Genomic DNA, 491,121 nt, shown 5'->3' on the forward strand with positions numbered 1-491,121 from the left:
TGTCATAACTCTCAGGAAAAAAAAGGTACAAAAGCTGCCACTGGGTACATATACCTAAAGAGTGCATCTTACCTCAAAGGTGCATATTGGTACCAAAATTGTACATATTAGTACCTAAATGTCACATATTAGACCCTTTTGAAAGGGTACCGTCCCAGTGACAGCTTTTGTACTTTTTCTCTTTTTTTTGAGAAAATAGAGTTCCACTTGGCTAAAAATGCAAGGGAGTGAGATGACAAATTTAAAGCATTTCCCACAATTTTTTCAACATGATAAATGTGTGGGAGCCACAGTACCAATCCTTAAAAATAGTTTAGAGTCAGATGACCAAGTCTTTGAGGAGATCATTGTAAAATCAGCACCAGAAATATTTTTAACATCTAAAATAAAATCAAACTGCCTCAAATACCCTTTTAAATGGAAAGACATGCCCTAGAGAAACTCTCTGACCCGTCGCAGACGTTTGAGCCACAAGTATTTGAGAATGCTCTCATATGGCATCTGACGGCCGGTGTGAAGTTTGACTGGGACACACAGGAGACCCATGTATGGACAAAGTATCGGGCCTGTCTTTCACTATCTCTGTACCTGATAGAGATAAGCAGCCTGTCTGTCCATGACGCTTGGCAAAAGATCCACCACCAGGGTCTGGTTAAAATAGACTAAGAGGAATTACTGCAGATAAATCTGGCCAATATACATATAATATATAATTTTAAAAAATACTTAATATATTATAAGTAAAATATTTAATGCAACAGAACTTGAAACATCATTTTGTCAATTGTTAATTATAAATACCCTGTGGGGAAACTGTTTGAAATACAGAAACATGCAGGACTTCTATGAAGCTTTCTCAACAAAATCAATCCTTTTGAACCAATGTTTAAAGGTTTTTGTGCTCAACAACATGATCCACCTGTTTCTGTCTACAGCAAATGACCGTTGTTCGTTGTTGGTTCCTTCATTTATTGATGTACTTTATTTGTTCACTTGTTATTCTAGTTCTGTAAACAGCACTGTAATGGCATACAAGGGTCAAAATGGATAAATGCAAAAGGTTTGAAAAATGTCAGTGGCATTCTCTTCATTTGTATCTCACACATACAACATACTCTTTCTCTTGCTTTCTCTTTTATAAGCAGGTCAAGAACAGCATGTGTATGAGTGATTTATTCATTCAGTCTTTTAAGACAAATCTTTTATGAAAATCAAGTTTCTAATATAGTTTATGTGCCTGTGGTGTTTTTAAAATGCTTGTATGTGCAAATTCATCAGTCATTGCTGAGTATTTTCTCCTTAAAACTGCAGTGAACCAAGGACAGTCTCAAAACAGCAGTTTGACACGCCCCTGTCTCCTACCGTCACAAACATGTAGCCAATCCCATCACGAGAGGGGCAGGGCTTTCCTCCACTGACTTTCCAAAGCGTTTCTAAGGATGTTGGTTGTTAGGAGGCAGCTGTCTGACTCTAAGATGGCGATTGGGAACATGGTTTGTGTAACATTAGCAACACATTATTAGCTGTTTGATAAAATACTTAAGCCAAAGGCTTATCAATTGTCATTATGTCAGACGTTGTAGAGAGCGATAGCCTACATAAAACTTGTTACCATTAGACAACCCTGTATAATTCACTCTTCTTCTTCTGAATCAGTTTCTGGTTCAAACATATATTACTGAATTAAACCAGTATCTCCAATTGCCATTATGTAGCGTTACAATAAAGTTAAGCTAGTGCATCAGGTAGTCCGAGTTGGTGTGATTAAGTGGAGGCTGGGCTAATTTGCATATTCAGGAATCCAAAAAATGAAGCAAGAGTATAGGGCTACTTTAAGGTGTGAAGAAGTTATTTTCACCGAAAAAAAAACATTTAAATATGTCATTTTGATTATAAAAGATGAGTTTTAAGGGATATAATTATTGAATGCAGGGGGACTTTAAGAACTGTTTTGTGAAATGTTCTTTGGGGAACCGAAAATGCTTCTTTTGGAACCTTTATTTATAAGAGTGTGTCCTGCTACCTCTATATTACTATTAGGAAATACAAATAAAAAAATTCAAGATAACGAAATTAAGGGCAAAAGTCTAAAATATATTACTGACATAAAACAATACACCACACATATAATAAAGGATAAACAGACGTGTTACCTGAAAATTGAATTTGGAATCAGCACATTGATTTCAGAACACTGACAACGACACAGGGTTTAAATGACATTTAATTATTCAGTAAAAATATTAAATAATTTAGTAGGTCTCAGTCATAGCTGAATGAGATGTCAATTTCAAAATTGTAATAATCTTAAAGGAGTCTGTTTACTTATAGTTTATGCATTTAAATTTGGGGTGGTGTTGTATTGGTTGATCAAATAGACTCAAAGCTCTTGACACAAAAAAAATGAAAAGGTAGGCTATTCATCCAGTTTTGTTTTGTATATTAAAATGTGAATATTAATATAAACATTATATAATATTTTATATAATTTCCATTATGTCTGTTCTGTATAGCTCGGCAGACAGAGGGGGAGAGAACAGACATCAGTAGTTTAATGAAATGAAGGGTGAGCACATTCACTAGCCCCCTGACGTCATCGAGGGAGGATCCGCGCTCGCGCTGGCAATGTTGAAATAGAGGATGCGCTCGCGTTTTGAGCATCGCTAAGAACGAAGGAGGCGCGTTTACTGTGTCTGTGTACTGTATCTAAATTAAATAGAACTTGCTCATATCAAAAGGAAACCTTAGCTTTGCACGGAACATGGCATCAAAATGTCCCAAATGTGACAAAACTGTTTATTTTGGTAAGTCGCCAATTTTGCTTCCTTTTCGAAATTCCATGAATAAAACAATGCACACGCTGTCTGCAACGTAGATGTCATGATGTAGTGTGAATTTAGCCTACTTTCAGTCGCATTTATCGTGGTATGCATTGTAAATAACGTCTACAAACCACACAGTGTGGGCTCGATAATTAACTGGCTAATCACGAGTGCACGATAGCCTTACTAAATTAATTACGTTTTATGATTAAGATTTGTACACCTGATTACAGACGCCGCAGCTATAAACTATTTTATCTGCTGAGATATGAGATACAATGAATATTGAAGTGGTGCAGTGAAATAGCCTAAATACCATGGAAATCACCACACGAGAGGGAGAGAGTTTTTGGTTATTAGGCTACTGAATTAATAATTTATGACGCATCACATGAAATGCAGAATCGGGATGAATGAAAGTAGCCTATATAACTGAGTGTACATTACTTGACACTTAGAGCTCAGAATCCCATAGTTTATATTTTTTAGTTAAAACGGGTGACCATATAATAAATATAATAGGCTAATCAGGTGGATTTTCAATATAAAATTCAGGTTCATAGTCGTTATTTTATGTACTAGACTGAATACCTTTTCATTTTTAAATGTGATCAGCTATGAGTGCAATAATAGCATCAGCCAATACAACACCACCACAAATTGAAATGCATAACTAGATTGAACATTCAGTTTCAATCTGGTTTGACCCATTTAATGCGGTTAACACTTATACACTCTTCTGTCCAGTCTATACATTATTTATAGGCCTTTACTTTCCTTTCATTCTAAAAAAGCCTCCTGTGAATGTAGTGTGGCCACATTTTGATTTATTGGATTATGTCAAACAGTGCTCTGCTTTTTTCTTCCTCTTTATCTTCTCTGGTTGAATAGATGGAAATGTATTTTAAACTGCAGGTGTCATTTGTCCCTACAGTCTAGTTAGTCATTATATTAATTTAATATTTATCAGCTGTCGGCTAGAATACATTTTTGTATTCAATACAACTCCCTACAAGGTTTAATTTTTATACTAAAATATACTCTAACTGTAAATGAACAGCATTAGTTTTGTATGAAGGTAATATGATGCCATAAAGAATCGCATGGCAGGGTACGATTTGTGATAGTGTAGGCTACATAAGATTGCAAGTGTAGATTAAAATTGCATGCGCAAGAGAAGATTTGTAAATGTGTAAATCGCCTTTCAAGTGTAGGTAAAAAATATTTGCAGGATTTTACTGTTATCCGTAAGTGTAATTCATGTATTGTGAAGCTGCAGCTGCATGCTAATGCACAATAAATAGGATCTGTATTCCTCTGACTTCCATTTTTACGCGCTTAACTTTTGGCATGTTTTTACGGCCAAATGTGAACAGCAATTTGATCGTGAACAGAAAAAAAGCGAAAACAGAGTCGGGAACTGCAAAACAGATTGATCGCGTAAAACCAACCTTTGTGTAAAAAAATAAACTGTTGCAAATGTCTGAATGACTTGTTGTGCAAAAAGTTCCCGATATATACAGATTTGTACAGTTGCATCTTTCTTTTACCTGCGCTTCCAGTTTTGGCATGATTCTCTCACTCATTGGGTGCTTCTCAATATCCCTCCTCATCTCCTCGCTCCTCTGTCCTCCATCCTATGACCCGGAAACCAATCAAGCACAGCCATCTTGAAGGACATCTCAATTCTCTAATTGCACCGCGAGGAGTCGAGGATCGAGGAGTGAGGAGGCTTTCAGAGGAGTTATGAGCGAGGATACACAGGTGTATCCTATGCGGAAGTGTTTTATTGACTAAACGTGACGCACGTATACATTCTCCTCCCCCTTCACATCGGTCACAATAATTTGAATTTATAGTTTACCCTTGCAGTTTATATAAACCAAACATCTCACATATTTCAACAGGGTATCTTGCTTTATTATTATTCATTATGAATTTCTTAAATAAACAAACTTCAACAACATAAGGGCAGATCCTTTGAGCGCTGCTGATGACGCTGTGAAGTGACGCTCGAGTGATCAAGTATTCCAATGTAAAAAAAGCTTTCATTCGATTCCTCCGTCCTCATTTTCTTTCCTTGCGTCCTTCCCTCACATCCTACAGGGGGAGGAGCTGAGACACTAGGAAAGGAAGCGAGGGAAGGAAACGAGGATGCACAAATAAGAAATGAGAAGCAGCATTGAGTTTTGCAATCGCGAAGAGGAGGGCGGGTCCACCTTCATCATGTAGCCAATCAAATGAGTTTCTCGCGGACTCTCGATTTACTCTGATCTGATTGGTTCGATAAACACGCCAGTCTCCATACCACATCTTTATCTTCATTTGGGTCAGCATCATTCTCAAAAATGGTACTTTTAATGCACACATACATGTTAAATAAATAAATAAATAATTCATGATTGCTCAATAAGCTGTGCACCATTAGACTGATTGTATGAGTTCATACTGAATTTCGAGCTGGTGTGTTAAGAAAGAAAATGTATGTGTATTCTAGGCTAGGGCATGTATCCTGCTCATCATCATCCTCCTCCTCATCAGGCCAGATTTGTTTGTAATGTTGATGCTGCTGAATGTAGGCCTAGTGTCTGCACTACTGCAAGCATAATTTCACCTGTCAATTAATCATGGGCGATTCCAGAATTATTATTTTACTAAAATGAGTTATAATAATATTTTTTCCCTTCAACATTTATTTTAAAGGCATCTTTAAATTATGCATCTTAAAGTAGTCAATAGTGGCGCTTTTCCAGTACCAGCTCAACTCGACTCGACTCGAGTTGAGTTTTCCATTACCTCCAGAATAGTACCTGGTCGTCATAGCGACGCCACAGGAGCTACGCGACACACACCCGCTACCCACACACAAACAGGACAATGGAAAAAATCTAGTGAATGCTGTTTTTGATCCTCGGGATGTGGCTGTTTCTCACAGCAAGTAGACAAACGTTGTTTCAGGAGAGGCTGAGGGCAGCAAAACGAAACACTGCTGAAAAAAACAGCTCCTTCTGGCGCGTGCAATGATGATGCAGTGAATAGTAACAATTCTCTCTGACCAATCAGCAGTCTGCAGTGTTTTCACATCACATTTTAATATCGCCTCAGCTCGCTCAGAACCTCGCCAGAGGTGATACGAAAAAAGTACCCGAAAGCAGGTACAGGTACAACTTTTACACACTGGAAAACCAAACAAAAGCGAGTCGAGTCGAGGCGAGTCGAGCTGGTACTGTGTAGTGGAAAAGCACCATAATTGTATCCCTTAAAACTCACCTTTGATCACCAAAATGTGAGAAAAAAAAATCCTTGAAAATAAATTTCTTCTTGCCTTAAAATAGCTTAAATGTACTCTAACTCTACACCCTTAACTCATTTAGTATACGCGGTTCTATGAATATGCAAATTAGCCCCGCCTCAACTCACTCACACCAGCTCAGAGATCCACTCGTTGATGCTCACACGTTGATCTGATTGGTTACAATTTTGTGACATCAGAAACACCAGCGATTTCGAACCGTGTTTTTGAGACTGTCTTTGGTTCACTGCAGTTTTAAGGAGAAAATACACAGCAATGCTGTTGACTAATGAATTTGCACATGGTTTCTATTAAACACACCACATAGACATATAAACAACATTAAAAATTTGATTTTCACCCCAGGGTGACTTTAATATTTTTTTATTTTTTTATTCATTTATTTGACATGGACATTGCAATTAAACATAGTACAAAACAAGTCTGTGACTGATGCTATGCAAAAAGAGTTTGTAGCTATTGCTAATTTTCAACTCCAGTCCATGGTTGGGCCTTTACACTACAACAATTACTATTTCATCTTAAAAACATATCTATAAACACACTATATAAATCACTTACATACACAAACCAGCTATCTACAAATGGGTACATTCCTGTTTCGATCATCGAAGACTTAACTCGAGAAGTAAACATTCTAAGCTCAGTCATGGTTTTAAATTCAGCGGGTAATGAATTCCACAACTTTGCACTTTTATATGATAAAGCAGACTGACCAAATGAAGTCTTACGGTATGGAACTATACAGTTGTTATTGATAGAGCCTCTGGTGACTCTATTGATGCTTTGTCTCTGCACAAATGAACTAAGTGGCTCAGGTGCTATATTATTGAGACATTTGAAAGTTAGTTTGAGAAAACATAAAAAGCTTAGCAATCTATACTTCTGGAGAATATTGCAATGATGGTAGCGAATTGGCTTCTTATCCATAGTCTTTATAGTTTGATTATATAATGACCTGATATGTTTAGTTGCTGCAAGCGTGGCCTGTCCCCATGCTGTCATGCAGTATGATATATGAGAGAATATCATAGCATGCATGTACAGGAGGGCGGCCTGTACATGCAAAATATTAAGATTAGAGGCCTAAGATTAACAGATTAAAAAATTGTCCTTGCTAATATCATATGCTGAGTCTGAGCTGACTCCCTCCCACTGAGCACTATAGCCGAATAATTAACATGTGAGAATCTACTTTGTCTCTGGCTGCTACTAGCTCTCATGAGACTTGAACAGTTGAGTAGTCTGACCTGGAAAAAGCACTACTATTAAATTGAATACCACATTAAGTCTTTAAGTACTCATCCATGCACACAGCTACTTTTAAATGGCTTTCAGTGGAAGAACACCCTTTTTGCCCACATAATTGTGCAGTTATGCCATAAGGCTAACCGTTCCAAACCTGTGAGACCTTCGTTCATCTTGGGAACACAAATGAAAATCTTTTTGATGAAATCCGAGAGATTCTGTCCCTCCATATACAAGCAATGTTATAACCACTTTCAAGGCCCAGAAAGTTAGTAAAGACATCATTGAAATAGTCCATTTGACTACAGTGGTTCAACCTTAAAGTTATGAAGCGACGAGAATACTTTTTGTGTACAAAAAGAGAAAACGACTTCATTCAACAATTTCTTCTCTTCCCTGTCAGTCTCTGCACTGTTCACGTGAGCATCACGACACATGCGTGTGCTGTTGATGTTTTTACAACATGTACAGCGTCAGAGACTGACAGGGAAGAGAAGAAATTGCTGAATGAAGTTGTTTTCTATTTTAACAAAGTTTTTACTACCTTTCTGGGCCTTGAAAGTGGTTATGACGTTGCTGTCTATGGAGGGACAGAATCTTTCGGATTTCATCAAAAAGATCTTCATTTGTGTTCCTAAGATGAACAAAGGTCTCACAGGTTTGGAACGACATGAGGGTGAGTTATTAATGACAGAATTTTCATTTAGGATGAACTAACCCTTTAAAGAAACCATGAAAACAAAATGGATAATTCTTGTTTTTTATGCAGTATTTATTTATAAATAATTTATCCATGCGCATCCTAATTTTTTTTTTTTTATTCATGTCCTCTCATAATATCAAGTCAAAAATCAAGTCACGCTCTTTTTTTTCTTGTTCGATTTCACTCGTTTCACTCGAATATACGTCACAATAGAAAAGAAAATACAATCGCATCTTGTTTCATGCCGACTTTAAGTTATTTGATTATTTCTATTATAAGTTTATCTAAAACTCTTTTTCAGTTTTTTTCTAAAGTGTTTGCGACCTCTGCAACTTTCTGTCAGACTGAAATTTGCCATGCATATCCTCATTATGGAAATAGCTCATTTGATACTCAGGTTAAGTGGGCAGCAAATCTAGACAAGGACTAATTACTGTCTGTTCAACTCTCTGCACATTTGTCTGCACCACAAAAAAAATAGTTTTTCAACCTGTTAATTTTTTGCCAAGATACGATTGAAAACTGAAAGTGAAATCGCATGCATTTAGCATGAAATGGAGATCAAAAGGCAAAAAGAAATGCTGAAAAACAATGTTATTAAAAATAACAATATTATAATAATAATATATTATAATAAATAAATATATTTCCATTTTAGCTAGTTGCCTAGAAACAACACTGCATGCCAATGGAAGATGCCAAACTGCTACATGCCAGAAAGTAGAAGTTTTTAATAGTATAATTTTATCCAATTTTCACAAAAAAGTTGGATATGAATACTCTCTATATTGACTGGGTCCATATCCACTGCATTCCATTCAATTTGATGCATTTAATTATATACTATACGCAATTACACATTTAGGGTCTTGTGCTCACCAAACCTGCATTAGATTGATCAAAAAAATACAGTAAATACAGTATGTAAAATAACTGTTTTCCATTTAATATGTTTTAAAATGTCATTATTCCTGTTGGCAAAGCTGCATTATCAGCATCATTACTCCAGTCTTTAGTGGCGCATGATCCTTCAGAAATCATTCTGATATGCTGACTTGATACTCAAGAAACATTTCTTATTATTATCGTCCCTTCTTTATTAGCTGTTTTACTTTTTTTAAAGGCAAGTCACTAGAATGTAGTGTAAGAAAAGAAACCCTTTTTTTTGTTTATTCAAAGTCGTCCCTTCTTTATTAGCTGTTTTATTGTGTTATATGCATAACGTGCTTGCAAAGTGAAGAAAATGGATTTGTTACCCTGAGGCAACATCCTGCAATAGAACACATAAAAATAAACATACTTCCCCAAACATCCCTGAATGGATTTCACAAAGTTTGACCTAAAATGTTTTTGTGCTGTTCTTCAGTCTTGACTCACACTGACGTGATGTGATGTCTGCTCTGTGAAGAACGGCTCATGAGGGTTTTCTGTGCTCCCTCAGGCATGTGCCTGGAATATACTGGCCTCGATATGAAGAGGTCAGGTTTGATAAGAACCCTTCACTCATCCACATATCCCTGATGTAATCTATGAGACAGTAAACAGATGGACATTAGGCATATTCATATTATTTCTTATTAGACCAGGGCCGGCGCTAGCCATTTGGGTGTCCTAAGCACAAATGCTTGGTGGTGCATATGTGTGTGTATTTATATATACAAAATAATTATACACAGTACACACACATATATCATGTAAACACAAACTTTTATTTTGGATGCGATTAATCTTTTCCCAGCCCTAATAATTTGACAACTCTGAATATGAAAATATACAAACACTGAGATTGTGGGGGTTTTTTTTCCTAATTGCAGTTTCACCAACAGATGTCGCCCTTGGGCCTTGGCCTATGAACCTCTTGAAAACGACCGCATTATCCGCATAGAACAACAACGAAAAAACGTATCTAAGCGGTCTTCCTTTTCTTCTCAAACAAACTAACTGCATCTTAAACAGCCCAAGTTTAAAAATTTCCCCCGTTTCAAATTTCAAGTTTAAAAAAGTTTAATAGAAACCCCCGGACCCCCGTTAAAATAAAAGATTCAACATGCAGGGCTAAAAAAGCCTGCCCCGGATCATTTGCACTACTAGCGACGCCCCCCTGGACATGCATACACGACGCAAGGGCGCCCGCGCTACAAAACTAACATTTTTATTTAAAACATTGTCTTACCTGCAAGCGACGCACGAGTATCATCCCGCTGTCTCTTCTTTTTCTTTTTCCGCCCACGACTCTTGGTGCCTTTTCGAGGCCATGTCTGAGGTCGGTGTCTACCAAATTTGACATTGATTGAGGCATGAACAGACCACTGGGAGGTGGGGAAGGGGGGGCACCAGAGGGAGACTGGCACAGGAGATTCACCTTTTTCTCGACTAATTTGGTCTAGGCCTATATTACTTTTGTATTGCTTTTGTATATTAACATGCTTTAGACATTTTATTTGTTATTTATACTAGTAGCCTATTGTGATGATTTTTCACGACCCAGATTTTTTGGTGCCCCCCCAAGCACTTGGTGCCCTACGCGCAGTGCGTGATGTGCGTGTGCGGAGCGCCGGCCCTGTATTGGACTCACTTACACGCATTAAAGTCGGTAAAAAAAGAAACTGCGAAAGTCTTCTCTTCCATGCAGTGACATATATTCGAGTGAAACGGATTCACGAACAATACAAAAAAAGGTTGGGATTTGATTTTATACATGAGGAATTGATTGGACGGTTGTGGTATGCTATTGGTCAACTCATGTGAGTGACAGGTTGTCTTTTGTGTCTTGTAGCGGAGAAATTGACATCTCTGGGGAAAGACTGGCACAAATTCTGTCTGAAGTGTGAACGCTGTAACAAGACTCTGAATCCAGGAGGACATGCAGAGGTGAGTGTAAGGCAGCTAAAAAATGGAGAAAAAGGAAGTACTGAAGATAAAACCCCCATTTAAAAAACCATACCCCTCCCCCCTTTTTTCTTCCTGTATATTAATTTTGGTTTACAGTCTGAAAATGTATAAAATTAAGTAATATTACATGAGCAAGAGTGCTAGCTGTTCCAAATATCAACACAATAACAACAATGTAAAAACATGAAAACTCTCTGACAGTAGGTGGCTGTTATAGAAAAGCAGAAATATAGCGGTCATCCTGCTTGCTGTGGTCTACAAAACAGTGCTGTGCGACTTTCTGTTTTTAACCTGCTTGTCGGGGAAAAAAGCCAAACAGTATTTACATGTTTTCAAACAGCCATTCAGATTTTTGTATTAGCTATGCTGTTAATCACACAAAACCAAGAGTTCAAGAGACAAGAGAGCCGGTTCTGGACTCTTACTCTCCTCTCTCTTCCTCACTGTTGCTTAGCAAAATGGTCTGTTCGTAAATTATATATAGCAGAAGCAGATTATCTTATTGGTATCACGTTAGGTGGTTATAATGAGTGCAGGAAGATTACAAAAGGAGTACAAAATAAACAGTATTTGAATAAGAATATTTAAGAGAGAACATGCAGGAGAACAGAATAACAAAACCACATTATACAAAGACAACAAGGAACACCGAACTGAGGAAACTAAAGACGTAAATACATAAGGAGTGGTAATGAACTGAACAGAAACAGGTGTGTAATTAATTAGGAACTATGTAAACTAATAGGCAGGCAGACAGGCAAACAGGAAAAGCTAAAACAGCATGATAATAAAACAGAAATAAACAGACCATTACTGTTACAGTAGCTCCCCCTTCTGGCACCTCCTCACGCCGATGATAATTTAAACTGATGAGAGAGGGAGGGCGGAGACTCTGGAGGAGGACGAGGGGCTGGCAAAGGGCAGGAGACAAGAGGAGATGGTGGTGGGAGAAACCAAGGCAGCAATGATGGTGGGAGGAGCCAGGGAGCAGAGGAGAGCAGGATGAGCCAGGTGGGGACCGAGACCACAGCCAGGACGAAGGCCCATGGCAGAGTCGGAAGAGAGAGGAGCCATGATGGAGATTTGGCAGGTGAAGGGACGACAGATGGAGACAGAGCCGATAGAGGTGGAGACTCAGGCAGAGCCGATGAGACTTGACAACACCAATGGACCAGGAGACCAAGGCGGAGTCACAGTGACAGGCATCCGAGGTGGAACCAGGTGGAGGACTGAGATGGAGCCGGTGAGACTGAGGACCAAGGTGGAGCCGGAGGAAAAGCAGAGCCTGGCAGAGCCAAATGAGTGGAGAGATGAAGCACAGCTGAAGGCCTAGAAGTCTATGGCACAGGCCGAGCAATAACTGGTGAAGGCAGAGCTAGAGGGACGAGGTAGCCTGGTGGAGCCGTAAGGACAATGGTTACAGGTGGAGCCTATGGAGGGAGGAACCAAGGTGAAGTCAACTGGTCAACAAGCCGAGGTAGAGTGACAGGCTTGGCGGCTGGAGGCGGAGCCAGGGGATCCTCTTGCCAAAGCCGAGCTGGAGACTGGAAGATCCAATGCAGATCCACACAGCAGAGTGGGATCGAAGGAGGAGCCGAGGGACTGAAGGGAAACAGCGGAGACAGGGCAGAGGAACTGGCTGTCATTGGTAGAGGAGGTGGGAGGGGAGACTGGGCAGGATTACTGGAGATCCAGGAGACTTGGAGCTGAGCGAAACTGGAGACGGGAGACTACAGGGTAATCCTTTTCCAAATTCTCATCAAAATTACAGAGGCCAGCTGCAGCTCTCCCTTAGCGGCGGGAGTGTGGGCAGGGCTGTCTGTTTTAGATATTGATGCAGATAATTCACTGATTATAACATACTTGGCCTCATTCACTAAGCATGTGTACGAAAGTTTTCACGAAAAAATCATTCACCAAAAACGTTCATAATAAAATGTATTCTAAATTTACAAAAAATGTAGAGACAACTGAAACTACACTTACGTAAAAAACACTTTCTCTTTGCGGCTGTCACGGTTAGGTGGCTGCAGTAGGTCACGACGATGTAGATTATCAGAGCAAACAATCCTTTAATAAATAAATAAATTTCGTCCTCTAGCCGTGGCAGGTGAAAGTCAGGTATGGAAGTAAAATAATGTCAAATGTTTTTGAAATAAAAAGCCTGTTGAATTGCACTACTTGGAAAAAAATAGGCATTGCATTAACCATGCTTGCATTTTAATGCATTGTATTTTTAGGGTTTGCATTTTTTTGGGCTGAAATTCAACAGGGTTGAATATTTAAGCTGTGAATATTTCAATTAAAAACATTTCAAACACATTTTCATTATTAAAAATTCAATAATGCATATTGACCCTTCATATTTCACTTCCAAAATATTCTAACTGTTTAAAAATACAACCTATAATATTCAACAGGCAATTTTCGGTCCATTTTATTTCGCTTTGCAAATTCGCTTCTACAAATTCAGTGGTTCAAATTCGACAGTAAATTCAACATTGACGTCCAGGAACTGCAGGAAAAGCAGAAGATTGCCGAGCATACTCTCCATCTGATGTTAGTCGACCTCACCAGCAGGGGGTGCAAGCGCTTGTTGTTGACGAAGACCAGCAAAATTAGAGCAAGTCATTCATTCATAAAACTCATTTACAGCAATGTAAGTTTATTTGTGATTATTATGACGGCTGTTTTTGTTAAATTCGGTGCCTTCACGCTTACTTTTCCTGTGCAGCCTACATGCATATTTCTCTACCATGAACGAGATCATAATGTTATTCCCCGATGCGGATATACAGATCCAATGTTACATTTTTTGGTTGTTTAGTTGCCTTAACTTTATATTGTGGCGATGTGCTGCATGCAGGCTATTCCCCCTCAATACTTCAGGATTCTCCTGCTGGACATATACAACGCTTAACGTAGCTTAATGGACTAGTGATGTAAAAGTCCAAACTCACAGGCAAGCAGATGGACTCAGAATAACGCGCACAGCTGAGCGTTTCCCAGTGATAGACTGGCGTAATGTGCACCCTTTGGATTTTTGATATTTATTCAAATAAATTTAAGTTTGCTATTGAAGTTAGAAACGTACATGCCAATGTTGTATGCAAATTTAGAGACGGTCCCTAAATGTCCGAATGTCCAATGTCAAGCCAATTTTACATTTAGTCATTTAGCAGACGCTTTTATCCAAAGCGATTTACAGTTAAACTAACAATAGGAGGACAACAATATGCAAGTGCTATGATCCCAGTTTAAGCTTATGCAATACACATAGGCATTTTAGTACTTTAGGACTTATATATATATATATATATATATATATATATATATATATAGAGAGAGAGAGAGAGAGAGAGAGAGAGAGAGAGAGAGAGAGAGAGAGAGAATAGAATAGAAAGTGTTAGTATTAATTGATCAAGTGTTGATTTTATGCCAGTATATCACGAAACGCTCAGCATGAAACTTTGCGCGTAAAGTTTACAATCTGAGTCCATCTTCTTGCCTGTAGCCTATATAGTAGCCTAGCCTACATACCCAATAAGGTGCAAGATTGGTCTTTCATATCACTGTATGTGTTAAGCGTTTTGTCCCAACGGAAAGGGAATCCTTGAGTATGAGGTATTGAGGGAAACCGATTATAATCCTGTCATGGTAGAGAAAGCTGATGACATGTAGAATACACAGGGAAAGTAACAATGAAGTTATTGAATGAAACATAAACACAGCTTTTGTGTGTTTATCATCTTTTCCGCATATACTGTCACAGATAATCATTTCCATTTTATGAATGAATGTCTTCGTCAACAACAAGCGCACCATCTGATGGTGAGGTCGACTAACAGCAGATGGAGAGTATGCCCGGTAATCTACTGCTTTTGCTGCAGTTCCTGGACGACAATGTTGAATTTACTGTCGAATTTGAACCACTGAATTTGTGGAGGCGAATTTTCAAAGAGAAATAAAATGGCCCGAAAATTGCCTGTTGAATATTATGGGTTGTATTTTTAAACAGTTTGAATATTTTGGAAATGAAATATGAAGGGTGAATATGGATTTTTGAATTTTTAATAATGAAAATGTGTTTGAAATGTTTTTAATTGAAATATTCACAGCTTAAATATTCAACCATGTTGAATTTCAGCCCATTAAAAATGCAAGCCCTAAAAATACAATGCATTAAAATGCAAGCATGGTTAATGCAATGCCTATTTTTTTTCAAGTAGTGCAATTCAACAGGCTTTTTATTTCAAAAACATTTGACATTATTTTACTTCCATAGTCAGGTGGTCTCCAGGAAGGTACCGCTAGTTTAGGGGACCAGGAGGTGCACGTAGTTAAGGGAGCCATGGAGTTGGCGGCAGCTCAGGAAGCCATGGAGGCGCCGGCTGTTCAGGGAGCCAGGGAGGATCAACCCTTGCCACGGGAGCTTGGCTCAACCACTATGGTTGAGGACGTATAGCTCTGGAGTGGGCTCGGGTTGGAGCGGGCTCAAGGGCTGGAGCCAGATCTGGCACTACTTTCCTCGGGAGCGGGCTCTGGCGCAGCGGACTCTGGCACAACCTCCTTAGGAGGTGGCCTTGGCAGAGCGTCCTCTGGTGTGGGCTCTCTTACTGGAACGAATTCTTCACTAGAACGGACTTGAAAACGGACTCTGGAAGTGGGGACTAGAGAGGGGAAGATTTCATCTTAGGCACCCATATGGAGATAATAGAAGGATCCGCCACTCTCGCTGCTAGATCAGCGCTGTTCGAAACCATCTTCTGGGCTCGAGGGAAGACTGGAGGAATGGGTAGCATAGTCCCGATGTTGAGGGATGTGGAGGGTTCAGTCATAGGCTTGGGGAGAGCTGGAGCACCCAAGTATTTTCGGGATGGGACTTGATGATCTTTTATATTGTCTCCCTCTAATTTCATCAACCACGAAATCAGAACCATTTAGCCAGATGATGTAATTGATATAATCAACCAAGGCTAGGCTACTTTGCTTTTACTGGTAGAAAGAATTTAGAAATAATTTGCCATGCAGTCCCATCCAAAAGCAGGCACTGAGTATAGAATCGCTACAGCTCACCAGATGGGAATATTCCACAAAGTCCTCCATGATGGTGTAGAGGAGATGGTCCTCAGCTCGTCTTCTTCTCTCCGTTAGATCCATCTTTGAGTCTTGTTTTGGGTCTTGGTTCTACAGATGGCTGTGGTGAAGCTGACAGCAATGAAGATTATCAGAGCAAATCCTTTAATAAATAAATCCAAATGGCACTGTTAAACTCAAGGAACAGGTATCAAAACCACGTAACATAAATATAAAACAATCCAAGACAAGGAGCAGACTGAAACTGAGGGCTTAAATACATGAGGGTAAATACTTGAGAGTAAACAAAGGAGGATGATGAGTTAATTGACGAAAGACTGGTGAATAAGATTAACTAATGAAAATTAGAGCCATTTCTCGAGGATCTGGCGAGAGCACGTCTGCAGAAAGCCCCATGTTGAAAAGAGTGACGAAAGGCTATAAAGGAAAGGTTGTGCGTAAAGCCCTTATATGGAGATGGTTTGGGCATCTTTTATGCACATGACTAATCTTGTGCACGTGCACGTTCATTTAGAATACTTATTTTATAATACTAATTCAATAATATTAGAACGAGATTGAGAACAAATTCATCTGCATACTCACGTGATTCTCATGTGCGCACAAATGAGAATTGATCCATGCAATTATTAGTGAATGAGACCCACTGTTATCAGCGGTGCAAAGAGCCTTAGTTCTGTGAAAATATCATCCCCCTTTTGAAAAATGTGCGCTTGTTGTGTACCTCAATTCTTAAAGGAGAACTCCGGGCAATTTTTAAGTTAATCTTGATCGTTAGACCTTTGTGAGTACTGACTATAGAAAAAAAAAACCGAACCGGATTGGTGATTGCTACGCGGAGCTGCGACCGCGAATGCCCAGAGCTCCCACCCAGCTAAAACGGCAGCTATGGGGGCATCGACATAAAGAGCGTTTTTGAACCTCTTAACAGACACAAAATGCAATTAAAATGTCTGTCCAACATGAACAGGGACCCTACATGTGAACAAGATGCGTTTAGCAACTTAGCCATTGTTTCAACTCACCTAAATAGTCTTTTAGACGGCAAGCTGTAGTCTCACGCTGCAGTCCCTTGCTGTAGCCGGAAAAGGTAAACAATGTCCAGGTGGGAGGAGCGTTGATCATGTGCGACGAGTTATGATCAGAGTTGCTTACAAGTGAAGAAGAAATGGTTCGTGTTTGTGCCTTTCCGAATTGTGACAACAGAATGCGAAAATATAAGAGCTTAAATTTTCATCGTCTTCCTTTCCATGACCTCGAGATTCTGCAGTTGTGGCTATAGTTGTATTTCAACTTGATGTGCAAACTCCCGTAGAAGTACTACGCGCTAAAGATTACCGCATTTGCAGTGAACACTTTGACAAGGATGACTACACACACTCAACACAGCGGGGCCGTTTGAAGAAAAATGCCATTCCATGTACGAAGACTCGTCGCACATGATCAACGCTCCTCCCACCTGGACATTGTTTACCTTTTCCGGCTACAGCACGGGACTGCAGCGCGAGACTACAGCTCGCCGTCTAAAAGACTATTTAGGTGAGTTGAAACAATGGCTAAGTTGCTAAACGCATCTTGTTCACATGTAGGGTCCCTGTTCATGTTGGACAGACATTTTAATTGCATTTTGTGTCTGTTAAGAGGCTCAAAAACGCTCTTTATGTCGATGCCCCCATAGCTGCCGTTTTAGCTGGGTGGGAGCTCTGGGCATTCGCGGTCGCAGCTCCGCGTAGCAAGCACCAATCCGGTTCGTTTTTTTTTCTATAGTCAGTACTCACAAAGGTCTAACGATCAAGATTAACTTAAAAATTGCCCGGAGTTCTCCTTTAAAAGACCATATTTCAAAGACAATAGAAGTACTATGGCCTTAGTGCTTTTAGACTTGATCTCGCTTTTGACTTCCTAGACCAAAAGATTCTTTCATTTCGGCTGGAACTTTCTATTGGTATCACAGGTACAGTTCTCAAATGGTTTCAGTTTTTCCTGTCTAATAGAAGTTTCTCTGTTAGTATAGGTGTTTATTCATCCTTGGCGACTCTCCTCATCTGTGGTGTACCCCAGGGATCGATTATGGATCAGTTATGAGTAGATTTGGGGTGTCGTACCACTGCTACGCGGACAACACCCAACTCCAAATACCTATAACATACAATTATAATTCAGGAAATAAGAGATTGGAAGTCTTCACAAACTCATATTGTGGCTCACCAACATTTTTACACTACTTAACAATGTTAAAACCCAAATTATCCAATTCGGGCCAAAAGAGCATTCTGATGATAACTTGATAGATCTAGGCAACCTCACGCCGTACCTTACATCTGACGTTAAAAAGATTTAGGAGTGTACCTAGATAGCAGTCTTAAATTAGACAAAAAAATTAATATCATAGTTAGCACTAGCTTGTAGCATCTTCATCGGTTAGCAAATGTTAAACCCTTTTAAGCTGGGATAGTTTTTAAACTGTTATTCACACTTTTATTTCAACACAACTCGTTTACTGTAATTCATTGTATGGCGGGTTACCTCTCTCCTCCATCTCTCATCTCCCAGTGGTCTAAAAATTGGCTGCCTGTCTGCTCACGGGAAGCCGCAAACGAGATCATGTCACACTGATTTTATGCTCTCTGCACTGGCTGCAAGTCCAATACCGAATTGATTTAAAAATTCTATTATTTGTTTACAAAGCTCTCAACAATATAGCCCCTAAATACCTTCCCAGCTTAATTGTTACTCACAACTCATCCAGATCACTTATATTATGAAATCATCATCTCTTGTCTCTCACAGATGAAGCCAGTGCCTTCGCAGTGGCTGGCCTTAACAACCTACCACTACCTGTTAGAACAGCTCCCTGTGTCAGCCGAATTCATGTCCTTTTCTTCTGTGGTTTTAATCTTTTGTAACTTTTATGTTTATTGCTCTTATTTTCCTTCTTTTTTTATTTACAGCACTTTGGCCAAACAAGGTTGATTTTAAATGTGCCTTACAAATAATCTGAATTGATATTTAATTGAATTGAATTTGAATTGAATTGAATATACATATATAACATTTAAATTCATGTCACTTTACGTTACATAAAAAAATAACATAAAAATCTTTTTTATTTATTTTTTTACATTAATGTAATTAATGTTCTATTTATTAAAACCAAGTATAGATCTTATCAAATTAGTGTTTTAAGTATGTTTACATTTATTACAAAATAACTAATGGCAGTAACCATTTAAACAATATAATTTATTTTTGAACTGATGTTGAGCAGTTCTTTTTACTAGTCAACTTATTTTTGTATCATCAGTCATGCTTAGTAAACACTGTTTGTCACAGACACGAAGATCTATCTTTAATTTCACCACTTTCACCCACTCAGACATAATGTTTTCAGGCCATTTCAATTTTTATTTTGATGTGACATGAAGCGGTGATTTTTTCCATTAGCCTTCCCATTAACACCATAATATTGTTCAGTCAGACTTATTCGTGAACGCGGAACACGCACGAAAACAAGTAGTGGGATTTATCATGTGAACCAATCATAACTGATCATAACCAATCATAACGTGATTCTTTTCACGTGACTTTTCCCCATTCATCTCAACTTCCCCCCACTAAACCCACCGCTTGCTTTAGAGGCTCTGTTAAAAGTCAATGGCCTCAGGGGAGGCAAGATACACGCAGTGTCCCACTGTCCCTTTACCCGCTGTTGGACAGTGTTACTTTAAAAAACAACAACAAGTGATTTATACACTTAATGTCACATTTTGAATTGTTTTATTTTTGTAATATGGATTATTTTCTCATTCAATTTGTTTGTGGAGGCAATGCCTTCCTTGCCTCTTTGGAGAAGTCCTACTTACTTGGGTCAAAAAAGCACTATTAAGTTAAACTAATTGCATTTAATTGTAAATAAGATGCCGTTAAGTGTCCGAAACATTCAGTTTTTACTTAAGAATGTTCTTTTAAAGTATATTATGTCTGTAATAAGATGTCTTTTTCACAAGGGCCGGTACAGTTGTTTGCTCTTTCGATGTTGAGAATATTTCATGCTCTAATCTTTGGACAGCATGAATGTTAATTTTTGATGACAGCAGACAAGGATGGCAGGAACTGGATGCCTAATTAATCTCAGTGATGTGCTTTATCCACTGTTAACAGCATGATGGGAAACCATACTGCCACAAGCCATGCTATGCTGCCCTCTATGGACCAAAAGGTACAGTACATCTAATTAGTGTCTTGGATTCAACTATTCATAATTTGTGGGGCTTGCAGCAAGTATGACACTCTCTCCTTTGATGCTACAGTTTCTTAATGAGACAGAGAGCCTGCACAGGAGCAGTTTCATCTCTTAAAGGGTTAGTTCACCCAAAAATGAAAATTAAGTCATTAATTACTCACCCCCATGCTGTACCAACCCCGTAAGACCTTCGTTCATCTTCGGAACACAAATGAAGATATTTTTGATTAAATCTGAGAGGTGGATCACTGCTACATAGGCTGCCAGAGGGAATGAAACTTGACGGCCCAGAAAGTCATTAAAGAACATGTTTAAATAATCCATGTGCCTACAGTGGCTCAACTATAAGTTTATCAAGCGACGAGACTACTTTTTCCCCGAAAAAAAAAACATAATAACGACTTTATTCGACTATTCCTTTTCATTCCTTGTGGGCCTGAGACGAGAGTTCAAGAGATTTCCACGACGCATGCGCGAGAACTGAACAAGAAGTATTAGAAGAAGAACGTTCTCTTCTCAGTTCTCGCGCATGCGTCGTGGAAATCTCTTGAACTCTCGTCTCAGGCCCACAAGGAATGAAAAGGAATAGTCGAATAAAGTCGTTATTATGTTTTTTTTTTCGGGAAAAAAGTAGTCTCGTCGCTTGATAAACTTATAGTTGAGCCACTGTAGGCACATGGATTATTTAAACATGTTCTTTAATGACTTTCTGGGCCGTCAAGTTTCATTCCCTCTGGCAGCCTATGTAGCAGTGATCCACCACTCAGATTTAATCAAAAATATCTTCATTTGTGTTCCGAAGATGAACGAAGGTCTTACGGGGTGGGTACAGCATGGGGGTGAGTAATTAATGACTTAATTTTCATTTTTGGGTGAACTAACCCTTTAAATCTTCGATCTTGAGATATAGATTAATGCTACATGAATTTAAAGGCCAATTGAATTCTTACAGACTGAAATGTTTAAAAACCTCCCATATAACAGAATCGGAAAAGAAGCAACTGTCTTTTTTCCGTAGGTGTGAATATTGGTGGGGCGGGATCATATGTCTATGAAGCACCTGTCAACGATGATGCTGCCACTGTTGCCATGGAAACCAAACCCAAGGCTGAAGAGAAAAAGGCTACCAGAGGTCCAGTGAAGGGTGAGTTTGTCTGAAATACTGGTTGTACTACTGTAGATCATAAAACAGACACTTAAGTTCTTTTTTTTATGGTGAATTATTTTATTAATCAATTTATTAATGACAGAATTTTCATTTTTGGGTGAACTATCCCTTTAAAAGTGTATTTGTTTTTAGATGTTTCCACTAGTCTGAAACAGCATGTTATGAAAAGCCAAATAGCCCAAAATCTCAAATTGTTTTTGCCTGTGTCTTGCCTTAAAGAACACCCCAATAATGTCCTAGCAATTTACATGGGAAAATCTACTTCTACTGTTTGTTTTGAACAATATCAGTGTGGACAATGAATTCCGCATTGTTTTGTCTTACATTTATAGGGAAAAAAATGTTTGTTATTTAAACTAATGCTTTGTATAAGAACAATTATTCACCTAATTTTCTCCAGCTGCAAGTTTCAGTTCGTTCTCTGGTGAGCCGAACATCTGCCCAAGGTGCAGCAAAACAGTATACTTTGGTAAGCGCTGACATTCAGACATTAAAGTTCACCAAAAATGGATTTGTGCAGGGACATGTGTGTTCAGCAGTGCCAGGACATACATTAGCATTTTGTTGTGGTCGACTGATGCTTACAGAAGGGCCTGTGTTTCCTGTGTGTTTCAGCTGAAAAGGTCAGTTCCCTGGGTAAAGACTGGCACAGACCCTGTCTGCGCTGTGAGAGGTGCAAGAAGACCCTGGCTCCTGGCAGCCATGCAGAGGTGAGCGACAGAAACACACTGCAGCTTTGTTGGCGGTGTTTTTAACCCTTAAAGGGATAGTTCAACCAAAAATGATAAGTAGCCCATGATTTACTCACCCTTAAGTCATGCTAGGTGTATATGACATTTTTCTTTTAGATGAAGACAATTGGAGTTATATAAAAAAATGTCCTGGCTCTTCCATGCTTTATAATGGCAGTGACTGAAGTCCATAAAAGTGCATCTATCCATCATAAAAGTGCTCCACACGGCCCTGGGGGGTTAAGAAAGGCCTTCTGAAGCGAAGCAATGAGTTTGTGTAAGAAAAATATTCATATTTAACACGTTACAAAGTAAAACTCTGGCTTTCGGGCCAAATGTAAGTAGAATGGCAGTACAACGCATTACTCGCATAAGTTGCGCTTAGACTTAAGTTGAATCCTTGTATCCACATGTTCATGTGTCCTTTAGTTATTTTACTTCATAAAGTTTTTAATATGGATATTTTTCTTACACAAACTCATGGCTTTGCTTCAGAAGGCCTTTATTAACCCCCCGGAGCCTTGTGGAGTTCGTTTATGATGGATAGATGCACTTTTATGGACTTAAAAACAGAAACTTAGAAACTAGAAACCAGTCACTGGCATTATAAAGCTTGGAGGAGCCAGGACATTTTTTAATATAACTCTGATTATATTCACTGAAAGAAGAATGTCATATACACCTAAGATGACTCGAGGGTGAGTAAATCATGGGCTAACTTTCATTTTTGGGTGAGCATTCCCTTTAAACGTATACCTCAGGTCTTTATCGACCCGTGATGTCATCCCCTACCCTCCCCATCATTCATTTTGTTAAAGTTAGACATCAGCATTCTTAGTATTCCACAATCTATTATAAACAATCTAAATAAATAAAATTATTTAAAAAAAACATCTGTTTTCTATTTTTTATAATTTTTTGTAAAAAAAAGTGTATAGGGTCGCTAGCAACCCGAGGTATGTAATAGTGTAAGTATATATATTTTTCTGCGCAAAAATAATTCAATCCCTGATGACTTAATAAGTGCAATTCACCTTTCTTGCACACAGTGGCAATATCTAAAACAAAATGATAGTTTTGTGAATATGGTTGAGATTGTGAATTTGAGCCAGATGCAGTGATGAAGGAAAAAAGCATCTGCTCAAATTGAACCCTTCCACGTTGCAAAAGATAATGAAATATGCTTTGTTTTATTATTTTGTAATTGTTCTTAAAATATTGTTATTGAGATTAATCCAAAATCCGGGTCGTAAAGACCCGAATATGTAATTATTAGTGGAGGAACATTATGAAAATTTAAGAATTATGAGAATTTCATTTATTTTGTTTTTATGTTTTTATTTGATCAAATTTGTATTTAAAAAATATATTTCCTCATATATTTTTGTACGTTTATAGGACAAAAGGCTATATAAGCCTATATAAGGCTATATAAGCATTTGTAGGTTTTACTTGAATATATTTTCAATTTGCAAAACATATTTCCTTGCACCATGTTGTTAATATTTAGTATATATTTGAAATGTATTTGGTCAGATTAAAATCTGTATGGGTTGCCTGTAAGTGTATATGTCCTGTCTCAGTGCTTTGTAATATCATAAAGGTGCAGCTCAGATTTAAACTAAAGTTGACATGTGAAAATAAGTATTATTTACTAATAGTGTACATGGGTTCTGTTTTAAACTACAGCATGATGGCCAGCCCTACTGCCATAAACCCTGTTATGCTGTTCTCTTTGGGCCAAAAGGTACATTTTACAATCTCATTTTATTTATATCAATTATTTCATATATATATATATATATATATATATATATATATATATATATATATATATATATATATATATAATGAGTATGATGTTTTCTCCCTGTTTTTGTTCAGGAGTTAATACCGGAGGTGTTGGCAGTTACATATACGAGGACCCAAACAGTGAAAGCCAGTCCTAAGAACCACAAGCACACCAGCAGTATTAGCAACCGTAGATTCGAGCCTTTCGTCTGCTTCCTTTGAATCTTCCTCTCTTTCTTGAATCTGCACTGATCTTGTTAATCTACAGAATGCCACTTACATACTAATTCTACTCAAAATGAGCTAGTATAACTAATTACTAACAGAAATATGTGTTTAGCTTTTTTGCTGTATTTATGTATGTTTTTTATATATATTTTTAAGAATGTAGTAGGTAAAGATATTGATTTTCTTTTGGACTGTGACGTTAAATTACAGATAACAACTAAATTTAGTTTAGAATAAAACGTCTTTGATGTTAGTTCTAACATATGATTAGTTGTGTAGCATTTTAGCACACTTATTATTCTACTTTACTGACACAAACTTTGCACTTAAGATATGTTCATGTATTAAAAAAAATATTTGTATTTGTAATTAAAAAATAGTGTTAAGTGTATTGAGTTGTTTTGTTTCATTTCAGTTTTGGGATAAAGAAAGAAAGAAAGAAAGAAAGAAAGAAAGAAAGAAAGAAAGAAAGAAAGAAAGAAAGAAAGAAAGAAAGAAAGAAAGAAAGAAAGAAAGAAAGAAAGACTATTTTAAAACTGAAAACTCAAAAAATAAAATGAAAAACAACTCTTAAAATTGGGTAGAAATTACACATTTTGTGGCAAGTTAGATGGATGGGAAAAGATGTTGTTATAATAAATATGTTGTTATAGGTAGGCCCTATATAACATATAATAATTAATATCCATGTTTGCACAGAAAATAGCCTACAAGGATCTTCCACAAGTCATATTGAAGGCTAAAACAAACCATTAATGAGTGCTATAAATACCTCAAAAACATTTAATCACACTACATTCGTAACCAAAATTTACTTGGGCTTGTCGATCAGGTCTAAAAAAAGTAGGCTATGTTGAATGTTGTCAAATTTCACTTGAATATTTTTCCATCAATCCCCGCGACCCTACATATTGGGTAGATGGATTTTTACCACTGCAAACACGAACTTTAAAAAAATATATATATAAAATATAAAATTACTGATTATATTATATTTTAAATTTAAAAGATTATAAATGTAGGTATACGCATGCTGTATGCCGTGTAATAAATTCCTAGGCTAAAACTGTCAACCTAAAAACAAATAGGACATATTTTGATATTTTCAACCATAACAAAGCAGTGCATTCTGGGTAATGTGGTCAGCGGCTCTCACTCATACACGCTGTCATTCAACACTTCTGTATTCCTGCACTGCACTGATGTCGGCAGCGGTCGTTTTAGCAGCTGTTCTCGGCGGTGGGGTTCTCTTCATTGCCCGGAGAATATTCTTCAGGCGGAAAGCGCTGACATTACTGACTTACCCATCGGCTCTGATGCGCGGAAAGACTGTGATAGTGACCGGGGCTAACTGCGGCATCGGCAAGGCAACGGCAGCGGAGCTGCTGAAGCTGCAGGCCCGTGTGATCATGGCCTGTCGAGACAGGCAGAGGGCTGAGGAGGCGGCCCAGGACATCAAGAATCAGGCCGGTCCGAATCAGGGAGAGATCGTGATCAAACACTTGGACCTCGCGTCGCTCCATTCCGTGCGCAGCTTCTGCGAGGACGTTATCAGGGTTTGTTTACATTTTTCGCCTTCTCTTTCAGTTCCTAAAACTGTGTTTCATTGACATTAAATATAGGCTACTGCACCATGAAGTATTAATTAACGCAGAAATAGCACAAACCGTGTTAAATATATTGAGAAAATGGCTTAATTAATATATCAGAGTGCTAATGTTTACATGTTGTGTAAGTAAATGTCAAGCAGTGAGCATGTGCGTTGAAATGAGCTATCCAGTGTCCTGAAACATGATATGAAATAAGATAACTACAATTATTACTACAATTATTAGCACAATTAAACTGGTATTATCGACCACTATCATTTCTTCTTACAAGGACATATTAAAGGGAATGCATATTATTATTATCACATATTATTATGATAAAATATCAGCAACGTAGTAACTGTGGTATCCTGTTAACTTGATAAATGTTGTGTTCATAAATGGCACCTTGGTTAGTTGAAAATGTCCACCATAATTAGCTATGAAAAAAATATTATATTTCTAATAATATTTCTACATTTTATTGACACTTTATGAAGGCTTACCCTAATTGAGAATGAAGTCACATGAAATGGGCTTAAGTTTACACTATTTAAAGTTTAATAGTTTTCAGTGAAATTTAACAATAACAAAAAGGCATAACATTGTCAAACCATTGTTTTGGCCAACAGAAATTGTAGGCCTAATTAATGAATTACATAAAATTACGACATAAAACATATGTGACCTATTTGATATTTTTGCATGTCAGCATGGTTTTACTTTGACTAAAAACCTCATGGCTCATTTCCACTGAGCGGTACGGTACGGTACAGTTCGGTACGGTATGCAATTATTTGCGTTTCCACTGTCAAAAGTTGTGAATGGTACCAAAAAGCCGAACTGTACCGTACCACTTTTTGGGTACCCTTACGTTGGGGTACCTAACACACTGGTACGGTACTAAAAGGTGAAGCTAGACTCACTGCAGAACGTTGATTGGTTGACAGAGTATCGTCACTTGCGTGAGCTACAAGGGGAATGGCAACATAAGAAGTGCCATTTTTTAATATACAGTTGGAATATAATACTACGGTTATTCTTACACGAAATGTAGTTTTAAGAGTTTTTGAGGCGGGAATGTAGTTGTTTAAAGCTCAAATCTGCGGTTTATTTATAATGATTTATGATAATTTGATCCATTCCAGGCGATCACCGGGCGCTCGGCGCTCATGTTCCCCACCTGGAACAGCCTTTCCTCGGCTAGTCGTTCTGACGTTTGCCGCTGACTCTGTAGTGGTAATTCATCTTGTGTATATCTAACAGGCGATCTTTGTCTCGTGAATCGATAATTCGTTCCCTGGCCAATCGTTTTAGCTGAGGGCTAAGAGAAGTTTCATATATTTAGGCTATAACTTTTCCGTTGTAAAGTTAACGTTAGACTAGCGCTGAATTTGTATATTTGAATGAATTGTTTGCTTTATTTCTTATTGTATCTAGCTTCTTGTAACGTTACGTTTTACTTATACTTTTATAATGGCTATTATTGATAGAACTGAAATTTAACAAAAAGAGATAGGGTTGAGTTTTGTCATTTTTTATTACAAGATTATCACTGTAATGTTGTTTATTGCAACATTTGTACAAATGCACATATTGCCTGCAATATGTTTAATATATTTTTAAATTTAAACGAAAAGATGCAGGGTTGTGTTTTATATTTCGTTTTGTTATAAATAGGCTAACGTTAAACATGTATATAATCAGGTATATACATTGCCTGAACCACATTTGTGTGCCTATAATGTTTAAAATTTATTTAAATGAAAACGAAAAGAGGCAGAGTGGAGTTTTATAACATATTTCGTTTTATTGTTGCCTAAAATGTACATGCAGAGCGAGCTGAGTGACGCTTTCAAGAACGCGCTGTTCCATTTGGAGAATTACTGGACTCGCGTCCTCGGGAGTCCTTCTGCTGAGAACTTTGCGTACTTGGTATTGAGAAATGCCTAATGTCGGCGCTTGTCTTCTTGTGACAAACATGCCGAGAAGCAAGGACAAGATTTGCTGTATGCCATCCATTGGTGTTTACTTTGTCGCTTTCTTCTTCGCGCGAAAATGACGTTGATCGCTTCTTTCCGGCAAACACCACGCCTATCAAGTAGGGTACTGTTGGCGGTGGAAACGCTAGCTGGATCATGGTTTGCTGTCCCGACCCGAACCGTACTGTACCGTACCGTACTGCTCAGTGGAAACGAGCCATTAGATGACATATAGGATACAGTTAATGTAATAACTAGCCCGGATGTCCTGTGTATGTAGGTTTATTAAAGGGCTCATGAATTTTTTTTTTTGTTTCTTTAAAATGTTCTCTGAGGTCCACTTATAATTTGACATAAAAAACATCCTAATTTAGAAGTTATAGGCTATTTTTTATCCTGTTTTTGACCTCCTCTTTGATAGGCATGCTGCATTCAAGACTTGGAAGTAAATGCCCACTGATATGATTGGAGCAGCTTTGCATATAAAAAGGCACTTCAAGGAAGGCACTTCAAAATGTCTTGTAATCCTCATAGGCATCTCCATCGTTTTATTGCTAGATCCTGTGAATTGACATGACATATGTGAATTGGTGGGCGGAGCTAAAAAACGCATTGCTTTCAGATTGCTTCTGTAGTGTACTAGACGCTCATGTGATCAAATGTGTTCAAACCTCTGCAAAAGTCCACCTACTCTCCGCCTACTGACCTAATGCATGAACACGCATTCACAACATTTGGCATCATCTTAGCGGCTGTCAAAGCAGAAACTAAAGCTACTGCTCTCTGTATGTTTTTTCTGTTTTCTCCAGTTGTTCATATGTAAATTGCCCTAGCTTATTTTGTCCATTAGATCGAAAGATCTGAAAAAGGTTCATACATTTATCCGCCCATAGACCCTCCCCTCCAAGAAATCAGGACAGAAGTGGTTGAAAGTGGACAAAAGAGACATATTAAAACACCAGGTGTAAATGGGTATGTCTCTCGAGTCTCGTCTACTTGAGATCTGATCATCCAAAACGCATTTTGATACCAGGTGTAAACAGGGCCTGTGCCACCGTCCCAAGTTGATCCCTGTAGTCCTCAGGCAGCCTCCTTGAGGTTATTGTTTTCACCATCCTTGATTCTTGCCTCAGAAACAGTCTGCCAGAGAACTTAAGGGTATCACAATCCGTCAGTATTTTTAAATTTCAACCAAGGTAAACAGCTATATGTATTAATCATTTTTCATATGTTTATTTTCTGTATTAAATGTAAACAGTAGGTGCAATATTAATAAAGTGTGATTGGATGTGTATGAACAAAAATTTCTAAACCTGATTGTGTTACAATATTAGGAGGAGCCAAGGATTGATGTTCTTGTCAACAATGCCGGTCTCTACCAGTGTCCCTACAGTAGGACAGAAGAGGGTTATGAAATGCAGCTGGGAGTGAACCACCTAGGTCACTTCCTTCTGACACATCTCCTGCTTGACCTCCTGAAGCAGTCTGCTCCCAGCCGTATCGTTGTGGTTTCCTCCAAACTCTACAAGTATGGCAGCATCAACTTCGAGGACTTGAACAGTGAAGATAATTACAACAAGGCTTTTTGCTACAGCCAGAGCAAGCTTGCCAACCTACTTTTCACTCGTGAGCTGGCCAGCAGGCTGGATGGTACTGGGGTCACTGTAAATGCCCTCACTCCGGGTATCGTAAGGACCAGATTGGGCCGACACGTCAACATACCCCTGCTGATTAAGCCTCTTTTCTTCCTGGTCTCTTGGTTGTTCTTCAAAAGCCCACTGGAGGGTGCTCAGACCCCACTATACCTGGCATGCTCGCCTGAAGTTGAGGGTGTGTCTGGAAAATGCTTTGCTAATTGCAAAGAAGAACAATTGCTTTCCAAAGCCACCGATGACCATACAGCCAAGCGGCTGTGGGACCTGAGTGAAAGGATGGTGGGCTGTTGAAGGTGAAGGGAAAAAGCAGAACTGCCTTTCATAAATGTGGCAATTTCAAAACTCGAACATTAGAGCAATGGATTTTTTTTGGGGGGGGGGGGGGGGTGGCCAAGTACCTGAGGGACTTACTGGATAAGAGACAGGAAATTAAAATGTCCATCTGTTCCCCATATCTTTGCTGCAGTGTTTTCAGAGATGGCCTCCAGCTTGTGACTCACTCTTCTCTGTGAATGAGAGCCTGAAAGTATCGAGTCCAACATATCCCTTGAATACAAATGACAGGAGCAACGTGCCCAAGAAACATATGGCTCAGAGCTAAGATGAATACAGAATAACATGAACACTTATTGCTTATCTCTCAACATAGATAATATACATTTTTGAATGTTTTTCTGCAATTAATTTTACAGACTTGTTCATTTATGAAGTGAAATAGCGACACTTTAGCCTCTCTGAATATTATCTTTTCATAATGCTGTATAGTATACCTGGCAACTCCCACCCTGTGACTTATTTCAAGATATATTTGAAAGTGTTTGTGACATCCCAGTGTCCAAACGGAATAAAAAAGAAAATGCGTAGGCTATGGCTCTGGAGATACTGTAGAGTGGTGTCACTACTCAAATAAAAAAGTGAACCAGAGTAATGGCTGTTTAAACGTCATTGCCTCCGCTATTTACTGCTGTGCAATAGCCATTATTAGATCAAATTCATTCACTGTGGAGCTGTAGGGAGTTTACTGGCTACAGTCTTTAATCATACACACTAATATGAATGTTTTAAGTGTAAATGCAGTGCTTCTGTTATACTGTAAAGACTGAATAAATTGAATGTTGCAAAGGTAGTTGGTAGTTTGTGGAGGAGGACCAAGGTCCTTCCTTTGTATGCTGTCATTCACACTGTACAAGGAAACATTTCATGTATGAAACAGAACTCTAAGTTATAAATTCTCCCCAATACACCTCAGCAGCAGCCTCACTCTCCGACAGGAGCAGAGCAGGAAACAAAAGGGAGTTAAAGAGGCAGACATGGTGCAACTATTGTGCTTTATTAGATATAGAAAGCAAAACAGAAGAAACAGAGTCATGCATCATTGTGTCAACTGACACAGGATCCCAGCTGATTTAGAAAGAAGAGAGGGATTGAATCGTGAGGTAGAGAGGGCCTGAGGGAGGGGGCTTACAGCACTGAGGAAGAAAGGAGAAAAAACATCAAAAAGAACTATCACCTCAGAAATTCCATTGCCCAACAAAACACATCAGGAGTTAAAAAAAATGCCCAGTGCTTTCAAGATATTGTACTCACTTGATGAAGCAATTGATTTGAGTAGTATCAGATCTATTTGGGATAGAAATAGATTAGAGGTATCACTTTGGTTGAGAATGAATCTTGACGGGCTGACTTAGGGGTATTATGATTCCATGCTGAGTTATTCTCAAAACGATTTTTACAAAGTGTTGTTCACAAATCTGAAACGATTTGTCAATATCCGTCAGTTAATTCTCAAATTGTTTTTATGACTTAACTCGTTTGAGGCATTTTTAATTGTTTGCAACGTGTATAATTGTGCCGATTGCCTTATTTATAGCAATAAAAATAATTTACAATTATGTAGATTGTTCAATCTCTCCATAGTGTTACATTTCTTAAACAATTATAGATATAGCATACTTAATAAATACAGCTATTCATAAATTATATAATAAAAGATCGAATTTCTTGTCAAAATTAGCATTTCTTTTTACAAAGCATGTGCTATCCATTCACAAACCCTTTTTGAGCCCAGAAGGCTTTTGGTAAAACAAAGATAACCTCTCTCTGAAGACAAGTTTCCAAAAATCCATAATGCACTTAAAATACTTTCTCACAAACCACACAGAACCATTAATAAACTTTCAAAATAGGCTATACAAATAGTGCTGAGTGTTAGAGCTTCATATCAACTGTAGAAACATGAGCCGGTTATGTTTGATGTTTAGAAAACACTGTAACAGATACAGAAATAGAGAGAAAAAAGATAAGAGAGCAGATGGACTGAAAATGTTCAACAGAAAATCCCATCATGTGTTTGGCTCAAACTGTAGCTTAACATTCAAATCCTACTGACAAAAGCAGGTAACCAGGAAACCCTGCTCTTAGTTTAGTAAAGTCCCACAGAGCTGTAAAAGAGGATTAACCAGGAAACCCTACTCTTAGTTTAGTAGAGTACCATAGAGCTGTGCCTTGGTGAGACTGTCCTTGCGTGACAGCCCTAGTGTGCCAAATTTTTGGTACGGTTGTTGTGGAGGAGGTGGTGGGGTGGTTCCCTGAGGGGACACGCTGTGCCTCTCGGGTTGATAATGCTGCAGCTCTGCAGCCATTTCCAGAGATCCATGGTCCAGTGACTCATTTGAACTGTTGGGGCTTACATCAACGTACTCTGTTGCTTGTCCCCCAGCTGCCACCACACCGTCCTTTGGGCTGTAGAGGCTTTGCTCTGACTCTTGGCTATCCTCCTTGGAGTGGTACAGGTGAGGCTGGCTTTGCTGCTGCCGTAGGCCTGGGCTGCAATCAGGGCTGGGACTGGAGAAGGCGTCTAGTACCCCAGCATGATGGTGGTATACATCAGTTCCCTCCTGGAAGCTACTGTAGAGAGGACCAAGGCGAATTTTTGCAGGCCGGACAGAGAAGTGCTGCTCAGAGAAGCTGTAAGGTGAGGCCCGCCCGGGACTGCGGTATGAGTGGGCACTCAGATCCTCCACACTCAGTTGCCTCCACCGACCAATCAGCTCTTCTTCCTCAGGGGCAAAAGCACTTCCACGGCGACTGTCACCATAGGTGATGCTGGGTGAGGTGGAAGTTGGCAGGGGCTCGTAAGGTTCACTGTAACAGGAGGACATTGTTCTGCTGTAGATGGGTGAGCTACCATTCTGATGGTGGCTTGCCTCAGGTGGTTGAAAAGCATGGGCCTTTGTGAAGGCGCTTGGACTCTCCCTCTCCCAGGAAGAGTCGCTTTTGTGCTCATATTCAGCCCCATCCCTCCATTCCATGTAAAGGGCAGGGTGGCGAGGAGAAGATGCAGCACTGCTCGGAGGATCCTGACCCTTGTCCTCTGACCCTCCTGCACTAAAGCTGGAGTAAGAGCTGGAGCCGCCTCCCAGAGATGTTGTAAACTTCCTGAAGTGGTCCTGCGAGAAGCCAGGCTGCAGTGCCATGGATCCCTCTTCTGGGTTGCTATCAGTGGAGTTCTGGGGTTCATAAACCTTCCGCTGTCCATGGAGGTCCATGCTGGGTCTGCGCTCTCGTCTCCGTTCGTCAGGGCAATAAAGTGCTGTGTCACTGCTGTACAGATCTGACTTGTAAGTAGCTCTGAGGCCGAGGCGCTCAGTGCTACCCACAAGGCTGGTGCCCACGAGGAATCCCTGGCGTTCCTGGGGTTGTGGGCTAGGTGAGCGAGAGGCTTGACTGCTGCAGACCTCATCTGGCTTCTCCAGAACTTTAGCAATGACAGAGGCAGGGACTGTGTCGGCATATGGGGAGTGGCAGAGGGAAGAACCCTCCATGTGCAAGCTCACACGCTCCTGAAACTCTGCAGGCAACTGAGAGAGAGTGAAACAAATTTCCATTAGATGTACCCAATGAACAACAAGAGTTGAGAGATTCGCACACAAAGAGAAAACGGCAGGCTGTTATGGAAACCTATCAGGCAGGGATAAAAGGGAAATAATAGCTCAGATCAGGTCAATATCCTTAAGAGGCTGTAAGAGACATAAAAGATTGGTGAATGGAACTGGAAATGGAAGTACATTTGCAAAGCAGAAGGCCAAAGATATTAAGACTTCAAACCTGTACTAATGGTCTACATACGTGGTTTTAGTTTTTCATTTAGCAAAAATTGGCCAGAGGGAAGAACCACAGATTTCATTGCCACTGACACTACACACAGACTACTAGGCATCAATCCAATATCACAACTCTTTTTCTTTTTTTTCTTACCTCAGTTCTTTCACCATAGCAACAAGAAGAAAGTAAATTGCAGCTAATTAGCTAACAGAACATGGCTAATTATATAAGCATGATAAGAGGAGCCAAGACAAAGCAAAAATTTTAGTCCTTTTTTAACCAATGGGGTTGGTCTTGGTTCAACAAAGTTATGTGACATCTATTGACCTTCTGAGTATTCTTGCTTTTAAGACTTTTGGGGAGCTTTTGAAGAAATTTCTCTGGGGTTATACAGAAACTCTCATAACCATGTGACACCTTCAGCTATGTCCAACTGACTATTTTAACGAATGCTTAGTGCCAATTCTTTGACATTCTCATATAAAACAATATTCAAGGCTGAATTCCCTGAACACGCTGTTACAGACACATTGATGTTTTCATTCAGGTACATCTGCCAAGGATGAACAGGTTTTTAAAGCAGGCAGCATGCCAACATAAGTCTCTGTTCTAGACATCGTGGGACTGGCATGAGGCATGGAGCAGATTCTATGAATAAAATGCCAAGTTTATTGGCACTCACTATTATTATTTAAACTTCATCCCATGTTTGCCCTTCCAAAATAGTCACTCATTCTTAATTGGGATAGAACCTCAATATTTCTTTAAACAAGGACGTTATTTACTATAGTTGACCGAAATACTAGTATATACCACTAAATAAAAAGAATCCCGCTTCTTGATTTGCTACATTCATATCAGTCAAGAAACATTTAGGTAACAGAGTTAGTGGTTAAACAATATGGCACTAAAGGGGATGGTTGGGTTTATTTAGATGAAATATCTTTTGGAAAAGGTATTGTGTGGAGGATGTGCAAATAGGCTCTATAAAGAGACCAGAGGTTGTGCTATAAATAACCATTATCCAGCACTTTGACAGACTGTGTGCTATTGTCATTGTTATAGACACACTCGATTATATTCCAGAATCTATTCCATTTTTACTGTAGCACATGCATGCTTTGCCACCTAAACCATTTCACGTATAGGTAGTTTCAGAACTGCTGTTCTTTGTTAAAATTGCATGCATGCTGACTTACCTCAGATAACTGGGCTCTGTAGTGTGACTTATTGCACTGCAAGAGCTGTGCAGCTAGGTTACAGTCCTTCCTGTATAAGTCCTATTGAGAGTGGTAAAAAAGGAACATTAGATAATCCAAAGCAAATACACAGTCCTCCAAAAGGCTTCCATTAAGCCTCCGTGAGTAAAAGAAATCAGATTGTTATTATTTCTCTTACATTATCCTCTCTCAGTTTCTCAATGGTCATCTTAGCTTCCATGAGATGATTGTTCAGGACGATGATTTCTCGGCTGAGAGCCCGTTTCTCATCATCGTGGTGCTGTGACTGGATGAAAGGAGCAAATTTTCAGAAAAAAACAACAAAAAACTATGATATGCATTTGCAATGATATAGGCCCTAGTGGACCACCAGTAGGAATATTGACAAGTTCACACAGTAAGAAGTCATTGCACGTGTTAAGTCACCCTGCAGCAGATGGGAATTAATCGGCGTACTTTTAAGGAAAATCAATAGAAGGCTGATATATCAGATGATTTTCACATAATTTTCCTTTCATACCTGGACCCATAACCTTCAGGGTCATCATTGACGCAATATGTTGCTTTTGCTGTTTACTACTACAAACTCGGAGTAAACCCTGAGAGGTGGATCCTAATACAGACATGTACTGGTCATAGGATGTACTGTGGCAGGCAGGCTAATTATAATTTAATTGTTTCGAACTTCAAATTAACAAACAGGCTGTGATGCAGATTCAGCGAGCATAATAGACTCACTTTCACACTGTCATGTGAAGGCGGACAGGTTGTTGTAATGGACTGTAATTAATGTCAGGCGCACCAGTGGCAGTGTATTGATATTCAAATAGACTCTTAGTGCATTCAGCGCTATTGTACATTTAACACATTCACTAATATGTCGCACCACAAAACACGTACACGTATCGACAAAAGTGCGGACAGCGATGTAAACACTTTCATCCAAAAACCCATTTAAACAGGAAAACACTTAAAGAGGGGGATGAGTACTTGTAAACACAAATGCGGACACAAACATTCTCACATTAAAACAAAAAGCTGTGCCAAAAAGACGCCTCTTGAATAATTTATGCTTTTTTTAGAGTGTGAACAATGTGTGCACTCACATTTCGGTGTATTTTATCCTCTAAGTCCTGATTGATCCTCTGCAGTGCCGAGTAACTGCTCTGTATTCTGTGGGAAACACATGAACAAAACGTCTTTCTTCAAATCCTGCATGCAAGAAGGTCTTACGCCTTCCTTATTTCCTTAGACACATCTGTTACATAATCCAAAGTTTTTTGTTTTTATTTTTAAGTCTGTTGCCAAAACTCTCACCAGCGCACCTGTTCATCTTCCGCATTATGTTATGGTATCTCTTGCAATATCAATTCACAACATTTATTTTACAATGGACCGAGGAGCCCAACACATTGCCAAGCCATAACTGTACAACTGACTCCTACACACTTGGCACTGGCCAGCACATGCCTAAGTAAAACAATTTCTGTCTCCCAATTCACTTACTATTCATCCAAAATAGTACCCTAGGTAAGAAATAGTGCATCCCAAATCATAGTATGTTTAAAATATTAAGGCAAAGGTGTCTGGATGATATAGTTTTCCAGTGGATTTTCGAAGTGTGCATCTGTGCAAGTTTCTTTTTTGAATAATATTGTCCACAAACCGCTGCCAAATGCAATTTTTAAAAGTACATGGTCTGAAGAAGTCAGTGATATTTTCTGTTATTCACTATTTGGAGATACATGAGATTCTCAACTATTTCAGAAATTGAGTGTAAGAGAATATTTAGGTTTACTGGTTACATTGCATGTAATGAACCAAATGTGCAGTTCGCAGTCAGCCATGACTGCTTATTTGTGTTAGTGTAGGTAGTATTTGACAGGTCATGTGATCTCAACATGGCGGTCCCAATGAGTTGATCTGCACCGTGTAAAATAAAACAGCTTTTATGAATTTTAAGTTACTGATTTTTTTTTTTTTTTAGAGTTTATTTCTTTAGGGGTAAAACTGTTTTTAATGAGAAAAAAATTACTGAATGCACCTTTGTAATAAAGTCCCCTGTGAAAAGTATTCTCTATTGGATTAAAGTTAGGGCTTTGACTATAGGGCAATCCATAACCTTAATTTTGTTTTTAGACATTCAGATGCGCACCTGATTATGATTTCACTGTATGACATTGTTACACCGGCATCCTGTATTTACAAGAATACTTTCAACCTCCAAAAAGTTCCATTTTGATTTTTGTCTACAGAATATGACCCCAAAATTCTTTTCAGCAGTTTTCATTTTTTTGGTGACTTCTTATATTAATAAACAAACAAACAATGATTTTTAAATATGTTGCATCTGAAAATCATATATTATAGGAATAAACTTCATGATGACCATTAAAAATTATGTTCTATATTGTATGAATGTGTGTAATGTTAATTAAATCCGGACATACTACATCTGTGATGTAGGCTTTATCATGTTACCAACAGTTATGTTACTGTTTTATATGTTTTATGAATACTATGAATTAATATACTATTCATTTTACATACGTCTTTTATCTATTATAGCATATTCAGACACAGTGTTCTGACTAATATAAAACCATTCTGTGAGAGAAACTTGTAATAAAAGACGAAATCTGTTCACACCACAGTATTAACCTTAAAGTTGAGTCATTTGTATAGTGATGAATTTAAATAAATGCTAACATACTGCCATGTTCTTTTGCTACACACTAAAAAGTATGTTCTTTTCCATCACCAATGAAGTACAAAGTAGGCTAGTTGGGATGAAGACAATTTCAAGGTTCAAGTCCATTGTTTAAAAAAAAAAATGTTCAGTTAGTTACCATATGTGGATGGTAACAGTCCCACTGTTCTAAAGCCAGATGCTATTGTGTACACTTTCCTTACCGGCGTAATTTGTCGGTGAACTTGTCGAGCTCCTCCTGGGCTCTGCGCAGCTCTGTCTCCAGGTACTGCCTCGTGGAGTCAAACTCACGCTCTAAAAGCTCCAGCTTATGAGTGGTGTAAGAGAGACGCTTCCGCAGGTCTTCCTTCTGTTCCTGCAGAGAGCTACATAGAGGTGCGCATGTGATTACATTCACAAAATCAGACTAAAATACTCCCTGAATCCTTTCTACATGGACCAGGAAGAGATTCAGGATCAATAATGGGAATGTAAAAAAACAAAAAAGCTGTTTTGTATGAAGCAAAACCTCAGATTGGGCCAGATTTACGAATGTATTTCGCTTCATTGTCACTGACGTGATCAATAACTGTCATATAACCCAATAATCGCATTTAGTTTAACACTTGTGTCAGGAGTGGTTTGATGACCTTTTTAATCCCGTACAACCTTTTTTTCCCCATTACCCACATTGATCCTTAGTCACATGACCAATGCCATGTACATCTATTTATAGATCAAACACACAAACGGATGGGGTGAGAGAGATGGATGGAGCCAAACACAGCTTTTTACGATACGTAAGAAAACCACTGACAGCTCTTAATGGGTTTGTATTGATGGACAGATGTGTGGTGAACGGTAATGACTTCTCTGGCGTGCCACAAACCAAGCTTGATCAGGCTGTCAGACAACACGTGTCTGAAGCAGTGAGAATGTAACACGTCTGAGAGATAAATGGACTGACAATCGATACACACATGTATTTGGAAGCGAGCAGCACACATGCAAGACCACATACACTTATTCTCAGCAGGCCACAAGCACAGCGGAACACATGTCTCATTTAATGTATAAATATGTATTTTATTTGAAACTTTCTTTGTGGTAGGTGAGAATTAACCACTGAAAATAAACCAATCAGAATGGGAATGCAAATTGCACAATCAGCTTTCATTATCATACAGTGAATCTGCCAGACAGCTTATGATTAACATGTGGAGGTACAAAAGACAGATATAAAATAAATTTAGAAAAGATATTAAAAGTGTCCAAATTATTACAGGATCTCAAAATAACTGAAAGACAGATTAACGGCAGTGTATATTTTTTTCAGGGGGATTAAAAAAAAACATGTGACAACTAGCCCTAACCTACCCTTTTCTAAATACAATACACACCATTGTATTTTTTACTCAAAACCTTACAGTTACTGACATAGAGTGTGAAAACTAGCCCGAACTCTACTTCATATGAATTTGTCATATGAAGGAGACAAGATGGAGGTAAGTAGATCTACAGTGGACACTGCATGATTTGTTCCACTTGTTACCCACTATATATGGACAAGTGTTGGTTCGTGCATTGGTTTACTAATTCCTTTAAACAGCCCTATTTAGCAAACCAATAACACTTCCATAGTCACAAGTGGATTGGAGAGCATGATTATCGCACTGTATGTAGTGTGTACAATAGCACATTCATTGCCCAACACTTGTAGCAACAGCACTCATGATGGTGAGGGTGGAACCAATCTGTCACAGCACTGTGAGATCGGCACTCGACGGATGCACATGGCTGATGGGATGACTGTGGTGGGCGGACGACGGGGTTGAGAGAGCATCTTACCTCTTTTTCTGATGTTTACAACCATTTCGAGGGGTTTTAAGGGCCGTTTTCCCAATATATATCTTTTTCATGGTTTTTCGCAGTAGGCAACCTCTCATGAGGGTTCTGTGTATAAATTATCCGCTTCCTATCAGGGATTCGGCTTATTCCTGCTCGAGTCTGAGGTTAGCTTTCCCATGCAGTCCTGACAGACCGCTGGAGATCCTGCCAACAGAGCAAAGAGAGTGCCGGGGTGGCGCTTGCAATCATATTACAAAATAATAGCCACAGCAATTAAGAAAGTGTCATCAAACTTGCGGTTCATCTTGAAGCTTCATGCGAGAAACTGTCGCGCCGAGAATGAGTGTGCAGCGACAGGCGTAATTAACCTCTTTGGGCCGATGCCACTGCGCTGATGTTTCTTGTGACTGGGGGTCACAGGTGCGTTCCTGAGCAACGAGATGAATTAATGTAGGAACGCGATGAGACAGCTTGCAACTTCATCAAAAGTACATTCACATGCACAACCTTCTGTGAACATAGATCCGTCTAGTTCATCTATAGAGCCCTGCAGCTTGGGGAATATTTATACCACACTTTCCACTAATAGGGTTCGAAACAAGGCCTGAAACTCTCCAAAAGCTTGAAAGGAGGTGCTTGAAATTTCAGAAAAGGACTTATATGAGAAATTTTGGCATACCTTTTAACAAAGTTTGGGTTACCATTCCCAAAATGAACAAAACATGCCTGAATAGGCTACAGTTTAATACCCTGATTAATGTGTTTTTCTTATAAACATTGCATTGGAAATTAAATAAATATATGATAAACACACACATATAATGAAAAACAAACCAGGTATACAATAGCTATGTTTCCATCCAAAGTTGCGGATATAACTTATGCGCAAAATTAGAACATAAAACATTTGTGAATAAAGCACCGTTTCCATCCCATGTGTTCAGTAAAACAAAATAGTCACCTCCTGGGAATTTGGCACAAAAAATATCTGTAATTAATTGGAATTTGTTGGACATTTATGAGCGTGTTTTCTTAACGGACAAGAAATGATCCGCCTCAATTGATCCGCATTTTTAGAAATTTTCCATCAAGCGTTTTTTTTAATGTAATATACCAAAATGCAAGCAAAAATATGTGGAAGGAAACATAGTCATAGTTAACAGGGTTTGCCTAAATTTAACTATGATTTATTAGATGCTATTTACTTTGGGGACCAAAACTTATATGGAATATTGGAGAAAATAATTGTTTGATGATGTTTCTTACAATAACTTTTAACATGGCTGAATGTTTGAGCTTGTGTGAATGCAGTTACTATATCTGCAAATTTTGAGAACATTTAATGAGATTATTCCACCATTTAATAGAAAGGGTCCAAATCATTAATAATTCATTCTTTGTTGTCACAATTTAAAAGAAGAATCCGTTTTTCTGTAATAGGGAGACATGCAAAATGTCAAACACAGCAAAATATAACACGTTTTAACAATTACAATAAGTAAATAATTAAATTCAGTTTTAACTAAAAGGACTTACACAACAGAATATGTGAAATGTACTGCATTGTGGTATGATTTTAATTGGCGGACACCAAATGTTGCATCATACTCCAAAAGTGGTGGGGCAAAATGGTGCACAATGGGAATTAGGATTTTGTGATTTTGAGCACTTTACTACATTAAATGTATTTGAAAAGTAAGCATTTACTACAATCTAATTTAGGTATCATTCATTAATATTTATTTCATGCATTTGATCACATTGGTTAATGTTAATTTAGAAATATATGAGAATTTCTGTGTAATTATGTGAGAAGATACAACGAGACTTTTGCAGACATTATGAAGTGGTTTAATTTAACAGGCAGTATCTACTGTAATAGTCAATGCTATTTTAGTATCATTGACTGACTATCAGAGTTCTTGTTAATACTTTGGATTCGATTTTATTTTTAGATTATCTGCATTAGTATTGTAATTGTTACTAGTTTTTTTTATGTCTATATAGTTTAGATTTAGTTTATTTAGATTTATTTATTTAATTACTTCAACTTAAATTAAATGAAAATGAGAAATGTTTCCTTGGCAACTAGCTTAACCCTTTATGGTACGGTGTTGCCATATGGCAACAATTCATTTCTACTCGTTTTCTTGTTATTCAGAAAAAAATACAATATATTGCACTATGGGAATTAAAAGGGCAGCCAATGATGTGCTGTTTATAAGTCACGTCCCTCCAAAACTCTCTTTCCCACAGTCACACGGAAGACACCTGTTGAAGTGCTCCAGAAATTGCTCTATTAACCTCATTTCTAAACATCTCTTCTCAAGGGGGATTAAATTTTTATTCACAAATCAACTTTGTCTAACATAGTTTTACTGTAAATTGAGAAAATATCAATGTTTCCATGTGGCAACGCTGTACCACTATGGAAAAATAGGTACGTATGTTGCTGTATGGCAAGGCTGTACGAATTGTAGTAATGTATTTCCCCATTGGATTTTTTTTTGCATCAACAACATGATTGCAGTTATTTATTTATGTGTAATGTTTATTACAGTATAGTTTTATTTATGTATAAATTTGATTTCTTCTTTTCAGAAAATGAATACAGCAACATTTTACGAATAGGGCAATAGAAAGAGTGCAGAGTTTGCTCTTCCATGTGATGAGAGTGAGGATGAGTTAGCCAAATCATTGGGAATGATAGGGATTAAATTACAGGGATCTACTTCTTTTTTGGTTTGCAAAGAGAGTTCCAATATAAATCTATCAATTTCAAAAGAAAATCATAATTCTATAGAAAAACTACTTTTTTGACCATTTTCCATTGTGGTACAGTATTGCCATATAGCAATGTTTATTATGATTTTAATAATAACCCTTCTAGCAGTTAACAGATTTATTTAGATGTTCAAATGTTAGTTAATAAGATAATCTAGCATAGGGTTAAAATTAAAATAGTTTTTGTGTTATGATCATGTCCTGTTTAGTTTAATAGTCATGTCTAGGGGTACGTTTACACGACAATGATGTACTAAAAAAGGAAATGTTTTTCCTTTTTGTCTTTTGTTTTTCACGTACAGACGACAACGTTCAGATCTGTGAAAACAACTAAAATGCTGTGTTATTCTGTCAGGCCATTCGTTGGTGATGTAACTTTGTAAAGAAATACTACGCATCTACAGACTGAACACGTAATATGCATGAGCATGACGTCACCGTTTAGGTTACGTTATCGTTTTCAAAAACGTGCACTTTGTAACCCCTTTGCAGACCCCCAAAATGCCATTGTCATGTAAATGAATGGCCAAAACGCATAAAAGGTTTTCCATTTTTAGTTGAAATTGGTGTTGTGTAAACGACCCCTCAGTTCTTATTCATTCGTTTGTTACCATGGTTTCTAATAAGTTCCACACCTGTTCTTTGTCTTGTTAATGATCAATTTGAGCTGTTTCTTATGTTGCGTTCCACTCACGCCACTCAAAGTTGGACATTTGGCATGTGAACTCGAGATACATCGATCAACCACAACCTCAGTGAGACGCGTCATTTGACGTCACTTCCAAGATGTCGCAAGTCCTGCTTCTGATGAGCATAAATGTAGAAAAAAGCTTTAACATTAGACATTACGTTTATGTAATAATACCTTAGTTTTTGCAGTTCAACAGCTGATTTCAAAGCGATTTTAAGTTGTTTTTATTCTGTTTTTGCCATAAGTAACACAAAAACATGATATGCACTCGGTGTCGTGGCGACATCATGGGGGCAACATGTGAACATGTCTGATTGCCTGGAACTCAGAGGTCTGATGTGAGACATTGAATTCGCGATATTCCCACGTCCAACCTCGTCTGGAACGCAGCCATTAGTTCTGCCTCAACATATATGTGAATATGTAGGGTTTGCACCGTGGAATCACGATCCTTCTGCGTCACGCTCTGTTTTGGATTCATCTACACACAAATAGGATACTATTTTTTTTATTTATTTGTTTATTTAATCAAGGACAATACACATTAATAATGCATCAATATATAAAGTCAGCCAGATTTAGCCAAATTGGCTGATTTTTATCCGTAATCCCTTGACATCCCTAGGTTGATGTTATGAATATTATCTCAAATGTTCCCAACTCAAAAAAAAAAATTTAAACTTTAAAGTTCAAACTATACAATGATTACCTTAAGAGATTGTTTATATACTTTCAACCGATTTAAGACTTGCAAGTTTGTGTCCAGGTTGTTATACAGTATGTGATATGTGGAAGAAGAGTTCATTCATAAAGCTGCTGTTTCCTTCCAAACTATTTCTAAAAAATCTAAAATTGGCTAAATTAAATTACACTGTGTTAACTTTCTTCACTTCACTTTATTTCTTCTTCTGAGAATCTGTTATTATTTCTAAATATTTAATTTCATGTGTGACCTCAAGTTTCTATCCCTGGAAAAACACTTCTACTTTTGCATCATAAACAACAGCGTAAACAACATTAAACAACAGCCTGTTGCTGACTTTTTGCATTTACACACAAAACAACATCATCAGCATACATTTGACAGGCAGACATTTGGTAAATAATTTACAAACATACTAAACAACAGTGGGCCTAAGATAGATCCGTGTGGGACTCTAATATTAGAATCTAAATATTCTGATGTTGTGTTTATAACCGTTACGATTTTATAAATATGATTTAAACCACATTATGGCCTCAATTGAAAAAAAAATAACTAGATAACATAGAAAGCAAAAAAAGCAAACATGATTTACAGTCCCAAAAGCTTTCTTAAATCCCAAAAATACTGTACCAACTAAACCTCGTTTATCCATCTTTGATTTGATATTTCCCAGCATAAAACTCTATTTAACCCTATGGAAAGTACCTTATGCATTTATTTTTTTACTTGTCTGATTTTATTTTTGAAAAAAATACTCTCAATAAAAGACATACATTTTTCTGTTTTCCGGTCCTTATTTCCATCTAGTCCATCAGGTGAGGATGGAGAGATTTTTTGCAAAAACTGATTATGCATTTCTCTTTGGTTTCCCCCACCTCTGACTCATCGCACACTCGCTTTTTTCTCTCTCTCTCTCCCATCTGAATCACTGCAGGGCGTCAATATAACACATCTCCCTAAATCCTCGCCCACGAACATTTACCACATCACGAGGGGCAAGTATACTCCCACAGCAGGCCATCGAAGTCAATGCGTCTTATATCACGAGGGGCTGCATCCACTGCATTGGCTGCATTTGATCTTTCGGAAAGAGCAGCTGACATTTTAGAGGTGCGAGGGGAGGGAATGAAAGACAAGTGAAGCTGGAAGATTAGAGGGGCAGGAGTGAGATGGAAGAAAGGAAGAAGAGGGACAGAAAACGAGAGGTGTGAAACGGCCTCTCATCTCACCTCTACTTTGAATTCTGCACTTCTTAACGCAAGGTGATTATCTCCCAGAAAACCCCTCATCACAAACGCACTCATTGCTGCATAGACATAGACTCCAAGATGCACCAAACACTCGTGAATCAAAGTGAACATGGCAACAAAATTGACCAAATTTACAATTGTACCTCATGTAACATTTGTACAACCTTTACTCTAATAATAAACAATATGTGTGCGTGTGTGTGTGTGTGTGTGTGTGTGTGTGTGTGTGTGTGTGTGTGTGTGTGTGTGTGTGTGTGTGTGTGTGTGTGTGTGTGTGTGTGTGTGTGTGTGTGTGTGTGTGTGTGTGTGTGTGTGCGTGTGTGTGTGTGTGTCTGTGTTTTGTTGTTGTGAATATGTATCGGTTTAATCAGTAACAACACATTTCCATAGTATGTTTTTTTTTGATACTATGGATGTCAATGGGGACCAGAAACAGTTTGGTTACCAACATTCTTCAAAATATCTTCCCGTATGTTCAACAGAAGAAAGAGCTTAATGCAGGTTTAAAACAACTAGAGTAAATGATGACAGAATTTCCATTTTGGGGTGAACTAACCTTTTTTTATTTTTTATTTTATTATTGTCAGTGTTGAAGTACATAATGTTTTTGTGGAAACTGTGATATGTGTTTTACAGAATTCTTTGATGAATAGAAAGTTTAAAAGAACAGCATTTGAAATAGAAATTGTTTGTGACAGTAGCCTGTGTATTTACTGTTACTTTTGATCAGTTTATTTTGTCGTTGCTAAATAAATGTATTAATTTCTTAAAATAAAAATATCTTACTGTAAAATTTAAGTAAAAATTAGTAAAATTAGTTAACAACTACTTTTTAAATTACTTTTAGATTTTGACCTAAGTTGTTTATAACATTGATTTTAATAGTATAATATTGTACAAAATTGATAAAAAAATACAAAGATACAGAAAAAAAACTGCCATTTTGTGAATATTAATTAATCATGTAATCAATAATTGAATAATATACCTGTTTCGCTGTAAAGCTGCTTTGAAACAATCTGTATTGTAAAAGCGCTATATAAATAAAGGTGACTTGACTCAATAAAAAAGTAACTGTCGTCTGATTATTAGTATTTTAAAATGCAATAAAATCTAATTGCAAGTATTGATTTTTTTGGAATCTGATAACGTAATCCAGATTACCTGTAATCAGTAACTACCCAGCACTGTGCATCTGTGACTATTTTAGTCGCAATCCTGTTTAATTTCTCACATTCATGGTCTCATTATTCATGTCATTCCGAAGAAGGAAAAAGTGCAAAATGAAACTATGAAAACAAATGTTTGCCCCAGACATCAACAGTTAACGTTAAGCAAGAGCCGAAGCAGCCTAGATAAATTGGTATGTACACATTGTTATGTGCACATTGTTACTGTTTTAGCAAACACAACTTTGAGCTTCATTCTCCAAATTCACGGCCAAAAATCCTCCTCAAAAATCAAGACAGAAGTACTCCTCCACAATCAACTGTAAACTCGCATTCAGGTCTGGCTCCTTTCTGGCATGAAACGCCCACTTTTTACAATGCACTCAATTCCCAATAGCTACAATCAAGTCCTGCACTACATTTTTTTTTTCTCACTGAATATTCATATTATGGAAGTACAACGATTTGTGAATGCCATTTCATTCTGACTTTAAAAAGAAAAGCCAAAAACTCACACGAGGCACACTGGAATAATCCAGTCATTTATCTGCACTGACTGGATTTGTTGTTACTCTCTCTGTCTTTCTCGCCTCTATCTCTTACTCTCACTTTCAATCTCACATCATCCCTCCTTCCACCAGCCACCCACTTGCAAACAGCGGGGAATAATTATGGTTTAAGTGGATTATGCGGCCTGCAGATGGCAGATAAACGAAAAGGAGATGAATCAGGACAGTCTATCCGGGCAGAATTGAGGATGAGCAACGGATATCTGATGGGTGGAATGGGATTCCAGGAAGCAGCAGCAACACGTTGTGCTGAGGGCCATGTTAAAATGTGTCATGGTGCCCAGCAAATCAACTGGGAGTCATTTTTGCTCTGGATGAGATACATTTTTGTGGAAAAATAGGATAGGAAAGGGGGGACATTGTTGGGACGCCATCATGTCCTGACACAGAATGAGAATGGAATGTGTCATCCTGGAGGAACTTTTTGGTCCGGTTAAGCTTTTCATCAATGCTTAATGTCTACGATTTGGTACTTTCAAAACGAAGGGGCCATTTACACAACTTTTTATGTGTTTTTGACCATTCATTTACATGACAACTGCGTTTTGAGGGCCTGAAAACACAAACTTAAAAGTGTAAAGTTCAGAAATAAGCACTGATGTGTACGTTTGAAATCAGAATGAATCACCTTTTGAAAGCAACGCAACGCTTCAAATAACAATTGTATCAAATACATTGTTACGCCAGTAGGTGGCGATAATAGACTGTTAAAAACGTATTTGTCATTGAATCATTCACTCAAGAGATTTGTTCAAAAAACCTGATTTATTCAGTAATGAAACAATTAAGTGTTTATGAGTGAGTTGTTGAATCATTCAGTCAAACCAGTTTTTTAAATAATTCATTCAGATGTATTAAACATTTTAAATAGACTGCAGCAATTAACATTATGTCAGAACCTCTAGTAAATGACGTTATTTTGTTTAGTTGTCTGTTCAGAATCGTGACATCTATTTGAAATTCTCAATTTATCCAGAATCGCTCTACTAGCTACTAATTACATCATCAATAATGTAATGATATAATTACTCTCTAAAAAGTATTGGATTACTTATCAATGATTACTTTCTAAATCCCATATCAACGTCGACCAGTTGTACAATACAAGGATAGACACAAAGCTTGATTCTTCCAAATACAATTGCACAAATTATTCTTCAACTGACCAAAGTGTGTAAAGGTTACATAAAAAAATACATTTTAACATTATGATTTGATTTTTTAAAATAGTTTTATGTAGAATTGTTCTATAAAATATTTAATGAAATTACATCAGAAGTAACTGTATATAAATTACAGAAAAAATAAGAGTAATCCCTTACTTTACTTTTTCAAGGAAAAGTAATTAAATTACAGTAATTTGATAACTTAGTAATTTACTACTGGAGAGGTTATATCAGCAACTCATAAGAAACATGTCTTGATCCTATTTCACACCAAAATAAAAACAAAATAAATTAATTAATACTATATGAAATTACTTTAATGAACACTTCTTTTTTGGGGGAAAAAACAAACAAAACAAAATAATGACAATAACAATCAAAAACATTTGATTGAAAAACATTTGAAATACAAAACCAGTATTTTTCTTTAAGCAAAATATTTGTATTTTTCTCATTATTATTATATATACTTTTGGTGTGAAATATAAGTTGTGCGTGTTCTTGGCAGTTTCGTGAGATTAAACAATTTCATTGATGTATACATTCCTCATGTTTTTAAACAAATGAAAATACACATGAACACACCCACAAATACCTCTGAGAGGCAGGGATCTGATATTAAATATTAAGCCTACAAGGCTGAATGTTGGCAGGTTGAACGGTCCGAAATAAATTCTGAACATGTGGGCATTTGAACACATACAAGAGCAAACAGACGAGCTCACGTGTTAAAAATAGCAGCGCTGATTGATTTAAAACATGTTATAATAAACGATTCTTCAGAACAAACAGAGAACATCAGAGCCCAAGGCTGCAAAACATGGATTGTTTTCAGCCACGTCATTGCAGATATCATTCAACTGATGGAGTAAATACACAAAACAACATCAACTGAAACCAACAGAATGATCACATGCAACTGTCCACAAACACACAATGTTTGATTCATTAAACCCCTGATTGAATTAAGCAAATGTCACATATAGTATAGCAAACTGTGTTACAAAACAACAATATTACCATATTTTGAAATGGCTAACCATCCATGCATTCTTTTTACAGATATATCTCACTACAATATGTCTGCATCATATTTTATCCCCCCCCCCCCCCCCCCCCCCCCCAAAAAAGCCTATTTAGAAATAAGATTTTTTTTTTTTTTTTTTTTTTGGAATGTGAGCACATTCCCCCTAATTCTCATTAATGTAATATAAAAAAGCCATCATGGAAGTATTAGTTGTATTTTCTTTAACCTATACCAATTTATAATAAATAAATATTGTTTATTATTTATTAATAAATAAATAATTACACACACACACACACACACACACACACACACACACACACACACACACACACACACAAATATATTATTATGGTTATTTTTATGGTTACTTGAACAAATGTTACTTTCGGTCATTTGAAATGAAATGTCTGAAATAAACGTGAATGATGCAAGTCCTACTCTGTAGAAGAAGAGAAAAGGACCAAGAAGTAGTGATTTCAGTGTGTTACATCAGATTTGCTGCACTGAGGGGTCAAGGCCATATTGCCCATTTGCAATAAATTGGGATGATAATTGGTGTTTCACCTTATGTGTGCATTTTCTGTCCACCACCCCTCATGTATCACCATTGCAGAATTATTGCCGACCTAAAGATCCAGACCTCAGCATATTTTGCATATGGTTATTCCACACAATGTAGCAACTTCATCTATGCAGCTTTTAATGGAAGTTATCCAACAACTGCTTCCCATCTAATCAATTAAAATTAATTGTTAATTATCCAATCCAGCTCAGGCAGGATCAAAATTGACAGATTATAATTTGGTGCACTGTTAATTTAAAACATTGCATATACTAACTAGACCAGTGGTCCTGGAGTTCCCCCAGCACTGCACATTTTGGGCCCGTTTACACAACAGTGTTTTCAACAAAAAACGTAAAAAGTTTTGTGCTTTTTGGCCGTTCATTTACACGACAACAGCGTTTTAGGGGCCTGAAAAAAAAGAAAAAAAGAAAAAAGGAATGGGTTTCAAAACGGGTTTCAAAGTCCAAGTTCTGAAAACGACACCGTTATCGTCTCCATGTAAACTACAGAAACACAAATTTGGGAAACGATGACATGTGCATGCATATCACAGTATGTGTCCAGTCTATAGGTGCGTAGCATTCCTTTACAAAGTAACAACGACAATTACTGGCCTGGCAGAATAATATAGTGTTTTATGTCGGTTTCGCAGATCCCTGTGAAGGGGGATCGTTTTAACAATGTTGTCAGCTGTACACCGACAATGCAAAGGATTTTTTTTTTTCATTTTTAGTACATCATTGTCGTGTAAACGTACCCTTAGATGTCTCCCTAATCAAACACACCTCATTCAACTCATCAGTTTGTTAGTAAAGACCTCAGATGGGAGAGTCAGATAAGAGGGTTTGTGCAGTGTTGGGTGTACTCCAGGACCAGGGATGGGAACCAATACTAGAGCAGGGGTTCTCAACTCTGGCACTGAAGATCCACTGTCCTGCAGAGTTTAGTTCCAACCCTAATCCCCAATCCATACACCTAAACAAGCTAATCAAGTTTTCCAGGATTACTAGAAAGCTACAGGCAGGTGAGTTTGATCATGGCTGGAGCTGAACTCTGCAGGAAACTGGAACTCGAGGGTTTGCCCAGAGTTGCCCGGCATTGTTCTAGACTTTATACAGAGTACCTGAGAACTGCATCCCCTACTGTGATTGCACATAGATGATTGAGTCTACCAATGTTCTTCTTCTTACTGTTGTCTTGCATTTTATTTGGTTTGGTGTGGGGTTTAATTTTTTCTGTATTTGTGCTGTTGGAATATTGTTTTAATGGAAAGCACTTTGGCCAACTCACATTGTTTTTAAATGTGCTATACAAATAAACCAAACTAAACTAAACTAAACTAAACTTCTATCTCTTCTATGTTTGATTGTATTTTAATGTATTCATCGCAATACATATAATCTGTAAATAAATGTTTAAACAGTGAATGTTGGACCCCTGTTCTGCAAACTGACATCTTCTCTGCCAATCGCAGTGATCCACTGTGACAAGTGCTCTTCATCATAGATGCAGAGTCCTTGCAAGCACCTTTACTTTGCAGTTTCTCATTTCTCTTAGCAACACGAAGACAAGTAAGCTAAAAATCCATCAGCATGACTCGAAACATTCCTGTTTCTTCCCGTGATTTATAAATAATTCATGGGAAGAAGGGGAAACCCCGAATAAATCCATCCAGCCTCCCCCACAGAGCTTGAGTCGTGCCCCCCCCCCCCCCCCCATCACTTCTATACTATAATATACAGCAGCAGCAGTGAATACCTAGCATGCTCATAAATAATTTCCCGAGCCCCATCTCTCATGTCGCCTTAGGGAACAGCAATCTGATGACAGCACATGCACAGCTTGAATATTCTCCAATGGAAAGGTGCAGTTCAGTTTGGGAATGGCCAGCATGCGCCTTGCTATCTCTCTACAGGTCTTCTCCGATCAATTTATATGCTTGGGAAAGAGGGAAACGAAACATGCACATTCTGAAATGCAAATGTAAATAGTCAAATGGATGTGGTCTATGATACATAACCAACCAAAACAACTGAGCTTTCAAAAGAAGCTGGAGATTTTTCAACTAACTAAACCCCTATTTTGTGGTGGAGAACGCGGGCTATTCCTGCTTCCTACATCATCACGAGGGTGAATTCCTGCTGCAGTCCTGCTTTAAACTGCTATAACAGGCATTCAAAGAGCGTCATCAATAAAAGAAAGAGAAAAAGAGGGGCAGAAGAATAGAAAACGACAGAAATGTGAAGTCGCTTACCTTATGGTCTGCATCTCCTCTTCTGAAGCCTGGAAGAAGGAATAAGAGGATATTACTGAAACGAACGTGCGCCTGGTTCCCGAAGCTGCCAAGGCATCACTGCGCAGTCTGAGGCACACACAGCCTCTCTCTCTCTTTCTCTCTCGCTCGCACTCTCTCTCCTTCTATCTCTCTCTTTTCTCTCGCTCTCTTTCCCAGTGCCAGTATACTTGTGCACCGATCTCATGTGTGAGGAGGGGGAAAATCTTGACAGATTAAGTGCGAATGGAAGGCACAGTTGCAGCCAGAATGCAGATACACAACATCATGCACGCCACCCCCTCTCCTTCCTCCTCCCCGAGAGAAACTCACTCATAGGCTTCACGAAGATCCAAAGGATGTGAGAACAGACAGCAGACCAGGGAGAGGGAGAAGGTGAGAAAAAGAGTGTGTGAGGGAGAGAGAGGTTTAGGAGGGAAACAGGTTGGCTCATCTGTTGATGGGGATGGGGAGGCTCTCCGGTTCTCACATCCACTGCGTGTTACAGCTTTCTCTCTTGCTCGGTCTGTCTCTCTGCCGCCCCATGAATAATGCAAGAGTGAGATTATGTCAGAGGAATTCACATTCTCATTCAGATTTAGTGTGCAGTAGTGACCAAGGACCGTTCCAGCAGTCCTATTAATTCAACACCAGGCAGGAAGTGCGTGATCCAGTGTAGTTTTGAGTACAAGACATTCAAGTTAGTTTAATAATGTACATACCAATATAAAAAGCCATTATAAAGCCATTATGCTATGTTTGTACATTATGCTAATTTTACTTAGTAATATATTTTTTTGTGTTGCATACATAGACAATATATTCGTTTTACAGACCAAAAATCTCTTTATAGATAAATAAAGAATTTCACATGGATGTCTAACACAGCTGTTGTAATTACACAAAAGAAAGTTTGTTACAATTTTGTGCAGGGAATTATTAGATTTGTCATCTAAATATTTAACTGTGAATTATTTATTTTCTACACCATTTGTAGCACCTAACGTGTAAAAAATATAGCATTACCATTCTTCTCAAAGCCAGTTGATCGGCTGATGCAGGCAACCCAGGAAGATCTTTGCCTCTTTAAAGGTGCTTTATTTCATTTTTTGACTTTACTGAAGCATAAAAATACCATAATATGTTTGCAGATATGTAAGGAAACATGCTGAATTCACATAATCATTTCTCTGAAAAACAATGCTATTCAGCTTTGAAATGTACACTGCGTGTCAGAATGTCTATTTTTGTTTTGGTCTGTGTAATCCCGCCCGCTGCCAATTTAGCCAATAGTATTTTGACACCCCGGGTTGCCAGTTGGTGGAAAATTTAATGTATTACATCCATGGAAGCCAGCAAACAAACTGGGTCAGAGATCGCAGATTCTAAAAAGCCTCGGCATCCTGGAAAGCTCTATGTTCATAGGCATATTAAAATGCGTATAAATCAACTCATCACCTCTTTTCCTTAGCCATGATAGTGTCCATTTTCACTTCCTCCTCTTTTTTTCAGCCCATATAAAAACCACAATTACCAAAGTGTGAGCTCTTTTTGTTTACCCCTGGCCCATGCTGATGACGTTCTTTATACTAACTTGTGTCATAGCCAACGATTCAATATCTGTCATCATTGTAGAGTCTACATACATGTCGTACCCAAGTTTATTAGATCCATGTGGTACAGTGTGATTTGTATTGATCTTATATGATTGAAGAAATTGCTAATCTGTAGCAGGCATTAGTCTTCCTGCCTTCCATTGTCAACTGCGCTCACTCCTGTTGCGTGTCCTCAATCTGGCAACCCGCGTGAGCGTCGAGTTCGGGGGGTAGGGGGAGGGGGGGGATGTGGCGCTTGTATGGGACAACCCTCTCCAATATTTTAAATAGCTGTCAATATTACATACCGCACCTTCAACACTAAGACTCAGAAATATATATTTTAGCTATAATCATCTGTACTTTAAATACCATAAATGGGCCATAGATGGTCCACGGTTAAGAGCTCCTCAAAAATGTTACACATTGTCACGTGACAACTAAAGAAAACTAGGTGAGGACTCAATTGCAAAAGAATAGTGATTTATTTAATAAAAGAAACATAAAGTAAAACAAAAACCCACAAGGGGGAAAAACATAATATAAAACAAAACAACAACTTCAAAATCAAACATACCGGAGGTCACGGGAAAACAGGAGACGTATACAAAACATTAGACAACGATCCGACAAAGACTGCAAACAAGAGGAGACTTAAGAAGGGAACAAATCAAGAGGGGACAGGTGGAAGAACTCAAACAATAATCAGGTAACGAGGGGGAGGGATCAGACAAGGACAAGAGCACATGGCCCACAATAACAAAACACCTATGTGCAACACAAGACAGGACAGGCATGTGACATTGCCCCCTCCCTACGGAGCGGCTACCAGACGCTCCATAAGACCAGGGCAGGGCGGGACGGGAGGGAAACACCAGGGCGGGACGGGAGGGACAGGAGGGACAGACCAGGGCGGGACGGAAGGGACAGACCAGGGCGGGACGGGAGGGACAGGGACAGACCAGGGCGGGACGGGAGGGACAGAACGGTTAGTCCTGGGAGGCCAGGGCGAAGCACACAGTCCATCGGGCGGCCAGGGCGAAGCAGACAGTCCATCGGGCGGCCAGTGCGAAGCAGACAGTCCTTCGGGCGGCCAGGGCGAAGCAGACGACCCATCCGGCGGCCAGGGCGAAGCAGACGACCCATCGGGCGGCCAGGGCGAAGCAGACGACCCATCGGGCGGCCAGGGCGAAGCAGACGACCCATCGGGCGGCCAGGGCGAAGCAGACGACCCATCGGGTGGCCAGGGCGGTGAAGACGACCCATCGGGCGGCCAGGGCGGTGAAGACGACCCATCGGGCGGCCAGGGCGGTGAAGACCCCCCATCGGGCGGCCACGACGGTGGCTCAGGCTCAGGAACAGCAGACACCGGCTCAGGAACAGCAGACACCGGCTCAGGAACAGCAGACACCGGCTCAGGAACAGCAGACACCGGCTCAGGTACAGCAGACACCGGCTCAGGTACAGCAGACACCGGCTCAGGTACAGCAGACACCGGCTCAGGTACAGCAGACACCGGCTCAGGTACAGCAGACACCGGCTCAGGTACAGCAGACACCGGCTCAGGTACAGCAGACACCGGCTCAGGTACCGCAGACACCGGCTCAGGTACCGCAGACACCGGCTCAGGTACCGCAGACACTGGCTCAGGTACCGCAGACACCGGCTCAGGTACCGCAGACACCGGCTCAGGTACCGCAGACACCGGCTCAGGTACCGCAGACACCGGCTCAGGAACAACAGACACCGGCTCAGGAACAACAGACACCGGCTCAGGAACAACAGACACCGGCTCAGGAACAACAGACACCGGCTCAGGAACAACAGACACCGGCTCAGGAACAGACACAAGAACTGTAACAGTCACAAGAACAAATACAAACACAGAAACAAACACTGGCTCTGGCGCTGGAACAGGCGCTGGCTCTGGAACAGACATTGGCTCCAGCTCTGGAACAGGCCTTGGCTCTGCCTCCGGCTCTGGAACAAGCACTGGCTCTGCCTCCGGCTCTGGAACAGCAGACACTGGCTCCGGCTCTGGAACAGACACTGGCTCTGCCTCCGGCTCTAGAACGGGCACTGTCTCTGTCTCCGGCTCCGGAACAGGCATTGACTCTGCCTCTGGCTCTGGAACAGGCATTGGCTCTGCCTCCGGCTCTGGAACGGGCACTGGCTCTGCCTCCGGCTCTGGAACGGGCATTGGCTCTGCCTCCGGCTCTGGAACAGGCACTGGCTCTGCCTCCGGCTCTGGAACAGGCACTGGCTCTGCCTCCGGCTCTGGAACAGGCACTGGCTCTGCCTCCGGCTCTGGAACAGGCACTGGCTCTGCCTCCGGCTCTGGAACAGGCACTGGCTCTGCCTCCGGCTCTGGAACAGGCACTGGCTCTGCCTCCGGCTCTGGAACAGGCACTGGCTCTGCCTCCGGCTCTGGAACAGCAGATACTGGCTCCGGCTCTGGAACAGGAGACACTGGCTCCGGCTCTGGAACAGGAGACACTGGCTCCGGCTCTGGAACAGGAGACACTGGCTCCGGCTCTGGAACAGCAGACACGGGCATGTCCAGGATCCGAGCCAGACGCTCCAGATAGTCCGTAAGTGCCTTGGCGGCCACACAAATGGGCATTTCCGGATCGGTCTCTGACTGGGCAGACTCGACGTGCTCAGTCTCTGACAGGGCAGACTGGACGTGCTCAGTCTCTGACAGGGCAGACTGGACGTGCTCAGTCTCTGACTGGGCAGACTGGACATGCTCCGTCTCTGACTGGGCAGACTGGACGTGCTCAGTCTCTGACTGGGCAGACAGAGCGTGCACTGTCTCTCGCTGGGCAGACGTGATGTGAACAGTCTCTCGCTGGGCAGACGTGACGTGAACAGTCTATCGCTGGGCAGACGTGACGTGAACAGTCTCTCGCTGGGCAGACGTGACGTGAACAGTCTCTCGCTGGGCAGACGTGACGTGAACAGTCTCTCGCTGGGCAGACGTGACGTGAACAGTCTCTCGCTGGGCGGACGTGACGTGAACAGTCTCTCGCTGGGCAGACGTGACGTGAACAGTCTCTCGCTGGGCAGACGTGACGTGAACAGTCTCTCGCTGGGCAGACGTGACGTGAACGGTCTCTCGCTGGGCAGACGTGACGTGAACGGTCTCTCGCTGGGCAGACGTGACGTGAACAGTCTCTCGCTGGGCAGACGTGACGTGAACGGTCTCTCGCTGGGCAGACGTGACATGAACAGTCTCTCGCTGGGCAAACGGAGCGTGAACAGTCCCTGGCATGGCCCCTCTTCTCCGCTGAGTCCTCATTTGGGTCGGATCGTTATGTCACGTGACAACTAAAGAAAACTAGGTGAGGACTCAATTGCAAAAGAATAGTGATTTATTTAATAAAAGAAACATAAAGTAAAACAAAAACCCACAAGGGGGAAAAACATAATATAAAACAAAACAACAACTTCAAAATCAAACATACCGGAGGTCACGGGAAAGCAGGAGACGTATACAAAACATTAGACAATGATCCGACAAAGACAGCAAACAAGAGGAGACTTAAGAAGGGAACAAATCAAGAGGGGATAGGTGGAAGAACTCAAACAATAATCAGGTAACGAGGGGGAGGGATCAGACAAGGACAAGAGCACATGGCCCACAATAACAAAACACCCATGTGCAACACAAGACAGGACAGGCATGTGACACATATCTCCTCTAATATAATATATAGTATAATTTGTTTAATTTATATATTTATTACAAAACAAATTACAGAAAACATGCCTGCTTTTTTTCATATCTATGGGTATAATTATGCAAAACCCACCATCGGCTACTTGCACTGTACTACTAAATTAAGAAATACATTCAAGTTTCAGGACAAAACAGAACTAAAAGCAACACAAGCTCAATTTTAAGAGGCAACATAATAATAAAGCCCACAATGAAGATGAAGCTGTAGGTCGCGCCCAGTTTGAATGAATGAATAAAGATAATGCAGATGGCGTTTCTTCAACATAGCACTTTAGGCCCTAAAAAAACTCTCATAACACACTTTTTATACACTCAGTGGTTTAATTACACTGAACACACTTACAAGGAGATTTTTGTTACATTTTTAAATTTTTAGTCATGAAAATTTCCACCACATAAATGATGTTCTGTATTATATTTGATTCTTGAATGAAATGGCAAATCATTTGTCTTGGTAAGTGTAATTTCATACCTAGCATGTATCTTAAATAAAATTAAATAATATATATTTTTTCTTTCTTTTTTTTAATAATTTGACAGCTTGATTGTTATCACTGTTGACTTGGTAACAAGTACACAAAGAAAGTACAAAAAATAAAAAATTAGCAGGGGAAATCATGTTGGTCACGGTGGAAATTATGCCACAACTATGCGTAATTCATAATGTGTCATAATTTTGGTAAATTTTACAGATTTAATTTCTACACAATAAATATTGAAACGATTTGCTTCACTCTATTTATCTCAGCAAGATGAATAGAGTCAAATATTCAACATGTTCAACATTTTATAATATTATTCAACATATTACATAATGTCAACATATTATAATATTTTTCATAATAAAATAATAAAAAATGAGAAAATTAAAATAAATAAAAGTGTCCGAGTTACAGCATCGTCCAAACCTTGAGCCCTTGGTTTGCACAAACAACTCACACCCCTGCTTAGGCCAATGTTGCCCTGTTGGACCACAACAATAAACAGCAATATTTTGATAGAATAACAAAACCACTAGAATAACAAAACCGAAATGTTTACTCTTACAGTCAATCATAAAATCAGTATAATGCTGTGATAAGATAAAAAAAAATTCAGTAGCACTTTATTTTATACTCCGGTTATGCATATACATACTATGTACTTGTTATAGTAATTACAGTAACGATACTCGGTTACTAACGTAACCTCGGTTCTCTCTAGAGAGGGAACGAGTATTGCGTAAGTTTAGCTTACGCTACGGGAAAGATTCATCTTCTCGAGATACTGAAGCCAAAAAATTATCCTTAATTTTGTATAACTTGTCAACGCAGTGCAGCAGCTAGCAGACCTAGAGCAGGCCATCTCGCGTGCTCATTGGCTGCCCTGCGGGCAACTGCTGCAGCCTACCAGTGCGCCCGGCGTGACGTCACGCCCAATGAAGGGCGCCCGCGCCTTTATAGCGTCACAGCCCACCAGATAGGCGTGGCTTAGCGTATAAAATAGGGGCTGTAGGCTGAATTCTCTGGTTTTTCGACGACTGAAGCGAAGTCGCTCGTGGCGTGAGCACGGCCGGTTACGCAATACTCGTTCCCTCTCTAGAGAGAACCGAGGTTACGTTAGTAACCGAGTATCGTTCTCTTACGAGAGGTTCTCTCGTATTGCGTAAGTTTAGCTTACGCTACGGGAACACTTTGTCAACGCCGTGCGCGCCAAGCATCCACATGAGACCCCGAGCTTAAGGGGAACCCCATAAGTGGAAAAAATAAGGTGGCCAGCCACGCGGGCCATCACTTGTACATAAGCACACATAGGGAATACAGAGCAGCGCGCCGGTCTGTATAGTCATATGGCACATACCCTACTTAGTGCAGCTCAACCAGGAGAGCTGAGTCATGAACGTGATCTGAGCAGGAGATCTGGGCAGAATACACCTCTTTTCAGACTGACAACAGTTTAGCCTGCAAGGCAGGAACTTCTAGGTTATAAAACCTGACAAAGGTAGACGGGGAGCTCCAGCCCGCCGCTACACATATGTCATGGATAGAAATTCCACTGGACCATGCCCACGACGAGGCCACACCTCTCGTGGAATGAGCCCTGATGCCCAGAGGGCATTGCAGGCCTTTTGACGCGTAAGCTGCCGCTATAGCGTCCACTATCCATCTGGACAGGCTCTGTTTCGAGGAGGCAAGCCCCTTGGCGCGCCCACCAAACGAAACGAAAAGCTGTTCCGAACGCCTGAAGGAGGCGGAGCGCGTAATGTAAACCCTCAGCGCTCTGACAGGGCAGAGGAGATTCACATCACTTTCGCTGTCAGATGCTGGCAGAGCTGACAGCGAAATAACTTGCGCTCTGAATGGAGTGCCCATCACTTTAGGGACATAACCATGTCTAGGTCTGAGGATGACTTTAGAGTCATTTGGTCCGAACTCAAGACACGACGCGCTGACAGTCAGTGCGTGCAGATCCCCTACACGTTTTACTGACGACAGTGCAGTCAGAAAAACGGCTTTTAGTGATAGATATTTCAACTCCACGGAGTCTAGTGGTTCAAATGGAAAAGCTTTCAGGGCCTCGAGGACCAGTGAAAGATCCCACATGGGAACCGACGGGGGGCGCGGCGGATTCATCCTTCTAGCTCCTCTAAGGAAGCGGATGACCAACTCATGTCTTCCCAGTGACTGGCCGTGCGTCGATTCCGCGAATGCTGCTACGGCCGCCACGTAAACTTTGAGCATGGATGGGGAGCTTCCCTTATCCAACAGCTCTTGTAGGAAAGTGAGCAGATGCGCCACCCCGCATGTCCGCGGGTCCAGACCTCTGTCGGTGCACCATCCAGAGAACACCGACCCTTTAGACGCGTAGAGCCTGATCCTCTTGATCACCTGTGGCAACAGAGAGACCGGAGGGAAAGCATATAGCGGGAGGCTGGGCCAAACCTGGGCCAGCGCGTCCTCGTCCTTCGAGAAGAACATCGGGCATTGGGCGTTGTCTTTTGACGCAAACAGGTCGACTTCCGCTCGGCCGAATAGGCGCCACAGTTTCTGGACCGTTTGGGGGTGCAGGGACCATTCCCCTGGGGGAACATTGTCCCTGGACAGTCTGTCTGGGCCGTCGTTCAAATGGCCAGGCACATGCGCCGCCCTCAGCGAGCGCAGGTTCGTCTGTGACCAAATAAGGAGGCGTTCCGTCAGATTGCAGAGATTTCTGGATCTGACACCGCCCTGGCGGTTTACATAGGATACCACAGATGTGTTGTCCGAGCGGACAAGAACATGCTGGTCCTGTATAAACGGGAGGAAGCACTTCAGCGCGTTCTCGACCGCTATCATTTCCAGACAGTTTATGTGAAAACCCTTCTCCTGGTCTGACCACTGGCCAAAGGCCGGTCTGCCCTCGAACAGCGCGCCCCAACCCGAGTTGGACGCGTCTGTCGAGATGACCTTCCGATAAGAGATGCTTCCCATCATTACTCCATGCTGGTACCAATCGGCCACTAACCAGGGCTGCAGAGCTGTTATGCAGGTCTGAGTCACTCTGATTTTCTGGCCGCCAGACACCCAGGCTCGGCGAGGCGCGCGAGCGTTCAACCAGCGTTGGAGCGGGCGCATGCGCAGTAGGCCCAGCTGGAGCACCGCTGCAGCTGATGCCATACAGCCCAACATCCTTTGAAATGTTTTCAAAGGGAGAAAGCTGCCCTTCTGGAAAGATGCGGCTAGGTGGCGAACACGGCGCGCGCGCTGTGTCGATAAACGAGCCGTCATGGTCACCGAGTCCAGTTCTATTCCTAAAAAGGAAATTGACTGGCTGGGCAGTAATGAGCTCTTGGTCCAGTTGACCGTGAGACCCAAGCTTTCCAGATGACTGAGAAGCACTGTTCTGTGAGATAGTAGTTCTGTCTCTGACTGTGCCAATATCAGCCAATCGTCCAGATAGTTCATTATGCGCAGCCCCTGACTTCTCAGGGGGGCGAGCGCCGCGTCCATGCACTTTGTAAATGTACGGGGTGCTAGGGACAGGCCGAACGGCAGGACGGTGTATTGATATGCCTGACCGTCGAAGGCGAATCTCAAAAATTGTCTGTGACGGGGTACTATCTGAATCTGAAAATAGGCATCCTTCAGATCTAGAGAAATAAACCAGTCCCTCGGGCGAACGTGCGCGAGGATTTTTCTGGTCGTAAGCATTTTGAACGGTCTTTTTACAAGCACTTTGTTCAAATATCTCAGATCTAGGATAGGTCTGAAGGCTCCGTCCTTCTTGGGTACGAGAAAATATCGGCTGTAAAAGCCTGACTCGCTCAGAGAAGGCGGCACCTTTTCTATAGCCCCTTTGCACAGCAGCTTTGCTATTTCTGCGTGAAGTAGGTGTGCTACTTCCGCATTCACTATCGTCGCGGTCCGGGCTTGAAAGCGCGGAGGACGGCGAACGAATTGAAGTGCATAGCCCTGCTTTATTGTGCTCAACACCCATTCTGAAATCCCTGGGATAGTTTCCCACGCAGCTATGTGAGCCGCCAGGGGGCGAATGGCCTCCGGGTTCAGACCGCCGCCATTTGCGGGCTTGTGAAACTGAACCGGAGCAATGGGCAATGGCCGCTCGCTGACAGCCGAGACCGGCTGACTTATGTGAGATGTCCCGATCATAAGGGATGGGGAACATACTTTTGCCACACTTTGACGCGCGAGCAGCGCTCTGGGCAGGAGAGCTCTCTGTAAGCGTGAGCGCGCGCACGCGGGCACGAGACTTACAACTGTATCTGACGCCCCGATCATAGTAGATGGGGAGCGTTTTATTAACGCCCTGTGTTTCGTGATAACACTTAAACGCACAGGCGGGACCCGGGGGAAGGTTTGTGTTAGCAAGCGTGAGCAACAGAGCGGGCAGATAGTGGGCACAGACCTGTGGACACATTTCTTACATTCAACACTCGAGCGGCTTTTCTGCGCTTTATGAGAGTGTGCTCTGTGAGTGACACGGGATTTTGAGTGCTTATGTGTAGGGGTGAACACTGGGGCGTGGGCACATTCACTACACTTAAAACACTGACGGCGTGAGCCGGACCAGACATTATACTCTTTTTGAGATTTCTCTGGGTCGCCGTGAAAACGGCGTTTGTGTGCAGGCGAGAGGGTGAATAAACCGGCTCGTTGGCTGCTAGTTGAACCACTGCAGTAGCCTGTTCGAAGGGGACTGACAGGGAAATGAACTTTGACGGCGGTCCGGCCGCAGCGGGACACGCGCGTCTTTTCTCTCCCGCTGTTAGGAGGGCTTTGCGTGCTCAGACTTCAGCGTGAGCCTTTGCCGAGGCCCTCTGGGGGGCGGCGGTCTGTGACGGCTGTCTGAGCGCGATCTAGGGCGGCCGCCCTGACGTCGCTGCGAAGGCTGATGCTGAGGCTGTGCTGGACGCTGGGTGCTGGTTCGCACAGGAGGCTGGCTTTGTCTCTCGCGAGAGCGGCCTGTGGCGGAACTCGAGCGTCGCGGCAGGAAGAGGTTCATGGCCTGCGTGGTCTTTTGCACCATAGAGAAGCGGTCAACAATCCCGTTCACCGCTGGGCCGAAGAGACCAGTGGGGGAAAGCGGCGCGTTCAGAAAGGTGGCTCGCTCAGTTTCCCTCATATCCGCGAGCGTTAACCAGAGGTGCCTCTCCGTCACGGTTAACGCGGCCATGGCTCGTCCGATGGCCTGGGCTGCAGCTTTGGTGGCGCGGAGAGAAAGATCCGTCGCGCTTCTCCAATCCGTAACCGCAGCTGGGTCCCGGCCCTTCTCATCCCATTCACGGAGGAGGTCGGCTTGCAGGATCTGAAGCACAGCCATCGAGTGTAGAGCAGACGCGGCCTGGCCGGAGGCGGCATAAGCGCGGCCGACCAAGGCGGAAGTGGCTCTGCAGGCTTTAGACGGGAGGGCTGACCGTGACCGCCATCTCGCGGAGGGCGGGCAAAGGTGCGCTGCGACCGCCTCTTCCACAGGGGGAATCGCTGTGTACCCTTTCTCGGCGGCGCCGTCCACTCGGGAGAGCGACGCGGAGGCCGGTGACTGAAGTCTAGCCGAAAAAGGCGAATTCCACGACTTCGTCAGCTCCGCATGAAGTTCCGGCAGGAATGGAGCGGGCCTGGTTTCTGAAACTGCGCGGCGGCGACTTTGAAGGAAGCAGCCGTCGAGCCTGTTCGGCGCGGGTTCCTTCGGCAGCGACCACTCGAGCCCGAGACGGTCGACAGCTTGCGTCAGCAGGCGCATAAGTTCCGCGTCAGCTCCAGCGCGGGTACGGGCGGATTCCTGGATTGACGAGGAGGCGGAGTGAAGCGACCATTCCTCGCTGTCTGATGCCAGGATAGAGCAGCAGTCTTTTGTGGCGTGTCCCACGGACTCATCCTCCGAAGTGACGGCAGTGAGGCTCGCAAGCGGCAGCTGCGCGTCAGTGAGGAGAGGTGGGGAAGGCGAGAGCGAGGCTCGAGGGAGGTTCTCCGGCGAGCGCGTCGCTGTGGCCACAGGTTCCGGCTGTCTCAGGGAACGGCGCTTCTTTCTGCGCGGTCCCACAGGAGGCGGAGTGACTGCTGTGGTGTTGAACGCTTCGAGTCGAGCCCGCAGGGTCGACAGCGGAAGCTCCTCACAGAGCTCGCAGCCCCCGGACGCGAGGGCGAGCTCTGCGTGTTCCAGGCCCAGGCAGAGAGCTCAGATCAGGTGGCGGTCTCCGGCGCTGAGCGGGGCTTTACACGAGCCGCAGGAAGTGCGAGGCATCTTTAAAAAGACGCTCGCTGCTCTTTTAGAATGATTTGCAAAAAAGGATACGTCGCCGGATAGCGTAGCTCGCACGGATGGCTGAAGGTGGCGAAGACGGCCGGCTTCCTCAGCGCTGTCCTAAGCTGGCTGTTCGCTGTTCGACGGCGGCGGTGGCTTCTCTCAAATCCAGCGATGCGAAGAGCTCGCTGAAGAGTCGAAAAATCAGAGAATTCAGCCTACAGCCCCTATTTTATACGCTAAGCCACGCCTATCTGGTGGGCTGTGACGCTATAAAGGCGCGGGCGCCCTTCATTGGTCGTGACGTCACGCCGGGCGCACTGGTAGGCTGCAGCAGTTGCCCGCAGGGCAGCCAATGAGCACGCGAGATGGCCTGCTCTAGGTCTGCTAGCTGCTGCACTGCGTTGACAAGTTATACAAAATTAAGGATAATTTTTTGGCTTCAGTATCTCGAGAAGATGAATCTTTCCCGTAGCGTAAGCTAAACTTACGCAATACGAGAGAACCTCTCGTAAGAGAACACTTTAGTTTAGGGTCTAATTCTCACTATGAACTAGTTGCTTATTAGCATGCATATAGGATATTGGCTGTTAGTAAGTATAAAGCACATATTAATTCCTTATTCTGCATGACCATATTGTACATCCCTTAATCCTACCCAATACCTAAACTTAACAACCTTACTAACTTTTACTAATTGTAATTAGGAGTTTATTGAGGCAAAATGTGTAGTTAATAGTTAGTAATAGTGAGAATTGGACCCTAATCTAAAGTGTGACTTTATTTACAATAATGTGGTAATAACTATGTACTAACCCCAAACCTACCCCTAAACCCTTATATTACCCAGTACTTACACTGTAAGTACACACAAGTGCCGTACTGTAAAATAAAACTGCAACCAATTTTCCCATTGAAAAAAAAAATGCATCACCCTTACATTTCTGATCAAGATCCATATTTTTTATCTTTGTAGTTCTGACGAACTACACGTTTATATGCAAATTTGGTACTAATGTAGTTGATGACACGAAGGTTCACACTTATTAACTGCAGTGTTTATAAATTCAGGAAACTGACTCAGTCTTCTAATATAAAAATCAGCATCTTCTTTCAAATGAAGGTTGTTTCTGGCAATGACTTGAGATCTCACTTTCCATCAAATGGCCAGGGAGCACTGCAAGTTTCATTTGTAAGGCCTCTCTCTCTCTCTCTCTCTCTCTCTCTCTCTCTCTCTCTCTCTCTCTCTCTCTCTCTCTCTCTCTCTCTCTCTCTCTTTCTTCTCAGGCACACACAGACTTGTCTCTCTGCCCCCTCACCGCCCACCTTTTTTCAAGCAGTTGCTAAGGTGACGGCAAAGACTGCATTTTAATTAGATAATAAATTAAGGCAACGATTTTTTTGTTTGTGTGTGTTCTACAAATGAATGCTTTGTGAATTTAACAGGTAAACATCCGTAATAATGAACCCTAATAAATAATGAGTATTTTGCGCTTGAAAAGTGTACGATCACACCAATTCAGAATGACACGACACATGTTTATCTACACTACAGTTATGTAAAGCTACATCGATCCAATTAGTTGGCAGATACAGTAAGTGATCCACAAACTAATGAGAAAGCCATTTCCCTTAGTGCCGGATTAGTTATTGATCTGATTATCCTTCACACATACAGTTTCTTCTTCTGAAATCAAACTAGAACAGAATGGGACAAACCCTGCATCTCTTCTATCTCTTTAATATATGACTATCGACTATTATCTCACATGCAGAGGAACAGAGTATTAGCACACAACATCACAAGTGTAGCACACACTGTGTTTTAGTTTAATATGGATAGTAAAGTGCCATGGCTCAATTCTGTGTGACTTCTGGCACTCTTATCCTTTCAGAGCTCAGCTCGACTAAAAGCTTGATTCACTAGCAATGCCTTCTGATATATTTATGAGTCAGGGACAGACTGCATTGTTTACTACGGTTTGTGTGATAACGCATCCTACACAGCCCGGCCTTTATATATCTCCCAAAATCTGCTGAGATAGTTGTTGAAAAGCTTCTTTTTTCTTTTTGGATGGCAGCAATACCTAAAGGAAAGTTTAATTGCTCAGAGGTTCTCAGGAGACTTAATGGACTTAATTGTTTTATTTTTGGAAACAACTTTTGGCAAAATCTTTTTCTTTCTTTTTTTTTTACAAAAATTCTGAAGGCGAAATAAAATCGCCGTTTTTTTTTAACTCTGGCTGTGATAATTTGGTCTTGAGAGAATGTTTTCGCAAAATTATAATTATAACAATATTAATTATATAGGTGAATGTGATTTCACCAAGTGCAACATGTTCCTTGATCAACATCTTTGTTGATCCTGGAACAATATTCCAATCAACCAAACAGATTTGAGGGACAAGTTTACAGTTTATGTCAAGTTTAGGCTTACAACCAGAGTTAGGTGCTTCTACATCAGTGTTATTAACCTATCATTTGCCTCTGTCTTTAGAGGTAAGTTATGGGTAGTGTTAGGTTTAGGGGTACACTGTATAAAATTATATGATCAATAAGTTATTACAACATGTTTTTACATTGCTTTAACTCAAGTTATACAAAATTCAACTATTTTTTTAAGTCAGCTTAATGCATTTTAAGTGGAAATTCCAAGATCAACAAAATGTGTCAACCCAGGAACATGTCTGTCTTCGCGAAATAGCGATGACCATATATATTGCTCTCTAGCAAGTGATATATTAAAGGGATGAGATTTGTGATTCCACATCCCTATGTGTATGTACTGATCAAAATGCATTGGAGAAGTTTGACAAAAAAACAGGACAAGAATAACTTACCATGTTGATGTCCCTGGGAAGGGAAACAGATCGGTAGGGGTTTCTAGAGAGGGTTTCCTCTCTATAGAGAAGCGGGCTCGAGGGTCTGATTCTCAGGATGTGGTGTGAATGACATTCTGGAGGAGTCTTAACTTCTCTTCTCTCATTGCTCTCAAATGTAATGGCCGTCTCTTTCTTGATCTTAACTTCCTTTATCTCATCCTCCCTTCGCACACAGTCGATGTCCGTCTCGAGGTAGGCTTTTCCTACAGTCTCTGGTGCACCTTGTTCTTCCTGCATCCCGTCCACTGATGGGATGTCCTGAGGCTGAACTGGGCTTTGAGAATCATCCACGTCCCCTTGCTGCTGTTGGGGGTCTGGTGTCCTGGACTTACTATTACTATGAATGGAGATAGAAGAGCTAGACCTAGAGGACTCCGTCTGCCTGGAAAACACAAAGGTGTTGGTAGGACGAAGAACTCGGCTGCTCACTTCATCCAAGAACTGCGAGAACTTCAGTTTGGCTTCGATTTTTTGTTCCAGCTGATGCTGTAACACAGCCGGATGCGATACGGCCGGATCAGAGGTCACACTGACACCCCTCGTAGAGCCCCTCCCTACCTCCCCACTGGTCAATACTGCCCCCTGCTGACAGCTCCCTGCTTTGGACCTGAGTTCTCTAAGGGGGCTACAGCCTCTTGGTTGGTTACAACGCTGCTCTGCTTCATGGGATCTGTCGGTGTTGAGCTTTAGGCAGGTGGTTGCCTCCGAGCTCATACTATCCCAGCTAGAGGCCCATGGACTGCTGCTGGTGCTGGTACTCCTTCCACTGGGACTGGAGGTGAGGCTGCATGATTTCCAGCTGGTTTGTCCGGCTGCAAGATACCAACCTACACGTCCTCGAGACGAATAAAATAGCTGAGGGGAGGTGGACGAGTTAGAGGAGGTCGTGGAACTGCATGATCTTCTCCTTAACTGGAGCTGGTGGTGCATGTTGCAAGCAGGATCCATCATCCCATGAAACTCAGTAATCCTGTTGGCCTAAGCAGGAGGTAGGAAATGTCCACTGGATCTGATGCCTAGCCAATTAATGAGCACGAAACTCAGTTTTTAAAGCATTTAGCCCAAATCACTACCCACCGTCTGCATTAGTGGTTGGGAAAAACTCAATATTTAGGCCAGAGAATCATTCAGTGCCCTGGCTGCAATGTATATAGAAGTGCGAGTTTACCATCCTAATTTGATTTTACTATAAAAATGGAGACACTATCATACACTTATTAATACAGCATTCTGGTCTACGGCAAAGGAAAGTTACAAAAAAAAGTAGTTGAAATGTTCTTAGATGTGTACTCGTCATGTTGTTTTATATTTTATTTGAAAAATTATACCTTTTCCAAGAAAGGTATAATTTTAATGATTCTACATGTCAAATGGTACTTTATTACCTCAGTACTTTATCAATTAAAAAAAAAATCCTTACAGCTTGAACACATGAGAGTCTACACATTGTTTTTTAAAAAGCATTATTATTATTTTTTTATTTAGTATTTTTGACAAATATAATAAATTATTAATTCATAGAGGTAATGTCTTTTTTCAGATATTATAAAAAGTTGAAATAATCTTGTATATAAAAATACTTATTAACATATAGTCATGAGGGTCTGTATGGGTTTCTGTGATATCCTTTCCTGGATTTATTTTTTCTTTTTCTGCATGTTGGTTGTGGCACATGACTTTGATTTGAGTACAAAAGTTTTTTTTTATTTTTTATATTAACATTTTTTAACAAAACTGCTCCTACTGCTCATACCTGAATGACATTTTTGAAAGGAAAAATTTGGATGAGGTTTTGTGTTACATTCGTGTCTTGTTTGCTTGGTTTTGTGTTGTAGGACTTTAATTTTACTTTTTTTTTTTTGCTCCCCTTGTTTCAGTTGCTCCTTCCAAAATTGCATACTCTCTGAGTACTAGATTTGAATTTGAATTTACTTTGCAGCTGTTAAAAAAGAATGTTTTTTTTATAGTTAATATGAATATGAGTGGTATGAATGCATTTCTTATGTACTACATCTGACATGTTGTTACTGTCACGTGACCTACCAGCATCAGTTGCGTCACACCGCTTCATAAATCCTCACCTGTGGCCTCATGAGATAGTAAAGTGTCCATGGAATGAACACTTCAGAATCACTCCATAAGTGGTAGGTCATCCGGGTACTTTTCGTCTACTGTTTTTTGAAAATTTGTATTTGGACATACTACTCTTTTGGTGTACTGTTTTTCGCCTACTATATAGTAGGAAGCATACGGATTCGGACACATCTAGTATCTCACCCTTGTGATTTATTCCTGTTTCCTTTGTTTACATTGCTGCTTTGTTTGTTTCCATGACTATTAATCACATTCACCTGTCCATTGTTTGCCCCTTGTTATCTTGTGTATATATATATATATATATATATATATATATATATATATATTACACATACATACACCCCTGTGTTTCAGTCTTCGTTTGCATTAGTTTTTTTTTTTTTTTTTGCTTGCTTGTATATCTTGTTTAGATTTATGTTGTGTTCCTTGTTTCCACTTCCTGTGTCTGTACCCGTGCTTGGATCTACTCTGTTTATGTGTTTTCTCAAATAAATTTTACTGCCATTGGATCCTCACCCCTTCTTTTTCCCTTCTGACGATTGACACTTTTTGTATTTAAATCATGACTGATAAATCCCACTGACATTTCTGATGCAGATCAAAATTAATTTAGAAATTGAAAACATTCTCATCATAGAAAAGATACTGACCATGTACTGTATGACGTGCATTTTGAGAACTCTGTATTCAAAAAATATACCAAAGGCAGTCATGATTTAGATGTTTGTCCTTAATTAGGACATCTATTGATAGCACAACAGACTGGGTGTTTTTTCTCTCTCTCTTGTACGTCTTTCTTCCAGGTCAATGCTTTCTACTGCACATTGATCACAGATAACCAGATAACCGCAGAGAGACCCATTTTTATAGCTGAGAGTTTAACATGCTCATCAAATATAAAGTCACCTGTCACACAAAAATTAGATTGTTTTATTGTTTAGGTGTGTAAATAGAAATTAATTATTTCCAGATGTCACCATTATACATTATTGACCGTTCCTCCCTACACTGTTTGAGGGTGAAGTGATGAGTCACTGATGACTAGTTTTAATTAGGTTGCTTGTGTGGCTAATAAGTGTGCCAAAAGTTCAACCCAATGAAAGATGTGCCTCTGTGATGTTACATCTGTGAAGTACCTCATGCAAAAACACCCCAGATACAGCCTGAACAAACCACCAGCTTAGCTGTGCCTCACATGCCTTCGGTACATTTTATCTAAACCACCACGCATATTACTTTTACTGCCATGTGTCTTAACACAGACTTTAAGCTTCATGGCGATAGTGAATATTTATCTAAATGAGAGGGGAAAGGCACTAGAGGAGGTTTGGAAACGACAAGGGAGTAAGGAAAATAATGGCACTAAACCAGGGTCTATTAGTAAAGAGTAATTTTGATTTTATTGTGCAGAACTGTTACAGGAGAGAACAAAGTAAAAATCACTGCTGACTATTTCTACACCATGCATCATTACTATATTGTTTGGGAAGCTACACAACATTTTTGTAGGTCGCTCTTAAATTATATAAATTTTTCATAATTCTCAATAACACCACAAAACCGAATTACTAACTTAAAATTTCAAGTTTACATGCATCCAATTTCAACTTCTTACATTTCATGAATCTTAACTGATTGATTGTTTATTTGTCAACCTGATCTGCACAGAAAAAAAACCAAACATTTTACAAGGTGGTGATTTTTTGTTAATTCGTACAATGTGAATCGTACAAAAACAAAAGATTTTTAGAAAAAAGTAATCATGAAGGACCACCCGTAACCCCACTCCTAACTGAACTGTACCATCACTGGGGTGTAAAAAGATTGTACTGAAAAGTACAAATGAGATTGTACGAATTCATACTAATTAGCTGCCAATTCAGCAATGTGTAAACTTGTTTCAAATTGCCATTAGATTGTGTTTATTTTTCCACCCATTTTATAGTTCTCTTACGAGAGGTTCTCTCGTATTGCGTAAGTTTAGCTTACGCTACGGGAAAGATTCATCTTCTCGAGATACTGAAGCCAAAAAATTATCCTTAATTTTGTATTCCTTGTCAACGCAGTGCAGCAGCTAGCAGACCTAGAGCAGGCCATCTCGCGTGCTCATTGGCTGCCCTGCGGGCAACTGCTGCAGCCTACCAGTGAGCCCGGCGTGACGTCACGCCCAATGAAGGGCGCCCGCGCCTTCATAGCGTCACAGCCCGCCAGAATGGGCGTGGCTTAGCGTATAACACTAGGGGCTGTAGGCTGAATTCCCTGATTTTCGTCTCTTCAGCGAGCTCTTCGCATCGCTGGATCTGAGAGAAGCCACCGCCGCCGTCGAACAGCGGACAGCCAGCTTAGGAGAGCGCTGAGGAAGCCGGCCGTCTTCGCCACCTTCAGCCATCCGTGCGAGCTACGCTATCCGGCGACGTATCCTTTACCTTGCTAAAAACCTATTCTAAAAGAGCAGCGAGTGTCTTTTTTAAGACGCCTCGCACTTCCGGCTGTGAAGCGCTTCCGCTGTCGACCCTGCGGGCTCGACTCGAAGCCTTCAACACCCCCCGCCTCTCCTCACCGACGCGCAGCTGCCGCTCACGAGCCTCACTGCCGTCGCATCTGAGAATGAGGCCGAGGGACACGTACGAGCACGCGGCTAGCTCTCTTTACGTTACAAGAGAGCTACCCCGCCCTCGTGTCCCCGTTCGCGCGTCATGCAGAGCCCTCTCGAGCTCTCTGCATGACCCGGACGGGCATCATCTGTGTTACATGTAGGTCCCGTGCCCACTACTCGTGCGCGCGCCCTCGTACAAACACTGTTCCAGTTCTGCTCGACCACCGAGCACGCGGCTAGCTCTCTTTACGTTACAAGAGAGCTACCCCGCCCTCGCGTCCCCGTTCGCACGTCATGCAGAGCCCTCTCGAGCTCTCTGCATGACCCGGACGGCTTGCGCGCCGCCGTCGAAATGTCTCGCCATGTCAGTCCCCTTAGATAAGGCTACTGCAGTGGTGTATTTGGCAGCCAACGAGCCGGTAATGCAACCCGCTCGCCTGCACACATCCGCCGTTTTCGCGGCGACCCAGAGAAATCTCAAGTGAGTATAATGTCAGATTAAGAATGTAAGTTACGTGCCCACTCACGAGCGCTCACGCTTCCTAACAGACACATCGCCTCCGAAAAGACGTGCGTGTTTAAGTTTATTCCCTGTCAGTCCCCTTCAAACAGGCTACTGCAGTGGTTCAATTAGCAGCCAACGAGCCGGTCTGTTGACCCTCTCGCCTGCAAACAAACGCCGTTTTCACGGCCACCCAGAAAAATCTCAAAATGAGTAAAATGTCTGGTCCGGCTCATGCCGTCGGTGTTGTAAGTGTAATGAAAGTGCCCACGCCCCAGTGTTCACCACTACACATAAGCACTCCGAACCTCGCAGAGCACACTCTCATGAAGCGCAGAAAAGCCGCTCGAGTGTTGAATGTAAGAAATGTGTCCACAAGTCTGTGCCCACTATCTGCCCGCTCTGTTACACGATCAAGAAAGCAGGTTATGAATGTAAGTCTCGTGCCCGCCAGAGTGCGTTCACGCTTGCTAACACAAACCTCCCCCCGGGCTCCGCCCGCGCGTTTAAGCGTTATCACAAAACGCAAGGCATTAATAAAACGTTCCCCATCCATTATGATCGGGGCGTCAAATACACTTGTAAGTCTAGTGCCCGCGCTCACGCTTACAGGAAGCTTTTCCACCCGGAGCGCTGCTCGCGCGTCAAAGAGTGAAAAAAGAATGTTCCCCATCCCTTATGATTGGGACATCTCACATAAATCAGCCGGTCTCGGCTTTCAGCGAGCAGCCATTGCCCAGGACCGAGAGCGCGCGCGCCGCGCTTTCGGCTCCGGGTCAGTTTCACAAAAGAAAGCAGGTTATGGATGTAAGTCTCGTGCCCGCCAGAGTGCGTTCACGCTTGCTAACACAAACCTCCCCCCGGGCTCCGCCCGCGCGTTTTAAGTGTTGTCACAAAACGCAGGGCATTAATAAAACGCTCCCCATCCATTATGATCGGGGCGTCAAATACACTTGTAAGTCTCGTGCCCGCGCACACGCGCTCACGCTTACAGGAAGCTTTTCAGCCCGGAGCGCTGCTCACGTGTCAAAAAGTGAAAAAAAAAAAAAAAAAAGAATGTTCCCCATCCCTTATGATTGGGACATCTCATATAAATCAGACGGTCTCGGCTTTCAGCGAGCAGCCATTGCCCAGAACCGAGAGCGCGCGCGCCGCGCTTTCGGCTCCGGGTCAGTTTCACAAAAGAAAGCAGGTTATGAATGTAAGTCTCGTGCCCGCCTGAGTGCGTTCACGCTTGCTAACACTAACCTCCCCCCGGGCTGCGCCTGCGCGTTTAAGTGTTATCACAAAACGCAGGGCATTAATAAAACGCTCCCCATCCATTATGATCGGGGCATCAAATACACTTGTAAGTCTCGTGCCCGCGCACACGCGCTCACGCTTACAGGAAGCTTTCCCGCCCGGGGCGCTGCTCACGCGTCAAAAAATGACAAAAGACTGTTCCCCATCCCTTATGATTGGGACATCTCACATAAATCAGCCGGTTTCGGCTTTTCAGCGAGCAGCCATTGCCCAGAACCGAGAGCGCGCGCACCGCGCTTTCGGCTCCGGTTCAGTTTCACAAGCCCGCAAATGGCGATTTCCCCCCTAGCGGCTCACATAGCTGCGTGGGAAACTATCCCAGGGATTTCAGAATGGGTGTTGAGCACAATAAAGCAGGGCTATACACTTCAATTAATTCGCCGTCCCCCGCGCTTTCAAGCCCGGACCGCGACGATTGTGAATGCGTAAGTAGCACACCTACTTCACGCAGAAATAGCAAAGCTGCTGTGCAAAGGGGCTATAGAAAAGGTACCGCCTTCTCTGAGCGAGTCAGGCTTTTACAGCCGATATTTTCTCGTACCCAAGAAGGACGGAGCCTTCAGACCTATCCTAGATCTGAGATATTTGAACTAAGTGCTTGCGAAAAGACCGTTCAAAATGCTTACGACCAGGAAAATCCTCACGCACGTTCGCCCGAGGGACTGGTTTATTTCTCTAGATCTGAAGGATGCCTATTTTCAGATTCAGATAGTACCCCGTCACAGGCAATTTTTGAGATTCGCCTTCGACGGTCAGGTATATCATTACACCGTCCTGCCGTTCGGCCTGTCCCTGGCACCCTGTACATTTACGAAGTGCATGGACGCGGCGCTCGCCCCCCTGAGAAGTCAGGGGCTGCGAATAATGAACTATCTGGACGATTGGCTGATATTGGCACAGTCAGAGACAGAACTGCTATCTCACAGAACAGTGCTTCTCAGTCATCTGGAAAGCTTGGGTCTCACGATCAACTGGACCAAGAGCTCATTACTGCCCAGCCAGTCAATTTCCTTTTAGGAATAGCACTGGACTCGGTGACCATGACGGCTCGTTTATCGACACAGCGCGCGCGCCGTGTTCGCCACCTAGCCGCATCTTTCCAGAAGGGCAGCTTTCTCCCTTTGAAAACATTTCAAAGGATGTTGGGCTGTATGGCATCAGCTGCAGCGGTGCTCCAGCTGGGCCTACTGCGCATGCGCCCGCTCCAACGCTGGTTGAATGCTCGCGTGTCCCGCCGGGTGTCTGGCGGCCAGAAAATCAGAGTGACTCAGGCCTGCATAGCAGCTCTGCAGCCCTGGTTAGTGGCCGACTGGTACCAGCAGGGAGTAATGATGGGAACCATCTCTTATCGTAAAGTCATCTCGTCAGACGCGTCCAACTCGGGTTGGGGCGCACTGTTCGAGGGCAGACCGGCCTTTGGCCAGTGGTCAGACCAGGAGAAGGGTTTTCACATAAACTGTCTGGAAATGATAGCGGTCGAGAACGCGCTGAAGTGCTTCCTCCCGTTCATACAGGACCAGCATGTTCTTGTCCGCTCGGACAACATGTCTGTGGTATCCTATGTAAACCGTCAGGGCGGTGTCAGATCCAGAAATCTCTGCAATCTGACGGAACGCCTCCTTATTTGGTCTCCGATGCACCTGCGCTCGCTGAGGGCGGCGCATGTGCCTGGCCATTTGAACGACGGCCCAGACAAACTGTCCAGGGACAACGTTCCCCCAGGGGAATGATCCCTGCACCCCAAACGGTCCAGAAACTGTGGCGCCTATTCGGCAGAGCGGAAGTCGACCTATTTGTGTCAAAAGACAACGCTCAATGCCCGACGGTCTGTTCGAAGGATGAGGATGCGCTGGCCCAGGTTTGGCCCAGCCTCCCGCTATATGCTTTCCCTCCGGTCTATCTGTTGCCACAGGTGATCAAGAGAATCAGGGAAACGCGCCACTCGGTGCTCCTCATAGCCCCGCGTTGGGAGAATCAGATTTGGTTCCCGGAACTAGCAGGGCTGTCACATACAGCTCCGTGGCCGAATCCGGTGAGGGCAGATCTCCTCTCTCAGGCTCGCGGCACGATCTGGCATCCCAATCCAGAGCGCTGGTCTCTGCATTTATGGTTGATCAACGGGTACTCGTTGCCCTGCCAGAAGGAGTGATGAACACGATCACGCAGTCTAGAGCCCCTTCCACGAGAAGGCTCTACGCGTCTAAATGGTCGGTGTTCTCTGGATGGTGCACCGACAGAGATCTGGAACCGCGGACATGCGGGGTGGCGCATCTGCTCACCTTCCTACAAGAGCTGTTGGATAAGGGACGTTCGCAGAATCGACGCACGGCCAGTCATTGGTAAGACACGAGTTGGCCATCCGCTTCCTTAGAGGAGCTAGAAGGATGAATCCGCCGCGCCCCCCGTCGGTTCCCATGTGGGATCTTTCATTGGTCCTCGAGGCCCTGAAAGCTTTTCCATTTGAACCACTAGACACCGTGGGGTTGAAATATCTATCACTGAAAACCGTCTTTCTGACTGCACTGTCGTCAGTAAAACGTGTAGGGGACCTGCATGTGCTGTCTGTCAGCGCGTCGTGTCTTGAGTTCGGACCGAATGACTCTAAAGTCATCCTCAGACCTAGACATGGCTATGTCCCTAAAGTGATGGGCACTCCATTCAGAGCGCAAGTTATTTCGTTTTCAGCTCTCCCAGCATCTGACAGCGAAGGTGATGTGAATCTCCTCTGCCCTGTCAGAGCGCTGAGGTTTTACATTACGCGCTCCGCCTCCTTCAGGCGTTCGGAACAGCTTTTTGTTTCGTTGGTGGGCGCACCAAGGGTCTCGCCTCCTCGAAACAGAGCCTGTCCAGATGGATAGTAGACGCTATAGCGGCCGCTTACGCGTCAAAAGGTCTGCAATGCCCTCTGGGCATCAGGGCTCATTCCACGAGAGGCGTGGCCTCTTCGTGGGCATGGTCCAGTGGAATTTCTATCCATGACATATGTGTAGCGGCGGGCTGGAGCTCCCCGTCTACCTTTGTCAGGTTTTATAACCTAGAAGTTTCTGCCTTGCAGGCTAAACTGTTGTCAGTCTGAAGGAGAGGTATATTCTGCCCAGATCTCCTGCTCAGATCACTCTCACATGACTCAGCTCTCCTGGTTGAGCTGCACTAAGTAGGGTATGTGCCATGTGCCTATACAGACCGGCGCGCTGCTCTGTATTCCCTATGTGTGCTTATGTACAAGTGATGGCCCGCGTGGCTGGCCACCTTATTTTTTCCACTTATGGGGTTCCCCTGAAAGCTCGGGGTCTCATGTGGATGCTTGGCGCGCACGGCGTTGACAAAGTGTTCCCGTAGCGTAAGCTAAACTTACGCAATACGAGAGAACCTCTCGTAAGAGAACGATACTCGGTTACTAACGTAACCTCGGTTCTCTCTAGAGAGGGAACGAGTATTGCGTAACCGGCCGTGCTCGCGCCACGAGCGACTTCGCTTCAGTCGACGAAAACCAGGGAATTCAGCCTACATCCCCTAGTGTTATACGCTAAGCCACGCCCATTCTGGCGGGCTGTGACGCTATGAAGGCGCGGGCGCCCTTCATTGGGCGTGACGTCACGCCGGGCTCACTGGTAGGCTGCAGCAGTTGCCCGCAGGGCAGCCAATGAGCACGCGAGATGGCCTGCTCTAGGTCTGCTAGCTGCTGCACTGCGTTGACAAGGAATACAAAATTAAGGATAATTTTTTGGCTTCAGTATCTCGAGAAGATGAATCTTTCCCGTAGCGTAAGCTAAACTTATACTCGTTCCCTCTCTAGAGAGAACCGAGGTTACGTTAGTAACCGAGTATCGTTTGTTCCAGCACCTTTTCCCCTTATGGGCTTCAAAGAAATATATTCTCATTGGTTTTAATGCATGTATCAAAGAGACTTACATTGCATTCAAGGTGCACATGTTCATTTTTTATCAGTTCTTGCATTCCATGGGAATTGAACCCATGACCTTGTTAGCTCCATGCTCTACAGTTTTGAGTTGAGAAGGTTTTGGGAATGTGCACAATTTTTATGGTGAATGCAGCCAGTCAATGTTGTCACACTCTAAAAAATAAAACATTGGGTCAACGAAAAATATATGTTAACGTTTTCCACTAGAATTTTTAGGTTAAGACTGCTGGCAGAATTACATTAATTCAAAGCGATGTTTTAGGCCACAATAAAACGCATTTCTAAGTAACACGAATGCAAGTATTTAAGTTGATCCAACATAATGTTTTAAGTAAGGTGAAGAAGCTTTTAGGCCACAATAAAACACATTTCTAAGTAACATGAACTAAATAATTTTCAACATGAATGCAAGTATTTAGGTTGATCCAACATAATATTTTAAGTAAGGTGAAGAAGCTTTTAGGCCACATTAAAACACATTTCTAAGTAACATGAACTTAATAATTTTCAACATGAATGCAAGTGATATTTTAGTGCAAACAAAACAATTATTCATCATGAATTCACAATCTGTATGTTAAACACAAATGAAATTACTGACTTTTATAAGGAATTATTTATATTTTAAACAGCTTTCCAATCACTCTTTTTAACACCATTTTTAAATTGTAATATATTTCTCTTTTAAACATACATGTAACATTCATCTTTTAATATATTTCCCTTTCAAAACATTTAAATGAACTGTATTACAATAACTGTCCTTTCTACAACGTAAAGCATCAATTTGCGTAGAAATTAACCAGAGTAATTATCCCTTCAAATCAAACATTCAATTGAAATGTATGGTGGTCACTACACTGTCATTGGTCAGGCGTGCACACGCTGTTAACGATACCATTGGCTGTAGAGTGTGACAATCTGTCAATAAAAATCAGCCAACACTTTTTTGTTCTCCGATACATTGATCTCATAAATTGCCTCTGTGAAGTTTGAATGACGGAAATCCGTGGTAGCGACGGAGAACTTGAATCCATGTTTTGAACTAATTATTTATCACATTAACTGTCTTAACATGAATATTAACTTATTAACCCTTATAAATTAAATATGGTTCTTCAAAATAAATTCTCAACAGACAATGAGAGCAGGCTGTCAGAGTGTTTCTGTTGAAAACAAGCACTGAGACCCGGGATATACGCTGGTCACTTTTATTTAATTTTGTGTAACGTTACATTTTATTCATAAACATTAAAAACACACTCTTTTGTGTTAAAATACGAGCAAAAGGTGTGGTGTCGTAGACATGCAAATAATATCTCATGTCGACGTCGTTATGATTTGTGAATTCGTGTAACGGGTTACTCCGGTCCGAAATCAGTTTTTTTTCCCCCTGACTTTTAATTTTAAGTTCGGAATAGCTCCAAAAGTCGGTCACTTAGAAGTCTGAACCTAGACTGTTAGATTTGTGATTTTTTTCACAGCAAAGCTCTTGTCTGTAAACCGGTCGCTAAGTCTTCATGTTTAACAATGTATAATAACAATTTATAATAAACACACACACCGTTGGATTACAAAAACACTAGATTGAGCTTGATTTGTGAAAACTTTCACATGTCAGTTTGGGTCAGTTAACCCTTCCCTGAGTGTTTAACTTAAAGGACAAGTTCGGTATTTTACACTCAAAGGGTTAGTTCACCCAAAAATGTAAATTCTGTCAGTAATTACTCACCCTCATGTTGTTCCAACCCCGTAAGACTTTCGTTCATCTTTGGAACACAAATAAAGATATTTTTGATTAAATCTGAGAGCTGGATCACTCCTCCATAGGCTTCTTAAGCCTGGTTCACACGGCAGGATAATTAAGTCGATTTTAGCCCCGATTCACCCCTTCCGACAATCTTAAGGATGCTCCGATTATCGTAAAATAATCTGATCAGATATTCCTGCCGTGTGTGGTGTGTTAAGACTGCTCTCGTCTGCTCATCTCAAATCGGGGATATCCAACATGTTGGATTTTTTTGGCCGATTTCTCCTCGTGTGTGGTGTCCCCCGGGGACAAACGAGCACGCAGCCTGTGGACTGTGGCGTGTAGCCAATCAGAAAGCGAGGTGACGAGGCACCGAGGAAACACCGGGAAACAAAATCAAAATAGTCCATGCTCGCGCTGTCTCCACTTCTTTGACCATCGCCTTTTCTTTTGATAACGCTTTTTGTTTCGGTTAAAAACAAACTACACTGATCGTTTACTCTGAAGTCACGTTTGATCTCGAGGGATTTTGCGAGATTTTCCGTCTGACCTGGGAATGCTCGTGAGTCAAATCGGTTCATGTGTGATATGTGTTGATTTTGCTGTGTGGCTGCGCACCACACACTGTACGACCAAAACTGTTAGACCCGTGATTTTTTATCGCCGTTTGTGGGGTCTCTCAGGTTTGGAAAATCGGCCGGCAATTTTAAAATCGTCCCGTGTGAACCAGGCTTTATGGGATCGAAACTGGCCGGCCCAAAAGTTATGAAAGACATCGTTAAAATAGTCCGAGTGACTACAGTGGCTCAACCTTAAGTTTATCAAGCGACGAGAATACTTTTTGTGCGCAAAAAACTAACAAAAATAACGACTTTATTCGACTATTCATTTCCTTCTCTGTACGGCCGTGATATATTACGTAGTGAAACTACGCAAAGCTTCTAGGTTGTACGTCACACGCATCACACACATGACCAGCGTCGGCCAATAGTGAGCCTACGTGTGACGTACAACACATAAGCGCTGCGCTGTTACACTAGTGAACTCTCTCGAGGCCCACAAAGGAAATGAATAGTTGAATAAAGTCGTTATTTTTGTTTGTTTTTGCGCACAAAAAGTGTTCTCGTCGCTTGATAAACTTAAGATTGAGCCAATGAAAGCGTAAGCGTAAGTTCTACCAGAAAGACTCCATTAACTCCGTAGCAAAGTTTTCGATGCCAATTACGCTTCCATTCAGTTCGCAGAAACAGCGCGGCGTTCACTTACTCGCGTTTCGATACCAAACATAACAACACAAGTCACATCGTCGATTTTGATCTCAGCAACTTTCGCGATGCGCGTGTGCGACACACTTGTGTACGAAACAAGCGTGTGGCAGCTTTTAATCTCATGAGAGTCGATCTCCACTCAGAGTTTTTTCAAAAAGTTCCCCTTTTACTATGATTAAACTTCATTCAGGTAAGTATATTAACTTGCTACTCTACTGTTTCCTTCAAGCGGTGAAGTTCAAATGTGGTGATGTGGTAGCTTTAAAATAACTGCCGATACTGCAGTCTGCAACGCAACATACTGCAACGCTTTAAACAGTAAACAGTGGGCCCATTGAAATGTTAAGTGTATGCAAAGATTCACGTAACTGAATCGTCGATCCCACGCACTCACAGCCAGTTGCAAAATAATATCAACTGGGTTGCTGAATAGAATTAAATCAATCTTAAGAGTAACTTTGTTATTAAATCACAGTATATGCCATATATTACAGCTTACGCTCCTCATCTGCTCACTCACCATTGTGAGAGACGAGACGAATTGCCTTCAATCTTAAAGGAGCAGTACCTATTAAGGCTAACTTATTCAACTCGTTTTACGCCCTTGTCTGAATTTGTTATTGTTTCGGTAATGCATTTATGGAGATGTTTTTTCAATAACTTCCCGAGCGCCGGAAAGATCTCGACTTATACCTAGATGATTACAGACTACAACTAATAAAAGGGTGCACACCATTGTGAGAGACGAGACGAATTGCCTTCAATCTTAAAGGAGCAGTACCTATTAAGGCTAACTTATTCAACTCATTTTACGCCCTTGTCTGAATTTGTTATTGTTTCGGTAATGCATTTATGGAGATGTTTTTTCAATAACTTCCCGAGCGCCGGAAAGATCTCGACTTATACCTAGATGATTACAGACTTCAACTAATAAAAGGGTGCACCTTTGATCTCAGCTCGTTTTCTGTAAATATAACTATCTCTTATTCAATCATAAATCAACAGCAATTAATAGTTCAAATATATAAAAAAAAAAAATATATATATATATATATATATATAATGTCTTCAATGCTTGAAGTTCGTGCGTCGTAACTTTGCAGATGTTGTTTGTGCTTTAACAGCAACAGTTCAGAAAGTGAAATCCATTTAACCCCCTTTATTACTTCCCATCCTAAATGTTCTTTTCTCTTCCTATATACATATTCAGTTTGTAGCCATGTTTTAACAGCGTGCATGTTCATGCATCCAAGAAAAAGCGTTTTCTAACCGTGTTTTACAGGTTTATGCGATCAGGGGAATTCGTACCTGTTTCAAAACATTTTAATTTGGCTCGTGGCTTGTCTATTTCCGATTTACGTCTTTCTCCCACCTTTTAAATGTATTTAAGTTTTCGAAAACAGATTCTTCTGGAGTCTCTGGCGTTATTACTATATCTAAAGTCTATAATTCCTATTGCCCTTATACCTCTATGGTCATATCACAATTATGCTATCGAGCTTTCAACTAATCTCGGTTCCGATACATGAACTCAGCCTACCGAGACTTCACAATTGACCGAGCTTTCATGACCGTACGCTAAAGCCAAATATTTTGCGCATATCGTAGCTTCCCTGATAGCAGTTATGCCAATGTGTCATCTCTGCCTTTTGTGGCTCCTCGGGAAGTCGCCTGGCGACAGCCTCATTATTTATAAATGTAAGGTCATTAAGGACCTATTTTTTTAAAGAAAGACGAGGGCTGGTGCATATGCTATTTAACTTTGCTTTTATTTATTTTCTTTTATTTATTTTCATCCTAAAATCTCAGCCGATCGAGGCTTCATTTAAAATCTCCATCTCAAGTTTTGGGGGCAGACGTGGCTTCTGTTCATATTCAGAAGATAAGAAGCTCAGCTCACATAGTGACATTCCCAATTTCGATCTTTTAAAGCTTCCAATCAATTATCTTCATCTCAGTATATCTCGTAGGTTTAATCTTTCACATACAGTACCTCACCTTAAGATAAGCAATAAAGAAGTTGTCTAATTGTCTTCCCTATTTTATTAATTCTTCTGCATGCCTTTCAGAATCCTCATAGGTATGTACGGAATTCATCAGTAAATTCTTCGCTAGCTACTGGTGGCGGTGGTTAATGATTCATATCATACGTTCGTTTTTCGCTGCTCTTTTAAGTTACATATGCAGTTAATCTCGGCTTGCCAGATTTATTTCGTTCTTCACTATTAACTCAGCCCTTAGCTGATTATTATAGATTAGCTTTGATGGGAAATACTATATAATGCTCAAAGTTATTCATATCCCTGTTTGCTATGTCTATCATGATGGTCAATCACGATAGCTGCAATATGGCTAAGCCTAACGCGGCTTCCGAAACTCTACGTTCACTGGCATTTAAGGCTATCGTGGTCTTTTCAATAATGCTTATCACATTAATCTCGGTTCTGACGCATGAACTAAGCCTATCGAGGCATCAGCATGAACTTAGCCTATCGAGGCACCAGCCTATCGAGGCGTCAGCCTATCGAGGCGTCAGCCTATCGAGGCGTCAGCCCATCGAGGCTTCAGCCCATCGAGGCATCAGCCCATCGAGGCATCAGCCCATCGAGGCACCAGCCCATCGAGGCACCAGCCCTTCGAGGCACCAGCCCATCGAGGCACCAGCCCATCGAGGCACCAGCCCATCGAGGCATCAGCCCATCGAGGCACCAGCCCATCGAGGCACCAGCCCATCGAGGCATCAGCCCATCGAGGCATCAGCCCATCGAGGCTTATTTCATAAACGCATATTACATTTAATCTCGGTTCTGACGTATGGACTAAGCCTATCGAGGCATCAGCCTATCGAGGGATTAGCCTACCGTGGCCTTAGACAATCGTGTCATTTCATAAACGCATATTACATTTAATCTCGGTTCTGTCGCATGAACTAAGCCTATCGAGGCATCACCCTATGTACAGTTACAGGCTTAATGTACAGTTTTAATGATTACTTTAAAACCTACTATCATGGGCAGCCGAGGCTTTCGTATGTATGTATCTTAACAACTCAGCCTATCAAGGCTTCGTTAAAATTCGTTAAAATGGGCAGAGCTTATAAAAATAAGCTCTGCCCATATAGAGTGACATTCCTACTCTTGATCTTGCTGAAGTCTCTTATAAGTTATCTTAACTCAGAACATATCGTAGTTTTAATCTTTTATGCTTAGAACCTGACTTTAAGATAAGCAATTAAAAGTCGTCTTATTGTCTTCCCTATTTATTAATCCTACTGTATGCTTTCAGAATCCTCATAGGTATGTATGGAATTCGTCACATTTTCCTCACTTTTTGGGGGTGGGCTCCGCCCCTGCCTCTAACATCAGGCAGGACCTATAAGCTAACCTTCAGACCCTGACGGAGGACGAGGCCTACGCCAAAGAACTCAGAGACGGAGCTTGTCGAGCATCTACCTTTATTTTTGTCTGTTAACTCCTTTCACAAAATAAATTCTTTTTTCGAGAATCCTTCTGAGTCTTTATGGTCGAAATGAAAGCGTAAGCGTAAGTTCTACCAGAAAGACTCCATTGCACGTCACTAATTTATAATTCCACACTACCAATCACAGCTCGACATTGAATAAAAAAATTCTGATCCTACCGTTCCATGGTGTTGCCCGCAGGTGTCGTAGCAAAGTTTTCTCCCATCCTCCCCACCACCACCAGAATGGCTCCCGTCCACTCGTCGGGGGGTAGGCTCCGCCCCTGCCTCTAACATCAGGCAGGACCTATAAGCTAACCTTCAGACCCTGACATAGGACGAGGCCTACACCAAAGAACTCAGAGACGGAGCTTGTCGAGCATCTACCTTTATTTTTGTCTGTAAACTCCTTTCACAAAATAAATTCTTTTTTCGAGAATCCTTCTGAGTCTTTATGGTAGAACTGTAATCACTCTGACTATTTTAACAATGTCTTTAATAACTTTTGGGCCGACCAGTTTGTATCCTTTAAGAAGCCTATGGAGGAGTGATCCAGCTCTCAGATTTAATCAAAAATATCTTAATTTGTGTTCCGAAGATGAACGGAAGTCTTACGGGGTTGGAACAACATGAGGGTGAGTAATTACTGACAGAATTTTCATTTTTGGGTGAACTAACCCTTTAAAGCCCTGTTTTAAGATTGTTTCTGATTAAATAGAACGGTTAAGATTGAAAATTGGACACATGCTGCTGGCCCGAGAATTTTAGGTTTCTGTGGTTGAACCCCCCACCTCCAAAATGGTTGCATAGGTGCACTGGAACAATCCTTCATAAAACGCATTAAACTTTAGTTTACAAAGACGTGAAACTCACCGAGTGGTCAGGGGTGTTCACTGATATGCTCACACAAAAATCGCTGCAAAATATGCTTTCCAACAGGTTTTAGCGTAGTTTTTTTCCAAGTCAAGTTGGACAAGTTGGGGGTGCTTCCACAGAAACTGAAAATTCTCGGGCCAGCAGCATGTGTCCAAATTTCAATCTTAACTGTTCTATTTCATCAGAAACTATCTTAAAACAGGGCTGGTTAAATTAACCATTCTGATTTGTGAAAACTTTCATAGTTTGGGTCAGTTAACCCTTCCCTGAGAGTTTAACTTCACTACTCTGGTTTGATACCTCTTTCTTGATTTGTTAACTGTCAGTTTTGAGACAAAATCCAGACCGGAACCAAAACACTAGTGAGTACTACAGTAATCCAACACAGAATACCGACAGAACTTGAAAAGGCACGTGGAAAAATGTCATGAGTAGCACAAAACTAAACTCAGGGAAGGGTAAACTGCATTGTGAAAGTTTTCACAAATCAGAATGGTTAAGTTAAACACTCAGGGAAGGGTTAACTGACCCAAACTGCATTGTGAAAGTGTTCACAAATCAGAATGGTTCATTTAAAACACTCAGGGAAAGGTTAACTGACCCAAACTGACCTATGAAAGTTCTCAAATCAGAATGGTTAAGTTAAACACTCAGGGAAAGGTTAACTGACCCAAACTGGCAAGTGAAAGTTTTCACAAATCAGAACAGTTAAGTTAAACACTCAGGGAAGGGTTAACTGACCCAAACTGACAAGTGAAAGTTTTCACAAATCAGAACAGTTAAGTTAAACACTCAGGGAAAGGTTAACTGACCCAAACTGCATTCTGAAAGTTTTCACAAATCAGAACAGTTAAGTTAAACAGTCAGGGAAGGGTTAACTGACCCAAACTGACATGTGAACGTTTTCACAAATCAGAACAGTTAAGTTAAACAGTCAGGGAAGGGTTAACTGACCCAAACTGACATGTGAAAGTTTTCACAAATCAGAATGGTTCATTTAAAACACTCAGGGAAAGGTTACTGACCTATGAAAGTTCTCAAATCAGAATGGTTAAGTTAAACACTCAGGGAAAGATTAACACTACCCAAACTGCATTGTGAAAGTTTTCACAAATCACAATGGTTCATTTAAAACACTCAGGGAAGGGTTAACTGACCCAAACTGACATGTGAAAGTTTTCACAAATCAGAATGGTTAAGTTAAACACTCAGGGAAGGGTTAACTGACCCAAACTGCATTGTGAAAGTTTTCACAAATCAGAATGGTTAAGTTAAACAGTCAGGGAAGGGTTAACTGACCCAAACTGCATTGTGAAAGTTTTCACAAATCATAATGGTTTAATTAAACACTCAGGGAAGGGTTAACTGACCCAAACTGACATGTGAAAGTTTTCACAAATCAGACCTGTTAAGTTAAACACTCAGGGAAGGGTTAACTGACCCAAACTGACATGTGAAAGTTTTCACAAATCAGAATGGTTAAGTTAAAGGTGCAGTCCGTGATTTTTAGCGACATCTAGCGGTTCGGCTGCGAGTTGCACTGAGGGCTCAGCCCACTGCTCACCCCTCCCTTTCGAAGAAGCTACGGTGCCTGAAACTGGACAAACATATCGTCGTCTGAGACAGCAGTGAATAGCCAGAGTAAGCCAAGAGTGTGTAACATTGTCACTGTTTCTGTACCACAGTCCATTATAAACCACATCATGGATAAAGTTTACAAAGCCATAGTCAGGTGAGGATCAAGGGTCTTAATATATAATATAATAATAGTAATCAGCTGATTGTCTCACAAACGTAACCAGCACATTTCCTTCCACATAGCAAACCCATAATACAGCGAGGGAGAAGAACCACATGAAACTATGCAACTATATATTGTTTCTAACAGGAAAGTAAAAGTTTAGCTGGCTCAATATGAGCTGTTACTGTGGCTGAGCTGGTTAAAGCGTAAAGCCTTGTTTAAACTCGACGCGTCCGCATGAGCCCAAAGGTGCGCGCGGCCAAAAATGGCATGATTGTACAGCGCGCGCGCCTCCGCATCCCCTAGACACCATTTACTACACACAATAGGCTCTGTTTCTCTGATTTTGAAAACTCTTCGCGATCGACTTAAAATGCTTCCAAGATCGACTGGTTGGTGATTCCTGTAACGTTACTGTTTTACGGTCAATGACAAGAGTACTAATCAGCTGTCTCACGAACGTGCAGCACATTTATCCCCACATAGCAAAGCCATAACACAGCGAGGGAGAAGAATTAAGTTACATGAAACTATCTAACTACATATTTTACACCACTGACAAGGGAAAAGTCACTACTCACGGTGTTTATGGCTAGCTTCTAGCTTTCTGCTGCTTCTCTTTCAAGGTTGTGACGAAATGCGCTCTGTAGCGCTGTTTGTTCGCTGTCGGCTACGGTAGAAACATGACGTCACAATATGTCGACCTTCATAGAAGGGGATTCCCACGTTTATGTAGATATAAATGTAGATATAAATTCTAAGGTAATAAAAACATTACGGTTTATTAAGCAAGTTCTTTATACACCACTGAAAACATAGTTATGGATGTCATATTGCATTTCTGTTAATAGATACTCAAATTTTTTACACATTGCACCTTTAAACACTCAGGGAAAGGTTAACTGACCCATCTGCCTTGTGAAGGTTTTCTCAAATCAGAATGGTTAAGTTAAACCATCAGGAAAGGGTTAACGGACCCAAACTGACATGTGAAAGTTTTCACAAATCAAGCTCAGTCTATTGTTTTTGTAATCCAGCGGTGTGTGTGTTTATTATAAATTGTTATTATAACTTACATTGTTAAACATGAAAAACGGACTTATAGCGACCGGTTTACAGAGCTTCGCTGTGAAAAAATTCACAAATCTAGCATGTCAAGATGACACTGGGTTCAGACTTCTAAGTGACCGACTTACACGAATTCAAAAATCGTGAATAACGACATGAGATATTATTTGCATGTCTACGACACCGCACTGCGGGACCACAGCGAAACGAAATCTGAATATCAAAACTCAAACTATCTTTAATCTGGTTTTGAACCGCCAACGGCAATCACCAACAGAACCCTGAGCGAATGCAAATAAATGTAGGCCTAATTAAGCATAAAATTACTTACCATTCACCACATTACGCTTCAATGAGTTTCAGCTGTGGCCGTGTGGTCACTCGTTTAGTTTTGAAAATGCGCGCACATGCAAAGAGGGAAACTGGGCCGTTTACACGTCATCAAATAGTATCTTACATTAAAGGGTTAGTTCACCCAAAAATGAAAATTAAGTCATTAATTACTCACCCCCATGCTGTACCAACCCCGTAAGACCTTCGTTCATCTTCGGAACACAAATGAAGATATTTTTGATTAAATCTGAGTGGTGGATCACTGCTACATAGGCTGCCAGAGGGAATGAAACTTGACGGCCCAGAAAGTCATTAAAGAACATGTTTAAATATTCCATGTGCCTACAGTGGCTCAACTATAAGTTTATCAAGCGACGAGACTACTTTTTTTCAGAAAAAAAAAAAAACATAAATAACGACTTTATTCGACTATTCCTTTTCTTCCTTGTGGGCCTGAGACGAGAGTTCAAGAGATTTCCACGACGCATGCGCGAGAACTGAGAAGAGGACGTTCTTCTTCTAATACTTCTTGTTCAGTTCTCGCGCATGCGTCGTGGAAATCTCTTGAACTCTCGTCTCAGGCCCACAAGGAAGAAAATGAATAGTCGAATAAAGTCGTTATTTATGTTTTTTTTTTCGGAAAAAAAGTATTCTCGTCGCTTGATAAACTTATAGTTGAGCCACTGTAGGCACATGGAATATTTAAACATGTTCTTTAATGACTTTCTGGGCCGTCAAGTTTCATTCCCTCAGGCAGCCTATGTAGCAGTGATCCACCTCTCAGATTTAATCAAAAATATCTTCATTTGTGTTCCGAAGATGAACGAAGGTCTTACGGGGTTGGTACAACATGGGGGTGAGTAATTAATGACTTAATTTTCATTTTTGGGTGAACTAACCCTTTAACAGAACTTAAAATTAAATTATTTTTTGATTAACTGAAAATGTTAAACTCTGACAAGTCATGATAGTACATTTAATCAATAGGCATAATTTGTGTGTCATCCAAGCTCAATAAAATAACAATTACAAGTAAAAAGTCTAACAGCATTTCAGAACTTGATTTTTTATTTCACACCAATATATATATTTAAGTAATGACTAAAGGTCCTCTGAATTAGTTTTTAGAGTGCAGTGGCTAGTAAGCTGACCCTGCAAATAACTGATAAATCCAGCACCGACTTAGGCGTTTTCAGGGCTCTCAAGTTTTATCAAAAGTTTAGAGTGAGATTTAGGGGAGGAGCCACCCAAATATTTGCAGCAGCGGTCCCTCGACCCAACCAAATTCGCTTCAATTGTTGCTAGCAGTTCAATTTTGCCTATTGTTCATAATTGACCAGCACAAATGGAAATTATAACAATTGTTAAATCTGATAAAAAGACAAATTCATCCAAATAAAATAAATAGTTATATTTAAAAAATACAAATTTATTGAAAAATAAAAATAAATTTGACCCCAAACAAGCCAGTTGAACATCAGTGCTCAATGTACATAACATTGTGTCATAACAACTTGCCCTGAGCATGTATGTCAAGACCCAAACCGGTCACCTTTACAGGGGTCATCGGATGCCCATTTTCCACAAGTTGGTATGATTCTTTTGGGTCTTCATGTAAAGTTTGTAACATACTTTGGTTAAAATTTCTCAATGGTTGTGTAAAACAACACCCTTTTTACCTCTTCAAAAACAGCTCTGTTCACAGTGACCCGTTTCGGTGCATGTCTCTTTAAATGATAATGAGCAACAACTTTTTGGCTTTTTGAGGATTAAAAAGAAGTGAATGGATTTTTTTCATTGCATGGTGATTGTGTCCACACACTGCAAAGACACATTTATTTGCAAATACCATATAAAAGTGTATTTTGCATCCGATTACCCCTTTAAAAGCAGTTGGAGACTTTTTGAATGCATCAAAAATAATTTAGCACGAATTTGGCTATAGGCCTACTCCTCAACATCAGCTCTCACTGTCTTTGATCACAGGCAAGAGATATCGTCCAGGAATCGTAAAATCAAAATGCTAAATAAATAAAAAATAAATGAAGATGTCCGCAAACCGCATTCATCAGATCGTGCTCTTTCAACTTCCACTCCGTGTGTGCGCGTGTTGTCTAGTAACGAACGTGCTTGCAGCGGGAACACATAATTTACCCGGAAACAACTAATTCTAATTTCTTATTGGCTGGTAGCTAGCATTTAACTCTGTATAACTCGAGACAGATGCTATGAACTCGGCAGAATACTCCTCCGTTTGCCTGCGCCTCGTCCATTAATTGTGTAGCGGGACAAGTTCCCTTACTCCTCAGCGTGAGAAATACAAGGTGTGGCGTGTGAGCGTGTGAACGGGTTGAAATGCGTGTGTCTCACGCCCAATGCGTGAGACTTGAGAGCCCTGCATTTTTGTCATTGGACATCAAAACAACAATGTTGCAATGGTAGCAAACATGGTCACAAAATTTAACTATTTAGTTGCTGGATGTAGCCCTAAGAGAATTACCATGGTTACCCAGAACTACCCCAAGCCCACGGTGCTATGCTGTGGACGTTACTAAATATAGCCTTGGCTTGAGGGCATTTACTTGATTTCCCCCTGGTGCTGTGCTACAAGCCCAGCCTTCTGCACACGTTCAGGCAAACAACTCCTTCTGGGCTCCTTCTCGTTGCCAAGTGTGGGAAGAGCCCAAGCAAAGGGGATCTTTATCTCACAAGTGCAGCAGATCTCTATTATATGAACTGTACTTCATAATAAGTGGACAGTTTTTGATTCTCCTATGATGAATGCATTTAATAATCTCTTGATATTCCGATGGTGCCAGAGGCAAATTTAGCCCCACATCCTCTGACGGGAAGACGATGAGGTGATGGGACCCTTGGGAGATCATAGCTGTGAAATTGATTCCTATTACATCAGCACAAGCGTGGATAATTGGTGATGGCTCGGCAAAAATATGCTCTCCGTTTACTCTAATAGACAGTCCCATCGTTCACCATCAGGAATCCCTGACATATGCTGAAACAGGCAGGTCTAGGATCCTAGACTGGGAGCCAGTTCCCAATTTCTAAAAATGACTGAATATTCTTCACTTGTTGCAGTAACCATAACATCACCTTTATTTACTCAAAGCTTATCTTTCAGGGGCCCAGCAATTACATGTGTTCTTCGGAGAAGACATTTGTTTTTCTCTGAAATTACAGTATCTTAGACCTGTCTTTTATTAAATTATATTTAATTGCCTTTTTAAAAATGATTTTCTGGGGTTGTAAAAGCAGAAAAGTATGTTTTTGAAATAAATGAACACTTTTATTCAAAGATACATTAAAATGAACAAAATTTGTCAATTTTGATTTTTTTGATTCAGACATTTACATTGTTACAAAAAATCTATTTCAAATAAATGCTCTTCTTTTTTTTAAAAAAGAAAAAATGCCCGCTTCATGTAAGGGAAAACATGGAGTGTCTGAAAAAACACTGACATATTTGTCTGATTTGATATTTGTCATATTTGTCTGATTTGACTGAACTCCATTGTTACAGAAGACATTAAAGAAGAAAATTGGAAATATTTTCATTAACATTTTTTTTACAACTGTAACCTCTGTTCCCTGAGAACAGGGAACGAGACACTGCGTCGATGATGCAATTGGGGAACGCCCTCCATGTAAACCGGTGTCTGTAAAAACTATCCAATCACGACAATCGACATTGACCGGCGACAGTCCATGACGTCCCTACTAGTGCGACCTGGAAGTATAAAAGGGGCGCCTAGAGAACATCTCATCCACTTTCTTCTGAAGGGACTGTTCAGAAGGCATCCCCCAGGCATGGCTAATGACGCAGTGTCTCGTTACAGAGGTTACAGTCATAACCTAGACGTTCCCTTTCGAAAGGGAACTCGCACTGCATCGATGATGCTATTGGGGAACGATGTACAATCCTACCACACTAAGGGGAGTGCATGCCAATTATGGCTCGTGACAAAAACGTCAGAACTGGCAGTTTCAACCTGAAATGTCAAGCACACACTCCCCCTTCGGGTCACATACAGGCTGTCAGTGACATTATTCCCTGCGGTCATTGCCCAAGCTATAAGCCTCAAAGTGGCCACCGAACAACGGAAGGCCTACCAAGGCCGCTCAAAGGCTCGGAACCAACAGCTTCTATGGAAGGGGTTCCTTTAAGGGAATATGGCCAGGGGGTCCGAAAGGAGTCCCGTCAAGTCACTTTCTGAGGGGAACCTAAAGTCAACCCCACATGCCACCAGGGAGGCTGACCTGGTCAAATTTACTGACCAAGTCTTGCCAACAACCAGTCTGTCTCCAGAACAGAGTCTCTCACAAAATCCAATAGGGAAAAACTGCAATTAATGGCAGTAGTTTACTCACAAACCGGATCATAGAGACGGGCATCCTGGAGAGTAGAACTCAGCATAGCGCTTGTTAACCCTTGCAAACGAAGGGAGTAACTCTACTCGATCCTGGATCTACACAGTGCTTCAAAGACCTGTGGAGGCTGGGCACTCTAAAGGGACCCTAATAAGGGGGGCGCCTCCAGCTCTTGGGCTTGATCTAACAGGGAGGCTTTGTGAGAGTCATTCTACCTTCCGACCAGACTTAGGGAGTTAAGTATTCAAACAGAGCGATCCTCAGATAGATTCTGGAACACTATGCTCAACCTGTTAAGTACTGACCAGGCTCTGGGTTAAAATGAGGGAGGCTCCATGGGGCCTGCTACATGATATTTAATGCCTTTGCAATGCTAAGCATCCAACTCATATGGGGAGCTGCCTTCAAGGAGGCCTGTTAAGGCCAAACTACTTGATAGCGAGGATGTATGCAGAGCCATCAGAATCCTAGGTGCTCTCATAGACATTTCCGTAGGCCTGGTTATACTTAACATTGCCAACAGGCAGTGTACTCAGCAGAAGTGCTATCAATCCTTTAATGCAAGGAGAGTACAATCTTACGCTACCAGAGTATCGAGGAGGCCTACTGTAAGGCCTACAGCTTCAACAGTCTCAGGTGTCAGCCAGGGCAGTGCTTTGGCTCTAAGGGAGCATACTCAACCATCCCAAGGGGGAGGGAGTCACTAATCTGTCTCTACCTGAGCCTGGGTGGTGAAGGGGGATAATATATGAGCTATGGGTAGCAAAGTACTCTAATTAATGACCCTAACAAGGGGAGCAATATCAGCATGACCCTGAAGGATGTATCAGGGCCGATGCCCATTATCTTGTAATTTTACAAGACAGATATTATATTTCTCTACTAAACCCAAGGGAATGGAGACCTCACTAAGTGGCCAACGACATTCGACCTTATGACTTGAATTCTTATATTCAAGGGTCTCAGAAGATGCTGTAAAGGGCGGAGGCCTGAGCACACTGCTTCTTACTGTCCAGAGAGAAAGACCTGACAATCCCCATAGATATCTGCATGGGAGGCTATTTGAAGGTCGTCTGCTAACTATGCTGCTATCTACCCTGTTACACCACTAGCATTTACACCTAATGCAAAAGGCGGGCCTTGGCAGACGACTCTTGAGTAAGAGGAGGCTAGTACTAGGAAAAGCTAGATTTACAGGAATAAAATCTCCTGATGGTATAAGGAACCTACACTCAGATACTGAGAGGTATATATGAGGAATGCTTAGCAATCCGCCATCAAACATCCTAGATACTAAGCCTAAGACAGATATCGAGGCGGCCCTCACGCGAATATATATGTCTGAAGTTCAGAGCTATAATCTCAAAACAACTCTCAAAAGTGAGAGGAGAACTACAGCTTTAGTATAAGGTGGCTATCAAGGTGGCCTGACGAGGACCAGGTGGCTACGGAGTTGACCATAGTTGAGACAACTCTCTCAAACTCGTCGGAAACCCCACGATTCTAGTCTCTGCTCTGTCTCAGCGTGAACGGGACCTGAATCGCCTGGCACAGATGTCTGTCCCTCTTTCCTCGAGAAGAGGGCCAGATGAGAGTGGAGTTTTCTTAGAGGAAAACTCTCACATTCTGCACAATCAGATCATTCAAGAGCTGATTGTGCGTGCTCTGAGTCCAAACAGTAAACGCACAAGTTGTGTGTGACATCTGGTGTCAGAAACCTGAGTCAAGAATCCACACACTTCTTGAAACGCTTATCACTTGCCATAATTGTTCTTACCTTTTTCAGGTGATTGCAAATCAGACAAAACAGTCCCTGAAGATGAAAAGAGGATGACATGTTATCTAGGCGCCCCTTTTATACTTCCGGGGTCACACTAGTAGTGACGTCATAGGCTGTCACCGGTCAATATCGATTGTTGTGATTGGATAGTTTTTCAGACACTGATTCAAATGGAAAAATTAATGAAAAAAATACTTCCGGAACCAGCGCTGCTAATAAATGGGGCGGGCACTAATGCACTCTTTTAACTTTTGAATTTACTCTTTTTTTTCTGTGGTGTAAACAAGCTTCCATGGCTCTTCCAAAAGTTACTCTGTTAGTGCATCGCTTATCTCTCATCATATTGTGTGTGATTCAGAAACGGAAAATCTAAAGATCTGAAAACACCGGCAGGCTGAATAAGTAACGTTGTGGGAACCAGTGATGGAGAGAGAATTAAAACAGTAAATCATTACACCCCACAGGAGCTCTGTACCTTTCAGCATTGCCTTTAACTATACAATTTGTTGCACAAACAAAGTAAAACGTGTAGAAAATAATAGACAGAAGCCAGGCTTTCCCAGATGGGTGGGGCTTGGGGCTTTGGATCACAGGGGAATGGTGGCCTTATTGGACCAGGCATAATGTTTTTGTAGAAGCCATGATGTAGCATAGTTGATGTGTCGCACTGGGACAGATTTAAATATAATTCAGGAGAACTCACAGGGTGGTGGGAACTAGAGCTATCAATCCTACTTTTATGAATCTTTTAAATGCTTCACTGTGAAAGACATGCTGTCATGGTGTTTTACAGACTACTGGTTCTGGTTCCTGTTGACCTGGAAACCATTGTGCTCTGGGAGTTCCAACGGCAAGACGAGGGTTGGTCTGACCTGAATGCATTTCATTATGTTACATTACAGAAAATCCGAGGGGAAAAAACACCAGTCTGCTCAGTCTGTGGGTTTGATTTACAGTGTAAACATACTCAACATTCAAGGGCTCACAGAAATAGTATTTGAGATCAGATCAGTTTCAAGGTGTTTCCTCAGTAGCTTTTTGTTGAAACCACTTGACATTCAGATTCAAAGCAGTTTCGGAACTGGATCACTTGAATCAGTTTTGCAAATATATTTTATATTAACGACTACAATGAGTTTATAATCACAATATGAAACAGTGACCATTTTGAACGCAACGTACACTGTATCATCACCAACAAACTAAAATTCATGTTTCACATTCAGTCTCAGTTACACTCTGAAAAATCCAAGCTCCCAAGCATGACTTTCTAATGCTATTACACCCACGCGTGTCGCAGTCACACTTTCTCCCGATACCCAGAACGTGCAAACTGGCACATACGCACATCACCTCAGCTGCAGAAATATCACCTCTGACTGAAAGGATAGTGCAATTCAGCCAGGACTCTGAGTCTGTGTTTTTATGTTTAGTCCTCTTTCATGAACACTAATTATAGGTATGTGAGGTTAAGCTTCTTTTGCAGGAGCTCAGGGCGCTCACTGACTGTAATCCATTGTCATTAATTATGTCTCAAACATACTGAGCCCACTCACTTCTCCTGGAGTCAGTGCTGAAGTATCCATGGAAACTGGAGGACAGGCAGAGCTCATAAAGAGAGGCAGTCTGTTGCCCAACAGAAAAGAGAACGGACAAATGTTTCAAGGGACTGGATAGGAAGAAAGGGACCCCTTGTGCTTCAGTTTTGGTTCTATTAACTCTTTGGAATATCATTAAAAGTTATTCAGTAATTATGAACGATATTGCATCAAATGTACTCTTTTTGAAAAAATAGAGTGGACTATGGCGATATCAAGGCTTTTGGATTAATGGCACAAACATACTTTAGTCTCATAGTGCCCTCTTCTGATTAGTAAAGGGATTTTTATCAAAGAAATGATGATTTAAAGGGTTGGTCTTTTAATGTTCTGTCTGTATTTACTCACTTCTGTGGAAAACAAAGCACGAAGCACTTAAAATTTTTATTAGTGCATGATTGCAGAAAAAAATATGTATGTTTGTATTGAACATTTCTGGAGTAGCAGATTTTAAATAAATAAAAAAGTGAAATGAAAATAAATCATAAAAGTTTTTTATTTTGTTTAAATAAAAGGGGGGCTTTTACACAGGGTTCACCGACTCACAGCATGGGGCAAAAGGCACATGTTATTTATACAAGTATTTTAGGTAAAATAAAATGTTTTTAATAATGTCTAAGTTTATACTTGTTCAGAACAACCATTTTAGCAAAGTTTCTACTATTTTTTGTTTATTTTAATAAACCAATTCTTAAATTTTTGTTCAATAAATATACTGTCATTAAAATATGTTTATATAAAAATATATTTTAAGGTGTGTTCCAGAGATGGTCTCATTATTGGTAAATAAGAGGGTCTGTCGGCTGTACCATTATAAAAATTGTAACAACTTACTTGGATTACATATGTCTTGATAACCAATTACATTACAGCTTTGCTGTAATTACATTTTTATTCAGGGTTGTGTGACAGTCAATCACTGTTTGTGAATATCATTGAAATAAATGAGAAGTTCCGTAAACTGAATTAAACATTGTCTATGACTTCTCTTATGAAACATCTTATAAAGCATTTTATATAAAGCATTTTTTTCGGTGTAAAGTCTAAAAATAGATCAATCCAAAACTAATTTTTAAGAGAAAATATGTTGAAGATTAGTCGATGGGCTGTCGATTCATGAAATTATAAGCTATTCCCTCACAAAAGGGGTTTATTCAGCATAGTGAAGACTCTCCTCCACTGACATCCTCTAAAAACTGCCTCTTGTCTCCTTCCCTGCATATCGCAGAGTTAGCAGACATTACGCTTTTTTCCGCTAAGGTTGCAATCAAGTGGCTTTGGTGTGTTCGCCTTGAAGTGGCGCTGTGCAGATTGATCCATGTGTGTACCGCAAGAGCGATTCGAAAGCATTCAGAGCTTTAATTATGGTAATTACGACATGGCGTGAACGCAGCATCGATGTCGATGAGTAATTAAGATTTTGAAACGAGCGGTTCATTTATAAATCCTTAAGACGTTACCTTTATACTGTGGAAATACGAACCGGAAGACAGAATTCAACTAATACAGTGCTGAAAAGGGGTGGAGCTACATAAGCTCTATGGGTGAGGCAACAATTATGTTATAGAGTGTTTTCACTACACGTCATTAATCCGGAAGTCGGCCATTTTGGAGGCACTGAACGTAAACAATGCCACTGAACTGAACGGACTTGCATATTTGGCTGATTACTGCTGCTGAAAAATGGTCGTGTTTTGGTCTGTACTAATCGGTCGCACTGGGAATTTTTTTTCGATTTCTGTAGACTGCCAAAAGTTAAAAGAGAAGAGGGCAAAAAAAGGATGAAAGAAGGCGTTTGTGGTTGAGAGAGGCACAGCATTAGCCACATGTGTAAATGAAGCGTTGACTATGGCTAAAGTTAACTATGGCTACATTCAACACTGTCATTCCAAATACGATTATCTTTGTATTCGATTGGAATCAGATCTAAACTGATGTCCACACTGTGTATCGCAACTGTTCAGATCCGATTTGTGTGTTCATGCAGCTCTTTGGCACTGACGTTGAGTTGATGGAGGGGTTTGCATTTGCAATAGAGATGTTGTCTTATTTAAATTGTACAACATGGAAATGTGTAGCCGCCGCGCTGGACTACTGCGTCTTGAGTTGCAGAACTGTTGGAGGCTGGTATGCACAGCTTTTTTTCTGCGCTCTTATCTGCGTCGGTTTCAAAAATAATAATTTTCTGCTTGTCCGGTACTTTGCAACAACACAGCCTTGTTTCAGCAGCGACTCTCAGCATGTTCCCTATAACAATGTCTGACGTCTACATTTTGCATAGCATGAGAAAGCCACATACAACGCGAAATCCGATCAGAGCGTTCAGACTGAAGCTGATTTCCTGATATGTGATTTGAATAGGATTTCAAACCACATATGGATGTAGCTTGAAACGGATTTCATGTGCTTTTTTTGGACTGACAATCTGAACGTAGCCTATGTCGGGATAAGAAATAGAAGGAAGAATAACGGTAAGGGCTAGAGAAGCTATAGCTCGTTTGGATCTTTACCACATATTAACTTTAGTTCGTCAAAATTCCATGCTCTTTCCTGCTTACTAAGTCCTTCTCTATGTGATTTCGCAGCTTTCATGTGTTTGTTTCCGTAGTTTTGACAAATTAGTGTAACAATGTGTTCAGTAGTACATAAACAGTGCAATTCATGCTGTTGTTTACATCCGAGTATCTCCAATATGGCCACGCATCTGGGTGACTGACCAAATCGTGACTTAGGTTCAAAGCGTTTATATATACATTGAGTCAGCTGTCTAAACAGACGTTCGGACACTATGTTGATTTGATTTCTTCCTTGGCAATTGATTGTGTTTTTGGAAATTGGGTATTGCAACGGCTAGTGTTGTCGAAAATAGTATTGCTCAGAGACAATTTGTTTGGCATTGTTCACAATCTAAGACTAGTACCAAGAGCTGTGAGAACTACAGTGGAGGATTTGCAGTCAATAATGGCTTACATTTTTAGCTGTTCATCCAACAAAGCTATCATATGGCTTTAGAAGACTTGGAACATAGTGTTCTGCAAGTGTTATGGATGACTTTTATGGTTCTTTTGTAGCATCTCCTTTTATATTCCACAGTAAAAAGCAATTCAGGTTTGCAACGACATGAAAGTGTCAATTAACTCTTCCTTTAACTTGACTCATTTTTTTTTTCGCCTTAAAACCTTTATTTAGCTATCCCAATTACAAGTCTGAAACAAAACCAATGCAGCATAAAATGTCATTTATTGAAACCGCCTGATCACATTTGTAAACATACAAATAGCAATGCATTTCCATCTGGAGTTTAGGAGCTTATATATAGACATCATGACAGCTTTACAAAATAATTATAAAATTCAATGACATCCAACATAACCTTAAAATCAATTACAAATAATATCAAACATTCCATATAAATATAGCATATAGGTAAATATAAAAAAAATCGAAATAAAGATTTTAAAAATATATATTGATAGATGAAAGATCCTGTAATTAGATGGATGAACGGAGACAGACAGACCGACCGACCGACCGACCGACAGACAGACAGACAGACAGACAGACAGACAGACAGACAGACAGACAGACAGACAGACAGACAGACAGACAGACAGACAGACAGATAGATAGATAGATAGATAGATAGATAGATAGATAGATAGATAGATAGATAGAGATAACAGTATCAAACATAAGGCCATTACGTCCAAAAAACCACAAATACTTTCCCAGCATTATTGCTAATAAAACAAGTTTTGCAAAAATGTATGTATATAAAACATATTTCTACACTGTTTACAAGAACACAGCAATCCCTCTAATATGTTTCCTAACATTCCATAAAACAGGGGTAGATATTTTCATCATATTAACTATATTTAACTATAACTAACAAACTCCCTTAGTGACTAAGGCTGACCTGTAACATCCGAGTGTCATCTTTTATTTCTGCTGCTTTTCGGTTTCAATTAGTTTCCCTTTGTTATATTTCTGCCCTATCCCATATGGAACGTGGGCAGAAATAGTGCCCATCTCCTTGGCCCCTTCAATGTGGAACATCTGATCATCAAAGAATATGTGAGGGCGAATCTTCTGCAGCAGGGGCCCTTTGGGGGCCCCAGCAAGAAACAAAGCCTCATCGATCTCCAGGCCCCAGCTTCTGAGTGTCTTCAGCACACGGGCCCCTGAGCTCGCTGCACTTCTGGCCGTCACCAAGAAGGTACGGATAGGGCAGTTCAAACGCTCGTTCTTGGCATAGAACTTCTTCTGGAGCTTCCCTAGAGACTCCAGAAAGCACTTAAGAGGACCCTGAACACGAAATGGAGAACTGTGTCAGCCAATGGGATTAGAGCGACCATCTGATCATCAATTATTTATGGCAGCTGCAATGCTATGAGCAATGCTATGCACCCAAAATTTAATTTAGCTCATGATTTACTCACCCTCAAGCCATCCTAGGTGTATATGACATTCTTCTTTCAGACAAATACATTTGGAGTTACATTAAAAAATGTCCTGGCTCTTCAAAGCTTTACAATGGCAGTTTCTGTTTTGAAGTCCATAAAAGTGCATTTATCCATCATAAACGAACTCCACACGGGTCTGGGGGGTTAATAAAGGCTTTCAGAAGTAAAGCGATGGGTTCGTGTAAGAAAAATATCCGTATTTAAAAATGTATCGACTAAAATAACTTGCTTCCGGCAGACGGTACGCATCGATTTGCGACGAAAGAGTGACCCTTGACCTTGACGCACAACGTAATGACGAACGCGGAAGCGTTGAGGATAGAGCACAACAAAACACCAATCACGAATTAGAAGTCTAAAATAAGAATTTTTAAAGACTGGAGGAGGAGCTTGAGTTGGTTGCCCAACCCTGTTAGTTTGCTTGAGGGTGAATAAATCATGGGGTAATTTTCATTTTTGGGTGAATAATCCCTTTAACCCTTAAATACATACCTTTGATCTTTAGTGACCCTGGACGTCATTCAATACCTTTCCCCTAATTTAATCTCTGATGACTCTAAGTGCAATTCACCTTTTTTCCTCAAGGTGGCAATTTCTGATACACAGTATATACAGTAGATGCCATGCATAGAAGAAGAAGAATATCATGAGATCCACGTTTAGTCGAAATACCTGACATACCTGTGCAAGCGGTTTGTTCTCATTCATTTTCTCATGCTCGAAGAATGTGTCCAGGCCATGCTGTTTCACTATGATCTCTGACTCATCTGAGAAGAGCACGGCGTCTCCATCAAAGGCCACACGCAGCTGAGTCTCAGACCGCTGAGTCTCCATATCAGGCTTAAACATGATGGCAGCCGCTATACCTATTTCAATAAACAAAATATTTAAACACCCCCTTTAATGCGAAGCAAAAAACACTGGCTACTAAAGTAAGAGGAACATTCCTAGAACCCATCATTACTTTAAATGTACTGTAAATCCTTGATTTAGCTATATTACAGTGGTGTGTTTGTCATCAATTTACCTTCCTCAATGGCCTCGTGAACTTTTGAGGAGTCTTTTGAGAGGTAAAGGTTAGTCATGTAGGCTTTGAGGTAGTCAATTGGGCTCTGACCTCCGGTCATGCAGAATCGCTCTATCGTTAGATCTGTAAGAGGGGAATTTTCATATTATCATTCAGGTACTGGCCACTTTGTCTTCTAATAGAATTTCATTGCATTCCACTGTGTATTATTGACTGCATATTTTCCCTTGTATGTTGTACATTGTACTGTATTTAATTATATCCTTAAGACAAACTCCTTGTATGTGCAAACTTAATTATCCAATAAACTCCAAAGTCAACTTTCAGTTCCAACTTCAATTGTAAACTTATAAGGATTGCTCAGAATTATGACAGTTTGTTCAGGCTTATGTAACATCCAGACCAGAATGCAGTGAGAAATTGCACACCTACCATAGTGATTTATGCTGTTAATGAGTCGCACCCCAACTTGGGCGTGATTATTAGTCACGAGAACAATGTCAAACAGCTCTTCACTGTCCGGATAGAGAATCCTCAGCCGTTCATTTACAGTCATCAGTGCCTGTGTGCACATTACAAGGAAGAATGTTTTGTTTTCATAAGAAAGGAAGCAAATATCTGTGTGTATAATGTTATTCTGGAAAATCTTTACAAGCAATGTGTCAAATGGAGAGTAGCATGACCCTGCAATACCTGAGGCTGCAGTTTCAGGACCCTTTATTGTAGGACCCTAGTTTTTTGTATGTACTAGCAGTTTATACTATTTCATTGCACTTACTAATCCTTAAAGGTAGAGTGGGCAATTTTTTTCATAAACATTTTGTTTTTTTGATTGAAACGCTCTTCACATCATGATAGCAATCAATAATGTGGTCTAAATATTAAAAATTGTACATATATTGTCTGTGGAAGTCGCAGGACTTCCTAAAAAATCGGTCCGAATGCAATGATTGGACATCGTCAGCGCGTTCCATAAGGCTATGTTGTAGATACACAGTCATCGAGTCCCACAAACAAACAGTAGCCCCCTTTTACAGTTCCTCCTAAACCAAAACAATGAGCTTATGCTGCGTTCATACCATGTCATAACCATAATTTAGAGATGGCGACCTGTGACGTTCTACTCTGAGATGTTCAAAGACTCGACACTGTCAACACCGAAATGAATCTGCAGCAGTCCGGTGGTACAGGTCAGAGCTTTATAAGTTGTTTACATTCGTTATTGAAATGTTATTGTGCTTTTCAGACATGAGGTAATTTAACGCCATCTCTTATGACACTTTGCTGAATCTGCTCTGGCTGTGTGTTTTCATGTGTTTTGACGGAGGCGTGGCTTTGGAGAAGCTCTGAGGGAGGGTGGGATCTAATGCTTTTAAAGCTAGCTATAGCTAGCCGCTCCGAATTTGCTTACCCTACCTTTAACTCTAAGGATTACTGTTGGTGACCGTCTTGACATTTCAAACCTAATTTGGTTCAATATATGAGCTCCTATAATCTGGTTATAAATTCAGTTTTCTTGGAAAGAAAGAAATGGCTAGGTGGTTATGTATAAAAAAATTGCAGGATTATATTATTGTAAATAGAATGTTTCTATTATAACTTGTGCACTTGCCGTGTGGACAGCTTCACTGATTATAACTGGATTGTTCTAATAGTGGGAATTCTGTGAATCAGTTCATTTCAAAGAAACAGTGATTCAGCCATTTTTTTATGTCATGACATTATATTATCACAACACCCACTTGCTTGAAATGTCCCAATAAAGAAATATGTTTGCACGTGTTGTTTTTTGAGTTTAAAAAAAGGGTGTGTTCATTGTAATTTTGTTGTGTCCCCATTGTGTCCCCTGTTGCAGTCACGATTCACCTCACTAAAATGTCTTTTCGAACATAAATACATCATTTTTAACTTTTTAACTTGGAAAAATGAACTAATGTGTACTGAACATAAGTTTACTTCAATATTTTCCAGTATTTGTAACATTTCTGCTATTCTGATATTAAAGCAACTTCATTTTTACCCTATCAGGCAAAACCTTGATCAACTTCAAATGCTTTTCAAGCTTTTAGATGGGACATGTCCAAAATGTTCTCAATTCGATGAGTCGATAAGCGTTTGGGTCGAGAACCGCTCGGACTGGGTCCGAGTCGTAAAGCAATCATTCAGAATGATTTATTTTAACAAAAGCAATCGAGTCATTAAAGATCCGATTCAAAAGAACAAGCAATTCAAAAGACTAAGCAATCTTTTGATCGAGATATACTTAAATGTATAATTAAGTATTCAAAGTATACTTAGCTTGTAGTTGTGTTAATACTTTTAATCGAGTAGCCTATTAAATATACTTTTTACATAGGTTTTCATATACAGTCTTATGAAACTTACATTGTTTGAAAATATTGATTCGAATATTGATATAAAACAGATATGTTTCTAATTCTGCGTATCTGAATTTGTGTAGGCTAGTCCACTGGTAGAGTACATAGGAATTTACTTTAATTCTACTTTACTCTTTCCCCACCATTGACTGAATTTTCAAGCTATCCATATTTTCACTGTTATACAGTAGGGGCGCTAGGACACATCTTCTAGTACAGAATCTCCAGACACAGGAGAAGAAGAAGCTGAAACAAGTGATAGAAGATTGCTCACGCAAATGTAAAATAACGTGATTATCAAACATTAAACAGCATGTAAATCAAAACTGCTTAAAGTTTCCACATGAAATGTCGAACACATGAAGAGAAAACGAATGTGAAGCTTTGTGGGTGTTGGACTCGATCTACTGCATCTGTGTTTTGATCATCGTTCTGAATCTGATAAAGGCGTAGTCTTTGACAAAAATGTGATTTTCTTAACTTTTTTGTTTAAAATGTTGCCTTTCTTTATAAAACTTACCAACATTCAAGTGTTGATAAAAAAAAGGATGCATGAAGCTAATAAATGTTTTTAAAATTAGTTAAAGTACAGTTAAAGGTATTTTTCAAGTCTAAAAAATAGTATCTACATTTAAACATAGTAGTATACTGCAAGTGCATACATAATATATAAATAGTAAACTATAAGTATAATGTTATGTTCACTTAAAGAAAACTTACAAGTATACTTGCAGTATAAACTACTAAACTAGCAGTTTACTGAGAGTACACTTCAGTGTGTACTTTCATAAACTAAAAAATGTACTACTTGTATTAAAATAGTAAACTACTAGTATACTATAAGTTCACTTGTAGTACAGATGCATTACAAATGAAAAACCTAGTTGTGTACTTAAAGTTTACTACTGTTACACTTAAACGTATACTTTTAATACTAAAAGTTGGCCAATTTAGTCCCAAGCAGTATTGAAATAGTACACTTACGAGTTTACTACAAGTACACATTGATATTAGTACAGGTCCTTCTCAAAAAATTAGCATATTGTGATAAAGTTCATTATTTTCCATAATGTAATGATAAAAATTAAACTTTCATATATTTTAGATTCATTGCACACCAACTGAAATATTTCAGGTCTTTTATTGTTTTAATACTGATGATTTTTGCATACAGCTCATGAAAACCCAAAATTCCTATCTCAAAAAATTAGCATATCATGAAAAGGGTCTCTAAACGAGCTATTAACTTAATCATCTGAATCAACTAATTAACTCTAAACACCTGCAAAAGATTCCTGAGGCTTTTAAAAACTCCCAGCCTGTTTCATTACTCAAAACCGCAATCATGGGTAAGACAGCCGACCTGACTGCTGTCCAGAAGGCCATCATTGACACCCTCAAGCAAGAGGGTAAGACACAGAAAGAAATTTCTGAACAAATAGGCTGTTCTCAGAGTGCTGTATCAAGGTAGAGAGTGCTGTTTCCCACACCTCAGTGGGAAGTCTGTGGGAAGGAAAAAGTGTGGCAAAAAACGCTGCACAACGAGAAGAGGTGACGGGACCCTGAGGAAGATTGTGGAGAAGGACCGATTCCAGACCTTGGGGGACCTGCGGAAGCAGTTGACTGAGTCTGGAATAGAAACAGCACTGTGCACAGGCGTGTGCAGGAAATGGGCTACAGGTGCCGGATTCCCCAGGTAAAGCCACTTATGAACCAGAATCAGCGGCAGAAGCGCCTGACCTGGGCTACAGAGAAGCAGCACTGGACTGTTGCTCAGTGGTCCAAAGTACTTTTTACGGATGAAAGCAAATTTTGGATGTCATTCGGAAATCAAGGTGCCAGAGTCTGAAGGAAGACTGGGGAGAAGGAAATGCCAAAATGCCTGAAGTCCAGTGTCAAGTACCCACAGTCAGTGATGGTCTGGGGTGCCATGTCAGCTGCTGGTGTTGGTCCACTGTGTTTTATCAAGGGCAGGGTCAATGCAGCTAGCTATCAGGAGATTTTGGAGCACTTCATGCTTCCATCTGCTGAAAAGCTTTATGGAGATGAAGATTTCATTTTTCAGCACGACCTGGCACCTGCTTACAGTGCCAAAACCACTGGTAAATGGTTTACTGACCACGGTATTACTGTGCTCAATTGGCCTGCCATAGAGAATCTGTGGGATATTGTGAAGAGAAAGTTGAGAGACGCAAGACCCAACACTCTGGATGAGCTTAAGGCCGCTATCGAAGCATCCTGGGCCTCCATAACACCTCAGCAGTGCCACAGGCTGATTGCCTCCATGCCACGCCGCACTAAAGCAGTCATTTCTGCAAAAGGATTCCTGACCAAGTATTGAGTGCATAACTGAACATAATTATTTGAAGGTTGACTTTTTTTGTATTAAATTCGCGGAAAGATGAAATTCTTTTATTGGATTAAATTCTTTTATTGGTCAGATGAAATATGCAAATTTTTTTAGATAGGAATTTTGGGTTTTCATGAGCTGTATGCCAAAATCATCAGTATTAAAACAATAAAAGACCTGAAATATTTCAGTTGGTGTGCAATGAATCTAAAATATATGAAAGTTAAATTTTTATCATTACATTATGGAAAATAATGGACTTTATCACAATATGCTAATTTTTTTAGAAGGACCTGTATACTTATTACATAAAGTATACTTAAAAATATACTTGAACATTACTTAAGTATACATCATCAAATAAACTTGAAGTATACTTATTTCCATAAGGGATTACAGTGACCTTACTCACAAAAGTACTGAGTAGGCTAGGCTATTGTAAGGTAAACGCGGGTTAAGTTAAGGTTACTAGTTACCCAGTTAGTGTAATACTACAATAAGTAGATTATGTTCATGCGAAACTGTAAAATAAGGTGTGGTGTGGGGGTGTGACAGGGTGTGACAGAGAATTTTTATAGTAGCCTAGCATAATTAAGTAAAGTTGGTAAGGTGGCTAAGTAAACAAATTTAAAAAAAAATAGTGGATGCTGTAATGATGTTTAAGTGTTACTCTCACTTTAACGAAAGGAAAAGCAACTCCTGGCTTCAGTGGCTCACTCTCGTGCTCTTGCTGATGTTGAACATATTTCTCCACTCCTTCTTCCTCATATATCTTCCTTTCCGCGACCATATCAAACAATGTCCGAGAAGAAACTGCGATAGTAACTGCATGTTTCGGCTTGGGCTGTTAAAAGACACATCCAAAAACAGTTAGCTGCATCCAATCCTATATAACGCCTTGTTGAACTTGACAGAATACTCACGGGTCGCGGTTTCGTTGATTTCAAGTTTTCAAAGTGCGCTTTAGCAGCTGCCCAGTCTTTTTCCTCTACTGTAGCTTCCTTTTTGTCCATGGAAGTCGTTACTGTTGGTTTTATTTCGCTCATAGTTTCTTATTAACAGGTCTGATGATGTTGGTGTGCTTGCTGAACTTCCTATGTTTGTGCCAGGGCTGTATGTCAGACATCGAGGAAATGTAAAGGGGTTGATGCTGTGGAGGAGGAGTTCCCTTTTGACGCAGGACGTTATGCTTTCACTCACAGCAGCGACTATTCCGAGATCCACAGCCGGGCATTTTTATTTACTGTGAACAAATATGCGTTTCATCCAAGACCATGCCACAGTTTTAACTCCTGTAAAAATATTTTAGGTCAGCTTCACATTTTTCTGTTACACTGTGTGTATGGGCATATATAATATAATATAATATAATATAATATAATATAATATAATATAATATATTATTGCATAATATTATAATATTACACACAGTATAACAGAAAAATGTGAAGCTGACCTAAAATATTGTTACAGGAGTGGCATCATGGTCTTTATATTATATTATATTATAATAATATAATATATTATATTATATTATATTGTATTATATTATATTAGATTATATTATATTATATAAAAATGTTTTTTAAACTTTTACCACACATTATTGCTGAATGTTACAATCACTCTTAAAAATAAAGGTTCTTTATTGGCATATTGTTCCATGAAGAACCTTTAACATCAATGTTTTACAAAAGGTACTTAATGATTATTTAGATGATTTAAATGATTAAAGTCTTCACTCTAAGAAAAAAAAAGTTATTTTAAGAACCGTTCACTGAAAGATTCTCTGGGGAACCAAAAATGGTTATTCTATAGCATTCTGCGAAAAAACCCTTTTGGAGCCTTTATTTTTAAGAATGTGGTGTATTTGTATCACTCAATCGCTGTTTAGAGCAGACTCAGGGTCTGTTCCAATAGTCAATGGTCTTTGCACTTGACCACTTGTCTACTTACATGACATATTTCCTGTATCAAGTGTGCTGAAAGACCACAAGTGTGTGTGTGTGTGTGGAACTTTTGATTACCTTTTGAGACACAATAAGTGTGGTAAAACTGCAAATAAAGTTTTTTTTTCATAGCTTTATTTACACCTTGATTTTCAATATTTTAAACACTTAATAAAACTGCTAAATGTCTGTTCAGTATGTAACTGACGATACAATTTAATCATTGTAGTCCTTAAAGTCACCATGAAATTAAAACTTACCTTTTTTATGGAATGTTGCAGTATTTAAAAATTATTTATCCATGCACATCATTATATCTTTTTTTATTTTTACTTAGATTGAGGTTTACATGACAACCATGTACTGAAACGGAAAAGTTTTTCCTTTCTACAGATGAAAACATTATAATAATGTTAAAACAAATAATAAAATTAAATTAAATCTGTATTCTGCTGCCAGGCCAGTAGGTGCATGGCAATGTCATTTTATATTGTAAAGAAACTACGCACATAAAGACTGAACATAATAGGCTTGTTCGACTTCATGCAGCTCTGCGCAGACCAATGGGCGGCTGACATTTTGTCCGACTTTTGATACAGCGCCGACGACACGTGACGTACAGTATGCAATCAAAGTACCGCGAGAGCGTTTCGAGAGTAGTCGGAGAACTCAGCCAGAGAAAATGTCTCTGAAACATCTTTGTATTTGGCAAATATTGCATTTATTTCACTTCAGCTGTGATAAAGTATGCAAACACCACGGTCACTACGTGAACCAGAAAGTGTCCGACTTCACATCTCTGTTTGCAGCTCCTCCCCGCCTGCACGCGTCAACTCTCGCCAATCGGTTACATCCAGCCGCAGCCAATGTTGAACACACCTCTAACGCATGCGCATGAAGTCACTGTTTTCACAAATTCGTGTTTTTGTAGTTCACACAGCCGATAAAGGTATTGTTTTCAAAAACTTGCATTTTTAAACCTGTTTTCAAAAGTTTGCATTTTCAGGCCTCCCAAGCGATTTTGTCGTGTTAAAGGATTAGTTCACCTAAAAATAAAAATTTTATAATAATTTACTCACCCCCTTTCTTTCCTCAGTGGAAGAGAAAATAATTTTTTTGAGGAAAACATTTCTGGATTTTTCTTCGAATAATGGACTTCAATGGCAACCAGCGTTTTGAAGTCCAAATCAATGCAGTTTCAAAGGTCTTTGAAGTGCTTTGAAAATGCTGTGCACGATCGCAGCTGAGCAAGAGGGTCTTATCTAAAGAAACGATAGGTCATTTTCAAAAAAAAAAAAAAGTATATATATATATATATATATATATATATACACACACACTTTTTAACTACAAGTGTTCGGATTGAGCTGATCTGCAACGCGCTGGGAACTACCTCATCACATTGAAAGGTCACCGTGTGAAGGAGAATAGTTCAAATTGTATTTTATGTTGAATGACATATTTATGTCTTTGTGTCATATTATTGTTTAAAATGTTCCTTACATGTGCCTAATCCTTTAATGAACAGCCAAAATGCATACAAATTTGTCAGTTTTTATTTGAAAATAGTTTTGCGTAAACAGCCCCTTAAAAATAAAAGCATGGCTGGTTGTGAGCTTGGCTTAAAAACATAAAGGAACTTACAATTATAAATTGTCTTGCATTAGTTGAAATCATTCATTCAAAACAGGAAATCATGCAGTAGAATGTTGTGATCATGTAGAGACTTCAGAGCATGTCCATTTATACTGCACATTTTCTCCAGAAAAGTGTAGTGAATCTTACATTAAAAAGTCTGCTTAAATCTAAAGCAAAAAGGTAAAAGACAGAATATTATTAAATTGATAATGCATCTCAAAGACACAGGTGTAGTCACAGGGTTCCCTCAGTCATGGAAACCTGTAAATATCAGGTCATTTTAAAATTGTGCTTTCAGGCTTGAAAAATTTATGAAAATGTTAACACTAGATTGCACTAACCAGAAAATCTACATGAATACATAAAAGGGGTTAAAATTACCCATGTTTGATTCTGTTGTCTTCTACAAAGAGAATGTAATGTGCAGTGGAGACGAGATAGGATGGCTGGTGACAGGATATCGAGGACAGGTGACAGACAGACGGATGACAGGATACAGGCGTGACGACCATAAGTGATTCATTTCAGGTAGTTGCTATGGCTATGCAGCATCGACGTGATCATTGACGAGACCAGACAGTGACTACGTTTACATGCAGCCAATTTTCGGATTATGGTCGGGTTAAGGTCACTATTCGGGTTTCTGAAACATTAGGAATAACACGTTTACATGCGTGAGCAGAGAGAGTTACTCCTGTTTACATGGAATTTCAATATCCCGATGTAGGCTAAACGGCGACGCACGGTTAGCGTCTGGACTTATGGGAAACCTTAAGACGCAATATGCGTCATTTCCGATTCTTCTTCCTGTATCCAAAGACAACAACAACAGCAGCAGCACGCGGATAATGAATAGTTCGGGGCAGATAGCGATCGCCTTTGTTTGCGCTTGGGTGCTGGTCAGGGCCTGAAATTAACACCTGACCACGCGCCAAATGCGGGTGAATTTTGCAATTGGCGGGTAAAACTGTCAATCTATTTTTCTTCTATTTTTCACCTTAATGAGGCAAAACAAAACAAAACAAAAAAATTGGCTGGTAAAAAGTTACTGTGGCAGGTGGACAAAAAAGTTAACTTCAGGCCCTGGTGCCGGTACTGACCTCACTCCAAATGTATGCTGTGCTGCGTCTCGCCATGTTTACTTCCGGTATACTGCACGCGGGTTTCTGTATGCACAGAGAAGTTCCTCTACTCAAAAGACCAAGATTCGTTGCAAATAGAACATGCGCAAAACACAAATCATTATGGGGATATGCCGATACGCGTTTACATGACCAAAAATTCGGGTTAGAAAAGGGGTACCCCAGGTATCATATCCCAGTTTTTAAAATCCGGGATATGAGCATATTCAGGTTTTTGCCGGTGTTTACATGGCTGTGCGAGACCGGGTTATTGCTAATATCCCGGTTTTGAACGGGTTATTGGCTGCATGTAAACGTTTACAATGTAAAGTACCAGCACCAAAGCGCAAACAAAGGCGATCGCAATCTGCCCCAAACTATTTATTATCCGCGTGCTGCTGCTGTTGTTGTTGTCTTTGGATACAGGAAGAAGAATCGGAAATGACGCATATTGCGTCAAGGTTGTCCGTACGTCCAGACGCTAACCGTGCGTCGCCGTTTACATCGGGATATTGCAATTCCATGTATACAGGAGAAACTCTCTCTGCTCACGCATGTAAACGGGTTATTCCTAATGTTTCACAAACCCGAATAGTGACCTTAACACGAAAATTGGCTGCATGTAAACGTAGTCAATGATGGAGAGGAAAGTGACTGAGGATATAAGGTGTGACAATGAGGGTGATGGTTTGCAGGTGTGGGTGATAGAGGAGTGTGATCAGGTGTGAGCCAGGGAGGATGATGGTAAGTGTAGTGCTGAAGGTGACTGAGCTGGTGACTGTGACAGTATCCACGCTTGAACTTGAAGTGAACAAAACTTTCTGCAGTGGTGGCATTCACACAGTTCCCAGTTTCCTGCCCTGAGCAACCTGGCAAGATATGTTCCTTGCATCCCAGCCACGAGTGCACCAGAAATCACTGTCAGTCAGAGACATTTGGTTCTTGCATGTTTAAAAAATATATATTTAATTTCGCAGTATAGCTAGTAAGACTGAAGTTCGAGGGAAAGAATTGAAGACTCGCCCACATTCCTGCCACCGAGGGCAAGTCATGGGTTTCTGAATAATCTGGGAAGAGGATTGTCTCTTCGACTTTGAATGCCTTCCTTCATCTTCACTTGTCATGCCTGGCCTCCCTCTCCCGCTTTCACTTATGGAATCACCTAATTCCTCTGACCAGTTTCCTCTGCCTCCCATCAGCCCTTTTGCTCCTCCTCAGATTCCCATGGGCGACGTGGATACTACTCAGGCCTTCTGTGAGCCAGCTACCACTAGAAGAGTGGATCCCCTGGCCCCAGCGCCTAGGACTCCACCACCATCGGCTCTCCATCTGCACCTAAGGCTCCACCACCATCGGCTCTCCGGCTGCACCTAGGGCTCCACCAACATCGGCTCTCCGTTTGCACCTATACGGCTCCACCACCATCGGCTCTCCGTCTGCGCCTAGGGCTCCACCAACATCAGCTCTCCTTCTGCACCTAGGGCTCCACCACCATCGGCTCTCCGGCTGCGCCTAGAGCTCCACCACCACCGGCTCTCCGTCTGCACTGAAGGCTCGACCACCATAGGCTCTCCGGCTGCACCTAGGGCTCCACCACCATAGGCTCTCCGGCTGCACCTAGGGCTCCACCACCATCGGCTCTCCGGCTGCACCTAGGGCTCCACCACCATCGGCTCTCCGGCTGCACCTAGGGCTCCACCACCATCGGCTCTCCGTCTACCCCTATTCGCCTTATTTTTGAATGCGGAAGTAAATATGGGTCCAACTTCCGGTTTTTGTGCGGCATTTCCGTTTCTTCGCTTCCCTGGCGTTAGCTCAACTAAATTGATGGTGAACTATGTCGTGGGAACATTTCCAAAAATCGCTGCTGAACAATCGAAATGGCAGGTCAGTGCCACACCCTCAAATTATTCACGAGTGGGAGGATGATATGAAGAAGTGGCCTGATATAACATACGGGGACATATTTAATTATTTTGTGTTGTCACTTGGTGCGGATGAGTCTACAATGCTCAATTACAAAAGTACAGCGGCGTATCAGTACCTCCACAGTGGAAAAGTTGGCAAAGTGTTTAACAATAACAACATCGATGATCTGGTATTCATGAAGGCTGATGTCCAACCAAGCCAAAGTAAGTTTGATGTTCACTCTGCATGGATCCTGACTACCTCAACCGGTGTCGCGGGTCAGGGGAAGTCGTGCAGTCACGCAGCGGCTATCTTATGGAAGGTAGGCTAATGCATTGTCTGTTCAGTTGTCTGTTTTATATACAGTCTATAGTTCAGTGCCTTAACACACCAGCTGTTGCCTCGTTGTGATTAGATTGCTAGTCATATTTTACATAGATAGCAGTGCTAAATATTTGGGATTGAACTAACATTACAATTTGATATCAAAATGTTAACTGAACTGTTGCCTACCTCATAATGTGTAGGCTTGAAGTTTGACACATTGTACCAATCTGATGTGTACTCACAGAGCTCTTGATGCAAGTTTATCACATTAAATTTTAAGCTAGATTTACATTTGCATCTGATACCCAAACAGTACAAATAAAATAGAAATAAACCTTTCTATTTTATTTGTAATGTTTGGGTATCAGATAGAAGAGCTGATGAAAACATTGGCTTCTAAGGCATTTGGGAAATAACTTAGTATATGACTAACATTTTTATTTTTTAATCAACAGATTGTGCACCTTTCCAGATAAGTAAAAGTCTAATCTCTTGTTCATTGATGCTGCTTGGGTTAAGGTAAGGTCGTTCAAGTTTGGGTAAAGGTAATATTCTGTCAGCACACCACATTTTGGTGAACCACCTCCTTTCTGTTTTGGTAAGTATACCAATTCTAATTCATATCAGTTTAATCTCAAATGGCAAAAACATCAAGGTAAGTTTAAAAATATGGACAGTTTATAGTTGTCACCATAAACTGTCCATATTTTCTATATAAGTAGTGTGACACCAAGGACTGTAATATATTAAAAATATGTAACTGTTCTATTTAAACTTTGTTAAAGGTGCAGTTTGCAGTGTCCAAAGGTCTGACTGGATTGTCCTGCACAGATGAGCAGCACCACTGGAACTCAGGGACACAGCGCAATTTAGTCCCCAAAAGGTTGAGTAATATATGTTTCAGGCACCACAAAGAAAGTTCTGATGTCTCTGAGAACATCCTGCCCATCTCTCCATCACTACCGCCAACCCCTGCCTACAGCTCACATGAAGCACTGAAGATGAGCTTAGAAGTCGCCAGTGTTCCAGTGGGCAGCCTTCTGCACAAATGCATCTCTGCTGAACCAGTTCAAATTCCAGCAGCTCCCACACAGCTCCAGCTGCCTCATAGTGAACATGGCACAGACATACAGTGCCAGAAATGCATGTCATTTTATGATATGTACATTAAATTAGATGGAGATAAATGTGCCAGTTTGGAGGAGTTCACTAAAATGCAGAGTGCCTCCCACTTGTGGTTTGATGCACGTAAATTAAGAGTAACTGCTAGCACTACAAAAAAGGTCCCCGTGCGTGCATCTACTAAGCCAGATAATTTTCTTAGAGATCACCTGTTTCCTAGGTTCCATGGGAACACTGCAACCAGGTATGGCCAGGAGAATGAGGAGGTGGCCTACGCATGGATGGAGAGCTGTGGGTTTTTAGTTGAGAAGAGAGGCACTGTAGTTAGTGTCACAGAACCATGGCTTGGCGTGGTTAACTCCACAGAGCTGCTGGAGATTAAATGTCCTGTTCTGACCAAGAACTGTGCACCTCTGGCTGAAGTGTTTTCCAGCAAGCTCACAGATGTGAAGATGGTGGACGGGGTTCCACAGCTGCAACCAAATGGATCCTGTGGTTACTACCTTCAAGTTCAACTAGGTATGTTTTGTACAAGACTAGAGAGATGCAAGCTGCCTGCCTGGGCTCCATCTGAGAAAGTTGTCATTGATGTGCCATTTGATTTGGAGTATTGTTCTCAAGTTCTACCTTAACTCAAGTCCTTCTATTTTAGTCACATGCTGCCAAGGATTGTAGATGAGTTTCTGTCAGGCAGACTTATACTGTGCCATAAATATGTACATAATGTGTAAATAGGCTGAGCTTCTAGTCTTTAACCTGCTGTATGGGCATTCCAGACGCCAGCTTTCCTGTGTCTGTGTTGATGTGTGATGATACCTAACTGTTAATAATTGTTCCGCTGACCCTTTGTTAGGCTAGTTCCTTGGTGTTCTTCTTTTTAGTGCTCAGTTTTACACATGAAGTTGATGTTTTACCATTTGAATAGTAATTGTGATAATAATTAATATGTATATTAAATTAAATGGCCTACAAATAATGCCATAAGTGAAATGTTTAAATGTAGTGTTGTTTTACCATTTTAAAAGTGAATAATTGTAATTACATTTAATGTAAACAAATGACATGGGTTAAAAAATTCCAGTAGTGAAATACTGTATCTTCTTGCCTCCTTGTCTTCTTTTTTAGTTATTTCCATGTGGTTAGGACAACACCCACTCGATCAAAATATGACAAATTACATTAACAATTCAAATTAAAACAGCTAGAAAATTTTAATAATACACATTTTAGTTGGACAAGTTAAATATCATGTTTTTGTATCTGTAAAAATTTAAATAGTCTAAAAATAAGTTGATATTATACAATACTTGAAAAGTCATTGCAAAATTGAAAACATCAAGGTGCCAAACACAAACTATTTAGTATAAAACCTGAGATCCAAAAACACATTCTTGTGTATTATAATTCCATTGGTTTACAGTTTACTGTAAAATAACTGAACAGCAGTGCAGAATAGAGATACCTGAAAAATAGAATGTTAAAGACAAATCATGTGCAAATGATAGTACAATCAAGGCACTGCAGGCTGTCAAATAATTATTTACAAATATTAAGCTACAGTGGAAATCAGGATCTTTTTGACATGTAAACGTCCATGCTCAATCAGCATCCTCGTGGAGGATTTCCCCCTGCATGTTTACAAGGGCTGCACAGATTCTGAGGATTTTGCCCATTTTGTGTGCCAAGTTGATGGTTACAGTCTGTGAGATTATTTTGAACACTGTGAGCCTCCTGATAACTCTTTCCACATGTATGCGCACATTTGCCATCCTCCTTGTGGCAGTTACATCCTCATCAGACAACTGCCCTCCTTTATGAGTGAACGCTGGTAGAACAAGGTTAACCCTTCTCTCAAACAACAGATCTCTGATGGTAAAGCCTCTGTCTGCCATCACTTCATCGCCGGGACGAAGATACTCCAGGAAGCCAGACTCCTGAGTGATGAACTTGTTACTACACCTGCCTCCATAAGCAGGAGAAATGAACATAACAAGCCCACACGGGGCAATAGCAACTAAATACTTTATAGTATTGCTGGAATAATAATGGCTGTATGACTCTCCTCTGGAGTCAAGGTTGTATGGTTTCTGCAGGTTTGTCTCAGTGCAGTCAATGATGCAGGTGGTGTTCTTCTCCCTGAAGCACTGAGTCATTGTGGTCCGCATTGTCTCCCGTGGCAGCCAAGGAATGTAGATTCTCATGTGCTCCTCCATTGTGTCTATCCAGTAGGAGAGGATCTTGCTCACTAACCCCTGGGACACAGCAACGCGTTCTGCAAGATCACCCTGGAGTAGATTCAACTTGAGTTTCATCATGGTCATCAATATTTGATCCATTACGTGCATCTTAAATTTTGTTTTATAGAACTGTTCCAGATATTTAACATGATCAAAAAAAGCAATGAGAGAAAGGCCTGAGTAGCTAGTGTCATTCTTCAGGATGGCATGGGCAAGGGGTTCTTCTCCACCACATTGTGTTTCTCTGTCGCATACATCCTTTCTCCTAATATGTAGGTGTGATCCATCAGTGCCTGCACCTCCCACTGAGTGTCAGCATCTTTACACATAGGTGACTCTGACTGTGGATCGCTCTGGTCAGCCTCCTCATCACAGTGGCTGTCATCTGCCAAACATAAGACCACATAAGCCCAGTTTAGCAAACAACCTAAAACATACCTAGACAACTACGTTAACACCAAGCTAATCGAGCAACACCTGTATTAGTGCTCATTCAAATAATCATATTGCATATATTGCTTCCAATTTTTACAAATGCCCTGGTCTAGCATGGATGAAAAATACATATATCATTAACCCTTGTGCATCCTTATGGACATTTTTGTTCTTTTCAGTTTTTTTTTTAAATCACTTTGCCTGTGCTAATGCTAACTGCATAATATTTGGCACAGGTTCAACATGTTTCATAATATATATAGATAGATAGATAGATAGATAGATAGATAGATAGATAGATAGATAGATAGATAGATAGATAGATAGATAGATAGATAGATAGATAGATAGATAGATAGATAGATAGATAGATAGATAGATAGATAGATATATATATATATTATAGAGCCAATAGGATAAATTATGTAACAATGTTTGTGTGGGTGTGTTGGTATGGATGTCAGAGTGTGGTTAGTATGTGTGTTATATAAAAAAAAAAATATGTGCATGTGTGTGTTTGTAATATTGAGAGAAAAACTCAACTACAAATAACAAATCCAATCCATGTGTGCAGTGGAGTTTTGCTGGCACCCAATGGGGAAAATCTGTTACTGCGCCCAAACAAAATCTTACCAAAAACAATTTTTTTGAGATATCAACCTCAAATCTGGAAGAAAACTTATTTAGATTTATGTGTTTGATTTTCTAGCCGTTTTAGAGTTCAACTTGTTTCATAAAATATATATTTTATATAAAATAATGTTCATAAATAATTTTCATAAACTTAAACTTATATAACTTTTAATTCTTATTATTTTTTACTTCAGCAATAATCTGCCAAGGGTCTTATTTAAAATGATACCAAACTTAAGTCTGTGCTCCCAAGCTTCAAATTTTTATGAAAATTTTTTGACACAGACATTTTTGTCCTCTATGTGCCTATATGTAACTTTTTTTGATTGATGCACAAGGGATAAATATACAGAGAGAACAAACTTAAAAAGACAGTTTGCTTTATGTGAGAGCATATATTAACTGTCAAGAGGGACACAAACTGTGAACTAACAAAAGTTAACATTACCCTTGCGTAGCAATTAAACATCCGTTAAATTACCTGTGTCTGCTAACCTCTGGACCATCGGGTGGTCTTCTGTAGGTCTTGTGTCCACGAAATGAAAAGAACAAACATACGGTCGCTTCGGTGGTTTCTTCAAATTTAAAGCTTTTAACCACAGGCGAAGGGATTCCTCATTCTTCGGCGGGGGGTGAAGGTCTTAGGGCGCCTCGCAATTCACATTCAGCTCTCGTACGCGATTGATGATTAAAACACTCCTGCTCCAAGTAAATTTTTCTTTTGTACCAGTTATTATGACAACCTCTAACTGCACAAACAATCCCTGTCTTCCTCGAAGCCATAACGATGAGTTAGTTGTCACCATAGACAGTAAAGTGAGTTAGCCAGCCAGTGACCGGAAGTCCCTGACCGGAAGTCTCGCACAAAAAAACTGTCAACTGGCTGCGTCCGTATTTCCTTTAAAAATAAGGTGGATAGGGCTCCACCATCATCAGCTCTCCGTCTGCACCTAGGGCTCCACCACCATCGGCTCTCCGTCTGCACCTAGGGCTCCACCACCATCAGCTCTCCGTCTGCACCTAGGGCTCCACCATCATCAGCTCTCCGTCTGCACCTAGGGCTCCACCACCATCGGCTCTCCGTCTGCACCTAGGGCTCCACCACCATCAGCTCTCCGTCTGGACCTAGGGCTCCACCACCATAGGCTCTCCGTCTGCACCTAGGGCTCCACCACCATCAGCTCTCCGTCTGCACCTAGGGCTCCACCACCATCGGCTCTCCGTCTGCGCCCAGGGCTCCACCACCATCGGCTCTCCGTCTACACCTAGCGCTCCACCACCATCAGCTCTCCGCCTGCGCCTAGGGCTCCACCACCATCGGCTCTCCGTCTGCACCTAGGGCTCCACCACCATCGGCTCTCCGTCTGCACCTAGGGCTCCACCACCATCAGCTCTCCGTCTGCACCTAGGGCTCCACCACCATCGGCTCTCCGTCTGCACCTAGGGCTCCACCACCATTAGCTCTCCGTCTGCACCTAGGGCTCCACCACCATCGGCTCTCCGTCTGCACCTAGGGCTCCACCAGCATCGGCTCTTCGTCTGTGCCTAGGGCTCCACCAGCATCGGCTCTCCGTCTGCGCCCAGGGCTCCACCACCATCGGCTCTCCGTCTGCACCTAGCGCTCCACCACCATCAGCTCTCCGCCTGCGCCTAGGGCTTCACCACCATCGGCTCTCCGTCTGCACCTAGGGCTCCACCACCATCGGCTCTCCGTCTGCACCTAGGGCTCCACCACCATCAGCTCTCCGTCTGCACCTAGGGCTCCACCAGCATCGGCTCTTCGTCTGCGCCTAGGGCTCCACCAGCATCGGCTCTCCGTCTGCACCTAGGACTCCACCAGCATCGGCCCTCCGTCTGTGCCTAGGGCTCCACCACCATTGGCTCTCCGACTGCACCTAGGGCTCCACCACCATCGGCTCTGTCACCATCAGTCATCCCCATGGCCTCATCAAGGAAATCTCTGTCATATCTACTCCCTTCTTCAACACTGGGAGGGGGCATACTGTCACAGTTATGCTCAGTTTGAGTTTGTTTTATGTCATTGCTGTTTTCCTCCCTGCCTGATTTCATTATTAGTTGCTATGGTTACTCGTTTGATTAATCATTCTGTTCAGCTGTGTCCTAATTAGTTCCCTTTGTTTGTTCCTTGTATTTAAGGCCTTGTGTTTCATTTGTGAATGGTCCGGTCACGTTAACGCTACGGTTGTCTTTCCTTGCCTGCCTTTGTGTTAAGTTACCAGTGGATACCGTTAAAGGCTGTTTTGAATCTGATTCTTTATCGTTGTGTGTCTTCCTGCAACCTATCGTGACAATGACTAATCATCACTGTAACTATCACGTAAAGTGTTCACTTATCGGTTCATGGCACTTAGGCAAGTTTTACATCTACAATGTATAAATAAATCAATCTTGATCACACAATTTTTTAAACAAATGTTTGAAAAAACAACAACAATATACTTGTTTACTTATCAAACCAATACTTGAAGACACCAATATATAGCTTAAGAAACCACTTGAACATAACAATATGAATGTATACTTGGGAAAAAAAACAATATATATACTCAAACAAACCAGTAAATACTTGAGCAAACCTATGTATCTAAACAAATATTTAGTTGAACAAACAAATATACTTGAACAAACCAATATGTACTTGAGGAAACCATTGCGTAGACTATTTGAGGAAACTAATGTAGCCTATACTTGGACAAACTGTTGTAAATAAACAAACACATATTGGCTACTTGAACAAACCGATGTATCTAAACCAATATAGGCTATGTGTGTTTACCAATGTATTATCAACCAATGCGTTTGTAAACCATACATTTCAACAAGTGAGCCATCATGGCACATTCACATAGGCTACTGTAATACATTTCCTGAACGTTTCATTCTCTCATTCCTGTAGCTTATGAATCCCAACCTTGATGAAATTTCGGGAAAGCAATTTTAAGGGTTAAAATCACTATAGCTTTTTATAATTACGATTGCACGTTGGCACTTTTTACAGTGTATGTTTGTGTCACGCGTGCCGCCGCATGCATCACTGTCCCAGTACACTGATTCTCTCCTGTCTCTAAACCACCCCTCATCACGTCCCATTCACAGCATCATGGCGTTTGAGGGTGAGTATCATCACTGACCAGCGTGGCTAGAGTACACCGTCATCTTTATGGCTAACAACATGTAACAGGGTTAGTCTGACTCTGAACGTAGTCTGCTCTGCGCGAGACGTTTATAGGAATGTTAAACGTAAGCGATTTTATTTTTAAGTGTAAGTTTAAATATATTTTGACGTGGCCATAGCTGGTTATGTGATACTGCACCATTGCGGACAGACATATGGAGTAACGTAAGCGCTTCTGAAATTACATGTAGCCTAGAACACAATAACGTGTTTTTAATGAAGTGGTTAAAGTCTTCATTTATAGCGTGCTTAATTTTTAGTCTGTTTGTTTTTTCGTTATGCTGTCGTCGTTATAAAGCGACAGTGTTTATAACAGTGAGCGAGGTCTCCATCTGTTGTGTGGTGCTTGTGCATGTCTTTGACCAGCCAGGTGGCCACGTAAAGTTAGATTAGTAATGCTACAAGATGGCTTACTTACTGATACATTGTACTACTCTAATGTGAGTTTTGATATAAGTAAACAAGAAAAATGTGTAAAAAAATACCTGAAGGATGTTGACATTATATAATAGCTTTATTTAACAAAATGCACTGTGGTAATAATGGTAGTCTACTCTGATATATAGTACTGCTGAAAGATAACATTATATTGACAAGGTACTCCAATTTAAAGATTGCCATGGATTACCATATAGCCTAAATTATTGTCCCCCACAAAGAGGTACCTCTTTGTATTTAGTGTGGGGGAGAAATAACTTAGCCTACATGGTCAGATAAAATAAAACACATTTAAAAAAATCTCAAGACACCAAATAACTTGCATATGGGCTTGGAAATTAGAAGCGTAAATGCCTGAGAGTATGAAAGAAGAAAAGTATAAAGAAGTATAAAGGACAGCAAAATTGCCTTTAAAAATATCCGGTCACTGTCACTCATGTTGTCCCGTCTGACTATTTCTTCGAAAGAACACAAAATTAGTCTTTTTACATTTTTAATTTAAAATGTGTAATTACTTAAACTTATTTTTATTTTTTTATTTTGTTCGTTTTGATTTAATAGTTATATTTTATATTATTTTATTCAATTAATGAAAACACGTTTTAATTGCTTTAGATTTGAGTAACAGTAACAACACTAACAGATTAAAACTCTCCTTGGTGGTTCTCTCATGAATTAGCAATATGTCTGAGGCAGATGTTTGCAATGCATCAGTTAGTAAAATTAACAAAACCAATCTGAATGATTCATTCTCGAATCTGCACTGTAAGAAAAAAAAGTTTACCCAAAAATGTACCTATTTTACTTAAATCAAAAGTATTATTTAACATCACTGAACTAAATGCCATACCAACAAAACAAATTTTGAATCTAGTAGATATATCTGTTTAAGATATCAATTGCACATTACCACAGTGTGGTAGGCCTACAACGTTCCTTCACTGTTCATTTTCATTGCATTGAAAAGACAGACAGTGCCATTCTTCAAAAATTTTACTTTTGTTTTCAAAGAAATAACAAATTCATACAGGTTTAGAACAAAATGTGGGTGATTAAATGATCAGAAAAATACTTTTTGATTCAGTGATTCATTTTTGGTTGAACTATTGCTTCAAGAATAGTATGTGACAATATTAATGGAAAGAAAATGGAATAGCTTGAGCCAGAAAGGTGTAGTACAAAATGATGCTCATTTGAGAGAGAGAGAGAGAGAGAGAGAGAGAGAGAGAGAGTGTGTGTGTGTGTGTGTGTGTGTGTGTGTGTGTGTGTGTGTGTGTGTGTGTGTGTGTGTGTGTGTGTGTGTGTGTGTGTGTGTGTGTGTGTGTGTGTGTGTGTGTGTGTGTGTTTGTGTGTGTGTGTGTGTGTGTGTGTAAGGTGAGATATGTGTGCAAGCAAGTTAGATATGCATCTTCATTAATCTAAATGTCACAGCAACAATTTTAACAGCTACTTATTTTGAATGGTGTCACTGCAGTGTGCATCTAGAATATGGATTTTAAAGTCAGTGACATAAATATATAGCTATGACGTCAAAGAGTCAATAGGCTTTTTCGTGATCACAAGTGCTATCTTAAAAGAGCTGTATCCTGTCCTCAGGTGGAGGGCGAAGCTGTGGTGTTCATGAACTCATCTGCGCTAGACGAGGTGAGAGCATCTTCCTGTTCCGTGATAACATGCACCAATTGTGCCTGACTTGTAGTGCTTTATACTTTTAAATAGATAAAATATAAGTAAATAGTTTGTATCCCTTCACCTCCGTTGTTCCATACTTCTATCAATTATGAATGACCTATCAAGTTTGGTGAACAAAAACAAGCGTCATTATTAATTCATGGCAAAGGATTATGTTACGAGCCGGAAGACCTATGTGTAAACAACACAATTTCTACTACTTAGTCCCTGATATATAAATAATCATGTCTTTATCTCTGTCTACTGCCACAGAGCAAAGAGGAAGATTTTGTTACATAAGAGTTGGCAGCAGTGAAAGATTAAGGGTGAAATGTCAAATATTGAGCGTTGAGGCTTTGCCTTATGGGATGCGAGTTCATTTGGATTAGCAAAATTGCATTTGCTTGCATTGTCACAAATGGGGTAACTCACAGATCTGAGAAGTATACTGTTCCCTGAAGTACATGTACAAAGATATTTGTACTTGACATGTACAGTATAAAATGCTATTCAGTGCTATTCTGAATGCTATTTACTACAAACAGTGCTTTATAATCTAAACTTGGTGGTGCTTCAAATTATATTTATGTCTATGGCTCAATTAGCATAAGTACATGTGTTTCAACACTTATATCCCCATCAATCCAGTTCCAGTTTCTTTTAATGTAGGGTAGGTTCCAATGGAAGGTCCAATAGTATTGTGTGCACAAAGTGTCAAGGGGCATCCGATTACCTTAGACTAGTGAATTATTCAACACTGGGAGAGATAGGTTGAAGACAGGAGCTATAGATTCACTCACTGTAAGGGATAGAAGGCTAAACCTTTTAAATATCATGGCTTAACTGATCTATGAGGAATAAGGAGCATTGGAAGAAGAGATATAAAGATATTGTTGTCCACAAACTGACTGAACAACGGGATAATTGGATTTAAGACACATTGATGGACTCCTGATACCTGCAAATTGTGGTAATATTTGCTGGAGTGTTGAGTGCTTTTACAGTTTTGCTGATCGTAATGCACTGTTAGGTTTAAATAAACTGCGACTAATGTATTTCATGGTCTGTTGAAGAAGCAGAGAAAGTCCATGTTTTACTCTCATCTTTCTACTCTAAATAGGAGGTTCACTAAAGGTTTATATTCAAATATTATTATCTTGCACAATAGAAGCATCTTCATTTGTGTTTATAACTTTTAGTCCACGCATTTTTGTTTTGTCTATACTTGGCACTTGTAAAGAGTGACTTGTGTATAACTTATAAGTGAGTTGCAGTTGTGAAGGTTTAAGGGTTGTTAAAAACTTGCTCTCAGTGATCTTATGCAATTTCTAGAAAACTTGTCTGGAAGTTTAGTAAACATCTCTAAAAGGCTTATGTCTTGTCATCTGTCCATGTTAATAAAAATAATGGTAATCGAGCAATGGCAGTGTGATTTTTCCCATATTGACATTGAGAACGTAACTTTTCCTTTAAGAAAATTATACCATGGTTTGTTGCCCAGTCATCACAGTAGCATCCATCACCATCTACATTGCTTATCTGTTATCTTGGTAGATCAAGTTCTCAGCTCTTGACCTTTACTTTCTCAGCTTTTGTCCTCCAACCCTATGCTTTCTCTTTCTCTGTTTCTCTTTTTTTCCTTTAGTATCTCCTGAACTGCTAGGTGTCCTGTCCTCCATTGCTTTCTTCATGGCCGTGATCGCTCTGTTTTTTCTTTACCTCAGCAGCAAGCTGTCAGTGGAGAGCCCAAGCAGTGATTTGCCACATTGTGAGGGTTTTAACAAGAATTTGCAAGGTAAATATTTGGAGAGTTTTCAATGTGCTCACTATTCAGTTATATACGTATATGGCTTTGTATCAAATCTGAAGGCCTGGCTATACTTAAATATAGGCCAAAACCTGTGGTAATTAAAAGAAAATAAGTTGACAAAAAGATTGAATCCAATATTTGGTCCTAATATAAAGTAATGAGAGATTTATACAGTAAGCTATTTTGTACAAGATAAAAGCATTTCAAAACAAACTTCCTGGTTAAACATTAAAGCATACTAGTGTGATCAATTGTAAAAAATATTTTAAAATTGTATTCAATATTGCCAAAATTATCCACAAATAATGTTTTTTTTGGGGTCAAACATTGAGGTCCTAAACTCAGATAAAGGATATGTGATTTGGCCTTATAGGCAGCCTATATCAAGTTAGCTCACTAGGTTTTAAAACGCCTGCATGTCCTGTATATCCTTTTTCTTACATATGAGGTGCTTACAAACAAAATGTTACTAATGAAATATCCTGAAGATTAATGTACAAGCTGACTCTTCAACAGAATTTGCGGTCAGTTGTTTTTAGGACACATACCAAAGGCAATGGCATTTTTCAAGAACTTCCAACAGAGTCTCCCTTCCGTCAGTTCCCTTCTGGACTCTGTCTCAAACACTGTCTCGACTGCTGTGGACGATTTGTCCTCTGCAGTGAGTGATGTCACCTACACTGTCAGTGACCAACTAACGGAGCAGGTCAATACAATCATCAATAAAGTACAGACTGAAGAGGATGAAAATGAGGCTGAAGGGTCTACTGATGAAGTCCAAAAGGACAGGAGAAACAGCAAGCTGAAGCGGCAGGAGACAGAAGCAAATGCTGCAGACATTGATGGGGAAGGTCGAAAGAGCCGGAAATCAAAAAAGAACTCCATGTGGACTATTGAAATAGATGAAGAGGAAATCCAGAGAGAGAAAAAAAGACAAGAGGAAGCAAGAAAAGCTGAGGATGATGAGTGGGAGTGGTGTTACGCCCCTGCTAAAGGATGGTATCGTAAAAGGAGGGACCCAAACCAGCCACAAAGCTCATCTCAGAGCACAGAAAACCAGACAGGGAACAGTGACCAAGCATCACAAAAGGTAGATTCTGCCTCTCAGGAAGAAAGTGCCTCATTGTCCGGCAAACACAAAAATAAAGGTGGCAGCCACAATGAAAATGCTAATGGGATGCACCCATATGATAGTCTGGAAGAACAGGACTCTCAGGAAATGTCTGGTGATCCTGTTACATCAGTATCAAAGTATGAAAAGAATGGAGAGCACAATAGTGTTGAGGAAGATGATAGTTCTGAAAGATGTGAGAAAACGACACAATCTAAAGGCAGACGAAAAGATGGAAATGAAGAAGATGAAGACAAGGCATCATGTGAAGAAAGTAAAACATCAAAACAAAAGAAGAAAGGACAAGTTTATAGTGATGAAGAACAGGAGGAGGGCACTCAGGACTCAAGGGCAAAGAGCTCAAAGTCAAAATCAAAGGCAAAGAAGGACAAAGAGGGTAGAGGTGAGACTGTATGCTGGACTTGCTGTGCTGCTGTGCTCTTCTGGTTCTGTATCACTGATTCTCTTTGGTTTCTCATTGCACCCCTTGATTGACACATACTAATGAATAGTGTTTTATAGGTTTTAAAACCTTTCTCTAATATTTTCTGTTTCACTCCTGACGAGGTGTGTGTTTCTCATAAGCATTGTATGCTAAAGTAGATTGTTGAACCATTGGTACTAATGGTCTCTGAAATTAACTTAGCTCACAATGCTTTTGAGAAGCACTGACCTGGGCTGTCACAAGGGGAGGACAACCTGGAAAATTGTCTCGTTGCCAGGGTGTCCTGGTAGGGACTATTGCAGTGGTCCCAAACCCTTGTCCCAGAGTACTCCCAACAGTACACCTTTTTGATGTGTATCAGTATCCAAAATCACATATATCCCTACTACTAGGCGAAAATCAGTATGTGACAAAAGAAGTATGTCTGAATTCACAGTACTCATAAAAGAGTAGGCAAAAAGTACCCGGATGACCTACTACTTACGGTGAGATTCTGAAGTGCGCATACAATGGACACTTTACTATCCCATGAGCCACGGGAAAGGATTTGTCAATGGCAGTGTAGTGGCACAACTGATGCTGGAAGGTCACATGAAAATGACAGCATGGTGAATGTAGTATGTCCGGATTAGTTGTATTCAAAATATGCACCTACTCAAGAAATATGCGATTTCGGAGCAGCCATTCATTTCGGGTCATGGAGTCTCTACTTATCATCTAATGAGTTGGTTCAGGTGTGTTTGATTGGGGAGACAAAATGTGCAGAGCTTTGGGTCTCCAGGACCAGGATTGGAAACCACTGTCCTAGTCCATGGGTGTTCAATCTTGTACCTGGAGATTTACCTTCCTGAAAATTTGACCTCCAATCTTATGCCTGCTACAGACTGTACGATTTCGGCAATCCTGCAAGAGCATTACAAATCACACTGTACGACATGGACCTAATAAACTTGTTCATGACATGTATGTAGACTACAATGATGACACATATTGAATAGATGGGCCATATCATACATTCGGCTCAATGCGGCGCCAGGCGTGACGCAAGTGTTTTTTGTTAGTTTCAGCCCAACGTAGTTATCATTTTCACGTCCTGCGCCACGTTGTTTAAATAGCAAATGCATTTGTGCCCATTTGTGCACCCATGGCTGCTGGTCTGAAAGCGAGGTATGTTCAGGCGCGTGGTTGGCGCTTTGCAATTTTGAGGCAAGTGAAATAGACTGTGCCATTGACCAACTGAAACCTGGTCTAAAGTCAATGGCGCAGTATTTTTTTTTCGTTGTTTAAAGGGCGCATTTGTAATATACGCCTAGGCGGATGCACAACACGCGTACACTCTGCTTATTACACACTCAGGGCACAGAAAGCTTATTACTCACACGCAGCTGCACACAAACATGGCAAATATTAAAAATTACCATGTAAAATATTATTATTGTGTACATAAAAATATGGTGGAATCCGGCTTGTCCCGTAGATGATCTGCTCGCGTGCAAGAGCAGATTCGTGTCCTCACTAGAGAAGCGTTCAATGTTTCCGCTTGCAAATTCCGCCATGGAAATTACAATCCGCCATGGCACGAGAGCAACTGGCTTCTAAAGGGAATGGGAGATGAGACTCTGATTGGTTTAGTGTATGTTACGCCCAAAACACACCCAATACTCATTAAGAGAATAGGGACAACCCTTTTAGATCATGCACCGGGCGCGCAGACCATTTTTCATGTCGTTAAACTAGCAAAAGTGGATTCAGACACGCCCTAAGTGCACTTGCACGTGCGCTTTAGACCATGCGCTTAGATCGTACAATGTGTACCGGGCATTAATCAAATACACCTGAACCAGCAAATTAAGATCTTTATGGATACTTGATAACTACAAATATGTGTGTTGATGCAGGCTTGGAAGTGAACTCTCAATCAGCTACCGAGGTCGTGAATCAGTATATTGTGTACATGAATCAGGGCACTGATAAGGACCCTGGTTCACCACACATCAAGTTATTACTCAATTTCCAGCAACATGATTACAGACAACATTCGTACAACGTTGTAGAACATTTTTATGCTCCGCGCTTCAGTAATGTGACATAATTTCCGGTTAGGTAGCATAGTGAGCATCGATGCTCCTTGATTTTTTGCAGTACATTATGGGATTTTTTAGGGAGCGAAGGATTTTGCGATTGAGATAGCCCTTACAATGGCCCTGATCAGTGCCCTGACTACTGAACTAAGGAGCTGATTGAGACGCACCCATGAAAATGATGTCCCAAGCCTTGTGAATTTTAGTGATGGCCCTCCCTTTACTGATGTTTTCCTTTTTATAGGTGAAGAGTGTAATGTGTTCACTGTAAAATACTTTCATATCCCAATTTGACAATGACTTCAAATGAGCCAATTATTGATTGTCAACTTCTAGTTTAAAAAGTGGTGTCAGTTTTGTGGCAGGACTACCTGTTTCCTCACACAATGGAAGTGTACTTGGGGTGTGGAGTAGGAGGGAAACCTGTTTGGAAACAATCATTACTTTTGTGTTTGGTGCCAAAAGTTTTGTTTGTAACATGGGCATGGGTTGTAAATTACAAGATGGTGAGAAATTAACAATGACTCTCTCCTTTTGCATACCACTGATCTGCAAAAACTTTACAGTAGGGTATTTTGACTGTAGATCAAGTTCTCTGTTCTTCCTTAGATGGGGGTTGTCCAGATAAAGGATCATCTGAGAGTGAGGACGAAACACCAAAAAAACACAAAGACTCGTCCTCTCACCAGCATAGAAGTGGGTGGAAAAACAGGGATGCTGAAAATGAGGATTGCAGCAGTGAAGCCTCAGCTGAGCAGGGTAAATATGGTACACTGTCTTAATGATGAAATAATCTTAATTATGTTGCAATCACAGGATGTAATCATTTTTGCATTTCTGTCTCACTAACCAGTTAAAATTAAAAAAGGTTCAAGTTCCCTGAATGAACTCCAGCCTCCACCATACCTGGACAAAGACGATCTCAAGTGTGGCTCAAGGGGCCGCAGTGATTCGGCAGAGGGCAGTGGAAGTGAGGGCAGTGAAGACCCTGAGGACACAGAGAGTTACCTGAATAAGGGCTATGAGGAGGACGCACCCAGTGACAGCACAGCCGTTTTGGGCCCGGAGGTGAGCGCCTCGTCCCGTCGTTTCCGATGTGTTCTTCTATGAGAATCCTGGCCCCACCCTCCGATGCTCTTATTCACCAATGAAGCTATCAAAATCCTCACACAGTGTTGTTATGTCTCCAAGAGAGCTGTTCACTTTAGTGTATGTTGTAAAATATTTCCATTTTTTTTGTTACTTTTTTCACCAATCCCTTGTTTTTTGACATGAGATTCATTTTTTTTATCCATTTTCTTTTCTTTGAGTAATATTGTATTCATCCACGATAATGCTTATGCAATGCCAAACTGATAAACTAAGACACCTGGGGCCAGTTGCATAAACTGCTAAGGACTATTCTTACAAGGTAGTCATTGAGACTGTTCATAACCATCAAGTCAGGTGCATAAAAATGTAGATTGGTCTAATTTGAAACTGTAAAGTAAGACTGATTACCCATAACTAACTGCTAGTTGCGTCCTAGTTCTTAAGACACAGTCTTAACATAATGGCTAAGTTTATGCAACTGGCCCCTGTCATCCATTTCTCCATGTTTTCTTTTACATTTCTGTCTGTTTGGATTCCCATTCACTAGTCTCCTCTTTTTTAGAGACCATTGTAACAGTAACATTTTCAGCTGTTTATTAAAATATCACTTCATTGTCACATGAATGAGTCATATCACTGACGGTTTTAATTATGAGGAGCAAGGACGACAGTTCATGGATTCTCAGACTGTGGCAGGTTTGGTTCTTTCTGGCCACATCTGGTAAGTTTGCCTTTGAGTTTGCTTGTGATTGGAGACACTGAAAGCTTGAATGCAGATATAGACATCTTGTACTTCAGGCTACTCCAAAGATCAGACAGCTTGATTGATTTTTGAAGATAAAGTTTCATAGTACGCTAAATGGTAACTCTCAGAACTCAAAACTTACTTCCAGTCCAAAAAGAGCATTTATTGAAACTAAGGCCCTGTTTACAGCTGGTGGTAAATTAGGATGCATTTTGGTCGATCGTATCACAAGTTGATGACGCTAAATACAGGTGTAAACGGGGTCTAAAACGTGTTGAGCTTGTCTACTTTCGACCACTTCCAAGTAGTCAAACACGCAATGCTTTTGTAGTGTAAACGCTCATGTGGTCAAATGTGTTCAAACAGCCACAAAAGACAGCCACGTAAACATTATGGGAACCATGGTAGCCAGACTGAACTTAGATTTTTTGGCTAAAGATCCAAGTTCGGTTGGAAGACGAAAAACGTACCAATGTTCTCTCACCATTCCTGATTTCTAACACACACTCACAGCGTTTGTCGTGATCTTGTGGCCATCGGAGCAGAAACTAAAACTGCTGCTCTCCATGTGTTTTTCCGTCGTCTCCGGGCGCATTCATATGCAAATTGCGCTGGCTTATTTTGTCCATTAGATCGAAAGATCTGAAAAAACCCATACATGTATCCACCCATAGACCCTTCCCTTAAAGAAGTCAGGACAGAAGAGGTTGAAAGTGGACAAAAGAGACAGTTTAAGGCCACATCCACACGATGCCATAGCTTTCCCTATCCAATCTTTTTTTTCGTAAACACGGCGTCGTCTCAAGAAATATATGCGTACACAAGAAACTACCGAAAACTATGTGGTATACATGCCAGACCAGTATGTAGTGCTGTAATTCTGCCACAGAGATACACTAAACAAGGAGAAGAAGACTTGGAGCATGCGCATAACCTTGCGCACTCTATACGAACCCAACATGACAGCGGTGTGTGATTAATTCTGTCACGTGGTGTGATGACATCATCGTTTCACAAAATGTACGGATTGGCTGTATACACGAAAACGCAAGGGTGTCGTTTTCAGATTTATCCACTCTGGGACCCGGTTTCAAAAAATAGCGGTTTCAGAGTCCCAAAACGCTGGATCCGTCTGGACGAAACGCCAATACGATACAAAATTTGTACATATACAGCTAAACCATGAGCGTCTCCGTGTGGACAGGGCCTAAAACACCAGGTGTAAACAGGGCCTGTGCTGCTAAAACAGCATGTTTTAAACTTCCACAACTTTCTGATGTCAAATGAATACAATTCAACTTTGACATATTCAACATATCAATATATTCAACATATCAATAATGACTATTCAGTGTTTAGAAACGGTCGTGATCAATTTATTATTGTAAGAGTAAAATGGAATGTTAAGTTAGCTTTTTACTTTTCTTGGATATATGTAGCATTTGCCACCATGCTAACCTTCATTCTTAACAAGATTTCTGATCATTTATGCCCAATCATAACGGTTTCAGTAGCACATTACAGTGTGGATTATTGATATGCAGTCACAATGATTTATAAACATATTGTTTACATAGATGGCAACAAAATGTTTACAAAAAAGCAAAACAAATGGGCAAATTATTTTTAAGAGTAAGCAGGAGAGTGGAAAAACGATCATAAACAAAATTATATAAAACTTGCCGTGTCACCAACACAGTCACCCTCAAGAATTTTAAGCTGTTAATTTTTTTACATGCACATCCATTTCCCCCATCAAACCTGCCCCGTCTTTCCATTTCTCTGACAGGATTGCTTAATCCCACCCCTTCCAGAAACATATGAACCAGAGGCATTGGGGAAATATGGCACACTGGATGTTGCCTTCGAATACGACCGTGGTGAACAGCGGCTTGCGGTGACAGTGACCGCTGCCACAGATATTCCAACACTTAAAAGCACTGGAAACATTTCCTGGCAGGTCCACCTGGTTTTACTGCCCACCAAAAAGCAGAGAGCCAAAACAGGAGTGCAGAAGGGACCCTGTCCCGTCTTCACAGAAACATTTCGGTTCTCATGTGTGGAGCAGGATACCTTGGGGGACTATGCAGTCCGGTTTCGTCTCTACAGTGTGCGGCGCATGAAAAAGGAGAAGGTCCTAGGGGAGAAGGTGTTCTACTTAACCAAACTCAATATGCAGGGCAAGCTCGCTCTTCCTGTCACTCTGGAGCCTGGCACCTCAGTTCCTGTAAGCAGTGTTTATGTGCATGCAGGATACATTTTCCGTAGCCAATCAGGTTTCAGAGTCATAACAATCCATTTTATGATGGTAATCCTGTAATCTTCAGGGCTGTGGATCAGTGGTGAGCGTCTCTCGGAGTGCGGGAGCTCTGTCGCACCGCTCAACTGGTGAATCCTCCATTCCGGAGCTTCTGCTGGGTCTCCTCTACAACTCCACCACAGGGAGACTGTCCGCCGAGGTTATTAAGGGCAACCATTTTAAAAACTCTGCCACCGATAAACTGCCAAGTAAGAAATGCACCTGCATAATCCTTTTAAAAGCAAACCTGTTTCATGCATCTGCAGTCTTAATGTTTTTTTTCCTTTTTCTGTTCTGTTTTTAAATTGAAGTGTTCTTTTTTATCTGTCACTGTATTTTCTATCATATTCCTTTTTCTGTGTCCTGTCCTGTAGTTGGCCTGTTTTGTTGTGTAAAACACTTCATTAGTGGGCAACTGTATATCATGAGAGGTAAGTTTATTGCCATGTCAAAATGTCAAAACCACCCATTTTACACTCAAATGTAAAATAACGTGATCATCAAACATTAAACATCGTGTAAATCAAAACTGCTTTTGTTTCCAAATTAAATTAAGCGTTACACATGAAGAGAAAACAACTGTGAAGCTTTGGGGGTGTTGGACTCCATCTACTCCATCTGTGTTTTGATCATCTGATCAAGGCGTAGTCTTTGACAAAAAAATTACATTTTTTCAACTTTTTTGTTTAAAATATTGCCTTTCTTTATAAATCTTACCAGCATTCAAGTGTTGATAAAAAAGAATGCATGAAGCTAATAAAATGTTTTTTTTTTATTAAAGTACAGTTAAAGGTATTTTTCAATTATAAAAATAACATTTGAACATAGTAGTATAGGCCTACTGAAAGTGCAAAAATAATATATAAATAGTGAACTATACGTATAATGTTAAGTTCCCTTAAAAGAAAACTTACCACTAAACTAGTAGTTTACTGAGAGTACACTAAAAGAGAAAAAATAATACATAATTAGTAAACTACAAGTATGATGTTATGTTCACTTAAAGAAAGCTTGTATAAAAATACTAAACAAGTAGTTTACTGAGAGTATACTTCAAAGTGTATTTTCATAAACTAAAAATTTGCTACAAGTATTAAAATAGTAAACTACTAGTATACCCATAAGTTCACTTGCAGTACAAATGAGAAATGTAATTATGAACTAGTTGTGCACTTAAAGTTTACTAATGTTACACTTATAGTACACTTAAACACATACTTTTATATACTAAAAGTGGGCCAATTTAGTCCCAAGCGGTATTAAAATAGTACACTTACAAGTTCACTACTAGTACATATTGACATTAGTATACTTACTAATTACATACTACATAATTATACTTAAACATATACTTGAACATTACTTAAGTATACTTCATAAAATTAACTTGAAGTATACTTCTTTTTCGTAAGGGCATGGGAGTTTTCCAACTTCACTTACATGTTCGTCAAACCACTCCACCACCAGTCTTGCTGTGTGTATTGGTGCAATATCATGCTGATACACGGCACCCCCTTCAGGGTACAATTTTTGAACCATTAAGTGCATGTGGTCCTCCAGAATGGTTCAGTAGTCCTTGGCAGTGACAGTAGGGAATGCAATGATATTGCAGCCCAAACCATTACTGATCCACTCTGTGCTTCATTCTGGGCAGCAACAGTCTGGGTGTTTCTCTTCGGGACTTCTCCACACCGTAACTCTCCTGGATGTGGAAAAGACAGTGAAGGTGTCAATCAGAGATCAGAGAACAATACATGTTTCACATTGTCCACAGCCCAAGATTTGCACTGTTGGCACCAATGAAACCCAACTTTTGGCATTGGCACGAGTGACCAAGGCTTGGCTATTGCAGCCCAACCCTTTGACCCTTTTGGTGGAAACAGAAGAGTTGAGGTGCTCATTTAATTCTGCAGTGATTTAGGCACCTGTGGTTTTATGTTTTTGGATACAATCTAGGTTAGTACCTAGACATCCCTTTCAGATAGCTTCCTCTTGCATCCAGTTACTGTTATTGGATGTGGTTCTTTCTTCATGAATGTTGGCATTACCCTGCATACTGTGACGCTTCATACAACAAAACGACCTGCTGTCCTGGTCACAGATGAGCCAGTGAGACCCGCACCAACAATTTGGCCTCTTTTGAACTTTTGCAACATTCAACACTATATTGGCCAGTTGTTTCAATTTCATTGTCCAACCCCTGTGTGTCTATGTGGTGTTTTTAATGTGGTGTTTTTAACAAAACCATGTGGACATTCATCAGTGAACACCTTTGCTGAGTATTTTTTTCCATAAAGGATTAGTTCACCTCAAAATGAAAATTTCCTAATAATTTACTCACCCCAATGCCATCCAAGATATCCATGTCTTTCTTTTCTCAGTGGAAGAGAAAATAAGTTTTTTGAGGAAAACATTTCTCGAATTTTCTGCGCAACCAGCGTTTTGAAGTCCAAATCAATGCAGTTTCAAAGGTCTTTGAATTGCTTAAAAATGCTGTGCACGATCGCAGCTGAGGAAGAGGGTCTTATTTAGCAAAACGATAGGTCATTTTCAAAAATTAAAAAATAAATATATATATATACTTTTTAACTACAATTGTTCGGATTGAGCTTATCTGAAACTCGCCGGGAACTGCTTTATCACGTTGAAACGTCACCATGCGAAGGAGGATAGTTCAAATTGCATTGTATGTTGAATGACATACTTATGTCGTTGTGTCATATTATTGTTTAAAATGGTCCTTACGTGTGCGTATCCTGGGTGTTTAAATCTTTTAAAACCTAAACGTTTTTTTTTCGAGCGTGACCTTTCAACGTGATGACATCGCTGTTCCCGGCACGTTGCAGATCAGCTCAAGCCAAACAATTGTAGTTAAAAAGTATATATATATACACTCACCTAAAGGATTATTAGGAACACCGTACTAATACTGTGTTTGACCCCCTTTCGCCTTCAGAACTGCCTTAATTCTATGTGGCATTGATTCAACAAGGTGCTGAAAGCTTTCTTTAGAAATGTTGGCCCATATTGATAGGATAGCATCTTGCAGTTGATGGAGATTTGTGGGATGCACATCCAGGACACGAAGCTCCCGTTCCACCACATCCCAAAGATGCTCTATTGGGTTGAGATCTGGTGACTGTGGGGGCCATTTTAGTACAGTGAACTCATTGTCATGTTCAAGAAACCAATTTGAAATGAGCTTTGTGCATTATCCTGCTGTAAGTAGCCATCAGAGGATGGGTACATGGTGGCCATAAAGGGATGGACATGGTCAGAAACAATGCTCAGGTAGGCCGTGGCATTTAAACGATGCCCAATTGGCACTAAGGGGCCTAAAGTGTGCCAAGAAGACATCCCCCACACCATTACACCACCACCACCACCACCAGCCTGCACAGTGGTAACAAGGCATGATGGATCCATGTTCTCATTCTGTTAAACGCCAAATTCTGCCTCATCTGAATGTCTCAACAGAAATCGAGACTCATCAGACCAGGCAACATTTTTCCAGTCTTCAACTGTCCAATTTTGGTGAGCTCTTGCAAATTGTAGCCTCTTTTTCCTATTTGTAGTGGAGATGAGTGGTACCCGGTGGGGTCTTCTGCTGTTGTAGCCCATCTGCCTCAAGGTTGTGCGTGTTGTGGCTTCACAAATGCTTTGCTGCATACCTCGGTTTTAACGAGTGGTTATTTCAGTCAGAGTTTCTCTTCTATCAGCTTTAATCAATCGGCCCATTCTCCTCTGACCTCTAGCATCAACAAGGCATTTTTGCCCAGAGGACTGCCGCATACTGAATGTTTTTCCCTTTTCACACCATTCTTTGTAAACCCTAGAAATGGTTGTGCGTGAAAATCCCAGTAACTGAGTAGATTGTGAAATACTCAGACCGGCCCGTCTGGCACCAACAACCATGCCACGCTCAAAATTGCTTAAATCACCTTTCTTTCCCATTCTGACATTCAGTTTGGAGTTCAGGAGATTGTCTTGACCAGGACCACACCCCTAAATGCATTAAAGCAACTGATTGGTTGATTAGATAATTGCATTAATCAGAAATTGAACAGGTGTTCCTAATAATCCTTTAGGAGAGTGTATATATATATTTTTTTTAAATGACCTATCATTTCGCTAGATAAGACCCTATTCCTCAGCTGCGATCATGCACAGCCTGTGTTAAAGCACTTCAAAGACCTTTGAAGCTGCATTGATTTGGACTTCAAAACGCTGGTTGCCATTGAAGTCCATTATTCGAAGAAAAATCCAGAAATGTTTTCCTCAAAAAACTTATTTTCTCTTCCACTGAGGAAAGAAAGACATGGATATCTTGGATGGCATTGGGGTGAGTAAAATATTAGGAAATTTTCATTTTGAGCTGAACTAATCCTTTAAAACTGCAAAAACAGTCTCAAAAAAAGCGGTTTAACACGCCTGTTTCCTACCATCACAAACGTAGCCCATCCCTTTCCAAGTTGTTCAAAATGTTTCTAAGGATGCTGGTTTTTAAAAGCAGTAGTCTGACTCTGAGATGGTGAACGGGAACATGATTTGTATAACATTAGCATCACCTTATTAGCTGTTTAATAACGTAGTCAAGCCAAGGCTAATCATAACAATTACCGTAGTGTATCCGGCGTTGTAGAGAGCGATACATAAAATGCATTAGCATTCTGATATTAACTTGTAGATGAATTTGTATAATTCGCTCTTCCTCTTCTTCTTCAGGATCTTTTTATGGTTCAAACATATATGGCTGAATCAAACCAATTATTTCCACTTGCCATTGTGTAGCGTTTAGTACAGTTGAGCGAGGGGATCATGTAGTCCGAGCTGGTGTGATTGACTGGAGGCGGGAATTAATTTTGCCAATGTGGGAAAATTTGGCATTTGCTCTAATTTGGCATAATATAGTTTAGAGTGTGCACAAATTATGATTCACCCAATATCTCCATGTTAGGAGTATCATACCATCATCATACTTTTTCTATTTCTGCAGTATGTATATTGTGCATAGCATGGAAATAAATGGGTGATCAAGTCATGTGATAAACATTGTGATAATATAACATAATACTGTAATATTTATCATGTTATAATGCCAACTGTTTCACTTTAAAATAGTATGCAGTATACTGCACAGTATTCAGTAAATAGTAAGCTAGTATTTTTTTCTGAACATAGCCCATGTGTTTGACTTGTTGCATGAGCTCAACATCACCACCAGGTGGTGCTAACTCCCTTTTTCCCTTCCCATTCTATCAGACACTTATGTGAAGCTTACAATGGTGGACTCCAAAGGGAAAGAAATGTCCAAATGTAAGACCTCAGTCTGCCATGGCCAGCCCAACCCAAGCTACAAAGAGACATTTGTCTTCCAGGTGGCACTATTCCAGTTATCTGAGGTCACCCTGCAGGTGTCAGTGTACAGTCGGCGGAGCAGCATGAAGAGGAGAGAGCGGGTGGGTTGGGTCGCTCTGGGCCTCAACAGCACCACAGAGGAACAAGAGGAGCACTGGACCCAGATGAAAGAGTCAGAGGGACAGCAGGTCTGCCAGTGGCACACGCTCCTTAATCCATAGTGGGAAGCAGTGAAATGTGGTTTTTGGTCATCTGCACAGTACAGGGGTGTACAATCATGCTCCTGGAGGGCCACTGTCCTGTAAAGTTTAGCTCCAACTGCAATTAAACTCACCTGAACCTATCCCACACTATCAAGGTCTTAGCAGGCATTCTAGAAACTTACAGACTGGTGTGTTGAGGCAAGTTGGAGGTAAACTCTGCAGGACAGTAGCCCTCCAGTACTGAGTTAAGACCCATGGTTTTTGTATGATTTAGTATGAGTAGCCTAAATATTAAGGATTTATTTACACTAAATTGAATATTCAATCCTAATTTATTCCTTCATGTCACTCCAAACCCCACAAAGGGAGAAAATTTAAAGAATGTTAATTCTCTTCCGTGCAATTTCAATTATTCAATTGGAACCCATCAAGCTTCAAAAAGAACACTGTGTGTATAATAGTCAAAAAAATAACAACCGAAATGATCAGATCATTGAGTTCATGACTGAATCATTCAGTTGATGTCGAGATTATCGACTTAAATTGCAATCTGTTCATCACATAAAGCTAGGCTTCAGAAAACTGTCACTTTGGTACAAAAACTAAAATCACTTTTTGTGATAATTTTTTTGTTAATTTTGGAGTTCGACACGCCTTATTTAATCAACTTTAAGTCATACAGGGTTTAGAATGGCATGAATGCGAGTAAATTATTACTGAAAGTTGGATTTTTTAACTATTCCAAAAGAAGTGGGTGACGTAGCAGTCACGTTAATGAAATATCTGCGAAATTATGCGGGCAAAGTAGGTCTATCATTCATTGTCAATGGATGAAGCACTACTTAGTAGTCACTTCTAAAACAAGCAGCTTTAGGCTATATCGGTTAACACAGTAAATTTTACATCTGATGCAAAATCATGAATCCGATGCGAAATCCACATGGGGGAATTTTCAAGTCATAGGCTCTTCAACCTAAATTCCCAATCGCGTTGATTACCCCTGGAATGACTATTTCGCCCATTGAATTTCTCCTAAACGTAAATGCGACTGCACCTTAATTTGAACTGTACAGGAATCCTCCATGTTGGAGGTGCTGTTGACCACTTAGTGATTGAGACTGTATTCCTCATGATAGCAGTAATGGAGCTGCTGTTTTTTTGCAGTGTTAAGAAAAGTGACCGACTGGAAAAAAAAGACGCCTTATGAATACTATACAGAACACTGAACTTACCCACTGCCATTGGCACTGCCATCTGTACCAATTGTTTATTCACATCATAGCATAACTATAACTGTACTGTTGGCAGTTGCATAAGCGTTTAAACTACTTGAGGTTTTGCCTTTTTACTTGACTTGCAAATATGCACCGCATGTTAACAGCTGAAGCATCAAGAGCATAAATTCATAATAAATATAGGACCAAAGCGCAAGTTCACATACATAATTCTGTTTTATGAAGGGAAATAAGGACTGTTTCACACCAGCAATGTTGCAAAATATTTAACATGACAACATACAAAATGTAGGGCTGCTGAAGACTGTCTAAATGTAACTTTTTAACTGATGCCTAAATGTTACTGATGCAAATCTGAGTAATTTAACTCATTATTTTTGTCATTTGTTTTCATATTATGGATGTAAATGCTGCATTATGTATTTTAACGCTGATTCAGGTTCATTTTTAATCTATGAACAATGTAAACATTTAATAAAATCTGAATTCTGATGCAATCATTAGTGATGTTATGAAATTTACTATGCTTGGAACAACAACTTTACAGTTAAATGATATGGAATTCAAATGCACTTTTATACCTTATCTTACTAAGAAGATAAATATTTTTAGAAATTTTGTAAACGTAAATGGGAAGGACTTAACTAACAAGAACTTAGGTGTTCATCACGCTCAGTCATGCTTAACTCAATTCATCACTTCTGACAACAGGCCGGATGAGGTTTGGCAACAGCAAAAAGAGGCATAGGCCTACTGTGAAAAAATACTTTTTTTATTATCAAAAGTGAAAATACAAAGGATAATCAAAAAGAATGGAAGGCAAAATTCTTGATAAAAGTCCATAGTCAGTCAGGTGGTAAGATCAAGTTACGTCCCATAACATCTTCCATAGACAAATCTTTCACGAGGAGGCAATTTTTTGGAAGGGTTAGTTCGCCCAAAAATGAAAATTATGTCATTAATGACTCACCCTCATGTCGTTAGAAGCCCGTAAACCTCGGTTCATCTTCGGAACACAGTTTAAGAACCGGAAGAGAATACAATGCTGAATAAAGTCGTCGTTTTTGTTATTTTTGGAACAAAATGTATTTTCGATGCTTCAAAAAATTCTAACTAACCCACTGAGGTCACGTGGACTACTTTGATGGTGTCTTTATTGCCTTTCTGGACAAGGACAGTATACCGCACATAGATTTTAAATAGAGGGACAAAAAGCTCTCGGACTGAATCTAAAATATCTTAAACTGTGTTCCGAAGATGAACGGAGGTCTTACGGGCTTGGAACGACATGAGGGTGAGTCATTAATGACATCATTTTCATTTTTGGGTGAACTAACCCTTTAATAATAATATTCTTTATAAAGACAGTACCATCACGGAGCCATCTTTGGAAAACAGTCTCGACCAGTCGAACCACGAACACCGTGCTACGAGCTGAACTGTGACTTGGAATCTCACAGGTCAGCTCACTTAGAACGACGTTAGTGGTTCGACTGGTCGAGGTGGTTTCCCAAAGATGGCTCCTGCCTGTATACACGATGTTACTGTCATTATAAAGTTTATTATACTGTCTGTACACTTACAAAGTTCTCAGTGCTTCGGTTTGTATGTAGAGACCCTCATTAAGCTACCGTGTTAATGTGGGGCTATTTTGAGCTTTGTTAGTGGTATTAACTAGCGATCTCTTTTTACTTATTATATGCCCCATATACTAGCGTTATAAGCTAAACAGTTTTTAGAGATAAAACACTTTACACTCGATTATCATGAAAACAAATCCCAGAGAACAGTCGACTCGGTACCAATGTGTTATTACACCCCAGGTTCATTTTGCGCCGGAGTTCTCCTTTAACTACATGGCATGCTATTTGCAGTATGCAAATATTGCAAAAGCAATCTAGAACATTGCTCATGCAGTGGCATCAAAACATAGCTCTGTTTGTTTGAGCATCCCGACACAGCAATATTGGCTAAACCAATGGCGTGAGCTCAGGGCAGGGCTATCTGGTTGTCCAACCAAGCTACAAGTAGTGTTTGTAAAACCTGCTTGAAAAGTCATTATTTTTCCAATTCCTTTGGTGTCGCTAGTGGTGCAGCAATGGCATACGAGCTCAAGTTTTTAACTTAAAAAAAAAAAAAGAGCGCATTATTCAGTAAATACTGCACAGTTAGCAGTGTGCTAGTATTCCATTTCAAACTTAGCCAGAGATTTGTCCTGGCAGTCATTTTGGTAACATAAATCCAGAGAAAGAATGAAAACCCCATGGTTAAAACCATAGTACCACACCCAAACTGTCTAATGTCTGTGAAGGTCCAGGGCATGGGAGGAAATCGGTTTCATTTCCTCTGCCAACCCTTATATCCTTATCTTGGTCACAGACTGTCTGCAAGACCATGTGTGTTACCTTAATGTTTTTCAATACTTTGAAAAGCAATGAATAATTTTGCAGCATGATTTTGCAAGAGGATGCACCTGTCTGCATATCAGAGCAACATTTTAGGGTCTTAAAGTTTCTCTTTTTAGCTCCTCAAGTATCAGCTCAATCATAATGATCGTCACATCTGAAAATTCATGATTTAATGCCGAGCTAAATTATTTTGTAGACCAGTCTATCTGCTACTTTGTAGATCAGTCTTTTCTTTAGTTTTTTAGACCTAGATCAGTCTTCCTCAACCAATGTCTTTTCTTTTCCCCAATAGTCTACCGAAACTTTAAACACTGAGTATCCTGATCCCCTCCAACTGATTTTGAAGACATTGTAGATGAGTCTTTCCATCAGTCTTTTAGACCTTGTAGATCAGTCTCTTCTTCAACCAATGCTTTTTCTCTTTAACAAATAGTATTTGATACATTAGACACTGAGAATCTTGATCCCCTACTACTGATTTAAAGCAGAACTGAATTGCTTTTGGAGACATTGTAGATCAATCTTTCGATCTACAACCTTATAGATCAGTCTTTTCTTCAGTCTTTTAGATCTTGTAGATAAGCCTTTTCTTAAACCAATGCTATTTTCTTTAACAAATAGTCTTCAATACTTTAAACATGGATAATCTTGTTCCCTTACTACAGATTCAAAGAAGAGCCTAATTGTTTTTGAAGACATTGTAGAGCAGTCTCTTCTTCAACCAATGCTTTTTCTCTTCCCTACTAAATGGTCTTCTGATACTTTGGACACTGAGAATCTTGAACCCCTATTACTGGTAGTAACGGTATGGCTTTGAACAGGGCTCTGAAATATTGATGGGTCAGATTTTCTGGTTTCCCATGAACAGAGTCCAGGCTTCTCAGCTCTCTTAATTCCCTTTCTATCAATCTTAGGGTCTTTTTGGTCTCTGTGGTGCTCTTTCAGTAGTGCCTGTTCCTCTTGTTTGTTGTTGAGGCAATCCGTTGACTCTCCAGAAATGTCCATTCGCATGTTTGCACTGACGCTGAACCGCCGTTTCAGTCGAGGAGAGTGATCGAGTGGGATGATCAGGCCCTGCAGTAGGTCACTGCAGCTCTTGGACCGTGCCAGTTCCTCCTCCTGCTTCTTTTTCCATCTCTCGGCTGCTCCGATAGCTCGGATGACATCGGTGTAGTCTTCGACTTTCTCAGACATGAAATCAAAGATGTCGATGGCGCCAGTGAGACGCGGCAGCTTCTGGGCTTTCTTTACTTCTTTTTTTTCCGGTACGTCATTAATGGGTCGCTTGTGGCGTCTCAGCCTCCTTTTCTTCAGCACTTTATGAGCCTCGACCACCATATGCACATTCCAGCTGAAGAACAGTGACAACCAGGCAAGACCCAGGCAGATCCATAGCTGCACAAAGAATCTGTAGAGATTCGGGTAGTTGTTTTCTGGGTTCACACCTATACACAAACAAAAATGAATTTCCTTTATTCAAAACATACACCAATATGCTTATTTAGATCTATTTGTACACCACATAGAAGCTGTTTTTAAAAAGCATGTGTTTATACAGAATCACAAATCACAGATCACAGGAAAGAATGTATGGTGTATGGTGGACAGAAAGATGATGCACTCAAGATTTGATGAACCCAAGATTTGCGCTACATCTCAGATTGACAGAGGGCAAGTACTTTTTAACCACTGGGCTCAAAGAGCAGGCTATACCAGGGGTTTTCTAACTGTTTAATACCTAAGACCCAATTCAGTATTTCCACACTATGAGAGACGTCTTTCTGTGCGGATGTAAAAAATAAAAAAATAAAAAATTAAAAAAATGAATAATCATGATATTATATTATAATACAATATGTTATAACAAAAGTACTATTATTATTATTATTATTAACTTTATCTTATTTTACAGAACAACAGTACAATTACAATTCTAACATTCATGTTATTTATGTCTTAATTTCTATGTTTTCAAACGTTAAACCATTGAGCTTTTTTGGCGGAAAACCGAAGGGAGACCATATCGCTTCTCTTTGTTGATACAACAAGAGATTTAGAAATGATGCTCATGGCGAATGTTGCACTCCCAAACATAGAAGCGATTCAAACACACAGCACTTGCAGAAGTAGCATTTACTGTGAATCGAAACTGAAAACACAGTGCTGTTACAGTTCTCATAAAACATGCACCCTCTGACTATACATTTATATAATTACATCACAAATGTAGGGATTTGATGATTGCACTAAATAATAATCACATTATCACCACCATGCATTGTCAAAATTCGTTTTTAAAAAAATGTACAGGGCAACTGGCGAGTAACACCGTTTCAACTCTTACTCGCATTTGGCGCTTTGAACACTGGCTAACATGCTGCTAATAGTGTCCTGCAACCTTACATGTTTCATGTATCAAAAATGCACAAATCTACAAATCTACATACCTGCTACATAGTCACCGAAACCAACAGTCGTCATGGTGGTAAAAGAGAAATACAGGCCTTCCAAGTAAGTCCAGTCCTCAATGGTCATGAATACAAAGGCTGGGATGATCAAGTGAACCAGGAAACCCCATAAAAGGAATACAATAGTACAGATGAACTGTACTTTTTTCTGTAGTGAAGGAGAAAACATGAACGGGGATATGGTAAAACAATTGTTTTTCTCTTTAGACAAGTAAAAGGCACTGATCTTGATATTCTTACCACAGTGAGGCCTCTGTGGAGGAGCACCTGACTCAGGCGCTTTGCCCTGCCGGCAAAGAAAGTACCCAGTTCACTTATCCAGGTGAGGCAAAGAGGAATGCCACAGAGTCCATACAGGATACAGAACAAACGGCCTCCAGTTGTCTTCGGGGCAACATTACCGTAACCTGAAATCATTGAGTAGACAAGCCCATGTTAAATATCTGTTTTCTGTCATTAGGATATCTGGTAACCATTATTGTACTTACAAATCCAAGTAACACTCGACTCAATCAAATACTAATAATAATGCTTTGACACCGAAGACTAAAGACTTACTCTTTTTACTCAACAAATCGTTCTTTTAAGGATGAATTAACCCAGCTTATTCAGGGTTAAATCAACGTTAACTCCCTGTTAAATTAGGGACACACCAAACCACTGCCAAAGAACCAGTGGCGGCTCGTCAAGGGAGGCAAAGGAGGCCCAGGCCCCAGCTTACCCAAAATTCTGTGGTGAAAATGGGAGAAGGACAATTTAATGTTAATAAAATTCCCAGTTATTCATTTTATGTCTCAGAATGTGTATTTCTTGTTTGTTATTTCACCACTGTAAGTGTAACCACCGCGAGACTCTGAAAACCTCGAAACGTGAGTCTGAGGAGATAGAGAAAGGGAGTGGGAGATTTTAAAATAAGGCGGGCACACAATTTTAGCGGTCAGATTTTATTAACTGCTTTAAAATGGCTTTTTTGGTCACTTATAGACAGAATATTTAAAGAAAACGACACATACATTACAAGACAATGTAAATATAAGTTCACCTACTTAGTCCTAGCCTGTAACTTGAAGCAAAAATCCATCCTTCTTTTAAATGGCTGTGTTAAAAGAGCACGATTGCTGTGATTGCTGTATAGCCTATGTTCAATTTAGGCATTAGGCATTTCCTTCATTTTTATTTTGGAACTGTTATTTGAATGGTAGTTTAGTAAATGTGTTTGCTTTATCTCTACTCTCCATAGTAACAGCAGTTCAAACTAATATCACGTAATTTACATCTTGTCGATGATTGGTTGATATACCAAGGGAGGCTAGCCATGTTACTTTTCTGAACACTACTAATCGCTGAAAGCGAAATACTCCATGGTGATTGGCTATTTTTTTATTTTTTTACCAACGGGACAAGTGGATTTGCTCCGGCTATGGATTTGCACCACTGTGTGTTTCTCGGAGATGCAGAAGAATTCTGCTCTGGCTTTAAAGGTAATATTTTCGTAGGCAAAACTGTGCAAAGCAAACAATATTGCGTTTAAAAGATAACAATATATACTTCTTATTTATTGAACTGTTGTATGACATCAATATCACATTTGCACTTGTGCTATTCGGGACAAAAACAACACTCATGTGATATTGTGCTCGTTACTTGGGTGATATTTCTATATCATGAAGAGACAAAAACTCATACAGGGGCATTTTTGCCCTGACATCTTGAATTTTAGTGGCATCTAACTGCATTCTATAGGCTTTATCACACAGCGAGTTGTTGCCCTGCGTCATGTTCGCCAGCAATCAACTTTTTGAAATGTAATATATATATTGTGTTATAAATAAACATAATAGTATCAAATTGGTATAGACAGATACACAAGGCTACAGTATCGATAAAAGTAGTATTGATAAACGCTCTGGTAAAAAGTGGAATCGAGCTATCGCTGGTTCTAACGCAACCCTGCAATATAAGTCAGTAAAGTCAGTCAAAACTTGTCTCTATAGGAATATCTACCTATGGTAGTGATGACTGTGGCAGCAAAAATAACTGCATTCTCCCAACTCCAGTTGTTGAATTGTTTCTCTGTTGTTACAGTCACACCTCTTCCAGCTGCCTCGGCCACAACCTGATGTTGAAACATTTAACAAAATATTAACTACAATATATAACAATAAATACAAATGCCAAATGTGTATACTGCAACGGAGTCTGAAACTAGAAGAGGAATACACAATGTTTGTATGTAAACAATGGGGATGAAAGAAGAATTCTTCACCTTTACAAACTATAATCAGATGCAGCTTTAGGGTATATTTCATTTGTGTTGCAAATCACATTAGTAGCAATAGAAACCAGTTTCCACCTCAGAGTAAAAAGGTAACTGTGACAAAAATGTAAATTTTATTCCACAATTGCAACTTCATTTCTTACACCTCATCTTACAGTTAACCGTTTTATTTTTTACTCAGAGACGGAAACGGCCTTCCATACGTCAGACAGTAAAAACAACAGGAAAAGAGGAAGAGTGTTTAGCGTTTGTTGAGATATCAGCAAAATAAAGCCTTGTCTTCATATACACTAATAAGAGTCAGCCTATCTCTGCAGACAGTAAACATGGCTATTTAAATGCCTAAATTAGCGGCTAAGCAAACAAACACACCTTACCCAAAATTACTAAAAGAGTAGGACGATCTAAAGTCTTGTTCTCATTCTGACTTATATGTCACTGAAACAACTCGTATGTACTTTTCTTATCCCTTCAAATAGCCTACAGTAAAAACAAATTCAATTCATCTTCCAGCTCATTTATTTTACAGAACATTACATTCTTAAAAATAAAGGTTCTTTATTGGCATCTATGGTTCCATTGCACAACTTGTTTTTTATATAGGAATAAGGTTCTTTAGATTGTTAAAATGTTAAGAACTTTTTGATGAAAGATTCTTTGGAGAAACAAAAAATGGTCACTGCAAAAACCCTCGGAACCTTTAACATTACTTCAGTGTTGTAGTATGAAAACCTGAGGAACAGGTTTTATTTTGCCATATCATGTTACATCACACCCAAGAAACAAATATTATGGCTTTAAAAATATATATGTTAGCACTATGGTCAAATTTAACAATCAGCTAATTCAATATGAAACAATTAGACCCTTAGAGATTCCAAATGACAAATGTTACAGTACTTAAAATGTTACGTGTCATTTTAGAAAACATACAATCCCAAAACAAACTGAAAACACAAACCAAAAAAAAACCTTTACATAAATAATATTTATCCTTACTGTTTTAAAAGTTTTGATCACTGTAGATATGACACTGTATATGCCATTACTGCCCGTATCAATACTGTAAATCAAATACTAAAAGTTGTGAAAAAAGCATCTGCACTAAGTAATGCCATTTACTCAATACTGTATAGCATGAATACTTACTGGTGTTCTTCATAAAATCTTCTCATAGTATGACTGAATTTAAACTAGTTCATCTTTTCAGTACATCATGTTCTCTGGTGACAAATTAAAAATCTGCGGTTACCAAATGAAATGAGCAAGAATTATCCTGTTTCAAACATGTAATAGATGTTGATTGATACTACACAAAAGTGCATAATAAATCTTGGTTTATTAATTAACTATTAACTATCTGCTGGATTAAATCATAGTTAAATTAACCAGAATGAGATGTAAAAGAAAATAGTTAACTGTATTATGTTACATTTAGCCTATGTTATGGAACTAATGTTAAAACTTACTGGGTGATTTTGTGTCTTATACTTAATTAACTAACAAACTGTATCAAAGCGAAACAATCATAAACACACAAGCTTGCTTTGTTTTCATGTTCGCTCCACAAAGCACGTGGGCGCGCGCTTTCTCGAGGTACTTTACTAGCGCCTGATCGAGTGTACAATGTATGCCTGGCAAAGGCACATTCCTAAGAATGGCTACGCCACAATTTATTGCCCATTGGGGGAAAAGTCCACAAACATGAAACAATAGCGCTTCAGTCTTTTTTTAAGATCGCGAATACCGTCACCTACAGAGATTTGACACGTTTACGACAAAGTTTTACTTTGTTTCGTATAGCCCATACTTGAATGAAGGTTCTGTAGCCCATGCAAAGGCTACAAGAATAACAAAATCAGGTAAAAAGGGCTGAAAACGCTCTAAACTCACATTAAGCTCAGAAGAGACTTTCTTAGTCGCTTGTGAAGACCAAGCCGCTTTAAGAAACACCATAGCAACGGTAAATGTTTTACGTCGGCAATAATCGACGCTTGATAAACACTTTGAGAACACTTGAAAACTTTCCAAAGAGTTTCTGAAATGTTTACCTAACCACCAAACCTAAACTTGTGGAATCAAAAATCAGCTTACCTCAATGATCTCATCCAGAGCATCCTTCTTTAAACAAGGATATTTCTTTAATAAACTGGCAGTTTTATTTTTATAATCTTCTAAAGCTGATTTTAAATTCGGCTCTTCGAGAATTTGAAATATCGCGGCTCCGATGGACAAGTAAAAAATGACGACTGAGGTCAAAATAGGTCCTTTGTCTGCCATAATATTGGAGTATCCTACTTTTTCTCTGCTCGGTTACATCCAAGCAAACACTGTTGAAGTCTCCCAAGTTTCTGCTGGTGATGTGTTACTTAAACGTAATGATGCGTGTGAGGAGGAAGTGGAATTCGGAACCACGCCTGCAAGTGTGAACGCGAGGAGTGTCTGCCTGTCCGGATTTGCTAGAGGCAACAACTTTTCCTGCGCCTTTCTTTGGTTTTCGCTCTATAATAGATTCTGAGATTTTAGTGTAAAGTAGACATATTCATTGACACAAGTATGAAGACTATGAAAACATTCGATGACAAAGAGAACTCAACTCTTCTTAGTCATGTTTGTAATTGTTTGTTTAAGGTGTTGTTTAATCGATGTATGAGGTCAGTTCTCCACAAGTTCACACAGGTGTCATACTGATACTGCAGAGTACACTTTTAAAAAATAAGGCTCCAAAAATGGTGTTTTCAAAGTAATGCCATACAGAAGAACCATTGAAGTTTTCCGAAAGTACCATTCAAGTAACAGTAATTTTACAAGAACATTTGAATAATCTAAATAGCATTTTTCCACTATAAAGAATGTTGTTGTTTTTTTTCCAATGGAAAGGTTCCAATGATGTTTAAGGCTCTCATGAAACCGAACAATTGATGCCAATAAACTTTTTATTTTTGTGTCATCACATGGACAATGGACAAGTTCCACTTACGAAAATGTTCAGGACAGTACCGGTCAAATGTTTGTAAAACATTTCTATTTTTAATTCTTTTGAAAGTTTCTTATGCTCATCAAGCCTGCATTTATTTGATAAAAAAATAAAGAAAAAAACAGCACTTTTGTCAAATATTACAACTTAAAATAGTTAACTATTTTAATCTACATTATTGTTTATTTCTACGAAATTACATTTCTTTTAATCAGTAATTTTTTTCACCGGTGGTTTATTTTGTCTTGATCTCTTTGTTGAGATAAAAGATCTGAGATCTGTGGTTATGTGACCAACTTTCGGTCAAGACATTTCATACTGAAGTTCTCTCCTTCCTTACTGATTGAGTGACATATGGCCTACAGTAGATATCCATCTTACTGATTGAGCAAAATACTAAGTCTTGTTTTTCGAAGGAAATGTGAGTCAAGGTTTCATCTCCGTGTGAACACCGGACACCTAACAGCACTCTTCCTTCTTCACACCTGAAGAAAGCTATTAAGCGTTTGGGGGATTTTTCACAATATCCTGTGACCTTTAAATAGAAAACGCAAAAGCCTGTGTGAATTGAAAGTCAGATTCCCAAATCCCAAACAGGAACTCATGCCCACAGCGTAGTGGAAATCCTCCTCCTTTTGTTATGGAATGGGGAAGGGGGCTCTTCATGCGTGCCTGAGTATTGCCACTCCTTTGCAGAAGTCAAAATAGCCTCCATGGGGCATGTTCTGTCTTGTTCCATGTACTGAAAAGTTTAAGCTAAATGCTTAAAGGGATAGTAAGCCAAAAACGAAAATTGGGTCATCATTTACTCAACCTATGTGCATTTCTTTCTTCTGTGAATCACAAAAGGAGATATTTTGAAAAAAATTTTAGTGTTTTGTTTTGTTATATTTTTGTCTATACAATGATAGTCAGTGGGTTCATAATAGTCGTAAATTATAATTCTTTACAGACAGATATATAGAATCGAATGTTTTTGTATACTTATGAAGTTACATATCATCTGAAAAGTATAACATTATAACCAACAGTTATTGTGCTTTCTGTTCAAAACTGCTGATTTGAACTGATTTGCTGATAACTTTGCAGTATACCACACACAAAAATGAAATTACATATTTCTAAATATAAAAAAATAAAAAAAATAATTATATATATATATATATGTATTTATTGACAGTTATAAATTCATAAACACACTTTGGCTAGAAAACGATACGCTGTGATGTGTTAAACATCTTTGATTTGGTTTATAATTTTCAAACCATTCTTACTGGTGCCTTCTAACAATTACAAATCATTAACGTTAAAGCCAACTAGATAACATTACCTTGGTACCTCAGTCAGCACGATTGGCAACAATCTTCAATATGTTCAACATCAGGATGTTCTTGTGTCAAGCCCTTGTTATGTATTTGACAAATCAGATAAATGTATAAGGTTAGTTCATTTAGAGTCAGACTTAACACATTTAAAAACACCAAACATTAACAGCCATTGTTACAAAGTATCACTATTTCAAAGACAAATGTTATAATAGACTAATTATGTCACAAATAAGTAAAAAAAAAAATTATGACGGAGCACCAGAAATTATTTCACTCCCATCTGGAATGGGTTTCTTACCACAGGAAAAGTTGAATGTTGATTGCAGAATGTCTCTTGCGTAAGGTTATGGTACTGAGGTATTTACAAAGATATTGAATTAAAAAGCGCTAGTCCATCATCTTCTTCACTGAATTTAGTGTAAGTCATGGCTTTTCTCTGTCAGTTCCACTGCATGTCTGCATGTTGGAGCGCCAAACTCTCTGACCCGCTAACATCATCCAAAGGTTCCTGTTTTATCGCGATGGAAATTCTGGATGGTAGAAGCTCTCTTGACAGAAAGGTGTCCAAGGAATGAGGCTTGTCCTGTACCAGTGTGCAGATGCATGCATGGGACGCCAGCAGCATTTTCAGCTGTTCCTTCTCCTGTTGCAGGAAGCTCACCTGCCTCTGCAGCACAACTTGCTCCATGTGCAGGCGCTCAGTCTCCTGGAAACAAATTCACAGCTGGTTCTCATTAGCGTGTGCTTCTGGTAATTACGTAACAGTGTCAGATTCCCTGAAACACACAGCTGGATTGTCCAATGGAATTGTTTCCATTTTCTCAATTCATAATTTTCACATTACGTCAAACACTTAGAAACGAGGCTTTCCTCCATTGCCCAGCAGTAATTCTTACCAGTCTAGTTTGTACTAATTACTAATATAGTGAGACCAAATTCAATATACACTTATGCATACTATGTTTGTGCAGGTTTGATTATGAGCCCAGAATATAAATGCAACATGCAGATTCTCGTTAAGGGTTTTTCCATAGAAAACAATTATAAAAAATGTGTTGCATTCATATTCTGGGTTCATCTGCTTTTCTGTATTGCTTATCAAATTCAGTATAAACCCTACCGATGATCACATATGTTCATGTTTAGTGTTTTCGAATGTCGAATGATTGAAATACTGCAGCAGGTGCTGTATATGGATCACAAGCATCCAAAACTTGGAATTTGTTCACATATTTTTGTTTTTCTTATTTTGAGAATTGATCAATATATTCTTGGATTGACAAAATGAACAGGCCTGTGCTGCAGTTCTATGGATGTTTTGCCTCCCCAGGTCTTTGCGCCAGTCATGTGACTGAAAACTATGAATTGAAACTATGAAAACATTAATTTATGTGTTGTTAAAGCGTATACCCAAAAAGGACAATTCTGTCATCAATTACTGACTCTCGTGTCATTCCAAACCTATAAGACTTGTGTTAATCTTCAGAACTTTTAGGGTTCTATCTTGTTTTCAGTACATGTGTCTTGGTTTCCTGTAAACCCTTTCAGGGTACGTTTACACGACAACAAAGGTTTTTCTTAGCATATTTCGAGTACAGACAACGTTGTTAAAATGATCCTTTTCACACGGATCATTTTTAACGAATTAAAACGCAGCACTATCATGCCATGCCAGAAGTTGGCGATGTCACTTCGTAAAGAAACAAACTCGCCTATAGAATGAACACGTAATACGCACATGCATGATGTCACAGTTTTCACAAATTCGTGTTTTTGTAGTTTACATGAAGACAATAACGAAACTGTTTTCAAAAACTTGTACTTTGATACCTGTTCTCAAAAGTTAGCATTTTCAGGCCCCCAAAACGCCATTGTCATGTTAATAAATGGCCAAACTGCATAAAAAGGTTTTCAGGTTTCAGTTGATAACAGTGTCTTGTAAACGGCTCCTTTGTTTAGTCTTTATTATGCCCAAGTTCTTTTCCTTAGTTACTGATTTCGTCCACCTGTTTCTTGTTAGGGCCCTCATTTACTTGTGTATTTACTCCCTGTTCTGTTCAGTGCTTTGTCAGTCCTCATTGTTGGTAAATGTAGTTAGTGTATATTCCTGATTCTACTCTCTGTTTTCATTATACTATCTTTTGGTGAGTTATCCTGCATCATACGTTTGTTCACTACCTCAGTGTTTGTGACAGAATATCTGACCAAACCAAAATGGAGCAGGATTGTTTCCCCCAAAACGGCTGGACGCTGGAGGAAAATGTAGAGGGCTTCCTAGAGCTCTAGAACGAGGCATGCTGGGACAAGAAACACTCAAACATCTCTTCTGGAGTGGGATGGACAATATACCGGGCCAGATGCTGCTGTTGAGGGAGCATCACTGTCCTTTCGCTGAGTTCGTAGACTACACCTCGTGGCTGTGCGGATCCTTCCTCACCGTAGGAGTCATTAAGGATAGCAACACCATCTCCAACTCCCTGGCACACGTTCCATTGACAGCCGCAATCTTTCTGCCTGCTTCAGACAGATCTCATCGTCCCAGCCTGGAGTGTCCTAGACACCATGGGAGATCTTACGTTGCGGATCTGAATTTGATTCCTGAGCCCACCACAGATATTGAGCCACCACAGATATTGAGCCAGAGTTAGCACCTGTCGTGAGCCAGAGTTAGCTCCTGTCACTGACCATGTGTGAGAGCCGCCTCCCACCACATAACCAAGGCCTCCCAATGCGTCTGTCTGGGAGCTAGAGTCAGATAGAACCTCCTCCTTTGGCTAGAGCCCATAACCAGGTACATCCTGAAGTCCGGCCATGGGGGCAGTCTTCTCAAGAGCCAGTTGAGGAGCGCTGTCTCATCAACTTCTCGACGGAGCCAGCACACTTGGTAAACTGTTAAGACGATCCTCTCCCACTCTGTCACCTGCCCACCCCGTTGTATCCATCACTGTTGACTCCGCCTAGTCCCTCGAAACTCTAGATGATCCACTTCCACTCTGTCACCTGCCAACCCCATTGTATCCATCACCGCTGGCTCCGTCCAGTCCCCAGGACTCACCTACTCAGCTAGGGTCGTGCAGCTCCAGCTCGGGTCTCCTCTCTACCAGCCAATCTCTGCAAGACTGATCCCCTGGCTTCCCCTCCATGCCCATTACTCCACCTCGGCCTATCACCTCATTGGCTCCACCCTGGCTCTACTGTTCCTCAGCTTCATAGTGATCCGATGTCATTCGGGCTCCACCAAGCTCCATCTTCCTTCCGGCTGTGCCTCAGCCCTCCACCAATTTGGCTCCACCCTGTTTTTGCCTCAGCCACCCAAGCCAACGGTGTCGCCTTGGACTTCTAAGTCTGTAACTTCGCCATAGATCATTGTCCTCAAGGCTTTGCGGGGGTCTCCACTGTCGCTATCTCTGCCTCGGGCTCTGGTATGTTATCTAGACAGTTCGCTTATTTTGCTGTACTTTTGTTTTCTTTTCTTTTAGTTTAGGTAGTTTGGTTAATGAGGAGTTTGATTGGTTATGTTAAGCAATACCCTATTTTTGATACCCCATTTAAAAAATGGATACCCAATTTTTTTTCTTTTGCTTAAATAAACACATGTCTTTTGTGAAATATAATGTGGTTATTTGGGTGAAACAGTTCTGGAGCTTGAAATGGGGTGGTTTCATGCTGTTGCACACTCATTCACCACCATCCATTTTGCTGTTGCGTCCCTGCCCTAGACCAATCAGGAAATCGTAACAATGTTCTGAAGCGTCTGAGTTTTGGGTGAATTTACTTCAAAATGACAAAATCTTTCAAATTTCATAAAAAAATATCTTCACTTGTGAAGATGAGCAAAAGTACTGTGGGTTTTAAATTACAATGGAGTAAGTAATTGATGAAAGAATTTATTATTAGGCGAACTATCCCTTTATACCTGGATGATTCATTCATCATTATGTCATTTGTGACGGATTCTTTGAACAATTACAAAAGTTTCATTTTAAAACTGGACATACAAAATACATGTTCACCAACCTGAACACTTAATGAAAAAATTGGCAATACAGCCCTATTATTCACCTCCTGCAGAAGGTCAATAAGTTCTCTTCTACGGTTTCGGCATTTGGCAGCAGCCAGCTTGTTACGCTCTCTTCTCCTTCTTCTCTTCTCCTCTTCGTCTGGACTGTGCTAATAATGAAACCAAACAACTGTTAAACTAACTATTGTTATAAAAAACGATTACAGTTTTTTTTTCTATCACTAGGACACATTTCTCAATACTTGGGTCACTTTACAAAACTCTTCACACAGTTCTCCTAACCAACTTTCAACTTGGCACAATTTAATTAATTTTGAGTTAATTTTTTATCGTCTCAAATCAAGATATACACTAGCAAAAACACTGACAACACATAATAACAATGTTTTCTTTTGTAACAGTGTGACACTCTCTGCTGTTTAGAAGTCACTGCAGTATGTTACATGATCCATGTTTACATTTCAGTGCAAAAAAAATCCTTAGTTATGCCTTTTGTATAGATGGTAATGTAATTGAAAGACTAACACCTGTGTAGGGCTTCAGCTACATCTAACAGTTTTGATAGTATTTCATTTGTTTAGACTTAGAATATATTTCAATATGGTATTACAGTAGAAATGCAGCAAATTACTATCACTATTACATATTCAGTTTTATATTATGCTAAGTTTTGAACTTAAGTTTAACAGTTTTGAAAAGAAAAAGTAAACGTGCAAGAAATGTCAACGATTGTTAAAAAAACTATTTTAAAACTGGAATAATTAATTTCTGTCTCTTCATTGCTTTACTGATCTTAACTGATAGTTATATTATAGAGGAGCTAATTGTCAAACTGGAAAGTGGGAATTTGTCACCAGCGCCAGTACAATGTTTTGAAGTTGCAAAACACAAATAGGGGTGAATTCAGGTTAATTGGGACACTTTTTCCAAGTCATCTCAATGGCTACAGTCAACTGTCTAGTTATTTGTTTGTGTTTGTTTTGTTTGTTTTATCTATATAGGCTACAGAAATCACTTCTAAAATGAAACTAACCCTGAAAAAATATTCAGTGAAAATGCCTTAATAGCCTATTTCATATTTTAAGTATTTTGTAACTGTAGCCTACATTTATTTTGTCGGTTGTTGGTTCTGTGGTCTGCTTCATCACTGGCTCGAATATCCACCGCAGCTCTTGCCTTGATGTGACTGCATTGACAGTGGCGACGATGAAAGGGCTTTTGGAGACCTGCATTTCGATATGTCTGAAAAGCGGAGAGGGGAAAAGAAACGTGTTGTAAATAAATTAAAAAACATGGAAAATATTGCGTTTGTACGTTTAAATGTGGTTAAAAAAACACGCGAATTGATTGACGTAGGCTATCACATAAATTCTACTCACCTGATGGAATTGGAGATTTCGCCTCCAGAGATGCAGTTTCGTTCAATTGCGAGATCAGATAGCTCCATTCCAGATATCTCCAAAGTAAATGGTATTTTCCCTCATTTGGTGACGGATAGATTAAAAAGAAACGGGAACGCTATCAAGGATTTACCATGGTGGAGCATTATTTGTCCCCGTGTAGAAATTCCAGTTCCGCCCGTGCACTATTCTTTCAATTCAATCAGTGGAGCAACAGGCATTCGCTGCTGGCCTAGTAGCCTATTATAATTATTTGTAGAATGTCTCCTAAAAAGGGCAATTGCGACAGAGCGCAACCGTTTCACGGGATGTGAAATTGTGAGTCACGTCATATATTTCCACGCACCTAGAAGCACACATCTGTCATTCTCCTGCATATCATTCTTCGAGCAATGTGAACTGTGAAAGTTAAATTTTCATCGCTGCTCCAAGGGGACAGGGTTCCATGCGGGATCTACAGTCTAATCATGGTTCCAGCATTAAGATATAGCCTAATTGATGACTGATATAATTAACCTATTAGTCACATTATTCCATAGATTTGATTCAGCCTGTGTATTGCAAAAAAAAAGATAAAACATAATTTATTTATTTTAAATTTTTATTGTAGGATGTATAGGCTAATGTCATCAGGGTTAAGAAAATAATAAAGAATAAGTAAATTCTAATAATTTACTAAATATGAATTAATAATAATTATAGCCTATTTAATAAAATTAAAATAGCATGCTTTCACACCCTGATATTTTAGACTTTTTAAAAATACTTTGAGAACATGCTGTAATTTTCCCTGAATTTGTCTTTGTTAAATGCTGTTGCGCTGTTACATTTCATGTTTTCTCAGTTCTTTCTGACATCTATTAAGAAAATGTGAGTTTGTTTGACTTGAAGCGGCACTGCAGATGTCAGTGCCCCGCCCACACGGCTTTGCTTACATCAGCAAAAGAGAAAATTTATTGCAGAGGTTTATTTTGCCAAATATTGTGTGTGTGTGTGTGTGTGTGTGTGTGTGTGTGTGTGTGTGTGTGTGTGTGTGTGTGTGTGTGTGTGTGTGTGTGTGTGTGTGTGTGTGACATCAAAGTACCTCGAGAGTTATTAGAGAGAAGGGAATGCTTAAGAATCAATCTCGCAGTACTTTGATGTCATACCCACATTGGCAGTTAGCAAAATAAATCAATTGACACTGATCCACATTTTAGATTTGCTTTATTTTTCTCTATTAAGTCAATCAATTGTTTAAAGGGCACCTATTATGCAAAATTCACTTTTACATGGTGTTTGAACATAAATGTGTGTTGGCAGTGTGTGAGCAAAACCACCCTAGAATGATAAAAATCCACCCAGTAGTTTTTTTTACAATCTCAATAAATCATAAGCAATGTCTCAGAATGAGCTGTTCTAAGATTCGGCTCAATGTGACGTAGAAATGAGCAAGCCCCACCGAGGTGGTTTGATTGACACTGTGGTTTTGGCATAGACCCCGCCCTTGGTGATCTGTACACCATCCTCCATTGTTTCAACGACAGCCTGTGTTCTGACGATTTGTGCTGCCATGTCGAAAATGTCTCCTAAGAAACATCAGTGTTCTGTTGTGGGCTGTACTAATGTACATAGTAGTTTTCACTTACTTCCGACATCAGAGCCACTGAAAACGCAGTGGATGGATTTTATTTACGAAGGAAAGGCGCCACTTAAACTTCCAAAATACGTTTATGTTTGCGCGAATCATTTTCTGACTGACTGTTTTGTGAACGAGGGTCAATTCAAAGCAGGTCTTGCTTCAAAGTTAATCCTCAAGTGTGGATCGTTGCCTACTGTTCGCGATCCAACATCACCTCCAGTAGAAGTAAGTGTATTTTATGATTTTTGAGCAAATAGTCATTTCAGTCAATGTCAGCCAATTCAACAACAAATGCGTCTAAAGTTGTTGCCGTCGTCGTAGGATGTCTGTGTATATAATTTAAACCTTGTTTGTATAGTGTGTAATCACACGTTTATAAATATATTTTTTAAAGATATTGTATTAAAAACTGTGCATGTTTGCTGTAAAGACAAGACATCAAAATTGCTATGACTTGTTTATATAAAGGCCAGCACATCGACACAAAGCTGTAGAACGAGAGATATTGGCGTGCAGACAGAAACATCACATAAATGTAATTTCGTTTGTACGTAGCAAACGTTATCACAGTATTTGTGTTTGTAGTTTCAAAAAATTGCGCCAAAGTTATCACAGTTTGTGTGTGTCTGTGTGTGTGTTGCACATCCATAATTGCAAAGGGGACGCGATTACAACTCTATAAGTACATAAATGTATCAAATAACCATTCCGAGACGTCCTGGTCCAGTCTCATTTGTGTTTCTTCTGCCGGAGTCTCTTCATCATCTGGGTCTGATTCCGGTTCAAACATGTACGGCTGAATGCCATACAAAACAGCGCGTCTCTCACTTTCAGCCATTCTGCTTCTACCGACTGTTTATTGCCATAGGTATGCAAGTCACGCCCTCATCCAAAGGCAGGGCGGGGATATGCAGCTCATTTACATTTAAGGTAGTACACACCAAAACAGCTCTTTTTAAAACAGGCCCCAAAAATGACATTTTCAAATGGTTATAATAAATTAACTGTGGGGTATTTTGTGCTGAAACTTCACAAATACATTCTGGGAATACCCGAGACCAATATTACATCTTGTAAAAAGGGGCATAATAGGTGCCCTTTAAATTTTCTTTGTTAAGATCTTCAATGCTTTGAACTGAATGGTTAAACAATTAACAGGTGATAATTTACTATCACTCAAACTCAACAACACTACTCAAATCCCCCTCACGGTGTCACTATAATTATATAACCAAATGTATAAACTCAAAATAAATAGTTCACAAAAACATATCTTTGAGAAAATTCAGTAAAGCCTCAAAGTCTAAATTTCTCAGAATTTCCAATTGTTTTTACGAATGTTAGGGCACACTTTCAGGGTGAAACAATACACTTTGGAAGCAAACACAAACACGGTAGTGGCACCCAAACTCTTTTATAGAGACTTTGTAATGGAGTCACATGCATCGATCAACCATCTTGGATAATCTCGAACTATAGAACATAGATTAAATCAAGGATGATCCTCATATTGACACACTGGATTCGTCTCTCATGCACTGCTTTAGCCGTCTGTCTCTGTATCAAGCTATTAACACGTCATCTACAGGGCTCGCATTTCTTGAAGGGGAAGTACTCTCTTTCTTATAATTTCAAATACCACCCGGCTACATTCTCCCCTGCAAACTAGAAACCCCACCCTCCTCCTGAAACCCTCCCCCAAGTTCTATTCCAGCCGGAACCTCGGGATCACAAGGAGAACCTCTGGAGCTTCCATCTCGTTTTCAGCTTTAGTGTCAGTCCGTACAAGACCTTCCACCACACTTGGGCCAGTACATTCCACGAGCACTACACCCTCCTCCAAACTCTCATTGTCCACATCCAATGTTGAAGCCTCATCCACTTCCACAATAGACTCAACATTCCCCTGCGGGCCACGGGAGTAGGGGCATGCACACAGGGTCTGAGATCCACCCGATTCACTCTTTTGATGGGCCCTCCTTCCACAGACTCAACCGTATGAGTGGTCCCTTGAATCTCTATCACCCGGTATTGGGTCCAATGCCAAGCGTCCTGGATTTTATTCCTTCCAAGTGGTCGATTCCTCAGGTATACGATCTGGCCAACCTCAATGGATGGACAATACACTTTATCCTGAGAATGCTTAATTCACTCTGCTGCTTTTTTCTCAGCATAGACCAAAAGTGCATCCACAGGCAAATGAGGCTTCACACCAAACAACAGATAGAAAGGAGAATACCCTATTGTCGAATGCGGGGTAACGTTGTACGCATAGACCAGCTCGGCTAGATGTTCAGGCCACCGTCTTTAGGTCTCGGGAGGAAGTGTTCGTAGCAGCTCATATAGAGTGCGATTAAAACGCTCGCACTGGGCATTTCCAGTCGGATGATAGGGAGTGGTACGGCTTTTCTTAACCCCATACAGCTTGCACAATTCTGCGATTACCTCGCTTTCAAAATTGCGCCCCTGGTCTGCATGTAACCGTTCTGGGACTCCGAATTTCATGAACCACTCCCTCAAGAGAACTTTAGCTGTGGTGTCAGCTTTCTAGTCCTGCGTTACGAAAGCTTGCGTGAACTTAGTGAACACATCAGTGACAACTAAGACGTTCTCCCTTCCATCAGTGGCTGGCTCCAGTAAAGTGAAATCTACGGCCACTACCTCTAAAGGCCGGCTAGCAAGGAATGACTTCATGGATGGGTGTACTTTAGGCTGAGGCATTTTAGTGAGAGAACAGCGCTAACAATTTTTTATCCACTGCTCAACATCCCCATATATTCCCACCCAGTAACATCTTGGCTTCAGCAGTTGCAGCGTCCTTTCAATTCCCTGATGCCCCATACCACCATGCACGGTCTCAAGCACCTGGGTTTTCAAGCAGGTGGGGACTAACAGTTGGAAGCACACTCCATGACGCACATCCTCCACTACCCGATACAACAATCCCTCCTTTTCCCTTAGTCGGCTCCACTGCTTCAGCAATGATCGTACGGATTTTGACAGGGTTTTTACTTCCAAGCCTGCAGGTTTACGTTTCTGGTCCCAAAAGATCTTGAACTCCTTCAGCACTGGATCTTGAGTCTGAAACGTGGCCAACTGGTCCTTAGAATAACCAGGCCATATAGAAGTACTCCCCTGTGCCTCAGTGCTCGCCAGCCCACGTGTTTCCACGGCGTGCATCTGCCAGACCTCGCACCTCTCTATTCCAGCTTGAATCAACTCAACTTCAAGTGCAGTTCCACGTCGTGCAAGATTACAAATAGTCAAACTGTCATCATATTCGGCATCTTCCATGTCTACCACGGGTTCCCATGCCAAGGGCTGCCTAGACAATGCATCCGTGGCTTGATTACACTGACCAGGTCGGTATTGGACATCAAAATCAAATGCCGCTAACTGTGCCCATCTCTGCTCCAGGGCTCCTAATTTGGCAGTGTTTAGGTGACATAGTGGGTTATTACTGTGATTACGGTAAATTTGGAACCCAGCAAGTAGCCCCTGAATTTATCAGTTACTGCCCACTTGAGACTCAGCAGCTCCAACTTCATGCTGCTATAATTTTTGTCATTCCTTTCAGCATTCCGCAACCTTCGGCTTGCATAAGAAATCACTCTTTTCTTTCCCTCTTGCTGCTGCAGAAGAACGGCTCCTAAGCCCTGATTACTTGCGTCAGTCTCAAGGATAAATGGAGCAGAGAAATCAGCAAATCCGAGCATGGGCGCACTTGTTAGTTTCTCCTTCAAATCATCAAAGGATGCCTGACATTCAGGACTCCAACCATTGATAACCTTTTGATTCACTTTTGCCGAAGGTCCCTCGTTCAGACACTGGTTGACTAAATCATGCAGCGACCCTGCGATTTTTGAGAAGCCAGGGACAAATCTCCTATAGTATCCGCAGAAACCGAGGAATGACCTCAGAGCTTTCAGAGTAGTGGGTACCGCCCACTGCTTCACAGCAGAGATCTTGTTAGGGTCGATGGCTATACCCTCCGCGGATATCTGATGTCCCAAAAACGTCACTGTAGACTGTAGGAAGTGACATTTCCCTACTTTGACTTTAAAGTGTAAATTGCAGGTTAAATTTTTCACGAAGATAATGCAATGTGCTTTTTAAACATAAAGATAAGAACTGCCTACCATTGTTTTGTATGTTTTTTAATACCAAAATGCTGAATATAATATGAAAAGTTGGTACTTTTTACACTCCCTCTCCCTTCCACTAGGCTGGGCGTGACATCATAAAAGGGACTCCAAGCCTAGAGTTACCGTTAGTCTAACGGCAAGTAGGCTAGCAGTTATATTGGAGGAGACCTAACTCAGCAAACAAAAATGGTGTTAATGAATGAGATAACCCAATTGTAAACATACTCGTGTGTGCTGGCTATGAGATTACCGTGATTCTGCCTGAAATTAGTTTAAACTATTCGCAAAACAAACGGGTTCAGGCAGCATGCGTCAAAACCAGGATGCTGCGTGAGGCACGTCAGATTAATGGATTATTTGACGATAATTTTTACATTTCACACCGTTTTAAAAATAAAAACAGACAGAACAGTATACAGTAGAGAATGACAGTATGTTTTCCTTGTCTTGTGTTGACTTGAACAGTCTCTGGATCGGCAGACGTGATTTGAACAGTCTCTGGATCGGCAGACGTGACTTGAACAGTCTCTGGATCGGCAGACGTGACTTGAACAGTCTCTGGATCGGCAGACTTGACTTGAAGAGTATCTGGATCGGACGGGACCAGCGGCGAGGACTCTGGGCTGACAGAAAGTACAGGGAGGACTTCCAGGCATTGCGGGACGCGGGTAGTCCTCTTCCTCCTCCGTCTCCGAGAGCGAGAGGGCGCTGGGCTGGACGGAACCAGCGATGAGGGCGCTGTGCTGGACGGGACCAGCGGTGAGGGCGCTGTGCTGGACGGGACCAGCGGTGAGGGCGCTGTGCTGGACGGGACCAGCGGTGAGGGCGCTGTGCTGGACGGGACCAGCGGTGAGGGCGCTGTGCTGGACGGGACCAGCGGTGAGGGCGCTGTGCTGGACGGGACCAGCGGTGAGGGCGCTGTGCTGGACGGGACCAGCGGTGAGGGCGCTGTGCTGGACGGGACCAGCGGTGAGGGCGCTGTGCTGGACGGGACCAGCGGTGAGGGCGCTGTGCTGGACGGGACCAGCGGTGAGGGCGCTGTGCTGGACGGGACCAGCGGTGAGGGCGCTGTGCTGGACGGGACCAGCGGTGAAGGCTCTGTGCTGGACGGGACCAGCGGTGAAGGCTCTGTGCTGGACGGGACCAGCGGTGAAGGCTCTGTGCTGGACGGGTCCAGCGGTGAAGGCTCTGGCCGGACGTGGCTGACGTGAAGCTCTGGCCGGACGTGGCTGACGTGAAGCTCTGGCTGGACGTGGGTGGCGTGGAGCTCTGGCTGGACGTGGGTGACGTGAAGCTCTGGCTGGACGTGAAAATCCAGCTGGGCGTGGAGGTCAGATGATGACCTGGCATACCATGGGAGGAAGCTCTCCAGACATCGGGAGAGTGCCTCTCTCCAGTCCAGACCAGAGATATTGGGAAGCTCCCTCGGGTTGACCTCCTTAGCCCCCAGCCGGTAACACAATTTAATAGCCTCGTCTCCGAGGGAGCAGGAAGTAGCAAGAGGATCCCCACGTGAACTGAAATAAATCAGGGCTATACTGAGCCGAGGCTGCGACCTGACCCGCGAATTCCCGGCTCATGATGGAGAGATCAGTCGAGGTCCGTGCTGCTGGATTCATTTTAGGGCCGGTCGTTCTGTCGAGCCAGTGTGTGTGTTGTCTGTTCCCGAGCCAGTGTGTGTGTTGTCTGTTCCCGAGCCAGTGTGTGTGTGGTCTGTTCCCGAGCCAGTGTGTGTGTGGTCTGTTCCCGAGCCCGAGTGTGTGTTGTCTGTTCCCGAGCCCGAGCCAGTGTGTGTGTTGTCTGTTCCCGAGCCCGAGCTAGTGTGTGTGTTGTCTGTTCCCGAGCCAGAGCCAGTGTGTGTGTTGTCTGTTCGAGAGCCAGTGTTTGTGTTGTTTGTTCTCGAGCCAGTGTGTGTGTTGTCTGTTCCTGAGCCCGAGCCAGTGTGTGTGCTGTCTGTTCCTGAGCCCGAGCCAGTGTGTGTGTTGTCTGTTCCCGAGCCAGTGTGTGTGTGGTCTGTTCCCGAGCCCGCGTGTGTGTTGTCTGTTGTCTGCCCTGGCCGCCCGAGGGGACTTCACCGCCCTGGCCGCCCGATGGGTCGTCTGCTTTGCCCTGGCCGCCCGATGGGTCGTCTGCTTCGCCCTGGCCGCCCGATGGGTCGTCTGCTTCGCCCTGGGCGCCTGAACTGCCTGCTCCACCCTGGCCGCCTGCACATCCTGCTCCACCCTGGCCTTCCGTCCTGCCGCAGTCTCCAGGTCCTCTTCCGCTCCATGGGCCTGCCCCTCCATCCCGCCCCCGGGTCCGCCTCTACTCCACCTCCCTCCTGGACTGTTCATGAGGAGCGTCTGGAATCCGCTCCTTAAGTGTGGGGCTATGTCACGATTCCTGTCTTATGTTTTCCTTGTCTTGTGTTGACTTTTGTTATTTCCTGTTCTGTGCCATGTTTTGTAGTCCTTTGTAGTTTTTCTTGTTTATTAGTCTCTCCAGGTGTTTCTAATTAGCCCCACCCCCTTGTTATCTTGTTTAGCTTGTTTGCTTGTGTATTTAAACCCCTGTGCTTCAGTTGTGTTTTGTCGGTCGTTGTTTTGATGTTACTGGTAGCTGTTCCGTGTTCCTGTCCTGAGTCCATTGGATTACCTGTTTGTTTTATTAAAGTGCTTGCATTTGGATTCTCTCTCCGCTTCATTTCTACCACATCGTTACAGTACTCATAACTTCGAATTTTATTACGTATTTCATATAATATACAATAATGTCATTTTTACTTGTTATATCAAATGTGATAATTGCTAATACATTTAAAATATCAATATATGCTCCCCATACAAATTTTAAATGAAATAACGATGTCATAATATGAGATTTACACCATTATGGAAACAATAGAGAATGAATCGACATTCTCTGTGATCGATTCGCGCTTGGGTAGCATTTTTCGACAAGGCAACTCCAAAACGCGTTCCGTCATGGCAGCACATACTCTCCACTGCTGATTCCATTGGGTGGCATAGCCCACACAAACGCCTGTCAAACACAGCGATAGGGACATCAATCTCTTTTTTTCTTTCTGACAATGAGCATCGCTAATTAGTTGTGATTTAGCACACGCAATATCGCGTTCTGTCTGCAGATGCCAGCAAAAGCGCCATTGTGCCTGTGCAGTGTGTGTATCTCTACAGCTCTGATTAGGACTACTTACACCATGTAAGTAAATAATGTCTTCAGTCGATGTCCCTCCTTGCTATTCTACATGACGACAACATTATGAAAAGACTTTGGCTTGTTCCCTAATGTTATCCGGGTTAGTACCGGGTTAACCTAGGCTAGCTCTAGCTACTCACCAGGACACCTGGCCAACCCTCCACTCATTTTCCTCACACCAAGGATTGATAACTCTTTGAGGGCCATGATTTCTGGAAATTTCCTCCCCTCTCTCACGCCTGACTGGTTCAAAATTGTCCATAATCAAGCCACAAACAGAAGGAAACTAGCAGAGTATGGGTTGCTACTCCGTTTTATGACGTCATCTCCCAGTTACGGTAAAAAACATGCTACCTTTGAAGAAACCCCAATAAATGTTATTTTAACGCATTTTAAGACAGAAATTTTTAAATATTTACATATTGAGCACTTTAATCTACGCATTAATTGGTTGTGGTGGTTAACCTGCAATTTACACATTAAGTCCGGTCTCCTGCAGCCTTAAGAACACAGTCCGCAACCTCTCCAAATGCTCGGGAAAAGTTTATGAGAACAGCAAGATGTCGTCCAAATATACAAGCATAATCTGAAAAATGAGATCACTCATGGTCGTTTGCATTAATCTTTGGAAAGTGGCGGGGCCATTGCACAGCCCCATCGGCATTCTCAGATGTTCGTACAGCTCAAATGGTGTGGTAAAGGCTGTCTTAGGCCGATCCTTTTCTGCAACAGCTACCTGGTGATAACCACTGGCCAGGTCGATGCTTGAGAAAAACTGGGCACCTCGTAACACATCAAAACTCTCATCCACTCGTGGCAGTGGAAAAGCGTCCCGTTTGGTTTTCAGATTTAGCTTGCGATAGTCCACGCACAACCTAATACTGCCGTCGGTTTTTCTCACCAGCACCACTGGAGATGCATAGGCGCTTGAACTCTCCTGGATAATACCCTTTCTTAATAGCTGCGCTATGTGTTCCCCTGACCTCTTTGTACTGGTTTGGCGGAACTCAGCGATATGGCAGGTTGATCGGTACATCATCCACCAGGTTAATCTCATTTTGTACTCTGTCTGTAAATCTGAGCTCCTCCTCCCCTATGGCAAACACTTCGGCATATTCGGCGAGTAATGCTTTTGGCTTGCTGCTCCACCGTACCTCCAATGTCCAGCTGGAATATCACTTTAGACCACTGCTCTTGCCTTGATGGTGATTTGGCCCCCATAGAGATCTCTTCTGCATTCGAAGAAATACGTTGGAATGTTACCTCATGTCCTGGGTTATTATCCACCACCTTCACTTTCGTCAAAACACCGATGCTAGTCCTAGGGTGCAACCACACATCTTCATTAGACAGATTAAGAACTTGTACTGAGCCCTCGTGATAGTGTGAGCTTACCACAGTCGGCATAACCAGCACACCTCCTGGCAAAGCTAAGTGTGCTGGCTCTAATAGCCACTGGCTTTCACCTTTCCACACTCATCGACCACCCTTTTGCCATTACTGTCGATATGGAGCCCGCTGGCACATGCACCATACTTCTCCCTGCTAAACGGGCCACCCGACTCTTAGGAACATCACAGGTCTGTGCTTGCTGGAACACGTTCCTCCAATCAGTCTCTAGCCCCCCTTCCAATGGAGCCTCGAATTCAGACTGCACTATCTGCCGGCACTGACTAATGATGTTCATCCCCACAATACAGGAAACAGCTTTTGAGGAGAGCGGTGGATCCTTTACTACTAAGAAACCACAATTTGGAATTTTCCTGCCCATCGTCTCTACCTCTAACTCGAGAAGTACGGGATGTCCAGCCCTTTTGCGGCAGTAAGCTTGAGCCATTCAGCAGTCGAAAGCATGTCTTCATCATCTCCCCCCAAATGCTGTCGAAAGAAACTTTCAGATATCGTACTCACTTGGCTGCCTGTGTCCAGGAGACTGGATACTTCTACGCCCAGAACCTTAATATCTACTTGAGGACATGTCCCCACTGCCCGCTTTAACATTTCTTCTTGACTTGAGTCTACAGGTTGGCCCCGGATTGCTCGACTCACAGCAACCCGGGCGTGACATTTCCCGGCTCAATGGAACGAGATGCAGGTTCCTTAGAGTTTCGCTTCTGGTGACAATTTCTCGCAATATGCCCGGCTTCTTGACATTTCAGGCATATGGGCTTACCATCCTCAGTGAATCGTAACTGGGCTCGTGTGTTATTCCATAGGCCCCCAGCCCCCTGTTGTTGTGTCATCAAGCTATTAACGGCTTGTGTTAGCTCAAGGATCTGCCTGCCCTGTTCAGTGACTACATCCATTACTTTGGATAAAGTTACTGGGTTGTGGCCCGTGGCTTTCACTTCTGCACAGTGTGCACTTTCACTGTAGGAGCCATAAGTATCACTTCAACTTTTAGTGGTCCGAACCCTCCCAGCCTGCTCCTCCCAGCCCCATAGATAAGCTTCCTCCCTCACTTCCACCATAGAAGACCAGGATTTTTGTCTCTTACATACCGTCGAAGTTCCCGTCTTAGTGCGGGGTCTCGGATGCCCTCTATAAACTGGTCCCTTAACATCGTCTTTTCATCTCCCACAGCCTCTGGTGCACGATTGGTAATCTGACTGAGAGCTTGAGCGAGTGCATGAGAGAAATCACAAACATCCTCCCCCTCTTTCTGCTTACGACTATAAAAGTCCTGGAGGAGTTGGGCACTGCTGCGCCTATCAGTGAAAGCCTCTCTAAGGTAAGTAAGTATATCAGTGGCAGCATCTGTGTCTACATCGCTTCGCAGTCTAACCTCTTCTAATGCAGCACTTCGCAGCAAAGACATAACAAAATCACACTCGTCATTTGGTGTCAAGTTTCTGGCCCTTAAAGCACGCTCAACCTCATCTACAAACTCATCTACTGTTCTCCATTGCTTCATCGTGCTTTTGACTCAGTTCTCTTAACTTCAGACGAATGTCGTCCTTTTCCCCATCTGAATGGTCAGACATATTGCAAGTCAAAGTCTTGAGCGTGGCAACTAAAAGGGACCTTCCGTGCCTACTTCAGGAATCCTTGAAAAAAGCATGTCACCACTCCGTCCGGCGATTGCTGGCTCCTTCTCCGCCGAAGGCTTCTCTTTACCACTACCGTGTTTGCTCACCCGTGTGCCACTAACACTTAACCGACATGGGCAATATCGATTTATAAAAGGACCCCACTCCTGGTACCAAATTTTGTTGCCAGTTAACAAAATAAATCAATTGACACTGAACCACATTTAGATTTGCTTTATTTTTCTCTATTAAGTCAATCAATTGTTTAAATTTTCTTTGTTAAGATCTTCAATGCTTTGAACTGAATGGTTAAACAATTAACAGGTGATAATTTAGTATCACTCAAACTCAACACACTACTCAAATTCCCCTCATGGGATCACTAATTATATAACCAAGTGTATAAACTCAAAATGAATAGTTCACAAAAACATATCTTCGTAGAAAATTCAGTAAAGCCTCAAAGTCAAAATTTCTCAAAATTTACAATTGTTTTTACAAATGTTAGGGCACACTTTCAGGATGAAACAATACACTTTGGAAGCAAACACAAACACGGTAGTGGCACCCAAACTCTTTTAGGGAGACTTTGTAATGCAGTCACATGCATCATCAACCATCTTGGATAATCTTGAACTATAGAACATAGATTAAATCAAGGATGATCCTCGTATTGACACAGTGGATTCGTCTCTCATGCACTGCTTTAGCCGTCTGTCTCTGTATTGCGTTATTAACACGTCATCAACAGGGCTTGCATTTCTTAAAGGGGAACTCTCTTTCTTATAAGTTCAAATACCACCCGGCTACACGCAGATTGGTCTGCGCAGCTCACTAGAAGTCAAACACACCTTTTCCCCTATAGCTACCCCTTAAATAGGGCACTATTTGAGGGCACAGCCATTTAGTGGTGTCCGAAACCATAGTGGACGTTATCGAGTGCACTCATTCAATCCCACATGGCACCACATTAACAAGTGTACAACACTGATCTGTATAATGTTCTCATATAGATCAGTGGTGTAGGCCTACAACCGATGTAGCCTACTCTCAATGACTAGAATACCCATAATGCACTTTGAGATTCGCACGCCAAAAGAATTCTCCTTCAGTGAACTACAAGTAGTCAACATAGGAAGGGGATCAAAACCTTTAATCAAAGTTACATGTTTTTTGAACAATAATGGTTCCTGTCTTAGGACAACTTTGATTAAATTTTTTGATCTATTTCAAATGTTGACTACTGTATATTAGTGGAGTTATGTAGGGGATAGTGAATGTGAGTGTGGGGGGAGGGGGGGGGGGGTACAAACATGTGCAAGTGTGACATTAAATTGTTGTTAAACTCATACAAACACCAGTTGAATGTCTCTAACAGTTTTATGATTTTTTATTATGTTTGTACTTTCAAATCCATTCATAATATGTTAAAATATATAAGACTATGTAGTAGTCATGTAAAGGCTACTATACTTGCTCACAAATCACATGCTACATTTGGAAATATGGTCAATATTTCATATTTAAAGGTCCATGAAGGTTTAAAGGACATTATGACTCATGCATATCCAGTGTTTTCATATTTAAAGGTCCATGAAGGTTTAAAGGACATTATGACTCATGCATATCCAGTGTTTTATTAAACAATGAAGACTTTAAATTTGACAAACATATTTCTAGACTTTAACTAGTATGCAGCTTGGGGTTTATATGTTCTGTATAATAGTCATGCTGGGGTTAATGAGCAAAAGCACAGAGAGTTCAAAGACTAAAGACAGAGACCTTTGCCTGCATCTGTGAGCTCTTGAGCGTATTTATGTATGTGCGTGTATATGTTTATGAGTGTTTAGCAGGGAACAGCGTGTGCTCAGCCAGATCGACTACCGCAGTCGTGTAGGAGTGAATATCACCCAATCTCTCTCAAGGTTCAAATCATCACAGCTCAGATGACATATTCTTGCTCGATAGCCTTTCAGAGATTCTCGCAAGCTTTCCTTGTGCTTAGGCTGAGATGCATTTACAATAAGACAAGAAGTTTGTGCAAATGTTGAGCGTGAGCAATGCCTAAAAAAAAAAAAAAAAAGTGAACAATATCATGGTTTAAGGTGTAAACCGTTGTCCATAAATGCTCTTCTGCATTAAATTTGTTGTAATGAACACATCAACTATGCTGTTTGGTCTGCAAAGGTAAATATACTGATATAATGAAACAATGTGTGGGATTGAAGGACATATTATGTGAAAGAGATCATAATTAACTCTCAAAAACATGAGAGACCAGATGTAGTAAATGGACACAAGTAATTAGAAGAAGAAAAAAAAACAGGGACTAGGATAAAGGAAAAGAAGGATGAAGATAATTAGGTTTTTCTTCATCCATGCTTATAGACCTGCTTGAAGCCCATCCGATTCTTATGAATATAAAAACACTAATGCATCCATTAGCAAAACCTGCATTAAACCTGTCGCTTGGCAACACCACCAGCTATTAAATATTTGAACTGCAGCCTCTGTCCATACATCTTGGCTGCGTTTCATCAAATGTGACAACAGTTGAATGGTAATCAACTGCAAACAAATGGAATTAAACACTGGTTTCTGTTGCATCAAACTTACATTTATGTATTTGGCAGACACTTTCATCCAAATACGCCTGTATTATTTTAGCAGTTCATTCAATCCCTGCATGGGAATCAAACTCATAACCTTATTGGCACAGTGCTCAACTGTTTGAGCTACATAAAACATAATGCAAATATCAGGACAGTAATGGCATCAGCCTGGAATCAAGCTCATAAAATATGGCACATAAGATTTTAGATTTTATTCTTAGGGGCAATGAGTTCAGTTAGTGTTTTAAGACTTGGGGTCCTTAACATGATGGTAGTTGAACACACTCAGGGTAACGGGGTAGATTTCAATTCTACAAAACCAAATCCACCCAATAGTTGCGTTTGTTGGTACCATAACGCTGATCATCAATTTTCTCTGTCAACTCAGGCTTGGATCCTGAGTTCATGGAGTGTGTGCACATGAAAATGTGACATCAGTAGCGGACAGCCAATGAAACATTGAGAAACTGCAATTCACTTAACACGAGACAATCAGGGTGATTCAATTTTCTCTTCTGCCGAAGATTAAGAGATTGAAGAATATTAAGTACATCAACATACTATTAGTATTTATTTATATTAATTTACACTAAATGCTTAATAATAATTGTTAAAGTAAAATTGCTCATGTGTAATGGATTAAGGGTAATTATTATTAAACAAATCATCATCGCTAAAAGCCAAACAATTTTGTATTTAAAAATCTTTTATTATATAGTGACTTTTAATTTTGAGCAAGAGAAACTGGGGGAGAGTTAACTGCTTAAAATAGTCTTACAAGTTAGTCTTCTAACATTTTCTTCAAGACTGGTCATATCTTTTTTAAGTCAGTTACATAGAAAGGTTGATTGGTCTCATTGAATCCAAGTGATTAGCCCTAATTACCTAGATGGTTAACTACTAGTTCTTAAAGGGATAGTTCACATAAAAATGAAAATTGGTCCATGATTTGCTCACCCTCAAGCCATCCTAGGTGTATATGACATTCTTCTTTCAGAAGACTCTTTTTTTATACTCTTTTGCCGTAAATTGATGCATACGGCCATCTGCCGGAAACTAGTTATTATAGTCGATAAAGTTTTAAATATGGATGTTTTTCTTACACGAATGCATCACTTTGCTTCAGAAGGCCCTAATTAACCCCCCAGAGCCACGTGGAGTACTTTTATCATGAATGGATGAGCTTTTATGGACTTCAAAACAGAAAGCGGCCATTCACTGCCATTATAAAGCTTGGAAGAGCCATTTTTTAATATAACTCCGATTGTATTCGTCTGAAAGAAGAATGTCACATACACCTAGGATGACTTGAGGTTGAGTAAATCATAGGCTCATTTTCATTTCTAGGTGAACTATCCCTTTAAGACACAGTCTTAACTTAGAGGCTATGTTTGCAACTGGTCCAATTTCGGTTTGAGATCTCCCTGTGTAAGTTACTATGGCGATGAACAGAACTACAACCCAAGCCACTTTAATTATAAATAAAACCCAGAGTTGGCGCAAAATAAACTGAAACATGCCTATCCACCTAAACCGGCTTCATGGTATAGGCCCCTGAGCTAATAATTTTAAAAAAATTAAGTCATCAGAAGGGGTGATTTATTAAACTGATCTCTTAACTGAAATTAAACTTGACTGGAATTACTCCCCACCCCCATCCCCCTTGAGCACCATACTTGGCTGTGTCTGTAATTTATATATACAGTATGTGACACTTTGCTTTGCAAATTAAATTGATCTCCAAGTCTCCTATGCTCACCATGGCTGCATTCATTTAAATCAAAAATACAGTAAAAACAGAAATAATGTGAAATATTATTACATACGGGCGGAGGCCACTGCCTAGAAGTCGGCGCAGGTGCCATATCGTCAGAAACTTTCTCCTTCAGTGCGAAGATCATCTCCTCGCTAGACTCCGAAGGAAGAAGATAGAAGAAGCCTGGTACTCGGCGTAGAAGAGTCTCGGCAGAGGAAAGATGCTCCCGCTCAGCGCTTCTCCCCTGCGGCCATCTGGCAACAATTGAAAGAAGAAGAGCAAATTTCACGCCTAATTGAGCAAATTTCGGCGGCGTTTAATACAATATGCCGAACCACGACTGAGACGAGCACAGTGAGTGTGTTCCTTGCCTGGACTTAGTTCATGCTGAGGCAGCGCTCACCGGAAAAGACTGCTCTCATTGCTCTTCTCCCAGGAGGATCTGCACCCCTTGTCTGGAGTGAGCGGTATGGTCTACTTTGATGGATTTGAGGAGGAGGCCGCTGATGACTCCATGTCACTGATGGCTTCTGACGCAGAAGAATGGTTGTGCTCCGTGGAAGACTCTGGCTCCCTTCCGCCCAGTGATTCCGGCGGTGCACAACCCAGCATGGATGTTGGATGAAGGCAGTTGAAGAGCTCGGCTTGGAGTGGTCTGCCAGAAGAGCCCGCCCACAGCCGCCTGGATGAGTGATTCCTGCCAGGGAGCCACCTGCGAGCCCCCCGCCAGAGACCTGCACTATTCTTCTTGGAAGTTCATGATGAACTCGGGGTGCACCGCCTACTCGGCTCGCATCCACTCTTCTGCCTGGCTATGAGAAGCTCCCTCTTCTTGAAGAGGCCGTTGCTACGCACCTCTGTCCACCCACCACTCTGGGATGGAAAGCCAAGGTGGTTTATCCATCTAAGCCCTGCAGAACCACCTCAGACGACCTTCCTCGACTCCCCAGTGACTCCCACCGGCCTGTTCGGACCCAGACCCTGTTCGGACCTGTAGATGGCTTTGCGTATTGCTTCACGGCAGCGCAAAAGTCATCATAAGCCATGCGCCACTTCCTGCCCATACGCTCGGTGGCTTGTTTCAAGTCGCCAGAAGGCCCCACCAACTCAACAGCCCACAAAGCCTACCCTGTTCTCCGCTCAGCCTCAGTCCAAGCCAGAGCCTGAGCTCCGACAACGACCTCAACCAACCAAGTGCTACCCCTTTCCCAAGATAATGCTGGTCCCTGAGCTACAGGGAGCCGCAGAAGAGGAGAGGGTTAGGTCCCGCCGAGGCCGGACCCCTTCAAAGAAATCTTGAGTCTGCCTTCCAACCCACCATTCAGCTTCTGGCGTTGGAGGCACTGTTCACACTGCCGACACTGTGATAGCACGGGCCCGTCCCACCCACACTTTATGTGCTCAAGCAAACTACTGCTTTGATAGTGGACCCACTGGCTATAAAGAGCACTTTTCCTCTTCAAAACAACAAGGTCATCAGTTCCCTGTCCTCGCACAGCGAACTGACGCCCAAAAAGCTCAGACCCCTTGCCGTCCGGCTTCAGGCGTGGGAAGCTATCGCGGGCGTGTCATGCTGGCTTCTTCAGAATATAATACGAGGCTACTTGTTTCAATTTGCTCGCAGGCCTTCCCACTTCAGGGGTAAAGTTCAAACTTTGTTTCAGGACAACGGAGCTCACGTTCTCCACTCCGAAGTACACAGTGTCTGCCAGCGAAGGGCGCCATAGAGGCGGTCCCTCCAGTGAACAGCGAGTCAGGGTTCTACAGCAGATATTTCCTCATTTTAAAGAAAGATGGTGGGCTCAGGCCTATCCTCGACCTCAGGCTCCTGAATCGCGCATTAATGAGACGACCATTCAGGTTGTTGACTTTGAAGCAGCTCCTAGCGCAGGTCTGCCCAGAGGATTGGTTCTTGTCGGTGGATCTCTCATATCCAAATAGCCCATCGTTACCGACCGTTCATTCCATTCGGGCTGTCTCTGGCCCCACGCACTTTTACCAAGTGCATGGATGCGGCTCTTTCCACTCTGAGGCAGGCGGGAATCCCTGTCTAGAACTACCTCGACGACTGGCTAGTGTTGGCTCGGTCGGAGCACAAGCTCTGTGCTCACAGGTCACTGCTCCTTAGTCATCTGGAGCATCTTGGGCTCAGAATCAATTCAGCCAAGAGTGTCCTGTCTCCAAGCAGACGAGTGGCTTTCCTGGGGGCAGTTATCAACTTTGCTCAAATGTGGGCCTGTTTCGGCAATCAGAGCAGCTATTTGTGTGCTTCAGAAGCCACTTTAAAGGGCTGCCAGTTGCAAAGCAGAGATTACCCCGCTGGATAGTTGATGATACAGCCTTGGCTGATGCTTCAGTGGGCTCTGAATGCCCCATTGGAGTGAGGGCCCACTCCACAAGGGGGATTGGCCTCCTCCTGGGCTTGGTCTTCGCTGTCTACATTTACATTTACATTTGTGACCCTGGATGACAAAACCAGTCTTATGGGTAATTTTTTTGAAATTGACATTTATACATCAAATACTTTATACATCAAATACAATAAATAGGCTTTCCATTGATGTATGGTTTGTTAGGATAGGACAATATTTGGCCGAGATACAACTATTTGAAAATATGGAATCTGAGGGTGCAGAAAAATTTAAACATTGAGAAAATCGCCTTTAAAGTTGTCCATTTATGTTCGCGATTGTGCTGGATTCACTCACAAAAATAAATGTTTTATACATTTATGGTAGGAAATTTACAAAATATCTTCATGGAACATGATCTTTACTTAATATCCTAATGATTTTTGGCATAAAAGAAAATTTGATCATTTTGACCCATACAATGTATTGTTGGCTATTCCCACAAATATACCCGTGCTACTTAAGACTGGTTTTGTGATCCAGGGTCACATTTATTCATTTAGCAGATGCTTTTATCCAAAGCGACTTACAAATGAGAACAATAGAAGCAGTTAAACTAACAGTAGGACAACAATACGTAAGTGCTATGACCCCTCTCATTTAAATTCAGCGCAGTTTTTTTTTTAAATGCCAGAATAGAAGAGAAATTGTTAGTATTACTGACTCCATTGCTGCCGAAGAAGATACGTCTTCAGCAGTTTCTTGAAAGTGGCTACTGACTCAGAAGCTCTGGTTGAGTTAGGCAGAACATTCCACAAACAGGGAACAGTCATGGTAAAGGTCTGAGAAAGAGATTGTGTGTCTATTTGAGATGGTACCACAAGACGACATTTGCTAGCAGAGCGCAAGTTTTTGGATGGCACATAAGTCTGAAGTAATGAGTTTAGGTAAGAGGGAGCAGTGCCAGTGGTTGTTCTGTAGGCAAACGTCAGTGCCTTGAATTTAATGCGAGCGGCAACTGGCAACCAGTGCAATTAGTGAGGAGAGGATTGACGTGTGTTCTCTTCGGCTCATTAAAGACCACTCTGGCTGCAGCAGTCTGGATCAATTGTAGAGGTTTGACAGAGCAAGCTGGAAGACCAGCCAGGAGAGCATTACAATAGTCCAGTCTGGATATAACAAGTGCTTGGACAAGGAGTTGTGTAGCATGCTCTGTAAGGAAGGTCCTGATCCTCCTAATGTTGTGCAAGGCAAATGCAGGACCGGGCAGTTCTAGCAATGCGGTCTGTGAATTTCAACTGATCATCAATTACAACACCAAGGTTCCTAGCTGACCTTGACGGAGTTATGGATGATGAGCCTAGCTTAATGGAGAAGTTGTGAAGAAGTGTTGAGTTGGTCGGGACCACAAGTAGCTCTGTCTTCGCAAAGTTTAGTTGAAGGTGATGGTCCTTCATTCAGCCAGAAATGTCTGTCAGGCAGGCTGATATGGGCAGCGACCGTCGGATCGTCAGGCTGGAATGAGACGTAGAGTCGCGTGTCATCAGCATAAAAATCATAGGAAAAGCCATGTTTCTGAATCACAGATCCTACCTTCACTAGGTTTTATAAATGGGGCTAGGCATCGTTTAAAAATTTGATGCATTTTTGATATGATACATTGACTTCGATACCGTTCGTGAACGATACCTTTTTTGTTAAATTAATTTACTAACGTAACCTCGGTTCCCTGAGATAACAGAAATTGCGTTGAATTGCGTAACCTGCCATGCTACACAGTTTAACGCGAGTCGACTCTGACTCTTCTAAGTCTAAAGATTGCCTATAGGCAGTCGGCTCCGCCCATTTTGTCGAGCTGAAATTGAGTTTCCCCCAAAGCGTGTTTCAGCATGCTCTTTCCTGTTATCTCAGGGAACCGAGGTTACGTTAGTAACTGGAGCGTTTTGTAAAGCAGTTTATAATGCAACAAGTTTCAGCGCATTGTTTTGTTTACATGACAGAATTGTTTTTAGAACAGTTCTTTAATATTGTAATAATATTTCACAATATTACAGTTTTTACTGTATTTTTAATTTAAATGAATGCAGCCTTGGTGAGCATAGGAGACTTGGAGACATAGGAGACTAGGAGACCTATTTCAAAAACATTAAAAAAATGTTTCCAAACTTTTGATAGATACTGTATGTATAGGATTAGCCTATATCAAAAGTCATTCCGGTATACTTTGAATAATTTTACATTGTGTGCTATAAAAATTAAATTATTAAATGTGTCTATTTATTTCCTAACACATTGGCTGATGCATTATCATCCTGCAAATACAAAATGTATAGTCTATCTAAATACATTACAAGTTAAAATGCACATTGTTCTTGAGGCATCTCCCTCCATCTTGTTTTTTTTAACAACTAAAAAAAACGGCCTACATCAGCTTATTATTTTCACAATTTTTATAAAAGGACTGTTTCAATTATTCTGTTTAGGCCTACATAATTTTTACATTTGGGTGCATTTTTAAAATGTTATGCAGCAGTACCTAAATACAACTTTGTGAAGTTGTAAAAACATTGGAAAATCGCATACTTCCTTATAGTAGGCGAAAAACAGTATGTGACAAAAGAAGTATGTCTGAATTCACAGTTCTCATAAGAGTAGGACAAAAAGTACCCATTAGTAATTTCTTATATAAAAAAAAGTAGGCCTACGTCAAGAAAGTATGCGATTTCAGGCGATTTCAAGTGCTGCCGAAAAAGATACATCTTCAGCAGTTTCTTGAAAGTGGCTACTGAAACAGGGAACAGTCATGGTAAAGGTCTGAGAAAGAGATGTTGTGCCTCTTTGAGATGGTACCACAAGACGAAATTCGCTAGCAGAGCACAAGTTTCTGGATGGCACATAAGTCTGAAGTAATGAGTTTAGGTAATGAGTTTAGGTTTAATGGGATTTAGGTTAACCCTACTATGTCTCTTGGGGTCTATATGACCCCAATCGACTTTTTCGTAGTAAATAAACATGGTTCCCTTCATCTCAGTTGCATAACATTTTTCTAAAGGTGTGTAGGTGTGCCTTTGGGGTCAATATGACCCCACATTGAAATGAATGGGAAAATCAAAAACAAATTTGTTTTTTTATTTTTCATTTGTCAAAATAAATCAATAAATCCAGAATAAATCAGAAAATTTCCATACTGCAATGAAGTCTTGGTACTAGAGCACAAATGCAATGTGGAATTACTGTAACATGATCACTTGCACGCACACGTGTACACGCACACAAACACACATAAACCTATGACTCCAATAGAAAGCATTTTTATTTAAATTGGCAAATAAAATCAATAATTCCAGCATAAATCTGAAAATTCTCACACATAAATGAAGGCCTGGTTCTAGATCACTAATACAATGTGGAATGAACATTATCACACACATATGTGCGCCCACACACACACAGACACAAATACACACACAGATAGAGAGAGGTGTGACTACAATAGAGAGCATTTTTATAGAAATTGGTAAATAAAATCAATAATTTCTGCATAAATGTAAAAATTTTCACACACAAATGAAGGTATGGTATGAGACCACAAATGCAATATGAAAATAACATGACTACACACACATAACGTACACACAGAGAGACACACAAAGAAACAAACAAACAGGTGTGACAGCAAAAGAGAGCATTTTTATAGAAATTGGGAAATAAAATCAATTATTCCAGCATGAATCTAAAAATGTTCACACATAAATGAAGGCCTGGCATTAGAGAAAAAAACTATGTGGAATTAGCATGATTACACACACACACACACACACACACACACACACACACACACACACACACACACACACACACACACACACACACACACACACACACACACACACGCATGCACGTGTGCACACACAGACATTCATATCTGCCTAGCTGTTTGTTTTTTGTTTTTATTTCCTTTTAAAAATTAATTTCTAATTCTAAAGTTATTCATTTTATACATTTTGATCATTGAAATAATATGAAATTGCAATCAAGTATTTTCTTTTAGTGGTAACTTGTGGCATTATTGCAAATTTATTTGGTATTACTGCAAAATTTTTATAGCATTATTGCAATAACAAGATACTTCAAAAGACCTCAAACAACAACAAAAATAATTCTAAACTTTGACAAAATACTGATTTAATGTATTTTAAACGTTTAAATATATATATTCATAAAAAAAGCTGTTATAAGAGCAGTAAGTCACATCCAGAAAAATGAATAGATCTCTATTGGGCCTCTGCTGGAAGTATATGGTAATTACACTTTAAGGCTAAACACATATTATCTACAAAAAAACATCTAACCAGCAGATGGCAGAATTATGCATCTAACACCTAGATCAATATCCAGAAAAAAATCCTATTTAAATTTGATCATCATTAATCTGTTTTTTTCATAAAAATGTAATATTTCATATTTATGCTAATGGTGTTGTTGAGGAATTCTGCAGTAAAAAGGTAAAAAAGTACTTCATATCCCCCAAAACACAGCATAAAAATATAGATGAGAAGTAAACGAAAAAATTTATATATAATTTGTATAATTAAAAATTATATTTTTTGTACAATAGCTCTATTTATGTCTGGGGTTATATAGACCCCAAATACACTGAGTGTAAACAGGAAACACAGACCATATTAGGGTTAGATGAGTTTAGGAGCACATTCGATTTTGTGATGGAATGGCAAGTGAGAAGCTTTAATAGACCAGACCCATTCTTCTATACTAAGATGGTGTTAATAAGTTACACTAAACTTTTTTATTAACAAACAAAACAATAATTTTCAAGAAGAATCTTCTTTTTGTTTTATGGCGGTTGGCAAACCCGCTTATGGTTCATTCCGCCACCTCCTGAGTTGGAATGTGAAGCAATGACGTAAAAGTTAAAAAAAATTCTGAGCAACTTAATCCTAGCAACTATGTCTCATTAAGTTAAGAGAGCTTTGTGGACAATACGTTTTAAAATGTATGATTTAAAAATCGATTCAATTTCATCTGAAGCAAAGGCGCTTGTCGCTTAACCAGTGCAACAGGTGGTGGTAATGCGCCATATCACACGATCGCACGTTCGTTCATGAAGAAGAGTAAAGGAAACGCGATGACGTGTTACGCAAGTGGGCGTCACGCACACTGACGCTTTGACGCAGGCGCAGTCGGGCACACGCACGCACAAGCTCGGCGAGGAAATAGCATTCAAACAATAATTATGTATGTAAGCGTTTTGTTTCTTGAACAGCTGTAAAGATACATATTTTTTATTATTTTCATGAGATAGTTACAGTCTGTGTCTATAACTGCGTTCATATTTTCAAATTGTAGTAGCGATAGTTTAGAAGGAACCGGCTTTATGCGATCAGGCGGCTAGGCCTCGCCTGGCCCGCAGTGTCTCGGTTCAAGCATGCAGCCCTCCTGGGGAGGATACGGAGGTGGACCCCAGCCTCCTCCACAATTCGGCCCGCGGCCTCATCAGTTTAGGGGAGCTCAGCCCCCACCAGCAGCTGCACCACCGCCAGCACAAGCAGCAGCAGCTGGAGGAGGAGGATTTGGAGGATATGGAGCTCCGCCGGTGCAAGCATCATCTAATTTCTCTAGTTTACACGAACAGCATTTACAACAAATGCAACAACTGCAGCAGCTCCATCAGAAGCAGCTTCAGTCTGTGCTGCATCACTCCGGCAACACCAGCAGCGGGCCTGCTCCTTACTGGCAGGCCGGCGGTGCACCACCCAACAGTTTTCAGGATCCCTCAAACATGAGAGGTCCTGTCGGCCCGCCTCAGCCTCCTCCGTCAGAGGTGAAGCCTTCAGCGCCAGAGCCCGCATCCTCTTCTTTACCTGCAGCTCCAGTACCACAGGTTAGCGAAACCAGTTCATCGGTGGTGGTTGAAAAGCCAGACTTTTCGTCGATGTCTAAGCAGGCAAGCTTCTCTTGCATTTCTTCTTCATCATCTTTCAATTCTTATTGATGTTGTGCTACTGTAACAACAAATACACTTATACAGAACATTCGATTTCTTTCGTGGGTAGAGTAGCCTACATTATAATTAGCATATTTATAAATCATATATTTGGATAATTATAAACTTCCTAAAAGTGATGCATGCCATGTCCTGTTGTGTGATCATGTCATACTCTGTTTAAAACTTTTTCCAAACAATATTTAAATTATCTTTTATAGTTATTACACACCTTTTATTATCTGACTACGAGTATTTTTTGTACTACTTTATCAAAGGGCCATTCAATTAACGAGTATTGACAAAAAGTTGATTAAAATGGTGATAACCTTTTCATAGCAGCTGGAATACACATTAAAAGCTCAAGAACATGTTTTGTGTCTACTGCCCGTTTTCAAAGAATTTCCCAAAGTTTCCCTATGTTGCATAGTGTAAACTTTCTCATTTAAATCAGAAATTCCCTCATTTAAGTAAACATTCTGTCAAGTTTATGTATTTTTATTTATTTTTCTAACATTTGTACAGAATACACATTGAAATTCTTAAAGAGATAGTTCACCAAAAAACAGAGAGAAAATTCTGTCATTTACTCGCCCCCATGTTGTTTCAAACCTGTATGAGTTTCTTCTTCATTCTTCTGATATTTTGAAGAACGTTGATAACCAGACATTTGATAATTTCAAATTTTCCATTTTGTTTCCATTACCATTAGCGTTTCCATTACCCTTCAAATTGTGCCAATTGAAATTACGAATTGAAAATACGCCAAATGGAAACGCGTCAATTTCACAAAAACTCCCATTTATCGCAAAAAGTTTTTTACACTTGCATGAGGTGGTTTTTCAGGCAATTCAAAAAAAAAAAATATTTTGCAAAACTGCAATGGAAACAGTTTTTGCGCATTTACAGGTCACCTGACGAAGATGACGCGGTATGTTTGGACAGCATATGAGACAGAGTTCTTTATTAAATTCTTAAAAGACAAAAGAATTACAGGAATACTGTATTCTAAACCTCAAAGAAATGCCACAATCAAGACTTTGAAGCAGATTATGAGGGAGAAACCCCAGCTACTCTTGAGTATAAGGGTCTTTCCTTAATATTAATGCTTGGATTACACAATGCTTGGTCTCCTTCGATTAATAATAATGGCCAGTGCAGTGGCTGGGATATACGTGAACCTACCAACATCGGTCGCCATGAATTTTGGAATGACTTATCGTGACAGGGAAAAATTACGTTTTAGCTGCAGAACATCGGTTAATGGAAATGCAAAAAATTGCTAAAGTTTTGCAAAAAATCATATATGAATGACTTAAATTAAATCTTTGAATGTAAACATTCAAATTTGTAATCTAGATTTTAACAGCCATGATATTCAAGTACACTAAAACATATCACAGGATTTTGCATACTTTCTGGTCTTCTCTTCTTGCAAATTAATGACCTAGCGAATAGTGTTTTCCAAGCTGCTCCTTGTTTTATATTAGCTTCTTTGAATGCTCTCTTTCCCTTCATTCTTCATTCTATTTTGAATATGAAAGAATTATCTTTTCATGCTTGAAACCAAAGTGGGTGGGATGATAGTGCCGTACAAATTACTTTATTTATTTATTATTGGTAAATTTTAATAAATGAATTTAAATTTCATTTAAAAAGAGTATTCTTCCTTGCTTCTGCTTTCAGATTCAAAAAATGTTGTTTTCATCTTTTTTTCTTGTATGTTGTAACCAAACATGGCACACATATTGGAATGTGTGCAATGGAGTATAACAAGAGATCTAACTACTTAATTGCAATTGTATGGCTTCAGAAGTCTTGGAATATAGTTTTGTTTGTCCCTTTTTCAATAGACATGGACATTAAATATACATTTTTACATTTGAATTAAATATTTAGGCCCTATGCCATTAAAAGTATTTAGTTTGTACAGTGTATAGTGTTTGAATTCAAACAATTAGAAAATGTTATATTTGTGTTTATTGTGTACAGGAGCAGCAGGATTATTGGTATCAGCAGCACCGTCAAAATTTGCAAAAGCTGAAAAATGAGAAGGCGAAGCAGAATCAAAGTTCAGCTAATGGAGGCCATGCTTCAGTTCCTGCGCCTCCAGTTGAACCCCCAAAGAGCACGCCTCCACCACCACCTCCCAAAGAGGAACCCCCTCCTCCCCCACCACCTGAGGAATCGAAGGTAATTTCTTCTGCACTCTATTTTCACCCAGTTGTTTTTAAAAAATATGTTTTGTTTTTGATGCGTATATATTTTTTTAACCTTATTTATAATTTTAAAAATGTAGTACAGCATCAATTGATTACTTGTATAAAATTTATAGGGGTGTAATGATATCGTGCTCGTGAACTCAATATCATGTATCATTTCATCTCGTGAGCTAAGTGTATCGTCACACCCCTAATAATTTATATCATATTTAACTGATTACTGATATTCATTATAGCCCAGTGGTATCAATGATACAGGAGACCCTGCTGAAGCAGCACGTCTTCAGCAGCTACAGGCGGCAGCTGCCCATTGGCAGCATGTGCAACATCAAAGGGCCAGCCTTCAGTACCAGGCACTGATGCAAGAGCATGCTCAACTACAGCAGATCCTGCAACAGTACCAACAGGTTATTCAACAGCCTGCGCATCTCCAGGTACAATCTCCTGTCTTATTCAATTTCTCAGTTCTTAATTTGCATGGTTGGCTCAGAAAAAGTGTAAAATAAGGTTTCAATATTATTTACAATTGTTCAATTATATCCACCAGACATTGCCCTTGGAAATGCAGTTGCAACACTATGAAATGCAGCAACAGCGATTTTCTCCATTGTACCAAGAATGGGACAGGCACTTTAATTTGTGGTTAGAACAGTTTCAGACATACCCACACAAAGACCAGCTGCAAGATTATGAAGCCCAGTGGAGGCAATGGCAGGAGCAAATGAATTCAACTTCAGCTCATTTGCAAGAGAGAGTCACTACTCTAAGAGCCATGCAGCCTCAGTATGGTACAGGTCCTTCATATGGGAGCATGATGGGACCATATGGGCAGCATAGACTCCCCGGACCAGATGGAAACATGTATTTAGCTGGCCCAGGGCTTTCATCTATGCCTCCACCAGTTAACATGGATGCCATGTCAAGACCACAGGGCCCACCACCTTCTGGACCAGGTATTCCACAGGGGCCATCACCTGCAGAACCTTTCCCATCGTCTGGTCCAGATTCTGTCTCTGAAACATGTAAAACTGCTGGACCACATGGGCCGGGGGTTCGACCACCTGGGCCGGGGGTTCGACCACCTGGGCCTCATGGAAGGTTTGATGGCCCAAGGTATAGTATTTAGAATAAGGATTAATTGGGTAATATTTTTTCTGGATCTACTGATTTCTGATTTTATTTAATTTCCTTTCAGGTTTGAAGGTCCCAGAGGCCCACGGTTTGAACGGCCACCCCAGCAACGGTTTAGTGGGCCACCCAGATTTGACAGTGGCCAGCGATTTAGTCGACCTCCCAGAGGTAATCCTCTACTCCCAGGGGCTCCAGCAAGACTTGATAACCCCCCTAGGCAGAATGCACCTACACGTTTTGAAAGGCCCCATATACCCCCTCAACAACCAGGGCATGGACAGCAATCCAGTCCTATCCCTGGAATTCAAACAAAGCAACAATCAGCAAAACCTGATGCACCACCAGTTCCTCCAACTCAAACAGGCCCAGAAAAACACAAAGATCGCTTAGGTCAAAGTAGCAAAAAAGATGGTGCTTCCACTGGTCCTTCACTGACAGATGATATACTGGACTCAGTGGATGGATTTTTTATTCAGAGTGGACCTATTCCTCAAACTCAGGATACTAAATCTGAGAATACCATTGCTGATACTGCAAAGCAGGATAAGCTGACAGAAGATGCTTCTAAACCATCCTTGCCTACGGAAAGTCCAAACACCACCAACAAGAAATCTCAGAACTCTAGCTCACAACCTCCTAAAGCTGGTCATGTTGCAAATGGGCCACCACAACATGCCAAGCCTCCTCAAAACGACAAGTTTAAACCTGATACAATTAAGGAGGCTACTAGGGGGCCACAGATGATTAGTCAGACTGGTCCACCACAGGCAACACGAGGGAGAGGAAGGGGCCAAGGGCCAGTGCCTCTTCGGGGCAGGGGTCGTGCACGTGGTCGAGGGCAGTACGGGGGACAAATGGTTGATCCCAACTGCCAGAGAGAAATTATGGAGGAGGATCCCTTTGACCATCAGGAAACCGATGACACAAGGCATGAAGAAGACCAGGATTTGGTTTGGAGAGATCCCTCTTTAGATGGTCCTGGAGAAATAGAGGACCAGGAAGCACCCCTTGAGATGTGGCAACCAGAGGAGGAACACTTCCCAGAAGAGTACCCAGAGAGCACTCCTCCAGGCGAACACTGGGAAGAAGAACCACAGGATTATTGGGAGGAAGAAGATCCATACTGGGCAGAGAGAAGACCTCCCATGCTTGCTAGACCTCCTTTTTCTCCAGGGGGCCCTAGAAGGCCCCCTTTCAATCCACGATTTATGCTCCATGGTCCAAGACGCCCCCCTCCTCCTGGAAATTTGCAACACAACCCACATGGACCTCCTCACATGGGACCACGCGGGGGAATGGTTCCACGATTCAGACGCGGTGTAGGCCCATGGGGACCACCACCCCGCAATGACATGATGGAGAGAGACATGAGACGGCCTCTACCACCTCATGAAATCTTGGCAAGGGAACCAGCTGGACCTCTTGAATATGATGAAGAAATGGACAGAGAACCTGCATGGCCTCATCCACGTGGTCGAGGGCTGAGACGTCCTCCTTTACCGCCCCACGAAATGGGCAGAGAGATGAGAAGACCACCTATGAGGCCCCCAATGCCAATGGAGAGGTGGCGTGTCCCACCACCCCATGAAGAAGGAAATTATGATGAGGAATACCCATATGGTGAAGAAGATGATGCTCTCAGAAGGCCTATTCATGATTATCATCCAGATTATGAGCAAGACGATGAGTATTACAGTTCTCGTGAGGAATGGGGCAGGGAGCAGCCTAACCGAGACTATCCTCCGCATCAACGCCCAGAGGTCATTAGAGAGGATCCTTGGTCAGAGGGAAGAGAAAAATCATTCCCATTTGAGGAAGAGGATCGATATAGAGATGTACGTAGAAGACCTTGTTACCCTGATGATCCGCCTTATCAAGAAAGAGATAGGGATCCTTCATTTCACTCTCATCCTGATTGGGAAAGGCCTCCACCCCCACCAGAGAGAGGTTACTCTCATCCAGTTGGTGAAATGAAGCCCCAATATGAACATAACCCAGAGCCTCTAGCTGCCCTGCCTGCACCACATGCCCCGGATACCCCTCTTGAGCAGTCTTCACCTACTGCAAATAAAACTGTACTTGCTCTTTCTCAAAGGCAGCATGAGATCATTCTAAAAGCTGCTCAGGAGTTGAAAATGATACGGTAACATTTATCTCCCATCCGTGTATCATTATTTAAATACCATTCAAATCATACAGGGCAACTGGCTAAGATTTCATCATTTAAAATCTTACTGATTTTATTTAACCTCATAGAGAGCTCCAGGAAAGCAAGAGGGTTTTGGGAGATGCTCCCAACCCAGATTCAACTGGGTTGCCTCCAGAACTTCCTCCTGGAATTCTTGGATTGGAAATTACACCTGAGATTAAAAGTGCTCTGCAGGTATGCTAACTTTGGGTTTCAAATTATGCTTCTTGATTCAGAAACGAATGTAAAGTATTGCAATAGCATTTTATTGAAAAGCCACTGATTGAATGAGCATTTTGTTTTTCTTAAAGGCTACCAATTTATTGTCAGAAACGGGACAGACCTTGGAAACTGGTTTGGCCCCTTCAAATCAATCTACAGACTTTCTTCATTCTTCAACACCTGTCCCTACAGCCACATTCATTGCTAAAACAGTGGACTATGGACATGGTCGTGGTCAGTATATATTCTGCCTCTCAACTGACATAATTTTAAATGTATTTAGTCAAACTACATTGTGTTGTCATTTAACAGATGTAGGTTCAACAGTGGAAAGGATATCTTATGGAGAGAGGATTGTGTTGAGGCCTGCCCCACCGCCATCTGAGCGACTGTATGAGAAAGGTTGGTTCTGTTAATATTGGGTTTGTTTGCATAAGAACATTTGGTTTGTTTATTTTCATTTGTGTTTTCTTTGTGTCATGAACTTCTCTTCTTTGTTAGAACTGCTTGGCCCTAGAGACCCATACTATGACAGAAGAAGTGACCCATATGGTGGTCCCAGAGATTATGACAGAGATTGGGAGAGAGATCCATATAGGGAGAAGCCAGCACTGGATTATGAGAGAGAGAGATATGAAAGGGACCGTTACCTACGAGATGAACGGTAGGTACTTCAAGACCTTGCTGCTACATCCATTTCTCACAGTAGCATTTGATATTATATGTATTTTATACCCATATTGGTTCATGAATATTAAAACACTTCATTATCTACACAAATAATATCTGTGTAGATAAATGCACTTGGTAGCACAAGTTAGTGACAGACTGGAAAAAAAGAGTGCAGTATTAAATCTAGATTTTTTTTTTTCTTTTCCTATGTCTGGTTTCAGACCTTCACTTGGGCCTCGTCCAGGACACAGAGACAGAGAAAGAGATCACCCAAGCCGCTCGAGCAGGGACCGAGAGGTTTATAGCCGATCAAGCTATGAGAGGTCTTCCTATGAAAGGAGTCTTGAGCATTATGACCATGGCTCCTCAAGCTATGGAAGTAAGTGATTTATCAAAAAACTGCTCCGATACTGACATTCTTGGCCGGATCATGTATCGGTCAGACGAGGCCGATCCAAATTCGATATTGTGCGTAGGCCTATACTACTATAAGTTTTCGTGCACAATATTATAAGTGTTCTGAAGCCATTCTATAGTCTAATGTGAGATAGAAATGTATATTTAAGTCGTTAAATTCAAGTTTACGTAAAATTTTCCCTCATTCTCCATTCAGCATTCAAACAGTGCGACGCGTTCGGTTACGACAGTCGACGAAACTCTCTCCAAGATGATTCAATGCTACTGTTATTACACTTGATCTGTAGATAAAGGTCTATGGTTTCGCATAAAATAATGACTTTATCTTGCTGGACTGTATTGCTGTACCTTAATCATGTTACTTTTTCAGTTATGTCAATTTTTAAGCCCTGGTCAATATATCCTGAATAACTGAGTAATCACTTAGCCTGAAAAGTTGGGACCTGTGTAAGATACCTATATTTCTTACCCAGGTGATCGGAGGAGCTATCTAGACGAGCGCCCCCCACCCTCCACATCACTGCCCCCTCCTGCACCTGTTGCGCCACCTCGTGTGGAGAAGAAACCAGAGACAAAGAATGCTGAGGACATCCTCAAACTCCCAGGTCGATCAACTCGACCTGACAGGGTATGCAGTAATTAGTAATTATTTTGTTGTTATTATTATTATTATAATTATGCTTTACTTTTGAATATCATGCCTTACCCACAGTGTTTTTTTATTTTCAGATTGTAGTCATCATGCGTGGATTACCTGGAAGTGGCAAAAGTCATGTGGCAAAACTTATTAGGGTAATGCATAAGATATTTTAATGTTTATTATTATTATTATTATTTTTCCCAAAAAGTCTGAAAGTATGCTTGGTCTACTCTGGCCTGTTATGGGATTTGAGAAGTCCCTCAGGGTGAATGGTGAGTTGCCTTCAAATGACTATAATAAACTGGAGGCTGTTATTAAGCTAGCTCATAAATATACAGAAAACTAGCCGCAGTAGGAAACAATTTATGCTAATGTTCTCTCTACTGCCCCTGCTGACAATGAGACTGCAGTGCATATTTGCATTTTATTATGTTTTTATCAAGCTCGCATAGCTAGAAGTGCTTGAGATGTTTTGGGCCATAGAGACTTCACATAGCCAAAGGAAAGAACAAAATAACACTTGCTAATGTAATTTCCTTTTTTGTAAATTACTTTGTCATTTCAATTCATCCATGAAGTAATTATGCTTTTACTGATGTAGGACAAAGAGGTTGAATGTGGTGGTGCACCACCCAGAGTTCTTGGTCTGGACGATTATTTTATGACTGAAGTGGAAAAAGTTGAGAAGGACCCTGATACTGGGAAGCGCGTCAAGAACAAGGTTTGAACTAGTTCTTTGTGTTCTTCATTTAACCTCTACTCATTTTCTCTAACTGATCATGTAAATCTTCCTGGCCATCCTCATCAGGTGCTCGAATATGAATATGAACCGGAGATGGAAGATACTTATCGAAACAGCATGTTGAAGACATTTAAGAAAACACTGGATGATGGATTTTTTCCCTTCATAATCCTGGATGCCATTAATGATAAAGTGAAGTACTTTGACCAGTTCTGGAGTGCTGCTAAGACAAAAGGTTTTGAGGTGAGCTTCATCTTTATTTAATGGAAATTTAAGTAGTTCCTTGCTAGGAATTAATTGAAATGCTAGCCATCTATGTAGAGCAGCAGTATCTACTTTTTGGATCTACATCATTAAATCTCACTTTTTACTCTCAGGTGTACTTGGCTGAAATCACCACTGATCACCAAACTTGTACAAAGAGAAACATACATGGGCGAATACTAAAGGATATTACGAAGGTATTTTCTTTAACAACTTTAAATTTACGGTTTGAGTAATACCACCAGAATTATATGGTGTCATTTTTCATGAGCCTGACAAATATGCATTTTGTGCACAGCTGGCCAGTGGCTGGGAGTCTGCACCACCCCATATGATACGACTAGATATCAGGTCTCTACTGCAGGATGCGGCAATTGAAGATGTAAGTTTGTTGATGACGTGCTGTTATTATGTTCATTAAAGAAATTGTCAATTAATTTCCCTCATTCTTTTCTTCTCATAGTAACATAAACTGCTTTTGTGATAGGTGGAGATGGAAGACTTCAACCCATCCGAAGAAGAACCAAAGGATGAAGTGAAAAAGGAGGATGACGACGAGACGGATCTGGTAGGACCTCCCGTTCCATGCATGCTTCTTTTATCCAATAATTTAAACTGTGACTTTATAGTTACTTGACGCAGTTTCTCACCTAAACAAGGTAAGTACTCTTATTATTGATCAATGTTTCAGGATACTCTTTCCCAATCCAAGTTGACAAAGATTAAACAAATAAAAAAGAATATTCCTGAGACATGGGATCTCCTGGGTTTTTATTATTTTTTATAATTGCAATCCATATTCTAAATATGGATTATTAAATGCTTTCTCGAGCAAATATATTGGCAACAGCAAATATGTCTCACTACAGGCAGTTACTTGACCTAACTTGAAAGTGTTTTATAATATTAACAAACTTTGATGGCGTATTGTAATTTATAATGGTATTTATAATTCTTTCTTTGTTTATCCTCCCAAATCTTTACATTTACTTAATCCTTATTTAAAGATCCACAACATTTTAGCTAATTTAAAATAATATTTTAATTACAAAACTGTCCATTGAGACTTGTAATTGGTAATGTATTTTTTTTTAAACGTTACTGGCAGAACTGATCTCTTGAGTAAAATGTAAGCTAAGCTTTTAAAACTGCGCAATGTTAGCTGAAACAACATGTTTCAAATACATTGCTCTTCTATCGTCTTGAGAGTAAGATTTAAGCATCAAAATACAAGTCAGCTAGTAAAACTTCAGACTTTTGATGGCTTTAGAGCATTTTGTGCTATGGCTTCCAATTGGATGCAAGAATTTCCTGTTTTGTGTAAGAAATCTTATTTTATCTAGCCAAATATTAAACAGCCTCACAATTAGTATGCTAATTCACACAGAAACACACCGGTATTGTATGTGCAGCTTGATGTTGTAATTGAACTAATACCTTTTGTTGTGGGACATGAAATTCAATGCAAGGCTGAATGCATCTCAGTTTCGTCTTGTAGGAAGCTCTACATTACTCTGCACTATTGTCTTTGTGGCTTATTTTAAAACGGGTCTCACAATAGAGCCATTAATTCTGTCAAGCTATTTAGAAGTAAACTTTTTTTTTTTTTTTTTTTTGGTAGATGTGTGAAGACCTAAATCACAAGCTTGCCATACAAGTTGATCTTTATTATGTTGATAAAAGCTGTTCTAACAAGCTGGAATTACAGTAAAAATGTAGTAATTTTGGATATTGTAGGAACATTGTAAGGAAGCAATTACATGAGGAATTAACATGCACGCTAAAGAGATGGTTTTTCCTTTCATTACAAATCGGAGATTTGGCTTAAAGAACCGTTGACCTGAATGATGGCTTACCAAATGAGGGCAATTAAGCCTTTCTACATTTGAAAAAAATAACTATTTCTGTCTGTTTTATGCTGGGTTCCGACTACACGATATCATTCGTAAGACAATAGGCGTCAGGGCGCAAGAATCGATCGATTCATCTCGTTAAGTGTCACTTTGGACAACAATTGATTCCACGTCTGTGATGCTTCACGACAGAAAGACTAGCATGTTTAATTTTTTCCTCCATTGAAAAAAGTGTGGTGGTTTTGGGGCAGTCTTGGCCTAATGGTTAGCGAATCAGACTGGTAACCTGATGGTTGTGCGTTCGATTCTCAGTACCGGCAGGAAATGACTGATGTGCCCTTGAGCAAGGCACATAACCCCCAATCGCTCCCTGGTTGCCACAGCAAAAATGGCTGCTCTAGTGTGTTTAATTGTGTGTGTTCACTTGTGTGGTCACTACTCCTGTGAGCTATAACTTGAATGGGTTAATTGCGGAGGATACATTCCAAGTATGGTTTACAATACTTGGCCTTCATGTTACTCACTCATGATGAGTTCCGTCACATCTGTGACATTGACCATTAGCACCACAGAAGCTCTTCCGTACACAGCTTTCAAACATGGCGAAACGAGAAAGAGATGATGGTTTTGGTGCTGTTAGGGGGAATTATGCAATGGAGGAAAGGTTCGTGTAACTATGGCAACAATACTCCTGCTCGAGTGACTACCACAACAGAGTGAAAAAAGATTAATGCTGGCGAACGATGGCAGAGGCGCCTCAGCAACCCGGTGAGTACTGGAATTGGCATGAAGCTGACAGGCTGCTTCTGTAGCTTTTGTTTTGAAGTTCTTGTTTCCGGAAGTCAGTAGGTAGTTTTGCCTTCTCAATGACATCACATATGTTGTTAAAGATGGCAAGCGATGATTGGTCTGGAAGCAACGTATAGTCTGACATGTTTCTTGTCCACGACACAAATTTAAGAGTCAAAATCACATAATCTGACATAGTGACTATCGTAACAGATAAAAATATTGTGTAGTCTGAACCTGGCATTACATAGCACTGTTTTAAACTGACTTATGACATGGTGTATTTTAGTTTATGTAAAGGATTCTTTTATTTTGAAAAGTGTTGCGTTGTTTTCGATAAAGTTTGTCCATATGCTTATGGTTACTTGCAAGATAAAATTCATAAGTAGTTTTTTTTCTTTTTTCTAATTTTTGTACATCCAGCTTTGTGGCCCCTTTTTCTCGGTGAAGTATTGTTAAACTTAAGTTGACAGTCTTTGTAAACTTGCTTTTTATGCAGTATAAAGCTAAAAATTTCAGAATATGAGTTAAGAGTAGCACTGAATGAATAAAAAGCCTAAGCACAAATCATTGCAGATGCCAAAGGCCATTTACCCTTTTCATACTCCCAAGATTCCAACTTAATGCATGTATTTTGGCTTGAAACAAGGTAAAGCGTCAAGAAAAGTAAAATAAGAAAAATCTATGTATCCTTGTTTTGGTCTCAACATTTAATCAATTCATCCCTCTTTGCTGGTGTCAGTAGCAGTCATGTAAAGCTTAAAAAAATTCTTGTTGAATTCTTGAAGAGCAGTATCTATGTTCTTGAAAATTATGCAGCAATATTTAATTTGAATTCTATATTTATTGGAACTGGGGCAATTATGTCCTATAAACTAGGCATGTGCGCCATTTATAATTCATTAGAGGAAGAGATAATTTCAATGGTGATCATTGTAAAATTAAACTTAAGCGTTCACTTAATCAACATTACTCAATAAAGCCAAATTTATTCCAAATCAACTGAATCTATTGGAAGTGAAGGACCAATAAGTACAAACTCAATAGCCAGAATAAACAGAAATCCTCAAATAAGTCCTAATTTGAATGCACTTCTCATAAATGAAAAGTACTTGTACACACAACAGGCAGCAAAATCGTAAAAAAAGCCCTGGCATATTGTCAGGTAAGTTTAATTTCATAACGTTTCATTAATTTCAAGAATTTCATATTTCCCTAATAACCAATTGTATAACAAGCCTTTGATCATGGTAATTTTTATATGCCAGTTTGACATGACGCAGAAGGAAATGGAAAAATGTTGACAAAATACTCTTATCTTGCTCGTCTACTGAGTGAACACAGAGGACATGGGAAAAACAAATTAATGCAAGGTCTGAGAATTTTTCCTGCTGTAGTATGCACTTTAAAAACAATACATTATTTTGAAATGTGTAACATGGAATTTTAGAATTTTAATGCAGTCTTTGGAAAAATATAAAGCAAACATAAATGTGCAAAAAAAACATGAATGTAAACGTCTAGCTTTTCCAATGTCGACTAGTCGAGTAGGTTCGCACATCTCTATTATAAACTATAAACTATAGCTATGACACAATTTTGACTTGCGCAGGGATTGTTATGATCCATCACACAAACAACACTTGATGCATCAATGTTCCAGGGTGTTTTGAGTGTTCACACTCCTACCAAAGAGGGCATATTTACAGCTTCATGCTTTGTCATGATTAGTTGCAAGTTGCAACACCAATTATTGTTTTTAATTTATGTATACGTCTGTGTATCTTTGAGAAATGATACCAAACAGTTCTAAATCTATCTAAGATTAAGATTTTATAATCAGCTAGTTTATTTGTCTATAGACTTGGTACTGGGTAGCGAAGTGCTTTTGGACTGAAGCAAGCATGCGATCTGTACTTGTGGCTGTGTAATTTGTGATTTTATTAAATTCTACACACAATAGAAAAAATAACACACTGAGGCAAAATGTGTGTTCATTATAAAACATTAGAATCTCTTATCCAAATAATTAACGCATTGTCCAAAAAATTAATAAAGATGTTTATCTTTAGTGCTATTACAGTATAGATCAGGGATTGGAAACATTGGTCCTCGAGTGCTGCTGTCCTGGAGAGTTTTGCTCCAACCCTAATCAAAACACCTGAACAAGCAAATCAGTGTCTTCAGGGTTACTAGAGAGTTACAGGCAGGTGAGTTTTCTTTTTTAGGGTTGGAGCTAAAGGACAGTGGCAATCAAGGACCTTTTGAAAGCGGCACCGAACGCCAATTCCACTGAATCGTTCTTCAGACTGATTTTTAAAAAAGTTTAAAGTGGGGCGTGGCCAAAAAAAGTTTGAGAACCACTGCCTTCTACCAAATTATTTGTTTTCATTCTTGATATTTGTGTAAAAAGCCAGTATTAACTCTTTCCCCGCCATCGATGGAATTTTCCAGCAATCTGTGATTTCACTGTTATATGTTAGGGGACGCTATTACACACCTGCTGAAAGAGTACTGAACCTCCTGATCAAAACACGTGCGAGGAAGATGCAAAAACAAGCTATATCATATGTAATCATTCATATGTAAAATAACTTAATCACCAACATTAAACAGCATATAAATCAAAACTGCCTAATGTTACTGAATGAAATGTTGACCCGGGACGAGCTATAGGACTGCGAAGCATTAGAGGTGGACTCCATCTACTCCATCTGGCTTTTGATCATCATTCTGAATCTGATCCAGATGTAGTCTTTGACAAAATCATGATTTTCTCAGCTTTTTTGCTCAAAATGTTGCTTTTTTTAAAATTAAAGTTAACCACATTCAAGTGTTGATTAAAAAAGAATGCATGAAGTTAGAGTAAAACAGGGGGTCTGTTCTTTCTTTTGATAAATGCATGTTTATATATTCATACAACAAAATATTCTGGGGGCCATGAAACTTTTGTGAAAATGACCAAAAACGCTGGCGGTGGCTGGCAACTTAAAAAAATGCTGGTGGGGAAAGAGTCAACATGTAGACATTTCATTTAAATTATGATATGGGTATTTACATTTTAACTTTTCAGGTTTTAATTGGGTGAAGTCAGTTTTACAGATTTGTACTTTAACTGTATCCCTATAATTGAAGGGAGATTCTTAATTAAAAAATGACAAAACTTCCTACTTTTCTATTTATATATTCGGCAGATGAAAGAAAAGCTTCCTTTAGGTCAGTGTTTCTCAATCCAGAAATCCAGTGTTGTGGCGTTTTTTCTTGGGCAGGATTGAGAAATACTTCTTAAGAGTGCAGAGAATAATCCTTTTACATTTAAAAGTGGACTCCTTTGTCCGTCTTGAGTAATTCCTGTGTGTTGTGCTGTTGGCTTTTTGTCTTATCCCATAATGACCGATCTCTGCTGCAAAAATGTGTCTTGGCTTTGTGATTTACAATGAAATGAATTTGTAAAGCAGTCAACGATGTAGGAATATATAAAAACCTCAGTAGTATTAATATATGCATGCTCTTCTGTATTCAGTAGACATTTCCTCATTCTGAATAAGGACTGTTTATCAATTGCTGAGAGCTCATTGATGCCTTTGTGACTTATTAATGATCTCTTTTTCAAGTTTATTCTCTCATCATCCAAAGCATCATCATTGCTCCCCAGCCCCTATTCTATCCCTGTCCACCCTCTGTCACACTGTCTGTCCCCTCTGTCTCTCATCCCCTGAGGATTAACAGTTGGAGTGTCTCTCTGTAATATAGGGATACCTTCCGAAAAGCAAATGGGAGATGGACACTTCAGAAGCAAAGCTTGGTGGGTATTTATTTATTTGCAGTCCGATTAATCAAAGCAGTTAATGTCTGTACTGTATGTTGTCCTTTTTTTATATATATAATTGATTTAAATATTTGGTGTCTTATGGGTAATTTCAAATTTTCCCCCTGGGTTAATTAAGGTTTCAAGTTTTCAAACTGTACATTTGCAACATTGTACGATTGTAATCGATTGTAAATGTACAAATTCAAATCATTCTATTTGCATTTACTGAGGTCAGTAACAACAATTGGACAAACACTGCATCTGAACTGTTTTATTAACCGGTTGTCCATCTGTTAGAATATCGTCGAAGATCTGCTCTGGCTGCTTTAAGCCTCCTGAAACATAAATTTTGCTCTCAGACAGTTAAACACAGTGCATGATAGTATATGTATGCATGCATGTTTAGGGGCGTTTTCACACGCTCATTTGAAGAGCTTGTTTCGTAACATGCTGCATAAACTCGTGTTTAAAAATTCCCCATTAGTTCGATTAGGCATATACTGTATAGCAGTTCGGATCCGCACCAAAAACAATCGGCTTATGATCACCTGAACAAAGTGGTCTTGAGCGGTTCGTTTGTGGTGAGAAAGCAATCCACATGTCCACACATGTTGCCTGGAAAGCAGCACTGTTTGTTTTGCTAATGCCTCTCAAAATGAATTGTGGATTAACCTGGAGCAAAGACGAAGTAAAACACCTATTTGAAATGTATTCTGACGAACATATTTCAGAACTAATGTCCAAAACAGTCTTTATTAATATACTATTAATATAACAGTATTATATTTTAATCCCCGTTTCGAACAATCTACAGGTCTGAAAACGCTTTTCATGAACGCTAGATGGTTTAAAAAAATGCCGACCCAGCCCTGTTTGAAAAGCCCTTGTAACTACTTAATTCTAATGAACAGTGCATAGGATATACATATTCTGTTATAATCTATGACTGTGCTAAGACATAAAGCTTTTTTTCATATTACTATGTAATTTACCAGGTTTTAGTAGCTTTGACACAAATAAGTGTTCATCAGATGTAGAATTGATGATGACTTTAGATGCTACTTTGTCCTTCCAGACAAGTTGGATGGTCTGGCAGGAGGAGGCAAGAGAAAACGAGACACTGATGTGTCCGGCATTGAAGACTTCCTTCAGCTGCCCGATGACTATGCCAGTCGCATGTCTGAACCTGGCAAAAAGAGGGTAATGTGGTGCACATATTATGTTATGTATTTGCTTTCACTCACTGTTTGTGGTCACCTATTGTTCAGTTTTTCATTTGGAATGTTCTTGAGAATTGCAGATTGAGAGCCCTGTTTTGAAAATGATTGAATTTTTGGTCTGTATTTTTATTTTACTGAACAAAGACTCTCACCAGTTGGTGACCATCTGATTTGAATTTTCAAAGCTTTTCTTGGGGAGGGTCATGATTTAAATATTTTGCACTCATTAAACATGCTGATTTTCCAGGTGCGCTGGGCAGATCTCGAAGAGAAGAAGGATGCCGACAGAAAACGTGCGATTGGTTTTGTAGTCGGTCAGACAGACTGGGAGAAAATCACGGATGAGAGCGGCCAGCTTGCTCAGAGAGCTCTCAACCGCACCAAGTATTTTTAAGGAGATTTTGTAATGTCTATTGTACAGCATTTAAGGTGAGTTGTTTGTAATTCAGCTCTTTTGAGTAGCTAAGACTGATAGTAATTGCTCTATGTGGATAGAAAGCTAGAGACATGAATTTTGTTTCCTGTTTTGTTAAATGTTCCCATTTTTCTAAACTTTAGAACATGTTTTCCATCAGGTTACTCATTTACATCGAATTCTGCTTAAAGGGATAGTTCATCCAAAAATGTAAATGCTGTCATTTGCTCGCCCTCATGTCGTTCCAAACCCATGAGACTTTAGTTCATCTTAGGAACACAAATAAAGATGTTTTTGATCAAATCTGAGAGATTTTTGTCCCTCCAATGACAGCTATGCAACTAAATATGCAGCCTAGTTAATGAAGAGATCATAAAATTAATCCATATGATTTGAGCGGTTTACTCCAAATTTTCTGAAGAGACTCTGTCGCTTTATATGATGAACAGATTTAATTTAGGTTAATTAATTAAAAATAATTAATTTAGCTTTTATTCACATATGAACATTGATCTGCAAACATGAACCGAAACTGTTTGATGTGTGAGAACAAAACTCTTGTAGAAGCTCAAATGTGCTGTGTAATGAGACTGAATCTCATTGGTTCTTGCACGTCAGAGCTTCTGTTTATCGTAACTGATTGCTGCATTGATGAATGTTTATGTGCATAAAAGCTTAAATTCAATCTGTTCATCATATAAAGTGTCTCTTCAAAAATTTTTAACTCTTAATGAACTGTGTTTGAGCATCAAAGTGGTAGTTGTATAACTGTCTATGGAGGGACAGAAATCCCTCACAATTCATCAAAAAGATCTTCATTTGTGTACCGAACATGAGCAAAAGTCTTACGGGTTTGGAACCACATGAGGGTGAGTAATTGGTGAAAGAATTTTCATTTTTGGGTGAGCTAACCCTTTAAGTCTAAGATCATTCTGAGCATAAAATCCAACAAAAGCAGCTTTTGAAGTTTGTTTTAATTTATTTTTATTTTGAATTGACGTGTTCCGTAGTTGTGTTCTTAGTAGTGAATGCGACCCACTGTCATACAAACAAGTTTTAAAAAAAGTGTCTTTTTTAACTTGTCTTTTTTCCTGTTGCAGGTCACTATCAAATTCTTCATTTCCAATATGTACTGCCTGATAAAGAAAGAGAATTGGCTCTTCAGTCGTTGGTCGATCCTGTTAGTACCCTAAATGGCCTTGGTATAATATCTGGTGTAATGTAAATGCCTTTTTGTTTTATCCACAATCTTATTTTAATAGGTTAAACATTGTGTGATGTTTTGTAGCAGTGGTACATTTGACTATTGGTGATTATCCTTACTTTTTGTTAGTTTTATTCCTTAGATCTAATGTATTTGGCTCTGAAATATTCCTGTAGTTCAAACACATGTACACACCCAATAAAGCTTACAAAACAGTCTCATAAAGAACCCTTATACAGTCATTTTTCACTAAGTTGCTGTTAAAAAACTGTCTGTTAAGCTGAATTGTGAAACTTTGGTTGGTGGAAGCTGTTATTAAGGATTCAAAAGAAGCTGTTCAGATTGATGCAAGAAACATGACCAATACATTTTACTTACAAAGTAGTTTACTGGCTTCTCATGTGGCAACAGATATTGAATGACAGGTCTGTTCCATTGGTGGTTTTTTGGCCTGCTCCTTGCTATTTGGTTTGCCACATAAGTTGCCAGGAAACATGGGCAGGAATGTTGCACAAAATACTTGACATACAGAGTTTGTTTAGACCTAAGTCTTGGTGTATGCATTTGAATTATACATTATATATTTGAACTTGTATACCTGATGCACCATAAAAGCCTTTTCTATCTAAATATTGCAATAATGCAGTTCAAACATAACCTCCATGCTTGATTTTTAATAGACAATCTGCCCTGGTTATGCTAATAACCAGGAATTAGCTTTATTAATTACCAAGTCCATATCTGCAGCAACATTGGCTGTTTATGTTATGATATGTTATGATATCAGTTGCATTGGCTGAATATACACTCATCAGCCACTTTATTAGGTAGACTTTGCTAGTCCCGGGCTGAACCCCTGTTTGCCTTCAGAACTGCCTTAATTCTTCATGTCATAGATTCAGCAAGCTGCTGGAAACAATCCTCAGAGTTTTAGATCCATATCTAGCATCTCACTGTTCCTGCAGATTTGCTGGCTGCACATCCATGATGTGAATCTCCCGTTCCTCCACATCCCAAAGGAGCTTTATTGGACTGAGATCTGGAGACTGAGGAGGCCATTTGAGTTTAGTGAACTTGTTGACATTGACAAGAAATTAGTTTGAGATTATTTTAGCTTTGTGACATGCGTATTATCCTGCTGGAAGTAGCCATCGACGGATTTGTAAACTGTGGTCATAAAGAGATGGACATGGTCCGCAACAATACTCAGGTAGACTGTGGTGTTTAAATGATAATCAACTCGTACTAAGAGGCTCAAAGTGTGGCAAGAAAATCTCCTCCACACCATTTCACCACCAGCAGCCTGAACCGTTGATACAAGGCAGGATGAATCCCTGATTTCATGTTGTTTTCGTCAAATTCTGACCGGACCATCTGAATGTCAGAGCAGAAATCGAGACTCATCAGAGCAGGCATTGTTTTTACAATCTTCTATTGTCCAGTTTTGGTGATCCTGAGTGAATTGTAGCTTCAGTTTCTGTTCTAATCTGACAGGAGTGTCACCGGTGTGTCTTCTGCTGCTGTAGCTCTGCTTCAACTGTTGTGTGTTCAGAGATGCTCTTCTGCAGACCGAGTGGTTATTTGAGTTACTCTTTCCTTTTCTGTCAGCTCAAACCAGTCTGGCCGTTCACCTCTGACCTCTGACATCATCAAGGCATTTTCACCAGCAGAACTGCTGCTCACTGGATATTTACTCTTTTTCTGACCATTCTCTGTAAACCCGAGAGATGGTTATGCATGAGAATCCCAGTAGATCTGCAGTTTCTGAAATTCTCGGACCAGCCCGTCTGGCACCAACAACCATGAGACATTCAAAGTCACTTAAATCGCCTTTCTTCCCTATTCTGATGCTCAGTTTGAACTTCAGCAGATTGTCTTGATCATGTCTAAATGCATTGATTGGCTGATTTAGATATCTGCATTAATGAGCAGTTGAATAGGTGTACCTAATAAAGTGGCCGATGAGTGTATATGTAATGCATTTACATAATGCAGTAATATTGGGTTCTTTAATGAATGCACACTGGGTATTATTACACTTGTATTGTCAAGTGATCCACCCTACAGTGATGTTCATTAAATGCTCATATAACATTTTACAAGAATCAACAGATAACAGATATGAGATGGCATTAAAGGTAAGTGTGAACATGCTGCTCAATGATAAATATACCATATATGCTTTTCGTTTCTTCAGTATTTGCTGGGTGCACCTATTTGATATTTCATGTACCACTATTTTCTGGCTGTCAGTGGAAGATAACAATTACACATACTAATATATATTTTTATTTGTGATCAACTCAAGTTGTTTATTCAAATCTCATGTACAGTTTCTGTACAAGATTGTAAGTGAAACATGAATTTAAAGGTAATATTTTTTTAAGACCTGGAATATTATTCAGGATTTTTGTTGGACCACTTTGCTGCACATTTGTTGTCTTTGGAACTTGACAGTTACTGTCTGATATATTTTATGGAAAAGTGAAAACTATCAACTACTACTGCATAGTACTGCTACTAAAATAAGTCATTGTACTTATTCATAAAATAACATGACATGAATTTTTAAAAAAGGTTATAATATAGGTCATCAGTAATGAGAATAATAATGTAAAAAAAAGACTACTGTAATAATTTTTAACAACTTGAATGTGCAGGCATGCTACAAAACAAATGCATCAAAACAAATTTATACATGCATATACACGGATCATGAGACAGTTTCAAAAGAAAACGTCTCTTGTTGACTTGTTTAATAGTAAAATAGTGAATACTAGTAAAATGATTTTATATGGAGGACAATAACCAATGCCAGTAATACTTAAAACATAGTGTTGATATAATGTGTAGGTCTGGATCAGACATATTAACAAACTTAACTGAATGACATAATTCTATGATTTGTTAAATGGCACAAATTAATCAGCTCGATGTGAATTGTAAGAGTTTGTTGGTTTGAATTCATTGCAGGGCTGGATGCTGCTTGTATTTAAGAGCAGTTCATTGCTGTGATGAGTCATTATTAATTAATGTTTCACTAACGTTCCTAGATTTTGAGAGTTCCAGAGTTATAGATTTCAAACCATACAAAAACCAATGCATCATAACTTTGCTTAAATGTTGGGGACCTGTAATGTTTTAGGCAACAACATAATGATGAGGGACTGTTCCATCATGATTTTCCCAAATTCCAATACGAAGTTGGTAAAACAAAGAATGTCATCACTAACACCAAATACTGGATCTGAATATTTGTCAAACCTTTATAGAACGTTCAGAATTTTGCATACATTTCAACCTTATCTCTTGTGGTTCTGAAAGCTTTTCTTAATAACTGGTATTGGTAATCCTATGCATGTTTTTACATTACAAGGACCTGAGCTGTTTTGAGTGGACATTGTTCTACTACTGTATATCTTCAGTGAAACATTGAATGTATGGGTCATACTGTCTTTCAAATCAAAATGTAAGTTATTCACAGGTTTAAGAGGTCTTCCTACTAAACAGTTTGAAGCAACTCAAGTTTTGCTGGAGGTGTCATGCCTATTTCAAGATTCTTTGTCACTATAACAAGTACAGTGAAATTAGAGCAACCCATACAGTGCAATCACATATAGCTAGTGCAAACTAAACGTCCAATTGAAATAAATATATATAGTCTAAGTAAAATTACTTATACCAAACAAGTTTGGTGAAGGTGGTAGTGTATATTAAGCCAGTTAATCCTTGATGTCTAAAGTACAAAAGAGTATTGATTATTGCACAGTAATGCCGTATTCAGTTACACTTAATAGTTGAGAATGGAAAAGGAGATACAGATTAAACAACTGTCTCTGACAATTACCTATAAACATTTGTAACAGACTGAATTTTGTTGGAGAATTCTTGATCACCCTGTCACCATCTGCGTAATCAGTGATATGTGACTTTCCAAGGACAAAATGTGGATCTAATCCAAGCAGGGCAATTACTTTTCAAAGAATCTCAATGCCAACCTTCATTTTAAAAGGTTAACTCAGCAGAGGATTGAGTCGTTGGGGCTGATAACACTGTCTGTTAGAGAGACGGCCACATCAGAGGCAGTGGAAGCAGATTGTTTGAAAATGTACAAATAAGATTATACAAATTTGGCACTAATAGGGGCTTTCACACTGGAGGAACCTTTTCATAGTTCCTAGAACTATTGGTGGGTGTACCTAGTTTTTGGTGTGTTCGCACCGAAGGAACTAGGAAATATTTTAGTTCTAGGATCTCCTTTTGGAGGAACTAATTTAGTTCCTCCTTCAGAGTAGAGTCTAAACCAGCACTATAGAAATTACCAGTGACGTTAGTGTACGCTGATTGGCCGAACGCACACGAAACACTAGCACCCGTCATTAAAAAAAAAAAAAAACTGTGTAAACAGATAATAGCCTATATATTTACTCCACGAACATGGAAAACAGTGATAGATGGGCCTCTTAACCATTATGCTAAAGAGAAAATCCAACGTAACTGTTTGTCAATTATATATTTCTGCTCAGCTAGCGACATTGGGCATCAACCACATGGCAAAGACTTTGTCATATACTGTCTACTTTCTTTGTATAACAGTATCATAACGTATTAGACAGGACTGTTAAATTTAGATTGTAAACTAATGAACATGAAGAATGCGAGCGTTGTGTGCTCAGGCTCTGGCGTTCTCAGCGCCATCTAAAATGTTGCTGCACCATCAAAATAAAAGTCACAACAAAAAGCACAGCTTGTCAAGTCAGAGTTCCTACTGGTGGTGTGAATCCAACCAGGAAATTATTCCTAGAGGAACATTTAGTTCTTGGGGAACCACCCTGATGACTATTTCCTATAAGTTCCTAGATCTACCCGGTGCAAAAGCCTCTAATATGGTAAAATTGTTACAAATTGCCATGCGAGTGTGTTGGTGTTGATACAGCGAATAGATTTTTTTTTTTGAGAGAGAGAAAATGCCGGATAACACTTAACTTTGGGTTTCAACTGACTCTAATATCTAACCAAACAAATAAATTAATTTAGAAAGACAATTAGAAAGACATCCCAAATGTGTACTGTTTGGGGTACTCCAGGACCAGGGTTGGGAACCACTGGGCTAGACTATCTCATTTAACAATGCTCAGTTCGACCTGTGTAGTCTTCTAAGGATGCAGCCTCAGTATTGGGACACAGATGATGAATGGGGAAATTGGAATGCCCAATATGGTGACTATAGTAAACAGTGTTGGGGGTTACGCATTACAAGTAACGCATTTTAAATTTACAACAAACTATCTGTTTATTTTTTAAATGTTACTTTGATTTCCCATTTATTGGCTGACAGTTCTCTCCTGTCCCAATGTTGAGGTAAATCACGAGTATTGTAGTTCCAGACTAAATGTGAAGGCATTTACTTCTCACTTGCACAAGCCCTGTGACTGTGACCACGACCAAATATTTATATATTTCATCACATACTTGCTTCGTTCCTATCTGCCTTTTGAGATGAATGGAAATGACCGGATGGATGACTCTCCTGGTATTACAGACCTCAGTTTAAATACAGTATCCCACATTACCGTTTGCACAACCAACTGCGTAAAATTTCTTCACAGATGGAAGGATTACAGAGGACAATTGGACTGCAGCTTTTCATTTGTCCTGGACATCCAGCCATCAAGCCATGTAAGGCTGTTATGTTTTTTTTGGCTAATGTTTTGCTATGTATGTATGTGTATGTGTCCCTTATACCAGCAGTGTTGGGGAATAACTAACTAACTAAAAGTAGCTATTAACTTAAGTACATTTTTCAGTGTTCAGTAACTCAGCTGTGTATAGCTTTTGTAACAAGCTTTCCAAAAGGTGGTAAAATAAATAGTCAAATGCTGTTGTTAAGCACAATTCTATAAATAAGTTCTTATTTTATTAAATGTAAATGTTTATAAATATTGACTTTGATGCTGTGACCCTAACTAATATTGTTTCTGTGCCTGATAGTCTAATATTATAATACAAAAATCAGTAATTTCACTGCAGTTTAAGTGATTTCAATTAACTTCATGCTACAATTTCATAGTAGGTTTCCCAATACTGTATGCAAGTTGTTCATATATTAATTCATTTTCTGTTTGTTTGGAAAAGTATATAATTTTTTTTTGTATCAGCTGAGGGTGCATATTAAAAAGGTATTACACAAAAACATTAATCCTTTCATTCTTTTGTTTCAAAAAGAGCACCAAAAGATACTAGTTACTTTTTGTTCTATTAAAATAAATTAGTTTGGTGTTTTTAATTGCATTCTGATAAAGTACTGTTACTCTACACCGACAGTGAATTACTGTTGCTGCGTTCTTACATTGTTCTTACCTTTGTCAGTTACAAAATGTGTAAAAGACAAATTCTGGAGAAAAAAAAGATTTGTTCAAGATTTCAAATCTTCACCTTTTTCAATGGTTTCTCATTTAAATTTGCTGTGCATTTTCATTTTATCCTGTATTCATGGAGAGAGAAAAAATCTCCAAGTTTAAAATGTATATACATAGCTCTATTTTCAGGCTTTAGGTTTGCGATAAGCAACATGCATATTTTGAGCACAATTAATATTACTGGTAACATATTTCATTTTTTTTTTTGATTAACTGGCACATAAACTCTTCTGAAATCGTATTATTTTATGAAGATTGCAGTATTTATTATAAACAATTTATCCATGCTTGCACATCTTTTTTTTCATTCATGTGCACTCATAATCTATAATTATTCAAATAACTTTCCCTCCCATTTGCAGCAACATCTCTTCTCTGATGATGTGTTTACTGGTGTGAGGGTGGGGCAACCTGTCACTCACATGACATCAACCAATAGCAAACCATCTTACTTTTTTTTTTTCGTTCGAGAATCTGTTTCACTTGAATATTCGTTTAGCTCCAGCCTTGATCACACTCACCTGCCTGTAACTCTCTAGATTCTGAAGATCTTGATTAGCCTGTTCAAGTGAGTTTGATCACGATTGGAGCAAAACTCAGCAGAAAAGTGGAACTTTAGTGCCAGAATTGAGAACCACTGCACTACACACTTGTGACCCATTTCATACGCACATGGGTAACTTAATTTGCCCTACTAAGGCCGTAAGTCATTTGCATACTGTTAGGTGTCATGTTATGTTGCACAATTTATTTTGCAGCTAATTGCAGCTCTGGAAAAGAAAACTTTTTGCTGAGTTATTCAGTACATAAAGACAATAATGATTTGTATCTGTTTCTTTTCTTATTTGAAGGGTGATTAACATGACAGCAGCCTGGTTTTTCAAGGAGGTTGTGCAGTATCCTGACGTTGCACGACTTAAAGGGATTAATCACAAAAATATGAAAATATACATGTTTTTACATCGTTTACTTATTCTCATGTCGTTCCAAGCCTGTGTGACTTCCTTCCTAATGTGAAACACTAAAAGAGAAAATTTGGAGTAATGTACTGGCCTCTCTTCACATAATAAAAGAGAATGTGGAATTATAAAATAACTCCTAGCTAGCCATAAAATGACTCGTGCTGTACATTTCAAGTCTTATGATACAAGGAACAGTAATAATTATTTTATTTTATGACAATCTTGTTCTCCACTGTCTGCATCTATCCAATTTAAACATGGCACTTTAAGATGCAACATCTATGACGTCACTAATTATTTTTAGATTCTAATGGATCCCCGGACATGATGGAAAAATATACGATTGGAGGAAAAAGCATCAGTGGTTTTTAGCTCTCTCAGAAGTATTGCACTCCCCCGATCCCCCGTTTTCTCTCAAAACAATTGTCTTCCTCCAAGTTTGCAAAAGCACTGTTTTTTCCACTCAAACCTCACATTTCCACCACAAACTTTTTTGCGAGGGAACACGCAATTTCACAGGAGCACAAAGGTTTTGCGAGATGATCTCTAATCTCTCTCTTTTTTTTCACCATTACCATGTCCCTTTAGGGTATCCGTATTCTAAGTAAACCGTTACTTAAAATGGGATGTTACTTGCACAAAGCTGTTACTTGGAATGTAGCGCCCAAGTCCAATTTTGTAACTTCTTGAAACCGTTCTGATTTCTTTTCTTTTGGTACTGGCTGTATTTTCATTCACTTACATCATGTGGGGGGAAATGGCCAGTACATTCTTCAACATTTACACTGTTCTACCTGTGGTTTTGAAAGGACATGAGGGGTCAGTAAATTATTCTTTTTTGAGTGAACTATGCCTTTAAGTCTCAATGTCTTGGAACTGCTGAACAGATGGCCACTGGATCTGCTTATCGAATATAGGAAAAGTCTCGGACAGCATAGACCTCAGGTAAGCCCTTTTCATGCTATGCATTCATAAATATGATTACCACTTATGTTTTCATTTTTTTTGGACATTTTAATAAAATATGATTTAAATAAAGATGATTTATCATTCAACTTGTGGTCTTGTTTTTAATTACATTGTGTTTTAAATGCATGTAGAGAAATGCAGATATAGATCCACCCGAGTAGCAGATTCAATTTATACTACAATATAATAGACAAAAGATGGAAAACAGGGGCACTGGGTATACATATTACATTCAATATAACTGACAAAACTAAATATTCTCACTCAGTTATCCCTAGATGAATAAGCAATATTTATATGTGGTAGAACCAATTGCAACCTACATAAATATACATAATCATTCCTAAATATTTATAGATGTAGAATACTGTTGGTACAGTATTCACCTCAACACAACCTTGTGTTAAGGTTATACCTACTACTCAGTTTCTGTTGGCACACATTTCATTGTCATTTTTGTCTTAAAGCAACAATGTCATTTGATTAGTGCACTTTTGTTGTGTGCCTGCTATTATAATGTTTACGAGTGGCGATGCAAAACTGTCAAATAGATACAAGAAAAACACACACCACATTTCAGAGTAGCAGGGTAGTTCAGACTTTCCTGATGCAACTTTTAATAGTTAAATAAATGCATCTACCAACAATGCTGTAAGACAATAATCAAATCTGTCAGACAAATTAACGTTTTCATAATCTCTAAAACAAATTAGACAGCAAAATAAATGGCAAAACATGGAATTACACCCCAATAAAAAAAAAAAAAATGTAAAAGTTATGACCATAATCATTTATATGCAATAGGACATTTATATGCTGACAGTAATTTTGTTTTAAATTACCTACAAATTATATTACTACAAATAAAATAAATGTATTTGGTCCCCTTATAAACGTGGTTGAAAACATGTTGTGAATGTACTCATTAAATCTTATTAATCTTAACCAGTTAAATTTATGGCAAGGACATATCACAGCTTTGAGGCACAAAAGTTTACAGTATGACATAATATCGTGTACTGGTTTATTCAGCGGGGAGAGCCTGTAGGACAGCCTGTGGCACTCTGCTTATATAGTACTGATGATCCCGTAGAGTCGCCAGAACTCCTGCAGAATTCATGTGCTTCACATTGGCATCATATCTGAATGCATTACCATGGATATCTGTCAGTTTGCCTGTATATGAAAACAACAAACGCTTAAATATACTTTATATTTATCTTAAATATCAAGCAAAACATGCAAACAATGACTATTACCTCCAACTGCATGCAGAATTGCCTCAGGCGCACACGTGTCCCACTTTTTACATCCTGGACTGGCAAACACATAAGCAGAGGCCTTTCCCTCCACTAGCTGGATGATCTACCAGGCCCAGAATGAAGACGCGATTAGTTCAATTTCAATGCCAATATTGACTCAGCTGAATCAAGGCTAGTGTCCCACCTTATTCCCAGCTCCTCCCACTCTGATGACATCGTGAGGCTCCATGGCTTGTACTGTGTCGGTCACAAGTTTATTGCTATGGGACCGCGTGGTCGTGATGATTCTTTTACCATCTGGGACTTCCTGGAGTTGAAACCCAAATGCGCCCAAACCCAGAACTCCCCATAAAGTTCTGCCCAAAGGAGCACCAGCCCCAATCTGAGTGAACAGAGAGCACAAACAACAGGTTAACCAATCCCAGCCTTTACCAAATGTAGTGTAGCATGTGTGCCCTGATCAACCGTTTGGACCTGGTAGTTGTAGAAGGGCTGACTGATGACTCCAGCAATAGCTGTCCCCCTATAAGCAATCCCTATTAGCACTGTCACATGATCCAAAAGCCCTGCAATGAAACAGCAAACAAACATTACACAAAGTACTTATTAGTCAAGCCCAACACGAAAATATTTTTTTAACCTTATAACGGTATGAGTAAGACGGAGTTGTGGTGCAGTAATTTTGTGCATTAACGCCAAGTTAATCAAGTCGTAAAATCAAAAATTCGTAAAATCAAGTAACGAACTGTTGATTTGTCAATTTGAACAAAAGCAGGCCAAAACTTTCCTGGAATGTTAGCATCGGGCTGCTAAACATTACAGCAATTACAGAACATGTAGGTGTGGCTTTGAGGCTTTGCCTACCTTGACATGGAAATGTACAGTTAATTTCTTCTTTGGGGTTCATCGAGGTCTGACATCCGTGAGTAAAAACATAAACACTGGAGAGCTACTTTATGGTAGAAATTCAAGTTCTAATTCTTACTGAAATAAGCACCGCTGCTGCTTTAAAGTAATCTATAGTGTGAAAACATATGAACGTGATGTGACTTGACTGAAGAGCCGAATTGCTGGTGAAAACATATCAACATCCCTATGATCAGAAGCTTTCTTAACTTCTGTTTTCTCACTGCTTCCATTTTTGTTGTGTGTTTATTTTGTTATTGAAAGGAAAGTGAGCAGCACATATTTACGTATTCCTTGGGATGTTTGCTAACAATATACTGCTGCTCAGATATTTCAAATATCTTTTTACCCATAAGCGAAGAACTAAAAAAAGAACATTGCTGTGAGTATATCGTTGTCTTTAGTGCTCATGCCAGTAATGCAGGTTCAAGTCCATGTCCCGAACCCATTCCCCAATTTTTGTCTTTTCTTTGTGTGCCTGATAAGATACTTTTCCAATAAAGTGGTGGTAACTTCCAACTTTAAATTGGATGCATGGAAAAGATTTAACAGGTTCACTGGATAACTTAATGTAAAAAACATTTTTCAGTTGCACTTCATCAGCAACAAAGAGCACAAATGCAATGCATTAGTAGTTTCAGGTCAACTTCGAGAAATTGTAAATGCCTGGCTCAACAGCTGCTTTTGATTGACTGCAACCTTCTACTCTTGTCTAATTTCAAGGTGACATCTCGTGCCTCAAAAAGAAAAAAAACATAAAATCACCGTACGGTTAGGGGCTCTGTGGGGCTGCACTGGCTTCTGCATGTAAACTGGGTTGTACAAAACCCTTGCAGCTACAACAGAGACAAGAGAACAAAGACAGAGAGAGAAAGAGGGGAAAAGAGAGAGCAAATCACTATGTGACCGCATCAGGTGTGTTGGAAATATGGAGGTCAAGTGGATCTAGAGTTAGACAAAAAAATCAGAGAGAGAAGAGAACGGAGGGATAGTGCTTGCAGTGAGCATGCTTGCAACTCTAGGTCCCTAACTAGGCGCGACATGAACGTCTAGTCATTTTTCTGTCCTCACTGAAAGTGAAATTCTGTGGGAAGGGACAAAAATCAAAGCCAATCAAATGGTAACTGGTGTTTAGTACAGGTATATACTGTAGATCTGGATTTTGAAAAAAATATTCTGATGTGGATGGGACTAACTCAAAGGGAGCAAAACTCAAGGAGAGCCACAGCCCTGCAGAGATTGGTTCATACCTGTAGGCTGCGTCCGAGATCGCATACTCTCTTGAGTAGGTACTTATTTTGAATAAGTAATTACTTCATGCCCACTAAAAAAGTATGTTCTATATAGTATGAGTGTGTGCAGTATGTAATGCGGACGTACTACATTCGCCATGTTGTCATTATCATGTGACCTTCCAGCGTCAGTTGTGTCACTTCACAGTCATTCATAAATCTTCTCCCGTGGCCTCATGGGATAGTAAAGTTTCCATCTTATGCACACTTCAGAATCTCGCCGGAAGTAGTATGTCATCCAGGTACTTTTTGCGTACTTTGAATTTGGACATACATCTTTTGTCACACACTGTTTTTTGCCTACTATATAGTAGGGAAGTATATGATTTCAGATGGGCCTGAAGGAATTGATTAGCTGGATCATGTGATTTTAATTAAGGTTGAAGCTAAACTCTGCAGGGCTCTGGCCCTCCAGGAACTGAGTTTTGCACTCCTGGACAACAGGTGGGACACGGAAAAAAGGTGCAGTCATATTGGCAATATTTCGGTAAACATTTTCAACAGTCTAGCACTGTATGAAGTACTGCTCACAAAGAAGTCACTTTCAAACCAAGCACTGTTGGTCAGTGCAGTAAATTTGTGTGACCAACTTGAACAAGAGCAAAATCTTTGTAAGGGACTTTTTCGCCCTCACACAAAACTACCAAGCATGCAGATTTCTATTTAAAACTACTGTATTTCATTGCAAAATTTTACAGAACAATGTTGAATGTGACTCCCTATTTACACCTGGTATCGACATCCACCATGAGTGATTCGATCAGCCGAGGGCATTTACATCTGATATTAACATCAATCTCCACAAATAAATACTTGTGGATTGTGGCTGGGTGGCAAGCGAGTAAGCCATTCCTCACTGTTGTCGGAGAGGTACACTTTGCTTGTCCGTATTCCACTCTGTTTTGCAGACGGACATGTCCATCCGTGCTCACTGTCAATGGAGGATAATGTGGCTGTGTTTACATGGAAATCTTTTGTTTTAATTGGGAACAATGATGTGAGGACTGATGAGACGTTGTTCTGCTCCACTTCATAGTCAGTGAATGGAAGGAGAATTTTAGAATAACAAGACATTCATTTATGACAATTTCTTTCTACAAATTCTACCTTTAACTGTGGTTTATATAATCAATCACAAAATGTAGATCACTTGTGATCACTTGACCCCAAACAGATGTTAATACCAGGTGCTTTATTGCACAATGTTGGTTACAGTCACAGCTGAAAAAGACCAAAACTCAAATGGAAGTTGGGAGTTGAGTAATGCTGAAAGCTGTTTATCTGCTCACCTTCTGTATATTCTTTAGTTCCATCAAGAGGGTCCACCCACACAACCAGCTGAAAAATAAAGATGAAACCTTAGTCAAATACCATATCGAGTTACTTTTATGTTCCTACTCTTTCAAAACTTTTTCAGAATAAGTTAATTTAAAAATGGTATATTCTATATGTAACTGGTCCTACTCAACCTGCTCAGAGGTGCGTTTCCCAAAAGCATTGTTAGCAAACTATGGTCACAATTCCGTCATTATCAGCATAGTTCAATGAGTCGGTGTTTTCCGAAAACAGTTCCAGCGAACATACGCAGGCAGCATCGCAAAGTTGTGTGGTTGGAACGACAGCTCTCGACCTGTGGTTAGAAGCAGAGTTTCTTGTTTGCATGACATGTGGACTCAATAAATCATTATCTTGAGCCAAATAAGCAAGATGACATTCAGTAGAATCTATATATTTTATTTAGAATACATACAAATGTCATTTACGTCTTTTAGTTTGTTGAGAGATTTAAAGCGTCGTTTTTGAAGAGTGCGCATGTGCGGACGTGCTCTAATACGCAAGAACGATTTATAGCAAAACATCTAGCATTAATTCAATCTCAAACAGATTAATTGAAAGAAGTTATTATTCCACCATTATTACTACATCATTAACCAACGTGGTTGAAAGACCAATTTGTGACAATATGGTTTCGGGAAACAGTCGTGAGTAGCTAGTTGATTTCTTCAACGATGCATCGTACTATGGTAGTTAAGCAGTGAGTACGTCATTGTATGGGAAACGCACCCCTGAGTGGGATTCAAAATGGAAAAAGCACCAAATGTAAACGGTCCTACTCGACCCTTTCCGAGTGGCATTCGAATCAGCGTCTCCGGCATGGGAGGCGGGAACGCTAACAAGGACGTTAAGACCGCAGCCGTTAGCGTCAATCGCTAGTGCGCCTCTTGAGGCCAGGGGAGTGAAGTTTACACGCAAAGCTCTAACTGGCTTGCCCCCGTTACATACAATTATGATATGTTTTATGCATTATGGCCACATTCTGTTTCCTCTTCCTCTTTACCTCTTCCTCCTTCAGGCTGGCATACTGATCGGGACAGGATTTTTGTAGGATTAGGCTGCTGTGCCCGTTCTCTATCAGGTCTTCCTCAACAGACTCATCTGGTAATTCCTACACAAATAAAAGCAGTTCAGATAGCTGTTTGGAACCAAAACAGGGTGAGCATCTTCATAATTACGAGACCTACACACCTCCTCACCGATGATAGTGACTTTAGGGAAGCTTTTCGACAGGGATGCACATATACTCTTCTGAGCAAGCCTGTCAGCCAGTGTCTGTAGATCATCAGCTCCTGTCTATGCCGAAAGCAATTACAAAAATCCGTCATAAGCATGTCAAAACAAGCAAATAATTTCACAATCCAGAGTTAGTTCATCAACTGTTTTTCGTCTCAAGTCTTGGCTCTAGGGCTGCCTGCCCTAATAGTCCACCAAACATTAAGGCCTTGATATACTTCACGGAAATCGAAGAATAAGTTGATCATCATTTCGAACAAAATCAGGCCGTTTGGAGTTTGTTTTGGAAGTTCGAAACAGCTTGCCAAAGCGAACGTTCCAGAAAAACTTTCCAACCATTGGTCCATGGCGATTACGTACTAGGTAGGTGTGTGCGGTTTCTACTTCAAAGCTAAAGTGCTATATAAATAAACGTGACGTGACTTTACTAGAGTGCTGAATTGTGACAGAATGAATATAATATCCAAATTTCACTTTTTGAATGGAATTACTGAAATAAATCAACTTTTTGATGAATTTCTAATTATATGACCATCACCTGTATTTAGATCAACACTACTTGGTCACAACCAATACTTGGTCACATGCCACTACTTGCCGTACTTTTTCAACGATACCGAGCTCTCCACTTTGAAGTACTTTACGAACAATAGTTCCAGCCTTTTCCGCCACGGCATAGGCTGAAGCCACCAGCCGCATCAGCACTGCAGGACTGCTCGCCATGACACTAGCTGAAACAGAAAGCACACCTTGCTGCAGTTCAAAAAGACACACCTCCTGCAAAGAACCAGGGCAAAAGTCAGAAGACAATGGAAATCTTGCAATGTCATGATTATCCGATCATCGTGAGAGGAATATTCCATATGGGATTCTAGCTAATCAATACAATGCAACAGATGGAGCTGAACTAAGTTCAGTTAATTTTTTCATTAAAGTTAATGCTAGATTTGTTCATATATATATAATGCACAGCATGACTGTATTTAACAGTTGTGATTCAAATTGAGGGTTTGAGTCAGAATCTGAGCAGAGGCACTTATTTCTTCACATAACAGCGATAAAGCACATAAATTGGCAGAATATTATTATTATTACTATTTTTATTTGTTTTGCTGCACTGGGTGAAGATCCCTATTAAAGTTCCTGAACAATCTGCATGGAAGACACTAAGGGTGCTTTCACACTAGCACTTTTGGTGCGCACCCGGGTTCGAATGACGTAAGAGTTCGGTTCGCTTGGATGATGTGAACGCGATCTTCCGAACTCGGGTGCGCACCCCCGAACCGTACTCGGGTCCGCTAAGGCACTGTTGTCCAAATGATTAACACTCGTGCCTGAAACTCACACTCATACTTGTTACCACACTCACGGCATTTATTAAACATGTCTACTTCTTAACTCTTAAATCAAGTTAGCTATAATCGTTTGAACTTGTTCTCAACATTTATTCAGCATGTATTCTTTGGCGATATGCTTACTCGTACAAAGCTGTGGTGCAGACTGTTATTTAGCAATAATTGTGTATTTAGATGACTTATTCTATAACTGCGGTCTTACTTTAATCGCAGTCCGTGTCCAGAGTTCAGGAAGGATCAGCGGTTCACAGCACAGATTCCTATCGGACACAGCACTGAAGGACAGGAAGGCGGTAGTTCTCATCTTGTAGTGTCTTAGTGCCCGTTAGGTTGCTTTCTTTTTAAAGCAATAGTTCACCCAAATTTCTATCATTATATAAAGTCATACGGGTTTTAAATGAGGGTTTGTAAATTATGAAAGAATTTTCTTTTTTTTAGGGTGAACTTCATTTAAAGTCTTCCTGAAATCAAACTAGACAAATTGCTGTTTTTATGGAATACTGCAGTATTTATTGTGATTTATCAGGGCATTTTATGATTTTTTTTAATTCATGTGCTCTTGTAATCTTTAATAAAATAACTTCCTATCCTGATGGACAAAATCAAATTCTACCCAAAATCTTTTCTTGTACAAGAAGCCGATCCATGTTTGACATGAATAGATCACAAGAAGGAAGGAAATATATCACAACTTCCGTTTCATGCTGACTTTAATTCGCACACCTAAAAACCTTACTAAAATCAATAATTTGTTGTTTGAATTATGATGTTGGTGAAGGAAAGTAATTGCATTTATAGAAGAATACTTACAATATACAGTATATATATATATATATATATATATATATATATATATATATATATATATATATATATATATATATATATATATATATACACACACCATAACTAACTTTTTGGAACACCTGCCAATAGGCGGTGAATTAAGAAAATTTACCAGCCATAGATATTTTCAATGAAACTTTTTTTTGCAAAAATAGGCAGTTATAACCAAAATTTTAGATAAAAGTGAAAATTCTCTATTCCAAATTCTATACCACAGCTAAAACTAATAGCATAACTAATATAAATTTACCAAAAGTTATTCAGTCAAGAGCAGTGTGTGATTTTTCCTTTGGTGTTTGATTAACATTATTAACACAGACACAGCAACAGAAATATTAGGTCTGTCACTTTAAGACTAATGCATAGATCCAATATACTGATAGTGTATTGATACTGTGTGTATGTATATATATATATATATATATATACACACACATATATGTATATATATAGTAACATATGGCAAAAAATAAATCAAACTTTGCATGTAGCCTACTTTATTTTCCATAAGATACATTTAAGTAAAACCATAACCATGCTCCCTAAAAGTGTGTACAGTTAGCCCTCATTGTTATTTTAGTGTAGTGTAGTAGGTTGTAGTCACACTAGGCTTAATAGAGTTTTCTGATAAAATACAGAACTTAATTAAGTCAAAGAGCACTGAATACATCTGAATCTGAGATATTTTATTCTAGCGCAGTTCTATATGCATTCATCAAAAAGTTCTATCACTCATTAATACATTTCAGCTCCAGATATTAAATTAGTTTGGACAACAGAACCTATAGCTGAGAGTTAACTTAAAAATGTGTGACCTGTTCTCATTTGATAGATGTATGATTGGATTAAACTGTAAGAAGGGGGTGTTATATGTATATCTATATTAATGAAATAATGCACTTTATTTAGGTTAATACGAGTAAACCATTAAAGAACTGAGATACATTAATATAATGCAAATAAGTTTCCCAAGTCCACATTTAGACAATCTTCCTTGTTGTCCAGACAGTTGGCTGCAAAGTTTGCATGACTTTGAAACATGTTAATGTATTGGCCATCAAGAATTGATTACCATGAATCCCATCTCTCCTTCAAGCTGTTCGGCTGTTAAAGTCCCCAGAATGGGTTGACAATCAGGGTTAAACACAGAGTATGCGCTCATTTCTCCAGGTTGTCTGGGTTTTGGGCTTCGAAGGCCCTCATAGAGCCAGTAGAATAACGATATGAGAAAAAATGGCAGGCCAAACTCAAGTTCTGAAAAAAGTCCCAACAGCACAAGCCACAGCAGCACTTTAAACAGGGTCAGATGGGTAAGAACCAGACGCTGAAGCCAACAACCGGATGTAGTATTCAAAAGATCACCTTGATCCTGAAATAACAGGAAAAATTTACATTTAGTTGGACAAAAATGACACGGTCAGTTTTCAGTTTTATATGGAAACTTGATTACTCCTCGGAATAAGACATTAAAGGTAGAGTAGGGAAATTCGTAGAGGCTAGCAATAGAAAGTCCGCTTTGAGAGCATAAGATCCCACCCTCCCTTCAGAACGTCTCCAAATCCACGCCTCCTTTAAAACACATTAATGTGTACAGCAGAGTCTGCAAATAGTATATGATAGTGTTGACATAGAAACGCATTAAACCGAGGACGTGAACAGCCACGGTATAACTTCACAAGTTGCCATCTCGTAATTACGGTTATGACAAGGAGTGAACACAGATAAGCTTGTTTTGGTTCAGGAGAAACTTTAAAAGGTGGCTGCAGTTTGTCTGGATAGCCTCATGAAACAATGATAATGTCTGCGCAAGCAGGTGTGCGGAGGTTTGGAAATACAGGTTGACAGACAGGTAATGATTGCAATGATTGGATAAACTTTTTTTGGTCCTGATTTTCACAGGAGATATATGTAAAAAAAAATATATATATTATTGATTATTATTAGGATGTGAAGAGGGTTTCAACCAGTACAATAAAAAGGGTTTATGAAAAACATTTCCTTTAAAAAGGGTAGTTGTCGTTTTGACTTTTATTTCACAATTCTTTTTTAAGCTATTCAGACTTTAATTCTCGCAAATTCCAGTTTAGAATGCGCAATTCTAATTAGTTTTTCTCAGAATTGTGAGATATTTACAAAAAAGTAAGGAAATGGCATTAAACTCCCGTATAAAACTGAAAAGTAATTGCGATTTTTTTTCGCAATTCTGACCTTTTGTCCTCAGAACTGTAATATCAACTCGCAATTGAGAGTTATAAAGTCAGAACTGAGAGATATAAACTCAAAATTGCGAGAGAAAAAAAGTCAGAATTGTGAGGTAAAAGGTCGTCATTAGCTTTTTTTATTTGATTTTATTCCGTGGCGGAAACAAGCTTCCATAGTTGTAATTATCATTTTAATACTGTGCATACTGTATACCTGTTTGTGTGGACTCTGAGGGCAGGTGTTGGGCTTCAGGAACTCAGTTGTGTCAGGAGACACAGCCGGAGAATCATCGCTTGTTATTGCTTTCATTTCACTCTTGATCTCACGAACAGCAGGTTTCTCAGCTTCAGTCTGGGCTTTCTTTCGGGCTCTGAATTCAGCCAGCTTGCGTTCCATATTTCATACCTGAAATGTAATTAGAGTCTAAATGTATGTGGTTGTGGTCATTAAATCAAACATACGTGTCAGTATATTACCAGACTTCCGTAGAATCCGTAACAGTTACTGATTTTGCACCGGTCGACAAACGATGCTGTGTCAGATGACTGTTTGTTGACCAAAACGTGTTTCCTGTAGCAGCTAGGGGCGCTTAGTGGCGAATCCTTCATTTAACCGCATTCAAATTTCAGGACGTGTTTTTGTCTCGATGAAAAACAATATCACATAAAACATATACTGTTTTAAGTTTATTCATTGAAATGATTAATATATGACATACATGAAATCGTAAGCGCGCAGCAATCTGTATAAAGTCATTTAAATGGCACATAGGTCGGTAAACGCAGACCTCTGTTACTGGACCAGTCTAACTAGCGCTGAGAAAAGTAACAGGTATCAAGTGACAACACTCTTTCAGCAAAGGTCCGATTATTATAATGGCAATTACAGTGACACACTTCATGAGCATTTGACTGAAAATACACAGTGAATAGTTAAATTAGAGAAGTATAATTTAGACCAATCGTACTACACTAATCCGAAACAAAATTCGGGCCTCACATTGTTGATAGTTTCATTGCAATTCTTCTATCTTATTTCTATGGTTCAGTTGTTGTTGTTTCCAACGGACACTATAACGGCTGTACCGACCGGAAGTGTGCGTGCGTCACAGGAGAGGCTGTGATCAGGTACTGGCATCAACGATGTAAGTACATAGAAATGTTAAAAATATCATTAGGGAAAAAAATAATGACATATTTAACTTTGGAGCTCAGAGACAATGATCAATTGCGTAAGCGGAACTAACATGCCAGTGAAAGATAAAAGCTAAACCCAGCATAGGTCTCATTTTTCGTAACAATTACACGAGTCTAATAATCTTTGTAACGTTAACGTTAAGTTGAGGCTGATTGAAAGCAATATGTTCCGCTATTTATTCCTTATATTTAAGTATTTGTTGGGTATTTCATTATTGCTCTTAATTATTACCAAGAGCTAATGTTGTCTACAATGAAAACTACAGATGGACAACCATAACACTATTGAAATTGTGTTCTTCTTCTATTATTATTATTAATATTATTATATTTTATAAATACAGTACGTAGTGATACCGTAATGGTACACAGCTGCCAGTGTTCTCAAGTTGATGTTGAAAATGTGTTGCTGGAGAAAGATAAACAGTCAAGCTCATGTAGTGTTCTTCGCTGAAATAATGTCATAGCGATTATATAGTTGTTTAAATTTGCCATTGCAGTCATCGGTGGTGAATCTGCCCCGTGGAGTGAGCCGGCATGGCCTCTGCCCCAGCACAGCAGCCCTCGCTCACTGTGGAGCAGGCAAGAGGTGAGAGAGATGTTACATGCCCAACGATGGAAATTAGCCCATGATTTACTCGCCCTCAAGTCATCCTAGGTGTATATGACATTCTTCTTTCAGACGAACACAATCAAGAGTTAGGCCTTAACTATTGTCCTAGCTCTTCCAAGCTTTATAATGGCAGTGAATGTCTGGTTCTTTTTTGAAGCTAGAATTCCTTTAAGATTCCAAAGGGCACATGAATAAAAAATAATTTACAATAAATTCTACGAGCATACAATAATTGTCCATTTTGATATAAGAGTCTCTAGACTTAGTCATGGAAAGACAATTTGTCCCCTAACATATTTCGTCATAGTTTTCATTAACGACTTGGCATGACATGTATTTTTTTAATTTAGTCCTTTTTAGTTATTGTCATATTTAGGTAACCTATCCTGTTTTTTTATATTTTTTATTTAACCATGTTTTAGTTTACTAAAAGTTGGGGGAATTTTAGTCTAGTTTTACGCAATGAAACTTTCATCAGCATCTCAATCAGCTCCCTAGGTCGTAAATTAGTTTATCGTGTACACTAATTCGGCACTGCTAAGGAGCCTGGCTCAGTAGACATTGGGACACTGATGACTGTTTCAGGGTGCGTCTCAATAAGCTCCCTAGTTCGGTAGGGCACTGATCAGGGATGTCGGCCATTATAAGGGCTATCTCAATCGCAAAATCCTTCCAGTGCACTCAAACGTTCGCTCCCTAAAAAGTACCACAATAAACCATAAATACCAGGGAGCATCGATGCTCACTATGCTGTGTCAGATATATATGATTCCCAGTGTGCACAAACTTACTAAATGACTGAGTGTCCTGTTTGCTACAGTTTATTTCCTTTTAACTCATATTTTGTAAACAATTTTTTTATTTGTGAAAAAATACTGTAATGGGTTTGTTTATTTTACAGATTTATTTTTAATTTCAGTTATTTCAAACTTAATTTTAATTTATTACATATTAAGTAAATAAAAAAAATATATATATATGTAACCCCCTTCACCCGGGTCCCACTCGACCCGCTCCGAGCGGGCCTCGAACCCGGGTCTCCGGCATGATAGTCAGGCGCTCTAACAAGGAGGCTAAAGACTGCAGCCACTAGCATCCGTCGCTAGAGAGCCTTTTGAGATCAGAGGAGTGAGGTTTACTCGCACAGCAACTACTAGCTGGCCTCCGTTACATATATATATATATAAATTATAAATATAAATTGTATATATCGGCTACCCTAATCTCTGAGATATCAACAATATTTCATCTTGATATAGTCACAGTAAGTGTTTAAAGGTGCCTTGTGTAATATCCGCAAAAAAAATCGATTCATACTCCACATTCCATAACAGATGGGGGCAGTCTACTTCCAGAAAGTGAATTGATCTACTCTAGAGTAACAAACGAGAAACGGTATAGTCTCTATGCTCCGCCCCTACCTTCACTACGACCCTAGAGCCATAGCCGAAGCCGAGCCAACTCCTAATAGAGGACGTTTTGACTCCAGAGGAACGTTGGTTGATGTCAAGTGATTTTTAAATGACATCTTCAAGCTACTCCCCTTCACCAGTGAATGTTCATATTCGTTTTGTTCATATTACATTTTTATTGTTAGTTTGAATTACATTAATTTGACAGACAGCATTCGCTGCTGTTGACCAAGCTAGCGCCATTCAGAGCTGCCAACTCTCACGAATTCACCGTCACCGATTCTGTCAATGTTATTACGCAATTCAAACAAAAAATACCGTTTTGGCGCTTGTAAATGTTAAGGTCACACGACAGATCCCTAGCGCACGTGAACCGATCATCTCTACTAGCTAATAGTAAAAACACTCAAACACTGTTGAAAGATACAGTATGCTACAACTTACCTAAATGTATTCTTCATACATAATACTGACCTAGCGCGTTTTTTTCCCCTGCAGCGGGTGGTTGTGGTAATGGTCTCTTGCCAAGGGCTTCAGCCATTCTTCCGCTCTCTTCCCTGAACTGAACTGTAGTAGTGGGGTGTACTTTCCACACGATTGACATCAGGTTCAAGTACGCCCACAAGCCGTGCGACTTATTCGTGTATTGCAGTTTTGCTGGTGTTGCCCGCATACCGCCTCCCATGGCCGAAACTGGCATTATGACATCTGTCGGGCCGGGGCTAGTAATTTAGCATGCTAATTCAGGTTGATATCTCTGCAACAATATAACTTTTCATTTTTTTAATGACATCATCGCCCTTATTTCTTCTCATTCTTTTGATCCGTGTAACTCATTTTTTGTATATTTTTAACTCAATTCTGGCACATGGCACCTTTAAAAGTCAGTATGGAACAGAATTTGCAATAGCCTTTTCTACGGAGCCCCTCATAAGACGTGGGGGGAAAACATTTATTTCATAGCCATAGGAAATAATTTGTTCCCTTGTTTTATTTAAATCAACACAGTAAGTAAGTAAACGGTAAACAGTAGTGATTAATTCTTAATTAGTAGGAATGCAATTGATTTAACAATTCATTTAACTCAATTCAGATTTAACTATTCGTGAGAACATATTTCATTTAAAGGTATAGCGGAGGATCTTTCCGAATTTTAGAGAAGACTAGCCCTCTCCAATTTTTTTAAAAATGCACTTGCGCAACACTCTATTTGCTCCCGAGAGGGAACGCCTATTAAACGTGTTGAGTGACCGAGGACTCAAGCCATGATATGCAATGGAGAATTAGCTTGTTGCATTTGTGTAATAAATACTATGGTGAACACATTGTAATTATCGAAAATGAACACACAAGGTTTTAGAATATTTCAGCATGATACAATTTACCATTTGGTCATAAGGCTACTTTAGACAAATTGAGATGTTTACCGTGTCTACGCGGTGCATGACTTGTGCCAGAGCTAGCATCGCTAATCATAGTCTACATTAACTTTTACTAGCAGTGATTTTAAATGAATTTCTCCATATAGCATGACAAACTTTACCTGTCTAGTAGAATCTTCGCGACTGCGGCATCAATGGGAAGCACAACCTGTGCTTTTAGCGCACGCCAGCGTGTGAAATATTCACCCAAAATCACTCTGGTCTTGTTTATATATTCTGCGGCCTTTCTCTTCTTATCATACACTTTGTATACATTTTTTGTCTTTCGACCCTCAGCCATTTTCAAAGGAATGGCTGAAACCGTAACTCATCACACATAATACACCTGAAAGTGCGCATGCGCAGAAAGCGAAAACTACATACGGACGAGCACGTACGACGGCCTTACGTAAACATATCACCAGAATGATTGACACTTAGGTGGACCAATAGTATAGGCTACCCACCCGGAAAAAGAAAATCATCCGCTATACCTTTAACTTAATTCGTGGGATTGAATTTGATTTAACTTAATTCGTGGGATCCAATTTGTTTGATTTAACTTAATTTTTAGGAGCAAATTCTTAATTCGTCTGAGTGAATTTGATTTAATTTAATACATGGGAGCGAATTCTTAATTTGTGGGAATGAATTTGATTTAACTTTATTCGTGGGAACATATTTCACTTAACTTAATTCGTGAGATCTAATTTGTTTGATTTAACTTACTTCGTGGGTTTGAATTTGTTTGATTTCACTTAATTCGTGGGAGTGAATTTGATTTAAATTAATTTGTGGGAACGGATTTGATTCAACATAATTTGTGCCTATGATATATGCATTTTTGTCTGCATGTCACGTGCGGCGGGGCTCTGTACTTTTCTTCTTTATTGTGACGTATATCTGAGAAAAACGGCTTCTCAAACAAACAAACAAAAAATGTCGGGTGAGACTTGATTTTGTTCATCAGGAATAGATTGGATGGCTTTGGTTTGCTATAGCTGCTATAGCTATAGCTATTTCATGTGATTGACAGGTTGTCTCGCCCTCACGCCAGTAAACACATCATCAGAGATGTCGCTTCAAGAGGGAGGGGAAGTTATTTTAGTTATTTAAGGGCACATGAATAAAAAAAGTTATTTATAATAAATTCTGCGAGAATTGTCCATTTTAATTGTCAATGTCCAAAATTTTTGTATTCGTGATTCGGTGGCTCTGAATTGTCAAAACATCATTCCAACTGCTTGCTACGGATCATGCGTAAAACAAAGAAAATCGATCCTGATTCGAATTTTTTTTATGACGGGCGAAAGTTTCGGATGCAGTGTGCAAGCGTGATTGACATAACGTGAGGTCGTATTTATATTTTAACGTGCGAAAATTTTGGATGCGAATTTCGGACTCAGTGTGCAATGGCCTTTAGTCATGAAAAGAAAATTAGTCAACAAACATTTTTCAACTGTTTTCCCATTCATCCATTGCAGTTGTTCTCAGTGAGGTGATCCAGGCTTTCTCCATGCCTGAGAACGCAGCCCGCATGGAGGAAGCCAGAGAAAGCGCCTGCAATGACATGGGCAAGATGCTGCAGCTGGTGCTTCCCGTAGCCACTCAGATCCAACAGGAGGTCATCAAAGCATACGGCTTCAACAATGAGGGAGAAGGTGAGATTGAGGATGCAAAACATGCAAACACTAATAAAAAGCTGTCATTTCAACCTCTGCATTTTGCCTTTCAGGTGTTCTCAAATTCGCGCGGCTGGTAAAGATGTATGAAACTCAGGACCCAGAGATTGCAGCCATGTCACTGAAACTCAAGAGTCTCCTCCTGCCGCCCCTCTCCACTCCTCCCATCGGCAGCGGCATCCCGACCTCATAGAACAAGCCCAAACTCCCAGTTCAGAAAGTTCAAAACCATTTAAATTATAGAAATTGTATAGTGCAAACACATTAGGGTTTAAAAAAAAAAAAAGTTTTTAGTCCGTTTTGACGCTTCTTTCAAGGGTCATTTAAACTGAGAGGAAATTTCATTTCAAAATTTCACCACTGGAAAATATTTGAATAAAAAATGTAAACAAGTAGTAGTGAACTAATACATTCCCATTTTCTGTCTGTGAAATGATTAGTATTCAAAGCATTTGTCTTATTTTTCACCCTTTTTTTTATATATTCATATTACCAATGTTGAATGTGCATATTTATCAAGCATAACTCATAATTTGTTGAGGCCTTTTGAATGTCTTGTTTGTTTAAAAAAAAAAAATTTATACGGTTTGCATTAATAATTCACTCATTTGCCCTTATTATTGACATATGGATCCCATTTATACATGATAACCTGTGACACTTATGATCATTGCTGTTTGCAAAACTTATCATTGTCATATAAATGGTATTTATCCAATAAAGTTTTTTTTTTTACCAAATGGAAAGATATTTCTTATGAAGTGACAGATTTTGTTAATGTTAAAACTGTTAGATTTCTTGTCTTAATTCTCGTAAACATACAAACATAACGTTAAATTAGAGCAACAAATTTACCCTTTATCATCATCACCAAGAAAAAAGCAATGGAAAAATGTTTTCTTTGAAGTTTTTATGTTGTTGGGGCAATAATAAAAAACAATCAGTGTTTTCTTCCCAACAGAAGCTGTTTTTCTGTACAGGCATCTACCAAACTGTTGAGAAGGTACTTCATGGTAAAATTGATAATACATTAGTAATTTAATAAAAATACATCAAATGTTTTATTTAAAAAATTATCTATCTATCTATCTATCTGTCAGTTCTGGGTAGTAACTGATTACATGTAAACTTAATTACATAATCAGATTCCAAAACTTAAGTAGGCCTACTTGTAATTAGAATAGTATGTTTTAAAAATGCTCATCTTTTTTCCCCTGATTAGCCTACATATTCACATTAATGTCGGTTAATGGTAACATGACATGCAGGAAAACCCGAAAATGTATATTATTATTAGCTAGTGTTTTTTTCTAACTGTTTTTCGTTTTTTTGATTAAATTATCAGCTTTTCGGTTCCTTCACAAATTGGGAAACCATGACTTAATGTAATGTTACTTTAAAGCACTTCATGTTGTTGATAAAAAATGTAATATAGTTTCTTTCTCTTTGTATTTTCATATCATTATGGCACAAGAACAAAATAAGACACGTTAGGTCAAGAATTGTCAAAAAGTAGTCAAATTAAATTAACGCGTAGCCTAATCTAATAGATTACTTTAAAGCCTACACTTTTTTTTTATCATGTATGTAATCAATAACAGACTACACTGCTTGCTTTATCGGCTAGATTATCTATCTATCTATCTATCTATCTATCTATCTATCTATCTATCTATCTATCTATCGCTCCCCCTAGTGGACGAAACGTCTCAAAAGTTGTCAAGTTATTTATGGCAATGACGCTTTTTTTGAATGCCTCTCGAACATGACCACCTTCTTTCTTTATAAGCTCAGTGTCTTAATCAGATGTATTTTTTGAGTTATGATAACGCAGTGTATGGGTTTGAGCGGACGGATGATGCGGAAGGTCTGCCGGGATTGTGCTGATGCGAACGGACTGCAGCTGAACACGTGTGTGTTTATGAAAGCCATGGACATACACACCTGATCCTGATCTTAAACATCCGCATTCAAGCGATGCTACGAACCCCTGGAGAATGTCAGCTCTGAAAAAGGTATTGCAGATATGGAAATACTATAGTGTTGTTATTATTATAGCAGTATTCTAATAATCTGTAGCCTACTGATGTTCCAGTCGAATTCAAGACAGTTTTAACTTAGATGATGGAAATTATTCACGTGTCGTTCAAAAAAAAAATACGTTTCTGCTGATGTCATAAATAGTCATGATCATTTTTTTACCCACCTGCTGTTGCCTAAAACAGTGATGACATCATGTTTTCACATATTAACTCAACGTAACATTATCAGAATAAGTACAGAATCGTATCTGTATGTATGCAAAGGGGTTTTCAAGGCAATATTGAGAGTTAAATATATCTAGACTGTGGATTGTGGAGGAGTAGCCTACCTATGTTTGTGATTTTTTTCTTCTTTTTTTGTTTTGCTCATGCAGCATCAGGAGGTCGAAGAGTCCATTAACTTGAGTTATCATGGCCCCTGTCACAGTGAAATGGTTTATCTCATCTGTTCATCCTCTTCCCTCCACTCACTGACTGTCTCGTTCTCTGTGTGTGAAATTTACTCCATTGTACTATTTCCATCTTCATTTCTCCATCTGCCACAGGTGTTACCATGGATACTGCAGACACATTGCTGCCTTTTCCTTGACAAGAGTCCAGGTAAGAGACAGGATGTGATATTTAGGGCATTTCCCCCCTCATCTTAAAGGGATAGTTCACCCAAAAATGAAAATGTTGTCATCACTTACTAACCCACAAGTTGCTTCAAACCTGTATAAGTTGGTATGTTGGTATGAAGAATGTTGGTAATCAAACAGTTGACGGTAGCCATTGACTTCCAAAGTAGGGGAAAAAATACTGTAGAAGTCAATGGTTAACGTCAACTGTCTGGTCACCAACATTCTTCAAAACATCTTCTTTTCTGTTCAAGAGAAGTCAGTCATACAGGTTTGAAACAACTTGAGGGTGAGTAAATTTAAATTTTTAGGTGAACTATCCCTTTAACTCCAAGCAAAGAGAGATAGAGCTGTGCAGTTATTTGTGGATTTAAAGGGATAGTTCACCCCAAAATAGAAAATTTACTCACCCTCAAGTCATTCCAAACCTGTATGACTTACTTTCTTTTGTGGTTTACAGAAAAGGCACCATAAATATTCATACGACTTCTGGCATTAATAATGTTACAAATAATTTAGATTTCAAATAAATGCTTTCTTTTAAAATTACTATTCATCAAAGAACTCTGAAAACAAATGTATCAAGGTTTTAATAAAAATTATTAAGGCCTATTCACAACAAGAGCAATAACATTGTTTATTATAAGCACACTGCAGTGTTGTTGTCTGCTGCTTTAATTGCTCAAGCTCTTTAAAGTCAGGTGGATTCAATGTTTTTATTGTTCATCAGCTTGAAAAATCATTCATGTGGTTTAAAACTTTATAGTTACAGCTATCGTCATTGGTGTGAACAGGACTTTAAGCAGCACAACTACACTCATCAGCCACTTTATTAGGTAGACCTTGCTAGTACTGGTTTGAACCCCCTTTCGGCTTCAGAACTGCCTTAATTATTAATGGCATAGATCCAACAAGGAACTGGAAACAATCTTCAGAGATTTTAGTCTGAATTGACATGATAGCATCTCACTGTTGCTGCAGATTTGTTGGCTGCACATCCATGATGTGAATCTCCTGTTCCCCCACATCCCAAAGGAGCTTTATTGGACTGAGATCTGGAGACTGTGGAGGCCATTTAAGTTTAGTGAACTTGTTGACATTGACAAGAAATCAGTTTGAGATGATTTGAGCTTTGTGACATGCATATTATCCTGTTGGAAGTAGCCATCGAAGGATTTGTAAACTGTGGTCATAAAGAGATGGACATGGTCCGCAACAATACTCAAGTAGACTGTGGTGTTTAAATGATAATCAACTCGTACTAAGAGGCTCAAAGTGTGGCAAGAACATCTCCTCCACACCATTACACCACCAGCAGCCTGAACCGTTGATACAAGGCAGGATGGATCCATGATTTCATGTTGTTTTCATCAAATTCTGACCCGACCATCTGAATGTCAGAGCAGAAATCGAGACTCATCAGAGCAGGCATTGTTTTTACAATCTTCTATTGTCCAGTTTTGGTGATCCTGAGTGAATTGTAGCTTCAGTTTCTGTTCTAATCTGACAGGAGTGTCACCGGTGTGTCTTCTGCTGCTGTAGCTCTGCTTCAACTGTTGTGTTTTCAGAGATGCTCTTCTGCAGACCGAGTGGTGATTTGAGTTACTGTTGCCTTTCTATCAGCTCAAACCAGTCTGGCCGTTCACCTCTGACCTCTGACATCATCAAGGCATTTTCACCAGCAGAACTGCTGCTCACTGGATATTTACTTTTTTTCTGACCATTCTCTGTAAACCCGAGAGATGGTTATGCATGAGAATCCCAGTAGATCTGCAGTTTCTGAAATACTCAGACCAGCCCGTCTGGCACCAACAACCATGAGACATTCAAAGTCACTTAAATCTCCTTTCTTCCCTATTCTGATGCTCAGTTTGAACTTCAGCAGATCGTCTTGATCATGTCTACATGTCTAAATGCATTGAGTTGCTGCCATGTGAATGACTGATTAGATATCTGCATTAACGAACAGTTGAACAGGTGTACCTAATAACTTGGCCGGTGAGTGTATTTTCAGCATTGATATTAAGAGCAGCAAATCAGCATATGATTTCTGAATGATCATGTGACACTGAAAACTGGAGTAATGATGTTGAAAATACTTTTTGAGACTTTTGAACTCCTTTTGTGTAACACCAAATAAATAAAGTCAAATGGACCAAATTCAGCAGAGGAAAACAAGTGATTATGTATTCAGCAGTATTCTACACAATCCATCGGTATTCATAAACTAGATCCGTTCTCAGAAAATTATAAAAATGAGGGTGAAAACAAAGAATTCTCATTTTTGGGTGAACTGTTCCTTGAAATTTGTTCAGGGTGGGGTGGATTATTTTGAAATGTGACGAGCCCAAACCATCAAAGAAGCCATTTTCTTTTCCTAGTGTTCTCTCCATGCCATTTACTTGATTCATTGTAAAGTTAAACCGTGACGCTTGTCTTGTGTTTGGCGGTGAATGTCTTTACCATTATCATGAACCCATGCATGATTTGTTCTGGACTGTGTCTGATGCTTCTGTCAGTTGTTGGGATACCCAGTGTTAACCCACCCCTTTCTGTCAGGGTTCAAAGAATACCAAGGTTACTGATGAACCACCTCATGCAATTGAAAAAAATAAATAAAAAAATTCTTAAGCCTACATATGATTGATGGCAATCTGCCCATCCTAAAGTGCATCAACCCACAATGTCCTGCATGGCTGTAGTTTACTTCAGTGTACCAGTGAATGTTTTGAGACTGCTGCTGTTTCTATGGAGATGAGGGAGGCTGATGTCATTGGAGGTTATCCTGAACATGCACAGATCTGTTGTGTGAGCCAGTATCTGACGCTGATTATGTATTCAGCAGTATTCTACACAATCCATCGGTATTCATAAACTAGATCCAGGAGCAATCCTTATGTCAACAATTTGTGCAAGCATATTTCTAACGGTTCATTTGTTTCATGAAGAGGAGTGGAGAAAATGTCTCAGAATTCACCCCCCAAATCATCAATCCTGGCTCAGCATTTTCTTGAAGTATCGAAGCACATTTCAAATCTGCCTTCCTGACTCAATGTTGTAATGTTGAGTTCAGGGCAATACAGAAAAGAATAAAGCTATGTCATAATTTTGCTAATTCATCTGATTGGTTTGATTTCATTCAGTTTTTCCCCATTTCCCAGGCATGTCTATTGTCAGTCAAGATTGTGACAGTTTGGGATTGACCCACTAGATGGCACCGTTTTCAGATATTTTGTGTTGTGAGTTGTCCTAATTCATCTCAACAGCTGTTGTTCAGTTTGTGCAGCACTTTTGTACTCGAGAGACTTTAATCATGGACGGACAGATAAGCGGGACGAGGGAGAACTATAGCACAGGACAAAAGTTCTGCTAGGACACAATCCATTTTGATGGGCATTGGAGAGCAGGCACAATGCAGCTAACAACAATAGCCTACTGTATGTCCTAAAAACGTTTTGCTAATGTTCCCATCAAGTTATAGAAGTGTCCAGTCTTTTAAATGTTTTTCATGGTTATGCGAACGTTAAGGGAACATTCCAATTTATCATATTTCAGACATAATGGGAATGTTACTTTTCAATGTTGTCTGAACATTCTGAAGCAAGTGGGCTAGTAACATAAACAATAACTACATACAACTAAATATTTCAGGTAAAATCTTCCATGAACAATGAATAAATAATGTTTTTGTCCTAGCGTTTTGGGAACATTATTAAAGACCAGGTAACTTTGAACGAACATTCTATTAATGTTACAGGAAGAACATTTGTTCACAAAGAAAACCTTGCCAGAATGTTTTTTCTTTTTTTTTCACTGACGAAAACGAGATAAAAACAGTTTTGAATGACAAAAAATATGATGAAAATCTATTGATAATTTCGTCAACGAATAAAAACGAGATGAATAAGTTGGGGAGGGAGGATTTGGGAAGTGATCCAGTCTGTGTTGCTTGTTCAAACCATCATTCATATTAACAGGTTAATAGATGTTTTCTCCAGGAGTATATAATGACCCAGACAGCAAAATAGTGTCTGGCCCACATCTGGTACACGTGGATTCTACACTGCCCAGATGTGTGCCGGATCTGGGCCGACATTATGTTGCTGCCTGGGGAGTGTTGACATTTTAGAGAAATGCTTAATTGGTGCATTATAATTTAACTAAATCCATTCGATTTTAGTCGACTAAAACTAGGTTAAAACACTTCAGATGACTAGATTATGAATAAAATATGACTGTAGCTGCGTCCAAATTTGCATACTTATGCACTGTTCTATGACGTTTTTAAGTATAAATACTGCGAGTATTGTGTTCACACTGAAAGTTCCTAAAATAAAAAGAACACTGTAAATACCCCTATGATGCACTAAATTAACAGAAAAAAACAAAGTGCGGAATGTTGGACACTCCATGCCCTTAACTGTCACAACTTTAATTGTGTAGCAGAGGGGGGAGGGGCTATCAGAGTCTGATGTTGAATGACAACATAACCTTATAAAGTTCATACACTACACGGATGAGTATATAGTGCATAAGTACATACAGTAGAGAATAAGTGCGTATAGTGTGTCATTTGGGATGCATATTATGACTATAACTAAATCAAAATTTGGTGTCAAAATGAATACTAGCTGGGAATTCTGTAAAATGGTCCAGAATTAGTTGCAAATTCCTGTATCTCAGGTGGTTGGATTAAAAAAAAAGTACTTATGTAGAAAGATTGTCAGTATCCATGATGCGTGCTTCCAGTTTTTTTTTTTTTTTTTATGTTAGTAGTATATTCGATTTTTAGCTGTGAATTGCTTGGTGTAAATGTCATGTGTTCACACTGTTCTGAAATAGCCTTCATCTCGCCACCAGAGGGAGAAATATAACTGTCTTTAACACACACAACAGTGTATGAAAGGAAGTAGTGTATGGGATTAGATTTCGGTCACAATTCTGCGCGCGCAAGATCACACTTTGAGCGCGCAAAGGGGCATTTCGCACGCGCGTGAACTGAGTTTTGCGGAGAAATGTTCATCTCGCAGATAAGAAAATATTTCGAGCGAACGAAAATCAATTTTGCATTTAAAATAAGTATTTGGATGTGCGCAGACGTTCTCTTTCGCATGTGCAAAGTTTCACTTTCTTGCTCCTTTCATCTTTCATACCAGCCGTGCGCTCTCTAAGCGCAGACAGCTCGCTTGCTCAACACAACCCAGCTGCTAAATTCTGATTGGCTAGCTTGTCAACCAATCACAACACTCCCTGCATCACCGACACTGGAAGAGGAAAAATACATGGTGGAAGCTTGATTTAACTTCAAATGTCTACCACTCGACGACCACAGTTTATTTTTTAGCTTAATTTAAGCTATTTTTTTTAGCTTATTTTTAATAGAAATCAAATCGTACTATTACTGTACATAATGACATGTCCCAATGTTTGCTGCCCCTCAAGTGGTAGTTCTAACTTCTTTCTGAACTGCAAGTTATGTAATTAACATTAGTGAAATATGAATGTGACCGAGCTGGGGTCTCAAATTTTACACGTTTTCAGAAATGGAGATGGACAGACTTTTCCCCTTTTAATGAAATAAGTGTGTAAAGTACATCACTCACATTAGAATAAAAAAGCAATCAAATAAACGTAGAAATGCAATGTAATAACGTTAAAATAATAACCAATCTACTTGATATCCTTGGAATTATTTAAACAAAAACATTCACAGCAGAGATGGTCTGTAAAACAACTATCATACTAAAAAATATACTTTATTTTCTCATATACTATTTTAGGATAGATAGTGTGCACATTGGGATGCAGGCTTGTTACCCTCTCTGCAAAAAATAAAAATCTAATTATGAGAGTAATTATATAGAAGTCGTGTGAGTCACACACCCAGGATTTTCACTTACAGTTATATTTGCATATGTTTGCATTGTTACCTATCTTTTTCTTTCTTTTTTTTTTTGCAGTGAGAGGAACAAGCCTGCATACCAATGTGAACACTATCCATCCTAAAATAGTATATAAGAAAATACAGTAAAAAAATTTTAGTATGATAGTTGTTTTTACAGAACTTCTCTGCTGTGAATGTTTTTGTTTACTTGAACTTAAATTGAAGTTTTCAATCCATTAAACAAATTAAACAAACATCTTCCACAATGTATTTTCCTTTTCCACAGGCGGTGATGCAGGGAGTCTTGTGATTGGTTTTCAAGCCAGCCAATCAGAAAGGAACAAGAAAGTGAAACTTTGCACATGCAAAAGAGAATGTCTGCGCACATCCAAACACTTATTTTAAATGCAAAATTAATTTTAGTTCGCTCAAAATATTTTCTTATCTGCGAGACGAAAATTACTCCTCAAAACTCAGGTCACGCGCATGCGAAATGCCCTTTTGCGCGCTCAAAATTGTGACCGAATTCTAACCCCATAGTAGTGCTGGTGATTTGCTTCAGTTCCTTAGGTTTTTGCTGTGGTTGCTAAAAATGCTGTATTATGCTGCCTGGCCTGTAGTCGGCGATGTTACTTTGAAAAGAAACTTTATGCTATACTATACACCATACTGCCCAATCAACATTCATAGTCATAGCAAATAAATCTTGGATATTGATTAATTCTGGAAGACTTTTTATTGGATACCAAAATTAATTTCCCTTTAGGGACAATAAAGTATATGTCAGTTTCCATTAACACAGAATATTTAGCCTGAACATTGTCAGAGACACTTTTTTTATGTTGGTTTACTAATATGTTTAAGATTCTGTTACTGTCAAACTGACTATGACTGTTAAATTCATTTTCAGACTGGAAAAAAGTGAAATGACCATGTCATTTATTTAATGTGCATTTTATATGGTCTAATTGAAAATCCAGTAACATTGTGAATTACATCTAACGGAAATTTATGTTTCTTTATATTATTGATTTTTTAGGAAAATAAATGTTTTTGATTAATATTAAATCAAAATTATAGGTTTTCACCAAACCATAAATATAATGTGAAAAAACTATACTCCATTTTCTGTAGCAAATTAGAGTATTAGAGTCAAGTCACTTTTTGTGTTTTATAATATAATACGAATTGTTGCAAAGCAGATACACAATGATAAACAGGAAAATTCGAGTTGAAAATTAAGTGGGTATAAAGTAGAAAAGTTGAAAATTAAGTTGGCCCAAAGTATCATTTTTATATAGTGTACAATATCCACATAGAGATTGAGAGACACAGAGAGGAAGCATTGGGCTTCCCCTCGAGCAAACAAAATTAGGTGTTCGGTGTGAATGTCAGGCCTAAAAGGTTCATGACAGGCGTTTCAAGAGATTCAATTGGCTGGACTAAATGAGTTCAGGGACGAAGAGTCACCTGTAGTGGATCTCTCAGCTGTTCCCATGGTGATGGAGGGACTTGCTGGTTTGAGGGGTTTCTGAGGGTGATTCCTGAACCCCTGCTGCGATTATTTTCCTCCGGGAAGACCTGTAAGACATGGGTGAATGGGCTTTGGCGGACAAACATGCTGAGATCTCTGAAACTGGAATTTTGTGTAGGTATCAGTGTTCGGTTGAAGATGTATTAGATGAAATCTTGCATAGCCTGACGTTTGACTAATGGTATATAAAGTCTTGTCCAAATTACAGCTTTTTCTGTAGCTTAACCTTATGGTGCTCTTCGATCATTGTTGACTGAAAAATTTTATGTATTTTTTTTTACTTCATCAGAATTTTATGGAACTTGGTAAAGGTTTTGGCACTTGCTTTGTGAACACACACACAAATCCATGGACATGAAAAATCCATCTTATAACTACTATAATACATATTATTTCTTTCCATAAAGTCCCCTAAAAATACAAAATATTAAAGAAATAAATTATATATAATCGAACTAAAATACAGTGCATTAATTCATTCATTTCAGGAGGGTTTAGAGAATGTGACTGAGCATCTAAAACTGTAAACCACCTTTGTTTTGCTTGCCATTTTGAGGCGGGTTTGTCTAAAATGGATGATAGCACGATAAGTGGTTATCTAGTTTACCTGAAACTAAAATCTGAATATCTTTCAAAGATTTGATGTCTTTATAACCCAACAGCTACTAACAGCTACAATATCAGATTGTGATATTCTGGAGATTTACGCCAGCACTTGCCATTTTCCTGCAATATACTTCAGAGGATCAGTGAAAGCTGAGACTAGAAAAAAGGTAGTAAAATATCAAATAAGATGCACTACACTTGTGATAGTTATTTGATCAGGTTTATATGCGAGCAAAAGTTATAGATTTACATGGCTTATAATGAACAGCAATATGTGCATCACGTGTTTCCTTTTTTGGGATAAAAATAAGCTTAGTACCCCTCCTTATGCCATCTCTCGGCTTTCTTCCAGAGGTCGGTCAGGTGCTATTAATGGCTAACTAATGGTCATATGGTGCTGCACACTGATATTTGGCTTCTCTCCATACTGTAAATACTAGGACTGGGCAATATAGCAAATTAAAATCACGTTATTTTGAAGCCAAGAAAAAAAAACATTTTTGAGTGGTGATGCAAATAAATAATTTGTCTGAAGTTTGACAGTTTGAAGTTATTCATGCAGATGAAACAAATTGCCAACTCTGGTGCCATTTTTGGTTGAAGGAAAACATGGAGAATTTAGCCAATATTTTATAAATTATTATTAGGTAGGTGTACAGCACAGCTATTTGCACCAGACAAATCAGCAAAAATTGGCAACATGTCTGTCAGAGAAAGGGCCTGGAGGTTACAGCATGTGCATGTATTTTTGTGTGGAGTTTGAATTCGGCTTCTGAAAATTTTCGACCACCCCCTACACTTCTCACCATTGGTTTTTGTCTTCACTTCATTTAATTAAAAGGCACCAGAGTGCAAACAGCCTTTTAGTAATATGTCCCTATTACCTTTCAAACCTCACTGAAAACAGGTATCCTGAGAAATCACGCCTGTCTCTGTGAAATTTCTGGGCTCTGTAAACAGCAAAAAAGTCTTAGGGCAACATCGTCAGATATGAGAACCAAACCATGGGTGGTGGATCATACATTTTGGCTAATGTAAATTCATAGTTCTTTTGTAATGCTTAATTTTCATGTGGAGCGTCTTCTATTTGACAGACTGAACAGGGGTAGAAGTAATCAGACAGATTAACCAATCACAGGCTTCAACCAGTATTTAATCTGTATAATCTTAACCCTGTATAATCCGTAATTATAGTTTTTAAACTGGAAAACAAATTTTTTTTTTACTTTAGACTGTTGAATTGGAACCACAGGGTTAGGATTAGGGTCTCTATGTGTTGGTCAATTAAATTGGTAATTATATATTGCTAAAATGGGGCTGCTCGATTTGGGGATCAAATCGCGTTTTTTGTTTTCTGATAGAAATTGTTTAAAATGTGATTGCTGTACTTGTACTAGGGCTGCACAATTTTGTGATTAAATGTCAATATGGATATAAAATAAAATATAAACAATGACAATAATAATATTGCTAAATTAAAATATTAAACAAAAATGAGAAACATTACTATAATAATATATTCACGAAAATAAATTAAAAATCCTGTATTTAAGAAAATCAAAATAATTTTGTATCAAAATTACCATACGAGTATTTAAGGCTATTTTAATTACCTTTCAAATGTTAAAACATCAAGATTTAATTTTTATCACCAACGGTTGCAGGAAGATACACGGCGATTTAGATCTAACACGAAGAATTAGATGCAAACAGTCCTTTATAGTATCCACAGGTATTTAAGACATTACAGGCTGGGCTAAGCGGCAAAGAAAGTCCAAACATAATAGAATCTTAACAGTACGCCCCCTCCCGAAGGAAGGAAGAGGCTCTGGTGGAGGATGGGAATCCAGGTGATGTGATAACTTAAGGGAGAAGGCTGGACCACGGGAAGTTAGGATGAAAACCCACGGCGGCGGCGATGGAGGGAGGAGCTATGGGGGGGATTCCCTTGATGCGGTCATGGTGATGATCAATGGTGACAGAGCCGATGGTGGTGGAGCCCTAGGCCCAGATAAAGAGCAGATGTTCCGTAACAACACCATAGGCCTCGGAGGCCCTGACGAAGCTGCAACGACGAAGCTGCAACCACCCCCCCCCCCAGGTTGAACCGCAGTACCCAGGCTGTGGTGAAACCGGAGCGACTGAGGGGTGAGGCAGAGCCGGAGTTAGGACGGAGCCAGACGGAACACAGCAGATGTCTCGTTGGTCCGTGGTGTAGGCAGGGTGACGTCTGACCAAGGCGGAGCCTGTAGTCCAAGGGAGCCGGTGGAGCCATGAGCCTGATGGTCCCTGGTGGAGCCGAGGGAGGAAGGAGCGAAGGCAGATGAGTCAGGGTGATGGGTTGAGGTGGAGGGACTGGATCAGCGTCTGGAGGCGGATCCAGGAGATCCACGTGCCCAGGAGTAGCTGGAAGGCCCGAGGTGGATCCATGCCACTGTGAGGAGGCTGATGAGGAACAGGGGCTGACGGGAGATAGCGGAGATGGGTAGAGAGAATGGCTGAGGTCTGGAGAGGAGTGGGGAGAGGGAGGCTGGGTGGGATCTGCTGGTCTGGATATGAAGAGACTGATTCTAGACTAAAGGGACAATTACAAAACAATGATGTACTAAAAACAAACAAATCCTTCGTGATATTCGCGTACAGACAACAACGGTGTCAAAACGATCTGTTCACACGGATCCTAAAAATGTGGTAATATTCATGCTAGGCCAGGAGTTAGCATTGTCACTTTGTATAGAAAAACTAAGTTTCTATACTGTAGACTGAACATGTAATATTCACATGACGTCACCGTTTCCACAAATTCACATTTTTGTATTTTACACAGAGACAATAACTTGCACTTATTATTGTTATTATTATTATTATTATTATGTGATTTCAGGCCTCCATTAAGCAGTTGTCGTGTAAATGAACGGCCAAAACGCATGAAAAGTATTCCATTTTTAGTTGAAAATGTTGTTGTGTAAACGGCCGCTAAAGTCCCCAATTTGTTTGGGTCACATGATGTCACTGTAGCTTTGCGCCGCCATCTTTACAACCGACAGTCTCAGTAATGGCTGCAATATGTTGTGCAGTTGCGCACACACCTGACCCGAAGCGTGCAGCCATAGACCCCTATACAGCGTGCGAGTAATGAATTGAGCTCTGTCTGAATGGCCAAATACACACAACATCATGTGTAAATGTCCGTTTTGGTATTCACGTAAACTATGTCGGTATGTCGGTTATGTCTTAATGTAGAGTTGTCATCCAGTCTCTTTGGTAGATAGAGAGAGAGAGAGAGAGAGAGAGAGAGAGAGAGAGAGAGAGAGAGAGAGAGAGAGAGAGAGAGAGAGACGAGGAAAACAAACAAGCATGCAAATGAACTATATCGTGGCCGGAAAAATTATCAAGCTCATTACAGGCCTAATCCAGATTAATGACAGCTAGCCGTGAGCCGTGGTTAACAGCTGGCAAGCTACCAGCTGTTAGCCACTTAACTAGCTAACAACTCGCTACCTAGTCAGAGCAAACTACCACCAAAATCATACATTTGAATTTTTTTTTATAATACCTACATTTCCTATGATTAAATATACATCCTTGGTGGCCAGGTGCTGCACTTTTACGTCTTTTACCCATCCAGCCACAGCATATTGATATACATCGGTACTTTTGAAAGCCTTCAAGCGATCCCCACTGTATGGGGAGGGGTTATGCACAAGATACATATATATTAGTGATGGGCCGTTATCGGCGTTAACGTGCTGCTTAACCTGAGACTCTTATCGGGCGATAAAAAAAATATCGCCGTTAATCTATTCTCAAAGTTGGGTTGGGATCATAAAATAGCTTTTTCGAATATCGTTATATTTTCGCGCCATTCCATGTGTAGCCTAGTATATTTGACGTAATTGACAGGGTAGTTTCCTGTCAGGGACACAAGATGTATACTTTTACATGTTATGTTGGCCGACGTTCCTTCTCGTTACTTTATTTTAATGCAATTACATGTTGTTAAATGAGTTTATTCCAAGCATGCTGTATCTTTTTATGGGCATGAGCGATACTCAATTTACAAATGAATCACTCTTTTGAGTCGTTTCTGTTCAAAGACTTCATCAAACAAGTTGGCAGATCTGTCTTAATCGGTTTGCGAATCAGTTTGAATGATCTGTTCAGTTCCTCACACTCTGAAGCGCGTTCAATCACACTTGACTCGGATTCGTAACAGAAAGATTTAAGAACATCAAGAGCGTTGGATGAAGTGGCCGTGGTTCTACAGTTTAGTCTAGTGAAAGCAAATCTGCAAATGCATCATATTTTTGCCAGCGATGAAGATCTTCGTAAGCTGTCTGTTAACGAATGATTCCACAGGACGATACATTAGATTTAATTTCATTCAGGTAATACATTTTACAACCAAACAGATTATTACTCCACGATAGCACTACTAAAAAGTATGACATTATCGTTTTTTTTGGACATATACATTAATTTATAGGCTACAAAAAAACGCTTCAGAGCGTCGGTGCACTGGCAAAGGTTAACAGGTTAAATAAGCTACCAGTGTACAGTTTAAGAAATGCACCCGCCATCCCGCGGTAATGTGTGTGTATTGCGCAGGGGCATATAGTCACACGAATAGTTTACATTGATTGAAAACTAATTTGTTTAAAAAGGAGGAGGCTATTGCCGGTAAAGGCAGGTTCACATAAAATCATTATGACATATGACATATTTTTTGATCTAACGAGCATCTGGTTTGGCGATGGAAAAACGGACTGTAGCTACGTCATATTGTTTTTTTCTTCTTCCAATTAGCCTACTATGTTAAAAAAATTACGAAAACTTACTTGTACAATTAATAAACAGTTTGTTTGATGAAAAATCGCTAAAAATGAAATTGGCCTCCCTTTCTGTCATTGTGAGTGTGCGTTTTTTTGTTTTTCGAACGATAATTCGACTTTTGCTCTTCTATTGCCGAATGGCATTTTTGGCAGAAATTCACATCCCTACGCGAGGCGAACTATTCTCAAAGACTTAGTTTTAGTCATTATTTGGGTAGCACACATAGTCTGAATGCCTTTGGCAGAATTCAAATGAGCCATTTTAATCTAGATTAATCTAGATTAATTCCAAGATTACAGTGAGATTAATCTAGATAAAAAAAAATCTATCTATGCCCACCTCTAATATATATGTATATATCATGGAAGGCAAATTGGGGCAAGTCTGGGGCAGATAATAATGGACAAAAGAAAACTGGGGTTAACAAATAAGGATCGGAGCCTAAAATTAAAATTTTCTCCAGGTATCTCTGTCTCTCTCTCTCATTCAATTGGGCAGTTTGGGCGGCCGGCCATACCGGGCGAGATCGGTCGTAAATATGGCGGCGTTCTATTTGGCAGTGACGTAGGTGGCATCTATGAATATACTCATGGCAAAGTTGCTTTTCTTCTTCGCTTTGGGGTAAAAATGGTAGGACCAATGGTAGTTTGAAGCTGTTTACCAGCCAGAGCAAACTTTTCCAGAATACAAAACAAACTTCGTTTTGGTCTGATTTTGTTCGAAATTAAATTACACCAGTTTGTTCTTCTATTTTGCTTGAATATATATAGTGTTTCTTGAGAAAAGAAAACTCATTTAAATAACCTGTTCTTTGTGCGGCACTTCATTCACGATAGAGACGGGGTCCAGTTACGAGGTTTTACCAATGGTTTGAATATCCAATGGAGTTACGTGGTTAAGTCACAAGCTCATTTTAATACTTTGTATTGGTTAAATATTTGCAAAACCACAGAAAGACATTAAGGTGATATGGAGAAATGAGGTTTCTGCCTGACAGCACATTTATTTAATTGTCTACTGTAATCTGATAATCATATGAAGTCATTTCGCGATTCTGGTTGTATTTCGATTAATCAATCATGCAGCTGTAATATATTTGAAAGCAGTATTTTGCAATTGACCAATCAGAATCAAGTGTTTAAAAAAGAGAAGCATAATAATAATGCTAATTAGTCAATTGGAATTCCACTAAAGCAAAACGATCAGTCTAACAATAATAGCATGCTTTGTTCTTGAGCTGTGTATGGTAACAGCAAGTAGTTACCCAAAAGGCCCTCTTTTTGCCCTCTGCTGTGATTAAGATTCAGCTTATTCAAATGGGACGCAGCAACAAAATAATGAGCAGCCCGATAGATCTGCCCTCTGAATAAATGAAGCAAATCACATTGAAGGGGAGGCTGTCATGAGATGTCTCGCACACTCACACACACCCTACCAGTCAAAACAGTTTATTCATTTTACATTGTAAAACAAAGAAAGTGTGACACTTAAGGACATTTTAACATTCATTATGTGCTCGTTTCGTGATCTTAATAAGGTGTGTTAATGATATATTTGTCACAGTGGGAGTGTAAACACACCCTGATACTAATGATGCTAAAGAGTTTGAACCTTAAGTGTTGTGACGCTCGGTTCACACTTACGGCTTTTGTTCCTTCAAAGCAAACAGCAGAGCCTTGATCTAAGGTTATATTTAACTGAACTGCAGACTTTCTTCATGTGAAGCAATTTATGCTATGAGTGTAAGTCAAGAAACAGATAGTTGACAGGCAGTCGATTCTGTTGTGTATGGTTTGGCTACTAAATGCATTCAAAAGGCCAATGCTGTCTTGTATGACAGTGTATCCAGTGAACCAAAAACATCTCTCAAAAATATGTGACATAGTTAAAAATATTTACAAAATTTTGGAGGCATGTAATATAAAACTTACAGTTGAACTCGATGTAATTTTATAGGTTTTGTTGGTGTTTCCGAACAACTTTCCAAACATTAATTCCCCAAAACATTGCCTAAGCTAATTTCGTATAGTTTCTGCATCACTTTCTTTTTTTTGATGAAGAACTTCTTAACAGCGTGTAGTATGTGTTACAATCAGTGTTGGGAGTAACACGTTAAAAAAGTAATGCATTACAGTAACATATTACTTTTTGCTGTAACGCAGTAGTGTAAGACATTATTAATACATTTTCAGTAATATTTTCCTATATTACATGTTGCGTAACAACACACTTTTAGTTTTAATAGTAAAAAAAACAACAACAACAAAAAACGCGAGACATTAGCCTAACGAATGAAAAATGCAAGTAGGCTAAGTTACCTGTTCGTGGTCAGTCAATAGCTGTGTGTGGTGTCTAAGTTTGTAAATAAAGACTAAATGGCAGTCTGATATATTTTTGATAGCTATTTATTTTTTACAGGAGTGCCGTAAGGCATGATTTCAGCCTCTGTGCTTGCGCTGGCCAGTGGAAAAGCGGCTAATGGGTGAAGAAGACTGTACATTCGCGAGATGGACGTATGCACATTAGGCTACTCCATTTGTTCTGTGTTTTCTTTCTAAACAGTTAGGGTATGTGTAGGTGGTACTTTTCTTGTTTTCTTCACGCAATCATGTTTTTGATGCGGGGGTGAACGGTGATGCGTTCACGTAACATGATGTAAGGAAAGCACCTAAAACCTGTCACAAAGAACCGGCAAAAGCAATGATTATGAATATGTCAAATATAGCAAGGAGACATTTTAATTGTTTATTAATAAAGATGAAGTTGACGTTGCTGACTCGCAATCTTCGTAGTAGTGAATGCCCCAGAGAGAAATGCACATTTCATACAGATAAGCAGAGAGCAGTCCGTTTTCTTTCGTTTTGAATTTTTCTGTTTACAAGTAGACATTTCAATATATATATATATATTTTTCAGGTCTGTGAAGTAGGCTACCTTATATGCTGAGTTTCAGTTAATTTATGAGACACACTCCAGTTCACGCGCAGGCGCCTCCGTGTCATGATTATCTATTGTCTGCTATATTTAGCTACTTCTTATTTATTAAATCCAGGCAATTGGTTGATGAAACATTGATTAAAATTAAGTTACAATTAGTACAAATCGAAATTCACTTTAAAGAAAGGCTTTGTGTCTTCTGTTTGAGGTCTCTGTGAAAGTTTTAAAACAGTCTTTTAGTGCAGCTTCAGAGCGGTCGCGTCCGTAACGGAGAACTGTCACATACATTGTTTTTTCCTCATAAACGCGAACACGAAAAATAAAATAAAATGAATATTTTATGTTCTGTGGAGAGCCAACCCTTCTTCATCCGGTGGGTAGTATTACTTTTGATTTGATTACTTTTAATTCACAGAATTACAAAAAAATATTTTGCCTCCTAAAAGTTAAATATTTTTTTTTGTCAGGCATGAATGCGTGTGTATTTCCCTCATATTATGTGTAGACTGATATTTTTCTAATGTCTGGACTCTTTTAAGGGGGTATCCTATGAATAAACAGACGTTTCAATATATTGGTACTAAATGCATTTTCTGAGAATTTAAATTTCAAGTTTTGACTGCAAATATCACGTCCAAAACGCTGGAATTCCCCAATTTTAAATAATTTATCCTCAACTAGTTTTGTGGTAGGTCTACGTATTTTATAATGTTAACTTCAAAATTCAAATAATACTAACAGTAATTTAAAGATGTGGTAGCATTGGATCTGGACGGGAAGGATAACTCTTGGAGTTGGAAGGGGTGTGTCATGATTCTGCAGGTTCGTGGATCTGAGTGTTGCGATTTCGGTTTCATATTGCATATCGTTACAGCCTTATAATGTTAAGTTCTACTACTGTATAGCTATTTTGGTGAAAGTAACTCAAAAGTAATACAGGATTAATGTAACGCATTACAATTCTGAGGCAGTAATATTGTAAGGTAATAAATTACAGTAACAAGTAATTAGGGATGGGACGATTACCGGTTTCACTATAAACCACGATAAAATGTACTGACGGTTAGTAATATCGTTTAAAATTCAATTATCATTAAAAGCATGTTTGATTATCGCGATTTTAATAACTCACTATAAATCCTGTACAGCCAGCAACAGTCTGACGCAGGCGCGCAATGTTGGGGTTTTTCTTTTTATTAGAGAAGGAATGGCGGAATGGCGGTGACCGTGTTCGGGAGATTTTTCAGCCTTTTAAGAGGACCAAATCTGAGGTGTGGTCATATTTTGGCATTTACAAAAATCCTGAGGGAAACTTAATCGAGGATGGTTACCCTGTTTGGAGAACATGCACAAAAAAAGTCGCTGTGATAGGGGAAAGTCGCTTCAAATCTGCCGAGCCGTCCTGCGTGACCATCACACACTGTGTATAGCGAACGCAAGGCAAGTTAACTTTGATCTCAATACTAAAAGTAAGTCTGGGAAATATTTGGGCACAAAATGTTGTTTTGAGTTGAAATATTTTCTCTCACTCTCTTGAAATAAACTTGAAGCTTCCGCGAAGAAAAGTTCGCAGCAAGTGTCTTTGAGCCAAAGACGAACGAACATGTTCAAACAAGACTATTAAGAGTGACATTTAAGAGATAATAATGTATATTCATTGTACATTATTACACCGATTTTTTTTTACCACATAATTACGGGGACATATTGAATAGAGATTAATGTCTCTATTACCTGTTAAAGCCATTTTGTACAGCATACAAAACTCGTCCAGACAAGATGATCACAACAATATTATCAAATTCTGTAAACGATAAATCAACTCTGATTTCATTTTCAATACAATCAAAAACGGAGACGCAAGATGACAAGTTTTATTTGAATGAAATGAGAGCGCACGTCCGTTGTGATATACATGGATGTGGGCTGAGTTATAATGCATTGCTATTGATGACGGTCATTATAAGGAAGGAAATGCCACAGAATAGAATCTTGCTTTAAAAAGTGCATAGTAGGGGCGTGCCATATCATACCGTCCACGATAATACCGGTATACATTTTTACATGATAAAAAAAGTGTCATATTGCGATATCAATGATATTGCGACGCAATGACGTATGGCGCATTTACGTTCCATAGCACGCACAACAACAACAACACCTGTCTGAGCGCGAGAGCAGCCTGTCAGCCTCCGATGACGATTTAGCAATTTCACAAACAGCTTGAGTGTTCAGCGGGGCTGCCGACGCGCGTCTTCTCTCGCGTGCGTTTAGGAGTCGGGACATGACTGAATGGTCTCTTGCACAATCGGGCCATCAGTGCATCGTAACTAAAGTTTATATTTTTAAAGTCTTCTTAATTCTTATCAGTTTAAACATTCAAGCGGTTTTAAACTAATCCAGTAAGCTACTCACGCACTCTTTGAGAGAGTTGCACTGCGTGCATACATAGAGTAGCCTACAGCTCGCGAGAAACTAAAGTTATTTTTCGCGGATTATATCGCTTTAATGGGGAGAAAAACGCAAAATTGTGTAAAACTTCCGGTCTTGGTAAGTATACTCATAAACACAGTCGGTTATGTATAAAACGCATGTGACAGTGTGACAGACAGTATAACGAAAACAGCAATGGATCCGTGCACTAGCTGTAAAAGTGACAGCAGCCATAGGCTATGCGTCTCATTAATGTTGTCGTCAAAACAACAAAAGATAGCTTTAATTGTAATGAATGAGAATTATTAGCCTATGTATTTAATTTAAACAGGAAACAGAACTAAAAGACTATGTGTTATTTTACATTTGATTACTTTATTATGTTTCTGTAGTATTTCTGAATACTGGTGTTAGACCTACACACATTTAACATTTAATTCAAAGATTGAAATCAAGCTTCCTTGTGTTGTGTAAACTCTTAACAACAAAATTATCACATTTTAAAAACGCAATGAGTGAGCAAACATTTAGGCGAGATAAACATAATAAGAAAATTTCCAACAACAACAACAACAAAAAATCTCTATATCGTCATAAATATCATTATCGCAAATATTCTTGAAATATCGTGATATAACTTTGAGGCTATATCGCCGACCCCTAGTGCATAGAGCTGCTTGTTTTATTTGTTCTTCGTTGATTCTCAAATATAAAACTTGTTGAAATGTTTCATCTTGTTCATCTTGTTTTAACAAAACCGTGATAATATTGATAATCATGATAATTTCGGTCACTATAATCGTGATATGAAATTTTCATACTGTCCCATCCCTAGTATCCATCTAAAAATCTCTACGAACGAGAGGATATTAAAACACGGATAAATCAACTCATCAACTTACAAGTGTGTAAGTCTCCTCAGCTTTCATTGTCAATTGCGCTCGTTTCTGTTGCGTGTCCTTAAACTGGCAACCTGCGTGAGTGTCGAATTAGAGGAGGAGGGGGCGGGGGAAACGACAATCTCCAATATTTTGAATTTGGACTGCAGTACAGATTTCGACCACTAGCTGTCATTCTTACAGACTGCACCTTTAATAAAAAATCATACAATATCTAACCTTACATACGTGTTGCATACCAAATGACGGGGAAAAAACACCTGCGTGAAGCGAAAGTACTAGCAAATGTTTGCTAGAGGCCAGACCTGATCATATTTGGCAGTATAATTGAAGAGAGTACCGAAGTTCAATGCTTAGCCAGCCCGGTCTCATATCTCATATTAGCACCAGACACTCCAATCAACTGTGTTCTGTTTTAAAATTAGATCCGACAATAAGGTTATCAAGACAAAAGATGTTGTAATTGTTAACAACCTAGCGATTAGCATCTCTCCTAAGTGCACTAATGTGTTTCCCAAAGGGAAATTACGGGCATCCTAATGCGGCCATCTCAGGTTGCGTCCATCTGTGATGACAATGATGCAGAAATGAAAAAAATTAAACAGTGACATCATCACCATCATCATCCTCATCATAGGAGAAAGAGGATTCCTTTTTTCAACAGGATAGAATACTCACCCCCACCCCCGACTGGATATGAGGCATGGTTTTGACATTTACACTGAGAGCAGAATACGATGACAAATGATAGAGGTGAAGTAAGAAGAATACAGATTAGTATTCCTGAGTGAGCAGGGGCCAGGGCAATCAATGCTCCTGAATCCGGTATCTGGCTCCATGTTTTGCTGTGTACCAGTGGAGTCCGTGGAAGATGCCGAGATCGCTGCAGAGGAGCTCTAAACGCACAGCTTAACACCAGCGCTGGGGAGATCGGCTCCTCTCCTCTCCACTCCTCTGCTCTTGGGGAGGTGACGGGAAAGAGAGACAGCAGAGAGAGGGGGGGACGGTAAAACGGGAAAAGACAGAGAGTAGCTGGGTTTTTTTCCCCAGACTGCTTGGACTATCAGCCTGTGTGTGTGTGATTTTATTTTTTTTATTTTTCCCTGGTAATCTCTCTCTCTCTCTCTCATAACTATCCTTTGGTTTTCTGGGATGGTTTGAAGAAGACTTATATGTGATGCTTCCAGCACAGAGGTAAGTCCAATCAGAACAAGTCCGTATCACTGAAGAACCAGTTGCTCTGAGGAATGAATGAAGCTTGTCCTGTTGAATTGGTGTTGGGGAATGTGTCAGAGTTAATCCTGTATGTCGTTTTTTCAGTTTGATTCGTAAACCACCGTAGGTCTATATCTAAGTGAGCGCATTTCTGGTACAGGTGTCCGTTAGGTTGCAACGCTGTTACCGTGTGATCTTCTAATTCATTGGAGACATTAACATCTGCTCAAGTGTGGCGGGCACAGGCTGTACCTCTATTTCTGAACTGGAGAGGCCAGAAAGAGAGTGGGAATGTTGCAGGAACGTTGCCTAGCAATATTGCAACCTTCTCCAAGCGGAGAGATGTGATTTTATGCTCTTCTGCCTGACGGCAGGGCATCCTTCACGTGAGGACATGCCAACAGCTATACTGGGCACATCGAGTTCCCGTGCCTGTGCGTGTGGCGCGGTAGGAGGCGGACTAGAGGGTGTCTATGGTTCTCTGGTCCAGGCTCGCCGGCACGAAAATTTGTGTGAAACCCTGGCGCTCAGGTTGACTGATGAAGATTCATCCTTCTCTTTTTCTGTCTCTATCTCTCTCTGTCTTTCTCCCTTGGCCGCTCTGTTACACACTGAGCCAAAAGTCTGCTGCGTCTTCAGCTCTCTTGAAACTCTCCTCACTGCAGGGGCTGAGCATCTGACAGCCATCAGCACCTCTCACACACGCGTCTGTGTGTGTGTGTGTGTGTGTGTGTGTGTGTGTGTGTGTGTGTGTGTGTGTGTGTGTGTGTGTGTGTGTGTGTGTGTGTGTGTGTGTGAGAGTGTGTTAGACTGTGTGTGCTAGTGTGAATGAGATTATGTTCAAGTGAGCAAGACTGTAAATATTGTCGCTCTACCTCTGTCATTGCGTAACTCTTATGAGAAGCATTAGAGTGCGAAGACCTGTGATTTGCTAACCGAAAGTGATCCGAATCTCAAGCACGCGCTCAATCACGACTCCAGCCGGAAACACAATGTCCTCACCAAATGAAAAACTCAATGAACAGGTAAACACGCTATATATACAAAAAATACATACCCAGTGAAACTTTACAAACACGTAGGCTGCCAATAGCAAAAAATACCACATATTACCATGTTTTTGGACATGTACCCTAGTAATGCCATGTTTTTTTGGACATTTACTATATGATACCATGTTTTACCATGTTACCATTTTGAACATGCGCCATTGCAATGCAATGTATTATTATTATTTTTATATTTTTTATATTGTAGTCAAGTTTTTTTTTACATGCACCATAGTAACACCATGTTTTTTGGACATGTCCATGACAATGCTGGGTTACTACTTAAATAGATGTAATTCAGAACTTGTATGTCTCTCTTTCCTCTGTGTAACACAAAATAAGATATTTTGAAGAACAGTGGGGTCGAAACAACACTAAAACGTATTGACTTTAATTGTACAGTACGGACAAAAACAATGGGATGTAAGTGTATCATAGAAGAAATAAATAAATAAAAGAGAGAAGTGAATTGTGCTGCTCTCTCGCGAGAAGTGACTCAAACTGACGCTCTCCATGTCCCGTGTGATTGACTGTTGACTGCACGTCACACTTTCGGATGTACACGCTTCAGAGTTAATCACAAACTCTGGATCAAACCCCGAGTTGACAGAGAACGTTTATTCCGGGCCTGTTGAATCTGATCCAAACCTGGTTGGATTTGTTGGGTTTTGTCAACTCTAAACCTACTCTGAGACTCAGACTTTGTTTAACTAGCTTCATACAACAGGCCTTAGGTCTAATTCACAGCTCTGATATTTTTATCCAAATCAGATTTGAGTCATGAGAGCTCTCCACAGAGCATGTGCGCAAACACACGTCAGTGAAAGCCACCGATGCTGTGTGAGTGCCAAATGAATTTGCTACTAACACTACCACAGAAAGACTGTTATCTTTATCATTTTAGTATTGACTTGGTGTCAGTGTAACTTTTGACATTCCTGTTTTCCAGTAACAAGCACTTTTCCAAATAAGTGTGTAGCGTGGCAATATATATATATATATATATATATATATATATATATATATATATACATTTTATATATATATATATATATATATTATGTTAGATGAAATGAATCAATTCATTAATAATTCATTCATTAATCAATTTGTTCATAATCAATTTAATCATTAATCAAATTTAATTAATAAATTATTACTAAATTGATTAACTGCATCTAACAAAAGTTTGTAAATATACATAATGTATACACACACACACACACACACACACACACACACACACACACACACACACACACACACACACACTATGTATATTTACAAACTTTTATGTTAGATGTAGTTAATCAATTTATTAATAATTTATTAATTAAACTATTTGACAGCACAGATATATATATATATATATATAATTTCTTTAACATTTTAGAAAAAAATAAGTATTTTGAATTATGAGCACGAATCTAAAGTAAAGCAATTTAAGTTGCTTTGGATAATAGTTCATATGTATGAATGTAAAAGAAATGAGTTGACTTTAAAGCTACTTTGTACCATTTTGTTTTAACATGTACAGGTAATACTATGGTATTCTTTGACATAGATTGGTGTACTTTGCAAATACAATTGCATATGAATAAGGTAATCACAAAGTACATTAAATATTAAAAATATAATGATATTACCTTGTGATTCCCCCTGTATGGTACCTCCGCTGTTCTTTTTCACTGTACTTTTCCCCTTTCTAGGAAACTTCATACGAGCATAAGTCGTGTATGTTACACGGTTTTACATCCGTGCTAGCCAATCATAACACGGTTATTAGTATTCAGTGCACACAAGAGGGGGTTTCCTGGATGCTGTATACATTAGTGCTGTGGTGCAGTGCAGTGTTTCCCACCGTTTCAGCTGTTGGGTGTCAAGGCAGCGTTTGGCTTTGAGTTCTGCTCTGGGATACCTGAATGATACACACACTCTGAACAGTGTGCTGATACTGTCTGTAACACAAACTGAGTCTGATTTCATGCAATATTCCATTACAAAATGATGCTTTCTCTGCTTTATTTCTGTCTCGGCTGTTCTCGCTCTGTATTTTGAATCTCTTTTCATTCTTCCTCTCTCTTTCTCATCATCCTCTGTCGGTCCACAGAAGAGAGTGGGACGGGCCGCTCTTCCGCTTGTTTCCATGGAGACCGCGCATGCGAGGGTGCGCGTGTGCACGTATATGTGAGTGTGTGTGTGTGTGTTGTGCGCATGTGTTTCCCTTTTCGTTCAGCACATTCCTCAGAATCGTGCTGGTGTTTTTTGGATTCGCAGCAGATCATGGATTCTCTGTGTGTGTGTCAATTCAGCAGTCTGTTTGCTTTTTGATGGAATTGTGATTAACTGGCATTAATTAAGTCTATGCTTATATGTGTGTGTGTGTGTGTGTGTAGGTGGGTGGGTGGCAGCTAACAGGAGTGGGTGGTGACCAGCTCCGCTCCACTTGAATTCTCTGTAATATTGTGAATCTCCACAATAATGAAGCAGATGATGCGGGCTGTTCTCTTCTCGCATTTATATTTAGATTTACAAAAGCCTGATGACACATCGGCCCATAGATCGTAACATCTGCCCTTATCCCAGCTCTTCTTAATGACTCAGCAGGTAATTAGCAAGATGGGTCAGTGTAGCTTTGATTGTGTCAGATCAAGCTGAAAAGAAACACAAAGATTCTTCAACCTCCAGAAGGCATTGCATATTTCGTGATAGACAAATCTTTCTGAAATACTTGATGCAATTCTGGAACACTTAGTGAAATGCAAAATATATTTACTGTCAGGCGGAATCCTCATGTCTCCATATTCTGTCATTTTTATTTATTTCATAAATCCTTACTATTGGTCACCCCGTTATGTCTGTCTCTGTGGGTTTTGAATATATTTAACCAATGAAAAGTGTTAAATAATGCTTGTGACTGAACCTCGTAACTCCATTGAATCCTCAAACTTTCTGTCAAAACTCATAACTCAATCGTGCCGCACAAAGTTTGGAGCGTCTCTGCATGTTTGCAATGCAAGAGTAAATAAAGAATTGGTTCTTTAAGTAGGCTAAGTAGAGTATCTTCTTTACTCAAGAAACACTATATATATATGTGACCATGCTGGCAAAATGAGTCAGAATAAGCAAATTTTGCAAAATGAGTTCTTGTTATTTAAACATTCTCCATTAAAAATCCTAATTTTGAGAAAAATCAAGATTAAGTTTTCTGAAGGTACCAAAGCAAAATCACTTAGTACCAACCATACCTCAACATATTTTGTAATAACACCAAATTTGGCACACACCAAGTCAAAACCCACATCTATAGGAAAAATATACAGTACCGGTCAAAGTTTTGCAAAATTACTATTTGTAATGTTTTTGAAAGAATTCTCTTATACTTGACAAGCCTGCATTTATTTGATACAAAACACAGAAAAAAACACACATTAATATTGTGAAATATTATTACAATTTAAACTAATGTATACACTTTAAATTGTAATTTATAATTTCTGTGATGGAAAGCTGTATTTTCATCAGCCATTACTCCAGTCTTCAGTTACATTGATCATTTTTAAGGATAAGGATTCTTTGATGGATAAAAAGTTAAAAAAGAACAGCAGTTCTATTTAAAATAGAAATCTTTTGAAAACATTTAACACTATACCGTTCAAAAGTTTGGGGTCAGTCATTTTTTTCTGAACATTACAACTGAAGTAGGCCTAGTTGTAGGCATGATATCACAATATATGTGCGGAGTGTTTTGATTAATCACCGAAGGCATAATTGCGACAAGCTGGTTTTGTTTAACAGCATGGGTTTGAAAATCATATTTCATTGGTTCAGACTCATGGCATTGAGAATTCACTATGAATATTCACAAAGTTGGAATGCTGTGCTTTACAACGATACCAAACGTATGCTGAGGGGAAGCACCAGTTGCGAATAGAGAAAAATGGCAATTTTTCATGGATTATTAAAACAAAGGAAGAATTTAGGTACGACTCTCCAAAAATGTACAAATAAAGATAATTTTAGATGTTTAATTGTTATTTGGAGCAGTGGGATCGCAAGACGAGGGCTTAATGGACTATTTTTTGTGAAAACCTCAAATTCGACCAACATTTACATATTTCACTTGTTTTGTCTCGTAATTGACATTTTTGCACTTGATTTTGGTCAAATGTTAATAGTATAATGATAGAAGCAAGTGTCTGACCACATATAAAGGCAGAATATCAACTTTAATGACACTGTGTTCTTTCCATTTCCTGATAACGTTTTTGGAGATACAGTACAAGGTTTCTGCTTGACAGCGACGATATACAAAATTAAAATACATAATGTACACAATTTTTTCAGACGAAAAACACAGTCATCTCCTTGCAGGCATCTCAATAAGAATCCACACGGTCTGAAATCTGAAGAAGTAAACAATTTCTCCATGCAGAATTCATATCAGAACTTTTTTTTTTTTTTTGCTTTTAACAAGCGAATCTGCCACATTTACCAATATAGAGCTGCTTGATTTGGAAGTGAACTCTGTGCTTCATACATCGCTACTATTGACAATTGATAATACTTTGGCGAAATTGTTTGTGTAATATATCTGGTTGTGCTTGATATACAAAGTTACAAAGCACAAAACCCTTGCCGAAGACAAGATAAATTATTCATCAGAATTTCCAAGCTCCTCTTTCATATAGTCCTCTGACTATAAAGCAAGATTTTCAGTAAAAACTATCATATGGCTTTAGAAGACTCATAATGTAGTACAAGATTTGGGTGAACTAGTTATACTTTATAATGGTTTCATGGTGCTTTTTTCTCAATAAAGCCACTGTTCTGCGACCCTCTTGGGCTTATATATAAAGGTTGAATATATAAAGTAATATACTTTAAAATATACACTCAAGTGCGAACTTAATCTAGGCCTATATTTTGTTTGGACCTTAAATTGGATGTTAATTGCAATTAAATGAAATTTTTTTTATAGTTTACATTTATATTAAATGCAATTAGAATTAATTGTATACTTTACATGTTTAAAAGTCATGTATGTTAGTCAACACATCAAAATAAGTGTACTTCTTAAAAGCACAACAAAAGGTTATCAAAACATAATGATTTAAAAAGTATTTTAAAATAAAACTTTTTTCTTTGTCATATAACAAAGTGCACTTTTAAAAATGTACTTAAGTTAAAGAAACAGTCATGAAAGTGGACTCTCATTAAGTGGCCTTTTATTTCATGAATATTATATTATCTGCAAATAGGCCTACAGTTTTTTTAAAACATACTTTTACAATTTAACACTACAAGGACACATTCAATATAAGCACACTTATTTTTCACACTTCTTTTTTTTTTCTTTTTTTGGTGAAGTGGGATATTCATATGTGTTAGAACAGGCTTGTGCTTGTCTGTCCTTTGGCCACACACTTAAGAGTCCCTCCATTTCCTGCTCTATTGCCAAGTGCCCTGCCGGTGTTCAATAGGCTGCATGTCACGTTCACACGGGAAGACAAGATTCCGCCTGGAAGCGGCCATACGAGAGAGGACTGTTAGCAGGACGGGACTGTGAGCAGTCAAATGTCAAGCAGGCAGCAGATGGTAGAGCTTGTTTACTATTTCTTAATACATTTTCCTCAATCTCTTAATTATTGATTTTACTGATTCTCTGGAGTCTTTAAACAGAAAAGCATAGTGCGGAAAAGACAAGTCTAATGTTTTTTCTACAGAAATGTTCTCCCCAGTTTCCTCATCTCACAAAAAAGGTTATATATATATATATATATATATATATATATATATATATATATACTGAATTTTATATTCAGTTTACTAAATACAATTTATAAAACAACTGATTCAGACATTTCAGTGCTACTTGATAGAGAACGTACTAAAAGAGTGTTTGTTTATTGCTTCCGTTTGCTGTGTGTGCAATACAATGTAACGTTAAAAATAGCAATAGCTGTTTATCACACTTCACTGCTCGTTGTTGAAAAAATAGCCTTGTTACTGGAAAAGCCAACCCACAATTAAAAAAAAAAAGAGTCTGTTACACTTGGAAAACACAATTCACAAACCAAAAAACCTACAAATGCATAAAGGGGGTCACAATGACACGCACTGGACTTTTCTTCATAAAATCAGTGTCCTGTTAATGAAATGATTAAAAGAACTGATGATACACAAATGTTTTGATATGTCAAACATGTTGATGAGTTCACTTCTCTTGTCTATATGCAGTACAAAAGATACAATTTATCATTTTAAAATGCAAATGCAAAATTCATTCGAAATGAATACGGGTCATATTGACCCCCTTTATGCTGTGAAAGTTGGGTAAACAAGTGAAGAGGAGAGGGATTTTGTGCAGTACTAAACATAAAACAATGAAGATAATCCACACAGGAGTTCTCTGGAGAACACGTTATAGAAGTACAGTGCAAGACAATGAAAGAACTCAGGGAGAATGAGGAACTAAACAGGAGACATGTGGGACTAAACAATAAACTCATTGGTAACCATAGAAACAAACAATCACTGGGAAAACCGGCAAACAGGAACAGAACAAAACCCAACTAAAACACAAACGAACTAACATAACTAAACGTAACCCTTACATATGCATTCTTGGGGTAGTGATACACAAATGTAAATTACTCCCATATGACCACAAAATATGAAGATAATGGTGTCAGAAACAAGTCGTTTGAGGAATTCATGGAATGTCAAATAAATAAATGTTTTTATTGATAAAATATTTCAAAAATCATCCTGTTGGGTCAATTTGATCCCCTTTATGCGTAGGGTTAAGGTAATAGAAATGTGAATATCAGTATATTTTAAAGGGAGCTTGAAGTTGGTGCCAGGATTTTGATAAAAACAAAGGACAAGTTGCTACTAGCATTTTTCTGCTTGATGCTGCTGAAGTTATAGAATAATAAGATAAAATAATTTAAAATAATACATTTGTGGTATACTGTTACAGAAGAGGCTCCCGTACCGCCTCCTCTGCACCACCGGAGGGATCCGTCTCCGGATTATTAATCATTATCACCGAAATCCAATTCTCATAATGCCTCTTACCTGGATTGCGCACACACCTGCATCTTATTCATACACACATATAAACCACTTCCACACACCACACCAGTGCGATGTCTTGATTTGCCTGTCATTTCTGAACGTTTGTTTCCCGTGGATTGATTTTTACCTTGACCTTGGACTGTGTATCCACGTTTCCGATTGTTCTCTGCCCGCCCCGACTTGGGTTGTTCACTGGACCTTGCTTCTCGCCGCCTGCCCCGACCATTGCCTGTTATCTGGTTTGTCTCTGCCTTGTCTCCGTTGCCTGGTTGAAGTTGTTGATTCCTGCCTGTTTGACTTCTCTAATAAAAGCTGCAAATTGATCCCCTTGAGTCTGCTGCATCCTTACATATACACTACCAGTCAAAAGTTTGGAATAAATTATATTTTGTCATGTTTTTAGCCTCTTATGCTCATCAAGGCTGCATTTATTTGAATTTTCAGCATCATTACTCCAGTCGTCAGTGTCACATAATCCTTCAGAAATCATAATAAATATTCTGATCATTAAATAAACGCAGACTTGATTAACATACAAGTCTTCTTTTAAAATCATTTTAAAAATCTGAATTGTTCCAAACCTTTGAGTGGTAATGAATGAAGAGTTGTTATCAGATGAGTGCCACCGTAAGTCTTGTACTGTATCAATGATCTCCAAAAGAGTAGTTAGAAATGTCCTCTGTGCCAGCCACTTATTGGACTCCGGTTGCTTCTCCAAGGATATTTATCTGTGTTCCATCAGAGACAGGCCAGATACAGAGTCCTTCTGCCAACATTACTGACATTGCAACTGTTATTGCAACATTATTGGCTCTAGGGGTGAACAAACACACATATTTTTATACATTTATAACATAGCTAAAGCTATAATTCATGTAGCATTGGGCTTTGCTTCAGGGCTTGAGGTTTTGCTCAAATGTAAGCTGTAATGTCTTTCGATCTTAATGTGACAACTTCATTACCTTGTCCGCATGGGTGGAATCCCAGGAGTGCTGGCTTAGTTTTTTTTTTTTTCTTTTTTCTGGCTATTGAGACACTACAATTCATTACCTAGTATAAATAAACTGGATCAGCTTTTGGGGAATATTGGCCATTTCAATTCAAATTCCAACTCATATTGGAAGAGAGCCTTACAAATTTCAGAACTTTGTCCAAATCTGCATGTAGCACATATAGCCATTAGAAATGACACATTCAATCGCTTACTACAAACAGATCCAATATGTATTATGAAACTGAGTCTTTCTTAGATCTTATAAGAACATAATTTTAAAGTGGAGCCTTAAGCTGTGTGCTAGCAAAATACTGCAATAATAACTGCATGTTTCTATATGCTAAGATTTAATATGCACTTCTGATGTAATTTTGTGTTTGAGATTCCATTTAGTGTTATTATCATCATTATTAATACTTTTACTATAATCATTGGCACAATAACATAGTTTTCAACATTTACTTTGACCCACACGTAGGCTGATGCACACTTTTATGTGTTTCCCTCATGTTTCAGGCCAAAGATCAGAACAGAAGCTGCGATCACAGAGGATGAGAGTGACTCAAATTATGGTTATTCATCGTAGTAGTCTAGGGATAATGGAACAGTTTTTTTTTTTTTTTTTTTTTGGTCGCATAGGAGTCTCATTTTGTAAAACTTGTGTTGGTTAAAAAAAAAATTCTATCATTGACGAAATGTTGACATCAAGAGAGTTGCAAAAGCTGGCTTTGCATTGAGAAATATGTGCATTGTGTTGGGTAGTTGCTTAGCTTCAAAAGCCAGAGATTGTGACCAGTGTTGAGGAAAGTTACTTTTAAAAGTAATGCATTACACTATTGCGTTACTCCCTAAAACGCCACTACTGTGTTACTTTGTTACTTTTTATGGAAAGTAATGCAGTGTTACTTTTTCTTAGCTGGGCTTGCTTGCTTGTTTGTTTTTAAAAGCGAAAAACAAACCAACAGATGTTGTATTTTTGTCAAATATAAAGACCCTTTCACACCACAAGTGAAATGAATAAGTCTCAGGCTGAAGTAAATGCAAATTCATGCCTGTACAGTTGTGTACACTTTCAGCTGTGCTGCTGTTCTGCATTGGTGAAGAACAGGACGCAGGAGAAGAAAGTTCAACACACTTTACTTCAGCAATAAAAGCAAAAAATGAAACACAAATGTGATGTTTATTTTAAGTAATTTTTACTTATTGGTATGGTTAAACTGAATAATCGTTGACAAGTAATGAAGACATTGATTAAGAAATTGAGATTTAAATACATAAAGTGCTGTATATTTGTATTATTAAACATTTATAATTGCAGGTTTGCGTAATTTTCTAAATTTGCGTTTTACTGTTTGTATTCAGACAAATATCACAAATATAATTTTGTACCTTAAAAACAAAAAATAAATTCGAGTAAATTTAATTTAATTGAATTTTTTGGACCAAATGCAATGATAGGATGTCGTACCTGCCTGTCAACATATGCATTTTCATTCCTCCATGCACCCTGTTCACGCAGACATTACATGTCATCAGTTTGTTTAAGCTATGCAAAGTTGTAGATAGACAGTCATCGAGTGCCACAAACAAACAGCAGCACATTATACAGTTCCTCCTGAACCAAAACAACAAGCTTATGCTGCGTTCACGCCATAACTACCGTAATTAAGAGATGGCAACTTCTACTCTGAGCTGACTCGTATTTATGTGTTTCTATGTCAACGCTATCAATCTGCAACTGTGAGGTGGTACAGGTCAGAGCTTTAGGTTCAGGTTTAAGTTGTTTACGTTCATTATTATTGCAATGCTATGTACTTTGAGACATTAATTAATTTAATGTCGTCTCATGACGCTCTTCTCTGGCTGTGTGTGTTCATGTGTTTTGAAGGAGGCGTGGCTATGGAGACGCTCTGAAGGGAGGGTGGGATCTTATGCTTTCGAAGCTAGCTTGCTATATTGCTAGCCTCTCAGAAATTGCCTATGCTACCTTTTACTTTTGACTATTATCATTTGTCCTTGTGAAGAGAAGTTTCATAAGTCAGCACAATATCAGCAGCCAAAAACAGAGCTCCTGTCCTGAAGCAATGCTTTTTACGATGGGCGAAATTGGCTTGAGTGTCTGAGCAGTGGTGCGGAAGTGAGTGCACTTGCTCTTGAGGAGAACTGGCCCACAGGGTATAGGTTTGACTCTGGACTGGGTCATCATGTCCCGACCCCATTTTCCCTCTCTCGCCCACCCACCTCTATTGTCCTGTAAATAAAAATGGACAAAAATGAAGTTTGTCTGACCCCCATAAACAGCCACTATATAAAAACTATAAAGACGTATAGTTTCTGTACAAAGTCTTTGAGAAATTGAGGACAATCTTAGAAATGTAGGTTACTCTGCAAAGTTTGTGCAAATCTCCTACAGTATGTCTCTTGATTTCATCAGACTATTTCTTAAGCAAAGAAAAATGTACTTGTAAAAAGTATTTTATACTTACACTATCACTCTCTTATGCTCAACAATGTTTCATTTATTATTACAGTTAAAACAGTAATATCGTGAAATATTATTACAATTCCAAATAACTGTTTTGTATTTTAATTATTTCAAGAAGTAATTTATTCCTGTGATGACAAAGCTGTATTTTCAGCATCATTACTCCAGTCTTCAGTGGCACATGATCCCTCAGAAATCATTCTAATATGCTGATTTGAGACTCAATTTACATTTTGTATTATGATTAATGTTAAACACTTGAGCTGCTTCATATTTTTGTGATATAGTACAGTTAAAAGGTTTTGGGCAAATAAGATTTAAAATGAATAAGTAAATAATGTTGTTATTCAGCAAGGATGCATTACTTTGATAAAAAGTGACAATAAAGGCATATTTCATTTTACAAAAGATTTCTATTTCAAATAAATGCTGTTCTTTTAAACTTTCTAATCATCAAAGAATCCTGAATTAAACGCACTGTATCACAATGTGTTTCCACAAAAACATTTTTGCATTAATAATATCCACCAAATCAGCATACTATAATGATAATAAGGACCATGTCATCATGTTTCAAAAACGTCTCGGTTACGTATGTAACCCTAGTTCCCTGATAGGGAACGAGACGCTGCGTCAAACGCTGCGGGAACGCGAATACCCACGTCGCCATAGGACCAAATGACCGTCATGTGAGACTAGCGCACAGAGGACGAGAGCACCTGTGCCCCAGGGGTAGAGCTTAAGTCTAGGTCATAGAACTTAATAAAAGTATGCGGTGAAGACCATCCAGCCGCATCACAAACATCACTCAGGGAAACCCCCGACAAAAGAGCTTTAGAAGCAGCCATACTCCTGGTAGAGTGAGCTCGGACAACCAAAGGTGAAGGCTGGCCAGCCGACTCATAAGCAAGTGAGATAGCCTCAACCACCCACTTGCTCATTCTCTGTTTAGACGCCGGACACCCTTTCCTGGGTGGCCCGAAACATACAAAAAGTTGTTCTGATTTCCTCCACAGGGCAGCTCTGTGGACATAAGCGTCTAATGCCCTAACAGGGCAGAGTGAATTAAGTTTCTCCTGGTCCGATGACATAAATGGAGGAGGACAGAAAGCCTGCAGAACCGTAGGTCTAACAATATTAGTAGGAACCTTAGGAACGTAACCTGGTCTAGGATGCAGAAAAGCTTTAACCATGCCAGGTGCAAATTCCAGGCACGAGGGTGAAACCGACAGAGCCTGCAAATCTCCGATTCTTTTTAGTGAAGAGATAGCAAGCAAAAAGATAGTCTTAAAAGTGAGAAACTTCTCGGGAACTTCTTCGATAGGTTCAAAAGGAGCTAGGGAAAGACCTTCTAATACAATGGCCAGATCCCAAGTCGGCACCCTCGTACGAACTGCTGGCCTCAGCCTCAAAGTGCCACGGAGGAAACGAGTTATAAGCGGGTGTCTCCCAAGAGAAACTCCACTGAAAGGGACGTGGTAAGCAGCTAGTGCCGCCACATACACCTTTAGTGTGGAGGGGGATAACCCTGTGGAGAAGCGCTCCTGCAGGAATTCCAGCACTGCACCCACTGGGCAGTTAACTGGGTCCTGCAGGTGTTCTCCACACCAAGAAGTGAAAAGTTTCCACTTCAAGGCATAAAGCTTCCTCGTGGACGGAGCTCTGGAGTTAAGAATGGTCTCAACAACCTCGGTTGAGAGACCGGAGTCTATGAGCTGGGCCCCCTCAGAGGCCAAGCCCACAGTTTCCACAATTCTGGGCGGGGGTGAAGTATCGTGCCCCCCGCCTGGGAGAGTAGATCCCTCCTGACCGGGAGCTCCAAAGGAGAACCGTCCAGGAGAGAAATCAGGTCCGCAAACCATACTCGGGCCGGCCAGAACGGGGCTACTAGTAGTAGACTGACCCCGTCCCGGCGGACCCTCTCCAGAACTCCTGGTAACAGAGCAATCGGGGGAAAGGCGTACAGACGTGACCTCGGCCACGGCTGCACCATAGCATCCAACCCCAGGGGGGCTGGAAGAGTGATGGAGAACCACCGATGACAATGAGTGGTCTCCTTGGAAGCGAATAGGTCCACCTCGGCGCGACCGAAACTCAACCAAAGGAGCTCCACCACCTCGGGGTGGAGTCTCCATTCCCCTGGCCTCGGCCCCTGCCTCGACAGGGAGTCTGCTACCACATTCAAATACCCAGGGAGATACATTGCTCTCAGAGATAGTAGCTTCCCTTGGGACCACAGGAGGATCTGACGGGCCAACTTGTAAAGCCGGCGAGACCGCAGGCCCCCCTGATGATTTATATAAGAGACCACCGACGTGTTGTCTGATTGAACTAACACATGATGGCCTCTCAGGTCTGTTAGGAAGTGTTTCAGAGCCTGAAACACAGCCAACATCTCTAGACAATTTATGTGCCACGAAAGATGATGATCCTGCCACAGACCTTGGGCTGGGCGACCACTCATGACCGCCCCCCACCCTGTGAGGGAAGCATCCGTCGTTAGCGTTATGCGACGACAAAGAGCCCCCAGCACAGGACCTTTGGATAGGAACCAAGTTTCTCTCCACATGACCAGAGCACGAAGGCAGCGCCGCGTGACTTTGAACGTGCGGAGCGGATTTCCCCTCGGGGAGAATCCCTTGGTCCTGAGCCACCACTGTAGCGGTCTCATGTACAACAGGCCGCAAGGTATAACGTTGGACGCTGCTGCCATCAGACCCAACAGTCTCTGAAACTGCTTGACAGTGAGTAGCTGGCCTAGCTTCACTTGTTTCACAGCTGAGAGAATCGAAGCGATGCGGGTCGGAGAGAGTCGCGCCCGCATCGATACCGAATCCCAAACGACACCCAGAAAAGTGGTCTTCTGGGAAGGAGATAATACACTTTTCTTTGCGTTCAGCCTCAACCCCAACTTTCTGATATGAGCGAGGACGACATCTCGATGCCGAACCGCCATCTGCTCGGTCTGAGCTAAAATCAACCAATCGTCGATGTAATTGAGAATACGAATGCCCTGAAGCCTCAGAGGCACTAGTGCTGCATCCATGCATTTCGTGAAAGTGCGGGGAGATAAAGCTAGGCCAAACGGAAGAACCCTGTACTGGTACGCCTCGCCCCCGAAGGCGAACCTCAGGAACTTCCTGTGTTGTGGAAGGATGGACACATGGAAGTATGCGTCCTTCAGATCTATCGTGACAAACCAGTCCTCGGACCTGATTTGAGACACGATCTGCTTGATAGTGAGCATCTTGAATTTTAGCTTCCCTACCGAGCGATTCAATATGCGCAGGTCTAAAATTGGACGCAACCCCCCATCCTTCTTTGGAACGATGAAATATCGGCTGTAATAACCTGACTCCAAACTGGGAGGAGGAACCCGTTCTATAGCCTCTTTTTGAAGGAGCGTTTTCACCTCTTGTTCCAATACCAGAGCCTGCTCGGGGCCCACCACTGTGTGCAGAACCCCTCTGAATTTTGGTGGACGACACCTGAACTGGATAGCATAACCCTTTTCTACTGTCTGCAGGACCCAATGAGATATTTTTGGAAGGCTTTTCCACTCTGCCAGAAATTCTACTAAGGGTACCAGCCTCTCGAGACTGGCCTCTGGTGTAACTTGAGCAGCAGACGCAGCGCCCTGTAACGGCGCACCGGCAGGGAACAACTGGTCTGACCGCTCTGAGACCCTCCTCAGAGGGAGCGAGCGTCCCTCGGGAAAGCGCTCGCTGGGATCGTCTGTGCCCCGGCATAAAGGCGGGGTTGGCAGAACGAGCCCCTGAGGGCACCGAGGAGGAATGGGCACCGTAAAAAGAGGTGAACACCTTTCCGCCTCGGTGGGGACCACCCTCAGCATCCTGAACGGCTTGGCGTCAGGACTTCTTCTTAGCCGAAGCCTTCTTAGCCAATATAACTGTCCTCAGATCAGTTCTACTGGGAGAAGGCTTCGGCTGAGAGTGTCGCGGCTGAGCCCACTGTCCAGCAGGGGGAGCACGAGACGCGACACTCTGCCTCTGCTGCGCTCTATGTGATGAGCTCGAAGACGGCCGGGGCTGCTCCCGCCCAGCAGCCCCAGGGACATGAACTTTAAGGGGAAGAAACTTTTTAAAAGCTGCAGTTTGTTTCTTTTCTTCTTGGAATTTATCGATAACTGAATTCACAGCATCACCAAACAACCCCATGGGAGAAAGAGGAGCATCTAAAAGAAAAACTTTTTCTCTCTCTTTAATATTAGTCTGATTTAACCACAAATGTCTTTCTGCGGCCACCAGAGCTGCCATAGAACGACCCATTAATTTGGCCGATTCTCTGGTGGCACGCAGGGATAAATCAGCAGCCTGACGCAGTTCGCGAACTACGTCAGTACTGACCTCCTCACTCTCACTCATGTCCCTTAGCAGATCAGCCTGGTATGCCTGCACGATTGACATAGTATGCAGACATGACGCAGCCTGACCTGCTGCCGAATATGCTTTACCCACCAAAGCCGAAGTGTTTCTTAAAGGCTTGGTGGGTAATGCCGGTGCCTTAAAAGATGATGCTGCTTCGGGGGAGAGATGGCTCGCAAGCGTCTCTTCCACACGAGGCAACGCACCATAACCATGAGCCTTGGCTCCCATAATATTAGCGTATGTTGAAGTCTGGGGACTAAACACTCTATATGACACCGGTTTTCTCCATGATTTCGACACCTCGGTGTGGAGATCATGGAAAAACGGCAGGCACCGGCGTGGAGGCTGCACACGTGACGGCAAAAATCTCTCATCCAACTTTGATTTAGAAACAGACTCCTGTCTAGTCACTGGCCATTCAATATTAAGTTTTTCAACAGCTCTTGTTAACACCTCCATAAGCTCATCACTCTCAGGAGTGTGGGGTGGCGAATCCTCCACATCTCCCTCAACACTAACAACATCAAGTTCCTCAGAACTGGATAGCATTGGTGCCTCAGCCCGAGCGGAAGAAACCGCAGCGCGTGCTTCCGAACCCGGGACTGAGGCACTGGATCTCACAGGTGAAGGGAGAGATAAGGCAGAGCCCGTCTCAAACCCCGCTGTGAGATCCATCTGCGATCCCCACGATAAGCGCCGCCGCTCTGCCTCGGCAGAAGCGGGACCCGAACCGCGGGGAGCGCGCACCGAACCGCTCTCCTCAAAGAGCGACCGGCGGGAGCGGAGCGTCCTTAACGGCAAACGCTCGCAATGCTCACAGTCTGCTCCCTCGAGAGCAAACTGGGCATGCTGAACTCCCAAACAAACAACACAAAGATCATGTGTATCCCCGCTCGTTAAATAACGCGAGCAGGGAGGAACACACTTTCTAAACTGCTGTTCGTCCGCCATAATCTCTCAATATATATATATATATAGGGATAAATTGTTTGTGTGGTGCAGGGTATGTAAGACAGACAATATCACACAGGGACAGATTCACATGTAGCGCGACTGAAAGCACAGAAGCTAATGCGCTTGTGTTTTTGGGGTGCTTTATAGTTTCCTGGTCGATGACGTCACCCGCCTATGACGTTTCATCTCTCCATTGGGCTGATTCCATACGTGCTTCATGACGCACAACGCAGGGGCGTTCCCGCAGCGTTTGACGCAGCTCGAAGTTCCCTTGAAAGGGAACATTAAAAAATCTTAAATGTTCCAATCAAAGACTGGTAGTGTAAAATATACCTTCACCTAAATGGAATTTCTCTATGCTTTTTAGACCCCAACTTCTTCTCACATATTAATGCATATTTAGCAGGTTTTAAAACAATCACTTTTGTGTGAAATGTCCAGTTAAAAAACTGTGTATCTGATAAGCACAGCACAGGTGTGACATAACCTGAAACTAAATGTGTTGGAGCTTGATTCCAAAGTGTGGAATCCTGGGATAGACCCAGCTGGTGTGTGTGTGCGTGTGCGTGTGCGTGTGCGTGTGCGTGGGCGTGGGCGTGTGTGTGTGTGTGTGGAGCAGACAGGCATGATAACCTCTTCAGTCCTCCCTATAGCAGCTGGCCTGAGAGAAAGCAGGAGGGCTAAGAGACTCATCCAGCCATAGGCTATATAAAGCAGTGGTGTTGTTGGCACAGGTCTTCAGTCCTGTGCTTCTGTTTGAGCGGAAGCACTTCTTAGGATACGTTCAGACTAGCGTTCATTTTGTGAGCTGTTTTTGTTTTTTTTGTTCTGTGTCAAATGTCCTTTTTTAGGTTTAACCATACTTATTCAACCTATCCTGTTTAGTCTAGTTTTATTTGGGAATTTTAGTCTATAGTTTGAGGGTACGTTTAAACGACAACAATATGCTTAAAACTGAGAAGTTTTTCCCTCGAGTTTTCCGCATACCATTGTCAAAACGATCCCCATTCACATGGATCCATGAAAACGACTAAAGACGCTGTATTCTGCTGCCAGGCCATTAGATGGCGATGAAACACTATAGACTGAATACGTAATTCACCTATGCATGATGTCATCGTCTTCAGAGATTCATGTTTTTGTTGTTAACATGGAGACTGTTTTCAAAAACTTGCACTTTAAGTTTGCGTTTCAGCCACCCAAATGTCGTTCTCGTGTAAACAAACGGCCAAAACGTATAAAAAGTTTGACGTTTTTACCTGTCTTGTAAACGTACCTTGAGTCAATGAAAACTTAGACATATTTTAGTCATACTGCATAATGGCTGAAAATCACAATTATTTTGCTCAAAATTGTAATCTTGATTACTGATCATGATTGTTGTCATTTAAAGGTACACAATGTAATTTTTTTGGTTTGAAATGAACATATGATCATCTTCCCAAAACGTGTTTTTGTCTTACCCTGATTCACTATGGTAAGCATATTAGAAGTGTTTATACTTTAAACGGGTGGGGTGAATTTTACTGGAAGTTGCGTAAATATGTCACTCGCCTGTGTGTCTCGTAAATAGAGAAAAGTTGCTCCGGCTACTTTGATGCTTGTATAATGTGGGAGGTGCACAGTTTAGTTGTCACAACGAGTGAGAAAGGTGGACATTTGGATAAAAACGCCATCTCTGTGTCGCTTTTACAACATTTCAAATCTCAGTTTCAGCCATTTTCAAGGAAGCACTATTAACTTTTCAAGGAAGTTTCTATTAATGGGTAAAACTACAGTAACGTCTTCATATAGTCAGCTTGAGATCCTTTCCATCTAAACTGGTTATACCTCTTAAGACTAGTTGTGTATGTTTTATGAGCAGTATAATAATCATATTCATCTGCACAGTCACGCAGAGCCAAAGCACAACCAAAACAATGTTCATCCGCAAAATGCATGCGGTTTTGTTCTTTTAACCACTAGCGGGCCACAAGTCACACAGTGTACATTTCATCAGAATGTGAAACAGAATTTGTGATAAAAGAGCTCCAAAGACTTGTAGAAGTAAGTTAAAATGGCATGGTTGTTTCAGCAAATCCGTTTCATCTAAGTTTTCTTTTGTTAACACCAGCAATAAATGGGTTGGGTTTTAGTGTACATAATTTTAACTTTTAACTTGTAACTTTTAGCACCACTCATCGGACATTTCATTTCTGAACTGGCGCGAAACATTCAACAACCAATGTAATAAAACCTTGTCAGATTCACGCTCATATGTTTCAGATAAAACTGAACGCTTTTTATGCCAGTTACTGTTGTCAAACGTGTAAGAAGCATCATAAAATCACCACAGGGTCAATGACTTGAACTATGGTGTTGTTGTGAGCATGAAACCCGTTGGACCACATGATTTTCAAGGTCACGTCTTACTTTTTTTTTTTTTTTTTTTTTTACATTCAGTGTAAATAAAAAATGAATGTTTGCATTGCTCCTTCTTGTCCATGATACCTGTGATACTAGCTCTTTTCAACATCTCTCTGTTCAGTAATAAGAAATGCTCTGGTATAATTGTTGGAGACCTACTGTAAATCAAACCTACAATGCCATTGACATACAGTACAAGATCCTGTGTGTTGCTTAGCAACCGGTTACAGCTCTTAGAGGAAGGATCCCCATATCCCAAAAAAAAAAAAGCCAGTGAGAGCGGTTCCTTGATCTCCCTCTGTGGGTGTTTACATGCAGTATGTATTATACATGCTGATCAAGGCTTCTCTCTCCATCCTCTTACACTGAACGGTTTGGCTCCATTGTGGCCCTTGTGTGGGAGGGGCAGATTCAAGGCCCCTGGTGGGACTGATGTTACATCACTGAAACAGCTATTAGTAAAGATAAACATTTTTAGGACACCCCCCCCCCCATCCCCCACCCACCCCTCCAGATCTGTTGCCCTACCCACATCTGAGGGATGCTGTTCATATTTCGAAGAAAAGTTTTGTCGAAGACACAGAGTTGAGAATTATTTTACTCAAAGAAAAATATATAGATTTAGCTTTTTAATGTATTCAATATAATAAATTACATATATGTTATTAGAGGCTTAAATTAGGTTTTATGCAATTTGTATGCATCACTTAATGAATAGAGTTACCTTGATAAGAGTTGATAATACATGTTATAATATTTGGTTATTTGTGTGGATTTCTTTTCCCTTCCATATTTTGGACAGAAGCATGTATAATTTTAGTATCCATTCTGATTGGTCAGTTTGCTCAGCATTATACTGTCATTCTCCTGTGGAATTCATGCAGGGATTAAAATTTATATAAAATACATCTTTATAAATTATATGCATCATGTATGAGTTATAAACATTAGTAAGTAAACTGATGTAAACGGGTTCATTTTATATTTTTAACTTAATTTAAGATGATGTTGCGTTCCAAATTCCAAATTGCTAAATTGAATTTGAAGTACCCCTCAGTTAACATGACTAAATGTACATTGAATTTTGAGACTTCAAAATAACTAGTACTTAGGGAGAGTTAATGTTAGATATGATAATTTTACCAAAGAATTAAAATACTTCTCATAGACCTTATGTAGCTCCGCCCTTTTTCAGCGCGGTGCTCGTTGTGTTCTGTCTTCCGATTTGTATTCCCACAGCATGAAGTTAAGGTATATTCCGGATTTATGAACGAACCCCTCATTTTAAAATCTTCTGTGTCTACTGACATTTATTATGACATCCTCTTCAAACTAGAGATAAATCGGCCGATAAAAGCAATTATTTTCACTATCTGCTGATTGTTTAAAAACAACCAGTGATCAGTGCCGATTATATCCTGCCAATCAAAGGGGGGCAGAAAAATGTTTTTAGACTGCAACTCATACTGTGTGTGAAAAAAAACAAAAAAAAAACAGTGATGTTGAAGCAGGCTCTATTTGACCCTATGAATCACACATAGTTTGAGCCAGGGTTGCGGTTTCCCCTACTCAAAAATGTATTGTTGCGCGACTTCCATCCAATAATCGCAAATAGGTTTGCGCTTTGTTACTTACGTCTTAAGTACTTAAGTCTCAGCATTGAAATTCTGCCCATTTTATCATGAAATTCAAACAATAGATGGCTTTTTGGCACTCTTAAATGCGGTGTGACAGATTGCTGTAGCTCCTCAGTTCAAGCGGCAGTATTTCCACTTTAACACAAGTTATAGCTCATATTTAGCATATATAGCTTAAAAACATGCATGAACATCAGAAGGTATGTTGAAAAATACAGTACAACTCACCGAAATGCATCACATCTCTTGCAATCGCTTAGTGTTTCAATCGCAGGAAGGCGTCAATAAAACAGCTTGTGATCAATATGTCATGTAACGTTGCATTCACCTCAGAAAAGTTATCCAAGGTTCATTATTCAATAGTTTGCTATAAATAAACAGTAGAGAGGAGCTTACTTACTGTCAATGATATGTACTGTATGTTTGAATAAATTTGCCACGAAGACAAGTGTTTATGAAGACTTCCTTATGTCCAACTGAGTTGCATACAAACATTTCAGTTTTTATTTGAGTGTAAAAATTATATCTGAAAATAAATAGCAGTTGAACATAATAGCTCTGTTTTTAATTTTAACGTCTAATATTATAGTAAAGCACCAAATGAGAGGGTTCCCTGTATAGTTTACAGCATCATTTGAAAGAGATTTTTTCCCCTAAGAAAGTTAAAATATCGGCATCGGCAGATATCATTCTAAATAATCGGTATCAGCAGAGAAATTTAGTATCGGTGCATCTCTACATAAAATAAAATAATTTGGTGTAGAAACAATTTTCACCAATAAATTGCTAGTAAATTTCACAATTAATTACAAAGAAATGGCAAGTAACATTGAATAAAACATTAAATTTTGAAGTAGAAAGACTGAAATAGTATTCCTTGTACTTCAACAGGCTTTGTTTTATTTACAACTTCGAAAACTTTTTTTTACAGTGTACAACTATTACTTTGTGGTTATTGATGGCAACAGAATTCTTCTCTGAAGCTCTTTAAGCTTGCTGAATGGTACCTCAGCAAACATTGAGCTCCTGTGGCTCTATGATTAAAAGCTTCTCTAATTAGATCAAACTGATAGCACCCTGGCGTCGTTCCAGAGCACAGCCCCTTGAGAAATCTCTGTACAGAGAAATCTGTACAGTCGTACACAAGCCAAGTGTTGGTGGTAATGATTGAATGTGAGCACATGCTGCGATTCAGCTTGGCTCAATCCTGTTAGACTGTTATATTCAACCCGAGTATGATGAGCCTGATCAATTAAAAATGGGTCGTGTCTCATTGTTGATGCTTGATGCTGTGCTGCTCCTAGGGCGTCTCACTAATCGAGATAAATCGCTATGCGAGTCGCCGCGATCAATATGTGCTTCACAACACACCCATTGACTGTCCACAGTCACGGCCGGCTCCATGCTGTGCATGTCTATGCCTCTCCGGATTTCACATTTGCTAAGTTTGTTGTGTTCTTTGACCCTTGATGGGGAACATTCAGCAAGTAAACAGAATTTGATTTGATCTGTAAGAGGATGAAAGGAAATGAACAGTGAATTAGGTGTGTGATGTTTTGTCGACTATTTGCATCCATGCACACGTCCTTGCAAAGGATTCAGGCCCTTGACAAATTCATTTTATTGCTTTGCAAACACTTTAATGTACCCCCCCCCCCCCCCCCTACCCCAAAGGGTCCGTAAAATAAAAGTGTCTTCAAAGAATAGGGACATTTAAAAAAGAAAAAAAAATCTAGTTTAAAACACATGTGCCAAGTCCTTAGAAATTTACTCTTTGTATTAGTGTTGTTTTGGTATGCTTTAAGAAATTTTTTTGGACCATGTTCAAGAAAAGTTTCCATTTAATATCTCAAATAATGTCATGTGAAAACCATCAAGTGAAAAGTATAACATGGTTTCCTACACATGATTTAAATAAATAAATAAATATTACATGGTAAAAGTATTTTATTTTACAAATTTCATATAATGTTCATATTTATTTTCGCACAACATGACATTTTACAACCTGAACTATTGTTTTCTTAGATTTTTTTCACTATGATTGTTTATCAAGACTGACCCTAACCAGTTCTCACATTGACATTTTTACTTAAAGGTATAGTAAGCGATTTCTGAGAAAGCTGTTGAAAGTGGATCAGACCAACAAAAAACAATTGTAGCCAATCAGCAGTAGGAGGCGTGTCCATTCATGATGGGGGAGGAGAGAGTGAGCCATTCAGCAGTAGGGGGCGTGTCCACTCATGATGGGGGAGGAGAGAGTGAGCCAATCAGAAGTGGGGGGCTTGTCCACTAATAACGGGGTAGGAGAGACAGTAAGCAAGAGGGGGATTTAAAGAAACCTGTAGAATGAGAGATGGCTGAGAGACATTACAAAAGAAAAAGGATCAGAGGAACTTCACTGGAAAAAGAAGGGTTATGATCAGGCAAGAGCTTTGGGACACGCGTTAATATTAGAAAAGCTTTCCAGCGCCGAAGCGGGAGGCCTGAAAACAAACGCACGTTTGTGTTGTTTCTGCTCCATACATGAGGAATGTTTCAATGGACCAAGATGGCTGTTGTTGTAACGTTAGCTCTAGTAACAGGACAGTTTTGAGAGTTGTTGTTTATCTGGAGCTGCTGTGACGCTGGAGTCTAACAACCAACTCTTGCTTGTATACTCAGTGTAATCTGTATAGTTTTTTTTTGTTGTTCTTTCCTGTTGTTCGATCGTCATCTTCGCTTAATGTGAATCATTAATTTGCTTTGTGTCAGCTATTGTAAAGAGAAATCCACTATAACATTACATTTTAGGAGTGGGGCAATGAATGGAGGGGTGTTTATTATTGGGTCCTATTCAAATATCAAGTGTTTCTCAGAAATTGTTTACTACACCTTTAAACAAATGTAATTTAAATTCAGAAAATAAATACATGCACATCATAGTTGAGGTACATTCAGTTCATTTACATACATGAATTGTAGTTCAAACAAACACACACACAAATAAATAAATGTTTTCATATTCAATCCGTATTTTGATAAATGCAGAAGCTTTATATTTCAGTAAGGCAAGCTTTAGGTCTTTTGGGATGTCTATGTCCTAGCTTTGCATGTTGTTCAGCTGCAATATGTTTGTAGTGGTGTGTCTTTTATCCATTCTCAAAAACACCTCTCTGTAACTCCTTCAAAGTGATCACTGGTTTTTTCTTTTATGTTCCCACTGAGAGTTTTGAGTGAAAGCCTTTCCTAGGCACTATCTGTGTACCTTGATGTAACTTCCACTTCCTGATAATTGAACAAACAGCGCCCAATGGGACATCTCAGCTCATGGATGCTGTTTTGTACTCTTTCCTTAATTTATGCATTTGTAGTTAATCTACTATTACTCTATGCCTCATTTTCACAGGTGTCCTTCAGATCCACAGCCCGAATAATGATCCCTCAGCTCTGGGGTTTTTAAACTGAAAATGACTATTTAATAACTTTATTTTTAATGACTAGTCACAGGTAGAGGTCATTTGCAATATAATTGTGTTCATATTACTTAGAACTCTTGGAAAACAGCATGGGATATCTAAACAAATATTTTGTTTTTATAAAAGTTTTTGTGATGACTATCTACCATTTAAAACTCGGTCCTGCAGAGTTTACCTCCAGTTTGCCTCAAATCACGTCAAGTCAATACCTTCATTTATATAGGGCTTTTAACAATATGGACTGTTTCAAAGCAGCTTTGCAGTGATAATAGGAAATTAAAGTAACAGAGATTGTTTTGGCTTTACAGCAGCTCTAGAATAAAGTTATTGTCCAGCTAAAGTTAGTTTTGATTGATTCACTTCCGTCGCAACGATCATTAGTTATTAACTTAGGGGCTGCAAACATGACACCGTTCAAACAGAAAATTCTTTAACGCAATCTGGCGGCTCATTTGCATAAAACAGTGCCTGGTGGTTCTGAGAATATGTTATCGCTTCCGCGTAGCCACGTGAATCGGAATTATCCCGACAACGTTTTATCAGTACAGAGGTAAAGGGAAGGAGGCCTTCACAAGGAACAGATTTGTTGACACTTCAGGACTGCGTTGTCGTTGTGTCCAGGAGCAGGTCCTTCGTCAGATCTGGATACAGCCTGCATTCGGCGGACTGCTGTAAACCTCGGGATAAACGGAGAGACTAATGTTAACGTAGACGCCATCTTTCTTATGATGTACAAAGTTCATCAGGATTTATGGGAAGTGTTCCCGGTTCCAGCTGATCTAAACTATGCAGCCTAACATTGAATTATAGAAGTCTATAATGTGTATGCTAATTCAAAGAGATGTTTTTTAGTCTAGATTTGAACTGACAGACTGTGTCTGCTTTCCAGACAATGTTAGGAAGATTGTTCCAAAGTTTTGGTGCTAAATAGGAAAAGGATCTTCCGCCACCAGTCGATTTTGATATTGTAGGTATTATCAACTCGCCGGAATTTTGAGATCACAATAGTGATCACACTATAATGCGTTAAGAGCTCGCTCAAGTACTGAACTAAACCATTTAGTGCTTTGTAAGTAATCAGCAATATTTAAAAATGTATACAATGTTTAATAAGGAGCCAAAGCAGTGTTGACAGAACCGGACTAATATGGTCATACTTCCTGGTTCTGGTAAGAACTCTAGCAGCTGTGTTTTGGACCAGCTGTAACTTGTTTATTAAGTGTGCAGGGCAACCACCCATAAGAGCATTACAATAATCTAGCCTTGATGTCATGGACGCATGAACTAATTGTTCTGCATTTGTCATTGAGAGCATATGATGTAATTTAGATATATTTTTTAGATGGTAAATTGCGGTTTTACGGATACCATTCACGTGACTTTCAAATGAAAGATTGCTATCAAAGAGCACACCCAGATTCCTAACTGACGACGAGGACTTGACAGAGCAGCCATCAAGTGTTAGACAGTATTCTAGGTTATTACGTGAGGAAGTTTTTTGTCCAATAATTAGAATCTCTGTTTTTTCAGATTTAAGTAGTAGGAAAACACTAGTCATCCAATTTTTTATACCAGCTATGCGTTCCGTTAATTTGGTGAATTGGTAAGTTTCGTCAGGGCTTGAAGAAATATAGAGCTGAGTATCATCAGCATAACAGTGAAAACTAGTGCCATGCTTCCTAATGATATCTCCTAAGGGTAGCATGTGCAGAGTGAACAGCAACGGTCCTAGTACTGAGCCTTGTGGTACTAGGACAAGAGAGAGTTAAAAGTTTCTGTCGCAATATCGAGTTCTTCTAAGCTATCTGGAATGCTGAGATAATGAAACTGATCAGGAATATTATTAATAAAGCGATCTTTAGTGGCAGAAGTAATAGGTCAACATATTTGTAACATGGAGTCGGCTTTGCAGCCTTGGTTAAATGATGTTTACACATGACTAGATAATGATCTGAGATGTCATCGCTCTGCTCCAGAATTTCAACAGTATCAACACTGATTCCATGTAGGGGTGTGAACCTACACTGGTCTCACGGTTCGGTTACGATTATCATGTCATCGATTCAGTTCAATTCGGTATCACAATGCATTTCGATGCACCGCATCCTCAATTTTCAAATTTACATTAAAAGTGATCCGTGCGCGTGCGTGTGTGTTCGTCTGTTCGGGAAGTCACAGTGACAGAAACAGTGACATTCCAGTTTGAATTTCAAAGGCCTGTTTATGCCATTAAGAAAATAAAAAATTTTCAAATCAATTTTGTTTTAAAGAAATGTTTATTTAAAATCAGCGCTCATTCATCAGTGTATATGTCACCATTAGAGGCACGCGGATCAACTGTAGAGAGTTCACTGTTGAAGATGACGATCATTTATAATCACCCGTAACAACACAGAATAATTGTAATTTCACCATCGGCTGGCAGCGAATACTTAAATCAGAGAATAATATTGAGGCGGGTGGATTATTTGTTTTGGCTGTGGATTCGGGTGGCGTTGAAGCTCATTCTCTTACTCTAAAGCAGTCCGGCTCTGCCAGGCGTAACAGCTCGGGGTGAACACGGCTAAGATTGTTTATCAAGTAAATATAGCTATTACCTCCTGCCTATTCTATTTGTGCGTGACATGAGCGCACACAGCGCGTGTCTTCTCCAGGTCGTGCTTACCAGGTTGTTCATAAAAGCCGAAATGTGTCCAGATGTAGGCTTTTAAAGTAGCTGGAGCATTTTTAATTATGCGCACACATCTCGCCTTCCTCTGCCAGTTTATGGTATCAAGACAAAGCACATACGTGACAAATGACGTCAGAAAAGCGTTAGTACATTATAACCGGTTATGGTCTATTACTGAACCGATAACCGAATCGTCCTCGTCTACATCGCGATGCATCGTAGAAACGATTAATTTCGACACCCCTAATTCCATGTGATAATATTAGATCTAGAGTATGATTACGACAATGAGTAGGTCCTGACACGTGTTGTCTAATTCAAATATAGTTAAGAATGTCTTTAAATGCCAATCCCAATGCATCTTTTTCATTATCTACATGTATATTAAAATCACCAACAATTAGGACTTTATCTGACTGCAGCCAGTACTAACTCTGATAGAAAGTCAGCAAATTCTTTGATAAAGTCTGTATGGTGCCCTGGTGGCCTGTATACAGTAGCCAGCACAAATCTTAAATGTGATTTATCATTTGCACTATATATTATTAAATTAAGCACCAACACTTCAAAATAATTATATTTGAAACTATACTTCTTAGTAATTTTGAAAATACTACTGTAAATTACAGCAACACCTCCCCCTATGCCTTTCAGACGAGGTTCATGTTTATAACAGTAATCTTGGGGGGTGGACTCATTTAAAGTAATGTAATCGTTTGGTTTTAGCGAGGTTTCTGTCATACACAGCACATCTAGGTTATAGTTTGTAATCATATCATTAACAATAAGTGCTTTTGAAGTAAGGGATCGAATATTAAGCAACCCAATCTTTATCATTTGTTCATTTGTATTAAATCTGTTTTTTATTTGTTGAACCTCAATTACATTTTTAACTTTGGATGGGTTTGGAAGTTTTTTGTATTTCCTAATTCGGGGAAAAGACACACTTGCCTGGAAGTTTCTAGTATGCCTAGCTGGTTCACTTGTGTTTAATTGGGGTCGGAGCTAAACTTTGCAGGACAGTGACCCTCCAGTACCAGGAATGGACACTCCTTGTGTAGAGCAAAACTATCATTGTTGAGTTCAGGAATAACCAGTACATGACCACAATCTTGAAAAACCTAATTATCTAAAGACCCCATGAAATAGTTTTCCTCAGCATATTTCTATTGAAACAGGAAGTCAGTGCGTCACATTTCAGTTAACTTTTCCATATTTTAATAATCTGAGAGACTTTAGTAGTTACATCCAAGGACCATGAATTTCAGATTGAACGTTTTAGACAGAAGCCGGCGATACATGCATTCTAGAGTACGTTTTATTAGACAAAAAAAATTTATATTCCCCTGAGTGAAATATTTCTGGTCCATTTCAGGAGAAAGATTGTAGAGTGATTATGTGCCAAAGCATAATTGGTAACTCTTTATAATACAAGTGTGCTAATATGCACAAATAGATTACCTCAAAGCACTAAAAGACAATTTTTTTTTTGCCAATGGCATATAGTCAAGGAGATCATATGCATTAATCTTGGCTTATATATACACTTTGCTGATGTACAGTAATTTCTTATAGCTGAGGCTGAATTCTGAGACAGTTTATATACTAGAATTATCTTGTCCATTTAGATTCAAGCAAGAGGCTTTGATTGATTTGGATCCTCAACACACAACAAAAATAGCATTACATTAGATGGTGTGTGGTTCAGTTATACCCTGCTTTTTTATCGGGGCCGCATGTCCTTACATAGATGGAAATATCCAAAATCTTTGTCCTTGTAGGGACACTGTTTGGTCCCCATGAGGAAAACAGCTTCAAAATCATGCAGAATGTGTTTTTTTTTTAAATGTAAAAATGTAGAAAGGTTTGTGTGATGGCTCGGTTTATAGGTAGGGTTAGTGTAAGGGGATAGAATATACAGTTTGTACAGTATAAAAACCACTATGTCTAGGTCTGTGTGTGTGTGTGTGTGTGTGTGTGTGTGTGTGTGTGTGTGTGTGTGTGTGTGTGTGTGTGTGTGTGTGTGTGTGTGTGTGTGTGTGTGTGTTTGTTTGATGCATGGTGAGTTTCTCAAGGTCAGTCAATAAGCTTTGAAATGACTCACAGATGTTGCAGCTGTGTCCACTCTATAGAGTATATAGTGATGTGGATTGTCTTACCATTCAGTGGTATGGGTAACATAAACCATCATTTGCTATCGCTTACCCGTGCCAGTTGCCTATTGTGTTCATGAAAATCATTCACATGGAATTTGAGAATGACTGTTAAAAAAAAGCTGCCCCTCCTCATTGCATAGTTTGAATTTACTATTTATCAGCGTGAACGGTTTTAAAATTCTTCATCGTCAATGTTTCTGTGCTTAAAACATCCAGTAGTGTCATTTGAACTCAAGCCTGTTTGTTGCTCTTGTTGGAATGACAGTCTCTTGAAACCATTCAACTGTTTCAGGCTGTCTTGGTCTCACAGGTGGAGTTGAACATGGCGGGACATTCTAATGAACTGCATAAAGCCCCTTTCATATCTCAGAGGTGGAGTCTCATTTCCCACCAACTCCATGTGTTGCTTGATAAGAAATGTCAGTTTCAAACTGTCAGAAATCATTGCCCTGCGGGAGACCGAAGAGAGAAGAGAGAAACACTTTGGGCCATTATAGTGGAAGTGTCTCTTTGCAATGCTGCTGCCACAAGATCATATCTGTTTCTCAGCACTCAAATGAACTCCGGGGAAATAAGGCACACATTCGTTTAAATGGGTAAATAGCTGAGTGCATGTCGTAGTCTAAACTACCACACATAAAAGACCGTCAGCCCCAACTTGGTAAATTATCTATGTTATTACAATGGGTTCATGTGAAAACAGCTCTTAGTCTCTCAAAGGACAATTAATCTGGTTCTCCTTGCGTGTTGGTCAAAATTGACAGATTTTTTATTGATTTTTGTCAATGAAATGAATGTACTATATTTCAGTTTGATAGTGTTTTTATTTAACATTTTGTATTTTTAGGGGATTTTTTTTATACTAAATTATATTTACGCTGTATTTCTAATGCATTTATTCACCTTTTGAGACATGAAAATTAAATTTCCAACTTAAACTGTCGTAAATCTTGAATGCTGTAAAAGGACAGACTTAAGTTTGATCTCTTTTTAAAGACGACACTTGGCAGTTATTGCTGAAGTGATAAACGTTTAAAATAGTGAACTTATACAAATTTTAAATAGTATTTTTGTGCATTTTTCGTAACAATACACGTAAAATCCTGTTACTTTTTATGAAATATATATTTTCAAAACCACGTTTTTTATCTCTACAACTGCAAGAAAATCAAAGACATAAATCTAAACAAGTTGTGTTCCAAATTTGAGCTTGATAATAAAAACAAAATGCTTTCACTAAGATTTTGTTTGGGGCAGTACCAAAAGTTTTCACTAGATAAAATTAGTCTCCCGTTCATTTCCAATGCGGTCATTTTTGACCGTGAGGAGCACAAGTTTGACTATTTTTTACAGGACCATTTAACTTCAGTCCATGATTTTTGTTTTGTGTTCACATAGAAAGTGCCAAAACCTTTACCAAGTTTCGTACCATTCCAATGAAGTAAAAAATAATTAAATAAAACCGTAAAACATTTTTGGGAAAAAATGACAGAAGTGCACCAGAGGGTTAAATAGACTCAATTTGACCAACACTATATTTAAAAAAAAATTAGGCAACTCTAATGACATATTGGAACACAAATGCAATTTCGGGGTGAACACTGAACTATTTAAGCAAGCAATCTCATTGGCTGCAGGAGGCCAATCAGATCTTATGTGTTGCTTGTCAGCCTGCGTCATCTAGAGTTTCATGAATGAAAAAGATATTAAAATCTTACAAAATTTTACTTTAAAAATGGCCCTATCAAAGGCACCTGTTTCATAGGATAATGGAGTATTTTCTCACACATTGTGTGACATTCAGAATGTGTGAACCACATAAAGTGCTGCTGGGATCTGAGTGTTATTATACTACAGGAACTTTCCTGCATGAGAGAAATTCTCAGAATTAAACTGAAAGCACATGCACAGCTTTTACAATGTACCTTGAAAAAGTCTACACTTTAGTAGCATTTTAATTTTTAAGCTCACATAATTTCACTCAATGTTTGTTCCACCAGTTGATCATTTTTTACCATCTCAAATATGATATGATCCCTTTCAAGTCCAGTTCAGTAACTGAACCGAATAGAACTACAGAACTTATCCTGTTTTGCCGTTTTTGCTTTAGGGACTGTATGTTAAAAGATAGAGTACAACTTATTGAAATCCATATTATGTCTCATGTAATCACTCAATCAGTGTTTCAACAGAAAAACATATTCAGTGACCATAAACTTGTTAGTCAGCTAGAAAAATTAACATTTAGCATTTTGCTAAATATATGCAGAACCATATATTATATATATCATATTTTTACTGTTCTTCTGTATTTAATATGTATGAATTCAAGTTTTTATGACAGCTATAATTTTAATGTTTATTATTGAATTGGAGTAGAAATATAATTATGAAATTATAAAGTTTGTTTTATAACTTTATAATTATAAAAACGTGTTATTTAGTAATTACAATTAGGGTACGTTTACACAACAACGATATGCTTAAAACTGAGAGGTTTTTGTTTGAGTTTTCCACGTACAGACGACACCATTGTCAAAACAATCCCCATTCACACAGATCCGCGCAAACAAATAAAAACATTGTATTCTGCTGCCAGGCCATTAGATGGGGATGAAACACTATAGACTGAACACGTAATAAGCCTGTGCATGAGGTCATCGTTTTCACAGATTCACGCTTTTTTTGTTTACACTTGCTTGCACTTTGAAACTCCGTTGTCGTGTAAAGGAATGGCCAAAACGCATGAAAAGTTTTTTGTTTTTCGTTAAAAACGGTATTGTGTAAACAGCCCCTTAGAGTGTAATTTAAGTCTTTGTATACAAATCAGTTAATTTTTAATCTTCAATATTGTAGTAATGTAATAATAATTAATAATAATAATTCGTTACATTTATATAGCGCTTTTTCTGGGACCTCAAAGCGCTTTACATTGGAGGGGGAATCTCCTCAACCACCACCAATGTGCAGCATCCACCTAGATGGTGCGACGGCAGCCATATTGCGCCAGAACGCCCACCACACACCAGCTTACTGGTGGAGAGGAGACAGAGTGATGAAGCCAATCAGAATGTATGGGGATGATTAGGAGGCCATGATGGACAGAGGCCAAGGGGCAAATTTGGCCAGGATGCCGGGGTTACACCCCTACTCTTTATCGAAGGACATCCTGGGATTTTTTGTGACCACAGAGAGTCAGGACCTCGGTTTAACGTCGCATCCGAAGGACGGTGTTTTTTGACTGTATAGTGTCTCCGTCACTATACTGGGGCGTTAGGACCCACACAGACCACAGGGTGAGCACCCCCTGCCGGCCTCTTCTAACACCTCTTCCAGCAGCAACCTGGTTTTTCCCAGGAGGTCTCCCATCCAGGTACTAACCAGGCTCAGCCCTGCTTAGCTTCAGTGGGCAACCAGTCTTGGGCTACAGGGTGATATGGCTGCTGGTGTAGTTGTAATACCAACTGACTCCCATGTATAGTTTACAGCATTAGTTAAGAGTTTTTTTTTTTCTTGAGAAAATTTGCCATGTACAACTATAGCTGATATATATTAAAAAAAATCGATATCAAATTGAAATTGAATCGAATCACACGCTTGTTAATCGAAAACTAATCGAATAATGAAATTTGTGTCAATACCCAGCCCTAGAGGCCAGTTAGTAAAGCGCTGTGCAGGTAAACCCCACTCCCCTGCCCTTAAGAGGTGCACTAGCGACTGATGCTAGAAGTTACAGGAAGACCACTTACGTTGGTGCCGTGACCCGGATAGGAGTGAGGTTTATGAGGGTGAGTAGTGCTAGTAAAGAGCTGTACAGGTAAACCTCCCTCCCCTGGCCTTAAGAGGCGTACTAGCGGCTGACTCTAGGCTTCAGTCTTTAGAGTCCTTGTTAGCGCGCCCATAACCCGTGATGGTGACGGTTTAAATGCTTCTTGGAGTGTGTGCGAGTAAGATCAGTTACGTTGGTGCCGTGACCTGGATAAGAGTGAGGTTTATCGGGTAAGTGTAACAGAGGCCAGTTAGTTAAGAGCTGTGCGTGTAAACCTTACTCCCCTGGCCTCAAGAGGCACACTAAGCTGCTGACTCTAGAGGCTTTGGTCTTTGGCGTTCTTGTTAACGTCATGCCTCCCATGCCGGTGACGCTGGTTTGAATCCCGCTGGGAGCGGGTGCGAGTAAGAACAGTTACATAAGCATCCTGACCAGCCTGACACAGCAACATTAGATTGACAAAAGGTGTAAATTTAGGGCAGTATTATCTGTTTGGCCGACTAATGGCAGGTGGAAGGAGTGTTTTCTGACAAGTCCCTGTTTGGTGACACTATAGTGATGCAGAAATGACACGCTCAACTTTAGAAATAAATAAAGAATCAAAAAGCTAAAGATGGACTTAAATCCCCAAAAATATTATGTAATATTGTTAAATGGTATTTTTCAAAATTGAATTAAGTTGACATGTGATCCTCAGAAGATGTTGTTCTCAACCTCCTTTAAGAGAAGCTGAGTGTCAGTTTAGGAGATAAAAAATAGATTTTGTAGTTCCCATAGAAACAATATGCCTTAAATACTCAGTATTACTTGTCTGACGGACTGACAGAACCCTGCAATAAAAGACAGAAACATCTTCAGTTAGCATTATCTTACTCTCAGGTTTCTATTAAAATAAGGTATTCCTTAGCTTTGTTTACTGATCTATGAATACAATTTTCACATATTCCAAGGGTTAATTTGTGACAGTGGCTGTTACCCTAAAGTCCCAGATGACTTAAATCTAGTATTATCTATTATACTGTATTTTCATCACACGCTGAATCAACAGGCATTAGAGAGGAGGCATTCATTCCTTTTTTTTCTCTCACAATTGTGAGTATTTAAGTAACTGTTCACCATTTGGCTTTATGAAACTATGCAGTTGTTTCCATGGTGATTTAATGGCATGTTCAGCTATACCTTGAAGAGGAAGCTGAATTGTCCATTTACTTTCTTCTTTATATCTATTATCTCTTTATATCAGTCACTCTTTCCCTTGCATCATTTGCATTAAAAATATATTTCACCACTTTTTAAGAAATGGAAGATTACTTTACCTGCCATTAGTTAGAAAGTATCAACATTTCCACTTTTAAATTATTTGGAGATAATCACTAAAATGCTCTGACAATAAATGTACAATTTCTTTTGATTTTCTTTTGATTTGATCAAAATTATGATATTCACTTACCCACCCCTCCAGACCATAACTTGATACTTCATATTAAAACACACTGTATAAATCTTAAGAAAAACAGAAATATAAATATAGATCTTATAAATAAACATTACTACCACTACCATTAGATATTTATTAATACATTAAAGAAATTTGCCAAAATTAAATTTAATTAAATCAGTCTTTATCTTAAAGTCTTTGTTCCATATTTCTCCTGCTCTGAGTTTAACAAAGTTAAATATACACAGCCTATATTTGAAGACTTCAGGTGCAAAATCCTCTAAGTCCATCTAAAGTTGTTGTGTAATATTAACATTTTTATCAGGCTCCTATGTATAGGTTTCTACCCAAGTACCAGCATTTCTGAATGGGCTGAGGCTGGGATTTAGTGAGTTTGAAGTGAAAGTATTTAATGAGTGTATACTATGTGCGGAGGGCATCCACACAATATTATTATCTTATTTTTGACAGAGGTGGCAATTAGAGGCTTTTGCATCAGAGGTCTTCATTTTTATCATTTTTATGGTTTTAACTTACTTTGCTTATACTGTCTGTCCATTTCGTCACAAGCTACAGTATAGGCATCCTATACTGAACAAAATTATAAACGCAACACTTTTGTTTTTGCCCCATTTTTCATGAGCTGATATCAAAGATCAAAGACTTTTTCTATGTACACAAAAGGCCTATTTTGGTCCGAAAACCATTCAGTATCTGGTGTTACCACCATTTGCCTCACGCAGTGCAACACATCTCCTTCGCATAGAGTTGATCAGGTTGTTGATTGTCGCCTGTGGAATGTTGGTCCACTCCTCTTCAATGGCTGTGCGAAGTTCTTAGATCTTTGAGTTCAGCTCATGAAAAATGGGGGCAAAAACAAAAGTGTTGCGTTTATTATTTTGTTCAGTGTATATAAACTTCTGATGGTAAATTTTTCACTGAGGTAAAAATTGTTAGAAGACCCAGTAACACTTAATTTCAATGGTCCACTTTAGACATTCTATTAACTATTAGTAACTTTACAACTACGTCAACTCATTCTACTAACCCAAACCCTAGCCTAACCGTCTACTAGAATCTTCTAATACTCTAATGAGAGTTAGCCGACATGTAGTTGCAAAGTTACTTATAGTTAGTAGAATGTCAAAAGTGGACCATCAGAATAAATGGACAGATTCTTTAGAGTATCACTATTGCAATATAATTAATTTTATGGCCAATAACTCCTTTTTATTTACTTGTCGAAACCAGATTTTACTTACATTTGGCACTCGACAAGTGTCAGTTTTGGCCCTTGTGTACATCTATAGCTCTTGAAGTTTGTTATTCTTTATAAATCCTGAATAGCCTTTTATTAATATTTTCGGTCCCACTTCATATTAAGTTGCTTTAAAGGTGCAAAACGGAAGTCTCTGAGTTTTTGCAGAACTACGCCCCCTCTGGCGACAAGCGAAACTGCAACCAGAGTTGTAAACGCTCATGGACCACACGCACACGCACGCATGCACGAGCACGAGCTGTTCATAACTAAAGGAGCATCTGCCGCACAGATCTTTGGTGTACAGCCAAAATCTCTTCAGAGGTAATAAAGTTATAAATCTGCAAGTCATTTCAAATATATGGAAGGAAAGACATTTGAGTAAATTACTCTTATGTGTGAGGGGAAAACGGGGGTAGTAGAAAACTTTGTTTATGTGTTTACTGTATCCACCTATGATTGTATTGTTATGAAAACACGTTCATGAACAATATAATTGATTACTTCGCTCAAAATAATAATCATACCATACACGGTTGGTCAACAACGTTCACTCAAATGTCTCAAGGTAATAAACAATCAAATGTCACCATAACGTTTTCATAAAAGCCAAACAGGTTGCGGGGTTCAGCCTGTTATTGATCTGCTAAGTAGAATATTCCAATAACAATACATCCTTTTTCTGTTATAATTTACTCAATTTATTTCAGGTAATAATGATTATTACATCAGAGTAATATCTAAAATAGGATTAAATCAGAGCTAAACCAGGTCCAGACCCAGTAAAGTTAGCCTCTGAAGAAAGGTATTGTTTTACATAGAGTATAATACATTGTTGCCCCCAAATACCTCATATATACTACATACAAAATGTACCACATTCACGGTAACAATTTACTATTTTTACCGAAAAATACAAAATAGCCAATGCAACGGCGTTCTTCCTTGTTGGTCAATAACATGAACACCTTAGCATGTTAGCAATGGACACAAGGCTAACGTTACCGGTAGGCCATACACAAAAACATAGTTAGCATCTTTTATTGGATATGTTTTATGTTTCATGATGTACTATTCTTCCGAACACAATTCCTAGTTTATGAAACGGTTCACTAACAATGGTAGTAAAACCAATTCTGATTGTACATGTATCTAGCTTACGCTAAAGCATTACACATTTTACGCATCGTCATTTGTTGTCATAACGTACATAGATTGGCCGTATCAAACATTAGAGACTGGGCTATATCTTACCGTTTTATCAAGAAAAAAGCCAACTGAGGATCCCGTTTGAGACCAAGAGCAGACCGGAGATCTCTCCATTTGTTGAATGCCTTCCCGAGGTTGACTCTCGTCTTACTCCGACGCCTGTCTGACTCCAATTTGGACCTTTTGGTGGCACTAGACAAAATTTTTCTTTTCTTTACTTTACATGGAGTTTGCGTTGGGGTTTGGAATGGACTACAAGCCGGTCTTGCGCAGTGCACCTTTAAGTACTGTGTACTTATATTGAAACTAATAATTTGATACAATGGACTTATTGTGTAAATACATGTTTTTACATTGTACTTATATTTTAAAAATACCTGCATGTAATTACAGCTGTAATTACTGTATGTAATTAGGTGTTCAAGCATGAAGTACTGAAAACCTATTGTAATTGTAAGGATTTTTTTGAAAAAAAAAAATTCCCCTAAAACGCATCGTGCAGCCCAAACCGTAAGGCCTAGAGACTTGAATCTTGGCCAGATGGTAGGCCACACTTTTGGGGAGAACCTATCAGAGTATGATCCCGTTTGGCCCATAGGTGGCGCTACAGCAACCAAAAGTACTAAATTGCGCATAACTCCTAGACCGTTTGGCCAAGGCTTTTTACACCACTGTGATCCTTGGCTCAAGACGGACAAAATGTATATCTCCAATTTCGGTTTAGGCACACAAATTTTCCGCTATGTCGATTTTTGTCCAAAACCTACTTTTGCGAACTAGTCACTGGTTTTTCACCCGATCGTAACCAAACCAGTCTAGGCCTATTCTCTGGACTCTCTAGATCAATAATTATCGAAAAAAAGTTGAAATTTTGCATGTGGGTGGCTGTAACAGGGTCATTTAGAAAAGGGGCGTGGCAAATACTGTCAAAAGCCAAATAAAATTGTTCGAGCGAGCAAAAGCAGCAGGCGAGAGCAGATCAAGCGCGAGAGCGTGTGGAATGATCATGCGTGCGCGCGAGAGCGTGTGAAATGATCATGCGTGCGCGCGAGGGCTTGTATTGCGTGCAGAGGAGATGTCATGAGCGCGCGCAGAGTATGAATGAGCTCGCGAGTTCCCGTTTCCTCGCGTGTAGATCTGTTATTCTCTCGCGAAAGTCATTTACCGCGCGCGCCAACATCAGTTGTGCGCTCGGTTATTATTGGCATTGATTTGCCGCCATACCTGTGCAGTACAATACTCTGGTCAGAAAAAGTTGAACTTCTGCATTTGGATGACTTTAATAGGGTCACTTCAAAATCTGGCCTTGACCAAGTGTCCCCGAAAGCCTATATCTCTTCAATGAATGCTCAGATCTTCTTAAAAACAAGTCAGAACATGTGACTCTAAATAAGCATGACAATTTTCAGACAGATTGGACCAAATATGCCTCTATAAAAGTTAAAAAGGTGAAAATGATATGAACATAATGGCATATTAAGCCAATAAGTGGTATTCAACTACCCCCTGCTGTTTAAAATAGTCATTTTGTCATGCTACTAACTAATATAATTCTATAATTCTTATTTAGACTTTATAAAATCACTATTTTAACATTTACACTCACATTAAGTCAAAATTCATCTATTGAAGTATTGCTACTGACTAGTGTAGCACATTGAGAAATGTGAATCCTGAAGGAGACTTGCAGTAAACATTTTGTTTTTCCATCACATAGTTCAAATGTCTGTATCTACAACAGAATGTGTGTGTGTGTGTGTGTGTGTGTGTGTGTGTGTGTGTGTGTGTGTGTGTGTGTGTTGTGTATGTAGTCCTATATTTCTGAATAAATGCTGAATAATCGGATTAATAGTTTACAAAGACATTATGTGAAATGCTTATGGACCATTAAAGTATATTTTCATAATGACACATCCCAATAGCATTGAAAAAAAAACATTTGTCTTTGTGTGTCTGTGTGTGTGTGTTTATGTGTGTGTGTAAGCATATGTCTAAATAAGAGTGCAAAATCACCTGTGAAAACACTTTATTAATAAGTATAATGGCCAGCAGAGGGCAGTAGAAGACCACTTATTGGCTCAGTTTCATTTTGACAGACTTGATTTTTACCACTATTCTGCACTAAAGCAAACCTGTTTTTCCATGTTAACTATTATAAGACAATCATTTTTTTGTCAGTTTATCACTTCATTAATATTGACACTTCACATTAATGCTAGCAATGTGGTAAATCATGGTAAATCACGATAGAAACATGGTAAACCATAGTAAATAATACAATTACATGGTGTATCATGGCAAATCATGCTAGCAATGTGATGAATCATGGTAAATCATGCTACAATCCTGGTAAATCATTCTAGAATGTGGTATATCATGGTAAATCATCCTATAACGTGGTAAATCATGGTAAACTGGTAAATCATGCCAGAATCATATTAAATCATACTACAATGTGTTCAATTGTGGTAAACCATGCTAGAAGAGGGTAAATCATAGTGAATCATACTAGAACTTGGTATATCATGGTAAACTATGGTAAATCATGCTAGATTCATGGTAAATCATACTGGAACATGGTAAATCATGAACAATCACACTAAAATTTGGTATATCATGGTAAATCATGCAAAAACATGGTCTATTCCATCTATGATGTCAGTGTTTAAATGCTTGCTACATAAAACTTAATTTCTTTTGATTTTTTTAAGCTTAACTGCCTTAACTGCTTGAACACCGATAAATGCTGCTTGCAGCTTTAATTACATTTGTAATTACACTGTTGACCCTTCCGTTACATCTTAACCCACCCTTAAACCTACCCATACCACCACACCTGTCCCTAACCTTACCAGTATCACACCTCAATAGCAGCAATAGTGGTTTACAATACAACATGAACACAATAAGTACATTGTACATATTTGTCAATGTAAGTACATAATACTTAAAGCCACTTAATATAAAGTGGGACCATATTTTCTATCAAATTATTGTTGAAACAGCATTATGTAAGGGATAATGTAGAGCGAGGTGGTTGTTATAGCGAATACAACCCCGACAGGCTGATCTTCGCGGAGGGGTTTTGAATCAGCCTGAAGGGGTTGTATTCGCTATAACAACTGCCTCGCTCTACATTATCCCGCTTATTACATGGTTACCTACCAAATAAATTAATAATTTGACACAAAATATTGATTTAAAAAGGAGTTTATTGGCAACTGAGTCCATGGCAACGGTCTGTTTTTCATGGCAACGGTGTGTTATACCAGAGACAATTTATATAGAGACATGCCACTTCCTCAATCCTCAATACAACTATATAGGGAAAACCCGTAACGCCAAAGATGGCGTTGCATGCACATGTCCCGCCCCTCCTGCTGGAAAGCCAATCGTCTGTTTTTAACAGTCAAGCATGACATTTAAGCAGGAAACATTTAAGCCTATCGTCTGGTTCTATTATATGCAGTGTATGTGTGCGTTGTGTTAATATCAGACATCCCAAGTCTCCCTGAAGTTCCGGGAGTCTCCCGCATATTGAAAGCGGCTCCCATATTGATAGCTGCTCCCTGATGCCCGCAAATTAGTTAAATTCTCCCGGATTCTAGAGCGAGCAAGCAAGAGCTTGCACATACTGTGCTTCAAACCGGGTAGCACGCGCACGGCAGAGAGGGAGCATGCGTAGTAAAAGTATAACCTGTGGGGGAAAAGGCGTTTTAAACCTTATTTTGGGGCAAAGTCATCAAACTTTTTCAGCGATTTTTATCATATTTTACCGCTGTTTCTATACATGCAGTTTTTATGTCCAGTGACCAGTGAAAGTGCAGTTCTGACTCTCTGCCCATTCATTTTGATAGCAGCCTGGTCTTGTTAGTCCGAAATAGCTGCCCGGAGGCGTTGCCAAGATGGCGGCCGAGTGGCATGACTTGCCTAAAAGGACTTTGGTTATACTCAGCAGTGGTTATAACAGACCGCATTCTACATTAAAATTCAACCAAGCCATGTAATAAATCTGAGTAATATACTGGAAAGTTTTCAGTTCATGTTGGATAATGGCCATCCATTTGGACAGTTGAGCAATTTTTCTAAAACCATTTTCTTAAAGGTTGGTACAACTGAAAAACGTGTTTATTCAGATTGGATTTGCATAGTATATTTCCCCTGTGTTGAAAATACCGCTTTTAATGTTGTTTATATGTCTATGTGGTGTTTTTAATATGCTTTTAGACAAACCATGTGTAAATTCATAAGTCAACACCATTGCTGAGTATTTTCTCTTTAAAACTGCTGTGAACCAAAAACAGTCTCAAATACGCGCTTTGAAATCGGTGGTTTTTCTGATTGCACTAACTACCTTGTAACCAATCACGTCAACGTGTGATTGTCAAGTAGTGGATCTCTGAGCTGTTGTGAGTAAGCAGAGGCGGAGCTAATTTGCATATTCATAGAACCCCATATACCAAATTAGGCAAGGCTGTAGAGTTAAATTCAAGCTATTTTAAGGCATAACGATTTCAAGGAAAAAACGTTTAAATATGTCATTTTGGTGATTTAAATGTGATCTTTAAGCGATAAAATTATTGACTACAGTGGGACTTTAACTGACAGTGAACCCCTTTATAATCTGACGATCTTAGATCAGTTTTTTTATCCCGTAATTTTTGTGATTTTCATTTCAACCTTTTTTCTTTTCTCTCCTCTCCCTCTGTCATGAAGTGAGGAGCTGTTTATTGGGTGAGGCATTCGCTAGCAGGGGCCGATGGGTCCCGCCATCAGATCGCCACCGTCCTGTGTGTGCGAGGGCAGCGGTGGGCGTGAGTGGGAGACTGAATCAAAGGTGAGCTCTTGCTCAGGCACCAAGCGCAAATCTTTTCTCTGGCGTTCGTTTCCTTCAGCTTTATGTAACAGTTTATTGGGACCAAACACAAAGAACTGACTGTAAACTTAATTCTCTCTCAGATGTTGATTTGTCTGAATGGAAGAGAAAGCCAGCTGCCTTTTCTCTTTTAGGTGTTGGGTTAGATTACCGTCACTTCGGTGAAGAGGAGCTTAGCGCCTGAAACCTCTTGTCTGTCTTATTCGAGTGTTAGTTACTGAGGCGAGCTCTCCTGCTCTTACTCCTTTAGCTTTTTCCCAATAGCATGGTGCAACGGCAGTATTTACACTAATGGCATATTATTTCCAGGGACCTCAGTGACCCCCTACAGTAAGGCGAACCCCTCCCTGTTGCAATATTTTTAGCTCACGTGCCGGTGGATTGATGCCTGTTGCTCTGCTCTCTATGCTAGTGATCTTTAGTTTCACTGGAGATTTGGTGTGGAGGTGGAAAGAATTCATAATGCTGAGTTATGCAACTAGCCCTGGAGAAGATACAAGTGCAGGTTTCCTTTAAAGTCCCCTTGTGGTGAAAACCAAGCTTTTAATGTTGTTTGTGTCTATGTGGTATTTTTAATATGCTTTAAGACAAACCGTGTGCAAATTCATCAGTGAAGTACTATTATACCATTGCTGAGTATTTTCTCCTTAAAACTGCAGTGAAACAAAGACAGTCTCAAAAACACGGTTTGAAATCGCTGGTGTTTCTGACGTCACAAACAACCTTGTAAACAATCAGGTTACCGTGTGATCGTCAACGAGTGGATCTCTTACCCCTTTTCCACCAAAGCATTTTGAGAGCCGGTTCGGAGCCGGTGCCTACTCGCGAACCGGTTCTTTGTGTTTCGACAGCCAAAGAACCGGTTCTCGGCCAGGAAAACTGGTTCCAAAGCGGCACCAACTCTTTGCTGGACTAGAACCAGAGAACCGTTCTTTTACCACCGTGTCATGCTTACGGCGGGGCTGGAGGCGGGTTTAGATGTGTCCTAAACATATTTTATGACCGCAAAGCCAGGAGAAACATTTGCAGAAACACGATGTAGTCCATCATTGTAATTATTATGCTTGAAGTTGGCGCAAGCGTTTCTAGCTTTTTTTAAATTTTATTTTTTTATTGAAAACATTATGTAAGCAAAGAAGAAAACAGTCAAAATATAGAACAAATAAACGGAAAGAAAAAAAGACACAAGACAGAGGTACATAACTAATCAGAAATGATTACATATCAAAGGAAAAGATTAAAAGACTTACTTATTTCAATTGTGTTTAAAGCCTTCATGGTACACAAGTTAGAGATAATCCCAAAATAATGTACTTGCTAGCGTTTCTGTATGGCGACGTACACAGTGAAGTAACGACGTCGTTCGCTGGGCGCTCTAGTCAGTGGGAAAACAAACCGGTTCTGAGAAGGTTCGCAAGTTGAACCAACTCCGAACTAACTTTGAACCAGCACCAGTTCCGAACCAGTTCTTTTTTGGTGGAAAAGGGGTATCTGAGCTGGTGTGAGTGAGTGGAGACGGGGCTCATTTGCATATTCATAGAACCTCGTATACTAAATGAGGCAAGGGTGTATAGTTTTAAGCTATTTTAAGGGATGAAAACAAATTGTCAAGAAAAAACTTTAAATATGTCATGTGGATTATCAAAGATGAGTTTTAAGGATACAATTATTAACTACAGTGGGACTTTTAAGTAAATGTGGTTAATTTTCTGTCTCATCTGTTGGGTGCTTGGGTGAATTGTAGTGTCCTCCTGGGTTATTCTGGTTTTGCAGTACTTTTTGAACACATGATTGTTTTGCATTTTAAGGAAGAAATATAAAAGGGTATGCCAGAGGAGAGTTAATATGCTCTGTTTTAGCTCTGGCACTTTATTGATTATAACTCGATATGTTTTATATAATAACAAGTCAATTATGAGGTTGTAAATAAAGAGCTAAAGTTATTATTCCATTACTCAGTAAAGGTTTGAGAGTTAGCTTACATTAGAGTTGAAGTTACTCTCTGAAGCTTTACTGTATATTAGGTGGCCTTAACTAGTTAACCATTTGTTAGAATTTACACATTTATGTGTTTTACATTTGTCATATTCATGTGTAGTTTGTGGTGTGTATATGGTTAATAATTTTATGGTTTGTGTGTAGTTCATACACACTATACAAAAGAGTTACTATACAAAAATAAAACAATTTCGAAGAGTAAAAAAAATATATGTATATATATATATACATATACATATATATACATACATATATACATATATATATATATATATAAATATTTTATTTTTTTTGGGATCAAATAAATGCAGGCTTAAAGAGCGCAAGAGACTTCTTTCAAAAACATTAAAAATAGTAATGCTTCCAAACTTTTGTTTGTTTGCTTTAGAAAAGTTTGGAAGCATAACTATTTTTAATGTTTTTGAAAGAAGTCTCTTACGCTCTTCAAGCCTGCATTTATTTGATAAAAAAAATACTGAAAAAACCCCCAGTAATATTCTGAAATATTGTTACAATTTAAAATGATGGAAAATTATAAATAAATAAATAAAATACTTTAAAATATAATTTATTTCTGTGAGGCAAAGCAGAACTTTCAGCATCATTACTTAAGTCTTCAGTGTGACATGATCCTTCAGAAATCATTCTAGTATTCTGATTTATTATGTTCGAAACAGTTGTGCTGCTGTTCAATTTTTATTTTTTTTTGGAACCTGTGACTGCAACAGTAAAGTAGCTCACAAAGACGAATGGCCCAAAAGGAAACAGTCTTTAACATAATCCACAGATGAACTCCGGATAAGCTCAGGGGAAAACACAACCACGTTACATAAACGCCACAGAACAGAGTAAACTGAGGGCTTGAATACACACAAAGATCATTAAAGTAACACACAACACCTGGGAAACTCAATCAATGACTAAGGCAACTGATTAGGCAAGAGACTGTCACACAGAAAACAATGAGGACTGCACCAAAACTCAAAAGTTAACTCTACACAGTGTATAACCCTGACAGTGACAGTTTTTTTTCAGGATTCATTGATGAATAAAAAGTTAAAAAGAACAGCATTTATTCAAAATAGAAATATTTTCTAACAGTATAAATCTTCACTATCACTTTTTATCAATTGATAAAATATTAATCAATTGAATAAAAGTATTAATTACTGACCCCAAACTTTTGAATGGTAGTATCAAATATATATATATTGTATATACATATATTGTACACAGCAATGATTCATAGAAAGATATAATTTTACCTAGAGGACTGTAGATTACATAACAGCCTGTATCAGTGTCTCTGTAATAAAATCTCTGACATATATCTTTTTTTCTTGGATCACACATATCAAAATAAACCTCGTTCTTCAGGTAGTGAGTGACCCTGAATGTGTCATTGTGTGTAATTGTGTGTCAGTCGAGATGCTACATGCGAGAATACAGGCTTATCATTCTTTGACTCATTTAGTTGCCACAGCAACCACATGTTCTTTTCCTGTAGCAATGTGTTATATTGGGTGGGAAATATTGGGAAGGTTGCATAAACCTAACTGGGATAGTTTTTCCTCAAACTTGTGGGCTATTTTGGCTTGGAAGCTCAATAACAGTTTTCCATCAAGATTCATTTACTGCCTCCTAAACTGATTGGCCTTATGAGCTCTTTATCACACAGATGGTTTGTATTCAGATTTGAATTATATAGATGTTTAAACTGGAATAATGAAATAAATGCTTCTTCATTGAAATACAGTAAAGGCTGTGAACAGCAGTCCTGTGGTGAATTACTGTCATCCTTGTGTAACAAACTCTAAAATCGAGTCCTTAGCAATGGTTACCATGACAACTCTGTGTTATATCTCATTCTCTTTGATATACTGCAATGGATTATAGTCCCTAGGCATTATGTAAGAGGAGATTTAGCGCTAAAGGTGTTTCCTGCTCTAATTTCTCCTCTGACACCTTCTCCTTTTTTATGTTTAATTTGTCATTTACTGGTATTTTCTGTTATAAGAAAAAAAGGTTTGGATTATGCTACGTTAGACTGACTGTTTTGTGTTTCGCTTACACACTGAACAAATTTAAACAACTGTCATTTTAGAGTGCATTTTGTTATTGGTCTAATCAAAAACCATCTTTTCCGGTTTTGTTCAGTTTCTCTAAAAGCAAATAACACTCCCCTTAGAATTTTTTTAAAAATGTATTAGTATTTTTAGTGTAATTTAGAATAATTAGTATTTGTTAAGTTGGTCCAATGTATACATTTTCAGTGCATCCTGCCACTGTAAACCAGAATAAGTTGATAAACCCCCAACAATTTACGTAATCAATTACATAAAATATTTTAAAGGGTTAGTTCGCCCATTTAAGATGTGAAGTTGTATGCAATCCTTACCAGCACTATAGTGTATACACACTGACCCACTCTGTTGTCACCCCCCTGGTCCGAGTTCTGACCGCTGGAAGTTTTTGAATGAAGTAATCCCGGCTACTTTCCGGGGCCACAAAACTGTGCGTTTTTACGTGAAAAAAAGATTTGCGTTTCAAAGCTTGATTAATTTAACACAAAAAAAACACGCCGGGCAAAATTCATACCTCAGTTTTAATGCGGCACTATTTTCCTTCCGTTTCTATCAATCCGCGCTGCTGTCAATGTCAACAGTGCGCACCCTTTAAGTAACCCTTTAAGTTAAGAAATTCAAAGGTAGAACTGGCAGATTATGTTGCACTCACACATTTTAATTGCTCTTAAATTAAAATATTTGGAAACTTGGCTAGCTTTAACTTGCTAATTCAGTAACTTGCTAATCTGTTACAATGCTTTGATAGCATTAGCATAGCAAATGCTTCACTCGTCACCATGATGGTTACCGCCCAAAAACCCTTCTAAATTAGTATAGCAAAACATTAAACACTGCTAAATACGTCTCGGTTACATATGGTAACCCTCGTTCCCTGAGGGAGGGAACGGAGATGTATGGCATGACTGACCGATAGGACCAAATAGGAATCTCGCTAGAGAGGCCAATCTACTTCGAGTGAAACTAAAACAAGCCAATACACATTGGCGTGCAATCATTTGCAACAGCTGTGCAGCCTCGCAGCGCGGGTATTTAATAAGCAGCTGGTGCGATTGCACACTAGTTTTTTGCTGAGGAGCCAAGCCTGAAAAAGCTGCCCGCCCTGGTGGGCGGCAGCAGATGTGGCGACGGGACCTACGTCTCCGTTCCCTCCCTCAGGGAACGAGGGTTACCATATGTAACCGAGACGTTCCCCATCGGTCAGTCACTACAACGTAGGTCATGACTGACCAATAGGAATCCCTACCAAAGCGCCACAGCCACTGCACCCCATCCAGCGCCCCGTGCAAGCCTCAAGCATATGAAATAATGAGTGACTTAGCCCAAGGGAAAGACACGGGCTTCCGATAGGAGTATCCGTGGAGAAAATACACATATGGGATCCTCATAGGGTCACACATATGGAACCCAGCCCAGATCCGGTTCTCAAGGATTCAGCGGAAAAGGGCCTGGCGCCGGACGCTCCGCCAAGTCCGGGCTGAGGGCTATTGGACGACTCAACAGGTTTTTACTCTGGAGTAATAAGGGTGCACAGTAGGGTGCAGCAAGCCGACAGAGCCAGACCTCTCAGTGGTTCTACCCGTTTAGGGTGAGAACATGGGAGGAGACCGGCTCTACACGTAGGCTATAATATCTAGCGAACGTGTTAGGTGTCGCCCAGCAGTAATGCGCGGGTTGATCCAAAATGAGCGGGTGCCTGCGGTCACCCGCGGTCAAATATATTTTTAATGATATTCGGGTCGCGGTCTGTCGGGTCGTTTGAAATAAAGATGCCAATTAAATCTTTAAACGCGGGACAAAATGCCCGATTTCCCAACATGTTGAACTGAGCAATGCCATTGTACCATTTTAATAGGTTACTTTTAAACGCATATAGCTCAGTAATGTCAGTTTTATGTATTTTCTGAGAGGGGGTGGGATTTTTTTTGTGAAAGTCGGGGAGAGACGCACACTTCGATTAGGCTGGATGAACACATGCAGCATCTTAATTGTTAAGAAAATGAAACGAAATAAATGAATAAATCAAGCCTTTATTACATAACACTAGGCTATATCATACAGCATTCAGAAAAAGAACAGTTTGCGCTCCTAAGGGCTTTCACACTTTTCTCCCAGTTGACCTGCTGATGAATTCTTCAAGCAGGGTTGAAACATAAACATTGCACACCGCACCGCACCCCTAGTTCCTACGTCTATGGCCCAATGACGCTACGATGAGCATTTACTACTTTAAAAAAATGCGGGTCAGGAAGCGGGTCGGGTACAATATTTTCTTTCTTTTTTTGCGGTCCGAGTTGCGGGCGGGTTAGTTGAAAATGTCGGTCGGGTGCGGGTTGTTTATACATTGACCCACGCATCACTGTCACCCAGCCCGCAGCTCTACAGATATCTGTTAGCGAGGAGCCTCGTGCCAGCGCCATGCTCTGCCTGGAGACAGCCTTTCCCTTCTGGTGGCTTCTGTAACAGACAAAGAGCTGGTCTGAGGTCCTGAGACTTTGAGTTCTGTCCACGTACATACGCAGAGCGCGAACAGGACAGAGCAAAGTCAGGGCTGGGTCTGCCTCCTCCAAGGGCAGCGCTTGCAGGTTCACTACCTGGTCCCTAAAGGGAGTGGTAGGAACCTTGGGCACATAGCCAGACCGGGGTCTTAGTACCACGTGGTTGTCAGCCGGCCCGAACTCTAGGCACGATTCGTCGACCGAAAATGAGTGCAGGTCTCCTACCCTCTTGAAAGAGGCCAGTGCAACCTGCAGCAAAGTCTTCATGGAAAGAAGCTTTAAGTCTACTGATTGCAAAGGCTCAAAGGTGCTCGAAGCACCAGGGAAAGGTCCCAAGAGGGTATGGAGGGGGGTCGAGGAGGATTTAATCGTCTCGCCCCCCTAAGAAACCTGACGACCAGGTCGTGCTTTCCAACTGTTTTGCCATCTATGTGGTCGTGATACGTTGAAATAGCTGCAGCATGTACCTTGAGGGTGGAGGGAGACAGCCCTTCGCTCCAACCCTTGCTGCAAGAAGGAAAGCACAGACCCTATCGAACATCTTCGGGGGTCTTCTCGGCGAGAAGAACACCACTCGATGAACAGGTTCCACTTCAGGGCGTAAACACGTCTCGTAGACGGCGCCCGTGCTGAAGTGATGGTGTTAAGTACCTCTGGGGGTAGGTCACCTAGAACCTCCGGGGACATACATGGCTCGAAGCGACCTCATATGCTTCTGACTTCAGAGGAGGAGATGGCGGGCGAGTTGCGACATGCGACGGGGGCACAGACCAGCTTGTCGGTTGATGTACGCAATGGTCGCAGTGTTGTCCGTACGGACCAGCACGTCCCTGCCCTGTAGCGGCCTTTTCAGGCGGCTCAGAGCGAGATGTACTGCTAGCAACTCGAGGCAATTGATGTGCCAATGCAGTTGGGGGTCCGTCCACACCCCTGACACTGCATGCCTGTTGTACGTGGCACCCCAGCCGGTGGCAGAGGCATCTGTGAATACCACAGCATGCCTGGACACCTGTTCCAAGGGGACTCCTGCCCGCAGGAACGAGAGGTCTGACCACGGGCTGAAGGTCTGGCGGCACGCCGGTGTGATTGCCACCCGGTGAGTGCCGTGATGCCACGCCCATCTCGGGACTCGGCCGTGAAGCCAGTGCTGAAGCGGTCTCATATGAAGCAGGCCGAGCGGGGTTACAGCTGCTGCCACTGCCATATGCCCTAGGAGCCTCTGAAATAATTTCAGTTGGACCGCCGTCCTGCCTTTGAACGTGTTCAAGCAGTTCAGCACCGACTGAGCACGCTGCTCTGTGAGGCGCGCTGTCTGAGCGACCGAATCCAACTCCATACCGAGATAAGAGATCCTCTGCACAGGGAAGAGTTTGAAGACCCAACTGGCTGAGGTGTTCGCATAGCTTGTGTTCGCATAGCTGATCTCGAGAGTGTGCTAGTATGAGCCAGTCGTCGAGATAGTTGAGGATGCGAACGCCCTGTTCTCTCATGGGAACAAGGGCTCCCTCTGTGACTTTCGTGAAGACACAGGGGGACAGGGACAGCCCGAAGGGTAGGACTTTGTAATGATATGCTCGACCCTCGAACGCAAAGCGCAGGAACGGCCTGTGTCGAGGAAGAATCGAGACATGAAAGTACGCGTTCCTTCAGGTCGATCGCTACAAACCAATCTCGGGGTCGGATGCATTCGAAAATGCGTCTCTGCGTGAGCATTTTGAACGGTAGCTTGTGGAGGCTCCGATTCAAAACTCGCAGATCCAAGATCGGTCGTAACCCACCACCTTTCTTGGGTACAATGAAGTAGGGACTGTAGTGCCCTGACCTCATATCGGCTGGAGGGACCGGCTCTATCGCGTCCCTCGCCAGTAGGACTGCGATCTCCGCACGCAAGACATGGGCATCGGCTGCTCTCACTGTAGTGGAGTGGATGGCCCGAAACTTGGGGGGACGCCGGGCGAACTGAATCGCATAGCCGAGCCTGATGGTTCGAATGAGCCAACGAGACGGGCTCACAGAGACCGTACAAGCTGGACCAAAGGGACCGTAGGCGTACCCGGAGTGGGGCAGCGAGGTTGAACACAGGGACGCGGTTCGGGAGGCTCTCTCTGGGAGGCGGCCCGTAGCGGGGTCTGAGTGTGCTGTGCAACACTTACCTGGTTCCACGGGGAAGGAGGTGCAGGAGGCGGCTCGGTGGCGTTCTCGGACGCACACTGCTGCCCGCTGGCGATTGAAGAGGCGAATGAGAGTGGTGAGGATTCTCTCCTGCCACTGCTCTCTGGGCCCTCTTCGGACCCAGAGATGGAAGAAACTGCTCTTTTATTAAAAATGTGGGTACCGCTGGTTTTAAGGCCAGCGGCGGAACACAAAGAAAACGAAACATAGGATTTTCCATCCGGCCCTCTTCCGTGGCAGGGAGCGATGCAGTCATCGTCTCCTGGAGAGCAGTCCCTTCCATCTCTGGGTTGCCCGTCCTAGGGCCGCTTGCTTATGGGTTTGCCGCCCTTCTTGGCGGGGACCTGGACGGGCAGGGCGGCCTGCCTGCGACCGGCTCCACAACGCCGTTTAAGTGGAGGCTGCTGCTGCGGCGCGGTGGCAGGGTCAGACGCAGGAGGACGCCCCCGGTGACAAGCAGACTGAGGAGCCGCGGGCGATGGGTTGGAGGTCTCCCGCATGTCAGCCAGACCCGTGTATCCCTTAGCTGCCCCGCCATCAAGGGTGGTGAGGGAGGAGGAGCCACCGGAACGGTTTCTGGCAGTGAAAGGTGCCGTCCAAGTCCCCGTGAGCTCCTCGTGCACCTCCGGGAAGAAGGGCACTGGGGTGGGTTGCTGAGAACCAGCGCGCGCCACCCGAGATACCAATCATCCAGCCTCGAGGGCTCGGGACACGGTGGAGGGTTCCACACGAGCCCGATCCTGTTTGCGGCCCGGGAAAGCATGGCCATCATCTCCGGGTCCGACTCGGGCATTGCTGGCACACCCGAAGGAGGCAGCGGGTGCGAGCCGTCGTCCGCAGAGACTTCTGGCGCTCCCTCCGATGCAGCAATCGACATCTGGTTGTCGTGGGGAGCACCAAACGAAACGACTGGTACACACCTCGAGGATGTTCCAGCACGTTCAGTTGGTAGCTCTACTGGCTGCGGAGCATGAGAGGGGTGAGGGTTCCTAGGGGGTTGGTTCCCCGAAGGAAGCGCGCTCACGGTAATCCTCAGGTCGGCCGCATCACTGCCCGTAGCAACCCTCTGGGGAGGATTGGAACGAGGCAGAGGCACGGGGACTCCGCCCCTTTGCAGTAACGTGAGTCTCGACCACAGCTCCGAGATGGTCATCTTCCCACAATGGGTACATGACTCATCCATGAACGCTGCCTCAGCTTGTTCGAGGCCCAGACACACGAGGCAGCCATCGTGACCATCCCGTGACCCCAGGTAACGACCGCATCCAGAAACACACAGATAGAACGTCATCTTGAAAAAGACACGAACGATCTGTGTAAGCTCTTTTAGAGTCTGCTCTCCTTGGTGCTGGAGCACGGTGGGGAACGGTCACGACGAACACAGACAGGAATGTGCACCTGTCTGTGCGCTGTTCTCTCTCGCTGGTCTTACCAGCCGTGAAAACGGCCGTTGAGCGCTTTAATCGCGCACCTTACCAGCCGTGAAAACGGCCGTTGAGCGTTTTAACCGTGCACCTTACCAGCCGTGAAAACAGCTTTTTTGTTTGCTCAGTTTTAAAACAACAAACAAAGAAGAGAGAAAGAGACCGCTCGCGCTGGTGGAGAGTGGTGTGGAGAGATCCAGAAGAGGCTTGCTTTCAAATTCACTCTGTTCAGCATACGAAGTGCTCGGCTCCGAAGCAAAAAGCTAGTGTGCAATCGCACCAGCTGCTTATTAAATACCCACGCTGCGAGGCTGCACAGCTGTTCCAAATGATTGCACGCCAATGTGTATTATCTTGTTTTAGTTTCACTCGAAGTAGATTGGCCTCTCTAGCGAGATTCCTTTTCCTATTTTCCTAGTATGTTGTCGGTTCCTCACACAAAGCTGTCATATGGCTTTAGAAGACTCCAAAACAAACCACCCAACCCGGCATTTCTCTTTGTAAAGAGACTGCAACAGACCTGGAGGTGTGGTGTAGTGGTTAAAATTGGACTGTTAGACACAAGACTGTAGGTTTGAGTCCCAATCCGTGTTTGTAAATTATCACCATTATGCCCTTGAGCAAGACATTTAACCTTTTCTCTTTAATGCATGTGCTGTGGATAAAAGCATCCATACTTGTAACTAAACTACAAATTTGGGCTTTCCTGGGAATTCAAGGCATCGCTTTTCAGTGTTTTATGCTTGTTGAATTTAATTCAGGCAATCAGGTTTTCCAAATGTTACATCAGAAAGATGCAAACCCTTTTCTCTCTTATGATCATCATTCTTTTGAAAGAAGTGAAAGAAGATTCCTTTACTGTCAACATTAGTTTAGCTCACAATCAAAACTTAGAAAATATAATTGAATGCAAAGAGAGAGAAGTTTCCTGCTGGATCCCTTTAGTCAGAACAAAGGGAGTCTCTCTGAAAGAAAGTTAAATACTATCACTATGGATTTTATGGTGTGTTTTAATGGGACCATTGTGATTCCTTTGGACATGGTTTCATGGTATTACAAAGTAAGGAGGTGTATAATACATGGAGACATTTCCATTCATTACAAATCTAGTGGCCTGGATGGTGCATGCAGTCATGGAAGTACATGTTTGGAAATTCTTCTAAAAATCAGCATCCTTAATGTTTTGAACATTATAGAAAGTCAGTGGAGAAAGGCATATAGTTCATCATAACATCGTAATATACATCATATAATATAATTCACCCTCTATATTACCAAATTTACCAGATTTCTGCTATCAACATCAAAATATTCTCTTGAGACTCCCCTGCTTCTCAGCATAGTTAATGATTTGCTAAAGCCCGCCCACACGTTGACGTGATTGGTTACAATGTAGTTTGTGACGTAAGAAACACCAGCGGTTTCAAACCGCATTTTTGAGACTGTCTTTGGTTCACTGCAGTTTTAAGGAGTTTTAAGTTTTATTTATATTAAATAATTTTGCTCTGTTACAGTAATAAAAAAGAATGGGCAGGTAAATGTAGATGCACAAGAAACAGTGGCATTTAATATCAGTGGTTTAAAATAAAATAAAAATGTCTCCATATTCAAAGCAACTACATGACTCTATATTCACAAGAAGTATAATGCATTATATTGCTTTTATGATAGTTATTTTTCCAGAATAACTGAGCAGAAATGTTCAATTTTACTAGCAAATGACAGATTTTTTATTTTATCCACAAATGTTTAGCCTTGGGTAAAGTAATGGAATCCTCCAAAACAAAGAAGATGTTTTTGTAATTCAGGATAAATGTGCTGGGTGCATTTGCTGGGTACGTCTTGGCTCATTTTGCTTTCCCAATGCATGGTACGGCACTGCTCAGCTCGCTTCGCTTTTCCACTGCGTGGTACGGCTCGGCGTGGCACAGTACGGCTCGGTTTGGCTCGGTTTGCTTGTCTACTGCAGTTTAGTACCGCTTCAAAGTGGGTGGAACTATAAACTGATCGTTATAGTGGCACCACCTACTGCCGTGACATCATCCGCTCCTCGGATACCAACGAGAGGAACGTCTGCACCTTGTCTACTGACCACGATTCAGCCATTTCTTTTTTCAAGTTGCGTGTGACGGTCGTTTAAAGCAAGTTGTTTAAAAAAGTTGTGTTAACAAATGATACTGCGGTGGCTATTGCTGCCAGCAGGTTTGGTGTCAGGTTTCCCAAATCCAATGACGCTGCTAGTGACGATTCTCTCTAAAACAATCAGTGATCTGCAAGTGTTTACACCTAACATTTTAGTATTGGTACAGCACGCTTGGAACCTCAACCGAGATGGTACTATTTAAGCGAGCCGTACCGAACTGTACCATGTAGTGGAAAAGCTCCAAAAAGTGAGCCGTACTGAACCATACCATGCAATGGAAAAGCGTCAATATGGTATGAGAGTGTGTTGGCCAGGACATATATTTGAATGTTTGATCGAATTCAACAATCTAGTAAAATTGCTAATATTGAATGTCCTTCTCTTTATTCCAGACCAGCAGTGTTCCCCCTGGTCACCATCCCGAAATTCCAATGTGGATAGTAGCCTCACACCACCCAGGAACATGAAGGGCTTATCAGGTGGTCGCGCGCCGCACCATATTCCCACACTGCCCCCGTGTGGACTGGCGGAGTGCGAGCATCTCCATGACCTGCACGGCATGCATGTGTCCGATCTGCGCCACCACTACCTGCTCAGCCCCACGGAGACCTGCGTAATGGACTTCCATCACCGTCTTTCCCCCCGCAGCTCCATTCACTCCGATTGCATGATCATGTCACCCATGGTGCTACCTTCCACTGCCCCTGCCGACCACCTTTCCAGCAGTACCTTTCCCAGAATGCACTACAGTTCACAGTACTACGACCCAGCTGCCCGGGAAGACTGTGCAGCCATAACCACCTCAGCTACATCTGCCGCCACCGCTGCTGCATCTGCCTCTTACCATGGCAGCAGCAAGAGCAACCGCATCCCCGCAAACCTGCTGGACCAGTTCGAAAAGCAGATTCCGCTTCATCGCGACGGCTTCCATACGCTGCAGTACCAACGCACATCCGCCGGCACTGGAGGGGAACAGCGGAGCGAGAGCCCCGGTCGTATCCGACACCTGGTGCACTCCGTCCAGAAGCTCTTCACCAAGTCCCACTCACTGGAGGGATCGTCCAAGATGAATGGCACTAAAGGTGACAGTGGAGGTGGGGGAAGCCATCACCATCACCATGGCAATCATCACTCATCCAAGCACGGCAGCAAGCGCAGTAAAAGCAAGGAGCGCAGGCACCGGTCGGGGACGGGGGGCTGGTGGAGTTCGGATGACAACCTAGACAGCGACAGCACCTACCGCACGGCCAGCGCTTTGAGCCGCCACCATCACGAACACGGCGGTCACAGTTTCCCAGAATCCATGCACAGTCACTTTGGAGACCATTCGCTCAAAACCTCCAAAAGCAACAACGACGTCAAGTGTTCGGCCTGCGAATCCATGGCACCTGAGGGAAAGTTCATGAAGAGGAGTTCCTGGTCAACACTTACCGTCAGCCAGGCCAAAGAGGCCTATCGAAAGTCCTCCCTTAACCTGGAGAAGCCCATGATGCATCAGGACTTTAAACCATCATTCCGGTCTTCACACTACCTACAGGTGAGTCATGATGAGATGTCATGATGACATCCTTGAGATGTCATGATGGTGCCACAACCGCTGTTCAGAAATTAACCAGTCAAGCTTTTGTGATATAATCGCATTTATAATTAGTGTAACATGGTGTGACGTGACGCATTACCAGGGAAAAGTAATTTGGCTGTCTACACTGAAAACAGAAATGCTGTGGAAACACAGCACAACTCGACACAACACAACACAACATAAAGCCAATCAAAATGTATCAGATGTTTAACTTACTTTTATGTGGAACAGGATTTTGGACCAATGAGATTTCACTCTGGACTGGCTACCCATAAGCCCAAAATATACGCTATGCAAGTTTTTGGCACTTATTGCGACTCAAACACCATTTAGTGCAGTGGGTCTCAACTCTGGCCCTTGAGGTCCACTCTCCTACTTTGATCCTTGGACTTTGATCAAACTCACCTGCCTAGTATAACTTTCTATTAATCCCGAAGACCTTGAAAAGCTCGTTCGGGTATGTATGAGAGTAGACCTCGAGGTCCAGAGTTGAGAACCCCTGATTTCATGCAGTTTCGTTCCACTTTAGAATTGACGCAATCGGTGCTACAGTGTAAGTGGTTATTAGCGTAAATTACTTATTTTACAGTCACTTTTCTCTATTAGGTGAATCACTGTTATGGCGGAGCAACGGTCTGATGAGAATCTTACTACGCAAATTAGTTTGTTTAATGGCACATGCATTTGAAAGTAACTCTTTTTACAGTTTTGTCTCTAGTTTAAACCCAAGAAGGGGTGATTCATTGAGAATTGCATGACATTTTGAAATGATATATTTCATATAAAAATTGTAAATAGTATTTTTGTGCATTTTTCATAACAGTAGGGAAAAACTGTCTGTTTAGTCCACTTTCTTTTATCCAAACAGATGTTTGTGGGCCAAAATGCAATTGAACCTAGTAATTGATTATCTAGTCTTATTGTTTAAGGCCCGTGGGAACCACTGATGCCTAATAATAGGGGATCAATACAAACATGATCCGTGATGTAGTGAAAGACTGCAGTTAAATCATGTGATAGTGAGAAATTGTTTGATCAAATAAAAGCCATGTGTAACAGTTTTATTTTGTTTCGTAATGGCAGAAAATCTCAAGCAAATCTATTTATTTTTTTACTCACTGTAGGCCTAATGTTTGTTCTGCGTGTGTCAGGAACTAGCAAGACAAATTCATCAAAAGACTGCTTAATAATGTGCAGTATACACTGTATACTACCTACTGTTTTTTAAAAATAGTAAGTGTACAGTAAGTATTATAGGGATTTGTTCACCCAGAAAAGAACATTTGCTTTAATTTACTCCGGCCATCCAAGATGTAGTGGCTTTTATTCTTCAGTGGACAAGATTTTGAGCTGAAACCGTGGTCCTTGCTGATTCATATATAATGCAAGTCAACGGGAAAACAAAATTAATACCCGTGGCTCCTGACGATACATTGGGGTCTTATGAAGTAAAAAAGATCATTCTTTGCAAAAAACAGCAGAATTGACAACATTATTACCTGTAATCCACAGCTTTGGTAAACGGCCCTGAGCAAGTTCACGACAGTCTGGAACGCATGCTTCCTGTTGCATTATGACATATGCACGGGAGCTCAAACATTGCAAATCTGTGAAAAGTCAATCTTCCCGATTGACATCACGCAAGCAAAAGTAATCTTATTTTTTGTATAGGTTGCTTCCAGGATAAGCACAAGTAAGTACCATTTTGTTGAACAATACAACACGTGTCCTCCCTCTCTTGTTCCCGAGCATACTTCATTATGTGACAGGAAGCTCGTCACATACAAATCCACTGTCACACTGGAATGTAAGATCAATTAAAACACACTGCATTGTGGGATATAGTATTTCACACATTGTGCTTTGTTGCATACTGCTTCTGATTCTCATTCTGAATTATGGCATGGGGCAAACATAGGTCATGCTTACTGCTACATAGTGTTATTCAGCGAATCAGATCCTGACATCTAAATTACATCTTCCTCCTTGAAGCTTAATTATGGCATAAGTACCAGTAGACTCCTTGTACTGAGGAGCTGAAGACTACTTAGTACAAATCGTCAGCACATACTGTTCTACAGTATTGTCATGTTTGCATAGGAAAAAAATGAGGCCTTTTTGGTCGACCTTATTAGAAACTGTCAGTGCTCAAGAGAGATGACAGCCTGGGTGAGTTTTAAGTGACATTTAACTAGATACACTCACTAATTAACCATTCAGGAATAGCCATGAACTTCAGATTTGATCTCAATGTAATTCAGCATTGTAATTCATTAATTGTAATTATCCAGTATGTTTAACCAGCCAGATGTGTATATGGGTTGTAGTGGTTTAACATGGAAAATGGTAGTTTAGGCTTTGTAGGAATTTGAATATTTTGTAGTTGAATTTTGAAGTTGATGAAAAAGACATGCACAGGCCTAGGCAAGTCTTTCTCTTTTTTTTTTTTATACAATTCCCCTTTCCCATTGTCAACAAATTAGCCAATTGTTTGTAAGAGCCCATTCAAGCTCATTTCCAATCTTTCCAAATTGAGGCACCAATCACAAACGTTGAGGCGGGCTTTACAAGATGACGATCTATCTGATTGGTTTTAGGTCTATCCAATTGCGCCCTGGGGCATTTGAGCGACGTCCGTTTCCAAATCGAGGCACCAATCACAAACGTTGAGGCGGGCTTTACAAGATTACGATCGATCTGATTGGTTTTAGGTCTATCCAATTGCGCCCAGAGGCATTTGACCGACGTCCGTTGGTGACGCCCCTTTGTATAAATTGCACGATAAACACAATGCGTGCTATAGAGACACATTTAGTGTGACCGGGTTGAAATAAATATTGATACTATACTCAAAAAAAAAACTAAAAAGCATGTAGGCCCGAATTTTAAATTTATGTCTTTGAACTGCATATAAAATTCCCGTCCATTTGGAAAACACAGTATTAACATAAACAAACTAATAAACTTAATGCATATTTGTCAGTCATACATAAATGAAACGGGTTAAGAACAAATTTTTTGTACGCAAGAAAAATCAGGACATAGTTACGGTCTGGAAATATGACAACGTTTTCAACTAAAAGCGTAAAACTTTTTACGCATTTTGGCCGTTCATTTACACGACAATGCCGTTTTTTCACGTAGCTGGCGTATTTTTCCAATTGTTATTCAATGGGAGCACCACGTTTTTAGAACACCAGTAGTGTAATGAGGCGCTGAGCGTGTATTTAACGCTCAAGCGTTGAACGTTTAGTGTTTTTTTACCGATCGCCGAGAATTGAAGAATGTTCAACTTTGGGTAAAACATCACTGTCAGTTTTTATCCAGCCGTCCAATCACAGTGGAGGAGGAGCGGGACAAGTACCACACCGACCAACCGCCACCTTCTGCTTGTACAACGTCAAAAGAACGGAACAAAATAATTTAAAACAAGAGTCAGACCTAATACTTTACATTGTATCGACATTTTAATATAGAAACCACACAGAAACAAACTATCTGTGAAATGAGATACTAGTAACACTTTCGTGGATATTACATATCATAGCAAGCAAAGCGTCTCAACTGAAAAAAATACTGCGCTGCCAAAACACTCTCAAGCGCCCACAGTTTTCAACAGAACGCCTAGTGTTTTCAGCTGGCTAAAAACGCTTTGGTGGACACGTGGCCTAACTTTTGAAAACAGGTTTCAAAGTGCACGTTTTTGAATACGGTCACGTGTAAAAAACAAAAATGAGAATCTCTGAAACCGATTACATAATGCATATGCGTATTACGTGTTCATTCTATAGTGTTTCATCGCCATCTAATGGCCTGGCAGCATAATAAAGTGTTCTCTGTGAAAACAATTACATAATATGGCTAGCTGTGGAACCAGCGATAATCAGTTCGTTAAAATGTATGAGATTGATACAAATTGGATTAATTGATGATAAATTTATAAACCTCGTTATTGTCGATTTAAATCACATTAGTTTATTTGTATTATTACAGAAATTGTACCTGTTTATGTATGACTGACTCAAATATGAATTATGTGAAGTCTACTAGTGGCCGTTTACACAACACCGTTACCTTTCATTAGGGTGAATGATTAACGTGCGACCTGCAAGTATATAAGGGCGCCTTGCAAACATGACAAATCATCTTATCGTCTTCAGGGACTGTCTGTGTGAAACGCAACTCAAAAAAGGTAAGAAAATGAAACGTGCAGCGAAGGCAGATTGCTTTCTGAAGTGTGCCGACCCGTGCCCAAGGTTTTTGACGCCAGGTGACACACACGAGCTGTGCGTTTTCTACCTGGGAGAAGAGCATGCACGGGAGGTTCTCGAGGGAGCCTGCTGTGCAAACTGTTTTTCCATGAAAACGCGTTTTTCACCAACTCTTCCCGCAGCTGATGCTCTTCAGGATGCGCAGGGGATGGCTGAAGAGGTGTATGATCACGTAGATCCTGAACCCCCTCAGCCACCCTGCCCCATGTACGCAGAGCTGGTGGATGTTATGGAGCGCGCCGACGGCAGGCTCCAGCTGCCTTGGCGACGCGCTAGAGGAGAAACCGCTCGCGGCAGACCTGACGATCGGTTTCGAGTCTGTAAACCTCTCAGATGGTCCGACGACTGATGAGGGCGAGCTGCAGGTTGAGGATGAAGATTTTTCACCAACTCTTCTCGCAGCTGATGCTCTTCAGGATGCGAAGGAGATGGCTGAGGAGGTGTATGATCATGTAGATCCTGAACTCCCTCAGCCACCCTGCCCCGTGTACGCAGAGCTGGTGGATGTTATGGAGCGCGCCACCAGCAGGCTGCAGCTGCCTTGGCGACGCACTAGAGGAGAGACCGCTCGCGGCAGACTCGACGATCGGTTTCTCCCCAGCCATAGACCACCAACTCAGGTGAGCCTTCCATTCCTTGCTGACCTTCATACTGAGGTCGATAGGGCATGGAAGAACCCATACTCTGCCCGTATCCACCGACATCAGCGGGCTAGTTTCGCTGATGTTGAGGGGATCATGGAGCATGGGTACGTGTCGATGCCGCCCATTGATGAGACATTAGCTAACTATTTTGTATCTGGGCGGGCGTTGACACTAAGCGTCAACCCTGCCATCCAAACCGGTAAAAACAACGGCACGTTTGAATGGCAGAGCGTACATGGCAGCAGGTCAGGCCGGTGCTTCCCTGCACACCATGGCGGTGCTGCAGGCATACCAGGCCGACCTGTTGGGGGATCTTGATCAGGGGGCAGGAATGTCCCCTGAAGCGGTAGCTGAGCTGCGCCGTACCACGGATCTTGCTCTTCAGGCCACCAAGCAAACCGCTGCCGCGATCGGTCGGTCGATGGCGGTGATCGTGGCCACGGAGAGACATCTGTGGCTAAATCTAGCCGACATCGGGGGAGAAAGAGAAGGTCTTTCTCCTCGATTCACCGGTATCGCCCTCTGAACACTTCGGCACCTCCGTAGAGGGGAAGTTCAGGGAGGCGAAGGCGCGCTCAGCTGCATTTAAGACGTGTATATCGCTGAGATCCATATCCACACCCAGGCAGGCAGGAGGACCTGTCCCTTCACGGTCTGAGGACCATAGTCGGGGCCAGCGAGCCAGCGTCACCTCTCGGGTGCCCCCTCCATGGAGGAGCAGGGCGCAGAAGAGGCGTAACTCCCGCAACAGGAGCACACAGCGTCGCTGATGGATAACCTCAGATGTCATGAAATTTGCCCTCTCCTCTCTCCGACTCCCCACCGTTCATCACATCAGGCCTGGGGATGGGCCCATGATTAGAACAATGTTCTGATGGCCCGCCTAGGCTTGGCTAGTGAGAACGCCTCTTTCAGGCATGTAAAGTTTTGGACCCCAGGTTCATAGAGAACTATCTGGCGAGTCTTCACTCCGCACGCCGCAGGTGAGCTGACTGGTCTTTTTAAGAGTAATTTTTTGTGAATTAAAATTCTGAAATGAATCTCTCTACAGACCTCGTTCCCTGTATAGAGCTATGGGGTCATGTCAAGGTAATAAGGTAAGAGAAGTTTCCTTGATTATTAGTGCCCTTAAGTTCCCCGTTAGGTAGCCAGAATGATTACTATGTTAGCCTTCGGGCTGTTAGCCACCTCAGATTAGAGTAGATGGTCTCTCTCTCATAGAATTTTTTACTTGGAGTGTTGACTGACGCTGGAGCTTCAGATAGATCTTATGTCCGACCCACCAAGGTTATTATAGTTTTGCTTTTTAAATTAGTTTTTATTTTAAAATCGTTTTCAATTTTGCTTTAAATTTTAGTTTAGTTTTAGTTAGTTTCATTAATGGTTTTGTTAGTTTTAGTTTAGTTTTTATTTTGCAAACACATTTCTATTTAGTTTTTATTTGATTTACTTTCAGTTTTAGTTTTAGTAATTATAGTTTAGCAGAGCAAACAAAACACTTCCAGTGTAGACCAAAGCGAGACGATTAATGTCAGCAAAGTTTACTGTTTGCCCAGATTACAGTTAACTCTTGTGCAGACATCTTAATAGTAAAAAATAAAATAATGGTTTGAGATTGAACAAAGCACCAAATAAATGGAACTTAAACGTATACAAGAAAAAAACTATGAAAAATTCAGACAAAATAATTCATATTAATAAAGATGAAATCTTGTTAAACATGCCTAGTTTACTTTTTTCAGCTCTAAATGTAGCAGAGTGGCCACTGGTACATAAAAAAAAACACAGAAAAAACTGCTCAATTAATCTGACTACAGACAACACAACCTGCTGTGAAGCCAGTGTGATTAAATAATGTATCTATGCAGTGTGTGAGAGTGTGTACATGTTTTTCTATCCTGGTGAGGACATAAACCTGAATGGACACTGACTCAAGGGGACTCGTGTCACTGTGAGGAACTAAATTGAGGTACACAAGCATATAAATCATACAAAATTGTTTTTTTTATGTAAAAATGCAGAAAGTTGTGTGATGGGTAGGTTTAGGTGTCAGGTTAGTGTACTGTAAGGAGACAGAATATACAGTTTGTACAGTATAACAACCATTACTTCAATGGAGAGTCCCCACAAAGATAGTGGATCAGAGTGTATGCAGGCGCTTGTGTGTGTGTGTGTGTGTTTGTGTGTGTGTGTGTGTGTGTGTGTGTGTGTGTGTGTGTGTGTGTGTGTGTGTGTGTGTGTGTGTGTGTGTGTGTGTGTGTGTGTGTGTGTGTGTGTGTGTGTGTGTGTGTGCGTGCGTGTGTCGTGTCATGGTATTGTTTTGCTGTTGCAACCGCGTCGAATGAAACGGCATTCTAAAAATGCTGCGCTCAAGAAGTCCAACTTGCCTCCCATTACCTTGTGTTATTTCCCATTCCACTGCAACAGATGCATCCTTTATGAACAGCCGCTTAGCACTAACATAGACAGTAAAAGCACTAGCGATGCGTTCTACGTTATGGTCCTTCATTGAGCGCGTCACAGCAGGACAGCAGTTAATCGCCTCAGAAACTGCACGTGTATGAAGCGCCATATCATGCATTTCCTTAAACAGCCACAAATCAGATATTCCGCCAAAGTAATGAGAGCTTATTAATTACGAAAACGATTATTTATTGTTGACAATTATTATTTTATTTCAGTTAGTTTTTCAGTAACTGTTGTTAGTTTCGTTTAGTTTTAGTCTTTCATTTATTATGAATTTTTTATTTTATTTCAGTTTACGAAAATGTTTTTTGACCAACAGTTTTAGTCTTAGTTTCAGTTTTCGTTTACGAAATTAACCTTGCGGCCCACGGGACCATCTGACTTCTTCCTGAGTATTTCGCCCCTTGAGCTCTGTTTGGGTCTTCAGTAGGCTGATTGATTCTGCAGCCCTTTGTATGGAATAATACAGACTATATTTTTTAGTAAGGCTGCGGCTCCTCCAAGCCCTCAGATAGATCTATGCTTGCAGTCTGGCCCTCACCAGGGCCGTCTCTGTAGCTGGCCAGGGCCGCCTCTGTAAAAATAGAATTTCTTCCTCTCACCCTTCACTTTGTGAATGTAGGTTTCTAGCATCCCTGTATAACAGCCTCCTCCCATGGGAGTCGTTAGGCCAAGGCCCGCCCCCTTCTCTGCATTCTGGGGTGACGAGTAATGCAGCTTGGTGCAGAGGATGGTTTATAAAGGACATGGACATGATATGTCTTTATTGTCTTTCGCTTCACGAAGAAGACTGGGTCTGTCTGCCCGACCCTGTCGTGCAGAACTGGCATACGGATTAGGCCGCCAGTATAGGCTTCACTCACCTTGCTGAGCTACTGCTCGAGCGCTGGGTTGTAGGTGGTTGGCTTTCATTCAAGCCCGACTCCCCTAGGTTGGGCACAGATACATTTCTGTCACCCCTAGAGCCGCTGGCAGGCACGCACCCTGGTAACCTCAGGGTGAGGTGTGAGTATTCCCCTGTGATACAGGGTTGGTCTGAGCACTTCACTCCCAGTTCTGTATTATCCTACCTCACACCACTAAGGCTCGGGTCGAGTAGGAAGTAAGCCTTCACTTCTTCTTTGGTCGAAATACGCTCCCCTGAAGCCAGAGCATTGCCCTGAGCTGACGCCCATGCGTATGTGGTAGGCCCCTGACTCTCAGGCCACTGTTGAGGCAGAGTGGCGTATGTTGTACTCCCCTTGTTTTAAGGGTGCTAGCTTTCTTGCGGAGTACACTGCCATGGGCAATGTGATGTGCACCAGGATGCTGTAGGCGCTGTATAAATAGCTTATGTGCCAACGGAGGCTGCGCCATTAGGTAGTTGGCCTCAGCAGGCCTCCTTGATTGGGCAGCCCCCTAGAGGGCGCTGTAGGCCAGCTTACTTTACGTGGTTGGCCTTGGTGGTTCGGGCAGTTGACTCACTGATGGGTAGTAGGCCTTAAACAGGCCTCCTCGGAGGTGAGTCCCAACATTGTGGGACATACTTTATAGCGCTACTGGAAGCCCAATAGTAAAATATGCTTGTGTAGTATGGTTCCCAACAGTGTATGTTATAGCAGAATATGACTTGCTATCAGCTAGTAGGCCCGACCAGGCCTCCCTGATAGGCGAGTCCCCAGCTGGCTGGCCTTAGCAGGCCACCTTGTACTATCACCCGGACTCAGGGCTCATAGCTACCAGTGGTTATCAGTTAGTAGGCCACTCAGGCCTCCCTGAAGGTGAATTCCCACTTAAGATGGTTATTAGGTAGTAGGCCTCACCCGGCCATCCTAAAGGCGAATTCCCACTTACGTTGGCTATCAGGTAGTTGGCCTCACCAGGCCTCCCTGAATGTGAGCTCCCAAATATTGTGGCTGTCAGGTAGAAGGCCTCTCTGGGCCTCCCTGAATATGAGCTTCCAAATATTTTGTCTGTCAGGTAGTAGGCCTCATCAGGCCTCCCTGAAGGTGAGTTCCCACATGCTGTGATTATCAGGTAGTAGGCTCCACCAGGCCTCCTTGAATGAGAATGCTCAGGTAGTAGGCCTCACCAGGCCTCCCTGAAGATGAGTTCCCCACATGCTGTGGTTATTAGGGTATAGGCCCTTCCAGGTCTCCCTGAATGGGAATGGTCTGGTATTAGGCCTCACCAGGACTCCTTGAAGATGAGTTCCCACAGCTTGTGGTTATCAGGTAGTAGGCCTCACCAGGCCTCCCTGAGGGTGAGTTCCCCACATACTGTGGTCATCAGGTAGTAGGCCTCACCAGGTCTTCCTGAAGGTGAGTTCCCCACATACTGTGGTTATCAGGTTGTAGGCCTCATCAGGCCTCCCTGTGAATGGTTTCCTAGTGGTGCTGGGTTTAGGAAGCTAGTGGCCTCTTGCTGTCAGTTTCAGCTAGCCTTAGTAGGCTGCTGCTGAAGGCGAGCTTGCACCATGGCTCGCTAAAGTGTTCATTCTCTGCTACTGGTTCCCTCCCGGAACCTTTTTCCTGCCTACAGCCTGGTTTTCCTACCAGGCAGACCTTGTGCTCCCCTCACCGAGGGTCACTATAAGCATGCGGCCTCCTGAGTCTGGACAGACGGTCGTAGGCCTCTCGTGAGGCCTCCCAGTTACATTTAGTCATTTAGCAGACGCTTTTATCCAAAGCGAATTTCATCTGAGGACTAAAGCTAGCGAGTCATCGTGAAGAGGGAAGAACGACGCAAGAAGTGCTCAAAATACAAAGTTCAGGCATTGCTCAGAGTAGCAAAAGCCAGACAAGGGAAGATTTAAAAGGAAAGGAAAGATTAAAAAGAGAAGAATTTTTTTTATTATTATTTTATTATTATTATTATAGTACTCACGGAAGAGATGAGTTTTCAGTTGTCTTTTGAATGCTGTCAGGGATTCTGCATTACGGACGAGGGTAGGGAGATCATTCCACCAGCATGGAACCGTGAATGAGAATGTTCTTGAGAGTGATTTAGTGCCACGCTGTGATGGCACCACGAGCCGTCGCTCCTTGGCCGATCGTAGGCTTCTGGTAGGGACGTAGACTTGTAGTAGGGAGTGAAAGTAGGACGGAGCTGAGTCTGTGGTAGATCTGTAAGCAAGCGTCAAAGGTTTGAATTTGATGCGAGCAGCGAGTGGTAGCCAATGCAGTGAGATGAACAGAGGAGTGACGTGAGCCCTTTTGGGCTTGTTGAAAACAAGGCGGGCTGCAGCATTCTGGATCATTTGTAGAGGTTTAGTAACACATGATTGAAGTCCAGCTAGAAGAGCATTACAGTAATCAAGCCTAGAAATAACCAGGGCCTGGACGAGAAGTTGTGTTGCATGCTCAGTTAGGAAAGGCCTGATCTTCCTGATGTTATACATTGCAAACCTGCATGATCGAGCTGTCTTTGTAATGTGGTCTGTGAAGGTCAGCTGGTCATCAAATATTACTCCAAGATTTCTGACCGACCTTGATGGGGTGATTGAGGATGACTCTAGCTGGATAGTGAAGTCGTGCTGTAGAGACGGATTGGCCGGGAGGACGAGGAGCTCAGTCTTTGCCAGGTTGAGCTGCAGGTGATGTTCCTTCATTCATGCCGAGATGTCCGCCAGACAGCTTGAGATACGTGCAGCTACTGTGGGATCATCTGGTTGAAATGAAAGGTAGAGCTGGGTGTCATCAGCATAGCAATGGTAAGAGAAACCATGTGCCTGTATGATGGGTCCCTTAGGTTCCTTTGATGCCTAGTGATGAGAGGGTGAACAGAAGGATCTGATGATTCACAGTGTCGAAGGCAGCAGAAAGATCCAGCAGAATGAGAACTGAAGATTTGGAAGCAGCTTTTGCGATACGCAGGGCTTCTGTGACCGACAGTAGTGCAGTCTCGGTTGAATGGCCTTTCTTGAAGCCAGATTGGTTGACATCTAGCTGGTTGGTCAGAGACAGGAAAGATGACACTTGGTTGAAAGCAACTCGTTCAAGGGTTTTCGCAATGAATGGTAGGAGAGAGACAGGTCTGTAATTCTCTAAAAGTGATGTGTCTAATGTTGTTTTTTTAAACAGTGGAGTTACCCGAGCCTGCTTGAATGCAGTAGGGAAAATGCCAGTGTGGAAGGATGAGTTGATGATGTGTGTGAGTGCTGGAAGAAGTGTGGGAGAGATGGCTTGTAGAAGGTGTGAGGGGATGGGGTCCAGAGGGCAGGTGGTAGGATGACTGGAGAGGAGAAGTTTAGATACTTCTTCCTCGGTTAGCGGAGAGAAGGTAAAGAGAAGTTTTTTGGTAGTGGGAGAGGATGGTTTGGGTTCCTGTGTGTGTGGAGCTGAGAACTGACTGCTGAGAGAGGTTGTTTTGTTGGTGAAGAAGTTAGCAAAGTCATCAGCAGTTAAAGAGGAGGTGGGTGGTGGTGGAGGTGGACAGAGGAGAGAGTTAAATTTCTTGAAAATTGTTCGTGTGTTAGAGGCGCTGTTGATCTTGGTGTGGAAATATGAAGATTTTGTAGCATGAACATCAGCAGAAAAGGAAGAGAGCAGAGATTGATACATACTCAGGTCAGACGTGTCTTTTGATTTGCGCCATTTCCTCTCCATTGCCCTGAGTTTGGTCTGGTGTTCACGAAGAACCTCAGATAACCAGGGGTTAGAGGGAGTAGCGCATGCTGGCCTGGAGAAGAGAGGGCAGATATTGTCTAAAGAAGAAGATAAAGTGTAGCATAAAGTATCTGTTGTGGTATTCACATCTAGAGATGAGAATTGTGAGGGTGAGCGAAGTGAAGATGACACAGCAGAGGAAAGATGGGAAGGAGAAAGTGAGCGCAGGTTACGTCTGAAAGTAACTGGTAGGGGAGTTGATGGAGCATGGGTAGTGAGTTGTAGATTGAAAGTAATGAGGAAATGATCTGAAACATGGAGAGGTTTCACCAAAATGTTGTCTGTGATGCAGTTGCGTGTGTAAACCAGGTCCAGTGGGTTGCCTGACGTGTGGGTACCTGTGGTGATGAGCCTTTTGAGATCGAATGAGGCTAGAAGAGAGATGAAGTCTGTTGCATACGCCTTTTCTAGATGAATGTTGAAATCACCAAAGACTACGAGTGGGGTGCCATCCTCAGGGAAAGAGGACAGCAGCACATCCAGCTCCTCAACAAAGCTTCCCAGTTGACCTGGGGGGCGATAAATAACTACAATATGGATCCTAATGGGAGTTGTAAGTGTAATTGCATGATATTCAAACGAGTTTTTATTGCATAGAGAAGAGAGAGTTGAGTATATCCAGTTGTTAGAAATGAGAAGACCAGTACCCCCACCCCTCCCAGACTGGCGAGGGGTGTGGGAGAAAGAGAAGTTGTTAGAGAGAGCAGCAGGGGTTGCTGAGTCTTCTGGACGGATCCAGGTCTCAGTTAAGCCCAATATATTAAGAGTAGAATGAGATGCAAAGGCTGGAATGAAGTCAGTTTTATTGACTGCTGACTGACAATTGCATAGACCCATAGAAAGAGAGAGAGGTGTGTGTGTGGTTAAGAGAATGGGACGCAGATTAGCAGTATTGCGCTGCCTTCTGGGCGTGATGAGTGCACGTGGCCGAGAGACAACAGGAATGTATTGAAAGCACATGTTGCGAAAGGGAAATACGATAGAAGTGGGAAAGGTAAAGGAGAGAAGATGATACTTAAGTGCCTTGCCGGAGTCCTTGCTCGGCGGAGTCGCACAGGTAGAGTCGATGGTCTTTACCCGAGTCGGTCTTAGCACGAGGAGGCTGAACGCTTCCGCTGGCGCTTCCGCGACAGCGCGCACACTACATAGATATAATGCGTACTAACGCCTGAGTGAGGACAGCTGTTTCTGCCCAGCAATTAACACAGCAAATGCAATTACCCGAATATTGGAAGAAATCGAAACTAGCTGTTGGACAGCGCTCACTTAAGTGCTATAAAACTTAAACTGCAATACTATTCAGAGCGGCTGTTATACAAAGTAGGAATGCGTCTAATTAAAATACAAATTTGTGAGAAGGCAAAAAAAGAAAATAACCAGAGAATCGAAAACAACCTTACCTTGTGGTAGATACTACACTGAAACAACAGGAGAACTGGATATTCAGAAAAACGACTTGCGCGCTCTTGTCTTGTTCACGGACTGACCGCTTGTCCTGGCCTTGTTCTGGATCACTTCGAGTTTATATCTGTTTTACAGTTGCAGCTTCTGCCCAGCAATTAACACAGCAAACGCAAATTACCCGAATAATGGGAGAAATCGAAACTAGCTGTTGGACAGAGCTCACTTAAGTGCTATAAAATTTAAACTGCAATACTATTCAGAGCGGCTGTTATATAAAGTGGTTAGATCAGCCCTTAGGCCTTCACAGGCCTCTTCAGTGTTTTGAAACAAAAACACTGGGTAGATCTTTGGATCGAGTAAAGAAACTCCCCTCGCTGGCAAGGGTTGGAAAGCACTATGCTGAGTCATATTCTCTGGGATATCCCGTCTCTGAGATCCGGCCCGAGTGATTCACTGCCAGCTTCGCAGTCCCTCGGGTTGGATGCCTTACCTAAGGCTAGTGTCCAGAGGCTCTGTCTTCGGACAGACAGGAAGTGGCCAAACTAAGTGTGTATGTACTGACGCCAGGTCAGGCCGTCCTGGTGGCATTTCGGGGTGAATACGTTCCCCTGAATAGTGATTGGCTGGGGTTCCTTAGGGTCCCTAGCCACATTCCCTAGAAGGGACCCCTTCTAATTGGAAGCTGTGGTTACAGGCCCGGAGCAGGCCCAGGTAGGCCTTTCATTTAACCATGTTTATAAAGGTTTCCTGCAAGGCTTATAGCTTGGGCTATGACCGTAGGGAATGCTGTCACTGACAGCCCAGTGTGACCTGAGGGTGAGTGGTTCTAGCGTTTCATTTGAAGTTGCTGGTTCTGACAGTTGTCACTGCCACATGGCATGCACTCCCCTTATATCGTTCTCCTAGCGTCATTCGACGCAGTGCGAATTCCTTTTCGAAAGGGAACATCTCAGGTTACGACTGTAACCTATGTTCCCTGTGAACAGGGAACGAGACACTGCGTCTCCTTGCCATGCCTCGGGGCCTGCCTACCCAACAGTCCCTGCAGACGATGATTTGTCATGTTTGCAAGGCGCCCATATATATACTTGCAAGTCGCACGTTAATCTTTCACGCTAATGATTCACGGGCTGTCGCAGGTCAATGTGATTGCCGTGATTTGATTGTGATTTCAAACACCTGTCACGCCTGAGGTGTTCCCCCCCTAGCGTCATTCGACACAGTGTCTCGTTCCCTGTTCTCAGGGAAAATAGGTTACAGTCGTAGCCTGAGACGTTTTCAACTAAAAACGGAAAACGTTTTATGTGCTTTGGCTGTTCATTTACACGACAACAGCGTTTTGGAGGCCTGAAAATGCTAACTTTTGAAAACGGTACCGTTATCATCTCTGTATAAACTACAAATACATGAATTTGTGAGAACGGTGAGGCGCATGTATATTACATATTCAGTCTATTGGCGCAAAGTGTTTTTTTACAAAGTTACATCGCTACCTTCTGGCCTAGAATGAATAATACAGCGTTTTTCACGGATTCATGTGTACGGGGATCATTTTGACAATGTTGCCGTCTGTGCGCGAAAAACCCAAAGTAAATGTTTTTAGTACATCGTTGTTGTGTAAACGTACCCTTAGTTTATGTCAAAACTGTGCAATCCAAATGGATGATTTTTATATTCAGTTTAAAAACAAATCTTATTTAGGACTTTTTTTGTAATTTGGTCTTGGAAGCATTAAGCCGACTGTTTGATTGAATTGATTTACATTTTTTTGGTATCTTGGCAAATCTGAGCACAGCTTGGGACATTATTGAGATCTGTTCTGAAACTCAAGGAGTCACGTGTGTGATTACCGGGGTTTTCTTCTCAGCCTTACTGAAAAGATAACATTAATTTCAGTGCTGGTTTGCTACTAGATTAGTTAGTTGAGTCGCACAGCCGTGTTGTTCACGACCAAAATTTAGCATGGTCTTTTTTGTGAAGCTGATTTACCAAGGAAATCGTCTCTGGTTACGTATGTAACCCTAGTTCCCTGAAGGGAACGAGACGCTGCGTGACAACGCTTTGGGAACGCCCCTGCGTGAGTGCGTCATGAAGCACATATGAAATCAGTCCAATGGCGAGACGGAACGTCATAGGCAGGTGACGTCATCAACCAGGAAACTATATAAGCACCCCAAAACACAAGCGCGTCAGCTTCTGGTAAGACTGAAACAAGTGCTCACGGGCATGCTGGTAGTATGGCATAGACACGCAGCGTCTCGTTCCCTTCAGTGAACTAGGGTTACCTACGTAACCAGAGACGTTCCCTATCAGGGAACTCGAGCTGCGTGACAACGCTTTAGGAACGCTAATACCAATGTCGCCATACGAGCAAGTGTCCGTCGTGTGAAGTCAGAGCGCACATTCGGACGAAAGCACCTGCGCCCCTGGAGTGGAGCTGAAGTTGAGATGATAAAACTTCACGAATGTGTGCGGTGAGGACCAGCCTGCCGCGTCACAAACGTCCTGGATTGATTCTCCTGACAGGATAGCCTTAGAGACAGCCATACTCCTGGTTGAATGAGCCCGGACAGCCAAAGGAGAAGGCTGACCGGAAGACTCATAGGCAAGTGAGATGGCCTCGACCACCCACTTGCTCAACCTCTGCTTAGATACTGGACAGCCCTTCTTAGGGGGTCCAAAGCAAACGAATAGCTGTTCATCTTTCTCCACAGGGCAGCTCTGTGGACGTACGCATCTAGGGCCCTAACAGGGCAAAGCAGATTTAGTTTCTCTTGGTCCGACATCAGAAATGGAGGAGGACAGAAAGCCTGCAGTACAATAGGCCTGACCACATTGGTTGGTACCTTGGGAACGTATCCCGGCCTAGGGAGGAGGAAAGCCTTCACCATGCCTGGTGCAAATTCCAAGCACGAGGGAGAGACCGACATAGCTTGGATATCTCCTATTCTTTTTAATGAAGATATAGCCAGAAGAAAGATAGGTTTAAGAGTGAGGAATTTCTCCGAAACTTCTTCAATGGGCTCGAACGGTGCTAGAGAGAGACCTTCTAGAACAACCGCCAGGTCCCAGGTCGGCACCCTCGTGCGAACTGCTGGCCTCAGCCTCAGAATGCCATGAAGGAAACGGGTTACAAGTGGGTGTCTCCCGAGAGAAGCACCACTCAAAGGGACGTGGTAAGCAGATAAGGCCGCCACATACACCTTCAGTGTGGAGTGGGATAACCCTGTGGAGAAACGCTCCTGAAGGAATTCCAGCACTGCACCCACTGGGCATTTAACTGGGTCCAGCTGGTGTTCTCCACACCAAGAGGTGAACATTTTCCACCTCAAGGCATATAATTAGTGGCCGAGCTCTGGAGTGGAGGATGGTCTCCAAGACCTCAGTCGAGAGACCAGATTCTATGAGCTGGGCCCCCTCAGAGGCCAAGCCCACAACCTCCATAGATCTGGGCGGGGGTGAAGTATCGACCCGCTCGCCTGAGAGAGAAGGTCCCTCCTCATCGGAATCTCCAGAGGAGAGCCGTCGAGGAGAGAAATTAAGTCCGCAAACCAAACTCGGGCCGGCCAGTACGGGGCTACCAACAGTAGACTGACCCCGTCCCGGCGAACCCCCTCCAGAACTCCTGGGAGCAGAGCAATCGGGGGAAATGCGTACAGGCGTGACCTCGGCCACTCCTGTACCATCGCGTCCAACCCCAGAGGGGCTGGAGGACTTAGGGAAAACCACAGTTGGCAGTGTGATGTTTCCCTGGATGCAAATAGGTCTACCTCGGCACGACCAAAATGTTTCCATAGGAGCTCCACCACCTCGGGGTGGAGTCTCCACTCCCCGCGCCTCAGCCCCTGCCTCGACAGGATGTCTGCCCCCTGATTCAAATACCTCGGGATATAAATCGCCCTCAGTGAAAGAAGCTTCCCCTGGGACCATAGAAGGATCTGGCGAGCCAGCTTGTATAACGGGCGCGAACGCAGACCCCCCTGATGGTTTATATAAGAGACCACCGATGTGTTGTCTGACCGGACAAGAACATGGTGACCTCTCAGGTCTGGGAGGAAGTGTTTCAGAGCCTGAAACACCGCCATCATTTCTAGACAATTTATGTGCCAATGAAGATGATGGTCCTGGCACAGACCCTGGGCCGAGCGACCACTCATGATTGCCCCCCAGCCTGTGAGAGAGGCATCCGTCGTTAGTGTTACACGACGACACGGAGCCCCCAACACAGGACCTAGGGACAGGAACCAAGGTTCTTTCGACATAGCCAGAGCACGGAGACACCGTCGCGTGACCCTGATCTTGCGGAGCGGGTTTCCCCTCGGGGAGAACCCCTTGGTCCTGAGCCACCACTGCAGTGGTCTCATGTACAGCAGGCCGCAAGGTATAACGTTGGATGCTGCTGCCATCAGACCCAGAACCCTCTGATATTCTTTTACAGTGAGTGACTGGCCTAGCTTTGCCTGTTTGACGGCTAAGAGAATCGAAGCTATAAGAGCAGGAGACAGACGTGCCTGCAACGTCGTCGAACCCCAAACCACGCCCAGAAAAGTGGTCCTCTGTACTGGAGAAAGCACACTCTTCTTGGCGTTGAGCCTCAACCCCAACTTTTTGATATGGGCGAGAACGACATCTCGATGCCGAATCGCCTGATGCTCCAATTGAGCCAGAATCAACAAATCGTCGATATGGTTTAAAATGCGGATGCCCTGGAGTCGCAGCGGAGCCAGAGCTGCATCCATTACATTTCGTGAAAGTTCGGGGAGACAGTGCTAGGCCGAACGGAAGAACCCGATACTGGTACGCTTCGCCCCCGAAAGCGAACCTCAGGAACTTCCTGTGTTGTGGAAGGATGGAAATGTGGAAGTACGCGTCCTTTAGATCTATCGTGACAAACCAGTCCTTGGACCTGATCTGTGACACGATCTGCTTGAGAGTAACCATTTTGAATTTGAGCTTCCCTACTGAGCGATTTAACAGGCGCAGATCTAAAATTGGACGCAATCCCCCATCCTTTTTTGGAACGATGAAATCTCGGCTGTAATAGCCCAACTCTCTGCTGGGAGGAAGAACTCGTTCTATAGCCTTCTTCAGCAGGAGAGTTATCACCTCCTGTTCCATAACCAGAGCCTGCTCGGGGCCCACCACTGTGGGCAGAACCCCTCTGAAGCGAGGCGGGCGTGATCTGAACTGAATCACGTACCCCTTCTCGATAGTCTGCAGGACCCAATGAGATACATTTGGAAGGCTTTTCCACTCTGCCAAAAATTCTACTAAGGGTACCAGTCTCTCGAGACTGGCCTCTGGAATATTTTGAGTGGCAGACACAGTGCCCTGTAACGGCGCACCGGCAGGGAACAACTGGTCTGACCACTCTAAACCACTCCTCAGAGCGGGCGAGCGTCCCTCGGGAAAGCGCTCGCTGGGACCGTCTACGCCCCAGCACGCAGGCGGGGTTGGCAGAACGGGCCCCTGAGGGTACGAGAGAGAACGGGCGCTGTGTACTGCGGCGAACACCTTTCTCTCTTGGTGGGGACCACCCTCAGTACCCTGACGTTTCTGGCGTCAGGGCTTCTTCTTCGACGAAGCCTTCCTGGCGACAATAACCGTCCTCAGATCGGCCTTGCCCCTGGAAGACCTCGTCTGAGAGCGCCGCGCCTCGGCCCAGTCTTGCTGGGGAGGAGCATGTGACGCAACACTCCTTTTCTGTTGCGTCCAGTGTGAGGAGCTACTCGACGGCCGGGGCTGCTCCCGCCCAGCAGCCCCGGAGACATGAACACGGAGGGGGAGAAATTTCTGGAGCGCTTCCACCTGCTTTTTCTCTTCCTGAAACCTTTCGATGACCAAATTCACTGAGTCACCAAAGAGGCCAGCAGTTGAAAGCGGGGCGTCCGGGAGAAAAGATTTTTCCTTTCTTTCATGTTTGATAAATTCAACCATAAGTGTCTCTCCGTTGCCACCATGGCTGCCAAAGAACGGCCCACTGATTTGGCCGTCTCCTTGGTGGCACGGAGAGATAGATCTGCTGCCTAACGTAATTCTCGAATTACGTCAGCACTAATTTCATCCCCCTCACTCATATCTTTTAATAGGTCTGCTTGATATGCTTGTAATATCGACATAGTATGTAAGCACGCTGCCGCTTGACCTGCCGCCGAGTAAGCTTTGACCACCAAAGCCGAGGTATTTCTTAATGGCTTTGTGGGCAATGCCGGTGTCTTAAATGACGATGCCGTATCTGGAGATAGATGGCTCGCTAGCGTTTCTTCAGCCTTAGGCATCGCCCCATAACCATAATTCTTAGCCCCAGAAATATTTGAATAAACAGTTGTTTGCTGGCTAAATATTCTGGATGACACTGGTCTATTCCATGACCTCGACACCTCGGTGTGGAGGTCAGGAAAGAATGGAAGGCACCGGCGTGGAGGTGAAGCACGAGACGGCAGAAATCTCTCATCTAGTTTACTTTTTGAACGAGATTCCTGTCTATCAGCTGGCCACTCGATGCTTAATTTTTCTATAGCACGAGTGAGCACCTCCATAAGCTCCTCACTAGCAGGAGACTGAAGTGACGAGTCCCCAGTCTCTGCTGTATCAATACTTTCAACATCCAGATCCTCAGAACTGGATAATTGAAGTGATGGTAACTGGAAAGAAGAGTTCAAAGGTCTTCGGCTAAACATCACCCTGATTAATCATCTAGCTTCATCAATGTTAGCACAGCTCTGTTCATTTGAAACTTCATTTTCTTAACTTCCTTATCAACTCCAACCCCTGGAGACATTTCAATCTCCAAGCAAATAGAGTAAGCGAAATGTCGAGAAAGGACCTGAACTCAATCTGAATTTGCAATGATAGCATGCAATCTCAAATTAAGTGGAAACGTCTAAAAGTATTCTGCAGGCGTCGTTGCTCCATCTGATGATTTTATCTCGTTTTGATTCCTCTAATCCTGCTCTTGAGTGGAGTTATATTTCTATCTGCACTTCTTCACTGTCAGTGCAAAATGAATGTTCACTTACAGTATATGTGTGTGTTGTCTGTAGTGCCTCCTTGTGGTAGAGTAATGTAACACTCTGCTAGCAGAGAAGAACCATAAAGAGAACATCCCATGTGAAAAAGGAGTGCGCATAAATGTGCACTTGTTGTGTACTTAAAATCTTAAAAGTATATTTAAAAAACGGTACTTGCAGGTAATATGATATTAATGAAAATAAAGGGCACTTAGGGATAGTTCACCCAAAAATGAAGAGTCTGTCATCATTTGCTCAACCTCAAGTTGTTCCAAACCTGTATGAATTTCTTCTGCTGAAAACAAAAGAAGATATCTTGAAGAATGTTGGTAGCCAAATAGTGATGGACCCCGTTGACTTCTATAGTATGGAAGAAAAAAATACAATGGAAGTCAATGGCTACTGTCAACTGTTTGATTACCAACATTCTTCAATATATATTATTATGAGTTCAGCAGAAGAAAGAAATTCGGTATATTTAACCATATTTCAAAAACAATACAATTAATTATGAAATTACATATAAAGATGCTAAAGTCCTACTTAAGTTAGTCAGAAAAGCACTCTTAAGTTCAAACTAATTGCATTAATTGTTTGAAATTAAAGAGTTAAAGATGTATTATGATAATTATGACAATATACTGCAACTTTCAGAACTTCCTCCCTGTTTATTGAAACTAAACTGCACAAATAACTTTGAACTTCACACACTTTGTGACATCGAACAGCATGCATGGAGACAGTATAGTCCAAAAACTCAATAATTATGATTATTATTAGTATTAAAGACTAATAATATAACAGAAAATATGATATAATAAAAACTGAGTAAAAACTGATATGACACTGTTGAAAGTGAAATGAAGCATAGGCTTATGAAAAGAGATATTATACAACACAATCAGAGGTAGAACTGGGAACCTGTTGTCTGTTACGCTCTGCTGAGGAGACAAATGCTATTCTCATGACACTGTCTAGACATTGCCTTTGATTTTATCATAGTGATGTGGTCCAGAATCCAGTCACAGAGAACATTAAACTGACACTGAATATGTCAGTTGAATTAGGCTGACTCAGTTTAAAGGAATGTTTGATAAAAGCCAATATCAGTCAACTGCATTTGTAGCATAATTTTAATTACCACAAAAATTGCTTTGACCTGTTCCTGCAAACCAGGGCCCTCGTCTTTAACCACAAAAAAAAATGAGATTATGATGAAGCACTTACAATGAGAGTGAAAGTGCTTACATTATTCTGTTAAAACTTCTGTTTAAGTGTTTAAGCAATCATTTTAGTAGTTGCTGTAGTCCTTTTGGGCTTATAGTGTTGCATTTTTATGTCAATCTGATTGTAAAATTGGACAAAAAAGTTATTAATCCTCTGGTGCTCTTTGTGCAACGGTCAAAAATGTCCATTTAATGAAATTAATGTACTACATATTAGTTCAATAATGTTTTTTATTAAATATTTTTAATTTTTTTAGGAGATTTAATGGTACTAAATTATATTTATTGAGTAGTTTATTGCATTGACATAATTTAATCCATTTATTCACTTTTTGAGCATAGACCTGAAAATGAAATTTCCTAAACTGTAATAAATCTTGAATGCTGTAGAGTACGAACTTAAACGACACTTGGCAGATTATAGCTGAAATGAGAAAAAAAAAAGTTTCAAAAAGTGAACAAAAACGTCATAGAATAGAATTTTACGTTTATTGTTATGAAAAATGCACAGAAGTACTATTTTCAATATTTATATGAAATATACATTTCTCAAAACAAGTTTTACACTAAAACGGCGAGAAAATCAAAGCCATACAAGTAGTTTTCCAAAATTGAGTTTGATATCTCAAAAAATTGGCTTTCAGTAAGATTTTGTTTGGCCGTTGTACCAAAACCAAAAACCTTTACCAAGTTTCGTACCATTCTGATGAAGTATAATATGAAGTATTCCGATTATAATAATTATAATAAGATAAAAAACGTAAAATTTTTCTGTCAAAAATGACAGAAGAGCATCAGAGGATTACGGTTACATTTTTTTTCACCGTAAAATCATTTTAACATGCATACAGTTTACGTCTCATGTCTGTACTATTGAAACAGTGAGTATTTAAATTTTTATGAATTGATCCCATTCACTTCCATTGTAATTGCCTCACTTCAACCAGGTATTCGTTTTTAGTTTGTTTGTTTGTTTGTTTATTTATTTCAAGAAAAGGAGGAACAAGTGGAAATAAATTGTTGTGGTAACCATTAACATTATGCAGCAAATTCTATAGAATTTGTACTGAACAAAGAATATTCCTAATAAGAGTGGAGAACATGGTCTGTCAATGGGTTTAAGACTAGTTTAGCTCATTTAGATTAACATTTATCCAAATGTCCAATTGGATGAATTGTTTACTCTGTAACAATAGCCTGTCAATTTCAACCAATTTGATCCATTTGGCTGATTTGCGACCCAATGGTGTAAATAGGTAGGCGATACCAATTGTTGCTATATGCGATAAATTAATGATCCATTATGGGAGGTGAACATGGGCTATTGTGTGTTTTAGCATGGCTAGAACATGGCTGGTATTGACCAATCAGAAGCAAGGACCAGAGGCTATACATTTTATAATTTACAACATTAAGCACATAAACTTAATGCTCATCATGTCCTCTTGTTGCAGTGTTGTATTTGTGTCACCGTCTTATGCAATATTTTGAAATCTACATTGTTACTCAACAATACAAACAAAAGTATAATTCATAATGTAATGACTGATGCGTTTGATGTCTTAACTGCAAGATGTCTCTACCAGTTCATATAAATATTTACTTGGATACATGTTTGCATACTGTATTCGATGGTTTTAATTTCACCTTGTATAGTATCTAGATTGCAGTTTTTTTTCTTTGCACCCCATTCAAACACATGGCTTTTAACCTGTGTGTGTTCTCATGTTTCTAGAAATTGAATCTATTTCAAGCGGCACGCATTACATGCATGTACAGTGGCACTACGTTTTTGAACCCTCTGAAAATATCTGGATTTCTGCATTGATTACTCGTAAAATGTAGTCAGATAGGTTTTTTAACTCACAATTATAGATAAACTCAATCTGACTAAACGAATACAAAAATAATATCATTTTCACATTTTTTTTTAAAATACATAATTATTCACAGTGCATGGTGGAGAGAGAATAAATGGAACCTTGAGTTTATTAACTTGTAAATCTTGTAAAGCAAAACTTGAACCAAACTTTCCTGTAGCTGTTTATAATAAGGCCTGGTCTCCTTTAGACATTCTGTTGACTATAAGGCAACATGTCAACTACCAGTCATTAGAGTATTAGTTGAGTATTAAAACTGTTTGCTTAATATCTGCTTATATATTAATATCTAACACTTTATTTTGACGCTCCCCCGACAGTTATTCTACTGACTACAAGTAACTTTGCAACTACATGTCAACCTTTCAACCTTATGCTGGGTTCACACCAAACGCGAATAGAGCGTCAAATTCGAGTCTTGTTGGACGCTTGAACATTTTGAATCCATTCGCGTGTCCAAAGTGAAATTGACGTGCGTAAAAAGCAAAAAATTGACGCGCGTCTGAGGCGAAATCCGCTTCTTGTGGGAGGGGCAAGTGCTAGGCGGTTGTCTGTTTGCAAGATGGCTGAAGTTGATCGAGCATTCATCAAGAATCACCGCTCTGTATTTGCTCTGGCGAGCAGAACAGCGGTGTAGGGGTCATCGTTGCCGTACTTGGGTACGACCACCAGACCCTCCGGAGGCATTCCCAGTTTACCATATGCTCCAGGAGCTGCGCCTGGATGACGGCCGTTTTCAGCGGCCCTTACGCCTGTCCCGCATCCGGTTTGATGACCTGTTGTCCTGCATCGGAGCGGGGATCACCCTCGCCCTCACCCACCTAATCTGTCATTTATTTTTGTTTTGATGATAAATGGAGCCAGCCTACAAAAGTGATTAACCTTTTTTTCTCACACAACACTGTCCAGACACGAACTATGTTCTTGCACTAAAGTATGTTGGTTGTCTTTACATTAGAATAATAGTAATGTTTCATATAATCTAGATTAGATATGGAATAAATAGCATTCAATACAAAATTAATGTCTCATATATTGAAATCAAGTTTTTATGTGATAAAATATTTACTTCACCACGTGACATTAGCAAGCAGGCTCCTGATTGGTTAACGCGACGCGAACTGACGCCAAAGTTCTGATTTTTGCGTCAAACGCGTGAATGCACCAAATTAAATAATTCGTGAACTGGACGCGCGAATGAGGCAACATTACTTATACTCAAAAGAATGTTTAAAGGGGACAATCAAAATAAAGTGTTACCTAAGACTTTAGGCCAATTTTGGACTATCTATCCCCAAATCGTTTTTCAATTTATCAATAGCCCCTTTCACACAACAATCCCGGTAAATCACCGTAAAATTGCCAAAATTGCCTTTACCAGTAAATAAAAAAATGTGCTGATCACACAAGCAACAAACAGCGTTCTGGCTTTTTACCGGTAACAGGACGAGGCTGAGGGACGTAAGAGAACGGCGCGAGGCCGTTAGCGTGATTGATAATGAGCGACACCTGCACGACACACCGGTCTCGTATCTCTCACGGAGGAGCGGAGGCATAAAGGAGGAGCGACGACAATGAAGATCGAGAGAGGAACAGGCCTGAACGTGTGTTTTGTTTCTGTTTTGTGTGGCTCATACTTTTGTTTTTGTATTTGTTTTATTTTGTTATTAAAATGTTGAATGTTAGCCGGTTCCCGCCTCCTTCTTCCCATAAAATCTGAACCTCATTATACAGACCATTCACACATCCGGTTAATGACATCATCAAACAGTTTACTGGTTTTTTTGAACTGAAGTAACCTCTAAAGTTGTTGACGCCCGGACGAGGAGAAACGCTTTAGTTTTGGTGTCACTCCAATTTGAAGATATTGTAAACAGTGCTGAGTAATGTGTCATCTGTGTCATAATTTTATGAATGGCCCAGAGCTGATGCTCTTTCTACGGCTTCTGATTGGCCCAAATTTCTTGTTACGTCAGCATGTTCTGACCTCGTACGTGCAAAATACCGGTAATCTTCATTCCGCGTTTACACAGCGTATATGAAAATAATTACTGGTAATGTTACACATTCCCTTATTGGTAAATTGGCGTAACAAATTTACCGGTATATTTGAAAAGGTCCTGTTCAAACATAATCTGTTACATGTAATTTACCTGTTATTTACAAGACTGTATGTGTGAAAGAGGCTTATATTTCTGGGTTGATTTGAAAGTACAGCCTGAGTTGATTTGAACAGTATTCCACAGTACCATATCTGAATTGACTTAAGGTCAGGACTCAGGAAAACACGCATTTTCTTCTTTTTTTAGCCATTTATTAGTTGGTATTTCTTGTGTGATTTGAGTCCTTGTGTTGAAGCATCACCAAACCTCTCTGTAGCTTGAGGTCATGAACTGTTTTCCTGACATTCTCCACTTCATTGTTCCTTCAATGATGGCAAACTATCGTGACCCTGAGGCATCCCATGATGATCCATCCAACATGCTTTACAGTTGGCATGAGGTTTTGGTGTTGGTGGGCAGTTTCCTTTTTCTTCTACACAAAACATTTTGCGTTTTTACCAAAAAGTTCAACTTTTGTTTAAACTGTTCAAAGAACATTGTCCCAGAAGTGTTGTGGAAAAACCAGGTGTTTTTGTGCAAACATGAGCCATGTCCATAGACTGTATAAAACAATGGACGTAGCGTCCGTAACATTACCCGTAGGTTTCTGAAGAGCATTTTTGAAGCCCAAAGTGGGCGGAGCCAATGTCTCGCCCTGTCAGTCCCCTTAGATAAGGCTACTGCAGCGGTGTACTTTAACCACAGCGCCGCGCGGCTAGCTCTCTTTACGTTACAAGAGAGGCCTCTCGAACTCTCTGCATGACCCGGACGGGCATCATATGTGGTCACATGTAGGTCCCGTGCCCACTTCTTGTGCGCACGCCCTCATACAAACACTGTTCCCAGTTTCTGGTCGACCAACAAGCACGCGGCTAGCTCTCTTTACGTTACAAGAGAGCTACCCCGCCCCCGCGTCACCGTTCGCGCGTCATGCAGAGCCTTCTCGAGCTCTCTGCATGACCCGAGCAGGCATCAACATACGCGACGTACTGGATGCGTGGTAAGAGCAGAAGTTTTTATACAGTTCTGCTTGACCAACGAGCACACGGCTAGCTCTCTTAACGTTACAAGAGAGCTACCCCGCCCTCGTGTCCCCGTTCGCGCGTCATGCAGAGCCCTCTCGAGCTCTCTGCATGACCCGGACGGGCATCCTCTGTGTCACATGTACGTCCCGTGCCCACTACTTGTGCGCGCGCCCTCATACAAACACTGTTCCCAGTTCTGCTCGACCAACGAGCACGCGGCTTGCTCTCTTTACGTTACAAGAGGATTACCCCGCCCTCGCATCGCCGTTCGCAAGTCATGCAGAGCCCTCTCGAGCTCTCTGCATGACCCGGACGGGCTTGCGCGCCGCCGTCGAAATGTCTCGCCCTGTCAGTCCCCTTAGATAAGGCTACTGCAGCGGTGTATTTGGCAGCCAACGAGCCGGTAATGCAACCCGCTCGCCTGCACACATCCGCCGTTCTTGCGGCGACCCAGAGAAATCTCAAGTGAGTATAAAGACTGGTTATCCGGCTCACGCCGTTGGTGTCTTGAGTGTAGAAAAGGTGCCCACATCTCAGTGTTCACCCTTACACACAAACATGATACCCCCCGTGTCTCCCGCAGAGGCCACTCTCAAAAAGCTGTGCTCTGTGCTCACGCCTATTTTCTGCCCGCTCTGTCTCATGGCCAGAACAGCCTCATACATGTCAGGTTAAGAATGTAAGTCACGTGCCTGCTCACGAGCGGTCACGCTTACTAACAGACACATCGCCTCCGAAAAGACGCACGTGTCCCGCTGCGTCCGGACCGCCGTCAAAGTTTATTTCCCTGTCAGTCCCCTTCAAACAGGCTACTGCAGTGGTTCATTTAGCAGCCAACGAGCCGGTTTGTTCACCCTCTCGCCTGGTCTAATGTCTGGTCCGGCTCACGCTGTCGGTGTTTTAAGTGTAGTGAAAGTGCCCACGCCCCAGTGTTCACCCCTACACAAAAGCACTTTGAATCTCGTGTCACTCACAGAGCACACTCTCATAAAGCGCAGAAAAGCCGCTCGAGTGTTGAATGTAAGAAATGTTTCCACAGGTCTGTGCCCACTATCTGCCCGCTCTGTTACACGATCAAAAAAGCAGGTTATGAATGTAAGTATCGTACCCGCCAGAGAGCGTTCACGCTTGCTAACACAAACCTCCCCCCGGGTCCCGCCCGCGCGTTTAAGCGTTATCACAAAACGCAGGGCATTAATAAGACGCTCCCCATCCATTATGATCGGGGCGTCAAATACACTTGTAAGTCTCGTGCCCGCGCATACGTGCTCACGCTTACAGGAAGCTTTTCCTCCCGGAGCGCTGCTGGCGCATCAAAAAGTGAAAAAAGAATGTTCCCCATCCCTTATAATTGGGACATCTCACATAAATCAGCCGGTTTCGGCCTTCAGCGAGCAGCCATTGCCCAGAACCGAGAGCGCGCGCGCCGCGCTTTCGGCTCCGGTTCAGTTTCACAAGCCCGCAAATGGCAGCGATCTGAACCCGGAGGCCATTCGCCCCCTAGCGGCTCACATAGCTGCGTGGGAAACTATCCCAGGGATTTCAGAATGGGTGCTGAGCACAATAAAGCAGGGCTATACACTTCAATTCATTCGCCATCCCCCGCGCTTTCAAGCCCGGACCGCGACGATAGTGAATGTGGAAGTAGCACACCTACTTCACGCAGAAATAGCAAAGCTGCTGTGCAAAGGGGCTATAGAAAAGGTACCGCCTTCTCTGAGCGAGTCAGGTTTTTACAGCCGATATTTTCTCGTACCCAAGAAGGACGGAGCCTTCAGACCTATCCTAGATCTGAGACATTTGAACAAAGTGCTTGCGAAAAGACCGTTCAAAATGCTAACGACCAGGAAAATCCTCGCGCACGTTCGCCCGAGGGACTGGTTTATTTCTCTAGATCTGAAGGATGCCTATTTTCAGATTCAGATAATAGCCCGTCACTGGCAATTTTTGAGATTCGCCTTCGACGGTCAGGTATATCAATACACCGTCCTGCCGTTCGGCCTGTCCCTAGCACCCCGTACATTTACGAAGTGCATGGACGCGGCGCTCACCCCCCTGAGAAGTCAGGGGCTGCGAATAATGAACTATCTGGACGATTGGCTGATATTGGCACAGTCAGAGACAGAACTGCTATCCACAGAACAGTGCTTCTCAGTCACCTGGAAAGCTTGGGTCTCACGCTCAACTGAACCAAAAGCTCATTACTGCCCAGCCAGTCAATTTCCTTTTCAGGAATAGAACTGGACTCGGTGACCATGACGCCTCGTTTATCGACACAGCGCGCACGCCGTGTTCGCCACCTAGCCGCATCTTTCCAGAAGGGCAGCTTTCTCCCTTTGAAAACATTTCAAAGGATGTTGGGCTGTATGGCATCAGCTGCAGCGGTGCTTCAGCTGGGCCTACTGCGCATGCATCCGCTCCAACGATGGTTGAATGCTCGCGCGTCCCGCCGAGCCTGGGTTTCTGGCGGACAGAAAATCAGAGTGACTCAGACCCGCATAGCGGCTCTGCAGCCCTGGTTAGTAGCCGACTGGTACCAGCAAGGAGTGATGATGGGAACCATCTCTTATCGGAAAGTCATTTCGACAGATGCGTCCAACACGGGTTGGGGCGCGCTGTTCGAGGGCCGACCGGTCTTCGGCCAGTGGTCAGACCAAGAGAAGTGTTTTCACATAAACAGTCTGGAAATGATAGCGGTCGAGAACGTGCTGAAGCGCTTCCTCCCGTTCATACAGGACCAACATGTTCTTGTCCGCTCGGACAACATGTCTGTGGTATCCTATGTAAACCGTCAGGGCGGTGTCAGATCCAGAAATCTCTGCAATCTGACGGAACACCTCCTTATTTGGTCTCAGATGCACCTGCGTTCGCTGAGGGCGGCGCATGTGCCTGGCCATTTGAACGCCGGCCCAGACAAACTGTACAGGGACAATGTTCCCCCAGGGGAATGGTCCCTGCACCCCCAAACGGTCCAGAAGCTGTGGCGCCTATTCGGCAGAGCGGAAGTCGACCTAATTGCGTCAAAAGACAACGCTCAATGCCCGACGTTCTTCTCGAAGGACGAGGGCGCGCTGGGCCAGGTTTGGCCCAGCCTCCCGCTATATGCTTTCCCTCCGGTCTCTCTGTTACCACAGGTGATCAAGAGAATCATGGAAACGCACCACTCGGTGCTCCTCATAGCCCCGCGTTGGGAGAATCAGATTTGGTTCCCGGAACTAGCACGGCTGTCACTTAAAGCTCCGCGATCTGGCACGATCTGACATCCCCATCCAGAGCGCTGGTCTCTGCACGCATGGTTGATCAATGGGTACTCGTTGCCCTGCCAGAAGGAGTGATGAACATGATCACGCAGTCTAGAGCTCCTCCAATGAGAAGGCTCTACGCATCTAAATGGTCGGTGTTCTCCGGATTGTGCACCGACATAGGTCTGGACCCACGGACATGCGGGTTGGCGCATCTGCTCACCTTCCTACAAGAGCTGTGGGATAAGGGGAGGTCCCCATCCACGCTCAAAGTATACGTGGCGGCCGTGGCAGCGTTCGCAGAATCGACGCACGGCCAGTCACTGGGAAGACATGAGTTGGTCATCCGCTTCCTTAGAGGAGCTAGAAGGATTAACCCGCCCCGCCCCCCGTCGGTTCCTATGTGGGATCTTTCATTGGTCCTCGAGGCCCTGAAAGCCTTTCCATTTGAACCACTAGACTCTGTGGGGTTGAAATATCTATCACTGAAAACCGTCTTTATGACTGCACTGTCATCAGTAAAACTTGTGGGGGACCTGCATGCGCTGTCTGTCAGCGTGACGTGTCTTGAGTTCGGGCCGAATGACTCTAAAGTCATCCTCAGACCTAGACATGGCTATGTTCCTAAAGTGATGGACACTCCATTCAGAGCGCAAGTTATTTCGCTGTCAGCTCTGCCAGAATCTCCGGTGAATCTCCTCTGCCCTGTCAGGACGCTGAGATTTTACATTACGCGCTCCGCCTCCTTCAGGCGTTCAGAACAGCTTTTTGTTTCGTTTGTTGGGCGCACCAAGGGTCTCGCCTCCTCGAAACAGAGCCCGTCCAGATGGATAGTGGACGCTATAGCAGCTGCTTACGCGTCAAAAGGTGTGCAATGCCCTCTGGGCATCAGGGCTCATTCCACGAGAGGCGTGGCCTCATCGTGGGCGTGGTCCAGTGGGATTTCTATCCATGACATATGTGTAGCGACGGGCTGGAGCTCTCCGTCTACCTTTGTCAGGTTTTATAACCTAGAAGTTCCTAAACTTTTATCAGTTTGAAGGAGATGTGTATTCTGCTCAGATCACTCTCACGTGACTCAGCTCTCCTGGTTGAGCTGCACTAGTAGGGTATGTGCCATGTGCCTATACAGACCGGCGCGCTGCTCTGTATTCCCTATGTGTGCTTATGTACAAGTGTTGGCCCACGTGGCTGGCCACCTTATTTTTTCCACTTATGGGGTTCCCCTTAAAGTTCGGGGTCTCATGGTGGATGCTTGGCACGCACGGCATTGACAAAGTGTTCCCGTAGTGTAAGCTAAACTTACGCAATACGAGAGAACCTCTCGTAAGAGAACGATACTCGGTTACTAACGTAACCTTGGTTCTCTCTAGAGAGGGAACGAGTATTGCGTAACCGGCCGTGCTCGCGCCACTAGCGACTTCGCTTCAGTCGACGAAAAACCAGTGAATTCAGCCTACAGCCCCTACTTTTATACGCTAAGCCACGCCCATTCTGGCGGGCTGTGACGCATATGAAGGCGCGGGCGCCCTTCATTGGGCGTGACGTCACACCGGGCTCACTGGTAGGCTGCAGCAGTTGCCCGCAGGGCAGCCAATGAGCACGCGACATTGCCCATTGTGTTCTTACAGTGATCTTTGCAGGATGTCCGCTTCAAGGGTCAGTAGAAACATTCCAAATTTTCTGCATTTGTACACAGGGTCGCTTAAAATGGATTATCAGGGCTCGAATTTCGGTGCGGGATTGCGGGTATTGCACATCATTTTAATCATTCCCGCAGGTCTTGTGTTTATAATGCGGGAAATTCCAGCAAACATTCATTCAATCTAGCATGTAGGCCTATGAGTGAATTTAACCTAACAGATTATAAGATCAAATCAGTCATTTTAAAACTTTATGCGAGACGCAATTTCACAAACAGCGTGAGTGATTCTGCCAATGCCGCGTCCTCTCTGTCTCTCAAAATGTGTTACACAAGGCAAGTCAATAGCGCTGAATACTAGTGTTATTAGACCTAAACTTTTCAGTTTATTTCATGTATTTATTTGTGCTACTTTTTTCAATTTAATTCAAAGATTGAAATCACAACATTTTGTTGTGTAAACAAAAAAAAATTACCCCATTGTAAAATGCCCTGTAAGATGTCCGCTTCAAGGGTCAGTAGAAACATTCCAAATTTTCTGCATTTGTACACAGGGTCGCTTAAAATGGATTATCAGGGCTCGAATTTCGGTGCGGGATTGCGGGTATTGCGCATCATTTTAATCATTCCCGCAGGTCTTGTGTTTATAATGCGGGAAATTCCAGCAAACATTCATTCAATCTAGCATGTAGGCCTATGAGTGAATTTAACCTAACAGATTATAAGATCAAATCAGTCATTTTAAAACTTTATGCGAGACGCAATTTCACAAACAGCGTGAGTGATTCTGCCAATGATTCTGGTGATTCTGCGGTGATTCTAGACTCTCGCGTTTCAGGAGTCAGGACATATAATGGAAATGTCACTTGCATAATCGGGCCATTGCATCGTCACTAATGTTTATAAGTTGTGCCTCTTTTTAAGTCTTACCTATTTAAACATTCAAGCGATTTTAAACCGCATAACAAACAGCTCGTGAGTAACAAAACTGAGTTCTTTTTCGCGAATTATAGCACTTTAACGGTCAAAAGCACACAACATTGTCTTAATTCCGGTCTTGGGGAGTATCCTCTCATACACAATCGGTTATGTCTTAAAAAATAATACAAAAAGATAATGCAGTATGGGCCGTTCACGTTACGTCTTTTGCGCGCTCGTCCTTTACTGAAACGTCTTCGTCTTCATTGAGAACGTGGCTCATGATTGCAACAGGGAGCCCTTTTTAAAAGAAGAGAAAGTGGCGCGGACTGCACTTTACACGCAACATGTGAACGTTGGATCCGTGCACTAGCTCTTAAAGTGAGAGTAGCCTAAAATGTGTCTATCATTATTGTATATAAAACAACAAAAGATAGCATTAATTGTAAGGAATCAGGATTAATAGCCTAAGTATTCAAATTATACAGGACTAAAAGACTATTCCGTGTTATTTTACATTTGATTAGCCTACTTTTTTCCGTTTCTGTAGTATTTCTGAATACTAGTGTTATTAGACCTAAACTTTTCAGTTTATTTCATGTATTTATTTGTGCTACTTTTTTCAATTTAATTCAAAGATTGAAATCACAACATTTTGTTGTGTAAACAAAAAAAAAATGACCCCATTGTAAAATGCGAATAAAGGGGGGTTAAGAATAACCTAAAGGGGGATTTCCCCCCTATTTTCCAAAACGAAATTCAGGCCCTGGATTATGAACACCCAGGTTGTATAACCTTTTACATCTCTTTAATGCATTTTAAGCTATTGCACTGTAAAAAAGTTGGTGCCTTAAATTTATAAGTACAATCAACTTCGCTGTATAAGTCATTTCAACTTAATTTACATTAAACTGACTTTAAAAAATGAGTTGACTCTTGTATAACTTAAAAAAAGTTATAAACGTTAAGAAATTTGCTTAGCTTATTTTAATGAGTGAAAGTAATGTAAAACATATGTTGTCATAACATTGGTTATATTTTTTTTTTTTTTGCAGTGAGAGATTGAGCCATGATTCACACTATCTTCTCTTTCTTGGGAAGACCAGATTTGTTAGAAACCATGCTTTGTGTTTTTACTGTACAACTGTTTGTTATTAGTTTAGTTCGATTGTGTTGGTCTATAGTTGTGACTTGGATGAAGATCAGACCACATTTTATGAGTATTAAATGGAGAAAATCAGCTATTTTCAAAGGGTTCACAAACGTATTTATTCCTCTGTATTTTCCTTGTTGAGTTATCGCAATTGTTTTCCTTTTAATAAATTGCTCTGATTACCTCCGGTATAAACAATCTCTATTTCTCATCTGAAGTCTTAGCTGCACTGTTACATATGCATGTTGTGTTAATGTTTATTCATTTGTGGTTGCTATGGCTACATCCTACACAATTTTATAACACCATCTCCCTTGAAAACAAAACTGGAGGTGTTAACAAATGCTGTGTTCGGATGCAAGAGATTTTTTTAAAGGTTAAGAGGTCTTTAGGTTCACTGACCCATTTTTTTCTCACTGCAGATTTCCTGCCAATAAGCTTGAGTACAGTCATTTTGTTATGCCAGTGTTCTGCTTTAAATCATATTTTACGTTAGGGAACTGTCTATGGCCAGAATATGACATTTAAAAGGAGACATGAGCTACGATCGCAGTTTACATGACATACCATGAGCTAGCGTGTATATAGTATACAGAGTTTGAATCTGGCTCGCAACATTTCCTGATTCTGTTCCCACTCTCTCTCACACCGTTTTCTACTGTTTTTCTCTTTACTTTTCTGTAAATAAAAGTGTCTACAGTAAAAAATAAATAAAAGTGAATTAAAGGTAAGCCTTGTTTTTTATAAGCCCTTTTTGTTACCCTCTTCACATCCTGATAAATGTCCCACTCATGCTCGTTCATATAATGGCAGTGAATAGAATGAAGTGTTTTTTGTTTTTTTTAAAGCTTGATGCTGGTTGCTATTCACTGCCATTATATAAAGGCGAGCGTGAGAGGGACATTTTTTATTTTTTTAAGTCTCCTTTTGTGGTCTGAAAAAGAAAGAAGGGCATACAGCATTTGAACAACAGCAGGGTGAGTTGTCTAAAGGATGATTTTCATTTTTGGGTGAACTATCCCTTAAAGTTTATTATTTATATTAGTACTCTTTTTAAAAGTCTGTTAAAGTGTACCTCTTTTTCACATGGGGTGTGAGCAAATAATGGAGCTGTTTGTTAGCTATTTGTTTTTGTTTTTTATGTAAGTTCCATTGTAGAATGTTTCATTATCATAAACAGCCATTTTTTGTGTGTATACCGGGTTTAAGTACTTAGGAGTGACAACTTTCTGTATTGTGTACGTACTAAACTTAATAAAATTACATAGCAACTCCAGCATGAATTACTTGCCATCTGAAAGCATGTGATTTATCACAGGTAAAATTATTATTTTACTGCTGTCACCCTGTGAAACAATTACTGCCCTAAAGAGAACTGTGTGCTTCCACTAGTCATTTATACAGTATCATTTTATATTCTCTTTAAACCTGCATAATACAACCATGCTGAATCCCAGTCCGCTATTAACCTATTTCTATTAAATAATTTCTTCTAGAATACAAAAGACATAATGTATTGATACGACTAAATTAGTCCAAAATAAATGAGTCTATCTAATTACTACCAAGAGACGGAAAGATAAGCATGTGTGGGATCCATGTTTTCTTTGGGTCCAAAGCTCTCTGACTCAGCTCTTCATATCCTGTTGCTAATTGGTCTCTGTTTTTGGAGGGATATGAGAGCCACATAAAAATAACAATGACTCAAATATCATTGCATTAATGAGGAAAAATTGACAAATAAACCATTTTCAAAATGTCTAAAAATGTAATTAAAACTAAATAATTAATTAATTAAAATTACTTGATGTTAATATACATACATTAAGACACATAAAATGAACACTCGCCAAGCTCCAAATGCGAGTACAAAGCGGCATTGGCGAGTATATGAAACTAGGTCTCCACGATTAATTGCAATTAACATGAAATCAAGTTTAAACCAATTTGGCTTATCGCGATTATGAAATCACAAAGGCTGCGATTATTTTTTTATGTGCAGCTTGTCAGTGCAGCACAGCTCTGTGATCAGTAGTAAATGTCATGCTTAATCAATCAAACCGTTTCAATCTTCTGATTATTCAGCTACAGAGGTAGAATGATGCCCATTGGGTTTTCTTGGAATGACCTGGGTTTTCTACTTCTGTGGTGCATATTTGGTGTGTCTGCGTGAGAGCGCTCTCTGGCTTTTACTACTGAGCATTTACTACTGATAACAGAGCCGTGCTGCACTGACAAGCTGCGCATAAAATAATCCTAGCCCTTGCCAAATTGTGCTATTTAACTTTGATTAATCGTGGAGCCCAATATAAAACGGTGTTTTATATATGATATTTATAGAATATATAGAATATTTAAGCCTTGTCAATATTCAAAACTCAAAATTTTGTTACTCCCACGCTGTGTGGAAAGTTTTGGGTGCGCAAACATCCGAAGCGCTGACCCAGAAACCCACGTCTTAGACAGTGTGTGAATACTAAACTGAGCTCTCTTTCATGTCTTCTTGGACTTGAGCAGACAAATTCACAGCAAATTATGTAAAAAAATAGCACGTATCCTTGTAAACATAGTTGGTTATGTCTTAAGTGTATGTGAGCAGTTGAGGAACTGAACACGTCTACAGTAAAAGTATATCAGATTCTAAAGTGACAGCAATATTCCTGCTGCTCTCTGTTTTTAATGTTAATCAAACAACAAAGGACAAAGGAAAAAATCACTCACTGCTCTTGACTGAGTAACTTTTGTAACTTTAATTCATTAATAAGGATGTTTCATTTATATAGTGAAGACTATGCAGTTATTTTACATTTGCTTACTATTATATTTCTGTACCTGAAAACTACTGTCAGACCTACCTGAAAAACACTGTTTATTTCATTTGTATCTTTGTTATATTGTATTTATTTGTGCTTTGGCTTGTAATTTGATTATATGTTTTTATTTTACTACTGACTGTGTATTTACAATTTATATTTACATTAGTTTGGCTAGTAGTTTTAGCTGTGGTATCACATTGGAATAGTAAATTGTGAATTATCACTGGTATCTAAAGTTCCCTTTCAAGGGAACTCGAGCTGCGTTGAGACGCGGTGGGAACGCTCTGCGTGATTGCGTCGTGAAGCACGTGTATAATCAGTCCAATGGAAGAGCGAGACGTCATAGGCGGTGACGTCATAGACCAGGAAGCTATAAAGCACACCAGAAAACAGACCGCGACAGCTTCTGTTGCCTTCAGCAAGCGATCTGTGTATTCTGTACTTGTCATATTTATTGTTGTCTGTCAAGTTGCAATATATATATATATTATGGCAAAAGAGAGCAAGCAGCTTTTGTGTTGTTCCCTGCCCATGTTATATCACGGGTGGGGACACACACATCAGCTTTTTGTTACTATTTGGGAGTGGAGCATGCCACAGTCAGTTCTCGAAAAATAATAGGATACAAAAGGAAAAAAAGAAAGAGAAAAAAAAAAAAAAAAAAAAAAAAAAGGAGGACTATTTTATCTCTAAAAAAGCTTGGACAATAGGAAGCCCTGATGCCGAGGCTATCAGGCTTCTAAAGGGTGGTCCCCTCCGGGGTAGGGATGGTTTTTGAGAAAATCGTTTCTCCTCGGCGCCCTCTGGGGTGCGACTCTCTGAGGAGGGTCGCAGCGCTGCCAGTTCGGTTTTCCTGCCGGTTCGCCGTTCAGGACACCAAGGTGTCAGTGTCCCCAAACGATCCTCCGAGGGGGGTCGTAGAGCAGTCAGTTCGGTTTCCCTGCCGGTTCGCCGTTTCAGGGTGCCGAGGTGCCTGCTTTTTCCAATGATCCTCCGAGGAGGGTCATTGGAACTAAGTTATTTAAAGGGAGGCAAGATCTGAGGACTGTCATCTCTAATAAAGCTTCTGAGGGCTCCTCCGGGGCAGGGACGGTTTTGAGAAATCGTTTCTCCTCGGCGCCCTCTGGGGTGCGACTCTCTGAGGAGGGTCGCAGCGCTGCCAGTTCGGTTGTTCCCTGCCGGTTCGCCGTTCAGGGCACCGAGGTGTCAGCGTCCCCATACGATCCTCCGAGGAGGGTCGTAGAACGGTCAGTTCGGTTGTTCCCTGCCGGTTCGCCGCTTCAGGGCACCGTACTGACTGTTCAACCAAATCCAGAGGCCAGTCTTGAGAGACTGGTTCCCCTAGTAGAATTTCTGGCAGCGTGGAAACTACTGCCACATATTTCTCGGTGGGTCCTGCAAACTATAGAAAAGGGTTCAGAATTCGGTTCTTGTCCGCCCAGATTTCTAGGGGTCCTCCCCACTGTGGTGGACCCCGAGCAGGCTTTGGTTATGGAGCAGGAAGTACTGACACTTCTGCAAAAGGAGCTGTAGAAGGGGTTCCTCCTCCCGGCAGACAGTCAGGGTTTTACTGCCATTACTTCATTGTTCCGAAAGAGGATGAGGGGTTGCGTCCTACTCTAGACCTGCGTCAATTAAACAGCATATTATGCTTACGCTAAATATGATTGTGTCACAGATTCAGTCCGAGGACTGGTTTGTCACAATAGAGTTAAAGGACGCTTACTTATCTATCCATCCTCATCACAGGAGGTTCCTGAGGTTTGCTTTCAGGGGCGAAGCATACCAGTATCGGGTTCTTCCATTCGGCCTAGGTTATCACCCCACACCTTTTACAATATGCGTGGATGCAGCTCTGGCTCCTCTGAGATTCCAGGGCATTCGCGTATTAAATTATATCGACGATTGGTTGATTTTTAGCTCAGTCCGAGCTTTTGGCAGTTCAACATCGAGATGTCGTTCTGTCCCACATAAGGAGGTTGGGGTTGCGGCTCAACACCAAAAAGAGTGTACTCCTCCCAGCTTGAGGACCACTTTCTAGGTGTATTATGGGATTCGACAACAATGCAAGCACGTCTGTCTCCTGCACGTATTTCTGCGATTCTCACAGCCGTAAAGAATGTAAAACTAGGTCAGTCACTCACTGCAAACAGTCTCTGAGACTGTTGGGGCTCATGGTAGTTGCGTCCAACGTAGTTACTTTTGGCCTTCTGTACATGAGACCCCTGCAGTGGTGGCTCGGGACCAAGGGGTTTTCTCCGAGGGGAAATCCGTTTTTCGCATGATCAAGGTCACGCGGCTATGCCTTCGTGCCTCGGTCATGTGGAAGAAACCTTGGTTCCTCGCCCAGGGCCCAGTGCTGGGTGCTTCTTGTCGACGCGTCACGCTATCGACGGATGCTTCCCTCACAGGATGGGGGGCGGTCATGAGTGGCCGCTCGGTGAACGGTCTTTGGCTGGGGCTCATGGCAGTTGCGTCCAACGTAGTTACTTTTGGCCTTCTGTACATGAGACCCCTGCAGTGGTGGGTCGGGACCAAGGGGTTTTCTCTGAGGGGAAATCCGTTTTCGCATGATCAAGGTCACGCGGCTATGCCTTCGTGCTTCGGTCATGTGGAAGAACCTTGGTTCCTCGCCCAGGCCCAGTGTTGGGGGCTTCTTGTCGACGCATAATGCTATCGACGGATGTTTCCCTCACAAGTCGGGGGCAATCATGAGTGGTTGGTCGGCGAAGGGTCCGGACAACACACTGATGGTCTCGTATATCAGAGTAGATATCCTGTTGAGGCAGGGGCTGTGGCCCGGGGAATGGAGAGTTCACCCCGAGGTGGTGGAGCTTCTTAGGGAGAACTTCGGTCAAACTACAAGTCGACCTTTCGCATCGCTTGTACAATGCTTTGCCCTTGTGTTTCTCCCTCACGCATCCAGCTCCGCTTGGACTGGATGTAAGGTAATAGGTGTGGTTGCCACTACACCTATACGCTTTTCCCGATATCTTTGCTCCTGGGAGCTCTGGAGTTGTGGATACTGTGGGCTCGGCCTCTGAGGGGGCCCAGCTCATAGATTCAGGTTTCTCGACCGAGGTCGTGGAGATCATACTCCAGTCTAGAGCTCCCTCCACGAGAAGACTAATATGCTGTTATCTGCCTGGTGCAGAGAACGCCTTCTGAATCTCGTTTCTGCCCTTTTTGGTACAGTACTTGATTTCTGTAATGAATGTTTCTTTGCTGGGCTATCTCTGAGGAGAGATCCCTAATTTCGTCTTCTCCGTGGTACATGAGGCTGAGGCCTGCACGTACTTGGATTTGCACCTGGTTGGTGGTAGTATTTCTTCACCCCAGATCGGGTTGTATTTCTAGGTCCCTACTAAATGTGCGGTCATTTGTGCTCCAGGCCTTCTGTCCTCCACCTTTAATACCCCAGATCAGGAAAATCCTAAATCTGTTATGCCCTGTCCGGGCTTTGGATGCTTAGGTCCACAGAGCTGCTCAGTGGCGTTTATCAGAACAATTATTTGTCTGCTTCGGGTAACCTAAGATAGGTTGCCCTGCATCTAAACAGATAATGAGCAAGTGGGTAGTTGAGGCTATCTCACTTGCTTATGAAGCGGCCGGACAGCGTTCACCTGTGGCTGTTCAGGCCCATTCTACTAGGAGTATGGCTGCCTCTAGGCTTTAATTTCGGGTGTTTCCCTTCAGGATATTTGTAATGCGGCAGGCTGGTCCTCACCTCATACATTTGTCAGATTTTATGACCTACACCTCTCCACTCCCGGGGCTAGGTTGCTTGCTTCTAGTGTGCGCAAGGACTTCACACAGAACGGGCATTTGTGTTATGGCGTAGTGGGTATGGGGTTCCCACCGCGTCTCAACGCAGCTCGAGTTCCCTTGAAAGGGAACGTCTCAGGTTACGTATGTAACCCTGGTTCCCTGAGAGGGAACGAGACGCTGCGTTCTCCCGCCATACTTCCTGCATGCCCTGATCGACTTGCTTCAGGCTTTTTCAGAAGCTGTCGCGGTCTGTTTTCTGGTGTGCTTTATAGCTTCCTGGTCTATGACGTCACCGCCTATGACGTCTCGCTCTTCCATTGGACTGATTATACACGTGCTTCACGACGCAATCATGCAGAGCGTTCCCACCGCGTCTCAACGCAGCGTCTCGTTCCCTCTCAGGGAACCAGGGTTACATACGTAACCTGAGACGTTTTTATGTCATTACCGTTTCATTGCCGGTAAAGGATATTTATGGCCGGTAAATTTTCTGAAGTCACTGGCCATTGGCAGGTGTGGCAAACAGTTAGTTTTAGGCCCTAGGGGTACCTGGTCTGCAACATTGTTTAGGCAGGTGGAACATGTCAAATTTACACCCATCATGAATGGCCGGACATAGGGCTTTCCAGCAGAACATTGCCTAGAGCATCTCACTCCCTCCACCGGCTTGTCATCATCCCACGGTGTATCCTTGTGCCATCACTTCCCCAGGTAAACGGCACACACGTAGACGGCAGTCCACGTTATGTAAAAGAAAACGGGACCATGCAACCTTCTTCCTCTGCTCCACGGTCCAGTGTAATATTTTGGCTCATCAGTGGATAGACAAATTTTAAACAGATTTTATTTTGAATTCATTTTTTACATTTTCAATAAATATAACAATAAATAATCCATCAAATCATTTTTAAAAGCAACTTTTAAACTGCTTTTCTTAATCCATTCACCAACTACCTTCTTACTAATTTAAATAATAATTCAATGTATTGTTACATTTAATTAAATAAATGCCAATAAAAAAAGTGATTTATTTATTTATTTACATTTTTATACTTGCCAATAATAAAGCCACTGGGAGTTCCTGGAATTCCTCTCTAATTCTGATGGTTGCATTGGCGGGAAGGTATGTGCAGCTGGTGGAATTAACGAACAGCTTGACGTGATGTGTGATGAAAGGTGCGGTATCCTCTCGCTCTATGTGCGTATACAGGCTTTGATGGTGTGTGTTTGTTTATCTGCAGGTGCCTCAGGATGAGTGGGGAGGTTATCCAGGGGAGGAGGAGATTCCATGTCGCCGGATGCGGAGCAGTAGTTACGTCAAAGCCATGGGAGATGAGGATAGCGGTGAGTCTGATACCAGCCCCAAGATGTCACCTCAGAAGACTGTGCGGTCTGATGCCCTTATCCTCAAATCAGCCTTGCAGAGGCCACATATAGACACCCAAAGGTAAGTCTGATTAGATCTTGATTGTTCTCATTTTCAACGCTGCGTTTTGCACACACTGACTGCCTGTCTGTTGTTTATTCTCCTTGCCTTATCTATCTTTCTTTTCTTCTTCTCGGTTGTAGAAGCTTGAGCTCTTTCCAAGGTGTGTTTGCAGAAGCACTATTTAGAATTAGCTGGTTTTCTCTAGTTTTTAAGGGTAGATGTTGGTGTCTGATGGGCTGAGTGCAGAACACTATTAATGTGCAGAGGAATTTTGTACTGTATGTTATATATTCCATATTATGTTTGTACCTCAGATTTTGTTGAAACAGAAATTGTTTGTGGTTGTGGTGCATGATCAGTTTGGGCTCTGGGTGGTTTGGAATATGAAGTGCAATATGGAGGGATTGTTTTGTTACAAACAGTTGGATCAGTTTATGTGCTTTATTGTACATCGTATCTGCATATGCTTTTGGTATATATGCTTCAGTTCATATGCTTCTCTTAACATCTGCTTCTTTTAAATTATTTTAACTTAGTGTGTTGTTGTCATCAGCATATTTTCAAATATTGGCACTTTTAGCCCTGGAAACACACTGTATATAGAGTATATACATATTACAGTAGAATAGTAAAGAATTATAGGGACTGTTCGTTATTTATTTAAGGGGCCACCGGAGGAGTTTTGAGATCTGTAGTCAAAAAAGACTTGACCCTCCCTTCGCCAGTAATTAATTTTTCTATGACCCTCCAAAATGATTGTGAAAAAAGGCATGACCCTCCCCGATAATTTATTGATTACGTAGGCTACTTGTTTGCGCTTGGCAAAGATGTTCAGATAGCCATTGTTTTTGTTTACAACCATGACAAACTCCTGCTTTCTCATCTTACTAAGGCTGTAACGATAGACCAAACCTACAATTCGGTTCGTATCATGAATTTTTATTTTAGATTTAAAAAAAAAATAATCATGTTTTCGGTGCTGATGCAGTGGTGACGCGTTCATGTAACGAGGGTGACCGTGGAGCTCCCAATAAAGTGTCTAAAAGCTGCCACAAAGAACCGGCAAAAGTAATGATTATGAATATGTCAAATATAGCAAGGAGAGATTTTAATTGTTTATTAATAAACAAGGTTTTTCTGTGTCAGTGTGTCGCCTTCAATAATTAAGATATTATTAAAAATAAACGAAATTTACTTTAAAGAAAGGCTTTGTGCCTTCTGAAGTCTCTGTGAAAGTTTTAAAGTCGCTTTCAGAGCGGTCATGTCCGTAACGGAGAACTGTCACGTCCGCAACATTGTTTTTTTCCTCATAAATGCGAACACAAAAATAAAATAAAAAATAATATTTTATGTTCTGTGGAGGCCGACCCTTCTTCATCCGGTTATTAGCCTACTTTTGTTTTGCGCAGTGTAATTCATAGAATTATTAAAAAATATTTTGCCACCTAAAAGTTAAAGATTTGTTGTGTCACGTCACATGTGTATTTCACTCATATTAAATATAAAACGCATGTGTAGACTGATATTTGTCTAATGTCTTGACTCCTTTATTAAGGGGGTATGGATATATGAACAGACGTTTCAGTATTAAATGCATTTTCTGATCATTTATATTTCAAGTTTTGATTGCAAATGTCACGTCCATAACGCTGGAATTGCCCAATTTTAAAGAATTTATCCTCAACTAGTTTTTTGGTGTAGGTCTGCGTATTGTATTAGCCTATGTTAACTTCAAATAATTCTAATAGTAGCCTAATTTAAAAATGTGGTAGCTCTACGTCTAACACATCACACTCCACTGTTATGGTGGCAATTTCAGTAGATTTACTCACTAATATTGTTGTGGAAACCCAATAAGAATGGAAACTATAATATGGTATCAGCTGCAGTTCTGGCGCCTCAGTCCCAATACACTCAATGTACATTCATATCACATGTTAATGCCGCGGTAGAGTTACACTCACAGGACACTGCACTTATTCGCAATCAAAAAAGTTCATTATTTGCTCGTGCTTTAAAGCTATGCCGAGTAAACATTTAATTGGCGTTATGTATGATGCACTTTCTCTGAGCGCATACTGAAGTGCTTGCACTGTCAGACAGCGCCAAACTGGATTATTGTTGGGTCAGACCCATCTGATAGCGATGGGGGACCGAGACCGAGAGAGCTACATAAAGCTAGATGGAAAAAATATGCACCAAACAAGCCACTTTGAAATGTTGCTGTTTTCATGAATACAAAAGTTGGGTGACCCTCCCCCTAGACTAAAAAAAGTTGAATGACCCTCCCCTCAACAAAGAATAAAAAGACATGACCCTCCCCTATTTTCCTCCGGTGGCCCTTTCCATAAATACCGAACGGTCCCTAAGTAATTGAAAGGAATATATAAGTAATTCTAAAAGGATTGCAGAAATATTTGATTAGATGTTGTTAGTCCAGACATAAGACTTAAGTCCATCTGCAATGTCTTCAGTGACTCTTTTGACAGGTTAACACTACCGGTCAAAAGTTTGGAATCATTTTCATTGGATTTTTTTTATGTTTTTGAAAGAATTCTCTTATACTCACCATAATAATAAATGTTTATCTTGAGCAGCTAATCAGCATTTTAGAATGATTTCTGAAGGACAATGTGACAAATAAGACACAAAATTTTATGGAGTAATGACACAAAAAAGTAATGAAACAATTGGAGTAATGAAAATATAAAAATATTAAAGACATTTTATTTACAAATCCAAGGTAGGGCTATGGGTACTCTGATAGCTCCAAACTACGTCAATTTATTTGAATGGGATTACATCAATACTTTTTGTTCACATATTATTGGGCGCAATATATTGCTGATTGTTTTGTGGTATGGTCAGGTTCCGAAAGAGATCTATTGTACATACATCAGTTATTATCAACTCTAGAATAGGGCTGGGACGGTTACCGCATTACCGCAATACCGCGGTCACGTGACTCCGACCGCGGGTCTGAGCTCGTCACCGTCATCACCGCAAAAAAAAAAAAAAAATATATATATATATAACCTTGGCCTGCACATGTGTGCACGTTGTGTCTAATGACATGGATTCATTGATTCTAATGACATGGATCATGTCTAATGATATTGTGGCTTACATGCATTATATTGATGCACCAACGTTTTTTGATCAATTTTCGAAAACCGCATCCGCGGCGCTGACTGTTTTAAGGTCTATGAGCAATGTGAGGCGCTGCTGTCGCGAGGCTAGAAAGCTCTTGGCTGTTCTAGAAAGAACACTGACCCAATGCAGCAAAGATATTTAAAGGCTAAAGTCCCTAGTATATTGGCAATGTTGTATCCCCAGAATATCAGCAGTGAACTCCGTCTCCGATCGGCGCACAGGGATAAATATGAATAAGTAAATAGCCTATAACGCACATCGGCAAACCTGACCTTACCTGACTAGGCTACTGTAGACTAAAATGTTATCATTTCGTTTTGAATTTTGTTTAAAAGTAGACATTTAGGCCCAGCCTACGCCGAGTTTCGGTTCATTTATGAGACGAGCTCCAGTTCACGCGAAAGAGATCGCACCTGCGCTTCCACGTCCTCCTGATTATAAGTCTGCTATTTGCTTCTTATTTCTAAATTCCAGGCAATTAGTTAATGAAACAGTGATTAAAATTAAGGTACAATTTATACAAAAAGAAATTTAATTTAAAGAAAGGCTTTCTACTAAACAAAACTTAATAAAGTGTTCAAAATCGTGTCTGACCCATCTTATGATCCTATCTTACTCATGCTGTTCACTCTTCATATAATCGACATAGATTAAATAAAAAAGAACACTATATTATGTAAACATAAATATGGAGTATAATATTTGTAATTAAGACATGTTGCAATAGGTGTTCTTTCATTTCCAATGTGAACATAATGTATTCTCCTGAAAATAATGAATTCAATGCGAATGTATCTGAGAATATTCTTAAATAAGGAAATCTATTCAGTGATTGGTTCATGCCAAATTACTGCTTCAAATGAAAATTTGACTATTTCAAATTGTGCTCGTTTTTTTCGGATGTAGGTGACAATATTTAGCAAAGTCTGTCTAGCAAAAAGGACTTCTGGTGCGTGCTCGAAAGTCTGTCGGGGGGGGGGGGGGGGTTGGGGGGGGGGGGGGGGTTGGCGGGTTTGGGTGCTGGCTATTTAAAGCGGTTTACCGCCATACCGCGGGAAAATCTTGCTTTTCAACCGCGGTTACAAAAAATCCATACCGCCCCAGCCCTACTCTAGAAATCCTTCAATTTGATTTACAATGGACAAAACATATATATATATATATATATATAATAATCGAGATACAATAAAAAAATTATGTTAATGTGACTATAGATAGATGGTTTATTTAGGGATGCACGAATAGCAATTTTTGGCTGATCCCGATACTGATTTTAACAAACAACAAATGGAAATCAGAAAATTGTCTTAGTTTACATATCCTGAGAGGGGAACACGTGTCATGGTTTGGAAACATTTGGAACGCATTGTGTGAGCCAGTGTCTGAAGCATGTATCTATACACGCCAAACATATGGGGCCCTATTTTAACGATCTGAAACGCAAGTGTCAAAGCACAAAGCCCAAGTAACTTTGTGGGCGGATCCCGGCGCTGTTGCTATTTTCCCGGCGGGATAAATGCCTCTTGCGCCTGGCACAAATATAAAAGGGGTTGGTCTGAAGTAGCTTCATTATTCATAGGTGTGGTTTGGGTGTAACGGGAAACAAACCAATAAGAGCTTTATATCACATTCCCTTTAAGAGCATGATGAACGAGGTGCGCTTGTTCCATGGCGCAATACTATTATAACGGCGCATTTACCAGGCGCGCTTCAGAATCGGTTCACAGCCGAGGAGATCGATGTTCTCGCCAGGGCCGTAAAAGAAAGAGAAGTGACATTGGGGATGGGACAAACCCACCCAAATTAGCTTCGGTTAAACATGCATATGATAATTTGGGTAAATGTGTAAGCTTTATGCCTATTTTCCCCATCGTCATGGACACAACAATGATTTCCCTTGTGTTTTAATATTTTTCCTTATAATAATGTATCATTTGCAAAAAGTTAAATGCATCTGTGTAGATGAGAGAATCATCTACACTGTATGCGCATTGTTCACACTCTATATTATGGTCAAGCATGCGCGCTTAAAATAGCATCTGAATGTACGCGCAACGCGCCATTGACTTTAGACTAGTTTTTTTCTGGTCAGTGGCGCAATTGTTTTATAGAACAGCAAAATAGCATGAGGGAAAGTTTGCGCCGGAACACGCCTCCTCTTTGCGCTGAACCGCCCCGGGGAGCGCAAGTGTATTTCTTAGTTAACCGACGTGTGTCTGTGGAGGGAAAAGTCCGCTTTGCGCGGGTGCAAAATAGGAATGATACATGCGTCAGTCTACAAAGTCATTTGCGTCGGGTGCAAGATAGGGCCCATGGACTTTTTGACGTAGTGTACACCATTTCAGAGTATTTGTTGAGCAAATAAATGTAGTTTTGGTGAGCATAAGAGACTTTAAACATTTGAAAACATTCAATTTTTTTTAAAATTAAAACATTATAACATTAAAACATCTTAATTATTCTAAACTTTTGACCGGTAGAGTATACAGAAGCTGTAGCTGGAGATGTTTAAAATGGGACCAGCCAAAGCCCTCTAGCAACCCCATAGCAAACCAGAATGTTTTAACAACCGTATAGCAACTCCCTGGCAACCACCCAAAATCAACACCAACTTTAAACAACATCTTGTCTGGGTTTTCCAGAGAGATACACTGAGCAGCTGTCATTCACAGCTCTTCTTTTCAAATGTACATCAGTCACTACTCTGTGCACTTTAAAACTAGAAAAATGACAGTACTCACTCATGCCATCTCAGTATTTAAGAGCGACAAAATTCATTGGGATTTATTTTTTTTAAAGGCATGGCGACAGCAGTCATGTGTATGTTTGTTTTGGGATTGTAGATTCTGCCCCATGCAGGTGTGATTCAGGAACTAGAGAGTTGCTGAGTTCATAATTTATCACTATGGTGCCCTTCCTGCAAGACACTTAACCCACATTGCCCCAGGGAGACTGCATCTAAAGTGCGCTATGAGATGTTATGGGCATAATACGTCACTAAACAACATTAGGTACATTTAATTAAGACATCTCATTACATGCACCTGTAAATCTCAGATGCAATATCTCAGGCATGCCATTGTTTTATTAGAGCCATGTCTTATAATGCAAATGCTGGTATGAAATTCTCTGTAGTCTGCGAAAGAATTCAGAATGTTTATGCCAAGAGCATCTAAAATTTTACTGAACTAAAGTGTTTTTTATTGTTTCCATTCACATAAGAATATCAAGGATAACATGATCAGATCAGAGTTTGTTAATTGTATTTTGGGGAATCTAATATCACTATTGTCTCCCTGGTTTAAAAAACAGTGACAATGAAGCACGCCTGCAGTGTTTGGTGTAACGCGTTTTAAAGTAATGCTTTACTGTAATCAGATGATTATGTTTTATTGTTACGAGGCAAAGTAAATAACAACTCTTATTTTTTGCATATTCAAACCTGATAAAAAATATATAAGTTGTATATTTATGCTGCACCAGGGTGCAAACCATCTCAGGTTGTGTTTGCAACCCAATTCCCTGAGAAGGGGAATGAGACACTGCGTCATGGAGTTGATGCTATGGGGAACGGCATCAGCATGTCCGGTGTCTGAAGCATGTGTAAACAAATGGCAGTTATCATTGGCAGACTGGAGTCCATGACGTCACACAGAGTGCCCGCAAGTACAAAAAGGTGCCTGAATTAGACGTCATTAGACTGAAAGACGTCATCAACTGAAAGATGTCTAAAAGAGCCATGAAACCCTAAAAGGCATTTTTTGAGTTGTTAACAGATATGTATAGGTTGCACATCAATGAATACAACAATAGCACTCTTTGATCTGTTTATTATTTAGGGAAAGTGTTGTTTTTTTGTTGTTGTTGTTTTTCTGGGCTATTTCATTCTTCCGGTTTAAAGAGCAAAGTTGAACCAAAATCACGAAAAATTAGGTATATGCGTTAATTTAAAATGGGGATTGGCTGCTGGCGCTGGAGAGGACATGTCTACCTCATCAGTTTCTGAGCTTTTCTCTGCATTATTCATAATAAATCAGTTTGGGTCACAGGTCACATCTGGACCGGAGCATACTTAATTTTAACGGCCCTATAGTAAGTTGTGGAGAACATCTCATACCCTGACTTGAGTAAAGGCCCTTCTCCAGGACTCACTATGGTTAATGGCTAAACTATAAAATTCTACAATCACAAGGAAGGACACCAACGGTGATCCACCTCTACTCATCAATTCATAATACTAATCTTCTGAAGAGACCTATAGAAGAACCCCAACAAAAGGGGGCATACACAACTTCTTCAAGACCCAACAACAGTTGGGGAGGGAGGTAAACAAAACTGAGGAAATCTTTTGAATTGCCCATCATAGTTCAGCTCACCCTGCTTTACCCTAAAGGGTACTTGAGCATCCTACCAAAAGGAGCATGCAAGGTGCTAAAAACCACAGTAATTAGCCCCTCAAGCTACAACTCTCTGTATTGCCACTCATCCAAGGGTAAGCATACATCCTTAGCCTTACTCAGGAAATGGAGGCAAATTAGAGCAGGACATAATGGAGTTTGCCCAGTAACTCTGAACACCAAAGCTCTAAACCCAGCTGCAGGGTACAGGGCTACAACGAAATGGTCGCATTGTGCACATTTTTTTCCTGCCAGTGTGACTAAACTTTGTTAGAGTTTGCACTGGTACCACCACCATGTTGCCCACTGAGAAGAGCTGCCATTTCTGTTGGGAGACAAAATTAAAAGAAACATTAAATGGAAAATGAAATGCAGAATTAATAACATTGTTGCAAGATCTAGTGAGAAGCATTCAGTTTGCTGCAGAATTCTCTGTTATAAACCATATCAGATAAAACAGCGCTGACAGTAACCAGGAGAAACATTGTGCTATGAATGAACAAGTTATAAAAGGCGTTCTAGTCCACAAATCACCAACATTCACAATGGATTTAATGTAGTAATACTAACTGTGATCATGGTATTTTCACGAGTTCGCACTTACATATAATCAGATTTGGAATAGGAATAATCGAGAGTGAGGAGTTGTTGTGGAACTGTTGTGGAACAGAGGTAAGACATCTCGATATACATGCCTCCCCTTGCACTGATTGGGTAGATTAGGTGAACTTGCTCCTACCTAACTTTTTTAATTAAACATCATGTGGCAGAAATCGTTGTATTTTTTTGTTTTTCATTTCTGGGCTTGTACAATCTTTTGAGAGGGAAATTCAAGGACTTCAAGTGCTTCACACAACTTGTTTCTAGAACTTAAAATCTCTTAATATTGTTATAAATACTGTTATAAACCACCTCAACCCTGACTTAAATAAAGGCACTTCTCCAGGACCCGCCATAGATAATGCTTTACTCCAGCGCTAACTTCAGTATGCAAGGGATAACAAAAAGTGACACCCCACTGGCTGACTACTTCTACTTATCAGGTTCTTGAACATGGGTCATACTAAAGAGGCCTATAAAGCACCTATCCCAAAGGGGAGTGTGCATTATGAATTAAGCGACAGAAAGGGCCGTTTCTGATTCTATTACACATTTCCTGAACCAACAGGAAAGTTGCTTTGCAGATCAATCGAAAACAGCCCAGAAGGGAAAAGACTCCAGGCAGACTCCGCCCTAAGCCCCGCCTCCAATTCCCACGATAGATTCTGCCCTGCCGCCTCGTAGGTCATGGGATCTGTATCACAACGTGCAGACACTCAATTTTCATCCCTCAAGAGAGTCAAGCATGGGTTGAGCTTTCCACAGTGAGTAAATCCATGCATCCAAATTAAATGCAGTCAAATTGAATGCATCCAAATTAAAGCATTCAGTTCCTTTGAGAGCCAAACGCATTCCATGCAAACGCTAGATTACTATCCCTTAAGAGAGAATCAAGTAATAACAGAGCCTCCTACCATGAATGTATTGCCCTCAGTGCCCTCCCATTCCCTTGAGAGCCGAAAACGTTCCGTGCAAAACGTTACATTCTCATCCCTCGGGAGAGAGTAAAAGCAAGGTGAGGACAGAGCATACCGCGAATGCAACAATGAACGCACCCAGCTTTTATTTTGCACGCGCATACAAACAAAAATACAAAAAGCTGTTGACATGTTATTCAGGTGTCCTTTTGTACTCATGGGTACTCAGCTTGTTACTCAGTCCTTCCAGAAAAACGCAGAGTTTTTTTGTGATTGTTGCGGGCAAAAATCCTTGATTATGCGGCCCGTTTTCTTTAAAAATGCGATGGAATATGCGTTATATTTATGCAATTTTATGCGATGAAATTGTGGGAACTTGCAAAAATTGCGGGAACTTGCAAAAACTGCGGTTTGAGGAAAAAGAGAAAAAAAGTGATTCCCCCAACACCCTGTTCTCACTAGGCTACTACCTTAATGTAAAGAGTCATTTCTTATTACTTCCTTTGATAAGCAAGCATACTACATCATAGAAAGTGCTGGGAATATTTAATTTCTCATCTTGTTTTATTTCAGACTGTAACGAGTGTAAATAAGGTGTGGCCCCTTTAAGAGCTGCACGCTCCCTGTTGAACTATCTGCAGTGTTATATGGTATGTGCGCCTCGAACACCCCATCATGTGTGCGGGTAATTTCTGTTTGATGCTAATTATTTTATCTTATTTTGTTTATTAAGTAACAATGTGATGGTAGAACGTGTGCCAGACAGTTATACGAGTTTGATTTGGGAATAAAGAGCGAGTTGTGAGATGCCAATCGCCTCCTTGAGTCTGTCTGGCCTCTGCAATAACTTCAGCTTTGAGCTATCCCGTCGTGTAATTGCGTCACTTCATAAAGTTCCCATGGAAACAGGGGGAAATGGCTGCTCTTGTGTGAAGCAAACGCAACATTTTTCAACTTTCTTCTAAGATATATGTGACTTTTTTGCAACGAAAATGCGAGGATTATGAAATCATGCAAGCTCCGCATATTTTGCATGGAAATCGGCAATTTATGCGGCGAAAGTGCGGTGTATTTGAAAAAATGCGGCCCCCGCATGAATATGTGGACTTTGGCTGATTATGCATTGAATTCAGCGATCGCATAATCGTGTTTCCCTTTCGTAGTCACTCCGAGTTACGTCGGATGACGACGAATGGGGGTTTCGCCTAGAAAGCCAATCATCTTCGTGTATTATAAAACGAGCCAATGGCGATGAAATGCCATGGGTCTGCGGAATTTGCATAGCGTATCTCCGCCCCACCGCGTGGGTATAAAAGGAGAGACGCCGGCAAAGGCAGATCATGTTTTCGCTTCGGAGCTTCTCTTCACTCCACATGCCAAATCCTGAGTTTTCTGTGACATCATCTTCTTCGAGATGAGCGAACCAACGGTGTTGGTGTGACGGCGGTACCCAGCGAATTTCACATTGCCTGCGATCTGAGCAGTGATCTGCCAGTCTGTGTGCTTCTCCCTGGTCGCCTCAGCATCGCTGAGTTTTTCCTCTCTAAAAGAGCTGCACGTGGCACGTCTTTTTAAAGATGTCTCGCCCGTGTTCTTCTGGGTGTGGTCGATTCCTGTCTTCCTTTGATGGGCACAATCGCTGCTTTACGTGTTTGGGCCTCACGGCCACAGCCAACCCCAATACCATTCTTCCCGGAAGTGCATGAGGAGCTGGCGAAGTCATGGAAGGCTGCCTTGACCTCCCGTGTACGTTTGTCAGCTTTCTCCGCCTTTCCCCCCCTCGATGGGGCGGTCGTCCATGGGTACACTGGGATTCACCCGGTTGAACGCTCTGTTGCCATGCAACTGTGTCCTCAAAACGCTTCATCTCGTGGTATTCCTAAGCACCCGTCCAAGGCCTGAAGATTTTCGTCGACCCTCGTGGCGAGATCTCACAGAGCTGCAAGACAGGCGGCCGCCGCTCTGCATGCGATGAGCACCTTCCAGGTCTACCAGGCCCAGCTGCTCAGAGATATGCACGAGGCGGGGACTGACCCAGGGCTCTTCGATGAGCTACGTGCCGCCACTGACCTCGCTCTCCGAGCGACGAAAGTGGCCTCACACTCCCTGGGTCAGGTGATGGCCACCTCTGTGGTCCAGGAGCGTCACCTGTGGCTGAACCCGGCCGATATGCGTGACGCTGAGCGCTCTCGTCTGCTCGACGCCCCCATATCCCAGGCCGGCCTCTTCGGCGGAGCGGTTGAGGACTTTGCCCAGCAGTTCTCAACCGCACAGAAGCAGTCTGAGGCGATCAAACATATTCTGCCCCGACGGCCTGCTGCTGCCTCCACCCAGCTGTCGGTACAGACGCCTCAGTCTGCTCGCCGCCGAGGGCGACCTCCAGTGGCTCCCTCCCCTCCCGCACGGCCCCAGCAGCAGCCTTCACCCGGGCCGCTTCGCGGAGGAGGCCGCAGGAAGGCGCCACAGCCCTCTCCAGCCCCGCTAAACGCCAGGCTAAGTGGCGCTCCTGAGACGGGCTGCTCAGTGATGGTGTCGGTTTTTCCCCAGGAGGTGGTTGCAGGCCCCCTCCTTCCCCCGGCGGAGGGGCCGGGGGAGAATCTTTTGTTCTCCCGCTGCTCACCCACGGGTGGGCAGTACCCTATCATGGTTAAAGAAAGAACCGATACACCTATCACTGAGCACACAGAGCCAGTTGACAGTGCGCGACGCCCCCGGGCCTCGCCGCTCTCATCCCTCTCTGTCACAGAGTTCTCGGACCGCCCCCGGGCCTTGCCACTCCCGTCCCCCTCTGCGTCAGGGTGGTCTACGCTCCCGCCGTATTCGCAACTCGCACGCCACCTCCTCTTATGGAGTCAGAAGCACCTGAGGTCCCTTCGTGCTATCCACATTCCGGGAGATCAGAACTTTGCAGCCGACGAGCTGTCACGGTTTCGGCCAATCTCCGGCGAATGGCGACTCCATCCCCAGTCGGTCCAGCTGATTTGGGACCAGTTCGGGGACGCACAGATAGACCTGTTTGCCTCCCACGACTCATCCCATTGCGCCCTGTATTACTCCCTGTCCGAGGGCACCCTCGGCACGGATGCACTGATGCACAGCTGGGCGCGGGGCCTACGCAAATATGCGTTTCCCCCAGTGAGCCTTCCTCCAGCACTGTTGACGCTAGCGTCAGTGTCTATTGCCTGTGCGTCAGCTAGGTGCCTCCGTGTGCATGCTTCCTCCCCTGAGTAACCCCCACATGTGTATTTCCACTGTAAGCCTCCTTGAGCATGTGTCTTTCCCTCGGCAAGCCACCTTGCCACTCCTGGAGTTGAAAGTTGCCACCCCTCGGGCTGGTCACTCCAGCGTTCCTCCATATGAAGCCCTCCGGCCATATGTGTGTTCTTAAGTCCTCCCTACGGGTAGGCATGCTGCGGGATATTTCCTCTGAGATATGCTTCCCAGTGTACCTTGGTATTCCTGTGTTAAGTAGGACTCCTTCGTCCATGCCAGTATCACGACAGGGGGATCAGACTTTCGCAGGGCACTGGAAGACAGCTGTGAAGGTGGCGTGATTTCACAGGGACCCCCATTCGTCGTCATCCAAAGTAACTCGGAGTGACTACGAAAGGGAACGTCTCGTTTACATATGTAACCCTCGTTCCCTGAGTAGGGATCGGAGACGTTATGTCTCCCTGCCACTTCCGCTGTACCGCTGGGTAGACGCCTGAGTTCAGTCTCAGCTCCTCAGCGAAGACATGATCTGCCTTTGCCGGCGTCTCTCCTTTTATACCCACGCGGTGGGGCGGAGATACGCTATGCAAATTCTGCAGACCCATGGCATTTCATCGCCATTGGCTCGTTTTATAATACACGAAGATGATTGGCTTTCTAGGCGAAACCCCCATTCGTCGTCATCCGACGTAACGTCTCGATAACGAGACGTTTTCTGGAGCGACTGGTTACTTCATGGACTGCTGTCTCCCAATGATTATAATAATAATAATAATTTGTTACATTTATATAGCGCTTTTTCTGGGACCTCAAAGCGCTTTACATAGAAGGGGGAATCTCCTCAACCACCACCAATGTGCAGCATCCACCTGGATGATGCGACGGCAGCCATATTGCGCCAGAACGCCCACCACACACCAGCTTACTGGTGGAGAGGAGACAGTGATGAAGCCAATCAGTTTATGGGGATGATTAGGAGGCCATGATGGACAGAGGCCAAGGGGCAAATTTGGCCAGGATGCTGGGGTTATACTCCTACTCTTTATCGAAGGACATCCTGGGATTTTTTATGACCACAGAGAGTCAGGACCTCGGTTTAACGTCTCATCCGAAGGACGGAATTATTGGATTTACCCGTGCTTCAGACAGCGGTCACGTAGATGGCGTTTCCCATAGTGTCAACTCCATGATGAATCGTCTCGTTCCACGAAAACGAACCACGAACCTACATTCAATGCCCAGCTTATCTCAGTATGAACGTTTCCACAAACAAATCATGATTCATCAGTAACCCTTGTACTAAAATCATATATTTTAGTCATGACAACTAAAATTCAATGGGAATGAAAATTACTATGTAATGTTTTGGTCTTGGTTGAGTAGATCTACTACGCTGCTGCTGCTGTTCATAATTGCTGCTGCTGCAGAGCAAGTACAGAGACCTGCTACTGCCAATCCTTGCTACTTCCACAGACATGCTGCTGTGATTATGAAAAACATGATGCTGCTATGCCTATGCTATGTCTTCCTGGGCCTGCTTTGCCAAATGTCTTAATGCTGTTGGGCTATGATATGTGTGCCTGGGCCTGCCTTGCCAAATCTCTTAATGCTGTTAGGCTATGCTATGTGTGCCTGGGCCTGTATTTCAGAACAGCTTAATGCTCTTTGTGACTGATTCTGACACTGCATGCAGCTGAATTTAGCACTCATGCACTCAGAGTAGAATATGAAAATATTGCCCTTGGAAAATAATGAAGGCGATGTGCTAAGCCTATTTCACTTTAATATGTTCTCATATCCGCTATTCTTAGTCACTGTATTCCCACAGCAAACTACAAAAACCACTTGCTGTTGCTGCTGTATAAACACGATAATGAAATTGCAGCTGTTTAAATGCTTAGTAATGAACTCCTGCATCAAATGCAGAATTGTAAAACATGACACTTGTTAGACCTTGAATTTCAGAGGAGTATTGGAAGCGCGCTGCAAACTCTTTCTGATAGCATGCTGCAAAATATCTTGCAGTAAACACAGAACTGAAATATTTAAAAGTTAAGCAGCAAGTTTATTTATGATGTCATTGTTTGCTGACTGCATTAATAAACCCATCAGTCTGTGCCATCTAAAGCTTCCTGGCTAATCTATATAATTATGTCCATACTCACCTGTGAATTAGGTGATTTTTTTTTTCATGAGAAGTTCTCATTACGAATATAATATAAAATTAATAATTATTAATCAATGAGACCCATTGTTTTTTTTGTTTTTGTTTTTATCAAAATTGTTTATTTGTCCTTTGATTTACTTGATTTACTCAACTATGGTTTGTTTGCTTTGCAGTATGGACAGACAGTATTTGGGATAACGAAAATAATTGCTTTACTTTTACTTGTACTTCATTTAACACTTACAAATAAAAATAGAACTATGTAATGTAAGGTAAATTACCTAAATGCTTAGGTAAATCAATCACAATCACAAACAGCCCAGGCAATTTGTTAAAGCACTTCATTGAGCAACATGGGCACATAAAATAGTAGAATTGGAAACTGTTCAGAAAGAGTAACTACATTGAAGTTATAGATAATCGAGTACTTCTTTGAGTAACTTTCCCCAATGCTAACCCACAGCTCTGTGTGATATTAAGGATCGTGTCGGGACATTGTCCAAACAGGCATTTTCATTTGCTGTCACACTGATGATAAGAAGGGCATCTGTTTAGGTGCCAGGCGACATCACTGAAAATGGGAAACAACATGAGGCTCAAGGTCCAGAGACACCAGCAAACTTTGTATTTCCCAAAATAGTTCTGTGTCTCACCTTGGTGGTTATAAATCTTGCACACTCAGAAACCCATAAGCTGGGGTTCATATAGCTGCTGATGACACAGTAAAATATATTCATTTTTACATTTGTGTTCTGTGTGAACACTTTCTTAAAAAGGAAAAAGAATCAGTAACCATGTCAGTACCATTACCCACATTTGTACTTATGTCATATCATTAATTGAAATGTATTTAATTAATTATTTAATTTGATCATTTTAGAATAAACTAATATGTATTAAAATAATAATAATAATAATAATAATAATAATAATAATAACTTATATGTAATGTTTGCTGGTTTTTAGATTATTTTAAACAAATATCTCACACAAAATGAATATTTTACCCATTTATTCTCTCTCATGTCTTTCCAAACATATATGACATTCTTTATTCTGTATAACAGAAGTTTTAAAGGAATTATTGGTCTCTTCTATAAAAGTAAGGGGAGTCAGGATGTAAAGCTCAAAAATGACGAAAAGCCACATATATTGCAATTGTTTCTCTTGGTTTACCTCTAACCTTGATATTCATGTGAAAGCTCATTAGGGAAGGCCTCTTAAATCACCATTATCTTATCACACTGGGGTATATTAGTCTAGTTATGTGTCATTTAGCAGATGTTTTACATCCATAGTACTTCTGTTGAGGAATGGCAGTCCTGGAATAACCTGGTATCTTGCTGAAGGGCAACAGTTAAAGGAATCTCAACAACTTTCCAGTTCACTGGCCACACTACCCCTCCCTATATTAACCATTGACATTTAATAGACTCAAGTCTGTAGGCCGTAGCTCTTTCTTTTATGGTTTAGGTACATGAAAGTAAAGCACCAACATAATGTTACATTCTCTATATCAGTACATTCAGCCTAATTAATCAGCTAACAACTAGGGAATTAATGTCTGTTATTACAGATAATTACAGAATCAAATCACAGCTTCTGTTTTATTACATTCTCGCACTGTACCATGTTCTCCATTCCTTTCCATACACGTTATAAATATACATATACGCCCACAGGATTTCATTAACTGCATTTCTGATGCTTTTGCCTGCATCAAATTTTTTATTTTGATCATTTAATGCACAAGTAATTTTCTAAACTGTTCATTATATAGGCCTATTCATTATATTGTAGTGCTTTTTATACAGGTGCAGCAGAGTTTTTAATCTCTGGCCATTTCCTTCATGAGTTCTTAGTAATTCTCTAATATCTCTGAACTTGTGTGTGGGTTGCATTGTGTTGGCTGGGATGAGTTAATTCATTAAAGAGCAGGAGGACACAAGGAGGCATACGTTACCTGATTGGATGTTGTTATATATTTGGAGGTATAAAGTCTTGGCTGGTGTGTGTGTGTTTACGATATAGGGTAGGAGGAGATTATATGACTGTCTTTTGGATTATGTTTGATTTATGTTGAATTTCAAAACACTTTCTACTATGTTTTAATGGGTTATGTCACTTAAAAAAGAAAATTCTATAATTAATTACTCACCTTCATGTCGTTCCAAACCTAACCAAGACTTTTGGTCATCTTCGGAACACAAATTATGACATTTTTAATGAAATCTGAGATCTTTTTGTCCCTCCATTGACAGCCTATGCAACTACCACTTTTAAGTACCAGAAAGGTATTAAAGACATCATTAAATGTGACTCCAGTGGTTTAATAAAAAAAATAAAAACATAATTTACCACAATATTGTAAACAATATTTACAAAATATTAATCTCCCTACCCGCGTTCAAGAGAGCACCATGACACATGCGTGTCATTCTAGTAGGTGTTGATGCGAGGGCAGATGTTATTGCTTGAACTCGTGTTGGAGATTAAAATTTTGTACAAAGCACTCGCATCGCTTCATAAAATTGAGGTTTAACCACTTGGGTAACATGAATTATTTTAATGATTTACTACCTCTCTGGGGCTTGAAAGTGGTAGGGCTGTCAATGGAGGGACCAAATGCTCTTAGATTTTATTCAAACGATCTTCATTTGTGTTCTGAAGATGAACAAAAGCCTTGCGGTTTCAGAACAACATGAGGGTAAATAATTAATGACAGAATTTAAATTTTTGGGTGAACTAACCCTTTAAATTCCATTTGTAAACCATTTAAAAGCTGATTTCCCTGAAAAGTTTGTTTGAGCATCCCAAACAGCCAACATAGCTAGACTTGTTCAATCAATTATGTATATTTGGGAGTGTGATCTGTTTGTCCTACCAATAGCAGTAAGTAAAAAAAAAAAAAAAAACGTTTTTGATTTTTTTTACTCTTATGTTTGTTTATTTGAATGCCCCAGAAATTACATACTTCACTTTTAAGGATAAAGGATTTAAGATCAAGCTTAGTTTTCTTTTCATGTTCTTCTGAAACTAGTTGAGAATTCACACATTAGCTGCTGATGAGAGAATTGAGGATGAAGGGAATGCTATTGATGTTTGAGATGGCTTGGCAGTGAGGAAGTGTTAGAGGCTTCAAAAGTGTCATCCGATTTCTCTTTCACTCTCTCCACACTTTCTCTCCTGTCCATATGGTTGTCTGGCATTTTCTGCTGACAGATAGTTGCTGTCCGTGGTTCTGAACTGAGACTAGAAGCACTATGTTTTCTGAGGTCTCAATGTAACGTGTCTTACGAGTCTTTCTCATGACAGGTTTTCTGGGTTAGGCCATCATGCCATTTAAAGTCCAAGCACTAGCCTATTTGTATTGTTTCATGGAAATAATAAAAAATGAGATGGTTGATAACATTAGTAAGTTACTTTTGACGTATTAAGACTAATCCAAACCATACTGTGTTGTGTTTCTTTAGCACTTTTTGGGGAAATAGTTTACTAGATGTTTGCAGTATCTTACATTTTGTGTTCATCTGCTTTCATTTGTGGCCTACAGGTTTGCACACTTGAAATTTCTCACATTTGGGTTCATGACAGTAAACCTGTTAACTAAGTCACTTTATCTCAAATCATATCTTTAAAGTTTTCCGAAAGTTCACCATTGATGGTTATTCCAGAGTGATCCTTCAATCTAATTTTGAGTAGGCTACATTAGTTTTTGGTTGTTCCCTCCATTTAGCTCGGGCTACCATTTGCAAACAGCAAGAGATATGCGCCCTCATCCCAGTGTGTCTCTGGACCCAGCAACCAACTTCAACCCTCCACAGTTTCGCTCCAGAAACCAGAGCTACATGCGTGCAGTCAGTACCTTCAGTCAGGCGAGCTGTGTCAGCCAGGTGAGTCTAACCACTCGAAACACCACACGGCACTGACACACAGGTACAAGCAAGGACAATCTACTTACCGTAAGTGGTTTCAAGCAGAGGGCTTTAGCTGTACTTCTTGTCTAAGATGTCTCAGATTGTGTCTTGAGCTGATGTGCTGAAGAGTAGACTTCCTGTAGACTTTATATTATCTGTGATTGATTAAGGACTTTCCACTCAAAAACCAGCTTAAGGTGTTGACTGATTGGTTAGTCATTAGCTGATCCAAATTTAGTCCTAGGTGATTTAGGGGGTTGAACAGCTTAACTACCAGCTGGGGTCGAGTACAACCTGGTAGGTTATCTTGGTCTAACTGGTTGGGTTGGTACCTTTGCCAAGCTAGTGGGGTACAGATTGGCCTGATTAAGGCCTCATCCACACTACTGCATTTTAGTTTAGAAACGGAGAATTAAAACAAATATATTTATCTCCGTCCACACCAGCGTTTTAGCTGCGTATTCGAACTGATCTCCATCCACATTAAAACGACTGAAAACGCGAATCACGTCACCATTCACCTACACTGAGCATGTGCGTGCCGGTGTAAACAGGAATTAGACTGACTATTCCTCAGATTTCGCCGAGTTTGATAAGTGCCGATCTGGACATTCGAAAGTTTTCGCACCATTCCTCAGGTACCACAACTTCATTGATGAAATTATCCCACCATGCGCTGGTTCTTCCCGGCTTAACCCAAAACCGACGCTCCATGTATGGTCGATACCGCCGCTGCACATGGGAATTGTCACAGATCGCTCGAATAATAGCTTGCCTCCGGCGCTTGTAGGCAGTTATAGCATTGTAAAATGCAGCATTTACTTGCACTAACGTAACTGGTAGTCCAGGCTGTTGTTGTATGTTTTGTTCCGTTGTATGATGACACCCAGAGAGCTGAGCGTGAGCCTCTGCGTCATCGTTTCTAAAGTCCTCTGTTTTGACCCGTCTACACTAAAACGCCCTCCGGAGATTCAAAAGGCAAAACGGGGTCGGCAGCGTTTCTAAACTTCTCCGTTTTTGCCGTTTTAGTGTGGACGGGAGGTGCAAATGTAGCAAAAGGTCTGCGTTTCTAAACTAAAACGTAGTAGTGTGGATGGGGCCTAAGTATTTTCCAAAAGTATGTAGGTGGTTTAGGTTGTTAACAACTATAATTAACAATAATTAACTATGTTCCAAAACTCAGCTTGATTTAGGTGGTTGAAATCCCCAAATTACCATTTGACAGGGCCACTAAGACCCAGTATCCGGTCATCCTGGTTGTAGTTTGTGGACCATCTTGACTAAGCTATAAGGGAATAGTTTGAGCTGATTAACTATGTTCCAATACCCAGCTTGACTTAGATGAATGACCTGGTCGTATAAACTGATTTTCCCAACAGGGTTTTCGAGATATTTATTTTAGGACTTTATTTTTATCATGTTTGGTTAAAGAGGCAATAAGGTAAATGTAAATGGTGAAGTTAGCTTTGCTAAATTCTTTTCATATAAGCAACTGTTAAAACAGAATTCCAGAAAGCTGAAGACAGGTCTGTTGAGCTGTGGTGGTGTTAGTTTCTGTGAGCTTTATGTAGGTAGCTTTTTTTAGGCTTTTATTGATGGAGTAGGTTACAATTGAGATGTTTTATGGAGGCTTTATGAAACATACTAACTCTCAAATATTTAAAAAAAAATGTTTTTAATTAGGGTAAATAATTGTTCAAAACATATGTTGTAGTGCAAGGGTGACTTACAGGCAGTAATTTAAGAGTTACATAGAAGTTTAGAATCTTTATATCATTTAGCTAAATGTTGATTTAGTTTGATTTAGGAAAGTTGTCCCTCTTATACTCTTGCTCGGTTAATAAAAGTCTTTGCACATCAAGCTTTCTTGCTGTCTGCTGCTGATGACTGTTTGACTGTCATTTTCCCTCCGAAAGTTCATCAAACATTCTGCTTTTCTTTATTTACCTATTATGAGATGATATTCCAGCTTGAAATGTTTTCTCTTATCTTGTTGCTTTTTGACCTAATTCTACTGAGACGTTCAAGGTCGGAAATTGCCAGTGGTATATTCCTCCTGCTAACACTCCTTCATATTTACTGTGCAAAGGGGAAGAATCAAAGTGAGAAAGAGAAAGGAAGAGGAAAAATTAAGGACTGCTATTCCTGTTTTTGTCTCTCAGGTGAGTGAGACTGAGGTCAATGGCCAGTTTGAGTCAGTTTGCGAGTCCGTTTTTAGCGAAGTAGAATCCCAGGCCGTGGAGGCCTTGGACCTGCCCGGCTCTTTCCGCACTCGAAGCCACAGTTACCTGCGTGCAATTCAGGCTGGGTATTCCCAAGATGACGACTGCTTGCCTTCAATGACATCTTCTACTGTCACTTCAACTCTCAGATCCACAACAGGTAAACGTATGCCTCAAATCCCACCTGAGAGAGAGAGAGAAAAGGCTTAGAGCACATACTCGCCATACATTCAGCATATGCTGAACTACATACTCTGGCATACCTACATATGTACAGTGGGATTCCCTTGTGCTTGAGAGATGACTGACTTGAATGTTGTTTCTGTCGGCTCATGTCTGTTGTGTGTGTGTGTGTGTTTGCTTTTCTGCGTCTGTGCTCCCCTAGTGTTGAAAGACGGTTGCCTGCTATTCCCTTTTGCACGAGTCATGCGTCCTTTTCTGGGCTTCTGATTGGTTGGGTCTGGTGGTATTGAGAGGCTAGACTGGGGGTCGGAGGGAATTAGGCAGTTGAATATGTAACATTTCACACTCCTGAAGACACATCTCAGCATGCTTTTAACTAGCACAGCTGCCCAGAGCATGCGACTCACCATGGGGAAGTGTTTTCACGCAGAACAGAGCTTAAGGTTAAGGTAGGACAGGTTTTAGACATGTTCTTTATATTTTACAAATGGTTGTATTTTCTGTCTTCTATATTCTGCAAATGGATTAGTAGTTGAAATAAAATAAAGGTTTCGGTTCATTTTGGTTAACTTTGAAGGCTGTTTCATTCCTGAATGCACAAAGCAATGACTGTGAACTACATAAACAATTTAATGTGTTATCATGTGTTGCATAAAACATCTACATTAGTGAGTGGAAAGAAATTCACAATGCTTCAGAAGTGGGGGTCAAAGAGAAAAGTGGTATTAAAGTAATTTGAATCAAAATATTTTCACTAAAAACTAGTGTCTAATTAAAAAAGTCTGTCCTTCAATAAAAAATAAAAAATTGAGCACTTTTGTGTTAAGTTCCCTTTCAAGGGAACTTCGAGCTGCGTCAAACGCTGCGGGAACGCCCCTGCGTTGTGCGTCATGAAGCACGTATGGAATCAGCCCAATGGAGAGATGAAACGTCATAGGCGGGTGACGTCATCGACCAGGAAACTATAAAGCACCCCAAAAACACAAGCGCATTAGCTTCTGTGCTTCTGTGCTTTCAGTCGCGCTACATGTGAATCTGTCCCTGTGTGATATTGTCTGTCTTACATACCCTGCACCACACAAACAATTTATCCCTATATATATATATTGAGAGATTATGGCGGACGAACAGCAGTTTAGAAAGTGTGTTCCTCCCTGCTCGCGTTATTTAACGAGCGGGGATACACATGATCTTTGTGTTGTTTGTTTGGGAGTTCAGCATGCCCAGTTTGCTCTCGAGGGAGCAGACTGTGAGCATTGCGAGCGTTTGCCGTTAAGGACGCTCCGCTCCCGCCGATCGCTCTTTGAGGAGAGCGGTTCGGTGCGCGCTCCCCGCGGTTCGGGTCCCGCTTCTGCCGAGGCAGAGCGGCGGCGCTTATCGTGGGGATCGCAGATGGATCTCACAGCGGGGTTTGAGACGGGCTCTGCCTTATCTCTCCCTTCACCTGTGAGATCCAGTGCCTCAGTCCCGGGTTCGGAAGCACGCGCTGCGGTTTCTTCCGCTCGGGCTGAGGCACCAATGCTGCAGCTATCCAGTTCTGAGGAACTTGATGTTGTTAGTGTTGAGGGAGATGTGGAGGATTCGCCACCCCACACTCCTGAGAGTGATGAGCTTATGGAGGTGTTAACAAGAGCTGTTGAAAAACTTAATATTGAATGGCCAGTGACTAGACAGGAGTCTGTTTCTAAATCAAAGTTGGATGAGAGATTTTTGCCGTCACGCGTGCAGCCTCCACGCCGGTGCCTGCCGTTTTTCCATGATCTCCACACCGAGGTGTCGAAATCATGGAGAAAACCGGTGTCATATAGAGTGTTTAGTCCCCAGACTTCAACATACGCTAATATTATGGGAGCCAAGGCTCATGGTTATGGTGCTTTGCCTCGTGTGGAAGAGACGCTTGCGAGCCATCTCTCCCCCGAAGCAGCATCATCTTTTAAGGCACCGGCATTACCCTCCAAGCCTTTAAGAAACACTTCGGCTTTGGTGGGTAAAGCATATTCGGCAGCAGGTCAGGCTGTGTCATGTCTGCATACTATGTCAATCTTGCGGGCATACCAGGCTGATCTGCTAAGGGACATGAGTGAGAGTGAGGAGGTCAGTACTGACGTAGTTCGCGAACTGCGTCAGGCTGCTGATTTATCCCTGCGTGCCACCAGAGAATCGGCCAAATTAATGGGTCGTTCTATGGCAGCTCTGGTGGCCGCAGAAAGACATTTGTGGTTAAATCAGACTAATATTAAAGAGAGAGAAAAAGCTTTTCTTTTAGATGCTCCTCTTTCTCCCATGGGGTTGTTTGGTGATGCTGTGAATTCAGTTATCGATAAATTCCAAGAAGAAAAGAAACAAACTGCAGCTTTTAAAAAGTTTCTTCCCCTTAAAGTTCATGTCCCTGGGGCTGCTGGGCGGGAGCAGCCCCGGCCGTCTTCGAGCTCATCACATAGAGCGCAGCAGAGGCAGAGTGTCGCGTCTCGTGCTCCCCCTGCTGGACAGTGGGCTCAGCCGCGACACTCTCAGCCGAAGCCTTCTCCCAGTAGAACTGATCTGAGGACAGTTATATTGGCTAAGAAGGCTTCGGCTAAGAAGAAGTCCTGACGCCAAGCCGTTCAGGATGCTGAGGGTGGTCCCCACCGAGGCGGAAAGGTGTTCACCTCTTTTTACGGTGCCCATTCCTCCTCGGTGCCCTCAGGGGCTCGTTCTGCCAACCCCGCCTTTATGCCGGGGCACAGACGATCCCAGCGAGCGCTTTCCCGAGGGACGCTCGCTCCCTCTGAGGAGGGTCTCAGAGCGGTCAGACCAGTTGTTCCCTGCCGGTGCGCCGTTACAGGGCGCTGCGTCTGCTGCTCAAGTTACACCAGAGGCCAGTCTCGAGAGGCTGGTACCCTTAGTAGAATTTCTGGCAGAGTGGAAAAGCCTTCCAAAAATATCTCATTGGGTCCTGCAGACAGTAGAAAAGGGTTATGCTATCCAGTTCAGGTGTCGTCCACCAAAATTCAGAGGGGTTCTGCACACAGTGGTGGGCCCCGAGCAGGCTCTGGTATTGGAACAAGAGGTGAAAACGCTCCTTCAAAAAGAGGCTATAGAACGGGTTCCTCCTCCCAGTTTGGAGTCAGGTTATTACAGCCGATATTTCATCGTTCCAAAGAAGGATGGGGGGTTGCGTCCAATTTTAGACCTGCGCATATTGAATCGCTCGGTAGGGAAGCTAAAATTCAAGATGCTCACTATCAAGCAGATCGTGTCTCAAATCAGGTCCGAGGACTGGTTTGTCACGATAGATCTGAAGGACGCATACTTCCATGTGTCCATCCTTCCACAACACAGGAAGTTCCTGAGGTTCGCCTTCGGGGGCGAGGCGTACCAGTACAGGGTTCTTCCGTTTGGCCTAGCTTTATCTCCCCGCACTTTCACGAAATGCATGGATGCAGCACTAGTGCCTCTGAGGCTTCAGGGCATTCGTATTCTCAATTACATCGACGATTGGTTGATTTTAGCTCAGACCGAGCAGATGGCGGTTCGGCATCGAGATGTCGTCCTCGCTCATATCAGAAAGTTGGGGTTGAGGCTGAACGCAAAGAAAAGTGTATTATCTCCTTCCCAGAAGACCACTTTTCTGGGTGTCGTTTGGGATTCGGTATCGATGCGGGCGCGACTCTCTCCGACCCGCATCGCTTCGATTCTCTCAGCTGTGAAACAAGTGAAGCTAGGCCAGCTACTCACTGTCAAGCAGTTTCAGAGACTGTTGGGTCTGATGGCAGCAGCGTCCAACGTTATACCTTGCGGCCTGTTGTACATGAGACCGCTACAGTGGTGGCTCAGGACCAAGGGATTCTCCCCGAGGGGAAATCCGCTCCGCACGTTCAAAGTCACGCGGCGCTGCCTTCGTGCTCTGGTCATGTGGAGAGAAACTTGGTTCCTATCCAAAGGTCCTGTGCTGGGGGCTCTTTGTCGTCGCATAACGCTAACGACGGATGCTTCCCTCACAGGGTGGGGGGCGGTCATGAGTGGTCGCCCAGCCCAAGGTCTGTGGCAGGATCATCATCTTTCGTGGCACATAAATTGTCTAGAGATGTTGGCTGTGTTTCAGGCTCTGAAACACTTCCTAACAGACCTGAGAGGCCATCATGTGTTAGTTCAATCAGACAACACGTCGGTGGTCTCTTATATAAATCATCAGGGGGGCCTGCGGTCTCGCCGGCTTTACAAGTTGGCCCGTCAGATCCTCCTGTGGTCCCAAGGGAAGCTACTATCTCTGAGAGCAATGTATCTCCCTGGGTATTTGAATGTGGTAGCAGACTCCCTGTCGAGGCAGGGGCCGAGGCCAGGGGAATGGAGACTCCACCCCGAGGTGGTGGAGCTCCTTTGGTTGAGTTTCGGTCGCGCCGAGGTGGACCTATTCGCTTCCAAGGAGACCACTCATTGTCATCGGTGGTTCTCCATCACTCTTCCAGCCCCCCTGGGGTTGGATGCTATGGTGCAGCCGTGGCCGAGGTCACGTCTGTACGCCTTTCCCCCGATTGCTCTGTTACCAGGAGTTCTGGAGAGGGTCCGCCGGGACGGGGTCAGTCTACTACTAGTAGCCCCGTTCTGGCCGGCCCGAGTATGGTTTGCGGACCTGATTTCTCTCCTGGACGGTTCTCCTTTGGAGCTCCCGGTCAGGAGGGATCTACTCTCCCAGGCGGGGGGCACGATACTTCACCCCCGCCCAGAATTGTGGAAACTGTGGGCTTGGCCTCTGAGGGGGCCCAGCTCATAGACTCCGGTCTCTCAACCGAGGTTGTTGAGACCATTCTTAACTCCAGAGCTCCATCCACGAGGAAGCTTTATGCCTTGAAGTGGAAACTTTTCACTTCTTGGTGTGGAGAACACCTGCAGGACCCAGTTAACTGCCCAGTGGGTGCAGTGCTGGAATTCCTGCAGGAGCGCTTCTCCACAGGGTTATCCCCCTCCACACTAAAGGTGTATGTGGCGGCACTAGCTGCTTACCACGTCCCTTTCAGTGGAGTTTCTCTTGGGAGACACCCGCTTATAACTCGTTTCCTCCGTGGCACTTTGAGGCTGAGGCCAGCAGTTCGTACGAGGGTGCCGACTTGGGATCTGGCCATTGTATTAGAAGGTCTTTCCCTAGCTCCTTTTGAACCTATCGAAGAAGTTCCCGAGAAGTTTCTCACTTTTAAGACTATCTTTTTGCTTGCTATCTCTTCACTAAAAAGAATCGGAGATTTGCAGGCTCTGTCGGTTTCACCCTCGTGCCTGGAATTTGCACCTGGCATGGTTAAAGCTTTTCTGCATCCTAGACCAGGTTACGTTCCTAAGGTTCCTACTAATATTGTTAGACCTACGGTTCTGCAGGCTTTCTGTCCTCCTCCATTTATGTCATCGGACCAGGAGAAACTTAATTCACTCTGCCCTGTTAGGGCATTAGACGCTTATGTCCACAGAGCTGCCCTGTGGAGGAAATCAGAACAACTTTTTGTATGTTTCGGGCCACCCAGGAAAGGGTGTCCGGCGTCTAAACAGAGAATGAGCAAGTGGGTGGTTGAGGCTATCTCACTTGCTTATGAGTCGGCTGGCCAGCCTTCACCTTTGGTTGTCCGAGCTCACTCTACCAGGAGTATGGCTGCTTCTAAAGCTCTTTTGTCGGGGGTTTTCCCTGAGTGATGTTTGTGATGCGGCTGGATGGTCTTCACCGCATACTTTTATTAAGTTCTATGACCTAGACTTAAGCTCTACCCCTGGGGCACAGGTGCTCTCGTCCTCTGTGCGCTAGTCTCACATGACGGTCATTTGGTCCTATGGCGACGTGGGTATTCGCGTTCCCGCAGCGTTTGACGCAGCTCGAAGTTCCCTTGAAAGGGAACGTCTCGGTTACGTATGTAACCCTAGTTCCCTGATAGGGAACGAGACGCTGCGTCGCTCCGCCATACTCCCGGCACTCCCGTTAGCGCTTCCTTCAAGCCTATCAGAAGCTAATGCGCTTGTGTTTTTGGGGTGCTTTATAGTTTCCTGGTCGATGACGTCACCCGCCTATGACGTTTCATCTCTCCATTGGGCTGATTCCATACGTGCTTCATGACGCACAACGCAGGGGCGTTCCCGCAGCGTTTGACGCAGCGTCTCGTTCCCTATCAGGGAACTAGGGTTACATACGTAACCGAGACGTTCTCCCAGAAAGAAATATCACATTCTTACATAAACTAAACACTAATCAGTGTTCAAGACATAATATTTAGATAAATTGAATCGGTTTTTTAGGGGCCAAGCACCGAAGGTACTTAAGAATTATTATTGTTCCGCTCTGGAAGTCTATGGCCGCCCATAGAACCGATTACGGTAAAGTTATGAAATTTGGCACACAGATAGAGGACAGTTTGGACTTTAACCACAGCAATTTTTGAGTTTCTAACTCAATCACTGTAGAGCCACAACTGTCCAAATTGACCAAAGGGCTAGAAACAAAAAAAATTTTCCCTCTGATTCCTTGACTCAAGATGGTTCGATTGAACATTTCTGGCATTTTTAATTTTCTGGGGAAAAAAACGACTTTTTCAATCTCCTCCTAGACCGTTGCTCTGTTTTCACAAAAATTGAACCAGATCATCTTCAGACAATGCTTACAAAAAGTTCAATTCCAATTGATTTGTCAAACCGTTCTCGAATAATGCGTGAGCGAATTCGATGAACAGCACGCCAAAATGGGTGTGAGGCTTTAGCTCCCTTACTTGGTTTTGTGGTTATGAAAAACATAACCTGCATGTACCTGCACAGTTTTGAAGCAGTGCCACCTAGTGGTCAGGAGATATGAAAAAAATACTCTTTTTGCTTATAACTTCTGAAAGCTTTGGCCCAAAATCGCAATCAGTGGTTCAGTTGAATGATTACAAATTTTCCCATACCGGCCATTTGGATTTTGTCATAAAATGCTATATTTTACGAATGCATTAGCATATCCTTATGAAACTCGGTATGTGTCTTTGGCCTGCGAACATGCCCTGATGGTGCTCAAAAAGTTTCAGGGCAGTGTCACCTTGTGATCAAAAGTTATAATTAAATTTCCAAAAATGCTAATAACGTTTGATGAAATAAGCCTATTGTAATGAAACGTAATAGTCTTAATAGATTATTTGGTTAATCCCAAAAACATAGATACAAATTTAGCTGTAGTAGACAATTTTGATTTTCTTTAAAAAACTACTTTTTCGACTCCTGCTCGATCTTTGGTCCAATTTTCACCAAATCGAATCGTATCATCTTCAGACCATGCCAGCAAAAGTAATGGATTTCGTGTCGAAAGACAAAACCCTTTTTGTATACCGCATTAAAAAATGTATGACATGATTCAAAAATTACTCTTGAGGCTTTATCTCTGCACTGCTTTGGCATTTTGACACAAAACTTTGCATGTGTCATTGTCACCTTACTCAATTTGGTCAAAGCGTGGCGTTTTGGTAAAAAGTGATAAACCATTAAATCGTATTATTAGTGATTGTATTGATGTTTTTTTAGCCATTTTGCTTAAAAACATATTAATATGTCTTTAATTGCTCATTGTTGCAGTTGGTCTGATGCTTATAGCCATGATGGCATCATTGGCATGACTTATTGTCCTTCCTTTGTGCTTGGCCCCTTAATTGCTGCTTGCAGCTATGTATATTTACATTTATGCGTTTGGCAGATGCTTTTATCCAAAGTGACTTACATTGAGCTACAGGAAAGCTATTTATAAAGAATATTTGGATATAGTTATTTCTGTAACCAAGCATGCAGTAAATCCTTCGTTTTATAGAAAATATTGATTTATTGTAAAATTAATATTTTAGATCAAACCTACTTTTTACAAATCCATTTTAATTATTTAAAGGGCTTGGATTGAATAATGACTGAATATTTGAGTCGAATATTTTTGCATCAAAACTAAAAGTTTCATTGTAATACTGCATGTGAGAAATTCTGTCGCAGAGGTGAAATTTTAGTGGTTTGTTAATGTGCTAATTGAATTAGCTAGAGTATTATGATTTAATAATCTCTCTATGAATTCAAAAAATGGAGCTGAAAACAAATCCCATTATCCTAATCCAGTTTTACCATTAATCCTTACTAATGAACAATTTTCCCCAACCTAAATGAGTTTAAGGAGTGCTGACAGAGCAGGTGTGGAGGTTTTGTGCAACACATACTTATCAAAAAGTGTGCATGTGTCACAGTTTATTTGTGCAAGCAGAATGCCGTCTCTACACCCTCCCCAACACCCCTGCTGTGTTTGGTGTACACATGGAGTAAAGCTATGAACCCTATTGAAATACCACAAACTGATGTCAGATATTGTGACAGTAAAATACCTGTATTTTTTATTGATTTTTTTTTTTCATTTGTTTACATTTTTAAAACCCAAATGCTAATTTGTTTTGTATGATTTGTTTGGTCACTCCAGTCAAACTTTGTTTCTTTCATTAAATGTGGGGTTCTTTGCGTTTATTCAAACTGGAGTTTGATTTGATTGGACCTTCACACTGTCAAAAACCCATACTGACCACATACTGAAGACCATAAGGAGAAAGGAGAGCTCTCCAATCCCACCGTCTCACTCTGCTGAAGTGCTTTCACCACATATGGCTCTGTACGCAATCCCTGTCAGCTCACGTCAACCGGCTGTAGGACAAAACCATTTTCTCAAAAGGATTTCATCCAGTCTGTTTCACTCTGGAGGACTTCTTGTTCCAGCAGTCCTGTACTACTTTGGTTTTTACAAAAATGACCATACTTTGTGTATGTGTTAGAAGTTAAATTAGATGTTTTCTTCCCTTAAAGACTATTAAAAGCTTAAATAATTGCTTAAGCTCTGGTATTGATCCTCTCTGGTACTATAGTTAATAGAAAAAGCACTTCAAAAGCACTGACCTATCAGAGAAATGTTATCAAGCAAACCCCATAGATTCACGAGGTAGATGAAGCTAAATTTAGTTGTGGCTAAAATCAATGGGAAATATTGAGTAAGGTGTTGGGTGTTCTGTGATGGTGGAAAGGGAGGGAGGGTGGCATGGCCCCTCATTGGCCATCACAGGAAGGAGATCCAGGGGAAAAAAGAGCAGCTGGAGAGATGCCTGTCACAGGTATTATAATGTCAACACGCATACATCTTTCAATGGATATGTGTGTTTTTGCACTGCCTTCTCAACTAAATCAGGACTAGTCCTTTGAAAGACACATAACTAAAGGTCAGATTAGGGACAACCAGTGTTCAGTTGCCAAAGTAGCAATGCTTTTCCATGAAAGGCATTTCACAACAATTTTTTTTTTCATTATTTTATGCTGTTGATTGCCACAGAATTTTTGTTTTTGACTATATAACAAAAAAAAAATTCCTTACAGTAAGACATTCACTTACAATAAAAGTCTATGGGGCAAGGCATTCTAAAAGGTTTTTAAAAATATGAATGTGAAGATTATATATTTTTTAGCAATATTATCACACTAGTCTCATGTTAACATCTAATATTTACAGTAAATCTTGTGGTGATATTTTTGCAACAGTTTGTATTTATACTGGTGCAATGCTTTGTCCCAGAAGTTCATTGTAAGTATATTACTGTACGTGCAAATGCATGTTTTGAGGGATGGGTTGAAATTCTGTGGTAATCGACATCATGTTGCAGATGTTGTCACTACAGCTTAAATTGAACCTGGAACATGGGAAAAGCAATTTTTTTTAAATTTACATTTTGCTGTTTTTTTATGACAGTGGATGGATAGGATTTCTTAGAATGTTTTTAAAAAATGGTTGGGTCACTTTTAACATTTTTCTCCATTTTTATAATAACCTTGGCATCCTTGAAGATCAAACATTGCCAGCAAAATGCGGTTGGAAGTAAGAGCTGGTGTGGAAGATTTCAGCTGTGATGGACAGTGGGATTGCAGCCTCTGCCTGGTGCAGCCCTCACAAAGACCTAACAATGTTATTGGATTGTACTTCTTCTTAATATCGCCCCTATAATCTCCACAAGGTCCAATCAGCTCGATAGATGAGCTTTTAACATATTCAATAGGGTTCATATCTCCTTGCCTGAATGATTGCGTGACATTTTATTGCCTTTTCATCTTTTCTGTTGCACAAAACAAAAAAACATTAAAATCCTCCACATTTGCCACAATGCTCTGTGATTTGTTAAATGGATAAAAGCTGATTGATAGCATTGAAATATTGTTTTTTAATGGTTATGCTGTGAAGAGATGGAAAGGCTGAACAGATGAGATTGACGCGAGTGAGAAGGCAGTGTAAACACACATCTGAAGGCAAAATGTATGTGAGTAAAAAAGTGAAAAACCCTGACAACACCATGTGCTCGACTGCAATAAATCATATTCAGTTTTTGGTTTTCAAATGAACACTTTCATTAAACCAGTGCCGATTCTAGCCTTTCGTCAGTACAGGACACTATCAAAGAAGTGGGCCAACAGTTTGGATATGAATGGATAGTCTCTCACAAGCTCCATGCGCAATAAAGTGCTGCTTTGTTGGACAATAGAAGACATTTGAAAGATAGAAGATGTTTTGCTTCCTACCATGTATTGTAGGTAAATATCAACCTCATCCAGCGCCTGGAGGGCAACTGTCCTACAGAGCTTACCTCCAACTCCAATTAAACACAGCTTAACCATCTAATCAAGTAAAAAATATAAATCAGGATTACTAGAAACTTCAATGTGTTTTGGAGTTACACTATGGCAACACATGTGAAATATCCCATTTCTATTTCAGTGTGAGGAACCGCTGTAAACAATTCAGTGTGTGAGTGAACTGTCCGAATAAATCAAACTGAATCGTGAACAATTTTGAACCTTTTCGCATACCTGTTTGTCGGATTAGATCAAATTTTGATTCATTTGCAAATCTGGCTTTGCTAGGTCTGATTCTAAACAGCTGTTATAAAGTGCATGAAATGATAGCTGGAATATTATCAGGAAAAAAAAAGATTCTCATATTGATATTCACCCAGGGCTCTCCTTAGGGTGGTGCAACCACACTGGGCCCCGTGCTTGAGGGGGGCCTCTTGTGACGAAAGTACCAAGGGCGGCCCTGTTTCCGCTACCTCGCACTGGGCCCAGCCCCATGCTTGAGACGACCCTGTTACATCAATCCCCCCCCAAAAAAAGCCTAGGGACAAATTTACTAAACAGGGCAAATTAGCGTGAGAGCACAATTCGAAAAAAGCGCCGATGGGAGTGGAAAGTTCTGCATGTGATCTACTGACGACGTGCAAATTAAAGAACACAGACGCAGTCAGTTATTTTCCATAATGACCAACGCAAGACGTGCTTTTTTGGGGTGTTAAATGGCGCAAACACCAGTACATTGATGAGAGCAAACCTTAATAAATCACCTTGCGTGATTCATTTAAATGCCTTTTCAGCGCTAATTTTTTCACAGAGTGTCTTTACTTAAATCATGACAGTAGTTTTTTTAACGCAAAAGAGGGTTTGCGCTGGCACAAGCTGTTAGTAAATCTGGCCCTTAGTCTCAAACAGATATATTTACTTGCTTCCTGTGAAAACAAACAAACATGAGATTTTTGCATTAACAGCAAAACAGACTTCCCAAAACGTTTTCTGATGAAATCAAAATTGTATGTATAATATGTATAATTTTCTTATAATAGTCTTTCTTCATACTCCATGGTTGAGAAAGTTCCTGAATTTACTCCCAGAAACCTATGCAGTTGAGAATGGTGTGTACAGGGCCTTTACTCACATACTGCTAATATGAGACATAAAACTAGTGTTGACTTTAGATAAAGTGAGAGGCTTCGACAAATTCCACAGCTGTTCATCCCTTTGAATTTCCCTATCTCTATATTCAAATTTGTCTTCCAGAGGGGTATGATGCAATGGAGGGCATCTCATTGCTAAATGAGGATATTGAGGACGATGATGGCGCCAGCTCCTCAGCATATCAAGAAATCGAGAGGTTTGAAAGAGAAAATGCTGGACGTAGTCAACACAGCACCAGTTCCACAGTCACGGCTATCTCTGTTCCACCGACCTCCTCGCACGGCTACCGAGTCCCATGTCCGCCCCCGTCCCAGCCTCCACCAGATCCTCCCGTCCCGCAGGCTATTCAGGCTTTCAAGGAGTCGGCAAATATGGTGGCTGCCTTCAACATGCAGTGGAAAGAGGAGATATCGGCAATGCGCTACGAGCTAGCGGAGCTGCGCAGGGACGTCTGCGGAGAGCTCAAGACTTTCAACAGCAACTTCTTTAATTTCACCCAGTGCTACAACATGTGGACGATGTGCCGGGAGGCTGCCACCAGCACCAGTTCCACTCAGTCGAATGAGAGGGTGTCCATTGGCGTCCAGACTGGTGCTAACGGTCTGGTGAGACAAAACACTGCAGACGCTTCAGTCATGTGTCAGCCCGAACCGGCGGCCTTCAATATTTTTGACCTGATGGAGCCTCCACGCATCGAGATAACAGAGGGAACTCCTGAAGGAACCTCAGCCACCAACAGCCCAACCAGCCCTGCCAGTCCTGATAGACCCAACACCGGCCCAGCGTTGACCAAGCCGCTGGGAAGATCCAAATTAGACACTGGGAAGAAGAAGAAGAACTGCAGTCGAGCGGACGGTCAAAGAAGTGCCAGCCTTGAACTCTGGTGCAGAAAGTACACTAGTGGACCAATGTCCTACTTATCTCTATCATTCTGATCATTTTCATCACCGGACCAAGCATTAACTTTGTTTCTGAATCAACCCTATACACCTGGGGGAAACGCTGCGCCCGGAGAAGAGCTTGTCGCTTTTCTCTTTGCAAAGATGCCGATATAGGAGAAAGTGCCGTTTTGGCGAAACGGGGACAGTGTAGCTATTCTAGATGGAAGCATTGGCTGTGCCAGATCATAAAATCAGTTTACTTCACCACGGAAATGATTCATGAATGTTATTAGCATTGTAGGGAATGTCACAATTTGTCTGACTGCCACTGTCAATGTTTTGTCCATGGCTAAAGCAGTTCATGTGTGACAGTGGTGAATGATCTCACCACTCAATCTGACCAAAAGAGGTTATGAACATAGTTGAAGGATAAAGATGGATTGTTAGAATGGTACTTTTCAATTTCTGAGTATAATAACATCTGTGGTTAACATTAGGACCAACCACTTTGTTCTATACCATAAATTACACACTCATACCTCTAACGTGAACTTTGAAACCACTGTGTGGTTGCTAACAAGTTGTTACATAAGAACTACGGAATGCATGATGGAACCCACTTTATATTAAGAACTACTATGTACATTTAAATTAGGGCTGTCACAATTCCTCGATTAAATGATTTTTAAAAGATTCTTGATTGCAATTTACCCATGTCGAGTAAACGGCAAAATACCAGAAACGGCGCATTCCACGAACAAGAATCCACGAACTGCATTATTAGACCGTTTTCTAAGGCTGCACAATGTATTAAAACCATTTAAATACCATAGCATAGTGCTATTGTGATTTCATAAAGACATAAATACCCCACGGGTTTAATGTGCGCTTTATTTACATGCATGTAGCTATTTGAGTCTCAGAGCGGCTCAGTTCACAGTAAATGCTGCTCCAGGTGAACTGTTATAATTTACATGCGTCTCAAACTCCATCTCTGCATATGCTATATGAGTTTATGAGTTTGGGTTGCTTAAAACATTCATCTGGGAACGCAATGTGCGCCATTTCATCAGATTTGTAACGTAAATCATTTATAAACCTATGCCAACACAGGAGAATACAACAATATGTTTCTAAATATGCGAACTGTTCATCGCAATTTCAAAATAATAGTTTAAACCCTCAATATGAATTTTAATGTCCACATATTCTTGTTCAAGAAATTACAGTGGCTGCAGCATTTCTGTTGTAAAGAAGTGGCCAAATATTAAAGATTAAGTAAACATTTTAATTAAATGTCGTCTGGCCAAATTAAACGGATTTAATCTGCCGTAAAGTGTAACAACAACCAGGGCCATTGAGGACTCTGCAGGCATTTGTTATAATACATAATGTACATAAGATGATTGTTTATATTATGTATTTTAACAGTGTTCTATAAGACCATATGATTACTTGGTTTTGATACTTTTTTAAACAAATATTATTGTCTCTTTGTTATTATGTATTTAATGTCATTTTAAAGGCTTAGGTCTTCTCTTAAGTCTATTTTTATTACCATAAAAACTCAGATTACTCGATTAATCGTCAAAATAATCGTCCGATTACTCGATTACCAAAATAATCATTAGTGACAGCCCAATTTTAAATTAATCAATGCACAATACAATGCACTTAATGTGTATATACATGTTTTTGTAATTATTTATAAAAAAAATACCTACATGTAAATACATTGTAATTACATTACCCCTATCCCTTAACCACACAACTAAACCTGTCTTAGCCGTATTACACCTTAATAGCAGTGTTTTACAACATGAACACAAGTACATTCACCAATAGATCTATTGAAGAGAGTACTTAGTACTTAAAGACACATAAGATAAAGCAGGACCGCTTGATAAATTGAATTGCCATTTATATTCTTAAGTACCAACTTGTTAGCATATTTTTTTAAGTTTCAAACGTCATGTTTGAACCTTGACTTTGTATAATTTATGCTGTAGAACAACATATTTGAACTTACTTAACATCAAAATTCTCTAATTCTGAAAACATTATAGGAAGCCCATTATATTGGACTACAAAGTGAACTGCTCTATAGCCATCACACAAAACGCTTTGCTTTTCATTTCAAGTGAAAATGATGAACCATGTACAGCAATCATGTTAAGCTACACCAGAATGGAATATTGGAACATTAGTGTTAGCAGATTTTGAAAATCTACTTTATGTTCTCAGTCTCCCAGGAAAGTAATCTATAGATGGATTAGAAGTCACTAAATTCAAATGGTATTTTAATTCAAGCATAAGCCCTTAACATGTTTATTGTAACTCTGCATCTGCAGTGTGTAATTACTAGCCAATATATTTATATATATATATATATATATATATATATATATATATATATATATATATATATATATATATATGTGTGTGTGTGTGTGTGTGTGTGTGTATATATATATATATATATATATATATATATATATATATAGTAAGCATCTGTGGACTATTTACAAAGTAGTGCTGAGTGGTATTTTATGATTATAATACTTTATTCAAGGATAGAAAGAAATGGATTTTATTTCATTGAATCTATACAACGATGGGTATCCCCCTAAATTTCAGATTTCTGGCTGCTTTTTGACTTCTACTCTCAGTCCTAAATATTTAGTTACAGCTGTGCAGGGTATCAGTAGTTACCAACACTAAAACATGGTTTTTTTTCAACCCGTTGAATTTATATATAACTGTAAATTACTGTAAGAATCGCTTTTGTTGTGCCTTGTAAATCATAAATTATAATTTAAAAAAATATGAATAACTAATGACATTTTTATTCCAAAGTATGTCTGAATAAGATTGTAATTGAAACGTGCCACTCTCTTTAAATCATGTGGTCAAAAAATATGATGTCCCTTTCATAAATATGATGTCATGAAAACCCATAATTCACAGATAATTTAATAATTCATAATTTCATTATTCCCTGAATATGAACTGACTATCGCTCAGCACTACTGTAGTTTTGTACTTTCTATGTAGCTTCAAAAAATTATTGCTTATGTAATTGTCATACAATTTTTCTCATAAATATTCTGTAACTGTGACCTTGACTTCCTCACCCATGCAAACCTTTATTTTTTTAATCAAGAATACGAAATGTGAAAAATATGCTAAATCACCCCTTCCTGTTATTTTTTCATTTTTTGTGATCCCTCCTAATCATCTAGTCCATTTCCCTGGATAGTGATTCTACTTTAAAGATTTTTTCAATTTAAGTCACTTTTGCATTTAAGGTACCATCTGATTTTTTTCTCCACAGGACACACACAGCATGCGTAACCAGTTCTATATGCACAAAATGTACATAAGGTTTTTAAATCAAATTATTTAAATAACATAACTTTTATTTATTTAGGAGTTTACTTGCAGGACATTCAATCTCCATGTGCCACTATAATATAGTAAATGAGTCACTGTGACACTTATGGAAAAATTGCATTTATCCACCATTTATAAATATAGTTAACATAGGAAATAAGTATAATGTTAAAAATATAAGATAAACATTCCTTAATAAAATATATTTTTATGTACTAGGTTTAAGTAGTTTATTTATAACGAAGGCTATATGAAACTATTTTGTTTACTATAAAATAACTCCTCATGCCAAAGTTTAAGGCAATATTTGTCTTTTGGAAATTAAGTATATTTAAAAGCCATTTCTGAAAAGGGGGGCTTAATTTTAAATATTACAACAAAATTCATTATTTAGATTTGCCAGTGTTACCTTGAGTGCTGGTAACAAAAGTTTGCAATCTTAAATAAGAATTTCAGAAATATTCAAGAAATTAATCACAACATCATTTGCGATAGACACATCTCTATTTACCTTGAGTAAATTATCAAATTCACTCACATCATTATACTTTAAAGATCAATTTTAGCATTTATAACTTTTCAAATACCAAATGTGGATTTTTTTCTACATCCAACATTCATGAAAACAACTATCCAAATCTACTATCCAACTATCTAAATTGCATGTCACCATTGTTTTGTTTTTTTGTTTGTTTGTTTTTTTGGTCATTGAGCTTGCCAATTATTTGGCATTAAAGACACCGTCAAATGTCCTTGCTCTTTTGCAAAGCACAGAGAGGCACGGTTTGAATGTACTGACACCGCCATTACTAGTGATGCAATTTCTAGGCTTTTTTATTTTTTTAGCTCATTAATCTACGAATAGGGTCTTGCTGATGTGTGTCCTGTTGCAAATAAAGATATTGATTTATCATGCTTGGTGACAGTTTAACTGCTCTAATTGGCTTAATTAAAAGAGTATGAGATTATATTTCAAAACTTGTAATTATTTTATCTGAGAATTTTACTTTTTTCAGGGTTGTTTTTTATTTTCAGAAGATAGTTCACTCAAAACTGACAGTTCTGAAATCATGTTCTTAGACTTATGTTTTCCCAAACCTGTATGACTTACTACTTCTGTGGAGCACAAAAGATGTTTTTACTATTTTGTCCTCAAGGGAGTAGTTCACTTTAAAATGAAAATTACCCCATTATTTACGCACCCTCAAGCCATCCTAGGTGTATATGACTTTCTTCTTTCAGACGAATACAATCGGAGTTATATCAATAAACACCCTAACGCTTCCAAACTTGATACTCATCAGTTTGAAGCTCAAAAAAGTGCATCCATCCATCATAAACTAACTCCATACGGCTCCGGGGGGAGTTTGTGTAAGAAAAATATTCATATTTAAAACTTTACAAAGAAAAACAACTAGCTTCCGGCAAAACAAAAATACAGATTCCACTTAAGTCTGAAGCGTAACTTATGCGAGGAATGCAACGTACTGCTGATATTTACGCTACACCATGACGCACTACGCTACTTCCGACGCCACAAGGTGCGTAAGTTGCGCTTTAGGCGTAAGTAGATTTGCGTATGGCAGTTTGAGAATTTGGGATTGAGTGGTTAAATAATTCTTTCAGAATTTTACTTTACAAAGTTTAAAATTTGAATATTGTTTTTACACAAACTCATGGCTTTGCTTCAGTAGCCCTATATTAACCCCCCGGAGCCGTGTGGAGTTTGTTTATGATGGATGGATGCACTTTTTTGAGCTTAAAACTGATGGTTGCAATTCACTGCCATTCTCAAGCTCAGAAGCGTCAGGGTGTTTGTTAATATAACTCTGATTGTATTCGTCTGACAGAAAGAAAGTCATATACACCTAGAATGGTTTGAGGGTGAGTAAATCATGGGGTACTTTTCATTTTAAAGTGAACTACTCCTTTAATGAAAGTCAGATCCAAAACAACTTTTGAGCTCATTAACTTTAACATTTCATGTGACATTTTTCAAAATATCTTCTTTTGAGAAGAAGCAATGACATGAGGCTGAGCAAATGATGACAGAATTTTAAATGTTTGGGTGAACTATCCATTCAAATAGTGAAGATATATTGTTTTGGCCTCTTCTCTTGCTCTGTGTTATTTGGATTTTTTGCCTAATTTTTTATTCTGTCAGAAATAAAGAGAATCACTTTGAAACAGTGACTCAGAGAATGTGTAAAAATGTATCGATTTTGGAAGCATAATGGAACATTCTATTATGTCACAAATGTCCATGCTGTGGAATCAATGGTATGCTGTATATTTCAACATAAGCTTTACCCAATAAGGGTTTAGTCATAAGAAATAAATTAACAGCAGGGCCGACAGAATTATAAAATAAATTGTATGATGCTTTATTTATTTATTGTGGTGTAAAGGACCTATGAACTGTTATTCAACATTCAGATATAATTTATTGGTTTATATTGCTTATGTTAATACTTTCTTCTCTAAAACAATTGAAACACAATAGGTACCATACTGTTGGTACCATGCCATACAGAGGTGCAATAGACTGATGAATTGTTCCAGTTTTCATTTCTGTTTTTGATTTCCTAAGAGACATGTTCAGGGAATGAAAAGATGTTTGTTTAAAGGTGCTGATGATATTGCAGATGTTCTTTCAATCTTACGACCTTCATTCATTCTATGCAAGTCCTGTGTTTTTCTGTATGCGTCACTGGCATGTGTCTATTTCATTTTAAACAGCACTTAAAGGGCAAGATGAAGCCCTTAGATATTTTTTGACAAACCTTGCATGAATCTCAGGCATTTATTGTAACCCTTTGCTTCTTTTGTTGCTGTTGATAATGTTGTTATAAGTATTTGCATTTGTTTGTTATGCAAATTCATTCTGTTTCAATGTAGCAGCTACATTTTTACCATTGTCAATACAGCAAGTAAAGAACAATAGTGTACAGTATGGTTATAAAGGAATAAGGCAATGTGTCCTCTGTAGCTTAGAAATTTAGATGTCATGATGATGATTTATTGAGATAATGAGATTTAATTGTATCACCAAAAAATTATTTTTAAAAATGTAGCTTGCTTATAATTTAATGCCAAAGCTACAGTGAAATAACATGCCCCCTCCCCTCTATTAACAGATGTCATATTTGATCAAACTACAGTGTTATTTATAGGACTGGAATTCTAATAATAAAATAATTATTGAGTATTTGAGGTTAGGGGGACTTCATTTTCAGCCCAAAATTTTAATTCTGTCCTTTTTTACTCTCATGTCATTCAAAACCTTCATGACTTTCATTTTCTACGAAAGAAAGAAAACCAAGTGTTTGGAATGATTTAAGTGTGAGTAAATGACATAAATTTGATTTTTTGCTGAAATAGTCATTTAATTCTCCAAAACATGTTATATGTGCTTCTCTTTACAAACTAACTGATTTTTATTTGTTTTGATTTTTTTAAATGTATACATTGCATTATGTATTTTATTTTTATTTTCAGTGATAAACATAAAAAAGGAAATGATTAACAGATATGACATGGGTTGTGCAGGTGTTTTCACTCATTTGACATCAGAATTTCATGTGGGATCATAGCTACTCTGCTGTGCTTAAAGATGTGTTGGAAAAAAAGAACCATTTTGAAAGTATGTTTCTTTTATAAGTAAACATATTGACATAATAGGCATAATAATAAAAAACGAATAAAAAATATATTACAAATGCATTCACCTCTCCGACCCTTTACTTAAAATAATTATTTAACCACATACATTAAAGTCACTTGCTAATGGCCTGACCCTAAATGCCTTTAACCAATAGCTCTCTTTCGAGTGAAACTGAACGCTGTGTCATGACGTTGATGCTATGGGAACACTCCTATGTGAGGTCTGAAGCACGAGTGGAAACATACTGATTGAATTGGCCAACAGCATAGTCAGTTGATGTAGTACCACAGTGTCACCGAGACCACAAATAGGTGCCTAAAATGCACATCACCAGCTTCTTTGTTACACAACAACATAATGGCATACAAGAATTACAAGCAGTGTATTCCACCATGCCCTCACTTCTTAACGAGGGATATCAAACATGAAATATAATCTGCTTGGGAGCAGAGCATGTTAGGTCAGCTCTTGAGGGAGTAATTGCTCTCTTTGGAAATGTTACACAATGAGGAAGCTCCACTCATGCCTGACTCACCCCTTGTGGTCCGGGTCCCATGTCTGCTGAGGCGGCACAGTGGCTCAAATCATGTGTGTTGCAGATGGAGCTGGTTGATGAGCTTGAACCGGGTACTGCACCTTCTCTTGCTCCTTCATCAAACTCTAAGGACCTTGTTCTGAATTCAGAAGTTGCCAAAGCAGCACCAACTCTTTGCTGGACTAGAACCGTTCTTTTACCACGTCTTGCTTACGTCGGGGGCTGGGGGCGGGTTTAGATGTGTTCTAAACATCTTTTCTGACCATAATATAGGATCGCTAAGCCAGGAGAAACATTTGCAGAAACACGATGTAGTCCGCCATTGTAATTGTTATGCTTGAAGTTGGCGCAAGCGTTTCTATTTTTTTTAAATTTTTTTTTAATTGAAAACATGATGTATCCAAAGAAGAAAACAGTCACAATATAGAACAAATAAACAGAAAGAAAAAAAGACACAAGACAGGGGTACATAACTAATCAGAAAAGATTACATATCAAAGGAAAAGACTAAAAGACTTACATATTTCAATTGTTTTTAAAGCCTTCTTGGTACACGAGTTAGAGATAATCCCAAAGTAATATTGTACTTGCAAGCGTTTCTAGCTGAGACGTATGGCGACATACACAGTGACGTAACGACGTCGTTCGCGGGGCACTCTAGTCAGTGGAAAAACAAACAGGTTCTGAGGAGGTTCGCAAGTTGAACCAACTCCGAACCAACTTTGAACCAGCACCAGTTCTGAACCAGTTATTTTTTGGTGGAAAAGGGGTAACTGAGGTGTCAAAGGTTAAGATGTGGGCCTAGCTATCTCTCCCCTGCTTCCGCATCATCGCAGAAGAAGTCCACTTTACCCTCTACGCCCTGTAGAATTACATCTGGCCTCATGAGTAAGGCTTATGAGGCAGCAGGTCAAGCTGGTCCGTCACTGCATATGATGGCTAACTTGCAGGCGTACCAGGCTGACTTGTTAAAAGTCCTGGACTCTCGTGTAGGAGTGAGCGAACACCACCGGGCCACAGATCTTGCTCCCCATGCCACAAAGCAGATGGCTTGCTCCATCGCCCATTTGATGCCTGTGTTGGTTGCCATGGAGAGACATCTGTGGCTCAGCCTCTCTGGTATCTATGAAAAAAACAAAGGCTTTCTGCTGGATGCCCCGGTTTCACCGTCTGGCCTATTCTGCAATGCAGTCAATGCTGTTGTCAATAGGTTTCAGGCGATTAAGAAGCAATCAGCGGCATTCCGGGAGGGGCAAAGAGCCAGTATGTAAAGAGCCCGCTCCATTAAGAATCCATGACATTCGTGTACTCAGTTATACGGACGACTGGCTCATATTGGCCTAGTAGAAAGAGTTAGCAGTTCGGCATCAAGATATCGTTCTCACTTATATAAAGAATTTGGGGGTTCGAGACTGAACAGCAAGAAGATTGTCCTCTTGGCAAGACAGAACGTTTCTTTGGGTGGTGTTGAACTCAATTTCCATGCAGGCACTGTCTCCTGCACGAATAGAGAACCGCAATGAAAGAAGTCAAGCTAAGTCAAGAAATTTATGGCCGAAAATACCAAAGACTGCCAACATGATACCTTTGTGCATTGTGCAACCCCCTGAAGAAGATAAAGGTAACACGCAGAGAGCTTTGTTCCTTTTTTGTGTGGAGGAGACCCTAGTTCCTCACAAGTGAATACGTTGTCATTGCAAGATGGTGACTACGGGTGTACCCCTCACAGGTTGGGGTGCCATTCTGGATGGTCGCCCAGCCCGAGGGGACTGGGAAGACTGACATCTTCTTCAGCACAGGATGTATATCTGGCTATCAGGTACTTCCTCCCAGACCAGAGGTGTTATCATGTGTTGGTGCTGACAGACAACACATCAGTAGTCTCTTGCATAAATCACTTGGGCAGACTGCATTCACTGCATTCACTTATCAGGTTGAATTTAATTGAATGAGGCATTTATATAGCGCTTTCATATGTACTACTGTACACCCAAAGCGCTGTATAATCATGTCAAGGGATCTCTCCTTGTAGCAATGTTCAGGGAAGAAGGAGGCGGGAACCGGCGAACAATCAAAGAAACTTTATTTAAAATAAAACAAACAAACCAAAATACCACCAGCAGCCCCTCGCGGACAACTGCTGCCTACCGAAAATAAATATAACTGCCAACAGCCCCTCGCGGACGACTGCTGGCTAAAGTAAAATACAAATACAAAAACACAACTAAAATACAGGCGTCAACGTCGTCGCTCCTCCTTTATGCTTCCGCTCCTCCGTGAGAGATGCGAGGCCGGTGTGCTACACAGGTGTTGCTCATTAGCAATCGCACCACCGGCCTCGCGCCGTTCTCTCACGTCCCTCGGCCGTCCTTCGCCACACTCCTCAACCACCAACAGTGTGCAGCATCCACTTGGATGATGCGACAGCAGCCATAGTACAATGGCCCCAATGTCCTAACCACACACCAGATATAGGTGGAGAGGAGAGAGAGTGATAGAGCCAGTTCAGTGGATTGGGATTATTAGGAGGCCATAATTGGCAAGGGCCAATGGGTGGATTGTGGCCAGGACACCGGAGTTACACCCCTACTCTTTACGAGAAGTGCCATAGGATCTTTAATGACCACAGAGAATCAGGACCTCGGTTTTATGTCTCATCCGAAGGACGGTGCTCTTTGACAGTATAGTGTCCCCGTCACTATACTGGGGCATTAGGTTGGTGCAGCAGATCCTGGACTCAAAGCAGAGAGCTCTCCCTGAGGGCACTCTACATTCCATGGCATTCGGATGTGGGTGCAGACATCCTGTTGAGGCAGGGGCTAAGGCTTGGGGATTTGAGACTCCACCCCAAGGTGGTGGAATTAATTTGGCAGAGGCTTGACAAAGCAGAATTTTACCTGTTCGTCTCTGAGGAGAGTACCTACTGTCCCCTTTGGTTCGCTCTCAAACCTCCAGCTCCATTAGGACTGTTTGCCATGGTGCAGATGTTGCAGAGGATATGTTTATATGTTTCCTCCCCGATTGCTCTACTCCTGGGAGTTCTAGCCAGAGTTCAGCGGGATGGAGTTCCGCCTATTGCTAGGTACTCCATTCTTGCTGGCCTGAGTGTGGTTCTTGGACCTGATATCTTTCCTTTGTACATTAGTTCTTGGACCTGATATCTCTCCTTGGATTCTCTACCTGGGATCTTCTTTCCCAGGCCACGATATTTCACCCCAGGCCCTAGATGTGGAAGCTCTTGGTTTGGCCCACAGTTGGTACCAGCTCAGATTCCGGTCTCTCAAGTTGGTTGTAGAGACCATTCTTGATTGCTAGAGCTCCCTCCACAAGGAAACTTTATGCCCTGAAGTGGCATCTCTTAAGTCATGGTGCGTGCAACACCATCCTGACCCAGTCCACTGCTTGTTTGGTTCAGTGGTGGAGTTCTTGCAGGAGCACCTAAGTCATCCTATGCTTAATGTGTATGTGGCCACTACTTCTGCTTGCAACAACCACATCAATGGAGCCTCTGTGGGAGGCATCCCCTAATATCTAACTTGCTTCGCGGTGTCAGACAGCTGAGGCCTATCTGCAGACCGTGAGTTCTTTCCTGGGATCTTTCCATAGTCCTGGAAGGCTGATCAGAGGCTCCGTTTGAGTCCTCAGATTCAGCATTGGAGAAGATTCTGACTCTCATGGTGACACTGTTACTAGTTTTAACTTTGCTTAAAAGAGTCAGAGATTTGCAGGCCTTATCAGTTGCCCTGTCCTGCCTTGATTTCACCCCTGGGGTGGTTAAAGTTATATTGCACCCGAGGCCAGGTTACATTCCAAAATTTTTAGGTCTGTTTTGGAGGCTATGGCAGATGTTCGACCGTCTCCAAGCATCCTATTGAAATGTTGATGTGAAATTTTTTTTTTGTTTTTTTTTTGGCTACGAGGTATACAGAAAGGCATCAGAGCCCACTCTGACTTCCTCTGGCTTCCTCTAAGGCACTAGCTAAAGGTGTGTCAAGACATTTGTGCTGCGGCAGACTGATCCTCTATGCACACATTCATAATGTTTTATAGTTTGGATACGGATTCAACCTCAGGTCCTTCTGGGTTAATCCTTCTTTTTCTGTCCATTAGGTTAAAAAAAAGGAATCACAACCTTATTGGTTGGTCAATTCTCACTTTGCTTTTGAGGCACACAGCATACTTCGCGTAATGCCTGAGAATGTCTTCCTTCAGGCAATTCGAATCTGGTGATGTGCATTTCAGGCGTCAATTTATGGTTTCTGTGATGTGCTGATGCTATGTCACCTGACCACGCTGTTGGCCAATAGAATTGACGTGTTTCCACGTGTGCTTCAGACATTGGCTTACGCTGAAGCAATCCCATAGTGCCAATGTCATTACACAGTGTCTCGTTCCCCTCAAAGGGAACCAGGTTACATACATATGTTACTTGAGAAGTTTTTCTGATCTCACTTGCTATTTTTACACCAAGAGCTAAATTCACATGGACATCAACTCCAGTTTGGCTTAGGTCGCTTAGTGCAGTGCAGAGATTTTTTCTTTGAAATCCTGTGAAATTCTGAATTTATAATCAATTTTTTATTGTGAATGCTGACTATAAAATTTTGTTTTTGCTTATTTCAGTACAATCGATGGAGTTTAGCCACATCGCTTCCCGGGAAATACTAACTAATTTAACTAACTAATTTCGGAAGTTTATGAGTGGACAGGCTTTTGCAACAAAACTATTCCAATTACTGTGAGAATGGAAGTTATGATACAATATTTAGATAAAGCATTGTGTCTATGTCAGTAAGAAAAACAGACATCAAAATTGCCCAATGCACACAAATTTTTCAGTGTTTTTTGTGTTTTAATTGTTTGTTTGTTTTTTCTTGTTTAATTTGTGAGTTGTTTATGTTCAGGCAGAATTTCACAGAACTAAAGTGATTTGCTAGATGCATGATAACAGGCATTCAAAATCTAACAGTTTCTTGATTTGCCTAATTGAAATATGATTAAAATGATGAATCATTTACATATTAATCACGTATTAATAGTGGCATTCGAACAACAATTAACATTTGCATGTCTCTTACAGTAACTAAGTAACACATAATTGATTATAAATGAAGCATTCACTTTATTAATTTTACTTTAAATTGGGATGTATTAAGACATATTTGGCACAAATGTGCCTGCACAACTTTCACAGGCTTAGTTTGCTATTTATTGGTTTATGCTAATATTGATTACAACAAGCATTAAATGAGTCAATTAGTATAATTAGGTTTTTACGTAATATTTTACCAAATTCAATATTCTACCTTCCTGCTGTAGTTTACAGGCCAAACACTTAATAGCACATGCACGGAACTCTTTGTGAATTCGCCTAATTGTGTTTGTTTGTTTGTTTGTTTGTTTGTTTGTTTGTTTGTTTGTTTGTTTGTTTGATTAAGATGAAGACACATACATATCATTATTACAGAGAGCGCATGACACAATGCATGAGTCAGAAGCAGTGTTTATCTTTCATAGTGTTGAATTATTTGGCCAGTTGTTTTTTTTTCTTTATTTTAAATTTCCTTCTTACTAAGCTATCACCTTTTTTTTTCATTTTAGGGGCCCGTAGCTTAGCTGGGGGGCGTAGAATGTACGGTAGGTCTGAAAGGGCTCTTTTGTAATATACCTGTTGTACTTCATTTCACATCATTGTTTTGTCTACTTTCACATTATCTAGCAAAATTTATTATCTGTATCAAAAACCTTGGTTAATCTTTATTTTAAGGTGCCCTAGTTACAGTGTAATTATACAAATATGTACTGAGTAATTAACAACAACATGTACTTACTATATAATTAGGGTTAGTGGTTTGGTTTAGGGTTAGTTGCTTGTAATTATGAATACTTTACTTTTATTACTATAGTAAGTTTACACATAATATGTGCAACCGGGACACTGTAAAATAAAGTGTTTCCTGGAACCCATTTGAAGGAAATAGTTACATTTCCATTTCCAAATTTATTACATAAAGTAAAAATAAAATGACTTTATTTTATTCTTATGATGGTTTCTGTTTGTGTTTAGACATTATTATTATTATTATTACTATTGATTTTTTGTTTTTGTTTCAGTGTATGATTTCTTATTTGAATTCACAGGGGATCGTGCTTGATTACAGCATTAGTAATATACATTAAACTGGATAACTTTTTAATAAGTTAGTGATATAACTGCAGTGATATTCAGTAAAGCTTGACATTATTATTTAGCTCAGTGGTTCCAAAACAGAGGGTGACAGAGGGAGTATGCAAACAAAATGCGGAGTTTTGCCGTTCATTTAACTCTACACCACCTTAAAATGACAATAAAACGAAAGCCACAGCAGAACTGCAACACACAGCAGTGTTTCTGCGACTTTGAACTAATAGGGAGAGTCAATGATTCAATGACTCATTCTTGAATACAGCCATTTGTTTTGTAACTGAATAAATGCATAACTTGATGGCTCACTCATTAAGACAGTGACTTTATTTGAAAAGTAACACTTGAACATTTGTTTATTTTAAATATATTTTCTAGAGGTATTTATAAAGGTAAAAATCCACTAAAAACAAATTAAGGTATAAATATTGTCCCTTAAAGGTGTGATTGCAGTCTAAGAGAGGGGGTACACAGAAGGGTATTAAATACCTCAGAGGGTACGCCACTCTAAAACATTTGCACTGGTATAGCACATTTAGCCGATAATAAAAGGTTAAACCTTTTTAAAAGAATATTTAAATAATTTAAATTTTGTCAAATGTAATTCTAATAATTCAAGATTTACAATGTTTGCCCCAAATAATAGCTAAAGAATTCAAGAATTCTAAGCATCACTAATTACAGAAGAATAGGGTAGCTCTATCTGGGAATGTATTGGTATAAAGTTATTATGATGTAAATGGTATAAACTGAAAAAAGTGAGTTTTCTGGAGTTTTCATTAGGATGTCATGTGTGGAAGGATTTTAATGGATTGTAGTGATCGTAGTCATAATGACATCCACTCTGCATTCATGGGGGCATTGCCACTGTATGTATGTATGTATGTATGTATGTTGAGAGAAAAAAATTGGAGCCAACTCTTACTTCAGATCGCCACTGAGAGATGAGGTGTGTGAACACATCCTCCACCTCCACGGGAGAAAGTGGAAATGACACTGGTTCTGATGGACTAGACATGACAGAGAACTGCTCATCCCTCTCTCCATCCATGTAAATCTTCCAAGCCATCATCATTCATTAATTCATTCACCATATGTCCAATCCACCACACAAGCGTCACTGAAATACGTAAACAAGTCTATTGGAGGCAAAAAAAAAAAATTATCCAAAATGGGATTATAAATTCCCTACCCAAAAATTAAATCAAATTATTATATCATGTTTTTGAAAGAAGTCTCTTATGCTCACCAATATTGCATTTATTTAATAAAATAAAGACAGATATATCATGAAATATTATTTTAGTTTTAAAAAAAGACTTTCCATTGTAATATACTTTATTTCCTTCAAAAATCATTCTAATATGCTTATTTTCTTTTCAAGAAACATTTATTATTATTATTATTATTATTAAATACATTTGAAAAAATGTGGAAACCATTTTATTTCATTTAATTTTCAGTATTCTTTGATGAATAGAAAGAACAAAAGACTACATTTAATTAAAATAGAAATATATTGTAACATTTTAAAGGTCTTTACTGTGACTTCTGATCAATTTAATGAGTCAAGTTAATCATACTGACATTTGAGCATTATTATATGAATGTGGTAGTATACTATGACATTAGTATACTAAGTAGGGATGCTCTGATCAGGATTTTTATCTTATCTGCATCTGGGCCAAATTTTGTGTTGATATCTCAAAGCAATAAAAAGTTACTGGGTTCGGAACCGAGGCAGCCTTTTTATCAAAAGTCCAAAAACCTCTCCAAACAAATGATCTGAGTGTTAATGAACAGAAGAACTACTTAGATGTGTAAATGCCACAAAACATAAAAATAAGTAATACGATCCTGGTGGTGGATGAGTTATGATCTCCCAGCACTGTTTCAGCTGTGCGGTAAGACCTGTCAATCAGGGGTGTGTTTCCCAAAAGCATTGTAAGCCAACTATGGTCACAAGTTCCGTCATTATCAGCATAGTTCAACGAGTCAGTGTTTCCTAAAAACATAGCATTAATTAAATCTCATACGATTCATTAAAAGAAGTTATTACTCCACCGCCTGCGGGATATCATTAACCAACGTGGTTGAACTACCAATTTGCGACAATACGGTTTTGGGAAACGTGACTTGCTAGTTGATTTCTTTAATGAGTCATGGTAGCCTACTATGGTTGTTAAACAGTGAGTTACGTCATTGTATGGGAAACGCACCCCAGAGCGATCGATCCAATCCAAACCCGTTCCATCTGTAAAACAGTGTCCGAATGGTCTCGAACACATCGTCCCTACCCACTATACCTGAGATCCAGTTTCCATTGGTTGAACTTTCAAATGCCGTTGGAAAACACTGCACCATGATCTTGATGTGATCGAATCCCAGAATTCCTATAGCCAAGCTCATGTCACTCCGTGAGGATTTGCTCAAGATCTAAACATCATGTTATGTTGTGTGTGGGCTTGTTTGAATTGAGACTACCTGCTCAAAATAAAGATTTACTACGGTTTACTATTGTTACAAAGCAGAACGTGCCGCAAAAGCCTCATCTGTATACTGTTTACATGTGCGTCGGCCACAACTTTTTACAGTTTTACGTCATTAAATTGTCATCGGTTTTTGAGGTCTGCCAAATGTCGTGATTACTGATCGAGTCACATATAAATATTTAATTTATATATTTATATTATAAATAATATATTTAAATCAAAACTACTTTGCCTGATATTTGTGTAGCATTAGCATTAGCAATCGCGCCACCGGCCTCGCTACGTTCCCTCGGCTCTCGGCCCCGCACTGCTTGCCACAGTTGTCAATATGCTAATGTCAAACTCTATTGAAATCAATTGATAGTCGAGTCTTTCACACACTTCGTTTGTGGAGCAAAGAGAGTCACATATGAGGTTACGGGGATGTCACCATGGTTTAAAGTTGTTGTGGGCTGCCATGATGTTAGACAGTCAGCTGTTTGTCAAACAAGCTGTTTTCTTTTTGTCTTTTTCATCAGTTTTGAACATTGCTTATCCGATCAGATTTTAGAATAAGAACCTTTCTTTAGTATGGTAAAATAATATGTTTAGAATAGTATAATATCCTACTAATACGGTCTACAGTACATATTCTGTGCACAGTAAACAAAGTTCCCTTTCAGTCGATAACGTCAGACGTAGTCGACGGTCGACTGAATGGGTATCTCGCTAGAGAGCCTATCCTCTTCGAGTACTATTGAACGAGCCAATGTAATTGGCGTGCGTGATTCGCATCACACACTCCGCCCCCGCGGCGCGGGTATAAATACGGAAGTGGATGCACGCACTAGTTGCCTTTCGCTTCGGAGCCGATCGTTTGATGTCTCTGAGAGTGCTGTTGTCTACAACGAGCAAGTGTGTCGGTGTTCTTCAGGAAGACTCTCCCAGTGCTGGTGTTCTACAGCGCGAGTGCAGCGGTGATCGCGAGCTTTGAGCTCTGCTCAACAAACGGCGACACAAACATTTAGAAATTTGTTGCTGTTTTAACAGCAACAAATTTCTAAATGTTTGTGTGTGTTGATGGCTGGTTAGAGGGCGGAAAAGTGAGTGCTTCACTGTTTCAGTTCTCTGTTCAGTGTTGCCGCGGTCATTCCCCTGTGTGCTTTGGCACTTTTCTGAAAGAGCAACACGGGTGCGTTTGCGTCTTTTTCAAGATTTCAATCAGCCCGTGCGTTTCTGGGTGCGGTCGTTTCCTGTCTCTCTCTGATGGTCACAACTGTTGTGTCACGTGTTTGGGCTTACAGCGCGCTGAGACAGCTTTTGTGGCCAGCTCATGTTTTCACTGTGGGAAAGAGCGAGTCGCGGAGAGCGAGTTTCACGTTCGCGGAGAGCGAGTCCCCATTACCATGCCCCACCCTCGGGTGCTGTGTGGGATGGGTGACCGGAGGATAGTGTTGGATGTCCCGCCCGGTAACCATTCCCTGTGGGCTCCTCACTCCTCCCTTCCACTGCAACCACTGGAGCCTCCTGTGTTGTCTGCTGGTCCATCTGTAATGGGTGGGCCAGCGGTTTCAATCGGGGCTCCCCTGGAGGACAGGACGCCGATTGCAGCATCGGAGGGTGAGCTGACTTCTAGAGATGATGATTCGGCTGCATTGTCTCCCTCCGGGAGTTCAATGTTGCCCGAGCCGGATCCAGAATTATCAGCTATGCTGAAACGGGCCGCCGAGGCTGCCGGGCTCGAGTGGAACCTCCACCGTGTCCCGTTCAGTCTCGGTTGGAATCTGGAGTTTGGTATCTTGGGGCGGGCCGCGCTGGTTCTCAGCTCGCCGCCCCAGTGCCTTTCTTTCCCGAAATGCATGGAGAGCTTATCAGGTGGTGAACAGCATCTTTCTCTGCCAGAAACTGCCTGAATAGCTTTTCCCCCTCATTACCATTGATGGAGGAACGGTGAAGGGTTGCGAGGTGTCCCTCCATTGGAGCGGTCTGTCGACACAGGTGCACCTGTGTCCGGCGGCCGCTGCCTTTTGGGGGGATCCTCGTCTCCCCGCTAAGGCCTGTGAGTTTTCGTCCGTTCCGACGGGCAGAGCTTACAAAGCCTGTGGGCAAGCCGCTTCCTCTTGCGTGCCATGGCGTTGCTGCAGGCTAGGGCACCCAGGGCATGCACGAGGGTAATCCAGACCGTGCGCTCATAGGTGAGCACCGCACTGCATCCGACCTCACCCTCCGGGGCATGAGTGTCGTAGCGTGCGTGATCGGTCTGGCGATGTCCACCTTGGTGGTCCAGTAGCGCCTTCGTTGGCTCAGCCTGGTTGGTATGGCGGATGCGGACAAGGTTCGGTTCCTGGTCTCCCCAATTTCCCAGGTTGGGCTGGTCGGCGACGCGGTGGAGAACTGCATCCAACAGTTCTCTGCCGCTCAAGCGCAGACGGAGGTCATCCGGCACATCCTGCCCCGGTGGTCAGCTGCTGCCTCCACCCGCCACCGGTGGCAGCTCCTCCGCCTGCTCGTCGCCGTGGGCGTTCCCCGGCCGCCGCTCCTGCTGGCCCTCCGCAGCAGCCTCCACCCAGGCCTCAGCATGGAGCCGGCCACAGTAGAGACGCCCAGCCCGCTCCAGGCGCTGCCAAGCCAGGTGGCAAGCGACAGCGGAAGCTTTCCGGAGCGGGCCGCCCAGGAATGGATGAGATGCTCTTGGAGTGGCACGATCACTCCCTCCCCCCAGGTGAGGGCCGGGTAGAGCCTTTGTTTGTGTGTGTGTCTGTTCCGCCGCTGAATCCCTAAAAAAAAAGCGGAGCAAGCGGTACCCACACTTCAAAGAGAGAGCAATTTCATCTGTTCCTGGGTCCCAAGAGGGCCAGTCTGGCAGGTGTGACCCTGTATAGCCTTACACCCCTCAGCTCCCCCTTGGTTGCCAGCAGGCAGTTTGGTGCGTTCGAGGACCCGGTCATCCGCCTTCTCACGCGCCCCCTGCCGCTAGTGGAGACAGGTAAGTGTTGCACAGCACACTAACAACACTCTCTCTACTTTGCTGCCCCACCTCAGGCTTGGCTACCCCGCTCAAGTCAGTGATAATCATCACATTAGGTGTTGAGCAGACGTGCTCCTGAAAATTCAGTGATGTTCATCACACCGAGTGTTGAGCAGTGCTCCTGACTTGTGCGTGCTTATCTTATCCTGCTGGCGAAGGATTTGATATAGCCGCTCCTCCAGCCGGTACGAAGGCCAGTTGTAAACTCGTTCTTTGTGCTACTAGGTTGTGGGTCGTGACCATCTTGGCCCAAGATTGGTCTGCAGCTCCGACCTGAAAGACATGTGCTTAAAAACAGATCTCTACCTTCCGCACCGCAGGCCATCCTGTGGGTTGCGTGTAAGGGTGGAGTATCAGTACAGTGTCCTTCCCTTCGAGTGCTCCAGAGCCCATTGGGTCTTGAGGTCAACTGGAAGAGAGTAATCTCGCCCATGGGCTGAGTATCTCTTTTTCAGTTTTGGAGATGGACTCGGTCTAACACGTCTCTCCAATGAGAATGTGTTCAGCTGGTGTTTGAAGTGAGAAAGGGTCCCACTGAAAGAACTTTCAGAGGCTCCTGGGGTATATGGTAGTTGCAGCCATTGGCTTCCTACATATGTGACCGCTTCAGCGCTAGCTTCACGATCGAGTCCCGAGGTGACCGTGGCAGAGCAGCTCACCCTGTGTGACTATAGTTCATCCCGGTCTGCTGCCAAACCCTCTTCAACAGAGGGGCCATGTACAAAGGGCGTGTTTTAACGGGGGCCTGGGCGACCCTCGACTACACGGGCATTCGTGCCTCGAGTTGTTAGACATTGCGACCGTTGCGCAAGCTTCCCTTGCATGTCACAACTCACCCGTCACCTCCTCCTTGGAGTCAGAAGCTTCTGAGGACGCTTTGTTCCACTCTTCCCGCTCTACTCAATCGTGCCGCCATCGAGCCTCACGACAGTTATAGCCAGGGCAAGTGGAGACACCATCCCCTGGGTCCAGCTCGGTCATGACCATTCCGGGGCCGCTCAGTTGCCCCGCCGGTTTCGTCTTCCTGCCAGTGTTTATACAAACCGAGCGGACTACCCTTGGACAAACACTGGCTCTCAGCTGCCCCAGGGGCCCGCAGAAATGCGTTTAACCCCAGTGAGCCTTCTAAAAGCGACTGCGACTCATGGTCGCCTTGCGCCTGCTCAAGTCAGTGAATTCATCACACTTCATGTTGAGCAGAAATGCTCCTGAAACTGAGTGAAGTTCATCGCACTCAGGTGTTGAGCAGCAATGCTCCTGTAGCTCAGTGAGTTCATCACACTCAGGTGTTGAGCAGAAATGCTCCTGTAGCTCAGTGAATTCATCACACGCAGTGCTGAGCAGAAATGCTCCTGGTGCTCAGTGAAGTTCTTCGCACTCAAGTGTTGAGCAGAAATGCTCCTGAAGCTCAGTGAGTTTATCACACTCAGGTGTTGAGCAGGAATGCTCCTGAAGCTCAGTGAACTTATCACACTCAAGTGCTGAGCAGAAAATGCTCCTGAAGCCCAGTGATCTTCACATGTTGTGTTGAGCAATGCAATCCGAGATGCAACATGTCCATTTAGGTGTTGAGCTCCTCTATGATGAGTGTAAAGTTCCCGCCTGGGCGTTGACGACATGCTTTGCTAAACAGATTCTAGAGTTGGGGGCTGGACAACACCTAGTTGAACCGCTGCTTCCCGTGGGCTCCCTTCTCATGAAGCCAGTTTCACCGTGAGCCGGTTCAAGTGTCGGCTTGCTGCGCCATTCCCCTCCAGTTGAGTTCCCTTAAAATTGAACCCTGTTGAGTTCCTCCACACCCCTCCGACGTCGGACGTGCGTAACGTCTGGTGTTAGGCCTACCACTCGTAAGCAGTGTGGAACCTGTGTTAGGCTGGGTCCATATGTTGCGGTCGCTACGGCGACCCCATATGTGTATTCTTCCACGATACGGCTCCCTGCGGCGAGCCCGTGTCTTCCCACGGCAGAGTCTCTCTGCTGTCACTGTCCGGTGTGTCTCCCCCCGTCTTAGGCTGGAGCCACCCCAGTGACATTCCATATGTTAGACTGCCCGGTTTCCGCCCAGTTCATATGTGTATTCTCCACGTTGCCTCCCTCTGGGTTGGATGTGGCTTCCGCAGCGTCCCTTCCTTCCAATGTACGGCGAACGCTTTCCCAGTGGTCCTGTAGGAACAGCAGTGACTTCCCTGGCCTAAGCCCTGTCCTTCCCCGCCTTAAATTTGCGGGGGCATCAGGAGGCTTTGATTTAGGCACTGGAAGGTGGCAGCGTTAATGGCGTTTTCAAAGGTTATCCCCATTCAGTCGACCGTCGACTACGTCTGACGTTATCGACTGAAAGGGAACGTCCTGGTTGCAGTTCCCGTCCTGAAGGAGGGAACGGAGGACGTAGTCCCCTTGCCAATACCGCTGGACCACCGCTGACCCCGGGTTACTCTCGGCTCCTCAGCGAAAAGCAACTAGTGCGTGCATCCACTTCCGTATTTATACCCGCGCCGCGGGGGCGGAGTGTGTGATGCGAATCACGCACGCCAATTACATTGGCTCGTTCAATAGTACTCGAAGAGGATAGGCTCTCTAGCGAGATCCCCATTCAGTCGACCGTCGACTACGTCCTCCGTTCCCTCCTTCAGGGAACGGTGGGTTGCATACGCAACCAGGACGTTTCTGTATGCATGGAAAATCAAAATATATAATTGCATTTTGCATACTGTGCATTTTATAGCTGCATATAGCATTCCATTTTGAGCATAGCCACATACTGTAACTAGGCTTGCAGAAGTACAGTAGGTGCACTTGAAATTAAATTAAATGAAATTTCATGTTTTGAAACATTAGTCTTCATGTAGGCCTATTATTCTTGTGTCTCATATCATCCTTCATTCATGTCATCACACAGTTACTAAGCATATCACTTCAGCACTGTCAGAGCCCATGCACACATGATAAGGACGACCCAGATGAAACGTACAGGATCAAGCGACGCTTTTACTGGAATCTTCAATGAATGAACTGGCACTACGGTGAATTTTAACCCCTTTTATGTGGAGGCACTGGAACTGAAATCTGATACTGACCCAATACCTGTGAATAATTGTGAATTTTAATTGGATATACTTTAGAATGTTGTTTTTAATCTGTATAAATGCAGTCATATAATTTATATTTTATAATTTTTTACTTTTTTATTGCTACATTTAATTTAATCTAAATTGACTTTAAAGTCAAAAATCTTACAAAAGTTTGTATTGTAAGAACATCATTTAGTTTGTTAGTTTTTTTTAAGTTAACTTCTTTTTTCATAGTGTTTTGCAAATTCGTTCATGCGTTTGATCAAATCGTTCATTTTGAATTTTAGTTCAAAATACTTGTTTTTTTCTCCTTTTTTTTCATTTTTTCCTCCATTACCTTCGGTTTATTGTTTTTCAATATTTTTTTTTTGTTTTCAAATATTATTTAAAATCTATAATGTATATTACAATAAAATTGTGTATTAAAAGTGTACTGTAATAATGGTTTGGTCCTGAATGGTTTTCTTGCCGAGTTGGCAAATCACCACACACTTCAGAAGTGCCACACACACTTCAGTGTTTTCCTTTTAGACACAACTAAAAATGAGGGATGAAATATGATGCTATTTATATCTACTGGATCTGAGCATCTTTTTAATTGGCATAGGAGACAATACCATTGTGAAAAATAAGCGTGCTTAATTATATTGATTGTGCCCTTGTAGTGTACTTTCTTTTATTACCATGTACTTTTAAATAAATTAATTTATTTAATAGTTTTTAATATAATCTAAAATAAAATGTCACTTATGTGTACTTAAAGAGAATAAACATTCATGATTTTGTTTCTTAATTAACGGGAAAGTTCACCCAAAAATGACAATTATGTCATAATTTACTCACCCTCAATTTGTTTTACTCAAAGTACTCTATAAATCATTGTGTGTTCATCTTTTGACGTGCTTTAAAGAAGTACACTAATTTTAATGTGTTGACTAACATACTAAAGCACATAAGGTGATTATAATTTTTAACACTATTTAAGTATATTTTTTGTTTACCATAAATGTTTATCAATACATTCAGTAGTACAATAACCATATTTCAAAGACAGAAATCATTCAGTAGTACAATAACCATATTTCAAAGACAGAAATAATTATGATTTTTGTGTAATATCATTTTAAATTACAATATAATACATTTTCATTTATTTTAAATTTACATGCAAGTGTCTGAAAGCAGTAGTTTGCACTATTTCGTAATAGGCACTCTTTTTTTTAAATGTGCTTTTTTTCACAAGGGTAGAATGTAACTAATATTTGAATCAATACAGTAGCTACATGAGAGATTCTGGTGAAAACCATTGAGAATTGTTTAAAAATGCAAGAAAACCGTTTTTGGACAACTACCAATTCTTTATTCATAACTAAATGTTCTGCCCCGTTTGTCGTTTTAAGTACATGTGACTTTTTAAATGTATGTATCTTTGTTTATTTTCCACAATCTGACACCACTGATTATAGCTTTATTATGCTTTTTTTTTACATTTACTTTAAAATGAAAAAGAAAATATGCTACTGAAGATATCTAGAGACCCAAACAATTGGTGTCAGATTGAATATTATTCTTCACTGTTTAAAATGTCTTATTGATGAATATGAAATGTTGGGAGACAGGGTGCAGTGACTGCACCTAAACACAATTTGATTTATTCGAGCACTACTAATGACTTTTGTTCTTTTCAGGGATCCAGTTTCGTCTCCCTACTGCCTGTAGTGTGGATCGAACAGAAGCCCCCACTCCAGGTAAAACCACACATCCCAGTTAAGTCATACCACATAGTGTGTTCAAGTTCAGAAGTGTCATGTCCATTCAAACCCTCTCAGATTTTCATGTCACACCAAACTCATATGACCTTTTCTCGTGGAACACAAAACAAAATGTCAAAGCTAATATTTTCCATACAGTGAAAATGCATGCTGATGAAGTCTGGACTGTCAAAAACAAACAAAAAACAAAATAAAACAAAGCAAAGCAAAGCAAAACAAAACAACAAAGCAAAGTAAACAACAGCTAAACAAAGCAACAAAGCAAATCAACACCAAAGCAAAACAAAAAAACAAAACAAAACAAAACAAAGCAAAGCAATGCAAAACAACAAACCAAAGCAAAATAAATCAAAGCAACAAAGCAATGCAACAAAGCATAGCAAATCAAAGCAAAACAAAACAACAGAGCAACAAAGCAAAGCAAAAAACACCAATGACACCTAAAACTCAGCTTGCCTTACAAAACAACAAAACAAAACAACAAAGCAAAACAAAACAAATCAGCAAAATAACAAACAAAGTAAAAGCAAAACAAAATAAAACAACACCAATGACACCTAAACCTCAGTTTGCCTTATCTTGAAGTTTTGTCACTGCAGTGCTGCTAAGGCTCTATAAATACATTATCAGAATGCTCTTGAATCACTGGGCTGCTGTTTTACTGTCTCTTATCATGCACCTCGTGCACTGACTGAATAGCTGATTTTAGTGGAGACTGAACATCTGTTGTTGATTAAACAGTCACGCTGAAAGTTTTACATAACCCATTCAAGCTGGTGTTAAAATGCAGAACACGCAACTTAACGCATGCACTGATAAATGGTTCAAGATTTCAGTTCACAACCTTATGTGCTATGTACAAGTTTAGGCAAAACACCTAACACATTAACAATGCAATAGCTTCAAATATGTTAATTAGTAATTAGTGTGTAATTGGTTCAGTGACGCCATAGCTGGCTGAAATCTCAGCCCAACACAGCCTGAGGCATTCAGGAACAGAAGGGTATCTTCTGTTTGTAATGGAGAACACACATGCACCTGAGCTAATGTAAATGAATAATCAATTTACATGACTCAGCTAATTAAGCAAAGATGACTTTCCATTAGAATGTATATTTTATTGAGCTGTTATTTTATTGAGCATTTGGAAGGTTTGATTCAGGATTTTCTACTTGCACTGTCTTCACTCATGCTTCTTCACATCATGTTTGATAAAAAGGCATAAATCAATGAATAAATAGAACAAATAGTATATTTTATATATATTGTTTTTAATAAATGTACTAAAAAAAACATTCTGTTCTAATGGTTCGTGGTTTTGATCATGCATATTATGTTTGTTTTTGTGTTTAGCACCTGTGTGGCATTTGATACTCCCAAGATAACTGTTGCCAAGACACCAGATCAGTCACCAGCCTCTCACTGGGCATTCTGAGAGAAAACTGGGCAAATGAAACTGCTTTTACAAGCTATCAAGACGTTGATTTCTCAGAGAGATGGGGAAAAGGCCTTTACAACCTTTATAAAACCTAAAAACTCCAAAAATCTTACCTACTCTGCTTTTGCCTGCAGTATTTTCTGGTTATAGATGCAAATTCATAAGTTTACAGCCAGTCAGTAAAGTGGGGACCTTACTCACACCATTGTGAGTTTCTGTCAGGTTTCTCTCGGAATGAAATACATTTTCCCACATGTACACTATATTGCCAAAGGTATTGGTAATTTGAAGTGTGTACAATCTGGGGCACTACTGTCACCAAACAACAGTGTAAAAAAAAAAATTGGACTCTGCTTTATATTCTATATTTGGTATTTGTGTGTCAGTATGGTTTTCTCTGCATATAGCTGCGATAGGAGACAGTATTTTAACAATCAAAAAATTGCACAGTTCAGTTTTAAGTCTTACACGCTTTCAGAGAGTTGGTTGCAGAGATGAGTCATATTCTGTTGCTCTGGGAGTTTTTATATTTAATCACAGCTGATGAAGAGTTCGACATGCTGATGACAGAATGAATTATGACACGTAGCATCAATTCAACAGGTCATGAATGGATTATTGTGTTCCTCTCTTATACAACCCTACATTCTATATTTGAAATCGCTTTACTCCTCTGTATGAATCACACGTCTCTCTCCCACATTTTCCCTTCAGTCTATGACTCATTGAGCAGTTTTATAATAGTGTGCTATTTGCAGCCTATGCTTTTGATTGGCATGTCATGTGTAGATTGTTTTGTACTTGCTACATTTAAGCACAGTAAGGCATTTTGACATTTTGTCAAAATGCAAGCACCCTGCAGGTGCTGAAGAGTCACACTGTAGGTCTGCAATTCCTTTCTTAAAAATATGCTTTTTAAAAAGTGTTTTATCTTGTTTGAGGTCAGAGCGACTTGATTCTTGATTTGAAACTTGCAAAATAGTGACAAAATACTGAGAATAAACTGACAACTGCTATAATGAAGTTGCATATGGCATTAAACTTGAATGATCCACACACTCTGCTTCCTCCTTTCATCCAATTCATAAAATGACTGACAGACAGAAAGCATTTCAAAGTCGTTTGATTGGCTAAACAAAGAATAGGGCTGTCAGTATAAGAGAAGTATGTTTTCTAATATGCTTTTAATGCACACTGTATTGCCCAACTTTAAACATCACATAAAATCATTCAATTGATTGAGAACCAAATTTAGTAATTTACTGTCACCAAAAAATTACATAAATTAAATTGAGTATACATAACAATTAGAAAGACATATACATGGATAATCATGAAATGTAATAAATATTATATTTAAATATATAAATAATAAATATTAAGGAAAATATTCAGGTTCAATCAGAAGAATTAGAGGAAAATAACTACCATTCAAAAGTTCAGAATTCATTCTAATATGTTGATTTAGTGCACAATAAATATTTCTTATTATTATCAATGTTGCAGACAGCTGCTTAATATTTTTGTAGAAATGTTTTTCAGGAGTGTTTGATAGTTTTAAAAAAACAGAATTCATCAGCAGTAGAAATCCTTTGTAAATCTTTCACTTTTTATCATTTGAATGCATCAGTAATAATGTTACTGTAACTGCAAAAGGAAAAAAAAACGGATTAATTATAGCTCAGTTTATTGACCGCTCTAATTTAAATACATGCCCCTTATTTATATTTTGAACATATTCAAGGTTTTTGAGATACATTTGACAAACAAATACTTTTAATTCACGGTGTATTGCCCAACTCGAAACATCTCTTAAATCCTGTGAACACAAGAGAGTACCAAGTCACTTCAAGCACTGGAATGTCCAATTTTCTCATTATACACATTATTCCATTTTCAAAAGCTATCCAGCTTGTGATGTTGTCATGCTAAAGCCATTAAAGCTCTGCAGTGCAAGTCGTTTGAAGCCACAAAAACTGAACCTTGAACCACAAAGAGTATGCAAGCAAAAAGGGAAAACGACAGTACCAGTAATAAAACACATATAAACATAGTTTGTATAGTATCATAATTGCTGTACATTGACTAGGTCCACAAAACAATGTTTATGTTGCTAACAATGCCTAAACCAGTTCCATCTTTGTTGCATTTGCCTATAAATAGTCTCACCAAGTTCTAGTTTCCACCATTATCTGATATGAATATCAATTGATATGCCTAATGTCAGTGTTGCCAAACTTTTTTAATGTTTACAATTTTAAAACAATTGATTTTAAGTCCAAACAACAATGACATATAAGCTACTTACCTACTCATAAGACATATTTTTCAGATTTCCAGCTTCCGTTATTAAGATAGTTTTGAGTCAAGTCAAGTCAAGTCACCTTTATTTATATAGCGCTTTTACAATACAAATTGTTTCAAAGCAGCTTTACAGAGATAACAGGAAAGTAAAGTTGTAATAGTATTGTTAAATTCAAAATTAAATGTTAAATGTCCCCAACTAAGCAAGCCAAAAGCCAATGGCGAATGAAGGCGAAAAAAAGGCGACAGTGGCAAGGAACCAAAACTCCATCAGGTGATAGAATGGAGAAAAAAACCTTGGGAGAACCCAGGCTCAGTCGGGGGGCCAGTCCTCCTTTGGCCAACAAACGAACAGTATATGATTATGATTTAGGCGGCATAATAGGTCAGAAGTCAGATTGGATCAGAACTTTCACAATATTTATCCAGTTCATCTGGTTAGGGGTCGGGGTCATCACGCCGGTATGGAGATGAGTTTGTTGAGGTGTCCATGAGGCCTTCACAGTGTTGATGAGGCTGGCACTTCAGGGATGCGTTGTCGTCGTGATCTAAACTATGCAGCCTAACATTGAATTATAGCAATCTATAATGTGTTATGTGTATGTTAAGCCAAAGAGATGTGTTTTTAGTCTAGATTTGAACTGACAGACTGTGTTCGCTTCCCGGACAATGTTAGGAAGATTGTTCCAAAGTTTTGGAAAAGGATCTACCGCCAGCAGTTGATTTTGATATTCTAGGTATTATCAACTGGCCAGAATTTTGAGATCGCAATAGCCTTGAAGGACTATAATGGGTTAAGAGCTCACTCAAGTACTGTGGAGCTAAACCATTTAGTGCTTTGTAAGTAGCCAGCAATATTTTAAAATGTATACGATGTTTAATAGGGAGCCAATGCAGTGTTGACAGAACCGGGCTAATATGGTCATACTTCCTGGTTCTGGTAAAAACTCTAACGGCTGCGTTTTGGACCAGCTGTAGTTTGTTTATTAAGCGTGCAGGGCAACCACCCAGTAGAGCATTACAATAATCTAACCTTGAGGTCATGAACGCATGAACTAATTGTTCCGCATTTGTCAATGAGAGCATATGACAATATACGTAATTTAGATATATTTTTAAGATGGAAAAATGCGCTTTTACAGATACTAGACACGTGGCTTTCAAATGAGAGATTGAAGATAGATTTGATGTCGTATAGTGACATTCTCACTCTGAAAAAAGTGATAAGTTGACGGCTAAAAAAGTCAAGAAACCTGTTGCTTCCAAATTATTAAGTAAAAAAAAAACTTCATGTGTAATCGAAAAAAAAGTTCAGATAACTTGATTTTTTCAATACGCATGAAGTTTATTTACTTAATTTTAAGGCAACAGGTTACTTTTTTAAGTTAAGTCAACTTATCACTTTTTATACAATTATCATCTGTATCCATGGGTGCACCTCAAGCTATCAGATTCATCCTTGCATAATAGCTGAGCCAAAGTACAACTCATGTAATTACCAAAACAATGTTCCTCTATAATTAACTTGTAGTTTTAACCCTCTGGTGCTCTTCGCATGGCGGTCAAAAATGACAAGAATTTTTTTTTTTGATTATTATTTCAATGAAAGGAATGTACTATATTTTAGTTTGATAAAGTTTTGTATTTAATATTTTGTATTTTAGGGGATTTCATGGTACTAAATTATATTTACATTGTATCTATAATCGATTTATTCACGTTTTGAGCATAGACCTAAAAAAATAAATTTACAACTTAAACTGTCGTAAATCTTGAATGCTTTAAAGCACAGACTTAAAGGGATAGTTCACCCAAAAATTAAAATTCTGTCAGTAATTACTCACCCTAATGTTGTTCCAACCCCGTAAGACTTTCGGTCATCTTCGGAACACAAATTAAGATATTTTTGATTAAATCTGAGAGCTGGCTCTCCATAGAAGCCTATGGAGGATTGATCCAGCTCTCAGATTTAATCAAAAATATCTTAATTTGTGTTCCGAAGATGAACAATAGTCTTACGGGGTTGGAATAACATGAGGGTGAGTAATTTAGTTGTTTTTTAGTAAAAACAACTAAAAATCAAGTCAGGAATCTGGGTGTGTCTCTAGAGTCAGACCTTAGTTTCAGTAGTCATGTCAAAGCAATAACTAAATCAGCATATTATCACCTGAAAAATATTGCAAGAATTAGATGCTTTGTTTCCAGTCAAGACTTAGAAAAACTTGTGCATGCTTTCATCACCAGTAGGGTGGATTATTGTAATGGACTTCTCACTGGCCTTCCCAAAAAGACCATAAGACAGTTGCAGCTCATACAGAACGCTGCTGCTAGGATTCTGAGCAGAACCAGAAAATATGAACACATCACACCAGTCCTCAGGTCTTTACACTGGCTGCCAGTTACATTTAGGATTGATTTTAAAGTATTATTACTGGTATATAAATCATTCAATGGCCTAGGACCTCAATACATTGCAGATATGCTCACTGAATATAAACCCAACAGATCACTCAGATCATTAGGATCACATCGGCTAGAAATACCAAGGGTTCACTCTAAGCATGGCGAGTCTGCTTTTAGCTACTATGCCAGCCGCAGCTGGAACCAGCTTCCAGAAGAGATCAGATGTGCTCCTACAGTAGTCACATTCAAATCCAGACTCAAAACACATCTGTTTAGCTGTGCATTTACTGAATGAGCACTGTGCCACTGTTCGTCCGACTGTTTGCACTGTATTTTATTTTATGTTTTAATTATTCTGATTTCTGTATTTTATCTTTTATTCTAAACTGTTTTAATTATTCTGATTTCTTTTGATTATTTTAATTTCTTCTATGTAAAGCACTTTGAATTACCATTGTGTATGAAATGTGCTATATAAATAAACTTGCCTTGCCTTGCCTAATTACTGACAGAATTTTCATTTTTGGGTGAACTATCCTTTTAAGTTTGATCTCTTTTTAAAGTCGACACGTGGCAAATTATTATGAAAAAAGTTTAAAAAATTGAACTTAAAAAAAGTTACAGAATTTTTTATGTCATTTTTTTATTATGAAAAATGCACAAAAATACTATTTTAAATTTTTCTATGAAATCTATATTTTCAAAAACACGTTTTATTCTAAAACTGCATGAAAATCAAATCTAAACAAGTTGTGTTCCAAATTTGAGCTTAATATCTAAAAAAAAATTAGCTTTCAGTAAGATTTTGTATGGTCGTAGTACCAATAGATTTCACTAGATGAAATTCATCTCCCATTTATTTCCAATGCGGTCACTTTTGACTATTTTTTTCAGGACCATTTAACCTTTTCGAATCATCTCCATGATTTTCTTTGTGTGTTTAAGTGGCAAAACTTTTATCAAGTTCCATACCATTCCGATTAAGTCAACAAAACAAAAAATTTGGAACGAAGAGCACCATGACACACCAAGCTGACCACCGGCCAACGTCGGGCCGTCACTGAGCATCTGTCAGCTCAGGTTTCGCGGTTGTGTTCCTCACCATTCCGATTAGTTAGACATATGCATGTCGGCGGCTTTATGGCAGTTTGAGCACGTTGAATCGACGTCCGGCAGTCGGTAAGACAGATCACTCTCACTGGCTGTTCAGCTTAGCAAATGTCCAACTGGTGAGCCGCATCGCCATATGTGACAGCAGTTTCAGGACAGCGGTGCCAGCAGTGCCAGGCCAACAGTCTCAGACCGGAAGCAAATGCCTAATCCCACCCCACCTCTAACCCTAACTTTAATGAGGCTATAACCTCAACCCTAACTTCCAGTTTGAGACCGCTGGCCTGGCAATGCTGTCCTGAAACGGCTGTGACATATATTGCTGCGGCTCTGCAATAGGATACTGTTGTAGCAAACCAGTACACAGTTGACTGCTGGCTGGAGTCTTTGTAGTGTGTTTAAAGGGATTGTTCACCCAAATATGAAAATCAGCCCATGAATTCCTCACCCTTAATCACCCTAGGTGTATATGACTTTCAGACGAATAGAATCAGAGTTATATTAAAAAACGTCCTGTCTCTTCCAAGCTTTATTATGGCATTGAATTGCTGTTTCTGTTCTGAAGTCCATAAAAGTGCATCCATCCATCATAAACGAACTGCACACGGCTCTGAGGGGTTAATAAAGCCCTTCTGAAATGAAGCGATGTGTTTGTGTAAGAAAAATATTCATATTTAAGAAATTACAAAGTCAAAATCTTGCTTCCGGCCATATACAGTCTACTTACACCTATAGCGCAACTTACACAACTTGTGCCGTCGGAAGTAGCATAGTGTATCATGGCGTAGCGTAAACATCAGCAGTACGGCGCATTACTCGCATAAGTTGCACTTTAGACTTAAGTTGTATCCGTATGTTTATTTGGCCGGAAGCTATTTATTTTACTTTATACATTTTTAAATATTAATATTTTTCTTACACAAACGCATCGCAACGGCCTTTATTAACCCCCAGAGCAGCGTGGAGCACTGTTATGATGGATAGATGCACTTTTATGGACTTCAAAACAGAAACGGCTATTCACTGCCATTATAAAGCTTGGAAGAGCCAGGACATTTTTTAGTATAACTCTGATTATATTAGTCTGAAAGAAGAATGTCATATACACCTAGGATGACTTGAGGGTAAATCATGAGCTAATTTTCATTTTTGGATGAACTATCCCTTAAGTACAACTTTTTGTCCCAAACACAGTCAGCTTTTTTTGGCGACAGTTTTTTTTATGTCTGTTGATGTCACAGCATCTATCATTCCAAAGTTATAGTAGCTTTAAAATGGTTTAAATTAAACATCTACCACACCCTCAAGCCTAACATATCGTTCATCTATTCCTTTATAGCGGTAGTGACATATACACCTGGCTACAAGAAGTCTCCTCCACCTGTTCCTCCTCGTTCCACCACTAAGCCGGTGATTTCCGTAACAGCCCAAAGCAGCACAGAGTCGATGCAGGACGCGTACCACGAGGGCCGGCAGCCACGCGTCGGACGGGTCATCTACAACTCCACCGACAGTCTGGACAGCGCTAAAGCAGTGACCCTAGCAATGGAGACGGCTTCCAAGCGCCTCACGTCTGCAGGGAGCTACAGCTCTGTTCAAACCTGCGATAAGGCCATCCTGGTGTCCAAAGCAGAGGAATACCTCAAGACTCCACGCTCTTCCATCGGGATTCAGGTAAACCTCCCTCAAGGTTTCAGGTTATTGTCATTAAAATCCGCTCTTTCTCTGTAAAAATCTGCCTCTTTGTAAATCCAATGGCTTTGTGTTGTTAGCCTCCAATCCAAAAATAGCCGACAGCATTCAGACTGTGACTCACCCACCCAGAAAGTGCACACAAAGTCTCCTCATATCGCCAGATTCTGTGGCAGAGAAGACGAGACTGCAGACTGACCCTTAACAACACAGATTAATGATGATGCTTCTCTCTGTGGGCTTTTTCCTACACATGACCAACAACCAAACGGAGAACGCAGCTGTGGAGATGAAGAAAATATTACACCTATAAAGTTTGCATCATTAACAACCAAATCCACGAAGGTTGGAATGACTTATTAAGCTGAATCCAGAACCCAAACCACCCATCCGTTAAGACTTCCAATGCTCACTTAACTAATACAAACAAGGCTCTAAATTTGATCTAGCGAACCACCAACCCGTTCTATTGTCATACAGTATTTTGAGGTATGATTTTCAAGTTGATTTTTTTTTTTTACATTTATATAATTAAAGGGTTAGTTCATCCAAAAAAATTAATTCTGTCATGAATTACTCAACCTCATGTCACTCAATGATTTTGTTCATATTCAGAACAATCTAAGAGATTTCTGTCCCTCCATTGAGAATCCATTACACAAAAACTGACACTTAAAGAGATCATAAAAGCAATCCATATAAATTGAGCGGTTTATTTGATGACTTTTGAAGAGACACAGATTTTATGAACAGATTTTATTTAGGCTTTTATTAAATTAAATCATCAGAAGATTTGGGTTAAACCGCTCCATTTATATGGACTTGGTTGCATTCAATGGAAGGACAGAAATCTCTCGGGTTTCATTAAAAAAATTCTCCATTTGTCTTTTGAAGATGAACAAAAGTCATATTGGTTTTGAACAATATGAGAAGGAGTAATTTTTGGGTGAACTATCCCTTTATATATGAACATTTTTGAGTGTCTAACACAACTCTGTTTCCCTAAACCTAACCATTTCTCAACAAAAACATTTGACAGGAAGATAAAAGTATTAAACTATAATCATATTCCAAACAGTTCCAGTAATAGACGCCTTGGGATGAAAACTAATTTGAAATTTATAGATGCGTTTTAGTGACTTTAGCTGATTTTCACCAAGAGACAAGAGAAGACTTCAATGTTTACACCACTAGCTGTAGCACAAGACAGAAAATGCATCAATAAGTCATAAACCTCCAGAAGACTTTGAACTTGTTTAAAATACATCTCTGTATGTTCATGGTGCAATTCTGAGGGATTCATTACTCTGGATGTTGAGGAAAATATCTGTCACCACCAGAACTAATAACCAGCAAAAGGGATATATATACAATCAGAGGAAGGTGATAGAGTATATGAAAGACTTTTACTAAACAATAAACCATGTCTTTAGTGATTGGTTGCAGTCTAGGATAGTAATGTGAACATTAATAAACTGTGACTGGTTACTTGAATCCCCGTTTCCATTGGGCTCTTGATCAGGCTGCTTTAGGGGCTGTCCTTACAGTAAGTGTGCTTTAAATTGCTTGTGATAGCAAATTGTTTGTGAAATGACAGCTGGAAAGTCTCATATGTGTGCCTCTAAGCAAGCTGTTGTTTTCTCATCTGGGTCTGTGCTAATGTGTTCATGCCACCCACAGGATATTGTATATAGCAGTATTGTATTATGTTGTAAGTATTGCCTTGACACTTTCAATATTACTCACTGAAGGTGTGAAACTATTATCTGTTAGTTTTGTACTTATCGTTCTGACTGACAGTTCCTAGAACCATATTGTTCAACACTTAAATGTGCTCTAAGAGATGTCACACGTTTTTTAGGCCAAAACATTTTTTGTCACATACAGCAAACATCTCCTCACTATCCGCTAGCTGCCTGTCCCCTGAACACACTGTAAAAAAAACGTGGTCTTTGCAGACACCCCATGCTCCACAAACCGCAACAAAAACAAACTGGGCTAACCCTTACCACGAAACATAACAAACTGTTCCAGCCAATAACCGACAAGAAGGATTTGGGGGTGGGGTTTGGGGGGTTAGTGCGCGGATGAGGAGGAGGGAGGGTCTAGCTAGCCTCCGTTTTGTTTGACAATACTTCGAACGTCAACAAGAAGTGACGTCATCCAAGATCGCTTAGAGCACCTTTAAGAGGACTTAGGCCAATATGACAGCAAGTTTGGAACAGCAGATTGATCTTAAAACCATTAGGAATATCATTTTTGTTTTGTTTTTCTCTGAATCCTTCAGTTCATGCCATCAGTCATACAAGTGGTTTAAATTTCCACCCAAATAGATTTTCCGCCAATTAGATATTTGAAACTTCTATACCCTACATCTGATCTTTTTCAAATGTGTTAGAAATAATCTTGAGACCATATTAATCAAAAGTTTTTAAATATTTTTGATTTAATAAAACATTTGGTGAGAGACGCATTTGTTATATGGCGTAAAATTCAGAACCTTGTGAATGGTACAGAGAATGATATTCCAAGGTGCTCAAACGTTGGCCGTTTTTCTTGTCAGCCATTTTGGATTTTATTGTAAAGTGCTGTATTTTACCAGTGGCTTGGATATAGAGTGCTGCAGGAATGAGCATACATCTATTTGCATAATATTTTTGCACTTTTGTCCCAAAACCAGTGGGATTTTTGTTGTTGTTGTTGTTGTTTGTTGGTTAAATTCGTGAAATATGTTGATTTTAAAAGCTTTTATGTGTTTTTAAAAGGTTGTTGCTCACAGGTAGCCACAGTAAAAGGGACTACAGAGGTTCCTCTGGGACATTAAACATCATCACAGCAAAGAGGGAAACTCATCTACTCACTAGCCTGCATTTACAGTCTTATTTGTCTAAATGTTTCAGGAGAATTGTTTTTTAAATAAAGATTAAAAGAGTTGTTGGAAGTTCAGTGATGGTGACGTTGAAGTAATGCGATTGTGGTGTGGTTCGTTTATAACCTACGTTTAGGTTTTCCAATGCTTTGGCATATTGAATTGAAACATAACATGAGAACACATGGAGGAAGGAGGAGGGAGGAGGGAGGAGGGAGGAGGGGGGGGGGGGATTACTTGTCATAAATTATTATTGTTAAATCTGCAATCTTTGCAATAATTGGCATAACATGGTGCTAAACATGGTGCTTTATTTCACTGGATCCTGCTTAATCCAGTGTACATGATCTTAGTGATGTGCTTTGTCCCGTAATTGCAGCTTGCAGCTATATTGTTCTTCTCTGGTTCACCTCAGATACTAATAGCATGTGTATATATATATATATATATATATATATATATATATATATATATATATATATATATATTATCATATGTGCTCCTTTTTTATCTCTTCCTTTGCTTATTCATTCTTCAGGTGGAAGCGGCCACAGATTCTGAGACAGATACTAAAGGTCTCCCGCAGTATCAGTCCGTGGGTATCCAGGTAGAGGATGAGAGGAGGTAAGTCTACTGATCAGTCATAAACAGGACATTTGATCCGCAGAATTAAAGGTTATTCTGAATTAATGATCCCTTTTAAGCCAGTAGCTCAGAAAATAAAAAAGGGAGATAATGAATAGGTACATAAATCTAGATTGCATTTTTCTGGGTGTAGCCTACACAAACTGCTGTCAATATTGTCATTCTTATGTGCACTTTCAGACTTGGGCGCTTTAAGCGGTCCAACAGTGTGACGACGGCAGTTCAGGCTGATTTGGAGCTGGAGGGGTTTCCATCGACCGAAGACAAGAGTCTGCAGTTTGGAGGATTTCAGCGGCATTCTGAACCCAGTACACCCACACAATACAACGTGGTTCGCACCGTACGCACACAGGGCCTCTTCAGCTACCGTGAGGACTACCGGCCCTCCAGCGGGCCACCCAGCCCACAGCCCGAACCCTGGCTGGTCGAACCCGCTCATGAAACAGCCGAATCTGGACGTGTGTCACCGCTCCGCCGCGATGGCAGCTGGTTCATGCAGCTTCTGCACAGCGAGACCAAACGTTTGGAGGGATGGTGCAAAGATATGGAGCGCGAGGCGGAGGAGCACGACTTGTCGGAGGAGAGTGAGTGTGCAGGACATCCAAGAAACAGATATTAAGTCGAAAACAACACTATCTCATGGCAGTTCATAACTATTTTACGTGTCGGTGAATTGGTGGCTAATTCGTATGAGTTCGTACCATCTCATTTGTTCATTTTCATTCGATCTGCTTAAACCCAAAGTTTACCTCTGTCGTCCATGCTCCAAGGAGGTATAGGTGTATCTGCAAGGTGACTGTTGAGACTGAAGAGTCCATTAAGTGGCAATACGCAGAGTTGTGATGAACTGTGCAGTAGTCGAAGAAGAGTGTAGAAAAAGCCATAACCTGCAACCTTAGTCGAAAAAAGCATAACGCCTGCTAACTCTGCGACATGCAGGGAAGGAGACAAGAGGCCGCATGTCAATGGAGGAGTGGATTCAGTACGCTGAATAAACCGCTTTTGTGAGGAAATAGCTTATAATTTCATGAATCGACAGCCCATCAGCTATCTTCAACATGTTTGCTCTTAAACTTTTGTTTTGGATTGATTTATTTTTAGAGTTTACACCAGAAAATTATGTTTTATAAAAAAAAGTCACAGGCAATTGTACGACAGGTATGATTCAGTTTACGGAACTTCTCATTAATTTCTATGGAATCCGCAAACAGTAATTTACTGTCACACAACCCTGAATAAAATTCAATGACAGCAAGGCTGTAATGCCATTGGGTATCAAGGCACACTTGATCCAATTTAGCCGTTACGTTATTTCCAATGGTAGAGCCACGGACCCTCGTATCTCCCACTAAAGACCATCTCTGGCGCTTCCTTCTTCCAAGAACTGTCGCCAAAGCAACATATCCTTCTCCATTGTTTTTGTTTTGGTTATTGTTCTAAACTTTGCATGCAATGGCAGATCTTCTACTTTTCTTCCTCTATCCTTCTGAGCAAATGTCCTGTAAATGACACGACTCAGTGCTGCTCTCTGATGTCTGGTAGAGTATAAAAAAATAATTGTACTGTGCATGTGTAAAAATCGTCGATCTGCAACTATCCGCGGTTGAGTATACTTTGAAAGCTGTCCAAAACCGACTGTGCAATGCGGAAAATGAGGCTGGCCTTAATGCCTCACTGACGTTTATTTTTAGGGGTGGAGCTTCATCCTTACTTTTTTCTAAAAAATCATCCGAATTCATACGAAATCACCACCTCATAACATTTTGGTCTAAACAGTTCTTAGATCTAAATTATATATTTATCAAAGACAATTTAGACAAAATGTGTGCATATATAAATTGTATAACCAAATTTTTTTTTCTCAATTTTTCTCAATGTCTTTTAGTTCTTGGAAAGATCCGGAGTGCTGTGGGCAGTGCTCACCTCCTCATGTCCCAGAAATTCCAGCAGTTTTACTGGTTGTGTCAGCAAAATCTGGTATGTGGCATTTCTAAGATCCCCATGAGATATACATTAATGCTCCCTTTGCATCATGAAATGCATCAGCCATGCACCAGTTCTGTCATGAAAGATTCAGGATGCCTCTTTGACAGGTAGTTTCTCAATTTATTTATTTCAGAATTCTGATGTATAATATTTTGTGGATTTTTGCTTATCAAGTAACTGTATTTTTATTTGTGATATTTGTTTTACTGATAAACAAGACAAAATACTGTTTAAAATTGTTTTCTAAAATATTTGAGAAGAAAAATAGTGCAAGACTTTATTATGTTAAGTAATTTTCCCTCATGTATTTTTTGTCGTTAACTGTAATAAAATAAAAAATAAAAAAATTATTTTATTTCAGAATTCTGATGTATAATATCTTGTGCATTTTTGCTTATCAATTAAATGTATTTTTATTGTTAATTTTGTAGTGATAAACAATACAAAATACTGTTTAAAATTGTTTTCTAAGATAGTTGACAGAATTACACAATGATTAGTTGCAGTGTCAACTCCACTAAATGTAATTTTAGCCTGAGAGAAGCTTTAACCCTTTTCAAGATGCGTTAGAGTAAAAGATCCTGAAGTTAATTGGTAGTTGGTGGGTTGAATGACACTTTAAAGGGTTTGTTTAGTGGTCAGTGATTGTTTTTGTCTCTCACTTTCTCTCTTTCTCTCTGGAGATTGTGAAATGATGGATGTTGTAATACATTCACATGGACAGGCTGAGACCAGCTTGTCCTCTCTAGTGTGAGCGTCCAGGAGACTGAATGGTTTAGCTTAGTATTATAAAATGAGAAGAGAGGATGTAGCCAGAATAAATATAGCAAACACTGTGTTCACAACTGAGAAATGGTTCAATCGATCATTGATTTTACAGAAAATAATTATATTTACTCTGTGTATACATAACACTGTCGGTTAACAATACACATCCATCATTCATTTTTTTGTGCTTCTTTAATGTTAATGTCAAAAGTGTACCTGACCTGGTCAAACATTTAGTTTGGCTGAGAGATGCAAGACTACAGCGAACTCTAGTGATTTTTCATGGTAATTTATTAATTCATGGCACTTGGTACAGTGATGGGTAGACAGGGATCAGGATCCTTATTTAGTTTGATTGTTTGAGGGGTCATAAGTTTACACCCCTTTCTCATAATTTTTTACTTTTATTATTTTGTAAGACCCCGAAGAAGCTCCAGAACACCAGCCAAAATAATAACTGAAATTAACCAAATTATGCTGTTCAGAAGTTTACATTATCAGTACCGCCTCGTGCTCATATCCTTTTCTGATAATTGATAGTGTTTGAGTCCCTAAATTGTCCTGACTGGATCTCGAGGAAGAGCTCAAACGTGCAGAGCATTCTGAGACACAAAAGAACTTACTGTACCCTGAGGATTTTTGTCAAGAACAGCGGGCAGATTCACTGCTCACAGTACGCAGAACCATATATTAAGAACTTCAACTTATAGCAAATATTCCAATATGTACAATAGCTTTATCAGGGCAAAGCTAAATAAAAAACAAAATGTATTGTTGTGATCCCTGTTCTTATTTAATTTATTATCATTTAAAAAAGATAATCGAGATTCTGTATGGGGTTTGAGCCCATAACTTATTACTGTTGTTTGTGTTTGTGATGAGTGTCAGTGTGTGAAATATAATTTGTCTGTTTCTGGTTTTGTGCAGGACCCCAGCGCTATGCCCCGCCCCACGGCTCAGGACCTGGCTGGGTTTTGGGATCTCCTGCAGCTCTCCATCGATGATGTCACTGCCAAGTTTGATGAGCTGCAGCAAATCAAGAGCAATGAGTGGAGGATAGTGGAGAGTCCGGAGAAGAAGGTATATTTTAGGGGCTGTACAAGCCATGATTCATTCTGGCACTCTCACACACTTACATTCTCCTTTCACATACATATATTTCTACTCTCACACAGTTTAAATTCTCCTTTCACATACATATAAATATATACACAAAATGTAGGCTGCGAATGTGTGTTTAAAAAAATATAAATATAAGAGTAAAATGTTAGAATGTGTGCGTTAGAAAGTATGGCATGAGAGCAAAATGTATGAATGTGTGCATTAAAATATGGGACCATGTGTGAGAGTGCCAGAATGAAGTGTGGCTCTTTATACAAAGATACTGAATGAATATATGTATATATATATATACTTATTATACAGGAGTCAACATTTGAAGTGGATTAAAAAAGTTAATCAAAGTTGTCCTAGGACAAAAATGATATTGTTCATAATTCATGACTTTGATGAAAGGTTTTGAGCCACTTCAAATGTGACTACTGTATGTATGTACGTACACTGCACAAAATTCGCAACTGATCAGTCATAAACAGGACATTTGATCAGCAGAATTAAAGGTTATTCTGAATTAATGATCTCTTTTAAGCCAGTAGCTCAGAAAATAAAAAAGCGAGATAATGAATAGGTACATAAATCTAGATTGCATTTTTCTGGGTGTAGCCTACGCAACACTTTTGTTTTTGCCCCCATTTTTCATGACTTTTTCTACGTAGCCTACACAAAAGGCCTATTTTTCTCAAATATTGTTCACAAATCTGTCTAAATCTGTGTTAGTGAGCACTTCTCCTTTGCCGAGATAATCCATCCACCTCACAGGTGTGGCATATCAAGATGCTGATTAGACAGCATGATTATTGCACAGGTGTGCCTTAGGCTGGCCACAATAAAAGGCCACTCTAAAATGTGACGTTTTACTGTATTGGGGGGGTCCGGGGTGGTCTGAAAACCAGTCAGTATCTGGTGTGACCACCATTTGCCTCACGCAGTGCAACATATCTCCTTCGCATAGAGTTGATCAGGTTGTTGATTGTGGCCTGTGGAATGTTGGTCCGGTGAGTATGCTGGCCATGCAAGAACTGGGATGTTTTCAGCCTCCAGGAATTGTGTACAGATCCTTGCAACATGGGGCCGTGCATTATCATGCTGCAACATGAGGTGATGGTCGTGGATGAATGGCACAACAATGGGCCTCAGGATCTTGTCACGGTATCTCTGTGCATTCAAAATGCCATCAATAAAATGCACCTGTGTTTGTTGTCCATAACATAAGCCTGCCCATACCATAACCCCAATGCCACATTGGGCCACTCGATCCACAACGTTGACATTAGCAAAGCATATGATTTCTGAAGGATCGTGTGACACTGAAGACTTGAGTAATGATGCTAAAAATTCAGCTTTGATCACAGGAATAAATTACATTTTCAATTCATAATTGTCATGATATTTAACAATATTACTGTTTCTTTTTGTATTTTTAATCAAATAAATGCAGCCTTAGTGAGCATAAGAGACTTCTTTTAAGAACACTAAATATGTGTGTGTGTGTGTGTGTGTGTGTGTGTGTGTGTGTGTGTGTGTGTGTGTGTGTGTGTGTGTGTGTGTGTGTGTGTGTGTGTGTGTGTGTGTGTGTGTGTGTGTGTATATATATATATATGTATATTGAGGGATTATTGGGTCAGATTGAAAATTAAAAGTCTAAAACTAAAAGTCTAAATCGAAAACTAAAAGTCGAAGTCGAAAATGATTTTGGTATTTAGGATAGGGTATTTTGTATTTAGGATTGGGCATTTTGTATTTAGGATTGGGCATTTAGCCATTTAGGATTTAGGATTGGGAATTTGGGGATTTAGGATCGGGCAAGATTGAGGATTGAGAGTGTATGCAAATAATGAGGCATAGGCCAAATTCTTGAGGCTGGGTTTGAAATGGCTGGTGCGCAAAGCCACCTTATGGACAGCAGAGGGAGCTCCCAGCGCTAAGGAGCACACTGGAATGAAACCAAACAGAGCGAGTGAGCAGGGCTGGAGCGAGGACTGTACTTTATAATGTGATAACTTCAACTTCCAGCACATGTCTCAACAAAGATGCTAGCTCTGGCTTTGCCATTGTTAATGTGGCAGCCAACGTGGATGGCAGAGCACGACAACTTTCACTTTGAAGAGGTGTGCCAGTGTGTTCCTTAGCACTGGGAGCTCCTCCCTTTAGACTTTTATTTTTCGTTTAAGACTTTTAGTTTCAGACTTTTAGTTTTCAATCTGACCCAATAATCCCTCCATATTATGTATGCATTTACACTACTTCTAAGAAATCAAGTAAATAGTAAAATAAAATGGTAATGAACCCAACTTCTTTTCCACAGGAAAGAAAATGGCCACCTCCTGTTACAAAGAGGCCTCCTAAAGGTCGCGGAGCTGTTATGCGTGAGCGCTCCTTGGATCTGCAGGACCGGCAGAGGCAAGAGGCCCGCCGCAGGCTATTGGCTGCTAAACGGGCTGCATCTTTCCGTCAGAACTCAGCTACAGAGCGGGCCGACAGCATAGAGATCTACATCCCTGAAGCCCAAACCCGTTTATGAAACACACATATGCTATGCCTCAACAATGCGCTTGACCAACAGGGTACATCATTCTGCTCCATGTCACTCCTCAACCCTTACACATTGTCACATTTGTTACACATATTCTTCCTCTGCTCATCATCTACTCTGAGCTGAGAATAGTGGTGAGTTTATATATGCCTCAAACAGAGCTCAATGCAAAAAGGTCATGGCAGTCTATGCCCTCCAAAACCTGCAGCTACTGCAACCCAGTTTGGATTTCACTGTAGTATTTTGAGAGGACAAAACTAAGGCTTTGTTCACACTGCGCACAAATCCATTTTGGTTTCCACATCAGATGTTTAAGACACAATTTGACAATTCTTATATATTCGCATTCATGCACATACTGAGTCCAAAACCACTGACATGTTCAATTACTCACTATTCACTACATGAATATAATGAAGCCCCTAAATAGACATGGTTATGGAAAAAAAATTATAGGAGGTAAAATTATATTTCAAGAGTGTTCATTTAAACTTTTGAGTTTCCCTGAGAAACTTTGCATTCACATGCAAAACTTTTGTGTTGGAAATACAGTAGTCAACATTTGAATTGGATCAAAACCTTTCATCAAAGTTATACATGAATTTTGAACAATACCCGTTCTTGTCTTAGGACAACTTTGATTAACTTTTTTTATCCACTTCAAATGTTGACTACTGTAATATGATGTCGGAGGAAAATGCCTCAGGTAATGACTGTAACCATGGTTCCCTGAGAAGGAAAATGAGACACTGCATCGTGGATTGACGCTATGGGGCACGGCATCAGCATGACCAGTGTCTGAAACCACGTGTGACAAACACGCCAATTTTATTAGCTGACGACAGTCCATGACGTCACTAGCGGAGCACCCATAAGTATAAGAGGGTGCCTGTAATACATGTCATCAACTCTTTTGTTTGAAGGAGACGCACAGGCAGACCTGGCAACGAGATGCAGTGTCTCATTCCCCTTCTCAGAGAACAACGGTTACAGTTGTAACCTGAGATGTGCCCTTTCGAAGTGGTCAACACTGCTTCTTGGATTGACGCTATGGGGAACAAATACCCATTACATCATGCTGAGGGAATGCCTGCCTCATTAAGCTTTGAATATGCACAAACATATTTGACATAGCATAAGTTGACTCAATGGATTACTTAGCCGGAGTCATAGCATCAATAAGGGCCCATCCAGAAAGACTCATATTGGCTGTCTAGTGGTAAAACTCCTGGTACAATAGAAGATCCCCAAGCGAACTTCCTCTACTTGTTAGCATTGTCAAATCAGGGCCACCGTAGAGCCTTCCAAAGCGGAGCTATATCCCTACTTCAAGACCCAACAGTAGTTGGGAAGGGAGGTAAACATAGTGGAGGGAAACTATACAGCCCTATATAACTCCATTCACCTTGCATCAACCCTTATGGACATTCAAAAGGAAGATATGTCCCAGACAAGAGAAAGGCATGCTGCAGTTTGCCAATAGTTCTCATCCACCATTCTCTAGCCCCAAGGAGGCTGCAGGGGAGCTTATGCTCTACTTTAAAAATAAATAAATAAACATTACACTGGGGGAGAGCAGCTAAACCCTGACTTGAATTAAGGCACTTCTTCTAGGACCAGCTATAGTATTGAACATGGGCCTTACTAGTGAGGCCTATGAAGCACCCATCCAAAAAATGATCATACATTCCGACTTCAACACCCAACCGTAGTTGAAAAGTAGAAGGAAAAAGTGGGGAATTTATACTGCCCTAATTAACCCAGTTCACCCTGCATCAACCCTTAAGAGGTGAACTTATTAAGCAACCCATTCACAGGGGAGCATCATTTTACTGTAGACCATAAGATAGGAGAGAATATAGCTCAACCTTCGATACCCTTTCAGGATATCAGGGTAGAGCAAGAGAGATGTCTTCCAGAGACAATTAACCAGTCTCACCTTGGGGGCCAGCTGAAAGTATCTTGCCAAAAACTTACCTGCATGCATTAGTAACCAAGCACTACTTAGGGCCCTTTCACACCTACCTTGTTTGGTCCGGACTTTTCAGTTTGGTCCGAATCAAAATTACAGGTGACAAACCTACCCCGGACCACGGTCCGAACCAAACAGATGAAATTTGGTCCGACGAAAAGAGGTAGTCTCGGTCCGGATCAAACTGAACAAAGGTTTGGTTCGTTTCTAGTGTGAAAGCATTTCTGTATGGTTCGGACTTTAAGGAAAAATGAGCCGTGGTAGCAAATGGGGAGAGGAGGAGACGAGGTTTTTAATTGAAGTATGGTCTGTTGACATAATAAGAAGTCAACTGGAAAAAACGCACAAAAATGCAGACACTTTTCAAATATAGTTGCAACGATATGCGTCTATTCATTCATGTTGTCAAAGTTACCCGCCGAATTGACAACACGCTGATGTCAGACACACTTCCATTTACAAACCAATGTCAAGATGCAGCCCACATAGATGATGACGACAGGACGCAAGTATGTCACGTAAAGTTCTTTAGTGTGCTCACATAATTGCAGTGTGAAACCAAAACCAAAACTTTCTGAAAGTATAAAATGTATCAAAACGTGAACTTTGGTTCGAACCTTGGTGCGGACTTTCAGATGTGAAAACGCCCTTAGTGTACACTATGAAACGAGCGACTGAAAGAGCGGTTTCTGATTCCTGTTTTTCTTTTAACCAAAAACCTGCTCCATTCCTGTGCCATTTCAGCAATGGTTACTTTTATATCAAAGCTCCAGAGGAGCCCGCTGCCACAAAAGGCAGGCATGGAGCACTTGCAACATCTTTTTTTTCATGGAGTGTAGGGCCTCCCAGGTCTGTCTAGTCTTTGCATATGCCTTGCCAAGAGCCGCAAGGTGGTAAGCAGCGGAGGAAGCCAGACTTAATTTACAATATCTGCCTCTACTCTGCCCACATACGATGTAAGCTGTTATTTTGCTACTTTAGCAGACATGGGGCCTGAACCGTGAGGGGGAGCTCCCTCAAAGCGACTCATAACAGAGAGCACATTCCGCCCCCTCGAGAGCTGAAAATACTCGCTCTTTTGACAAGGTGGGAGCCTTCCCAGAGGATGCAACACCAGGAGAGATATAGCTCTTAAGCAGCTCTTCAACTCGGGCATCCTAGATACCATTATTACAAATTCCTTCATTACCTCAATATGGAAATTGCGGGGCAGCGGAGGAAGCAGATATTATTATTATTATTATTATTATTATTATTATTATCTTAATAACACTTACCTCAACTCTCTCTGCATTTAATCCCTCAGAATTAGACCCGCCACATTATCAAACTCAAGACTCTCATCTCTTGAGAGTCAAGCCAGGGTGGAGCTTCTTACAGCGAATGCATCACATTCCCTCAAGAGCTGAACACACTCCGAACATACACTAGACTCTTAAATTGTTTAGAGAGACTCAAACAATAACAGAGTTTCTTACAATGAATGCATCACCATGAGTGCAGCCTATTCCCTCCAGCCAAACACACTCCATGCAAACGCTATATTCTCATCCCTCAGGAAAGAATAGAGCAAGAACAGAGCTTACTGCGAATGCAACGCAATGAGCACATCCAGCGTTTATCTTACACAAGTATACAAACAAGCAGCTCCCGAAGACAAAAAAGCGGATGACGTGTATAACAGGCACCCACTTGCGGGCACTCTGCTAGTGCCGTAATTGTAATGTCGTTGGACACTAATAGCATTCCCCATAGCATCAATCTACGACGCCGTGCTGAGTTTCACTTTGAATAGGAAACTGTATTTCAATGCTTTTGCAGGTGAACACAAAGTTTTGGGGGAACGCAAAAGTTTTGCGAGAAAATGCAACATTTTTGCGAATGCATTGAGAAATCAAAATTTTCCATCTAATTTCCAATATAATGTCCCATTAGGGGCGCCGTAGAATGTCACTTAATTAATTAAAAAGAAAGAAAAAGAAAAAGAAAGAGACATACAGTATGCAACACTGTAGGAGTTACAAATAGTAACTACAAATAGTAAAAAAATACTTGAAATGTAATCTGACTCTTCAGGTGCATTGCAAAATATTTTAATCTGATTTCAGATCTCATTTGGATATACTGTAGTTTGGAAACATCGGATTCCAAGAAAATCTGATTTTTGCTACCTGTCTGAACAAAGCCTAGTGTAGCCCTCAGCATAGGCACAGATAACACTCCTTTCAGAATATGTATTTTATAGCACTGGCACAAAACTAATGTCACAGCATAGTCACTTCATACACAACATTATTCCCACAATCGAACATAAAATGACTCTAAACTTGACTTTATGTGGCGTTTAGATTTAAATAAGCAAAATTAAGATTAGTTTGCGAACTAAATTATAAAGTTTCTACTACTTGAAAAGGTGTACACTAGAGTTTTACTTCTTAAATTATCCACATTTGTATTTCCAACGGAAATGTTGATCTTGATCCTCGTGATGTTATTGCATTTGGGGATTTGCATGAAGGTATTGCTTCTAGACTTCAATTTAGGTTTAGTTTCAGGATTAACAGATTTAATCTTGTTCTGGACTAAACTGCACTGTCAAGAGATTTGAAAAAAAAAATCCTATTATTCAATGACTAAGGTTTAAAGTTCATTCAGCCCAAAAAGGCCTTGATATCATTCAGTCATAAAGTAACAGCTTGACTTTCATTAACTGACCACCAGTTCTACACAAAAACATTTACAGAGAACTATTTACAACACCAATCTTCTTCAACATTCACCCTCAAGGTAGTCTGTGACATATAAAGGTGCAAAAGAAACTTTAATAATATTACTGTAAATGGTGCTGCTTTATACTCTAAAATGTAGAAGCCCCTCTCCTTTCTGCACAGCACTATAAACCACCTGTGGACTTTTTTAAAGGGAGGTTTAACAGTGTCTCAATGCATCTCGGATTATCATATTTATGGTCACTGGTTTGTTGAAAAGAAATAGATTTATTTTAGGTTAGACAGTTATGTTTTTTGTATATCACACTTTTCAGTCCAGCATTTGCATAAAGATGTGCCCATTTGCCTTGTCACCTTCGAGAACAGAAACCCGGATGTGCAATATTCAGAGGTCTCTAAAATGAATTGTTGAATATAAAAACTTTTTTTGGGGGTGGGATGGGTGGCAACAAAGCCCCTTTTTATTTCTAATTTGGCTTGAGGTTCTTTATCACCTTAATTGTGAACTACATATAAACCAACCGCAGCATTAGATTCAATACCTTATACTTGTAAATACAACATTTGCAGTTATTTTTCCCTTTACTGCTAAAATTTTAACTGTGCATAAAATGATTCCGGGTTTTTCCCCCCTGGTTCCAGGCCTAATTATCCCAGAGATGGCTGCTTACTTACGTGGTAGTCTATCCTCTTAGCGTTACTGTTGCTGACATTCATAAGGCATTATAAGGCAGCAACTAAATCCTGGCTTTTTAGCTATTTCCTTTACCTGGCAGCCTTACAACATCTTAAACAGAAAGCATTGTGAATGTACTGCCCTGCTCTTGCAAAAAAAAAAAAAAAAAAAAAAAAAAACAAGCAAAGACAAAAAAATAAGAAGAGATGGAACTGTCATTAACGTTGCACTCATTAAAAAAATTAAGTAAACTCTTATTCGTTGAATGGGGAAAACAATGAATTTGGTAATGGTAATGAAGGAAAGGGATAGTTCAATCAAAATCTACTTTCATCTACTAATTGTAAAGATGAGGAGATGGTCATATGTCGAACAGAACCCCATTGGTTTTTGCTTCCCATTGAACACAAAATGTGTTATTTAGCAAAATTGTAGGCCACTCATTTAAAAAGGATGGTGACCATTAACTGGGAAGATTTAAAAAAGACAAAAAAGTATGAGATATTTCTATTCCTCTCAATGGCAATTGCTTGAATGGTGCAGGACTACTGTTGGTCCTGCGTAGCCAGACTTTCAAACTGGCATCAGAAGGTCTGGACTCCATAGCTCCTTTCATTGGCCAAGGACAGCCCAGAGGCCTTCTGATTGACATGCAAAGTCGATGTCTTCATAATTAAAGACGGGTGTGCAATTCTGTGGAGACCCTCAAGGGACATGGTAATAAATAAATAAAAATAAGATAAAAAATTTTGTTAATGCTTTTGCATTCTCTCTCAAATGTGCTATCCTGAGAAACTTTGCGTTCCCTAGCAAAATGTTTGCATTCCCGCGAGGAACATTTGAGTTCTTGAGCGAACGCAAAGTTTCTTGAGGAAACGCAAAAGTTTTGTGAGGGAACGAAAAGGTTTTGTGAGTGACACAAAAGCATTGAAATAAAAAAAAAATCCATCACCATGTCCATTAAGGGCCCCCAAATACAATTCAAGAACGTTGTGCAAGTTTACTGCAACAATGGTTCTGTGAACTTCACATACTTTTTAAAATCCAGTGATCCTGATAAGCGCTCATTGTCACAGTAATACAATGGCTTTCTTTTTCCATAAGGGGGTTTGCTGTCACAAGGGCTTTGTTTCAAGGCGAACCATTAAAGAATGCGACAAATACATCTCCCAGAAATCCTGGAAAATTCAATCAATCAGATGACAAAAGCGTTTTCCATTTTTGTGTGCCATATGCATCAGACGTTCAGCTAACAGCCCGTGGGCGTGACATCTAAGGCTGAGACTAGAACATTTGAAATCTGCCATTTTTGCTCATGGGAAGGTTTTAAGCAAAATTTTCTAAAACATAAATGCCATTTCACTTTGAACGAACCCAGTCACTAGCAACTATACTGGGGTGCATTTCCCAAAAGCATCATTAACTATGGTCACAAGTTCCGTTATTATTAACAGTTCAATGATTTACCATTTCCTGAAACCATATTTTTAATAGCAAACTTTTACTGCAAACAGTTCTGGACTTTTAGTTAGAAGCATTAGTTCATTGTTAGCATGACGTGGACTTAAATAAATAAAGCTCTTGAGCACAATATCCAAGCTAACATGCAGTACATTCTATATCCTTCATTCCATTGAAATATATTTACATTTCATTCTATATGTTTTTGCATGTCAACAATCAATGGTGTTTTTGAAGAGAACAACATATAAAGCCTACAGAAGTAAAGGCCCGTCCACATCAGGGATCATAATGATAACGATACAGATGTAGTTTTAAAAACGGTTATAAAATGTAAAAGAACGTGTGCACACCACAACTATAACAATAACGGCACAAACATAATATGGTGGTTAATGTTTTGCCGTTACGGCAAACACACACCTAATCTGTGACGTTAAAGTAAGCAGATGGAAAATGTAATATCCTTTTCATGTTTAAGAGCATAAATATAGTGCATGAATATATTTTTGTCCTTTTTAGACCTTGACAGTCTGGGTCACCATACCTCAATGCAAAGACAAAAGCAGCCAGGATATTCAGCAAAATAATTCGGTTAAATGATATGATTATGAATTGACTTTTCATTTTAGGGTGAACTATCCCTTTAAGAAACACAATGTTGTTGAAGAATAAGGCTGAAGTGAGATATGATGAGTGTGTAATGCTGTGCTTTTACATACTGTAGTGCCTCTGTAATGCTGTCTCAATTCTTGTCTCAATGTATTGAAAGCATCACATAGACAGAGAAACAATCAGCGCTTTACAATTAGTCAAAATAGTTTGAGAGGAAATTATCTGGTGGATAACAGTTAAAGGTGGATTCAGAAATGTTGTGCTTGAAGTTCTTCTTTGCGGCTGTTGAGTTTCCCTTTGCGGCAACTGTAAGTCACCCAGAGGAAAGACACTGACATGCTACCAACTGCTGCTAAATACGTACATTGAGGTACAGTTATCATCTTGCACATTTTATATGAATAGACAACAGCTGAAATATGATAGTCCACTGGACAGGTGTTTTTCTCAAAGATTTGCATCTTTTATTTAAACTTAAGAGTATATTACAACTAGGTCCCTTTTTCAAACACAAACCTCCAGCCCTGTTTTAAAAGATATTGTAATGGAATAATGTGTTTAGGCAGTGCGAACAAGTTGTGGCATAGATATATCGCTGCTTGTGTAAATGTAAATAGTTGTACAGTGCCATCACCTGACACATGCCATGTGTATGTTTTTTTTGTTTTGTTTTTTTGTTTTTTATAGAGATCTAGCATATATATCGGTGATTATAAAAGGTGGAAACATCCACAGGTGCCTTATAATCAGTGTTGGGGACTTAAAATGATTTTTGCATGAGATATGACCTATGCAGAGGAAATGTCGCTTATTGTCAAAGACTGGCGAAACCCTGCAGTATTGTTTCTTTTTATGCATTTCAGATCATTTAGGGGCTCAAAGACGTTAAAACAGATGCATGATCGTTGGATCATTGTCCAGCAGGTGACATTTTGATGAGAATTTTTTGCTTCATCTCTTGGATTATCGTGTGGGTCTATCGTGGGTTCTGTATTTGATCAGGACTGTGTGATAGTGATGTGTTCAGTATAAATAAATTAAAAAAGCGATTAAGAGTATTAATATAGTGTATTATCAAAGTATAAGTCTAAAGGTGCGGTCACATTACACTTTGTGTTCCACTCACTTGCATTCATATGAATGTGAATACAGGTGAGTGACTTTTCATATAATGAAAAGTCTTCAGTTCCAAGAATGCAAACCTGCACGAAAGCATGGAGTAGATAAAATAAAACATTTAACCAACATATTCTCATTGAAAAAAAAAACGTGCCTCTACCTATATCTTTGCAATATACAAACTATTCACTGCAGATTGCAACTGCACTAGTGGCAGTAAAACACCAAAAACTTGTATTCCTTTTTATGCAAATTATGATTAAAGGCACATATTATCAGGCACTGTTCAAGTACTGTGAAACAAGAATCACTACACTCAATAAAAGAGCTTAAATACTTGTAGAAGCAAACAATAATATCAAGGATTTCGCAAATGTGCTTTTGTCTCACATTTGCTTTCATTACCACTATCGATTAGGTTTAAGTCCGTTTAGTGTAGGTGGTTATTTTAGATAACGATAGAGCATTCACTTTTTAGCGCCATTCTCCAGTAATTTAATTTACGAATTGCAGCAATACAGTATGTTAAACAACCAATGTAATAAAACATTGCCAAAGTAACATTCATCTGTTTCGGATTAAACTAAAAAAGCCTTTGACACCACTCACTGGATGTTACATTTGTAAGTGTCCCAAAAATGTAATATAATTTTGTCGCAGCATGCATATTTACTCAATGAGCCCGAGTTGATTTTAAATGTATGTGTTATTTGTGATTATTTATTAACAACTAATGACATCATATACAGTTGCCCATTTTCATTGTGACGTCTGAAGTGTGACCGCACCTTATGACTGAGAAAAGTGTCAAATGCAGGAAACTTTAGTTCCCTTTCGTAGTCACTCCGAGTTACGTCGGATGACGACGAATGGGGGTTTCGCTTAGAACACCTATCGACTTCGAGTATTACAAAATGAGCCAATGGCGATGAAATGCCATGGGTCTGCGGAATTTGCATAGCGTATCTCCGCCCCACCGCGTGGGTATAAAGGAGGACGCCGGCAACATGCAGGTATGTTTTCGCTTCGGAGCCAAGAATATTTCTTCACTCCACAATCATCTCTGACTTCGCTCTATGAGACGAGCTTCTCTCTCCGGTGTTGGTGTGACGGCGATCTGCAGCGAGCTCACAGTGCCTGCTGATCTGTGCAGTGATCTGCCAGTGTGTGTGTGTCTCCCTGTGCGCTTCAACATCGCGGAGTTTTTTTCTCCTCTCATAAAAGAGCTCGCACGCGGCACGTCTTTTTAAAGACGGCTCGCCCGTGCATTTCTGGTTGCAGCGGACTGGTATCGGACTCTGATGGGCACGAGCGCTGTCTAGTGTGTTTGGGCTTTGATCATGCTTGAACAGCGCTCGTGGATGACTCATGTTCTCTCTGGGAACGTGATCATCGCGTCATATATAGGTCGAGACTCGGTGAACTCGCAAGAGTGAGAGTCCCCTCATCCACTACCCGATCTTCGGCTGGTGGACAGGGTGACCTGAGGGTGTTGGTCTGGAACAAGGCGCCGACTCTGTGTCCACACCCCAGCCCCCCCTCTTTAATGACGGTGCCCGCTAGCGAACTGATGATTCCACGAGTCTACCCTCGGGTGGCCCGTGTGTTTTCATTTGAAGCTACAGAGGATGATGCTGTGTCTGTAGCAGCATCACTAGGTGGGCTTGATTCTTCTGGAAATGACGACTCTTCACAGCTGCCACCCTTTGGTGTGCATACGGCTGTGCCTGAGTCTGATCCGGAGATGATGGCCATGCTTTCCCGGGACGATTGGTTTTTGGGTGAGGCCGCCGACGCGTCCACGGCAAACCCCAATATCTTTCCTCCCGGACGTGCATGATGAGTTCACGGGTCCTCTCGTTGGTCTCATCCGCCTTTCCTCCCCTCAGGGGCCGCTGCCCATGGGTACACTGGGGTTCCCCCGGTTGAACGCTCTGTTGCCATGCTACTGTGTCCTCAGAGTGCTTCCCGGCGCAATCCTTAGCACCCGTCCAAGCCTGTAGTTCTTTTCGTCACAGTAATCTGTGGCGAAATCCTATAGTGCCACAGGACAGGCAGCTGCCTCACTGCATCCCATGACCGTTCTGCTGGTCTACCTGACCCAGACGCTCATGGACATGCAGGAGGGCGGGACTGACCCGAGGCTCTTCAGTGAGCTGCGCGCCGCCACTGACCTTGCTCTCCGAGCGACGAAAGTGGCCGTACGCTCTCGGAGTCAGGTGATGTTCACCAGTTTGGGGCTGACCGGTCTGATGTGCAAGATGTCGGGCGGACCCGTCTGCTCGACACCCCCATCTCCCAGGTCGGCCTCTTCGGCGGTGCGGTTGAGTGCTTCTGCCCACAGTTCTCAACCGCCCGTGAGCAGATTGAGGTTGTTCTGCCCGACGGCCCCGCCGTCCGCTCAGATCCCTCAGTCTGCCCACCGCCGAAGGCTCCCTCCCACGGTTCCAACCCCGCCCGTTCACCCGGGCCTGGCTCTGGAAGACCGTAGGCGGATGCCACAGCCCTCTCCAGCCCCGCACCCCGCTAAACGCCGGGTTAAGCGGCACTTTTGAGATGGGCTGCTCAGAGATGAGACTCAGTTCTTTCCAGGAGTTGGTAGCAGGGCCACTCCTTTCCCCGGTGGAGGGCTGGGGAAGAATCCTTATTCAGGAAGAACTGACTCTCTCCTCTCTGAGCATACAGAGTTCTCGGACGACACAGAGCGCCGCCCACAAGCCATGCTCTCCTCTTCCCCCTCTGCCCCAGAGGTGGTTGACACGCCGTGCCGTCCACGGACCGTTTCGCCCCTGTCCCCCTCTGTCGCCAGACCCCTGACAGAGCAGGCCCCCGTGGAACGTGGTCCTTCCCTGGCCTCCTCTGTCAGGGTGCGGTTATGACCTTGCCCCCACACCGGGCCGCTATGCCGCCCTCGTCTGGGCTGGTCATTTCCGCTTCGCTGCACCACCGGGGGGACGTCTGTGGTTCTTCACTCCGCTGGCACAGTTGGGAGCCTGCACTAGAGCTCCCTCTGTTCCGCTGGGTCGTGCGAACCATCGGCTCGGCTATGCGATTCAGTTCGCACGGTCTCCTCCCGGCTTCACGGGAGTCCGCTCCACTTTCGTCGGTGGCTATGCCCCTATCATGAGAGCGGAGGTTGCTCCCTACTGGCGAGGGGTGCGATTGAGACTGTCCCTCCAGCCGAGATGAGGTCCGGGTTAACAGTCCCTACCTCATTGTCCCGGAGAAGTCTGGTGGGTTACGGCCAATCCTGGACCTATGCAACTGAACCGCTCCCTTCTCAGGCTGCCGTTCAAGATGCTCCTGGCCAAACGCATTTCTGGATGTGTGCGGCCACAGGATTGGTTTGCAGCGATCGACCTGAAGGACGCCTACTCTTATGTCTCCGTTCTCCTTCGACTCAGACCGTACCTACGTTCTGCTGTCAGGGCGCGCGCATGTCAGTACGCTGTTCTCCCATTCGGGCTAGCCCTGTCTCCTCGCGCCTTCACAAGGTTGTTGAGGCAGCCCTTGTTCCTCCATGGGAACACGGGGTTCGCATCCTGAACTATCTCGGTGACTGGCTGTCTTAAGCTCACTCCTGAGACCAGGTTTGTGAATACAGGGACCCAGTGCTCCGGCACCTAGCTCGTCTGGGCCTTCGGGTCAACTGGGAAAGGAGTAAACTTTGCCCCGTGCAGGGGAGCTCTTTTCTCGGCATGGACTTGGTCGCCTTCTCCACTCAGCCATTAAACAAGAGTGCGGTCCCACTGAAATTGTTTCAGAGGCTCCTGGGGCATATGGCATCTGCAGCTGCGGCAACGCCCCTCGGATTGCTTCATATGAGACCGCTTCAGCTGTGGCTTCGCGATCGAGTCCCGAGGTGGGCATGGCATCATGGCACGCTCCGAGTTACAGTAACTCCGACCTGTCGTCAGACCTTCACCCCGTGGTGGAACCTCAGTTTCTACAGGCCGGTGTTCCCCTAGAACGAGTTTCCAGGCATGTTGTTGTCTCCACAGATGCCTCTTCCACGGGCTGAGGCGCCATGTGCAACGGACATGCTGCCGCGGGCTCCTGGACAGGACCCCAGCGCCTTCTGCTTGTCAATTGCCTCGAGTTGCTGGCAGTACGCCTTGCCCTGCACCGTTTCCTCACGTTGCTCAGGGGTCAACACGTACTAGTCCGTTCAGACAATACCGCGACTGTAGCGTACATCAACCGTCAGGGTGGTCTACGCTCCCGCCGTATGTCGCAACTCGCACGCCACCTCCTCTTATGGAGTCAGAAGCACCTGAGGTCCCTTCGTGCTATATACATTCCGGGAGATCGGAACTTTGCAGCCGACGAGCTGTCACGGTTTCGGCCCATCTCCGGTGAATGGAGACTCCATCCCCAGTCGGTTCAGCTGATTTGGGACCAGTTCGGGGACGCACAGATAGATCTGTTTGCCTCTCACGACTCGACCCATTGCGCCCTGTTCTATTCCCTGACTGAGGGCTCTCTCGGCACGGATGCACTGGCGCACAGCTGGCCGCGGGGCCTACGCAAATATGCGTTTCCCCCAGTGAGCCTTCTCGCACAGACCTTGTGCAAGATCAAGGAGGACGAGGAGCAGCTCATTCTGGTTGCGCCGTATTGGCCCACCCGGACCTGGTTCTCCGAACTGGTACTCCTCGCGACAGCACCTCCTTGGCCAATTCCTCTGAGGAAGGATCTCCTTTCTCAGAGACGGGGCACCCTTTGGCACCCTCGACCCGATCTCTGGAGGCTCCACGTGTGGCTCCTGGACGGGACGAGGCAGGGTTGAGTACCCTGCCACCAGCGGTGGCGGCTACCATCACTTCCGCTAGAGCATCGTCCACGAGACATGTCTATGCGTTGAAGTGGAACCTCTTCGTCAACTGGTGCTCTTCTCGTCGAGAAGACCCCAGGAGATGCTCGATCTCTGTCGTGCTTTCCTTCCTGCAAGATGGGTTGGAGCGAAGGCTGTCTCCCTCCACCCTGAAGGTGTATGTAGCCGCTATCGCCGCATATCACGAAGCAGTTCAAGGTAAGTCTCTGGGGAAGCACGACCTGATCGTCAGGTTCCTGAGAGGAGCGAGGAGTGAATCCTCCTCGCCCTCCTCTCGTTCCCTCTTGGGACCTCTCAGTGGTCTTAAATGCCCTGCAGAGGGCTCCCTTTGAGCCTCTGCAACCAGTTGAGCTTAAGTTCCTGTCTATGAAGACAGCGCTCCTGGTTGCATTGGCCTCCATCAAGAGGGTAGGGGACCTGCACGCATTCTCCGTTGACGAAGCGTGCCTGGAATTCGGGCCCGGTCACTCTCACGTGATCCTGAGACCCCGGCCTGGATATGTGCCCAAGGTTCCCACCACTCCCTTCCGGGACCAGGTGGTGGACCTGCAAGCGCTGCCCCGGGAGGAGGCAGACCCAGCCTTGGCACTGCTCTGTCCAGTACGCGCTCTCCGCGCTTACGTAGACAGAACGCAGTGTTTCAGGACCTCAGACCAGCTCTTTGTCTGTTTTGGTGGGAGACTGAAGGGAAAGGCTCTCTCAAAGCAGAGGTTGTCTCACTGGATAGTGGACGCCATTGCTTTGGCTTACCAACAGCAAGGCCGACCGTGCCCCCTTGGTGTGACAGCCCACTCCACTCGGAGTGTGGCTTCCTCTTGGGCTCTAGCACATGGCCCCTCGCTGGCAGACATTTGTAGAGCTGCAGGCTGGGCGACACCCAACACATTCGCCAGATTCTATAATCTCCGAGTGGAGCCTGTGTCCTCTCGTACTGGACCCGCTCAGGTGTCTTCGCTTGCTCGCCATTCCACTCCACGGACTGGATACGTGCGATTATTCCTCAGGTGAGCCTTCCTCTTTGAAGCCCTGAGTTCCTCCTGCACTGTTGACGCTGGCGCCAGTGTCTATTGCCTGGGCGTCGGCTAGGTGCCTCCGTGTGCATGGTTCCTCCCTGAGTAACCCCCACATGTGTATTTCCACTGTAAGCCTCCTTGAGCATGTGTCTTTCCCTTGGCAAGCCATCTTGCCCTCCTGGAGTTGAAAGTTGCCTTCCCTCGGGCTGGTCACTTCAGTGTTCCTCCATATGTAGCCCTCCGGCCATATGTGTATCTTAAGTCCTCCCTACGGGTAGGCATGCTGCGGCATATCTCCTCTGAGATATGCTTCCCAGTGTACCTTGGTATTCCTGTGTTAAGTAGGACTCCTTCGTCTGTGCCAGTATCACGACAGGGGGATCAGACTTTCGCAGGGCACTGGAAGACAGCTGTGAAGGTGGCGTGATTTCACGGGGACCCCCATTCGTCGTCATCCGACGTAACTCGGAGTGACTACGAAAGGGAACGTCTCGGTTACGTATGTAACCCTCGTTCCCTGAGTAGGGAACGGAGACGTTACGTCTCCCTGCCACTTCCGCTGTACCGCTGGGCAGACGCCTGAGTTCAGTCTCGGCTCCTCAGCGAAGACATACCTGCATGTTGCCGGCGTCCTCCTTTATACCCACGCGGTGGGGCGGAGATACGCTATGCAAATTCCGCAGACCCATGGCATTTCATCGCCATTGGCTCATTTTGTAATACTCGAAGTCGATAGGTGTTCTAAGCGAAACCCCCATTCGTCGTCATCCGACGTAACGTCTCCGTTCCCTACTCAGGGAACGAGGGTTACATACGTAACCGAGACGTTTTGTTCTATATCTGTCCTGTGTTATGACGGACACATGAGGGCTTCACATTGTTCATCTCTACTAAACACAATACACAGTATTAGACTAAATGCCTGTGTCCTCCTCTCGCGTGCTTACACACTTTACCAGACTTGCCAGAATGTGCAATAGTGTATAAATACATGGCAGGCACATGGTGTCATTACCTCTTAGTGTGTGGTATTAATGGCAGGACACTATACTGGCGCTAATAGAGTCTCTCTGCGATCAGTTCAAGGCAAACAGAGCTATTTGTCATGCCTTTCTACTATGCAGCAGCTCTAGTCTGACTTTTTGAATTTCATAAGAGACACTTATTCACAGAAACTGTCTTTTACCCATTTTTGTGAATATATTTTATTGAGGAATAACAAAATAGACCTTGTAACCCTGTTGAAAAGACTGATTAGAACTGGTATAATGCTGGTCTAGCTAGTGGAACAGCATAGCTTTGCTGTTCACCAGTAAAAAGTACTAGTCAACAAATGTGAGACGTCTATGTTGTGAGGCTGTTTGACGGTGAACATGATTTCATCAAGTGCAACATGTTCCTGGATCAACATCTTTGTTGATCTTGGAACGACATTCCAATCAACCAATCAGATTTGAGGGACACGTTTACAGTTTGTGTCAAGTTTAGGCTTACAACCAGGGTTAGGTGCCTCTACATCACTGTTATTTACCTATCATTTCCCTCTGAGTTCAGGGATAACTTATGGGTAGGGTTAGGACAGGAATGTTGTTCTAGGATCAACGAAATATGTTGACCCAGGAATATAAAATCTTGGCAAAATTACGGTGCTCCAACTACTTTTTCCTTTTTCTTTTTAAAATTGAGTCTTTTAGGCTCTGATTTGGCTGAACTATGCTCAGATTCAAAGAGAAATTGGATTTGAACTCTTTCCCCACCAGCGTTTTTCTTTAAGTTCCCAGCCACCGCCAGTGCTTTTGATCATTTTCACAAAAAATTGTGTTCGTTGAATATCTGAGCATGCAATATATCAAAAGAAGGAACAGAGCCTCTGCTTTTAAACAAAACAAAAAATGTATATATTATAGCTTCATGGATTTTTTTTTATTAACAGTTGAATGTTAGTAAGTTACAATTAGCAACAAAAAGCTGAGAAAAATATTTTTTTTCAAAATACTATTTGTATCGCTTGTTTCTTTTTTGTCTGTGATTTGGAACTGGAGATTCTGTACTCTTTCAGGAGTTGTCGTAGTGCCCCCTACCAGACAACAGTGTAGTTACAAAAAATTCAATCAATGGCAGGGAAAAAGTAAAAAAAAAAAAAAAAATTGTAAAATAAATCAATCACGTAATTTATTGCCGTAGTTATTGTATTTGTAGGGCAGTAGGAAGTCCTGCTAGTTAAGCTATAAGAAGGGACACTCACCGCATCTAAAACACAAAATGCTGGTGACCAGCAACGCTGCTCTTTTCAACATGGTCGTAGAGTTTATTTATCCACCACTTCCCCTGAGGACATTTCTCACCTATAAAACATTTTATAAAGCTGTGGCCAGTGTGTGCACAGATGTTCAGTAAAGACGCATAGCAAATGCATTACTTAATTTTTTTATTTATTTTTAAACCTGCGCTGCCACTTTCAGTTTACTGGCGTGCTGCAGGGAAGCCCTTTAATAGGTTTTGATAGTTTTTCCGATTCTCCTCTTTGAGGGTCAGTTCCTCCATAATGCAAAGACAGTTATTGTTCTATGAACAATGCTGTTATTTCTTTTACTGAAAATGTGAAACAATGTAAACAGCTGTTTAAAAATACATTGAGACATTTGAGAGGTTAAAACTGGTGCTTTTGTCATAGAGGTGTGTTGGATTCATATAGGCACGGATTGGTTTTACCAGGACAATCAACATGTATACACTCGCTCTCACACAGAAACAATATGCTCAGTAGTGTACAGGCCTCATTGTCCACCCTCCAAAAGGCATCCTTATCTTTTTAAGATTATACTTAGAATTACAAAATTAAACATAAAAATCATACATTTTAATAGTTGTTCTCTACTCCACCACACTCCACCTTTCCTTTTCATTTGTCAGTTTTTCAAGGCTTTTCTGCTAAGAAATCACAATATCGTAGGCAGTCGAGTGAGTGTTCAGCTGTGTAGAACTTCAGTATAGATGTTTCGCTGCCTGTTCAGCAATAACCTGAATGGTTTAAATTAAAGATCATGGCACAGACACAAATTAACTTCCTCGCTTTGGTAGACTATGTGAAAATAGTGATTCTTTCCATTTAACCCTTAAAAACAGAGGTCTTCAATCCTGTTCCTGGAGGGCCACTGTCCTGCAGAGTTTAGTTCCAACCTGCTTCAGCACACCTGCCTTTGTTCAAGCGATCCTGAAGAGCTTGATGAGCTGATTCAGGTGTGTTTGTTTAGGGTTGGAACTAAACTCTGCAGGACACCGGCCCTCCAGGAGCAGGATTGAAGACCTCTGCTTAAAAACATACCTCAGGTCTTTAGTGACCCGGGACTTCATTCACTGCCCTCCGCCTCATTCATTTTTTTAAATTTAAACATCAATCTTTGTAATATTTTTCAATATATTCGTTATAAACAATATATATATTTTCCCATACATTTTTTGTAAAAACTGTACAGGGTCGCTAATGACCCGAGGTGTGTAACAGTACAAGTATATATTTTTCTGCACAACGATAATTGAATCTTTGATGACTGAATAAGTTCAATTCACCTTTATTCCAGAAGGTGTCAATGTCTGATACACAATGATGACGTTTCACTCATAGTTACTGCAGGCAGAAAACAGAAGAATAGGAAGTATCATCAGCAAAACTTAAAATGGCTCAGTGATTTTCCGAAGAGCAAGTACTGAACACAATCAAATATTACTTTCACTGTCACTTGATTGTGGATCTGGTGAAGAAACTGTCGCCGATCAAAATATTGATTTTGAAAATGTTGAAAATTATTGTTTTGAAAATGTTTGAATTGCAAATACGAGCCAGATGCTGAATGTACTGCGAAATAAGCTCTGATGAAGACAGTGATGATGGTGTAAAACATTGCTCAAAATGAACCAAAAGGTAACAAAATATGCTATATTTTATTCTTCTGTAATTGTTACTCTCATATCAGGAGAGTTTTATATTATCGCGACAGGTAGAGATCCATCCTTGTTAGAGATCCGGATCGCTAAAGACCCGAATTTGTAATAATGATTGGCGAAAAATTCATGCATTTAAGGGTTAAAATGCTCAGAATAACCAAAGTCTTGTACAAAGCAGGATGTTGAGATCTGTCTGTGGTGCTGTGATGACGTTTCTGAGTGTGAGGGGAGATGCAGGCAGTTTTGCTGTGTATTCACAGTTTTTACTCTTAAAGGTTAACCATAACACTAATATGAAAATACTCTGGTCTTAGTTTTTCACAACTAATTCATTAAGGGGAGGGATTTTCTTCTTTTTTTTCGATGTAATGTTGTATGAATACGTGAGACCTCTCATAAATGGGCTATAACAGAGAGTTTTGAGAATGGTTTAGCTTCAAACTTGTTTTGAATCATTAAATATATCAATAATGAGGATGAATCTAATGCCAAATATACAATATTTATATAAAAAATACATATATTGATAAATTAATATTTGCCTAATTTAAATAGTTTTTTGGTTTGTTTTAACCCATATTTATTTGAACTTTGTCAAGATTATTTTATAAAGCTATGACAGCATGCAGGATCGTAACAAAAACTGAATGTATGATTTGATGTTTCATTGCTGTTAGTTGTTTTGGCATTTTACAAATAGTTTGGTATTTGTACAATTAATTTGCCTTTTTATTTATAATTAAATCTCTAAATATGAAACGTTGGGGTTTTTGCAGATGAGGATTGTATGAAGGGTTTTGGTCCTTCTCTGCTTTAGTTTTGCTTCAGTATTTTGCCTAATTTCAGATTTGATCAATCTGCCTCTTTGAATAATTGAATATTAAATATGATAATTTGTTGTACATAGAACTCCTATTAAACTTTTTTGAAGAAAAGAAAGAATTGTGCTTTTTGTTTTCATTTCTTCTGAATATGTCAATTTACTTGAATATAAACTGCTAAGACTTGCCCACACTAAAAGATTTTTAAAATCTTATCAGATTTTCAAAATGTGAGAGACCACAAACATGACGATAAAAAAAAATCATAGATTTAAAGGGGTCATCGGATGCCCAGTTTCCACAAGTTGGTATGATTCTTTAGGGTCTTCATGTAAAGTTTGTAACATACTTTAGTTAAAATTCCTCAATGGTTGTGTAAAACAACACCCTTTTACCTCCTCAAAAAAAGCTCTGCTCACAACTGCTCACCCCACCCCTCTCTTCCATGGGGGGTGTCAACACAAGACAAGTAAAGTGCTGCCTTGGCGGACAGTATACAAATGGCTGAGGGCGAAAATATGCTAAATGGGACAGTCAGTCAGCGGTTGTGGGCGGAGCACGAGCAATATGACATCATATTGCTCAGAAAATCCAAACGACTTGATTATTGAGCGTGTTTATATTTTTTTGAGGATTTTTGAGTGAATGGAATTTTTTCATTGTATTGTGGTTGTGTCCACACACTGCAAAGACACATTGATATGCAAACATATAAAAGTGAATTTGCATCCGATGACCCCTTTAAGAGTTTTGTTCCTATAGTGTGTAGAGTGATGTTATGTGATCAAGACAGCACAACACACTAACAGATTCCATTCACAAACAACCAGAGACCTGACTGTGAACACCGGAAATCTTGCAAAATCTCTCACAGTCAAAGTAAACAAACATGGCGGACGACGGGCAAAAAGAAATGGCGATAATAGTGTTTTCGGACTGCTTTTTACTGAAAATTCACAGGTAGGGAAAAGTAAAAGCGTGTCTTCCGTCAGCTCACTTTCTGATTGGCTATCGGTTTGTTCCACGTGACAATCTACAGATTGCACGCGCGCTTGTCTTCGGGGTTCCCCCAACACAACAGGATTACTGATTCACGATTTGGGTTCGGTGTAGCCCTGACGTTCGCAACACAGGCTCATTGGAAAAACGTATCTGTGGCAACATTTTTGCAAAAAACAAAATACGTACCAATACGTACATATCACTGCAGTTTATAACAGAAATGAACAGCACTTGTACGTCTGTAAGATGTCTGCTAAAGATCTGGGGATCTGGAAAACACCTGCTGTGTAAATAAATCTGATAAACATCTGAGAATGAGCAGTTATACATACATTCTAAACCATAAACGTCTTACAGACATCTTCTAGACATCTATTTGACATCTGACAGGAGACGTCTCAGAGATGTATTGCAGATGAGCAAACACTAAAAAATACAGACGTCTCTAAGATGGTCGTGTGCTATAGAGGTAGTAAAACCGCAAGCACTTTTAATCGTTTTCACACACAATTATGATTACAGGGGCAAATTATGGATTAATAAAGACTGCGTTTTTACGCGGCTCCTTACGAACTTCAACGTAATAAAATGTTGCCATATTCACGTTCATCTGTTTGGTGCCTCTCACTGGACATTTCACTTTGAAACAGTAGCGAAACGTGCAGGACGCATGTATTTTGCAAAAATGTAGATTCAGTCACTCTTATCACACCACACCACAGTTAAATCTGATAAAATAATCTGTAGAACCATCAAGATAATTGGGACTTTACCAAGGATTGTCGGAAGGGGAGAATTGGGCCTAAAATCAGCCCGATTATCTTGTACTGTGTGGGTGCCTTTAGTGAATTCTAATTAATTTACTAATTCCAAATATCTGGCATTGTTTAAAGAAACATGACATGTAGTATTTGATCCCTAGATGTCGGATGGCTTTATTGTTATTTTTTATTAATGTAAAGATCAATAGTGTGTCTATACAATATATGTACAAAAAAAAAACTTTACCTTAAATGTTTCTGAAGATTGCAAAAAGCAAGCCAGCCTATCAACATTTTCACAGGGTTGACATTTTCCTACGGTTTAGCTTCTGAAAGGCACCTCCTAGGTGTATTTCTTTCAAAGTACTTCGAAAAGGTGTTCATGATGATGGTGCTGGGTAAAGAAACCACAAGTAACCCACAGAGAATGCAAAGTGTAACTACAATTCTCCCAGCCACTGTCTGTGGATATACATCCCCGTATCCCACTGTTGTCATTGAAATAATGGTCCACCACCAACAAACAGGAATGGAAGAGCGTTTGGACAAAGCTTCTTCCTTTTCAGTGTAGTAGATAAAAGTTGAGAAGAACGATATTCCAACAGTAATGAAAAGAATGAGGAGACCAACCTCACTGTGACAGTTCTTTAAAGTTTCTCCAAACGCTTTCACCCCCTCTGAATGTCTTGCAAGCTTTAGGACCCTGAAGGCTCTCATTAACCGGAGAACCTGAACCACCTTGCCCATGTTGACCAGACTTTGGTTTTCCTCCCCATCATCTTCGTCCAAACTTTCAAAGGCCAGCGTCACGTAGAAAGGCAAGATCGAAGCGATGTCGATCATGTTCAGAGGGTTTCCCAAAAACCTCCATGGGCGAGGAGCAGCTACGACCTGCAGGGCAAACTCCACTGATAAGAAAAGGATACAGATGACCTCCAGATAATCTAGGACAGAATGCTGACTGTCAGTAGCGTGCCTGAATTCCGGCATACTGTGGATACACATGGCCACAATGGAGGTTAAAATGACCAGGACAGAAACCACCGCTACACCTTTGGAACATTTGGAGTGACTGGGATCTTCAAGAGTTTGCCACATGAGCTTACGCGCTTCTGAACACCAAGTGCCCTCAAACCTCCACAGGTCACTTCTCACAACCGAGATATCTTCAGATGATGCGCTACCTGACTGGATACAAGCGTTCTGCTTCTGTTCAAGGAACCAATCGAGACAGCAGGCTTCCAGATCCAGCTCACAAATGCCCCAGTATTCAATTTCCTGGCTGAAATAAAACACACACAGTTCCTCAAGAGCATGAAAATGTCCCGTACGATAGAAGTTCAGAACACAGTGGAAGACTTGAGGGCTCCGGTCGAAATAGTATTCCTGTTCAGCGGGGCTGTAGTCGTCACAGAGTTCCAAGATGGCGGCATCGCTGCAGCACACGATTAACTGACCCACACGTGTGTTGGGGAACCGGAGCAGAACGCAGCGCTCCACCTTGTGCTGGATGCCTCCAACGTTGAGGTTAATGAGATCTTCCTCCTTGCCTTGATGGTGGAGAATTTGTCCATACATCATGGTGGTACTGATTCATTGAATCTGGAAGTATTGCCAATGGTATACTTGCATTATCTACTAAAAATACAAAAATGTGGATGTTAGCTACATCAAAAACACTAAAAACTGTTTAATCAATCAGCTAATGAACTTAGGGAAAAAAGTTAATGTGGGTTATATATAGAGCCCTATGGTTCTCGACTCAATTCTGGTGCTCTTCTGTCATTTTTTTTTTTACTTAATCGGAATGGTTAATTATAACACAATATTTAAACCCATGGTTTCCTTAACCTCAACTCACCTGCTGTAAACATATCCTCTATAGAGACCGAATCTGTCTAGCCTATTTATTTTGTAGGTCAACAAGGGGGATATCACTGCAACAGAATATAACACTGCATTTAACATAATGATCTATCAGCATGCACCGATTATGTTTTAATGTTCTTTGTTTTTGACATTTTATTGACACTGATTTGAAAACAGGCTAGTTTTTTTATATATATTAAATCTTATCAAAGGTATAAATAAAGGCAACTTAACTTAAATCATCTGTAAATTGCTTTCAGCAGCTAAACAGCAACTAAAACAATTGATGAAATGGCGATGTCAGAGTAAAAGTGACAACATAAAGAACACATTTGAAAACATTATATTCACATAAAAAAAATACTTTAAATAGAAAAACAGAAAATAACTATGTCCTGAGAAAACAGTTGCCTAATTAATTGACTCTTGTATCGCGTTCACATACCAACAGCTATAGCAAAAAAAAAAAAAAATTACGATACTGGTATTTTGGCTTCCAAGATGTTTGAAACATAAAAAAATAATTAATAATACTGCTAGAGAATCCAAGCATTTATAATTCAAAAGCATTTAGTTACTGAGAAACAGTCCTGATAAAACCTTTAACGGTTAAACTTGACATCTAGACGCAGTGCTCACTATGAGTCATACCTAGAGTAAGACATCAAAATAAAAAGACAATGGCAAAAGAGACGATGCTTATCGCGACTGAAAAAAAAAATCAACTTAAGATCACCTACCCACGCGGCATCAAATCATGTGTGCCTTTCCGCACTGACGTCTTAAAAAGGGCACAAGTCAAAAAAAAACGTTCAGTTAATAATACATGATCACTATGGGTACAAAGAGCCAACAGTTTACCCGTTAACCATCAAATCCAGGTTCACACCTTTGGGCGGAGAGTTCTGTGAGAGGTGTTTGAGTTCCTCACCTGCGCGCAATACTGTGCAATCAGACGAAACGCGCTCGAGACACCGTTCTTAATCACCTTCCGGTGAAGTCACTCGTTTGTGTAGAAAACACAGTTGATGGTTTGTAAAAAAACATTAACAAAGATTTCAAAGAATGGGATGCTTCGAAATAGGGTATGTTCCGGCTATGCAAATAAGTGTGTTTGAATTCATCAAGAGATGTGTTAATTTATTTATAATGCTTTTAGGGCTTTATGGCTTATAGTCAATATAATAAGCATTGATGCAGATACCTCTGCAGGTAAGCCATGCTAACCATTTAAACTGTGTGTGTGTAAAGTCATGTAATTCATTACTTAATGGACTATTCTTGCAGGTGGAATACAAGCGGAGTGTCTTGGAAATAGGGTGCAGTTTACTCTCCCTAGTTCTCTGAGTGAAGGAAGTCCTTTAGAGGTTTATGCAGTCAGTAAGTTGTTTATCCCTTTGTTCTTGTGCCAATGAGTTTAATACCTCCAGGAAACAATTCAGAGCTTCTCTGGGCATTTCAGATAATGCACAGACAGTCTTTCTCACACCTCACCTGGCGGCTCAGTGTGGCTACACACAGAAATTGGATCCTTGGGGGAATACGATAGTGTCAGCTTCCCTAAAGAGTTGTTTTGCAGAGAAACAGGTTTGTGTCTTTTATAATTTAAGCATTCCTTTAACCAGCTCTAGTCCTGGAACTAATGTTTATCATAGAAATATGAAGGAGGAAGGTTGGTGCATTTCCACCATAGAATTGCTGTTCAAGAAAAAAAAATGTATAGACCCAACCAGGTTTATTTATTTTTCATTTTTGTAGGGAGACCAGGAATTTAAAGTAGCCATACAGGTTAAACTGTATGAATTCCCCATGCTATCTGTGAAAGTCCTTGAAGCGTCCAAGTCCTGCAGTCACACTGTGGTTTCACGTGAGATTTTGTGTGAGACAAACTCCATGGAGGCAAGTAACTTCATTTTCTTATCTAGCAAATAATTTATCATTTCGGCTCAAATATGGACATTTTAGACATTACATATTGTCTGTATGTATGAAGTTTGACCAATGGCAGCTGGATAGTTTATAGGATTGATAGCTGCTTAATTTGAGGTGGATCACCGTACTTGCGTGTTGGCTCAAGAAGGTGGATTGGTTTTTAGCTGTGTTCAGGGCCATGGCAACGTGCTACACGCAAACCAAAACTGGACCAATCAGCTGTGAGCAAAGTGACACATATCAGATGCAATAAAGTCAATCCCCCTGCATCTCACACTACAAATTAAGGGGCTGTTTACATGACACGGTTTTCAACTTTTTTGTGTGTTTTTGCCTTTCTTTTACAATGGCCGAAAAACGCAAATGGGATTCAAAGTAAAATGTTTTTGAGAACGATGCTGCTATTGTCTCTGTGTAAACTACAAAAACGCACATTTGTAAAAATGGTCACATAATGCACATTCGTATTGCGTTCAGTCTATTATAGGTGCATAGTGTTTCTTTACAAAGTAGCATTGCCAACTACTAGCCTGGCAAGAATAATACAGCGTCTTTGGTCGTTTTCACTGCTTTGTGTGAACTGGGATCATTTTGACAATTGTCATCTGTGTGCAAAAAAACCCAAAAGAAAAACTTTTTTCCATTTTTAGTACATTGTTGTCATGTTAACGTACCCTAAAACTTTTAGAGACAAATCCCATGTTCCGTCTGATTGGCGGTTTGCTGCATGTGTCACACTTTCAGGTGAACACGGTTCAAGTTAATCGAGTTAATCACAAACTCTGGGTCAAACCCTGAGTTGACAATGTTTATACAGAGCGTTGTGAGCCTGCTGAACTTGATCTAAACCATGTCTGATTTGTCAACTCTAAACCTACTCTGAAACCCAGAGTTTGTTCAACTAGCTTCATGCAACAGGCTTCAACTAGGCCAAGTTTGCTACTGCTGCAACTCAATGTAATCAGTAACTGCTCTTTATTTTTAAACCATTAGAGAATCTTGAACAGTGAATGTTCTAATGTGCCAATGGAATATCAGTGTTATTGCTACCACAGCCTGTGCATGCCTGTTTATGTTCTGTCAGGTATCCGTAAGGATTGCAATACCAGAATTCAAGGAAACACCAGTGAAAGGGGGGGTATGTACCCTTTATTTATTTTTAGTAGTGCCTCAGTAACAACACTAACAATTGTTCATACTTTGAGTACAAATGGTGTGAACTGAAAACCACTTACACCGCATTAATGATGTCTGCAATTGCATGTTTTTAAGGACATTGTAAACCATGCCAAAAATGGCAGATATCTAGATTGCATTCATACTATATTGAATATACCTTTTTTATCATGAAATTTATCAAATTTGGTACCAACTCTGTATGCTATTATAGACACCGCTATAGGCTAGCATTGAAGGAGTCCTAATGGGTAATAAAATACCATAGATATGGGGGGGGGGGCAACTTCCTAGCAACTGCATAACGATGCACTAAAAATACTTTGGTAACCGCATAGCAACGTCCTGGCAACTGCCATAGCCTTTTGGTTGCGAGTTTTACGTGTGCAAGCACCACTCACATGGTTTATTTTTTCATCAAAATGTTGAGTGGTTCTAATATAACTTCAAATTTTCTTCATAATTATGTTTGATACAGATTCTTACATTTGTCCTATTGTAACAGCCCACAGTTATACCTAACTTGCAACTCTGGAAAATCTTACTCTACACCCCTGGAGAGAAGGCTTTTGATAGAGAGACCCTCCAAGGGATGGGCTACAATGTTCACAGTTCTCCAACACGGCTGGTCATGCGAAGCCCATACAACATGGCTGAAAACTTTTTCCAAAATGTAAGAAATGTTTCATATGCCAGTGGATATAATGCATTAATTTCCCTACAGTGCCTGAAGTATTTTTCCTTGTCAGGTTGATGATGTTGACATGATTGTGTTCAAATCAGTGGTCCTATTCAGAGATCGCTGGATGATGGCTATTGTGGAGTCGACAGCTGCCTGTCCAACCAGTGAGACCTCATTCTCGCACACTTATTTTGCCTCTTTGGTGTCCCATGACTGTGTAGTCCTGAAGTCCTGTACTATGATTTAACTTCAGATGGAGCTTCTGTTGTGGGTCAGATGATTTCTTGGCGGTTTCCTCTGCACTTAACTCCTTTGATGTCCTCAGAAGTTGAAATCCTGGAGGTGCACATGGGCATTGATGGTAGAAGGCTCACATCTGAAGAGATGAGTAGCCGTAACTACGGCATGATCTTCACAGAGTCCCATGTAGTTGTTGAGATTCCTATTGGGGCTCCTGGTGGATACTACAAGGTTGGGTTTTCTACAAACTTAAGATTTCCTTAATGCGTCTAATGCCTAGTTCACACTACATGATTTTAAAACGTCGGGCTCACACTACATGACTTGCTCTCTGTGAAATCAGGAGTGTTCAAGTTGTTGAGCTGTTCACACCACACGACACAACGTGATTGATCCGCAACAGGAGGTAACGCACTACACGAGTTCACAACAACTCTGTCACCCAACGATTCTATCTTGTCTACAAACCACGTTTTGTCACGAAAAACCAGGCGAACCAGAAATGAGGCGAAACCGCACGCGCGCCGAAGAACACAAACACGGCCGCGAATATGGACGTCAGACAGAAACTAGTGCTGCAAACTATTTGCGCGATGATTTGCTCTGAGAAAAAAACTCAAAAAAAAAGAAAAAATAAGAGTATGGCCGAGTGGATCCGCATACGCGAACAGCAGGGATTGTCTGTGCTACAGAGAGAGTTGGAGGTGAGTACAGCATGTTTATATCGGAGATGTGCATGTTTATGTTTGGCTGACGGCAAAAATCGTGTATTTACCTGCGTATTTACCCGGTGACCTCAACCCATGCCTTGCTCTGATTGGCTGTTGTTCATGACATCAGTGAGGTTGAGTCGTGCGACAGCTCTTGATATCTAGCATGCTAGATATTTTTCTAGGCTCGGCGACGCGTCCGTGAGGCGTCTGCGAGTGTCTTTGATGCGTTGTTGGCTCTTTCATACTAACAGATTGGCGAGCGTTCATCGTCCGCTAATCCCCAGTGATTTGCACGTGATAAAACCTTGACCTGTCCGCGAGCTCAACGATTTGCAAATCGGGCTTAAAATCATGTAGTGTGAACTAGGCTTAACTTGAATATGAGTAACACCCCTTTTTTTTTTTTCTTTTAAATAAGAGTCATGCTGTTGAGAACCAGTACCATATAAGTTACACCATAGAACCCATGCTTGAGCTTATGTGGATGGAGGGTCAGGATAAGACCACATATAAGGTCTTATTCCCCATCACCACCCCTTTGACACCATGGCCCCCCCAAATCACAGACAGTGAGTGTTGAAATTAGGGCAGAACGGCTTATTGTGTATATTCTCTCTCTCTATCTCTATATATATAGAATCTATATATATATATATATATAAAAAAAAATTTTTTTTTTTTTTTTTTTTTGTTATGTGATCAGAAACTCAACCCAAGCAGAAGGTGTTTGAAGCATTGCTGGGTTACTTTCTACCTGATGTGGTGCTGTTGAATATCACCTTTGGCTCGGAATTGCTCACTGTCTCTGAGGTCATTATTAAAGGCATTGGCCTGCAAGAGCAAAGCTTCCCCAATGACACCAAAGCCTTTTCTCTCCAGGTTCCCTTCTCTCAACCTTATGTTCAAGAAAAGGTGTGCGATTCACTTCTTGTTTATGAAGCTGTTGTTTTATTTGCCCTGTCTTAACATGTTTCATCTGTAATGCAGATTCTTCGCCCTGATAGAAGAACCTACTTTCTTCCTCTTGTCTTTGGTTTCATCATCTTACCTGAACAGGCATCATTTTCACACTCCACAGTACTAGAAGCTTCTTTAAGTGACATTGGTAAGACCTTTGTAAGAACTTTTCTATATTGGCTACGAGAGGAGTGCTCCTGGGGATCTCACTTTGTGCCAAGGGGGGAAGGTTTGGCTGGTTAGCACAATCCAGGTAGTGTATATAATAATGCCTTATGAATGGATAGTCTAAAATCCCTTCACTGGAAACAATCCACTGTGTGCCTTGAGTTTTCAGCAGCATGGTCAGACGCAGACTATCATTTTCCTGCAGCTCAAGAGTTGTTGTCCACTTGGCACTTATGGCTCAGGTGATTAGGCTCAAAGTAAATTGTCAAGAACGGAGTGGTCATGAGCAAAAACGGCAGTAAGATCATGTTCTTTGATTCACTTGCCATTGAGAATGATAGTGGATACTTTTGTATTTGAACTGCAGGAAGGCAGATCACTAAGAGCAGAATTGTGCATAGATGAGCTTTGTGCTGATATTTAACTTGGTGTCCTTTTTCTTCTGCAGTCCCTCCAACTGCAGGGGGAAGATGCAATGAGGATATCTTCAACATTCATGTCAAATATGGAAGCACCCCAAGATCCCAATTACAGATCAAACTGGGAGAGGTGGAGCTGAGTGATGAAGTAATACAGCAGTATGAACACCATTCAAATGAAACCCATTTCTTCATTATTGTGCCGTTCCTAACACCACTTGTGGCTTTAGAGGTATTCTTCAGATTTCTTGCGTTGCACTGGTGATTTAGTGTTTCCATAGCACAGTTTACTAGTCATGAGTGGTAAACCTGTATTTAAAATATTCATCCAAATATTGACAACTCAATCTATTTGACTAAAGCCTCATGTAGCTTTTAACCCTTTGCTGACTGACTTTATACCTTCTATTTTTCAAGTCTGTTCAGTTGACCGGAGTCTTGGGAAGAATTGATGTGGAACTTTACGATACCTTGAATAACCTGCATGTCAAAGATTTCTCCCTTGCCTGCCCCTTTTTTGTAAAAATGTCAGGTTGGTTCATATTTGACATTACTTTTCTAATGATGTCTTGTTGCTATTTTACGATTTAGTTTCTTTGTTGTGCTAGAGTGTTTTTCTAATGGAACGATTAGTGTGGTGATTCCCAAATTGGAATCTGTACCACGTCTGCTTCCCGGTGAACTCTCTCTAAGAGACCCAGCCTGCAAACCCTACTACAATGAAGACCACTTTGCTTTTTTTCGCTTTGATGTCACCTCTTGTGGAACCACACGAACGGTACGATGAGGGTACTCATGTCAAGCTTTCACACTCCTTCTGTTATGCGACCCAAATTATTTACCAACTCTTTTACTTGTTTAGTTTGTCGGGGACACCATGAAATATGAGAATGAAGTCACCTGGAAGAAAGATCTTCAGGCCTCCGAATTTCATCCCGAGACAGAATTTAGGTCCTGAGCTTTAGTCATTTTAATTTATTTATTTTATTTCAGTTCATTTGATTAATTTATGTAGGGCCTTTAAAAAGAATAGAGAAACTACATGATTTTATTAGGTTTTTTTTTTTTCTCAGTGAAAGTTTTATAGTTTATGCCTCAGTAAGCTTTGCCCATTAAAACAAGCAAGGTTGTTTAAACAGAATAAATCAACTATTTGGCAAAAAAAAAATTTTAATATGATAAACCTAATCCACAAAATGGTTGGTGTCCACTAAAATAAAAATGCGCTGCATTATCAGTGACTGAAGCAATATTTTGTATACAATACTAGGTCACTTATTTCATTTATCAATGCAGAATTAGGAAATTCACTTAACATTTAGTGGGCATATCAAGCATTTGGTAGATGTTTATGAACATTTGTAACCTTAAACTAAGTTTTTTGCTATATTAAAGTATCGGCTTATACTTATACAGAGCAATATGAAGTACAACAATCACTTAAATGTTAATAGTGTTACCTTTTCTCCTGAAACTGCTCATCTCAAACAGGATCTACGTGTCCTGCATTTATAGCACAAACTCCACCCAAAGTATGATCTTTCATGCTGTTTCACACTTTAAAGAGCCAGAGGCTGATGTTGGGAAGGGTGAACTCACTGTTAGCTTGAGGCTCTCTCATGGTATGTAAACTACTCCATTATTTTACTAGTGGTTCCATTTAAAGTTGAATCCATTATATTTTGGCATTCGTTTTAACACATTTTAAAGGTAAAATTGTAATAAATGAGATTGAAGAATGGTACTTCATTGTATCCGTTGGGAATTGATTGGATCTTAAGTGAATGTTATGAAACAAAACAGAACCAGACAGCGTGCCATTTTGCAGATACAATTCCTAAATGGCAAGTTATTACATTTTTGATTGAAAATGACTGACTTTTTTTTCTTCTTTGGAATAACATGCAATTATGGGTACTTCACTATAAGACCAGAAATGCATTTAAAGTAAATGGGATCCAATTTGATTTCATGTTGACTAAAATTATATTACTGGTGTTTTTCCCCCCCTCCAAGATATGGTCTACCGACTGTTCTATCATGATGGCGACTACCCTGTTTTAAAGTTTCTGAAACAGCCTTTGTATTTTGAGGTGGGTATGGATCACTCCAGGGACTCCAGGGTAGCAGTAGGCCTGGAAAACTGTTGGGCAACACTCACCAAGGACAGAGAATCCCAACCTAAATGGGATTTAATTGTTGATGGGTATGTTTGAAGCATTGTGTGTGTTAGAACATTTTCGTCTTGATGAGGGCTCTAATTCTTCATCTCTAATCAGATGTCCGAATCCTAAAGGCCCTGAACAGACCATCATCCATCCTGTAAGTGAAGATGACAGAGTGGACATCCCAGATCACTTCAAGAGATTTGAGGTTAAAGCACTTACTTTAAGAGAGGATGATGGGAGTTCTGAAAGTGAGGATGCCACTGTGGCCAGACGGGTAAGATGAAAAGTTTTCAGAATTTGCATTAAAAATACAAATGGTTTTCTAAAGTCTATTTTCTGCATTTTTTTTTAAATATATTTCTAGTAAATGTGGATTAAACTGATAACGCTGTAACAGTTAATTTATGTTCAAAATAGGTATTTGTCCACTGTGACGTTGTCATTTGTCATGCTGAAAACACTGCTGATGGACGGTGTTACAAACAGTGCATGGCGACTCAGAATCAGATTGGGAGCAGCTCAAATCGGGGTAATGGTCTAAATTCAATCAAGTTAAAGTACAGTGTCTCATTTCTGACCGTTCACACTCTTCCACAGTTCGCAGAAGTTCAAGCTTTTCAGAGGAAGCCCTGCAGCATGTGTCTACTGGTCCCATTCTGTTGATATGAACATGTAAGCGCATTTAGTTTTCCAATTTATCTCTGGAAATGCACTTTAATACTTCTGAAGGCATCAGCACAAGGAGACTCCTGTTTTTTTTACACCGCTTGGTGCAACATTGAACTCAAAGTTATCATGTAGCTGATGCAGATGATGCTGGGAACCTTTGGACATGTTCTGTGATGAATCGCATATCTGCCCTGTCAAACTTAATTTCTCACATAAAGTGTCAGGCATTTTTGCAAGGACAAATTACTGGCACTCACATTGCAATTCCTTGAGGTACTGTAAATGCTTTGTCCACAAGATGGGGTCAAGTTGAATAAACCATTTTAACCCAATCAAGTGTTATTTTATCATTTATTTGATTAAGACTTGTTTTGAAGAAAAAAGCAGCCACTGTAGACTAAAAGTTCAAAACCACAGTAATTGGGGAAATATTGGCCAAACTAGAATAATTCAAATGTGGCCTGAGGGTTGTTGCATAAAACAAGATTGGAATACAAGACAGGCTTATTTTGGTTAGTCAGACTTATTGTCAGTGGATTCTGTTTCATAAAGCAAACTTAAAATAGTTCAAACTCAATTACTCTGGCAACTTATGATGGGAAACTAACCTGGTCCAGGGCAGGCTAACTGTCAGGCTAAGCCCGAGTTGGTGCTTTACCAGAATACCATTAACACTGGCCCGCTGGGAATGTGATTATACCTCTGACTCTCTGCAACCATTTTATTTCATTTAACCACTATCAGTCCAAAAATGAAAGGAAAAGCACTTTAATAATGTAATAGATTCTAACTTCAATGAGTAAAAAATGTAAAGAAGTAAAGTTGCATTTGTTTAGTTGGTGTGATTTTTGTAATTAATCAAGGAAATGTCTATAAATAGGGAGCTCAACCCATATCTGACGGACGTATAGTCATAGTGTGTCCTTTCATTGATGAGGTGGTGGATGGAGGAGATATAATCATACGCAGGGCATTTAAAAGAGAACGTACTTTCAGGGAGAGGGCAGACCTGTTGGCATTTTCTGACAACTATCTGCATGAGTGGTATAGATTCGTCTAAGTTAGGTCATGGTTCGACGTCTAAATATTGGACCTAGTTTGGACGTTGAATAGATGTCCAAAATTTGTTATGGACCGATGGACCCAATATAGACATGATCTGCACGTCTATCCGACGTCCAGTGTTTAGTGGGATGCTTTGATTTCATGAAATTTAAAAAATATCAATTATTTGCAGACAGTGTGAATGTTTTTTTTTTTTTTTTTATCTGCTGGATGTTTCATTAACAGATTATTAGAACAGGTTGCTGCTTTTCAACTTTTATGTATTTATATTTTCTGCCTTTATTTTATTTGTTTTAACTTTGTCCCAGATCCAGCATTTCAATCTTACAATTGGCTATACAAAAAGTAGCCTATACAAATCCATCATAATTTTTTTTTATAAGAACGTAACGTTCAGTCACCAGTGTGATTGCATAGAACTGGTTAACTTTACATTAGCTTCTGCTGCGTCACTACTCACATATCAGAGGTGTTTATTGTGGACAACATAAACACTGGCCTTGTGTATAATAACTCACTGAGCGATTGTACTGTCTCCACTAGATGGCATTAACAATGTGTGCACTGCACAGCTTTGTGTCCAAATTTGGAAGAGGAGAATGAACTGTGCGTGAGAGCTATGTTTCCAAGATAAGCATAACATACTGCTGCCAGGAAACAGATAGGTCAACATACAGTAGCGTAAAACATACATATTTACAGTAGGCATAATGTAAATTAGCCAGTAGAGAAAAACATACATATTTACAGTAGGCATATTTAGCCAGTAGTGAAAAACATACATATTTACAGTAGGGTTATGTAAGATTTCCCCCCGCTTGCACAACCATTCAGTCGGCCTCTATAAGAGATTATGCTTTTAGTTTTCTGTCATGATGTAAGTAGCCTATATTTTTGTTTCCCAGCCCACAGAGGTCGACAGAGAATGAATTGGTTGTGTTTTTAAACGATTATTTCACCCAAATTATGTCATTTGTTCACATCAGATTGCAATTAATTGGTTGAACTGGTTCATTTATGAATCAGACTGATCGGTTCTTAAAGGGATGGTTCACCCAAAAATGAAAAATCTGTCATTTACACACCCTCAAGTTGTTCCAAACTTGTATGAATTTCTTTCTTCTGTTGAACACAAAAGGAGATATTTTAAAGAATTTTGGTAAACAGTTTCTGGTCCTCATCGACCTACATAGGAAATGTTTGTTAAATTTTTTTTTGTAAGTTAACCTTTAAGTTCACTCGCACTGGAGGAAAATCCGCATGAATAGTTTTTGTTTAAGTTATGTGTTCATGGACTTGTGTTAGGGTATATGATTTTATTTATAACTGTAAGCTAGCCTACAACTTTCTTTTTTGGTATAAGAAAAATGGTTCTAAACAGTAGCCTACCAAATTACGGTTCTTCAGCTTGTAACAATAGCAGAACCCTTTTTGGTGTTAAATAAAACCCTTTTAATATAAGCTTCCATAAAGAAACTGTCACGGTGTGTGAGGGTTGAAGGAGAAGGCTGAGTCAGGAGGCTTCAATGCAAACAGTTTACCCCTCGGGCGGCCACGGCGGTGAAGACCCGCGTACAATATTCATTGAATTGGTTGAATAACCTGTTTAGTAAATAATTGTTAGTAAATAACTATTTTCCTGCTTAACTGAACACACGCAAATGCGGCAAGTCAGAAGCAATCAATCACAGAGAGTGTTCACACACTGCCGACAATGCGTTCAAACAGGGCTGCGTTTCCCACAAGTATCACAAGAAACCTTTGATGCTTTGGGAAACGCAGCCCAGAACAATGCTTAACAGAAGACAGAAAAACATATGTTTGAGCTATTTCACAATAAACTAATTTAAATTGTAGCCTACATAGTTTGTGCAAATAAATTATTTTTTGTATGTTAAAAGTTCATAGTTCTATTTTGTAACTAATTTTAAAAAGGTTGCATTTTATGGGTGCAACAGCCGATCACTGGCAGTCCCTTGTGAAAATTATCATTAAAGTGATCATAGTTCAACTAGGCCTATAATATTTTGTAGATTTCCATGGATACCACTACAAGTAAACATTGTAACCACGTGTAAATAAAAATATAATCTAATAAATTCCAATTAAGGCATATTGAATGTTAAAATGCCTTTAGCATATAATCTTTAGTCGGTATCATTACCCATTTTAATTCAATAATTTAAGAATTTTTCAAATTTAAAAGTTCAGTTTAGAAGTATTGGTATCGGTATCGATATCAGCGATACTGGCCTTGAAAGTATCGGTATCGTATCGGAAACAAAATAAGTGGTATCGCCCATCCCTACTGAGCGAACGGCCGGGATCGCGCGTTCATGTGTTTTTGGGGCGTGACTTTGGAAGGAGACGAGAAGGGAGGGGGTGGGAGTTAATGGAATAATGAGCTGTGTTTATTGCAGTCCTGAGAGGACTACAGACACTCGATTTTTCTAATTTCTTTTCCAGATTAGGCTACTTACATTTTAATTATGCATTGATATATAAAGACAGTTTAAACAAATTTGGAAAAAAGTATTTTTAGGGAATTATACCCTGCCTTTAATGCGCGTCTGATTGATTAAACCACGCGCTCTTATTTCAGTGTAATTAATATTGTAGTTCAGCAGTTTCCTTCGTACATTCAGTTTAACGACATTAAGTTAAATTTCATTCATCGTTCATGATTCATCGGAAGCATATGCATTTTAGACACCTATGCGTTTGCTCGTTCCATGTAATAAATGCGCACCCTTGAATAAGTGGGGTTTTACTTCAACTGCTCAGGACGGGTATGACCCATTTCCGTAAAACTTCAGTATCTTATCTTAAAGAAAATAACGGCGACGTTTCCACACAACAAACGCGTTGTTTCAGCAGTGCCCGCGCAATGACATGGCAGCTTTATCAATGGCTTGAGCGGTTCGACTCAAGACTTGCTTTCTCGATAGAGAGCTGTCATCTGCTCATGTGAACATCAGTGGCTGTCCTGAGGAGAGCTCAAACATGGACTGCTCAAAAATCTGTAGATAATAAGAGCTATGGGACCGAGCGCGAGCGAAATCCAGTGAAAGATGGTAAAGAGTGCAGCGAGTATCTGTGAAGGAGAGCTGTGAGGATGCGAAATGACGCCGCACAACGCCTCATTAATTCGGGCATAGTCATTTTATATATTTTGAAGCACTGAATCGCAATAGAATCGCAAATTATTCGATTCTTAGCATTTTAAATCGAATATTGACCGAAATAAACGATTCACGAATCAAAATACATTTTTCAAGATCGCATAGGATCGATGCATTGAGAAAACGAATGATTCGTTACACTCCTACTGTTTAGGCATAAAGGCATAATTAAAAAAAAAATCAAACAATTTGGATTATAAATTCCATATCTCTGTTACTTACTTTGTGGAGAATAGAAGATGAGTAGGCCTATCCTTAACTGAACAGACTTGCTGCACGCTTACATGTTCTGTTAATCTAAAAAGAGAAAAAGACATGATTATTAGGAAATGATTGTTACAACAGTTATAATTTATAGACATTATTAGAAAGATATCATTTACCTGTTGAGATTGTGTTGACAGTCTGTGTAGTTGTAGCTGAGCTCCAGAAAATCAGTGATGAGGGTTTGACAGTTACAGATTCTAAAAACAAAAAGAAAAACTTTATTCTTTATTTGAATAAAGAACCCTAATCTCCAACACAAAGAACCATTTCAGCATATAGCCTAAAGGGTTTTTCATGACGATACGGTTCTAAATAGAACTGTTACTACATGTAAACAAACTGTCTTTTATTACTGTACACAATGCATACAAGTCTATGTTATGGATTTATGAATGAACCGCTCATTTTAAAATCTTCCCGGTCTACTGACATGACATCTGCTTCAAATATTACAATGCCCATGATAACTTTCATTAGCTCTACAATAAGTAAATCCAGTTCATCAGGTAATTACTCTTCGACAGCGATGACATAGAAATATAGGCTACAGCTGCTGTATAAGTTGTATGAGTTCTAGGCCTACGGTATAACTTCTCACTTATCTCCTTCAGTCTGTGTTTCTGTTCATATTGTGTTCCTGTTATTCACAGAGAGTGCATGCGGTCAAGTTTTCAGCGCCAAACGCTCTCATTATGTTTCCTACCCAGCAGCAGGAGTTTGTCTTAATAGCCATTCCTGCAGTGTATGCAATGGAATTCAGGAAAGTAATACTCCCTTAAGACCTCTGAGATTAAACATATGCAATGTATCACTTTGAAGATATAATTTATCTTAATGTTTAAATAATTATCTGACCTCAAGCCCTGTTGTGGCAGCCATCTGTGTATGACGCTCTATGTAACATTAATATGTCCATAATACAGGCCTATATATATATACTGTATGTTAATTTATTAATGTTTATTAATATTTTCTGTATATAAATTGAAAGAAGTGTGTGTGTGTGTGTGTGTGTGTGTGTGTGTGTGTGTGTGTGTGTGTGTGTGTGTGTGTGTGTGTGTGTGTGTGTGTGTGTGTGTGTGTGTGTGTGTGTGTGTGTGTGTGTGTGTGTGTGTTTAGAGAGAAAAAAAAGTAAACATTTGTAAATGGTGGAAACCATTGTCAAGGATCCATATTCTTGCAACAGGCGGTGTAGATAGTCACTCGTAAGCTGAAACTCATTACTGAATAACCCACAGAAGTCTGGAGAGTTTTTGCACAGTCGGAAAGATAGCGGTTGAAACAGCAAGAGGGAGTGAGAAGAGATGGGCATAAGCGCTTGGCCTCTGTTTGACAACACTGGCTCTGCCATTCAGGGGTTCTTATCACAAACAAAAACATTCTTGCAGTTATTCTTCAGATGACAACTTTCTGTGGCGTGAAAAGTCTCTTGCTGAATTTGAAGGCTAAGTTTAATATAGTTTCATATTCCCTTGCTATGTCCCATCAGAGTGAAATACTGGGTGAATTTTTATGTTATGATACATTTTATTGAATGATAAAGTATGGCTATGCATTTTTTTTTAGCAGTAGTTGTTTGATTATGCAATTTAATTTCTTCATTTTATTTTATTTTACATATACAAAAATGAATGCGAAACAGGTCAACATTTTTTCACCCAAAGTAATTTTATCAACGCACGAATTAATCAAAATCAGTTCAGACACCCCGATTATGTGGTGCAATCAACAACAGTTTGTTTATTTAATATTGCAAACATCTGTGCAGTCTGGGTTTGTGATGTGGAGATTTTCTGTAAACGGTCAAAAGTTTGGAATAATTAATAGAGGTCTCTTCTGCTCTCCAAGGCTGCATCTATTGGATCAAAAATACAGTTAAACCAGTAATATTGTGAAATATCATTACAATTTAAAAGACCTGTTATCTATTTTAATATATTATTTTAAAATGTATTTTTTTCCTGTGATGGCAAAGCTGTATTTCAAGCATCATTACTCAAGCATTCATTGCTGCTTAACATTTCTTATTATTATCCATGTTGTAAACAGTTGTGCTGCTTAATATTTTCTGTGGATGATACACTACCATTTAAACGTTTAGATTAGTAAGATAAAAAAAGAGAGATTGATACGTTTATTCGCCATGGGCACATTTATAATGTTACAAAAGATTTCCATTTTAAAAAAAGCTCAATTTAGTTGAGCTTTCTATTCATCAAAGAATACTCAAAAGAATTACAGTTTTAAGCAGCATTGATAATAATCAGAATCATTATTAATAATTGACACTGAAGACATCACAGGAATAAGTTACATTTTAAAATATATTCACATGGAAGGTAGGTTTTTATTCTAATAACATTTCACAATATTACTGTTTTCATTGACTGTTAAAGGGCAAGTTCGGTATTTTACACTTAATTTTTTTTTATTATTTTACACTGTTTTAAGATCGTTTCTGATGAAATAGAACGGTTAAGATTGAAATTTGGACACATGCTGCTGTACCCCCCCCCACACACACACACACACACACACACACAATGGTTTCATAGGGGCACTGGAAGAATCATTCATAAAACGCATTAAACTTTAGTTTACCACAGGAACCAAAAATTCTTGGGACAGCAGCATGTGTCCAAATTTCAATCTTAACCGTTCTATTTCATCAGCAACGATCTTAATACAGGGCTTTAAGTGTAAAATACCGAAACTTGTCCTTCAAAAAAGCACCATAGTCATATTATAATATGCATATTACAGGTCTTCTGAAGACAAATGGTACTTTTGTGTGTGAAAGTCACATTTAGAATTTTTCCTTGACAGCCTTGGTCACCATTCACTTTCATTTTGTTATAATCCCCTAAAGGAAATACTAAATAAGATGTTTTTAACCTTACTGATACCACTGACCCCCCAAATATGATGTTTTTACAAAGGGCCACCTTCCTAAAGTATAAAGGTATATACACAAAAAATGTATATAGGACCCATTTATACTGTGTGAATGTATTTAATATAATGCTATTTCTAAATTTATTTATTTATTTATTTATTTATTTATTTTGGCAGACAAATCAAAATGAGAGTGAGAAAAGGATGGCAAAATTTTTCATTTTTGATTGAACTATTTCTTTAAATAATCTCTTTGATTGAAGGAGCAGGTTTTTGGAGACAGCAACTATCAATCACTGTGAAGTGATACCTAAAGCAATAAAAGATTTATCATTCTAGACAAATCTTTTACATTCAGAACTCTTAGAATATACTCTCGCCGGTCAGAACTTCAGAAAGTGTATTGCATATTTATCATGGGAAAAAAAGCTCATCCCAAAGCTCATATGTTCTGAGTTTGGGGCTAGTGGTGTAAGCGAATCCTTCTGGACTGCGCTCAAAGACAGCAGCTGTCCACCGATTCATCACCCCAAGGAGTCCACAGCTGCTCGACTGCATCAATGCATACGCCGGCCCAGGTCTGTCAGCAGAAGCCCTGGGGCCCTACATTCTCAAAGAATTGCTAGGTGTACTGAATTATAGTTACAACATTTCAGAAATTATTTGTAGAAGGCTTCCAAGTCCTACTTGGAATGCTAAAGCCCCCAGTGACGATTCGATTTAAAACATCCCATAGTTTCCAGAAAAACTATAGTAATGTTAAAAGATTCTACTATTGGTGTGGCTGGATGGAATTCCAATTTTTGTAAATTTCAATGTTTATTTATTGTTTTTAACGTTTATAAGCCTGAACTTGACATAAACTGTAAACTTGTCCCTCAAATCTGATTGGTTGATTGGAATGTTCTTCCAGGATTAAAAAAGATCTCACACTTGCCTTTTTCACCTTTTTTCCCACAATTGTGATTGTCTTGCAATCGTGATCTTTTCTCTTAAAACTATGACTTTAGATTTCACAGTTCCACCTGGGTATACTCATGATGTCTGCCACCTTTATCTCTGAAATAACTATATTAATATGATATTTTCCATAGTTACAAACTCTTGACCAATCACACATAATTGGAAAGTGAGTGTTGGGTTCTTTATAGCAACCTTACAGTTGACAACAGATCCTGTTGTGGCACCTCTGTCAAATTTGGAGGGTTCTAGATGCCAATAGCACCCTTTCCCAAATCGCACCCCACCCTCATTTCCTGTGGTAAGGGGCTGTGGGAAATCTTGTGCCGTCTGATAAGGGGGCCAGAAGGGAAACCCAGACAGGCAAGTAATCAGTGCGTTGGATGTTGGTAATCAAGAACAATCACAAGTCAGCATCTTGTTTGTTTAGCATTAGCATCCCATTCTCTACCTAGGCATTCCGTAATGCTTACAGAAAAATTACAATAGAATGTAATACTTTGTTTGTCCAAAATTAGGCTAGTATCTGTAACATTGACTGTTAATCTGTTATTCATAACCTTGTCTTATGTTTCTGGCTGACCCCCTGCTGACACCATTGAGCGAACAGAGATTAACAAAACAGCTTAATTTTTATATAACCCAAAAGAATGACGTTTTTTTTTTTATTCTCATTGTGCCCCTATTATGTTTTTTTGAATATTACCTTTCATGTTGTATAGCCGTTTTTGAATATAAGGTCTGCAGAGTTTCAAAGATCAAAATGCACAATAAATGGAGTTATTGTCTCCCAAAAGAAAGAACCAATTCTAAACTGCCTGAAACGAGTCGTCAGTAATTCCAGTCTTCCTGCATGAACCTATGTAGCTTTGTAACAAATCTGCATAATGATCCTCATTGGCTGCCCGTGAACAACGTCTAATTTGACCCGCTATTAAACACTGTAATTGTAGCTGAGGCCTGGGAGAGTTTGGTTCGTCTTGACCACATGTCGAGAAGACAGTTTTCTGTGCTGCAAAAGAAAATCTACTTTGCATACACTTCCAAAGGCCGAGGACTCATGCTGGAATTGATATGGTAAAACTGTTACTGTTCGTATCAAGTGCTTACAAGAGGAAGCATTCAGACCTGAAATTCGGAAATGGTAATGGCCGTTTTGTTTCCAACAAGCACTGTAGACGGTAGACCAATCACAACAGACTGAGCCATCTGACTAATCGGAACAGAGTAGACCAATCACAACAGACTTTGCCGTCTGGCCAATCAGAGCAGAGTAGACCAATAACAACAGACTGAGCCATCTGACCAATCAGAACAGAGTAGACCAATCACAACAGACTGAGCCATCTGGCCAATCAGAACAGAGTAGACCAATCACAACAGACTGAGCCATCTGGCCAATCAGAACAGAGTAGACCAATCCAACAGACTGAGCCACCTGACCAATCGGAGCAGAGTAGACCAATCCAACAGACTGAGCCACCTGACCAATCGGAGCAGAGTAGACCAATCACAACAGACTGGGCCATCTGGCCAATCAGAACAGAGTGGACCAATCACAACAGACTGAGCCATCTGGCCAATCAGAACAGAGTAGACCAATCCAACAGACTGAGCCACCTGACCAATCGGAGCAGAGTAGACCAATCCAACAGACTGAGCCATCTGACCAATCGGAGCAGAGTAGACCAATCCAACAGACTGAGCCATCTGACCAATCGGAGCAGAGTAGACCAATCCAACAGACTGAGCCACCTGACCAATCGGAGCAGAGTAGACCAATCCAACAGACTGAGCCACCTGACCAATAAGAGCAGAGTAGACCAATCCAACAGACTGAGCCACCTGACCAATAAGAGCAGAGTAGACCAATCCAACAGACTGAGCCACCTGACCAATAAGAGCAGAGTAGACCAATCACAACAGACTGGGCCTTCTGACCAATCAGAGCAGAGTAGATGAATCACAACAGACTGAGTCATCTGACCAATCAGTGCAGAGCAGGCTCTCAGAAAGGAGGGTTTAGAGAAACTGGATCCTTTATTGAATTAATTCAGACACTGTGAGAAATGTAATGCAATGTATATTATGAGAAAATGTAAGTGCTTTTTAGTTTGTTTGTTTTTTACTTGAATGCATGTAAATCTCCAAAACAAATTTAAGAAACTTTAAAACAGCATAATAGTTGTTTTAAAACTATTAAACACTTTAATACATTCTTAGAGTCTGATCATCTGCATGCATATATTACAAAGGTTCTTTGCATGTTATTGCCTGTTGGATTGTATATGAATGCATGAATCAGTATCTGTTTCTAAAATAGCTTAAAGCACCTGAGATCATTTGTGACCGTCTGACAGCAGGAGGCTCTGGATTTAGTGCTGGGTTTGAGAGTTCTGTGGTATGTGTATGTGAAACAGGCGTGTTATTGATGTCGGACAGGAGTACAGCCTGTGAGTGCAAACTGCCTGACTTACACGCAACGCTTCAGATGATGAAATGAAGTCACGATTTTAAGAGTCTACTGCAATGGGATTCTTCAGATAAGCAAGGAGCACAGCTAGTGAAAAGGAAATGTGAAAATAATGAAATGATGCTAATGTAAGGCTCAAAATCATTTGTATTTACATTTCAATTACTATTGAGAAACTAAACATGCATTATGTATAAAATCAGAAACCTAAACAGCATCCTATTTAAAGGGAGAGAGACCAGAAAAACAGAAAAAAATCTTACTAATTACGTTCTGCCCATTTCCTGGTTTATCTGCTGGACTTCCTCTCTTCTGGAAAGATTGCAGGACTTTTGTCTGTGTGGAACAAATGGTACTATAATAAGCACATTTGTTAATAATACATTCATTCTAGATTATTTAAATGAATTATTTTAAGCTGAATTCATTATTTAATTATTTAAATATTTGCACCAGATCTAATGCAAAAGCAAAGCACCAGCCATATTCAAAAATTATTTTCTTCAGATAGTAAAGCATCAGATAGTATCTTTAAATTCTTTGTCCTCAATTATGCAGATAACAAAAGCAGAAGTTGGTCTCAGTCTATTGCCAACATGAAATGTACGATAATCTTTAAGCTTTTAAGAGCTCTTTTAACATATTCCATTTCTTTAAAACATCTGTACATAAATGTTTCTTCACTGCACTCAATTTTTCAAGAAAATTGCAGTGAAACTTATTTATAATGCCTCTTGAAAGACAATATGTTAACTTTAATGGAGTCTAGCACTGAGTGTAGGGCTTTAGAGAACTCCACAATGTTAGTTTCCTTAAACTGGACTTAATTGAAGTGGCTCCATCCACCCTTTCCTCTAGCGTTTTAATCAACCTGCCATTATCAGGATGCCTTTGGAAACCAAAATGATTGCGGCTCCAACCTGCTGAACAAACAAAAGGGAAAAAAATAAAGAAAGGAAAACAGGATGCATGAACAGGAAGTCAAACATTAGTGGCATTGTAAGTTGTAAATAAAGGATTGAAAATAGAAATATTTAAAATATGAATGCATATATTTAAAATCATACTTTTATAAATAATCTCTCAATTAAGTGTACTGTTTAGGTATGTGCAAAAATTATATATATATATATATGTGTGTGTGTGTGTGTGTGTGTGTGTATATATATATATATACACACATATACATACCAGTAAAAAGTTTTGGATTGGTAAGATTTTTTATGTTTTTAAAATAAGTTTCTTCTGCTCACCAAGGCTGCATTTATTATTATTATTTTTTAAAACAGTAATATTGTTAAATATAATGAAAATGTAAAATATCTGTTTTCTATTCTATTAAGTATCCTGTTTTTTTTTTTTTTTTTTTTTTACATAACTGTTTTCAACATTGACAATAATAATGGATGTTAGAATGATTTCTGAAGGATCATGTGACACTGAAGATTGGAGTAATTATGCTGAAAATTCAGATTTGATCACATGAAAAAATTACATTTTAAAATTTCAGCATAATTACTCCAGTCTTCAGTGTCACATGATCCTTCAGAAATCATTCTAACATCCATTATTATTGTCAATGTTGAAAACAGTTTTGTAAAAAAAAAAAAAATAAATAAATAATCAGGATACTTAATAGATTGGTCATCTAGAATAGATGAATAGAAAGTTCAACTGAACAGCATTTATTTGAAATATAATCTTTTGTAACATAATAAATGTCTATACTGTAACTTTTGATCAATTTAATCCTAGATTAACAAGTGTGTTGATTTATTTTATTTATTTCCTCCAAAAAATTTTATAAAAATTCTTACTGAGCCCAAACTTTTGAACGGTAGTGTTTAATGTTACAAAAGCTTTCAATTTCAGATAAATGATGTGTTCTTTTGAACTTGCTATTCATCAAAGAATCCTGAAATAAAAAATTAAATAACCGTTTTCAACATTGATAATAATGATAAATGTTTCTTGAGCATCAAATCAGTATATTAGAATGATTTCTGAAGGACCATGTGACAATGAAGACTCTATTAATGATGCTGAATATTCAGCTTTGATCACAGGAATAAATTACACTTTACCATATATTCACATCGAACACAGCTTATCAAATAAATGCAGCCTTGGTGAGCAGAAAAGACTTCTTTTAAAAACATTAAAAATCTCACAGATCCAAAACTTTTGACTGGTAGTGTATATTTGTGAATTTCTAACATTTATATCTGTCGGTGGCAAAACCCTTATTCTGGATGTAAACTTCTGGCAGCAATTGTTAGTACTGAGGCTGAACAATGTAGACAAGAAACAGTGCAAACTACATGTGTGTGACCAGCATGTGACCTTTCTCCATGAAGATTATGGATGACTCCTTGTGAAATACCATAATGGCAAACAGATCCTGGTGGATGGAGAGAAGGAATGTCGACGCACACTATTGACTTGTGAAATCTGGAAAACGTCTGTGTCAAATTACAGTTCGATTCGGAGAGGCAGATGTAAAGACCCTAGAGCATCATAATTTATGAGGCACATATCAGAGAAGACTAGAAAGGAATTTGATAGTGGGTGTAAGCATAGAAAACAAAAAGTCTCTATAAAGTCAGTATGTATAGAAGCTCAAAAAACCCTGGGTGAATAAATGACTTAATCTTCTAATATTCATCAAGATAGATCATGTTTTTCTTGAACAAACACTACCATTCAAAGATTTGGAATAATTACGTTTTGTTGTTGTTTTTGCTGCTGCTGTTTTTAAAGTCTTGTTCACTAAGGCTGCATTTATTTGATCAATAAAACTTTCATGATATTAGAGTAACAATTACAGAAGAATACAATTCTTGAAGTCATGAACAATTCGTTCATTTTGTGATGACCGCACATGGGCAACATCCAAGATAGTTCATCTGTCGAGTCTACGGGTTGGAGTCTGAGTCTTTCGTTCTTCCTGTCAGTCCCATAGAGGCTATGCTGTCAGTAGCGGAAAGATAAATGATTAGTTCATATCTAGAGTCTTCGGGTTTGGGCCCGAGTCTGTCCTGTCAGTCCCATAGAGACTATGCTGTACCGGAAAGAGGAGTGATTAGTTCACCTCTCGAGTCTTCGGGTCTGATTCTTCTGAGTCTTTCGTTCTTCTTACACGTGATGAACGAATGATTCGAACCCGAAGACTCAAAATATGAACTAATCAATTCTGTATCCGGTACCGACTGCAGCTTATGTGGCTGTCACGTGATGAATGAACAGCTTCGGGAGGTGAGGTAAACTAACAGACTGCATAGCCTGAAGAACAAGAAAATTAATTAATCATTTCTGTTTCTCATAATTTGGGATTTTCCTTTTCCTTGCATTGCAATTTATTTTTGCTTATTTTATTTTTATTTATTCTTATTCTAAATGTGATCAACATTTGATGTGTTTGGGGAATTTGGCTGAAATGAACGGAATGGCTTGAAAAAAAATTTGTTCATTTTGATGAACGAGATTCAAAGATCTGAGTCAGTAAAATGATCAGGACTTCCCACTACTAGTTTGAGCAGATGTCTTATTCCATCATCACTGTCCTCATCAGAGCTCATTTCCCAGTACATTCAGCATATTTGCCATCTCAAACATATTCTCAAAAATATAATTTTCGTCATCTTCAAAATCAACATTTAGATCGCTGACAGTGTCTTCATCAGATCCAGCATCAAGTGACAGTGACAGTAATGTTTGATTGTGTTCAGTACTTGCTCTGCAGAAAATCACTGAACCATTTCAAGTTTTGCTGATGATACTTCCTATTCTTTTGTTTTCTGTCTGCAGTAACTATGAGTAAAACGTCACTTCATCATTTTGTATCAGATATTAACACCTTGTGGAATAAAGGTGAATTGCACTTATTCTGTCATCAAGGATTCAATTATTGTTGTGCAGAAAAAAATATACTTATACTGTGTTACACACCTCGGATCGTCAGCGACCCTATCAATTTTTTTTTTTTTACAAAAATGAATGGGAAAACAGGCATTCTTTTATATGTTTTTTTAAATAGTTTTTTCTTGTTATATTGTTTATAATGAATTGATCGAGGAATATTAAGAAGGCTGATGTCTAACTTTAAAAAATGAACGAGGAGAAAGGTAGTGAATGATGTCCCGGGTCACTAAAGACCCGAGGTAAGCATTTAAGGGTGCAAACACATGTCTAGTATTTTTGTTTTGTGATAATAATCGACACACCACCTACATACCTACACCATAGATTAGAAAGTATTTTAAAATAAAACTGTTTTTCAGTTGTTGGGATCCCAGTATTTCTCCCATTCCTCAGCTCCTTGACACTGAGCCGAATTTTTGAGTTGTCTTTAGGAAGTTTGGCAACTCCACCTCATGTTTACTCTAAGCGCTGTTTTGGAGTAATCTGTTTTGGAGTTGTCTCTGTGACAAACACACAGGAATGTTTAAATTGTATATCTCTTTTTTTCTGCATGCATTTCTTCTAGGAAGGATACAATAAATCAGAGGCAATCCAGTCTAGTAGGAGATGCATGATGTGTGATATAGGAGAGCCGCTCATATAGACATACCATTCCCACACAGTGAACCAGTGCTGGGTAATATCACATACACCCAACTAATCTGCCGTCACAGCCCTGACTTCTCTCATCTAAAGTCAGTACTCTTTTACCGGTCAAATGTAGACCATTGATGAAGCAAACGTCAAATATGATGACATTTTATGCTTCATGTTCTAGCATACAGAAATCCTAAGTATCTAATCTTTATCATCATGCAAAGTATGCGTGCAACTTCATCGGAATTCTTTAGGGAGGAATGTGTTTTAATTATTTCAAGCTTGTGACACGCCTGCAGTGCTGTGGTACATAACAGTCAACACTGGAGCAAGAGCTGTGATTTACTAAAGAGGTCAGGAAACCCTGAGACCTTTGCATGAGGGGAGTTCTGGGTAAGAAACAGAGACTGGAGAATCCTTTAAAAGGGGCGACTGGTTAATGATTCAGTTACCCACAATCTCTGTACAGCTTGCTCATAGCTGCCATCATCCCATCAGGTGCCACCGTGTTTTCCTTTCAGGAACTGATTATGTCATGGTCTAAATAAGATAAAAGATAAAATGATACATAAAGGGCCCCTGAAGTTGTACATCTACATAAATCCTTCAGAAATTATCACTGTTACATCATTACTTGCAGTAGATTGATTAAATGAATATCAATATCATGACTTGTTCAATGGTGAGAGGGCGGGACAACCTCACTCACATGAGATCGACCAATAGCGAACCACAGCCATCCAATCAGTTCCTGATGGACAAAATCAAATCCCATTCTACACTTTTTCTTGTTCCAGAAGCCATTTCACTTGGATATACTGTACATCACAAAAGGGAAGAAAATTTCAACTTCCTTTTCATGGCGACTTCATTCAACTCTATACTTCACATGTATTTGTGATAACTATAAATACTGTACGTTTTTTTTTAACAATTTTGAATTTAGATATAGTTAAATGGTCTTATATTTCATATTACAATTCTTTTGTATTTAGACTACTGCCATGTTATTTTTTCTGACTTGAATGCCGGATTTGGAGGTACGTATTTCCCAGGTGCACTTGAAGGCAGCATTAGCCTATGGGATTTTTTCATCCATTTTTTTCATTCATGTTATCATGAGTTATTATTCGTGATTCAAATAATATTACAATTCATCGAAATTTTACAGCTAGCTGAGTTTTTACTTTATTCTCATGAAAGTGTTATGGATTAAAGAGTTTTTACTGTTTCATATTGTATTTTTCTTTTGGTCTATTTAAATCGGTTTTAAAATCATAGCAGAATGAGGTTTCACCAAGTGCAACATGTTCCTGGATCATCATCTTTGTTGATCCTGGAACAACATTCCAATCAACCAATCAGATTTGAGGGACAAGTTTACAGTTTATGGCAAGTTTAGGCTTACAGTATAACCAGGGTTAGGTGCTTGTACATCAGTGTTATTAACCTATCATTTCCCTCTGATTTTAGGGATAACTTATAGGGATATGGTTAGGTGTAGGGGTAGGGATATAGTTAGGATGAAATTTTCGGACAGGAATGTTCTTCAAAATCTAAAATCTGTTAACCCAGAAACGCATAACTACAAAATCAGGACGTGCAAAATCATATGCCCCTGTATGTTGCTCTACAGATGTTTTTACTGTTTACATTGTGGTGTACAAAAATGCATTTCTTTATTTAGGAAGTGAAAACCAAATGACATTATCAACAACACTTTCTTGCTCCACGGTCTACTACTCAACTCTCAAACTTCAGGGTGTGTTCAGCCTAAAAGAGGAACCAAAATACATAAATCCAAAGCAATATAAAAGAAAATTAGAGAGTAATTGTTGATGATTCCATCCGCCTATTTTTATTTTGGGATATTATATAAAAAGTGCTGGTTGAAAACACCAAGATGAAATTCTAAAAATGCGCATAAAAAACATGCACTCAATTGGGGCGGAAAATTTTTTTATCCGATAAGAAGAAATGCTCATAAACTATGTAGCGATGGTGGCCCATAAACAAACACTTGTTTCTACCTTTCTTTATTTTGATTTGTTCGGGCGCCAGCCAGGCATTTAATCCTGGCAGTAAGTAAACTCCGGATAGCTTATTTAAAAACCACCAGCTACATATGAAGGACTTGAAATATAAATAATCAATTCAAACCTGTAGGAAACCAATCAATTAATTCGTAGATTTATTTTAAACAGTGAAACACAACACACTTGTGTTAGGACATCACAGAATAAGATACTATATCGTATCCACCATGAAAACAAAGAAAACAAATGAATAACAAAATAAAACAAAAATCAGATTTAGATAAGGCAGCACCAATGGCGATTCGTCAATGGCAAGCATTACTCAATTTATGAACTCACAGACCGTCACAAACAATCTTATTCACTCTTCAAAACAATATTAGGTACAGTGAAAAAACAGTGCTGTGATCAAACCTATCAATGAAGGCAATTTACCACTCAGGTTCGCTTTCACACAGTTTATATGCTCTCAACCAACCGAGAAAAAGTCCGATTGCTTTCGTGGGTGCGTGTGTGTGTGTGTGTGTGTGTGTCGACTTGCTGGTCATGTGCATGAACTGCGAGTGCATCAAGTCCGTACCCGGTACCGTTGTCTTCGTTTGAAGTAGCAGTTAAGTAACAGGAGCTTCGTTTGCAACAAGTTTCCAGGAAAACAGTTATCAGTCGATAAGGAATAATCTCAATTCACTGCACCTTTTCCGTCAGCCACGATAGAGAGCCTCCGCCACTGCTTCACAGCTGCACCCTCATTCACTCCGTCACGTCATGCAAGGTAAGCATAAACCACACCTCCGGCCACTGCACGCTTCCTTCACTCTTCTCTCCGAAGCAATTCATTCCTCGTACCGAAACACGGAACATCTCACGCTGTCTCGTGACAGTCAGCACATATCTTCGAAACAACAAGACCTCTCACATCACAGTTCACTTCCGCCACTTGCGCCACCCCTACGAAACCATTTCCCTCCTTAAATAGTTCGTCACAATTGATTAGCCTCTTCTAATTGGTCAACATTGAGAAAAAATAAATAAATAATTAAGTGGCTACGGAATTCCGTTCTGCCACAACTATGATGAAAACACATTTACTGAATAAATCCCTTGAAAACTCACAAGACTTTGCCTCAACAGTGGATGTGATAACTAGTAGATACGTTTTATTGTACAACATCTCAAATGATCATTCTGAAATGCGTGATTCATGTGATTGCATGATAACATGGCGTTTATTAAGTTTCGTCTGTGCCCTCTGAGGCAAGTCATTTATGATGTACGAAAAGAGAGACAGTTTCTTCCCCAATTCCAGAAACTTGAATTTTGAGCCAATTTCCCAGTAAGTAATGATTTTACACATGGGATGGAAACATTGCTTTATTCGCAAATGTTTTATGCAATATTCCAATTTTGTGCTTAAGTTAAATTTGCAACTTTGGATGAAAACACAGGGTTCTGTTTAGTTTAATTGGCTGTTCGTTCATGTGTCTAGAGGTACGTCTACGTTTACGCGATGCAATGTACAAAAAACTGAACTGTTTTTAATTTGTGTTTTTTGTTTACAGACGCCAACGTTGTCAAAATGATCCCCGTTAACACGGATCCGTGAAAACAACTAAAATTCTAGTAGTTGGCGATGACACTTTGTAAAGAAACTACACACCTATATACTGAACACATAATACGCATGTTTTGCAATTGCCACGGAGACAATAATGGTAATTTCAAAAGTTTGCATTTTCAGGACCCTAAAAAGCTGTTGTTCTGTAAATGAACAGCCAAATAATAAACGTTTTTCAGTTTCCTTGATTACTCAGTCTCACCTGTGTCTCATTTAGTTATTTGTGTATAAATACTCCCTGTTTTGCTCAGTTCTTGGTTGGTTAATGTCTTTGATTGATGTAGGCCTATGGTTTGATAGATATTGCTCCTGTAATTCTCCTGCATGTTTTTAGACTGTTTAATGATACTGCCTTCTCTGTGCATGTTGCTTATAACAACATTCGTGACAGAAATATTGTAAATAAGAAAAAATCAAAAATGCATAATTTTAACTCCTCATGATTTTTTACAGGATAACCCCATGAAACATTTTAAAATTAAGATGTGTAACCAGCCATGCAGTAAAATACCATGTAATCCGAACAATAATTAAAGTGCTGCAAATCTTGCAATAGTTCCCATATTTATGGTTCTCTAAAGAAACATTTAAGCTATATGCTTTTTTTTATTTTTTAGTATTTACAACAATGTTCTTAATTGACATAAGAAAGAGGAGAGAGGAAACCCATTCAAGTACAGTGCAATAGGCGGTGACCGTCCCCACCTCAATTTTCTCTCTTTTTATTGGTCTTCCTAAAGCCTGCAGTCAATTCAAAACCACATGCCACTTTCTACACTCCCCCCACAAGCCACAGACAGCCTGGAGAGTGAGAGGGGTCGAAACAAGAGGGAGAATCACCAAAAGAGGAAGAACAACAGAGGCAGAGAAGTTGTTCAAACATGCCAGCATACGCCACCAACATGAGGCTCAAGTTCCCCATTCTGGCTTTGATCCTGGAAGCCGTGACCATTGTCCTGTACGCTGTCTTTGTGGTTTATGACACCGGTGATGCTCATGGTGGGGGTCATCATGCAGAAGAGAATAACACTCATCCAGTCACTCCAATGACCCTTTATCCCAGTAAGTATTTGTCAGATTAATGTATATGTGTGCATATATCAGGTCTTGATGTGACATCTAAATTGATTAGTTTTAATTAAGTCTAAAATTTTATTGGAATGTTATTTCACTGACGAAACCAGAACACATTAGGTTACTCCAGTGAATGCATTTTTAAGGGTCAGATATGGAAGATATAGTTGGAAATTGGTAGTGATTGGTGCAGAAATGTTGTTAATTGTCCGTCACCAGAAGCATAGTAATGGTTGAAAAAAACTTTGCTGGATGATTTGGTCTTGCCCCTCCTGCAAATGAATTGATCCTCTTTTAAGCTGTCAACTTTGCTATTGAGTTTCATGGTGCTACTCACTCATCAGTGTTCACGGACTGAAGGGTTTATTTCTGCGAACGCTTTGGCGGCAATGTTTCACTAATGTTCATTCTGCACGCAAGTCTCTAAAAATACTCCCTCTGGAGAGGAGTCAATGCCACGGTCTCCTGCATTCTCAGGAGAAAGACAAAGAGGAGAGGTTGATGAAGTTCAGCTTTAGTATTTTAACAATGTCATCCATCAAGCTTTTCCATTGGTTCTGATTCAGGAGCCAGATCTTATACACTGGACATTAACTGGTGACTCAATACAGTACAAAATGATTGATTGGACTAAACATTTAAATCTTTGAATGCTACTATACTAAACATTATCAGTTTAACTACATATAAAATTATTAACAAGACATACTGTAGGCTGAATAGAAAAACTGACCAGTTTGGATCTCATTGCATTGAATTTTGATTGAATGGTTTCATGCTCTCAACTGCCAATAATTGCACATTGGAAACTAATAGCTTTAATGGTTTTCAATGTTAAGGTCATGTCCATGTTGGAATTTGTGTAGATTCTACGAAATGACAAATAAATTTGAACCAAAATACTGTAGAGTTTGTGTCTGTAACAGTCTGGGTCTAATTTTTTTTTCATTGCATAGTTTTGTTAATAGTTTTAAATGTTATATTCATGCTGGCATTTGTGTAGATTTTACGCAACGGCAGATGAAGTAGAAACAAAATACTGTAGAGTTTGATTGGACGTACATAATTGTCAACAACTAAAGATATAGGAAACATTCTCCCCTTGCCTAAAAATGTTGTTAAGCTCGTTTATTTTGGGTTGTGACCCTCTGAGGACCACTGATATAGAGGAATTTGTTCCCTTGTGAAAGGAATTATTCCTTCATTCTGTACATTTCCTTATAGATGTTTCCAACATCAATTGCATTCCTTTATTTTTCTCTGCATGCTATGCTCATTTGCAGAGATGACATGCATTGGCTGTAAAATGCCCTTATTTCCTTTTATCTTCAAATTGCACTCATAGTTGCTGGCTTGGACACAGTTTGGACTGAAACCAGCTCTAGGGTGTGGAGAGGATGAACATTTAAGATTAGTCTCAATGTCACATGTGTCCTCAAAGTTTCCATTCAACCCTTCAAAATTTGTAACCTGCTTAATTTTCTTAAAGTTACAAGTACATTGAACTTTAATATTAATGTCATTGGTTAATTTGTATAGGACTTGACAAGAACAGTCATCTGTTTGTTAATTGCAGTCATAGTTTGTTGTTCTTTGTGGTTTTCACAGTACCTCACAGAGACATGACTATTCCAGCCCCCTTTATCCTTTGAACAACAATCTTCTGCAAGAAACAAGACTTTAATTGTGTAGTTAAAATCTCCAGATTCAACTAAATATATTTACCCTTAACAATAACTCTTCTGCCTTTGATTTGCAAGAGGTGTGTTCAGAGACAGTATGAGCCTGCATGTGAATTTTTTCAATCAGTCAGCATTCTTAATATCAGTTACTTTGCTTTTTTTTTGGCATAGATAAACTGAATAGATAAAACTTTTTAGTTTTCAAAGGGCTGGGCATGTGAAGTTGTATATATATTAGAGCAAAGGGTCTCAACTCTGGCCCTCGAGATCCACTTTCCTGCGGAGTTTAGCTCCAGCCTTGATCAAACTTGCCTGCGTGCAACTTTTTAGTAATCCTGAAGACCTAGCTTGTTCAGGTGTGTGTTTGAATAGGCTTGGAGCAAAAATCTCCAGGAAAGTGGACCTCGAGGGCCAATGTTCAGAACCCCTGTATCAGAGCATTCAAATTCTTTGCCACCCAATGAACTTTATGACCTATAAAAACTATTAAAAGAAAACCTAAAATTAAATAAAAATAAAAAGCATATGTGTTGATAGACTGGGAAAACTAAGGCCGTCTGTTACTTTTGTACAAACATGCAAAGCATTCCAAAAATGAATGAGAAACACTTCAAAGAAAATAAAATAAAGGGCACTTTAATCGTGGCAGCAGAGAAAATAGGCTAAGTTATGTCACAGCGCTCTAAATTAGCGCTGACAGAATGTAATTAAGTCGATGAACATTCGCAAAGAGAGGAAACTTTCCACCCATTAGGAAAATGAGACCTTTGAGATTTTATCAGCAAATCTGTTGCATGTGGGTAATACGAAAAGTTTCACTGGGAAAATGATTCTGTTTGTTGTAAGAGCCAATGGTTGGGAAACATGGATTGTGCACCTTTACTCAGCCGGCAAGTTTATCTGTATTCCTCTATGATGCTCTTCCAAAATATGCATACATTAAATAGCCAGTGAAACGTACTTTAGCCAACTCTATCACTGTAAATATGTTTTCAACAGAAAGATCAGAGGAAAAGACTTGGGTCGTCCAACAGCTGATAAGGGTAGATAACCTCTGTTTCAGCTGTGTCAGAGGCCCACTTAAGTGTTTTTGGGGGGTTTCAGCAAGACCGCATTTTATTGCTCAACCATCAAAGACTAGAGACAATAAAGTAAACGATTGGTTCAATACAGAGTAAAAAAAAAAAAACACTACTGTGGTACCACAACTGGATTGGAAGTAAGAAGGATGGGAAGGGCTGTCGTGATATAACAGCTAGATCCTATCAAATTTTGGGGGATCCTTTGTTGATATGTTTTCTGTGAAACTTAAAAAAATGACCATTTAGAATAGAGTTTATGCAGTTATAGATCATGTTCTCTTGTTTGTTTGTTTTTAGATGGCTTGCAAGCAAGATAAGACTGAACTTTGCTGATTTTTAATCATTGCATATTTATCTGAAGTTTTCCTGTTTAGTCTGTTTTTACTGGAACATCGTATAGCTCTTTGTACAGTTTGCTGTCAGCATTGGAATATGTTATAAATGAGAATATGATCGTTTATAAAGAGAGAAAGCTATACAAATATATAAAAAGCTATAAAAATATGCAGCTAGCAAATAAAAGTACGTCTAGAAGCTTAGTTGGTACTACTTGCAGAGTTCATCGTCTATCTTGATGAGCTTAGCAGATGTCAGACCATGAGCACTATGATTGATGACTATTTGGGTTTGTCCACTGGCAAGTTTAGATTTTGTGTGGATTATTGAATGGGTGGAGGGTTTAGAGGCATTCCGAGGAAGCCTGAAGTAATGTTCGCCTATTCAACGTCTGGTGCCGCACATTGGAGGTTCACCCTTCGCAGTTCCACTTGCCTCTCTTGGGACTGACAATGAGACCCGTTTAAACTTCCTGACAATCGTTAATGTGTCTGATTATTATCAGTAGGGGGACAATGATATGGTTTGCATTGTGTAGTCTGAAAACAGGCCTTGCTGATGAATCAGGTGTTCTGGACCATATCCTATCTCTGTGTCCAGGGATGTTGACTGTACAGCTTCCTGAGCTGGAAAGTATAGAGCTCATTTCCTCTCTGCAGGAAAGATGGGCTAAGGCCAGCAGTGTTGGTGCAATGTGTTATTAAGACAATCAATGTTTGCATTTAAGTATTGTGAATTCATATCATTTTTTATACATATAATTGTATAGGCCTAAGTGTATTTACTCTTAGCAATTTCTTGCTTCTCTTGAAAAGCAATCCGTTTGCTGTAATGAACTAACTACATCCATCCTTATCTCGGCAGGGAAACACCCTGGATGGTTTGCCAGAAAGTATTTTAATTCAAAATGCAGCAATATAATATACATCATAGCAATGAAATTATTAATTCGTGAATCAGTGTCACTGAATTTCTGACATGGTTTCCATTCCCAATGGTCAGTCTGAAAACATGATTTCAGGTTGCTTTGTCACTGCAAATCTCTGGGTGTGTTTATGCTTTTTGTCAATCCAAATGAATCCAATCGAGTTTCAGATTCTGAAAGTTCTGTTCTTATGTACTTTAAACTTTGCAATCAGGGTCGCATATTTGTTTACATGTGCATTACATTATTGCATGTGCAGTGATCAGTCAACACTTTCTGAAACAGGGAAAGCCACTTATAAAACATCTTATGGCTTGCCGTGTTGCAGCCAGTTAGAGCACTGAAAAGACTGGATTGCTTGAATGTAACTAATCTTGGAATAAATAAATTTTAACACTCATTAGAGTCATGTGAAGTGAATAAAATTACACACGCTAACAGGGCCACTTAGGGCACCTTCTTAACCTGTCATTCATAGACTAATAGAAGAGCACACAAGACCTTTGTACCACATGGTTTTTGGCTGATTAGCATGAGTGTTACAAATTTGCACAAGGTTTACTCAAAAAGAGACTTTTTTATGCTGAGCAGGATTCTATTGATTCTTCGAGTGCAATAATTAATCAAGAATTACTTTACTGCTTAATATATTATGCATTTTCTCTTAAAGAAACAGGTAACGATGAAAAGAAATTTCTGTTATCTGTATCTTTTTTTACACAAATCTTCATGCAGTAAGCTCTACCAAGCAAGGGTATTATAGTTTTGCATTTTTTAATATCTTATTTATTAATATCATTTTCAAATTTCCTATAAATTTCAGTCTAGTTTTAGTTAGTTTTATTAATGGTTTTGTTTTAGTTTAGTTTTTTTTTTGTGAACATATTTCTATTTAGTTTTTATATATTTAGTTTCAGTTTTAGTTTTAGTTTTAGTAATTATAGTTTAGCTGAGTTAACAGAACACTTCCAGTTAAAGACATTTCATTTCAGCAAAGTTTAAAGAGTTTAATGTTTGCAGTTTACAGTTAACTCTGAAAGTACTAACTAACTTCAACTTACAGTTAACTAACGAGAACCTCTTAATACTACAAATAAAATAATTGTTTGAGGATGAACAAAGAACCAAACAAATGCGACTAAAAAGTAAAAATTATACATTCACACTCATTGATATTAAAAATGAAATCTTGTTAAACGTGGTGTAGCCTATAAGAAAAAGAAAAAAATATGTGTACGTTAATTATTATTATTTAAGATTATTTCTATGATTAATCCGTTCAAACATTATTTTTGTATTGATACATTTATGCTTTTTGTCTATTGCAGCATTTAAAATCATATAAGCCAACTAGTTATACTCATATTCAAATGTTCTATTCAGACCAGACATTTAGTATAGGCCTAGTTCTACTCTGACAAATTTAGCGTCTATTTCTGGGCTAAACATGCCATTTGTTTTTTCAGTTTTCTGCTGCTTTATTGGCACTTTTCTGAAAGCGGGTTTGCTTTGAAAAACGGGGGGGGGGGGGGGGGGAAGACGCGGGCAGTGGAATGGGGAAAAGGCGCAAGGTCTCGAGATGAGTAGCTAACTTGAGTTTCTCATGTTTTTAGCACGTTGGAACGCTACATTTCCTCAGTCATAAAATAGATTTGTGTGATGAACAAACAGAAATTTAAGTTGTAAATCACTGCTATAATGTAGCAGTGCACCTTTTCATTGGTGACCTGTTCAAACTACTGATGGAGTAAATGTGGTTCTAGAATGCTGTGAATAACTTCAGGCTTTAGATGTGGAGAAACCACTCTCTCATCAACCTTTTATCCATGTGTCCAGTGTTTCAGGATGTACACGTGATGATCTTCATTGGGTTTGGTTTCTTGATGACCTTCCTAAAGAGATATGGCTTCAGCAGTGTGGGCGTCAACCTGTTGCTGGCTGCCTTTGGCTTGCAGTGGGGTCTTCTCCTCCAGAACATCTGGCACTTGGATGATGGAAAAATAAGAGTCAGCATTGATAGGTAAACTCATCCTTTTGGTGACCGTATGATTGGGTGACTGACTTAATATAACTGCTCATTATTTCGTTATCCAACAAAATAGTTAAATGCTAGATGTTCAGTTACATTTAACTCCATTTTACTTTGAATTTAATCAGTGTAAAACAATAAAATGAAATAGATATCTGACTACATATGCCTATGAGTAAAACTCTGCATCTGTCCCATAATTCCTTCTCTACAGAATGATTAATGCTGACTTCAGTACAGCAACAGTTCTGATCTCATTTGGAGCGGTTTTGGGGAAAACCAGCCCTGTCCAGCTTCTCATCATGACCTTGTTGGAGATCACCATCTTCTGCATCAATGAGCATGTGGTTGTGGAAATTCTTGGGGTTTGTAAAGGCTCATTCGTTCATTTACTTGAAGGACAATTCTGGCCAAAAATTAACCTAGGGCTAAATAAAACATGGGTACCGAGTCGACCGTTCTCTGGGATGCGTTTACATGATAATCGAATGTACCCAATTTTAACGTTAGTTTTGGTTTAACTACAGATTAGCTTATATCGCTAGTGTATGGGGCATTGAATAAGTAAAAATAAAAATCGCTAGTTAATACCACTAAAAAGGCTCAAAATACTACGGTAGCATAATTAGGGTCTCTACCTGCAAACCAAAGCAATGAGAAATTTGTAAGTGTACAGACAGTTTAATAAAAAGATACTTTATAAAGACAGTACACTTCGCGTATACAAGCAGGAGCCATCTTTGGAAAACAGTCTCGACCAGTCGAACCATGAACGCCGTGATGGTCGATAGTCACAGTTCAGTTCACGTAGCACGGCGTTCATGGTTCGACTGGTCGAGACTGTTTTCCAAAGATGGCTCCTGCCTACATACGCGAAGTGTACAATCTTTATAAAGTATCTTCTTATAAAAACTGTCTGTACTCTTACAAAGTTCTCAATGCTTCGGTTTGCAGGTAGAGACCATAATTATGCTACTGTGTTAGTGTGGGGCTATTTTGAGCCTTGTTAATGGTATTAACTAGCGATTTATATGTTTACCTATACAATGCCCCATACACTAGCGCTATAAATTAATCTGTGGTTAAACTAAAACTAACGTTAAAACTGGGGACATTCTATTATCATGAAAACGCATCCCAGAGAACAGTCAAGGTTCATTTTTGGAATTGTCCTTTAATACATAGTTTTTCTTGTTTTGGGGGGGAATCAGCGTGACGCCTCTTCCATTCTTATTTGACCACTAACTTGATTTCCACCAGATCAAGGGTTTAGTGCACGTTGAACATTATACATATTTTTAGTACTACTTTTAATTTGGTTTAGTTTCATTAATTTTGTTAGCAGAGTGTGTTATGAACTGTGTTCATGTGTTCCAATGTTCATGCTGTCTGAGTTCCTGCAAAGTAATTTCATTACAAAAGGAAGTTGGGTCAAAGATGAAGGAAAAAAGCTATTTTCTATCTCCTTCCTAAACTTGACAGGATAAACTTGATGAACACACCCAGTGTTCCAATAACAACTAAAACACATGGTATCAAAAACACCCTCTTAGTCATGAAGGAGATATACAGTAGTGCCTGGATTACCTGGGAATAAAGGAAACGAATGATGTGATGAATCAGAAAATTAACAGTGATGGCACCGCTACAAAATAAACCTTACCTTAAAGCTGCAGTCAAACTTGAACAAATTTTTTCATCTGTTCTTCATAACCATTCTTGTTTCTTAACAGGTTTCTGATGTTGGTGCCTCCATGACCATCCATGCGTTTGGGGCTTACTTTGGATTATCTGTCGCTCGTGTTCTTTATCGTCCAGGTCTTCAGAACGGCCATGAGAATGACGGATCAGTCTATCACTCAGACATGTTTGCAATGATCGGTATGTGTATATCGAGGGATTATTGGGTCAGATTGAAAACTAAAAGTCTAAAACTAAAAGTCTTAAACAAAAACTAAAAGTCTAAGTTGAAAATTAAAAGTCGAAGTCGAAAATGAATTTGGTCTTTAGAATAGGGCATTTTGTATTTAGGATTGGGCATTTTGTATTTAGGATTGGGCATTTAGTCATTTAGCCATTTAGGATTTAGGACTGGGCATTTGGGCATTTAGGATTGGGCATTTGAGGATTGAGGAATGTATGCAAATCCTAAATGGCCTAATGACTAAATGCCCAATCCTAAATACCAAATGCCCACTCCTAAATACCCAATGCCCTATCCTAAATACCAAATGCCCAATCCTAAATACCAAATTCATTTTCGACTTAGACTTTTAGTTTTCGACTTAGACTTTTAGTTTCAGATTTAGACTTTTAGTTTTCGTTTAAGACTTTTAGTTTTAGACTTTTAGTTTTCAATCTGACCCAATAATCCCTCCATATGTGTAGATCTTCCAGTCAGCTTATTCCACTCTCTAATCAGAGTGACTTACCAGTTCCACTTAATTGCCTACAAAAATTAACCTAGAGCTTCAATACGTTTAAAGTTTTCATATGCAAGTAAGATTTTCTACAATGTTTTACATACAAGGTAATTGGCAATTAGTAGGCGCCATATTTAATTGAACATGAATGAAAATGAATCTGTGAATGAAAATGTTTAGAGTGGTGTATAACTTGGTGTTGAAAATATATATGCCTGCACAAAATCCAGTGAACAAAACAACTCTAGAAAATATTGGTGGTGACATAAAGATTTTACCTTACTGTACTTTTGTAGCTCACAACATAATTTCTTTCAAATCAAATAATTAAAGTGCAGGGCAGTCTCCATTTTGCGATTTGGTAAGCATACCAACACTAAACATGTGCTTAGAAAGGTGATCATATACATTTAATTCATCAAGCATTGTGTCTGTATAGGTACATTCACCATTCCACTCTTCTTGGGTCTGTAGGCACAGTCTTCCTGTGGATGTTCTGGCCCAGCTTTAATTCTGCTATTGCTGAACCTGGTGATGCTCAGCTAAGAGCTGTTATCAACACATATTTCTCTCTGGCTGCTTGTACTCTCGCTGCCTACGCTACCTCCAGTCTGGTGGAGAAGAAAGGGAAACTTGACATGGTGGGTCATCATACCAGTCTCTTGTTATTGTACTAGATCTCACATTTAGTATGCCTTATGACTTAGCCTGTTGTATTCTGTTGCACAGGTTCACATTCAGAACGCCACGCTGGCTGGAGGTGTTGCGGTGGGTACCTGCGCCGACATGGACATCCAGCCATTCGGAGCAATGCTGATCGGAACCATTGCAGGCATTATCTCCACCGTTGGCTTTAAGTTCCTCACTGTATGATATTCTTTCACATCCCAGACTTTCTCTATACCATAAATCAATTGCATATTAATCCATCTTTGTGTCCATCTCTCTCTCTCTTTTTAGCCCGTACTCGCCTCCAAACTGGGAATTCAAGACACCTGTGGCGTGCATAACCTCCACGGTATGCCGGGCATCCTAGGCGGTCTTGCCGGCATTGTGGCGTCAGCACTGAATAAGAAAAATAGGTAGCTGCCAGCTCTTAACATTTAGTTTTTTGATTTTTCCTATTATCAGTAGGGCAATAAATGGTTTTAATATTACTGTGCTTGTCTGTCCCAGTGTTTCAGCAGCTTTACAGGCAGGGGGGTTGGCATCATCTCTAGGGTTTGCTTTGGTGGGTGGGTTGTTCACAGGTGGGTATTGATACAAGCACCATAAAATCGACAAGACATTGCATTTATGCATTTATTTTTATTCAGATCTAATTCATTTTATTCAAATCAAAACCATATAAAACCAACATGAATTCAAAGAATACACTTTTTAAAGAACTTGGCACATGCATTTTAACTAGATTTTTGGACACACTTATTTTTCACTGACCCACTTAACATTACCTTATTACATTGCAAGATTTTTTTTATATATATAAAAACACAAAGTAAACTATTTTTCATACCCCCTCCAGGTCTGATTATGAAGATTCCATTTTTGGGACAACCACCTGACCAAAACTGCTTTGATGACTCAATCTTCTGGGAGGTACGTCAATTAAGGGATAATGTACATCCAGCTGGTTGTTACAGCAGAATAAACCCTGACAGGGTGATGAGGACCCCGACGCGAAGCTGGATGTACATTATCCCGCATATTACACGGCTACTTGCCACATAAGTAAATACTAAGACATAAAAATTGTATCTGAGTTGAAACATTTTATTAGCTCTTTAAACGCAAAGCTTCCACAAAGAAAGTAGTTGCTAGCAAGTGGCAAGTTCAAACTAGACGTACATTTAAGGGATAAGGTACAGTCATACCACTTATTACATGGCGTTTCGCCCCATAAATAATTATGGGGATAAGGGTGTACTCACACTCAGCATGGTTGCCATGAACCGGGCCCGAGTACGATTGTCCCCCCTCCCCACTCCCCCTCTGGCCTGCACTCACATAGGTGCCGTTTCTCAAAACCAAGAATGCAAAGAACGGACTTGTGTTTTTGGGGAGAACGCTCTTGCTAGTTGTTCTTGGAAGAATGAACTTAAAAGGTGACGAGCACACAGAACGCTGCTGACAGTTTGAGGCGATGTGTTCTTGCTGGTATTGCGCAATACCCCTGCATAGCACCGTCTTCAGTACCCAAACATAAGAATTATTGATGATAACAGGTTTTTAGCATGACTGGCCGGTTGGCTCGCTAGCTACACCCGCGTGCGCTTTTGGAGATTCTTCACTACCGAAAATGTTTGAGCATATTTTCGATTCGCCGAAATTTTCGTAAAAATGGCAATATTTGAAATCTACACAGTAGATTTCTCGCATCAAATGTTCACAGAAGGGAATTTAGTGATGAAATAGCATACGAAATTGTACAAAAACGACTTACTGTTGTTCTGCCTTTCTGCTCCCCGCTCCTTCCTTGAATGCCGAAATGAATGATGGGATATTTCTGCCGTCAAGTTCACACAAGTTACCAACCGATGCATCCTCGGTAAAATGGGCGTGTCAAGAACACTTCCGGGATTTTTAACCGTTCTTGCCAAAATGCAAACTTGTGTATTGAGACAGTACTTGGGCAGCGACTGATGACGTTTCACAAGTCCACAAGAACACAAGTACAGACAAGAACGCATATTGAGAAACGGCCAGGGTTTCAGCATTCGTGCCGGAGCACGCTTACGTCATTATGGTGCGACGGTTTCGGGATAAACAAGAAGAGCGGCGCTCTCTGAACACAATGGAGTCCATTGCTCTGTTTTCTTTTTGGATAATTTTGTGTCGTTGGGTCCACGGTGGTCCACAGCCCTCTCACAGCCTGTTGTTAAACAGATGTGTCGCCTTAGTGGCGCGAAAATTTTCACGTAATCGTGCTGCTCGTATGAGGAGGTTTGCAAGGTACCAGCTGAGGTGCAGCAAGGACTTTGCAGCTTTGATTACGGACTACAGTTCCTGTACATCACGCGTCCTGTTCCGTGCTCCAGCACTGTTAGCGCTCACACTGCATGCGAACCGCGCCCGAGTCCAACTGAACCGTGCTCTGGCCCACCTCTTCCAAGCGGGCCAGGGCCGGCTAATCGAGCCGCGCCCGGGCACGGTTCGGAGCACTCACACTAGTCAAACGAACCGCGCTTTGGTGGTCAAACGCACTCGGGCACGGTTCAAACTGGCTAGTGTGAGTACACCCTGAGAGAGTGATTTGAGATTAAAGTGTTTTAAAATCATACCTGTTTGTTATTTTATAATCCATTACAGTTTACAAAACAATCGTCACAAAATAGTAGCAGCTGCGTTTGTATGAAACAAGAGAGAGTGAGTCCTCGATACCGGACAACATAATTAAATACCTGTACACAAAATATTGATTTGAGTTTTAATATTTTATTAGCTCACCAAACGCAAAACTTCCACAAGGAAAAAACTTTCCGAGCAAGCGTAAAGTGCCGACAGTGACAGTTACCCAGATGAGCCTGTGCGATCAGTTTTCAGGGTTATCAGGGGAACAACATACCGCTGGATAGGGCGATTGACCAATCAGAATCAAATTTTCAACAGAGCCGTGTAATAAAAAAAGACAATTTACTAAATGCTATTTAGTAATACATGGTCACACCATCTTTTAACATTCATAAAAATGTCTTGTAGCTTATAAGTTTGGTAATCGTGGATGCTTTTGATATGCAGGTACCGGAGGAAGAGGAAGAAACCGAAGAGCGTTTGACTCATGGCGATTATTCCCCGAACAAAGCAGAGGCTTAAAGCTCTGCTTCCAACCAACTTCACAAAACAAGAGAATCTGTCCAATAAGCACCTCAGGAGCTTTTCAACCATCAGCATCTACACCATTAAAATCTTTAACAGCTGTTAAAGGTTTTAGTTTTAGCTTTTAGCTGTTAAAGACACTATTGAATACCAGCATGAAGAGATGTCATGTATTCTTTTGTAAGTGGTGCTTTTCTAAATACATGTAGCTAAAATTTAAAAACATGCAATTCATATTATTAAGTGGTCTCAAAAATGTTCTAAGTGTAAAAAATGTGTTGTTTCAACTTAAAAAAGGAAGTGTTCATGCTGCCTTATATTTTTAAGTTTAGTCAACTCAAATATCCAAGTTGTCACTTGTTACAACTTTAAGGCAGCACGAACACTTACTTTTTTAAGTTGAAACAACATCTTCTTTTTATTTACACAGTGTATTACCCTAATGAAATGTAAGATGGTTAAAAGTGTATTACCAAAAAGTTACTGAGTTAACTCAGAGTGCGGATCAGTTATTATTGTCATCTGCTGAATTGCAATTAGCATACACTGACTGACTAGTTGCTCACTGTAACATGCCAAAAATCTGAGCCAATGTGAGACTTATTGCTTAAGTGCCTTTTATCATATTTTGCTTTGAATAAGCTTTTTGATTTTCTACAGACCCAATTTTTTTCATCACTAGATATGCATTTTGACTTTTTTTTTACAATCATGCTGATTACTCCACATCTAAAGAGAGATCCTTCAACTTTCTTTAAACAATTATAGTTGCTTATTATTGTGATCCGTAACAACCCTTTATGCAATGATATAAGACGTATTTAAAACTATTGTATCCTGAAAAACTAACAAATATATTGTTGACTTTTATATTTTCCACACAATTTCTAATCATTTAATTTGAACTCAGGCAGACAGTGGCCCCAAAAAGTATTTCAAGTCCCATTTAAAATTGTATATAAAACGTAAAAAATTAAATATCAAATAAAGTGGCATGTATTTAAAACGAAGATAACTAAGCTTTTCCAGATTGTTAGGTTTAAAAATATGAAACAACAAGATATACACTGATAAAATAGACAACAATTTTGGACACTTTCTGGTTGTGAGGAAACTGCCCGAAGGACTAAAGGACACTGGGACCAACTGATTAAATGTAATGGCATAAATGGCAAAGAACTGTGGAAAAGCTGTAGTGTCATTTGTCTGCAGTGTGATGTAGTGTCCAAATACATTTTGGGGCCACTGTAAATTATATCTTTGAAACTTCATATTTTTGTCAGAATTATTAAAAAATCTCATTCAACAGCATTACATAAAAGCTCTTTTACTGCATTGCTTGAACTTTCAGCTCGTAGTACAAATAAGCAGACGTGATAGGACAGTCACTGCTTGCACTTAGTAAGACTTCCAAATGCCATGTTTTTTAAGACAAAGAGGATATGGAAAAACTCCTTGCAAGCTGACTTACTGATTAAATTGTTGTCTTTGAATGTATGTGTTCTCACATGCTTCACTCCCAAACCTCATCAATTCATTGTATTTGAAAACTCTGTTAATGTATTAAACTTTTACTGTCATTTATAAAATCAGCCTATCTGAATTTATTTTTGTTACTATAAATATATTGGAGGCTGCTAATGTGTGATGTGAGTATAATAACAGAGACTGTGTTCAGTAAAAAGGTTATAAGATATTAGATTTATGCACAGCATATTTTTTTTTTGGTTGGCGTGCTGTGGTTTGATATGTTATACTCCATCTAATCAAACTATTATAAATTATATTATGTATGGTGATCAGATATACAGTTTTCTTTATACATTTACTAAACAGCCCAATCTCAAGGTTTTTTTTTTTTTTAACGTATAGTTGACATGTCAACTATTTAAATTATGCCACTGTGACTACTTGCTTGAACCTTTTATTGTAGGTAATTTTCCTTTGAATAAGCTTTGTTTATACAGACCCATTTTGTATCATACACTAGAGATTTTTTTACCCAATGATTTCTTTGTGATTTTTTTAATTGGTTTGTTCTGTTTTACAATAATGCCTATACAGTGATGCAGGGATTACATATTTTTGTAGGCCGAAAAATCAGTAGCACCTCAATGCAGTACATGAGATCCACGGGTAGGAGTCGGATCAAGATCCAAGGGGTGGAGATGGGTAGGATTAGGGGCGGGTTTAGGGATCAGGGGTGGGTTTAGGGATCAGGGGGCGTAGATGGGTAGGTTTAGGTATATGTAAGGTGGGAGGAGTTGGATCTGGATCCGACTCCTCCACGTGGATTTCATGTTCTGCAGTGGGAACCATCTCCAAAAACTTTCGGGTTTTTGTCAAGGGAACCAGGGTGTAGTCTCGTGTATATGGCAAGCCGTTTTAGCCTAAATTGTACCCAGCCTTACTCATCGTAACTGCATTTTTACTGGTAAGAATTCAAATAGAGAGCTTTACAATTCAATTCTTACTAGTAGCAATTACAATTAGAGAGCTCTTTAATGCAATTATTACTAGTAAAAACTGATTTAGAGAGCTCTCTAATTCAGTTCTTACTAGTAAGAATCCAATTGCAGAGCTCTTTAATTCAATTAGAGAGCTCTTTAATGCAATTCTTACTAGTAGGAATTCAATTAGAGAGCTCTACAATTCAATTCTTACTAGTAAAAATACAATTAGAGAGCTCTCTAATTAAATTATTACTAGTAAGAATTACAATTGCAGAGGTCTCTAATTCAATTCTTACTAGTAAAAATACAATTAGAGAGCTCTCTAATTAAATTATTACTAGTAAGAATTACAATTGCAGAGGTCTCTAATTCAATTCTTACTAGTAACAATTCTAACAATTCTAGAGAGCTCTACAAATTAATTTTTACTAGTCATATGTCTCCATTGACTTCCATTCATTTTTAATTACGGAGCTCTCTAATTTAATTCTTACTAGTAAGAATTACAATTAGAGAGCTCTACAATTGAATTGTTACTAGTAAGAATTACAATTAGAGAGCTCTCTAATTGAATTGTTACTAGTAAGAATTAAATTAGAGAGCTCTCCAATCCAATTATGACTAGTAACAATTACAATTAGAGAGCTCTCAAATAGAATTAAAGAGCTCTGCAATTGCATTCTTACTAGTAAGAATTGAATTAGAGAGCTCTCTAATGCAATTGTTACTAGTAAGAATTCCAATTAGAGAGCTCTCTAATTCAGTTGTTACTAGTAAGAATGTAATTGCAGAGCTCTCTAATTCAATTACAGAGCTCTGCAATTGTACATATCTTAAATTCGTTTTTTTACTAGTAAGAATTGAATTAGAGAGATCTGCAATTACATTCTTACTAGTAAGAATTGAATTAGAGAGCTCTCTAATTGTATTTGTTACTTGTAAGAATTGGGTTAGAGAGCTCTCTAATTGAATTGTTACTAGTAAGAATGCAATTACGACGAGTAGGGCTGGGTACAATTTAAGCTAAAACGGCTTGCCATACGTGTAGCCAGACCTTCACGCCGCCTTCACTCTGGCATATGAATTCAGCTCCGTAATACGCAATACTCACCCAACGGACGTCGTACTACACAGTGAAAAGCGTCGGAAGCGGGTAGAACAAAAATTGCGGAGAGATTAGAAAGGTTGATTTTGTCAGTTCTGTATAATCTCTCTGATGAGGGTTATAGAGTTATTAATAGGAAGGCTGCTGCGTGAGGACAGTTGCTCAGGACGTTGACATGTCAGGTCGGCTAAAAAATGTGATTTAGTAGTATAATTTAACACTATATCACATAGTTCGATGTCTGCCAACAATTTAATTGTATTAACTGCCCTAATAACGTTAGCAAATCATGAAAATAAAAAAATGACATGACAACTTAACTTTTAATAAAATAAATAATGATTTTATAACGATAAGAATTCAGGTTTGTTTATCAGTATCATAGCAACGCTAACTTCCGCTGGAAGTGTCGGATAGGAACCGTCCGTAGCTTTTCGCAAGAGTTCAATTTTTTGAACGCATCCGGATAACCAACGGACACGATTTTCTTCGCACCGCACTCGGTCGGGCCCGTTTCGGACCCATTCGCATGCGGTCTGCGAATCTCCATAGGAAATGAATGACTTCCGGTCGTTTCGGACCCGTATAGGAGCTGATTTGTACATGATGGGTGCTTCTCATTTCTTATTTGTGCATCCTCGTTTCCTTTCCTAGCGCCTCAGCTCCTCCCCTGTAGGTTGTGAGGGAAGGACGCAAGGAAAGAAAATGAGGACGGAGGAATCGAATGAAAGCTTTTTTTTAATAGATTGGAATACTTGATCACTCGAGCGTCATCAGCAGCGCTCAAAGGATCTGCCCTTATGTTGTTGAAGGATCGAGAAGGGAGGAGGCTTTCAGAGGAGTTATGAGCTCATATCTCCTCTGAAAGCCTCCTCGATCCTCGACTCCTCGCGGTGCAATTAGAGAATTGAGAATTGAAATGTCCTTCAAGATGGCTGTGTTTGATTGGTTTCCGGGTAATAGGATGGAGGACCAATTGTATATATTATAATATATAATATTGTATATATTGCCAATTACCAGACATGGGGACTTGTGACTTGGTGACTTGGACTCGAGTCGACTCGAGTCGCTATTTTTATGACTTGTGACTTGACTTGACAAAAAATAAAATACTTGAGACTTGACTCGGACTTGGAAGTTAAAGACTCGGGACTTGACTTGACTTGAGACACGATGACTTGAATGACTTGAGTGTTAATCACATCATGTTTTCAGTTTGAATATAAAATATATAAATTATTTTAAAAAAATAAAGTTGATCCAGCTGGAGCGCAGGCTGAAAATAGCGTTGTCATGACTGGATCACGAGATCATCAGTCATGCCGTCTCGTACCTTACGCACACCACGCCCACTTACATCAGATATCACATCAACATGTCAGCCGGAGGGGTACTGAGGGTCGTCGCTTTCGGCTTCAAGAATTTCTCACAACAAGATGGCAAAAGACGAACAGCGCTTTGCAAGACATGCAACATTAAGATCGCGGACAGCCAGACGACAACCTCCAATTTCGTCCGCCATTTGAAGAGCCATTCTGCCCAGTAAGTGCTTGTCAATTTGTTAATGTTATCTGGTTAGCTCGTTCGTAGTTAGCTAATGTAATAATAGCTAAAGTAGCCATTATGGTGGACTCGGTAGATAAAGGTAGTGGCGTGTCTTCTTCCTCAACTCTTTTTTTAAATAGCACATTAAAGAAAGTTGTTTAGCCATTATTGTTGCGATGTTAATAAATTGGTAAAAAAAAAAAAAAAAAAAAAACCCAGCTAACGTTAGCTAGAGCCCGCCGGCGCCGCTCAGAGAGTTTTCCTGTCGGAACCCCTAGCAACCATAGCAACCAATAACGTTCCGGAGGGAGGCTTTCTACAACTTGCTTGAACAGTTCTATTTTATTCTGAAAACAAATTAAACACACACCAGTCAACAATAAATCAGGTTTATATTAATATATTTTCTTAAATACATTTGAATAATACAAATATACTAAAAATGTATTTTTATCAAACTTGCCTGGGCGGGCCAGTGAGTAATGAAGCAGAATATTGGGTCATATGTCTAATGCTTTTTGAAAACTTAAGGCTTTCTTCTTCATAAAACAATTCGGACATCATCACATTTTTGTATAATTTAATAATACAGTTTATTTATTTAATAATTGATTAATACTGTAAATCGTGATATTTTCTGAGACGTTATCATACTGTGAAAATCTCATACCAATACAAGCCTACACGGGAGAGTCCCCCACCCCACCCCCGCTGTTAAAAAAGTTACTCAGTAACTTTTACTCTGAGTAAATTTTAAATGAGCTACTTTTTACTTTTACTTGAGTAGATTTTTAGACCAGTACTTTTACTTGTACTTAAGTAAAATTTAATTGAAGTAGTAGTACTTTTACTTGAGTAGAATATTTTATTACTCTTTCCACCTCTGAACAGAAGTGACGTTACCCCGCCATCGCTGATACAACCTTTAACAGTCATGTTTTTGCTTCTGTTTCACAGATATGCAGAGTATGAAAGGTCAAGAAACGCCTGCACTGATGCTACACAGCCTGCAATTTCCCAGTTCCTCCAGTCTCGTCCTCAGGAAGCCTATTCAGCTAATCATCCAAGACAGAAGGCCATAACAAATGCCATTCTAAGAGACCTGGTGATAGGATGTAGCATGCCTCTTTCAATCACTGAGAATGGACATTTCCGACACTTCATGTCTGTGGCTGACTCCAAGTACCAGCCTGCCTGTCGTAGGACAATAACTTTAAAGATAGAATCCCTTGTTGCAGAGACTAAAGAGAAAATAAAAGTGCTTCTTGCTAGTGCAGACCATGTATCAGTTACAGTGGATATTTGGTCAGACAGGAGAATGCGTGGCTTTTTGGGAGTCACTGGCCATGTTTTGGCAACATCTGAGGGAGTTCAGCTGAAATCATACTTGCTTGCCTGCAACAGATTCAAAGGATCTCACACAGGAGAATGGATACCAGAAGCCTTTGATTCCATATGTGATGAATATAACATCAGACAAAAACTTGACTTTGTTATTTGTGACAATGCCGCCAATATGAAGCGAGCATTTACAGTGTGTTTCCCAAAAGAGCAAGATGGTGAAGTAACTGATGATGACAATCTGGATGATGCAGATTTGTGTGAAGACCTCTCCAGAGGTGAATGGGAGACTGTGGACCGCATGATCAACAGAGGAATTCCTAAACGTCAGCAATGCTTTGCCCATACGCTGCAATTAACTGTTGGTGATGGTCTCAAGGATGCACGGATCATGAACAGTACCTTTGCAAAATGCTCCAAACTGAGCTCTCTCCTGCATACATCCAGCACCTTTAAAGATGCATTTGAAGCTAAGTTTGGGCAGCGAGGGATACCCGCTGCTGTGAATACACGGTGGAATTCAACTCTCCGCCAAGTTAAGGCAGTGCTCTCATTCAGTCATCAGGAACTGTGCAGTGTTGTTCAGGACACAGGCCACAGTTAGCTGGTCTTCTCAATTAGGGAGTGGAATCTGAT

General features: G+C 40.4%; 15 protein-coding genes across 32 annotated transcripts; 8 read left to right on the forward strand and 7 right to left on the reverse strand.

The window, feature by feature from the left end:
- The first annotated feature begins 2,606 nt into the window (after positions 1–2,606).
- On the forward strand, positions 2,607–24,627 carry crip2l (cysteine-rich protein 2-like). The gene is made up of 8 exons (XM_077221025.1): positions 2,607–2,804; positions 10,863–10,957; positions 20,237–20,294; positions 21,337–21,462; positions 21,887–21,955; positions 22,102–22,196; positions 23,907–23,964; positions 24,102–24,627. Exons 1-8 carry the CDS (start codon positions 2,762–2,764, stop codon positions 24,164–24,166), a joined length of 609 nt encoding a protein of 202 aa, XP_077077140.1. The 5' UTR covers positions 2,607–2,761; the 3' UTR covers positions 24,167–24,627.
- A 736-nt stretch (positions 24,628–25,363) lies between these two features.
- Positions 25,364–30,584, forward strand: rdh14b (retinol dehydrogenase 14b). The gene is made up of 2 exons (XM_077221019.1): positions 25,364–25,792; positions 29,142–30,584. The coding sequence occupies exons 1-2, from the start codon at positions 25,373–25,375 to the stop codon at positions 29,751–29,753; spliced, it is 1,032 nt and encodes a 343-aa protein (XP_077077134.1). The 5' UTR covers positions 25,364–25,372; the 3' UTR covers positions 29,754–30,584.
- Positions 30,585–30,773: 189 nt separating this feature from the next.
- On the reverse strand, positions 30,774–66,887 carry LOC143729668 (brain-enriched guanylate kinase-associated protein). 3 transcript variants are annotated; one of them, XM_077221012.1, is made up of 8 exons: positions 51,508–51,807; positions 39,692–39,751; positions 39,324–39,527; positions 37,700–37,861; positions 35,893–35,959; positions 34,965–35,072; positions 34,766–34,846; positions 30,774–33,322 (listed from the first exon to the last, which is right to left on the reverse strand). In XM_077221012.1, the coding sequence occupies exons 3-8, from the start codon at positions 39,419–39,421 to the stop codon at positions 31,937–31,939; spliced, it is 1,902 nt and encodes a 633-aa protein (XP_077077127.1). In that variant the 5' UTR covers positions 39,422–39,527; positions 39,692–39,751; positions 51,508–51,807; the 3' UTR covers positions 30,774–31,936. The 3 variants fall into 3 exon arrangements, with proteins under 3 accessions (XP_077077127.1, XP_077077125.1, XP_077077126.1); XM_077221010.1 differs by lacking the exons at positions 39,324–39,527; positions 39,692–39,751 and adding an exon at positions 66,423–66,887 and having other exon boundaries at positions 51,508–51,536; XM_077221011.1 differs by lacking the exon at positions 39,692–39,751 and having other exon boundaries at positions 51,508–52,024.
- Positions 66,888–98,363: 31,476 nt separating this feature from the next.
- On the reverse strand, positions 98,364–106,533 carry nt5c1bb (5'-nucleotidase, cytosolic IB b). Its single transcript, XM_077221234.1, has 6 exons — positions 106,287–106,533; positions 106,040–106,207; positions 101,068–101,197; positions 100,636–100,758; positions 100,290–100,474; positions 98,364–99,450 (listed from the first exon to the last, which is right to left on the reverse strand). Exons 1-6 carry the CDS (start codon positions 106,407–106,409, stop codon positions 99,085–99,087), a joined length of 1,095 nt encoding a protein of 364 aa, XP_077077349.1. The 5' UTR covers positions 106,410–106,533; the 3' UTR covers positions 98,364–99,084.
- Positions 106,534–119,792: 13,259 nt separating this feature from the next.
- Positions 119,793–138,914, forward strand: syt14b (synaptotagmin XIVb). Of its 7 annotated transcripts, none has more exons than XM_077221003.1 (10): positions 119,793–119,867; positions 121,964–122,011; positions 123,763–123,833; positions 124,378–125,362; positions 128,095–128,244; positions 128,339–128,553; positions 131,112–131,549; positions 131,650–131,830; positions 131,996–132,052; positions 136,884–138,914. In XM_077221003.1, the coding sequence occupies exons 1-10, from the start codon at positions 119,855–119,857 to the stop codon at positions 137,198–137,200; spliced, it is 2,475 nt and encodes an 824-aa protein (XP_077077118.1). In that variant the 5' UTR covers positions 119,793–119,854; the 3' UTR covers positions 137,201–138,914. The 7 variants fall into 7 exon arrangements, with proteins under 7 accessions (XP_077077118.1, XP_077077122.1, XP_077077124.1 ...); XM_077221005.1 differs by having other exon boundaries at positions 119,846–119,867; positions 123,684–123,833; positions 124,365–125,362; XM_077221004.1 differs by having other exon boundaries at positions 119,847–119,867; positions 123,766–123,833; positions 124,365–125,362.
- Positions 138,915–139,171: 257 nt separating this feature from the next.
- kcnk5b (potassium channel, subfamily K, member 5b) lies at positions 139,172–147,956 on the reverse strand. 4 transcript variants are annotated; one of them, XR_013200062.1, is made up of 6 exons: positions 147,666–147,955; positions 145,298–145,409; positions 143,534–143,700; positions 143,273–143,441; positions 139,728–142,270; positions 139,172–139,382 (listed from the first exon to the last, which is right to left on the reverse strand). XR_013200062.1 is itself a non-coding variant. In XM_077221152.1 (5 exons), exons 1-5 carry the CDS (start codon positions 147,849–147,851, stop codon positions 141,543–141,545), a joined length of 1,362 nt encoding a protein of 453 aa, XP_077077267.1. In that variant the 5' UTR covers positions 147,852–147,956; the 3' UTR covers positions 139,172–141,542. The 4 variants fall into 4 exon arrangements, 1 of the variants encoding a protein (XP_077077267.1); XR_013200063.1 differs by having other exon boundaries at positions 139,172–139,388; positions 147,666–147,946; XR_013200064.1 differs by having other exon boundaries at positions 139,172–139,423; positions 139,692–142,270; positions 147,666–147,946.
- Positions 147,957–149,878: 1,922 nt separating this feature from the next.
- On the reverse strand, positions 149,879–155,484 carry fosl2l (fos-like antigen 2 like). Of its 2 annotated transcripts, XR_013200065.1 has the most exons (5): positions 155,277–155,484; positions 155,004–155,139; positions 153,939–154,046; positions 150,175–150,582; positions 149,879–149,951 (listed from the first exon to the last, which is right to left on the reverse strand). XR_013200065.1 is itself a non-coding variant. In XM_077221153.1 (4 exons), exons 1-4 carry the CDS (start codon positions 155,342–155,344, stop codon positions 150,316–150,318), a joined length of 579 nt encoding a protein of 192 aa, XP_077077268.1. In that variant the 5' UTR covers positions 155,345–155,484; the 3' UTR covers positions 150,122–150,315. The 2 variants fall into 2 exon arrangements, 1 of the variants encoding a protein (XP_077077268.1); XM_077221153.1 differs by lacking the exon at positions 149,879–149,951 and having other exon boundaries at positions 150,122–150,582.
- A 23,705-nt stretch (positions 155,485–179,189) lies between these two features.
- ylpm1 (YLP motif containing 1) lies at positions 179,190–198,028 on the forward strand. 2 transcript variants are annotated; one of them, XM_077220999.1, is made up of 22 exons: positions 179,190–179,265; positions 179,377–179,911; positions 182,006–182,206; positions 182,472–182,669; positions 182,783–183,348; positions 183,431–185,509; positions 185,623–185,749; positions 185,866–186,010; positions 186,089–186,178; positions 186,278–186,440; positions 186,670–186,827; positions 187,339–187,493; positions 187,595–187,657; positions 188,107–188,226; positions 188,314–188,490; positions 188,625–188,708; positions 188,810–188,893; positions 188,999–189,079; positions 194,907–194,958; positions 196,040–196,164; positions 196,432–196,613; positions 197,700–198,028. In XM_077220999.1, the coding sequence occupies exons 2-21, from the start codon at positions 179,456–179,458 to the stop codon at positions 196,576–196,578; spliced, it is 5,271 nt and encodes a 1,756-aa protein (XP_077077114.1). In that variant the 5' UTR covers positions 179,190–179,265; positions 179,377–179,455; the 3' UTR covers positions 196,579–196,613; positions 197,700–198,028. The 2 variants fall into 2 exon arrangements, with proteins under 2 accessions (XP_077077114.1, XP_077077113.1); XM_077220998.1 differs by having other exon boundaries at positions 179,193–179,265; positions 179,377–179,974.
- Positions 198,029–206,727: 8,699 nt separating this feature from the next.
- bpnt1 (bisphosphate nucleotidase 1) lies at positions 206,728–213,851 on the reverse strand. Its single transcript, XM_077221020.1, has 9 exons — positions 213,742–213,851; positions 212,788–212,915; positions 212,140–212,244; positions 211,952–212,059; positions 210,903–210,951; positions 207,890–207,981; positions 207,600–207,797; positions 207,413–207,518; positions 206,728–207,329 (listed from the first exon to the last, which is right to left on the reverse strand). Exons 2-9 carry the CDS (start codon positions 212,905–212,907, stop codon positions 207,178–207,180), a joined length of 930 nt encoding a protein of 309 aa, XP_077077135.1. The 5' UTR covers positions 212,908–212,915; positions 213,742–213,851; the 3' UTR covers positions 206,728–207,177.
- A 1,014-nt stretch (positions 213,852–214,865) lies between these two features.
- On the reverse strand, positions 214,866–217,674 carry saysd1 (SAYSVFN motif domain containing 1). 2 transcript variants are annotated; one of them, XM_077221026.1, is made up of 3 exons: positions 217,064–217,674; positions 216,801–216,992; positions 214,866–215,754 (listed from the first exon to the last, which is right to left on the reverse strand). In XM_077221026.1, exons 2-3 carry the CDS (start codon positions 216,981–216,983, stop codon positions 215,443–215,445), a joined length of 495 nt encoding a protein of 164 aa, XP_077077141.1. In that variant the 5' UTR covers positions 216,984–216,992; positions 217,064–217,674; the 3' UTR covers positions 214,866–215,442. The 2 variants fall into 2 exon arrangements, with proteins under 2 accessions (XP_077077141.1, XP_077077142.1); XM_077221027.1 differs by lacking the exon at positions 217,064–217,674 and having other exon boundaries at positions 216,801–217,057.
- grcc10 (gene rich cluster, C10 gene) lies at positions 217,674–223,651 on the forward strand. The gene is made up of 4 exons (XM_077221029.1): positions 217,674–217,731; positions 218,284–218,372; positions 222,714–222,890; positions 222,965–223,651. The coding sequence occupies exons 2-4, from the start codon at positions 218,321–218,323 to the stop codon at positions 223,102–223,104; spliced, it is 369 nt and encodes a 122-aa protein (XP_077077144.1). The 5' UTR covers positions 217,674–217,731; positions 218,284–218,320; the 3' UTR covers positions 223,105–223,651.
- Positions 223,652–224,667: 1,016 nt separating this feature from the next.
- Positions 224,668–419,668, forward strand: LOC143729665 (disks large-associated protein 2-like). Of its 2 annotated transcripts, XM_077221001.1 has the most exons (14): positions 224,668–224,926; positions 225,499–225,553; positions 300,454–301,598; positions 343,098–343,303; positions 361,469–361,625; positions 363,812–364,031; positions 389,892–389,927; positions 400,730–400,789; positions 409,408–409,742; positions 413,168–413,253; positions 413,455–413,858; positions 415,160–415,251; positions 416,956–417,108; positions 419,453–419,668. In XM_077221001.1, exons 1-14 carry the CDS (start codon positions 224,909–224,911, stop codon positions 419,666–419,668), a joined length of 3,183 nt encoding a protein of 1,060 aa, XP_077077116.1. In that variant the 5' UTR covers positions 224,668–224,908. The 2 variants fall into 2 exon arrangements, with proteins under 2 accessions (XP_077077116.1, XP_077077117.1); XM_077221002.1 differs by lacking the exons at positions 224,668–224,926; positions 389,892–389,927; positions 400,730–400,789; ... (4 more) ...; positions 416,956–417,108; positions 419,453–419,668 and adding an exon at positions 375,920–377,015 and having other exon boundaries at positions 225,286–225,553.
- Positions 419,669–440,821: 21,153 nt separating this feature from the next.
- On the reverse strand, positions 440,822–442,566 carry kcns3b (potassium voltage-gated channel, delayed-rectifier, subfamily S, member 3b). The gene is made up of 2 exons (XM_077219548.1): positions 442,486–442,566; positions 440,822–442,263 (listed from the first exon to the last, which is right to left on the reverse strand). Exon 2 carries the CDS (start codon positions 442,207–442,209, stop codon positions 440,944–440,946), a length of 1,266 nt encoding a protein of 421 aa, XP_077075663.1. The 5' UTR covers positions 442,210–442,263; positions 442,486–442,566; the 3' UTR covers positions 440,822–440,943.
- An 878-nt stretch (positions 442,567–443,444) lies between these two features.
- Positions 443,445–451,953, forward strand: zpax2 (zona pellucida protein AX 2). 2 transcript variants are annotated; one of them, XM_077219545.1, is made up of 21 exons: positions 443,445–443,582; positions 443,657–443,709; positions 443,785–443,877; positions 443,960–444,084; positions 444,256–444,396; positions 445,514–445,567; positions 446,111–446,278; positions 446,355–446,451; positions 446,541–446,758; positions 447,659–447,809; positions 447,944–448,152; positions 448,228–448,345; positions 448,814–449,016; positions 449,202–449,316; positions 449,393–449,562; positions 449,647–449,735; positions 450,276–450,406; positions 450,801–450,990; positions 451,064–451,226; positions 451,370–451,481; positions 451,550–451,953. In XM_077219545.1, exons 1-21 carry the CDS (start codon positions 443,563–443,565, stop codon positions 451,618–451,620), a joined length of 2,691 nt encoding a protein of 896 aa, XP_077075660.1. In that variant the 5' UTR covers positions 443,445–443,562; the 3' UTR covers positions 451,621–451,953. The 2 variants fall into 2 exon arrangements, with proteins under 2 accessions (XP_077075660.1, XP_077075661.1); XM_077219546.1 differs by lacking the exons at positions 443,445–443,582; positions 443,657–443,709; positions 443,785–443,877; positions 443,960–444,084; positions 444,256–444,396 and adding an exon at positions 445,317–445,386.
- A 19,488-nt stretch (positions 451,954–471,441) lies between these two features.
- Positions 471,442–485,627, forward strand: rhag (Rh associated glycoprotein). 2 transcript variants are annotated; one of them, XR_013200050.1, is made up of 11 exons: positions 471,442–471,733; positions 477,607–477,790; positions 478,014–478,164; positions 479,533–479,680; positions 480,697–480,863; positions 480,952–481,089; positions 481,183–481,304; positions 481,399–481,472; positions 481,748–481,821; positions 483,961–484,304; positions 484,438–485,627. XR_013200050.1 is itself a non-coding variant. In XM_077221068.1 (10 exons), the coding sequence occupies exons 1-10, from the start codon at positions 471,553–471,555 to the stop codon at positions 484,033–484,035; spliced, it is 1,314 nt and encodes a 437-aa protein (XP_077077183.1). In that variant the 5' UTR covers positions 471,442–471,552; the 3' UTR covers positions 484,036–485,627. The 2 variants fall into 2 exon arrangements, 1 of the variants encoding a protein (XP_077077183.1); XM_077221068.1 differs by having other exon boundaries at positions 483,961–485,627.
- The last annotated feature ends 5,494 nt before the right edge of the window (positions 485,628–491,121 follow it).

The sequence above is a fragment of the Siphateles boraxobius genome, unplaced genomic scaffold (genome assembly GCF_051911475.1).
Source record: "Siphateles boraxobius isolate OS27281-9 unplaced genomic scaffold, OSU_SipBor_1 8, whole genome shotgun sequence".
In the NCBI taxonomy this organism is placed as follows: domain Eukaryota; kingdom Metazoa; phylum Chordata; class Actinopteri; order Cypriniformes; family Leuciscidae; genus Siphateles; species Siphateles boraxobius.

Bases quoted from the DNA above. Each gene is read 5' to 3' on its own strand.
- crip2l (XM_077221025.1), top strand. From the start codon at position 2,762: ATGGCATCAAAATGTCCCAAATGTGACAAAACTGTTTATTTTG. The intron at 2,805-10,862 runs GTAAGTCGCCAA...TGTGTCTTGTAG, and splicing joins TGACAAAACTGTTTATTTTG to CGGAGAAATTGACATCTCTG. The intron at 20,295-21,336 runs GTACAGTACATC...TTTTTTCCGTAG, and splicing joins TGCCCTCTATGGACCAAAAG to GTGTGAATATTGGTGGGGCG.
- rdh14b (XM_077221019.1), top strand. From the start codon at position 25,373: ATGTGGTCAGCGGCTCTCACTCATACACGCTGTCATTCAACACTTCTG. The intron at 25,793-29,141 runs GTTTGTTTACAT...TTACAATATTAG, and splicing joins TCTGCGAGGACGTTATCAGG to GAGGAGCCAAGGATTGATGT.
- LOC143729668 (XM_077221010.1), bottom strand. From the start codon at position 66,701: ATGCAGGAAGAACAAGGTGCACCAGAGACTGTAGGAAAAGCCTACCTC. The intron at 37,862-51,507 runs GTAAGCGACTTC...ACCTCTATGTAG, and splicing joins GAGGAGATGCAGACCATAAG to CTCTCTGCAGGAACAGAAGG. The intron at 33,323-34,765 runs GTAAGTCAGCAT...ACTCTCTCTCAG, and splicing joins ACAGAGCCCAGTTATCTGAG to TTGCCTGCAGAGTTTCAGGA.
- nt5c1bb (XM_077221234.1), bottom strand. From the start codon at position 106,409: ATGAGCGAAATAAAACCAACAGTAACGACTTCCATGGACAAAAAGGAA. The intron at 101,198-106,039 runs GTGAGAGTAACA...ATGTGCACACAG, and splicing joins TTGCTTTTCCTTTCGTTAAA to GCACTGATGACTGTAAATGA. The intron at 100,759-101,067 runs GTAGGTGTGCAA...CCCCTCTTACAG, and splicing joins TAACAGCATAAATCACTATG to ATCTAACGATAGAGCGATTC.
- syt14b (XM_077221003.1), top strand. The intron at 128,554-131,111 runs GTGAGCGCCTCG...TTTCTCTGACAG, and splicing joins CAGCCGTTTTGGGCCCGGAG to GATTGCTTAATCCCACCCCT. The intron at 131,550-131,649 runs GTAAGCAGTGTT...TGTAATCTTCAG, and splicing joins AGCCTGGCACCTCAGTTCCT to GGCTGTGGATCAGTGGTGAG.
- kcnk5b (XM_077221152.1), bottom strand. From the start codon at position 147,851: ATGGCAGACAAAGGACCTATTTTGACCTCAGTCGTCATTTTTTACTTG. The intron at 145,410-147,665 runs GTAAGCTGATTT...TTTCAACATCAG, and splicing joins CTCTGGATGAGATCATTGAG to GTTGTGGCCGAGGCAGCTGG. The intron at 143,701-145,297 runs GTAGATATTCCT...CAATGATTTCAG, and splicing joins CACAGTCATCACTACCATAG to GTTACGGTAATGTTGCCCCG.
- fosl2l (XM_077221153.1), bottom strand. From the start codon at position 155,344: ATGGAGCTATCTGATCTCGCAATTGAACGAAACTGCATCTCTGGAGGC. The intron at 155,140-155,276 runs GTGAGTAGAATT...TCCGCTTTTCAG, and splicing joins GAAATCTCCAATTCCATCAG to ACATATCGAAATGCAGGTCT. The intron at 154,047-155,003 runs GTAGGCTACAGT...TTTCATTATTAG, and splicing joins CAACAACCGACAAAATAAAT to CACAGTCCAGACGAAGAGGA.
- ylpm1 (XM_077220998.1), top strand. From the start codon at position 179,456: ATGCAGCCCTCCTGGGGAGGATACGGAGGTGGACCCCAGCCTCCTCCA. The intron at 186,011-186,088 runs GTCAGTATATAT...GTCATTTAACAG, and splicing joins GGACTATGGACATGGTCGTG to ATGTAGGTTCAACAGTGGAA. The intron at 186,828-187,338 runs GTAAGTGATTTA...TTTCTTACCCAG, and splicing joins TGGCTCCTCAAGCTATGGAA to GTGATCGGAGGAGCTATCTA.
- bpnt1 (XM_077221020.1), bottom strand. From the start codon at position 212,907: ATGGCGAGCAGTCCTGCAGTGCTGATGCGGCTGGTGGCTTCAGCCTAT. The intron at 212,245-212,787 runs GTACGGCAAGTA...CTTTCGGCATAG, and splicing joins AGCTCGGTATCGTTGAAAAA to ACAGGAGCTGATGATCTACA. The intron at 207,982-210,902 runs GTGAGCAGATAA...GTTTCATTGCAG, and splicing joins AACTAAAGAATATACAGAAG to GGCTTTTGGATCATGTGACA.
- saysd1 (XM_077221026.1), bottom strand. From the start codon at position 216,983: ATGGAACGCAAGCTGGCTGAATTCAGAGCCCGAAAGAAAGCCCAGACT. The intron at 215,755-216,800 runs GTATACAGTATG...CTGTTATTTCAG, and splicing joins CTCAGAGTCCACACAAACAG to GATCAAGGTGATCTTTTGAA.
- grcc10 (XM_077221029.1), top strand. From the start codon at position 218,321: ATGGCCTCTGCCCCAGCACAGCAGCCCTCGCTCACTGTGGAGCAGGCA. The intron at 218,373-222,713 runs GTGAGAGAGATG...CATCCATTGCAG, and splicing joins CACTGTGGAGCAGGCAAGAG to TTGTTCTCAGTGAGGTGATC. The intron at 222,891-222,964 runs GTGAGATTGAGG...TTTGCCTTTCAG, and splicing joins CTTCAACAATGAGGGAGAAG to GTGTTCTCAAATTCGCGCGG.
- LOC143729665 (XM_077221001.1), top strand. The intron at 301,599-343,097 runs GTGAGTCATGAT...GTTTATCTGCAG, and splicing joins GGTCTTCACACTACCTACAG to GTGCCTCAGGATGAGTGGGG. The intron at 361,626-363,811 runs GTGAGTCTAACC...TTTGTCTCTCAG, and splicing joins AGGCGAGCTGTGTCAGCCAG to GTGAGTGAGACTGAGGTCAA.
- kcns3b (XM_077219548.1), bottom strand. From the start codon at position 442,209: ATGATGTATGGACAAATTCTCCACCATCAAGGCAAGGAGGAAGATCTC.
- zpax2 (XM_077219545.1), top strand. From the start codon at position 443,563: ATGGGATGCTTCGAAATAGG. The intron at 444,397-445,513 runs GCAAGTAACTTC...ATGTTCTGTCAG, and splicing joins GTGAGACAAACTCCATGGAG to GTATCCGTAAGGATTGCAAT. The intron at 451,482-451,549 runs GTAATGGTCTAA...ACTCTTCCACAG, and splicing joins TGGGAGCAGCTCAAATCGGG to TTCGCAGAAGTTCAAGCTTT.
- rhag (XM_077221068.1), top strand. From the start codon at position 471,553: ATGCCAGCATACGCCACCAACATGAGGCTCAAGTTCCCCATTCTGGCT. The intron at 471,734-477,606 runs GTAAGTATTTGT...CCATGTGTCCAG, and splicing joins TCCAATGACCCTTTATCCCA to TGTTTCAGGATGTACACGTG. The intron at 477,791-478,013 runs GTAAACTCATCC...CCTTCTCTACAG, and splicing joins ATAAGAGTCAGCATTGATAG to AATGATTAATGCTGACTTCA.